The 532,621-nt window shown below is 44.1% G+C and overlaps 3 protein-coding genes across 5 annotated transcripts; 1 reads left to right on the forward strand and 2 right to left on the reverse strand.

The window, feature by feature from the left end:
- Positions 1-1,000: 1,000 nt before the first annotated feature.
- On the reverse strand, positions 1,001-31,005 carry LOC146359624 (pancreatic secretory granule membrane major glycoprotein GP2-like). The gene is made up of 9 exons (XM_084831864.1): positions 30,846-31,005; positions 21,712-21,800; positions 19,999-20,103; positions 18,552-18,712; positions 17,681-17,816; positions 16,406-16,500; positions 11,364-11,532; positions 3,790-3,907; positions 1,001-1,173 (listed from the first exon to the last, which is right to left on the reverse strand). The coding sequence occupies exons 1-9, from the start codon at positions 30,925-30,927 to the stop codon at positions 1,001-1,003; spliced, it is 1,128 nt and encodes a 375-aa protein (XP_084687990.1). The 5' UTR covers positions 30,928-31,005.
- Positions 31,006-38,557: 7,552 nt separating this feature from the next.
- Positions 38,558-109,382, reverse strand: SHPRH (SNF2 histone linker PHD RING helicase). 3 transcript variants are annotated; one of them, XM_084827749.1, is made up of 30 exons: positions 109,117-109,382; positions 105,786-106,452; positions 101,808-101,937; positions 98,947-99,165; positions 96,340-96,418; positions 95,119-95,269; positions 92,813-92,918; positions 90,149-90,405; positions 88,711-89,394; positions 87,614-87,865; positions 84,695-84,773; positions 80,885-81,048; positions 80,540-80,796; positions 75,267-75,388; positions 68,909-68,997; positions 65,781-65,873; positions 63,986-64,093; positions 55,385-55,527; positions 54,375-54,548; positions 54,019-54,081; positions 53,389-53,614; positions 51,180-51,323; positions 50,566-50,667; positions 48,981-49,052; positions 47,439-47,627; positions 45,110-45,202; positions 44,783-44,869; positions 43,175-43,353; positions 41,225-41,305; positions 38,558-39,592 (listed from the first exon to the last, which is right to left on the reverse strand). In XM_084827749.1, the coding sequence occupies exons 2-30, from the start codon at positions 106,419-106,421 to the stop codon at positions 39,496-39,498; spliced, it is 5,076 nt and encodes a 1,691-aa protein (XP_084683875.1). In that variant the 5' UTR covers positions 106,422-106,452; positions 109,117-109,382; the 3' UTR covers positions 38,558-39,495. The 3 variants fall into 3 exon arrangements, with proteins under 3 accessions (XP_084683875.1, XP_084683876.1, XP_084683877.1); XM_084827750.1 differs by having other exon boundaries at positions 108,761-109,190; XM_084827751.1 differs by lacking the exon at positions 80,540-80,796 and having other exon boundaries at positions 80,913-81,048.
- A 53,589-nt stretch (positions 109,383-162,971) lies between these two features.
- GRM1 (glutamate metabotropic receptor 1) lies at positions 162,972-473,256 on the forward strand. Its single transcript, XM_084827777.1, has 8 exons — positions 162,972-163,746; positions 256,066-256,315; positions 386,104-386,339; positions 426,495-426,741; positions 433,412-433,580; positions 437,953-438,079; positions 440,275-441,205; positions 472,365-473,256. Exons 1-8 carry the CDS (start codon positions 162,972-162,974, stop codon positions 473,254-473,256), a joined length of 3,627 nt encoding a protein of 1,208 aa, XP_084683903.1.
- Positions 473,257-532,621: the final 59,365 nt, after the last annotated feature.

The following is a 532,621-nucleotide window of genomic DNA, read 5'->3' on the forward strand; positions in this document are numbered from 1 at the left end:
CAGATACCTCTCTGAAAGTCACTATAATACTGTAGTCACTAAAATAACTCAGTGGTTCTTTCATTCACTACTGCAAACTTTCGAGCAGCATTTCAGCATTTATTTCATGTGGAAACACTTCTTACATAAATAACCCAGAAAAAATCTTCACACAGTTCACAGAATGGCACGTTTTGAACTTTAAAAAAAATTAAATGCTAAACTTGCACAATTGTACCGTCCTTCACTTTTGATTCAGTGTGCTAAAAAAATAGGGTGAAAGGAAGGATCTTGAGACACGTTTATATAATACTCAGTTTCCAAGATTGTGGGAGAAAAGTTCCGGTTTTATCTTCTGCTAGCAAATCAAGTTTTTGCTACTGAAAGCAACCAGCAGCAAACATAAGCCAACAATAGGAAAGCCCTATTTGTGATCACAAATAGTACATAAACAATGGATCATCCCTATAATGTTCAGGATTATGTTGCTATGCATGTTTTTTTTAATATGGTAAATTAGTTGTTATTATTTCCACGAAAACAAACACTGTCAGAAAATTAACTTTGATCCTGCAGAGAGAACTGGATCTTTTAACACAAGAGTGCAATTAGGACAAGTTCCTTAGGGCTATTTCAAACATCAAGGCCAGTTTCTTACCTGCATAACACTTCTGTAGGAAAAACATGCAATCGGCATGTAGATAATCAAGTGTAATGATCACACATTCATCTATGTTAGTGTTCACTTGGTCTTCATGCTGAGAAACATGCCTTCACAGCATGTATACACTCAGCAAAATGTACGTACGTGCAATGTTCAGGGAGCGTACTTTTTGTGCATGAAAAAAAACACTATTCACAACTGTAGTGGTCTTACAATCCTCAGGTGGCTTATAAATGGAAGAGAAATGTAATCTGAGGCTGTGAGATGTATAAACAAGTAATTTAATGTTGATATGCTTCAATGCCATGCAATGCAATAAGGGCCAAACATTTTATTATATTGTTGGTTAACAGTTCATCATGATGGTACTTCAGAATTGTGAAAACGGGACATTGTCAGCTGGACTTGCATAGTAGGGTATGTCCTTCTTGACTGAAACAAAAGGTTTCCAAAAACTGCAGTTATCACCAGAACAGCCATTAGAATTCCGCAAAGGATAAAAACTTCTACTGGGGGAAGTCTTCCTTTACCTGAAAGAAAGGATAACCATTTGCAAAGAAGTGAAAAATTTGCCTCCAAATCGAACTTTAAAAATTGTTATCGTTGTGAATTATATTTTTCATGCTGTTTTAAACAGAGCAACAACATGGACTTCACCCTGGACTAGATGGCAGTGAAAGGGGAATATGCTGATCATAGACATCTGATATACATGCATGCAGTGCCACTGTACAGCATCAGACCATCGATCCATCTAGCCTAGGGCTGGGCAACTTGTGGCCCTCCAGATGTTTCGGCCTACAACAAAGATTGTAGATTAAAGATTATGTAAGATTAAAGATCATGGGTACTTCAAGAGGGATGTCTCCTAGTACTACCAATCAAAGGACGTTGTGCATCTATTTTGTCCATCCTTCATGGATTTTCCTGGGTAAGAAAAAAGACAAAAGCAGCAGCGGAAAAGTACAGGAGGGTTACAAATAGAAGATGGTGTTGCCTGGAAACCCCCCACCCCCAAAAAAGCCTTATCTGGAAGCACCTTATATGTATAATTCCTTCTATTTTTTATTGAAGTCTTCATGTCCTTGCACAAATGTAGCCAAAATGGCGCCACTCACACATAAGAGGACGGTGTCAGCAGACTCAGGGTAACCCCAAGGTTTGCAGGAGTAGACACAACCCACCCACCCCGCCCATAGCCCAACAAGGACCCAGTGGCCACAGAATGCTGACTGAGGCCCCATCTACATGGCACCGCTTTCACCCCCGACCCTGTCGCAACTGCGCAGCATTGCAGCTTCGGATTAGCTTCTGCTGCGATACACTCACGATTTACTGCGCACCTCCATAAGACTCCACCGTGCCCTCTTTTTTTTGCCATTATGCTTTACTGAGCAGCTGTGTAGACCCATGAGTGTGAGGGTGCAACACTGCAGTGGCTGTTTTGTATTTTATGGGTTCTGTTGTGTCTGTCCGTCCCTTGTTAGGTAAAAAGTGGATGTTCTGTGTCCCTTCATTTCCATGCCATCTGTTTGTCAGTTCCCCGGCCTGAGACTCTTGCGATGGTTCGCATTCACAAGGTATGAGCGGTATGTGCCTACCTGTCGCTTTGAAATGGTGGCCGGAGCGAAGTTGGTCCTCCCCCAAGACCGCCCTCCCGGCCACTGAGTCCAAAACAACCATTGCAAAGATACGAAGCCGCAAAAATTTGCGAAAGTGTGATTAAATAAATGAAAATGCCTCTGTAACTGCGCAGCTGCAAAGGGACTGGGGGAGTAAAGGGGCATCACAGAGTGACGCAAGCACTACACATGCCTACAACATGCCCACTGCAAAATGTGAAGTCGGTTTGGGGAAGGGACAGATGGCTCGCAACCACAGGAAACCCGCAGCAAATGAAAAACATCACAGCAAAACGCCTCCTTGGAAATCCGCATTTTCCAGGAGAATACCACAGATGGCTGCGAAGTGGCGACTGCATCATGTGTCCTGAGGGACCTCAACTCGCAGCTGCCCTGGAGCTCATGTAGATGAGGCCTGAGGGAGAGGAAAAAAACTGAATATTGTGGGGGATGGTGTGGCTAGAAGAGGAGGATGAAGGAAGAGACACAGATGTTAAAAGGGTACGGAAAACCAACTCATGGTCTGAGTTGATTATTTCCTTGTTCACACTGTGAAGCTATTTTTAAACGTCCACAGAAATGGAAGGGAGAGCTGCCCTTAGAAACCAGTGGAGAAATCTACAGTTTTAATGTAACTGCGATTGGACACACGTGAGTCCACACACACACCCCATTCCACACACACACACAAACCCAAATGGAGGGGAAAATAACCTAGTGAGGACTGAGCATGTTCAGTGGGCACAGAATGTTGACGGACTTTTGGAGAGAAAGGAAGATGAAGGGGTTGGGTAGGAAAGGAATGGAGTGGCTAGAATACTGAATAGGAGCAGATGTCAGGGTGGACACTGAGCCCATAGAATCCCAGAGTAGTTCTGATTCTGAAGAAGAGCAGTCGCTCCTGGGAGGGGAGTGCGCTCCTCTTTCCCAGGGCCAACAGCTGACGGAGATTCCTCCCACCAACATTCATAGCTTAGATAGCAGTCCAGGGAGTGACAGAGCGCGGATAGCAGACTTGGTGGACGCGCGACGCTGACGCAGAGAGCGGCGCCAGATGGAGGGCGCGGAAAGGAGGCGTAGTGCCTGGTTGGCGCGCAAACAACGGCTGCGCCCAGAGGATCCAAAGGAAAAGGGGAGGGGCTCTCCCTAGTCCTTAAGTTCAGGGGTCTGCCAGTAATTCCCTTTCAAACGGGGACCAACTGTTCCCGCTTAGGGCATAGGTACTGTGCTGATCAGATCTAGTTGCAAATGGTATAGTTGTTAAGTTGTAAAGGAAGAATAAAGCTTTGAAAGGAATCCCTTTGTCTGTGTCTGGACTTGGCTACTGGATTAGACTGAGAGAGGCCTCCAAGGAGCCCTTGACAGCACTCCGCCCTGCAACATTTTGTTGCAGGACTTCACTTCAGATAGAGAGGCAGACAAATTAGATGTCTGTGTGCTGTAAAAGAAAGCTGCTAGCTAGCGTTCACTACAACATCATGGGCTAATTATATTTTAAAGCATACATTTGTATGCTTTACTTACTTATGTTAGACTCTTCATTATCTACCAGCTTCCGTCTTATAGGACCATAAGTCACCATGTGGTTAGAAAAAGGTGTGACTTCTCTTTTATTTCTGGTCAGGCTGTCATCTGTGCAATTCTAGGAAAAATGCAAATTAGTTAATACATGTGCGATTCCCCAAAACAGTACAGCAGTTCACAGTGCAAGTCAAAATATCTTGTGATTAGGTAAACCAGCTGTTATTCCAACTCACCAGTTGGAATGAAACATTATATATTGGCAATGTTTTCCACCTCCAGTAGAGACAGCCACATTTATTTATGTACATGTATCACTGTTCAATCATACATTGTCTTAACACACTAAGGGTGCAATCCTATGCACGTTTAGATGGGAAAAAAGTGGCTTCTAAACTACAACTCCCAGCATGCCCCTACTAGTCCTGCTGACTGGGGAATGTTGGGAGTTGTAGGACTTTTTTCCATCTAAACATACATAGGACGGGGCCCTAAGCAGGTCTCTCAGAACAGATGCATAATCCACCATTCAGTTGCAATCTGCCTGTCCACCAAGGACAGTAAGGGAAATGCGAGCAGGTGTGCCTGGAGGAAGGCGCATGTGTGGGTCCCGCTGCAGGAAATACTACTCAGCCGCATGGAAATCAGTAGGAGCAGCCCCATACTTCCTTTCATGCTGCCTTACAATGGTTAGTCACCTTGAGCACCATTCTTGGTGGAAATCAAATCAAAACAAATCCACGAATAAAACAAGCTGAGATCATAGAATACTAGGGCTGGAAGGGACCATCGAGTAATAAGACCATCGAGTCCAACCCCCACAACCACCCACAATAGCATTGAGGGATGTCATGTCCCTTAATATTGTATGCATCTCCTCTACTCTGAACAAGTGAGCAATGACTCTCATGGTGACCTAGCTAGAAAATTCCCCACAATCCATTTGTGGGGCGTGCATGACTCACCATTTTGGAAGCAGTACCACCTGCAGTGGAGGCTGGTGGCTCTGATTTTGGTGGGGCTGTAAGTCCATTCTGGGTTTTGGCCGGAACCAACCAGAACTCTAAAGGAGCTATCCAAAGTGCTGAACCCTGCCCTCAAAATAGGTTTGGCACCTTGGATAGCTCCTTTAGAGTTCTGGCTGGTTCTGACCAAAACCCAAAATGGAGAACAGCCCCACCAAAATTGGAGCCACCAGCCTCCACTGACTACTCTGCATAAAATTCTCATTCTACGTCTAGACTCTTCTGTTTAAATGGACGGGGCTTGCTCACATACAACAAATACCTTGAGATGCACTGCTGTTATTTATCACATTGCCTGGAACTGTTTTAGAAGCCACCTAGAGCTAGCCTCCGATTTTGTTACAGTCTCCTTCCAAAATGTCACATTGACTTTTGATTTCATTCTGGCCTTGCTTGGTATTTCAGTCTGGTGACATTTTCAATATAACACTTGGAAAATAAATCCATTGATGGAGTTTTCTACCCACAACTGCAATTACTGCATCTCTTTTATTTTTTTAAAAAAACCCATAAGAATACTGAAGTTTATGCTGTATTCATTCACTTAATATTCCATGATTCAAGTACAAAAAGAATCTAAAGGAACATTGTTTTGAAGTAGGATATTATACTGCATCCGTTAGAAAGCCCTGTCTCAATTGATGAGATAATTTGCTAGCAGAATGCCAGTAAAGGTCACCCACCAGACTGAAATACTATTTCAGACACTTTCATATGACATTGCATTATGTGTTTGAAAGGGTGTGATGATTCAGGAATCTGTAAAAGCAGTACGGATGCACACTCTAAGCCTTAGCCACCACAACCATTCTTCTCCGCTCAACTCCAAACCAATCCCAGCAATTCCTTGCGCTACTGCAAACTTCCAAGTCAGGAAAGGGAGGTAGCCGCAATAGTCCCTACTGCAGTTCCTCAAGCCCGGCTCTGGCAAGACAGGAACTCCTCTGCCCTCCCCTTCTCTGCTTTATCCCCCAAGGTTACCCAGAAGATGTCAGCCCCAGGAACCACCCCCATCTCCCTGGTCTTGACCTGTCACAGGATCTCAGAGGTAGCACTTATTTATTCATCAAGAGAAAGTCAGAGGTGTTGAATGAACCCTTGAAGAACAGTACCAGCCCTGTCTAGCAAACAGTGATGAGATGGCGGATGTTGGGTGGTTCATTCCCCCTATGGTGGAAAGAGAAAGGACTGGTTCAGGCATCCATGATGCACATCATTTGATGACAGTTACAGTCAGGGCCAGAAATATTGGAACAAGGATAACTGTTTGGGCAGTTGGCCTCTGTACACCACCACATTGAAGTTGAAAGGAAACACACCCAGATGGGAGCCAAGTCAGGACTTTCAGCTGTAATTCAAGGGGTTTGACAAAAGTGGGGCACTAACCATTCAGGAAGGACAGCCAGTGGCATACACACACCCCCATTGTTGGTGGCTCATAAGTAATGGAACAAACCAACATCATTTCAAACTTAAGGATCGCCTTTAATACCTGGATGAAAATCCTTTGCAGTCAATGACTGACTGAAGTCTGGAACCCATGGACATGACCAAATGCTGAGTTTCCTTCCTCAAAATGCTTTGCCAGGCCTTTACTGCAGCTGCCTTCAGCTGCTGCTTGTTCGTGGGTCTTTCTGCCTATAGTCCTGTCTTCAGTAAGTGAGAAGCATGCTCTATTGGGTTGAGATCAGGTGACTGACTTGGCCATTGAAGATCATCCCACTTCTTTGCCTTGAGAAACTCTTGGGTAGCTTTTGCTGTATGTTTTGGGTCATTATCCATCTGTAATAAGAAGCGGTGTCCTATCAGTTTGGCAGCATTCAGCTGAATCTGAGCAGAAAGTATAGCCCTATTCACTGCAGAATTCATCCTGCTGCTTTTCTCAGCAGTCAGGTCATCAATAAACACCAGTGACCCAGTTGCATTGGCAGCCATACATGCCCATGCCATAACACTGTTATGTTATGGTTCAGGCATCCATGATGCACATCATTTGTGCATCATGTTTGACAGATATTTGACATGTTTCTCCACCATGTTTGACAGATGATATGATATGCTTTGGATCATGGGCTGTTCCTTTCCTTCTCCATACTTTTCTCTTCCCATCATTCTGGTACAAGTTAATCTTGGTTTCATTAGTCCAAAGAATCTTACTTCAGCACTGGGCAAGCTTTTTTAGGTGTTTGCTGGCAAAGGCTAATCTAGCCTTTCTGTTCTTGAGCATCACCAGTGGTTTGCACCTTGTTGTGAAGCCTCTGTATTTACATTCATAAAGCCATCTCTTGACTGTAGATGTTGACAATGACATGCCTACCTCCACAAGAGCGTTCTTGACCTGGCTAGATGTTGTGAAAGGGTTCCTCTTCACCATGAGCAGAATTCTGCAGTCATCCACTTTAGTTGTCTTCCGTGGTCTTCCAGGCCTTCTGCTGTTGCTGAGCTTGCCAGTTAATTCCTTCTTTTTCAGGATGGTCCAAACTGTTGTACCGGCCACTCCCACTGTTTTGCTATCTCTCTGATGAGTTTATTTTGTTTCCTCAACCTAATGATGGCCTCCTTCACTCGCATGGACACCTCCTTGGACCTCATGTTGGGAGTTCCAGTGAACAGCTACCAAATGCAAATATAACAGAACCACCTCCAGGCCTTTTATCTGCTTGATTGGTCATGGGGTGCCCAGGAAACAGGCCACACCTAGCCATGCAGCTGCTTGTCAGCCATTCATTCCATTACTTATGAGCCACCAACAATGGGTGTGTGTGTATGCCACTGGCTGTACTTCCTGAATGGTTAGTGCCCCACTTTTGCCAAACCCCTTGAATTACAGCTGGAAGTCCTGACTTCGCTCCCATCTGGGTGTGTGTCCTTTCAACTTCAATGTGGTGGTGTACAGAGGCCAACTGCCAAAACAGTTATCCCTGTTGCAATATTTCTGGCCCTAATTGTATATACAGGGACTCCAGTTAAAACCATTGTGTTGATTATATGAGGTGAAACGATGGATCTATCTGCAGTGTTTGATCTCGGATAGCTCGTTTGCATCTTACAGTTGCCACATAATAATGCAGTGATCATGTGATTAACATGCATGGACGACCCAGTCCAGAGATGCATTGAATGAGGTGAGAGAAATCAACCACAACAATCTGTGTCTGAAGAGCTAATTAGGGAGATTTAAAAGTGGTGTGTAGGAGAAGGGCTGTCATACCCCCACTGGAGGAATCCTCCTCTGAGCAGGAGCTAGAGCTTCCAGAGACAAACCATGCCAAAGAGTCACCTGCATCAAGAGATCCGAGGTAGCCTGGCCCCTCAGGGGAGATCACTGCTAGTCCATCCCTGCAAGAGGAGGGGAGTTCCGTCTACCCCAGAGGGTAGTCGTCTCAAGAGGCTTGCAAGTCGAGCTCCTTTGAGAACAAGTGCTTGATTACAAAGGAGGACTCCTCAGGAGTAAAGGACTCTGCAGCAGCAAAGGCCATTGTCCTGAGTAGGACTTTTGCCAGAGGGCTAGTAATGCACTGCAGCTGTGCCCTGGCTATAGAAGCCTTCAGTGTCAGCCTAGCTAGTGCTGCAACAACATCGTTCTACTAGCTCCAGTGCCTTGTATCTTGTTTTTCTGACCCTGCCTTGTGATTGAGCCTTTGTACTACTGACCCTTGGACTCCTACTTGACTCTGCTTCAGGATTGTGTATTGGTTCTGACTGCTTAATTATGCTTTGACCTTTGCCTGTATCTTGACTGGAGGCCTGCAGCTAGCCTACATGGTGGGGGTGGGGGCTGCCCTAACAGTAGGAGGGCAGTTTATCTGGTTTGCAGGCCTTGTAAAGACAGAACTGTAAACTGTTTTTTAATTATTTGTAAAAACAAAAATTGAGGGCAGAAAAAATTTAGGGGGGCAGGACCCCTTAGCCCACCCTTAGCTACAGGCCTGACCACTCCTGCCTTAGCCTGGTTCCATACTGGACTGAAACCTTTGTGCTTGACCATTTGCCTGTTTCCTTGCCTTCTGGATTGCTCCATAATTTGCCCTAATACTGAGTCTCGTTCAGCTATAGCAGGACACGGGTACTGAATCTTTCTGCCTGATGTTCTTTGGCTCACAATCCATCTCCGGTCACTTCCCTCTGAGCTGGACTCACTTCTGCTATTAGACTCGCTTCTGGTGGGCACTGAGGGATAGACAGGGAGAAAGTTCAGCATTGCCTGCCCATGCACCCAGCTTACACTTTAAAACCACAGTTCTGTACCTACTTAAGTGGGAATAAGTCCCATTTAACTCCTTGGGGCTTACTTTTGAGTAGACATGTATAGGTTTGCTCTGCAAATTGCTTCTTATCACCTGCATAACACATGATTGGAGCAAGCCTATGTTTAAAGACACACGTCTGCCACTGCCATGTATAATTCCACATTGAAAAGTGTTAAAATAACGAAAAGCCAACTTTAATGTTTCCTTTTCATTCCATATTACTATAATGCACCAGAACCAAAATAGTCTAAGAAAAAACCCAAATAAGTATGCCTTTAACTTGGTTTGCACAATCAAAATAGTCCACTGTGGCTTAAATAAGTGCCACATGCCAGGTGGGATTTAAATATTCAGTACCCAACTTGTTATGTTGTGTGAACCTGGGCAGCAGGGGTTGTGCATGGGTTATGTGCCATGGATTATGCAAGGATTTTTTTAACCCTTGGATACCCCCACTGCCCAGGTTTGCATGACAAGCTGTGGCTGGGTAGTGAATATTCAAAATGGCCACCGCATACACCACAGCCCACCATGGCTTAAAGAAACCATGGTGGGCTGTTCAAGCATGTAAACCAGCCCTATGGGTTGACTGTGGTTTGTTGTTGAACAGTAGATTATTGTGTTCTGTGAACCCAGCTGCGCTAACAAACCATGGTTTGTTAACCATGAACAACCCACTGTTCTCAACCCAACAACAAACCATGGATTATCTTTGTGGGCTCTTTGTGCTTAACAAACCATATTTTGTTGGCGCAGCTGGGTTCACACAACACAACAACCCATGGCTCAATGACAACTCACACTTGAGTGTGGTTATCATGTTGTGTGAACCCAGTCATAATCTTGCCACTTTACAAAATGCTTCCCCACTGATCAACAAGTTTTAGTTGATTAATTTGTCCGTTAAAACCCTCAGTCTTTAACCCATAGAACTTTCTCATTAGTTCTTGATCTGTCTGGTTGTGCCTGATCATATACAAATATAAAATTTAGCAGGGTAACTGGAATGATGTTAAGCCAATTTGCACTCTCTAAGTGACTGTCCTACAGTTGCAGCTGTAGAAATCCTGAGCTATAAAAGACTAGCAATACATATTGAATACAAAATAAAATATAATATCTGAACTATTAGTAAAATGGCTTACATGTTAGAGCTGACATAAATATTAACCAGATACTATTTCATTTAAATTTTTAATTAAAAAAAACCTGCAAAAGCTGACGCTCGCTGCTAGAAGGAAAGGCGATCTTCAATATTTTCCTTTCATTCTCTACTACAGTAACACACCAGAACCAAAAAGCCTCAATTTTAAATTCAAAATTTAAAGTTTGAATTCAAATTTTGAATGTGAAATTCCTCCATAATAATTCAAAATTTGCATGGTTTATATGTATTGCAATTTTCTGATTTGTTTCGAGTGTGGCAGGCATAAAGATTGCAATTCTATATACACTTACCTGGGAGGAAAAGCCACTGAACACAGTGGGGCTTTCTTCTGAGTAAACATGCATAGGATTGTGCTGCTTATCTCATAACACTCTCATATTGTCATGTATTAAATATCATTGCATATAATCTGGCAAATACTATCAGATAAAAAATAACATCTGATGTTTATCTTCTCTCAAATACCAGGATAAGTTAACCATCAAATTCTAAAAGGCGCAACGCTATGCATTTTTAGATAGAAACAAGTCCTACAACTCCCAGCATTCCCCAGCTGGCTAGGGAATGCTGGGAGTTGTAGGACTTGGGGCATCTCTATACCAGCCTAAAATCCTGCATTTAAAATGGGGCTTTCTGCTTCCGTTTTAAATCCAGGATCATGATGACTCCCTTTTTCACGTGCTTCCTCCTGCCCCGTTTCCCCCCGTATCTGAGTCTTCCATTGCCTTTCATTGATCTCGCTCCTCTTCTTGCCCTTTTCCTCTTTTCACGGAGGGAACTGAAGAGGTACACAACAGGGTAATTTGATAGCTCATGATCTGCCATCTATTTAAAAACAGAACGAAGGGCATTTAGTGCAGGAGACACCCTGAATGATCACGGCGTCATGTAAAGAGCCCGCAAACTTCCGTGAAGGACCAATCTCCATCGCAGAATAAAAGCTCGGTGTGAAGGAGCCCTTGTTTCTGTCTAAATATGCATAGGAGTGCAGCCTAAATATCATTGCACACCAGCTGTCATATATATTTTCCCTATGCAAATATGGAGGTGAATTTTGGGGATCAAAGTACCTTTAGCTCTACCACCCACCACCAGTTCATATATTGTTATGTGTCCCCCTGTTGATTAACTTACTGGTTTGCAAACAGCAGCAGTACTATGACAAATCTGAACTGTGCAGTGTAGGAAAACATGGTTGTAGGCGATGCCAACAAATTTGAACATTTGGATCCTAAATGTTGCTTCTTCACTGTCTCCGTTTGTTATTACAGACAGGGTCTCATCTTTTACAATTTGTGGGCAGCTGTGCAGGCAAAAAACAAAAACAAGTGATTACATCAAAAGCTGCTATCTCTGCAAATGGATGAATAGACACAAGAGGGATGGCCCACGTAGCACTGGGGTCTCCAGTGTGATGCCCACAGACACAAATGTGCCCATGGACACCTCTCTTGGTGCACACACCAGGCTCCCTGCCCCTCCTGGTTTTTATTTTATATCTTAATTTTTTGTTTGTTCATACTGGGAGCCTGGCATGTTAAGTGCTGCCCTCCAGTGCCATCTTTATTTCAGGTCTTGTACTTTGGTTCTTTGGCGAGTTAATTTTCTTTTAGTTTCACCAGTTTGCATTCTGGGAAATCAGTGCTTTGTGACTGACCTAGCAGCCATTTTATGAATGGGCATGCTCCACTATGGCAGCTATTTTTGTGAGAGAACCCACGACATGCTCTCAAAATTCCATACGTGCTTACCAACCCAGAAAATTTGGGGACCCCTTCACTTAGCAGAATGGACCACTTAGCAGAAACCCAGTCTTTGTGTACTGTACTTGCTATTCAAAATAATACTGTCATTAAAATACTTTATCAACTCTGGGTATTTTTAGCTGCATTGTTGGTCTAGAGTGGGCCTCTTTTTCAGTTGCACTACCTCTTTGAGTAACAGCAGCAACTCGCTCTCCCTTGCAAATACCAGCTCACAGCCCCTGTCCCCACTGAACAGCTTATCTGGGTGAGAAGAGACACATCACTGATCAGGGAATGGCAGGGAGCCCACCCAACAACCCCCTGTAAACAGAAAAACTATATCTGCTAAGGAGCTTGGGGAAAATGACAGTGTTGTGGCACCTTCAAGACTAGCAAAATTATTCTGGCATAAGCTTCCGTGGACTAGAGTCCTCTGCATCTATGTTCAGCGTCTAACACCTTCCTTTGAGGGCCTCCTCTGAGGGAAGCTCGAAAGGCAGCAATGAGGAAGAGGGCCTTCTCGGTGGTGCCCCCCCAACTGTGAAACAAAGTCCCTGATGACCTCTGCCTGGCACCAACACTGTTATCATTTTGGTGCCAGGTTCCCAGGCATTTGTCAGCACATGATGAGTTTTAATCGGTCCCGGATGTGCCTGTAGTTATGACTGACTGTTCAAAGTTGTTCTTAGTTATATGCTGTTTGTGTGATTTGTCTGTATGCTTTTATGTAAATGGCTTTTAAACGTTGCATATTGTATTTCAATGTTTTAACTTCTGTAAGCTGCCCAGAGAGCTTCAGCTATGGGGCAGTATAGAAATCATCATCATCATCATCATCCACAAGAGTTTATGACACAATAAGTTTAAGTCTTTATTGTGCCACAAGACTCTCTGATGGTTTTGCTCCAAACCCCAGACTAACACGCACCTATCCCTCTGGAAAAAGGTACTTGGGGTCGCCAGTGTACCACGGATGCTGCCGCTGTTGAAGAGTGCTTCACATATTACATTGTTTACATGCACGCAGTGCAGATTCACATACACTGTGCACTCACAAAGATTATAATGTATCCACGTGACAAACATGTGTTTGCAAATACTGTATGTATGTTACACTGGAACTTGCTGTGTACAAGCAAACATTTATTTGGCACTGCATAAAGGGAGATGGAATTGCACAGGATGCGAGTTTGATGATGGAGGAGCATGTGAGCAGTTTAAATTTGCCTCTTGTCCTTTCATCATCACCAGCAGTGGGATTATTCTCCCAGCACATGCATCAGTTATTGACAGAAAGGAATATAGATGCAGGAGACCCATACCTGATGGAGTCAGAGGTTACACAGAGAAACAGGAACATAAAAAGTGAGCAAGCATGTTGCCGAGAGGGGAAATGGGGTCTTATCCCCTAAGCTTCTCATTCAAAGCCTGCTTGTCTGGTGAACATTAGATGACACTCATTCCTTCCTTGCCTGAGATAGTGAGGATTCTATTATATATAGCGGGGAGATCCTTCACCTTCTAATTTGTTTCTTTGGGAACTGCATCTGAGAAGAAATCAGCTCCAGTCCAATTGCAGAGCTCAGTTCAAATATGTCCAGTAAAAAGCTGATTATCTGGGTGCTTCTAGGTGGAGAGCCTCCTAGTGCAACCAATCAGAAGGCATTGTGCTGTGATTCTGTCTTTTTTCCCTTAACCGATTTTTCTCTGATAAGAAAAAAGATGGAAGGAGCAGTGGGAAAATGTGGGAGGCAGTGGTGGCTGGTGGTTCCGATGTCAGTGGGATGGTGAACCCACTCCAAGTTTCAGTCAGAATGAGTCAGAACTCTAAAGGAGCTATCTAAAGCACCTTGGATAGCCTCTGATTCACACCTGGAGCAGATTCATTGCCCCAGTGGCATCAGACCACCAGCCTCCACTGGCGGGAAGATTCAAAATGGAAGACGTCATCAGCTAGAGCCCCCATAAAATTCTGTGAATGTGCCAGGGTGATGGCACGATAGCAGTCTTGCCTGGAAGCAGCCTTAAAAGCAGCTAGTAAACACCAGCTTCATCTGGGCTTGAAGGAGTGGGTGGCAGCAAGCCAGTTTTTTTTTTTTTGGTCTGTGCTACATTCAGACAGAAGTAGGGCCCTTGCTAGCTTCTCGCCCATGTTTACCTCTAGACTTCATCCTTTAATGTAGATGAGGTGGAGGACCTATTTTGGTTTGTACCATTTCAGACTGCAAGTGGGGACTCACATCACTGTTGGTTCCAGGTTTTTGTGGGGCCTTGGGCAAGACACCCTCAACAGCCCCCCCCCCTTTCAGTGAATTTGCCTTCTCATTGCCATTGTCACCAGCTGCTATTGCTCCCTCATCCTCTTCCTCATCGTGCTTGTTTCCACAGGCTTGCTTGACCAGAAGAGAGCCAGTGAGCAAGTAGGCAGTGGCATCTACTGCTTCTCTTTCTCACCACTACCTCTGTCTAGGCCAGAGCAAGAGGCAGGTGAACAAGCATATGGCAATGGTGAAAAAGAGGAGCAAGTCCAGGGTGGGGAGGGCTCTTACCAGTGGGCCCCTAGTGGGATGTGGGCCCTTGGCAGGTGCCCAACCACGGGGATAGCTACACGGCACCACTATCAACATTCACTCCATCGTAACCGCGCAGCATTGCAGCTGTGAATTAGCGTCTGCTGTGGTACACATGCGATTTACTGCAGACTTCTCCAACAGGAAAAATCCGCTGTGCCCTGACACATGGCTGTTAAAGCGAAGTAAACTGCAGCAGTCGTGCTGCTCTTTTAAAAACAACAACAACACCATTCTATTTAAATGCGCAGCCGTGCAGTCACGTGAGGGTGGGGGGTGTGACACTTCGGGTTTTAGAGACTGTTTTGTATTTTAGGGGTTCTTTTGTGTCTGTCCATTCCTCTTTGGTAAGATGTGGGCAGTTTGCTCCTTTGTTACCATGCCAACTGTTTGGCATGGTAACTCTCATGATGGTTTGCATGTGTGAGGGGCATGCCCACATGAGAGGTACGTGCCTACCCATCATTCCAAAATGGATACCTCTCTGTTACCGCGCAGCTTCAAAGGAACAAGGAGGAACAGGGAGGAGTGAAAAGGCGTCATAGAGTGACGCGATCACTAAGCACGCCTACCCCACACCCACCACAAACTGCAAAGTCAGTTCAAGGAAGGGTCAGACAGCTCAGCAACCGCAGTAAACCCACAGCAAGCTAAAAAAAATGGAGCAAAACGCCTTTCCAGAAATCCGCATTTTCCCTGTGAAAACCATGGTTAGGCTGCCAAGTGGCGGCTACGTCGTATGTCCCCAAGGTCCTTGGATCACAGCAGCCCTGGAGTAAATGGCTCATGTAGATGGGGCCCATGTCTACCCTTGATGCCAGCCCAAAGTCACATGGGCTGGGAGATATGACAGCACTCTTCAAGTACTTGAAAGGTTGTCACAGGGAGGAAGGCCAGGATCTCTTCTCGATCATCCCAGAGTGCAGGACACGGAATAATGGACTCAAGTTACAGGAAGCCAGATTCCAGCTGAACATCAGGAAAAACCTCCTGACTGTTAGAGCAATACGACAATGGAACCAATTACCTGGGGAAGTGGTGGGCTCTCCCACACTGGAGGCATTCAAGACGAGGCTGGACAGCCATCTGTCAGGGATGCTCTGACTTGGATTCCTGCATTGAGCAGGCGGTTGGACTCGATGCCCTTGTAGGCCCCTTCCAACCCTCCTATTCTATGATTCTATGACTGACTACTCTTGATAAAAAGAAATTCTTTGTCCAGGGAGAAAGACTCTAGCATACTCTTTACCCTCACATATTGGTTTTCTATGTGCAGCGATTTTGAATGAAGAATATTCAGTCATATGAGCCTCCAGCTGTAGCATGAAATGTGTCAGTCCAAAATAGATTTACCATTTCATCTGCTGTTTGTAAAAAATAGGCCTCTGGCTCCTTCACTTTAGAGATGAGAAAACAGTAAGGATAAGAGTTTCAATTCTATATCCTTCACCAAAGCAACTCTTAGCTAATACTAAGGTGCCTCAGTGTGTGTTCTAGTATTTTCAACAACAATAAGGAACAGGAGCATTTGATATTTCTAGTGACACAACTGAATGCTTAAACTATTGTCAGAATTCCTTTTTAGAGTCTCACAAGGGTGAATGATAGAAGCACACTGTTGTATATTGTTATCAGCTATGCACACACTAAACCGTCAAAAACATAGCTTTGTATTCATATGACAGCCTCTCTCCCTCAGCAGCCTTATAGTATTAAAAAAAAAAGGGAACGGAAAGGTTGAGGGGATGATTGCAAAAACTAAATGACATAAGAGCTTATAATTTATATGTCACCCTGCACAGGAGGTCAGCTAATATATTTTCAGAATGTGTCATGCAGTTTATAGTGGTGAGGCACCAACCTCTCTTTAATAAATGAATACTGAACAACATAAACCGGATCCTTTGTTGGGGTTGACCAGCAGTTTTCAAGCCTAATTATTAAGTTCCCTGGAACCTGCCAGACAAGGAGAGAAAGAACATAAATAGGCATTTTAAAAGTCAATATTAATGAATAATTGTATTGTATGTGTTTTTACGTAAACCGCTTGGAAATCCTGGGATGTCAAGTGGTATAGAAACCACTTAGACAAACAAACAAAATATACAACTGACCAAAATCAGACAACTGAATCCAGGGCTAAGGAAAGGGTGCTACACATTGCCACAAATGAAACTCTCTCACAAATAACTGTAGCTTTAAAAATCCAATTTCTTTCAGTGGAAACAGATTAGCATTAATTGAATCCTTGTAAGACATTTTACACTAGCAAAATAAAAAAATGTGAAAGAAAGAAAGAAAGAGGAGGAGAAAGAGAGCTAAGGTATGAATGAGTATGCTGACATTTCTAGTACGGCAGTTCTGCAGTGGAATATACAGGCCAGCTTTATGGGGTTGTTATTCTGAACATTTTAGGGTGCAATCCTATCAAGATAGGCAGCCACCTCCGAACTCGGAGGCGACTGCCTATCCAATGCAGGGCAGGGGAAGCGTGGAGGGGATCATTCCCTCTGCTCTCCAGCCGCCCTGCATTCATGACTAGACAGCCGATTCGGCTGTCTAGCCATAGGACCTCGCAGCGTGGAAAGCGGTAGCTGGACAACACATAGGATGTGTCATACCGGCATTTCTGACTTCCCTGCCCCGACATGCCCCCAAGAATGCCCCGTTTTTGCTGCTCCGCACTCCTCTTTTGAGCGTGGTGCACAGGGCCATTCCACGCTGTCTACAAGGCGGCGCGGGAGGGAGTGGAGGTTGGTTCTCAGGGAACCAACCTATCCTATAGCTGTCTAGCTGCTGACTAATGGCCATAGGATTGCGCCCTTAGAGAGGGAAGAAAGAAAGACCTTTTCAGTGAACTTTATAAAGTTATGAACAGTTTAGAGGCATTTGTCTCATTCTGGGGCAAGACTGTTTTTAAAAATATATTTTATGATCCTCCAAATAAATGGATCAGAATGTAAATATATCATAGGCAGGTTGCAATGACTCTGAAATTGTCTGAGTTTGATTTTTTTTTTTACTCCTCTTCTCAGGAATCTTGGCTGGTGCTTGGTGGAAGGAGGCAGCCTTGTCTTTGCTACCTATTCACCACCTTGACCCCCAGATCTTTCAGGGACTCAATAACCTCAGGTACCATTTTAACTTTGACAAATATGTTGTCCTCTAGAGTCAGAAAAGGAATGGTAGTCCACATGTCTTCAAAATGCTCGTCCTTGTACAGCATCATGGACACAGAGAAGTTCCCATCTTCGGTATTTAGTGTAATGGTCCTGTTGAACAAAGACACAGAGATGCACAGTTTGCACAAAGCAGCTGAACTTACTCAAAAAGCACACTTACTCTGATAACCTTAGATATAAACTTTTTTTTTTTAATGGTCAAAAAACATTAATGGAAGTGTGTGTTAGCCAGTGATTTACTGCTGAAGTCTAAGTATGTCGAGGCATGGGTCAGCTATATAAATCACAATGCTAGCTAGCATTGCAGAGCTCTTACACTGGTGAGTCAGGCTAATAGACAAATGTTTAGGATCAAGTTGCGAGGAATGCAGTAGCTGGGGTGACCAGATCCCCTTGTTAAGCAAGGTTGCAGCTTTGTTTTCTGGCTCCTGGGACTTTAATAGCTGCGTAACAGGCAGAAATTCAAAAAGGTGACGCTTTCACCAGTATGGTGATAGGAAAAACTTCAATAGATGAATTTCCAGTGCCGGCTCCAGGTTTTGGTGGGCTCTTGGCAGTTGCCCAACTATGCTGACCCTTGACACCGGCCCTGTGAATTTCTGCCTCTCATGCGCAGAAGCTGAAGTGAGGAAAACGAGATGAGCTCTCTTAAGCAAGATAGGCCCACTCTTCTCAAGACAGCAGTCTCAGATGGTTATACTTTAGCAAGGCTAAATTTACGTAGCATAACTGAGTACAATGTTTAAGCCAGTTTTGTCCAGCTGCCTCTCAAATGTCTTTAATCGAGACACTTTGCTGAGCCTAAGACGACGACAACAACCTTACCTGACATCAACACTGATTTTATTTTCTCCATTAGGCTGCTCTACCATGTAGTTGATAGGGTATCGGCAGGCAAACGTGATATTAATAAAAGTTCTTGTGATTACATCAGAGAAGTTGTTCTGTATAGTGTTGGTGAAAATAATATGTGTACCATCTGAATCCTGGAAGTCAGTAAAAACAACAACACCCTAATAAGTCCCAACTTCTAGGCTTTATTTATTAATTAAAATATTTCTATACCACCTTTCAGTTAGGACAGTGTACAACGCAACATTTGAAACCATTTTAACATGAGAGTGAGATGTAGAGCAACAAGATACAGGAGAGTGAGACCAACAATCAGCTCCTCATTAATAGTAATTAAATGCAGACCAAACAGGGATATCTTTACCGCTCACCAAAAGGCAATCGATGAGGGAGCTGGTCTAATCCCTTTAGGGGCACCACCACAGAAAAGGCTCCATCCCGTGTTCCCACCGATGTGGCCTCACTTCATGGTGGGATATAAACCAGGGCTTCAAATGCAGATCGTAAAACACAGGCTGGCTCATATGGAAGTGGACAGTCTTTCAGATTGTTTGTGAAATAAGAACATGGCGGGAGCGGCTGCTTTGCTTCCAAGCAGCATTTTATGGCTTGGAAGTGTTAGTCCTTAATCAACTAGAGCACTCAGCAAAGTCAGGAAACCTCCTTTGAATGCATGGATGTTTTGCCAAGGTCTCAGTGATCAGAGCCTAGGGATGGGAGAACCAGGGATTCCCCCAACTCTCCTTCATACCTCAGTTCTTCTTGCTCCCCTTCTTGTTTGCAACCTTTTTCTTTCCATCCAAATGGGGAAAGGGTGCATTTCAAATGTGAAAGATGTGCATTTTTGTGCACATTTTTCAAAAGTGCACACTTTCCCCCCATTGACTAAAGTGTGAAAACGTGCATTTTTTTTAAAAAAATGTGCATTTTAAAGTGTGCACTATTCAAAATATACATTTTTGAACCTAATTTTGGAATTTATTAACTTTTTCCCAAAAAAATAAGCTCGTGTTTGTGTTTGGAATTGCTCAAATATGATATATATATATATATATATATATATATATATATATATATATCATATATATCAAATATTCAAAAATGAAATAGCTGAAATGATTTGCAAACTGAAACAAAACTCACATACATCCCTAGAACACATCTCCTTTCTGCTCTTCCAGTTCAAAGAAAAGGGGATGGAATTAAGAACCACACATGTAACCTGAGCATGGCACCTTCTTTCTAGACAGACCTGACATGGGGTTTTGGGGGGGGGGAGGCACTAGAGATCTCTGCAGGCTGACTTTGTCCTGAACCCTTGGTCTATGAGGGAAAACTGTGGTAGCTCACAGTTGAGAAAATGTACAGAGAAAATATATAACAAGTCATTAAAACCACAGCAACATCTTTTGCATATTACCATTCTTGTTCCGCAGTCTGTGAAGTTGGTCTTAATGCTAAAGATGTAGAGGTTTCCTACTTTAGTGCCATGGCATTCTGGGTCATTAAGGTGCAAATCAGAGATCTGCAAAGAAACAAAGCTCTTTTTTATTCTTTTACACTGAAATGGTTAACACCATCTTATACTGAGATTATAACTGTACTATCTAATCAACATATCCAAGGTCTTAAAACCTGACATTTCACTTGAAAGTATAGCAGTATTTTATGTTAGAGTTGCCTCCTTTGCCTATTCCTGTGCCTTTAATGGCTGTATGATAGTCAGAAATTCAACAGGCCGAGCTTTCCCAAGCAGCACTTTTGAATCTGCACTTTTTGCCCATCATATAGCTGTTAAAAGCAGAGGAGCCCTGTCCAAATAAAACAGCACAGTTATGTGCAGAAGGAGGGTTGTGGGTGACTGATTCCGACCACACTTACAAGTAGAGGATGCTACCTCCAGTATCAGAAGCAGCATGCCTATGTACACCAGTTGCCGGGGAACATGGGCAGGAGGGTGCTGTTGCACTCCTGCCCTGCTTGGGGGTTCCCTGTGGGCAGCTGGTTGGCCACTGTGTGAACAGGATGCTGGACCAGGTGGGCCTTGGTCTGATCCAGCACGGCTCTTCTTATGTTCTTAGAATAAAAAGCAGTCAAAAGCAAAACCCGTCGTTCTGTTTTTCTTTCTAGATGTGCTTTTTGCTTAAGCAACCAAGAAGTTTAAAGGCAGCAGACAGCCAGGAAAATGGATCCGGTATATTTCCATTAATTACAAAGTGGAACTGAAGGCTTCAACCCATCCCTCTTGGAAATTCACCAAGGACTCAACAATCAATTCAGGAGTGTGAGCAAAACCTTCTTTCAAAAGCCACTTCCCCTGAACATCATCTCAAATATTTCAAAAGCACGTGGAGGAAAACCACAACGAAAAAGACCTGGATGCATAATGTTTCGCTGTGTTCCAACTCCACAACACAGAGCTGGTGAGAGTTATTACCACAGTTCTCATCAGTGCCTCTTGTTCAGCATTCCCCAAGCTGGTGCCCTCCGAGTGTGTTGTAGTCCAACACACCTGAAGGACACCAGGATGGGGAACAGTTATAACTTTTCTATACTACCCCACAGCCAAAGCTTTCTGGGCAGTTTACAGAAGTTAAAACATGAAAGTACAATATACAAAGTTAAAAGCCATTTACATAAAAGCATACAGACAATATACACAAACAGCATATAAACTATATGAAGGCTGCTCTAGTTTATAGAATTGTAACAAGAAATCAGAAAGCATCCAGATTAAAACAAAAACCACAAGTGGGGCCTGCAGGAAAATGTAGCAGTGTGAAGTGCAGAGTTCCAGCCAGCCAGCCAGCCAGGCCCTTGACCAGGATACTACATTCCGCTCCACCTGCCACACAGTTCTTCATTTTGTTCCCTGTCAGTCAGCCGACATTCCTTGCCTACTGCGCATCCTCAGTCCTCATTGGGCTGTCTGCCCCCCCCTTGGGGATTCCCCCCCCTCCCAAAGATTCTTTGTAGTTCTGCCAACCCCAAGCCTGCTGATACCTCCTCCTTGTGCATGGAGGGCGACCTTTTGGCTACACCAATGAACTTCAGAAATAATGGGAATCCCCTCTGATTGAAGAGCTTTTATTTTATTTTATTTTATTTAAAATGTCGAAAGCAGCGTACTTACTAATATTGGTGGGTTCTTGGATAGGAAGAATGTACTTGGGATTTCTACTTCAATCTGGTCCTTGGTGCAGATGATGGTCTCATTGATTTCTGTGTACATATGGAAAGTACTGCTTGTTAAAGGCAGAGGAGTTTAATGAGCAATTCCTGACTTCGTTTGATATATACAGTATATAATTAAATTTCTTAGATGACTTTCTAAAACAAAAACAAAAACAATACTCAAGGTGACTTAAAGAGTATTGAAACATACAGAGTAGTATCCAGTGGAGGCACAGTGCTAGTGCTAATGACAGCGCAGTAACGTTAGTTTATGCTAACACATCACTAGTGCTAGCGCTGTGCCGCCACTGGATACCGCTCACAACATTTAAACAGCTCTAACAATTACCCATTAAAATACAACCACCCCATAACATTAAAACGTCACCGATAACAGGGCCAATGTCAAGGGTCGACATGGCTGGGCACCTGCTGAGGCCCCACACCTCAGCAGAGGCCCACTGACAAGAGCCCCCTGAAGTTGCTCCTCCTCTTCATCACTGCAAGCTGCTTATTCACCTGCCTCTCACTGTAGCCCTGACAACGACATTGGTGAGGATGAATCATAGAATCATAGAATAGTAGGGTTGGAAGGGGCCTACAAGGCCATCGAGTCCAACCCCCTGCTCAAGGCAGGAATCCAAGTCAGAGCATCCCTGGCAGATGGCTGTCCAGCCTCGTCTTGAAGGCCTCCAGTGTGGGAGCAGTAGATGCCACTGCCTCCTTCCTCCCTGGCACTCTGGCGGTCAAGCAAGCGAGTTGTATCCATGATGAGACTGAGGATAAGAAGCAATATAGCTGGTAACAATGGCAGTGAGAAAGTGGACTCCCTTGTGGAAGGAGGGGGCCCACTGAGGGCGCCTTGCCCAAGGGACCTATAAAACCTGGAGCCGGCACTGTGATAACCACAAACAATTCAACTGATGCACTGAATTGCAGTCCTGATTGACATACAAAATGTTAATGCTGATCACTTTGGGACAAAGATGGATTTCCAAAGGAAAGGAATCATTACCGTTATGGGACATTTTAGGATTTGATTGCACTTATTTTAGGAGTTGATTGCACTTATGAAAATGTTCTCCAATTCTGTGGCTTGCCTGAAGGCCTGCCGTTATTATTACCAAAGTTAAGAGTCTAAATCAGGCACACAGTGGCTACCGTTCTGAACTCACATCTGTACAGAACTAGCCCCCATTGCTAGTTACAAGAGGGTTAAAGCCCAAAGGTGCTCACTGAACACTTTCCCCAGCAACTGCAATTTGCCAACAGCATCAACGGAGAGGTTACAAAGCATTGCTTAGAAGGGAAAAAAAGGGACTTCTTTGTCAATAACTGGAAGTCTTTGGGCCTTGCCCTCATTGAGGGGAATGATCCTAAATTTTGGAATTTGATTCAGGGAGAGTTAACTTTGTTGTGTGCGCTCCCCCAATTACACCTAAAATATGGGTTCCCACTTCAGTGGCAGTTTTGGAAACAATATAAGTATACATCCAGCTGTCAATGAGAAACCTCTCTTGGGGTCTACACCTCTCCTGAGGTCCTCAACATTCCCACCCCAGCACTTCCTGGCATCCCTGATGCTTCATGGAGAACTGCACCCCAACCCCACTTGTCTGTGTAATGGTGCAGTTCTCCATGAAGTAGCAGGATGCCGGGACAGGCAATGTCGAGGACCCCAAGGAAGGTGTAGTCCACCACAAAAAGCATGGGGATCCAACTGGGGAGCAGCTAATTGTAAAGTTTTTTGCCCCACATGGGGGGCATTTAAAATTACCCCCTTTCCAGCAGAACACCCCTGTTTTCAGGGGTGGACTAGACCATTCAGGGGGTCCCCCATGTTGCCCCACATCCCCCCCCGGCAATCTGCTCCTTCACGTAAAACTAGATGCGTGTCCCCAGTTAACCCCAAAGATCACTCTCTCGAGTCTCTCCACTTTGCTTTTAACAGCTGACAGCTGTCAACAGCAAAGCGGCTTGAGGGATCTTTATGGGGACTAGAATCAGGCTATCCTTGCTTGCACCCCTGTATGTTTGGCAAGGGCAACATACAGAGGTGCAGGAGGGGCAAGCCCCCATCCCTCGGTTTCATGCTGTTGCGCACGTGCACATCAGCATGACACCGAAGAAAAAACATAAAAAGAAAAAGCCCTGTTTTTGCGCAATAAAAAGCCCTGTTTTTGCGCAAAAATGAGGCCGGGAAAATAATTTTGAAAAGGGGCTCCGACCTCACGGTTAGCATGGGGATGGGGGCTTGGCAGCAGACAAGATGGCTTCTGCTGCCATGCCCTCTGGGATGCCAGCAGGAGGACTGAGGGCAGGGGGATGACTGGGTAAACAACCCACGCAGTTGTTGATCATCTGTTAATCATCTATTTCCCAGCTATAACTAAAAATGCCTCATTCTCCGCTCAACCCAATTTTAAAATTCAATCCGAAACCTGATCATCTGTTGGTATGCTAATCACACAGGGTGGGTTGTTTGCAAATCAACCCACCCATCGTGGGCCACCATGTCGTGTGAGCAGCTCCAGAGAGAACTTGCTGCTCTTTTGCCGCTGCCCTGAGACACTGCTGTCTCAGCATGTAGGGGGCTGGGTGGGAGGAAGGCCTCATAGAGAGGCCTGTAGGGAGACCTGGCAGAAGCTCTGGACTGGGGGAATATTGAGGGAGTGGTTGGGAAGGAAGGACATGTTGCATTCCTGATGACATTATCAAGATGTGATGGGGTTTCGGATTGAATTTTAAAATTGGGTTGAGCGGAGAATGAGGCATTTTTAGTTATAGCTGGGAAATAGCTTGTTTTGCTAATTTTGTGATTCCAAAGAAGGCCTAAGCTGTAGAATTCAGTTGATTTGGGGTTGATGTCTTTCTCGAAGCTATAGCCAACTCTGCAGTTCCAGTACATGTGGGTCAGGGTGGTGTCAGGTTCTCCACATCTCCAACAATTGGTATTATCAGAGTAATTGAATTAGGCCAGTGTCACTGGAGTCCAGTGCATTCTTAATAATACTTCATGTTGTACATTGTCAAATATTGAAATCACTAGTTGAGAGTCTCCAAAAATTTGGATTACAACTCCCATCAGCGCCAGTCAGCATGATCAAGGGTAAGGAGCTACGGGAGTTGAAGTCTAAAACATCTGGAGGGTACTAGGTTGCCTATGCCTGGCCTACATCTGTTGGGCTGGCCTGATTGCAAAACCCAGCTCTCTATTCCGTGCTAAATGTATTATGTCAAACTAGCTGTGATGCTTTTCATTAAGAGGCGATACAAAGTAAATAGTTTTTGGAAGCAATTTGGAAGTATGTACAGAACACTGATTAGCTTTGGCCTTTCAGAAGTTGTATATTTATCAGGCCCGAATACTGTTAAGAGATCTTTTAGTTGATTGATTCTTGCTCTCACTTTGAGCATCGCACAGTCCAGTTCCACTGAAAGTCCTCACATAGTAATTGTTTCCTGAAATGTCACTGAGGTTATTGGCTTGAAAGTGGCATCATTTACATTCAGGGCAGAATCATCAGCCTTCAGGTGGTTAAAGAGGAAGATGAGCTAGCTTGTTGCTTTCAGTGGCTGATCAGTATGTATTGAAAGCATGTATTATGTATCCTGGGGGTGCAGCGGGGCGGGGGGGGCGGACAGCCGGACTGTGGCTTAGTTATTGTTTTGAACCTGGGCAGCTCCTGTAGAGTTGGGAGTAGCAACAGTGCATGGAGCTTCTGCCACGTTCTTCACTTCTGTGTGTGCTGAATAAAGAACGGTTGTGTTTGAGGCCTGCTGATTCTTGCAGTCATCCTATTACCGACACAACAAAGGCCTAATCTTAGTACACAGAACTGTTTTCAAAGAATGGCTAATACCGTACTGCAGCCGACTGTATTGAGGGAGATGAGAGTGGGAGGCAGGGCCATTCCACCAGCCCTGCTGAAAGGCTTAATTTTTCCTCTTCCTTCCCCATTCCTTTTTCCTTGTGTGTCATACCATTTCAGACTGTAAGCTTGTGGGCACAGGCTGTCTTGTTCTACTGATTATATGAAAGCTGCTGCGGGGGTCTTTGTCACTGAGGAGCAGCATAAAAATACTTCAAATAAACAAAAGGCCGATCTAGGCTGCTATATTTCTATCAGGTGGAATCTGAGGTTAAGCTATGAAGGTAAAGAAAAAAAAATTATTGATAAATAAATCAGTATTTAAGTATATTGATTTATACAGGGGGGGATTTATTTATTTATAATTATATATTATATATTCAATCTGCCCAATAACAGACCTTATCTGGGTGCATTACAAACACCCAGGCAATAAATAAACAGCAATAAATATATCCCCAAGAATATTATTATTGCCCTCTTGATTTTTGGAATCCTGAAAATAATTTTGAACTGTAGCCTATAATGGATGGCACACACGCAAAAAACCCTGAACTGCTCATTCTCTGAATTAGCAAAATGGTTTCTCGTAGTTTGAGAGTTCCAAAGCCTGTTATAATCCATAAGGAACAGACTCCTTAAAACCACTGCCTAGTAAATGAGGATGCTCCATGTTAATGTAGCAGGCAGTAAAATGGGTTGAAGAATAAGACAGGCGTGGGTCTCTACAGATGGGAAGGACTTCCTTGTCATGCAGGAAAATAGTGGATTGGGGAAACAGAGGCCTGTCTTTTCTGGGAAAATCCAGAGACAGTGCATGTGTACTTTGCGAATTTATATTCAAATGCTATTACTAAAATGGAAAAATAATAGGGAAGTAGTATTATAGAAAGAGAAGGTAGTGGTTTCTTGTGTTCCATGGGCTTTACAGGATTGCAGCATTAGGCATGCAATGCAGAATTTTAAAAATGGAATCAATATATTAAAACAAATAAATAATAACTATTTGAGGTTTTTTAAAAGGTAGAAGAAAATGAGCTGAATAAAAGTTTTTTAAAATTAACATTTACAATAAAATATTGTCATTTCATAATAAAAATGTAAAAAGGAGTGGATTGTTTTTAAATTTTTTACAAAAATAAGTTCACCGGACATACTGTGAATATTTTTCATGGGGTTCTAACTAGTGTTAATCTAAAATCGATCATAAAGAAGTCCTACAAAGACGATTTCCCATCTTAAAGGCCACCCTTAAAGGTGGCCTATTTTTTAAAAAATAAATAAATAAAACTAAGGGTGCCATCCTGTGCAGGTTTAGGCAGACAAAAGTCCTACATTAGGCCAATAACCAAAGATTTAGAAATGGCTTCAGAGTGGATTATTGTTCAGAGAACTTATGTCTGGCTAAGCCTGTATAGGATGGCGTCCTCAATAAGTTACATAATTTCTTCACCATCCAAAGCACTGTGTTTCTGTATTTACTGTCAGTAAATACAGTACTGCCATTTAGATGGAGAACTTATGCCCAAAGGCTGGTGGGCAGCTTCGGGGAATTTACTGGGCTTTCCCACATTTAAAAGAATGGGATCAGAATCACTCCTGTTTTCATGTTCCCGTAGTTTCCTTGAAAGAAGCCAGAGCGCTGTGTGTGCCAATCTGTCAGTAAAGGTGCCAAGAAGCAGCAGCTGATTTACAGGATGAGAGAAGAGAGCCAGCAAGAATCCTGAACAACAGCACATGCTAAGTAATCCTGGGCATGACTGCGCTGAACTGATGGAAGGCAACCAGATGCAACACAGCCTGGCAAGGAGACACCTAATAATTGTATAATGATAGCCAGAATGACAATAGGTGCCACTTCTCTCACCCCTGCAGGCAGCCCTGGGTCACGACAAGCTGCACCAACGTGAGTTCCCTGCTCTTCAACTACACGAACGTTTATGGCATAGGAGCCCTATCTTCTAATGCAAGGGTAGGCAACAACCTGGTGCTCTCCAGATATTTTGGACTGCAACACCCATCAGCCCCAACATGGCCAATGGTTAGGGGGTTGGGGAGTTGTAGTCCAACACATCTGGAGGGCACCAACTTGCCTACCTCTGCTCCAGTGCATCTGATCACCCTAGGCCAGTTGTCATCCCTTCTCCTTTGCTTAGGAAAAGAGAGGCACATCGATACCCTGGTTTTAATGCGATGCTCTTCCAGCAGCACCAGAAAAGGTTTGTCAGGGCTCCGACACGGTTTGGACCATGGGTGAAAAACCTTCCTTAACTCTGAAGGCTTCCCAGCTGTCTGAGTGGGAGTAGCTTGTAAAGATCTGATGCAGACCAGGAAGCAGATAGAACTGTCTTACTACCAATGCGCTGTGTTCAGGCTGTAGGCACCATGGAACAGAAGTTAATAGTGGCACTGATAACCACATGGTTTGCAGGTTTCTAGGCTCAATTCAAAACGCTGGCTTTGGCTGTAAAACCATTACATGATTTGGGCCCTGTCTAAACTCCTCCTGCCTTTTATCTCTTCCTATGCATTGAGATAATAGGATAAATCTTCGTTATGAGCGTCCTGCCATCTGGTGTACAGAGGGTTGCTATGAGACCTTCTTGGTATCACAGCCTCACCAGAATGTTATACTGGGGTATTGCTGGTTTCAATTCTTGCCTTAGGGATAGGATAGTACAGTTGGAGGGGGTGTTGTAGGCCAGCCTTTCCCAACTTGGCACCTTCCAGATATGTTGGACTGCAACTCCCATAATCCACAGCCAGCATGGCCAATAGCCATGGACTTCAAGATGACCATTGGACTTCAACAGTCAGTATTTTCAGACAGAGTACTTTAAGAATGTCTTATTTATTCTAAAATCTGTAGCACACCTTTCTAGAATGGTGGCAAAAGTGGTGGTGTACAGTCCAAATCAAATTCTTATAGAAAAGCCACCAACACATTTATTACAAAACTGCCAGATGCATACAGATCAGGATAATTAATCTCCAAATTTAAAATATGGGGTTCATCCAGGCAGCAGAAGATTAGCATCAGGGTTGTGATTCAAATAGAGGTCAATGCAGGAATCCTTGTGCAACTTATTTTTGAGTTAGAGGGCTTTACCGAAAGAACTCAAGGCTCCTTGGAGGGAGAGGTATGACCTTAGATATTAATAGTGATTGTAGATATTAAAAGGTGACTGTAAAGGATTTTATTTCATTCTTTTATTTTTACAATGGCCATGCTGGCTGGGAATTATGGTAATTGCAGTCCAAACCTTCTGGAGGGCACCAGGTTAGAGAAGGCTGTTGTAGGCCATTTAGGTCAATGCCCTGCTCGATGCAGGAAACCCAAAGCTAGAGCATCCTCAACAAATGACTGTCCAGCCTCTGCTTAAAGACCTCCAGCAAGAGAGAGCCTATCTCTCCACCCCCATTACCCCAGGCCCCAGTAATAGGTTCCATTGTTGAACCATTCTTATGCTGGCCTACTGGTAGAGAGTGCACAAGGTGACAATTATAATAATTCAGGGCACAATCCTATGCATGTTTAGACAGAAACAAACCCTACATGCTGGCTGGGGAATGCTGGGAATTGTAAGATTTTTTCTCTGTCTAAACATGCATGAGATTGCACCCTGAATTATAATGTCAGGTTTTGCTTGTTGTGTTTTTATTTCTATTTTTTATTGTGATTGATGACTTATTTATATTTAACTTTAGCAATTCAGCTGAAAATGCTTTAGACACCCCTCTCTCCTGATTTGGACATCTTTCTAAATTTTATACTGCTTTACTTGTGAGCAAACGTGCTTAGAATTACTCTGTTAAGCTCTCTGTTTCATAACACTATATTGTGTTTTCTAAACGTAAAACTAATATTCATAATAAAGGTGCAGTTTAAACAATTATTTCTTCATTCATTACATTTCTATACCGCACCTTAGCCAAAGCTCTCTGGGTGGTTCATATACAGATTTACTTTTCCTCAGCAACCCTCAGTATTCAGGATTTTTTTTAAAAAAAATGCACATAGTGTTGGATTCAAACTAAGTTAGGTGACCTGTTGTTTCACTGAAATCAATGGGACATGAGTCATAACTAACTTGTCCCATTAATTTCAATGTGATATAAGTTCAACTAGCTTACAGCGCAAACCAATACATGATTCTATACTCAATCCTGTACTCAGTCCAATTGAGTTCAATGGGGCTTAGTCTGAAGGTAAAGGGGTATAGGATTGTAGTCTTAGTCTGGATCCAACCCATAACTCTGATAAGGAATGGAACTGGAGAAGAAAAATTATTGGAGGAAATTTAATCTTTAATTCATAGTAGTTTCCTCTGCTTTATACTAGTTTCTCAAAAAAAGTTTGAATGTTTGTATTCCCTTAGACCTGGAAATTTGACTCAAAAGAGTGTCTCCCACATATTTTGTCTCTCAAATTGGAATGGTATTATTAAAAGCTGAGGACATCCAATAACCCACAGGCACAAGACTTAGATTGTATGTTATTATAACAAATGTATATTTATGTTTTTAAAAGCTAGCTAGACAATAGTGATACTACAGAAATAAATGCCCATTGGATTTCAGCCCAGTCGGTATTTTCAGACAAGGTACTTTGAGAATGCATTATTTGCTCTAAAATCTGTAATCCACCTTTCAAAAGTGGCAGTGTACACTCCAAATCAAATTCTTATCACAATGAAGCACCAAAGCAATAAACCATTTATTACAAAACCATCAGATACATACAAATCAGCTTAATTAATCTTCATATTTAAAAAACAGTTTAGCCAAACAGTAGAAGATTAGTGTCACAGTTGCAATTCAAATAGAGACCAATGCAAGAATCCTTGTCCACCTTAATTTTGAGTTAGAGTGCTTTTTATAAAGAACCCAAGTCTCCATATGGGAAGATCTATGACATTAGATATTAATAGTGATTCAATAGAAAAGGTGACTGTAAAGGATTTTTTAAATAATTATTTAACTGCTAAGGTATCTGTAAAATGAATTTTTGCCACAACATCTAAGAATTTGTATGTCATAGGCTATGTTCTGAAAGTTACATTTTGATAAGACATTTGCATTTCCAGAGAGAGAGAAAGAGAGAGAGAGAGAGCGCGAGAGAGAGAGAGCGCAAGCGCAAAACAAGGGCAAATTTAGCATTAGGCCAGTAACAGAAGATTTAGCAATGGCTTCAGAATCGATTCTTGTTCAGAGAACTCACCCTCCCCAGCGTCGGTCCCACTTGAAGCTATCAGCAGAGAAGCTACCAGAAGGGCAGAGAAAGGCAGTTTGCAAGATGCCATCAAAACTGGAGTTCTCTCAAAGAGCACCAGCCAGGAAACTTCCCTTGGACTGAGACCTCCAGCCCTTTCAACCTGATGCCTTGGCTGGGGGTTTGAGATCAGTGTGTGGTGTAAAGGGTGCTTCCCAGCTTTTACCCTGTGGGTTTAATAAATAATAATTCTAAACTTGTTCACGGCAATGAATGCCTCCTGTCTGAAGACACAAGGCTGTCCTGGGTCCAACAATAAGATTCCACAGAGATAGCCAGTGGAGACCATGATTACTCATGCCAGACTCACTACCTATTTTAGAGCTAAATTCCCCCCAAGAAGAAAACCCTTTCCCCCCACTCCCACATTTTTGTCTTTTACTATAGCAGCAGCTTAGCATGTCTTTTATCAGGGGGAAGGAGCACCTCCATCCCTCACTCCACCCCTTTGGATTCTCCCCCTTGGCGTTTTATGTCCTTCCATTTGGCTCTCTGCAGAGGGCAGGAATTGATTTTCAGCGCCTTTCTTTTTGACCCTGGGAATGAAGACCGAAGGAACAAAAAATTTTTTCAAGTGTCACTGACATTATCCCTACAGAAGACATCATATGAATGGCAAAAATGGCATAACTTGTTTAAATAGGCAAATATATCGTACCTTTAAAAAAGAGGCAAGAATTTTCTGAAAGGAAAAAAGTACCGTTTTCAAAATCACACTATTAACATGAAACAATATGCACTCTCAAGTTGGTATCTTCCATTCTTTTCAGGCAATGATCCCACCTATTTATATGGAAAGAATTTCATTGAGAAACACAGTAGCTAGTGCTGTACATAGAGCATGGGGGGGGGACCCTTAAAGATTTAATGGGCCCAATATAATACAGGATTGTTTGTCTAGAGATGCTAAGCTGCTTTTTTAATTGTCTGTTGCCAACAGTGGAATTGTACTGACTCTTAACAACTTTTGGGGTCTTGTGGTAATGAGCGTTAGTGGGCAAGCTTTCACCCAGAGATTTGGGAATTTAGGAAGTGTAATCAATAGAGAATGATGGTCAAAGTATTGGATCCACCAGAGTCAAAAGAACAGTGAAATTAGTTCTGTGACCCCAGCACTGGAAGACAAACAGCTTTGAATCTGAGATTTCAGAAGGACTTGGCAATCTGGCACTTGGAACAGGATGATGGTGGAGGCCAGCCAACAATTCTGCTGGGCTAGTGCAAGCCAGGTAGATAGATAGATGGAAAATTTGATTTCCATTGGACTATTCAAGGGCAAGTTGTCCAATAATAATTTCCTTTAGTATACAAGTTATGCAGGCTAATGGTGAAGTTCAAAATGTGTGTCAAAAGCATTACATGACAGCCACACATGAACTTATCTGTCTGGGGTTTCCAACACTGTGCCCATGGGTGCCAATATGCCCATGGACACCTTTTTTGGTGCCTGCCAGACTCCCTGCCCTTTCTGATTTTTATTATAATAGGATTATTTTAATTAAACAAAATAATCGTGGGGCTGCAAAGCAAAGTGCTGCCCTCCAGTGTCATCTTTATTTGGGTTCTAAAGAGTGGTTTTCTGTTTTGGAGCTCAAATCCCACCTCTACCTTGTACTTCGGTTCTTGGGCGGGTGACTTTTCCTTTCGTCTCACCAGTTTGACTTCTGCAAATTGCGTGTTCTGTGACTGGCCATGCCCATGATGGCAGCCATTTTATGAATGGACAAGGTGCCTCCATTTTGTGAGAGCATCCATGACACTCTCCCCAAATTGTGAATGTGCCCACCAGCCCAAAAATGTTGCTCGGGGGTGGGGGGAGCCCTATCTCATTCTTAAACATAGTGAAGTAATAGCAGCCACTGCCAAAATCGTATTTATTATTCAGGTCATTCTTAAGGCTTCAAAGCAGGCTTGGAAAAGGCAGCCCTGAAGTCCAAGAGCCACATTGCACATTATCATCACCATAGGGATGACATTCAAAACACCCTTCCTGGGAGTGAGTAATCTGCAATACAGCCTAAATGTCTGCAATTACACACTATGTGAATTTGGGAAGGGCCATAGCTCAGCAGTATAGTACGTGTTTGGCATGTAGAAGGTCCCAGTTCCAATCCCCAGCATCTCCAGTTAAAAGAACTGGGGAGCAGCAGGAGATGTGGTAGTCCTCTGCCAGAGACTCTGGAGAGCCACAGTGAGAGTAGAGAATACTGGGCTAGATGGACAAAGAGCCTGACCTGGTATTTATTTACAATATTTGTATACCGCTCGATATCTAAGACAGATTTCAGAGCAGTGAACACAAAAGATAAAACAGTATAAGTTTACTGGTATAAGGCAGCTTCCTATATTCCTGTTGGTGCCATTATGTTGTGAGTCTCTACACCAGGGAGCCGCATTCCACTGGTGGCTGGGGCCAAAGTCAAAGGTACAGGGCCCAAAATACCAGCATATTTTGGCTTAAAGCTCTTACTGCCAGTAAGTGTACCTTAGGAGAGGCATTTCAACCTTTTGGAATATGGGAAAGCTGCACAAAAGCTGGGAAACCACCAAATGATCAGTGGCTGGGAGAAATGGGAGGGGGCGTGGCCATCTGGGGAAATCTGATAGACAGATTTGGCCCACGGGCTTGAGGTTCTTCACCCCCGCTCTACACACTTCCAAGGCTACTGATAATGGTGGTATGGCAGCCCAACATGGGATTGTGCCAGTCCACATGATGAGAACTTGTGGCCATTCCAGCCAGGAAGCAGATATTCGTATGACAATGACAGGGAAGCTTTTTCATAGACATCCACATGGCAACGCTAACACTTTATTGAAAACAGATCACCCTTTCTACGTGAAACAGGTCTTGGCTAACATGATTGAAAACAATTCATTTAAACACTTATCCAAATAAAACAATTACACATATAAAATAAGGGCAGTATGCAATGCTGCTGCACCTCCATGCCAGTGGGATTCTCCCCCCTCCCCGCAGAGGCACAACAGGAAGCCAGCACTTCCTAGATCAACCCTGGAAATGAGCCGATATGCTTGTTTCTGGATTGGGACAGGTCATCAGAGCTTGTAGAAGGATATCCATTGATTTGTCCCATTCCAGAAATGAGCATTTCAGCTTATTTCTGATTGCTTTTGGAAGTGCTAGCTTCTCGTTGCACTGGCAGCGGGTCCTGCTGATGCACAGGCAGCACTGGATACTGCCCTAAGAACCAACAGCCAATGCACAAAGCAGACAAACAGAGCAGGGAGCCAATCAAGTCACAGTGAGCCCTAATGCTTTGGCATCTGCTCAATATTTCACTTTCCCCCCTTCTTGTTTATGTTAATGGCACAGCACTATACTACCCCTAGTAAATCATCCATTAAGCCTGCTCTTGGATTCTTCTGAGTCAACATGTACAAGATCAGGCTGTAAAGCTTGCTGCCTTGGGGAGCTGGGAGACTGCAGAAATTGGGACTAGCTGAACAATTTAAGAAACAGTGTACTATATAGGAGAGGGGGGTACATGTTAATACAGAAGATTCTGGAAGAAAATCCCCTACAACTAGCTCATCAAATTTTGGCAGAAGCATTATGCAGAGTGCAGCACCCCAAGGGCGGAGAAGGTATTTTGCTGGGAACAGGGAAAGTGCTTGAAGCATTAACTCCTCCCCTCCCTGTCTGCTATGATCGCAATTCTGCTTTGGCTCCACCAGTACAGCTATTTGCATTTTTAAAAATGTGCATCTGAAAATGCAGAGGCACATTTAATGTCATGTTTAGTTTGGCTCATGATCCTGGGCCAAACTAAATGGCCTGGACCAAACACAGACTCTTGGCCCAAGAGTCAACAAATGTTTTTAAGAATTGCTTGCACAGCTCACATGTCATGGTACTCAACGAAACAGTGGAAGAGAAATGGTCAAATTTCTCTGGCTCCAGTCTTCACTTGCAGGAGTAGCAACATGCTACTAATTCAATGGGGAAATGAAGAATTTAACGCTTTGTTTGTGTTTTAATCTAGGCAAACTTCCTCCTTTTGTCAGCAGACGCAATCCCTCAGTTAACATAGCAAAGAATGGTGACTCCAGACATTACATTCATAGTAACTAGGTTACAAAGTTGATAACAGAAGAGCTATTCCCAGGAACCATGGCTCCAAGCTGAACTCTGGAGCCAAAGTATACCTTCATTATAGAGTTGTAAAAACAATAAAAATTAAATATTTCATAACTTCTACATTTTTCAGGGTCCTAAACTCACTTAGTAAATGGAACAAATTAAATAAAATGGCTTGGACCACACATGCCCAAGAGTTAGCCTCCTCTGTGTCCTGTTGTGATCTGTAAGATAAACCATCACCAACCCCTCCTGATAATACCACCTGCTGGAAAAGATGATGCATTCTCAGACTCAAGGGTCTTCAGGCTCCTTGACTCCCCTATCCCCCAACCACTAGTTTCTCTCCCAATGGGAAGAGACACACAGAGCAAAATATACAGACACACAGACTTGTAGTCATTCAGATAAAGCTGAGACCAACAATTCTTGATTGGTACACTGTTGAGAGCAAGAAACCTACATATCCAGTGTTGGTCAAATTCCACCAGGGAAACAGCATGGTTCTTCATCCAGGACTATGACTAGACCCAAAAGTGGTGATGTGTGGAACAGCTGCTTTAAAGCCTTGAAAAAGGTGTCAGGAGATCCACTTATAGATCCCTGTGCCTTGTCTCATTTGGCCATCATTCCCACGGTAGACTTCAACGTTTGAGCCCAAGCACCTTCCAAGAAACACTGTAAATCTCCCATTCATGCAAACTGCCTCCTGCTGCTTTCCTTTGATTCCCTTCCTCTGCACCCCAGGACTTTGCTGAGGGCCTGCCCACCCCCTGGAGAGGTTTTTCAGGGGGTGCAGTGGGGAGGGCAAAGAGTCCCCTTGAACAAGCATCCCTGTGCTCAGGCTGCATTAGATACAAGCCGGGGTGTTTTAAGACGTTTTATCCAGGCTCACATTATGGTTATGGTAGGGTATCTATTGCTTAGATTGTAACTTGTCTGAATTGTGAACTTGCCTGCAAATATGGATGGTTTCCAAGGAAAGACTGAACCTGCATCAGCAATGTTTTCATCTTATAGCAGCGGACAAGACTGCAAACCTAAAGATTTCCCTCAGTTCTATGAGAAATCATGTATGAAGGAGGCAGGAGCTACACAGGGCTTGGGAAACTTGTCCTGGCTTCTTTAAACCACAAGGTTCTTTGTGCTGTAATGTCATCTGCAGTACATACTCAAATTCTGAACTTGCAAATTTATTTATTTTTGCACAAACAGACATTAGCAATTGTGTTCAGTCTTCCTCTTTGGTAGGCCATAATGTTATTTTGTAAAGAGTACTTTCTCTAATCTGAAAGGCGGTATTAAATTATATTGTGCAATGGTTGTGTTCATTCCCCAGTTCACTGCGGGTGTCACTTGTACCTTGTCTGCATACTTTTGTTTTTAAAGACACATCCTTTCTCCTGTAAACATGTTTTGTGCTTACAATGCAAGTAAAGTAATCCCAGTTGTGAAGCTGTCAGCCAACATGTTATCTTCATTGCAAGGTGTGAATTTCATTGAGGTTCCCACTTTGACAGTGGGACTTCCTGTTTAAATGAGTTACTGCAAATACAGTTAGTATGGTTAATTAGCTATGGTTTAATTTGGATGGCCATGGGCAAGTAATTATCATCCCCAACTTTAGTTCTCATTAGAGTTATCTGCTTCACAGGGGCTGTGGAACTTACATAGCACTTTGTATAGACATTGTAGGTATGATAAGCAGCAAAATTTTTCATTCAACTAGAGCGAGCAGCCGGCTGGCATTGTTCACTATACTGAAGCTCAGTTGGCTTTTAAAAGCAGGACAGAAATTCCCAGAATAGTGTTGTTTTGCTAAAAACTTTTCTCAAAAGTGCTTTAGCTATTCTACAATGTTAGTTCTAAAATGCACTTTTCATTGCAGCCAATTTATAGATTGTGACTCATCTGCCCTAATGTCATTGACCAGACACACTCTTTTTGTCAGACTGAGCAAACGAGAAAAAAAAAGCAAGCAATTTCCTTGGCTTCCTTTTTCCCGCAGCGTGGGATTTCTTTAGCCTCCGTTTATAGTACATAACCGTTCTCGTAAACAACTTTTATGTTCCAGGCAACCAAAAAAGGAAGAAAAAAGCTGGGTGTACTGACAGAGATGCTTTGCTGGCCAAGTCTTCAGACTGCCTGAAACGGTAGAAACACCCAGCAGCCTGGAGTTTAGACAGTTCAGAAACAAACATATATTCTGCTTGGAGAAAGACCCCCCTCGCCACACACACACTCAACTTTTTGGCGTAGATATTATTTGCCTTATCTGTAACCATTTTAGAAAGAACACTTAAAAACAAACACACACAAATCAAACTGGATACTTAATATCCGTAAAGACACGTAAGGAATTTAAGGGCAGTTAAACCCATCAACCCAATAAAATGAGGTATCCTTGTTTACATGCCATCCAAACACAAGCTCTAGCTTTAGCAACCAGGGACAAACTACCAAACTGCTGAGCCTCGGGGAACTTCTAATCTAGTACTAAACAAAGGGCAGTGATTATCAAGTCTCAATAAATCCCAAACATTCTTCTTTGGAAAGATTAAATTATACAGGAGTGGAGCAAGACATGACAAACTGACTTACAATCTAATTTTTGTCTTCTCAGCAATCCCGTGAGTTAGTCACGTATTCCCATATTGCAGGGATCACTATATGTGTGTGTTTTAAAGTGCAGAAAATTCAATCACAATGTATCTTACAGGGCTGGCTGAGATACAAGGATGATCAACATTCCAAAGCCTAAGAGCATGCACCTCAGTTATGTCAGCTCTGTGACTTCTTCTCCATCTTTGGGCATTCCCAATATTCTCTTGCTAACTCACTCCCTTTCTGCAGAAAGGAAAAACATAGCCAAATGGCGATCCATACCCGCCACTTCCCTCATACTCCCCAATTTCATGGAACCAAATTAAGAGCATTAAGGGTATATGTTCATGCTATGCTGCAAATGTATTTCGCTATGATATCTGGGTCTCTACCCCTGAATATGTCAGGCTTAGATAGGTGCGACTTGCAAGAAAATGAAGTTGGGTCTAACCTATGCAAAAATATTCCACTGTGGTGGTGGGTTGTGATTCCATTTACTTTATTTAAAATACTGATATCCTGCTTTTTTGCCTAGTAACAGGCCTCCAATGTATCTGATAGTAAGTGAAAATTAATAAAAATAAATGAATAACACACGGATACATTTTTTTAAAAGTAGTGATTAATGACATCTCTGGGGGAACTGAGGGATGATGATGTAAAATGTCCATTTTCCAGATCTTAGATGATATTTCAAATATGCATCCCACCTCCTATCAAAAGGTTTATCTCAAGATTATTCTATCCAGACATTTGTCTTCTCTAAGAAGTTCATATTGAATCTCAGTGAATTTAATTTAATGACTAGTGTTTGGGCATTTTTTTAAAAATCAGTTTTTAATACTAACAATTAGTATTTTGGCATTAAAATTTAATATAGTGGATGATAATTCTGTTAATAAGCAAAATGTGTCATAGTTAGACCAAAGAAAAATCAAATGAGCACAAACAAGAGGAAGGTTTGCCAGTTTAATAGGATACAAGAATCCAAATTTTAAACAATACAGTTTTAAGAATCTTTAAAAATCTGTCTAACAGATGTTTTCAGCTATAATTTCAAGACAAAAGGTCGTACAAAAGACATAATTTATCAAGAGAACATAAGACATTAACAGCAAACATTTAAATATGAACAAGCAAAAATCCAATTTCTACAATGTAATATCACAGCATAAATACCTAGAAAATGATTACAAATGCCAAAGTGGTTTCTAAAAATTAGTACGTAAGTGTCAACTGATAAAACATTACTTGGATGATAACCTGGTGGCACCACTAAAAGCCCTTTCTGAAAAAGTTTTGCTTATTCAGGAACCTTTTAAATAATTCTAGGAATAAAATGGAGGCAAAATAGTTGGTTCATGATTTTCATACCCTTCTCTGCCATGCAAAACTTCTTTCCTCAGAGTCTAGTTGAACACCTTGATTCAGCAAAGGAGATCCATGCACGTCTCTTGTTGGATTCAGAACTTTAGGCATAAATCAGATGTGTGACTAAATATGAATGCTGTCTACCCATGATCCATTGCTTTACATGGGATGCACATCCACATTCTGGTGCAACTAGTCGTACACATATTTTTATGCACAACTAAAGCTGGATTAGGATGCTCATGTTCTTTGGAAGTAAAAAGCTAGAGTTTATGTAATGTTTGTGTAAAGTGCAATTGCTCTTCTTTATTAACAGAAATAATGTGCTGAACTAATCCACAGCCACAGAATCTAGTGGAAGCTGTTTAAAATACTTACCAGTTCAGACAGCACTAAATAAGGGTGGGTGTTTGGTGACATCTACAGGAATTTCAAAATAGTTACCTCATTTTGTTTTGTGGCTTAGAAAAAAGAGTAGGTTATGGCCCCCTTCTGACCTCAGTGAGTCCAAAATGCACTGCTTTATTCCAATTCTTCAGTTTCCTCTGAGAAAAGGTCTGCCAAATCTGCTACTGTTAACACAGAAGCTTCTGAATGCTTCATGGAAGAACTAGAGTGGCTTTGGAGAAAAAATGGGAGTGGGGGAAGGGAACAGATCAGCAAAGAGACTGAGGGTAGTATCCAACGCTGGCCCTACATCTCTGCTGATTGCACTGTGCCAGCAGGACCCAGTGCCAGCACAACAGGAAGCTAGCATTTCCTAGAACAACCCCAGAAATGAGCCAAACTACCAGTTTCTGGAAGGGGACAGGTCACCACATCCCTCTTCTGCAAGCTCTGCTGACCTGTTCTGTTGCAGAAACAAGCATTAAGGAAGCTTTCTGTTGCGCTGGCACTGGGTCCCACTGGTGCATAGGCAGCATTGGATATTGCCCCAAGAAACAAAGCTCATACCTGAGCTGATTACAAAACAAGCTCTACAAAAGAGATATGTTACAATTTTCATTGTAGGCTCTTCCAAGGACAGCACTGTGTTTTATAAAGGAGTACTAATCTATCAGTTACCTTTAAAAAAAATCTTCCAAAATGAGTTTGCAATGGCACATTTATGTTTACCTTTGGAATTGTGAACTGTTTTGTAAACAGGTATTTTCTTTAGTCAATTAAAAAAACTGAAAGAGTTCACAGAATTGTAAGGGTTCAACATTTGCACAAGCTGCTAAAACCTTGCAAGATTTGATATGCAAGAATCAAGATTTTAGGCTGCGAAGGGGTGGGGAGGGTCCAATCTTGGATTCCTCCTCCTGAGGTCATAGCAGAGTCTACAGCCTTGGAAGTGGGGGGAGGGGGAAGAGATCCACCATACCCTATGGTCCCTAGGATGCTCTTTGAGGGACCATAGGATTGTTCTGCCCAAGAAAAAGCCAATTTGCCCATGTGACTGGTCAACCGGTTGTGTGAATAGCTCTTCACCATAAACAAATGCTCAGTGAGCATATAAGAAGCTGTGTAAACTGTTCGTGCACACTGCCTTGCAGGCTAGCTGGCAATCTGGGCTCAGAACAAAACAGACAAATGATTCACCATACAAAACTTCAAAGTCTATTCACTTTTTGTTACAATTTGGTTTCAAAACAAGCACAAAAATGGAGTGTACAAAATGGCTCTTGGTTTCAATAGCCTGATGACCAATTCAAAAAATATACAAATACATAAAACCAGAAGGGTGAACCACAGCGGCCTCTCCAAACTATCAGTTTATAGCAAGATAAATGTGCAGTTATTACTCATTTGCTGCATGGAATTCAAACATTTGCCTTTCAAGGCAACTCTTCTCTTGTAGGGGTGTCATTTCCCCAACTCTTCAAACTGTTTTATTATACTTGTAGAAAATGAGATACTTTCTGGATCAAGTACATTAATGCAACCAGAACATTTATCACAATTGGGAGCTGTATAGAATGCTATCCAGAAGTATCAGATAATGCCTCCGCCTCCTCCCCATCTTGCACTGAAATGCTTTTGTATTGTTTACATTTTCTGTAATTCTATTACAGAATAGAATTATATGCATGTCTTCTCAGATCTAAGTCCTACTGAATTAAATGGGACTTGCTCCTAGCTAAGTCTTTATAGGATTGCAGCCTAAATGTATTTATATTTTGTGTTGTTGCACTTGTAAATGTGAATGCCAATTACCTGAAAAGTATAGTATTGTCCAAGCAATATAGATAAGCCAGGTTTTACTTACCTCCTTTCTACAGTTTTCATCATTGTCTGCATTCTTTCTTCTATTGTTGCTTTTATTAAGAATCTATGAACAATGGTGGGTCTGAATTTTAAAAAGAGAACATTCAGCACAGGTTGTTACACTTAGTGCAATGCTATACATGTTTACTCAGAAGTAAATCCCACTGTGTAAAATCCCATTCCCTAGAAGTAAATCCTGCTCCCTAGTTGGGGAAGTTTAGGATTATGGCCTAACCCTTTTTATTATTTATCAGTTCCAACAATATTCATGTGATGGGTGTTATTAAGAATTAAGAATTAAGCAGAATCACTTAATGGCGTGTGTTTTTAATCAAACCACTTATATTTCAGAAGAGGTTACAATTATCATGTAGCTTTAGGGAAACACTGGTTGTAGAAAAGGCAAACACTGTATGATAGGAAAGAATGAAGGGTGTTTTCAAACTATTACGTTCTACAAGATTGAGTAGCTCTAGCCAATTGTTGTCACAATGCGGCTGTTCACCCAACACGACAGCCCACGGTAGGTTACTTAACCCATGGTGAGGCTGCAGTGTGTGTGGTCGCCATTTTGAATATGCAACCCCCACTTGGGGGTTGTTGTGTCATGCGAACCTGGTGAATTATGCAAGGGTTAAACAACCCTCGCATAACCCATGGTTTGGTCTGGTCACATAACCCATGGTCTGGTTTGTTTAACCCTCACATGACTCATGCTCGCCAGCTTTGCATGACAAAACAACCCCCCCAACCCATCCCCCACTGCAGGGGTTGGATATGCAAGATGGTGCCCATAGGGCCCACAGTTCGTTGTGGGTTAAATAACCCATGACAAACCGTGGTGTGTAATCTGAACCCAGTCAATGTCTCGTGAATGGGGCTTTCAGAGGTGGGAGTAGGGTAACAACAAGGTTTCTAAAAAATACTAGGTTAGCTAATAACTGTCAGGGTGGACACTGAGCCCATAGAATCCCAGAGTAGTTCTGTTTCTGAGGAAGAGCAGTCGTTCCTGGGAGAGGAGCGCACTCCTCTTTCCCAGGGCCCACAGCTAACGGAGATTCCTCCCACCAGCATTCCTAGATTAGATAGCAGTCCAGGGAGTGACCGAGCGCGGGAAGTAGACTTGGTGGATGCGCGATGCCGACGCAGAGAGCGGCGCCAAGTGGAGGGCGCAGAAAGGAGGCATAGTGCCCGGTTGGCGCGCAAACAACGGCTGCGCCCAGAGGATCCAAGGGAAAAGGGGAGGGACTCTCCCTAGTCCTTAAGTTCAGGGGTCTGCCAGTAATTCCCTTTCAAACGGGGACCAACTGTTCCAACTTAGGGCATAGGTACTCTGCTGCTTAGATCTAGTTGCTACCTGTAGAGTTGTTAAGTTGTAAAAGAAGAATAAAGCTTTGAAAGGAATCCCTTTGTCTGTGTCTGGACTTGGCTACTGGATTAGACTGAGAGAGGCCTCCAAGGAGCCCTTGACAATAACATCTCCTTCCTTCACCTCTCTATAGACAGAAGAATGCAGTAAGCACAACAACGGCCAATTAAACATATTTGTGCTAAGTAAGATTATTAAATCTAGTAGAAAACTGAGAAGATTTATCACAGGATTCCCACCCACCCCGCCTCCAACATACTTCTTAATGGAACCATTAAAAAGACACTGATAACACTGGTGTTTCCAAAATGTCAACTTCCTATGCTTCCACTGCTTTTTGAATAGGAAACTTTCAACTGCAACTTCATCAAAACCTGTATTATATTCTAAACCAACCACACATACCCCCAAAGCAGTACAAAGGTAGCTATAGCAGTATCAAATCTGAAAGCTTTCCATGCTGAAATCTTCAATTAATTCCTATTCCTACTAACCTGCCACTTAGCCTCAACTCATTGCCATTCTCTATGGTGGTTAGATCACGTTAGCCAAGCCAATGCCCATGACACTTTTTGAACTTACTTAGTTTGTCCAATACGGTGGACTCTGCCAATGGCCTGTAGCTCATGAGCTGGATTCAATATGGGCTCCACCAGGAGGACCTGAGTTGCCTCAATGATGTTTAATCCATTGGAGCCGGTATGGAGGGGCAACAGTAATATGTTGATCTTGGGGTCATATTTAAATGCAGAGAGATTTTCCTGAAAGATTAGATAGATAGATAGATAGATAGATAGATAGATAGATAGATAGATAGATAATATATTCAGTGGAGGATATTGGAAAATAATACACGAAGTCACCACCTCCAAGAGCAAGTTCAATGGCTGTGAAGTATAACAGACTAGTGACACTGAATTCTAAATCTTTCACAAACACAGAGCAAGCCTAACTGAGAGATAATAGATCAGGCGTAGCTCCAGAATGCTTAGGGCTAATGCACATGTAGTACTGATTCCCTGTTAATCATGGTTCACAAATCCCATCCCTGCAGCCCTGGAGAAATTCCCCCTGCTCACTTAACTGTGGTTAAGCAGTTTTTCAGCATCAGTAATTGCAATAAAGATAATCAATACTCCCATTTAAACAGAACTTGAAACTGGTTTGAAGTGGGTTTTAGATCCTGAGCAAAGGGGAACCCTAGACAACCTTAGGCATAGTTAATTTCCTTGCCAATGAAAAGAAGGGATATTTTTATCCCATGTGGCAGCTACAAATTGGCTCCTGAAGTGCTCAAAGCATTAATTGTATTGATTTATAATTAAATGTATATCCTGCCTTTCTCTACAAAGCAGACAGTAGGCTAATTCAAATCAATAAATTAATTACAATGCAATAAACAATACTGCCGTGCATGCACGCCACAGGAAGAGAGAGGGGGGCATACACCTCAGTCTAAGTATGATAGACGGGAGGCTGGCATTATCCTCTCCTCCTTCTGAGAGTGCTGGCTCCCAGCTGTAGCATCCTTTCCCACTAATGCCATCAAAGATTAAAGTTGCTAGATGGGTATGCAGGGTCTTCTCATCTGGTGCTTGGTCCAGGCATGATTTGTGGGGATAGCCTGCATTGCCCTGATGCAAATTATACAAGAACATAAGAACAGCCATACTGGGTAATGCCAAAGGTCCATCTAGTCCCACTGTCTGTGTGCACAGTGGCTAACCAGATGCCCATGGGAACCCCACAAGCAGGACAGGAGTGCAGTATCACCCCCTTGCTCCCCAGCAGCAACTGGCATTGAGAGGCATACTCCCTCTGCTGCTGGAGGTAGCATATAGCCATCAATAGCTACTACACAGCCTTATCCTCCATGCATCTGTCTAACTCCTTTTAAAAGCCATTCAAGTTGGTGGCCATAAGAAGTCTTGCTTTGTTAGCACATGTTCCCTGTAGGCTGCAGCTAGGTTTGTACTAGTCCTTAGACTCCAGCCTTAGCTCTCTATCATTTTAATTTCTTTTTGTTTTTACTTCTAGCACACTGCCATTTCAGAAACAAAAGTCACTTCATCAGCTCAAATACAAAATGTTTTGGCAGACTTGTCTACTGTCATCCTCATTATCTCATTTTCAAGGGAAAGCAAAGACAAAGGATTCAATAATTAACAGCGACTTGCTGCAGTCACAGACCTGAAACTTGTTAATTCCGTTGATTTGAGCGAACTCCATGCTGTTATCATATAGAGCTTTCGCAATGATATCCAGCACATCTTGCCACTACAAAATAAAAGGGGAAGATATTTCCATATTACAAACAAGAAAGTACCCATTACAACAGCTAAGCATGCTTTTTCCTAGCATCCAAAGGAGGCAGCAATCAAGCCAAAGAGACATTCAGTGTATCCTAATTTCAGTTGAAATTAAAATTATCCCAATTATCCATCCCAACACTTAATAACCTGGTCACGCAACACCTCTCAGACGATGTATATTTTAGATTAAACATTTTAGAAATACCGTTGAAAAAACTAGAGATTTGGTGCTTGGGTCTTTAAACTGGATTTTCTTTAGAGTCCTGACCACAGCTTCCACTTTAGTAGAGTGACTTCCCTTTGGAGAGGAAGAAAATGTAAATTATCATTTATTTAGTGCAGATCAGATTAAAATAATACATTAAAACTGTGTGCTATACTAATACATACAGTGAAATCTGTCAAGAAATCTCCTGTATTTTAAAGTTTATCAAAATTAAGTTTTGCAAATAGCTTACTCAAATTTAAGCTTCTCAAATGTAACAATGTAGCTCCCTTACACGCTAAATACCCTATATAAAAGTTGACATACTGCGTAAACATCATACTTATCAGTATATTTTGCTGTCTATCTATAAACTACACAAATTACAATTCATCAGCAAATTACCTTTACCTATAAAACATAAACTCACTGATTCAAATGGTTTTTTTGTTTGCTTTTTAATAGAGGGCTGAGTTGTAGGTTTTCTGCCAGCCAGAATGCCAAATCTGGGTGGAATTATGGATGTTTCTGATTCAATTTGAGTAGCTTTTATAAATCCTGACTTTCACTGTTTGGTAGCATCATCTGTTAAGATGCTACCAAACCGGGCACACACGTGTCAGGAATTCAATCATTTCCAAATTTTAGTGAATTCGTATTTAGGAAGCAACATCTACGTAGGTGAGCAAATGTATATATTATGGCTATGATCACCTAATTGACTTTCTGTTGTACCAAGTCCCACAATTGCGGTATTATAAATATTTTGTTTTAATGTTTTTATAAAAGTTTTATCTTAATGGGCAGTATCCAACTGTGTCATTCTGCTAGTGCAAATGACACTGTGGTAGCAGAAACTAGGCTCCAAATGATGCGCAAGAGGAAAATCCAACTAAAGTTACATTTGTGCAAGAACAGCTGTGAAAGTGGTTGCACAATGGAAAGCTTCAGTGGAGATCTGCTAGTGCCACTGAAGTTTGCAGAGTGACACCACTGGATTCTGCCCAATGTATTTTAATGTATTTTCTTTGTAAACTGCTTTGAGATATTTTTAAATATAGAAAGCAGTATATAAATCAATTAGATACTTAATAATGTTGTGGTGAATGATGACAATATAATAAAGAAAGGTGATAAGTGTGAAGGATTGTTGGACTCACCCCAACAACCCTGCAAGGTAGGCCAGGCCCAACTTGGCCACAGGTTCCCCCAAAGTTGACCCCAGTAGCTCCCTTCCCAGGCCAATAGGCACTGTATTTAGCACTGAAGCTATACAGGACGCACCACACCAAATGGAAGTTGGATAAAAGCTTGTTAGGGGAAAGGAACAAAGAGGAAGGAATGGGGAGAGGTGGTAGGTTGTAAAGGAAATTACAAGCAAGGTACAATGCTCAAAGCAAAACCAGAAACGCCAAACACCAAGGCACACACTCCCAAGAGCAAAACAATAAAGCTAGCTAGTCTATCCTATACATACCAAAGTACGGGCCTCTCAGGATAGCCAACGACCAGCAGCACACCCTAATACCGTCAGGGCCAAGACGCGACACCCATCCCTTCTTTAGCCCTCTTTTTATTGCCCAGCCCTAGCAACTCCGGGCAGATTTGAAACACTCAATCCAAGCCCAGTCCCAGGACACTCTACTCTACCCCACAAGGAGGCTGAATCTTCCCACCAGGCACGGTTGTTATCATTTTCCCAATTAGCTGGAGCAGAGCGTGGCCTTGAGCTGCAGGGCTGAGAAACAGCCAAAAAACAATCAACCTCCAGGTGGCTACTTTGTACGTGACTACCCAAGCAGCTCTCATGGCTCCCGCTTCTACTATCCCATTCTTGACAATAAGCATCAAGGAAGACAAATGAGATGGTATCTAGCATGAAATGAGGAAAGAGCGTAAGACTTCGAATGTTATAAAGTCTGAGATGCTTATTGTCTCTATAAGGATATTATGCAATTGTACCCATGAGCATGATCCAGCCAATTATAAGCACTTTTTACAGTCTGCTGAAGTTTTGATGTGAGAGTTAAGTATGGGCAAGTTAAGTATGGGCACTATAACAGCATACTGAGATACAGAAGTGCTTAACTCTGGCTGAATCATGGCCCTTATTTTTAAGAATTAGTGTGACATCATAGGAAGTCCACAGTGTTTCCCATGGATAAGTGATACATTTTGACAAAAATGCTCTGGAAGGTCAATTAATGTAATAAATAAATATTGATTTAATGAAATATACTTTCAAGTAAGGAAAATGTAAGTACCCTGAAGGGATAATTAGGAATGTGGATCAATATATCAAAAAGTACTCATATGTATGGCAGTTTACCTTCACAGGTATATCATCCTCTTGGTTTGCAGTCTCTGCAGTGAAGACATAGGAGATTTCTTTATGTGATGTTGTCTGCCTGCAGATGGCACACTTTATTGAACTTCTGCGAGTGCCAACACTGTACTGTTCTATAATAATAGCTATACACTCATTGCAGAAGCAATGTCCACATGTCAACACTGCCCACTACACAAAGAAAAAAAGAGCAAATAAGTACCTTATCTTTGACCTTGAAGTTATAACAAAAACAAGCACATATGAAAATATAGTAAAATTCAGTGTATAACCATTGAAATACAACTACTATGAAGAAATTCTAAAACCAGCGCTGTAAATGGAAGAAGTGTACAATTTGTTTCTTACGGATTCTAAAGGCATGATTCCATAATCACAGAAGAAGATAAACAGAAGGCTTCCTAATCCTCCTAGCAACATCAAGCTTGGAGTAATCAGGAAAATCTCATCTTTATTTTTTTCAAGTTTTCAACACTCATCACTGAAGAAAATAATCTTGAAAATATTGTAAGTAAAATATTGTAACTCCTTGTCTTCCCAAACGTACCCACTTTTCATATACATCATTGAATCACTCTGCCCATTTCTGGTGGCTTTGGCATTCTCACACATGCTTGCCTGTCAATTTCAGCCTAGGATTGTCAAACTGAACTCCCCACCCCCATCATGCAACGGAATGGAAGAAAAGTGCAAAGTCAGCTCTGGATACATGTGGTATGTACTAAATGTGTACACTGGTTTCCTGAAAAAGAGTGCTTTGCAAACATATCCTTTATAGGCTTTTAAGAAAAAAGGTTGTTTGTTGAGCATATGAAGTCATTTACTGCTCAAAGATACATACATAAGCCATTTCCAAATTAAGTGAGTGGAGTGGACACATGGTCCAGTGCTTAATGACAGTCCCATACTCAAGCTTATGTATCACATTAGAAGTATTGTGAAATGACTAAAGTAGTTACTGGAATTCCATGCCTACTTCATGGCACACTAATATTTGTCACTGACTGTGCTCACATGAAAATTTATGTATCAGAATGAGCCCCTGCATGGGATTTTGCATACGCTGCACTTAAATAAAAAAAGAAACAAACACTTCTGCACCAAGATCTGAATTATGTACATTTGTACAATATTGCTTACTTTGCATTCTACTCTTGATAATCAAGGGAGAGGACAAAGAGTTATGCATTGCACTAAAGGTCTATCTTGTTCCCCAGAAAACCTACTCGTGCCCCAGTGGCTTCTGACATTTTATCATGTAAAATGATATGTGAGTTTTTGCTTTAAAGGCTAGAAACATACTTTTAAAGTATGAATTCTGAGACTAAATTCTACAAATGCATGGGCCAACTGAAAACTTTTAGCATGCTTACAGCCATATCATCATATATGCTGTATGTTTCAAGATCTACTGATTCATAAATCCAATTCTGAGATTGTACACACGTTAATTCTGGGTAAAGAAGCCTATTTCAAGTATGCCAACAATGAACTAAGAGAAAAATCCATAGTTGAACTTTTTACCTGTTTTCCCAGTTGTCGCGCGCAAATTGGACAGGGCTCTGGATTAACTCCTCCAGTTGTTTTATCCTGAGACTATGAAAGTAGTAAAGAAAAAAAAACACAATTATTTAATACTTAAAATAACCTTATAAATGATTTGAGGCTGGAACAATTCTAAAGCTTTGTATGTTTGCCAAGTCATAATGCAATATATATATGTGTGTGTGTGTGTGTGTGTGTGTGTGTGAGTAATAACACAATACCTGGAAAAAATGAAAGCAGTGGGCTTGGATCCAAAGACCATGAATGGAAGGAGAAAATGTATTAGTGCTGTTCCATGAATTCTTATACAACCTAGCAAGTTATGTATGAGAAACACGGTGCATAAGGAAGATACTGGCCATAGTGTACCATCAACTCTAGTGGGATATAAAAAGGTCAGGGGAATGAGTTTGTGCAAACAGAAAAACACTTATCTGGATTTGGGGTTACTTTTCTCATGCAGTGCTCTTCCGCTAGGTTGGAAACAGCCGTTCTGTGACCACAACGTTTCCACTAGTGGAAGGGCATCTTTGGATCCAAGCCAATCTTTTTCAGAAATTATAAAGCAATTATAGAATAATGAAACAAATTTATAAAATCAGTCTCAGGGTTGGATGAAAGCTAACAGAAAGACGACAGAAACAGAAAAAAACAACAACAAACACACCTGTTGCCATTCACCAACTACAGATCTTCTTTGAACAACTTTTGTGGAAAATCACAAGCCACTTTTAATTTCACACTTGGGGATTCTATAAGTTCAAATTTCTATGGGGCAACCACTGACTTAATTAGAATTCAGTCATGTGCATGCCCCTCAGAATCATGGCTTTACAACACAAATAAGAGAGTTTTAGCATCTAAGAGCTTGCATAAGCCCAGTGGGATTTCGGCCTTTTTATTATTTAGGCAGCAGTCGTGTTCCACATTGCAAACGGGTTTTAAAATTCCTCTGAGCATCAAAAGCAGCTTGCCATGTGGTATTGTAGGTTACTATGCATAAAACACACACAGAGGGAGAGAAAAATAGAATGAATCCAGTTTTGCACAGAATAATTTGCACAGTTCTACAGACTGAGACTATGATCTACAAATTACAAAGCTGAAATTAAGGAGAATCATATTTTTGTTTTGTTGTTTTACTAGAGCGGCTTGCACATTTTAATCAACAAAGAATTCCAATTATGTGAAGGTAAAAAGCAGCATACTTTTTAAACTATGACAATCTGGAAGAGATGTGGCTAATAGGTGGAGTTATCTAATCATCTGCAGTTATACCTAAAGATGAATGTGAGTCTGCCATCTACCCTTTCAACCTATATTGCACAAACTTGAAGAAATGAGATGGAGGGAGATCTGCTGAACCTCAGCAAAAAAAATTATTTTAACAGCTCCTACTTCCTCTTCGAGGATAATGCAATGCAAGAGTTAATCACTCAGAGTCAAATACTTTTTCTTAGTTCTCCAAGTAAAATGAAGGAAGAGTAAAGAGAAAATCATATCTACTGTTTACTAGAAGGTTCTACAATAGTGTAAAAATGAAAATGAGACAGGTCAGACTTACCTTTTCTAAATTAGTGAGGTAAAGGAGCTGGCCTAGTTTCTTCTGAAGCTGTGATTTGGCAACAGCTTTGTCATTCAAAAGTTTCACTCGATTTTGTTCTACCTGCAAAAGCAGTTTCAATCTTCAATCTTCATTACAAGTTTTCAGGAAGAGTTTGTAGTGTAAACTATCAACTCTAGCATCATTATCAACTAACGAAGGGAAATTTATGTATTGAAATTTCTCCTGTCCCTCAACCCCAAATTGACTTTCAGCAATCAGGACGTTCAGGTGAAGAGCAGAGTATTTGTCATACATCACATGACATGTTTTGATTATTCTGCTCTTGCTGATCTTGGTTTTTGAATGTAGCTTTAAATTTGAATAATTTTAACTGGGACTTGCTTTAATGAGTTTTTATTACAAACCACCTTGGGAAACCATTAAGGCTGAAAGGCTATCTATAGATAAATAAGTAAATAAATCTGAGGTGCAAGTCATCTCTAACTGCATAGCAATAAAGAGATGCTATACAAGAACAACAAGAGCAGGACTGAGTTTTTAGTGGCAAGTGGTAGACCTCAATGTCAACGGCTAAGCAGCACTGCTCCTTTTCAGCTACAATAAACTGTCACCTCGTGTGGCTCAATTATGTGAAGAACAGGGTGGTTAGGTTTTGGCTCTTCTGGATGACGCACTCTAAGCCGTTCTGTAGCCATGGCAAGTTCATCGATGGCAGACACATGATCTCTCAGAACCATCCAATATTCATGAAGCAGCTGAAGGTAAAATTTAAAAGAAATGATCAGCAACAGAACCGTAGGTTGTGGTGGTTAACTAAAAATATTGCTTGTCAGCACTTGTAAGGTTTTCAAAGTATTTTTGACAGAAAGCCTAATGGAAAATTACAGCTTAGGCTTCTCCCTTTGTACCTACACAAGTAAAGCGCAAACACATCTGTCACCACAAAGGTGCTCAGAGGAAAGTTACAGTAAACTAGAAATGTTCTTGTAACTAGGAGTGGAGAAGCCGGCTCTTTCTAAGCACACTAAAATGAACGTATTTATGATTGTAAAAAAATGGTTCCAAAAATATAATACAAGAAGCCACTCCCCCAAAGTAACAAAAACTTGAAACATAGCAAAATTATATGAGAAAATCGCAGTCAATAACTGATCATACATATTAGCGCTCTTAGCAGATACATTACCTCAGTCCTCACAAAAAGCTAGCAAAATAGGCTAGTACTATTATCCCCCAATTGTGGCTATGAAACCAGGGCTGAAATGCATAATCTTGCCTAAGTCCACCGGCAGAGCAAACCAATTGGTGGGTGGGGAATCTAAAGGTGAAGGAACAGCCTTATCCAAAGCCCAGCTGAGCTCATACTGGTAGGGCAGAAGGGAAGGAGCAGCAATGTTTTCTTTTCTTTTCGACCCCTTTTTGGGACGGTTTGTTTTACTTTTACAACTTCCCTCCCATTGGTTGCAGTAGAAAAGAAATTATGTTCACCAGCTCCAAGGCTGGCATACATTTCCCACAATTCCAGGCAGTTCAGGCCTTCCCCTGAACTGCCCCCCTCCCCTTTTGCTTCTACTGACAGACCTCCAGCATTGGAACGGCAAGGGTTGTAGAGGTTTCTGCAGAGGTTGCAAACCATAGGATTGCAACCTTAGTTTCTAACCAAGATGAGACTGAAGTTGGGAATTTCCATTTTACAGCTCAGCCACTGAACTAGAATGGTCACTTAATAATCAAACAGCTATAGTCTGAGGAATAATGAACTACATGTAACTTAAACATGCCTTCATCATCTCCAGATTCTAGGTGACAGGATACTGGAAGAAAATGACACACATTTAATTCACACTAGCAGTGGTCTCGCTTTTGAAAGATACTGCCATGCAATACAGAATTTGAGCCCTGAGGTAGAACTGTTCTCACATCTTTAGGGCCATAGACAACTGAAAGATTACTAGGACTGAACAGATGGAAGATATAAATGTCCAGTCCTTTTTTGTCACTGGCTACTTTGTCCTCCTTATGTGTCCTCAAAGCAACTGTATGTGAAGAGACAATTTGTTCCCAACTTTTAGTACTAAAAGCATATTAATGTCATCAATGGCTGATTAGTGTTAGTGGTTTGGCTATCTGCGTGACAACACCCCCCTCCCCCAATCCTGCACTTAATAAAAGGTTTAAACATGAACAAAAGAGCTTTGAACAGTATCTCAAAATGAGCCCTTTGACCTAATGTAACTTGCTTTTAGAGGTTCTGTAACAAAGAGCCCTGTGGCACATTAAACCATTTTATTGTGGTATAAGCATTCATTGATTAGACCCCAACCTTTTACATGCATGAAGCATTAATCTCAGCTGGCAGATCGTGCGTGTGTGTGTGTATATGCACATGTGCATACACAAACACGCACTATAGAGGAATAAATTGTTAACAGTGGGGGGTGGGGGAGGCAAAGAAACATAGTAGGTCTATGACATTTCTATATGAAAGCTAATATATCACTAAGAATACATATACTGGTCAGAAAAATGAAATGAATTGTTTTGAAATGCTGCAATTATTTTTGCTCTGCATTATTGTGATGATGTACTGTTGACCTCTTTGATATATTGTTATTCTTGTTATATATTGCTGCTTTAATAGTGCTCATATCCGAATTCTCCTAAACTGCTTTAAATGTATTTTTGTGGAAAGATGGTTTACAAATAAATAGTTTGTTTTGCACCTATCATGCATGAATTGTCTATATGCCTAGTAACAACCGACTCAAAATGTTCCTTATACACTGAACATTTCTTCAAGATTTCTTCTTGGTGCTGTACCTTATATTCCTTTTTCCACGCTTCAAAAAGTTCCAAGAAGATGCTGCCCTCTTCAATTGCCTTGGGATCTATTCGGTGAGCTTTGGCAAAAGATAATATGGTTTTCAAGGACCGCTCAGTTTCACTTGCTGCCCAGAGACCTCTGCTTGTGGTCGGCAAACGGTCATCAACAAGGCCTTCCTCATCTTCTATCATTTCTTCAAAGATTGCCATCTGGCCTTTTACACTTCAATAATACAAAAGTATTAAGAGTTTTCATTATATGTGAAGACAGTATGCATGTTAGTAAAACTAAAGATTCTAGGCAAAACAAATCATTTTCTATACAGCATTTTTAAAAGAGGTGTTACATGCACATGAAAATGCATGTAGTGACTATTTTAACAAAACAACTAATACGAATCCTCCTTGAAAGAAGACAGTGACAGAGGGCACTGAGCTACATACACAATAGTGGAGGGAAAGCAGCTGTAAAAGAGAAGGAACCTTGTTTCAGTGCCAGTAAAGATACAGAAGGTAAACACACCTGTAGGGAATTTCATCAGCAAAAACTGCTTTCAGGTGTAAGAGAAAAAGTTTCCTTTTATCACAAGTGCAAAAAACAGGAAGGGGGAGAAAAGAAGCACTTACGTATGGGAGAAGAGTTTTGACTCATATTCTGTAAACAATTCATCAGCCTTACAGAAGACACAGCTGGAATACAAGATGTTACAAGGAGAACGTAAATAAACAAATTCCTGAAGTCTGGAAAAAGGTTTCTTCCAATCAATTAAAGATTAAGACACAAACACCATTTAGATGATTAAGAAGAATTTTAGTAAGAGAAATATATGTAGTTTTAAAAAATAACCTAATAGGATTAGATATACATTATTTCTTTACTCCAGTTATAGGGTGTGTGCCTTGATATTAGGAGAAATGTTAACAGGAATCCCAGTGATGGAGGCGTAAGAGATTTTGCCCCTGAAGTATCTTTTTATACCTACTTGTTTAGTGGCAATCTTACAGGCCGAAGATGGCAGATAGTGGCAGCCTCAATGACCTTCTTGGAAGGGGGGCCTTCCAGATGTTTTACAGCATCTCTCACAAGTTTCTGGAATTTCTTCACTTCTTCCATTTGAGTTGTGAGCAGGTACTGAAGGCCTCTACAGTCACGAAATCTTAACAAAAAAGAGAATAATCTAATTGAAAAGGCTTAAAACTTCATTTTGGAATCCCTGTATTGCCTTAGGGCTCTTGAAATGGATAGGGCTTGGTCTGTCTGAGCAGCATGAGGATTTAGGCCTTATTATGAAAGTTTAGAGGTGGACAAATCAGAACTAAGTAACAGCTTGCATACTATTCCCACTCATCATTTTTGACAGAATGCAGAGCCGTCTCTGTGAGTAGCTCAAAGCCAGTGAGCTAATGCATTTATACATGGCAAATGCAGTTCTCTGAAAAGTATGCACAACATACATTTATGTAACAAGCCTACATCCACAAAGGGAGACTACTTTGCTAGTGACCACTCCAATTGATACTTAAAAAAACCCAAAACCCTTTCTATTTATTATTGGAAAACTGTACTTTGAGAGTGAAATGTTGTAAAGTGAGAAATTGTTAAGCCACCACTCCAGAACTAAATCCCTGCAAAACTGATGAATGAAGCCAAGGTCTATTATCTCAAAAACAAGAAACCACCACCACCAGCAACGCCCCCCACCCCCATGCAGTTCTGATAGACAAAATATAATTTTGTTCTTGTGATGGAAGAAACTAAAATATTACAAATGGAGACAACTAAAACACTTAAATGAATGTACTGGGAAGCAGAAGACTTGTTCTTTTAAAAGGTTTTATATTTAGGCTCTCCTGTCTAAAGTACTTTTAAAAATTAATTGCAGTCCAGAAACCATCAGTGCCCAGCAGATAGCTATACATGCTGGAGCAAACTAAGTAGACATGAGAGGACCAACCCATACTAAACAACCTTATTTTGTAGTTCCTGTCTTACTTGTCTGCCATGGAGAGTTTATTTGTTTGCTGTTTGTAGTTGCTTGTTAGATCATTTTGCACCCGTTGAACAAGCTCCTCATCAATGGCATATTGTATTGCTGACTGGATTACATCCAACCACCAAGGTGAATTGGAGCGTATCTAGGTGCAGAAGAGAAAGTGTGTCCATAAATAAACGTGCTATAATTCTTGTTTTTCTGGACCATATTTTGTCATATCGGGTTAGAAGTAAACCCTTCAGAAAACAGCTGGGAAGTCAAGCCATGGCTGAGAACACACACTTCCTGGCAGGTAAACACAGGACTCGCATATTTCCCCTACGTAAATCTCAACACATTCCAGATATCTTAGGGCAGTGCGAAATGCATTTTTAGATATATTAAATATAACTAAGCAATTTTTGCTGGAGAAAGAATACTTCAGAAATCTTTTTTTTTAATTGAGTAAATGTTTTCTTCTTTATTCACAGTTTGGTTATATGAAATTCTTTTAAACAACAGAGGAAACTAATGGTTAAATTAACAATGAAAAAAATGAGGACTATTTGGAACTTTGAAGAAGCACAGTTAGGTAGGAAACTTATTTACTGATATGTGTATACTTCACCTTTTTCTTCCTGTGCCACACTTCTTATTAGGCTTAAAATGGAAAGGCTTTCTTGTTAATGTGTTGAGGTATTCTTTTCTTAAAGATAGTTAGCTTTTAAGCAAGAGCACAGCTGGAGCACAGCTTTTTATTAAAGAGAAACAGGGCATCTGCAAGGGCAATGCCATTTGTATAAGCCACTGGTTCAGCAACTTTTCAAGAGACTAATGCCTATGTGGTTTGAGTCATACAGTAGTTTTATCTATCACCATTCCCAGTGCTGCACAGTGCTCCTTCCGGCACGGAGTAGTAGACAAAGTCAGACTTGACCCAGGAGGCATAGGTTCAGATCCCTCCTTGGCCATGAAGCTAACTGAGTGACCTTGGGCCAGTCATGCTCTCTTATGTTCATGTCAACCTTGGGCTACGATGGGATGATCTCCATGCACGGTGCTCTGAGCTCCTTGCAGGAGTGGGATATAAATATGATAAAGAAACATTTATTTATTTAGACAATTCTAAATAACTGTAAAGTTTCCTTACAGTTATTTAGGGCACAATCCTATGCAGATAGTCGCCAGCCTCCGAACTCGGAGGCTGACGACTATCCAATTACAAGGCGGCCAGAGCAAGGAGGCGATCATCACCTCCGTGCTCTGGCTGCCCTGCATTTTTGTTTAGACAGGTGATTTTGCCTGTCTAGCCAGGGAGCTTCGGAGCGGGAGGGAGGCTGCATGGCACACAGGAAGTTGCATAATGCAGCTTCTGCGGTCTCCTCCCCTCTCCCGGGACCGCCCCTTTTCCCCCATCTCCACGCTCTGTTTCTGAGCACGGACACATCACCAGTGCAGAGAGAATCATCCCAGCTACGAGGGGGCAGGAGGTGGGGTGGGGAGTGCTAGTTCTGACTTTGGAGCCCAGAAACCAAAAAATCCTATGTCCCCTAGATGCTGGCTAGGGGACATATAGGATTGCTGCCTCCTTTATTTATTCATTCAATCAAAACTGCCTTTCTGGTTATAACTGTCGTCCCAAGGCAGTGTATAACATTCCACAAAGAACATAATCATAAATTATAACCATCCAATCAAAGCCGCAGTACACAAACTGCGAAGCTATTAATTAATCCTAGCAATGAGTAAAAACTGAACTGAAATAAGGGATTGGAATGCTAAAGTAGGAAGTCAAGAAATAATCGGGATAACAGGCAAGCATGGCCTTGGTGTACAAAATGAAGCAGGGCAAAGGCTAATAGAGTTTTGCCAAGAGAACTCGCTGATCATAGCAAACACACTTTTCCAACAGCACAAGAGGCGACTCTACACATGGACATCACCAGATGGTCAATACTGAAAGCAGATTGATTATGTACTTTGCAGCCAAAGATGAAGAAGCTCCATACAGTCAGTAAAAACAAGACCTGGAACTGACTGTGATTCAGATCATGAGCTGCTTCTTGCAAAATTTCGGCTTAAATTGAAGAACGTAGGGAAAACCGCTAAACCATTCAGGTATGACCTAAATCATATCCCTTATGAATGTACAGTGGAGGGGATGAATAGATTTAAGGGATTAGACCTGATAGACAGAGTGCCTGAGGAACTATGGACGGAGGTCCGTAACATTGTTCAGGAGGCAGCAACTCAATCCATCCCAAAGAAACAGAAAGGCAAGAAAGCAAAGTGGCTATCTGATGAGGCTTTACAAGTAGCTGAGGAAAGAAGGGAAGCAAAAAGCAAGGGAGAAAGGGGAAGATATACCCAACTGAATGCAGACTTCCAGAGAATAGCAAGGAGAGACAAGAAGGCCTTCTTAAATGAACAATGCAAAGAAATCGAGGAAAACAATAGAATGGGAAAGACTAGAGATCTTTTCAAGAAAACTGGAGATCTCAAGGGAATGTTTTGTGCAAAGATGGGCATGATAAAGGACAAAGAAGGCAGGGACCTAACAGAAGCAGATGAGATTAAGAAGAGGTGGCAAGAATACACAGAAGAACTATACAGGAAAGATTTGAATGTCCCTGATAGCCATGATAGTGCGGTCACTGAACTTGAGCCGGACATCCTAGAGAGTGAAGTCAAGTGGGCCTTAGGAAGCATTCCTAACAACAAAGCTAGCGGAGACGACAGTCTTCCAGCTGAGCTATTGAAAATCCTAAAAGACGATGCTGTTAAAGTGCTGCACTCAATATGCCAACAAATTTGGAACACTCACAGTGGCCACAAGACTTGAAAAGGTCAGTTTACATTCCAATTCCAAAGAAGGGCAATGCCAAAGAGTGTTCAAACTACCGTACAATTGCGCTCATTTCACATGCCAGCAAGGTGATGCTCAAAATCCTACAAGCTAGGCTTCACCAGTATGCGAACCGAGAACTACCAGAAGTACAAGCGGGGTTTCGAAGAGGCAGAGGAACTAGAGATCAAATCGCCAACATTCGCTGGATCATGGAGAAAGCAAGAGAATTCCAGAAAAACGTCTATTTCTGCTTCATTGACTCCGCTAAAGCCTTTGATTGTGTGGATCACAACAAACTGTAGCAAATTCTGAAAGAGGTGGGGGGACCAGAACACCTTACCTGTCTCCTGAGAAACCTGTACGAGGGACAAGAAGCAACAGTAAGAACCGGACATGGAACAACCGATTGGTTCAAAATTGGGAAATGAATATGAATATGAATCACAGGTCGGAATTAAGATTGCCGGGAGAATTATCAACAACCTCAGATACGCAGACGATACCACCCTAATGGCAGAAAGCAAAGAGGATCTCAAGAGCCTCTTGTTGAGGGTGAAAGAGGAGAGTGCAAAAGCTGGTTTGAAACTCAACATTAAAAAAACTAAGATCGTGGCATCTGGCCCCATGACTTCCTGATATATAGAAGGGGAAGAAATGAAGCAGTGACAGATTTTATTTTCTTGGGCTCCAAGATCACCGCAGATGGTAACTGTAGCCATGAAATTAAAAGACGCTTGCTCCTTGGGAAGAAAGCTATGGCAAGCCTAGACAGCATAGTAAGAAGCAGAGACATCACCTTGCCGACAAAGGTTCATATATTCAAAGCTATGGTTTTCCCAGCAGCAACGTATGGCTGTGAGAGCTGGACTATAAGGAAGGCTGAGTGCCGAAGAATTGATGCCTTCAAACTGTGGTGCTGGAGAAGACTCTTACGAGTCCCCTGGACTGCAAGGAGGTCAAATCAGTCCATCCTAAAGGAAATCATCCCTGACTGCTCATTGGAAGGACAGATACTGAAGCTGAAGCTCAAATATTTTGGCCACCTAATGTGAAGAGAAAACTTCCTGGAAAAGATCCTGATGCTGGGAAAGATTGAAGGCAAAAGGAGAAGGGGACGGCAGAGGATGAGATGGCTAGATAGCATCACCGATGCAATGAAGATGAACCTGAGCACGCTCCGGGAGAGAGCGGAGGACAGGAAGGCCTGGCGTGCTATGGTCCATGGTGTCACGAAGAGTTGGATACGACTTAACGACTGAACAACAACAACAAACATGTATTTAATGTTTTCTTTAAAATTGCCGAGGATGTGGCTGCATGCATTTCCTGAGGAAAAGACTTCCCACAGGTGCAGGGCCACCACTGAAAAGGCACTGTCCGTGGTAGCCATCAAACCAACACCTCTTTCTGACTGGCTAGAGAGTAGGGGCCTTAGTAGCTGATTGCAAGGCCTAGGCAGGCTATTATGAGTATAGGCCCTTCAAACAATCTGGTCCCAAACCACTTAGGGCTTTAAAAATAAAGACCAGCACTTTAAATTGGACCCAGAAACAAACAGGAAGCCAATGAAACTGGTACTGTATTAGTGTAATACTTTACAAACATTTAACCCCTACTAGTGTTCTTGCTGGCACATTCTTTACCAAGTGAAGTTTTTAAACTGTCTTTAAAGGCAACCCCACGTAGAGAACATTATAGTAATCCAGGCTGGATATAACCAGACCATGTGTCACTATGGTGAGGTCCTCTTTCTCTAGATAGTGCTGCAGCTGGCAAGCCATTTGAAGTTGATAAAAGGCACTCCTGGCTTCTGATGTCATGTGCGGCTCCACTGGAACCATCAAGTACAGAAGCACTTCAAAACTGTATACCTGACACTTCAGGGGGAGTGCAACCCCATCTAAGTCAGGGTTGCACATGTCTGTCTAGATTGGCAGATTCCCCAGCTCAGGACTTCCATCTTGTCAGGATTAAGTTTCAACTTCTTTGCCCCCATCCATCCCAAAACTGTGTCCAGATACCTGTTCGCAATTTCTAATGCTTCCCTGGGATTAGAACAGGGGTCCCCAATGTGCTACCCAATGGTGCCCCCCAAAGGGGTCCTCAATGGGGTGCCCAAGGGCACCCAATTATTTTTAGTTTTTTTCTGTGTGTGTGTTTTTTTAATATATAAATAGATTTGTATAGCATGCAAACAAATTTCTAGCAATTATACATAGGCTTCAACAAAAGCAAACTAAATATCCAAATAAGCATCCATTTGAAAGTGGCATCTATATGCCACCCATTCAAATATTGAAAGCGTTGTGGTCCTCAATTCACTGCATTACAGGAGATGAGTATTTATCCTTCCAATGGTATAGTATCAATCTTTCAACTGTCAAAAGGGCGTAGAGATTCCATTTACACTGACCATGCGTTAATTTCCATGATGCAGGTACATAATTTAAAAGAGCATGTACATCAGTGAAGATTAAAGACTGTTTCAGTATAAAATTTATAAGTGTAATAACCTTCCCTTCAAAAGAAGCAACTAGTGGACACTGTCAAAACATATGTTTAAAAGAAGCATTAGCTGTATTGTACTGCCAACAATTAGCCGAATTACATAATCCCTTATTAAAGCAATGTTCTGATGTCCCGTACACATGAAACAGAAGTTTTTGCTGAATAAGACACAGTCTAAGATCCATAGAAATGACCAGTAGACGCCAAAGCAGTGATCCACTGATTAGGCATTTTGTGGTGGTGCCCACAGCACTTTCTGAAATTCTCAAATGTGCCCACAGGTCCAAAGAGGTTGGGGACCCCTGGATTAAGTGGATGGAAACAAAAACACAGAGCTATGTGTCATCTGCATACTTATGACATGGCAGCCCAAACCATTTATATACCAGCAGTTTCATAGACAGAACCTTGAGGCACCCCAAAGGCCAAAGGCTAAAAGATGAAACAGACATCCCCCCAGCAAAATCTTTTGAACCTGTCCCTCCAGAAAGTATCAGGCCCAGTGTAATACCATGCCTCCAAGTTCCATCCCAAAGAGACAATCCTGAAAGATACAGTGGTCAATGATATCAAAGCCACTGAGAGGTACAGGGGAACCAACAAGGATGTGCTCCCCACATCCATTCCCCTGCATAAATAACTGACCAGGGCGACCAAGACAATTTCCTTCCTGAACCTAGGCCAAAAACCAGATTGGACAAATCTAATCAACGTTCTTCAGCACTTCCTGGAGTTGGCAAGATACCACTCACTCTGGGACTTTGCTCAAAAATGGTAAGATTGGAATTGGGTGGTAATTTTCCAAAACCAACAGAACTTGGTTTACTTAGCAGTGATTTTACCACTGCCTCCTTCAGTGGAATGACAATGCTCCTTAAGAAATTGTTTAACACTTCCATAGTCTATATTGACACACCTGCCCTGGTAGATTTTACCATCAAGGAGAGACATCGATCCAAAGAGCAAGTGGTAGGCCTCAACCCTCCAAACACCTTGTCAACAACCTCAGGCTGCACAAGCTGAAAAGAATCCTTAACAGGACCAGAGAGTGTTCTAGCTGCATTGATTCTGTCAAAACCATGACAACCAAGTTGGAGCGCATACCAGTGATTTTATCAACAAAATGCATTATGAATTGGTCACACTGAGTCTTTGAGGTTGTAAAGGTTGATCTACAGAGCCTGTACTAAGCAGACCCCCTAACCACTTGAAAAAGCTCAGCTTTTTCAAGAAGTCAACTTTCTTCACCATCACTGCTACCACAGAGTAAACCCTGAAATAGGCTCCAGCCTGTGTTTGGTCATATTTGAATTACTACGTGCACGCCAGTTGTCGACCTTACCTTTCCATTGTCTTCAGCTCCTCAGAATATCGATGAACTGGATTGACTTTACGGCTTAGCAAGGACATTCAGGATTGATTACATCAGTGCTCCTGCCTAATCATCTCCTGATTCCAGAAGTCAACTAGGACTTTGGCACGATGGCTGGCCATATCTGCATGAAAATCCTCCAGGGACATTGGGAAACTCTCAGGATCCATCAATCTCGGGGGGTGGATCAAATATGACCCTCCACCCCTGAAGAAATTAGAGGCAGCATACAGTCCAAACATAATCAGCTCACTGTCATGGACAGATCAAGTCATTTTTGGCTTCTCTACCCAGAGAACGCCATCTCCCATGAAGTCCAATGTGTGTCGTGCCACATGTATTGGGCCAGACATAATTTGAGACAGGTCCACAGTTGCTAGGAAATTCTGAACTATGCCAAACAAGGTGGCCTCATCATGAATGTTGAAGTCCCCCAAGACTTTAAGCCTTGGGGGTCCTCAACCTACATTCACAAGACCACCTCCACCAACTCAGGCAGCAAGACTGCTAGGCAGCAGGGTGGTCAGTACACCAATAGAATCCCAATCTTATCTCTATTCCCCAACACCAGATACAGACACTATAAACTAGTCAACTGCTGAAGGGTGTATCTGCCCAGGGTATAGAATCCCTATGAACTATAGCAGGGGCAGACAACATGGCACCCTCCAGATGTTTTGGACTACAACTCAAGCCAGCATGGTCAATGGTAGGGGGTTATGGGGCTTGAGGTCCAAAACATCTGGAGGGTGTCAGGTTGGTTACCCCGGACTATAGTAACTCCACATCCCTGGGCCTCAAGTCAAGGTTGGTACTGCACCACATGCCATGGAAGACACATCTGGTAGATATTTACTCTTGTCCTTTCATACAGCCAGGTCTCTGTTATACATACCAGGTTGACACAAATGGGTACCACCTTCAATTTTGCTGACCTGGCATTGAATAAAAGAACCTTAAGCTTGGTGAATCTGCAGAAAGGCTACCAGCATTATCAGGGCAAAGGGATGGATCAGAAGGGGAGATGGCACAAAGATGTCGAATTTGCCATCCTGTCACCCATTGTAACTGATGTGCACTGTCATTTTTTTGTTTGCTACATTTATATCTTGCCATTTCCTCCAAGGAGCCCAAGGGAGCATCCATGATCCTCCTCTCCGTTTTATCCCCACAGCAACCCTGTGAGGTAGGTTAGGTTGAGAGTCAGTGAATGGCCCAAAGTCACCCAGTTAGCTTCATGGCTTAGTGGAGACTTGAACCCAGGTCTCCTCAGTTCTCTAACTCCCCAGTGGCTAGGGTCCAACACTCTAACCACTACACCGCACTCTCTCCCTATAACTACTGGTATGGTGGCCCCTTCTCTCCCTTAGCTCCTCACAAACACCCCTGCTCCTCCTGTACTGGACTTTAAAATTTCCCATACTTAATAGCAAGGAAATGTTAGATCCTCAGTCCAGCTATAATCCAATCAGTTATCAATCTGCAAAACAATACAGTAGTTTGTCAGTCAAATTAGCAACAGTCCACAACCATACAAGCTATCTAGATATTTAACTGAACAGTCCCAATCACCCCCAGCATTCACAACTCTCAACAATCCACCACAGTACCAATTCAAAAATATTTGGCCACTTGTTTGATCCCTCAGTAACAGCCCAAAGGAATGACTCCTAGGGGACCACCTTCTGCAAAGACAAATAATCAAGTTTTCTTAATAATTATGGACAAAGAAAGGCAAATATTTTAATGAGAAACTCTAGAGGAACAATACATTGAATGCCAGTTTTCTAATAGATTCTGAAGATGATACTGCATCAGAAACAAGTCAAAAAACTGCAAAAAACTACATGTATAAAATTAGAAGGCATGTCAAGTATTTTAGTAGAATCCTACCTTTCTCTGGAGTTCGTGGATTGTCTGTACAACTGGTTGCAAAGCCTGGTGGGCTTCAGCAACTTCTGCGTTCGATTTACTCATATAATGTTGACGGAGCTGCTCACACTGTATTTAAAATGACAAATGAATTAGTCATTTGTTCTTAACGAAAAACCTTCAAAGCACTGAAATCCCAACAACATAGTTACTACAGATCTATTATTAACTGTGATAGTGGCCTGATTTGAACAATCATTCCAGACTGCATAAAGCATGGCTTATGAAGCAGTGAACAAACAGCAGGGGCAAGCACCTGGTACCCGCCCCCCCCCACCCCACCCCAGCACACACGCACACACCCACACACCATTGTGTGCCAGCTTCAGTATGAAGATCTTGATGTCTGATAAAAGTAAACTTGCCAGTTAGGTCCAAACTGGGGAAAACTGGCTTAATGTTGGTTAACAAACCAGGAAAATAAATGACAATCTCATCAAATAAATTGCCACAATACCAAGCTGGCATCATGTGTGAAAATATTTGTATTCTACAGCAAAACCTATATAAGGAATCCAGAGGCATTTATGGGCAACCTATATTAAGCAAGGCCAATAAACAGGGAATGTTTTCTTTGAAATGCATGTTTCCGTAAGGATCACCCTTATTTCTAGAACATAAATAAATTCAAACAGCTTAATTAACTATAGAAAGGATATTCATACACACACTTGGAATATCCAAGCCTCATCAACAACAGGCAAATATTTACCAAAGGCATCTGCTCTGGACAATAACGAAAGATGAGTAAGTCCATAGCACTTAGCTGGATATTTCCCTTCAGCTTATGCATTTTACCTCTGGGCAGAGATCCTCACACTCCTATGCGATGTCTAGCACACTATTAGCATATATTAAGTATTAGTGGTTTTTAACAGCAGCGGCAAAATGACCAAGTATTGCCTCATGTAACCTGACAGATTATACAGGCAACTATAATTGGTACTAAAAGCCAAAAAAAAAGGACAAGAATATGCCAAAGCTCAAAGCCCTACCTGTTCACTCTTCTCTATCAGCAGTCAACCTGTGAGAGAGCACCCTCACCTGAAGAAGCCAAGGACTGACCTCCCTGGTTTCTGCCTTGGATTCATTGCTCTTGCCTGAGAAGTGTGCTCCCATTGAGTTCCTTGTTATCCTTCTTAATTATGGTAATGTACACTGGAGCTATTGTTCTCAAGTCTCATTTTATGCTCCAGTTCTGCAATCTCTGTTTTCACAGCCAAGTTTACAGATGCCAAAATCCTGACTCAGCCAAACCTCACTTAGGTCCTGATTCTACAATGACTGGCCCTGCCTTGACCTGCCCTGTCTCCTAAATTCAGCCCTTTAAACTTCTGACTGACTCAACAAACTTCATCCTACACCTACATAATCATTAATCTTAGTAGGAAGAGTTAACAGCCAAGTAAAATTCAGTGACTGAGAGGAAAAACAGTGTTAACTTTGTCCCTGAAAGAACAGCCTGAATGAGGCTACGAAGAAGCTACACACAGCTATCTCCATTTAGGAAGCTATTTGCTTGTTCTTGCAGCTTGTTACTGATTGTTGTGACTATGAGAGAACACCATAGGCAAGGTTTGGGCAAGATGATGAGGCAGCTGATTTAGAAATAAGTATTTTCTTTACATCTGACTTTAGAATTCATGTTTTGTCAGATGCCCAGGACCTATCCTGTAACTGTAACAAATATTTTCCAAGTTAGTTATGCAGTAGATATTCTTTAACATACATTAAAGTGCATACAATGAACAATCACCTCTTCCTGAAGCCTGCCATCACGCAAAGTGGGCGATATCCCAGGATGCTTTGCTGCTAGAAGTTCCATCAGATTGTGCGTAGAATGAAGTCTCTGTTTGTCAATACATAAGGGAACACTATTATTAAGTTTAACATATTGTGACAATTATAAACAAGAAACAATTAACAGAATCTCCCTATCAAGGAAATATATGGAAACATTACAACATGAAAAAAAAGAAATTTCTAACCATATTCCAAAGTTATGGCTTTAAGATTAGAAGTCAACACTATGAGCCCCACTAAGGTCAGAAGATAAAGTGGCAAGAGCACAGTAAATGACCTTTTAAGGTTTCAATATTAACAGAAAAAAACAACCCGAAGAGGTGTCTGCCTGTGGGAAGTAACAGTTTGTTCAGTCGTTCAGTCGTGTCCGACTCTTCATGACCCCATGGACCATAGCACGCCAGGCCTTCCTGTCCTCCGCTCTCTCCCGGAGCGTGCTCAAGTCCATATTCATTGCATCGGTGATGCTATCTAGCCATCTCATCCTCTGCTGTCCCCTTCTCTTTTTGCCTTCAGTCTTTCCCAGCACCAGGGTCTTTTCCAGAGAGTTTTCTCTTCGCATTAGGTGGCCAAAATATTTGAGCTTCAGCTTCAGTATCTATCCTTCCAATGAGCAGTCAGGGTTGATTTCCTTTAGGATTGACTGATTTGACCTCCTTGCAGTCCAGGGGACTCATAAGAGTCTTCTCCAGCACCACAGTTCGAAAGCATCAATTCTTCGGCGCTCAGCCTTCCTTAGAGTCCAGCTCTCACAGCCATACGTTACTACTGGGAAAACCATAGCTTTGATTAGACAGACCTTTGTCGGCAAGGTGATGTCTCTGCTTCTTACTATGCTGTCTAGGTTAGCCATAGCTTTCCTCCCAAGGAGCAAGAGTCTTTTAATTTCATGGCTACAGTCACCGTCTGAGGTGATCTTGGAGCCCAAGAAAATAAGATCTGTCACTGCTTCCATTTCTTCCCCATCCATATGCCAGGAAGTGATGGGGCCAGATGCCATGATCTTCGTTTTTTTAATGTTGAGTTTCAAACCAGCTTTTGCACTCTCCTCTTTCACCCTCAACAAGAGGCTCTTTAGATCCTCTTCGCTTTCTGCCATTAGGGTGGTATCATCTGCGTATCTGAGGTTGTTGATAATTCTCCCGGCAATCTTAATTCCAACCTGTGATTCATCCAACCCAGCGTTTCTCATGATGTACTCTGCATATAAGTTAAATAAGCAGGGCGACAATATGCAGCCTTGCCGTACTCCTTTCCCAATTTTGAACCAATCGGTTGTTCCATGTCTGGTTCTTACTGTTCCTTCTTGACCCTTGTACAGGTTTCTCAGGAGACAGGTAAGGTGGTCTGGTACCCCCATCTCTTTCAGAATTTGCCAGAGTTTGTTGTGATCCACACAAGCAAAGGCTTTAGCGTAGTCAATGAAGCAGAAATAGACGTTTTTCTGGAATTCTCTCGCTTTCTCCATGATCCAGCGAAAGTTGGCGATTTGATCTCTAGTTCCTCTGCCTCTTCGAAACCCAGCTTGTACTTCCGGTAGTTCTCAGTTCGCATACTGCTGAAGCCTAGCTTGTAGGATTTTGAGCATAACCTTGCTGACATGTGAAATGAGCACAATTGTAAGGTAGTTTGAACACTCTTTGGCGTTGCCCTTCTTTGGAACTGGAATGTAAACTGACCTTTTCCAGTCCTGTGGCCACTGTTGAGTGTTCCAAAGTTCCACGTTCCATGGGGTTTTCTTAGCAGGAATACTGGAGTGGATGCCATTTCCTTCTCCAGTGCACCACATTTTGTCAGAACTCTCTGCCATGACCTGTCCGTCTTGGGTGGCCCTGCACGGCATAGCTTATGGCTTCACTGAGTTACGCAAGCCCCTTCGCCACAACAAGGCAGTGATCCATGAAGCGGAAGTAACAGTTACTACCAAGTTTATCTCTCCCCCCACCCCCCAAAAAATCTCTGCATGCCAGCTTGTTTGCTCTGTCCCTGCCCCTGAGCAGGGATAGCGTGGGGAGAGAAGATTCAGCTGCTACAATACTCCACTGTTTCCAAGTTAGGGCAACAGAGTAGAATGCTATGTTTGCCCTGCCCAATGCAGACTGTCAGTCACATCAAAGGAAATGGGGAGAGGGAGGAGAAGGGGTGAACTTAGAACAGGAAGTGGCAATTGCCTGCTCCATCTTGATTTGTAACACTGCAATAATTACAGATGAGTAACTGGAAAAATGGCACAAACTTCAAACAAAACCAGATTCTTATAATAATCATCTGTTTGCAATAGACTAACAAGAGTAAAGTTTCACTTTAGACTATCATTGTCATGCAAAGCTATATATATATATCAGTCATCTGGACACTGATCAGATCTACGTGTACTGAAGTTCAACGATGCTACAGCATCAGATGCTACCAGACCATTCACAGGGCCTGAATACCAATAGGCTCATATTGATATATTTGTTTTTCCCACACATGTAATTTTAAGAAAAGACCAAGCATGTTTTCTGGTACAGAATACCAGGATACAGTCCCGAGTTGTTGAAGGAATGGTTTCTGTGATCACTGATTATAATTCTAATCAAATACTATACATTAATGGGCATTAAACACAAATGCACAGAACCATTTAAGCATAATTTACATATTTATTTAAAAGTTATATCCTGCCCTTCAATATTACTACTCCCAGTGGAGCTAAAAATAATGAGGTCTGTCTATATATATCACAAGTGCAAAACATACACAAGTGGGAATGCAATCCTTGCCTAGCACCTACTTATTCATAAATGAAACTGTGCATATATATTTCCCACCCAAGACAGAGCACCTGTATCAAATAAAAGAACTGGCTATAGAAAAACTGTAGATGGCACTACATTGACTGAACATATAAGCTGGTTTTTAAAATATTAGAATATAGCCTGGTGACAGTAATGGTTTTTGAAAAATGATAACATTACTGAGTCTCCCTTGAAGCAAAAAAGATTAATACCTGACTGAACAGGAGATCAATGCCCTTTTGCGTCCCTGACACAGTCTGCGTATTCATTTAAAAAGCAGTTTCAGAGTTTATGTACATACTTGCAATGAATCTGTTTTGAGCTTCTCTTTGTGCTCCTCAGAGGAACGCAGCACCTCTCTATACAAATCTGCTGCCAGTGCATATTCATCTGAAAAATTAGCATATTTCAGACCAGATCATTGGGATATCTATCTTCCAAATGTCCAATTACTTGCAATTGTATGTTCAATCCAATGGAAGTTCCTTAGCAGGGCTGGCCCAAGGTATTTTGCTGCCTGAAGCATAGGACAAGATGGCGCCCACCCCCTCCAGTTCCACATATAGAAGCCCATCAGATCAGCTGTTGAATCTTAGTTCAAACAACAAGTTAGTTTCGAGGGGACAGGCTCAGGCGGCATGGTACACTCCACCATGACTCCCTTCTCCCCAGTATCTGTGCTTGAGGCAGTTGCCCCCCTTTGCCTAATGGTAGGACTAGCCCCATTTCTTAGTAAGCACTTTCTTTTAAAGATAATTACGCTGCATCAATTAATTGTAACTAGAAAGGAGCTGCAAAATGAATTTCCACTGTGCAAAAAAAGTAAAATTCCACTACTGTTAATTTTCATTTCAAGCTGTAGAAGGAGGGCATTCTCATGGGAAATCCTTCCCCCTTGGAAACAGAAGGCAGAGTCAATGTGAAACACTACTCAGAAAAGAGTCACATTTCTTTAGAATTGACACAACAAATCATCTGGAACTTATACCCTCTTCTCTACCCATGGTCTAGCCCACCATTGCTTACTTAGCACAGGAGGCAGTGATGGTATGATCTAAAACTGGCTGGGAAAAGAGCAATGCACCTTTCCAGGCTAGAGAGCAACTGTTGTTTCGGTTGCCCTTGTTGTTGTTGTTCAGTCGTTCAGTCGTGTCCGACTCTTCGTGAACCCATGGACCATAGCACGCCAGGCCTTCCTGTCCTCCGCTCTCTCCCGGAGCGTGCTCAAGTTCATATTCATTGCATCCGTGATGCTATCTAGCCATCTCATCCTCTGCCGTCCCCTTCTCCTTTTGCCTTCAGTCTTTCCCAGCATCAGGGTCTTTTCCAGGGAGTTTTCTCTTCGCATTAGGTGGCCAAAATATTGGCGCTTCAGCTTCATTATCTGTCCTTCCAGTGAGCAGTCAGGGTTGATTTCCTTTAGGATGGACTGATTGGACCTCCTTGCAGTCCAGGGGACTCGTAAGAGTCTTCTCCAGCACCACAGTTCGAAAGCATCAATTCTTCGGCGCTCAGCCTTCCTTATAGTCCAGCTCTCACAGCCATACATTACTACTGGGAAAACCATAGCTTTGATTAGACGGACCTTTGTCGGCAAGGTGATGTCTCTGCTTCTTACTATGCTGTCTAGGTTGGCCATAGCTTTCCTCCCAAGGAGCAAGCGTCTTTTAATTTCATGGCTACAGTCACCGTCTGCGGTGATCTTGGAGCCCAAGAAAGTAAAATCTGTCACTGCTTCCATTTCTTCCCCTTCGATATGCCAGGAAGTGATGGGGCCAGATGCCATGATCTTAGTTTTTTTCATGTTGAGTTTCAAACCAGCTTTTGCACTCTCCACTTTCACCCTCAACAAGAGGCTCTTGAGATCCTCTTCGCTTTCTGCCATTAGGGTGGTATCGTCTGCATATCGGAGGTTGTTGATAATTCTCCCAGCAATCTTAATTCCGACCTCTGATTCATCCAACCCGGCATTTCTCATGATGTACTCTGCATATAAGTTAAATAAGCAGGGTGACAATATGCAGCCTTATCGTACTCCTTTCCCAATTTTGAACCAATCGGTTGTTCCATGTCTGGTTCTTACTGTTGCTTCTTGACCCTCGTACAGGTTTCTCAGGAGACAGGTAAGGTGGTCTGGTACTCCCATCACTTTCAGAATTTGCCACAGTTTGTTGTGATCCACACAATCAAAGGCTTTAGCGTAGTCAATGAAGCAGAAATAGACGTTTTTCTGGAATTCTCTTGCTTTCTCCATGATGCAGCGAATGTTGGCGATTTGATCTCTAGTTCCTCTGCCTCTTCGAAACCCAGCTTGTACTTCCGGTAGTTCTCGGTTCGCATACTGCTGAAGCCTAGCTTGTAGGATTTTGAGCATCACCTTGCTGGCATGTGAAATGAGCGCAATTGTGCGGTAGTTTGAACACTCTTTGGCGTTGCCCTTCTTTGGAACTGGAATGTAAACTGACCTTTTCCAGTCCTGTGGCCACTGTTGAGTGTTCTAGATTTGTTGGCATATTGAATGCAGCACTTTAACAGCATCATCTTTTAGGATTTTAAATAGCTCAGCTGGAATACTGTCATCTCCGCTAGCTTTGTTGTTACTAATGCTTCCTAAGGCCCACTTGACTTCACTCTCGAGGATGTCCGGCTCAAGTTCAGTGACCGCACTATCATCAAAAGATGACAGCTTTCTTCAAAATATTGGATTACTTCACCAAGGTTTTGTCTGCCTTTAACTCTGTTAATGCAGGCCACAAATAAAGCAGTCAACCTTCTTTACCTGGTAGATTTGAGGAAGTGTGGGGACAAGGGTTCTGTCAACTGCATACAAAATTTTTTGGCCACTGTGTGAACAGAATGCTGGACTAGATGGATCCTTGGTCTGATCCAGCATGGCTCTTCTTATGTTCTTAAAGATTTTAAATTCCCATATCCTTTCTGCTGACGATTAGGTAAAGTCAACTGGATTCTTCCAAGATGTGCTTCATGGAAGCTCACACCTGGTAGCCAGACCTCATTATGTTGATCTTGTTGCCCTTCCCAAACCTCTCTCTACCTAAAAATCTGTTTGGAAGTGGGGGGGTGGGGAGGAGAGGATATGGCTGTTGTTGCCTTGGCAGAAAATAGGACTGGGGCAGGAGCTCTCTAGAAGCTATGCTATACTTCAGCAATGATTCCAGTACAGTTCAGACATAACAGAAAACCATGGTTTCCTGCTATGTGAATGAGCCTGCACAAGCCTCTGGACTGCACACTCCCCACTTTTTCCCCTTTCAGTTTTATGACGACAAAGAGATCAGAAACATCCACTTCTGATTTTAATCAAACGATAGTTTTCTGAGATGCCCAATCTCTGGGAACTGTGGTTTGTTTTAACTCTATTTAGTGAGAACAAGCCAGGATCAAACCATATTTTCAAATCCTGTCTTTCTCACTAACTAGAGTTAAAACAAACCCCAATTCCCAGAGTTTGGACTTAATTAGGAATACTGGATGCTTCTAGTCTCCTTATAGCTAGCGAAGTAGAGTGGGGTGGGGGTGGGGACCAGTGGCTCAGGTGAACCAGTGGCTGAGGCAGACTTGTTCACATAGCAGGAAACTAGAGTTTCCCCTTGCATATGAACCAGGCTTCAGTCTAAGAGGGGGGAACCTCTTTCTTTCCATGGGTCTACCTTCTTTTCTTATTCCCAGATATCCCAGATTATATCCCAGATATAAGAATGTGCTACAGCAACCAGCTAGGAAGATCACTGCAAAGAATTAGATTACTAAATTGCCAAACATCTACATTTGGAAGCTTGAAAAAGTCAGACCAACGAACTCATTCCAGCGTTAAAATCAACTGATTCTAACAGTGAAATTCTGTGTGTACCCAGTGACACAGGTCAACATTTTATAACAAATGATCTTTGGCAAAAACAAACCTACCAAAAAACAAAGGATGCAATTTAAATCTGGTTTAAATCATACATTTCAATTCAACTGTAAATTATATTGGTGATATATCAGAGTCACTTTTGCTAATAATTTCGCTTATAATATTGTACAAAAGAGCTGAAAAACAAGGAGTAACAACTAAAAATGGTGATAATTATGAACTGCCTTTCCTTATCTTCAAGCTTGCTTTAAAACAACCCCCTTTAAAATAATATGTTATAATGTAATCAACAAATATGTGCTGACAAATGAAGTGCAATCAGGCTTATCATAGAATCATAGAATAGTAGGGTTGGAAGAGGCCTATAAGACCAATATTGTAAATGTTTGATTCTATCCCATTCTTACTAAACAAAGCTATATTAACTACCCATTGTTAGAGCCAAGTATTTATTACTTAGATGTAGAGTTGCCTGCTTCAGGGCATGTTGAACGATGTAGTGCATAATCTATATTAAGAGATACAAATGTGGTTTTTTCTTCTTCAAGCTGTTCTTTTAACAGAGTAACTCTGGTTTCTCTCACTGATGATGGCCAGTGCCAACAGCATAATCCAGCCTACCAGCTGTTGCCAACTTGAGATGAGTTCTCTTATTTAAGGAAGAATTACAGGGGTGCGAAGAAGCAATTTTTCAAAGCTTTGCTTAAGGGGCTAATTGAACAGTACTGTATTGATTCAGTTACTTAACTGTTACAGGCAGCGTCACAGATTTATGAATGTACTAAGTTTTCAGAACATTGCAAATCCAAATCTAAAATAATAATAAAGGTTATTGGAAGTCATTCATGACATGCCCTCTTATTAATATATTTTATATATTTGTTTTTCAACTAAACTGTTCACAACACTTATGAAAAGAAAAGACTATATTAAATATTGTCATGTTTTTTCCCTTCATGAGTTCAAATTCAAAACCAGTAGCCGCTTATCACAAAAACTGCACACAAACTAGGTATATGTGCAGGAAATTCCCATTAATTACACCAAGAGACCGTATTTGTGTTGAATATGTCCTCCAAAGTCCACCTTTGTTTAGCTACCTCCCACTGATTATTTAAGCCTGAACTGGACAGCATATTGCCCTGGTACTAGGGTTTACAGTCCACTATTCTAATGGTACAAATATGTAACTTTTTGTAACAAAATGTTGCAGCATATTATCACCTGCTAACTGGAGTACTCCTGTTCAGGGAGTTTCACCCAGCCAGCCAATCACGCTCTTCTCCAGGATAGTATAAGCTGCAACCAGCCGAATTCATTCTCCCCTCTTGGTTTTCACTATTTCTTTCCCATGGGACTCAACATCGCATGGCTTTTGACTGCCGCTAAATAGGCTCAGTCCTCATTAGACTGGGCGGAATCCAACGGGGTGTTTATGCACCCGCTAATTCTCTTGCGCCCCGCAGATTCTGTTGCACATATGGTGGGTTCTGCTGATTCCGCTGCGCAAGCAGGACCTAATGCTTGCATGACAGAGATTTAACGCCTCCCAGAGGAAGCCCTGAAATAAGCGGATAAATTCGTTTCTCAATTGGGACAGGTCAGCGGAGCTCCCTTATATGAGCTCCACCAACCTGCCCCATACCAGAAACAAGAGTTTTTGCTCATTTCCAGTTGCCCCAGAAGTGCTAAATCTTTGTTCTGCAAATGTTAGGAAGGGAGAGGGTTTGTTATCCTCAGGTGTACTTCTGCAAACCTCAGGGCTCCCCCCACCAAGCATGCCAATACATCCCATCTTGTTTCTTAGAGAGCCCACTTTGGGTCCATTTCTTCTGGCATGAGGGCACTGAGTTCACTGTTAGAGGGTGTGATGCATTACCTTTAAGACCACCTATGTTATGGGCTAAGCTCTGAATGTGCTCCCTTATTTCCTCTGCCCCTTGAATCCTCTTCTCAGATTAACCAAGTAATTTCTTCCCTATTTTGTGCCAACTGAAAAGAAAACATGCTTTCTGGGTTTTGTCCCAACTGCAATGACAACATACTTGCAGGTGGGAGGGGTGGTTATGAAAATGACAGTTGTTAGATTGTGTTTTTGTCCTATAAAATAGTTCTCCTTGATGGTCTCTCCTTGATAGTAAAACCGTTCTGCATAGAATGGATCACTTCTTCAGGTCAACCAAAGTCTTGGGCTTATTCTCCAAGTTTTATTACTTATATGCCGTAAAAATATAGATCCAGTTCTGTCTCAGGAATACAACGAATAGTGATGCTTAAAGGCTTTGAAAGGCATAAAATGACTCATGATGTAACAGACCCATACAGATATGGCGGGGACAGCGGCGGCTCAGGTAAGGTCCTGGCACGGCTGGGCCGGGGGCGCCAAAGCTCTGAAGCACACTGAGTGCTTTGGGGAACCCCTGACCCACTCCAGGTTGCTTCCTGCCCCCTCCGCTTCGCCTTGGAAGGGGCTCAAAGTGACCAAAGTAGCCCGCTTTGACTCGGGGTTCGGGCCTTGGGCCAAAGTGGTGCACAGCCCTACTTAAAACCAAGGCACTACCATCATAAACATTTACTGATATTCACACTAGGCCTCTGTATCTAGCCTGTTACTTTTGCCTGGGGGAATCTGTGGCAAAACAACCGCCCAGTTGGATTTAGTCTAATTTGGAACGTGCGCGTGCGCGCGCTCACACACACACACACACATGCACTTACTTCATCTCAAAAGTGGCTATCACGTTCACAAGAACTACAACACATTATTTTCAGCTTGTTTTACCTTTAATAATATGAATACCAGCTAAGCCGTTCAGAGCACAAACCAGTTGTCTATGGACTTCCTCACATTCTGTCCGACATTTTTTCTGCAGTGATGTTAGAAGCTCTTCCATTGTCATTGTGCTGGAACAGAGACCCAAAAACGAATGGTAGGCACGCAGTGTGCGACACAGATCCCAAATTCACCCTCTTCAAAAATGTACTTAATATGGCAACAAACTGAAAGGCCTAGGAACTGCTGTAATTTAAAAATGATGCTGTTCTACTGTTGTTATTTACCAACTATTTCCCAGTTACTACACAGAACAAAGTATGGATACAGTCCCTACCCAGACAAGAGGCCCTGATAAGAATTGCCCTGTATATAACAGTTATGAGGTATTTGCTTTGTGTGGCCTCTGTGAGGCAATAATGTATCTGAGTAGGCCTGAGGCCTCATTTTGTTACTGTCAATGGCCTGTTTAGTAGTTGCTGAGTGACAATCTGAAGAGGGAGAGAGAGACAGTAACTTTGAATATTGTTATATGGGACCTGGATCAGGTTAATTCAAGCCTGATTGGCTGGGAATTCTAGCTAGGTGGAAAAAAGATGGTTGGGAAATGACAGTTAATGTATGACAATTGAGAGAGCCTGTGGACAGAGGGAGAAGGTCTGCTGGTTGGTGTGGGGTGTTTTAAAAAGACTAGGAGAAAGCCGAGGAGAAAGTGAATAGCTAAGGCTTGAATATTAAGCTATTCTTTCCCTTGGGGATAACCATATGTGGCTGGTGAAGATCAGGAGTAAGGAGCAGGTGGGTGTGTTATGCCAAGAGGCTGCCAGAAGATCTTGCTAGCAGGCAGTAAAAGCCCAGATAAACTGTCCAAGCAGCCAGATATACAATGGGAGGAGCTTTGATGTCAAAGGAAGACTGTACCCAGAAGCTAGGACCTGGTTGTAAGGGTATTTGGCTGGGGTGGGGGTTAAGGGAATTTGGCCTGAGGTAAAGTAAGTCCTTAGAGCAGGGGTCCTCAACCTTTTTGGACCTGTAGGCGCATTTGGGAATTTGAGAAAGTGCTGTGGGCACCACTACAAAATGCCTAATCAGTGGATCGCTGCTTTGGCGTCTACCTGACATGTTTATGGATCTTAGGCTGCATCTTATTCTGCAAACTTTTTTGTTTGTGTGTTTTGGACACCACAATGTTGCTTTAATAAGGGATTGTTTAATTCAGCTAATTGCTGGTGGTGCAATACACGTAATGCGTCTTTTAAACATATTTTGGCAATGTCCTGTAGTTGCTTCTTTTCAGGAGGAGGTTATTCCACAGATACATTTTGTACTGGAACAGTCTTTAATATTCACTGATGTATGTACTCTTTTAAATTATTTATCTGCTTCATGGAAATTAATGCACGGTTAGTGTAAATGGATTCTCTGTGCCCTTCTGACGGCTACAGGACTGATATTACAACATTCATGGCAATGAATTTAGGACCTTACAATGCTATCAATATTTGAATGGGTGGCATATAGATACCACTTTCAAATGGATACTTATTTGGATATTTGGTCTGTTTTTGTTGAAGCCTATGTTTAATTGCTAGAAAGTTGTATGCACTTCATATAAATCCATGTATGTATAGTAAAAAAAAAAAAGTAATTAATTAATTAATACAATTTCAGGTGCCCACAGGCACCACATTGGAGACCCTTTCATGGGTGCCACTGGATGGGTGCCACAGCTGCTGTGTTGGGGGGCCCTGCCTTAGAGGCTTGTAACAGCAAGTGACTCTCAAGTCCTAAAGAATTGTCACTAAGTAGTCTTTTGAAAACCCTGAAGTAAACATTTGTAATCCCTTATGTACAAAATATCCCTTTAATAAATTACTCGTTTAATCGTTCATCTTGTCTGCAGTGTTAGTGCCCTTCTCATCCCTAAGACTCTTCCACCAAGATACTAGGAGGTTTTAAAGTATTCTAACAGAATTGGTAAAATCAGAAACGGGTCAGCTTGTGGAACACCGAGTTATAGTGGCAGAGAGTTTCTTATGCCCAGAAATATAAGCATTTACTTTAAACAAGAAACCCCATATGTGGGATTGGCTAGCAAAGGAGCACATTCCTTATAGGTGGTGGTAGTGCTGGGGAGAGGAAATCCCCCATGACCTGTAATCCACATTATTTGCAGAAGGTTGGAAGGGTGATGGGGGACTACATTGATTGACTTAAAGAAGAGGAAAGTGACATGACTAACAGGGGAACTTGTTATTCTAGCATAGTGCAGAATAGGACATGGCAGAAGAAATGAATGAAGGAGAGAAAGGAATCAAAGTTCACAATTCAGCTCCTGTACGAAAAGGAATTTGAGAAAGTCAAAATGTGGATTTTTTAAAAAGGCACGCTCTGCAGAAAACTGCATATTCAGTGGAGGATCCAGACAAAGGGCCTAATATAGTCCCAAGTCTAAGCTAAGAAAGTTTGAGCCAAGGCATTATCTGAACAGGGGACAACAGATAACTTATCAGCCTTTCACAACCTGGTACCTTCCAGATGTGTGGAATTACAACTGTGATCATTCCCAGCCAGCATGGCTAATGGCCACACTGGCTGGGAATTATGGAAGATGCAGTACAACACACCTAGAGGGCACAAGGTTGGGGAAGGGTGTCATATATTCTGCTCTGAGCGCCACAGAGGGCAGGATACAAAAGCAAAATATACTCGCTTGCTAACAAGGTCAAGGTGTGATAAAGATGACAGGCTCCCTGTTTGAATTCTCATGTTTGCATTATTCAGAACTTCTGGTACTTACTTTTTTGTTCGTGGATATAAATGTAAAAGGATACCCATGAGCTCTTTCATGTTCTCATTCTACAAATCGCCCATTGCTCTCAAAAGGAAAGAGCCTAGAATGAGATTTTTTTCCCCTGCAGTGCTTTTTATAGCAGCTACTTGTTTTGTTGCTGTGCTCTTCTACTGCAGTTGCTATGTTGCTGCCACCCATGAACATTACATTGAAGTCTATAGTCCATTTAAGACTTTGTCCTACCTACACATTTCGTGAATGTACAGCAACAATTTAATCAGTAAGATGGCAAAGATTAGTGGAAATGCTCCCTTCCCAATATAGGCTGGTATTCGAATATTTCTAGAACAAGGGTATGAATTGTTCACAAAACAGATTTCACACTGATATCTATGCTATTTCTTCTCCAGGAGCAGAGTGTAGAAACCAGTAATTTGTAGAGTTGAAAAGCAATAATCAATTAATCAGTACATTTATTTCTTTGTTGCAAATCAAAATGTGATTTTTTAATTGGATTTTAATTGGAGCTGGGTGCTATGAAAGATTCTTTGGCACTGTTGGCTTCATTGTAAACAGTCTTGAGTCAAGTAATTTATTTTAGATGATTTTCCAAATAGACTATGTGGGTTATTTAGTTGAGAATAAGTTATCAAAGCGCTACAGATAACCTCAAAACATCACTTCTAACGGAAATATGGTTCATTTTACTTAAACTACAAATAGTTTAAGGAGGCGTTTCTTTCCTCATGGCAAAAAGAAGATCCTGCTGTCCTTAAGAGCAGTGAATGGACTTTCATGACTGTCCCCATCTCCCCTCCTCCAGAAGGGTATCTTTATTTAACTCTTGATATTGCCATTGTCAAATTCTGCTATTCCATCAGGAAAACTGCATTAAAAAGTGGCAGACTCATGTCTTTAATGCAGGTCTGCCCCAGTCATGTGTAAAGCAGGGCCTGGGGATGTGATTTAAACACACAAAAGCAGTACATGGATGGGAGGAAAACTGAGCACTGCCCTGCACTTGCCCAACTGTCCAGGTCATTTTTCCTCATCCAGGCTCCAATATAGGAACCAAGCCAGGCTAGGAGAAAGGGCTGTGGATACCAAAGTGGCAGATTGGGAGAAAGGTTCATTATCTTCTGCCTGTGTACGCCTTTTGTGTTTTAAATTGCACTCCCACCACCTGATTTATACATGATTGGGGCATATCTGTGGCTAAAGTTCAGGTCTGCTGCCATCACACATAGCTTTGCTTTATGTTGCATCAAAGTGTAACATAAAAGAGATTGCTTTGCAGAAAACTGGGCAGCTCCACACACTTAGCACCAATTTCAAGATACAAGGTTCTGGCTTATGGCATCTGGGAAGTCCACAGAAATAGATCTGTGGTGGACTGGTACAGCCCCAACTCAGGGAGGAGAGACTGGGACTGTGATATCGAGAGGAAGCCACAGGATTGGGGAACCTCCTCTCAGATGAAACCTTTCTGAGTCTCCGTGACTCAGACTGATAACCCTAAAAATAAGTACGAGCTAGTAGCAACGATACCTAGGAGGTAAGTATACATTCTCTTGGGCAGCAATGCAAGGACCCAGATGCTGTATGTCTGAACTTTGTATCTTGAAATTGGTGCTACTGCTAGTACTACTGGCTGTATATTTGAGCAGGGTGGTGAACTCAAACACCACAAGACACCACCAATTTCCCTTTAGTTGATCTATGATGCTTAGAAAGAATGTGTGGAGCTGCCCAACTACAATAGGCTAAATCTATTTGCATAATTTAGGCCAGACTTTCCCAATCCAATACCCTCCAGATGTGTTGGACTATGACTCCCATCATTCCCAGATGGCTGTGGGTAATGGGAGTTGTAGGCCAATACATCTGGAAGGTACCAAGTTGGGAAAGGCTAGTTGAGTCTCTTTTTATTTCTTTACTCAAATTGTTATCTCAGAATATTATTTAATCTGTTAAAGGCAAGATTAAAATGAAAATACATTATTTTTCAATAGTTTTAGGGTGGCACAGAGCCTGAGCAGATTTCCACACGTGCTTCTTTAGATGCAAGCCATACTGACTAAAAACACGGACTGGTATCTTAGTTTTGTATTTTATCAGAAATGTGAACTCCAAGAATCATTAATGTTCAATCAGGTGGAGTATTAAGACCACTGTGGGCTGTATCACCTGTTGCCCTGCATGTAGAATATAAACACATTTTATATGAATATCAGAGCTTACAGGTGCTTTTGAGCACCATCATGTAAACACAGCTTCAAGAGAAAAGCTCTCCATAAGTACTATATTTCTTCTAGAGTCAATGCTTACAATATCAGGTCCAAAATACTAAAGAATTACTTAAAGATTTCTCTTTCACAGACTGAACTGGGTGAATTTTACTCAAATTGATTTTAGAGTATATACTGAAAGACCAGATACACAATACTAATATGAGAGGTCTTCCAGTTTAAGAAGAAATGAAATTAACCTTTTCTGCAGAGGCAAGAATTCCCCACGAACAGCTTGCGGGTGGCAGCAGGCCTGTCGCAGGCGCAACAAAGGGTACAGAATAGAAGCAACTGTCCTCCTATCCAAGCTGCTAAGCTTGAGGGACCAATCAGAAATCTTCCTGAGCTTTGCCAGAGCATCCTGGCAGCACACCTCATGCTGGCGATGATAAAAGTGTCTCTCCACAGGAGAAAAATGAAGCCAGTGTATCTCTTCTGTTTGAGGAGGGATCTGAATCTAACAATAAATGAAACAATAAATGAGTAACTAAAGTTTTAAGTAAGAATGTTAGCCATGAAGAGGGTCTTAGAACTTAAGTGTTTACTTGATCAATCACGTCCTTCTTTGCTGACCTCCACATTATCTTGGCTATGAAGTTGTAGAGAGGCTGTGTGTTTTTCCTGCAGTACGGTCGATACAGAAGCTGATCCCACCAATATTTGACCCAGTAAGGATCAGCTCCGAGGAAAAGTACTAATCCATACAAATCTGTGACAGAGGAAACACAGGTTTTACTGCAAGCAGGTTTCCATATCATGGAAAAAAATATTTTAAATAAAAGCAGTGATATTCCAAAATCCAATCTACTTTAGTTCATCATTCTGACAAGCCAAATTGCTTCAAGCTTGCTTTCTTTTCGGGATGAAGGGGAGATGCAACTTGGATTTTGTATACAGAGCCAGTTCTTTGTGAAAGGTTAAAATGAATGGCACATGACCTTGTAAGTATCACACAGTCCATCAGAAATTCATTTAGCAATGACATCTTTTTCAAAATCTGGGGCACTGAACACAAATGTAAACTTAAAATACTATGGCTTGGATTCCAAGTTAAGTTAAACTTAAGGCAGTTCACAAAAGGAAAGTTTCCCGTGTCTCCCCAAAAGCCTCCCCAAAGGCTTAGGGGGCCTCCTGAACAATCTGAGATGGTGCTGAGGGAGTTGCTTTGGGAGGAGGGAATTGCCCAAACTAAGGTGAGGCTCTGTCTGATTTGGGGTGATACCCCTTCTTCAGCAGCTCCCCATGACCCATCACATTGTTCAAGAGGGTCTCCTGATCATCTGGAGATGTTTGGGGAGGGGGAGGGCACAGAAGCCTTTTCTTCTAAAAACTCCCTTAAGGCTGCAATCCTATACTCAGTTATCCTGGAGTAAGCTGCACTGAATTCAATGGGACTAAGTAGATATGTATAGGATTGCACTGTATATTAAGATATCTTAGGATCTAAGGCTATGCTTTCATGGTACCAGGAATGTAAGTAATAACTGATTATCACACACACAGTATATGGAAAAATAATGTCCATGGATATACAGTATTAGCCCTGAACTCAATTTCTTTTTCTCATGTGCATGCACTATATGACATTAGCCATGCCTTTATTCTTCATGAAGTTGCAGGAAAGAATCCAAAGATCTAGAGGACCTCGATTTCATGGCCATTCTTACTATCCTCCTTAATGAGGAGGACTGTTCAAAGACATTTATTTAATAATTTCACTTTTAGCAATAGAATTGGGATTCAGTCTGTGGCAGGGAGGATGATCTGTTTCTTCTGTATTAGTTCTGGACTGAAGAATTTGTCTTATTCAGAAATGACAGTGGAAGTATACAGAGAAAAATGACATTTATATTCTACATGTATGTATTTTTTTCTTAAGTCAACAAATGAGCAACAGGTATAACAAAAGGAAATGGTGAAAGAAGGACCTTCACATCTGCAAGAGAAGAGAGGGTGTTTTCAAGCTAGAATCTCTTAAAAAGCATACTGATCAAGGCAGGGAGCACTTTAACTGAGATGACACTTGAAAAAGACACATAAGATATGTATACTTTGAAATCCACATGCTACTTTCAGTTTTGAACAATAAGAGGAATTAGTGGAAAATGAGTTGAAGACTGAAGGCAATCACTGTCAGGATCCTAAGAGCCACAGGCTTAGTTTCATGTGCCCCATGTGTTTGACAGTAGATCATGACAGTGTGCCCATGTTAAACTTTTTTTTGAAATGACATGGCAGGGACCTTCTAAAGCAGTTTGCTATACAACATGGTGGTCTGCTGTTCAAAGAAAAAAAGTCAAAACTTTCTATGGGGTATTCTAAGCCCTTGGACACATCTAAAATAGCCCTTTAGGTCCTAGCCAATATCTAAAATGTTGCGTAACCTTCTGCATAGGAAGGCTTTGAGAGATACACATCCTTCCAGCCCTAACATAAATGGAATAAACTGAAATGTAATGCAAGACAAAGATGCTCACGGTTTATAAGACTGGATCAGGGAACGGGAGTTCAACCCATTTTAGATGGGGTAGTACACGCTTGAAGAATCAGTCTCATAGTTCAGGAGTACTCCTGGACTTGGCGCTAAGCCTTGATGCACAGGTTACAGCTATTGTCACGAGTGTGTTTGCATAGCTTCGGCTGGGGCACCAACTGTGTCCTTTCCTTGGGATTTGGCCATGGTGACACATGCCCTAGTTGGTTTTTATCTGGACTATTCCAGTGAGCTCTATGAGGCTGCCTTTGAAAAGTGTTCAGAAACTGCATCTGGCCCAGAATACTGTGGCTCTATTACTAACTGGAGTTAGGGATGTATGAAAGTCACTTACCTTTTCGCGGATTGATTCGCAGTGGGGTGGGAGGCGCTCCGTCCCTTCCCCCGGAATCCTCGACGGGGGGGGGAGGTGATCCGGTCCTCCCTCCCTGAATCCTGCCCGGCCGGCTCCGCTCCGCGGCGGCTGCGTGGAACAGCCGGCCAGGGTTGTCCGCAGCCAGAGTTCCGGCCGCGGACTGGCTGGTGCAGACGCAAATGGCGGCCGCCGTCATGGCCACCATTTGCGTACAGACAGGCTGCCGTGATAGGCTACGTCATTATTTACGTAGCCTATCACGGAAGGCAAAAAAACAAACAAAAAGCAGTGTACGCAAATGGCGGCGGCTACGGCGGCCACCATTTGCGTTCCCTATTTTTCGCTGTTTTAGCCTACGTAAATATTTATGCCCACTACTCTATTTGTGTTCCCCTTTTTTTCGCCGTAAAAGCCTACATAAATATTTACGCAGGCTAAAACGGCGAAAAATAGGGAACACAAATGGCGGCCGCCATTTACATTTACTTACATAGCCTATCACGGCAAACAGCAGACGTTAATGGCGGCTGCAGCAGCTGGTCGAAAGACCAGCCACCACCGCTGTCCGGAACATCCGCCCCAGGTAAGCTTCGTCCCAGGGGGAATCCGCGGGGGGGGGGGGGGGGGCGGCAGGCAGTTCCGCCAGGGATTTCGGGGGCCCGAATGCATTCGGCCTCACTGAAACCCGTGGAGGAATTCTCCGCCATCCCTAACTGGAGTTGCCTATAGGGAGCATGGATAAGTGCATTGGTTTCCAGTCCATTTCTGAGTGCAATTCACAGTGCTGGTTTTGACTTTTAAAGCCCTGAACAGCTTAGGACCAGGATACCTGAAGAACCATCTGGTCAAAAATGAGCCTGCCCAGGCATTAAGATCTGCAGGTGAGGGTTTCTTCTGTGTCCCAGTGTTGGAGGTGCATTTGCTGAGAGCATGAGAAGGCCTTTTTAGTGATCAGAACCAGACTGGAATTTCTTCCTTCATGAGGTTCATCTCACCCGCTCTTAGATGGGATTTCAACAGGGGATAGGGGAGGGAGACATCAGTGTGCTGATTTTAATTTGATGTTTTCTGCTGCTAGTATAAATAGTTAGTCCTGCCTTCGTTTTTAGTGTTTATTTCTTTGGTGTGTTTTATGGTGTATTGTTAATGAATTTTTGTTTGTTTAGTAGTAAGCCTCTGAATACCAGTTCCTCAGGAACATGAGTAGGAGGCTGTTACTGTGCTCAAGTCCTACTTGCAGGCTTCCCATACACATCTGGTGGGAACAGAATGCTGGACTAGTCTTTGATCTGATTCAGTAGAACTCTTCTTATGTCTTTATTGTGATGAATTTTCTTTATATTGTTAGCCACCTTGAGCAGTATTCTGCTAGATAGGTAGGAACAAACCTACTGCTTATGTAAACAGTATAAAATGAAGCTTGCACTACGATAAGCTTGACGTTATATTCCTCAAGACTACTATACATTTGTTGACACAAGAGAAAAGTTGAGCTATATCATTCACCTTCTAATCCTCGCTGCACTGGTGTACCACTGACACACCACCGATTGATTCCACTCAAACGGAGAGCCATTTCTGCAGCCTAATCAAAGAGGACAGAAAATATAATGAAAGATCAAGGCAACTAGGAACAACTTCATGGTAAGTCCAAGAACTTGGCAGTAGACAGAGCTGCAATAGTAATGTTTACACACCACCATTTTAATGCTTTCCAAATATACTTCCTACATGAAAACCATTTTGAGTTGAGCACCAAGGATGAATACCAAAGCAATCAGCGAAGAATAACATTTCGGAGTCAGCAGAAGGTAGATCAGGATCTACTTATTATTTGCAGTAGATCACACTAAAAGTTCCTGTCTCCCAATTGTTTAACAACAACATCAACACCAGCTACCGAAAAGCCTTCCCCTACTATGGACACAATCCTATGCATGTTTAGATGGAAAAAGTCCTAAAACTTCCAGCATTCCATGGCAAACATGGCTGGCTGGGGAATGCTGGGAATTGTAGAACTTTTTTTTCTGTCTAAACACACATAGGATTGAGCCTTAAATTAGGCTGTTGAAAAAGAATGCTTGGGGGAAACGTAGGAGTGAATTTTTGTGTGAAAGGAGTTAAGAGCTTGGTTCTGGTACTAACCATAATTCTTGGCATGAGCATGTGCTCAGAGGGACCCTGTTCCTTCATGCTTGCCATAGGTTTACCTACTTATATCAACTATTTTGCACCAGGCTCTGGTTCATGGATCTCAGGGTTACAGTAAAAACAAAGTAAATCCCATGAGCCTGAGGTTTGTCTACCCAAAGAGACTAGAAAGGCTCCCCACCTATTTCAGAAAGCCCAGCCAGTAGAAAATGCTCCAGTGAAACTTTTTCATTAGAACATCCCTACAGGTTGCATGGTCCATACTGCTACATGTCAGCTATGTGAACAGGGAAAGTGGGGAGATACCCTGAAGACCCTGGGCAATAGAAATTGAAGTACTGAAATAGTACTGCATTCTCCCCAAATAGAGCCCTTTCCCTATTCCGCTTCCTACCCTTCATTTTACCTGCATCTTCCCACACTCTGTCTTGTCAACAGTGCAAAGCCCCTTACACATCTACAGATCTAGCACATGAAATGTTTTCCACAGCTTCCATATTTCCTTGGTTCCTCTTTTCTTTGAAACCCCAACACTTCCACACATTGGGACTGTTCAGACAACATGCTAACTCACACTCAGTGGTTGTTGGTTGGTTGTTGAATCGTGGGATAGTGTGTTGTCTGAATGTCTGCAGGGTGGCTTGTTAACTATGCAGTATGGTTTATTTTCTTGAACAAGCCACCTTGAGGACTCATGGTTTGTTGCTGGGTTGTTCGGGGTGGTTAACAAGCTACACTGCATAAATGCATGGTTCAACAAACAAACCACTGTTCAACAACAACCCACAGTCAACCACTGAGTATGGGTTACTGGGTTGTTTGAACAGCCCCATAGACTGGGTTCACACAACACGGCAACCCACCAGTGCTGCCTCCAGCCTCCCTCACCAGTGACTGCCCCTCCGCTGATGCCCAAACGACACTTTGGTGGGACCATCACTTCTTCACCACCTTTAAAAAAAGGTTTTGGTGCTTTGGGAATATGCAAATGTGTTCATAATTTTAAAAAAAAAATTCCCCCATCGTCCTTTTGCAAGCGCGCAAGACTGCATGTTTGCCTGTCTGATATGTGTAGTCTTGGCTTGTCAATGTCCTTTTATGTTGCAGCTGTCAAAGGGAGCAGGGAAGTGGAGTAGGCAATGTGCACACAGTTGACAAGGACCAGGGAGGGGAGGATAATACTAAGGGAGAGGAGGAACCCATTTGTACTGTCAAGAAGCAAGGAAAGGGGGAAAAATTGAGAGAGCAGTAAGTGCACCAAAGAGGGACACTTACACACACAACAGTATCTCTTGGCAATGTAATCCTCTTGCTTTTAAGTGTTGAACTGACACCTGTCAGTGTCCTCCTCCCATTCAACACTTCCCCGAGTCCCCAGCAAGTCCAGAAAGGGGAGATATTGGTTCCCTGCCCCTTTGGTGTGAACCCACCCATTATTCCCTCAGGTCCCTACTTCCCAGACCAGTGGAACTGAGCCTCCCTTATTTCAACTGGCCTACTTGCCTCTGGGCTACCTCTTCTAATAATTAAATAAAATAATTATATAAAATAATTGCAATATTTTCTGGATGCTTTTTTTGCTCTGATGTCTATCTACCTGCACACATGGCATACAGCTCCTCTTGTTGTAAAACAAATTCCAGCCAAACTGACCTTTCAGCTATCTGAATTGAGTGAGGATCTATGGGGACATACACCAGATGTAACACACACAAAGTATCAGATTTTAAATAAACAAATCATAAAAGCATGTGGTACGATCTGCTGACAATTGTTTTCATGATTGTTAAATATTTGGTAGCCAATACTGATAGTACACTCTCTCTACAACCCATTGGAATGTCCCTAAACACATTTTTTTAAGTCAGTGTAGACAATTGTACAATTATTTGACTCTAGGGCAGACCCTGTGCCTCTTCAGATAGGCATTAAAACAGAAGAGCATCTTGGGTTAAACCATGAAGTGGTGTAAAAGACATGATGACCTAGTTCTTTAAACTGTCAGAATACATTATGTTAAGTGACTATTGTGAAAAGAACTGTGCTTCATAGCCAGGCAAACCTCCAGCAGCAAAAACTTTTAGTAGCAAACACCTCCAAGGAAAAAAAGATCATTACTCATTTCTGAAGGATGAACTACAAGGGCAAATTTACATCCCAGCCTGTTAAAGGGTATATATATATATATATATATATATATGTTCCTCCCATCCATTTTTTATGTTCAATATCTTTCACATTCAACAGAGGCATACTCAAGAGACATTCTCTTACCTTTGCAGTGGTGCATTCTACCATTTGTGCTTCATCCAGGCAAATTCTCCACCACTCCACAGCTACCAAAGGGCTTGGGATGGCCATATAACGCTTCTGGTTCCTGAAACGGCGTCCATCTTCACTATTGCTGTGAGGAATGTCCACATAGTTCAGCTCACTACGAAGGACATCATATGTGGTGATCACTACCTCCTGCTCTGCCAAGATGTGAGGCTGCAAGAAGCCATGTTTCTTCACTCCTTGATAAACCTGCATTGATTTGTGCACAAAGCACGTGAGAGCAAACACTGACAATTAAGAGACTTCCCAGGAATGAAAAGAAATATCCCAAGGAGAAGTTGAGCACTAAGTGACAGCTTTGCAGTTTAGCTTCCTGGAGTTTAAAAATGTAGTTTTTCTACAGCTGATGTTCTTGATGTTCATGACAGAAAGGTGTACTATATCAACAACTTTAGGAAAAAAGATTTACAAGGAAAAGTTTGAGGATATAACCTAGATATATTATTCTTAATGTAACATGTAACTAAGATAAAAAAGATACGAACAGAACTGACTCATGAAAGAAAAAGATCTTACAACTTTCCAAAAGTCCTAAAAAATAAAATCACATAACACTGTTTAACTCCCTTAAAAATATAAACATATATTAACAAAGTTATTGGTTAATGGCTGGCTAGTATAGGACATCTGCACTGGTCCACTGTGGTTGCTGAGACTTACTAGTGAATCTGAGAAATTGAGTCACATTTTAATTTTGAAATTTTATATCCATATCAGGGTAAATATCACCCTTTTCCTGTAAATTATGCTTATGAGGATAAAATGTGTGGTTTACTGATAAATGCTAAAATGTTCTGAGATTTCTCACTGGCCTTTCTCTTAAGGATTACTATCAATATAAAAATGTACCAAACTGTGGACATTTATTACTCCTTATATAAGGTGGTATCCATGAAAAAATATCCTCTCACTCTACTCTACTTAATAACTACAGGTGCTGTTCGTCATTCAGGGACCCATCACACTGTTTGAACAGCAAGTTCCATAATACACTCCTCCTGTACTAGTTTCTATGAAGCCACACCTGTTCTTACCAACACTCGAAGGGAAGATGATCTCACATGCCTGTTAATCTCATCAACCCACTGGTGGCAGATAGAACTGGGAGAGATAATCAGAGTTGCTCCTGTGGGAACCGGTTTCATTGCTACAAGGCAATGGGGACAGTAAAAGGGCTTGATCTTAAGATTTTCTTCTTTATAATTCACACACTCAGCATGTTGCCACAGATGGCAGTTCAGGCACTGCACACGTGCCTTATAGTCAACCAAGCCAAGCTCACCACAGATGCATTCAAAACGGTAATCAGAAGTGTTGAATGGAAAAATGGAACCAGGATGTTGTCTAAAAATACTAGCATGTTCTTGGGAGACTGGGGAACGACCTTCTAAGACATCCTGCTGTTCTTCAGCTTCATCCGTATTTTTAGGAACATCAGCACTAGAATGTGTTTCATCTTTGGAAATGAGCACATTGCCTTTCAAGTCAGCAGGTCTGTGCTGAGGATCTTCTTCAGTTTTCCAACTCTTATGATCCCATTTTGATTCTCTATTGTCTTGGCTTGCTGTACAGTAGTCATGCTCTTCTGCTGTGATGTCTACTGCCAGAGGTAACTTAAGAACATTTGCAGAACACGTGCCCTTATCTCCCAATTCTTTGGTTTCATTCTTATGATCCGGCAAAGTTTTCTTCTGAACCCTATCTGAAGTTCTTATTTTCTATAAAAAATAAAAGAAACTGAACTTGCTTTTGCTTTTTCTCCTTCATAAATAAACAATCCACACTAAATTGTCAACCCTAACCCCTAACTCGAGAAGATCATGAAGTAAGGGGAGCTGAAAAAGTCTCAGTGCTCATGTTGTATTCCATACATGAACATCTGGAACCCAACCTTCATAAAGTTTAGAGTGTGGGCAGGGGATGGCACTGGATTGAAATATACACCTTTAAAATACTGAGGACACCTTGAAACTCTCTTAAAAAGGGGGTTGTAAAATGAAGATGCCGAAGTACTTTCTTTCCTTCAAGTATTCCACTATAAATTGTCAGTGTTGTTCTTCTCCAATTCAGCACCAGTCTATCACTGAAAAATATTTTACTCCCAATTACAGTGATCTATTAAACAGTGTATCAGCATTACACCTAAGAAATCCATTTCCCATTATAATTGTATTTATTATGTGCAATTATTTCAACCCATTTCAGGGCTCAGATATGGTTACAAAGATTTATCTTACTGAAAACTTTGGTAGTATGGCCATGAAAGGTGGTGGAAAACACCCAATGGAAAATCCAGATAGGATTTCCAAAGCAGCTGTTCCCACATGAATTCTATCAACCCTTGTTCAATAGACCTAGCTTTTCAGTCCTCTTCAACGGCTCTTCTCCAAATCATTCCCAATACAGGTGATAGCACAGTAACTAAACCTAAACTACTCCCTACATGAAAAAACCATCCATCTCTCATCTTACCTGTTTCTTGGATCTATTACAAAACTTTTGTTCCTTGTAGTTTCTGCCCAGCTTGAAAGAACCAGCAAGACCATGGCCTTTGACTTGTTCCACTACCTTCTCTGTAATTAATTTTTCCAAAGTCCTTTTAAGAATCCGACGGTTTCTCTGTATGTCATACTTGTATATGGCATGGACGTACTTAAAAATTGCTATTATAGATGCTCCCTTCTTTACATTCATTTCTTTTATAGCTGCTAAAAGCATCACTCGCAAGCCTGTATGAAGGAATGAACAGCTTCAATTAAAAAAAAGTTGCAAAATACTTAAGATTTCACTGTGACACTTATGCACCACTGGCTTTTCTTTGTAAGTGATATTTTATTAAGTTCCATTTATAAATCAATTCTACAAAACAATTTAAACTAGTAACATAAGAGAATGGTAGTAACCTATTGCAATATCTCAGATTATTCAGAAATATGCTTAATCATAATCTTTAATTACCAGATCTGTATGCAACTAATTTAGGGCCTGATGTGAAAAGCATCTATCATATACTAGCAAACAGACCCAGCAAACAGACCCAGCTTTGCATGGGTTGGAAAGATCCCTTAGTTTGATACAACAAAGCCTTACACACACCTATCAGAGTTGGCGACATCATGCTTGCCCCATCTGAGTGAAACCATGCCCACTGGCACACCTAGGAAAGGCCTGTGCTATGGTGCACCCCAATAGCCCCCCTGAGGGAAGAGTCTGTGCATTCCATTTCCGTGGGTGGGGGCTTCCCCACAGCAGGGGCAATATGTGACGAATATATTGATAACTATGCAGTCTGAATTGTACAGAAAAAAGTCCTGCAATTTCCAGCATTCCCCAGCCAGCAGCAGAAAAGAAAAGAAGTTTTATAACCATCTTCAAATGGAATGACTCAAATCAAGAAAGAAACTGAGGGAAGAGGATGAAACATGGCAGGAGGCAGAATAGAATAATGGATGGAGTTAGTGTCTGTTGGGAAAGTCAGTTAGTGAGTAGGAGCTGAGGCAGTTGTTTGGATAGGAGAGAGAGAATTAGTTGAGTCAGAAGTGGGAGCTGACAGGGATAACAGTTAGTGAGATCAAAAGAGTTAGGCTAGGCTATTAGAACCATTAGTTATTATTTGTTATCACATGACTACTTGCTCTGGATGTAGTTTCATACAGCAAAGGCTTCAAAATTATGCAGCTGCCAGAGCTGGACACATTATGCCTACTCTGGCCCCTAGGCACAATCCCTGCCATGATGACCCCCATAGCCTCTTGAGGGAGGGGTCTGTCCACTTCATTCCGTGGGGGAGGGGGATCTGCCCAGCAGAAGAGGGGAGGGGGCAGCCGTATAACTCTTTTCCTCAGGCTACTTCCTCCTGGCTTCAAACTGTCTGAACTGCAGAACTATGTCCTGGCTAAGAAAGTCTGCCATGTACTGCCTGAATATGGTACTGCAGGCTTCAACCTCACAGACACATTTAAATTAATTATAAGTAATGCATTTTAAGAAACAAATAACCCTGAGGAATAGACCTGTAAAGTCCCCTTAGTCTGGATGGCAAGTTTCAGGTGTTCAGCTTTCACAGTCTTGGAGCTTCAGCTGTCTAGGTTTCATGGTCTTGGATGACATAAAAAGGTACATTGAAGCAGTACCTCTTTAAAAATTTGGATTGGCCACCATTTTGTTTCAAGATGACGGACAAAATTTTCAGTATGCCCAAAACTATCCCAGATAGAGGTACAACAAATCCTGAAAATTTCAGAACAATCAGATGTATGTTTTTTGAGTCCATTGTGGAAATACAGGCAAACACTTCTTTTTATAGATACAGAAGATTAAAAGCTATAGATCAATAAACAGAGGTAAAGTTTTGAGACTTAGTAGAAAATGCTTTATTAGTTTTTGTGAAAGCTAGAAATGGCTTCGATGTTAGAAGGAAGTTTTCAGGGTGAGAATAGCTTTCTCCCTACCCACCCCCTTTGATCAGATGTGAGGGCTCAATACCTTTTCAGACGATATACCCAACATAGATCCTTAATGGCTGACACATTTGAATGCATTTTCTCCCCCATATGGGAAACATACTGGTATCTGTGCATCAGAGTAAAATGTATTATGTACACTGCTAACAAGTGGCATCTACCTAACTGTGATATGAAATGCAGAAGTCCTAAACAAGCTTCGAATTACACAGGTCTGTCAGTTATTTTATATCAATTTGTGCAATTCTTTACTCCATGTGCAACTGTAAATGTATCTTTCATCAGCAAATATGTGGTGACTGAATTGGTTCTAAGAGTACAGAGGTCAGTAGGAAACAGAAGCAGAGAATATGCAAGTATAGTACAGTATTGTGGTATGGCAAATAAATATTGGCCCATTCCAAAGCACTATGCAGTAAGGTCTTTAAACATTCTGTTCTCAAGAGCAGCTTCCAACACTTCTTGCCTATAGATTCTAGTTAGGGTCACATAGTGGGTGATGTATTTAGGGTAAATTTGCCAGTGAAGACTGGGATTTAAGACACTGACATCAACAATATATTTTTTTTAAAGGAGGAGGCTTCAGACTTCCTGTACTAACTCTTTTTTGTCAGCACAGCAAAGTTTTCTTATCATTACTTCTGATAAACTATACCTGTTGAAAAATACTTACTGGGATACTGCACTTTTTCCTTCAATTTATGTTCCATTTTCTTTATGTTTTTCTTTTTGCTTCCTTCAGCAGGTTGTGGTGGAACAAAGAAGTTAACCAAAAAACCCTGAGATATAATTTTAACAATGTCAGATACATACTTAGTCATAATGCTGACCTGCTTCACAGTCTGTATAAGAACATATATTAAAACAGGAATGCAAAGAACATCCATATACTTAAACTACTTGCCCTCCAGTTTCCCCCAAACACATACAGACTTAGGTTGTAAGGATTGCTGTGACAATGCAGCATCAAACAATAAAATTTCATTGACAATGCAGGATTAAGACTGGTGATAAAAGCGATATGCTAGCAGAAGTGAAGGACCAAGGTTTAAAGATATTTCAAGGAAAAAGATTGTTTTACAAAAATATTGAGAAACACTGACATTTTCAGTGTATAATTCTAAGACTTTGTGAACATCATGATTATTGCAACAGCAATACAAGAAACTAGCAAAGACAGACGGGAGACACATCAGGTAAGGCAAACTGCACAGTTAAGAGAATCCACCAACTACCACATGAAACTAAATACTTTGGAAATAGAAAAGGCATAATTTCTTAAGAATATAAATAGAAAAGCAGCCCTACTGGATCAGACAAGGGTCCATATAGTCTAGTACTTTGTTTTCAACAGTGGCCAGAGACATCTTTCCAGCAATAGTCATTCCCTGCTGCTTGTACCCCAGCAGCAAGTAGATAGAGGCATCCTTCCTCTGAATATGGAGATTTTATTTGGCTGTTGACAGACATATGATCCATGGCTGTAGATAGGCATATGCTCCCAGAAGATGTCTACTTATCCTCCTTCAAATCTTTCTTGGCTAGTGGCCATTGTTACATCTTGCAATAGTACATTTCTAACTTAATTGCATTGTGCACAGTCCTTGTCTGTCCTGAATCTACTCAGAATGAATTTCATTGGGTAACCTCAAGTTCAAAATTTAAGAAGGAGAAAAAATACCAGTCAACTTTTCCCATTCATAATATTATAGGCCTGTATCACATCCCCCACCCCTGCTTTTATAAACATTTTTTTCTAAAATAAAGTAGTCCCAAACACTTTAGCTTTTCTTCAGAGATAAAGTGATGCATTGATCATTTCAGTGCCCTTTTCAGCTCATTTTCTAGCTGTATGGTATCTGATTTAAGGTTAAGAGAACTGCACACTGTACTACAAATGCAGCTGCACACTGTACTACAAATGCAGATTTATATAAGGGCATTATTATATTGGGCAGGTTTTTTTTCAATACATTTCCTCATAATCTTCAATATGGAATTTTTCTTTTTTCCACCACTGCTGTACACTGAGTTAACATTTTCATCAACCTACCCATCACAGCCCCAACATCTCTTTACTAGCTTTAGTCCATTTGTGTATAAATGAAGTTAGTTTTTTGTTTTGTTTTTAAATTATCTTTTCCCCATGTCCGTCACTTTACATTGAGTCTCATTTTCGATTTTGTTGCCCATTCACCTAGTTTGGCAAGGTTATTTTGGAGTGCTTTGCAGTCTCCTTGGATTTTCACCATCTTAAATAATGTTACGTCATCTTCAAATCTGGCTACTTTACTGCCTCCACCTGAAAGACTACAGAATCATTCATGAATAAATTAAATAGCATTAGTCCCAATTTATTCCCTAGGGCCACTGCAGTGTTTTCCACTGTAAAAACTATCCATTAACTTCTGCCATCTTTCCTGTTCTTTAACTAGTTACTTATCTACAAGAGGACCCATTCCGTTATCCCAAGACTACAATGTTTATATACAGGAGGCTTTGATAAGAGAATTCACCAAAAGCTTTTCAGAAGTCCAAGTATACTTTTACCAGATTGCCCTAGTTGGCTTGTTGACCAGCTCAAAGAACTGCTGAGGCAGGATTTCTCCTTGAAGAAGCTGTGCTGATTTTTTTCCACAACAAGGCTTGTTCTTATAAAGCATACAGAAAGTTACTAATAAGGCTTCCTACTATAATACTAGTTTAATAATGTTTTCTATTTCAATTTATTTTTCAGCTACTATGACATTCACAACTAAATTTTATCATTCAAATACCAACAGCAGAAAAGATAACCTGCCACGTAAAATCTTTTTGGGTTGCCAATTCCCATGAGGAAATCGATTTAGCGTGCAATAAGTATTTGCACACATCTTTTAAGTATAAGCTGAAGTTACACACAAGCAATACATGGACTGAAGCAACACTTGAGTATTGGAAAGCTTTGTTTCATCCACAAACCTATCAAAGGTTTCTCACCTCAGGTAACATCAGAGCATCCTGTTTGACATCCTTTCGAGTGTGTGACAGGATAAGAGCCAAGACTTCTACTGTTTTACCAAGGCCCATCTCATCTGCCAATATTCCTCCAGGCCACTGAGGCCCAGCAACTGGGTGCTCACGGATAATGCTAAAGACCAAAGATTCAACCTAGTTAAGGACATGTTATGTATATGTATAATTTCTGAATACAAATTTAACTGAAGGAAATGTTTCCATTACATTTTCTAAAGCAGACAAAATTTTAAATGTATACATTAAAGATTAAGAATAGATTACTATAGGCAGTATCTTGTGCTGCCCGCGTGCTAGTGAGACTAACTGCTAACATAACAGTAAGCCAGTGATTCCTGAAGCATCCGGAAAGAGCAGAAACTCTAGTTTCTAGAGCAGGTCAGCCCAGTGAAGCTCACAGAAGAGAACTTTGCTGAACTTCCCAATCCAGAAAAGACTGTTTCCACCAATTTCCAGGTTACTGTTGGAAATGCTAATTCCTATTGCGCTAGTGGTGAGTTCTGCAGGCGCAACAGAGCTAGCAGAAGTGCAGTAACAGTACAGGATACTGCCCTCAGTCTAATATTTACAATTTACATAGAACAAAATAAATTCTGAAATTGCTTTAGTCCTAGTACCTACACATCCTTTTTGAACAGAAAGCAAATGACCTAACTAATCCATTATCAATTAAGCACAGATTTTCAAAATAGAAAAGACATGTTTACACTAGTACATTTACCAACTTTTCAATCACTGTTGTGCTATATTTTCCTTTTCCAATTCAGAAGTGTTTAAAAGACAGTTATGATATGTTTCTTATTATTTAATCACAGGAAAACACCATTAAGGGTGGTATCCAACCATGTCCCACCTTATGACACTGGACTAGCGTAAACCAATGCTTGTGCAATGTAACTAGTGTTTGATGGGCTCAATGGCAAAAATTGCCCCTTTTTGCTGCTGCGCCACCAAAATTTGGCAGCAAATTGCCACTTTCCCTGTTGCACTAGTTACATTGTGCAAGCACTGGTTTACGCTAGTGCAATTCATTAGCTTTAGTGCCGGTACACTGTTGAATACTACCCAAAGAATCATTCTAAAGCATTTTCATAAAGAAAGTACTAAAATGATATTTATAGCATTTACTGAAATTACTTCAATTGTATGCCCTTTGGCTATTATACTGAAACTAATAATCCTTACCAGCCAGTAAAAGGATTATAGTAGAGTTTTAGTCCATCTAAAGTAATAAACTCTCTCCATAAGTAGTGAAGGGCATTTTCTATTGAGGGAAAGAACAAAACAATGAGATTTATACACATTCTGTCATATGATTTAAATTTAGACCCCATTGTCCCATCCCTTCAAAGTTGAAAATACAGGAACTTAAGATCTGAGGAATCCTCTTTCATCATTCTACAATACCTTCTGTCTATGTTCTGTTACAGACCTATGCCCCTCAGCTTCTGCTATATAAAATAAAGCCAGCCAGATAATCACAAGACTCTTGTAGATATTGGAGCATTTGGTTGGACTGGATACCAACAACAACTTAGTACTTTTATAGTATTTTACATATATTAATCTTTTGAATGATCCTGTAATGTAGAGCAATATTATTAAAACCCATATTACAGATGGAGGAGTTTGAGAGACAACTTGCCTAAGGCCACCTAGTGAGTTTATGGCCAAAGTTAGATATGAACCAGGGACTTCCCAGTGTATAGCTTATTTTCTTAGGTACTATGGCGTACTAGGTCTATTTACTTCCTTCCCCAAATGATCTTGCAAGGTAAACAGCAGCTACGAACTATAGAGAAACCACAGTAAGTGACTCTCAGAGGTCCTGAGTAAGTTTCTCACACTCAGTCCACAGGATCAATTATCCCAGGTGGACAGTTTAGAATACATAGAATGCTATATTCCAGATGGAATAATCAGAGATTGATTCAAGTTGTAGCCACTTTCTGCTTATTGTGTCAAGCAAATAAGCCTGACACAATTAGAAAGGAAATTGTAAGTAGTACGAATAAGTTTATTGGGGGTGGGTGGGGGTGGAAAGTGAATTTCCCTGAAGGGTATTCTATTCATAATTAGCTACTTTTGCACAAAGTAATGTACATGGCAAAGTTTATTTAAGGGTGACACCAGGTATGACAGAAACAAACCAACAAAAATCTTAACCCATATGGGTTTCCATGTCATATATAAACTGAGCAGGGATGCTTGCATGTGCAACACTGACACATCACAGATCTGTGGCACAGGAATTGCTGTTGTACCACATGGTGACTTTGCCTTGGCAGAAAGCAGTTCTACACACACAAGGTAGGGTACCATTTTTATTGATCTCTCTTTCCCACTTAACACCACCACCACCCCACACACGGAAACGCTGGTCCTATGAGTTGTGTGGGACCTTGTGGAACAGAACGGGACAGTGTTGGCTCTAGGTTTTTGAGGGCCATTGGGCCCTCCCTCAATGGCACTCCCTCAGTGAGTCTACCTGCACCGAGCAGGGGGTTGGACTCGATGGCCTTGTAGGCCCCTTCCAACCCTACTATTCTATTCTATGATTCTCACCACCACTGTCACCAGCTGCTATTCCTCCTCCTCATCGCTACCGCTTGCTTGCTTGACAGGCAGATAGCCAGTGAGCAAAGCAGGCAGGGTCATCTATTGCTCCTCCTTCTTACCACTACCATTATCTGGGCCAGAGTGAGAGGCAAGTGAAATGGAGGAGCGAGCCGAGCGAGCCTTGCCAGTGGCCCCTGCTGGGGTCTGGGCCCTCAGCAGGTGCCCAGGCATGCCTACCCTTGACGCAAGCCCTGGAATGGGATATGGACTGGAGGGCTGCATTGTGTGGAAAGGGGGTGATCCATGAAAGTCAGGTGCCCTAGTGGGTGCAAGCAAAACACTTTCCATTAAGGCAAGGCCACCACTAGATACAACCCGATGCTGGCATGATAATGTTGTACATATCAGAGCCGGCAACTCATTTATTTACACAAAAAAATGAAAAATTTTCATTTGTTACATGAAACATGTAACAAATGATTTTTACAGCAGAAAAAACAACAAAAGAGCCAATGTAAGCCATAAGCTTTATTTTACCATATGTGCGTCACGTTTAACCCAGTCCTAAGACCTTATTTGGCAATCAGTTTAGTGTGTTTTCTGTTTTTACAGTGTGGTCCTCTACTACTTAGAAATAAGTCCCAATACATTCAATAGGACTTATTCCAAGGTAAGTACATACAGGACTGCAACCTTAGTAAAGTTTCAACTTGATATATGAATGGGGGTTTTATATATATTTTATATAAGCACTTTATATATATGATCCAGAGCAAGCAAACGGGGACTTTTATGTGGAAGAGGCCAAGAGGGGTGACTTTGTAGTTTGACGCTGCTTGGTGTTTTGGGTTCTGTTTGTTTGGTTGTTCCCTCCCCTCTAGCTGCTGCTGTGGGCTCTCAAGCATGGTTCTGGTGGGAGTGGAGGCCACTGTTGGAAACAAGATGCTGGACTAAATTGACCTCTACACTTTCATTATTGCTGCAAAGCAGCAGTTGGGGACTGTTGATCTAATGTGCAAAACTGATCTTTCCATTTGTTGATATTTCTGCAATTTATGACGTTTTCTTACACACCTTAGCTAGAAAAAAAGTTAGCTGCTACTTTCTTATAACAAATGCATCATCATGAATTTCTACTAATAGCATTATGATATTATATATATATATATATATATATATATATATATATAATATATAAAAAAATATTGATTTTGCCCATTTCCAGATACTTGCCATTGGTAGGTATATTTCTGAAGTTCTCACGCTGCAGCATCCAGTTTACAGCCTCACTTTGATATGGCCTCAGCACAGGAATCAGTGCAGAATGCTGTACATTCTCCTTCAAAAACTTTATCTCTTTCTGGTGTATATGCCTCACATAGTCATAAAGCTCTTCAATATTTTGCCGCTCTATATCCCTGTCAGATTCCTCCTCATCTTCTTCCAGAATATCTTTTAAAAATTGCATTAATTCACTATCAATGACAACTGTAATATCTTTAATGTATCATAACAAAAAATGAAGCAAATGGATAAAAACATTACCTATGTACTAAAGAGTATTAATCCAGCACAACATTAATCCAAGTTTAGGTACAATAGTAACTAGCTTTCAGAGAGGGAAAAGAGAACTTCACTCTCTCACAAAACAAACACTTGGTCAAAAGTATGGCAAAAAGATAATGGTGGGAAATGGCTACAATAGATATGATACAACTGTAACACTTTAAAAAAGTATAATGCAAGTAATTATACATTTTAGTGCATCATTTAAAAGAACAACTTGTGGTACTAACATGAGTTCACCCGTCATTATTTCTGGGTATAGTACCTTCCAAGGATTATGATCTTGCAGTACCAAATACATAAACAGTCAGTATCCTTTGTTTAGCACCTCCACCACCTAATCTGGGACCTGTTTGCCCACACACTTCTAGAATTCTGTGTGAGTGTCAACACAACTGCAGATGGGGTGATCTCGAAAACATTATTTACTTGGACTTCAAAAATGCTTTTGACAATGTCCTTCACCACAAATTCAAAGGTTTAGCCGTCATGGGATTAAGAGGTCAGGTCCTCTTATGAATTAGCAACTGGTTAAAGAAAAGGATCCAGAGGATTTTTAGTTGCTTTTATGTCACGATTGTCGGCTTCTTAGAAGATTCTGGCCAGCCAATGTTGGCAAGAGGATGGTGGACTAGATGGACCCTTGGTCTGATCCACCAAGACTCTTATGTTTTTATGCCTGTCTGTTCTAAGACACTTATCTACCCTTAGCCCTAAGCATCAACACAACTGTGTCATTCCTGTGAGCCATGAAGATGTAGTAACAGTACACTGCTCCTGCTTTTCAATCTGTAATAGTTAAAGAAGCATCCAGACACAAAGGGACAGTTCCCATGGACAATTGGAGGGTTGTTTCCCCATCCAACAATCCATGCTGTCCAGGTTCAGATAACATGACAAGCCACGCTGGGGAAATGATTATTCAAATTGTGCCCTGTGCTGAGGTTTTAATTTTTGTGAACTGCCCAGACAGCTTCAGTTATTGGGCGGTATAGAATTGAAATAAATAAACTGCCATGGAGCCACAGTGAGTTATTCTGATTGTATGAACCAGGTCAAAGTTAACAGCTAATGTCTACTACCTGTCAGCATAGCAGAAGAAAAAATAATTAAATGAATTTGTACTAAGTTATGGGCTTGCTTCATGCCATTTGATATTATCTAAAGTATGCACAACTGTGGATACCAAAATTGATGTTTACAAGCCAAGTTTAAAAGAATACACAACACAACCTGTCAATTCAGAGCGCTTATGCTTTTGTAAAGCTAATACAAAATTTAAGGAGCTGATCTGGTTCACCTTTCTTGTTCTTGGCCAACAGTGAAGGTAATACCCATTGTTTTGTGCATGTTAGAACTAACATGGCAATGTAATCAGCTTATGATGAGCAAACACTTTTCCAGCAGCTGTAATGCAGAAAATCTAGTTGCATCCTTCAAAAGCCAACCTCTTCCTTCCCACAGCTACACTGTATGAGGTAAGGAAAAAGAGGTTGTGGTGGTAATGAGCAGGGATAGAGTTGAGCAGCAGGAAGAGAAGTGACCAGGGAAGAGACTTGAGTGAGGAATCAGGAATTAACTGAGAATAGAAGGGGAGGAGCAAAGGATTTTTCTTCCTCCCTCCCCTGCCATTCCATGCAGGCCTCTGCTGATAATAATGTGCAACCATTTCATGAAGGGAGCAATCCTATCGAGATAGGCAGTTGTCTCAGAGTTCCAAAGCAGGGCAGGAGAAGCACAGAGGAGAGTGTTCCCTCTGCACTCCTCCTGCCCTGCCTCTTTGGCTAGACAGCTGCTTTCGGCTGTCTAGCCACGGGAGCGCAGAGCGGGGAAGGAGGCTGCTGTACGACATATAGGATGTGTCGTACAGGCAGCTACGCTTTCCCTGCCCCAGAACACCCGCAGCCACACGCCTTTCTGGCCGCTCCACGCTCCTCTTGTGAGCGGGGAGGACGGGGCTGTTCCACGCTGTCTCTGAGGCAGCGTGGAAGTGGAGGGAGGTCGGTCCTCTGGGAACTGACCTCAGAGCGCAGGCTCTGAGGTTGGTTCCCGGAAAACACCATATCCCATAGCCGTCTAGCCGCTGTCTAGAGGCCATAGGATTGCTCCCTCCGCCACTATATGATTAATATTCAATTATTACTGTTTTCGGCCTAACAAGGGACTTTGCACAGATGTGCTTGCACCTGCATAAGTGGAACAGCAGCTCAATAGCTATTTTGTACATTACAAACCATACAAAGAAATACATTAAGGCTGCAATCCTATGCCAATTACCTGAGAGTAAGCCCCACTGAACGCAATGGGACTTACTTTTAAGTAGATGTGTATAGGACTGCACTATTAACTTTTGAAAATGCATAAAACAGAGTGCTTAAAGGGGCCTGGCAACAAAGGTCCAAGAATGAACCTGGGCATATAGATATGACCAACAAAGAGCATATGCACTGCCTTGACTCACAAGTGAGTGACAGCGCAGGACATCTTGGACACATTTCTTCAGAATTTTGGACAAACAATAAGATTACCTGGAATTATGAAGTGGTAGAATTTTTCCATCAGTTTCTGAAGGAGTTGATTGGCCTTTTTTATTCTGCCACCACCATCGCTAAGGAATTCTAACTTGCTTAAGCCAACTTCAAGAAGATATATGCCAACCTGTAAATTAAATTTTCAGGGAAATAAAATTTAGATTAATTTTAGAACATGCAACAAAAGGAGGAAAATCTAAGAATAGGAGTGTAAATTTACAGCTGACTTTTTAGGTAACAACTTCTGGAAATTTTGTGTACAGATGATAGAAGGCCCAAACTACATATCATGCAGGAAATCCATAATTAGAAAACCCAGCACATGTATCTGTACTTAAATGCAGCCATGGATCAGAGTAGTAATGGTGGAGGAGAGATGTTTTACTCTTTCCCCAGATGCTATTTTCCCTGAGATAAATCCCCCTTCCCCCAATTCCACTTTGTCCTACTGGGAAGTACCCTTATTGTCCCCTCAGCAGGGTGAAAATCTACACGGATGTAGGGGCTGTTGTTAATCAGGAAAACATAGCGGGAAGGAAAAGGTTAAACATCAGCTTTTCCAGTGTCACTGCTCCAATCAAATACAACTGCAGAGGGCCACAAACTGAACTGAAATTAAAAACCTTTGGGAGATCCAATCATGAATTCCAAATAACGTAGCTTGTTCCGAGGGCTGCATACTGACCTGAATGTTGTTCACAGTTTGTCTTCTAGAAGATGCCCTCACGGATCCTCCAATTGCTCTTTATACTCTCCCATATTCAAAAAGCAGGTTGTAGGATTTGGTGGAGGAACTTTTCACAGAGGAAATAGCACACCTGCACCTACAGCATTTTCTCTTTACAAAGCTTTTACACCAAATCTCCAGACTGCTGTTAGTTATTAGCTTATGTTTTAGAATTTGTATCCGGTCTTTCCAATTGAGAAATAAGGGGTCTAATAATCACTTTAAATGCAAATTTAAGCCATGATTAAATAATGAAGCATAAGGCTAAATAATAGTGTGAGCTATTTCTGGGTAGGGAGTATATAATGTTACAGAGCAAAAACAAAGAAACTGAATATCAGACTTCAAACCCAACAGGAGGTGGGATGCAGAGGAGGGTTACCTCAGCACATCTTAATCACAGAAGAACGAACGTATGAAAGAAGACAAGCCCTGAGGTATGCTGCACCTTAGGCATGCTGTATATTGGGCATCACAAGCACTTTGGATTGTGCCCAGAAGCTAGTAAGGAGACAGGGTAATTGAGTAACCCCTAGTACTCTGAAATATAACCGTGATACTCTATTCATACAAACCTCCAGGTGTGTACTGTCAATGTTCAATGGACAAACCCATCAGATGAGTAGACTCCATGAGTAGACTATTACCTTCTGCATCCCAGGCTACGTTTAACTACATAAACTTAATAAAAATGACCTACAACAGCAGGTATGCATTTGGCTAGCTTTTAATCTTCTATATATATAAAAGTCAAAAATTGTGTGTGGGTTTGTGTGTTTGCGGCTGGCTGCAGGGCCGTCTGTAACGCAGGGAATAGGGGGGAGCTGCCCTGGGTGTAATCGCACTGTAGGGGCCCACTGAGCCTGCCATTTGAGCCTGCAATATCCAGCGAGCAAGCAAGTTAGTGTTAAATATATTTACCCCTTTCAGTGCCAGATGTATCTGTTAGTGGTGTGTGATTAACACTAATGTGAAATGTGGTGTGGTGTGTGCTCTCCTGTCTGAGGGGCTGGGATGACACAGTGGAGTGGAGACTTAGGGCTTTATTCATAAAAGAGTGAACTGGGGGGAATTGAGAAGGCAATTGCAAAATGAAGGGCAAAATAGTGGAGTTTTACGTGCAGCTGAATCGAGTATTTTTGGGTTTGTGTGTCTGTGGCTGGCTGCAGGGCTGTCTGTAAGACAGGGCATAAGGGGGAGCTGCCCTGGGCCTAATCACACTGCAGGGGCCACTGAGCCTGCCATTTGGGCCTTAGAGTTCCTGCCGCTTTTAGTTCACATTCTCACTTGCCTGAGTGTATGACAGGAGTCACTGGGTTACATTATTACTTTGCTTATACTTTCCCTTACTAACAAGTACACCCTCTCAATCATGGTACAGGCCAGGTTTCTGATTTCAGCTACCAGTCATCCTATTGGCCATCATTCTATTGGTCTCTCTCCCATTCACTCTGACTTCCTTCACCTTGGATTGGCTGGCTGCTGTTTGTTCTCTCCCCTTTACTCATGGTTTCTTTTCTGACTATGGAGAGCATTTAGTTTCTCTCCCCTGTTTCTGCAATATCCAGCAAGGAAGCCTCTGTTGAACATTTTAATAGTGGTATGAGATTCAGCGTGGATTATATTGTAGTAGTGCTTACAGATTCAGTCTCTTGCATTTTTAGTAGTGTTTTTTATTCAATCTGCTCATTATAATTGCTGTGCTTGTTTAATCAAGTCTAGTGGATTCAACTTTTCACCTTTCTTATGGGGCCTTTCCAAGAAGCTTAAACCTATCTTGTGTTTCTAACAAATAGTGCCTATGACAAAATTACATCCTAGGCAACGCCGGGTATATCAGCTAGTGTTCTTTAAAGTCACCATAGGTCATATTTACTTAGAAGAATGCCCCCAATGAACTCAATGGGACATGTATACTGAGTAAACATGCAGAGGATTGCACTGTTAATGTGGACACAGAAAGAGTACTCTGTACCGTATTATATCAATGCAAGATGTTCATCTAATTATATATACTAATGCCGATTTCAGTCTTCTTGTGTTCACAGAGCTGGAGCCAGAACTGCACTACTCACAAGAGAGAGGTATTAGCAGACTTAGGGAAACCCCAAGGTTTTCAGAAGTAAAAAAACCCTTTAAGACACCCCCCTCCCAATAACTCAACAACACAGAATGTTGGCTGACTGCGTAAGAAAAAACAGACAACTGTCTGGGATCAGTGAATATAAGGAGTTGCTGGAACATGACAGACATAAAGGGTAGGATGATCTCTCTCATTCTGGGTAGATCACCTATGGGTTCATATTGGGAAGCTGTTTTTAAACATTCCCAGGGATAGAACAGAGCCCTCAGATATCAATGGAGGGGGAAAAAATAGCTGTGATTAGGAACAAGTGTGTCCACTCCCACCCCTTAAACATCAAAAAGGTAGAAGCAGATGTCCTACTCTCAGTTCTTTTTTCTTTCTTTTAGCATGAAATATACAAAAATAACCCTACTAATGCAAATTCCAAAGGTAGTTCATTGTCCCCACATTGCACGTTGGAAAGAACTGTTGCTGGGTGAGAGTGGCTGGTAACAGCCCCGCGGTGGCTGAATAGCACAGGTCAGGCTCTGATTAGTTTACAACAGACATGCAGTATTGTCCAGAAATATTAGATGCTTCCCACAGGTTGGGTTGAAGCTGAGAGAGTAGCTTACAACAATACTGCCATGTTATCCATTGCTTTTATCCACATACTTCAGGCTGAGCTGAGAAAGTAGACAATGACGCTGCAATACAGTTCAGTGTCATAACCCTATTTTAGGTAAGAGGGCTGTGCTGAGCGAGTAGCTTACAGCAACCCTGCAGTGTAGTTAATATTGTATGTCAGTGGTGGGACTACTTAAATTACCCCCTCAGACCTCCTCCTAGGCCAGGCGAAGCACTTAATTGCATGGAGAAGCCTCATGCGCCATTGATTTGCATATAGACCACTTTTTGAATGTTCAAAACCTAAAATAAATAAATTTTTCACATGAAGACAGAGCCAAGTTGGAGCCAAAACTCCCGTCTTCAATGCAAACTTATTTTCCCCATCCAAACCCTTCAACCACAGGGTAAGGTAACACACACTTGCTAGGAATGAACTGCACAACCCAATTTTGTTGCACAACCCAACTTGTATGTTCTTAATTCCAAGTACAAAAGTAATGGTTTATTCTTAGCACTCAGCAAGTTCTATTAATTAATTACATAAACCATATACCTTTAAACATTCAGCATCTCCAGGTCTTTGATACAGTACAATTACTCTCTTTTTTTGCAGCCACATCAAGTCTTCCAAGATTTCATTACTTAAAGATGATTCAACCAACATCTCTTCTTCATAATTGTTCGGTAATGATTCTTCTCTCTCATCCACCTTCTCAATGTTCTTTGTGTGAACAAAGATATGCAGCTGATCACTAAATTCTGCTCTCATCAAGGTAAAACCCCTTTTATGGATATTCTCAGTTACAAGTTGTTCTGGAAGAAGTTGAAGAACAAACTCTCCAAGCAAAGTTTTCCAGGAATGATCAGGACAATAAGGAAGTATCATGATATTTATCTGTATAGCTATAGAAGGCAAGAGATGGCAAGAATCTTCAGCTTCATCTATAACTGTTGAGAAGTTCAGGGATTTTAGGCCGTTTCCTTTGTGAGCCAGATCTTCATCCATGCTATCATCATTTATAACAATAAGTGCTGTAGAAGATGAGCTTGTACCTGCAACAGGCTGGTCTTCATCTACCACATCTAAATCCATCACCTCATTTTTCCGATCATGCATATTCCAGCAGAGCTGCTTCTTTTTCTCATCATTCATCCTCAGCGGAGGAGCACGCTTCCGTCGGTTACTCATCTTGATGTTTCACTAGTGGTATCTCTAATCCCTGTAATAGAGACTGATATCAGTCTATTTATATCCCTGAATGAATCATTATGTTTTAATTTACCAAGAATCTGAAAGATTATTCAAATATCTGGTTCAAATGTTAACAATAGGCCATGGTTTATTAGACTGATTACATCTAAACCAGGCCTTTGAGTAATTTTTCAGATTCTTAGTAAATAGGAATCTGATAAACCATGTTTTATTAGACTGAGAATGAGTGTTATACTATCTCTCCTCACCTCCCCCTTTCTGTCTCATGCCATGATAGAACACTTCTGGGATTTGTCAAGCCAAGTTTCCAGTTACATTCAAATCAGGAAATTGTGGTTTAATTTCCAAGACAAATGGCTTCATATCCTGGTTTATAATCAGAGATTAAACCACAGTTCCCCAGTTAGGATGCAACAAAGCCTGGAAGTGTTCTATATGGTGCAAGAGAGAAAGGAGGAGGGAGACTGAAGGTAAAACACACATTCTTGGTCTAATAAACCATGGGTTATTAGCCTAAGATTGCCATGTATAAACAGTGTCAAATAGGTATTTCTAGCAGCCTCCCTGATCTCCACACCCAAGAAAGGATGTGAAACATGGTTAGGCAGTAATATACTACGGGGCTACTGACTATATAGGAACTCATTAAGTATTTCTCTTTCCCAGCTACAATCTAAACTTCCTAGCACTTTTCCTTGGTCAGCAAAGATGCCCCACATTGTCATGGTCCTGTATTACCTTATGAAGCACTTATCCTTACTGCTAGGACTCCCTCTCAGTTTAACCCATTCTGTGATCTACTGATGTAAGCAACAAACAGGCATGGATCAACTCACAGGCGGATTCCTCTAGCAAAACACTAAGGCTCAAATGCTTCATAAGGCAATACAGAACCAGGACAACATGAGGCATCTTTGCTGGTATCAGGCACGCCATCCTCCCCATCTGGATTTGGGCCTGAAAGGCCAAGGAAAAGTGCAGGCACATGGAGTGTAAGTTGTAAGCAAGCACAATTTCTTACATTGCACATCATCATCACTGATCACAAGGCACATCAGTTAAGGTATCAGCCTAAGCTTCAAATGTCCTGGCTTTGTGTAGCTTGAGCCAACATGATAGCCTTAACTCTGGTCTTAAAACAGGAGGATTTTTTGATCACTTAATAGAATCATATTTTCCATCAACAGGGATAGGACCAGCAACAACAGGGATAGGAGCAGACTGTAAGCCTCTTTTCTCTGGTTATGTCTTTCTTCAATGGCCTATATTTGAACAGTTAATAAAATTCCTGTTAGGATATAAAGCCAAATGTGTCACTTAATTGCAAGATTTGCTCTAGCCACAAAAATTTACAGGATGCACAAAAAATAGCACAATCCTATGAATTTCTTCTCATAAGTAAGTCCCACCAAGTTTAATGGTACCTAGTCCCAGGTAAGTGTGTAAAGGATTGCAGCCAAAGTCATTTAATTCTATTTTAGTGCATAGTTTTAAATCACGAAATTTCTGCTCATCATGACAAACCGATAGCCTGTAAATATAAGTTATCTAATGAAATCCAGTAAGTAACTAAACAAAATCCTCATGTGTCTCAAACCCCAAGAAGTTTAAAGAGACAGGCTTGCATTAATCATCAAATTATCATGCCCACAATAAAGACCAGCCTGAGAAAGTTGGCAAATGATTAATTACTGGCTAACAACTTTTAAAAACCCCTCTAGCTTTCTAAGTTCATGCATCATTCACCATTTGCCTTTCACCACCTTATATTCCAAGACACTCTCCATACCCTAAAGCTAACAATTCTGGACAGATGAGGGATATTATATGGGTAGCATATTTCAATCTTTGTGAAAAGCCTAACTGTTGTTTGTAGCAATACAAGGTCTTTGTCTCAAGGAACAGATCAGTCACGCTATCAAATACATTTGCACTTTACAAATGACAGCCTTACTGACAACCACTACATCAAACTCAGAAGTGATGCCACAGATACAAATGAATATATACTTGATACGTATTTTGTTTACATTACAGTATCTAGTCAAATGAGAACTCTGGGACCAAGCTACCACTCTCAGAACATTTACAACTGTGCCCTTAATCTTCCTCAGCTGACATGAGCTGAAATGAGCAAGGAGTCTAAGGGTGCACAATCAGGACCACCTACGACAAAGTCCTTGCCACTTCATGCCTATTAAACTGTATTTAGACCAGGAATAGATGAGGTGCAAAGAGAGCAGATTTTTTTTCCCCCTCCCCACTGAACGCTCATAAACGAAGCAAGGATTTTTTTTTTCTTTTTTTGCCTTTACCTGAAAGTCGTAGTTGTTCCAGATAAAGTAAACCAAGAACACCACCGTTCTGGTTGCACGTAAACACCACACACTTGCTGTTTCTGTAGAGAATTAATGCGGAGCCCCAGGCAAGGCAGAAGAGAAGCGAGGATAAGGGCCGAAGTACAAAACCAGGAGGGAATTATGCGGATAATATAAAAACACGAAACTCGGCCAGCAGTCTGGGATGCCCAAGAAGGCCTGCGGCAGAGAGGCCCACGGAGCAGTGCGGGTGTGCGTGCGCGTTAGCAGGGCGAAAGAGGCAGGCGGGGGTAAAAACCGTATCGGCTTCCCTTCTGCTCCTGCCTCAGGATGCTCCTCAGGATGAAACGTACCTGAGGGTGGAAATCCGCGTCTGCGGGCTCCTCGCGTTGCTTTCGGGATGCCTCGGGGGCCCGCTGGGGAGAGCAGCAGCAACTGACCCTTGAACTCGAAGCAGCCTAGCAACCATCGTCGAATCAGGAAGGGAAAGGGGCGGCGGCGGCAACCACCCGCCACTCAAAGTTCACCCACCCGAAGAGCGAGGAGCCTCGGAAGGAGACCGGGACCTAGAGCGGCCCCGCCTCCGCCGGCCCGCCTGCGCGCTCCCGCGGCCTCCGGCAGCCCGGAAATGACAAGCCACGTCCGGGACGTGCGCGCGCCCGCCGCCTCCTTCTCAACCTGTTGGAGCCGGTTCTCTTTCAGAAGCGAGAAGAGTGTGGCTGTGCGCTCCTGTGTGCACGGGGGGTAGGCCCTTTCTGGAAGAGAGGCTGTTCTGTCACTTCTGAGCAGAATGGTGTGTTCCCCAGGATGAAACTGGTCACAGGCACGTCCTTGGCAAATTGGGTGCTCTTCTTTCCCTTGTTAAAATAATAAAATGCCCAACGTTGCAGCTGTGAAGCCAGTAGCTTGTTTGAGAGCTGCCAGTATTACGTTATTTTTAAAAGCACAAGTAGCCATGCTGGCCAGAAAAAGAAAAACCCCAAGCCCATATTAGGGCGCAATCCTATTGGGATAGGCGTCCGCCTCTGAACTTGGAGGCGACCGCCTATCCAATGCAGGCAGGAGAAGTACGGAGGGGATCGTCCCCTCTGCACTTCAGCTGCCCTGCATTTGTGGCTAGATGCGGGAAGTCGAAGTGGGGCAAGGGAGCGGATGCCGGACGACGCATAGGAAGCATTGGAACGGCACTTCCGCCCACCCTGGCATGCCCCAGGAATGCCCCGTTTTCATCACTCCATGCTCCTCTTCCGAGCGCGGGGCCATTCCGTGCTGCCTACAAGACAGCGTGGGCGGGGGTGGAGGTTGGTTTTCAGGGAACTGACTAAAGAGTGCGGGCTCCGAGGGCAGTTCCCGTGAACCGACCTATCCTATGGCCATCTAGTTGCTGACTAGCGACCACAGGATTGCGCCCTTCGTGTAATACTTTTATTAGGCCAACCCAAATTTGGGTCACAAAACTGCAACCTTTGGAAATATCCAGATCTCTTTATCAGGCAAGATTTTACAAAAAAGCAGGGGAGGGGGGAATAGGAGCAGAGGAGGAAAGGCTGGCAATGTTGAAATCATGATGTCTGCATCATGGTCAGAGTTTTAAGATGAATGGCAGGTGGGGGGAGGGTTTGCAGACATTCAGACAGTGTTTCCACAACAACAGGAGAAGCTAATGGAGGAGTACTGGATTCTTTTATTTTTTTTATTTATTAAATTGATTAATCGCCCATCTGGTTGGTCACCCAGCCACTTTGGGCGATGTACAACAGTTCATACAATACAACTGAACATTAAAAGCACATTTCTAAAATTACCCTAGCCCACCCCAAATGCCTGCCTGAACAACCACATTTTTAATGCGTGGCGGAAGCTCATTAAAGAGGGGGCATGGCGGAATTCCCTAGGGAGGGAGTTCCACAGAGTTCCTTTTTAAAAAGGAACCAGCTTTGCTGCCCTTTGGTCCATTCAGGGATCCATGAGCAGGTTCTCTGCACCAGTCACTTCACAGAACATACTTCCTGGTGGGGGTGGGGATTGGAATGAACATCATCTGACTGGCAGGGGCTGCTCAACAAAGATGGGAAACCAGCCCCCATTTTAACTCACAGGAACTCTATAAGGAAGGATTGAAGTAGTTGCTTCCGAAGGCAATAAACCAAACAAAGGAGAATTGGAGCCTCAAGATCGCGCTTTACCGCACTTAGGGAATTGGGCTTTAAACCGTGCCATGTCGATTGAGGGGGATTTCTATAAGTTCTGATGTGGGCATTCAGAGGGCAAGCCTCATTGACCACAATGGGAGTTACTTCTGAGGAGACACTAATGGACTTGTGCAGGGCGGGGAAACACACAGCAAACCCCCCTTGACTGGGGTCACGGTGAAGGGCACACCCCTGGGCAGGGATTGCATACCCAAGGTAAATGTGGGTGTTGGGGCACACAGCAACTATACCGAAGAGAACCCGACGTAAGGAAAAGAATCGGACTACAAGCAGTCTCAGGAAATCAATTTTTTCCTTGATAAGCTCCGGGGTTGCTGCTGGATGGCCACGATGTTATGTATCCCTAATGACCCCCACGCAGCCAGTTCAGAGTAAATCACTTGTGGAAACAGGACCTCAGATTGGGCTCTGCCAGATGATGTGGTGATTTCACCTGGATCCACCCATAGGGCTCCTGGGAACAAGAAAGAAGCAAACAGTGATTAATCTCCCATTTTTGAAAATACAGCAATCAGCCATTACTCAGAACTCTCTCCCATTCTGGGTGAACCACATAGGTTCCTTCAGGTGCAAAAATACACAAAAGGATGCCAAAAAAACAAAAGATGTACAAGCCCCCTCAAACTTAACACCAACTACTACTGGTCAAGTAGGAACCATACAGTAGTAGAAACACTTCCAACCAGCAGTTCTAGCAGTAAACTGCCATTGCGAATGAAACCTTGGACATGCTCAAGTGTGACAGAATATTAAAGGAACATTGCAGGAATATTGTGGTGGGATTGCAAATGGGCACCCTGGCAGAAATACTAAGATTACTGTGCTGCCTTTGAATCCTGAAATAACTTCACTGAAGCAAGTTTCACCACTTGTTGAAGAAGGGAAACTGTTAATTTTACAATGTGAATTCAAATATTATATTAATTATTTTTAAAACAACTTTCACAGGACAAGTAGGGCTGGTTAATATAGACACTGGTATATATATTCTCAAGGTTGCAGGGACCCAAAATAGTCTTTTGAAAGAGATATTTAGGGGGCAATCCTATGGCCGCTAGACAGCGGCTAGACGGCCATAGGATATCTGGTTTTCTGAGAACTGACCTCCCCCCACTTCTGCACCGCCTCAGAGGCAGTGCAGAACAGCCTTGTACTCTGCACTCGCAAAAGGAGAGTGGAGCAGCTGGAAAGGGGCGTTATGGGGGTGGTGGTTCTGGGGCGGGGAGGGCGGAAATGCCTGTACGACACGTCCAATGTGTCGTACAGCAGCCTCCTCCCCTGCTCTGCCCTCCCGCAGCTAGACAGCTGAAATCAGCTGTCTAGCTGAAAATGCAGGGCAGGAAAAGTGCGGAGGGAACAATCCCCTCTGTGCTTCTCCTGCCCTGCATTGGATAGGCGGTCGCCTCCAATGACAGTTCAATGGTGTACAATGACAGTTCAATGGTGTACAATGACAGGGTTGTGATTGCTGATGTTTATCTGTGTGTACGTATGAATAACTGGTACCTGAAAAAAGGGGGTGGTATAGTAACATCCTTTGATCTTGGAATTCCAACTGTGTAGACATCTTTTTTTCAGGCAGTGGCTCGTATCCCAGGGTAATTTTTTACTTTTTTCTTTGAACCATTGAAACTCCGTTTTGAACCCCATTTGGGTGGTAGAAAGGGGTGCTGCTCTTTGATAAAAAGGAAACCTAATGCTCCTTGAACCTGTGAAGCTCTTTTGTGGTTTGTTGGATACTAGCTGATGTTACTAGAAATAGATCAGGTGTCGTCTCTGACTTCTCTGTAAAGGAAATAGAACCTTCCTTAAGGGGAGGATGAGACCATGAAAGGTGTGTGAGGGGGCTGGTGAGTAGAATGTAAGTGGGCAAAGGTGCAATCCCATGCATGTTTAGACATTTGGACCACAGAGTCAGTACGATTAGATGACAATGGGTTATGTAATATTAGTCTAACTTAAAGGGTTCATCACACGGAGCTTTAATCCTGCTATTGAGATGTCTCTCTCTCTGAATTTTGCGGGCTCTTTAGATGATGCCGTCACCCTCCAGGGTGACTCCCGCTATTTTCCCCAGCCTATCTCGTGTTTTTCCCAAACACAAAAAATGTATTTTTTCCAACTCACGGAACAGGAGCGCCATGATCTCCCTGCGAAATTCTCCAATAGTGGAAAGAAACCGCTGTGTCTGCCTGCTGAGGGCATTTGTTTTCAGTTGTTGGGGGCGCGGTCAGGATGACAAAGGCATTGAGGACGGGAGCGGGGTTGCACGAAACGAGACCTGAGCAGATTTGGCAGGCATGAGGGCAAGAATCACCTGCTGATTGCGACTCCTGCCTCCACATTTCTCAATTGGAGCGAAAAGAGGGTAAAATGCCTCCATGCAATGAAGGGAGACACATCTTATCACCCACCCCGCCAAGTTCAGAAGCAACATTCTCTGTTGTTTCAGAGGACCCTATTAAGTTCAATGGGGCTTTCTCCCAAGTTAGTGTGCTGAGGGTTGCAGACTTACAGGGTGATCCTATGTCTACTCAGAAATAAGTCTCATTGAGTTCAATGGGGCTTACTCCCACATACGTGTGCCAAGAGTTGCAGACTTACAGCACAATCTTACATTTTATGTCTACTTAGAAGTAAGTCAGAGGTTTCCTGGGGGCTGCGAGAAAACAGTATAGCAGAAGTTATGCTATGAAAACAAGACTTCCCCCCTCCTTTGCACACATGCCAGAGAGGGAGGGAGGCACTCCCTCAGTTCAAACCACGTGACTGCCATGTAAAGAAGCCCTTCCTAATCCCACAAAGCAACCGAAAGCAGGAAGCTGCGGAAAGGATGTGTTTTTTGGTGGGATTTTTGCTTAACGTAGAGACACTCTAAGTTTCATTCATTTCAATGGGTCTCACAAAGTAGGACTAACATTGGATCAGCTCAGTAATTCCATTCTTTAGACCAGGGTTGCATGCAGGTTGCATCCCATGGGCAGCATGCATCCCCCCCCATACCCCAAAATGGTGTCTATAGTGGCTATGGAGTGCCCAAATGGCCAAATTTAGCTTTTTTGCAAGCTAAATCTAACCAAAGCAGCATTCTGTGGTTTGCCACCAAATTTCAGCAGCAAACTGCTGACTTTGCTTTTTTTATTTTCAGGGCTGCTCCACAAACTGTGTGATGCACCCTGTAGACTCCATGGCCCATGGAGAGAGGAAGTCCAGGGTGCAAAAACGGCCCCTGGACCTCCTAACATTACCTATGCCTGCTATAGACCCGAAGGCTTTGGTTTTAATTTAGAGCTTTGGGAAAAAGAAAGATGAGTATTTTAAAAGGAAAGTCTTCTATTTAATGAAATATTCAGATTTCATTTCTGAAGTCTCCGTCACAATTTCATTCACTGAAGACTTACTATGCGGTTATGTAGCATGTTAATATATATTCCATGCTCTTCAGCATTTGGGCTTTAGATCACTGACAGAAATATTGAGCCAGAACATAAACTGAAGGGGAGAAGCATTTTGTACCACTGAAAATGTGGCTGCATAGCCAATTTAAATTCTCTTGAGTCTGTAGCTGATCAGTATACATGCCACTGTTGTGAAGGGGGCAGTACATCACTTCGCTAGCTGCCAGTTTGGAATTCCCCAGGCACAGAGGGGCAGTCTATTATTCCACCAGCTGCCAGTTTGGAGTGCCACAAACACAGAGAAGCTTTCTTTAAAAAAAAAAAAGTGAAAGAGCACAAAAAAATAGAACGTAGAATGGTGCAGTGCGTTCTACGACATCAGCATTCTACCACCTCATTCTGCTGTATAAACATGGGGGTGTCTAAAGTATGCCTTAGCAGTGGTTTCCCTGAGCAGTGATTGATTCCCTTCCTCACCTCCATCTTGCACTGAGTTCTAGAACAAAATCCTTAACTTCATAAGCTTAGATACTGATAGTTTGTCAAAAATCTGATGCATTCCATACTCCAGCAGAGTAATATTGTTCTCCCTGCAGCTAAGAAAGGAGGATAAGATATCAATATCTACTAATCATGATGGCTGTATATTACCCCAAGTATCAGAGGCAGTGCACCTCTCAATACCAGTTGCTAGTAGGAACCATGTGTGAATTGTGGAAAGCTACTCTTGTACCCATGTTCTGCTTGTTGGCTTCCCATAAGCATCCTGTTGGCCGCTATGGGAATAGGATGCTGGTCTAGATAGGATATTGGACTGATCCAGCATGGCTCTTCTTGTTTTCTTATGTAAAGATCACAAGAATATCTCCCCATCTGCACCCCAAAAGAAGTCTAGAAAAAGTATCTCTGGAGTACAAAGCTGCAATAACTGATACATAAATCAACAAAATTTGAGTGGAAGCCTAATCTTTAAACACATCACTTTCTATGTTTGAATACCTATGGCAACTGGTGATGTTCAGTGGGAAATTGAAGCACATGCTGAAAGCTCTCCCTTAAAAATCACTCAGATTTTAAAAATATTTAACCCTTTGGCTGGGTTACTCCTTATTATTTATACTTTGCCTTTCCTCCATAGAGGTCAAAGTGGTGGACGTGTCTCTACCTCCACACACACACACACTTTAACCTCACAACAACCCTGTGGTAACCCTGGCAAAGAGGATGAGACTGACCCAAGGTCACCCACTAAGCTTCATGGCTGTGGGTGGATTTGAATCTGGTTTTGCCCGTCCTAACCTTACTCTAACCACTGCACCACACTGTCTCTGTATATGGGTTTTGCCCATAATTCATCTGAAATGTATAAATATATTGGGTAACCTGGGCAAGTTCAATTTTTTTCAGTCTCCCGTGTGGTAGTAATCCCTCTTCTCTCAGAATCTCTCTTCAGCTCTGTACATGTACCACACAGGTGCCTTAACATATTTTACATGTATAATAAAAATGAGAACAGACTGAATTTCTCTTCTGCTGTCAACACAGCACTGTACATTCTGTGTTACAGTGTCCAAAACACTTCCTCCGCAGCACCATCCTGTGATTTTCCCTCAAGAACATGACATGAAAACATCACATTTGCACGACATGAAAACATCACAAGTCTGTGCATATTCCCAGGATGTGATTGAAAGGATTCTGTTTAATTATGTTTAGTTTTAAAGCTTCCATTTGAATCTTTAGGCAATTGGAGATAGGAGATAATATTCAGTTCAAGAGTTCTTTTTAAATACCAGTGAATCAATCAGCCTATGGGTGGGCTTCAAAAACATAGAGATGAAGCAGGATGATATGAGGTAATATTTTATTGAATTGCCATTGGAAAGAAAATGGAACCTAAATGGTTATAATTAACAATGCAAGAAATAACAAAGTAGAGGTAGGAGGTATATCTTCATATTCCTTTTAGGCTGGCCATATGCTATAAGTTCCAATGTGAAAGGGCAACACAGGAAGCTGTCTGACCAGTAGAGGCCGGTGGCTCTGATTTTGGTAGGGCTGTGAATCTGTTCTGGGTTTCAGTCAGAACCAACCAGGACTATTTTGGGGATAGGGTTCAGCGCCTTGGATATCTCCTGTAGAGTTCTGGCTGGTTCTGACTAAAACCCAGAACAGATGTACAGCCCCACCACAATCAGAGCCACCAGCCTCCAATGGGTCAGACCGTTTCTCCATTTTAGCCCATATTGTGCCTGAATGGGAGCAATTTTCCAAAGGATCAGGCTGAAGTCCTTCACATTATCTGCCACCTGAGATTCTTTTAAATTGGTGGTGTAGCTAGGGATGCAGCCCAGCCCCCCCCATTGCCCCCCCAGAGAGCAGCAGATGATGGGGACAGGGGTGAACAGGCCCCACTTCAGCACCTGGGCCAGGATGAGCATGAAAGGGCGTACCAGGCCAGATGTTGCTTGCCACAGCATCCTTGCTTCTTATTTTCAAAACCTTATTAGAGTTAGAGGGCAGCCAGCTGGGCTACAGATGCTCATTTTATTATGTTTATTTTAAAAAATATGTTATCTTTTTTTACAACAGAATGGTGCTTATACCCAAGTAAATGTGTTTAGCATCAGGGTAGCAGAAGCAAACTCCATTTTATTCCTGTAAGTCATGATGGTACCATGAATTGAGTTTACAATCAACGCTGCACGTGCTCAGAGTATTTCTGTGTTATCAGGGTTGGCAAACTGTTTTGTTTTATTTCTTTGATCTAACATCAGAAACAGAACAGATTAAAGGAAAATTATGTTATCTCCAAAAAAATAACAAAAAATTAATATAAATACTAATAACTCACTCAAAATTAAAACAATTGATTAGCAGTCAAAAATGCCCATCAGTACATCACATACATAGGCTGTGCATAGTCGCAATGCTAATTTCCAGATCCAAGGCTGTACACATACACAACACCTGTTAGGGGTATTTCTGAGTGCAGGGAGTGGGATAGCAGTTCAGATTCTGAAGGAGAACCATCAGATATGGGGGAGGTGTTTTCCCAGGCTAGTCCAGATATGAGTAGGCCTGCTTCTCAGGTTACAAACGTACAGATGGCTGAGCTTGAGGGTCCCTCCTCACCTCCCCCCCTCCCCACGAGAGGCAGCGAACAGGAGGTTGACCTAAGAGATGCCAGGCGCAAAGCAAAGCAAAGAGAGAGAAGGTAGGGATGGAACTTAGATGGTCTACCCAATTGGCCTTGTGTGAGAAGCTGCGCTTAGAGGCCTCTCAAGAAGAGGGGGACCTCCCCCCCTTAAGTTAGGCTAGCAAGACCGCCTCCCTCTTCAAATGGTGGGCAACTCCCGTAAATTCCATTTGGATCCCCTGAAGGCATTCCTTGTAGATGGAGAGTTTCTCTGAGAATTTGCATCTGTATGACCCTGTGAAGTAATGGATTAAAAGCTATAGACTGAAGCCTGTCGTCTGTGTATGTTTGGGCACTGGAGTGAAGTGGGGAATCGTGACAACACCAATATGCCAAATGCGTTTTGACCAATCTGATCCTCTTCAATGGAATATTAGTATTTATATTAATTTTTTGTTATATTTTTAGTTATATAACATTTTCCTTTGACCTATTTTGTTTCTGTGGAGAATTCAGATAGTTTTCTGAATAGCCTCTATTGTTGTTGTTGTTCAGTCGTTCAGTCGTGTCTGACTCTTCGTGACCCCATGGACCATAGCACGCCAGGCCTTCCTGTCCTGCGCTCTCTCCCGGAGCGTGCTCAAGTTCATATTCATTGCATCAGTGATGCTATCTAGCCATCTCATCCTCTGCCGTCCCCTTCTCCTTTTGCCTTCAGTCTTTCCCAGCATCAGGGTCTTTTCCAGGGAGTTTTCTCTTCGCATTAGGTGGCCAAAATATTGGAGCTTCAGCTTCAGTATCTGTCCTTCCAATGAGCACTCAGGGTTGATTTCCTTTAGGATGGACTGATTTGACCTCCTTGCAGTCCAGGGGACTCGTAAGAGTCTTCTCCAGCACCACAGTTCGAAAGCATCAATTCTTCAGCGCTCAGCCTTCCTTATAGTCCAGCTCTCACAGCCATACATTACTACTGGGAAAACCATAGCTTTGATTAGACGGACCTTTGTCGGCAAGGTGATGTCTCTGCTTCTTACTATGCTGTCTAGGTTTGCCGTAGCTTTCCTCCCAAGGAGCAAGCGTCTTTTAATTTCATGGCTACAGTCACCGTCTGCGGTGATCTTGGAGCCCAAGAAAATAAAAGCTGTCACTGCTTCCATTTCTTCCCCTTCTATATGCCCGGAAGTGATAGGGCCAGATGCCATAATCTAAGTTTTTGTAATGTTGAGTTTCAAACCAGCTTTTGCACTCTCCTCTTTCACCCTCAACAAGAGGCTCTTGAGATCCTCTTCTCTTTCTGCCATTAGGGTGGTATCGTCTGCATATCAGAGGTTGTTGATAATTCCCCCAGCAATCTTAATTCCGACCTCTGATTCATCCAACCCGGCATTTCTCATGATGTACTCTGCATATAAGTTAAATAAGCAGGGTGACAATATGCAGCCCTGTCGTACTCCTTTCCCAATTTTGAACCAATCGGTTGTTCCATGTCTGGTTCTTACTGTTGCTTCTTGACCCTCGTACAGGTTTCTCAGGAGACAGGTAAGGTGGTCTGGTACTCCCATCTCTTTCAGAATTTGCCACAGTTTGTTGTGATCCACACAAGCAAAGGCTTTAGCGTAGTCAATGAAGCAGAAATAGACATTTTTCTGGAATTCTCTTGCTTTCTCCATGATCCAGCGAATGTTGGCGATTTGATCTCTAGTTCCTCTGCCTCTTCAAAACCCAGCTTGTACTTCCGGTAGTTCTCGGTTCACGTACTGCTGAAGCCTAGCTTGTAGGATTTTGAGCATCACCTTGCTGGCATGTGAAAGGAGTGCATTTGTACAGTAGTTTGAACACTCTTTGGCATTGCCCTTCTTTGGAATTGGAATGTAAACTGACCTTTTCCAGTCTTGTGGCCACTGTTGAGTGTTCTAGATTTGTTGGCATATTGAATGCAGCACTTTAACAGCATCATCTTTTAGGATTTTAAATAGCTCAGCTGGAATACTGTCATCTCCGCTAGCTTTGTTGTTACTAATGCTTCCTAAGGCCCACTTGACTTCACTCTCGAGGATGTCCGGCTCAAGTTCAGTGACCGCACTATCATGGCTATCAGGGACATTCAGATCTTTCCTGTATACACCTTCTGTGTATTCTTAATCTGATCTGCTTCTTTTAGGTCCCTGCCTTCTTTGTCCTTTATCATGCCCGTCTTTGCACAAAACGTTCCCTTGAGGTCTCCAATTTTCTTGAAGAGATCTCTAGTCTTTCCCATTCTGTTGTTTTCCTCCATTTCTTTGCATTGTTCATTTAAGAAGGCCTTCTTGTCTCTCCTTGCTATTCTCTGGAAGTCTGCATTCAGTTGGGTATATCTTCCCCTTTCTCCCTTGCTTTTCGCTTCCCTTCTTTCCTCAGCTACTTGTAAAGCCTCATCAGACAGCCACTTGGCTTTCTTGCATTTCTGTTTCTTTGGGATGGATTTCGTTGCTGCCTCCTGAACAATGTTACGGACCTCCGTCCATAGTTCCTCAGGCACTCTGTCTATCAGGTCTAATCCCTGAAATCTATTCCTCACCTCCACTGTATATTCATAAGGGATATAATTTAGGTCATACCTGAACAGTTTAGTGGTTTTCCTGACGTTCTTCAATTTAAGCCGAAATTTTGCAAGAAGCAGCTCATGATCTGAGCCACAGTCAGCTCCAGGTCTTGTTTTTACTGACTGTATGGAGCTTCTCCATCTTTGGCTGCAAAGGACATAATCAATCTGATTTTGATATTGACCATCTGGTGATGTCCATGTGTAGAGTCGCCTCTTGTGCTGTTGGAAAAGAGTGTTTGCTATGATCAGCATGTTCTCTTGGCAAAACTCTATTAGCTTTTGTCCTGCTTCATTTTGTACACCAAGGCCATGCCTGCCTGTTATCCCGGTGATTTCTTGACTTCCTACTTTAGCATTCCAATCCCCTATGATGAAGAGGACATCTTTTTTGGGTGTTAGTTCTAGAAGGTGTTGTAGGTCTTCATAGAACCGATCAACCTCAGCTTCTTCGGCCTCAGTGGTTGGGGCATAGACTTGAATTACTGTGATGTTGAATGGTTTGCCTTGGATTCGTACTGAGATCATTCTGTCATTTTTAAGATTGTACCCCAGTACTGCTTTTCCCACCCTTTTGTTGACTATGAGTGCTACTCCATTTCTTCTAAGGGATTCTTGCCCACAATAGTAGATATGATGGTCACCTGAATTAAATTCACCCATGCTTGTCCATTTTAGTTTGCTGATTCCCAAGATGTCGATGTAGCAGCCATATCGGGGGTCAGACTAAGTAGCCTCATGCAGTCTCATGCTTCATGTTCTTGCTGAGCTCTTTCTCCCTTGAATATATTGTTGTAAGCTGACGAGACACAGGAATTTCTTATCTTGTCAAAGGTCATACAATTGTATATCTTGTTCTCTGCTGTTCTCTTCTGTTCTCTCCTTATCATGGCTACCCTATAACCCAGTTCTTGTATTATAAACAATAGTGCTAAGAGAAGAAATGTTGAGGATTGCAACCCCATGCAGGAGGGAGAGGAGGAGCCGTTTCATATGTGTCACAATGTCTATAAAACCAATGTGCTAATGTAAATCGGGGCTTCTGGCTCTTTGGAAACGATTCCAGCCTTAAGCCCGCGCGTTAAATAAAGAATCTCTTTTTCCTTCACTCCGTGGTCTCTCTGACTCTGGGTTCTGCAACATAAATGGTGCCGTGACTCGGATGTGGCAGGCTCTGAGCCAGACAGGTGGCAGTTGCCTGCTCTTGATCGCCGCACCAGGAGGACGAGCTCGGCGCATGCCTCCCTTTCTTGGCGCCACCGACCTTTTTGTCGAGTGAATGGGAGAAAGCCTGCACCGGGATCGCCCAAACGGTAGTGAGCAGCAAGAGAACCTTGGGAAGCGGAGGAAGGAACTTGAGCCCTGCCTGTATCGCAGCTGCAATTGAGTTGAAACCCACATTGGAAGCCTTCAGGAGAAAGGCAAGTATATGGGAAAAAGAGGGCCCCGCCTTTAGGGAGAAAGGCCACTGGGCAGAAAAAAAGAGGGCCCCGCCTTATGAAGAAGGTCAGTGTTGGTGGTATACGTATACAAAAGAACCTACTCCTTGCGGGTAGAAGGGGGGCCTGATCACACCCCCGAGTGGGCGCCAGTACCTAGCACGCCAGTACTCAGTAGGAAGCTGAGGAAGCTGGGGAAGCCGTTTTCCGCTCTGGTAAAAAGTGGGAAAAGTGGGTGGCAGGGACATATGGATGTAGTGGAGAGATTGATGATTGTGTGAGTGGCTACTGCGGTTTCTGAAGCATACCGTTGACCGTCCGGGTGCCCAGGCCAGTAGCAAAGTGCGTGGTGTGAAAAATCCTCTTGTGTCGGCCAGTGAGACCCCTTACTCACTGACCAATTCCCATTCCCTAATTGTGTCTGTCTTCAATTTAGGAGGGAGGCTATGGGTGGTGGGGGAAGCAAACCTTGCACCCCCTTGAGATGTATGTCAAACAAAGAAGGAAAAAGGTTTTTTTAAAAGATTCAGAATAGAGAGAGAAAACAGCAAAAAGCTCAAGGTCGAGCTGAGAGAAAAAAAAACAAGATCTGAGGCTGTTAATTAGAAAAATGTTGCAGGACAGTCTGGCTTTTAACAAAGCGTGGGAGCGTGAGAGTGTAAGGCCGAAAAAGTAGCTGTTAGCCTAGCGCGCCGAGAGAGGGGGGGCAGGAAAATTGCCCACAACCTTCTGAGTTGTGCAACATCATCACCTCGCCTAATTGAGATGAAATCCCTAAGAAATGGAAACTGAAAATGAAGACCCAGAAAATGAAGGCAAAATAGAAAATAAAGGTGAAGAATCAGCCCCCAGAGCACAGGCTAGACCCCTCTTCGAGTGAAAAGTGTGCCATAAGACTGTCCCAAAGCAGAATGAAGCGGAAAGACCACGTTGAAGATCTCTGTCAAGGTAACCGTGTTTAGCTTTGAACTGTGTTAAAATTGCATAGAGCCTGTAGCTACTGACCATCAGCTATATGATTTCTGAAGAGCGTAACCATTAAGCTTTTGCCGTGGGATTCCCTGCAATGAAGAAATCTCACTGATTCGAGTGTCCAGTGTTACACTGCCTAAGTGTGTGTGCTAAAGAGACCGAGAAACCAGACAGCATGTTCCTGGCCAAGCCAAAATCACGCTACTGCCATGCTCCTGGAAGCTGCAATAAACTGTGTAAGCTGGGAGACCCAACCTGATTGAGAAGAAAAGAAGATATTGGAGCAACTGTCTTAAAAAACAATGAGATCTGTGTAGCTGGCTGGCTGACGCTGTCAGTGATGTTACAACTTTAAATTAAGACTGTTTTCCTGTTTGAGACCCCAGCGAAGAAAGCTGACCCGAGTTATTTGTTGCCCGTGCCAAAGCAAGAATTTGGTGGCCCTGTACCTCATCGTGTCCTGTTTTGAGCTTGGGATTTACAAATACAAACAAACTGAGAAGCTTGCCTTTGAAGTCCTGCAAATCACCCCACCGCCTCCCCGAAGATTAATGGCTGCCTGAAAAATGCAAGTATAAAGCGATGCCCATCACCCCCCAGCGTCCTGAGTTTCGGCACTCAGTGTTTCAGTGCTTTTGTGTACCAGGTTAGAAAAGAAAAAAAAAAGAGTAAGTTTTTAAAATGTCTGTGAGAGAACCTGACAGAAGTAAAATAAAATTTACAAAGGAGTTGCCCAGGTTAAAGTGTCACGGCTAGAGAGCTAAGCTGTGCCGCTCTGTTTAGACAGAGGCCTTGCTAAAAAGTTAAAGGCCCTTGTCTGTCAGAAGGGGTGTAGGGCCACACTTCCCCTTTTTAAACTAATGCAAAAGTGGAGAGCCTTTGCTGGAAACATCGCATCTTCATTGCCCAGGGCCTTCTCTGTTTGCCTCCATCAATGTCTAGGCTTTTTAGAGACACTCTGCACATGAACTAAAATTTTAAATTGTCAAAGACTTGCCATGGACAGTGCTATGAAGCTTTTGATAAACTTGAACTCTCATCGCTGTGGACCGTGTGTCTATGTTTGTAGTCAGCTCAGTGTACAGCAGGCTGAGTTTGATCTATAACTTTTAAATTTCCTTCTGCTAAAACTCATGCAGCATAGAGTTGCTGATGCAAAAATGGTGACCTAGAACTCTTTGCGTGTGTGGGTATGCCCGTCCCTTGATTTTAATGAGCCCTGAGCTTTCAGCCAGAAGAGCAGTATAATTGCTGGATCTGCTCCATCATGCCTTACCATGCAAAAAGTGTTTTCTATTCATTGTGTTAAATTGCAGAAAAAGTTTGTTGTGTATATTTTATGATTTCTTAAATATCATAAAATATATGTGATATTTGCAGATTAGTGTTAGTTGCAACTCCAAATGATACTAAGTGTGGTTCCCAATGGATAACGAAGAGAAAAGACAAAAGCAAGTAGAAAAGAAAAAATAGAGAAAGTAGAAGACAGATAGAGAAGAGAGAAAAAGAAAAGGCAAAAGGCAAAGAAAAAACATTTGTAAAAAAGAAGCGTGGCCATAGTTGCCCCCAGGGTAAATTAAAAGCAGCTGATTGTGCCTGGAGCTTATTACCTGGGGTAAAGTAGCCACAATAATGTAATAGTTCTTTAAGATAAAGAAAATCTAACTAGAAGGAGAAGAAGAGCCTATCCCAAATGTGTGTCAGTGGGACTAGTGTAAGGCAGAAAAGTTTAAGTAAGTTTAACTTGAAAAAGACAAATAAAGAAACAAGGCTGGTGCATAGATCAGAAAGTTTTATATAAAAAGTTTGAAACATGATCTGCAATACAGGCAGATCAGCAAAGAAAAAGAAAGCAAAAAAAAGAGAAAAAATTTGTCTTCCCATACTAATAAATAAAAAGTGTTATCAAGCACTTTGGAAAGCGAAGTTGTTTACAGGAAGCTGTGCCTGAGAACCAAGCACTTCTAGCCTATGCTGAAAATGCTTGCTAGTGTTGTGCTGCCTCATGGGTAACATGTATAGTATAAAAACCCATTTAGTGCAATAGCTCGTGGTTCAGAGAAGCTGTCTGATCCAAAAATTAAGTACGCCTGTGTGCTGTAAGTTACCCAATAAAGTCTCCTTGTAAGTAACCCCCCCTGCTGGAATCCCAAAACACAAGTGGGGCTAGAGCGCCTCACCCAGTATCAAACCCTGCTGTTAAAAGCCATGAAAGCAGGTATGAAGAAGTCAATTAATATGACCAAAGTGTCTAAAGTGCTGCAAGGTGCCACCGAGGCCCCAGAGCGTACTTGGAGCGTCTTTCAAATGCCTATCGCCAGTACACCCCCCTCGACCCAGAGGCCCAAGAAGACATAAACGAAAAAAGAAAAGAAGAAGACCCGGCAGAGGCAGAAGATTCTTAAAAAAAGAACCAGTGTGCCCAGTGTGGACAAGATAGACATTAGTGGCATGAATGCCCAAATAAAATAAATCAAATACACAAAGGAGAAAACCAAAGGGGCCAGAATGGGCGAAGAGGGAGACAGCTTGAGAAGGGCCGTGACATTGACTGTGAGGGGCCGTGACATTGACTTCATAATTGACACTGGAGCAGCATCAAGAGCAAGCAAACGTTAGCCTTAAACAAGAAGTCCAAACACTGAGCGAAGTTCTTCAAGCCCAGCGTCGCTTTGTCTTAAAAAATAAGCCATTCCCATCACAGAAGCTCATCCTTTCCAACCAAGAGTTAAAGTATGAGTTAAAGAGGGAAAAATAACCCTTTGACTCCCAGATAGAGAAGACTGAAAACTGTCATACTTTCCACCCCCGCAGCTATGAAAGCAGCTAGAGTTAAACCCTAGATACATTGGACACGAGTCAAGAGAGCGAGAGGGGGAAAGTAGACCATAAACAGAAATCCTGAAAATCCTTTAAAAATCATTCTGAAAAAGCAGTAAGAAGACTCAGGCTAGACCTTACTGTGGACACACCGGGAAACTGTCCCCCTGCGTATGGTCAGACCTGCAACTGGAGAATTGAAGAAGGGGACTAGACCCTACTGCAGCTTGCCAGGTAAATAGCTGCCCAGCGTACGGTCAGATCCCAAAGAAGATCAAACATGCGTGTTGTAGTGTTAGTAGTGTTGCATTGTGTTTCCTTAATAAGGTGCAAAAAGGGGGGTCTGCCCCTGGAAAAAGAAGTTTGTCCCAGTGATTTGCTGATAATTACTGGCTCCACCTGGCTAACATCATGAAAATAAAACATTTTTGTTTGCCAAGAGGTATACCTGCAAACAGGCTTATTAGCTCTTGCTTAATACCTGTCTGTAGACATCCTGGGAAAATTCAAAAAGATACCATGTTAAAAGTTTATGGTGTAAGTTTAACTTATTCCCAAAATGCTAATTGGGGCGTGGTTGCAAAGATCCTACCCCCTACAGAGTTCACTCTACGCACCCCCATCATTGCTGAAACAAATGCTACGTGTGCACAAATGCTTAATTGTCAAAATTTTTTCCAGAAAATATAAAGCTATCCCTGGCCCCCTTCCACTGTAATAAAATTCAAAACATATCTTTTAATGATGCCCACATACTTTTGCCTCATGGATGGTTTTAGACATGTAATTCCTGCACTTGGTCATTTATTCCTGCCAACTTGTCTGATAACCACCCATGTTGCCTCAGCCGCCAATTGAACTGGTGCCAGTTCTTCCCCTGTAGCCTGAAAAAATCCGTCAATGGCAGCCTCGAGCACTCCAACTAACTAAAAATTGTAATAGTCATGTGCAGTTATATTCTGACTCAGAAAAATTGGCCTTAGCAATGTCACTAGTTGGGGTTCCAAGTTTAGCCGTGGCTGATGGTCTGGAAATCAACCGGTTAGCTTGCAGCTTAGCCAAATGCATAAATGCCACCTCACGAGCATTGTCATTGTTAAATAAAAAGCTGCGTGATCTAAAAGGTGCAGTTCTAGAAAATAGAGCTGGTATAGATTACCTCTTCCTTCTTCATCATTTAAGTTGTGAGACACACCAAAAGCTCTGTTGTTTTAACTTAACTGATAATGGCAATGCTGTAAATAAACAAATCAACAAGCTGCACAATATAGTAGCTTACAAAACAATAAGACAAAACAATTAGCTAAATTAGTTAACCCCTTGGCTTCCAGATCTTAGCTGGCTTGAAAGCATTGTTCATCCTAATTCTACCAGTATTGTTCATAAAAGTTCTGTTATGTCTCTGCGTTCCTTGTCTTATGCGCTGTTTAACCAATCTGTTTTATGTCTCAGCTAGTAAAACTGCTGCCCTCTATGCTCTAATAGCCCAACAAGAGGCTAAGTAATATGTATGTCACAAAAAGCTTTGTATGGTTATCAAAAATGCTATAATTGTAATGAAATTATGCATTTAAGGGGGGAATGTAGCAGCCATATCGGGGGTCAGACTAAGTAGCCTCATGCAGTCTCATGCTTCATGTTCTTGCTGAGCTCTTTCTCCCTTGAATATATTGTTGTAAGCTGACGAGACACAGGAATTTCTTATCTTGTCAAAGGTCATACAATTGTATATCTTGTTCTCTGCTGTTCTCTTCTGTTCTCTCCTTATCATGGCTACCCTATAACCCAGTTCTTGTATTATAAACAATAGTGCTAAGAGAAGAAATGTTGAGGATTGCAACCCCATGCAGGAGGGAGAGGAGGAGCCGTTTCATATGTGTCACAATGTCTATAAAACCAATGTGCTAATGTAAATCGGGGCTTCTGGCTCTTTGGAAACGATTCCAGCCTTAAGCCCGCGCGTTAAATAAAGAATCTCTTTTTCCTTCACTCCGTGGTCTCTCTGACTCTGGGTTCTGCAACATCGATGTTCAATCTTGCCATCTCATATTTGACCACCTCCAGCTTACCTTGATTCATTGATCTGACATTCCAGGTTCCTAAACAATATTGTTCTTTACAGCATCGGATTTTCTTTTCACCACCAGACACATCCACAGCTGAGTGTCCTTTCGGGTTTGGCCCAGCCGCTTCACTCTTTCTGGCGCTACTTGGAAATACCCTCTGCTCTTCCCCAGTAGCATATTGGACACCTTCCGACCTGAGGGGCTCATCTTCCAGCGTCATATCTTTTAGCCTTGTGATACATTCCATGGGGTTTTCTTGGCAAGAATACTGGAGTGGGTTGCCATTTCCTTCTCCAGTCGACCACATTTTGTCAGAACCCTCTGCCATGACCTGTCCGTCTTGGGTGGCCCTGCACGGCATAGCTTATGGCTTCACTGAGTTATGCAAGCCCCTTCGCCACAACAAGGCAGTGATCCATGAAGGGGGAATAGCCTCTATAGTACTATAGAAATCTCGTGGACTTGTGCAATTCTGCTATATCACAGCAGAATTGTGCAGTGTAGTGGTTGTGTAATAGTTGTTTAATGGAACATATAGAAAGGCAGTGAAAGAAAACCCCCAGAGGGGGAAAATATGAAAAGGAGCCAGTCTTAATCCCACAAAAGATCTGGAGCAGAAGCCCCAGTAAAGGTGCAAGTTAAAAGCTTCATGCAGAAAAGCCCCGAAGCTAGGTGCTGCAGTAATGTTATTATTACTGGTGATACTGTGGGACAGATGCAGTTGAAAATGTCATTATATCTAGCACCTTTAATGTGATGGCAGCATTGGCATCTGCATATCCAATTAATAACATAATGTACATTTATTGCATCTGGTCTGAGTTGACTGAGCACAGCATATATACAGAAATTTAACCCTTATATGCATTGGCTCTCAACCATCTCAGACACTTCATTAGTATCTACTGGGAATAACAGATGGGTCATTCATTCATTCATTCTTTCATTCATTCATTCATTTCTATACCGCCCAATAGCCAGAGCTCTCTGGGTGGTTCACAAAAATTAAAACCACAAAGCATAGCATAAAACAATATAAAATATGAAAGGTTAAAACCACAATGAAACAGTACAACCAGAATAAAACCTAGCAGCAATGCAGCGATTTAAAATACAGATTTAAAACATCAGAGCTAAAAGACTAGGAAGCTAAAATGCTACTGGGAGAATAAAAGGTCTTCACCTGGTACCAGAAGGAGTACAACGCAGGTACCAGGCGAACCTTTCTAGGGAGCTCATTCCACAGCCCTGGTGCCACAGGAGAAAATGCCCTCTTAGAAAATAGTCCATTCACTATCACTTTAAATACTGAATTATTTATAATGCCAGAGAAACCATTTTATGGAAACACCTGAAAAATAATATTACTGTAATGTGTAAAATAGTAATTTCCAACCTATCTTATCAAAGGCTTTGTCTTATATCTAGTGATACTGTAACATTGGTCTCTTTGATATTGAAGCTGATAATATTAGATTATTCATTGATATATCTAAATTATGTCTATTAACAATTAAACCAGTATGATCTCAGCTGATTAGAGTTGGCACAACTCTTCTCAGTTGCATGCCCAATACTGTAGATTGCTTTTTAGTATCTACATTTACAGTTATAGGAATAACTATTACAATCTCTTAGATCTCTATTAGGTTTAAATAAAACAGATGCTTGTTCCACACACTGATAGAGGAAATTCCTTAGCATCCATAAAGATCTGGCACCAATCTAGATCCATTTCAGTCAGGGTTCAGCCGGGTTTTGGAAACAGCCTTGGTCATCCTGTATGATGACCTATGTTGGGAGAGAGACAAGGGGAGTGTGACCTTGTTGATTCTCCTTGATCTCTTGGCGGCTTTCAATACCATCGACCATGGTATCCTTCTGGGACCATTGTCTGAGCTGGGAGTGGGAGGCACTGCATTGCAGTGGTTTCCCTCCTGCTTGGATGGTTGGCTCCAGAAGGTGGTGCTTGGGGAATATTGCTCGGCCCCATGGATTCTCCAGTATGGGGTTCCACAGGGGTCAGTTCTGTTGCCCATGCTATTTAACATTTACATGAAACTGTTGAGTGTGGTCATCCAGAGTTTTGGGGTGTGCAGTCATCAGTACGCTGATGACAAGCAGCTCTATTTCTCCTTTTCATCTTTTTCAGGTAAGGCTGTGGATGTGCTAAATCAGTGCCTGGCTGTGATGATGGACTGGATGGGGGCTAATAAATTGAAACTCAATCCAGACAAGACTGAGATGCTGTTGGTGGGTGGTTCTTATGACCGGATGGAGGATGCTCAACCTGTTTTGGATGGGGTTGCACTCCCCCTGAAGGAGCTGGTTCATACTTGGGGGTTCTCTTTGAGCCCTCTTTGTCACTTAAGGCTCAGGTGGCCTCAGTGGCACAGAGTGCCTTCTACCAACTTCAGTTGGTGGCTGAGCGACACCCTATCTGGACAGGGATAACCTGGCTTCACTTGTCTATGCTCTGGTAACCTCCAATCTGTGCTTTGATTACTGCAATGTGCTCAGCGTGGGGCTGCTTTTGAAGACAGTTCAGAAGCTGCAGCTTGTGCAAAATGCAGCAGCCAGATTGATAACTGGGACTGGAAGGTCTGCACATATAAGACCGACTCTGGCCCACTTGCACTGGCTGCCTATATGCTTCCAGGCTCAATTCAGGGTGCTTGTTTTAACCTGTGAAGCCCTACAGGGCATGGGACCGCAATGCCTGATGGAACACCTCTCCCGATACAAACCTACTCGTACACTACGCTCAACATCTAAGGCCCTTGTCCTGCTGCCTACACTGAGGGAAGCTCAAAAGATGGCAACAAGGGAGAGGGCCTTTTCAGTGGTGGCCCCCAAATTTTGGAATGATCTCCCCGATGTGGCCCGCCTGGTGCCAACACTATTATCTTTTCAGCACCAGGTTAAGACCTTTCTCTTCTCCCAGGCATTTAGCACTATATGATAAGTTTTAATTGATTCTGGAATGTCTTATGGTTGTTTTGTTTGAAGTTGTTTTAGATATATGTTTGTTTTGTGTGTATTGTCTGTTCATGTGTTTTTATGTAAATGGTTTTTAATCTCTGTATATTTTATTTTTAATGTTTTAATCTTTGTAAACTGCCCAGAGAGCTTTGGCTATTGGGTGGTATAGAAATGTTAATAATAGTAATAATAATACCACAAAAGACTTTATACCATTCATTAAGATATTTATCTGGGCCTCATGCCTTTCCTAGTGACCTATTTTGGATATGGAAATTTAATTTCCCAGTATTTAATGAATAAGTATTCTTTTTCTCATTCCATTATGGGAGGTTAGGAATAGAATCCTACACATGTCTACTCAGAAGTAAATTTCACAGTGCCTACTGGGGCTTACTTTCTAGTAAGTGTGTTTAGGATTCCAGCCATAATCAGGAACAAATTACATTGAACTCAGTGGAATTTACTTCCAAGTAAACATGCATAGGAACAGGCTGTAATTTTTTCAGGGGAGAATCAAGCTTTTGTAGGAGAGGGGGAGAATCAAGCTGAGCATGAAATCTTTCTGCTGTCTCTTCTGTGAACTCTGTTTTATGCAGTTTTGGTTTAATATAGGCAATAATAGCTTCTGTAACTGGTAAGCCAATAATTTACAGTCTTTCCAGATTTCCAACATATTTCAGTTTTATGCTTAAGGCAGACCTACGTGTTTTGTGAGTTGTCTCTTATCTTTATCACTTCCTTCCATAGAATTGTTGGGCTTAAATAATAGTTGTGGGTCAGCATTTACAGTCTAGCCTTCAAATCTGATCGCTTTATCCTGTTTTATCTTCCTGGCAGAGGAATAGAAATGTGTAACCCCATGCATAGATACTTTCAGGGAATCTGACAGAGTATTTAATGGCTGTGCATCCCTTTTCTGTGTTGACAGCTATTTAAGGATTGGCTCTCAGAGAATGAGTTTGCTCTTAGTATATACGATCAAAACAGCAAAAGTCCAGTAGGGCCATTAAAACAACTGTTTACAGACTAAAAAAGTATCAGTGAACCATAAATGCCTACAGGAAGAGTACTGTCGTGACCCTGTAATTCAGCAGCAACCTGGCCACAGACACAAAGGCTGGGGGCAGTGGTGAGGAGTGAGGAGGTGCTGGGTCCAAGCCCCACCACTGAGCAAAAGGTGTCTGAGCTCAAGATGCCTGAGCCCCCTGAGCCTGGACCCCCAGAAACTGAAGTCCCCAAGACCAGTTCCATCAAGGGGGCAGCACACTCTTCTCCCAGGGCCTCACAATCATAAGCACGTAAGAACAGAAGAAGAGCCTTGCGTGGCCAGGCCAAAGGCTTATCTAGTCCAGCGTTCTGTTCCCACAGCAGCCAACCATGCCTTGTAAGGGGAGCAAGAGGTGTGACTGTTAAGGATTGCTGGCTTTCATCACCTATGACAGCTTTGGCCTCCTTGGGGCAGAAGACCACCGAGCACACTGTGGTCTTTGCTCCATTCCAGACTGAGGTGTTTACTGCATATTGAATTCGTGCTAAGAAGTCTGGAGAAACTAGGGTAGCCAGTACCCTTGGTGAGTTTCTAAGTGACTGTGAACAACCCAGAAGTGAAACCCTCAGCTTTCCCCTTCCTCAGGGGCCCATCTACATGAGCAATTTACTGCCCTGCTGATGCATCTCAGAGATGTTCGGGTCACATGATGCAGCCGCCACTTTGCAGCAACAGCGTGGTTTCCTGCCTAAAAATTTGCATTTTCGTAAAGGTGTTTTGTGCTAGGTTTTCTTCTTGCTGCAGCTTCAATGTGGTTTGTGCAGAGTGTGCCTCGATTCCCCGAAATAAATTCGGCTCATTATGGTGGGCATGCCTAGGGGTGTGTTCGGGTCTTATGTCACCACTGTGAGATACCTCTTTGCTTTTGTTTTTTCTTCCCACCTTACTCACAGCTGCACGGATGTTAATGCTTTGTTTTCCCCACATGAACATGTGCTTTGGGAAGATTGTTGTTCCTTTGAAATCTCCACTTCTGCCCTGAAAACAGCCGGCTAAACATGTCGACTCAGAAGTAATGCTCATTGACTTGCACTGCACTTACTCAACACAGAGCCAAGAGGAGTGTTCTGAATCTGTGCCTATCCGGAGGTGTGGAGCTTCGCTAAAGGGTTAATGAGTTTAAAAGGTGCTTTGTTTTTCCCCAAATGATCCTGTACTTTAGGATGACTGTTCTTCCTTTGAAATCTCCACTTCTGCCCTGAGAACAGCCTGGTTGGTAAACATGTCGACTGGGAAATAATTCTCATTGACTTCCACTGAAGTTCCACCCCTTCACAGCTACAGAAGAGCGGAGGTGTGGAGGTGTGTGGGAGAATAAAAGAAAAGGGCTGGGCTGAGGGGCTGCTGAATCCTCCTCCTCTTTCCAGGCAAGGTCCTCTGTGGAGCCTGGGGCAGTGCTGCCACTGTGGCGGGAGAGAGGGGCATCATGGATCCTCCATTGCACCTCCTGCTCTTGGCCCCATGGCCCGGATGCTCTTGCTGAGCATGCTGCTCCGGGCTGCTGCAGAGAGGAAGGTGCATGCCAGTGCGCACCCACCCCCCTTGATCTGGGTATTGACTTTTACTGCACTTAAGAGCAGGGCTGAGGAGGAGAGGGGGAGCCTATGTGCGTGTGTGTTTTTAAGGAAGCTTGTTGATGTCACGAGGCTCCACCTGTCTGCCGCGGAAAAGCGGGGATTTTTTGGCATGCCCTTCTGTAATTGGCTGTGTGTGCCATGGAAGGAGCAAAAGTGATTACCTGAAATCGCAGTTTATAACAGAATTGCGTTGGGAAGCGTCTCTGTTTAGATGGCCCCCAGGTAAACATATCTGCTAGGACTATTTTTTTTCTTTTGATATTGCTGGAAATCTATTTTTTCTTCCTGTGTCATTAAAACTCCCTGTTGCACTTAGGCTTCCAAAGAACCTCTTGCTATTTGCCTAGCACACACACACAGAGTTATTGACAATCATGAAACAAACATTTTGCAGTCCACTGTTAGGGGGTGGTATATGAATTAAATGTTCGTTTATGTAAGCAGTGGTAGTAAGAATAAAACTTATATGGTTTTGGTCTCTGTCATTGTTCTAGAGCTAATTTCCCCAGTCTTCTGGCACAGTGCATAATTCACTGTGTGCATGCCACGCCTCCACAAAAAACATCCTATTTGTGATATTCATGTACACGTGTATAAGTGTGAGTTTTCATGCATGTGTGAACAAAGGCACGGGGAGCTGTCCCAGTAACAAGATTGTGGGCAGCACAGGGGACAAGCACACTTATGCTGGCTGGTTTTTTGTTTTAGGTTTAGCTTATCTGTGTAAATACCTGACTTTTATTGGTTCTTGCATTTGTTTTATGTTGGATTTGGATCTCAGGCTGTAGCTCAGTGGCAGAGCACATGCTTTGCATGCAAACGGTCCCAGGTTTCATCCCCAGCATCTCCAGGTAGGGCTGGAAAAACTCTTGCCTGAAACCTCAGAGAGCTGCTGCCAATCAGAGTCGACAGTACTGGGCTAGATTGTCCAATGGTCTGACTCAGTTTAAGGCAGCTTCCTATTATTATTATTACTACTACTACTACTACTACTATTATTGATTTTTATATCACTTATTGCACAATTCTACACATGTTTATTCAAAAGTAAGTCCCAATGAGTTCAACAGGACATACTCCCAGGTATGTGTGTAGGATTGCAGCCTTAGAGAATACACGGAGTGGCCCAAAAGTAGGTATACAGTATAGTTTATTTGCATTTTATTACATTGCTTATTACATTTACATTTGTTTAACACTGTTTAATCTCGTAAGTGCTCGAAATGTATTCCATCAACATTGCAACATTCCTCGAACCTGTCCAGAACACTGTGACACACAATACGACACAAATTCTGGTCCGCATCCATGTCCATAAATGCTTCCGAGATGAACTCTTTTAATTCATCCACTGTCTGGGGATTCCTCTCAAAAAGCTTATTCTTTACTACGCCCCCCCAAAAGAAGTCCATTGGTGTTTAGTCGGGTGAACGTGGCGGCCATTCAATGCTGCCATGTCATCCAATCCAATGCCGTGGGAAGGTGTTGTCAAGATAGTCCCTTACTGCAAAAGCATAACGAGGAGGTGCCCCATCTTGTTGGAAGAGCAGTTCGGCGAAGTTAGCCCTGGTTCTGAGTTGTGGCACTACCATGTCGCGTAACATGTTTAGGTAATTGTTACTATCCACAGTTGTATCGAAGAAAACCAATCCTACAACACCTTCGCTGGACAATGCACCCCACACTGTGACACCTGGCTGGTTCAGTTGAGATGTGATAGTCAAATGAGGATTTTCATCTGCCCAATACACACACTTATGCCTGTTCACGTGGCCTGACAACTTGAAAGAAGCCTCATCTGACCAGATTATCTTATCAAGAAGGTCTGGTTTGTTAGAGATTTGGTTACACATCATCTCACAGAATTGCAACCAACGGTCTGGGTCATCCTCCAGAAGACCATGTAACAGTCTTGGACGGTATGGCTTCAATTTCAATTTATGCATTAAGTGTTGCAAGGACATTCTAGGTATGGATAGCTGCCCAGACACATGTCGTGTGGACTTTTTCGGACTGTTCACAAATGTCAGAGCGACTCTCATCTTATTTTCCTCTGTCATAGACGTCCTAGGACGTCCAGATTTAGGTGCATTAGCCACTGCACCTGTTGCTTCAAATTTATCTCTAAGACGAATAGACGACAAATTGTCAGATGTGTTGGTGGAGGAGTGTCAGATGCTTCTTGCCACACTGCATGCACCCGCTCGGCATTTTCAGTCTTCCAGTACTACTTTAGAATCCACTTTCTTTGTTCTTGACTCAAGTTCACTGCCATCATTCACAATATCAGTAAAAAAAAAACAACTAAACAACTAGACAACTGTGTACCTACTTAAGGGCCTCACTCCCCTCACTCTCTACACTTAACTGATTTAACTGTCACTCCCTGTCACTCACTCTTTCCAACTGTCATTTTGACTCCACCCACACATCTTCTACTTACACATTCTCTCCCCCTCCCATCAACATTCTAAACAACTGTATACCTACTTTTGGGCCACCTGGTACTTTATAAAGTGACTAATAAATATAAGAAACGAACAAATCAATATCCTATACCTCTTCAATCCATGGCCAAACCCCTGTCAATGGTGCACTTTTTACCAGTCCCAGATGTGGTACATATAATTTCCCTCCAATTGATTTTGATGAGCGAGGGGAAATTAAAAAAATAACTACCCCTGCATTGACAACCACCCCACCTATGTCACCCCAACAGCAAATAGGACATGATGGGACTCAGCACTCAATCACAGCACACCACCACCAGTATATAAGTCTCACACAGCATAACTCTAAGGATTTTTACCCGAAGAGCAGGACAAAAATGTCACAAACAAATATTAGATAATTAATATATCAATTAATAATGGAAGAATTATATTGTCTAATTATCAATAATTAAAAAAACAAATTAGCTATTACAGTTCATAATAGTACAAATTCCATACACATAATAATCAATACAGGTATCACAATTCACAAAATGCCCAGTTGCTGCTAAGCAGAAACTTCATGTAATCAATCACCAGTAACCTGATTTCAGATTTTAATCTACATTTAAACAAGTGTTTATATGCTGCCAGTTTCACAATTGTTGTAATTTTTCAGACTTGAAATAATTATGTGACTTTTCATCACTGAGCTGTTTGTTTTCCAGCAGTGTGTGTGTGTGTGTGTGTGTGTTGTAAAAATGAGTCTTGTCATTATCACATGAATAAAACTGTACAAGTACTTTTGGGTACACAATTTCATTACCAATTACCAGAATGGTTAGGGGACTTAAGATGGCCTGACATCAACCTCATTAATATGTGATTTGGAAGGAATGTGTTCAGAACATATGCCTTAAATTACAACCATTAAAAATAGTAAGTAACTCATTAACTCTATTCACACATATATCTTGTGTATTCAACTATATTTAGTTAAATGGGATGAAAGTAACATTTCAAAAATCCTAGACATCATTCCCAACCCAACCTCATTCTGAGTTTTCTATTTGCTTTTGTTGTTTTTGTTAGTTGTCTTCTCATAAAACCTGAAGCTTAACTCAATATAGCGCTGACCTTTGTTTAGCAACAAACATGATTAAAAATCCCTCCAAGAGGCTGGAGAATTCACAAAGGGAAAAAACTGCAGCGCCTTTTCCTCAGTGCATGGAAGTGACATCCAGTTTTCTCCCAATATGAGAATTTGTACTTTACCATTTCAAAAATGTTGCTATTTCGATTGTATTCCTGAGGCAATTATCATATTAATGGCCACTAGCAAAATGAACCAAGGAAGAATAAGGTTCTCTCCCACATTTTCATGAAATGGTCATTCTAAGCCACATACTTTAAATGCATATCTATTATACATTGGTTTAAACACAAGATTAATTTCTTTTTCAAACTGGTCTACAAGGTTACAAGTACAGCAGCCTGATATAATTCAAAATCCATGGTCAGGCTGTACCTTTATTTGGACCAACCAGATTTGCACAGAATTGTGAGCAAGCTGCTGTGTTTGTTGTGCTGCACATGCTGGAGTGAAGTGCCTTAGACTTTCCCAACCTATTTTTTCAAATATTTTGGAACAGAATATCTGATATAATTTGCTGCCACAACCTCAGGAAGGGACACCTAGCCAGGTACAGTCCTTTGGCTGCAACAACTGGACAACGTGTCATACAAAGATACAAACTCAGGAGCCTGTCTTGATTGTGATGACTGTGGGCTACCCACAGAATTAACAGAAGTAGTTAAAGAAAGAAATATGGCTTTGTTTTCTCAGCAGACAGGAAAGGAAGTTTAGGAAAGGCTGGATCTGCCCTTTCATTGGTGGGGGCGGGGGCAGTAGAGGCTGGTGGCCAATCTGACTAGGGGGGTGGAGGGTGGTCACTGGAGGCGGAGCCAATGGGGTTACCATGTGCCACACAAAGGACCTCCATGCCTGAGGTGGCTGACTATTAGTGCCTGGCTTTGCCTTCACCTCAGCATGACTGCCCTTCTCCTCCCCTTGCTATCAATTTATGGAGAGGAATTCTCAGTCAAACAAGACCAGAGAGGAAACACTTCTCCTTTCTGGTCTGCTGTCTGGCTATGAATAGGTAGGCGCCCTGTAGATCTAGCTATTGTGTTTCTGGACTACCCTGCCACTTGCCCTCTTCTAAGGTATGTGTTTGCTGCTTTAAGCCAAGTTGCAAATTGCTACGGACTTGTGTTAGCCACTGGTTAGTGGGGTAGGAAAGAATTTTACTTACACATTGCAGCTGGCCTCACTGATTGTGTGTGTGTGTGTATGGGGGGGTGAGGGGTAGTCCCTTCCTCATTGAAATGTCTTAGGTACCCACTGTCTTTCATTTCTCCTTTGAGATCAGGTGCCTACATCACAACTGTTGTTGTCATTTACGCCTGCCACTAGGGACATCTGGCAGGACACTTAGTAAAGAGGTGAGTGAGTGGGGCTGGGCTCCCTGTTCTCTCACACAAAGGGCTCTTAAGGGACTCAGGAGTATGGGGCATGGTGTAGACCACCTCAGGGGCTGAAACCATTGCCACACCCCTAGGTGTCTGGGCAGGAGGCACGGCACCAGCTGTTGGTGGATGTTGCTTTCCTCCTCCCAACATTTTCCCAGTAGTCAGGCTGGGCTATGCATTCTGACAATATGTGGGTTGTCAGAAATGGGATCCTTGCCTATATGCCCTGCCTTGTTACTTGTAAGCTGTCATCAATAGAGTTACAGCCTGCTTTTCTTCCAACGGGTGTCCTGTGTAGGATGGCCACTTAGGAATTGCTGAAAATGAGGGCAAAAGAGGACACAAGTCTGCATAAAATGTGCTCATGCTAATTCATAATTCTATATTTATAGATGCAAATTTTGAAATAATCGTTCTAATTTAAATAGAAATACGTGCAATGCATCTCCACCATGATGCAGAAGACTGGGACCAGGTGACTTGTGTGCCAGCCTGTTCAGTCTGCTGTCTGGGTGCTCACAGTTGATGGGCAACAATTCTTCTGGCTCTTTATCCTTAAGCTGGATGTGGACTGGACAGCCCTTCAAACAGAGGATGCCTTCATATAGAGGGTGGTCCTATGACTGCCCCTCAAATAGAAGACTGTCTTCTGTAAAAGAGAACACATGGCCACCCTAGCTCCTGTATGGTTCCTTTTTCCCCACCTGCAGGCACAAGTAAAATGATGGGTGTCCTCTAGGGAAAATGTGAGCCAGTTCAGATGCTTGTTTCCCGTTTCTACCCTATTTTTCAGCATATAGGTGATTAATTTTATATTAAACACAATATGTACGGTTACTGTGCAGTGTGCCACCCCAGATCTCATGTACAACCCCAGAAGGAAAGAGGGTTTGCTTCGTTGAATGCATTTCCACATTAAAAACTCAATTTATATGCAAGGCTAGCATGTCAGAGAGAAGGTATGTAGTCTAGTTTTTCCCCTGATATGTTAGCTTTGCACACATCAGGAAGATTTTGACATGAGCACATTCTTTTAAATATGTGACATCCTCCCTCCCACCCGCAAACATGGCCCCAGAAAAGAAGCAACTAAGGTGTGTGGGGTATCATCTACTCTATAGCTTACAGATCTGTGCTGGGTGGACTGCTATATAAACCTATATATATGAGCAGTGTCGCAACATCCACACCACACAAACTAGACCTTATTAAAAAATCTGTGGTATCCTATGCTCCCTCCAGGGGGTAGTGTTCCACACTCCATCCATCTGAACCATTCAGCTGTATCCATCCAAGCTTCCTGCTGGTGGATATTGTAAGATCACCATTACCTTAATACTTAAGGGCGCAATCCTATGGCCGCTACTCAGCAGCTAGACAGTCATAGGATATCTTGTTTTCTGGGAACTGACCTCGGAGGCAGCATGGAACCGCCCTGTCCTCCACACTCGCAAGAGGAGCAAGGAGTGGCCGAAATGGGGCATGCCAGGGGGCATTTGGGGTGGGGAGGGTGGAAATGCCAGTATCACACATCCTACGTGTCATCCAGCAGCCTCCTCCCCCACTCCGCCGTCCCAGAGCTAGATAGCTGAAAGCGGCTGTCTAGCCAAAAATGCAGGGCAGGAGGAGCGCAGAGGGATCAATCCCCTCTGCGCTTCTCCTGCCCTGCATTGGATAAGCGGTTGCCTCTGAGTTCAGAGGCAGCCGTCTATCTGCATAGGATTGCACCCTAAGTGATTGTAACAAAATCCTCTGTTAGCTACTATGACTCTGAACATGGCACAGTTCTTAAAGGGCGAGTTATTAAGTGAATAAAAGCTTCTGAACTTAAAAAAATAACTGTCCCTATCCAGGTTTGTGCTTCTGATACTAACAATTTGTAGATAGTAAACAATACACAGGGACTGAGGCTTAGTGAGAGGGTTACAGAAATATCTATTGATTATTTTGGGGGGGTCACAATTCAGTTAAGTTCTGATTGAAAAAATGGCATTCCCACTTGGTCAACAAAACTGACTAGAGCCCTGTGCAATATTCACACTTTCATAGCCCATGATTAGCTAGAACTCCAAAGGAAATCAGTTTCCATACATTACCCATGAGGTTTTCCACAGTATTAAGCTCAGAGTAAAATAGCATTGCAGGATTCAGCTACATTCCAGAAGCGGGAATAAAGTAAGCACTCCTTATGGATTTGCTCAATCACAATTCCAGTATGTTCATCTGTTTTACATTCATAAGCACTTCCCAAATGGCTTTGTAAGATTTCGGATTTTATTTTGTATGTTTTGGTTTTTAAATCAGTACTTCTAAAAAAATATAACAACGCAACTTTTAAAAAATATATTTTAAAATAATTTAAATGATTTAAATGATTGCATGAAACAGCCCTATATCCTCATGTGAAAATAGATGACCCATATTGTAGGCCTTTTCTGCCTCTGACTTTAGAAATTCCTTTAAGATATGTTTGTTCAATACATAGAAGTGAAATATTAAATGTGGCAGGATACTGAGAGATGCAAAGCGCAGCTAGTAAATATTTGATGTAGACATACTTTTCTGTGCTAAGATTATTAATTGTGCAAAAAACAAAAGAAAATGAAAAATCAGAAAGAAGCCCACACTTTTGCCAAAAGCACTCCCATTTTCCACAGGGTTTTGTGGTAAGATGCCAAGGGTCTTGAACATGGGATGCTGGTAGCTCATCCCAAGTATATTTCAGGACAGTTTGCTCGAAAAGGGACCTGCTGGTTTGTTCTCTGCTGCCACTTGGGTGCCACCCCTGCCAATGGCCAGAAGGCAGTTCTTTCTTATGTAGCTACTAAGTCAGCACAGATAAGGTAAACTGTAGGGCCCCTGGGATTCTACCTGACACTAAAAAGCCTCTGAACCTACTTTGGCTGCTCAGTCTGACAACTTGCCTGTTGGGTAAAGATCAAGCTGTCTTCAGACTATCGGTATTGGCTTCATGCCTTTCAATTCCCTGCTCATCAGCTTGCCAGCCCAACTGACTTGATTGCCAATTCCATCCATGTGTTTTATTGCACTTCCTCTAGATTGCCAGCTCTAATACTTATGAGCTTTTCTACATGAGGCTGTTAATATGCTGTATCTACTTCCGGTTTCATCACAGAACTGAGATCTGAGCACTATACGAGGAGCCTTTCTTTTCCTGCTTTTCCACTACATAACCTCTAGGTGGCACTGTGGTATAGTAGAATAGCGCAAATACAGAAGAGGAAATGGTGCTTTCTTTCACTTTCTCAATTAAATGCCACACTTTCCCTGCTCTGAAAACTTGCTGAAAGTGCTGGTTAAACAAAGAAGTAAAATTGGATGTCATCTAAAGAACCTATAAACAACCATGAGTAGAGAATGATGAGTGCAAAATAAATGCCTTGTGTAGAAAAACCCTATATGGTAAGCTTGCAGACTGTGTAGATCACTTTCTACCAAATTCTCTACCAATCTCTTCCACTGGCTGCCTGCACATTGTCTGTGCTTTTCTGTGTCAGGCACCAGCGTGCCTTCTGAATTTGCTGGGCTGGCCCAGTGTACCTTGTATCTTAAGGCAGAATCTTGCATCAGTTGGGGATGCTAGGCAAGGACTACACCACTATCACCACCCCCACTACTATGCCAGCGAACCTGACATGTGGCATCCCACTTGGATTCTATTCAAGTATGAACATTTGACTCTCACATTTACCTTTAACTCACAAGAGTGCGATAAAACAATGCATTTCAGATTTTGCATTTGCCTCCTGGTCTGACCCACCAGACTATATACAGTTCAATCAATAATAACGACTGTCCCTTAGGAATGGAATCATGTTTTTAGCTCAGTACCAAAAGGTGTCTGGCCCAAAGACGTTTTCCCTTTGGTCTCTGACCTGTCTACCCAAGAATAATTGCAACTGTTATTTTCTTTACTCTTTTCTAAAATAAAACTTATTTATGTGGGCTGAAGGCAATATTATGCAGGTGGGCCTCCAGTCACATGAAGGGAATTCCCCTTCTCTTACTCCCCACTGCAGGCCCCCCTCCAAATCTGCCCTGGAGGTCCCCCCCCTCCAAAGCAGATTTGGGAAGCATATGGGGGCTGCAGGGAAGGGGGAATTCCATCTGCCAGCAATGTCCATTCTCCTGGCAGAAGGACAGAGTTGGAAACAACCCTATACTTATAAAGTTCAAGTTCTTCCTATATTTGTTTCTGCCTGTGCTCGTGGATTGCATGGAAGCCATCACAGAATCTATCCATCTCCTATTTCCAGTATTCCCATTCCACTCCATGTAGATGCAATTTCAGGACAATTGCCATGGCCACAGAGAAAGGAATTAGGTACTAAATGGAAGCACAAGGTACTGTATGTAGAGTTCTTTTGCCAGTTTATTAAATGTTCACAGGATCTAAGAGAGGACATTCAAATTAAATATAGAGGAGTCATTACTTGGCAGCCTGTGAGCCCTCTGGTTGTGATTCAACAAACCCATTAAAGGTGCAAATCCCACTGGGAGTTGTAGGACTTTTGACCATCTAAACAAGCATAGGATAGTGCCCTAAGAGGTCCAAAGTGAGAGTGCTAGTTGTGGGAGAGAGCGAGGAGGAGGAGGAGGAGAGAGAGAGAGAGAGAGAAAGAGAGAGATGGCTTCCATTTAGGATCCAGTGAAATGAAAAGTCTGAGGAGGAGGTTAGTACTCTACATGATCCACTACCAGACACCCAAAGCCAATTAGAAGGGATCTTAGAGGGACTTCAGACAGCAAAGATCGGCTGGTAGAAACTGCGGGAGCACAAGCATTCAGTGATGACTAGCTGGAGTGAGAAGTCCAGAGGCCTGAAGCAGAAGGGACATTCCAGAAGCCAGAATTAAAAAAATTCAAATAACACAACCCCCAGAGTTAATTGCTAAAGTTTCCAGTCCCATTTACCCAGGGCTGAGCAACTTGTAGCTTTCCAGATGGTTTGGCCTACAGCTCCAATCATCCCCCACCCTTGGCTGTGGGAGGTGTAGGCCAAAACATCTGGAGGATCGCAAGGTGCCCACCCCTGCTTTAACCTGTCCAAAGCCTGCCCATCCCTCTGAAAGGTGAAATGGGCAAAGAAGCAAAGGTGCTTTAAGAATCTGAGGCTGCAGTCCTATAGCTGCTTACTTGGGGGAAAGCCCATTGAATGCAATGGAACTTACTATTGAAAAGACATCTAAAACACTGCACTGCAAGAAAGTTTGGTGCTATGTTAGTGAAGCTGCTTTGTAGATCCCCATGAGAGCCCCCAACCCAACCCAACATAACCCAACCCAACCCACAGACTATTAGAAGAGACAAGATATGTTCCAGTGACTTCAACAGGAGCAATGTACAACTTCTTCCAGAAACACCTGGATTTGGGGATGATGGATTTTATTATTGTAAATTGGCTGGGACTGCATTAGTTTGCCTATATTGTTGGCTGTGATCCCCAAAGGAATTTAAAGAACTTGGGCCCAACTTCCGTTCCGCAAAATTTCAGTTAGATTTGAATAGTTGACCCCCTGTCATTCTTTTGAAAATATCACTCCAGGGCTCTTGTATTTTGAATTTGTCTGGAAGGCAAAATTTTTGTTGTTTATTCGGTCAGTCGCTTCCGACTCTTCGTGACTTCATGGACCAGCCCACGCCAGAGCTTCCTGTCGGCCTTCGCCACCCCCAGCTCCCCCAAAGTTGAGTCCGTCACCTCCAGAAGGCAAAATAGTGACATCTTTATATTTTTAAACAAACAAATGAATAAAAGCCAAAATAACTAATTTGAAAATAGATAATCAAAATGGAAATCAGACTCACAATTCATTCCATTTGTCACATATATTACTGATGACTGTTAGAGTGCCTATTTTGTACCTGACAGGCATCATGTTGGAACAGAAGCAATGCTTCAATATTTTTAGCCAGACTTGTAGCCAGACTTGGAAACAAATGCCATACCTCCCAGCTGAACAAAAGGTGGCTGAGTGATTGTTAAATGTCACCATGTAGAAAGGAAGCTCCTGTCCAAAATAAACAGACTGTGATATTCCTTCACTTTTTCCAAGGGATATGCCACATGTCATGTCATTTTAGTCTTTTCTGATATTTTAATATAAAGACTCTAGATGGTGATTCTTTTTTCAAGTAGTAAATGAGAAGTGTGTTTGTTTGTTTGTTTGAGAACATAAGAAGAGCCCTACTGGATCAGGCCAAAGGTCCATCCAGGCCAGCTTTGCATTCACACAGTGGCCAACCAACTGTTGTCTGGGAACGCACAAGCAAAGTGCAACAGCACCCTCCCACCCATGTTCCCCAGCAACTGGTGTACACAGGCCCACTGCCTCTGGTACTGCAGGTAGCACACAGCCATCAGGACCAGTAGCAATTGATAGCCTTCTCCTCCAGGACTTTGTCTAATCTCCTTTTAAAGCCATCCAAATTGGCTGCCATTACTACATCCTGTGGTAGCGAATTCCATAGTTTAGCTATGAGCTGTGTGAGGAAGTACTTCCTTTTATCTGTCCTGAATCTCCTACCAATTGGCTTCATAGGATGACCCTGGGTTCTAGTATTTTGAGAAAGGGAGAAAAATGTCTCCCTATCCACATTCTCCACACCATGCATAATTTTGTAGACCTCTATCATGTCTCCCCTTGTTGTTGTTGTTCAGTCGTGTCCGACTCTTCATGACCCCATGGACCATAGCACGCCAGGCCTTCCTGTCCTGCACTCTCTCCCAGGGTGTGCTCAAGTCCATATTCATTGCATCGGTGATGCTATCTAGCAATCTCATCCTCTGCCGTCCCCTTCACCTTTTGCCTTCAGTCTTTCCCAGCATCAGGGTCTTTTCCAGAGAGTTTTCTCTTCGCATTAGGTGGCCAAAATATTTGAGCTTCAGCTTCAGTATCTGTCCTTCCAATGAGCACTCAGGGTTGATTTCCTTTAGGATTGACTGATTTGACCTCCTTGCTGTCCAGAGGACTCGTACGAGTCTTCTCCAGCACCACAGTTCGAAAGCACCGATTCTTCGGCGCTCAGCCTTCCTTATAGTCCAGCTCTCACAGCCATACGTTACTACTGGGAAAACCATAGCTTTGATTATACGAACCTTTGTCGGCAAGGTGATGTCTCTGCTTCTTACTATGCTGACTAGGTTTGCCACAGCTTTCCTCCCAAGGAGCAAGCGTCTTCTAATTTCATAGCTACAGTCACCATCTGTGGTGATCTTGGAGCCCAAGAAAATAAGATCTGTCACTGCTTCCATTTCTATCATATGCCAGGAAGTGATGGGGCCAGATGCCATGCTCTTCGTTTTTTTAATGTTGAGTTTCAAACCAGCTTTTGCACTCTCCTCTTTCACCCTCAACAAGAGGCTCTTGAGATCCTCTTCGCTTTCTGCCATTAGGGTGGTATCGTCTGCATATCTGAGGTTGTTGATAATTCTCCCGGCAATCTTAATTCCGACCTATGATTCATCCAACCTGGCTTTTCTCATGATGTGCTCTGCATATAAGTTAAATAAGCAGGGCGATAATATGCAGCCTTGTTGTACTCCTTTCCCAATTTTGAACCAATCGGTTGTTGATGATTTTCTGGAATTCTCTTGCTTTGTCCATGATTCAGCGAAAATTGGCGATTTGATCTCTAGTTCCTCTGCCTCTTCGAAACCCAGCTTGTACTTCCAGTAGTTCTCGGTTTGCATACTGCTGAAGCCTAGCTTGTAGGATTTTGAGCATAACCTTGCTGGCATGTGAAATGAGCACAATTGTATGGTAGTTTGAACACTCTTTGGCGTTGCTCGTCTTTGGAATTGGAATGTAAACTGACCTTTTCCAGTCTTGTGGCCACTGTTGAGTGTTCCAAATTTGTTGGCATATTGAGTGCAGCACTTTAACAGCATCATCTTTTAGGATTTTAAATAGCTCAGCTGGAAGACTGTCATCTCCGCTAGCTTTGTTGTTAATCATGCTTCCTAAGGCCCACTTGACATCTCTCTCTAGGATGTCCGGCTCAAGTTCAGTGACCGCACTATCATGGCTATCAGGGACATTCAGATCTTTCCTGTATAGTTCTTCTGTGTATTCTTTCCACCTCTTCTTAATCTCATCTGCTTCTGTTAGGTCCCTGCCTTCTTTGTCCTTTATCATGCCCGTCTTTGCACAAAACATTCCCTTGAGATCTCCGATTTTCTTGAAGAGATCTCTAGTCTTTCCCATTCTGTTGTTTTCCTCGATTTCTTTGCATTGTTCATTTAAGAAGGCCTTCTTGTCTCTCCTTGCTATTCTCTGGAACTCTGCATTCAGTTGGATATATCTTCCCCTTTCTCCCTTGCTTTTCGCTTCCCTTCTTTCCTCAGCTACTTGTAAAGCCTCCTCAGACAGCCCCTTGGCTTTCTTGCATTTCTGTTTCTTTGGGATGGATTGAGTTGCTGCTTCCTGAACAATGTTACGGACTTCTGTCCATAGTTCCTTATGCACTCTGTCTATCAGGTCTAATCCCTGAAATCTATTCCTCACTTCCACTGTATATTCATAAGGGATATGACTTAGGTCATACCTGAATGGTTTAGTGGTTTTCCCGACGTTCTTCAATTTAAGCCGAAATTTTGCAAGCAGAAGCTCATAATCTGAGCCACAGTCAGCTCCAGGTCTTGTTTTGACTGACTGTATAGAGCTTCTCCATCTTTGGCTGCAAAGGACATAATCAATCTGATTTCGATGTCTCCCCTTACCCTCCTTTTTCCCAAGCTAAACAATCCCAACTGTTGTAACCTCCTCTCATAGGGGAGATGCTCCTTGATCATTTTAGTTGCCATTTCCTGCACTTTTTCCAGATCTACAATATCTTTTTTTAGGTGTGTTGACCAGAACTGGACACAGTGTTCCAAGTGTAGACACACACCAAGTTTGTATAGGGGCAGTATGATATTGGCAGTTTTTTTTCTCAATTTCTTTTCTAATTATGTCTAACATAGAGTTTGCCTTTTTTACAGTGACTGCACCTTAGGTTGACATTTTCATTGAGCTGTCCACCACAACCCCAAAATCTCTTTCTTGGTTGGTCACTGCTAGCTCTGATCCCATCAGGTTATACTTGAAGTTGGGATTTTTTGCCCCAACATGCATCACTTTACACTTGCTTACATTGAACCACATTTGCCATTTAGATGCCCATTCTCCCAATTTGGAGAGATCCTTTTGGAGCTCCTCACAATCTTTTTTTGTTTTAACTACCCTAAATAATTTGGTGTCATCTGCAAGCTTGGCCACTTCACTGCTCATTCCTAATTCCAGATAATTTATGAACAGGTTGAAAAGCATTTGTCCCAATACAGATCCCTGTGGGACCCCATATTTACTTCCTTCCATTGGGAGAATTTACCATTTATTCCTACTCCCTGCTTTCTGTTCTTTGACCAGTTACTGATCCATAAGAGGACCTGCCCTCTGATTCCTTGACTGCTGAGTTTGCTCAGGAGTCTTTGGTGAGGGACTTTTGTCAAAAGCCTTTTGGAAGTCCAAGGAAACAATGTTTACCGGATCATCCCTGTCTACATGTTTATTGACACTCTCAAAGAACTCTAAAAGGTTACTGAGATAGGACTTAACATTTGCAGAAGTCGTGTTGATTCTTTTTAATCTGGGCTTGTTCTTCTATATTCTTACTAATTTTATCTTTAATAATGCCTTAAACAAATTTACCCAGAACAGACTTAAGCTAACTGGCCTGTAATTTCCCGGATCCCCCCTGGATCCCTTTTTTAAAAAATTGGTGTTACGTTGGCCATCTTCCAGTCTTCTGGTATAGAGGCTGAATTTAGGGACATGTTGCATATTTTGGTTAGAAGATCAGCAATTTCATATTTGAGTTCTTTGAGAACTCTAGGATGGATACCATCTGGGCCTGGTGATTTATTTTCTTTCAATTTATGAACAAGGTTGAGAACTTCATCTTTTGTCACCACTGTTTGCCTCAGTTCCTCAGACTCCCTTCCTGAAAACATCAGTTCAGGCACAGGTCCTATATCTTCTCTGCAATCTCCTTGTCATCCTTCAGTACTCCTTTAACTCCATTGTCATCCAATGGTCCAACTGCTTCCCTAGCTGGTTTTCTGCTTCTGATATATTTAAAGAATTCTTTATTGTTGGTAACCTTGATATTGTTAGCAATATGCTCTTCAAAATGCTTTTTTGCATCTCTCATTGCCTGCTTGCATCACCTTTGTGCAAGCTTGTGCTCCCTTTCATTTTCCTCACTTGCGGAAGACTTCCATTTTCTGAAGGAAGCTCTTTTTTCTCTAATAGCTCCCTTGACACTGCTCATTAACCATGCCAGCAACCTCTTGGACTTGGTGCTACCTTTCGTAACCTGTGGTATATATTTCAGCTGGGCTTTTATTATTGTGGTTTTGAGTAAACTCCAAGCATTTTGAAGGGATTTAATCCTCTTGACTCCCCCTTTTAACTTCCTTTTCATCAGTTCCCTCATTTTAAAGAAGTTTCCTCTTTTGAAGTCAAATGTTACTGTGTTGGATTTCCTGGGCAATTTTCTACTTAAATATATATTAAATCAGATAGCACTGTGGTCGCTGTTTCCAATTGGTTCAACAATATTTACATCTCATCCTAGGTCCTGGGCCATGTCTCCATGACAACGGAGGGAGAAGAGAGGAGTGGCTTACCCACATTTTTCTAGGAGCCACTTTTGGCCCGGGCAGGGCTCCATGTGGGTGTCCGTAGCACCATTCCAACTCGCATCACATAACATACTTCTGGATAGGGGGTGGGGGTTGGAGTGAATGTCATCTGACTGGCAGGGGCTGTTCAACCAATAAGAGAGGCTTCCCCCTTCCTCTTTGTCCTTTCCTCTGAAGGTCCAGATATACCTGCATTTCAGGAGGAAGCGTCATTGACCACAATGGGAGTTACTTCCAAGTAGACACACACATGCTTGTGCCAGGAAAGGGGGGGGGAGAACACAGGATGGAAAACCAGCCCCCTTTCTAACCAAACCGATGCTGCACAGGATCTCTAGAACAAAGCTATGAAGTAGTTACTTCCTAAGGCAATAAACCAAACAATGGAGAATTGAGATCGCCTTTAGAGCATTTAGGGAATGTGCTTTAAACTGTGCCGTTTCAATTGAGGGGGATCTCTGTACATTCTGATGTGGACATTCAGGGGACAAGCTTCATTGAGCACAATGGGAATTACTTCTGAGTAGATATGCATACGCTTGTGCTGGGAAAGAACACAGGGGAGAACACAGGGATAGGAAACCAGCCCCCATCGATGCTGCACAGGATCTCTGTAAGGAAGGTGTGGTTACTTCCTAAGGCAATAAACCAAACAACGGGGAATTGGAGCTTCAAGATCACGCTTTAAAGCATTAAGGGAATTTCTGCTTTAAACTGTGCCATTTCAATTGAGGGGGATCCCTGTACATTCTGATGTTGGCATTCAGGGGACAAGCCGCATTGAGCACAATGGGAGTTACTTCTGAGTAGACACTAATTGGTTTGTGCAGGGATGGGAAACTCACAGGAAACACCCCTTGATCAGGTTACAGTGAAAGGCACACCCCTGGGCAGGACTAGCATACCTGAGCTCAATGCAGGGGTTGGGACACACAGCAACTATACTGGGGAGAACCCGACTTAAGGAAAATAATTGGACTTTAAGCAGTCTCAGGAAATCCAGTTTTTCCCTGATAAGCTCTGGGGTGGCTGCTGGATGGCCACGATGTCATCTATGCTTAATGACCTCAACATGCAACCAGCTCGGAGTAAATCGCTGGTAGAGACACCCCCCAGACGACACCACTTAGGATTAAATCCAAGGCTGCATCCCCTCTGGTCAGTTCCATGACCAGCTGTTCTAGGGCACAATCATTTAGGGCATCAAGAAACTTAACCTCTGGAACATGCATTTATCCCGTCAATGTGGAGGTAATTGAAGCCACCCATTATTAGAACACTTCATCATTTGGAGGCCTGCCTGATTACATTTTCCATCTCAAGGTCACCCTGAACATTCTGGTCTGGGGGACAATAGCATGTTCCTAGCACTAAATTAGTTTTGGATCCTGGTATTGTCACCCACAGTGCTTCTGTGGAAGAGCCTACCCCTTTTAGGGGTTCTAGTCTGCTCGACACTATGCCCTCTTTGATGTACAGGGCAACACCTCCCCCAGTATGCCCTTCCCTGTCCTTCCTGTAGAGTTTATATCCAGAGATGACCATATCCCACCGGTTCTCTTCATTGTACCAGGTTTCTGTAATGCCCACTGTATCCAGATTCTCCTTTAAAACCAAGCACTCCATCTCTCCCATTTTGGCTCAGAGGCTTTTGGCATTTACATTTGCACAGAAACACCTATACGCAGTATCCCTCCCTAGATATCTCTGGCATATGCATGTTTTGCTATGGCACTTTGGCCTCTTTGATTGTCTATTATGTTCTAACATGTACTCCTGGCCTATTTCCTCCCTTCTACATTTGAGCAATCAAAGACATTTTCATCTTCATCCCCTTGAGATGATCTAACCCAAACCAGATGTTCCCCAGCTCCTGTCGGCTTTCCCCCAGGGTTCAGTTTAAAAGCTGCTCTGCCACCCTTTCTATGTTTAGCACCAGCAGTCTCGTTCCATTTTGGTTCAAGTGGAGCCCGTCCCTCCTGTACAGGCCCGGCTTGTCCCAAAATGTTCCCCAGTACCTAACAAATCTGAACCCCTCCTCTCTGCATCATCTTCTCATCCACACATTGAGACTCCTCAGTGTTGCCTGTCTAGCTGGCCCTGTGTGTGGAACAGGTAGCATTTCCAAGAAAGCCACCTTGGTGGTCCTGGATTTCAACCTCCTACCTAGCAGCCTAAATTTGTCTTCCAGGACCTCACGACTACATTTTCCTGCATCGTTGGTACCAACATGAACCACAACCATTGACTCCACCCCAGCACATCCTATCCTATGTGTCGTCTGGCAGCCTCCTTCCCCGCTCTGACTTCCTGTGGCTAGACAGCTGAAATTAGCTGTCTAGCCGCAAATGCAGGGTGGCTGAAGCACAGAGGGGACGATCCCCTCTGTGCTTCTCCTGCCCTGCATTGGATAGGCGGTTGCCTCTGAGTTCGGAGGCAGGCACCTATCCCCATAGGATTGCACCCTTATCGGTTTAATCAATTTTAATTATGCCCATAAGCTGCCGAGTGCCATTTTTTGGTAGAAAGGCGGGGTACAAATCAAATAAACAAACAAATAAATAAATGACCAGTACTTTGAATTCTGTCTGGAAAAAGACTGGTAGTCAGTGAAGCTGCTATAACAAGGTGTAAATTAATCTGTGTGCTATACATACAGCAATTCATGGCCACCCCCTCTAACCCCAGTTGAGTTATCATATGAGAGGTCTATTTTTTATTGATTTATTCCATTGGGCAGTATCCAACAGGGTGCTTATGCCTCTGCCAATTCTGTTGCACCCTGCCAATTCCCTTCTCGAAGTGGCAACCACCACATGTGGAATGAAGATTTAGTGCCTCTGGGGGCAACCAGAAATGAAAATGCTCATTTCTGGAATGGGACGGGTCAGCGGAGCTCACATAAGGGAGCTTCGCAAACTTGCCCCCATCCTGAAATGAGTGTTTCTGTTTGTTTTGGGGCTTTCTCTAGGAAGCATTAAATGTCTGTTGTGCAAGCAGTGTGTCCTGCTTGAGCAGGGGTGCAGAATTGGTGGGGGTGTAAGTGCCCCATTGGATACCGCTCTTTGATTCAGTGTGTTAGTCGCCCTACAGCAATTATTTTCAGAGCAATGTACAAAAAATAATAAAACAAGTAAATTCCAAATATGCAGATAAACAAATTCAAGAAGCCAGCACAATAATAAAACAATCAATTTTAAAGAAAGCAGATGCTAAAATCATGACAGGCATCAAACGATACAAAGATCTAGAAAATATTGCAGAGTTAAAAACAACAACAAGAAGAACAAGAACAACAACACAAAACACCTTAAACAAACCCATGGCAACAGAAATGAACAGAGTTTAAAGTTATGTGAGATTACATCTCCTGGGAGTAGGGTCGAGTTTTTAGCTCATCAGTGTCAACAATAGCAGGCCTCAGATTTTCTCTGTAGGAGTAAATGAAAGCCAGGTACTTAAATAGTGAAAAGTAAAGGGGTATACTCAGGGAGACCATTGGAATGGAAGCCAAACCTACTTCTTGCCCCATGTGACCTGTTTTTTTTTGTTTTTTTGGAAGTTTTGCTTCTCCCTCAGAAGTATTTCTGCCAAATGCATAGCCCCACCGTTTTATCTCCTTTTGGTACTTCTTGGTCATGCCTAGAATGCCATATCCAGGAACTGGCTTATATATAATATGGAACACTGTGCTAAACCCAGGCAAAGACTGAGATACTACATCTGGATGAACATAAACTAAGCATTACTTGGGGGAGACTCAATCCCCTGAAGAGCATAAAAAATCTACAATATGTCTCAAGGTGCCAGATTGTGTATTAAGTTAGATTTCACACTTGAAGATACTTTAAACCATCTCTAGATGAAAACACCCTGTTGGTTGTAAGTCGGTGTGCTTTGCTGATTTTAAAAAGGTATATGGAATTCATTATGTTAATGAAATATCATCACAGAATATATTTTTGATGATAGGTGAGGTTGTGTGAAAAAACTTTCAGCCTTCCTGTGATCTTTCTGCAGATATATGATTTAAAGTTTATATCCTTAAACATACATCTGGAGGAGACCATGGTAACTCTTATTTGTTTTGCCTCCAGGATGTGCCTACCTCTCCAAATCATGCTCGAAGTTCCAATGATCAATCTTAAACCTGCTGCCCATCTTCATGACTTTCATTTGACTTTCAGGAGTCTAGTTGCTCCACATACATAGCAACTTATTATAGTATAATTATGTCTGTCTGTCTGTCTGTCTGTCTATCTGTCTGTCTCTCCCCATCTCTCCCAACTATCTAGGTATATCTTAGAAGCACTACTTTGAATTAGGAATGCAGATTGGATGTGTCCCAGAGTATTTCTAAATAACAGTTGATCTGCCAGCCAATCTCAGCAGAATGCATCCAGCCTTTCCTGAAGATGGGGAACAACAATCTCTATATACATTCTCTTGGTTCTCTCAATGGCTTTCAGTTCCGCCAACCATGGTATCCTTCTGGACTACCTGGTGGGGCCGGGCCTTGGGGGTGCTGTTTTGCAGAGTTCTGGCCTTTTCTGTCAGGCCGTGTCCAGAAGGTGGTGCTGGGGGGTTATTCTTTGACTCCTTGCCCATTGGCCTGTGGTGTCCCACAGGGTTATGTCTTGCCCCCATGTTTAATATTTACATGAAACTGTTGGGAGAAGTCATTCAGAGCTTTGGAGTAAGGTGTCAACAGTACGCTAATGACACCTAGCTCTACTGCTCTTTATCACCAAACGCCACAGAATGAAGGTTGCTTGGGTCCCATAATGAGCTGGATGAGGGTGAACAAGCTAAGGCTAAAGCCAGACAAGATGGAGGTGTTGTTGGTCAATAGAAAGTCCGACTCAGGGACTGGGATTCAACCTGTTCTGGAAGGGATAGAGCTTCCCCTAAAGAATCATTGTTCCTATGCTGTCCCTGGATCTTCAGGTGGCGGCAGTGGCAAGGAGCGTGTTTGCACAGTTATGCTTGGTGCACCAGCTGCAACTCTTCCTGAATTGGTCTGACTTGGCAACTGTTACTCATGCCTTGCTTACGTCACGTTTAGACTGTTGTAATGCACTCTGCATGGACCACTCCTGAAGAGTGTCTGACAGCTTCAGTTGGTACAAAATGTAGCAACTGGGCTGCTAACCAGTGCACAGTATCAGGACTGTATTACATCTGTCCTGAAAGACCTGTACTGGTTGCCATTGCTAACTGCTTTTCAGACACTCTAAACTTGCAAGGTCCTAAATGGCTTAGGCCATGGCTGTCTAAAGGACTGGCTGTCTTCTTATGCCTGTTTGGTTATTAAGATCCAAAGATCTTAGCCTTGAGAAGAGAAGACTGTAGTGCACTTCAAGTACTTGAAAGGTTGTCACAGAGAGGAAGGCCAGGATCTCTTCTCGATCACCAGAGTGCAGGACACGGAATAATGGGCTGAAGTTACAGGAAGCCAGATTCTGGCTGAACAGCAGGAAAAACTTCGTGACTGTTACAGCAACACGACAATGGAACCAATTACCTAGGGAGGTGGTGGGCTCTCCCACACTGGAGGCATTCAAGATGAGGCTGGACAGCCACTTGTCAGGGATGCTCTGATTTGGATTCCTGCACTGAGCAGACGGTTGGACTTGATGGTCTTATAGGCCCCTTCCAACCCTACTATTCTATGATTCGATGAAATCTACAGGAGAGGCTCCTTTGAAGGTGCCATTACCCACAGAGGTCCATTTGTTGGGCACATGTGAAAGGGCGTTCTCCCACAAGAACTACCATTAGCCCCCACTCTCTTGGCCTTTAGAAAGGGCATGAAGATGCATCTTTTAAATTTAGCCATCTAAAATGTGTAGTTTTAATGTTTTTATTGTTTTTAACCTTTTTTATTGTTTTCAGATTTATTGTTTTACATGGATCACTGCCTTGTTGTGGCGAAGGGGCTTGCATAACTCAGTGAAGCCATAAGCTATGCCGTGCAGGGCCACCCAAGAGTTCTGACAAAATGTGGTCGACTGGAGAAGGAAATGGCAACCCACTCCAGTATTCTTGCCAAGAAAACCCCATGGAAGGTATCACAAGGCTAAAACATATGATGCCGGAAGATGAGCCCCTCAGGTCGGAAGGTGTCCAACATACTACTGGGGAAGAGCAGAGGGTATTTCCAAGTAGCGCCAGAAGAGCGAAGCGGCTGGGCCAAAGCCGAAAGGACACTCAGCTGTGGATGTGTCTGGTGGTGAAAAGAAAGTCTGATGCTGTAAAGAACAATATTGTTTAGGAACCTGGAATGTAAGGTCAATGAATCTAGGTAAGCTGGCGGTGGTCAAACATGAGATGGCAAGATAGAACATCGACATCTTGGGAATCAGTGAACTAAAATGGACAAGCATGGGCAAATTTAATTCAGGTGACCATTCTATCTACTACTGTGGGCAAGAATCCCTTAGAAGAAATGGAGTAGCATAGTCAACAAAAGGGTGGGAAAAGCAGTACTGGGGTACAATCTCAAAAACGATAGAATGATATCAGTACAAATCCAAGGCAAACCATTCAACATCACAGTAATTCAAGTCTATGCCCCAACCACTGAGGCCGAAGAAGCTGAGGTTGATCGGTTCTATGAAGACCTACAACACCTTCTAGAACTAACACCAAAAAAAGATGTCCTTTTCATCATAGGGGATTGGAATGCTGAAGTAGGAAGTCAAGAAATCACCGGGATAACAGGCAAGCATGGTCTTGGTGTACAAAATGAAGCAGGACAAAGGCTAATCGAGTTTTGCCAAGAGAACATGCTGATCATAGCAAACACTCTTTTCCAACAGCATAAGAGGCGACTCTACACATGGACATCAGCAGATGGTCAATATCGAAATCAGATTGATGATGTCCTTTGCAGCCAAAGATGGAGAAGCTCTATATGGTCAGTAAAAACAAGACCTGTAGCTGACTGTGGCTCAGATCATGAGATTCTTTTTGCAAAATTTCAGCTGAAATTGAAGAACGTAGGGAAAACCACTAAACCATTTAGGTATGACCTAAATCATATCCCTTATGAATATACAGTGGAGGTGAGGAATAGATTTCAGGGATTATACCTGATAGACAGAGTGCCTGAGGAACTATGGACGGAGGTCCGTAACATTGTTCAGGAGGCAGCAACTCAATCCATCCCAAAGAAAAAGAAATGCAAGAATGCAAAGTGGCTGTCTGATGAGGCTTTACAAGTAGCTCACGAAAGAAGGGAAGCGAAAAGCAAGGGAGAAAGGGGAAGATATACCCAACTGAATGCAGAGTTCCAGAGAATAGCAAGGAGAGACAAGAAGGCCTTTTTAAATGAACAATGCAAAGAAATCGAGGAAAACAATAGAGTGGGAAAGACTAGAGATCTTTTCAAGAAAATTGGAGATCTCAAGGGAACGTTTTGTGCAAAGACGGGCATGATAAAGGACAAAGAAGGCAGGGACCTAACAGAAGCAGATGAGATTAAGAAGAGGTGGAAAGAATACACAGAAGAACTATACAGGAAAGATCTGAATGTCCCTGATAGCCATGATAGTGCGGTCACTGAACTTGAGCCGCACATCCTAGAGAGTGAAGTCAAGTGGGCTTAGGAAGCATTCCTAACAACAAAGCTAGCGGAGATGACAGTCTTCCAGCTGAGCTATTGAAAATCCTAAAAGATGATGCTGTTAAAGTGCTGCACTCAATATGCCAACAAATTTGGAACACTCAGCAGTGGCCACAAGACTGGAAAAGGTCAGTTTACATTCCAATTCCAAAGAAGGGCAATGCCAAAGAGTGTTCAAACTACCGTACAATTGCGCTCATTTCACATGCCAGCAAGATTATGCTCAAAATCCTACAAGCTAGGCTTCAGCAGTATGTGAACCAAGAACTACTGGAAGTTAAAGCGGGGTTTCGAAGAGGCAGAGGAACTAGAGATCAAATCGCCAACATTCGCTGCATCATGGAGAAAGCAAGAGAATTCCTGAAAAACATCTATTTCTGCTTCATTGACTACGCTAAAGCCTTTGATTGTGTGGATCACAACAAACTGTGGCAAATTCTTGAAAAGATGGGAGTACCAGACCACCTTACCTGTCTCCTGAGAAACCTGTACGAGGGTCAAGAAGCAACAGTAAGAACTGGACATGGAACAACCGATTGGTTCAAAATTGGGAAAGGAGTACGACAAGGCTGTATATTGTCACCCTGTTTATTTAACTTATATGCAGAGTACATCATGAGAAACACCGGGTTGGATGAATCACAGGTCGGAATTAAGATTGCTGGGAGAATTATCGACAACCTCAGATACGCAGACGATACCACCCTAATGGCAGAAAGCGAAGAGGATCTAAAGAGCCTCTTGTTGAGGGTGAAAGAGGAGAGTGCAAAAGCTGGTTTGAAACTCAACATTACAAAAACTTAGATTATGGCATCTGGCCCCATCACTTCCTGGCATATAGAAGGGGAAGAAATGGAAGCAGTGACAGATTTTATTTTCTTGGGCTCCAAGATCACCGCAGATGGTGACTGTAGCCATGAAATTAAAAGACGCTTGCTCCTTGGGACAAAAGCTATGGCAAACCTAGACAGCATAGCAAGAAGCAGAGACATCACCTTGCCGACAAAGGTCCGTCTAATCAAAGCTATGGTTTTCCCAGTAGTAATGTATGGCTGTGGGAGCTGGACTATAAGGAAGGCTGAGTGCCGAAGAATCGATGCTTTCGAACTGTGGTGCTGGAGAAGACTCTTACGAGTCCCCTGGACAGCAAGGAGGTCAAATCAGTCAATCCTAAAGGAAATCAACCCTGAGTGCTCATTGGAAGGACAGATAATGAAGCTGAAGCTCAAATATTTTGGCCACCTAATGCGAAGAGAAAACTCCCTGGAAAAGACCCTGATGCTTGGAAAGACTGAAGGCAAAAGGAGAAGGGGATGACAGAGGATGAGATGGCTTGATAGCATCACCGATGCAATGAATATGAACTTCAGCACGCTCCGGGAGAGAGCACAGGACAGGAAGGCCTGGCGTGCTATGGTCCATGGGGTCACGAAGAGTCAGACACGACTGAACGACTGAACAACAACAACACACTCCTTTTATGTCTTTTTAGCTGATTCCATTTTTAGCTGGGAGGGGGACACTCAGAAATGAAGAAAATAGAACAGAAGTATTCTAGGTACACAGAAAACACATTTTTGTGGCAAATCTGGAAAAATTAATTAAGCTATTTTTATTGTTATTCTCAAAATGCAACTCAAGGATTCACTAGAAAGCAAAATTTGTCTAATACCAGAGTTGTGTAGTTGAGTGCCTATCCATTTAGAAGTGAAATGAAGCCACTAATAATAATAACAACAACAACAACAACAACAATATAATGATGATATTGATGATGTAGTGGTTTCTGTACATTCAGGTGATTCCATAGATATGAAGAAATATAAGCCTGTAAAGTTAAAAACAACAAGTAACCCCCCTCCCACGCCCAGCTCCGTGAGCTTCCAGGATCTGTGAGCTTCCAGGAATGATGGAATACTGATGGCATAGAGGTAAGAAAATATAATATAATTGACTGACTTGTAATCTTAAAACAACAACTATTTTTAAAAAGAGATAAGAAAATGCTAGGGTTTTCAAATGATAACACATAACCCTATCTAGATCACACATAAAAAGATAACACATAACTCTATCACATGCCTTCTTAAACCCATTATGTGGAAAGACTTAACCCATGGACCACCACTGATTTGTTGGTTCTGCAACAGATTGATTAACTGTCCCCTGTCTAACCTCATGTTCCATTCTTTTTTTTATTCTACCTGCAGGAATGTCTTGTCCCACATGAGCCCTGTTCTTTGAGAGGGACCAATCTACACAGCCAAATTAATGTGGAGGGAGAGCACATCAGGGTTGTTAGTAACAGATGATGCTGTCACCAAAAGGCACATTTTTGGAAATGTGTTTTAGTGCGTTGTTTTCCTTAAAGAGCCAGTGTGGTGTAGTGGCAAGAGTGTTGGACTAGGAGCTGGGAGATCCGGGTTCTAGTCCCCACTTGGCCATGGAAACTCACTGGGTGACTTTGGGCCAGTCACACACTCTCAGCCCAACCTACCACACAGGGATGTTGTTGTGAGGATTAAATGGAGTGGAGGAGGATAATGCAAGCTGCCTTGGGTTCCTTGCAAGAGGAAAAAAGGCAGGATATAAATGCAATAAATAAATAAATAAACACGGCTGTGCAGTGGTTCCACTGTAGTGTGCCAGGTCTGCCCACATTAAATCCTGGGCATGACCTGGCAGTGACCTGGTCAAGAAGTGGCCCACCCAGAGTGCTTTTGGACACAGGCTTCTTTTCCCACTTAGCAGTACTGTCTCATTCATTCAGAACAGCAGAGTAGCTTGCTTTCCCCATTAACAATAGTAGTCTCTGTGTGTGATTTTCCTGTGTGTGTGTGTGTGAGAGAGAGAGAGGAGGGGGAGGGGGAGGAAGGGGAGGCTTTCCCACTGAAATAAGAGTATGGGGCCCAAACCCAAGAACAGCAGCAGCCTCGCCCTCTCTGAGGGTTCCCTTTAACCTCTCCAGAAGGAAGCTGGACGCAGCCGCTGCTGCCTCTCTGCCTGTGCATATTCATAACAAAGCCAGGAGGCTTGGGTGGCTGCCAAGTGGGAAAGTGGAGGTAGCAGTAGTAGCTGGTGGCAGCTCCAAAGCTCTCCATGCAGGACCTACCGAGGTGGTGTGCTGAGGTTCCACCTAGGCAGGCACCTCCTGTCTGCCCGCCCATCCGTCTGTCCCTGGGCTTCACTATCGCCACTTCACAGTGGACGCAAGGGACGAGGTGTGGGGTAAACTGCCAGACATTATTAATCTCTCCCATTAAACTTCCCTGAGCAGGGGAGCATGGACTGGCACAGGGAACAAGCCTCTCTCATTCACTGAGCAGCATCTCTGCAGTTGAAGGTGTTCACTTCTACTAGCGGGACTCTGCCCAACCCCAAAGTAAGGTGGTTTAAAGTGCTCTTGTGTGACATGTGAAAGTGGGTTTTCAGGTAGTGTATACTATGCTTTTTTTGCTTCATGTGACGCTGATGGACCAAAGCCAATTTCATGACAATCCAGGATAAAACCAGAAATGCTTATGAACGCATTTCCATGGCCCTGGAAAGGTCTATCATTGGGTTTCTTTTCTTATATGGCTTGAGAACTTGTGAGGCTTGGGAGTAGGGTTTTCTCACTGATGGCGCTGCAACTTTAGAGCCAGCTACCCAGGAAGAAAGGTCAGGCCTCCTCAGTGATGGAATTTAGATGCAAGATGGACACTTCTTGATTCTTCCAGTCATTTAAAACTGTTGTGTAGGTATTTTAGCTGTTATCCTTACTAATATTTTATCTAGTGTTGGTTATTTTAAATCCTGTTAAGTTCTTTAACTGTCTCCTATGGGTTGTACATCACCTTGAGTGCCCTTCTGGCAGAAAGATAATTAATTTTTGAAAATAAATACAAATTTCTCTAAAGCACATGTATTATTCACATACTTGAAATGAATACTAGATCAGATATAAACATGTAGCGTATAAACCGACTGTATAAAGTTAACACAGACCACATAGGTAGAAAACCCTGGATAATAAGCCTACATAAAACCGTCTCTGAATTCATGCGGTCATATCCTTGTACAAGGTGTCTTTGCCTTTTGAGAAGTAAGGCAGCTATCAGCCCTGATTGTGTCTGGTGTTCCCAGTGGAATACTGCTCTAACTTTAACTTTCACATAATAAACTAAAACACTAGAGTCCTGTAATTCAGTCAGTGCAGCAAGCAGGTCAATTGCGTTATTCAATCTAGTATTATTTTAACCTGACATGCTTCTGAACATGCATGCTTTAGGTTCATCTGAAAACTCCCAGTCTCCTCCCATTTTGCTTTGTTCCAGCAGGTTTTTAACCCACAGGTGGGTGGGTTAGTTCAAGAGGAATGTTGTAATTTCAGTAGTCACTGAAAAATTAAATATTCAAATGCAGTCAAATGCAAATGCAAATCTTCAGCAGGAAGCAAATTTGCATGTCTGTGTCTATACCTTTGAAACCAGCCCCCCCCCTTTCTCACAAACTCTGTCTGTTCCCCATATATGCATATTTGACTGGGAAGTAAAGAATTTCTGGCACTGAGACACAGATAAAACCAAGCCCTTCCCCCGTCTGGAGATACGTACATACATATTCTTGATTACCAGACATGAGCTGGAAAAACTGAGAGAAAAGCAGGGTGGGAAGAAGGGGGAGAGAATGACTGATCTTTATGTGTGAGATAACAGAGGAGCCTTGAATGACCTGTTCTCTCGCTTAATCTCCCCCCCCCCCCTTCTCTGCTTCATGCGGTAAAACAACGTTGAAGAAAGAGGGCAGTCGCGTACAGCCCATCTCCATCCATCTGCCTGTAGTACCAGACGGTGGCAAAGAGAAATGTGAACAGGAGAACTGGCAATGAACGCTTCGATGCAAGGAAGGAGCCGACCGTCTCGCGGATCCAGATTCAGGTAGGTCTTTGAAGTTTGATCTTCCCAAAGGACCAGCAGTAACGCTTCAGGCGAAAGAGCCAAACGGCAGACATTCCCGCGGCAGCCCGTTTCAGACGTATCTGACTGAGCGGTTTGAGACACCTCGCTGTACCCTGCATGGGTGTGCGTGCGCAGGGAGAACTGGCAATCGGTCCTCTCCTCAGAGTACCATCCCTCTGCCCCTTTCATCTTCCTCCTCCCCAAACCTCAGTGTCAGCTCCCGGATTCCTGTCCGTCGGGGGTGGGGGGGGGGGGAGATAGAGAGAGACGGAGGGAGATTGAAGGGACGGGGAGCCATTTGAAATCTGCCTTGCGATAGCGAAATGCATCACCATCGGTTGATTTTAGGGGCATTCAAAGCCTGTCAGAAAGGATGGGGAGGAGAAACTGCTACAACTGGAATCCTCTGTATGTATTTGTGCGTGTTTTCGGGGATTGGCGGGAGGCTCGCGAAAGGCGTCTGTGTGCGTGCGTCTGTGTGTGTCTGTGTAAGACAAAAGCAGCGAGTGCAAGAAGTTTTTAGGGCAAAGAGCTTCGCATCACCCCGGAATCGCTGTTTCAGGGAACGGAGGAACTCGTCGGAAACCAGGGTGGCGTGGACGCTGTCCAGGGTCCTGAAAGCCATAAACATCCCAGCCCAAGCAACAGGGAAGCCGAGGCAGCCTAGCTGGGCGAAACGTTCCTTTCCCGTCAGCAATTAACTCCAACCAGCGGCCGATCGCCTTTGAAATCGCATTAAACTACTTAAACTCTAGCCGCCTGGCTTGCCACCTCTTTCCTGCCCAAAGTCTGCATGAAAAGCAAGCAGTGCCAGAGAAGCACATCAGGACTTTGCCTGCGGTTGCCTTAGTAACTAAAATGTATTTCCCACGGCTTGCATAGTTGTGTCTCTTGTCGAACTACAGCTTTCCCTTTCAAACAGCAAAGATTAATCTAACCGGGAAAGGCTGTATCTTGTTTAGGTTAAACAAAAAACAGAAAACGTCTTGACCTTTAAATGACATTTTATTTTTTTCTGAGGATTTCGCCCTCTCTCTTTTTCAAGATGTTTGAAACCAGGATAGCTTTCTGATCTTTAACAGGAGAATGAAGTTGCTGTTTCTGTAATAATAATATCTGATTAAACAACCGTTGGCTGTTCTAAAACTTGTAACACCCCCCCCCCCCCGCCACCAGTGTCAGATTGCAGGTAACAACGACTTGTCATAGTACATAAATGATGGACTAAAGGATGCACATGCAGGTGGCTGGGTATGAATGAATTTATCTAGTCACACACACAGGTCAGCTTCTGAATGTATCAGTCATTTTACAAGATGTGCATTTATGTATCCAACGGATGCATTCACCATTTCATATTATAGATCTCTATGTGCAATGTGTCCATATCAGTGGAAGTATAGCAATGTCTTGCCACTCTCTCTCCACTATCTTTCCTTGAGATTTGCATTTGAGAGTGACCTGCCATCTGGAGCCAATTGATTTGGTGCCTACTAATATTCCAGACAGGTGGAGAGAGATGCTTATAAAGAATGCGACCTTTATGGAGCTCTGCTGTGACATACTTTTAGCTGACTGATGTGTTCTGTTCTTTCTTCCTATGTCAACAGGCTACAATTCACTCCTACGATGACTTCTGTTGCCCCTCCGGACTATTTGCTTTAAGACCACAGTGTAATGGGATTTGGAGGCACTTGAGAACTGAAGAACTGGAGAGAGCCTGCTGCCTTCTTCATGTCCTTAGCAATGTGCAGGCAGGAAGAGCCCATGAAACTGGTCACCTGGATCTGGATGGCTTCTTGCAATAAAATGATAGGGGTGCTGCTGGTCTTCTTCCCTGCTATCCTCCTGGAAATGGACTTCCTTCCCAAGAATGCTGGCAGGAAGGTGTTGATCTCAGGTGCTTCCTCCCAAAGATCAGTAGCCAGAATGGATGGTGATGTCATTATAGGGGCCCTCTTTTCAGTCCATCACCAGCCCCCAGCTGAGAAAGTACCGGAGAGGAAATGCGGGGAGATCAGAGAGCAATATGGTATCCAGAGAGTTGAGGCCATGTTTCACACTCTGGATAAAATTAACTCAGACCCAGTCCTGCTGCCCAACATCACTTTAGGCAGTGAAATCCGAGACTCCTGCTGGCATTCCTCTGTGGCCTTGGAGCAGAGTATTGAATTCATAAGGGACTCTTTGATCTCCATCCGAGATGAGAAAGATGCTCTCGGCCGCTGCCTACCTGACCCTTTATATCACCACCAGATCAGGGCCAAAAAACCAATTGCTGGTGTTATTGGCCCAGGTTCCAGTTCTGTGGCCATCCAAGTTCAAAATCTGCTTCAACTCTTTGATATTCCCCAGATTGCTTATTCTGCAACCAGTATTGACCTAAGTGACAAAACTTTGTACAAATACTTCTTGAGAGTGGTCCCATCTGACATTCTGCAAGCCAGAGCTATGCTTGACATAGTCAAACGTTACAACTGGACCTATGTATCTGCTGTCCATACTGAAGGTGGGTAATCAAAAAGCAGTTCATAATATTGATTGCTTCTGTAGGGATGTTCATGTACAAAGCATTTTGCAGTCTTGATCTAACTTTAACTCTAACAGATTGGTAATGTTAATCCCCATTTTGAGCAAATGGAGGCTAAGAAATAGTGATTAGATATCCGAGTCTATGACTATGTAGGAACTAAATGTACATCTCTAACTCTGTGCCATTTGACTATACTAGAGGTATATGACACTTATGGTCTCTGTTCCTCATTTTGCTTTGACCAATCTTTCTCTTATGACCACGGGCAGGATCCTACAAATCTTCCTAAGTTATCATGAACTGAGTTAAACAGATGTATACAATAGATTCGTTTTGTCTCTTTTCCCATGAATTTTAGCTGTTAGGCCATTAATTGTATAAACTTTTAACTTTAGAAGGAACAGAAGAGGCATTATTATTATTAGTAGTAGTAGTAATGCTTCCTTGGGGACATTGATCTCCATGTCAGGGGGACAAGCCACTGATGGTTTTCTTTTTATTTTTGTTTAGCCATTAACCTTTCTCATGGATAATAAAGTGAAACTATACTTCCCAAAGATTAAGCACAACAAGATGAGAGTACCTAGTACAAACTATTACCTAACGGTTCTTTTGAATCCATGTTGTTGAGATAGAAATATTATGTATATAAATAAGTTGAAGATCTAAGTTTATACTGAAAGCAGAAACACACACACACGTCTGACAAAACTGGTACTATTACATTTTGCTTAAACCAACCTTTTCTCCTCCTCTCCCTTATAGAGCCTGAATAATTCCAAATTCAAGCAGTCTTTCATTTCTAATTAAATTGGTAGCAGATGTGGAAATCTATGGGCAAAGTTAATAATGGCATAGACAAATCATTCTCACAGGAAAAAGTGCCAGTTCAGTAATGAAGTTTATAGATTTTCGATGAGGCAAGTCCTACAGTCTTGCCTTGGAGGGAGAAAAAAACAATTCTGCCTCTAATGTCAATTGCGTTTTTGCTCCAGTGAAGACCAAGGTTGCTGTTGCTTTTTTAAAAAAAGAAAAGAACATTGACCCCAGGAAATTCATACTGTGTGGAGAGTACTGGGCTGCAAAGATGAGTGCCAAAAATATTGCTCTTACATATTTCATAGACTTAAATGATATGAGGAAAGATCTCTGTTTTTGTACAAGTATAGAGCAGGACTAAAAGTCACAATAGGTTGGTGCTTTGTGAATTACCAGACAATCTTACTTTCTAGTGACTACAGTCAAGAAGTTTAATCCACTCTGGGGGGAAGGGGTTGTTTTAAACTGGAAGCATTATTTTTTAGTGGATCACAATGAACAAGATACAAAATAATTACAGTTGTCTATAAGGGAAAATGTCTTACTGTGATGTCCGTTTGGTCAAGATGATGATCACTGTCGCTTTACTTGTAAAATTTGAGATTGGTTTTGCAACACTTTACTTGGAATGTCCTTTTATACAAAGGTTTACAACGTCCTTTCATCATAACGAGCAGGGGTTTGCATGATCTTTTGGTATCCAAATTGCAGCTGGATGGAACAAATTACAAGTACAGGCTAGCTTCATGAAATAAGGAAGCCTTCAATTAGAGTCATGGGTGATTTGGTTTAGGGTGGTGTTAGCCATTTAAAGTGTGGGATAGTCTATTTTTGAAACATGCTAGAACAGGGAATAATTATTAGTGCAGTTCATTTTGTGACAAACTAGGGATGAAAAAAAAATAACAACAATCTGCTCCAATTGTTGCATACTCCTGACCTTGAATTACAAAACTGCTTGTAGATATAGACAGATCTTTTGCCAAGTGAAATAGTTATGACTATTCTTTATTTATGACATATGTTACTCCCTCTCAAAGGTGAATTGTGTAAACAAATCATACTGACACATGTGTTTTAAAATGAATGTATGCTTTATAGTCCAAGGATATGAGGCTTCCACTAGTCATTCCCTATCCTACTAGGAAATGTCTTCAGTTAACTGTCTTTTAAAGTGAAAATAGTCCTTAGTTAACAAGAAGTACTTTACAAGCACACATACAACATCCATTATGATCCTTTTGGGATTTCTTGCTCAATTCCACTTTACAACATGCTGGCTTCTCAGGTTGCACCCTCACAACATTTCACAGGTATAATTGCTGTGTGAATTTTTGTTCATACACAACATTTTTTTACAAATATAACATGTGCAGCCTGATGCATATTTACTTGGAAGTAAATCCACTGAGTTCAGTGAGACGTCTACGAACTGTGCCTAGGACTGCAAACTGAGCTAAACCCAATTAAGTTACAATTCTTGTGTATGTAAGCATTAGATTCTTTGGGATCTCCACTCTCCAAAAGATTATGACACCCCTTTCTGTAAAGTATATAGAACAAGATCCAAATAATTACTGTCCTGGAGGAGGAGGAGGAAAAATACCTCTGGAGCTAACTAGAATGGATTTGTCTGCCTTCAGCTTGAAATCACATGGATTCTCTTGTTTATACACTATACAAGCGTCAGTAAAAGATGACAATCATCTCCATTTCCCAGAAAGGAGATATTCTTACTTCCCCACACTTTTGCTCTGCAGGCAGCCCATTGGTCAGGGGACAAGGAAGGGGCATTAATATGCCACTCATGGCACATTCAGAAACAACGTTGGGTCAAGCCAGATGTTTATATATTTTTTATTTTTTTATTATTACATTTATATCCCACCTTTTTTCCTCTCACAAGGAACCCAAGGCAGCTCACGTAGTCCTCCTCCTCCTCTTCATATTATCCTCACAACAACCCTGTGAGGTAGGTTAGGCTGGGAGTCAGTGACTGGCCCAAAGTCACCCAGTGAGCTTCATGGCCGAGTGGGGACTAGAACCCGGATTTCCCAAGTCCCAGTCCAGCACTCTAAACACTACACCACACTGTCTCTCTGTCTCAAATGATTTATTACATTTCTATACTGCCCATTAGCCAAACCTCTCTGGGCGGTTTGCAAGACAAAGCTCAAAACCATAAAATACAATAACACAGTAAAATGTAATATAAAAATAAGTTTAAAATGGAGTAAAACCAAAGTAGTAACCAGCATGAAAGCCAGCAGCCATGCAACAATCTAAAAACGCACAAACACTTTTTTTTTTATACTGAAGGGCTGAAAAGCCTGAGAAATAAAAAGATCTTCACTTGGTGCCAAAAAGACCACAATGTAGGCACCAGGTGAGCCTCTCTTGGGAGCTCATTCCACAACCAGGGTGCCACCACTGAAAAGGCCCTCTCCTTAGTAGCTACCTGCTTCACCTCATATGGCGTGGCACCTGGTCTTTACCTGGCATGGAATAGATATGATGCAGAAGATCCATAATTGGCTCTCCTACAGGTTTTTTGGTAAAGTTAAAAGCAGCTGTGTCTGTGGGGGGGGGGTCAGAACCCCTTTCCTAATCTAAACCCTTACCACAAGCTTCTATTTGCCCTGTAGGGAAAAATATACAGGTACACTACAGATGTCTGTGTTTTCCTCCTATGGGCAAATAACAGCTTTGGGTGCCAATCTAGATTGGGAAAATGGCACGAAAGAAAGGGTCACTCAACCACATCTCTGTGGCTGCAGCCCCGATCTGATTTGGGGGCACCCCTGCAGCTACTTTTAAAATAGTGGGAGCTCACAGATCTCTTACATCTCTGTAAGTGTACCCTCAGTGTATAATTCTTTGGATAATACAGAGTGCATTATTATTTCAAGCTTTATCTCTTTTGGAAAAAAAAAAAGTTCAGTCTACATGCGGGGCTGTCTTTGAAAATGGTCTAGAAACTTCAGGTGGTCCAAAATAGGGTAATGAGATTGTTAAGGGGGAGTGGTTGATATGATCATATTTCACCAGTGCTCTGTGATCTGCATTGGCTGCCACTCTGTTTCTGGGCCTTATTTGAAGTGCTGGTATTAACTTTTAAAGCCTGAAACATCTTGGGGTCAAATTAACTGAAGGATTGTCTCCTCCCATATATACTGCCTGAACCCTAAGATCATCCTCAGAGGTCCTACTCCAGGTGTCCCCGATGAATGAGGTGGGGTGGGTAGCTACTAAGGAGAGGGCCTTTTCAGTGGTGGCACCCCAGTTATGGAATGCCCTCCCCAGAGAGGCTTGCCTAGAGAAGTCTTGGTGGCAATTTAAATCTCATGTATGAAAACATTCAGTAATTAGTCATCTCTAGAAAGACAGATAATTAGCCAAGGCACATATCCTTGAACTTGCTGGTGAGACTGGCAGCTAATTTTGTTTTTTAAAAACCTCCTTTTGAAATTGTCCCACCACAAAGAGATGGCACAATATGACCACTCCATAACATCCTAATTAGAGCCTAATCATTCAAGCCTTTCCAAGTGAGGAAAAAATGGCACTTGATTTTTAGCGCTTTACTGGGCCATCCCTGGTCTAGCAAAAGAAAAAGACAGGAACACAGGAAGCTGCCTTATCCTGAGTCAGACCATTGGTTCATCTAGCCCGGTACGGACGCTAACTGGCAGCGGCTCTCCAGGGTTTCAGGCAGGAGTTTTTCCAGCCCTACCTGGAGATGCCGGGGATTGAACCTGGGACTCTGCGTGCAAAGCAGGGCCTCGACCACTGAGTCACATAGTCTGATAGTGGGCTGACTTTGAACGCACCTCCCCACTGCACATATGTTTCTGCTGACAATCTAGCGCTATTGCCCAAACCTGTGTGACATCTTCATGAATCCTCCAAAACGTTGGTGGTTGTGTTCTTTGATGCCCTGGCTCTATCCAATCTCTTTTTTTAAAAAACTGTGATAACCTGCATTAGCCTTTTCCCCACTGAGGGCCGATTTTGATGTTTTTGTGCTATAGAGAAACAACGATGCAGAAATATATGTATTAAAATGTTATGGGTGATTTTTTTAAAATATTGGGAGGTTGGGATGCAGCATTTACATGGATATTGAAGGAAAGGTCCAACATGCTTCCCTACAAACCTCATATGGAATATGAAATGTTTATTCCAATGCATGCTTCTTTTAATAGTCAGAAGGCACCTGAAGGCTCAGCAGCTCTGGGTTTGGTCAGTGCCTAAATCAACGACCACCTGAGAACTCTATGGGAAACATCCAACAGGATTTCTCGTTCCTCCCCTCCCACCTGCACCCCTCCATGCCCCACAGATCTGCCCCTGAGGGCCCCCAAACTCTCTGTAGTGTATGTGGGAGCCATGCAGGGAGGTTCAGGGGAGGGGGAATCTTTTCCACCAGCTGTGTCCATTTGGACAGCCAACGGACTCAGTTGGATACAAACCAATGTATGCCACCTTGAATTCCATGATATAAAGAAAGGAGAAGAAATAAGTCAACACATTGGTGCAGGCTCGTGGCTCTGATGTCAGGGGGGCGGTAAATCTGGGTTTCTGTCAGAATCAGTCAGAACTCTAAAGGAGCTATCCAAGGTGTGGAGACACCAGCCTCCAATGAAACACATATGTTTCTCCATATATATACATATATATGGAAAATGTTATCTTGTAATTAGCTCTTAATTATGTCCACATATAGGATAATTCCATAGAAGAGGATACTGACCCTGCTTCCTAAAAAGAGGTATTTTGGGGAGACCACTGTCCAAAGTCACATCTTTTAATAAGAGTCTTGGAAAGCCCCATGCAAACTTTGGGGTGGGGGCAAATGATACATTCATTTTCCCAAGTCTGCCAACTACAGAAATATCTTGATCCATTTACTGGTATAAGCGTACATTTGTCATTTAAAGGGCAAAAGTGACCCAATTCGTAGTCATGAGGAATCTGTCACAAATACATATTCTATCCTTTTAACATTTTCCATCAAGACAAGTTCAACTTCATTTGGTAGTCATGTAAATTGCTCATAGAAAGTACCTTCATATTCATGAGACAAATATGTGTTATTATATTCCCTCCGCCCTGCAGCCCAGTGAGGAAAAAAAAAAAAATTCACTGAAAATGTCGTCTGCACCAAAAGAGACAATTCTGGTTATGAAGTCAAGAGAAATCACTGACAACTTATCTTGCCAGGTTATCACATGGCATTGTCCTGCAGCTGCACATCAGGTAGTGTATTATTATTCCCGAAGGAAGCAACACTCAAAAACAAATCTGTGCGTCTGCCTGCAAATGCCTGTCACCAGGCATCTGAGTGCCATGGCATTTTAATTTATAATTGTTGCCATATTTTAAAGGAAACATCCCGGTGTGCTTCCTCTAAACTCTCAGGCTGGATTCAGACAGCGCCTGGATTTTGTTCTCAAAAAAATGTGAAGATGCACATGGCAGTTAGCTTTCCGTAAATTGTGTCTGGCATTGTGGCCATCCAGGCCTCCCTTTACTGTTCTGGTGAAGGGGGAATTCACAATGCATTCGAGTTGGGGGGTACCTCTCCTGCTGCTGGCTGAAACCTGACACACTGCAGGGAGCTGGTGGATATTAGATATGCACAAATTTCTCAGTTTTGGTTTTTCATTTTCCCTGTCTTAAATTTATTTTGTCTTCTTTCCACTTCCTTTTTAAAGTCCACGTGAAAACTTGCACATGTTTTGTGTGTGCTTCTGTGGATGTGGGCATTTTTGTGTGCACCTCCCCTGATGTGTACGTTCATCGCAACATTCGGAGAAGTGCGAGTACGGAAGGATAATTGCGTTTCGCTTTGGGTCTTGGCTCAGGAAGTGGAAACTTGGTTTGCATCAAAATGCAAATCAAATGAATTTCTCCCCTACCTCTAGTGGATACCCTATTAAGGGGTTAGGTGACGAGAAGGCCTGGGCTGGTCATCTGCAGCAAGCAGAAAATAGAATTGCTGGCTAGATATAGGGAAGGTTGTGAGGTTTAGAGAAAAAACACAAAAGGGGGCAAAATGGCCAGATAATGCCAGGAGGCAAATACGCCAAGGAACTTAGTTCCAGTCTTTGGCTGAAAGGGGTTTGACAGAATCTGATTCTCCTTATGCAGAGCCCATGTACAGGTGGTCTACAGAGCCCTATTACAATGGGATATTGTCAGAAATGGATCATCCTTTCCCCTTCGCAATTAACACCACAAGGAGACAAAGCTTCAGGCTAATACTACTTTATTTTGCTAGAGACTAGCTTCTTTACAAATGCAGATTCTAGGAAACTCTCAGACTGCCTCAGGCTTCTGAGCAGAGGAGACAAACTGGAGGGTGGTGAAGCTGCTGCCAGTTTGGGCGTGAACTTCACTGCCAGACTGGCTTCGCAGTGAATGCCCCTCCCTTAAGGTGGCTCCCTCCTATGCTGGCTTCCAAGAGCGGCTATCCTGGCAGAGCATCTGAGCTCTGCCCCTAACTTTTCTTGCTTTGCTTTGTGACACACCCTAGAGTCTCTCAAGTCACACCCCTCTTCCTCCTTGGAACCTTGAGTTACGGTGGAGGGTGGGGGCAGGAACCCAGCCTGGGCCACCTGTTTGTCAAAGTCTTTAGAAGGATCTCTCCCAGGGGGTCCCTCCCTGGCCTGTGATCTAGCTGCTCCAACTCTGATTCTGAATCAGAGCTGTCAAGACATCTGAAGGTGCCTGGACTCATCCCCTGACAGTTATGAAGAAAGCCAGAGGTCACAAGGACCCAGGGATTTCCTGTTTTGTGTTGGAATTACTCCTAGAATAAATTAAGAGAGCAGTACATGCTATGGTCCATGGGGTCACGAAGAGTCGGACACGACTGAACGACTGAACAACAACAACATGTAAGGGCAGCCTGCCACAACCTGAGACTCTCCAGTTGTGTTGGGCTACAACTCCCATAATTCCCAGGCAACATGGCCATTGGCTGTGTTAGGGAATGTAAGTGGCTTAGACAGCACTGTAAATCAGGCTGACTATCAGTAACATTGAAATAACTGTGGGAAGAAGTCTGATGGAGATATTGTCCCCTAATATTTTATGAAAGAGCTAAAAACATAATCCTCAGTCTGGGTGGTTATAACAATCCATCACCATTGCCTTTGGTCAGTTGACTTATATGGAGAAAGTGGAAGGGTCTGTGGCTACAAGGGCAATTGAGGGGCTGCTGTATCTGCAGCCATAGCTATAGACTAGTTTTAGAGCCCCTTCTCTGAACAGCTGTTGCTTTCGCATCTTAGGTGGACTGAGATGAGCCACTACCTTTGACGGTCATTTCAGAATTACCAGAGAGGGTTGAACACCCTGACATGCATTTTAGAGCATTCAGACAAGCCCTCTCCATGCCCTAACAATCTCTTTGTGGATAATCACCACATTATCCATTTTGTTTTTAAATGGTTATCTTAAAGTGGTTATTTATCTTTATTTTGGACTCAGCAGGTGAATGTTTCTATAGCGTTAACTGTTGATGGTAACTCATGGAGACAACTGTCAGTGAGGCTTGGACTGAAAAACATGTTAAGCAATCAGGGTCTCAAAGTGTCAAGATGGATCCTCACACATGGGGCTCCCTTCTGATTTAAGATAGTTTTAACTCCTCTGGTCAATAGGCACAAATGGCTAAAATGACACCTTCAGATATCCTCAAACATGCAACAGGAGCTCTTTCTGTGACCCATGATACTTACTCCAGCTACTTTGCGTGGTGTATGAGTACCATATTAGTTTTCAGGACTGTGCCCATTAATATTGGAAAATAAATTGTGGTTTCATATTATTCACGCTTTCTTTTTGCCCATAAAACATATATTTACATGCAGAGATTGGTGTGTAAGCACAAAAGGTTCCAGTAATCAATCATTCTTCTAACTCTGAATGTGCCAGTTTGCATGTGACAGACTGTGGAATTGTTATGGGCCACGGTTTTGCTGTACAGAATATATACACATGCAGATTTAGTGCCAAAAAGTTTAAACTATTATCTTTACTTGTTGGTGGGTTTTAGAGCACCCCTTTATTTGCACTATTCTCTGTTTTCTCCCCAGTTTTTCCATGTAACACATTTTGCTTTTCAATGCAACACATTTTGCTTTTCAATGCATCTAATCCTCAGAAACAGTTCCAATGCAATGCCTGGCATCATTTTCAATTAAACGTTGACACTGCAAAATCTTTCTTCATTGCTGTGTGAATGTTCTTCATGGTCTGGCTGTCACTCTACATAGCAGTGCTTTGGAACAAAATAATATCTATGCATAAATTAATGCATTAGTGAAAAATATGGAATGTGGCTAAATGTATGCATGATCTCATCTCCAAAGGAAATATATCCTTCTGGCACTGCCGGGTGAGCTTGACATTTCTGGATGCTGAGAAATGTGTTTTTTAATGATATTGCCCTGCTTTGTGCAGTGGGGCAGAAATGATCTTTAAATCAGGCTTGCACAACTGTGACCGACCAAGCCAAACACAGCACACCAGCCATTTACTGTGGCCTGCCAGATGCTTGACAACCCCCGGTTCTAGCCAAGCGGTAAGAACAGGACATTTATTGAGCCCTGGTGGCTGCATTCAGCTTGGTGGGTCACATGTTGTGCAGGCTGCTTCTGAAGCATCATATGACATAAAAAGGGACCATGTCTTGCATTAAAAAGTGAAGAGCATTTCTAGTGGAATTGCATTTCAGTTCTAAGCACACGCTTATATGCGAACATGTCCTATTCACCCATCTGAGCAATTGAACAACTGTATGCCCTCCGTAAGCCTAGGGATGTTGGAGGAATTCGTCCTGGGATAGAACTTACTGAGCTTTCATCAGCTCGACCCCCTAGACTTCACGTCATTTCCCATGAGCTGGCCCAACTCAATCAGCATCAAGTTGGGCCAGTTCATAGATCTAACTTTAAAAAAAAATATTGCGTAAATAGAAATGTTTGCAAATTGCACCCACAATTTCCATAATTTCCACAAATTGCAGCTGTAATTTCTATTTAAGCATTCCCCCCCCCCCCAGTTTTCCGGAAAAACCCATGGCTTGGCTCGCAAATACAAGCTGGGTCAGGGGCATTGCGGAAATCCAGCAAGCCCCCAAAGGCCCAGATTTCTGGGTGACTGACATCCCTACTTAAGCCTACTGGGCAAGGATGGGACTGGTCCCAAGTCTCTCTACATTGGGGTGATATCAGAACCCCTATGCACCAACAGTGCAAGAGCCAAATGGTGGGCAGTGTGTGGGGCACAGAACTTAGGAATTCTGTAATTCTAATTCTGACTCAAAGTGTATGTAGGCATTTGCTTGCACAAACATACACCTAAATTGGGAAGGGGACAAGTTGCACATGCAAGCCCCTCCCCCAAATTTCCCCATGTCCCTGGCTGCAATTGAGATATTTGTGAGTTGAGTGCAAAGGCCTGAAGATGGCTTTTAAGCACATCTGCGCCCCGCTGAGCGTGCTAACAAATCAGGAACCTGCCTTATCAGGGTTTCCAATCACGGGAGCTTTGGAATCACATTCAGCCAAACGTGCTTACAAAGCCCTCTTCAGACAGCAGCTGGGAGCACAGAGACATCGGAGGGTGAGGCGTATGTGCGTGTCTATGTCCCCCTCCCCACTTTAGCCCTACATGAATGCCTGCATGGAACTTCTGGCTATAGTCAATCATGGCACACCACCAGGGCTATATATGCCTTAGCGAGGAAACGGTAATCCCATATTAGCCCAGCGAAGACAGAGAAAAATACATGCAAACTTTAAAATAATTGCAACGGGGGGGGGGGGGGATCAAATTAGCATTAGAAACGACATAGTAGAAGTTGCACTGTCCAGCTCAGTGCAAAATTGTCCCCCCCCCCATCTTTTCATATCCAGTTGTTGGACCGGCCTTATTACAGGACAGCTGGAGCGACCACTCCATTCACTGCCAAAGGCCCCATGTGCTTGCGGAGGCCTCTTCCCAGGCTCTGAGAATGGCTCTGAGCAGCCATACTCCAACCAAACAGGTAGTGACCTGTTTTCATTTCCTGTCGGATCAGAGCATAGCCATTCCTGTTCCCAGAGCCTTGGAAGAGGCTTCCGCAGCCAGCATGGGCTATTTGAAGGCCTCATTAAGCCCAATCATATGTCTGTCTCCTCTCCTATGACTTCCACTGTGTTCAATGGGTCTTACTCTGATATAAGTGTGCACAGGATTGCAGCCAGTTAGCTGAAGGGTGGTGGGCAGCATGGAGGAGCAGCCAAATCCTAGAGTGGGGTGGGGAGGGAGCGTGTGTGTGTGTATGCGAGAGAGAGCGAGGGAGACAGAGACAGAGAGACAGAGTTGTGGAGGGAGTAGTTGGGGGCAGAGGGAGTATGTGTGTGTTTGGGAGACAGAGAGAGAGGGGAGTTGCAGAGGGAGTGGTTGGGGGCAGAGGGTGTGTGCGTGTGCGTGTGTGTGTGAGAGAGAGAGGAATTGCAGAGGGAGTGGTTGGGGCAGAGGGAGTGTGTGTGTGTGTGTGTTTGGGAGACAGAGAGAGAGGGGAGTTGCAGAGGGAGTGGTAGGGGGCAAAGGGGTGTGTGTGTGTGTGAGAGAGAGGGGGGGGAGTTGCAGAGGGAGTGGTAGGGGGCAAAGGGGTGTGTGTGTGTGAGAGAGAGAGAGAGAGAGAGAGAGAGAGAGGAGTTGCAGAGGGAGTGGTTGGGGGCAGAGGGAGTGTGTGTGTCAGGGCTGGAGGTGGAGGAACTGGGGGGCAGGGTTAGGGTATCCCCCAATGTTAAGACAGTTGTTCTACTTCAAATAAAGCATCATTGGCTGCTGCACATACAGCAGCTTTGTGGTTGCAATATATGGAGATGGTAGAACCAATGTGGAGAAGAAAGGACTGATAAGTGGTAGTTATATCTTTAGCGCTTATGTGAGATGCTTCTCCCCACTTTTTGTTTTTAACTGTAGCTGGCTGAAACAATTACAGGAAGTCAGTATACCTTTATCTCTAGAACATTAAAAAATTAGAATTCAGCAATCCATTTTTTTTCAAAACATGATCATGAAATGTCCGTTATTAGAAGGTCTGGCAGATTTTGGGCAGGTCTCTCACTGGACTCAATCATGGAGCAGGAACGTATGCAAAAGCTGAAGACTGCTGGTGCACCAACAATAGGCAGAGGAATGTCTGAAGTTCAACGCTTGCTTTGGATATTATCTCATCCAGCTTGTTGTTTGGAGGTCAGTTTACTGATGGAAAAGCTGACGGAAGTATCACATATAACAAATGACCAACATAAGGAAAGCAGAGGTTCCAGGTAGGAAAGAGACTGAGAATGCCCAGATAATACTTGAATATTTAACAGAATCATCACCCTTTGAAGGTGATCATCAGGTACAAAGTATCTGAAGAATGGTTGCATCAGCAGGCATCAATGCTGACATAGCTAAGGAACTCGGCCAACAGATAATTAAAAAAAAAATGATTGTAAAGGTTGCCAAAGATATTCCTCTTAAACAAAAGGACAAAATTGTACCACTATGTACAAAGCAAACATCTAGAGGGGTGATCAAACAATTGGACTCTGTTCCAGAGATTCTTCTTCACTGCCAAATCCAGAAGCATTTCTGAAGAAGATTGCTTCAGACACAAATTGTGCTCATACATGGCATCCTTCCTTGTTTGTCCCAGCACATCCTTTTCTGAAGACCAAAGAACCTGAACATCTTCATGCTGTTAGAAGAATATGTCAGACAGACAATACTATAGTATGTAGGCCAGCAAGTGGAGTGATGTTCGTGCTGGATTGTGGAGCGTTCCTACATAGAATCCGATGAACTGTGTATGCATCATTTTCAGCCATCATGGAACTCTATGTGCACAAATATCACCCAGGAGCTACAATAGGATTTGATGGATAATACAAATGGAATCAAGGTTATGGCACATACCAGCAAATCTAGAAGAGTTGGTCGAGAAATAATCTTCACTAACAAAATGAAGCTGAAGCTCAACGAACAAGAATGCTTTTTAAGCAAATCAAACAAACAACCATTCATTGGTGCTCTTACAATGCATCTGAAGGACAAGGGATTTACAGCTAGTGGGGATTATGAGTATTTGATTATTCCAACAGCTGTCAATCTAGCCCAGTCCAATTACGCTAGCTTTGTAGGAGATGACACCAAACTGTTCATCCTGCTTTTTTTTTCATGCCACGCTGCCACCACATCAAGCCAGACATATTTGCATTTCCAGAGCCAAACAAAGGAGGGGTACCATAGGCTTGGAACATTAAAAGTGTTCAGCAACAGCTTGGTTAAGAAATAACCAAACCATTACTATTTGCACGTGCCATCCTTGGTTGTGATGCAAAGTCCAGGGCTTTTAATGGATTTGGGGAAGGACCTAGTGTACACATACTGATGGTCAGTAGTGATTTCAAAAAGAAGCACCGCTGCTGCTTCTCCAAGATTTTCCTCAGGCTACCATTGCTGCAGCTGGTGGGAGAGCTCTAGGAATCCTGCACTGTGCTCCACCTGAAATAACAATGGCTGAATATCACCAAGTATTTTCTGAGAATGGGGCTAGTTCTTCATCACTTGTTTGGCCTGACCAAGTGCTTCCAATGTCTGCTGCTATGAAATACCACAGCTTGAGGGTGTGTTACTAGGTAGAGGTGTGGACTGGGAAGAACATTTCAAGCATGAATGTACTGTGAGTGAGGATGGAAGGACATGATGGAAGGACATGATGGTATGGATGGAAGGACATGATGGAAGGACATGATGGAAGGACATGATGGCCTGCAGATGTTAACAGTCAGTGGTATTCAAACAGCCTCTGGCTTTAAACACTTGACATACAATTGAGGAGCTGGTGGAAGATCTGTCATGGTTGGGAACCAATCATGTCCTTCCATCATGTCTTTCCATCCATACCATCATGTCCTTCCATCATGTCCTTCCACCCATACCATCATGTCCTTCCATCATGTCCTTCCATCCATACCAACATACCATCATGTCCTTCAATCCTCACTCACAGTACATTCATGCTTGAAATGTTCTTCCCAGTCCACACCTCTACCTGGTCTCTACCTGGACCATCATGTCCTTCCACCCATACCATCATTATTGGATGGAAGGACATGATGGTATGGGTGGAAGGACATGATGGAAGGACATGATGGTATGGATGGAAAGACATGATGGAAGGACATGATTGGTTCCCAACCATGACAGATCTTCCACCAGCTCCTCAATTGTATGTCAAGTGTTTAAAGCCAGAGGCTGTTTGAATACCACTGACTGTTAACATCTGCAGGCATTAATACTGATAGAGCAAAGGAAATGTACACGAGTAGCTTTAGACGTATTAGTTTTTTGTTTTGTTTTTCATAATGGTTGTGGTGATAATAGAGGCACAAATGACCCTATTAAATGTTTCAGTGTTTGAAACCCTAATTTACCCCCAAAGGGGCGGGTCATTTGACCCCATAGAAATGGAGATACCACAGTGTCTAGGGACTATTACCTTTCCGCCATGTCCAGTAACAACTGGAGTTGACTAAACCCCATGTCACATCAAGCCGGACGGCACAACTTTTAGTACATTGTTTCTTATGCGAGTCTGATCATTCTCTGAAAAAACTGAACTCTGTTGCAATTATTTTTAAGTTTAACCTTATCTTTACTGGGCATGCTGTCCTCGTGTCCATAGAACTGCACCATTAAGAGCTTGGTGAAAGGCATTTTTTCCCCCACAACCAGCAAAGGGAAAAGGGCATATTGCTAACACTTTTCTTCTCAGTGTGCTTATAGGTTCCTCCATCAGGACTCCAAGCACAAACAGCCCCCCACCCGCCGGGAATCCTAGCTTCAGTGCTGCAATGGGGACTGCAGTGACATAGGTAAGTCAGGGAGGGTGAGCTATGCCTAAACATGGGATTCCTGAACACCCTCCTTCCCTCAACATGAGCACCCCAAGGAGTGGAGTGTGGCTCCAATTTCGGCGGGGCTGTGAATCCATTCCAGGTTCAGTCAGAACCAGCCAGAACTCTAAAGTAGCTAGCAATACAAGGTGCTGAACCCATTTTGGGGGGAAGGGTTCAGCACCTTGGATAGCTCCTTTGGAGTTCTGGCTGGTGCAGACTGAAACCCAGAATGGATTCACAACTGTACTGAAATCGGGGCCACCAGGCTCTGCTGATCCCAAGCTGTGCAGAAAGGAAGAACACCACAGCTACAAACTGAGTCCCCACCCCAGTGGAGCTGGCTTTGGGGTCAGGGCTCACACTTGCACGTGCACATACGCACTCTTGCACATGTACACATACACACACATCCCAGCAATCCTGATACAGATGGCTGTTTCCTCCCTGCTAGTAGGAGCAGGGAAACAGCGATCTGTATGAGCAGCTCTAGGGGGGATAAGGGAGAGTACAGGTGGTGGGGAAGTTGACAGTGGTGGCGGCTGCAGTAAAGGCCTTGGTGGCCACATGTGGCTCTGGGGTCAGAAGTTGTGCACCCCCTGTTCAAGGTGGCTGCGCTTCCTGCGTGTCAGGCACACAGGGTGTGTGGTTGTCAAGCCCCTGCTGGAGGATCCTCCCCTGAGGAGGAGTTAGAGCTCCCACAGACAGATAATGCCAAGGAGGCACCCACGTTAGGAGATCCAAGGGAGCCTGGACCCTCAAGGGAGACCACCGCTAGTCCATCCCTGCAGGAGGAAGGGAATTCCACCTCTGAGGCAGAGGTTGAGCAACCACCTAGCCCCTGAAAGTATTGCCTTCTCAAGAGGCAGACCAATAGGGCTCCTCTGAGAAGGAGTGCTCAATTACAAAGGAGGACTCCTTGGGAGCAAGGCCCTCCTCCTGAGTAGGACATTTGCCAGAGGGCCTATAACACACTGCAGCTGAGCCCTGGAAGGGGCTCAGGAAGCTCTGGTTATATAAACCTTCAGTTTTAGCCTAGCCAGAGCTAGAACAACATCTTTATCAGCTCCAGTGCTGTGTATGTTGCTTTCCGGACCTGGCCTTGTGATTGACCTATGCTACTGGCCCTTGTACTCCTGTTTGGCTCTGCTTCTGGACTGTGTATGGTAACTTAATGCTTAACTGTGCTTTGACCTCTGCTTGTATCTGGACCACTCTTGCCTTTGCTTGATCCCATATGGGACTGGAACTCTTGTGCATGACTATTTGCCTCCTTTATTACCTTGCGTCTTGGATTGCCCCATATTTTGCTCTAATGCTGAGTCTAACTCAGCCATAGCAGGACAGTGGGGGTGGTGCAAGAGAAGGACTGTGTCAGGGGATTGCCCCAGGAGGCGAGGCTGTCTTCTGTGTCTCCTCATTTGACTCAGTGGTTAGGGGGTTGTTCTGTATTGAGGGAGGTTTGTGGTTTTGTCCTTTTGTACTTAATGTCATAGTTTTTAGCAGAACACCCAGAAAGACCTGGCAGAGGTCACTTCAGTATCCCCACGTGGTGCAGCTCCAACCTCTAACTGCTGTTTCCCATGGGGCTGCCAGGCAGCTCCTGTGTGCTGGCCCCTGTGAGCTTCCTGCTCTTTCTTGGGCATGTAGCTATCTCCCTTGCAAAAGGTTTGCTCTTCACACTTGCACTGGGTGCTCTAATGAGCAGATGTGGGGAGCAACTCCTCCCAAGGTAGGTTTTTTGAAGCTGCCTGGGAGACCACAGGTTCTCCATACATGCCTCCTCCTTGCTGTGCTACAGAGATTCCTGGGTCTTCTGCCTGGCCTGACTGTGTCTTCAGGGACTGATTTCAGGGCATGCTGGTGTTTGTGGCAACAGAGCCAGCGGCTTCCTCCTACCCACTGTGCCATGAAGGCCCGCATGGCTGTCAGTTTTTCCCAATTGCCTACTTTAGATTTTTGAGTGTAGGAAGGATGTGTGCAGGCCATGCATAGGACGGCCTCATTCTGATATAGGTGCCATCACAACATAGTGATTAGTCCCTTCTGTCCATGGCTTATTTGGGGCACTACTGGCTTGTGGTTTGTGAGTGCCAGGGGAGTTTCCAGGAGTGCTGAGGGAGTGGCTCTCAGTATTGCTCTTGTTTCAGCAGCTACGGTTGCACATCCGATATCGCATCTGGTTGAGCACAGGATTGTGCTACACTATCATCAGACCTGGCATAGCAGCAACTGAAGCATAGGATTTCCCTGTCCTACTGCTGCTTGACATCGTTGTTTGGCACCTGATGTTTGCTAGGCATTTTCAAGGGGATGTGGCCGCTCCCCATACAATATAAAACAGGGATGGGGAACTTCCAGCCTTATCAGGACCATGGGGTTCCCCCGCCCAGCAACTTCTTCCTCTGGCCCCAACCCCTCTGCTACAGAGGAAAAAGGACTCCTCTCTGATCAGCACCTGATGGAAACCAAGTGCTTAGCACTGAAAAAGGCTCTTTTTCTCAGGGCTTAGCAAGGGAAAGCACTTCTCTCCAACAATCAGCTGCTGATTGGAGAGAAGAGCTTTTCCCTGTGGGGCAGAGGGGCCATGGCCAGGGCTGGAAGCTTCTGAGCAAGTCAATCTGAGCAGTCGTGCAGAGGCTTGCCCTGTTTACTTGTGAGTAGACATGCAGAGGCTTGATATTTGGGATGCTGCTGAGTGATATTCAGTCCTACCCACTTTTGAGTAGCTATGCAGAGGCCTTTCCTACTTATTTGTGAGTAGACATGCTGCTCATGCTTACTTCTGAGTACACATGGTAACGATACAATGTACATAAGGGAGACAAAAGGGGAGAGGGCAGAGTTCAGATCAGAAGTTGGTCCTGAGGGAAGAGGCTTACCAGCTTTCCGCAACCTGGTGCCCTCCAGATGTTTTGGACTACAGCTCCCAGCATTCTTGGTTATTGGTTATGCTGGCTGAGACTGATGGGAGTTGAGGTCCAAAACATCTGGAGGGCACCAGGTTGGGAAAGGCTGGAGTAGATTATGAGGATGTTCAAGCACGGAAAGCTGTACAGAAATGGGAAGGAGAGGAACACGGAGTGGAGAGTGGATGAGCTTGTGCAGGAAGTGGGAATAGGAAAGCGTTTCATTCAAGTTGAAATTTACTTCCAAGTAACTTATGTTTAGTTTGACTGCCCTCCGCTTAGACATCATTACTCTGTCCTAATTTCTCCAAAATGGGTCAGCTGTGCCACTGGTGCTTGGCTCTACCCATTACACTTAAGAAGGCAGGTTGTAATATTTTTGATTAAATTGTGAAATCAGCTGGGTGATCGGCTTTTTGGGTGGAGGGGTGGTGGCAGACATTGAAAGCAAGAGCGAAAGTTTGCAAAGCAAGGAGGTTCCCCACCACTCTTGAATGAACAATTGAAGTTACACCCAGGTTCTTTGGTATGCAGATGAAACAAAGACTCCGAATAGAGCAGCATCAGACTTTGCACAATGTCAGTTACAGATGTAGCACGTAACATCCCAACAAGAAATGGAACTTGGGAGGCCTTTGTCATGCTTGGAAAGTGCATTCACAATTTTGCAGTACCATCTTCAGCATTGTTACTCAGAAATAAGTTCCTCTGAATTCAATGGGACTTGCTCTCTAGTGAATGTGGTTAAGGCTACAACTTTGCAGTGCAATCCTCTCCATGCTTACTCAGAGGTAAGTGCCTCCTGGTTCAACCTTACTCCCAGCTATTTCTGCTTTGGATTGTAGCCTAAGGAGCTGGCTGGGGCATGCTGGGAGTTGTAGGACCTTTTTCTGTCTAAATATGCTTTGGATTGCAGGCTATGTCAGTGGAATTTGTTGCTAACCAACGGCTGTAGGACTGATTAGGTGAAATGAGCTAGAGCACCGTGTGAGTTCTCAAGGCAGCTGGTGTTCACCACTTAGAAGCCAGTGTCGCAGATGGCATTAATTAAAACCACTGCTGGGAATCTCCAGAAAAAGTCATACGACTGACTGGGCATGGTGACTGAAATGCAGCAGTACTGCCTCACCTCTGCAGGTGATCTCTCCCAAGCAGGATTGGTATGCATTCTGTACACCCTCCTATGGATATTTGGTAGCTCTTAACATACACATTCAACTACAAATCTAATTCAAATTCACCTTCATCTGAATGCTCTGATACCATTTCTACAACAGGGGCAGTTTAATTTCTATACACTGGTTCTGGGTTGTTCCACAAAGCTTTATTTATTTATTTTTGTGGAGCTACTGCTGTTCCCTTTTCCTTTGCTCTAGCCTGAGGAGGTGAGAGCCAAGATGGCGGCATGACTGGTAGCTCCAGCCTGAGAAGAGAAATGGCCACTATCCAACCTTTCTATGTACAGATATTTCTATCTATAGATATCCAACCTTCCTGTGTACAGAGCTAAGGGTATGGATGGCATAAGGTGGTCAGATGCAAAAGAGAACAGAACCCTGCACCTTTAATAATGTCATGCAAGCGACACCTGCTGAAATTCCCCCTTCTGCACTTTTAATAATTGTGTAGGAGCTCTGTCTTCCTTTGCATCTGGCTACTTTAGTATGGAGACTGGGTCTTAAAAAGAATACTTTGTGTGTGTGTGTGTGTGTCACACACACACACACACACACACACACAATGCTGGTTCCAGGTTTTTGAGTTCCTTTGGGCAAGATGCTCTCAATGGACCCTGCCCCCCCCTTTGATGAGTCTACTTTCTCACCACAGTTGCCATTTCTCCTCATCCTCTTGCTCGTCATTACTACCACTTGCTTTCTTGACAGACAGACAGCCAGTAGGTGGTGGCATCTGCTGCTCCTCTTTCTCACCACCACTGTTGTCTTGGCGAGAGGCAGGTGAACAGGCAGGTCATCGTGATGAAGAGGAGGAGCAACTCCAGGGGGTTCTTCTCAGTGGGCTTTTACAGGGCTGTGGGCCTTTGGCAAGTGCCCAACCATGCCCAGCCTTCTTCCTAGCCTTACCTTGCCCCAATTTATTCCCCAGAAATACAGAACTAGTGAAACTCCTTCAGAATTATCTACCTTGTCTTTTCAACTATCCTAGGAGAAACGGATGGAATATACAGTAGCTAGTCAAATGTGTACTAATATTCAACACTAGTCAAGACTAGGGCTGTATCAAAGAACACATAGGCCCAATCCTGAATCATATTCTGGGGCTGAGCACATACAGTGCCCCCCAAATGCCACTTCCACACAAGAACTAAGAGTACAAAGCACTCATACAGAAATAGATATCGAAAACAGAAGCAGAGGTTCCCCTTATATGTGTAACGGCAGTCACATTTTGCCCATGGACAAAGGGCCAAACTAGACAGAATGTTAAGTGTGTCTTTGCATTTAACATGCAGGCTTAAAGAGTAAATATTATCAGCCCGGGGGGGGGGGGCAGCTGTAATATTCATGAATTAAAACCAGTAGTATGAAATCCAAGGTGATTGAGGCCCAGTATGTCAGGGTGGAAACTGAGCCGATAGAACCCCAGAGCAGTTCTGATTCTCAGGAGGATCAGCAATCCGTGGGAGAGGAGCCAGCTCATCCTTCACAGGCACAGCAGCTGGCAGAGATTCCTCCTGCTGGCATTCCTGAGATAGTGACCCTGGCAGTGAGAAAGTGTGGGAGGGGGGCTTGCTAGACGCTCGACGCAGATGCAGGGAGCGACGAGCGATGGAGGGCGTGGAAAGGAGGCGTAGCGCCCATTTTGCACGCAAGCAACGGCTGCCTCCCATGGACCCAAGGGGAAGTGCGAGGACCTCTCCCTAGCCCATAAGTTCAGGATCTTCAAGTGATTCTCCTTCAAATGGGGACCAACTGCCTACCCGGAGCATAGGCTACTCTGCTGTTCATTTCTTAGTCGCTGGTGATTAGCATCTGAAAGAGTCATTAAGTTGTAAAAGTATTAAAGCCTTAAAAAGAATCCTTTCATCTGTGTCTTGAGTTGGCTATTGGAGTCTACTGAAAGAGGCTGCTAGGGCACTCCTGACTAGGGATGCACGAAAGTCACTTACCTGGTCTCGCAGTTTGCTTCGCGGTGGGGGGGAGGCGCTTCGCTGCTCCCCCCGAAGTTCAGGCTGGGGGGGGAGGCTTCCCTCCTCGCCCAGCCGAAATTCAGGCCAGGGGGGGGAGGCTTCCCGCCTCGCCTGGCCGAAATTCAGGCCGGGGAGAAGCGCCCCGTCTCCCCGGCCGCGAACTTCAAAAGAAAAAAAAAAGCCCCTGTGATAGGCTACGTGATGATTAACGTAGCCTATCACGGCTGACTTTGCAAATCTAGCCGTGATAGGCTACGTAATTATTAACGTAGCCTATCACGGCTGACTTTGCAAATCTAGCCGTGATAGGCTACGTTAATCATTACGTAGCCTATCACAGGGGCGTTTTTTTTTTACTTGTAATGGCAGCGGCGGCAGCCGGTCAAAAGACCGGCTGCCGCCCCTGCCCCTGACGAAGACCCACCGAACTGCTGCCGGGAGGGACATCCGTGAAAGGTAAGTCCCATCCCGGGGGGGGGGATTTCTCCCCGAACAACCTTCGGAGGACCGAATGCGTTGGCACTCGGCCCCCCGAAGTTTCGGGGAGAAATTCTCCCCCATCCCTACCCTGACACAGTACAAGAGTACTTGGCATAATAATTAATCTCGTTTCAGTGAGGGCTTTATGGAAGAACACATTTTTCCTAAGGCTGCAGTCTTATTCCCTGGGAGTCCTACTGAAGTCCTACTGAACTCAAAGGGATTTGATTCTGAGTAGACATGCACTATAAATGTTATTTTAGCAGAAATGAAAATTCAGGTATAAATGCATACTTGCAGTTTCTTATACCAACAACTAAAGCAGAATGTAAATGTAAGAAGAAATTATGTTGATTTTTAGATGTGATTGCAATCACTAACAACTGGGGCTGGGGTGGGGGTGAGAAGTCTTGTATGTAGTTTAGATCTAAAAAAGAAACAAGTCCTGATTCTGGAAATTATTCCAGATGAGTTAATCCCTACTTTCTATTTTCTGCTGTTGCACCTGCTTAAAATGAAATCCCATATCTAAAAATTGTAGAGCTACTTAAAGTTGTAGAAGATCTCTACAAATTTGAAATGTTCATACGCTACAACTTTAATAACACCTCTATCAGCCATTTAAAGAACCTTTTGTATGGCCAAATTGGTTACAACAGATTTTTAGTGGCAGCATTGCAGGGCCAACCCAAGTCATTTTGCTGCCTGAGACGGAACAGCAAATGTCCCACTTCCCAGCCAAGTTGCATAATACTTACGTCCTGTCAGGGTATTTTGGCACTTGAGGTAGAACATCCCACTAGCACCTTTCCCCATCCCTGGCAGTAAAAATTTAATAAATAACTTATAACTAACCATTTGCTGCCCTTGCATGACATCCAAAATCAGCTGCCTGATGCAGCTGCCACATTCTGCCTAATGGCAGGGCTCTGCAGCTTTGGTCAGGATTGAATGGACCACATATTGGAGTCTCAAGGCCTGCATACTGTATTTTGCCCATCCTCACCGGACACAGTAAGCATCACATATATACTATTAAAGAAAGAAATCTTTTTCTGATGGTTCCAAAGCAAACAATCCAGGATACATGTGAAAAAGAATCACAAAACATGCCTTTGATGTTTTATTCCTTATTTTTTGGTTGGCTGTAAAATGTATTCTGAGCATGAACTACACCCCATCTAATCATACTAGACACCAACCCACTCTACAACATTTGCAACATCTTGTGGCATGTGGGACGGCTTTTAGTGAAGTGAGAAGTCCTGGGTCTCACAGTCTGTCTGTTCAGCTGTGACATGTCCCTGTTTTAATGACATATCTCAAAGAGAGAAAGAAAGGAGATTCCATTCATTTCTCTGCAAGGCATTTCAACATGCCATGGAGTACTGCAATTCTGTGCATGACAAACCTACAAATGAAACCCTTTCATCTATGTTTTCCTGGCTGTGTTTCAGAGGCATTGAACAACACAGGGGAGAATGTCTGTAGCACGATAACAGTTCACATTACTGAATAAGAGGTTCTGAATTCTTTGGCTGTCAGCTCCAGTGAAATCAATGCAATAAGTATTTTCAGATTTGACCCTAAAGGCAGGTGCACTGCAATCCTTTAATCCAGGAGAAGACTTATTAATGTCTGTAGGTCTACTCAAGTATTTCCAACTGCAGGTAAGCTTACTAGAGAACTGCCATGTAAGAAATCTTGACAGCTTTTTCCCGGGAATAAATGTACACCTGTCACTTCTAAGATATACAGCTGTATAGAAAATGAGCTTAACCTGCTTAGCTTGCTTTTAATTCAGTGAAAAAAGTCCCATTGGTTTTAGCTGACACTGAATCAGGTCCACGATGGATGTCATGAATTAACCAGTGACAGCATTCCTTTGGGGAGCATTCATTACAAGTTCATATGCTGCTGCTAAGTGCAGGTGTTAACATCTATATTGATCTTGCAGTCAGATAAAACCACATACAGGGAACTGCTAGCCTCTCCCCCTGCTGTATTTATTATATGGGAGCATCTGGGCCAAGGTGAATCATTCATCCCAAGTGTATTTCCAGAGTAATCTGGTTTTCCCAAATGCTCGCTATTCAATGTTCAGTAGATTTTATAGGTTAAGAAAATGTATCCTAAGCAGGTGCAAAGCCAGCCATTTTGTGGTGAGGAGGCCTGGGCTGAGAGTGCGCCAGGTAGGTGTGTTTCAGCTGGGGCGGCGGGGTGGGGAATCACTTTAGAACACCTAGAACTACATAAAGGTAACTAGATTTTAACTTATTATGATAGCATACATTTGAGTTGTACGATGTCTACAAATAAATGCTTAAGGTTGTATCCAACTGTGTCTGTTTGCCAGTAGAAAGGACGCCGCTGGTGGAGAAGGTTCCCCTCCTGCAGCCCTACCCATGTTCTCCAGAGGGCTGGGGCACCCTCCAGATCAGATTTGGGGGCATGGGGTGCAGGGGGGAGGAGACGAATAGGAGTCCAGTTGCACTAGTGGAAGTCCATTTATGCAATGTTGGCTCTCACCCTCGGTGCCTATCTGTTACCAGGCACCTTTGCTCCCATCGGCCAGAACACTGAAATGTGGGAGCACTTATGTAGGAGTTACATGGGGAGCTGCCTTATACACGTCAGATCATTGGTTCATCTAGCTCAGCATTGTCTCCCATGACTGGCAGCGGCTCTCTCCAGGGTTTCAGGCAGGCCTCTCTCCCAGTCCTATTGAGCCCCGGACCTGTGGAAGCGAGTGGCTCTGATGCCAGTGGGGCAATGGACCTACTCCAGATTGTTTTAGTCAGAACTCTAAACAAAGAACTCCTGTATTTATTATGTTCTTAATTACATTTTTATGCTGCCCAATAGCCGAAGCTCTCTGGGTAGTTTACAATAATTATACATCAGAGTTCTGACTGAATCCCAGAGAGGATTTACTCCTGCTGCCCTGACATTGGAGCCACCACTTCCCACTGCCCAGGATCTCCTGCATGCAAAGCAACGAGCAATAGCCCTTCCTTTACTGAGCAACTGGTGGAATACTGCCTGCACACACACTTTGCCTTATGTCTCAACAAATAAGAAGGGTAGTGACTCACTTTCAAAGGAACACTGAAACTTCCGTGAAGGGGGCTAGACCCACACAAGCCTTCCTGTGCCTACAGCACTACTCATATGAGAACAATCCAGTTGGTAGACATAAAAGAGTTTCTCATGGGGAAAGTGTACATTTAAGGAGCAGACACATAATGCTACCTGGCTCCTCTTATTTTGTTTTTCTAGTCCAGCTTTCCTTTCATAAAACATCCACGGTGTTCTCTGTATTATACTCTGACATCACATTGCCTAAACCAACCAACCCCTTTTTAGACCCATGGGCACATTTGGGGGTTCGAGAAACTGTTGTGGGCAGCACCACAAAATGCCTCATCATTGGATAGCTGCGTTGGCATGGCTGCTTTGTTGCATCTATGGAGCTTCGGCTGTGTCTTATTGTCACCATATGTGCACCCTCTGCCAAGGGGAACATGTCCCTCTGTCATCTTTCCATCCCAAATAACTATGGGGATCACATAAATGCTACAATTATAGACTTCATTCATTCCTGTTACAGCACAGGTCAGTCAAATCAGTAGCTGCAAGACCAGGATCTCCTTGTGGTTCCTGTAGTAAGTAGTTCCAGAATAAGGCACAGAGTTAATCGATAACAGCAAGTATATGCAGGGTCCTGAATACAAGGTCACAGCATGAGGTTAGTAGCTGCAGGACTGGGATGGATGGTCTCAGGGCAATGCTGGTGAGTATCTGTGGGAGCAGGCTGAAGGTCCGCAGCACAAGTAGCTGCGAGTTGGAGTGCATAACCCCAGAGCAGTAGTTGTAGACTCTGAGGAACTGCTTACCTACTGCTGCTTGAGGTTGATGAGTAGTTGCAGAGTCATGATGGCCTGTTCCTGAGCTTGCTGGGGAATTAAGCCAGTCTTTTCTCATCCACCAGTTCTTGTAGGCTGCTGACTGCACAGGCAGGTCTTTTTGGGGTTTGCTAGCAGACCCTCCTCTGCTTTAGGTGCCTGGCTTTCAAGGAACCCTAGCTGCTCTTCTCCCCTTGCTCTTCCCCCTTTACCTTCCAGTCTTTGTTACTTCTAGTTGCTCCTTTCAATCACTCTTCCTGAGCCTCTTTACTCCAGCTCCTTCTTTACTTTTTCCTTAAGGCTTTTATCCTGTGCTTCTGTCTCACCTCTTTCCTCCTCCCTCAGAGTCCTGGATCTATTTAAAGAGCCCCTGTCCTGATTCCTTTTTCTTCCATTTAGCCAGCCCTAACGGTACCTGAAAAAGAAAATCCAATGCTGTAAAGAACAATATTGTTTAGGAACCTGGAATGTCAGATCAATGAATCAAGGTAAGCTGGAGGTGGTCAAACATGAGATGGCAAGATTGAACATCGACATCTTGGGAATCAGCGAACTAAAATGGACAGGCATGGACGAATTTAATTCAGGTGACCATCATATCTACTATTGTGGGCAAGAATCCCTTAGAAGAAATGGAGTAGCACTCATAGTCAACAAAAGGGTGGGAAAAGCAGTACTGGGGTACAATCTCAAAAACGATAGATTGATCTCAGTACGAATCCAAGGCAAACCATTCAACATCATGGTAATTCAAGTCTATGCCCCAACCACTGAGGCCGAAGAAGCTGAGGTTGATCAGTTCTATGAAGACCTAGAACACCTTCTAGAACTAACACCAAAAAAAGATGTCCTTTTCATCATAGGGGATTGGAATGCTAAAGCAGGAAGTTAAGAAATCACCGGGATAACAGGCAAGCATGGCCTTGGTGTACAACATGAAGCAGGACAAAGGCTAATAGAGTTTTGCCAAGAGAACACGCTGATCATAGCAAACACTCTTTTCCAACCGCACAAGAGGTGACTCTACACATGGACATCACGAGATGGTCAATATCGAAATCAGATTGATGATGTCCTTTGCAGCCAAAGATGGAGAAGCTCTATACAGTCAGTCAAAACAAGACCTGGAGCTGACTGTGGCTCAGATCATGAACTTCTGGTTGCAAAATTTTGGCTTAAATTGAAGAACATAGGGAAAACACTAAACCATTCAGGTATGACCTAAATCATATCCCTTATGAATATACAGTGGAGCTGAGGAATAGATTTCAGGGATTAGACCTGATAGACAGAGTGCCTGAGGAACTATGGATGGAGGTCCATAACATTGTTCAGGAGGCAGCAACTCAATCCATCCCAAAGGAAAAGAAATGCAAGAAAGCAAAGTGGCTGTCTGAGGAGGCTTTACAAGCAGCTGAGGAAAGAAGGGAAGCGAAAAGCAAGGGAGAAAGGGGAAGATATATCCAACTGAATGCAGAGTTCCAGAGAATAGCAGGGAGAGACAAGAAGGCCTTCTTAAATGAACAATGCAAAGAAATGGAGGAAAACAATAGAATGGGAAAGACTAGAGATCTTTTCAAGAAAATCGGAGACCTAAAGGGAACGTTTTGTGCAAAGACGGGCAAGATGAAGGACAAAAAAGGCAGGGACCTAAAAGAAGCAGATCAGATTAAGAAGAGGTGGAAAGAATACACAGAACTATACAGGAAAGATCTGAATGTCCCTGATAGCCATGATAGCCATGATAGTGTGGTCACTGAACTTGAGCCAGACATCCTAGAGAGCGAAGTCAAGTGGGCTTAGGAAGCATCACTAACACAACAAAGCTAGCGGAGATGACAGTATTCCAGCTGAGCTATTTAAAATCCTAAAAGATGATGCTGTTAAAGTGCTGCACTCAATATGCCAACAAATTTGGAGCACTCAACAGTGGCCACAAGACTGGAAAAGGTCAGTTTACATTCCAATTCCAAAGAAGGGCAATGCCAAAGAGTGTTCAAACTACTGTACAAATGCACTCCTTTCACATGCCAGCAAGGTTATGCTCAAAATCCTACAAGCTAGGCTTCAGCAGTATGTGAACCGAGAACTACCGGAAGTACAAGCTGGGTTTTGAAGAGGCAGAGGAACTAGAGATCAAATCGCCAACATTCGCTGGATCATGGAGAAAGCAAGAGAATTCCAGAAAAATGTCTATTTCTGCTTCATTGACTACGCTAAAGCCTTTGCTTGTGTGGATCACAACAAACTGTGGCAAATTCTGAAAGAGATGGGAGTAGCAGACCACCTTACCTGTCTCCTGTGAAACCTGCACAAGGGTCAAGAAGGAACAGTAAGAACCAGATATGGAACAACCGATTGGTTCAAAATTGGGAAAGGAGTACGACAAGGCTGTATATTGTTGCCCTGCTTATTTAACTTATATGCAGAGTACATCATGAGAAACGCCAGGTTGGAGGAATCACAGGTCGGAATTAAGATTGCCGGGGAATTATCAACAACCTCAGATATGCAGACGATACCACCCTAATGGCAGAAAGCAAAGAGGATCTAAAGAGCCTCTTGTTGAGGGTGAAAGTGGAGAGTGCAAAAGCTGGTTTGAAACTCAACATTAAAAGCACGAAGATCATGGCATCTGGCCCCATCACTTCCTGGCATATACAAGGGGAAGACATGGAAGCAGTGACAGATTTTATTTTCTTGGCCTCCAACATCACCGCAGACAGTGACTGCAGCCATGAAATTAAAAGACGCTTGCTCCTTGGGAGGAAAGCTATGGCAAACCTAGACAGCATAGTCAGAAGCAGAGACATCACCTTGCCGACAAAGGTCCGTCTAATCAAAGCTATGGTTTTCCCAGTAGTAACGTATGGCTGTGAGAGCTGGACTATAAGGAAGGCTGAGTGCCAAAGAATTGATGCTTTCGAACTGTGGTGCTGGAGAAGACTCTTACGAGTCCCCTGGACTGCAAGGAGGTCAAATCAGTCCATCCTAAAGGAAATCAACCCTGAGTGCTCATTGGAAGGACAGATACTGAAGCTGAAGCTCAAATACTTTGGCCACCTAATGCGAAGAGAGAACTCACTGGAAAAGACCCTGATGCTGGGAAAGATTGAAGGCAATAGGAGAAGGGGATGAGATGGCTAGATAGCATCACCGATGCAATGAATATGAACTTGAGCACACCCATGGAGAGAGCAGAGGACAGGAAGGCCTGGCATACTATGGTCCATGTGGTCACGAAGAGTCGGACACAACTTAACGACTGAACAACAACAACAACAACTGTACCTGGCTACTGCTGCTGCTAGGCAACCAAGAATACCTAGGGGACTGTACAGTAACCACTGATGCCTCCTCACATTTATTCAGCAAAAAAATGTTTGTTTCATGTCTATTAGACACTGCAACTTCCCTTTAATAAGGGATTGTTTAATTCAGCTAATTGCTGGCAGTGCAATACAGTTAATGCTTCTTTTAAGCATATGTTTTGGCAATGTCCAGTAGTTCCTTCTTTTTGAGAGGTTATTTCACAGATAAATTTTGTACTGGAACAGTCTTTAATATTCACTGATGTACAAGCTGTTTTAAATTATTTATGTGCTTCATGGAAATTAACAAATGGTCAGTGTAAATGGATACTCCGTGTTCTTTTGATAGCTGGAAGACTGCTACTACAACAGCAGAAAGATAAACACTCACCTCCTGTAATGCAATGGATTGAGGGCCGTACAATGATTTCAATATTTGAACAGGTGGCCTATAGATGCCACCTTCAAATGGATACTTATTTGGATATTTGGTCTGCTTTTGTTGAATCCTGCATAGAATTGCTAGAAAGTGGTATGCATTTCATATATATTCATTGCTATGGATGTGTGCAAATCCATGTACGTATATTTAAAAAAATGGGGGAAGTTTTGCAGGTGTCCACGGCCACCACATTGGGGACCCCGGTCTAAACCAACCCCTTTGTAATTCAAATGGTCTGTCTTTTTGGCTCCTGCTGTGCTGCAGCAGAGTCCCATTTCCTTTTGTCTTCAAACATTCCTTCCTCTCTCCAAATATTTTGGATGCTTTTATGAGCACCTTATCTTTACCCAGACCACGCATGGACACATCACATGGGATCACCTTTGCTCAACAGAATCACACACACTATGGACCTCTCTAAAGGGAAGTCATTCACTTCTTAGAAAAAATCCTATCTTTCTAATTTTTGCATATAGGTTTGCAATCTGTTAGTAGACAGATGTGTTGACTACTTCTGTGAAAAAGAAAAAAGTTCCTAATGAAAATACACCTCGCAAATGCCCAGATGTGTTTGTCAAAATCTTTCTGCATATTTGAACACTTGGATATTTCTCACACAGTGCTAATTAACACATAGATTGAGTCCCACATACAGTGTTTTGTGACAGGAATATGTGCACGACATCTCTTTGAGCAGAAACATGTTCTTTGGAGTTGAGTCATTATAAGGGAATGCAAGCAATTCATGCACGCATCCATAAGCCCTTCTGGAGAGTATTGGAGGACACATTGTTGAGATGGTGGATCCACTTGTCCTGGAAATTAGAAGTTACTTCTTCTAGTTCAGAAAGCACCAACTCATGGATCTGCATTCAGGTCTGATAGGGTTCTTTCCCCTCCCTTGCCCCCATATTAACTGTGGACTGTTTTTCTTTTTAATATTTGAGTGAGATTTCTTACTACACTTGTCCTAATGAAGAAGCAATTATTCCATTTGCTGGGGGGGTTGCGGGGGGAAGCAGTGAGGAAATAGAAGGGTGTATCTGTGTTGTTCTGCCAGATAATGCTCTGTATTTTGAATTATTTTAAAATAAAACAAATATTTACAGTAAAAAAGGCAGAAAAAACGAGTAATAGGCACTTGCACCTGCTGGTATAATTGCAGTGCCATCTTATACATGGCTACTCAGAAGTAAGACCCATTGAGTTTGATGCAGTTTGCTTCTGGCTGCCATTCCAAACAAAAGGGAGTAAGGCTCATTGAATACAGTGGGGCTTCCTTGCAAATACATATGCATAGGGCTGTACTTACAGCACTATGCATGTTTACTTAGAAGCCAGCCCTTGTTTAATGAGGTTTACAGTTAGGGATGGTGGAGAATTCTGCCACGGATGGAATTCTCCACCATTCCGGAGTCCGTGGTGGAATGGTCCCACTCACCTCCGCCTCCCGCCGGATCATCGCGGAGCCGAATCCTCCTTGCTGGCAGCTCCATTCTCCAAGCGATATGGCTGCCATTGCCATCCATATCGCTGCAGATGAGAAATAGGAAGTGATCCAGACGCAAATGGCGTCCACCATGCCATTTGCGTCCGTTTCTTCTTGAGATAGGCTACATGTCTGTATTAATGTAGCTATTTACGTAGCCTATTGCGTGAAAAAACAGGGACATTTTTTCATCGCGTAGCCTATCACAAGAAGAAACAGGGACACAAATGGCATAGCGGATGCCATTTGCATCCAGATCATTTCCTGTTTCTCATCCACAGCGATACGGTACGGCAGTGGCGGCCGTATCGCTTGTGGAAAGGAGCAGGCCAGCGGCTCTGTGGACTCACCGTGGAGTGGAGCCGGCCAGCGAGGATTCCAGGGGGGAGGAATGGATCACCTCTCCCCCCCCGCAGAGCCCCCTGTGGAGCCCATGTAAGGGATTTGGACATCACTATTTACAGTGCAATCCCATGCATGCCTACTGAGATGTAAGTCTTTTTGGACTTAGATTTGAGTAGATATGCATATGATTGCACTGTAAACCTCATTGGACTCAATAGGACGTACTCCCAGGTAAGTGTGTACAGGGTTGCCGGATATTTTCAGGGACTAGGGATGGGCGAATCAATCTATTTCTGGCCCATGTCACTTTCACTTGTGTTCACTCCTAAGTCCATTCTATCCCCTTTCCACATTAATTTGTGAATTAAAAAGAATCTGTATGAATATTTGTATTAAAATATGTATCAAACATATATTCTCTCAAGATATGTGTTGTAAAAGAGGATTTGCTACGGGTTTTGACTTTTCAGCTGAAAACTCTGCAGGGACATTCAGGAAGTGCAAAAGGCAGCAGAAAAATCAATTTGGCTAGCAGGCACCCTTGTTCACACACATACGCAAACTCCACTGTGTACATGAAATGATGAATGTGAGAATGAAGAGAGCTTTTCCAGAGGTGTGGCATGCACACAGCAAATTATTCATGATGCTTCAACAAAGTGGACGCATGGCTACTCCATGTGGGGGGAAATTAGCTCAAGAACAACTATTCAGAGTAAACAACTATTCATAAACAAAATAAAAAAATTATTTTATTGCGTTTGTAGTGCTATTAATATTTTAACTGTTCGTATGTATTTTATTGCTGTGAGCCACCTTGGGAGGGCTTCTGCCCTGAAAGGAAGCCAAGAATAAAAAAAAAAAAATTAAAAAAAAATATTACAAGCTTTATTTTATAGCAAATATCTTAAAGAGAAAAGTGCTTAGTTAGCATGCCAATCCTAGCACATGGACCAGTGTACTACTTCTAATCATCTTAACCTAAGATGAGGTGGAGAAATTGACGTTTGCCAAATGAAGAGCAGCAAGGCTGCTATGGAAATGGCAAGGCAGGCTTTGGGAAGCTGCACACTGGGGTACTTGATGTGGCTGATGATGGTGGGCCATGCAGGGGTTGAAATGATACATTCTGAGGAATAAAAGACAGAGGAAAACAGAATCAAAGCAGTTAAAATTATCTTGTTTCAGAGTAAGGGGAACACAAAGGACCTAAATTCCTGGTTCGCTGCAGATACATGGAAACTCAGTTGGCCCAGGCTACCCTCTGGTATTCAAGCTTTTGGTTACAAATATGAAAGAATAACCACCCCAAGCCACTTAGGCCCTGTTGTCAAGAAAGAGCCGACCGGATGATATATCTAAAGTTGGTTCAGCTCTTGGTACTTATGGCAAAGATGGGAGACTGAACAGAGGCTTAGCTGTTGGTAGGGACCCCACAGCCAAGGCAGTTTGGCTGCAAAAATAGAATTTAGTTTGTGACTACTCTGAGGCAGCTACCAAATATGGAGAGAGGCAAGGGAACTGGGGAAAGGAGACAAGGAAGGGAAACAAACAAGCAATGGAAGTGTTGCTATGAAGGTGGTTAGGAAGATAGGAAGTTGCCTTATCCCACGTCAGACCATTGGTTTGCCGGTAGTGTTGACACTGACTGGCAATGGGTCTCCAGGCAGGACTCTTTCCAGTCCTACCTGCAGATGCCAGACATTGAACCTGGGGCTCTCTCCCCCTCTGGGTATACAGGGCAACATTGGTCTCTGGGCTTGCTGTTGGAGCTGTGTGACAGTGAGTCTGGGTGTCCAAGTTCAAGGGCAGTTTATAGACTTCAAGACAAAGAGTACGAGGTTGTAAGTGGCTCTGGGGCTGGGCTCAGAACAAAGTGACCAATCATTTGACTTTAGAGAATGAAAGACAGCCTCAAGAAGGTTCCTTGCTACTTGGTTGGGTTGAAGCTAGCTGACTGAGCATTACAAGAGCCATGCAGCGAAGAGACAATAAGGTAGAAGGATACAGAACAAAAAGCATCGCAAAGAGTGCCCAGGTGGTACTTTAGACAGCTGATCTACCTTGGAGTGGAGGACACTTCAGGAGTGGACCATGCTTTCTTTTTTTAAAAAATTAATCTTTTATTGTAAATTTTTACAAAACAAACTGAAAACATTGCTGTTGTTCAGTTAAGTTGTGGCCAACTCTTCGTGACCCCATGGACCATAGCACGCCAGGCCTTCCTGTCCTCCGCTTTCTCCTGGAGTGTGCTCAAGTCCATATTCATTGCATTGCTGATGCTATCTAGCCATCTCATCCTCTGCCGTCCCCTTCTCCTTTTGCCTTCAGTCTTTCCCAGCATCAGGGTCTTTTCCAGGGAGTTTTCTCTTTGCATTAGGTGGCCAAAATATTTGAGCTTCAGCTCAGTATCTGTCCTTTCAATGAGCACTCAGGGTTGATTTCCTTTAGGATGGACTGATTTGACCTCCTTGCAGTCCAGGGGACTCGTAAGAGTCTTCTCCAGCACCACAGTTGGAAGGCATCAATTCTTCGGCGCTCAGCCTTCCTTATAGTCCAGCTCTCACAGCCATACATTGCTACTGGGAAAACCATAGCTTTGATTAGACGGACCTTTGTCAGCAAGGTGATGTCTCTGCTTCTTACTATGCTGTCTAGGTTTGCCACAGCTTTCCTCCCAAGGAGCAAACGCCTTTCAATTTCATGGCTACAGTCACCATCTGCGGTGATCTTGGAGCCCAAGAAAATAAAATCTGTCACTGCTTCCATTTCTTCCCCTTCTATATGCCAGGAAGTGATGGGGCCAGATGCCATGATCTTAGTTTTTTTAATGTTGAGTTTCAAACCAGCTTTTGCACTCTCCACTTTCACCCTCAATGAGAGGCTCTTTAGATCCTCTTCGCTTTCTGCCATTAGGGTGGTATCGTCTGCATATCGGAGGTTGTTGATAATTCTCCTGGCAATCTTAATTCCGCCCCTTCATGGATCACTGCCTTGTTGTGGCGAAGAGGCTTGTGTAACTCAGTGAAGCCATAAGCTATGCCATGCAGGGCCACCCAAGATGGACAGGTAATGGCAGAGAGTTCTGACAAAATGTGGTCCACTGGAGAAGGAAATGGCAACCCACTCCCGTATTCTTGCCAAGAAAACCCCATGGAACGTATCACAGGGCCAAAAGACATGACGCCGGAAGATGAGCCCCTCAGGTCGGAAGTTGTCCAATATACTACTGGGGAAGAGCAGAGGGTATTTCCAAGCAGCACCAGAAAGAGTGAAGTGGCTGGGCCAAAGCTGAAAGGACACTCAGCTGTGGATGTGTCTGGTGGTGAAAAGAAAATCCAGTGCTGTAAAGAACAATATTGTTTAGGAACCTGGAATGTCAGATCAATGAATCAAGGTAAGCTGGAGGTGGTCAAACATGAGATGGCAAGACTGAACATCGATATCTTGGGAATCAGCCAACTAAAATGGACAGGCATGGGTGAATTTAATTCAGGTGACCATTCTATCTCCTACTGTGGGCAAGAATCCCTTAGAAGAATTGGAGTAGCACTCATAGTCAACAAAAGGGTGGGAAAAGCAGTACTGGCGTACAATCTCAAAAACGATAGAATGATCTCAGTATGAATCCAAGGCAAACCATTCAACATCACAGTAATTCAAGTCCATGCCCCAACCACTGATGCCGAAGAAGCTGAGGTTGATCGGTTCTATGAAGACCTACAACACCTTCTAGAACTAACACCAAAAAAAGATGTCCTTTTCATCACAGGGGATTGGAATGCTAAAATAGGAAGTCAAGAAATCACCAGGATAACAGGCAAGCATGGCCTTGGTGTACAACATGAAGCAGGACAAAGGCTAATAGAGTTTTGCCAAGAGAACACGCTGATCATAGCAAACACTTTTCTCCAACAGCACAAGAGGTGACTCTAGACATGGACATCACTTCAGCAGCATGTGAACCGAGAACTACCGGAAGTACAAGCTGGGTTTCGAAGAGGCAGAGGAACTAGAGATCAAATTGCCAACATTTGCTGGATCATGGAGAAAACAAGAGAATTCCAGAAGAACGTCTATTTCTGCTTCATTGACTACGCTAAAGCCTTTGATTGTGCGGATCACAACAAACTGTGGCAAATTCTTAAAGAGATGGGAGTACCAGACCACCTTACCAGACCAGACCAGCTTGTACTTCCGGTAGTTCTCGGTTCACATTCTACTGAAGCCTAGCTTGTAGGATTTTGAGCATCACCTTGCTGGCATGTGAAATGAGCGCAATTGTGCGGTAGTTTGAACACTCTTTGGCACTGCCCTTCTTTGGAATTGGAATGTAAACTGACCTTTTCCAGTCTTGTGGCCACTGTTGAGTGTTGCACATTTGTTGGCATATTGAGTGCAGCACTTTAACAGCATCATCTTTTAGGATTTTCAATAGCTCAGCTGGAATACTGTAATCTCCGCTAGCTTTGTTGTTACTAATGCTTCCTAAGGCCCACTTGACTTCACTCTCTAGGATGTCTGGCTCAAGTTCAGTGACCGCACTATCATGGCTATCAGGGACATTCAGATCTTTCCTGTATAGTTCTTCTGTGTATTCTTGCCACCTCTTCTTAATCTCATCTGCTTCTGTTAGGTCCCTGCCTTCTTTGTCCTTTATCTCGTCCATCTTTGCACAAAACATTCCCTTGATATTTCCGATTTTCTTGAAGAGATCTCTAGTCTTTCCCATTCTATTGTTTTCTTTGATTTCTTTGCATTGTTCATTTAAGAAGGCCCTCTTGTCTCTCCTTGCTATTCTCTGGAACTCTGCATCCAGTTGCATATATACATTCCCTTTCTCCCTTGCTTTTCAATTCCCTTCTTTCCTCAGCTACTTGTAAAGCCTCATCAGACAGCCACTTGGCTTTCTTGCATTTCTTTTTCTTTGGGATGGATTGAGTTGCTGCCTCCTGAACAGTGTTACGGACCTCTGTCCATAGTTCCTCAGGCACTCTGTCTATCAGGTCTAATCCCTGAAATCTATTCCTCACCTCCACTGTATATTCATAAGGGATACAATTTAGGTCATACCTGAATGGTTTAGTGGTTTTCCCTACGTTCCTCAATTTAAGCTGATATTTTGCAACAACAAGCTCATGATCTGAGCCACAGTCAGCTCCAGGTCTTGTTTTTACTGACCGTATAGAGCTTCTCCATCTTTGGCTGCAAAGGACATCATCAATCTGATTTCGGTATTGACCATCTGGTGATGTCCATGTGTAGAGTCACCTCTTGTGCTGTTGGAAAAGAGTGTTTGCTATGATCAGCGTGTTCTCTTGGCAAAACTCTATTAGCCTTTGTCCTGCTTCATTTTGTACACCAAGGCTGTGCTTGCCTGTTATCCTGGTGATTTCTTAACTTCCTACTTTAGCATTCCAATCCTCTATGATGGAAAGGACATCTTTTTTTGGTGTTAGTTCTAGAAGATGTTGTAGGTCTTCATAGAACCGATCAACCTTAGCTTCTTTGGCCTCAGTGGTTGGGGCATAGACTTGAATTACCATGATGTTGAATGGTTTGCCTTGGATTCGTACTGAGATCAATCTATCGTTTTTGAGATTGTACCCCAGTACTGCTTTTCCCACCCTTTTACTGACTATGAGTGCTGCTCCATTTCTTCTAAGGGATTCTTGCCCACAGTAGTAGATAGAATGGTCACCTGAATTAAATTTGCCCATGCCTGTCCATTTTAGTTCGCTGATTCCCAAGATGTCGATGTTCAATCTTGCCATCTCATGTTTGACTGGAGGCCTCCCACACTGGAGGCCTTCAAGACGAGGCTGGACAGCCATTTGTCAGGGATGCTCTGACTTGGATTCCTGCATTGAGCAGGGGGTTGGACTCAATGACCTTGTAGGCCCCTTCCAACCCTACTATTCTATGATTCTATGACCACCTCCAGCTTACCTTGATTCATTGACCTTACATTCCAGGTTCCTAAACAGTATTGTTCTTTACCGCATTGGATTTTCTTTTCACCACCAGACACATCCACAGCTGAGTGTCCTTTCAGCTTTGGCCCAGCCGCTTTGCTCTTTCTGGCGCTACTTGGAAATTCTCTCTGCTCTTCCCCAGTAGTATATTGGACACCTTCCGACCTGAGGGGCTCATCTTCCGGCGTCATATCTTTTAGCCTTGTGATACCTTTCATGGGGTTTTCTTGGCAAGAATACTGGAGTGGGTTGCCATTTCCTTCTCCAGTGGACCACATTTTGTCAGAACTCTCTGCCATGACCTGTCTGTCTTGGGTGGCCCTGCACAGCATAGCTTATGGCTTCACTGAGTTACGCAAGCCCCTTTGCCACAACAAGGCAGTGATCCATGAAGGGGCTGAAAACATTATAAAGCCTAAAAAAAGAACGAAATACAAATAAAAATACAGCATGTTCAAAAACCTCAGTTTCTAACAGTATATTCAGGGGTAGGGGGAAGGTTACACATAAACTTCAGTAAAAACAGACCAAATATTTGCATATAAGTCCATTTGCAAGTTATACCTATATACCATTCTTTCAAATGTTGCTAGTGTTATTAAGTCTTCCGTCCATTGCATTATAGGTGGTGAGCTTTTATCCTTCCAATTTCATAGTATCAGTCTTTTAGCAACCAAAAGGGTGAGAAAAATCCATTTAAGCTGACCATGTGTTACCTTCCAAGAAGCAGGTAAGTAGTTTAAAAGAACATTTGTTGTTGTTTATTCGGTCAGTCGCTTCCGACTCTTCATGACTTCATGGACCAGCCCACGCCAGAGCTTCTGTCGGAAAACATTGGAAAAGAACTTTTACATCAATAAATATTAAAGAGCTTTCCAATACAAAATTTATCCATACAATAACTTCCTCCCAAAAGGTGGTGGCCATTGGGCATTTCCAAAACGTATGAATAAAAGAAGCATTGACTGCATTACACCTCCAACAACTAGCTGAATTTGACAAGTCTTTACTAAAAAGATGTTGTGGCATCCAATAGACCTGAAACAAGAACTTTTGCTGAATAAGGTGTAATCAAAGATCCATTGAAGTGTCTGATACAGATGCCAAAATGGCAGTCCATTGATTAGTTCCATTCTTGCTGTAAACCACTTGTGTCACATTTATTCACTGATAATAAATGTTTATAACCATGAATCATAGGTTGATACATCTGATCAGCTTCAATAAATATTTCCAATAGTGAAGGAGATGCCAAGGCAGTAAAAGCAGCAGGACCAAATCTAGATACTAACAAATGTTTCAGTTGCAAGTATTGCCATTCCGCTGAAGCCAGCAGATCAAATTGATCTTGCAAAGTTGAGAATACCAAAAACTCATCAGTTCCACTAATTGATCTAAAGTAAAGATAATCTTATCTGTCCAGGTCTGCCATAAAAATATTTTTTTGCCAACTCTTCAATCTGGATTTCCCCATAAAGTCAATTTAGCATGGGAAAATGGATCAAAATGTAATTGATGTGACATTATATGCCAAACTTCCCTAACTTCCAAAATTGTGGGAGGAGCTCTGTCTACCTTAATATGCCGAGAACCTAATGCCATCCACTTAAAGAGAGGCTCCAGACAAGAAGATTCCAATACTGACCATGGAGGAAAATCTAAGTGGAAAAGACCAAAATTTAGTAGAGGTCAGTAAATAGGCCTGATGGTACATATCTAGATCCAGAAAACTGAACCCGCCTTCATTAATTGGAAGTTGCATCCTTTTAAAAGATATTCTTGGTGGACAAAAACCTCAAAAGAATTTATGAAACAAAGCACTGAATTTTTGGAAATATTTGCCAGGTAGGGATCCCACGTATATCATAAATAATTCAGGGCATGGTATTCATCTTAAGTGTATTCACCTTACCCCATCAGCTCAACCTTAAAGATGCCCATCTATCTATATCTCATTAATCAACTTGTTTAAATTTAATCATTTGAGATATATCTCTAGGAATAATTATTCCCAAATAAGTAATAAACTCTGGGCACTGTCGAAATTGCCAGTTGGCTAATACACTAAAGTATATCCTATTTCCAATCAGCATTATTTCTGACTTTGACCAATTAATTGAGTAGCCAGACAATTCACCAAAGATATTAATCAATTTCATCAAAGCTGGAACTGACGACTGGCATCTCGAGATAAACAAAAAAAGATCATCATAAAGACTAATTTTAAATTCTAATCCAAAATGGATAAATCCATGGATACTATTATTTTGTCTAATAGCACATGCCAGGGGTTCCAAACATAAATTGAATATCACTAAGGAAAGTGGGCAACCTTGTCTGGTGCCCCGCCCTAGTAAAAAAAAAAAGCTGAGAATAAACAGTTGGTCATTACTCTCGCTCTAGGAGCTGAGTATAAAATTTTAACCTACTTCAAAAATTCTGTAGGAAAACCAAAATTAGTCAATGTAGTAAAAATACATTTTCAATGAATTTTGTAGAAGGCCTTTTCTGCATCCAAGGAAATGATGGCCACCTGATCAGTTCTTTCAGAGTTTAAAGCAACCAGATCAACAACTAATCTAAGGTTATCAGCCCCCTGTCTATTTTTAATAAATCCCACCTCGTCTGGTCTAACCAATACAGCCATAACCTGTTGTAATCTATCGGCCAAGATTGCTGTTAATATTTTGATATCTACATTAATGATATAGGTCGATAGTTTGCGCAATAGGTATGGTCCTTGCCTGGCTTAGGAATCACAGTAATGTAAGCATCATTTAACAATGAAGAAAGGGAGCGCACTTCAAAAATATGGTTATAGAAGTGATACAACTTCGGGGCTAAAAAACTAGAAAATGTTTTATACCATTCAATTGGGAATCCATCCAGTCCGGGTGATTTCCCAGTATTGACTTTCATTATTGCATTCATAGTTTCCTCTAAACACATAGGAGCTAAAAGGAGCTGTTGTTCTGAAGAATCTAAATGGGGAAGATGAATCTGAGAAAAAAAGTGTCCATATCTTGCACTGATATCCTATTACTGGTATTATACAGATCAGAATAAAACCTTAAAAATTATGAGTTTATGTCAGTAGGAGAAGTATATACTTTACCACGCTCATCCTTAATAGCTGAAATAACATTTTGATGTTGGTGCTGTTTAAGACAATGTGCAAGGATCTTACTAGGTCGTTCACCATTTTCCCAATATTTCTGTCATAGACAAGTCAGAGAAAATTTTGCCTGTTGTGAAAGGATATTATTCAACTCACACTTAATATTCTGTAGCTCTTGGTAAAGTTGTGCTGTGAGGGAAGTGGCAAACTGAGTTATGAGATATTTCAGCTTCTTATTTAAGGGTGTCTCTTAAGTTTTTTAAAGCTTTTGTTGATAGGAAGCTTAAGAGATCATTCAACCCCTTATAAAAGCTTTACTAGCGTCCCGTTCAATGGCGCATGAACCTGCTGTACTCTCATTAGTATTGAAATACCCTGTTAGTTCAGCTAACATCTGGATTTTAAACTTCTCATTAAGAAGTGAAACATTAAAACGCCAAAGACCGGGGGTCCTAGGAGTATCAGAAAAGTGCAATTCCAAATGTACTGGGATATGATCTGACACTAGCAATGTATCAATCTTGCAATCTTTGATTTGACATACTAAAGTTGTAGAAATAAAAAAAGTCTAATCTAAAGCAATTATGGTGAACTGGTGAAATAAAAGTATACTCTCTGTAAGCAGGATGTACAATTCTTCAAGCATCAATTAAACCATATTCCATCATACAAGCCTGAAGTGCCTGTCTCACCGCAGATTGAGTCTTGGGAGAAGGTGTACTCCTATCTAACAAAGGATCTAAGACCTCATTAAAGTCCCCACCCACAATCAAATAATCATAGGTAATATCAACCAGTTTAGCAAAACAATCATGAAACCTAGCTGGAGAATCAATATTTGGCCCATATATATTGATCATAACAATCATATACCTTCCTACCAAGATCAAAAAATGCCCCTCAATATAAAAAATCACCTGTTGAACTGAGATAGAAAGTCACTTATGAATTAAAATTGTAACCCCTTTACATTGTGTTGGAGTGTCTGTGACATAGGCCTCCGCAACCCAATCCTTTTGCAACATCTGCCAATCTGCAGCCCTCAGATGGGTTTCTTGTAAGAAAACCATGTCAACATTAAGCTCTTTTAACTTGGTAAGAACTCTTTTCTGTTTGTTTACATTTCGCAGCCCCTTGGCATTCCATGAAGTCACATTAAACATTGAAAAAACAAAAGCAAATTGTTTGCCTCTCCACCCAAACATATCTTTGTAGATTTACAATGACTAAATTTATATACCATAATTGGTATAACAAGTACATCCTTAATTTACATTTAGGACTGACCATTTCAGACTTCATCAAAATAATTCTTGTTACATAGAAACGGAGAATTTTTTTTTAAATTATTCCAAAATATGAACAAAAGTTGAGAATAAAAAACCAAAATAAAAATAAAACTCAAATAATCCAATTTGTGAAGACCTGGCGTGCTATGGTCCATGGGGTCACCAAGAGTCAGACACGACTTAACAACTGAACAACAACAACCATAAAAAGTGTCAAAAAAACCCCACCTCGAACAGACCAAAACAAAAAAACCTTAACAGAAACAAAAAATAAAAACTTTTGCCTTCCATTTGGACCGATGTGTAACTGCAACGCTCAGCTGGCCCCTCCCGCATATTAAATACATACACGGAGCGAAATTACACCAACAAGAAATAGTAATAGTAATAATAATAATAATAATAATAATAATAATGCAAAAAAGAATTAAAAAGCCAATTGGATAACTAATATTGTATCTGGAGATGTATTCATATGTGTACTTACATATACAAACTCATATGTGTATACATATACATATACACGCATATAGACATGTATGTACCTACATAACCTTATTAAGCTAATTTAATATATATATAGTGGTTACATATTTAATATAGTAGTTACATATAACCTGTATTTACTCAAAATGTGTAAATCAACACACTCAAAAACAGGAATTATGTATATGTTATATGTATACAAAAGGAAAAGAAAAAAAGAAAAAAGAGAAGGGGGAAGCAGTAGTATACAATGCATTTGATCTGGCATGCCGCCCAGACTTCTTATCAACTATAACCTAAATAAAGCTTAACAGTGAAAGCTGCCAGAGGGACAATAAAAAAAAGAAAAAAAAGAAGAAAATGGCTGGATTCCAACTCAAGAAACTAAAGAAGTTGGATCCCTTGTTCTGATTTTAATGCCAGTGAGAAATGATTCTGCAGCATCAGAACTTAAGAACTTCTGCATCTGGCCTTCAATAAAAATGCAAATGTGGCAGGATATTTGATATGATATTGCAAATTAATTTGCTTTGCCAAATTTCTCATCTTGGTAAATTCTCTTCTATCAGTGATTTCTTTAGTATAACCACAAAAGAGCATAATCTTGTCGTTGGCTGGCCCCCACTGACACTCACCCCACTCTCTTGCTAAACGCATGAGCTAATCTTTTGTGGAGGCACATAGAAATTGAACGATAACAGGTCCCGCTCTGATGCCTTGTGTAGAACTGGGAACATGATGAGCATTGAGCACGCTCAATATCAAGTGGAAAATCAGAAGGCAAAGCCAATAAGTCATGCAGAAATTTATCCATGAACTCAACAAGTCGGAGATCTCTAGCCAGATCTCTAAAGCCAAGAATACAGAGATTAGCTCTTCAAGCAAAGGACTCCAGTTGAGAAATTCGAGCAGACAAAACATTATGAGAGGCATCCATAGCAGTTTTGTGAGTAGTAACCCAGTCTTTAAGTGCGTTACCTTTCGACTCCATCTTTTGAAGACAAATATTCATCGAGTCCACAGACTCTTGAAGGGTGGTGATGGAATCCTGAATTGTTTCAAGCTTCTTTGACTGCACTGGTAACTGCGAGGACATTTTTTTAAAAAAAATCAAAACAAGCAACTCCTCTCCCTCTCTCACGTCTTTAGAAACCTTTGCTGGGGGGGCAGTTGGGGGGGGGAGGAGGTGATCCCAAGCCTTTCTTCCCCCTTGGTGTTGCCATCCTCCTCTCACTTCCAAAAGCACAACAAGCAAATATAAGTTCAGAAACAGAAAACAAAAGCTTAAGCAAGTTTAATTGCAAATACTCATATATGACAGCCTCAAAGAGGTAATTTTAAAGTTGAAACTCGGGAGAGATGCAGTGAAGAGCCATCTCCAACCAGAAGTTGGAGTGGACCATGCTTTCTGCCAAGACCCTGGATTGGCCAATTTAAAGGTACCCTCATGGGTTGTCTGGCTGGGGTGTTGAATTGGAAGTCAGGAAGTCATTTGCATGTATCTGGAGTTCCATGGGAGCAATTCCTTTTAATTTAATCAGTGGTGGCTGACCTCCCTGCTACCATGTGGAACTTCTCAGCCCTGGCAGCCTTCAAGCCCCATGCCCTTGATGCCTTTTCGCTGCCTTTTCTGAAACCAAATGGATTATTTAGCCTAGGTGCCAGGCTGACGCCAATAAAATAAAATGCACAGCACAAAAGTACAGAAAGCCACCATGGCTGAGCTTCTCTGTCACAGTTCATTCTGATCCACACATTAGTTCAAGAGTTGTTGTTGTTGTTGTTGTTGTTTTAAATCTTCATTTTTGCATTCTTATTGAGAGATCTGTTTGGTTTTTTTAAAATCAGTCAATAGTTTAAACTAGCAAAATGCCTATCATTATGACATCATTATGGGAAAGAGATCCCATATAATACAGAAACTCCAGGAAGGTGTCGTAAAACATCTCTGTGCATTCTATACATCAGGGGTCCCCAAACCTCTTGGACCCATGGGCACATTTGGGAATTTGAGAAACTGCTGGAGGAAGCGCCACCACAAAATGTCTAATCAGTGGATCGCCACTTTGGTATCTACTTGTCACATCTACAGATCTTAGGCTGTGTCTTCAACAAAAACTTTTGTTTTGTGTCTATGGGACACTGCAACATCTCTTTAATGAGGGGTTGTCTAATTCATTTAATTGCTGGCAGTGCAATACAGCTAATGCTTCTTTAAACATATGTTTTGGCAATGTCCCATAGTTGCTTCTTTTTTGAAGGCATTATTACACAGATAAATTTTGTACTGGAACAGTCTTTAATATTCATTGATGTACAAGCTCTTTTAGATTATTTACTTCCTTCATGAAAGTTAACAAATGGTCAGTGTACTGTGTGTACTTTGACACCTTAAAGACTGATATTACAATATTGGAAGGATAAACATTCATCTCCTATAATGCAATGGATTGAGGAACTTTCAGCGCTTTCAGTATTTGATTGGGTGGCATATACATGCCACCTTCAAATGGATACTTACTTGGATATTTGGTCACTTTTGTTGAAGCCTATGTATAATTGCTAGAAAGTTGCATGCATTTCATACAAATCCATGTACATATATTAAAAAACCTGGAAAATATTTTATACATTTAGGGTGCCTGTAGGCCCCACATTGGGGACCCTTTCACTGGTGCCATTGGAGGTACCCTTGAGTGCCATGGCACCCTTGGATACTGTATTGGGGAGCCCTGCTGAACATAGTGGGTTATATCCAACATCATTCCAGCAGAAGTCTGCTAGTGGAACAGGCCTTTCTCTTTTCCTCCTCTCACCTGCGTTTTCTGCGCGACACCCAAAAATCTGCTCAGGAGAATTTTGTAGCCCTCACCCTCCCAAACAGATTTTGAGGGCATGCGAGGAGCTGGGAAGGGTGAATCACCCTCCCAGTTCCACTAATGGACCTATCTCCATCAGAAGAATTGCGGTGTTGTATCTGACCCATGCCCCATGAGATCCCCTTAATGCAGTCCAGGCCCCACACTGTAAAAGGGGTGTGTGGAGGGAGTAAGTTTTGTTTCTACTTCACCAGTGCACCCACGTCCAGCTTGACCTTTTTCAAGAGGTAAAAATTTGTAGCCACTTCTATGGAAAGAAAGTTAAAAGGTATATTTGGTGACAATGCTGAGATGGGGTTAAACTTATCTCTAGTGACTCCTGTTCCTTGTTGAAGCATATTTTGCTCCCACAACCTTACCAACGTTCATCTTATTCAGTTTGTTAACCCATTAAATGTAATGTGAGCCACTGAGAATTGAGCTCACTTCTACCTGCATAGTTTGACCTTCAGCTCCATTTATTGATAATTGTAGTATGACAATTTGCAATATTTGGTATTGGTATTGCCAAGGGCTAACACAACTAATAAACTGAACTGAACTGGATTGTGACAAAGAGACTGGACCCAGGAAGTTAAAAAAATAAGACAATCATCAATCAGTCAATCAATTCATTGTATAAATATTAATGTAACATGTTGACTTCTTCAAGAGTGTTGTTTACCATTCTGTTAACACTGAATAAATAGTAGCAAGAGTGAGATAAGCAGGAAAGGACTACATATTTTCCTAGATATGCTATTATGTTTGGCTAGTATTCAGTGATTAATGTGGGTGTGATGTTTTTCTGGAACTCCATAATGTTTGCCACTATTCTGAACCTGTCCATTCTCCTCCAATTTCACCACTGAGAAGGAATGAAGTTATTTTGACGACTTGGTGCATGATGATACCAATTCAATTTCCCTTGTTTGACCTTTCCTGTTATCGCTTACGTCAGAGGTCCCTCCACCCTGAATTATGAGCCAGGGTCTCCATATGTAAGCTTTTTTCATCTGATTTCTCCCCCACACAAATACTATTGTTTTGAGGGACCGATATCATTAGAAAGCAGTCTCCACACAATCAGGCATTAGAGTGGAGGCTCCAGCTTTGTCCTGCTATAGCTGGGTCAGGCTCAGCCAACTATAGGGCAAATCCGTTTAGCAAAGCCACGAGGCAGGCAAAAGGTCACAGCATAGTTTTATCAGTCCAGCAAAAGGGCAGTCCAAAAGCAGGGACTTATCAGGGGTCCGGTGATCAGAAATGCAAGACATCAGTCCAAGAAGTAGCAAGGTTTCAAGGTACTGAGAGCTGAAATAATGATGTTGTTCCAGCAGCTACCAGGTCTCAACTGAAGGCCTATATAGCCAGGTCTCCCAGCCTACACACAGGTAGAGCTGCAAGCCTTTAGTCTAAACTTCAGAGTCTCCCTACTTCAGAGTTGACCCTTGCTCTCAAGGAGACCTTTATTCTTAAGAAGCCTGGTTGTTTTGAGTCTTGAGGGGCACACTTCACCTCTGAGTGGAGGCCTGTGCCTGCACTTTTTGGTGCCGGTGCTCTCTCAGGCTAAGCAATTGCTCAGGCTCCTCCTCTGATGCCATGGGTGAGGTACATTCCTCAGGACCCCTATCCATGGGTTCCTCATGGTCCACCACTATTGAAGGGCCCAGTGAAGGTTCCCTACAGATGCTGGAGGGGCCTGGGATAGCACTAGCATCAGGGAGTTCCACATGGTTTTCAGGATCTGTCAGGCTCTTTGTATGAAGAGTAATCCTGGCCTGGGTCTACGTCCAACATGACAGGCTTATATATCCAGCTCCATCATCTGCATGGTGGAGAGGTTGGCTGCATGTCTTCTCCACCACTTAAAGGCCTCAACTGATATATGAACCAGGGCTCTGTCTCACTGAATATTTCTGGTAAACCAACAGCTCATGCTTCGCTTTCTTTGTGATGATCACAAGTGTATTCAAATGAGAGGGAAAAAACCCTGCTAGACCTAAACTTGACTGAAGACTTTATTCCACTCAAGTTTGTTTTGTTAATATTTATAGTATAAAAGGGCAATTAAATAGTACTGCTGAGAACATCAGCTGAGGAGTCTTACTAGTGAAGAAGTGAAATGTGTGCATTTGGAAGTATTTTTTATTTGTTTGTTTATTTTTTCTATTTATACAGCATTAGTGTACAACATGTTTTACAGGATTTCATAAGCAAAAATAGATAAGGTAACAGCAGGAGGTGATGGAGAGACGAAGTGGGAAGAGTGAGACAGACACCTCAGGCACAAGACTTTGGGTGTCATGAAAGGGCAGCTTTTTTAAAAAAGCTATTTAATATGTTATTGTATTTTTACTGCCAGGAAGGGAGAGAGGTGCTTATGGGAGATAAATTGGTAGGGGTGTGTGTGTGTGTGTACACACACGTACACACAGGCACGCATGCCTCAGTTGCCAAAATAACTTGGCTGGCCTTGAGTATCATGCACCTAATTGGGGTGGGGCACCATTTGCTGTTTTGCCTCAGACAGAAACATACATGTCTTAGACTGGCCCTCAACGGATGAACGTGAACAAATGAAATTGCATGTACTTCAGTTTGGAAATGAGTATATTAAGGCCTTAAGCCAAAGGCCATGTGGAGTATGGGTTTTGATGAAGGCTTTGAAGGAAGAGGAAAATGGCACTGTGTACATGTTCAGGAAGGGAGCTTCACACACAGAGGGCAGCAAGGGACAATGGCAGTGGTGCAATGGTACGTTTTGAAGTGCAGGAGCTCATCGTGACAGTCCCCATAGACAAGTCCCTGAGGAGAATCCACGAATGCAGGCAGCTGTGTTGATCCCTCCTTCCCCCCAGTCTGTCTTATATGCATCTTTTGTAAACCTAATGGGTTTTAATTACCCATTCAAGACAAAACCACCCCAAACTACCTTGCATGAAGGATAGCCCACAACAATATGTTGTTGCTGGGAAAATTCATTTCCCCCTAGTTATTGTGAGGATTGCAGCTAAGGGAACAGGGATTCATGGGGGGCGGGGTGGCCGCAGATGACACCATTATCACAGCCAATCAAAAAGTCACAGTGCTTTGAACCTGTAAGCCCAGGCTCCACTCCACCACTGGACAGAGTTGTGTTAAAAAGTGGGAAACAAAAAGTACTTGGTACTTGGCAATGTTGTTCATCTGAGTTTCAAAGCTTAAGAAGCAACATGATATTAAGTGCTGTGTTATGTTACCCTGAGCCTCGTGTGGCGCAGAGTGGTAGGCAACAGTATTGCAACCGAAACTCTCCCCATGACCTAAGTTCGATCCCAGCGGAAGCCAGGTCCCAGGTAGCCGGCTCAGGTCGACTCAGCCCTCCATCCTTCTGAGGTCGGTAAAATGAGTACTCAGATTGCTGGGGGAAAGGTAGTCACGACTGGGGAAGGCAATGGCAAACCACCTTGCTATAGTCTGCCATGAAAATGCCAGCGTAAGCAGGCATCCCTCTAGGGGTCAGTAATGACCCAGCGCTTGCACAGGAGGAACCTTTCCTTATGTTACCCTACAGTTTGCGGGCGACTGATTCCCATAGAACAAGAGAAACAGACATGTTTGTTCTAAAAGAGATGGCCTTTTTATGGAATGGAAGAGCACAGGGGGATTTTTGTGCTTGTTCAACTGACCTGTTACTTTTAACTGTGCCCTCATTTTTTTTATGAAATAAAAAAGAACATCTTGGTTTCCTGGGAGGACTGACGCTATTACGCCTATTATTGTTTCACTAAGCATGAAGTACTGAAGCGTAACAGTGCACAGCAACCAGTGTTTCCTCTAGCCAGCAGAGCTGGATGAAAGAACAGGAAGGTCATATGCTGAGCCAGTTTTCGGGACCCCAGGCGTCCTTGGCTTATATGCCACACTTCTTCTTTGCCTGCACTAACCTGGGCATACAGAAGACCCATGCTTCCGGAAACAGATGGTCTCTCTTTACCCTCCTCATCCCAAAGCTGATGTAGAGCATTCATGTGATTTTTCTTCCACAATTGTCATACCCATGTATATCTATCATCCATTTGTGACATTCTTCACTTTCATATTCATATTTAAAAGCAAAACACAATATTTAAGCACCTCAGTTATGGACAATACATCCCCCCCACACACACACACACTGAATGCCCATTCTCCAACTGTGTCATTCTGTTAGCACAAACGATGTTGCGCTAGCAGAAACTAGGTTCTGACCTATGCTTAAGAGGAGAATCCAACTGAAGTTAAATTTGCATAAGTGTGGCTGCACAAGAGGGTACTGGAGCCATTGTGCATTATGCTTGTGCAACCAGTTGCACAACCCGCTGTGCATTACTCTTGTGCAACCACTGCAAAACAACAGGACAGCCACATCCATCAAAGTTTTCTATAACTACTTTGAGTATGCATGGCAGTCTGGATCAGGCTAGGGGAAACATTGCTTCCTGCGCAACCTGTTGTGAAACCAGTTGTGCAACTCCTTGGACAACAGAAACTTTCAGCAGAGCTCCGCTAGTGCGATTTGAACTTGTGGAATAACACCGTTGGATAATACTAACATCTGTCACATCTGTTCTGTCAGAAAGATGCCTTGGGTCAGTAGTAGGCTAAACAAAATAAAACTACAAAGTAAGCCAAAGTTTGTTAGGAAGAAAAAGCTTATTTGATTATATGACTGCTTGCGCTTCTGTTTGAGTGTGTCAAAACATGGTTTCATAGAAGCATAAGGTGACGACAAGGCTCCGTTTCATCTGCTAGAGTTTGCTGAACACTTCTCAAGACTTACCCATAATATAGCAAGGGGATCCAATGTCTACATGGAGACTCTGTTAGGCTCTGCTAATCATTTCAATGGAGGGAATATACGTATATGCACATATATAACTCTGGGTATGCAGACATACCCTCTCAAAACAACAGGAAAGCCACATCCATCAGAGTTTTCTATAACTATTTGAGTATACATGGTAGTCTGGATCAGGGATGTGGGTTGAGTGAGCCACCGCCTATAAAAATTCAAGGAACACTTTCCAATAAGGAGAACCAGTTCTGGATCTTTTTCTGTAAGGTGTGTTGTGATGGATCTTCAGGAGTGCAGTGAATTTTTGTTAAATTCAAGAAAGAACCCATTTCCCAGGAGAGAATTCAAAGGACAAATTCAAAGATGATAAGAAGTTTCTTTTGCCAGGTGTAATCAGAAATTCACTGACATGATGTACCAACATATAGGCTGTGTACATAATTTGAGTTTCTCAAGAATGAAAATAAAAATATGTTTCTGTTTCTCCCCAGAAATAATTGTAGTACATAGTTATTGGTTACACTGAATCTTCCTCTTCCTCCAGGTATTTTAGCCTCATCACAGCCCTTAAGTTGTGCTGAGAGGTTAGGCTGAGAGAGAATACCTTGCCTAAAACCACCCATAGGTGAGCTATGATTTAAACCTGAGTTTCTTACTGCCAAACCCATCACTCTATAGCTGCTGCACTACCCTGTGTCTTAACTGCATCTTCCTCTATAAAATCAGTCTCACACTGAAATAGCTTTCAGTGAAGCGTAAGGAAACCAGAGGGGGAGACATGTTAGTCTTCTTGCAGCAAAAGCAACAAGGGGTTTTGTGGCACCTTAAAGGCTATCCGAATTATTATTTCTTTAAGGTGCCACAACACTCCTTGTTGTTTTTGCTGCAACAGACTGACATGGCCAGCCTTTGGAGATTTCTTATGGTATCACCATTTGAGGTTCAGAGTCCATTTCATCACATGCATGAAATGTCCTCAGCAGACATATACATCTGTTTAAAGAAACTGTAAACAGTGGGGCCAAGATCTGTGATATGTCTAGGCCCATATATATAGAAAACCAGAAAACCAGACATTTCTGCCCAAGCCATTGTGATGGTTTGCAAGGAAGCAGGCATCAAACTGGCAGATTAGCAGCTCTGGAAGCTGGTATAAATCAGATATTGAAAAGACCATGAAAGGAATCTGTAATGTCACCACAACCTTATTCTTTACAAAATGAAAGCACTACATTTCCCACTAATTCATTTTGACAGGTGATCTGCTGACACCTGTAGCACAATGTGACTAAGTGCATGTGCTTAGGGAAATGAATATTAAAAGATTTGACATTACAATGGCAATAAAGCAGGTAGCTCATTAGGAAGGGAAGTTAGCTTTTCCTAGCAATGGATCACTTCTATCCTGGAAATTCTGATAGCCAGTTCATAAGCAAAAAAAGAAAAAAGAAAGATGGACAAAAAGCAGATGTCATCTTTTATTCTTCCATGGTGACACGGAAAATGGGATGTACAGATGTCCCATGCACTCATATCTCTGTGCTCTGAAAACCCCTCTCCTGTGGGCTTTTATTGTTCCCTCTGAATATAGCCCCCACCCCTCTGAAATCAGCTGAACTCTTGGGCTATTGGCTAGCAAATTTCTTTTCACTCTTCTGCTACAGCTCTCTCTTGAATTGGCTATATGGCTCTTTATGATTCTCTGTTTCTCAGCTACCTTCTGGAGATAGGCATATCCCTTGGAGCAGAACAATCTACTTAGCTGATAGGAAGCACTTTAAAGATCTCCTGGGTTGATCACATCAGATTTCCGCTAATGTTAGGCCTGGGCCAGACATTATACCTGGGGTCTACAACATGGTGCCTGTGGGTACCAATGTGCCTGTGGACTCCTCTTTTAGCACCCACCAGGCTCCCTGCTCCTCCTGATTTTTATTTTTGGATATTTCAGTTTAAAAACTGTTTCTTAACTGGGAGGCTAGTGTGCTACAAAATGAAGTGCTAGCCTCCAATCACCGAAGTCCACACGATCCAATGGATTTTGGCTCATGTGTGTCCCTTTTCTATGTTTAACTGCAATCAGTATATGAGTTGGGTCTTTCCCCAATTATTACCATATGGCAGGTCACTCCATTACTTGCTAGGAAGGATGGTGAGATCTGCCAGGTCCCACAGTGGAGTAGAAGTTGTCTGGATCACTACTACGTCTTTCCCCGCTTTTTGGTAATGTGTGAGCCAGTCTTGATTTATCATTCTACACCTTTGAAGAGTCTTTCCTTTCTCTAGTTTCCATCTGAAGCTTCTTTTCACTGGCTTTAAATTACCACATGTTTACCAGCTTAAGCAGCAAAGGGTACGCAATAAGGTAACTTGAGCATGCATTAGTTTTTATCTTGTGAGATTTCTTTAGGGCATTGTTCAAGGCCAAGCAGTCTATACTGCAGTTCTTTGATAAAAGTGCTTTGGAAGCTTTGGTTCTTTAGGGAGAAGCCATGAAAATAATTCCCAGAATAAAATAACAATCTCAAGAGCATCCAAAGGGGAAGAATTAAAATCAGTATAATTTGTCTGCAAAGGGTGCAACATTCATCACTCAAATATGTAAAGCCTCGTTCAATATTTTGTTACTCTTGCCTCCCTAGACATTAAATTAAACCTTGTTTAAAGGTTGGGGAAAATAGTCATCTTGGCTCCTCCATGCATTTCAAACTAAATGTGCCTCTATCTATTTCAAACGACAGGCCCTGCTCTCCAGCTTTCCTATCTTCAGACAACTGTGAGACTTTTCACTCTCTCTCCAATACAGACAGATAGTTGGGTAATCCATACAAAATCTTTTAACAGTGATATGAAGACTTGTTTAACTTTTGCGCAACCCCTGCCGCTTGGGTTCCAATGGCATGACAAGCCGTGGCTGTAGCTTTTAAAAAAAAACTGCTTAAACAAGCCATGGTGGGCAGCAGTGATCGTGCAAACTGCATCATAGACAATGAGAGAATGAAGAAGATAAGAAGGAAAATGATACAATTTTCTATTCTGGCGCTGCAATTTTCTATTATGATCATGCCACAATTGTGGTGGATTGGATTAGGAGGTAGGGCTTTCTCTACCTATATATAAGCTCATCTCCCATGCTACTTCTGGGGCAGCAGGGGCTGCCAAAGCTACAGAGTTGTGCCTCTGCACTGCATTTTCCTGAGATTCCTTGGTCAGTGCATTTCCAAAGAGCCTTGTGGTACATCAAAGAGCTGGTTGCGCTGTCAGCTTTGACAATGGTGACCACCTGTTAAGGGGGAAGGGGTGCCTCCAATTCATGTACGCTCCAAAAGAGGCAATCAATACTGTCAAATTTGACTGAAATGCTCATCATTTCAGTGATGCAGAAGTCCTGTGCACATTTTCCTGGTTAGTGGATGCGCAGAACAATTTTTTCCATCAACAGAAGCGAACTGCATGGGTCTCACTCACTAGATCAGGGAATTTTATACTGTGGCAATGCTCTGTGTGTGATGAAACGTTCTAGTTGTCAAGGGCTCCTTGGAGGTCTCTCTCTGTCTAAACCAGTAGCCAAGTCCAGACACAGACAAAGGAATTCCTTTCAAAGCTTTATTCTTCTTTTACAACTTAACAACTATACCGATTGCAACTAGATCTGAGCAGCACAGTACCTATGCCCTAAGTTGGAACAGTTGGTCCCCGTTTGAAAGGGAATTACTGGCAGACCCCTGAACTTAAGGACTAGGGAGAGTCCCTCCCCTTTTCCCTTGGAGCCTCTGGGCGCAGCCGTTGTTTGCGCGCCAACCTGGCACTTCGCCTCCTTTCCGCGCCCTCCATCTGGCGCCGCTCTCTGCGTCTGCGTCACGCATCCACCAAGTCTGCTATCTGTGCTTGGTCACTCCCTGGACTGCTAACTAAACTAGGAATGCTGGTGGGAGGAATCTCCGTCAGCTGTTGGTCCTGGGAAAGAGGAGCGTGCTCCTCTCCCAGGAACGACTGCTCTTCTTCAGAATCAGAACTACTCTGGGATTCTATGGGCTCAGTGTCCACCCTGACACTAGTATGGACTACATAGGTTGAGAACTCTCTCTCTCTCTCTCTCTCTCTCTGTGGGGTAGGGGTGGGGTGGGGTGAGGTGGGTGGATGGACCTGTGCCAGACCTTGGTTTACAGAACTTTTGGGTTCTTATATGGGTCTATGTAAGTCAGATACATTGATTTGAATAGAACTTCCTTCCAAATGAATGTGCTTAGAATCACAGCCCTAATTATGTGCACATGCTGCAGAATTTAACAGGCATTATACCCTGACAGTTTATTAGCTCTTCTATAGTTAATGTTTTGCCAACAAATTTTATATACCTTGAGTGCTGGTTCAGTAGTCTTCTCTCTGACAAACATACAATGCCTGTTTAAACTAATGAGAGTTAGTTCCTCCTGTGTAATCAAGAGAAAATGCCTTTGATCGTCTTATCTTCTAAAACAACATTGAAATAAATGAAGGAGTACACTTGAAAAATGGGACTTACCCACAACCCATAGCATTTTTAGGGCAATATCCTATTCAGCATTAGCACTAACATCAGTTACATTGTGCTACTGTAAGCTACCTCTAGCGCAACACCAATAGCGTTTGCTAGTGCAACAGGTCTCCCCCAAAAACCATTGCACCAGGAAACGCTATCGGTGTTGCGCTAGAGGTAGACTGCAGTAACTCAACATAATTCACGGTAGTGCCAGTGTTGCATAGGATGCCCACTAGATCCATAACCGTAGACACACTTTTCACACACTATACTGAACAAATGGAGGAGTGGGGATAGGGTAGCCCCTTCTGCATCACCAAAAAGAGGGCACAGATTTGCATCAAATGTGCATGTGCTAATTTATATGCATAGATGCTAATTACTGTAATTTAAATAGAAATACAATATATCTCATAACGGGGAAGACTATGAGCAGGTAACCCACAGGCCTGCTCACTTTGCTGTACAGGTGCTCACTGCTGATGGGCAACTTCAAGGCCCAGCATTCCCTTTTTAGGGTTTTTAAAAATCTTTAAATCAGACTTGGGGGGTGTTTCCACCAGCGATTTACTCCAAACCAGCTGTGTGTTGAAGTAGCTAGGGATAAGAAATTAGTGAACAAGCACACAACTGTAAGAGGGTCAAGTTATACTAATATAATATTGTAACAATATGGAAACAACGCACAATAATGTAGTGAGGGTTAATAATCTATTTAGAAATGCATTGTTGTTAGAACAATGTAATTATACATATGAAAACAATGTGAATACAATTGTACATATACTGGTAGATTACAGAAGCATCTGTATCACAGGTATATACAACATATTATATTAGTTTGTCCAGAGGATCTTAAGGTCCATTCAAAAAGTCTTACAGGAATCCGGTGTAATCCTGTTTTGCATATGAGTTGCTTCTTCAGATAAATAATAACTGTAAAAATAGTCAGATTATAAGGTCTATAAACATATATATGCACACACACATGCACACACACATGCACACACACACACGTATGTGTGTGTATGTGCACATATACACACACGCATAAGTTATTATTTTTATATTCACATTAATTGTCAGTTATCATAATATGTACATGTACAGAAACATTATTTCAAGTAAACACAAACGTTATTTTTAAGAATTGTTACCATATCATTATCAAAAATTATTTGCATGAAAATGGGGCTGTACTTTATAAACAAAGAAGTAACTTCAATAATAATCTTTTCCTTAAGTTGGGTTCTCCCCAGTATAGTTGCTGTGAGTCCCAACCGCCGCATCTAGCTCGGGTATACTAGCCCTGCCCAGGGGTGTGCCTTTCACCCTGAGCCCAGTCAAGAGGTGTTTCCTCCCATTGCGCTGAATGAGGCTTGCTTGCCCTCTCAATGACCACAGAAATAACAGAAGCCCCTCAACTGACACTGTACATTTTAAAGCCAAATTCCATAAGTGCGATCTCAAGGCTCCGATACATTGCCTTAGAAAATAACTACATCACAGTTCCCTTATAGAGATCCTGTGTGTTAAAATGGGGGCTGGTTTCCATCTTTCCCACAACAAACCCATTAGTGTATCCTCAGAAATAACTCTCATTGTGCTGAATGAGGCTTGCCTTTGAATGCCCACATCAGAACTTACAGAGATCCCCTCTCAATGGAAATGGGATATATTAAAGGCCAATTCCTTAAGTGTGATTTAGCAGTTAAGCGCAGTCTTGAGGCTCTGATTCATTGCCTTAGGGAGTATGTTCTTTCACAGCTTGGTTATAGAGATCCTACAGGTTACAATGGCGGCTGGTGTCTGTCTTTGTGTTTACTGCTCTCTTTCCCACAACAAACCCATTACTGTCTCCTCAGAAGTAACTCCCATTGTGGTCAATGAGGTCCTGCAGATTAAAATGGGGGCTGGTTTCTCTCTTTGTGTTCTCCCCCACTTTCCCAGCACAAGCATGTGTGTGTCTACTCCCATTGTGCTCAATGAGGCTTGCTCCTGAAATGCAGGTGCATCTGGCCTTTCAGGGGAAAGGAGAAAGGGGGGGAGGGGGAAGCCTCCTTAATTGGTTGAGCGGCCCCTGCCAGTCAGATGACGTTCACTCCAATCCCCATCCCCACCAGGAGGTATGTTCTGTGAAGCAATTTTTACTGGTGCAGACAATTTGCTCATGGAACCCTGCTCACAGGCTGTCACAGCAAAGCCGATTCCTTTTTAAAAATCTGGTACTCCTCCATTAGCTTCTCCTTCCACTGTCATGGAAACACGGCCTTGGATTGAACAGTCCTTTAAACAGAGGATGCCTTCAAAAGGAGGACTGTCCTCTGCCGGCCCTTCAAATAGAGGCCCTGAGAAAATAGGCAAGCCTCAACCTTATGCTAGGCATAAAGTTTTATCCTGGCCAAAGATTCATAGGACAGCAAAATGTGGTTTCAGTAAAGTCTTCACTGGGGTCAAGGCAATTTACAGCTGCTGCTGTTGCTGCTTCTTCATTCTGAGCACATTGGGGGGAAAACACCTGCTTTTGAAAGGTAACCAGTGGGGGGTGGGGGAATCACATCCCACTAATGGTTCCTCTGGTAAGCACCAATGAGAGAGAGAGAGAGAGATAATCGTGGAGAATTTTTTTTTTTTAAAGCACTCTGTGAGGAAAACAAAAAACTTTAATCAGATTGACCCAACATAAGATGTTATCAAAATCCAATTAGAACCAGTTGAGGCTTGGTCTCAGTTTTCCAGTACTGCACTCTCTTTGCAAAACTCCATAGTCACCACTGGACAGGACCTAGCCTCTTAGAACAATCCTACTTCTCCTGGGTGCAACAATAATCTTCCCCTGCGGGTGCATGAATGAACCGTGTCCCCCCTGCCAACTCCAGCAGCTGTGTGTGTACTAATGCATTTGACTCTCTCCCTGTCCCCCCCCCTCCACCTACAGTTTAAGAGAACTTGCCAACCCTGGCCTAAGAATAAAGCCATTGTACTCTGACTCAAGAGTTGTGAGTCATTTGAATCTTAGCACAAGTTATACTTTGCGCCTGAGGTTAAATTTCATTTCATGCAAGCCATTTTGTTCATTTCTCATCTCTGTGCAAAGCAACATTAATAAATAAAGCAAAAAAAGAAAAGAAAAAGAGGGGGAGCAAAATATGGTTATCAAGAGACTAGTTCTGTGCCCACAATGTACTGGCCATAAAATATCCCAAGGTTGTGCATTTTTCACATTTACAGTACAAGTCCCACTATGTTCATTGGGACTTACTCCCAGTTAAGTGGGCATAGGATTACTATAAGTAGGTGTATCACCAATGCAGCATAGAAGGTTAAATAAAGAAGCATAAGGTGGTGCTTACAGAGAGATAGATGAACTCCTGTATATGACTAGGAACAGCCTTGTGTGTGTGTTTTTTTAAAGGACCTATCCAGTTTCTACATAGATCTGAATTTAAAAGACATTTCTTTTAATTTGCAGAGTGTGACTGATTCCCTCCTGTCCTACTGCAGGCTGGGAATTGCGCCAAGAAACATGAGGTATCCTGCAATTTCTGAACTATAACCGGAATGTTATGAATACAAGACAGTTTGCAGATAAACCTATAATACAGTCATTCCAACAGTTTTGGCTATATGCATGACCACCCCGCCCTCCCTCTTTTCTGTGCAGGAGAAACAAGTGTTTCTCATACTGGAAAAACAGACTAAACATAGACACCAGTCACACCACAGCATGCCCAATTAGCCAGTTTACTGTGCAATTGAGTCAGGTTTGAGGAATTCTAGAAAAGCATTATATTGCATGCAGATGTCTTGCTATCATTCTTTCTAATACTGAACTTGGTGGTCCATGCCTGTCATCTGCACAGGGAAACAAACACCCATGAGCAAGGCAGTGGTTTTCTGAATACTCAGGGGACACTCCAAGTATGCAAAAGGAAAAAAGTGTGTAAAGAAGAGAGCAAAAATACTCCAAAGATCCTATGAGGACAAAAGAAGCTCATTGCCCTCTAGAAGGCACAGTATGGTGATAGTGTATTAATTTTGGTTAACAATTCTTAATTGAAATATAATGCAAATCCAATTAAACTGATATAATGTAAAACTCAGCAAAGTATGAAACCAGAACTTCAGACTTTACTCCCCTCCCTTTACTCTGGAGAGGGACTGTAGCTCAGTGGTAGAGCATCTGCATGCAGAACGTTCCAGGTTTGGTCCCTGACACTTCCAGGATGGGCCAGAAAAAACTCCTGCCTGAAAACCCAGAGCGCTGCTGCCAGCCAGTGTCAACAATACTGGGCTAGATGGCCCAATAGTCTCACTCAGTACAAGGCCTAGTTCCTCTGTTACCAGCATACCTCACTTTCCCCACTCCAAGAGTCAGTCCAGATGGAAAGGTTATCGAGCCGGTGTGCACACAGAACGGCCATCATATGGAACCCTTCTTAAATGGCTGCTCTTCGTGTTGGTGTCTACACAATCATTTATGTTTGTAGTGTGAAATAAGGATATTTCCTCCATGCTGTATATGTCACTGCAATGTTTTGCAAAGGACTGCAGTGATATGGAGCAATTTTTCTCCTCTATAGGATGGCCACTTGCCAGATGGAGACAAACACCACAAAAAGCCATTAAAGCAGCCTACCTGGCAGCACTTTCATGGCTTTCGGGCTGTTTTGAAAAAATGCTGATCGGGCATGGACTTTGAACAATGGAACTCAATCCTCTTTGCAAAAAGTGCCAAAGTAGCCACTAAGAATACCTACCTACACATAAGAAGGCAGGAACTTTGGGCCAGTCACACACTCTCAGCCCAACCCACCTCACAGGGTTGTTGTTGTGAGGATAAAATGGAGAGGAGGAGGATAATGTAAGCCGCCTTGGGTTCCTTGCAAGAGGAAAAAAGGCGGGGTATAAATGCAATAAATAAATAAATAAATAAATAAATAAATAAACAAACCTGCCTTATACGAAGTCTGCACATCGATCCATCTAGTTCAGTAGTGTCAACACTGACTGGCAGTGGCTCTCTGTCCAGGGTGTCGGGCAGCTCTACCTGGAGATGCCAGAGATGGAACCTGGACCTTCTAAATGCAAAGTATGTGCTCTGTCACTGAGCTACGGCCCCTCCCCAATGTATAAAAAACAGGTTATAGGTTATAATCAAGATAATGCTAGTGGCAAAGTTCCAAGAGATGATGATGTTCCGCTAGCAGTTGTGCAAGCCCTAGTAGAAGACCCGCTCTAACCAGCACAAGCAACACCTAGCGTGATGAAGTCATAATGAACTATGAAATGTGTGGTGTGATGGGTTTCACAAGTGCCTACACAAGCAAAACGGAAGTGCTGGATTTGACACTTGCGCAAGGATGAAAATGGGGCTGCAAGTAGCAGTCTCTTTAATTAAGTAACATCCTGAAGATCTCCCTATAAAGCAGGGGTGCAGAACGTCAGGCAGGGAGGGCTGAATGGCATTTCAGAGAAGCTCTCAAGGGCTGCATTCCAGCAGTGGGCTGGGCCAAACTCCCAGCAGTTTCTCTTAAAGCTGTTCCTGCCAGTAACTAAGCCTTAGGAGGAGCATTCCAAAGTTTCAGGAAGCGGTGGGGGCGGGGACTTCACAAAAACCACACAACCAGAAATTGATCAGTGGTTGGAGGAAAGGGTGTGGGCCAAAGGAAGGAAGGGGACATGGCCATCTGGGAGCCATGGAAGTCTGGATTGGGACTACCAGAGAGACAGATTTGGTCCCTGGTCCTGAGGTTTTGCACCCCTGCTATAAAGGGTGAACATGACTTCTTCATTATTGTGTTAAGAGCTGATTTGCCATACCAGAAAACTTTCTCTATGCAGGATCAGACAGCTCCATGGCATGAGTCTTTTTCTGGATGAATCCCTCTCTATTTGGCACTAGGACTTTTCTGCAGATGCAGGGCACTCAAGTTTACGCAGAATTATGCTAATTAAGCAAATCCGTATAATACTGTGAGCACAGGATTTGAATGTTCTGTTGTCCCACTTGGTTCTTCTCATTGCAGCATGTTCTTGATACAGAAAAGAAAGCTTGGTCTTGCATCTTTCCAGTCTGTTGGGAGGATATAACAGATATAACTTGAAGCAGGAAAATGCTGTCCCTTTCCAGTTAGATTTTTCTTCCTGAATATTTCAACAATCTATATAACAATGACAAAAAGTCATCTCTGCATAATTACTTTTACTTTCTTTGTTTATGTCTTTTGTTAAATACAATATAATTATCCACTTGAAAAGCTGCTGGTACTTGGATGCAACATGCGTGTTGATATTCACTTCTGTTTAGTTAATTGTCTTGTGTTTGGACTGGCTACAAGAGGCAGATGATATTTGGCCTGAAAACATTCTGTGCGTCTGAAAGATTCATTATCTCTTCACTGTATGGTTTGTTTGGGGGTGGATTTTTTCTTTTTTTGCATCTTGTCACAAGGCATTATATTATGCCAGCGGCTTGACAGCAGTGCTAACTTATGCAGTGCCACATTGGAATTTGGAAATCTTTTTGTTTTGTTTTGTTTTGGACACGTGTATCTTTGGCATCGGGAATCATCTGGCAGGATTGTCAGTTGGGATAGCTTGATAGAGCGTTTGATGGAATGAATTTATATATAAACAACGTTCACATTTTCACTGAGCACAAGCACTCTCAGTCTGTCCCAAAAGAATAAAAATAAATAAAACAATTTTTACAGCAATAGTGAATGCAGAATGCAGACTGTGATGCAGAAATACCTTTGTTGCCTGATTATTTTAGGGGATGGGGAGCAGGCTTCAGCTTCCCTAGCCAATCTGAAGAGGATTTAGCCCAGCCTTCCCTGACCTCATGCCCTCCAGATGTGTCAGACTTCAAATCCCATCAGTTCCAGCCAGAAGATCAATGGTCAGGACTCTTGGGAATCATAGTTGAAAATGTCTGGAGGGCACCAGGTTGGGGAAGTGTTGGCGTTTTGAGCCTCTTCTCCACCCCATCCTCTGCTTATAAGGTCCATCAATCAGAGTGTGGTATCAATACAATAGATAAGGCGAATACATATGTATCTTAACCAGGATTAATTTGAATATTATTATTGTTATTGTTATTATTATTTACAATTCACCCAATAACCAAGGTTCTAAATTAACAGGTAAAATACTAAAATGCCTTACAATACTTATATTTTAAAGAATAAAATACAATACAAAATGACCAAGGGGCTGGAATAGGGATGGACGAACCATCTGCTCCCATCCCACGTGCCACTTGCCGGACTGCTGCCACTTACCCACCCTTGTTTGGCTCCCTGGATGAGCTGCTGGGCGGTCCACGGGCAGCTGGCGAGTGGCACATGGCCACCTAACCCCTGAGTGAGCCGCCATTTTGCATAAACATGGCAGCTCGTTGTTTTACCTAAAAGGCCTTTTACGCAAATGGCGGCAGTAAAGCGGCCATTACAGGTGACTCATCCACCTTTCTACCAAAGAATGGTACTCAAGGTGGTTAGCAATAAAATACATATTCAAACAATCTTGCTTAAAACATAAAAACACAAATCCATTGCAAACTCAGCAATGAAAAGAAATAAACAGTGTGTGTGTGTGTATATTGATGCAAGCTGCTGAGAGGGACTCTGTCACCAGCAGGGATAAGTTCATCTCACCTCCAAATTCCCCTTGAAAACATGCAGAAATAGGAGGGGGCATTTCAGCACTGGCCTGTGTTTTTTCCATGCTTCCTTTTAGAAACCCCTTACAAACTGTGGAAACTTGCCAGAGCTGTGCCTTGCAGGTTCACTCAAGCATTGCCCAGAGCCTTAAAATCAGCCCTTGGGGGCTTTTGCACTGCTGTGTCTGAGCTGAGGTGCGATTAGGGTTTATGACTTGGATGAAAATCAGAGAAATGGTTTTGATGTTTGTGCGGTTCCAGTAAAGATTCTTTCTCATTGAACATGCAGATTTTGGCACAAAGACTGAAAAATGAACATTTGGTTGAGCTCTAAGAGCTTCACTGTCAGTGGCTGATATTCCAGACAGACTTCACCCCAGGGATGGGCAATGATTGGTCCTCCACAAGTTATTAGACTACAACTTCCATTACCCCTGACCATTGGCCTGGGGTTGATAGGAACTGGAATGCAATGACATCTGGAGGGCTGCCTTAGCCCACCCCTGCCTTAGCCCCTGCGTCTTCTGGCTCAGCAACAAGCAAAAGTAGAGTCTGAAGCTACTGACGTTTTAGCACATGCAATTAATATGGGGGTTCACAAAATAATACCAAGGAAAGTGAATGCTTTGCTAAACCGATGAGCTTAGCCAGTTGCCTTTAAAATGAAATCTCTTTAAACTGAACTATTTCTCTTTAGAGAACAGTAGAAATGTATTAGCTCATAATATTGGCCTGCCCTGTACCTAAGCTGATATTTGCACAGAGTTTTTTTCATTGCTAACATAATTAACTAATAAATTTAAAATGAAGACAGAGAGAGAGAGAGAGAGAGAGAGAGAGCAGGTATTCATCTTTAACAAAATTATAATTCTACAAGCAACCAAGGGAACGTGTGGGCTGCAGTCCTATATACACTGACGTGAGTAGACACATAGGATTGTGATGTTAGTCTAACCTTAAGCGGGTGCATCTGTTCCACCACTTTGGAAATGTTTGCCCCAGGAAGGACATGTCGCCATCTCCTTAGACTGCTTGTTCTCTTCTTGAGCTGCTCTTTCGGCCCAATCTGTGAGTGGAGGCTGGTGGTGGTTCCGATGTCAGTGGGGCGGTGAATCTGCTCTGGATTTCAGTCAGAACCACTCAGAACTCTAAAGGAGCTATCCCAGGTGCAGAAGCCTGCCTGGCACCAACATTGTCATCTTTTTGGCACCAGGTTAAGACTGCTTCTTCTCTCAGGCATTTGGCAGCATATAAGGCATCTCTTTGATTGTCTCTGGCTGAGGGTTTTAAATTGTTTTAGATATATGTTGTTGTTGTGTGTGCTATTTGTTCTATGTCGTTACGTGAATGGTTTTATACTTATATAACGTATTTTAATGTTGTTTTTTTTAAATAAAAAGTAAAATAAAATTGTGAACTGCCCAGACAGCTTCAGCTATGGGGCAGGGTAGAAATATAAAAAATGAAAATGAAGTGAAATGCGCATGTACCAGCCAGTTCAGTGAGCGTGTAGTGGCAAGGTCTTCGAAGACAGAACTGTGTGTGCCATGGAGCCCTGCCCTGTGTCCCTCAAGGGTGCCTGCTGCTCTCTGGTGCTGTGGAGGACTCTGTCCCATTGCCAGTGTTGAAAGAAGGGTCAGCTGCCAGAGGGACCAGCTTAAGCTTTTGATTGAGGAATGGGGGACACCCTTATGTCCCTCAGTTCAGCCTCAGTGGACAGGCTGAAAGAATGCACTATATATCGCAACACTTTGGGTTGGATCCAGGATCTGCCTTCTTCAAGAGGAAAAACTCTGCTCATGGAAGGTCACTCTGCCAAATTGGGGGATCCCCCCCAGGTCACCCCATTCAGCAGAGTATCCTGACTCTCTGTGTAGCATTTCAGGGGGCTGGAGGGGCTGCCATAGGATGGAGGGGGTGGGAGGTTCACTTCTGCTGGCGCACTTGATCCAGCTTAAATCTGGATCCAACCCTTTACATTTGTTCATTTGTTCATTTGTTCAAAATTTGTTGAATTTTGTTTTGGTTTTAAACCCAGTATCCAAGTTATTGCCAAACCAAACCCTGATTTCTATGGATTGTGGTCTGATACCACTTTCCAATCTGCACGGACTACCCTACACATTTGGAAGGAACTCCCATAGGCTTAGCAAAATGTACTTATTTCCCAGTTATGTGGGGTTGTTAGGACGGGGGTGTTTAAATGTTAGTCATTTCTATAGCTTAGAAGAAGCCATGCAGGACTAGGTGAAAAGTCTAGCTGAAGTGAACTCAAGAGTCATCAACCGCTTTCCCTTTGTCTACTAAACCATTTACTTTATTGAAAAGAGAGAACCAGGCTGGTCTCAACAAAACCATGTTGATTGCTACTAATCATGCCTTTTTGCAGAGATGCTTGCAAATTAACTGCTTTATTATTTGCTCTAACATCTTTGAGGTAAAGTAATCAGGCTAACTTGTCTATAATTCCCAGCTGACCCATCGTTGTTATTTTAAAATAGTCACAATATACTTGCTTTGATTTGTTCTTCTAGAACCAGACCAGTCCTCCATTAATTCTCAAAGAAAACAGGCTGACCAAAGGACCATCAGCATGACAAACTAGGGGTGTTGTCTAACTTCCCCCTTAGTAGTCCCACACTCCCCTCCTCCCTCATAATTTGTGCTTGTTTTCATCTCTGCCTCCGTCTTCTCAGTTGTATTGCCCTTCTTGATACCATTTACTTGTTTGTTGTGATACTGTGATGTCACTGTAGCATTGACCTCTATTGGCCAGAGTCTCATGGGCTTGGATGCCAGCTTGTTATTATGGATGGAGTGGGCATCTAGGAAGGGGTGGAGCCCAATGGACTCCCCACCCACCCCGCTAGATCCTCCAGACCCAACTTGCTGAGCCACCTCCGCTGCCCGCCCCTGCTTGCTACATCACACTTGTTGCTGGAGGGCTCAGTGAGCGGCTGATGAGTGTTGTGGGGCCACCCACCCCATAGAAAGCTGTGATTATGTGCAAAACAGTGCCTGTTCCCTGTTCTGTATAATACCTCTTTTACAGAAATAGTGGCCAACACTGCTGCTTCTCTGATGCTTGTGTAACTTCACTGTATCGGGCCGCACAATCAGGGAATCACATCCTTCTCTGATGCATGTGTTACTTTAGAGCTTCTCTGATGCATGTGTAACTTCACTATTTCTCTGATGCTTGTATTACTTTGCAGCTTGAAAAATGCCATAAAGCGGAAACGAGGTGGGTGGGAACTCTAACTCCCTGATAGTTCAATGGGGTGAAATTGGAATGGGGTGAAATTGCACAGGTGGGATGCCCTCAGGGTGACCCTCGAAGTGCTGTACTGGATAACTGAACAGTTCTGCTTTTTCATGGAAAAGTGAGCATTTCCCCCCTATCCCCCCATTCTCTCTTATTTGGCAGTTACCTCTGTTTCTCTGATTTTTCCCTTATTTTGCTTTGCATTTTTGCACAGTTTTAAATGTGCTCACTTTCAGAGTGGCAAACAGAGATCTTCCCCTCTACTCTTTCCTTTGCCATTACAGAAAGTGCTAATGCAATTACAGCATTATATTAGCGCTTTATCGCAGTAGCAATCTGGGAACCGGGATTGCGCAATCATGGGATGCTGTCATTGACTGCAGGGAAGCCTGTCACTGTAAGCAGGGAGAAGTGGCCAGAAAAGGAGAAAGGGTGTAAGATTTAGAATTCCTTGACTGCTTGCTGTAATGGGGCAAAATTGCGGTGGTGGAGTGCTCTCATGGGGAGCTTTCAGATGCTGTTCAGGATAATTGTGGGTTCCAGCTTCTTCCTGGAAAAGTGAGCAGCTCTTCTCCTATTCCCTCATTTTCCCCTATTCCCCACCATTTTGTGCATAATCAAGGCTTGGCTCACTATGGGGATGGGTGGCCCTGTAGCGTTTGTCAGCCACTCCCTGAACCCTCCAGCAGCTTGCGCAGCAGATGCAGCTCAGTGAGCAACCGACAAGTGCAGTCAGAGGTAAATCTGTCCATCACTACTTGTTATGTCATTGAGGGCTAGTCCACCATGGGCCAGGCTGTTGAGAGCCACTGTAAGGCTTAGAATCTGAATCTGAGGCTCCTGATGAGCAACCTATGTGAAATTAATACCCCTCAGTTGTGGCAACATCCCATGGGCTTTTGAATGATACCTTGAGGGTGCAAGTTGGATGAGTGATCTCTAGAGGATTTTTTTTTTACTGGAAAGTGACTGATGGCACATGCTGCTAATAAGGTAGGATAATAGTGCTGAGATTTGCCCAGTGAACTCATTAGCCGTCCTTGGGGGAAATGTTATTGGAGCCCCATTAATTTTAATTTGTTCAGATTGCTCAAGTGTTCTCTGGAATGCTGCTTGGTTGCCCTTTATTCTTTCTCTTGCCTTTGTCAGTGTTGCTAGAGGCCTCATCCCAGAGTACTTTGTTTTTGTTTGTTCTTTGTAAAGAGTGAAATAAAGTCAGTATCGATTAGCTCATTTGCACAGGTTGCCTGCAGTTTCTTGCTCTGCAAGCCCTTTGCAGGGTGTTCCTGCATTGTGCATTCTACTTAGGCACACTGTGATTTGGCACGTCTCTCCGTTGATTTGAAAGAGCATGTTAAAGGATGTATACTTCCGTTTGCAGCGGGGCCTAAAGCAGGTGATCTTCTCATCCCTTATCCCCTGATAGTTACAGTATAGGCTACCACAGACAATTTTCCAATTCTCAGAAATAATTGCCAGTTCAGTGAGCCTTTAGCTAACTAAACTGGAGATGCCAATTGCATCGAAGGAATATTCAGTAATTCAAGGCAGCAGCGTCTTTTAAGTTAACTGCGTTCATTACTAGTGTGACTGGCAACTCTAATAGGTTCTAGAAATTAAATGTTCATACATATGTTGCGCTTTAGTGGTCAGGTTACGAATAAGGTTGAAAAACCATATTATGCTACCCAGTTTTAAAAATCCCTACAATTTATAACTGTAAAGCACTTACCCACATTTAGAAACAACAGAATTTACTAGTACCACCTACAAGACAGGGATGTTTCCAAAGGGAGTACACAGAAAGAGATCCGGTTACCTCTTCTCTATATGCAAATTCATATTCACTGCTTGATTTCTTTTTCTAAACTAATTTAGATTATAGGATCAAGAGCCGGGATGTTTCTTTTTTGATTATGTTAGTCTCCAAAGTGTCGGGTAGTATGTACACCACTCTTCCCCAACCTGGTGCCCACCAGATATTTTAGACTACACTTCCCAGAATTCCTGACAGCCATTTTGGCTGGGGCTGATGGGAGTTAATGTCCAAAACATCTGGAAGGTACCAGGTTGAGGAAGGTTGATACACACTGATGGCACTATATAGGTTGTTGTTGTTGTTATTTGTTAAAGTTACAGCTGTACAAAAATGGCAATCACTAACTGGTTAGGATTATTATGGGATTACTATGGGATTTCTGTGATCCCAGTGACACCAACCACAGAAGGTTCAGCCCTGAACATCACTAGTTATTTAATCTACCTCATATACAGGAAATATTAGTTTCCTCAGACTAACACATTGAATATAAATACACTGAGAGGGCAACACATTCATTTCATATAACAGAATGAGGTTAGTAAATGTTTTTATTCTGAGAAGCTATTGTGTTTCAGAATGTGTTTCCAAAAAGGCCTGCATACTCTGCTTCTCCTGCCACTCTGAATGTTCAAATAGGAGAATCCCAAATGGTAGCTTCACCAAGATGATCAAGAAGGGGAAATGCCCTGCTTTCCTCGACAGCCTCAATCACCCTTCTGTTTTAAAGAGCTTTCTGATTTACAAATTAGCTGAAATTTGGTCCTGACATATAGCTTTCAATCTCCAAATTAGCTAACATACTAAGAGATGTGGCTGAATTTTGGAATTCAGAGGGGGGTGGGAAACAATTATATGCCAGCTCAGCATTAACACTTTTTTTTTTATGATCTGAGGTCCCCCCCCCCCACTTAATATAATTTTAGAATTTGCTGAAGGAGAAATGATTATAGGGGAAGATTTTAATCGGCTGGTTAATCCTTTAATTGATTGACTGACTAAGAAAATGGTTAATCCTCTACCAGAGTTTCTTTCTTCTTCATTTTCTAAGAAGATGAAAGTTCTGCAACTAACAAGATACATGGAGGTTTTACAGTATTAAAATAAAAGATTATAGCTATTTTTCCATCACCTACCAAAGTTATTCAAGAATTGGCAGGAATGTATTAAAGAACATGTGAATTTTATTTTAAAAAACTATATGAGCTAATGAACCCAGTCATAGTTTCTGTTAAGTTTTTTTTTTTTTTAATGAAAATTTGCCCAGATGAAGTGTTACAAAAAAGTTTAACACAGCCCCAGAATCAAGATTCTACCCTGCTGGATTCAAACAGACCCATTTCCCTTTGAAAGTAAGATTAGAACATATTTACAACAGAGTTAGCAAATGTATGAGCTGAATTGCAAGCAAAAGGATTGATTGTAACCAAATATGATTCATTGTGGGAGAGTCGCCAAATGTGTGTTGGTTATTTTCCCGGGGTGGTTGTAGTTTGCAGGCACTTGGGGTGGGGAACAGTCTCACTTTTGTGCATGTGGCATCCGCACATGAGGATGGTAATGGGTGGCAGGTAGCAGATGCACCACCTATGGCGTGTGACTAGGTGCCCACGAGGGGCTATTAAGAGAGATAAGGTGCCTTCACTGGTGTGCTCCTCCATTTCACATGTCTAAACCTAGATCCCCACTTGCATGACCCCAATTTTACAAATTTTACAATTTTCTCCGTGTATGATGGCAGTTGATGCATAGACACGGGAGAGGGACTTTTCTGTGGCCATGCCCAGACTGTAGATCTCTCTGCCTCAGGAGGTTAATTTGACCCCCTTTCTCCTGACTTTCCATCTGCATTGCTTCAAGATTGGAAACCCTTGGAGACGAAAGCCTCCAGTGACAGTGACTCTGAGGAGCAGCTAAAACTAGTCTCTGGTCCTTCTGAACTAGGCCCACTGTCTCAGGTCTCATATTCAATCCATGCGACCCCCAGAAGGTGCCTCTGCCTCCTGACTCCAAGAGTGGTCCTTGGACTTCTCTAGTGAACAGGAAGAGCAGTCCCCAACCAGCTCCTCATTCCTCCAACCTTCACTCCCCAGGATAAGCCAGCACCTGCAAGAAAAGGCTGCTGGCCCTTTAACAGCCAGATACAACCCCTGAGTGCGGTGGAGCTTCCAGGATGACTCTCCTGGCCTGACTACACATCTCTGCCAGTTGCTCCTAGTCAGTGCTGGGGTCACGTGTTGGTATTCTAGCTGCAGGATGGTTTTTGGTTGTCTTAGAAGGAACTCAAAGTCCTGGGCTGGCACCTGTGGTGCTGGCCGTGGTACTAACACTGCTCCTGACCCAGCTACCTGTCCCAGTTGGGTCTCCTTGCCCGAGCCATTGCCCAGAGCAGATGATGGAATCCCAGATGGCACAGAACACCATCATTTATTGAGGACATTTTTGTTTTGGCTTGCTAGACTGAATTATTTTAATGCAGTTGAGTCCAACAGCTACCCTGGATGTGTATTTCTGCTGCATGTGCCTCTATTTTAATGTTGTGTTGTTTTACTTACATTGTTAATTTTATCTGCAGTTTTACTGTTGCCATCTGCCCTTGTACAGCATGATTGCAATAGAAGGGCAGGGTATTAATTAACTCATTAAATAAACTCTCCCACTGATTGCTGCCCTAATATCTATATTTGGGGGTTAATCTGTTGGAGGACATTATGTAGTCATTGCAACAATGCGGAATTGATTTGGAACTCTGTATGCTATTTCTGTTTGTTCTGCTCTGGGTGTTGTGGCTCCTTGACTGTTGGCTGCTTGTTGGAAGTACCCTCATTTTGCAATGTGCATCATTTCCAAGTTCTGATTTGAATGTTCCAGCTGGTATGGAAGGGGGAGGACACAACAATGCCACCTCCAGCCTTGATATATGTATTCTGTGTTCCGCAGCCAGGGAACACAGATCTGTCCTCTGTGTTCCCTCTGGCTGCAGCTTACAGATCCCTGCTGGAGCCCTGAGGTTGACGGCAGTTAGTTGAAACCATATCCTCTGTTGTGGCCTAGTGGGCAGAGAGGAGGTAGGTAGGGACAGCTGTTTTTGCCCAGCCTTTCTCAACCAGGAGCCCTCCAGCTGTGTTGGACAGCAATGCTGGGAGTTGCAATTCAACACATCTGGAGGGCGCCCAGTTGGGGAAGGCTGCTTTAGCCTCCCCATTTCCTTCACTGAGAGTGTTTTAGCTTACCTCTTTTACAGGCATAATATTACAAGTTTGATGGGGTTACACTTCCTCCAAAGGATCAGGTTCACATTTTGGGGGTGCTCCTGGAGTCAACACTTTCAATGGAGGCACAGGTGACAGCAGTAGGTAGGAGTGCCTTTTACCAGCATGGGCTGGTCCCTCAGTTGCAGCAGCCCTATCTGAAGAAAGCAGACCTCACCACAGTGATGCATGCCATGGACATCCTGGCTAGATTACTGTAATGTGCTCTTTGTGGGGCTGCCTTTAAAGACAGTTCAGAAACATCATACAGTAGAGATTGTGCCAGCAAGAATGCTAGTAGGGGCTAAGCATTCAGAACATAGAATAGCAATTCCATAGCAATTACGCTAGGTGTCTTTTTCTTTCCAGGCACAGCCAACAACAGGGAAGCACCCCTGGTTGCAAATTGCTGTGCCTGTGCAGTGATAAGGAGTTCTGTTTAGTGCAGAGAGCCCTTGAGGAACACTGGGCATTCTCCAAAACACTGGTGAAGTTGGCCCCAAATCAACTGGCACCTGTATGATCCTGTATCACTTTTGTTTCCAAGCCCAGTTTAAAGTGCTGCAATGCTTTTAAAGCCAGGAAGAAACATTACAAATAAACAAGATATGAAATCTATACATCTGTGGCAACTGTTTCATACATTCAGGTTGCTCACTGATGTCATCATGGTGATCACTTGTGACCGGGTAAGATTGTCTTCCAGGGGTAGAGTCTTAGCAGTAGGTCTGTAGGTGGCTGTGAAGGCCAATTCTGGATCCACACAGCCTCCCACAGTGAGGACATCGGTTTCCAGGTGGAAGGTGGTCACGGTGAGGATTTGCTTGACGTGCCTTCCGCTGAGCTCATTTCTCCCTTTCTCCCTGTGCTCGTGCTTCTTCAAAGTCCATAGTGCCTTTAATATAGGCTGACCTCCAGTTGGAACACTCATGGGTTAGAGCTTCCCAGTTCTCAATGCTTATGTTACATTTTTTTAGATTAGCTTTGAGAACATCTTTAAATCTCTTTTGCTGTCCACCAATATTCCGTTTTCCATTTGTAAGTTGGGAATAAAGTAGCTGCTTTGGAAGACGATGATCAGGCATTTGAACAACATGGCCGGTTTAGCAAAGGTGATGTTGGAGAATCATTGTGTCAACGCTGGTGGCCTTTGCTTCTTCCAATATGCTGACATTAGTCCGTCTGTCTTCCCAAGTAATTTGCAGAACTTTTCAAAGGCAGCGTTGATGAAATCTTTCGAGAAGTTGGAGGTGGCGTTTATAGGTGGTGCTATGGTCCATGGGGTCACGAAGAGTCGGACATGACTGAACAACTGAACAGCAACAGTATGCTCATAAGAACAGAGCCTAAAGACTTAATAATGTGAAAAAAAAAGTTTCTGTGCAACAATATTTTTACAGAAAAAACCCACAATGCCTTACATTAGCCTTGCAAATTGGTAAGGAAAATACACTAGGTTATAGGAAGGCCCACCTATACCTGCATGAGCATGCATGAGTTTTACTATCAGCTACTAAGGCCCTGCTCTCTGACCCGTTGATAAGAGACGTTAGGTTCATGGAAGAGGGCCTTTTCAGTGGTGACTTTGCACTTTCAGAATTCTTTTCCCCAGGAAACTCATGTTGTACCATCCTTGGAAATCATAAAGAAAAATTCTTATTTCAGTCTGCTTTTTATTAATTTCTGGGATTGATTACTTCTCCTTAGTTTGTGCATTGTGGTTTTAATTGAATGGTTTATTCTGTTATTTGTGTTTTTATGAAATTTGTTGGATTCCAAATTTCATGCTCTCCAGTCATCTCCTCAGTTCTGCTCACTTTTACCACTTACACTGGTGGGTTTTTCCCCCGGGCAGTGCCTATTCTGGTGTATCTTTGACCTCTGCCCATACCAGGAGTCTTAGGAGAGATTCTGTCCCTCCGACTTGGGGAGAGGAACACTCTGTGACTTTCTTTTTAAAACCTTTATTGTAAAAATAAATAAATAAATAAATAAATAAAATGTTTTCTTGGCTGAAGACCAGCTCAGTGGGCCTTTCCCCCTTTTTGCTTCATTTGGCTGCTTTGTGAGGGGGAAAAAAAAACATAGCCACTTTGATGAATCACAGCAGCTGAGGTACCTGTGGTGAAGTTTAACAAATTGTTTGTGAATGCTCAGATCACAGAAATGCCAGTTCATTTAATTTGTAATGAAGCCATACTTGTCGTGATCTTTGGCCAAGTTTCCATACATGATTGGAAGGGGTGTGCGTGTGTGTGTGTGTTTAAACTTCAGAGCATTTATCCACAGCAGGCTCTTCTCTTTAGCTTGCCTTGAGGCATTGTTTGGGTTCTGCAATGCTTGAGTAGTTAGGGTTCACCACAGTGTGAGTGTGTGTTTCGAATGGTTTTGATGCTATAACTTTGGTGATGGGCCATGTTGGTTTCTTTGATATCACATTTCTATAGTACTGTGCAAATGGCAGCCATCCCCAATCTGGTGCCCTCCAGATGTATTGCACTACAGTTCCCATAATTCCCAGCTAGCATGGCCTGGGGAGCACCAGGTTGGGGAAGGCCAGATTACGGGGCAGATTTAAGCCATTCATGTTTCTCATTCATTCTCTTACTGAATGAATACAAACCTGAAATGTTGTTACAGAAACGCATGCGCTTAGTGTTACCATAGCGGTGTCAGTGTTGGTTGGTGTGAATCTGGCCTTGTTTCTCACAAAGGGGCACTGAAAAATGATAAAGAATTCTGATCTAATAAAATTCTTCTTCAGTGCTACCACAGAAACCTATATATTTATTTTACCTGATTTCCCATTTGAAATCAGTCACTACCATTGAAGAATAAGATGTATAGCATACCACTGGTATCAATAACTTTATCTCATGCACCATAAGTCTCATGGACCTATGGTCCCCCCCCCTGCTGTTTTGTGCTAAACTTGGACCAGCCTGCTGTGCTAGCTGGCTCCAATTTTTAACAGTTCCATACTATCAAAGTCAGTTCTAGTCCCATCCTTTGTCTGGCTACTGCATGTCTCCAGGGAGCCACTTCATGTATTCTACCATGAAGAGTCATAGCTCAGTGGTAGAGCACATGCCTGGCATGCATATGTTCCCAGGTTCAATCCCCGGCATCTCCAGGTAGGGCTGGAAAAACCACTGCCTGAAATCCTGGCAAACTGCTGCCAGTCAGTGTGGACGATCCTGGACTAGATGGACCAATGGGCTGACTCAGTCCAAGGCAGCTTCTGATGTACCTGTCTGTGTTCCTGTTCTAGAATTCCCCATTTGAAATATTAATCTGCTGTTTCTAGGCAGGTGGTTTCCTCCTGCTGTTGTGGATGACATCATTCATGCCTTATCCTTCCCTGATTGGCATTACAATCTTTCTTTGCACAACCTCACTGAGAACCTGTAAACCATCAGTTGGTCCATGTTACCACAGGAGCAGATACCATGTGGGCTTTCCTAGGAAGTTCAGATCTCCCCCTTCCTGATGCCAGCTTGAACACCTCTCTGGCCTAGGAGCCTCAGAACACCGACTGCCTTCAAGTTGAAAGTAGCCTGATCCAAAGGATTTTGGGCTCTTATGCAAATTTGTGGGCCATATTTGTAATATCGTAACCAGCCCAGTACAGAAAGGTAATTTGCCTGTCATCTTGTATTTTTCTATTTTAATGCTGGTTTTGTCTGAATTTTATAAAATAAACTACTTTTATTCTGATAATAGTTATCTACAGGCATCAAAGCACTGCATCCATGTTTACAATAACAGCATGCCTTCAATTATTTGGTTACATCAGCCTTCCACAGCCTGGTGCCCTTCAGATGTGTTGGCCTTCAGCTCCCATCATTCATGGCAAGACTGCCATTGACCATGCTGGCTGAGGAATAAGGGAGTTATAGGCACCAGGTTGGGGAAGCCTGGATTATATGCTTTCCTAAAAGTGCTTCATGTCCAGGGTAGCAAAGGGAAGACAGAACTTGTTCAGAGGGAGGAGAGGGCAAATAGGACAGTCCCTCCTCAAAGTGTGCATTTATTGGGGGCATCCATGCTCATATTGGGCCTAAAACATGGTGGTAGCCAGTGATATCTATCTCTACCTTTTTGTGATGTTAAAAACACATTTCAGTTGAACCAGCTGCAGGTGCAAGTATAAGAGGGTAGTAAACATTCCTGCTGAGCACTGGGCTTCCCACATACCCATGCTTTTCTTTTAACAAGAAATAAATCCTATATGAGCAAAAACAACCTCCCAAATCCCAGTAGAAAGACACACATGTGGCAGAGGTGTGTGTGCAAGTGCGAGCGCATACAGACACACACACACACACATGGAATGCTCAGAGAATGGCAAACATTGGATAAGTCACTAGTTCAACTTCATATCCGAATCAAATGGAGAACTATTTAATAATCTCATAGTGCAGGACAGATTTCTCTGTTTCTTCTTCTGCGAATGTATTTCTTCATGTTAAAATGACTCTCAGCTCATGAATCGAGAGCAACTTACAATAAATCACCACAAAACAACTAGTCATAATATGACCAGCAATCCAATAGCATCCTGCAGACACATTGCTACAACAGTAGAAATCTGGGTCCTCAAAAGACTGCAGCCAATATCTTAGCACTCAGCTCCCTAGAGTTGAATGGCAGTGTTGTATACTGAACTGAGTGCTGGACATAGAGCAAGGAGGCTTGAGTTCAAATCCTAACTCTGCCATGAAGCTCACCGGATAATCTTGAGCTAGTTGCATCTAACCCATCTCTCAGGGTTGCCTTAATAAAACGAAATAAACTCCATTTGGGCTGCTCTGAATCCCTTAGGGGGATACAAATGAGATAATCAACCCCCAGCCCCCAGTTACTAAACTATGTGCAGATTAGTTGGATGCCCAAACAGGCCCAGTAAGAAAGTCCGAATGGATACCTTAAAAAAAATCATTTTTATTGTGAAATTTGAACAACAACAACAAATTATAAAAAGAAAGAAGATATATATATATATATATATATATATATATATATATATATATACATACACACACACACACACACACACACACACACAGACACTGACACGAGCCCCTGGAGTTGATCTTCCTCCTCACCACTGCAATCTGCTTTTTTTGTTTGTTACCTGCTTCTCACTCTGGCTCAGACAACGGTGGTGGTGAGAAGGAGGATCAGTAGATGGCACCGTCTGCTTGCTCCCTGCCTGCCCAGCAAGTGGGAGCAATGATAAGAAAGAGGGTGAAGAGCAAGAGCAGCTGGTGACAATGGTGGCGAGAAGGTAGATTCATGGGAAGTTGTGGCTTGTAGGCTGGGTACGCAGCCCTTGTGCCACGTGCCGGGTTTGGATGGCATGGCAACCCGCCCTGCATCGCAGGTAATTATGCAAATGGCAGTTGTGTGCACAAGTTGCGTGGGGGCGAGGGAAGGAGCCATGCTGGCTTCTGTTACTCCCGTGATCCTACAGACCCTACCATAGATGGAGGAGGCCCATATAGGGTGTCTTACCCAGGGGCCCTCGAAACCCTAGAGCTGGCGTTGTAGAGGAGCATTGCAATGTGATTCTCTCACCTGCAGACTGAAGTGGTGCAATGTAATTCTAGCAGCCCAATACTCGGGTACTCCACCTCCGTTTGCTGCATGAGTAAATCAGGCCTAAGGTGGAAGCAGAAAAGGAGGCTAAATGGACATCAGACGATGCAATACTAAGGCGTGTTTGGTTGTGGCCGCGTGGCGTGTGATGCCAAGAAAATGACAGTGTGCAGTAACGTGCTAGGCATGAAAGCAGGGCTGCAGCACCTCTTTCAGACCAAGGGCCAAATTCCATTTTGGGGAAGCTTTGGGGGCCGCATTCCAGTGGTGGGTGGGGCTGAAGGCAAAAGGGATGGGGCCAAATCGCCACATATTCCAGCACATTTTAGCTTCAAGCTCTTCCGATGTCAGGAACGAATCTGAGCATGTGGAGATGTCTAGCAGCTCAGATTCAGAAGGGGAACAGCCAGAACAGGGGGAAGCATCCTCCCTAGTGAGCTCAGATATGGCAAGGCTTTCTTCTGAAGACCTTGACACACAGATGGCCCAGCCTGAACGGCTCCCCCATTCCTCCACCATGAGAACCCAGGTTTCGGGGGAGGAGGAGGGCAAGGGGCGTGACTTGAGGGATGCTAGAGTCCATCACAGAGCGAAGCGGGGAAAGTTAGGGGCAAGGCTCCACCAGGTTAGCCACTCACGGAAGCCAACATAGGAGGGAGCAACCCGAAGGGAAGGGCATCCCTGTGAAGCTAGTCTGGCGGAGAAATTCTTGCCCAGACTGCCGATAACTTCCCCAACTTCCACATTGGCTCCTCTGTTGATATTCAGAGATGTGTGGATTAGCTGTTTCACTGCAGTCTGAGGGTTTCCTAGAATCTGCATTTGTAAAGAAGCGAGTAATTAACTAATAAGGTGATCCTGAAGCCTTGTTTCCTGGAGTGTGTTGATTGCAAAGGGAGAGGACAAAGGAATGTGACATCCTGCCAGTAACTAAGTCTTAGGAGAAGAATTTCAATCTGTTAGAATTGGGGTGGGGATACAAAAGGCCAGAAAACCACCAAGTGATCAGTGGTGGGGGGGATGGACAGGTGAGGCCAGGGGTAGGGGGAATGGCTGCCTGGGGAACCACAGAGGGCCAGACTGAGACCACAGATGAGCTGGATTTGGCTGTCAGGCCTGAGGTTCTGCACCCCTGTATTAAAGGATGACGGTCAAGTCTGGACAACCTTAGGAAATCAGAATTTGGCAAGCATCCAAAAGTTCATTTAATAGATAGCTCATGCATCCACATTCCTTGGCTGTTCAAAACCATGTGATCACCACATCACAGGCTTCATTGCTGGTCTTTGAGCATGTAGCTTAACTCTCTGTCTCTGCAAAATCTCAAAGGGGTTTGTTTGCGGGGGGGGGGAGCTTTTATTCTTAAAACAGAAAGCATTTGGAGAATGCTGCTGTTCAGACTTGAAAGTGCCAAATATGCCCCGCTATTACTTATTAGCTGCTGCCTCGAACGTCTGTCCAATGTGGTTCCTTATAAGGCACTCTTGTTACCATAGTACCAGATCACCTCACCAGTTCTCATGTATTTAGCTTTACAATTCCCATATGAGGCAGGCTATTACTAAGCTGTTCATTTTATAGCTAAGGTATTAAAGAAAGGGGGATCCTAGAACAGTATGGCTCAAAGGAGCTTGAAGGTAATCTAGTTCTAAGTCCTAGAGACAAAGTCATTATAGCCAGTAACCCAAATGAGGGACCACCATGACAGTGATCAAGAAGACCAAGGTGCCCCTTGCTATAGATGCTTAGATGGCCAAGGATGCTTAACCAAGAATAACCAAAGATGCTTATTGCTTAGGTAACCAAGTGAGTGCTTCCAGATGGAGGTCTCCTACCGCTACCTAGGGATGGGCAAACAAGCAATATTGAGATCACTAGGATTCTTCGAATATGATCTTGTGCCTGACTCCTATTAATGTTTGCGGTTGCTGCTTCCTTTTTGTGAATGGGAAACTTGTGCAAAATGAGCAGTGATCTAATGGGAGATTTGTGCAAATCTCCTGGAATTTGTGCAGATCTCCCCAAATTTGTGCTAATTTCCCCAAATTTGTGCAGATTTTCTCCGTAGACTAAAGTGGGGCTGATTCAGTCCACTGAAGATATTTGCACAAATCGAAAAGGGAACTGGGACAAGACTAATATGAGCACATGTCTGACAATTTGCAAATATTTTTGGTGGACCCATGTTCACTCTCGCATTTGGGGCTTTGAATGGGGCATGCTTGCATATTTTGTGAGCAAAAATGAAATTCTCACACATCCCTATTGCTACCTATCAAAAAGTATTTTGCAGCTATTCCATCTTTTCTTCTAACAGATTTGTGTGTGTGGGGGGGGAGAGGCGGGAAGTGGTGGGAAAACACGGGAGTGTTACAAATGGAAGATGTTGTCATCTGGGTCCATGTAAAATTCTGCAACTAATTACATGAGGACGATTACATGAGAAAAATCTGATCTGGAAGCAGCCAGTGAAATGCAAGAAATCCAGATGACACAAACCCATGAACTTCATGCAACAAAAACTGTAAATGCCACCAGATATTGAGGATCCATTTTGATGGTGCATAGTGGGAGGAATTGTTTTCTAATTCTAAATATGTTGATGGCTTCAGAAATGCTTCCAGCCACCCATGCAGTCTCTTGCATATTTTGCTTGGGGTGCTTGTTTGTAATGGCCAAAACTGGAAGAAGGCATGGCTGATCGGCTGGAACACTGAAGAAGTTGCATGCCCAACTTGTGATTGTTTGCTAGGATAATTAAACTCTGCCTAAAGGTTGCATTTTGGCCACCAGATGGTGCTCACATTGATCTGTGTGAATAATGTGAAAGGAAAATGGAGAAAGATATAGATAGATAGATAGATAGATAGATAGATAGATAGATAGATAGATAGATAGATAAAATGTATATATTGATAGACCAACCCTATCCCTGACTTAGGCTCAGAGTTATGATCGCTCCTAAATCTTCCTGTGCTGGCAGAGCCAGAAAGATATGCCAGCACTGGGACTCCACACTGCTTACAACCCGCCACCCCACCCCGCCGGTCACGGTCAGTGCAAGAGGCAAAACACAGGTGGAGCAGGGGCACAGATTCTCCAGATTCTCTTATGCTCACCTGGGGCTCATTCCCTAACGTTAGGTCTGCACAAGAGGTGGCATAGGGTTAAACATTCCCATTGGAGTCCATCGACAGCACCAGGTAAGCGCCCCTGTAGCTGCAATGGAGAATAGGATTTTGACTAACTGTGATGCCAGCCCTGGCACACACACGCAGCCCACCATGCTGGGGGTTGCAGGACTTTTTTTCTGCCTAAACATGCCTAGGATTGCGCCCTTAGTCTGAGTCACTGGTATTGTCTTCTCCTGCTCTACCCACCTCACTCCTTTCTTCCAGCACACACAGAGGCAAGGATGCTCCCCACCCCCATGCCATGTGAGCCACTTCCAAGGAACTTTCAGATTCCTTCCTTGAAAAAGGGGGAAAGGTATGATATCGATGTAATAACCAATAAAGTAAATGAACACAGACTGCCAGAAGGCCTGCAGCAGCAGCAGCAGCAGCAGCAGCAATCAGTAGAAGCCAGTCATTCCTTTGCCAGCTTTGTCTTCCTAGGGCTCCCCCTGCCTTTCCAGAGTGCATGACAGGCTGTAGTGCCACAGGTGCAGCAGTACCCAGCTTGGGGATGCAGTGAAGATGAAAGCTACACCTTTCCCTTGCTGTCTTTTGTGTAGTTGTCAGAGGCAGAGAGGCCCTACAAGGAGAGAACGGTTGGCATCTGTACCACTATGTTGCTTATAGAATTCACTACTGGAATTCATGGAATACACTCACTGTTTCAGCAGTGTCTGCTTTTGTGGGGGTTGGCAGACAGGGACCCCCTGCCTTGTTACCTAAACCAGCTGATGGGGCACACAAGTGGGAAAGAGAGGGCTGTGGGTTCTTTACAATGCTCCATCGTGGCTGCATCACTGCCCTTGCTTGTCACAGCACAAACGAGGATTATGAGGAAGACCCCTCCACTTCAGTGGCCTCGGGAACCCCCCTTTGTTACTGCAAAACCAAGCAGAGGGCTGCGTGATGGGGAGAGAGGTGGTTGGGGCCGCTGATAACAAGGTTCAGGGTGGAGACCAGCAAGCATGGGCAAGCAACCCAATTCAATGAGGGTACTGGGACTGAAGCGGGAGACCCATTCCTGCTCCATCTGACTAGCTCGTGTCTCGTCTTTGAACAAATGTGTCTGTGACTCACCTGACTAAGAGAGAAAACAGAGGCTATATGGACAGACCCCACTCAGCAACAATTGTATGAATCCCAGCTGAGTGTTTTGGGTTTCAAGAATTTATTTATGTGGGTTGTGGTCCCTGAAACCCCTCTCAAGGCAAACAACTTGAAGTGGTACCACAAACAATATATATTTATTGCTCATGTGGCATTAAAGAATAACACATCTTTGTAATAATGAAACAAGCAAAACACATTACTACATACATGCAATTAAGATGATTGGAAGCATGATAGAAATCATGGCTAGCATGTTTCTTAGTAAAATTAAATTAGCATATTCCTCTCAACCAACAAAGCAGTCCTCATTAAGATCTTATAGTTACCTATCTGGCAAGCATGGTTTGCAGAGCAAAGGTAATCATGCTTGATAGGCTTCCTGTTCTCCCAGGTTCTCTCTGGGCCATCAGATCAAACCTTTGCTTTTTATAGTGTTTATGTTGATGACCTCTTCCTAAGTTTCAGACTAGGTCATCATACCATGGTTCCTATTTCTCTTAATGGAGCCAGGTTTGACATTGACACTAGTAACACCTTAATGAAGGCATCCCTGCTAAGCTAAGCAGCTTTCTGCCTCCAATGCTTAACCAACCCACTTGTGGCAGCCATTCTTCATTTCCAAGAATATATTCCATTGATCACAGTTAGCTCGCAACACACACAGAACTAGTCACAACTGTTACTAATCACTTACAGTTAGCATATACAGATGATTAGGAATAGCACTCCTATGAAATACAATGAATAGGGATGTACAGATTGTATAAAATCGGTTCTGTCTGTGTTTTGTGAATTGTCAGGTGCCTTTCGTTCCATCATCCGCCCATCAATGGAATTGGATTTTGTTTACTTTCCAAATTTGCGCAAATTTGCAATTGCGCAAATTGGCATTTGTGCAAAGTTGCATATGCAAAGATGCTCAAATTCCACGAAAATGCACAAATTCCCCCCAAATGCACATTTTCATGCTTTAGCTTATGGGGGAAATGCATATTTTTGGCTGGGTTTTTTTATTTTGCGTATTTTTCTACAGATGAAATTTGCACAAAATTCAGAAAAGTTGGAAAAACAGTCAACAAGTCCAGGGAATCCACCTGACAGGGGATCCACCTGCCAGCTGGTCCACTGCAGAATCCATGGGTCTGATTCATAAAAATCCAAACTCATTTGGTTCCACTGCGGATTTCTCCAACATCGCTAACAATGAATTCTTATCAACAGTACACGTTACGTTCATACGCTGTGACAAGATGCGCTGAAGAGAGGCAGTCAAAATGAAAGACATCCTGGGGCATGAGTGGGTCTGTCTTCCCAGGGATTAAGCATGGGAGCTGTTGTGTACTGAGGTTGGGTTCCAATAAATTGCAGCCCCACATGGAGATCTTTTAATGTATGGTCTAGGTGGCTGTGCTCTCTGGGCCTCGCTCAAAGGCTGGAGGGAGGGGAGAGAGAGGGAAGGGAAGGTCTGTGTCACATGCCAAGGTCCCAGAGGACTACAAAGGCTCTATTTGTCTGCTGTGTCTCTCATTTTGGTTGTGTGGCTGCGGAATTGCTCTGGAGAGTGGGAGAACTAATTCCCCCCTCTCTACTCTGCAAGTCCCTTCTTTCACCTTTAAAAGAACGTTTCCTGGAAGAACACCCAGAAGAAAAGCTTTGCCTTGTAGAGGTCACTTCAATATCTCCACATGGTGCAGCTCCAAGCTTTGACTCCTGTTTCCATCCCAGCACCCTTCCCCCTGAGGAACCAAGCTGCTTCTGGTGCTGGCTCCCATGAGCTTCCTGTTGCCTGGTCTACCTTGTAAGGACATTTCCCTTGCAAAAAGCTTGCTCTTCTCAGATGGTCACCAAAATACAACAGGGTGGAGGCACTCCTACAGCAGGATTTGAACCCTTCCTCTGAGAAGCCCATGGGTTCTCTATGCCTGCTTCCTACCCCCTGGGCAATGGAGCTAGTTGGGTACTGCTAATGGAACTGGGTTCTTCCTTTCTTTTCTGTCCGTGGCACTTTGTCTGGCAAAGGTGTGGGGTTTTGCCATTATTTCTGGGCTAGTGCTGCCTTTAAACCACTATGCGTGAGGAGCCCTTGGGTTTGTGTCTATGGTTGTCAGTTTCTGCCCTCCTTACCACTGTCCTGTGGTGATCTGCTGTGGACAAGATGCTGACAGTTCCTGCAATGCTGTTTGTAAGGGTGTGTTTGTGTGTGTGTGTGTGTGAGAGAGAGAGAGAGAGAGGTGTACTGAATGGGGTAGCATCATTGTGCTGTTAGTGCAACTACCACATGTCTTATCTGTGGCTTCCACGTATGGTTATTATGGTTATTATGGGGATGTGGTAGACACCTAGTGACTGGTGAGTGTAGGCAGAGTTGCTAGGAGCACTGTTGAATTGTCTGCTGGTCTTGCTAAATTAGCACTTGTGTGTGCACTCATTCTCATGTCTCCGACTGCTGGTTGGTTGAGCATAGGATAAGAATATAAGAAGAGCTATGCTGGATGAGACAAGGGTCCATCTTATCCAGCGTTCCATTCACACAGTGGCCAAACAGCTGCCCACAGGAAACCCACAAGCAGGATAGGTGTCAGGGTGGAAACTGAGCCAATAAAACCCCAGAGCAGTTCTGATTCTGAGGAGGATCAGCAATCCGTGGGAGAGAAGCCAGCTCATCCCTCACAGGCACAGCAGCTGGCAGACATTCCTCCTGCTGGCATTCCTGAGATAGATATTGATCTTAGCAGTGAGTAAGTGCGGGAACAAGATTTGCTAGATGCTCAACGCAGATGCAGGGAGCGACGAGCGATGGAGGGCACGGAAAGGAGGCATAGCGCCCATTTGGCGCGCAAGCAACGGCCATGTCCTGTGGACCCAAGAGAAAGAGGGAGGATCTCTCCCTAGCCCATAAGTTCAGGGTCTTCACGTGACTCTCCTTCAAACGGGGATCAACTGCCTACTCGGCGCATAGGCCACTCTGCTGTTCCTTGCTTAGTCGCTGGTAAATAGCATCTGAAAGAGTAATTAAGTTGTAATAGGATTAAAGTCTTGAAAAGAATCCTTTCGTCTGTGTCTTGAGTTGGCTATTGGGGTCTACTGAAAGAGGCCACTAGGGCGCTCCTGACAATAGGAGTACAATAGCACCCTCCCACCCATGTTCCCCAACAACAGGTGTACATAGGAATACTGCCTCTGATACTGGAGGTACCATATAGCCATCAGGACTAGTACCCATTGATAGCCTTCTCCTCCAGGAGGTTGTGTAACTAGGGGTGTACGGTTTCCCCACCGTCTGTTCCGGTGGGGAATCCATGGGGGGGGGAGGCGATCCATTCCTCCTCCCCCCCGGAATCCTCCAGAGCGGTTCCGCTCTGCTCGGATTCCGGGGGGGGGGAACTGGCTTGGGGGCGCTTACCTTCTCTCCTGCCAGACAGAGATGTTCACCTCCTCCCTGTCCCTGCCGATTGCCATGTCTTTAAAAAAAGAAAAGAAAAGGCAATCGGGAGGATGTGCCCATAGACTGACACGCAAATAGAGTCATGAATCTTGTGTATAAGTCTATGTGTCCATAGGCTTATACGCAAGATTCACTGCTCTATTTTGCGTAGAAGTCTATGGGCACATGCGATCAGCAGGATGTGCCCATAGACTTCTACACAAAATAGAGCGGTGAATCTTACGTATAAGCCTATGGACACATAGACTTATACACAAGATTCATGACTGTATTTGGGTATAAGTCTATGGGCATATCCTCCCGATCGCCATTTAAAAAAAAAAAAAGACATTTTTTTAAGGCAATCGGCAGGGACAGGGAGGAGGTGAACAGCTCTGGATGGAAGAAGCAGCTGAGTGCCGTTCCGCCTCCAGTCCGAGGTAAGTGGTCCCGATCCGCTGCGGATTCCTCATCTGAATCCACAGTGGATTTCTCTGACATCCCTATGTGTAATAGGGATGTACGAAAGTCACTTACCTGTTCGCGGATTATGTTGATGGTGGGGGGAGACGTTCCGTCCCTCCCCCCAGAATCCTCGCTGGGGGGGAGGCGCTCTGCGCCTTCCCCCTGGAATCCTGGCCAGCTGGCTCCACTCTGCAGGGATTCTGTGGAGCTGCCGGCCGGCTCCACCAGCAGCTGGACATCTGGCCGCTGGCTAGCAGGGATGCAAATGGCGGTGGCCGTAGCCACCGCCGTTTGCGTCCCTGCAGTCAGCCGTGATAGGCTATGTAAATGTTTACGTAGCCTATCATGTCTGACTTTAAAAAAAACAACAACAACGCGCGTACGCAAATGGCGGCGGTCACGGCCGCCGCCATTTGCGTTCCTTATTTTGGCACGTCTTAGTTTACGTCAAGATTTATGTAGACTAAGACGGCGAAAATAAGGGGAACACAAATAGCGTAGCGGATGCTACTATATTTGCATTCCCCTTATTTTCGCCATCTTAGTTAGGGATGTCAGAGAATTTCGCCACGAATCTCGGGGAGGCCGAATGCGCTGGCATCGAAATCGTCACCCTCGAAATCGGTGACGAAACGGTCTGCCCCCCCGCCCCCCCCGGGATGGGACTTACCTTGGGCGAAACTCCCTGGCAGCGGCGGCGGCTCTGGCGGCGGTGGCTGCCGGTCTTCCGACCGGCTGCCGCCGCCGCCATTTCCAGTAAAAAAACAAAACAAAACAAAAAAACGTGATAGGCTACGTAAAGATTTACATAGCCTATCACGGCTATATTTTTAAAAAATACCGTGATAGGCTATGTAAATGTTTATGTAGCCTATCATGGCTGAGTAAAAAAAAAACAAAAAAAACCCCGCGCGTACGCAAATAGCGAATGCTATTTGCGTTCCCCTTATTTTCGCCGTAGTCTACGTAAATGTTTACGTAGACTAGATGTGCCAAAATAAGGAACGCAAATGGCAGCGCCCATGGGTGCTGCCATTTGCATACACGCGGGTTTTTTTTTACTCAGCCGTGATAGGCTACGTAAACATTTATGTAGCCTATCATGGCTGACTGCAGGGATGCAAATGGCAGCGGCTATGGCCGCCGCCATTTGCAGACCCGGCTGGCCAGGATTCGCGGCGGGAGGCTTTCTTTTTTTTTTTTAAAGTCAGACGTGATAGGCTACGTAAACATTTACATAGCCTATCACGGGTTTTTTTTTTAACCTAGTTGTGATAGGCTACGTAAATCTTTACGTAGCCTATCACGTCTTTTTTTTTTTTAAACTGGAAATGGCGGTGGTGGCAGCTGGTCGGAAGACCGGCTGCTGCAGCCGCCGCCGCACCGCCACTGGAGCCGCTGCTGCCTGGAAGATCCGCCCCAGGTAAGTCTCGTCCCGGGGAGGGGCAGGGGGGCAGGCCGTTCCGCCACCAATTTCGGGGGGCCGAATGCGCTGGCATTCGGCCTCCCCGAGATCCGTGGCGGAATTCTCTGACATCCCTAATGTGTAACTCCCTTTCAGAGCCATCCAACTTGGTGGCCATCGCTATATCTTGTGGTAGCGAATTCCATAGGATTGTGACTATTTCCTGCCAGCATTAGCTCTGGTGTAATGACGGCCACTTTAGCTGGGCCATAGGATTGCCCTGCAAGGCTGCAATGCCATGCACTGTTTCTTAGGAATGAATCCTTTGAACTCAGTGATACATATTTCCAACCCACACTCATTTAAATGCACACAGGATTGGTCTGTACTTACATATGCATGCAATGGATGCTCAGTATTATGGTTTGCTAAGCCACCAGGTCTCCCCAGGTTTAATACTGCGCTGTTCAGCATCTGCACTTGTGCAATGAAATAAAGCCTGTCAATGAATGGGCACTACATTCACACCACCAGAATTATAGCAGATCCACAAATCCTATATGGATTTTGTGCTGCTGTATCTCCTTGGCTCGTTCCAGGATCCACGCGCTACTGTACACCTCAAAATCCAGCAAAAGCCTTTATAAAGATTAGACTGAGTTGTAAACTGAACAACAAAGAGCATAGTACATAGGTTTGTCTCTCTTCAGTTCCTAATTCTTTAATGCAAGAAACCTGCTCTGCTTTTCTGAGCATTTCCCCCTTTGACTGACTTTCTACTGGAAAATGTCCTTAATATTAACAGTCTTGTGTGTTCTGCACTTCAATAGCTATCAGTTGCATAGGTAAAGAAAATGAAGCTTCCTTGTAGCAGACCACTGTTCTTGGCTGTCATACACAATTAATTGCACTGCTTGAGATTTTCAATAAAAAAGATCTCTTCAGGGAAGATAGTTTTTTGAAAGTTCTCTGTCCTGACCTAAATTTGCTTCCATTAAAGTCAAAAGAAGTCTTATATAAAATTTAAAATAAAAAGACAGTTCTGGACTTTCTGCCTGCTTTTTTCTCCCCTACCCCTTTCAGTAACACATGGACACTTGGAAATTGATACAGGATCATCAGGATTTGATGGGTTGTAAAGAAATAGGATTTCCAGTCCTGCTACGTTTAAAAAGTGTACATGAAGTGACCCAACCCAACGTGCATGTCATGAAGGAACCCTACACCTCTTGGTGGTATTCTCCTGGTACACGTGTAGGGGCTATGTGGAAAGGACTCAAGGGGGAAGTAACTTGGGAGGTTAAGACAAACCCTGCAATTGAATCCAGGGATTGTCTCCATCTCCAAGGAGACTTTCCCCTGGGGGAAGACAAACATACACAGTACCACATGTATGGTCCAGCCCTACTACCCAGTTGGCAGTAGAAAGAATCAGCTCTTCATGGAAGTGGGAATGGGATCTCAATCTGACCACAGCTCTGAGCATGCATCCCTGCTTCTCAGCTGGGCCAGGGCCTGCATGCACAAGACCTGTTTGTGCATACACCATTCCCATCCAGCTTGGGATACACATATAGAAGCCCCCTTCTGAGCACATCAGGGGTTGAATCCTACATTCAGCTGATGGAACTGCTTCCATCAGCAGAACTGGGAGGAGTCATTCCCACTCCTCCCTGCAGCCGCCTGTGTGCCCTCAAAATCTGCTTCCTAAGAACATAAGAAGAGCCCTGCTGGATCAGGCCAAGGGTCCATCTAGTCCAGCATTCTGTTCACACAGTGGCCGACCAGCTGCCCACAGGAAACCCACAAGCAGGACTTGAGTGTAACAGCACCCTCTCGCCCATGTTCCCCAGCAACTGGTGTACATAGGCATACTGCCTCTGATACTGGAGGTAGCATAGAGGCATCACAACTAGTAGCCATTGATTAGCTTTCTCCTCCAGGAATTTGTCTAACCCCCTTTTAAAGCTATCCAAATTGGTGGCCATTACTATGTCCTGTGGTAGCAAATTCCATAGTTTAACTATATGCTGTGTGAAGAAGTATCAGTCCTGAATCGGTCTCAAATCTCCCACTAATCAGCTTCATGGGGTGATTCCGGGTTCTAGTACTACGAGAGAGGGGAAAAAATGTTTGGGAAATGCTCTGGAGTATATTTTTGGTTGGCACAGAGGGCTACAGGGGGAAGACAGAGGGAGAAGGTCCTGTTGCGCTAGTGGATTTCCACTAGTGCAATGTTGGATTTCACCCAGGACGTTTTGAAATGAGGGTTGTTGTTGTTTTTTTATTGTGCAATGGCCCTGCCTCATTCATGGAATTTTATGGAGGTGGCGGGAGCAGAAGTCACCTTCCATTTGCAACCCATGTTTCCCCACTGCTACTTCTGCCTTTTTCCTTACCACAGAAAGCTCATTAAGGAGGGAAAGATAGAATAGCTGCACAATGTCTTTTCATTGGTAGCACTCGGAGCCATCAGTCTGGAAGAACCCATAATGCTCTTAATTGGATCTGGTTGATGGGCTTCTCACTCTCTTGAGGTGTGGAGTGAACAAGATAGGAAAGGAAAGGTTCCTCCTGTGCAAGCACCGCGTCATTACTGACCCCTAGAGGGATGCCTGCTTTCGCCGGCGTTTTCATGGCAGACTATAGCGGGGTGGTTTGCCATAGCCTTCCCCAGTCGTGACTACCTTTCCCCCAGCAAGCTGGGTACTCATTTTCCCGACCTCGGAAGGATGGAGGGCTGAGTCGACCTGAGCTGGCTACCCAACACCCGGCTTCCGCTGGGATCGAACTCAGGTCATGGGGAGAGTTTCGGTTGCGATACTGCCGCCTACCACTGTACGACACACGAGGCTCAAGATAAAGTCAGGTGCAAAAGCCAAATGGTGAGATCTTGAAGGAAGATCTTCAGAGGTTTCATAGTAAAGCCGGAGGGTACTTTCTCTGACAGCCCTCAACCCCACCCCCCTTCAGCCACTGTGAACAGCCTGGAGCTTCTCTGTTGTCTGTGGAAATATTCTGGAAATTCCACTGTTCTGAATTAGAGGGTTGTACAAACTTCTGAAGCTGGGTTGCAGGGGTTGTAATGTTGGTCCAACTTAGAGAAGACCGATTGGAATGAATGGAAATGTTAGTCTAACACTTAAGTTAGACTAACATTAAACAGGTGCCTTACCTCTCCAGCCACAAAGGAGAAGAAACCGGTAGAGTAGTCATAGTTCTCTACCAGTTTATAATTCACTTTTTATACTGTTTTGTATTAGCCAGTATGGCCTAGTAGTTACAGTGTTGAACTTGGACTGGGGAGACCTAGGTTCAAATCCCCAACTGTGAAGCTTACTGGGTGACCTGGGGCCAGTTATTCTCACTGAGCCAGGCCTACTTCACAGGGTTGTTGTGGGAATGAAACGAGGAAGGAGAGAAACCTTGTACTTCACCATGAGCTTGTGGAAGGAAATGCAGGGTATTTTCTGGTTTATTTTATTTATTATTAAATATATATCCCACCTTTTTTCCTCTTGCAGGGAACCTAAGGCAGCTTACATGATATTCTTCCTCTCCACTTTAGCCTCACAACAACCCTGTGAGGAAGGTTAGGCTGAAAGTCAGTGACTGGCCCAAAGTCACCCAGTGAGCTTCATGGCCGAGTGGGGACTAGAACCTGGACCTTCCAAGTCCCAGTCCAACACTCGAATCACTACACCACACTGACTCTCATTTGGTTAATAATAATTACTTATATACTGTTCTGCTGCCATGCATTTGAAAGGGGAAAGTCCTCTGAAGTTGTTACAGTGCTTCTACGAACTTTCATGGGTGAGGAGAAGTGGCCTTGTGGAAGCAGGCTCCTCCCTGAACCGATGTGCATGCACAAGAACATGTGAAGAGAGCCCCCACACATACAGCTGTAAGCACAGGGATTCTTCTCACAAGTTCTAATGAGTGTCCAAAAGCCTCCTCTTGTGAAGCCACGATCCTGCCAAATGTGTTCTTGGAGGCCCTGTAAAGCAGGGGTGGGTAGACTTCAGGCTTGAGGGATCCGCTACGCCATTTGCATGCCTCCCTTGGCCGTGATAGGCTACGTAAAGATTTACGTAGCCTATCACGGCAAAAAGGGAAGGACGCAAATGGCGTCCACTATGCTGGACGCCATTTTGCATCCTCACGGGGCAGTGGACAGAGCCGGCCGGATCCGGCGGTGCCAGCCTGCCAGGTAGGATCCGGCCGGGTCGGACTTCGCGGGGTGGCGTGGTCCATTCCGCCATCCCTACTGACTGGCAGATTCTGCAGCAGAGTGGCTTTTCCCAAGTCACATGGATTCCGTGGACTTGCAGACAGTTTGTTTTTACTTTCTGGAACGTTATGCGAATTTAGTCGTAGAAAAATATGTAAAAAGAACCCAGCTGAAAATGCACATTTCCTCCATAGGCTAAAGCATGAAAATGTATGGGGGGGGGGTGTTTTTGCACATTTTCACAAGTGTGAATTTTCACAAGTGTGAATTTGCGCAAATTCGGGAAATGGGAAAAAATCCAATTCCATCAAGGAGCGGATGAAGGAATAAAAGGCACCTGACAATCTGTGAAATGCAGACATAACAGATTTTACAACATCCGTATATCCCTAGCTGACGCTGTTTGCTGCTCCATCTTTTCTTATTTTATAAGCATTTTATAGTCAGGGGATGGCTGGTTGGGCCTGTACAGATGCTTATTTTATGACGTTTACATTTAAACTATATTATCCTTTTCTACACCCAACTGGTGCTTATTTCAAAGTCAATGTGCTTAGCATCAAGGCAGCAAAAGCGGACTCAATTTTATTCCTGTAGGCACGATGGTGATACAATTTAACTGAATTTCAAATGTGAAATTGAATATGCTCAAGGTATTTCTTTCTTTTAAAAAAATCAGGGTTGGCAGACACTTGTTATTTGCTCTAAAATATCAGGAATATAGAAGCAGTTGTAAAGCAGAGAATGGTGGGGAGGGGAGAAGGGAAATTTTAGTTGTGCGCTTCACAGCTGATATGGCCGCCTAAAGCCACCCCCAACCCCCCAGCCCCTGTCCAGCCTCTAAGATTATCCGGATGCATCCACTGTCGGGACCTGCTTTATTTGTTATTAGAACCTCAAGATCCACCTACTGGAGCCTGGTGCAAAAGACATTAAAGAATTCTGAGCCCAGGACTTGTTTCGAGTATCACAACTGAACAGAATTCACAGTCGTTTTGCACACAAAGCCTGGAAAGCCACTCCTGGTTACCCACCAAAACTACCTCCACCACCATGTTTCCTTCATTTAAGCAGTATAATTTAGGATGGGAAGTAATTTTGTTGTTGCTGTTGTTAACCAACTGGGAGTCAGCAATTGTTACCAGACTACCGTAAATCACCGAGAGACCTACCAGTAGATTCCCATCTATCGTCAGGTCACCCCTGCTATAAGAGTATAAAAAGGGGCTATACTTAAAAAAAGGGGTGGTGGTGGAGAGAGAGAGTATTATTATTAGTAGTTGTTGTAGTATTTATTAGATGTATTATTTGTTTATTTATTAGTAATACTTTTATACTGCTTAATATAGTAAAATCTCTAAGCAGTTCACATATAAATATTGAAAAATCACATTTAAAAAACACTACTAAAAACAACCTCAACTGCAGTAACAATACAAATCACATTTAAAACACACTATTAAAAACAATTTAAAAGCTACATGAATAATATAGAAACAATACAAAATGGAGCGGCATATGATCAGTTGCGATTTACAAGCCAGAGGAGGCCTGGGTGAACAAGTGTGTTTTCAGGAGGCGTTTGAAACATACCGACATTTTATGCCTCCCTAACTGCATGGGGGGAAGGTTCTCCAGTGGGTGGGTGCCACCACCAAGAAGATCCAGATTTCTCTTTAAGGAGACCCAAGGTGTTTTACAACAAAATGATAAAAAAACTTACAAAATATAAAACAGCTAAAAACGATTTTCATTAAAATACTGAAACATGATAAAACTAAAACATCAGAAAAACCTTAATGAAAACAACTGAGGCATAAACAAGCCCATCACATGCCTTCAGATGTCTGGGAGTGGACAGGCTTGACCTGGAGGTGAAAAGAATTCAGTGTTTGCCCCAGGTGGGACTCACTGGCCCTTTTAGAAAGGGAGAAAAGAAAATTGACGATATCATTGTTCTTGCATATTGTTTATAGTTGTTCCAAAAGCAAAACCTATACAGGACATGGAGGAGATTGTTCCAGTTCCATAAGACCTTGCAGAACAAGCATAATAGTCTTTACTCTGATTAATCTCATACCCACAGAAATAAAGGAGAGATATTCATGTAATAAACTGTATTTGAAGTATCCTAAAGGGCAACGGGTAGCAAAACAGAGCAGAATAGTATAGCTGAGCAACTGGTGAGCTCCAACCCAGATGGAGGGATGCATTGCAGCAATTAAGAGGAGAATGAAGATACCTTGCCGGTCTGAAGATTGGCGCTCTTTGTTCTCGGTTCACTGCTTATTCTTAGTGCCCTAACAGCTGACAGCACCATTGATTTCTATCTCCTCAGCATTAACAAGCCCCCAGAGTAAGTGCAATCCTTGCTTTCTTGGTTAACCCTTGCACGTCTTTTGTCCCTCTGCCTTCCAGATGCTTTGGGTATCTTGTTAACAAAGAAAAGCCAGCCTCGAATTAAAATATCTTTTAGGCTAGGAAGATTCATTATGTAAAATGTCACCCCACCCACAAAAACAAACAAAGGAATCACAAAGATCACTGCAGAATGCATTGTCTTTATCTTTCCCCCTCCCGCTTCCAGTAATTGTTCTTGCAAAAGTAATTAGACAATTTGAGCAAGACAGTACAACCTCCGTTATCTAGCTGACTTGCAAATCCATAGGATTTCGATAGTCAGATTTGGACACCATTTTGCAGCAGTGTTTCCTTGGATTAGCATTGCCACAAGTAGCCAGTAAAGGACAGTGAGTGATTATAGACAATTAACCATGCAATCCTATATATGTCTTCTCAGAAGTAAGCCCCATTTAGTTCAATAGCGTAGCTCTCAGGGAAGTGGGTATAGGACTGCAGTTAAGTGATCCAGCTAACTAAGATTTACGTAACAGGGAGAGCTATACACCTTCAGTTTACAATGTCAGGCAGCCTTTCAGATGCTTGCTGCCAATGTTACACTGAGATCCTAATAATAATAATAATAATAATTGTTTTACTTTTGTTTAGGAAATTATGGAGAGAGTGGCATGGAAGCATTCAAAGAGTTGGCTGCTCAAGAAGGCCTTTGCATCGCTCATTCTGACAAGATCTACAGCAATGCAGGAGAAAAGAGCTTTGAAAAGCTGTTACAAAAGCTCCGGGACAGGTTGCCAAAGGCCAGAGCTGTGGTTTGTTTCTGCGAAGGGATGACGGTCAGGGGAATACTCATGGCCATGAGACGCCTGGGAGTGCTTGGAGAACTCCTATTGATTGGGAGGTAGGCCATTTCAGTCATTTTTTGCAGTTGAATCAGGAGGAGGGAATTTGTGCCTTGGGTCAAATCACTGTGCTTGCTTATTCTAAATGCAGGTTTAGTAATGTAAAAAAACTAAATCACTGCCATAATTTCTCATTTCCTGCTACAAGCAAATGGTTGACATTATATTTAGGAAATGTATACTCTACCTGTCCATTAGAATAGCTCTCAAAAATGAAAATCAACAAATATTCCATATGTTATATAGTACAGATGAACAAAATTCCATATATATTAAATTTTGTACTAAAGTTGTGCCGTACATGTGCCTTCTGGTGAAATGGAGCACTCTGGTCTAACAAATGTTTAGCTTTCGCTAGTGTTTTGTGTTTGGGGTCAGTCTGTATTGCCTCCTGAGGTGCCTCACCATTCAGTGCTGCTGAGTACAAAGAGACTGAGGATTTCCCTGAATGCAGTCTTTTGGGCAAGTTACCCAAAGGATATCTAGAATTGGTAACCTTTGTTATACAAGGCCTGAGGGAGTAGGAGGAAACGGATCTGGGAGAGGGGTGAATCCAAGACAAAAGAAGAGCAACTTTGGGCTTGCAGAAGATCAGCGGCGGAGAGGAAGCAGGGATTGCTTGGAGTTGTGATGTTGTAGGCCTTCATCCTGAGCACAGGGTAAATAAAGCTTTATAGAAGAAAAAACACAAGTCTCCAGTGCCCTCCTTCCAGGAAACTGAAGTCTGCCTAAGCACTGAAGCCCTGCAAGTTCTCTGCTCTCAGGGCTGGGATGCAGGAGTGCAACACTAGGGAAAATATCATATTCTTCTATGAAATCTGTTGCAGTTTCCAATATTCTTCACTCCATTCTTGTTTTACATGTCTCATTGCCACATAACAGATGTGTCCAATTATTTCATTTTTTATGCCTTGTCATCTTTCATATATCACTTTTATGAAGCCTTCTCAATTCATAAAAACTTTGCTAAGACTCCACAAAGTGGCATATAGTTTGTTGTTCAGTCGTTTAGTCGTGTCCGACTCTTCGTGACCCCATGGACCATAGCACGCCAGGCCTTCCTGTCCTGAGCTGTCTCCCGGAGCATGCTCAAGTTCATATTCATTGCATCCGTGATGCTATCTAGCCATCTCATCCTCTGCCGTCCCCTTCTCCTTTTGCCTTCAGTCTTTCCTAGCATCAGGGTCTTTTCCAGAGAGTTTTCTCTTCGCATTAGGTGGCCAAAATATTTGAGCTTCAGCTTCAGTATCTGTCCTTCCAATGAGCACTCAGGGTTGATTTCCTTTAGGATTGATTGATTTGACCTCCTTGCAGTCCAGGGGACTCGTAAGAGTCTTCTCCAGCACCACAGTTCGAAAGCATCAATTCTTCAGCGCTCAGCCTTCCTTATAGTCCAGCTCTCACAGCCATACATTACTACTGGGAAAACCATAGCTTTGATTAGATGGACCTTTGTTGGCAAGGTGATGTCTCTGCTTCTGACTATGCTGTCTAGGTTTGCCATAGCTTTACTCCCAAGGAGCAAGCGTCTTTTAATTTCATGGCTACAGTCACCGTCTGCGGAGATCTTGGAGCCCAAGAAAGTAAAATCTGTCACTGCTTCCATTTCTTCCCCTTCTATATGCCAGGAAGTGATAGGGCCAGATGCCATGATCTTCGTTTTTTTAATGTTGAGTTTCAAACCAGCTTTTGCACTCTCCTCTTTCACCCTCAACAAGAGGCTCTTGAGATCCTCTTCGCTTTCTGCCATTAGGGTGGTATCGTCTGCATATTGGAGGTTGTTGATAATTCTCCCAGCAATCTTAATTCCGACCTCTGATTCATCCAACCCAGCATTTCTCATGATGTACTCTGCATATAAGTTAAATAAGCAGGGTGACAATATGCAGCCTTGTCGTACTCCTTTCCCAATTTTGAACCACTCGGTTGTTCCATGTCTGGTTCTTATTGTTGCTTCTTGACCCTCGGACAGGTTTCTCAGGAGACAGGTAAGGTGGTCTGGTACTCCCATCACTTTAAGAATTTGCCACAGTTTGTTGTGATCCACACAATCAAAGGCTTTAGCGTAGTCAATGAAGCAAAAATAGACGTTTTTCTGGAATTCTCTTGCTTTCTCCATGATGCAGCGAAAGTTGGCGATTTGATCTCTAGTTCCTCTGCCTCTTCGAAACCCAGCTTGTACTTCCAGTAGTTCTCGGTTCGCATACTGCTGAAGCCTAGCTTGTAGGATTTTGAGCATCACCTTGCTGGCATGTGAAATGAGCGCCATTGTGCAGTAGTTTGAACACTCTTTGGCATTGTCCTTCTTTGGAATTGGAATGTAAACTGATCTTTTCCAGTCTTGCGGCCATTGTTGAGGGTTCCAAATTTGTTGGCATATTGAGTGCAGCACTTTCAGCATCATCTTTTAGGATTTTAAATAGCTCAGCTGGAATACTGTCATCTCCGCTAGCTTTGTTGTTAGTAATGCTTCCTAAGGCCCACTTGACTTCACTCTCGAAGATGTCCGGCTCAAGTTCAGTGACCGCACTATCATGGCTATCAGGGACATTCAGATCTTTCCTGTATAGTTCTTCTGTGTATTCTTGCCACCTCTTCTTAATCTCATCTGCTTCTGTTAGGTCCCTGCCTTCTTAGTCCTTTATCATGCCTGTCTTTGCACAAAACGTTCCCTTGAGATCTCCAATTTTCTTGAAGAGATCTCTAGTCTTTCCCATTCTGTTGTTTTCCTTGATTTCTTTGCATTGTTCATTTAAGAAGGCCTTCTTGTCTCTCCTTGCTATTCTCTGGAACTCTGCATTCAGTTGGATATATCTTCCCCTTTCTCCCTTGCTTTTCGCTTCCCTTCTTTCTTCAGCTACTTGTAAAGCCTCATCAGACAGCCACTTGGCTTTCTTGCATTTCTGTTTCTTTGGGATGGATTTTGTTGCTGCCTCCTGAACAATGTTACGGACCTCCGTCCATAGTTCCTCAGGCACTCTGTCTATCAGGTCTAATCCCTGAAATCTATTCCTCACCTCCACTGTATATTCATAAGGGATATGATTGAGGTCAAACCTGAATGGTTTAGTGGTTTTCCCTACGTTCTTCAATTTAAGCCGAACTTTTGCAACAAGAAGCTCATGATCTGAGCCACACTCAGCTCCAGGTCTTGTTTTGACTGACTGTATAGAGCTTCTCCATCTTTGGCTGCAAAGGACATAATCAATCTGATTTCGATATTGACCATCTGGTGATGTCCATGTGTAGAGTCATCTCTTGTGCTGTTGGAAAAGAGTGTTTGCTATGATCAGCGTGTTCTCTTGGCAAAACTTGATTAGCTTTTGTCCTGCTTCATTTTGTACACCAAGGCCATGCCTGCCTGTTATCCTGGTGATTTCTTGACTTCCTACTTTAGCATTCCAATCCCCTATGATGAAGAGGACATCTTATTTTGGTGTTAGTTCTAGAAGGTGTTGTAGGTCTTCATAGAACCGATCAACCTCAGCTTCTTCAGCATCAGTGGTTGGGGCATAGAGTTGAATGACTGTGATGTTGAATGGTTTGCCTTGGATTCGTACTGAGATCATTCTATCATTTTTAAGATTGTACCCCAGTACTGCTTTTCCCACCCTTTTGTTGACTATGAGTGCTACTCCATTTCTTCTAAGGGATTCTTGCCCACAATAGTAGATATGATGGTCACCTGAATTAAATTCGCCCATGCCTGTCCATTTTAGTTCACTGATTCCCAAGATGTCGATGTTCAGTCTTGCCATCTCATGTTTGACCACCTCTAGCTTACCTTGATTCATTGATCTGACATTCCAGGTTCCTAAACAATATTGTTTTTTACAGCATCGGATTTTCTTTTCACCACCAGACACATCCACAGCTGAGTGTCCTTTCGGGTTTGGCCCAGCCGCTTCACTCTTTCTGGCGCTACTTGGAAATTCCCTCTGCTCTTCCCCAGTAGTGTATTGGACACCTTCCGACCTGAGGGGCTCATCTTCCGGCGTCATCTCTTTTAGCCTTGTGATACTTTCCATGGGGTTTTCTTGGCAAGAATACTGGAGTGGGTTGCCATTTCCTTCTCCAGTGGACCACATTTTGTCAGAACTCTCCGCCATGACCTGTCCGTCTTGGGTGGCCCTGCACGGCATAGCTTATGGCTTCACTGAGTTATGCAAGCCCCTTCGCCACAACAAGGCAGTGATCCACGAAGGGGGGCATATAGTTTGGCCTCATATTAATATGTTTGATTATGACATCAATTGATTTTTTGTTATTAGATACTCCCTAGAGAAGAGTTCCTTTCACTCAGGACCAAAATATACATGACACAGGAGAGGTTGTGATCAGCTCTCCTGAGGGTTTGAGAGGATTCCAAATTTGATCAGAGCATCAGTGTTGGGGGATGGAGGTTTAACCATTTCCCCTGACCTGTTTACCTGATCTAACCCCCCCCCCACTGTTACTCCCACTGTGCAGGTGAAGGATGCAGGTAGTTTTAGTCTGTAAGTTACCTTGGGAATTCTTGAAAGACAACTAAGAAATGGGTTAAATAAATAAAACAGTGACAGCGGTATCTTGTATTAACCTCTCCCCAGTGAGGCTAATAGTTGTTTCAGGGAGAGATTTAGAGCAGGGAAATACCTTGCAGAGGTAGGGTTAAACACCCACTCTACCAGTGTTGCTGCTCTGATCAGGTATGGAGTTATCTGTGGTTGCTTTTAAGCAAAAAAGAAAAGAAAAGAAAAGAAAAGTGGGAGATCCTATCATACTCTCCTTCATAACATCTAATTTAGCCCTCAGGGTATAGGAAAATTAATACACTTTTGAAGTCAGATTCTCAGACAACGTTATCTTTTTGTATTAAGAAAAAAGTCTGCCTCTCAGTTCTAAATAGTCCTTATTTTAAAAAGAAAATCCTGATAAATGGAGTTTTATAACAAAGGGCAGTATCTAACGCTGCACTACCACTAATATAAATGATGTTGCGCTAGCATAAACTGTATCTGGCACAATGCTAATACTGTGCTTCCTGGCGTGGTGTGTTTTCCAAGGAAAACTGAGGAGTCAGCAAGCTCTATTGCCATTGTGGTAAAGACAGATTATGCTGGCGCAAATTTATTTATGTTAACAGCATGGCAGCATTGGATTCCATCAGTTCTTTCATTAGGACAGCCCAGTGTGCACAGGTGCATCCCTCTGTACACGCTGAGCCCTCAAAAGTTCAGGTGAATGCCTGATCGGAGTTTAGGATTCTCTTCAATGCGGGTGACCAGCTTACCAAGTGGCTGCATGAACACACCATGCGATGTTATCAGTAATCGTCTGAATTTACTCCCACTCCACCTACTTCCTTATGGAAGCTTTGTTGAGGCATTGTGAATCCTGTGCAGAAAATTGTCGGAGGACCGCTCTCCATGCATCAAGAGAAGGCGAAAATGGCAAGCTGCATATTCCCTGCCAATATCTCACTACCCAAGCTTGCTGTATTTATTATTTATTCTCAGTTATTTCTAGACTGGTGTTTATCCAAATTTCACCAAGGTTTTTGAAAACATAGGGTTGGATTCCAGAATAAGGGTTTTTCTACATGAGGCATTTATTGTGCGCTCATCATTCCCTGCTCACAGTTGTTATGGGTTCTTTAGATGATGTCACGGTCCTCCAGTTTTGCTTCTGTGTCTAACCAGCACTTTTGGCAAGTTTTTTTTAGAGCAGGGAAAATGCAGCATTTAATTGTGGAAGTGAAAGAAAGCTCAATTTCCTCTTCTGTATTTGCACTATTCTCCTATACCACAGTGCCACCTGGAGCAGAAAAGCAAGAAAGGAAACAACTCCTTGTATAGTGCTCAGATCTCAGTTCTGTGATGAAACTGAAACTAGATACTGCAAATTAACAGCTAATTAACAGCTAATTAACAGCCTTGTGTAGAAAAGCTCCAAATTAATTGTACTTCATTGTCATTGAGACCAATGAGACTTCACTTAGTCATGACTATCACTTCACATTGATTTCAATGGAATCTAAGTGCAACTCACTTATTCTGAATATTATCTATATCTGACAAAATCAGCCATAAACTAATACATATAACATATGCTGAAACCAAACTATCAACAACGAAACAGCAGCAGTATAAACCAACAAGGGCATTTAGCATGGCATATCATGGCAGTGGTCAATCAATAGTTCTTGAAGGCTCTCTGAAAAAAGAAAGCTTTTTATGCATCTTTAGAAAAACAGCAGAAAGGAGATTGTATGGGCGTCTCTTGGAGGAGAGTTACAGAGCATCAGGACTGATACTGAAAAGGCCCTGCTCCTGAGGGAGGATAATTAGGCTCCCCATTGGATAGAATCAGCAGATCTCAAGTGCGGAGGGTGGGTGGCTCATACTGTCTGAATCTTTCCGTGGTGATAAATAAATGCACCAAAGCCATAACTAAACAGTAAAACATAATTAATTATTCAGTTACAATGAAACCACAGGGGTTAAAAGCACTTCGCCAGATGTGGGACCATATCTCAACATCTGGCATTAGTTTCACAGTGTATCCACTAGGTGAATGTTTAAACTGCAACATCTCAAGTGTTTGCTGCTGCTTAGCCATTCTGAACAGAAGTCACATTTTATATTAAAGGTCCAGGGACATTTTCCCCAAGTTCTTGCTCTCTAATGACCTTCTCTATGTAACTGTTGACAGTTACTAACAAGAACTGATTCCATTTAAAAATCATAAATGTATATTTCAAATGGATCAGAGGCTGTGGGTGGAATGCAGAGGACAGAGGTTCTTCTGAGCACTTTGGACAATTAGTATAAAACTTGGGACAAAGGCCAGAGGAAAAATAAGCATTCCTGGGTTTCCTTCTAATACAGTGACTATACGCTGACTGACTGACTGATTGACTGATTGCATCAGTGTGTCCCGCACCCTCCAACATTGCTCACAGCAATGCTCACTGTTATAAACCACAATGGAGGGAGAAATCCTATGGGGATAGGTGGTCACCTCCAAATTTGGAGGCAACCGCCTATCCAATGCACAGCAGGAGGAGCGTGGAGGGGATCATAGAATCATAGAATAGTAGGGTTGGAAGGGGCCTACAAGGCCATCGAGTAACCCCCTGCTCAATGCAGGATCATCTAGTACTGTTATATGGTGATTTTAATGTCTTTATATTTTATATTGTTTTACTGTGTCCTTTTTGGTTTTAATTTTCGTGAACCACCCAGAGAGCTTCAGCTATTGGGCAGTATAGAAATGAATGAATGAATGAATGAATGAATGAATAAATAAAATCTCCTCCATGCTCCAGCCACCCTGCATTCATGTCTAGATAGCCGATTTCAGCTGTCTAGCTGTGGGACATCGGAGCACGTGGTGGGGAGGCTGGACGACACATGGGAAGTGTCATACCTGCACTTCTGCACTCCCTGCCCACGGGAATGCCCCCTTTTGCCCGCTCCATGCTGCTCTTATGAGTGCGGAGTGCAGGGACGATCCACACCGCCTACAAGGGGGTGGGGAGGCAGTTCTCTGGCAACCGACCTCGGAGCACGGGCTCCGAGGTCGGTTCCCAGAAACCAACCAATCCTACGGCTGTCTAGCCACTGTCTAGTAGCCATAGGTTTGCACCCTTAAAGTGTAAGTAAAAAACAAACCAAGAACAACAAATGCACATAATAATATCAGCAAATGCACAGTATGATACAATGGCAACTGAGCAGCAAATGTAAAATGCCTTCATAAAAAAAAGTTTTCACCATCTGGCAAAAGGCATAGACTGACAGGACTCAGAAGGCATCCCTAGCGAGGCTGTTCCATGGAATTGTATCACAAGACAAAAGGCCTGCTCTGTGCCTCATGAAATTTTACCTCTTGAATGGAAGGCTCATGGATGTTCTAGCCCATTATCCTCACACTTTCCAGAATGTAACATCTACCATAATGGTGGAGAGAAAGAAGAATCCATGGGAAGAATGGAATAATGCAGGATAAGTATGTATGGTGGCGGCGGCGGGGGGGAGCAAATAAGATGGCAAACTCTGATTTTCATTCAGACATTGAGCTCAACAGAAACAAAAGGCTTCTGGAAGAGAAATGTTATATCTTTAGGTGAAAGGAGAGAGAGAGACACTTGAAAAAGCAGCAATTTTGCAGTGCTAGGCTAAATGTTGAAGGTTTGAATTCTTCCACACAGAAAAAAAGCGGCAAAAAATAACTTTCCTGACAAAGACCACACTCCCCAAACAACATACTCTGGAGTAGCTTTTTTATATATATACAACTCAAGAATGTATGGCTTGTGCAGGGCTATCTAATTTTGTTTGAAGACGATTTTTAAGAGAAACCAGTTAAAATCATCCTCTACCACCACAGACACCTTTATTCTTTGATATGAAACCAGTCTACATAGTTAACACTTAGAAAATACTCTTTAGTATTATTTTCAGACCCACTATGGAGAATGCCTCACTGACCACATGACTGCTTCTTTCAATTCCCCCCCCCCCCAATGAACTACACACATTTGGGGTTTAAATGAGCAACAACTTGTATTATGTTCTAAAGGGATCTGCAGTGGGTTAAACTTTCTACCTAACTGCCTCCCTCCATTGCAGGTAGCCTGTCAGCCTGAAGTGGTGGAGGCTTCCTCCTTCCTCCTTGGCCTTTTCTGGGTGAGCTGCCCTGGCTCAGAGTGCCACCTCAAGGCAAGCATTGGCAGAGCTGCAACGTACAGCCTGTCAGCGTTTCTGTCCCACATACAATGGCCCAATGAAAAAGATGCTGACATGATGCAGAGTAATTCACAAAGGCATTGTTTGGGTGGGGGAGGCTGCCCCCTCTACACCAATAGCCTCTGAAAAGAAATGAAACTCATCTCCCCCACCCCCAATGCCTTTCATCCCCGTCCGCCCAATGTCGCCTATAAGGTCTGAGCTAAATCCTTCAGCCCACCACTGAAAGACCTGTATACCTTTGAGCAGCCTTCCCCGATCTAGTATCCTGGCTGGGGCATGCTGAGAATTGTAGCTCAACACATATGGAGAGCATCAGGCTGAGGAAGGCTACCTTCGAACACGAAAAAAAAATCACAGCATAGCCACCAAATCTCCTGCAGACTGCAGAGTGAAAATCTAGATTGCACACACAGAGGAAGCATTTTTACAAGTTCTTTGAATGCGTGGTAATGGGGTCAGGGGTGGGGGAGGTGGCATGTGCTCTCCTTGCTCCTGACCTCCATGCATTCATTTGACAGTCCTTTGATCAGGATACCTGCCTGCCTGCTCCAAGTGAACCTGCCTGTTGGCTGACTAGGGATGTCAGAGAATTCCGCCACGGATCTTGGTGAGGCCGAATGCCAGTACATTCAGCCCCCCAAAGTCCGTGGTGGAACGGCCTGCCACCCCGCGGATCCCCCCCGGGATGAGACTCACCTGGGGCGGATCTTCCGGGTGGCGGCGGCGGCTTCGGCGGCGGCAGTGGCCAGTCTTCCTACTGGCTGCCGCCACCGCCATTTCCAGGCTTGTGTAAAAAAAAAAAGACGTGATAGGCTACATAAAGATTTACGTAGCCGATCATGGCTAGGTTTTTAAAAAAAGGAAAAAAAAGACGTGATAGGCTACATACATCTTTATGTAGCCTATCATGGTTGGGTGGGTTTAAAAAAAAACAACCGCGTACGCAAATGGCGGCGGCTATGGCTGCCGCCATTTGCGTTCCTTCTTTTTACCGTCTTAATCTACATAAATATTTACGTAGACTATGACGGCGAAAATCAAGGGGAACGCAAATAGCGTAGCGGGTGCTATTTGCGTCCCCTTTTGATTCGCTGTTTTAGCCTACGTAAAGATTTACGTAGATTAAAATGGCCAAAAAGGGGGAACGCAAATGCTGGCAGCCGTAGCCGCCACCATTTGCGTACGCGGTTGTGTGGGTTTTTTTCGTTTTTTTACCCAGAGCCCTCTGCGGCTGGAAATCTGGCTGTGGACGGCTCTGGCCTGGCCAGGCCGGGCCTGGCTGGCTGCTCCACGGAGCCGCCGCGGAGCACAGCCGGCTGTTCGAGGATTCCAGGGGGAGGAACGGAGCGCCTCCCCCCCAGCCAGGATTCCGGGGGGAGGGACGGAATGCCTCCCCCCCACCATCAACATAATCCGCAAAAGGTAAGTCACTTTCATACATCCCTATTGCTGACTGCTCCCACTCTCTGAAGTGAGTACTAGAGATAGGGTCTTCTCTGTGGTGGCTCCTCATCTTTGGAACCCCCTCTTCACATCTTTCATTGGCATCTTCTTTTTTGAATTTTAGGGTGCAGTCCTCAACACAACTATCTGTAAGAAAGTCCCATTTAACTCCATAAGGCTTTCTTCTGAGTAGACATGCATAGGATAGCGCTACTAGACACCAATTAAAAACACTCGGGCATTTAGTGCGCTGCTATTTGATACTGTTGCTGTTCCGTTTTGTTTCATGACTGCTGCATTTATTTGTTGTTATTATATTGTAGTTTTATTTATCATATTGCAGTTTTTATTTTACTTTTAGATATTATCAGCAGCTTTGAGAACTCTTGGTTAGCAGGCAGGATACAAAATGTTTAGATAAATAAATAATCAATACATAAAGTTGGAAGAGAACTTATGCACACATACAGTTGCTTTATCAGAGTTCTCGATTGCACAGTGAGAACCTTACCCGCACACAGTTGTACATGTTTAGGCTCTGTTCTTCAGATGAACATCTGGAGATTGGGACTGGGAAAGCATGTGTGATGTTCTGTCCCGCCCCTGTGCATTGAAATAAGGTCTGAAAACAGCTAGACGTCTTCCAATTGTTTTCTTTTTCCAATCAACACCAACTTTGTTACCATTAAAGATGCAGCTGAAATTTAGTATCTAGCATTCTCAGCTAGCCTGAAAACTCTTCTCTTTTATTGCTCTTATTAACTACCTTGTGCATGTTAGTTATTTCTATAAGATTTTATTGCAGATTGTTTTTATTGTTTGTAAGCTGTCTTGAGGGCCTGCTTTGGTAAAAACATGAGTTCTAACTATAGAAAGAGAGAACCTCTTTAATGAGCTTCCATCGTGTATTAAAAACGTGGTTGTTCAGGCAGGCATTTGGGGTGGGTTAGGGTATTTTAGAAAACGTTTTTATTGTTGAATTTTATTGTTTTAAACTGTTTTATTATACGCTGTACATCGCCCAGAGTGGCTGGGTGACCAGCCAGATGGGCAATTAATAAATTTAATAATAATAATATATATAGAAAGAAAGTGACAAATTAATGGGTGAGTAGACCCATCAATTGGCCCAAAATATAAAAAAATTAATCTGCCCTATTCAAAGTCTTTACACCTATGAGCACAAAAAAGGGGGGATAACTTATACTGTGACATGTTCTTCCCAGGAACATCAGTCTGGACATCTCTAGAGACTGAGTGTGGACTGAATTGCAGCTTTGACCAGATCCAGCAAGGCAGTTCTTAGATTCATGTTACCATCCAAGTTTGGGAACTGAGCGACCAGAGTGGCCATTTTACACAAGCAGTTTTGTCCTCTGCAGACCTGTAAATGCAGGTCATGATTCCTACATCTTAGGGTTATCAAGGAGACTGCTGCACTGAGTTGCTGTGCTTGACCATATGTCCTAATGTTATTTATACAGGAACTGTGTTGATCTCTGGTGGAGACCATATGTGGTATAGATGGTGTTCTTGTGGACCAAAGTTTATGTGATAATCTCTTTGGGCTCTACACATTATTTTCACCATGCAGTTGAGCTGATAACTGTGAATGATTGTATTTGAGTCAAATTGGCAACTTGAATAGCACTTAAACGGGGAAACCTCAGCTGTAATGTAAAATCATATCTGTGCATAGAAGAAAAGCTCTGTCTTTGCATTTCTTTCTGGCTAGTGTTCAGAAGGGCTCTCAGTCACATACATCCAAGGTTCCTACTAGTCTTGCTTCAGGCTAAACATGAAACCAAGGCAGTATTGATAGTATTTTGGGATGATTCCTCATGGCAAGAGACACGGGTGAGATAGTTATGCTGATATTGATCAAAAAGTGCAATGAATCTGGCAGCCTGCCCAAACAGGAGACAGTAGATCTTTTTAAATTGCCTTCACTCATGTCTTCCTATCAGATTTTAAAGAGCAAGGGTGGGTATAGGATCATAGGGTTGGAAGGAGCCTACAAGATCATTGAATCCAACCCCTGCTCAGTGCAGGAAGCCTGTTTCCCTTTCCCAGGCGGTCTCCCATCCAAGTACTAATTAGGGCTGACATTGCTTAGCTTCCGAGATCAGATGAGATCAGGAGCATCCAGCCCTTTCCTCTGTAGCTGCTACTCCTTCTTCTGGTGCCTGAGGGATTCATCCTGTTGCTGTTTCAGGATTTTATCTCTTACAGCTCTACATGGGGACCCATCATAGTGAGGTGTTGTGGACTGAGCTGTTAAAGAGAGGCTGTTGATGACAGGAAACGCTGAGTATTTTTGTTTCAGTTGGTGCAGACCCCATTTGATGCCTAAAATGTTCTAAGACAGTTGAAATATGGGTGATGAGCCATCTCAACATCTCTGGCTAAATATTTTCCTCACTCAAGATGCTTTGGTCATGAATAGCTCACGCACTCAGTATTGGAAAGGCACATGCGTGGAGGGCAACTGTCCCCATACCTCTTCCCCTCCACCTCTCCTGCATCCATTTTATGAACACAAAGCCTTCCCATGAAATGAACAGGTACACAAAACTGTAATATGGTATAGAAAGGGCAGAATTTCATCTCAATCGATTGAAATAACTGGATAGTCCTCAGCAGATGCCTTGATCCACATGGAATTTGCTGCTCCAGTGAATCAAAGAAGCCCCAAACCACTGCCTCTTTTGATGACAGTAGCTACACATAACTGTCATACTAAGTTTATCAATGTCAGTGCCCTGTGTGTTACAAGGGACTCCTCAACTTTATTGTTTGTTTTATATGTGATACACTCTGCTGCATTCGAATGCTGGTTGCCCCCCTTAACTTGCCCTAACTTTATGAAAAGCAACCTTCCTCTTTTTTACTGCATAAGTTTCCCTTCACTGAAGTAGAAGTGATTTCCGTGTTTGCCCAGATGAGAAAACATTCCCAGATGGGGCTAGATTAGAATAAAAGGTTGTGCTTGGGTCTATCTCCTGGAAGTAGGCTACTTGAATCCCCAAATTTTAAGATATATTTTGATATTTTCTGATTTCCCTCTACATTTGCATTTCGATTAAAAATTCTATATGGTGGCAGTGCCTGGGGAGCAAAACTTCAAGGAAATCCATTGTTTCAATGAAAGTTACTCCCCCTCTGAACCAACAAGCCTGGGGCCTTATAAGTCTTCCCTTAAAAGCAGATCTTATGCCGATGTCACCAGCAGTTCAGGCTAGGCCCACTCACAGGCCATGCCAGATTCTCAAGCTGGGTCAGAAATGCAACTTTGTTTTGTCCTGAAGGACAGCCCATGAAAAATGTAACTTCTTGAACAGGGCTGGGGAAACTGTGGCCCTCCAGATGTTGTTGGACTACAACTTGACCATTGGCCAAGCTGGCTGGGGCTGGTGGTAGGTACAGTCCAATAGCATCTGGAGGGCCACAGATTCCCTACTCTCTCTTCTAAAATCTGGGTAACTTCTCTACCCTACACCATACCGTAAAATGGATAGAGCAGTCTTCTCCAACCTGGTGCCATCCAGATGTGTTGGACTACAAGTCCAATCACCTACATTTCCCAGCATTGGAAATGCTGGCTGGAGATGATGGGACCTGTAGTCCAACAACATATTGTAGCAGCCATATCGGGGGTCAGACAATATGGAGGGCACCAGGTTGGAGAAGGCTGGTATAGAGCCCTGAACAACATCACAGTTTGTCTTATATATTTTCATCAGACCATTGGTCAACTGAGTCCATTACTGTCTACTACAGCCTTTCCCAACCCGGTGCTCCCCAGATATTTTGGACTACAACTCCCAGCATTCCTAGCATTGCTCATGCTAACTGGGTATGATGGGAGTTGAACTCCAAAACATCTGGAGGGCACGAGGTTGGGCAGGGCTGGTCTACTCTAACTGACAGTGGCTTCGAATCAACCAATATGCAGGTGATACGATGCACACGATACTTCAAAACAAAACAAAACAGAACACATCACCACCAGTAGCACATCCAGTCTATACATGTATAGATTTTAAAAATTTAAGGAGTGTGTGTGTGTATGTATATATAAAACAGATAGTAAAATGTGAAACATCTTATACTATATATTTTAAATTGTTTTATTGTGTGCTGTTCGGTTTTAATTTTTGTGAAACGCTCAGAAAGCTTTGGCTATTGGGCGGTATAGAAATGAAATAAATACATACATACATACATACATACATACGTTGGCATAAAATACCAACTTCAGTCACAAAGAAGAGTATGCTACAATACCACTTATAAGCTGATCCAGAACCAGTCTGTACATTATGCATTACATTTATACATTTATAAACTGGATGTACTTCTGGTGGTCATTTGTTCTGTTTTGCTTTGGAGTGACAGTGGCTTTCTAAGGTCTTTCCTAGAGCTTGTTTTAATTGAGATGCCTGCAGTGGAGGCTGGTGGCTCCAAGGTCAGTGGGGTGGTGAATCCGATCCGGGTTTCAGTCAGAACCAGTCAGAACAAGGGGCTATCCAAGATGCGCACTGCCCCATGGACATTGGAGCCATCAGCCTCCGCTGGATGCCAGGTTTTGGGACTTCCCGTGTGCAAACTGAACTGTGGAGCCTCCCTAAAGATTTAAGCACCTACGAATGAATTATTCATGTTAGAATGAATATAAATTGTAATGCTACACGTTACAGGCTGTACAAATGATGGCAGTACAAATTGTGCTCTTGATCTCTAATAATTTCAAAATACTTTTTATGCTGCATGCCTGTTTCTGACTGGATGGAAGCCGACTGGAGCACATCAAACAACGTCCTATCATGTGTTACCATATAGTGACGACGTTGTTGCAGGCAGTGGAGGCTGGTGGCACCGATGTCAGTGGGGCAGTGAATCCGCTCTGGGTTTCAGTCAGAACTCTAAAGGAGCTATCCAACGTAGCCCTAAATGGGTTCAGCACCCTAGATAGCTCCTGTAGAGTTCTGAATGGCTCTGGCTGAAACCCAGAGCGGATTCACTGCCCCACTGACACAGGAGCCGCTAGTCTCCACTGCTTGCAGGAGGAGGTTAGAAGAACTAGTCTAGGATCCTGCAAGGCTGAGAACGTCTGTGATGTAAGTGAGGCAATCACCATTGTCTAGAGGGTAAAAGAACTAAAGGGGGGAAAGCCCATTCCGGTAGTGATAGTGTTCAGAGGAAGGGTAGACAACGTGGTGCCTGTGGCCACCAATGCACCCCAAACACCTTTTGTGGTGCCAGCCACAGAGCCCCACTTTGAGGCAGGGGGAGGAAGAATTACACATTTTCTTACGGGCATCTGGGATTGCTGTGAAATCTGTTTCTGCTGGTGCAAAAAATTGTGGGTTCAAAGGAGTTGATCAGTGCATTAGGGCTCAGGCCTCACCTCTGCCTTGTACTGAGACATGGCCTTTGCCATGACTCCCATAGCAGCCATTTTGTGGTGGGCCCCAGGACAATTTCTCAAATGGCCAAATGTGACCACAGCCCCAAAAGGTTGCTTTCCCCTGGTTTAGAGCTATGGCTGGAGTATCCCACAGAAGCAAGTTGGGGGCATTTTTTTGATTTTGATAAACCCGCTGGTGATCCCTGGCTAGCATCACACATTGTAAATGACTTCTTGAAGGTCAAAATCAGTAGTGTGAGGGCTCAGTCCTATGCATGTTTAGACAGAAAAATGTCCTCTGGCTCCCAGCATGCTCCAGCTTGCATGACAGACTGGGGCATGGTGGGAGTTGGAGGACATTTTTCTGTGTAGATATGCATAGGGTTGTGCCTTAAAAGCATGAAATATTTTTGAACTGACAAACATTTGGCAGTTCAGCACTTTGAGTATCTGCAATAAAAACTAAGAGGACAGGAGTATGCAAAGAGATCTACATGTGAGCATGGAGATCCTTGGCAGCGGGTTGAATCCAGAGTTTTATCACACCAGTGGGAGCATCCCTGAATGGACCTCTGCTCAGAACACTCCCACTAGAAGAATGGGGGGGGGAGACCATTTTTGCTAACTCCCCCTCCAACTGCAGCCCACATCACTACCCCCCCCCCACTATTCCGGCAGGTCCCCCAACCCTCTGGAGCAGATTTTGGAGGAAGACAAGGACTGCAGGGGGAAAGGGGAATCACTGAAGATTGTCTGCTCTGATGTCCAGCAAGCAAAAAAGTTCCACTGAATCAAATGTCTTCTGCCAATGGCTGGAGCCCTTCCATCTGCAGGAGGATTTGCTGGATCCAACCCTCTGCCTTTTGCATTCATAAAGCTGGAAGGGGCCATCTTGAGTCCAACCCCCTGCTCAGAAACCACGGGCTGAATGTTAATTCAACCAAGAGGTGAATATTAATTGTCAGGTGCATCTTTTAAAAGTGTTTGAATTCTTTGTCCTTGATACATCTAAATTAAGAAGGCCATTCATTAGCACTTCCTAAAAGGGTGAGTAGAAAAATATATTTCCTGCTGTATTTTACTCACGACTTAATGACTGAACAACAACAAATGTTTTAGTTTTTAGCTGGTTTTGATTACTGGTTGACTTTGCTTGTAAGTTTATTTTTTCAGTATTTTGACTTGCATCTATATCAGTTTTTGGAAACCCCCTTGAGAGGTCCCCCCCCCCTTAAAGGTGGCACACAAATATCTTAGACAGATAGACAGACAAATGAAATATTGCAGCAATTTTTTTCCAGAACTTGCTCCTTTAACCAGGATAGATCCCGTTTCCATCTATGCAGTTATGATAACAATGGGACTTTAGGGCTAGTAACATCATCTCAATAGGGATGTAGTAATTTAGATCAGCTGGAGAACTGGTCTAATGATTTAGGCCCTTCGCCTCAGCAGGCCTTCAGATACAAATCTGCCAATACAGATTTGACTGGCAGGTACTAAAGAAAATCCGATGCTGTAAAGAACAATATTGTTTAGGAACCTGGAATGTCAGATCAATGAATCAAGGTAAGCTGGAGGTGGTCAAACATGAGATGGCAAGATTGAACATCGACATCTTGGGAATCAGTGAACTAAAATGGACAGGCATGGGCGAATTTAATTCAGGTGACCATCATATCTACTATTGTGGGCAAGAATCCCTTAGAAGAAATGGAGTAGCACTCATAGTCAACAAAAGGGTGGGAAAAGCAGTACTGGGGTACAATCTTAAAAATGATAGAATGATCTCAGTACGAATCCAAGGCAAACCATTCAACATCACAGTCATTCAACTCTATGCCCCAACCACTGATGCCGAATAAGCTGAGGTTGATCAGCTCTATGAAGACCTACAACACCTTCTAGAAATAACACCAAAAAAAGATGTCCTCTTCATCATAGGGGACTGGAATGCTAAAGTAGGAAGTCAAGAAATCACTGGGATAACAGGCAGGCATGGCCTTGGTGTACAAAATGAAGCAGGACAAAAGCTAATAGAGTTTTGCCAAGAGAACACACTGATCATAGCAAACACCCTTTTCCAACAGCACAAGAGACGACTCTACACATGGACATCACCAGATGGTCAATATCGAAATCAGATTGATTATGTCCTTTGCAGCCAAAGATGGAGAAGCTCTATACAGTCAGTCAAAACAAGACCTGGAGCTGAGTGTGGCTCAGATCATGAGCTTCTTGTTGCAAAAGTTCGGCTTAAATTGAAGAACGTAGGGAAAACCACTAAACCATTCAGGTATGACCTAAATCATATCCCTTATGAATATACAGTGGAGGTGAGGAATAGATTTCAGGGATTAGACCTGATAGACAGAGTGCCTGAGGAACTATGGACGGAGGTCCGTAACATTGTTCAGGAGGCAGCAACGAAATCCATCCCAAAGAAACAGAAATGCAAGAAAGCCAAGTGGCTGTCTGATGAGGCTTTACAAGTAGCTGTGGAAAGAAGGGAAGCGAAAAGCAAGGGAGAAAGGGGAAGCTATATCCAAATGAATGCAGAGTTCCAGAGAATAGCAAGGAGAGACAAGAAGGCCTTCTTAAATGAACAATGCAAAGAAATTGAGGAAAACAACAGAATGGGAAAGACTAGAGATCTCTTCAAGAAAATTGGAGATCTCAAGGGAACGTTTTGTGCAAAGACGGGCATGATAAAGGACAAAGAAGGCAGGGACCTAACAGATGCAGATGAGATTAAGAAGAGGTGGAAAGAATACACAGAAGAACTATACAGGAAAGATCTGAATGTCCCTGATAGCCATGATAGTGCGGTCACTGAACTTGAGCCGGACATCCTTGAGAGTGAAGTCAAGTGGGCCTTAGGAAGCATTACTAACAACAAAGCTAGTGGAGATGACAGTATTCCAGCTGAGCTATTTAAAATCCTAAAAGATGATGCTGTTAAAGTGCTGCATTCAATATGCCAACAAATTTGGAACACTCAACAATGGCCGCAAGACTGGATAAGGTCAGTTTACATTCCAATTCCAAAGAAGGGCAACGCCAAAGAGTGTTCAAACTACAGCACAATTGCGCTCATTTCGCATGCCAGCAAGGTGATGCTCAAAATCCTACAAGCTAGGCTTCAGCAGTATGCGAACCGAGAACTACCGGAAGTACTAGCTGGGTTTCGAAGAGGCAGAGGAACTAGAGATCAAATCGCCAACTTTCGCTGCATCATGGAGAAAGCAAGAGAATTCCAGAAAAACGTCTATTTCTGCTTCATTGACTACGCTAAAGCCTTTGATTGTGTGGATCACAACAAACTGTGGCAAATTCTTAAAGTGATGGGAGTACCAGACCACCTTACCTGTCTCCTGAGAAACCTGTACGAGGGTCACGAAGCAACAGTAAGAACCAGACATGGAACAACCGAGTGGTTCAAAATTGGGAAAGGAGTACGACAAGGCTGCATATTGTCACCCTGCTTATTTAACTTATATGCAGAGTACATCATGAGAAATGCTGGGTTGGATGAATCAGAGGTCGGAATTAAGATTGCTGGGAGAATTATCAATAACCTCCGATATGCAAACGATACCACCCTAATGGCAGAAAGCGAAGAGGATCTAAAGAGCCTCTTGTTGAGGGTGAAAGAGGAGAGTGCAAAAGCTGGTTTGAAACTCAACATTAAAAAAAACTAAGATCATGGCATCTGGCCCTATCTCTTCCTAGCATATAGAAGGGGAAGAAATGGAAGCAGTGACAGATTTTACTTTCTTGGGCTCCAAGATCACCGCAGACAGTGACTGTAGCCATGAAATTAAAAGATGCTTGCTCCTTGGGAGGAAAGCTATGGCAAACCTAGACAGCATAGTAAGAAGCAGAGACATCACCTTGCCGACAAAGGTCCGTCTAATCAAAGCTATGGTTTTCCCAGTAGTAATGTATGGCTGTGAGAGCTGGACTATAAGGAAGGCTGAGCGCCGCAGAATTGATGCTTGCGAACTGTGATGCTGGAGAAGACTCTTACGAGTCCCCTGGACTGCAAGGAGGTCAAATCAGTCCATCCTAAAGGAAATCAACCCGGAGTGCTCATTGGAAGGACAGATAATGAAGCTGAAGCTCAAATATTTTGGCCACCTAATGCGAAGAGAAAACTCTCTGGAAAAGACCCTGATGCTGGGAAAGACTGAAGGCAAAAGGAGAAGGGGACGGCAGAGGATGAGAAGGCTAGATAGCATCACGGATGCAATGAATATGAACTTGAGCACGCTCCGGGAGAGAGCGCAGGACAGGAAGGCCTGGCGTGCTATGGTCCATGGGGTCACGAAGAGTCGGACACGACTGAACGACTGAACAACAACAACTAATTAGCTGATCAATAATCTGATACACCCAGTTTTAGCTTATTCCCCCATAATAATCACATTGGGCCTGATCCAAAGCCCTGTTTGTGCAGTGGTTTCTATCCTGTTTTGTAATGGTAAAGGCTCCATGCCCAGGAATTCTCCATTCATTATTGCAGTTTCAAGCCTACTCTCCTACTCATAGAAGAGCATGAGAGTGCCGCAAACACTGGAAGTCATTGGATAGTGGCTGTTACAGGGAAGTCGGTCTCATGGATTTTAACAACGTTTATGCCTACCTAATGTAATGAGATATTATAGGGAAAAAATGCTGCTGGCACTGAATATCAGACTGTGTTGAATTATTATTATGCTTGTTGGAGAACCAAGTTAGTGACATTATTTAAAACTAGATCTTAACTCTGGAGCAAAGGGCTGTGCTACGCTCACCACTTGTCCTATTACTGAACGGCATGTCAGCTTTGGTGGGAGCGAGGGCTCCATCCTTTGCTCTGGATGCAGATGATCCTCAGTAAAGCATTAATGAAGGAAACAGTTTCCTGTTCACATCGCTCGCTCTAAACCTCTTAATCTCCTTTATGTGACACACTTATGCTGGGTGCTAATATCCCAGCGTAATGTGGGATCACTCGGCTGTATTTTGACAAAATGAAACAAAGAGATGATGGTTTCATGTGAGATTTCAGCAGAGGTTTTATCACCATCTTTTTTTCTTTTTTTTTTAAAGTCATGGAAATATTAGAGTGAGCGTGGCTGTGTGGGAAATTACCATATTAGTAGGTGGCTGACTCTGTGTGCAGCAGTTAGTATGTTAAATGAATGCTGCAAGACTGGGGAATAATGTTGCTCAAGATAATGTGTCACTATGCACGCCTGACCGTATAAAAAAGGGGACAAAATCTTTATGGCTTCAATCCATTTGCATCTCATTTTTGCAAGCCAAACACCAAGGGACGACATCCATCAATATCTTTAGCGCATCAGTAAAAAACACACACCCTTATTATTTTGTGTCCCGTTCCCCCCCCCCCCCCGCGTGCCTTCCTCCTTTCTCCTATATGGAGACTTCAGAAATAGACAAAATATGGGGTTATATTAGAGTCTGATTTAGCCTGAGGGTCGAATTTTATTTTGGGGAAGCTCTCGGGGCAGCATTCCAGTGGTGGGCAAGAGGCGTGGGGCTCCAAATGCCAGCTTAAAGCTCTTACTGCCCCTAACGAAGCCTTCGGAGAGGCATGTCAGGCTTTTATGGCGGGGGCGGGGCGACTTCACAAAACGATGGTTGGTTGGGGATACGGGGACAGAGGCAAGGCTAGGGAAGGGGCGTGGCCAACTGGGGAACCCTGTAGGGCTGGATTGGGACTCCAGGTGGGTCAGATTTGGCCCCTGGGCTGAGGATCTGCACCCTTGGGTGGTGTATTCCCGACATTTATACTGGGGAAGATGTTACCTGTGACAATGGTGTTGCCTGTGACAGTCCCATGTGATTGACTATCTCGAATACATGCTGATAACTTTAGGGCGCAATCCTATGCATGTTTAGACAGAGAATACGCCTACAACTCCCAGCATGCCCCAGCCAGCAATGCTGGCTGGGGCATGCTGAGAGTTGTAGGCCTGTTCTCTGTCTAAACATGCATAGGATTGCACCATTAGTCAACTAGTTGGCCTTCCAGCCTGTGACTCACTAAGCCAAGTAGAGCCCACTGTCATGGGTGCCACCAGGGCCTCGATAAGCTGCCTGTTTTTTGTTTTGTTTTCCTCATTCTAGGACTGCAAAAATGGACTTTGGATAATGTCAAGCACCTATCAGTCCACAACGCTGCTGAATGAATGCACTTGGCATTGGCCATGGCAACAAAAATCATACACAGAAACATTTGCACAAACATAAAATATGAGTTATACAGATGCAGCTCCCAGGGAGCATTATCAGTGGTGGCACCACATTTATGGGATGCCCTGTGCCAGGAGGCTTGCCTGGTACCCACACTTACCTTTTTGGTGCCAGGAAAGACGTTTCTTTTCTCCCAAGGATTTTAGATTGTTATTACTGCATTTGTTGTTGTACACCTGCTTTATTGTGTGAGATGCCCTGAGAAGGTTTTGTTACAGGGTGGCATATAAATATAATTAAATAAATCCCTGCTAAGATGGATTTTTAAACCAGACTTTCTCAGCAGAAAGGGAGACGTAATGCAACAGATTCCTAATCATTTATTTCTAAGCAAACCCTGATCTCACTAAATTGGGAGATGGTTTGTGCATGGATGTGAGGGTTGTAACAAATCATCTGTCTTTTCAGAAATGCAGTAACTAAACCATCATTTACTTAAAAGGTTATGGTGATGGAGTGAGTGGACGAAATGGGATCGCTATCACTGAATCCCTTCTGTGTCTTAATCTTTTTTCCAAATAAAAGATAGGGAGTCATGAAGTTCTGTCTGCCAAAGCCTGGAAGTTGGATGATCCAGTTTGTCTTGGCATTCAAGAGAGTCCCATTCATGGCTCACATTTACCCTCCCTGCATTCCTGATCAGTTTAGTATTTAAACTGGCTCAGTGATTTCAGTACTGTGACTTTTAAGACTGGAGTACAATGTCACGCAAAAAAGCTGTCATGTAAAAGTTTTGGACTGTTTTCCTATTTGTCAGACACCCCCTACCCCCAAGGATCTGACAAAAAGCATGATAAATAAACATATTCGCAAAATTAGAAATACCTTATGTTGGCAAAACATACTGCTAAAATAAGTGAAAAAAATCTGTCTGATCTTAAAGCAAAATGCATTTGTTTGTTTTTAAGCTTTTATTATTTTTTTGTTTTTGGATATTCCATGGAAGGAGAATTAATATGAAGGCAGATAATAATGTTGTCCCTGACTTCCTTGAACCCGAGGGGTGTATAGAGGACACAGGGAAGAATGCAGATTAAATATCTACTGACAGCATCTCTCTCTCTCTCTTTCTTTCTCTCTCTCTCTCTCTTTCGCTCTCTGTCTCTCTTTCGCTCTCTCTCTCTCTCTCACACACACACACACAGAGAGAGAGAGAGAGAGAGAGAGAGAGAGCGCACTGCACAAAAGCTCTGGCTAGCAATACTCAAATCTGAGAAGAAATATTCATATGGGCTTGGGTCAGATCTCCTGGGCAGGATTTGCTATTTGACACAGAAGAATGTCAAGGCACGTTATATTCTTGTATAGTTAATATGTGGATGTCCATGCGACATGATAACGCTTGGATTTCAAATAGCATTTGCATGACACCCCAAAGGATACAGTGGTGATTTCCTAAACTGTAGTCCATGCTAAGCTCCGAAGTGGCCTGTGTTGTCACCATGAAAACAGAAGGACAATTCACGCCTTTTCACAGCAAACAAATACATGTTAGCTCTGGTGCCTTCTGCACTTCGATACGATTGTACAGGAGGCCTGGGGTGTGGGATGAAGATGCTGTGGACTACAGCTCCCATCATCCTTAACCATGCTGGCCATGGCTGATGGGAGTTAGCGTCCAAGAACAGCTGGCGAGGGTGTTGCCAAGAGGCAAGCCTTTTTTTTTGGATTCAGAACACAATGAACACACTAATGGGTGAAAGCTAAAGATTGTATTAACCAGGAGCAAATTAACAATGATGAAAGCAAAACACCACAGAACAAGATTATCAGGCTTCTGTCCCTACAGTTGCTGGGAATCCCATCAAAATATGGCAACGGATGTAGCTCTGATACTGACCTGGCCTTACGCAGCACCTTTCCGGATTGGCCTGCATTGAGACCCCACCCTGGGCATGTCTCAGAGATTCATGTATTCTTTTATGGTCATATTAACCCCGCCCCCCCAGCCGAATACTCCAATGACTTTGAGAGTGTTTGGCAGTAAACCAGCATAGAGAACTCCGCGACTCTCCTAACAAGTAGCTAACCCTTGAGATCTCGCCAGAGGCTTATCAGCCTCTCAAGTTGTTCACACTCAGACTCTGGGAATGAGAAGTATTGGAAACCACTAAAAGCCACAGACCCAACCAGAAGTCTAGACACGAGAAGGGGCCACTTGTTGTACACCACTAAATCCTCAAAATAACAGTAATCTTCTGCGCTTCTACTACAGAAGGCCATGAGTTCCCCACCCCTGAGTTATTACGAAGTGGGGCACTGTTTGTGTTAATTGGCATTTTTACAGGCTGTTCTCCCCCCTTTCCCCATCACTCCAAATGTAATTTTACACAAGGAAAACAGGACTTCTTAATATTTTAAAAAATATTCCCTACCTTCTCTTTTTAGGTTGGCCTCACAATATAGAGAAGGCTACTCAGATGTGAAGTGGATGTATTGACCTTTCTCAACTAGTTTTTGTCTTTGTCCTGATTAGACCTGAAGGCCGAATGACATCCCACTCTGTACCATGTCAGTTCTACATTTTGACAACCAGTGGCTTAGAGCACCTCTTCCATTTTTACTCCACAATTCACAATCGGACCCTCTGTAGGTTGCTGAGCATGACATCCGAACCTGGAGCGCTGGGTTGTTTAGGGGCTAAACAACCTAGCGGTTAACCCAACAACAAAGCATGGGTTAACTGCTGGGTTGTTTTGCCCCTAAATAACCCAGTGGTTCGGGTTTGGACATCACGCTCCTCAACTTACGAAGGAGCTGATTGCGGGTTGTGGAGTAAAAGCGGACAAGGCAGGTGCACTGCAGGCAACGCACCCATTTTCAGCCACTCGTGCACGATAACCCATTGACTTTTAAACTGATGGGTTGTTGTAACATGCGAACCAGGTCGTTGCATGTTCCCCCTTTTCATTTATGGTGCTGGAGGGTGATAGGAAAGTAGCCTATCATAGGCATTAGTTTTTGTTCCTGAGTATCTTTTAAGGATGGTATGATCTTAAATCATTTTACAGGCTCATATGTCTGTCCTCACTAGGGATGCATGGATTTTGTAAAATCCATTCTATCTGTGTTTAGTGGATTCTCAGGTGTCTTTTGTTCCATCAGCCACTCATTGAAGGAATTGGATTTTTTTCCTATTTCCCAAATTAATTTGCACTACAAAAATGCTCAACCCCCCCCCCCCCCCCCCGGCCGGCCGAATGTGCATTTTCATGCTTTAGCTTATGGGAGAAATTCACATTTTTGGCTGGTTTTTTTTTATTTTCCATTTTTTTCTATGACTGAATTTGTGTAAAATTCCAGAAAATAAAAGAAACGGTCTGCAAGACTGCAGAATCTGTGCAACTTGGGAAAAGCTGGTCTGTTGCGGAATCTATGGGTTGGATTCATAGAAATCCAAACTCATTTGACTCCATTGCGGATTTCTCCAACATCCCTAGTCCTCACTTTGGACTGAATTCTCTGCCTCTCAGCCAGAGGTGGCAGCAAGGACCACCAGATCAGACTTTGATTTTGTCTGGCACAATTAGAGATGTGAAAGCCAGGAAAGAATCTAGAAAAAATGAGGGGGAAGGCAGGAAAAAAAAGTCCCTCTCCTTTCTCCCCAGGGAGTTTGGAAAAATTTGAAAAAAAATGCTTCCGCCCACCCGCCGCCAAAATTCCTGGGTTTTGCCCCGGTCCTCTCCCCCACCCCCAGGCCTTCACATTTCTAGGCATGCTCATATAACCTGCTGCATTAGCACAATAATTCACAGTGTGTGTGTGTTTGTTGATTGGAAAGGGAAATATTGATTGAAATCCATGGGGCACTAGTGGAGGTAATTTCTGTTTTTCCAGTGTGAATTTAATTTATATTTTTGGTCCTTTGTATTTCTTCATATTTCTTCATTCTAGGATGATCGCTGAGCTGTTGCTTCACGACTTCCTCCATTTAAACTGGAATCCTGCACTAAATATGGCAAATGAGGCACAAATTGGGGTCTAAGCCTGGAAATTGCATAGCCCGGTAGCATACCTTACTGGTCAGCTGATAACTACATCTGCATGCCTACAGGGAGTGCCGCTGACCTTCCTCACCAGAAGAGTCCATATATTTGTGGTGGGCTGTGGGAGGAAAAGAAGTCACTCAGTGCTTCGTCTACTTAGTTTTCACCACTGCCTATCTGAAGAACTTTGTGTGTGTGCTAAACAAGGTCGGCCCCGGTCAGTAGTTGGATGGGCGTTCAGAGAGTGTTCATCTCTCAAGGTCATAAGCCCATCAAAGATCCATAAGCCTTCCCCCAAATGTTCCTGTTTAGCCTCCAGTGCTGAGGGTTATTTAAAATGGAACACCTTTAGGACAAAAATAAATGTGTTGGGCTGAATGTATCAGTTGAACTCTGCTCATCAGTGCAATTACAGTGAATACAAAATGAGCTCAAAATGTGCTCGGGGGTTCAAGCTGAATTCACAAGAAACTTGCCACCTGCCATTGCTGTATCTCTGGTAAGAACAATGCTGTGAATACCAATATTTGAGACAGGTCTGCTTGTTTTCCTTTCAACTCACATAATAATGCTTGTGTTATTATAAAAGTATTTGAAACACTTTAGGGACCCAGTGTGTACACTCAGGCAACAGTCCCTTTTAATGCAAGTAGGTTACTGTAGGTAAGATGAGCTGAGTAGGGGCCGATCTACACTTATGGGTTTTTTCCACTTCCAATGAGGTTTCACCGCCCATCTTTCACACTACGCAGTACCCGCCTCGAATTGGAACCAGAATTTCCCGCTTCCGTGCTCCCGCTTTCAATACCTTGATATCCCGGTATTTCCCCTTAATGTGCTCTGATTTTCCGCCTTCGCTACCATATCCAGTCGTAGTCCCCTCCCCTGCCTGTCCATATATGGCGATGTTTGTATTTCCCTCCTGTCCAATCACAGCTCTCGACGGCCCCATGTCTTCTTCCGGCTACTGATCTCATAGGTTCCTCAGCAGCCCCCATTTCCTCAGCAACAAGCAAAGGGCTGGATGTGCACACGCTTGTCTGATCTCGGAAGCTAAGCGGGGTCAGCCCCGGTCAGTCGTGGGATGGGCGACCGCCTGGGAATCAGGCTTCCTGCACTGAGCAGGGGGTTGTTCTATCCCTTCAAATGAGACTAAGTTTTACCCCCTTCTATCCCCTGCTTCAGCTTTAAAAAAAAAATTATTGCTTTCCCTACTCTCCTGCAAGTATGTACGGCCCCAATTTGGATTAGGACCATGATACTTTGGGAGAGGAGGGTTTAAGTTTCTCACCCACCCATTTTCATCCCAAAATTGTACCCCACCCCCCTTTGGGGAGGGAGGTTTAAAAAAGAAGCTTCCACTGATTCCAGTAGAGACATTTTTCTTTTTTAAATTTATCTTTGAGCCCAATGGTAATGAACCATTGTTTTATGTGAAAACTTTGGAAGAACCTTCTGTCTGCCTTTGTTTTGTTTGTTTGCTTTTAAATGGTAAGGGAAGGATTTTTGTTTCTGAAAATCTTAATGCTCTATATAATTAGTGGCTCCGCAATGAGACTGTTTACCTCTTTTATCAAAAGGACATTTACAGATGTTAAAGACTTATTATTCATAGTGAGGAATTGCATCCAATTAATCAAATGCTCCTCAGCCCCAGAATTCAAAGGGAAGAATCTCCTTTGTTTTAGGAGTTTGCATTTCAAAGATTTCACCTCTAAAAAGTCAAGTGGAGATTTAATTTCTAGAGATTTCTGGAGAGGGATGAGGGAAGGATGACGATCACTGTATTAAATGTGTGTGCCTCCCCTTAAGATTCCCCATCTTGGCACAACTTTGCCAGGCAGCAATCCAACCTGGAGATGGTTTAAAAAAGGATAGGATGATGCAAGTTCCACGAGCAAACTGGGGGGAGAGGGTTTAGCCATTTCTGGTGCTGATTTGCATGAAGGCAAATGGCATAATAGGGTTGGGAAGCAAATGTAGGAGGGGGATAGAAATGAATACAGGTCTAGGGCAGAAGGAGAAGGTGAACATGGAATAAGATCGCATTTAGGGATACAAGCAGGGATCGAAAACAAAAAGTTGCCGTGAATCCTCAGGCCCTAACATGCATGCTCTTGTTCAGGGTTCCAGTCAGCCTGGAACAGGAGCCTTGTAGCATTGTTTGAAGCTGCTCACAGAGAATGCCCTTCCCTTTTTCTTTTCCACTCTCCTGAAGCCTTCCCTTACTGTGCTCTCTGCGGAAGAGCTGCTGCGGGAGGCAGGGCCAGTCTCCAGTTCCAGATGTCATCCGGAATAAAGCGAAAGAGCCCCTGGTCTATGTGGGAAGTGGCAGGTAGCAGAGCTGTGCCCTCTGGTGGTCGTCAAAGTCACACAACTACCTCGGAATGTAGAGGATGAAGATAAAGGGTGAAATCCAACATTGCATGACTGGAAGCCTGTTCATGCGATGGGACTCTCTTCCTTCCTCTTCAGCTCCTCATACACCCCCAAATCTGTTATAGAGGGTCCCCCAATCTTCCGGTGCAGATTTTGAGGGCTTGGGGGTTGGAAGGGGGGAATCCTCCTCCCTTCTTCACTGGTGGAAGCAGTCAGCAGGAGGACTGCATTGGACCTCCAGAGAAGCCAGACACACACAGAGACACGCACAGGGGCAACTTAAAGACCGTGTGCCCCGAGGGTGGCCGCCAAGTGGCTCAGGCCATTGTTGGCTATTATCTTTTAATTTGTTTCCCTCTGTATTTTTTTTAGGATGATTTGAAATATTGTTTTAATTCGTTTAAAGGATCGTAGCTGAGGGAGCTCTTTTGGCTGAGCATTTGTGGGACAAAAATTTAATAAGCAAATTAAAATGAATTGTCAGGTGCTTGTAGATTACATGGTGGGGAATGGCTCGTTGTCTTCAGCCCTCTGGTTAAACCTATGTCCTTCCTGGCTTTGTTGAGCTCTTATATTGGCTAAAGAAAATAATGCAAAATGTAAAAGCCATTTTAAAAATAGGCAATGAGTAATATCAGTTGCTTTATCCCATTTTATTGTTTTTAATTATTTAATGGCACTCCCAACATAAGTAAAAAGACAGACCCCCTACTATTACAAGGAGCTTACAATTTAAATTTTGACAGTGATGGGGAGGGATGGGAAGGATAACAAATAACAAGGACGGGGTGGAATAAGTGAGGGAAAAGCAACATGGGGCAAATCAATGTGAATTTATTCAGTGACACTTACTTAGGCTCCATTTTGGTTACGGTGTGTCATTTAAGGCCAAGTGTCTGTGTAAATATTTCACTGAACCTGAACAGGCATCTCTGCTGTTATTTTTGTCATCAGTGTTTATCTAGAGTACACATGCAATGTTTGATGCTATTATCAATCAGCGCATCGTCCTCTGAACAGGCAGTGTTTACTGACTGGCATCTCAGCTGTGATGAAAGCTTGGAAGATGCTAGCTAGTATTCTGATTGATTATTTCACTGACTTTCTCCCCTCTGCTCCCCACAGTAAATCACTGAAATTTCCATCATCCTCCCTAAAGAAAGGGAAAACTCATTCAGAAATGGACAAGTGTTGACAGCTTCTCATCACTGATGCCACAATCAAAATTTATCGGGAAAAGAGGGAGCAGTCGAAATGACTGGAATTCAACTTGTTTTGGTTGCCCCAGCTGGTCTTAAGAGATGCTTCTCAATATCAGTTAATTGGCTGCTGCTGTACACTGTCCATTAAAGCTGATTGTCAAAAGCACACAATGCCGCTTGCCATAAAATGAGAACACACAGAGCACCGTTACCTTTCTCCGGCTTTATGCTCCAGCACATAAAGGTCTAATTCTTCTAATTACTCCTCTGTGCTTGAACAAAGTTCCAAACCAATTTAGCAAGCTATGCTGAAGTTTTGTGTTTATTAAGCATATTTGTGTACTCAGAATGCAGGTTCATAAGCAAAGGTTTTAGAATATGAGCTTTCATTGAGTAGCTCTCTTGCCTAGAGACAACAGTTTGGGAAGAACGAGGTAGTCATAGAATCTTTGTGAAGGGTCAGAAGGATGTCTTCAGTACTTGAAGTACAGTGTGCATCATTTCATTCGTAGCTCCTTATCTACTCCCATATTGGCAATTTTTAGCATCGGTTTGTCCAAATTATCCTGTCTGATCTTGGAGATTGTACACGCTTATCTTGAAGCCACTAAACCGAACTATCTTCTTTGCAGTTACCCGATTATTTTTTAAAAAACACAAATATGCTAGTATATGTCCTCCTGCTGCAATGAATTCTGGGGGTTAATTGTGTCTTTAATGAAAGAGATTTCCTCAGGTAGATGAGTAAGTCTGGCCCAAACTATGCCACCACCCCTAAACGTAACTAACAGCCCAATCCTGTGCATATCGACTCAGAAGTAAGCACCACTGAATCCAATGGAACTTACTCCCAGGTAATTGTGTATAGAGTTGCACTGAACTCAAGGGGGCTTACTTCTGAGTAGACATGTATAGGACTGCACTAGTACACCTCACAATCTGAGAAGGTGAACCACATGATCCCTCGTGTGTCACAGGATTCCAGAGTCATGCACTAGCATCCTTTGCAACACTGCAAGAGAGCCCCCTTGGATGCCCCTCTCAGTTTACAAGCTGCTTTATTGACTTGCCTGATAACAGTAGGGACAGGTGAACCTGTCAGTTTTGCTTTCTCTCACATCTGAATCTTTTAAATATCAAGTTCTTTGCCTCCTGAATATGAAGAGCATTGAAGATGTTGGTGAATTCTTATAAAAAATGAACAGACATTGTCCCCCACCTGCACCAGCTAAATTCCACAGGTGCAGCCATTCCTAGCATGGAGAGGAACATGATTCTCCTGTCTGTCATGCAACTGTCAAGGATTGTCAGAAAAAAGAGGTGACAACCCTTATTCAGCACTAAGATGCACGGGGATTCAAACCCAGACTTTTAAAACCTAAGCACTCAAAGCCCTGGGGCTGGGTGGACAGATCTGTCAGTTTTGCCTTCTCTCTCACACACACACATTTTTAAAACCTCAAATTCTTTTTGTCCTGAACATGACAAACTTTATGAATTTGGGTAAATTCTTATCAAAACCAAATTGAAATGAAATTCTCATCCATCCCTCAATAACGGTGCTGCTCCTGAGATTTGCAACTCAGCTGTGAATAGGGGTGCACGAAACCCACTTACCTGGTCTCGCAGCTTTTCGCGGTGGGGGGAAGGCGCTTCGCTGCTCTCCCCCCCAAAGTTCAGGCTGGGGGGGGGGAGGCTTCCCGCCTCGCCCGGCCGAAATTCAGGCCGGGGAGGAGGCTTCCCGCCTCGCCCGGCCGAAATTCAGGCCGGGGAGGAGGCACCTCGCCTTGCCCGGCCGCGAAATTAGACGTAAAACAAAAAAACAAAAAAACGCCCCTGTGATAGGCTACGTGACGATTAACGTAGCCTATCACGGCTAGATCTGCAAAGTCAGCCGTGATAGGCTACGTAAATTGTCACGTAGCCTATCACGGGTGACTTAAAAAAAAAAAAAAGCGCGTACGCAAATGGCGGCCCCCATAGGGACCCGCCATTCGCGTTCCTTATTTGGTCGCTGTAGTCTACGTAAATCTTTACGTAGACTACGGCGAAAATAAGGGCAACGCAAATAGCGTTGCCCTTATTTTCGCCATAGTCTACGTAATCTTTACATAGACTACAGCGACCAAATAAGGAACGGGAATGGCAGCTCCTTATGGGGGCCGCCATTATCCGTACGCGCTTTTTTTTTTTTTAAAGTCACCCGTGATAGGCTACGTGACGATTGACGTAGCCTATGACGGCTGACTTTGCAAATCTAGCCGTGATAGGCCACGTTAATCGTCACGTAGCCTATCACGGGGGCGTGTTTTTTTTTAGTTTTATTGGAATGGCGGCGGCGGCAGCCGGTCGAAAGATCGGCTGCCGCCCCCGCCCCTGACGAAGACCTGACGAACCGCCGCTGGGACCCGCCGCCAGGAGGGACATTCGGGAAAGGTAAGTCCCGTCCTGGCGGGGTGCGGGGTGCGGGGGGGTGTGCGGAGAATTTCTCCCCAAAACTTGTTCAGGGGGCCAAACACGTTGGCGCTTGGCCCCCCGAAGTTTCGGGGAGAAATTCTCCGCCAACCCTAGCTGTGAAATACAAAAAGTCAGAGGTCAACGGTTTAACAAGTATAGGAAGATCTCCAAGTGATTTCATGTAGGTCACCATAGCATACTGTCAGGACTGGAATCAGGTGGGGGTTGATTTCCTTTAAACCACTGCTCATTTCCCAACATGACCTGGATTTGATTATGACCTTTGACCTTGTAACTGCAGCCAGCTAAATCTCTGCAACAGCTGTCTTTTCTAGGAAAGGGTCTTGGTTCCAGTGGTTTTGGACTTTCATGTTTTCAGCAGCTGCTCTGCCTAATATTGTAATGCACCTTTATTTATTCTTCAAATACTTTTTGAAATACAAGTTGAATAAGTAATTTCTTCTTCACTGGATGAATTCTCCTTTGGTGGATTTTTGGACCTCTCGGTTTATTTTTTGACCTCTTAGGCTTCCACCTAACTTGGGGGGTCTTTCGTGCAAAACCAGGCACACAGCCCTTTGTGTCTGTGTTGTTTATTACTGGCTTGTCTCCCTCCCTCCCTCCCTCCCTCCCTCCCTCAAAAAAGAACACCCATTTAATGCATACCAGATTTGCTTGTCTGAATGGTGGCCCTGGGAGAGACAACCGGAAAGAATGACTCCTAACTGGACTGAGATCCTGACACTGTGATGATATGCTTTCTCTCTGTAAACATCAGCCTTTGCTTCTCAGGGCACAAGGATGCTGTTTACTGGTTGCAGCAGGCAAGAGCTTATTTCTCCAAAGACAAATGTTTTTCTCCAAAGACAAATTGCTAGGAAATCTGTACAATTTTCATTGCCATTGGTATCCTACTTTAGTCATTTCCAGGTTCCTAAACTGCAGGGGCTGGCCATGACAGGCCCTGTAGCCATGGCCCCAAGGACAGTCCAAAATGCAGGCAACTGTGTTGATCCATCTCTCTCACTTTCTGTGGATAATATATGGCTTTTGTAAAGCTCATGGGCCTAATTACGCATTCAAGACCAAGACAGCCCAAAAGAATTTGCATTACAACAGGGATAGCTCACAACAATAGATTGCTGCTGGGAAAAGCCATTTCCCCCAGCTACTGTGAGGATTGCAGCAAAGCTGAGAAGGAACAGGGAAGCCTGAGGTGGGTGGCAGATGATGTCATTGTCCCTGTTAATCAAAAAGTCCTGGCACTTAGATCCTGTGAGCCCTGGTTCCACTATACCACTGCCACAGGTCCTAGGAGTAAACAAGCTGCTTGGGGGTTAGCCCATCCTCATCCGTGATGTCACTGGGAGTACACTAGAAGAGGATGAGGAGAGAGGAGAAGTGCCTCATCTTCCATTTTTAATCAGCGTCAACAAGGGTGGTAGTCTCTCTACTTGTCACCTTCCCCCTTCACTCCATGCCCCGTAGTTTTTATGTCTGCTCACAAGCCCTTACATGCCCTTATGTCATCTTCCTCTTCTCATGCACATTTAACAGCTGGGCAGCAGAACCAGGCATATGATTGTATGTATCAAGGCCACACAATCAATCCTGCAGGTTTGGTTAAAGCTACCTGGATCCCAAACAGGTTGTGATCCTATATCCACTTATCTGAGAGTAAGCCCCTTTAAATTGAATGGGACTTACTTCAGAGTAGAACATTTAAAGGATTGTACAGTCAGTTTCTTTTTAAATAGTTCATGGGAGGGGACATTATATGATCTTTAAGGTTCCAGCAGTGGGGTTTTAAGAAAACACCTACTGACACTCAGATTGACATGTGATCTTTTTTATAAGAACCAGTTTCTAGTCTGCTTCAAAAGTATTACATTTTTAATTTTTAAGCCAAAGGTGGAATAAGTGTATATTTGAAAATCCAATGTGTGAATGCAACAAACGCATGTTTTCAGACATGTATATCAAACCGATACAATCATACAACCATGGATTGGCTGCAGCTCCCCTATCAAATCCAACAGCACAAGAGGCGACTCTACACATGGACGTCACCAGATGGTCAATATCGAAATCAGATTGATTATGTCCTTTGCAGCCAAAGATGGAGAAGCTCCATACAGTCAGTAAAAACAAGACCTGGAGCTGACTGTGGCTCAGATCATGAGCTGCTTGTTGCAAAATTTCGGCTTAAATTGAAGAACGTTGGGAAAACCACTAAACTGTTCAGGTATGACCTAAATCATATCCCTGATGAATATACAGTGGAGGTGAGGAATAGATTTCAGGGATTAGACCTGATAGACAGAGTGCCTGAGGAACTATGGAGGGAGGTCCATAACGTTGTTCAGGAGGCAGCAACGAAATCCATCCCAAAGAAAAAGAAATGCAAGAAAGCCAAGTGGCTGTCTGATGAGGCTTTACAAGTAGCTGTGGAAAGAAGGGCAGCGAAAAGCAAGGGAGAAAGGGGAAGATATACCCAACTGAATGCAGAGTTCCAGAGAATAGCAAGGAGAGACAAGAAGGCCTTTTTAAATGAACAATGCAAAGAAATGGAGGAAAACAATAGAATGGGAAAGACTAGAGATCTCTTCAAGAAAATTGGAGATCTCAAGGGAACGTTTTGTGCAAAGACGGGCATGATAAAGGACAAAGAAGGCAGGGACCTAACAGAAGCAGATGAGATTAAGAAGAGGTGGCAAGAATACACAGCAGAACTATACAGGAAAGATCTGAATGGCCCTGATAGCCATGATAGTGCGGTCACTGAACTTGAGCCGGACATCCTCGAGAGTGAAGTCAAGTGGGCCTTAGGAAGCATTAGTAACAACAAAGCTAGCGGAGATGACAGTCTTCCAGCCGAGCTATTTAAAATCCTAAAAGATGATGCTGTTAAAGTGCTGCATTCAATATGCCAACAAATCTGGAACACTCAACAGTGGCCACAAGACTGGAAAAGATCAGTTTACATTCCAATTCCAAAGAAGGGCAACGCCAAAGAGTGTTCAAACTACCGCACCATTGCGCTCATTTCACATGCCAGCAAGGTGATGCTCAAAATCCTACAAGCTAGGCTTCAGCAGTATGCGAACCGAGAACTACCGGAAGTACAAGCTGGGTTTCGAAGAGGCAGAGGAACTAGAGATCAAATCGCCAACATTCGCTGGATCATGGAGAAAGCAAGAGAATTCCAGAAAAACGTCTATTTCTGCTTCATTGACTACGCTAAAGCCTTTGATTGTGTGGATCACAACAAACTGTGGCAAATTCTTAAAGTGATGGGAGTACCAGACCACCTTACCTGTCTCCTGAGAAACCTGTACGAGGGTCAAGAAGCAACAGCAAGAACCAGACATGGAACAACCGATTGGTTCAAAATTGGGAAAGGAGTACGACAAGGCTGCATATTGTCACCCTGCTTATTTAACTTATATGCAGAGTACATCATGAGAAATGCCGGGTTGGATGAATCAGAGGTCGGAATTAAGATTGCTGGGAGAATTATCAACAACCTCCGATATGCAGACGATACCACCCTAATGGCAGAAAGCGAAGAGGATCTAAAGAGCCTCTTGTTGAGGGTGAAAGAGGAGAGTGCAAAAGCTGGTTTGAAACTCAACATTAAAAAAACTAAGATCATGGCATCTGGCCCCATCACTTCCTGGCATATAGAAGGGGAAGAAATGGAAGCAGTGACAGATTTTACTTTCTTGGGCTCCAAGATCACCGCAGACGGTGACTGTAGCCATGAAATTAAAAGACGCTTGCTCCTTGGGAGGAAAGCTATGGCCAACCTAGACAGCATAGTAAGAAGCAGAGACATCACCTTGCCGACAAAGGTCCGTCTAATCAAAGCTATGGTTTTCCCAGTAGTAATGTATGGCTGTGAGAGCTGGACTATAAGGAAGGCTGAGCGCCGAAGAATTGATGCTTTCGAACTGTGGTGCTGGAGAAGACTCTTACGAGTCCCCTGGACTGCAAGGAGGTCAAATCAGTCCATCCTAAAGGAAATCAACCCTGACTGCTCATTGGAAGGACAGATAATGAAGCTGAAGCTCCAATATTTTGGCCACCTAATGCGAAGAGAAAACTCCCTGGAAAAGACCCTGATGCTGGGAAAAACTGAAGGCAAAAGGAGAAGGGGACGGCAGAGGATGAGATGGCTAGATAGCATCACGGATGCAATGAATATGAACTTGAGCAAGCTCCGGGAGAGAGCGCAGGACAGGAAGGCCTGGCGTGCTATGGTCCATGGGGTCACGAAGAGTTGGACATGACTGAACGACTGAACAACAACAACCCCTATCAAGTGTACATTTAATGGTAAACTTAGGTTTGCGCCTGTGTAATGTGTGAAACAGACCTGAGTGTCAAATAAGTAAAATCCATAAATACTGTTGGGAGAACTGGGTGTTTATAAGAGGGGCGTGAACCAATCACTTGCCTTTTTAGGATTTTATAATATTCACATATTGTTTTTCCTCCCTTCTCCTTCATCTCTGGCCAGGAGATTGCACAAGCTACTCTATAATTTTTGGGTATTGGGGGGGGGAGGAAACAACTTGTGATGCACTGACATAATTACTGGCTGACATAAGCCAGTAGTTTGGCTACGTCGGGGGGGGGGCAGGATGAAAGGTGTTCTTCAACACATTGTGACTGTGTGTGTAAGTTCTTACTGAGTGCTAATTGCATGCAGTTACAGGATTTGTTTTTCTTATGTGTTACCAAGCCAATGTCAAAAAGATAAAAGGCAGGCAATTCTCTAGCATTATGTATGTGCTAATTTATAAAGTGGATTAGCACTTCCTTTCCATTTTCCTCTCTTGCTTGGGAATACAAGTCAGAAAAAAACAACACACAGAGATATCCAGATACCAATTAAAACATTCTAAAAAATTAAGACAGTGTCAATGCCTAGAGCAGAGAATTTTAGACTATCGTTATTTCTTTACACTTGTGTTTGTTCTACTGTGCTGCCCCGGCCATGGGTGTTGAACTCTTAGGTTAGAGGTGCCAAGATACTGATAAATCAGATTCAAAGGTTTACTTACAAGGAGACTTTATTGGGTAATTTACAGCACACAGGCATACCCAATGGTTGGATCAGACAGCTCCTCTGAGCCATGGGGTACAATGGGTCTTATACCATACATGTTAGCCACAAGGCAGCATAGCAGCAGCAAGCGCCCCTAGTGTTCATTCCCAGCTTAAACTAACAACACTAGGTTCTCAGCACAGCCACCTGTAAACAAACTTCACTTCCCAGGCAGAGTGCTTGATAATACTCTCAAGCATTAGTATGGAATGTGCTAGGCCATGCTATCGGCCCTTTGAATCATCTTCACATGCTCAGAGGCTTACTAGGAAGGGAATTGCACCAATAATGAACTTAAGCAAGCATTATGGCTCTCTAGGCCCCTCTAACATTATAAATGACTTGGCTATGCTCCTGGGGCCAATACATCTACATAGTCACCTTATGCTAAATGTACTGGGTTGTCATAAAAGATAGATGAGTCTTGTGGAAAGCATGTTGTTACAGTATGGATTGTATAATTAACTATGAATAATGATACTCCTAAAATAAAATCTCTTATGGAATATACAGGAAATATGGTCTAGGGGAAAGGGAATAGGATGGAGCAGTGGGACAATATTCCTAGTTTGGATTCTAGTGAACAGTGTATCTTATAGATTTTTAGGCCAAAGGCTATTTCTCTTGCCATGCGCACATGTAAGAATGGAATGATTTAATATTGACCTCATTGGTAATAGTGATGTGCCTGAGAGCCACCTGAGGTTTATAGGGTTGAGGCACCGGTCAAACGACTACTCCAATATCACCAAATACTCCATGAAGCAAAGAATGCCCTTGTGTGGGTGGCACCCTGCTTTTAAAATTGCATCCTTGTGTATCAGCAAGGAAAGCAGTGAGGGCCCCTTACTTTCCAGAACAGTAGATGACACATGAAACGTATGATTGCATTTCACTTTTTAATTTTTTTTTTTAAATAGCAGTTCCAGGGGGTCCAATCAAGTTCAGGACCAGGAGCCATGATATGTGGGGAGGAGCTGGTAACCCCATATCACTGTCCTGATGAAAATTGCTTGCTCCGAAGCTGCCAATCATCCTGGTGGGAAGCTGCCGTTGGAGTCAATGGCAGCATCCACCCAGGGCAAATGGCAGCTTTGTGGGGAGGGTGAATTTTGTCAGGACTGTGGTGCAAGGGAAAGTGTTAAATACTGCCCCTCATGTGCCATTGTCCCTCTTCCTCATGTCCTCTCTTCCTGCATTTTTTTTTAAAATACATTAAACACAATCACACATTTCACATACTGTCTCATATGGCCCATAGACATACCCATACCCTTTCTCTTTATTCAGGAACATGAGCAGACAAACCCACACACATACCCAACCCTACACTAGAGTGGTAAGAGCATTATATTAGTTTTGTCTTTAGTTGCTATGTGAATTTTATTTGCTTAATTTCATTTTTCAAAATGTATAAACTATTGGGGCTATCCCTGGAGGTCCAGGATAGAAATCAAGAAGTACAGTCTTCTGAATATCATTTGCATGCATTTATATCTGCAAATATGTCATCATTGTTTCGTAACAATAGCTTATTAACACGTTTTTAGCCTGTGCTTTCCCCCATTTTTGTTACAGAACTAATAATGCTTTAAAACCTGGCTATTATTGAACATCATAGTGCCTGGTATCTTTAGGACTAGTCAAATGACCAATTATCATCGCTGTCTGTGGACCAGCTGCTGATGTGTATGTACCAAGTAGTGGAATGTGCAACCCCCCGCCAAAAAACATATTCCTGTTCATAGCCAACTATACATAAATAGTTTGCTTGCAGGAATTTCATGTCGCTTCAGTATGCTTTTCTGAACTGACTTTGGTGTTAAAGCCATCTTTATAGTGAATGGGCTTTTCATGTCTGCTGAAGACCATATTCAACTCATATTCTGTTTCCTTGATACAAAAATGTAAGTGTAAACAGGTTGTAGCATATGGACCTTACCGGATGCACAAAAATCAGCTGATGGGAGGGAACAAACCTTGAATCCAGCAAAAGTAGAGTGGAGGGCTATTCCAAGGGCTTGCAGAGGATATTCCTCTATTTGACGGAGTCTTCTGTTTGAAACGCTGTCCAGTCTAAGTCCGGTTTAAAGGGAAAGAACAATAAGAACGGAGAGCAAGGGCCTTGAGGTTGCCCATCCACGAGTTAGCACCTGGACAGCAGACTGAGAAAGCACACAGGTCATCTGGTCACAATCTTCCCCACTATATTTTATTTCTGATCTAATTATAGTAATTCTTTCTAAATTAGCATATATAAACTTTATGCAAATCATAAAGAGCACCCTCTTTTGCCCTCTTTTTTTTAGTCATGCATTTCCTTCCCCCCCCATTTGTGGGTGGGGGACGATGGGTGATGTTAACTTAAGCAAAACTCATTCAAAGAAGTACTCCAGGAATCTCACTGATTATTCCTGTGCATTTGCCTATACATAAGGAAGTGGGTTTGAACAGCTTTGCATACTGAAGTAACCTACCACCTCAGCTCATATGTCTATATCACGGGGAGAATGTTCCCTTTGGGAATGGGGTGCTTAGCTCAAAGTTTCATAACTTGGTATACCTGGACAAGCAAGAACAGGAATGATGGTGTGCATGACAGCCTGTGAAGCAGGAGACCATGGGCTGCATAATGGTTATGGATGCTGGGAGTTGTAGTCTAAAAGACCTGGCACACCAGATTGGGGAAGGCTTGATTGGCTCATGCTTTAAACAACAGGTGTAATGAATGTATTCACACAATTCAAGAACTCTAGATTTGGTCTATAGTAACAAATACCAAATGAAACAAGTTGAAGCTAAATTATAATTTTAGAGAACACTGAAAGAAAGATAAGAATAGAAACCTTTACCACCTGGGATTACTTTGCCCTAAAAAAATAATAATGTTGTGTCTTTGAACTCTCTTTTATAAACTGGGGCATATCATTAGGTAAGAGAATGGCATTTATAGGTTTTGTCAGTGTTTGCACTTCTTTCTTCTTCTTTTTGCAACACTCCTGCAGAACTTTTTGAAAGTTGAATACAGATGCTTTTCACAACATCATATATCAGGAAGAGAAGTTTGTGTGAATAATCCCTAATGAATAATTGATGAGACTAATTTAGCTTTCTTTGTGTTGTCAAAACTGTTCTGGCTAGCTTGTGATTTCCATATATATAATGTGTGTGTGTGTGTGTATCTCCGTTGAAAACTATTCAGTGTGTGCATATCCCACTAAGTCTCTAGTCACAATGGTTCTCACAACAGAGTAGGAACCGGCAATTTGAGGCAGTATCCTAGGCTGCCCACATGCCAGCAGGACCCACCGCTAGAACAATGGGAAGCCAATGGTTGTTAGGGCAACCTGAAACAAGCAGAAACACTTGTTTCCACAAGGGGCAGTTCAGCAGAGCTCGGATAAAGGAGCTCTGCTCACCTGTCCCAATCTGGAAATGAGCATTTCTGGAGGGGCTGCAGCTCAGTGGCAGAGCTCCTGCTTGGCACCCAGAAGGTCCCAGTTTCGATCCCCGGCATCTCCAAATAAGGCTGGAAAAACTCCTCCCTGAAACCCCAGGGATCCGCTGCCAGTCAGTGTCGACAATACTGGGCTAGATGGACCAAAGGTCTGACTCAGTATGAGACAGCTTCCTATAGTCTCATCTTCTTTCCTGGATTCTCACAGGAGCCAAATCTTCGTGTCAGTTATATCGTTGTCTAATCTGAAATGGTGACTGCAGTGTTGTTGAGTCTAAAGTAGTAACACTGAATATGATTTCATTGGACCTCAGTCAGAGAAAGCCCGTTTTCCATAAAAGGGTGCATCTCTGATAGGGATGGATTGACTCTCCCATGCCCAGCTTTGTCAGGTGCTCGCTGAGCTGCTCTTGCCCAGCTCTCCTCGCGGTGCTGTGCGAGCTTCGTCACGGCCCAGCAAGTGCCCGGCGAAGCTGCGGGGCTGCCCGTCCTCCCTTGCAAACCACTGTTGGGTGCAACAGTGGCAGCTCAGGCACTTCCAGGTAGGTGATGTTGTGCACTTGGCAGCCACGAATGCTTCATTCACACCTGTAATGTCATGTAGATGCCCCCTTTACAGCAGCCAACATCCAAAAGCACCTGAGTCGCCAGTGTTGCGCATAGTGGTGGCTTTCTAGTGAGGATGGGCAGCTGCTGGGTGCTCACCAAGCCGCAGGGTGGTCGCCGGTCCGGTCCGTGAGCACCCCACGGTCCAGCAAGCGGGGTCTGGGAGGGCGGGCGAAGGGGAGTCCATCAGAGCCACGGACTCTCACGACATCCCTAATCTCTGACTTCCTTTGGTCATCAGTGTTGCATACTTCAGCAACCTGATACTTGGTGTGGTTGTGCAGTATGTGGTTGCGCAGCCGAGCAGAGTGGCTTGCTCTGCCTCTGGAGAAAAGGAAGAACTTTGATTCAAATGTACATCGATCCCTTTAATTTAAGTTACCAGTATAACAAAATTATGTAATACCATGACTTCGGCATTAGTCTAATTACGTGTGTGGCTAGATTTGAATGCATTTATCTTATTTCTTAAAGGGCCAAATGAACTCCCGTAGTCCTATTACTTATGAATATTCTTCAGTTTTGCCCTGTGTTATTCAGAAGCTCTGGCCTAAAGACATACGCAAACCTCAAATGGGTTGGTTCTATGATTCTTCGACAATACTCTTTAGAAGAATGGGCAGTGTGGATAGGAAGCCCCTTGTATGAATGAATAAAGGAGTACCTAGACTACACTTCAAGTCCTCCTGCCGGGACGCAAATGGCGGTGGCCATAGCCGCCGCTCTTTGCGTCCCTGGCCTGCAGTCAGCTGTGATAGGCTACGTAAATGTTTACGTAGCCTATCACGGCTGACTTTGAAAAAAACAAAAAAAGCGCATACGCAAATGGCGGTGCCCATGGGCGCTGCCATTTGCATTCCTTATTTTGGCATGGGTAGTCTACGTAAATATTTACGTAGACTACAGCAAAAATAGCGTTGCCCTTATTTTCGCCGTAGTCTATGTAAATATTTACGTAGACTACCCGTGCCAAAATAAGGAATGCAAATGGCAGCGCCCATGGGCGCCGCTATTTGCGTACGTGCTTCCCCCCCCCCCCCCAAAGTCAGCCGTGATAGGCTATGTAAACATTTACGTAGCCTATCACGGTGTTTTTTGAAAATCTAGCCGTGATAGGCTACGTAAATCTTTACGTAGCCTATCACGTTTGTTTGTTTGTTTGTTTTACTTGGAAATGGCGGAATGGGCAGCATGGATAGGAAGCCCCTTGTATGAATGAATAAAGGAGTACCTAGACTACACTTCAAGTCCTCCTGCCGGGACGCAAATGGCGGTGGCCATAGCCGCCGCTCTTTGCGTCCCTGGCCTGCAGTCAGCTGTGATAGGCTACGTAAATGTTTATGTAGCCTATCACGGCTGACTTTGAAAAAACCAAAAAAAGCGCATACGCAAATGGCGGTGCCCATGGGCGCTGCCATTTGCATTCCTTATTTTGGCATGGGTAGTCTACGTAAATATTTACGTAGACTACAGCAAAAATAGCGTTGCCCTTATTTTCGCCGTAGTCTATGTAAATATTTACGTAGACTACCCGTGCCAAAATAAGGAACGCAAATGGCAGTGCCCATGGGCGCCGCTATTTGCGTACGTGCTTTCCCCCCCCCCAAAGTCAGCCGTGATAGGCTATGTAAACATTTACGTAGCCTATCACGGTGTTTTTTGAAAATCTAGCCGTGATAGGCTACGTAAATCTTTACGTAGCCTATCACATTTGTTTGTTTGTTTGTTTGTTTTACTTGGAAATGGCGGCGGCAGCCGGTCGGAAGACTGGCCGCCGCCGCTGCTGAACTGCTGCCGGGAGCCGCCGCCGCCAGGGACATTCGTTCAAAGTAAGTCCCATCCGGGGGGGCGGGGGGGCGGTCCGTTTCTCCACCAATTTCAGGGGGCTGAATGCGTTGGCATTCGGCCTTCTGGAGATTCGTGGAGAAATTCTCTGACTTCCCTACGTGCCGACACAGTTGCTGTTGTCTGACACTTGCACTGGCAGTGCAAAAACAAAAACCCTTATGAAAATAGAAGGAAGCTGTACTATGACCCGTGCTGTTGGTGAGAAACTGTTGGACAATTTCTCCTCCCCCTTAAGAAATGTGCTGAAATTGTTTCTCTGCCTATAAATAGGACGGAGGATTTCAAGAGGCCATTGTTGCACAGCTCTGTGAAAAGTAGGACACATGGCCACCCTACCAGGAATGCTGCTACTGATGGGCTCACTTGGGGGAGCCTGAGGGCCTTGTCAAACTTGGCACTGTCCTGCTCATTCCTGCTCACATCCTGCTACTTATGTGTGATCTGACTCTTCACCTGCTCAGGGGTTTTTTTTTTGTCCTTAGTTCAGATACAAGCAGAAGCCTATTTATTTCTTTGTTTTTTGGTTGTTTATGTTATCATTACATTTATGTTGTGCCTTTTTTCCTCTTGCAAGGAACTGAAGGTGGTTCACCTCCTCCTCTCCATTTTATCCACACAACAACCCTGTGAGGTAGGTTAGGCTGAGAGTCAACGACTGGCACAAAGTCACCCAGTGAGCCTCATGGCTGAGTGTGGATTAGAACCTGGATCTCCTGAGTCCCAGTCTCTCTAACCACTATGCCACACTGGCTCCCTATGGCAGGAGGGGCTCATCTGCAGTATTATGTGAAGGAGCAGTCAGATAAATTCCCATTTGAATATTATATTATACAATAATAATAATAATATTACTTCACATTATAATTCTATTAGTATAGTTTCCAGCAGAATACAGGTGGCTGGAGGACTGGTAACCCCTTGGACGAGTGGCCCATTCCACTGACAAGCTTTCTTTCTCATTTCTAAGCACAAGGGCCATCACTGCATTCACAGAGTCTTCACATGAGCCTGGAGGTCTGTGCCCTGCCCTGTGTGACACTGGGGCTGTTCGCACAACATGCTAACCCATGCTCAAGTGTGGGTTGAGTCTGAGTTGTTTGTTGAACCATGCAGTGTGTCTCATTTTTCTCGAATAATTGCTGGGTTGTTCAAAGTGGTTAGAAAGCCACACTGCATGATTAATAAGCCACCCCGTGGAAAATGTCCTCTGTTCAGACACCACGCTAGCCCACAGTTCAACAAACCAGTCACAGTTCAACAACAACCCACACTCAACCACTGAGTGTGGGTTGGTGTGTTGTGTGAACAGCCCCACTGTATGTCAGTCCCTATGAATCACAGCATGGAAGCAATGGCCTACTAATTAACTCTGCTTTGGCACATTTTTATTAGTATAGAGTTATTGTTGTTAATACTCCTAACTAATAATGCATTGAGGTTTAAGTTTTCTTGCCCTTATGTCTAAGAGGCTTATACTGTTAACACACCATTTCTGACTCCTTACTGTTTTAGTATCAGTGTTATTGGAAAGCCCTGGCTGATCTGTGGGAGTTGTGTTGACTAAGAGAGAAAGACGATACGCAGGCTTGCTATACAAGCACGTACCAGCAGTGTTATTAGGGCATAAAGCTGTTAGATTTTTTTTTAAAAAAAAAATTGTGAGGAAAGAATGAGGTATTATGGCTTTGGGGCACCATTTTCTTAGGTGGTTTTAATTGAGGGAGTTGACTGAAGAGGATTTATATGCACAAGGATTTATATTGTCTCCTTTCAAACACATCAAACTATAGAATTTTGAACATATAGGGCTTAAAAAAAAGCCTGTCCCCTCATTGCCATCTCTTCGTTCTAACAGAAACTGCTTTCTGTTTCCATGCCAACAGTTTGTTTGAAAGTTCAAATGTGCTACGCTTAATTGTCTTGAATGTGAAGGTCTCTCTCTTATGAATGCTGTTGGTTTTCTATTCAAATTTAATAAGCATGCCTAATGGGGAAGACATTACTTTAGAACAAAATAAAGCCACAGGAGGTGGGACGGTGGGAGGTGGGTTGCTACCAAAAATACTGAACAGGAAGAGACAGCATCAATAGGAAATAAAAGAAAGATGGTTCTTTTAGCTATGTTTGAATATGTTTTCTTACCTTTTTTATCAGACTTTCTCATTCATTTAGCTTATGAGCTTCTGCCACCTTGGAATCATCACTTTGGCCCAGTTCACACATAACAACAACCCAGGGTATGGGTTGAGTATGGGTTGTTGTTGAATTGTGGGTTGTCGTTATGTGCAAACCCTGCACTGTGGTTTAACTATGGGTTGTTAACCACAAACATCCCAGGAAGAGAACCCATGGTTTGTTGTTGGGTTGTGAACTCTGGGTTGTTCATGGTTAATAAACCATAGTTAAACCATAGTGCAGGGTTCGCACATAATGACAACCCATAATTCAGTGACAACCCATACTCTGGGTTATCCTTACATGCAAACCAGGTCAGTGAGTAAGAATGCAGAATCAACATTTCAGGGAAAAATCTCATTAAAACACTTTTAATATGTTACATTGGATAGATAGAAGTGGGACGTGGGATCCTGCGCACCATCCTCATTCCCTGTTGCTGTATGTTTGGTTCAAGATATGCACAGACCCTACACAAATAAGGATCTTTCCATGTCAGCTTAGTTTCCTCTGACATGCAAGTTTTGTTATGTGCAAAGAGTTTTTGACATTGGAAAGCATCCAGCCATGAAATTCTCCACCTGTAGTCTGAAGTGGTTCATCCCAGGAACAGTCTTACCCCCCTTGCCTGCTGTGTGTATGATTTAGGGCTGAGCAACAGGAAAAGAGATGTTGTCAAAGTTCATAACTACCTGGTTCAGAGTATGGATTTGTCCAGGTCTTAATACTTATATTATGAACTAAGTTGAATTTCTTGCAGAAGTCCCAGCGTGACATGTGAAATGAAATTCTCCACTTGTGTGGCTCACTTTCAGGCTGCTGTGTAGGTGCATGTTCAAAAGTTGTTTAATGTTAGCCTTTCACTCACAAAGAAACCCTCAAAAAGGTGGTGGGGGGAAGATCCAGGCAATTACCAGTCACCTTGGCATCAATACCTGGAAAGGTTCTAAAGCAGATAATTGAGCAATCAGTCTGTGAGCATTTAGGAAAGAAAAGCCCTGGGATCATAAAGAGCCAGCACAGTTTTTCCAAGAATAAGTCATGCCAGACTAACCTTATCTCCTTTTTTTGATAGCGTTACTAGTAGGGATGTCGGAGAATTTCTCCATGAATCTCCGGGAGGCCGAATGCCAACGCATTCGGCCCCCCGAAATTGGTGGGGAAATTCTCCGCCCCCCTGCCCCCCCCCCCAGGATGGGACTTACCTCCTGCGGATGTCCCTTGCGGCGGTGAGTCCCGGCGGCGGTTCGGTGGCGGCGGCGGCCGGTCTTCTGACCGGCTGCCACCGCTGCCATTTCCAAGTAAAAAAAAAAAAGTGATAGGCTACGTAAAGATTTACGTAGCCTATCACGGCTAGATTTTCAAAGTCAGCCGTGATAGGCTACGTAAATCTTTACGTAGCCTATCACGGCTGACTTTGAAAATCTAGCCGTGATAGGCTACGTAAATCTTTACGTAGCCTATCACTTTTTTTTTTTTTACTTTACTTTTTTCTTTCGCAGCCAGAGAGGCGGGGCGCTCCCCCCTGGCCAGAATTTCGGCAGGGAGAGACGGGGCGCCTCCCCACCCGCCAAGAATTTCGGGGGGAGAAACGGAGTGCCTCCCCCCCCCAAAAAAAAGCTGCGGGACCAGGTAAGGGACTTTCGTCCATCCCTAGTTACTAGCCTGCTAAATCAGGGGAATGCTGTGGTCATAGTATATCATGATTTCAGCAAGGCTTTCAACAAAGTCCCCGATGATATTCTGGTTGGCAAGCTGGTAAAATGTGGGCTAAATGATGCTACTGTTTGGTGGATTTGTAGCTGATTGATGGATCATACCCAAAGAGTGCTCACTGGTGGGTCCTCGTCTACCTGGAGAGAAATAACAAGTGGGGTGTTTCTCTTTCTCTTTTTGTTTCAGTCAGACCTCACCTGACTACTGCATCTAGTTCTGGGCACTTTAAGAATGGAGTTTAAGAATGATATTGACAAAGTGGAACGTGTTCAGAGGAGGGCAACGAAGATTGTGAGAGGTCCGGAGACCAAATGCTCTGAGGAAAGGTTGAAGGTGTCGAGTTGAGTATGTTTTGCCTGGAGAAGAGACCATTAGGACTAATTTAGGAGGAAATATGAGAGCCATTGTCAAATAACATAAGGGCTGTCTCACAGATGACAGAGCAAATTTGTTTTCTGTTGCTCCAGAGGGTAGGACCCAAACCAATGGATTGAAATTACAAGAAAAAGGATTTAGACTAAACATTGGGAAGGGCTTCATGTTGGTAAGAGCTGTTCAACAATGGAACAGACTGCCACCACAACAGGTAGTGTTCCCTTTTGTTAGGAGTTTTTAAGAGTCTGGATGGCCACTTATCAGGGGTTCTGCAGTAGTGGATTTCCTACATCAGCAGGGGTTTGGACCAGGTGATGTTTGAAGTCCCTTCCAACACTATGATTTTATGATTGATTGCTCTGAACTACATGACCAGAGCACCCAACCAAGTTGTCTGGTGAGTCATCTTCTCTCTATTTGAGTCAATTCTCTTGTTTTTTCTAAATATTTTTATGGGCTTACTTCCCACAGTAACAGTGTTTGTTAAAGGGGACCCACCCATTCACGATGTCCATGTTATGATGAGTCAAGAGTCCAATTCATAGCTAACTGAAGTTTTTGCGTGTTCATCATGTCACTCAAATCTGTTCTTCAGCTGATTCATTGAGACCCATTTTGCTGAGCCGTTCCAATTATTTTAAACCCTTTCAGTTATGTCATCTTAGTATGTAATTAATTTGGCATAATGATATCATTACTGATATCAATCTATATCCACATAGCACCGTTGCAGTCAAGGTTTCAACAATGCTACACATTCTAGAGAGGAAGTAGCCATGTTAATTTGTTATAGCAAACACAAAAAAAGTAATGTAGCGCCATTAACGGTTAAGAGGGATATGGAAAGCCTATGCCATAATTACTCTGTTTCTCTTTATAGTGATACCAGATTCTCTAATAGTAGTTAAGAATGCAAAAGTAAGCTATTTTTGGTTGGCACCACATGGGCAGTATCTAATTGGGGCTTTCCATGTGCAGCGAGTCCTGCTGGCCCCAGTCTGCAAGTGGCCCCTACCGCTTGTGTGGCACAATTTAGTGTTTCCAGGGGCAAGCCTGCAAATGAGCAGAAATGGAAGGGCAGAGGATGTTTCTGCTCATTTTGGGGCTGGCCTCCAGGAGGGCTATATCACATTGCACAAGTGGTAGGGGCCACTTGCGGACCAGGGCTGGCCATGCATGGACCAGAAACGTCAGGACTGGCCACATGCAGAAGGCCCCAACTGCCCCATGAATTCTCCATAAAATGTCTAAAATTATTTCAGAGATAATAATCTGTTCAATTATTACTGCAGAAATTCCAATTTGACACATACTCTTTTGTTCCTGTTTTCAAAAATGTATTCCTTAGAATGTAGGATTTGTAAAAATTCTTATCGATTCACTTTCTAGACCTTGTAAAGTATCCCAAAATATATCTCAGTAATGTGTTGGCCAATGTTGAAAAATGACAAGAATTTGGTTAACTTTGAGATAAGAAATGATACATAACTTGGTAATACAGATTTGGTATTGTGACAAAGCATATTAGTGTCGCCCAGGACCTAGTATGAAATGTAAATGTTGTTGAACAAATTGGAAACATTGATCACAGTGCTATCAGATTTTTTATACATTTAAGTGGAAAATTGCCCAGGAAGTCACAACACAGTCACAGTCTTCCTCTTCAGAAGAGGAAACTTCTCTAAAATGAGGTAACTGGTGAAAAGAAAGTTAAAAGGGGGAGTCAAGAGGATTTAATCCCTTCAAAATACTTGGAAATACATTTGGAAATTACTCAAAACCACAATAATAGAAGCGCAGCTGAAATGTATACCACAGGTTAGGAAAGGTAGCACCAAGTCCAAGAGGTTGCTGGCATGGTTAATGAGCAGTGTTAAGGGAGCTATTAGAGAAACAAGAGCTTCCTTCAGAAAATGGAAGTCTTGCCCAAGTGAGGAAAACAAAAGGAAGAACAGAGAACAAGCTTGCACAAAGGCGATGCAAGCAGACAATAAGAGATGCAAAAAAGCAGTTTGAAGAGCATATCGCTAACAACATCGAGGTCAACAATAAAGAATTATTTAAATGTATCAGAAGTAGAAAACCAGCTATGGAGGCAGTTGGACCGTTGGATGACAATGGAGTTAAAAGAGTACTGAAGGAGGACAAGGAGATTGCAGAGAAGCTGAATGAATTCTTTTCATCTGTCTTCACTGCAGAAGATATAGGACAGATACCTGTGCCTGAACTGATGTTTTCAGGAAGGGAGTCTGAGGTACTGAGGCAAATAGTGGTGACAACCTTATTGATAAACTGAAAGCAAATTAGGGGTGTATGAACCCCACTCACCCATCTGGTCTGGGGCATCCGCTGGGGGGGGGAGGCGATCCATCCCTCCCCCTGGAATCCTTCCCGGCTGGCTCCGCTCCTAGGGCGAGTCCACGGACCAGCCAGCCGGGCCGTCCACAGCCAGACTTCCGTCCGCTGCCACGCAAATGGCGTCCGACGTAGCGGATGCCATTTGCATCCCTGCCCTTGGCCGTGATAGGCTACGTAAATATTTACATAGCCTATCATGGCCAAGGGCGGGGATGCAAATGGCATCCGCTACGCTGGATGCCATTTGCGTCCGCAGCCCGGCAGCGGATGGCTGTGGATGGCAGCGGATGGACCCGGACCAGCCAGCGCCAGGTAGGGTCTGTCCCTACCAGACTTCGTGGGGTGGAGGTGGGGAGCAGTCCGTTCCAACATGGACTCCGTGGATTTCTCCACCATCCCTACAGCAAATAAATCACTGGGCCCAGATGGTATCCATCCTAGAGTTCTCAAAGAACTCAAATATGAAATTGCTGATCTTGCTGACCGAAATATGCAACATGTCCCTAAGATCAGCTTCTATATCAGAGGACTGGGAGATGGCCTATGTAACACCAATGTTCAAAAAGGGATCTAGGGGGGATTTGGGAAATTACAGGGCAGTTAGCTTAATGCCTTTTCCAGGTAAATTTCCATGTTAGGCATAATTAGAAAAGGAATTGAGAAAAAAACTGCCAATATCATAGTGCCCCTATACAAATCTGTGGTGCAACCACACTTGGAACACTGTGTCCAGTTCTGGTCAACAGACCTAAAAAAAGATATTGTAGAGCTGGAAAAAGTGCAGAAAAGGGCAACTAGGGATGTACGAATCCCTTACCTGGCTCCGCACAGGGGCATCCGCGGAGGGACGGAGGTGCTCCGTCCCTCCCCCCGAATCCTCCCTGGCTGGCTCTGCTCCGTGGCTGCTCCATGGAGCCACCGGCCAGGGCCATCCACAGCCGGAGTTCCAGCCATGGCCGGGCTGCTGCAGCCGCAAATGGCCATAATAGCAGCCGCCATTTGTGTCCTGCCAGGCTGCCGTGATAGGCTACGTAAGTATTTACGTAGCCTATCACGGCAAAGAGCAGGGATGCAAATGGTGGCCGCTATGCCGTTTGCGCCCCTGCTCTTTCCGTGATAGGCTACATAAGTATTTACGTGGCCTATCATGGTAAAGGCAGCCACGCAAATGGCGTAGTGGCTGCCATTTGCATCCTGCCAGGCTGCCTTGATAGGCTACGTAAGTATTTAAGTAGCCTATCACGGAAAGAGCAGGGGCGCAAATGGCGTAGCGGCCGCCGTTTGCATCCCTGCTCTTTGCTGCGATAGGCTACGTAAATACTTATGTAGCCTATCATGGCAGCCTGGCAGGACACAAATGGCGGCTGCTACAACGGCTGCCATTTGCAGCCACAGCAGCCGGCTGAGAAACCAGCCGCCGCCGCCGCATCCACCGCAGATAAGCTTCGTCCCTAGGGGATAATGCGGGGTGGCGGGGGGTGGGAGGCCGTTCCGCCACGGGTTTCGGGGGGCCGAATGCCAGTGCATTCGGCCTCACTGAAATCCGTGGCAGAATTCTCCACCATCCCTAAGGGCAACTAAAATGATCAAGGGGCTGGAGTATCACCCCTATGAGAGAAGGTTAAAACAGCTGGGATTGTTTAGCTTGGAAAATAGGAGGGTAAGGGAAGATACGATAGAAGTCTACAAAATTATGCATGGTGTGGAGAATGTGGATAGGGAGACATTTGTCTCCCTCTCTCAAAATACTAGAACCTGGAGTCATCCTATGAAGCTGATTGGTGGGAGATTCAGGACAGATAAAAGGAAGTACTTCTTCACACAACACATAGTTAAATGATGGAATTTGCTACTACAGGATGTAGTGATGGTAGGCATGGCGGAGAATTCTGCCATGGATCTCGGTGAGGCCGAATGCCAACGCATTCGGCCCCCCTGAAATATGTGGCGGAATGAAACCCCCCGGCCCCCCACTGGAAATGGGCCTGGAACGGAGCCTACCTTTGTCGGTCATTCCGATGCTCCTCGAATGGCGGCCGCGTCTGTAGCCGCCATTCGCGTCTTTCGAATGGCCATGATAGGCTACATAAATACTTACGTAGCCTATCATGGCTAACGCAGAGATGCCATTTGCGTCCCTGCGGAGGCTGTGATAGGCTACGTAAATATTTATGTAGCCTATCATGGCAAAAAAATAGGGATGGCGGAGAATTCCGCCAAGGATTTCAGTGAGGCCGAATGCACTGACATTCGGCCCCCTGAAACCTGTGGCGGAATGGCCTCCCACCCCTTTCTCCCCCGGGATGAAGCTTACCTGGGGCGGATGTTCCGGTGATGGCAACGGCGGCTGGTCTTTCAACCGGCTGCCGCAGCCGCCATTTGTATCTGCTTTTGGCCGTGATAGGCTACATAAGTATTTACGTAGCCTATCACGGCAAGCAAAAAACAAAACAAAACACAGCATATGCAAATGGCGGCAGCTACGGTGGCCTCCATTTGCTTTCCCTTTTTTTCGCTGTTCTAGCCTACGGACATATTTATGTAAGCTATTATGGCGAAAAAAAAGGGGAATGCAAATAGCGTAGTGGGCGCTATTTGCGTTCCTTTTTTTCGCCGTAATAGCTTACGTAAATATTTACGTAGGCTAAAATATTTTGGCAGGAAACAAAAAGGAACGCAAATGGCGCCCACTACGCTATTTGATTTACCTTTTTTTTTCCGTAATAGCCTACGTAAATATATATGTAGGATAAAACGGCGAAAAATACAGAACGCAAATGGCGGCCGCCGTAGCCTCCGCCATTTGCGTACGCTGTTTTTTTTTTTTGGCCTGCCGTGATAGTCTACATAAATACTTACATAGCCTATCACGGTGGCCTGGCTGGACGCAAATGGCGGCCATTACCAATAGCCGCCATTTGCGTCCACAGCAGCCCATCCGTGGCCGGAACTCCATGCCACGGTGGAGCCACCGCGGAGCGTAGCTGGCTGGGCAGGATTCCGGGGGGGAGGACCAGATTGCCTCCCCCCCCGTAGAGGATTCTGGGGGGAGGGACGGAGCGCCTCCCCCCCACCGCGAATCACATCCGCAAAAAGATAAGTGACTTTCGTACATCCCTACCAAAAAAGGGAACGCAAATTGCGGTGGCTGCGATGGCCGCCATTTGCATTCCCTTTTTCACCGTGCTACGTAAATATTTATGTAGCCTATCACAGCTAAAAAAGGGAATGCAAATGGCGGCCGCCGTAGCCGCTGCCATTTGCATTCCCTTTTTTTTTGGCGTGATAGGCTACGTAAATATTTACATAGCCTATCACGGCTAAAGTGGGAACGCAAATGGCGTAGGGGACGCCATTTGCGTCCCTGCTTTAGCCATCATAGGCAATGTAAATATTTACGTAGCCTATCATGGGCCGGCGTAGGGATGCAAATGGCGTCCCCTACACAGGATGCCATTTGCGTCCGCAGCAGCCTGGCAGCGGCTGGAGGCCCCACTGTGGATTCGCCCAGCCGGTGGCTCCGCGGCCTGGCCGTGGAGCAGAGCCAGCTGGGCAGGATTCCGCGGGGAGGAACAGATCGCCTCCCCCCCGTCGAGGATTCCAGGGGGAGGAACGGATCGCCTCCCCCCACCTGCGGAACCTGGCAGAGCCAGGTAAGCGGGGTTTCAAACACCCCTAAGTGATGGCCACCAATTTGGATGGCTTTAAAAGGCGGTTGGACAAATTCCTGGAGGAAAAGGCTGTCAATGGCTATTAGTCTTGATGGCTGTGTGCTACCTCTAGTACCAGAGGCAGTGAGCCTATGTCCACCAGTTGGTGGAGAACATGGGTAGGAGGGTGCTGTTGCGCTCATGCCCTGCTTGTGGGTTCCTGGTCAACAGCTGGTTGGCCACTATGTGAACAGAATGCTGGACTAGATGGACCCTTGGTCTGATCCAGCATGGCTCTTCTTATGTTCTTATGTTCTCATGTTCTCATTGTCAAGTAATATGTATAAATAAAAGATTAACACAGTCAATACAAATGTAAATAGATGTCAAGAAAGAAAATGATGGGTTGGCGAATGGATTTAAAGAGAATAAAAATAATATATTGTGTATAAAAATGTGCTTTGAATAAAGTAGCAGTGGTCCAATTATTTTTTTACATTAGAGATAATAAATTAAAGGAAGTACCATTCGCAACAATTTTGCTTATGTAAAAGGGGAATAAAATCATGGTTTCAGTATGTTCTTTACAGAATTAGAAGCAATAAAATCTGTAAATCTTTGAAATTTTTGGTTGTATGAAATCCAGGGGCATTTCCATAGCAACAGCAGTTGGGCCACTACTGAAGTCATCAGCTAGTAAGAAACAAAATGCATAGTAGTCCCGCTGGATATATACGAATAAACATAGTATTCATCTAATTACCAGTTATAAAAATGCCCCCTTCCAATCTTGCTTAATACTTTGTCGTGGGGAACAAAACCTTGAACATTACTTGTCAAAATATAAGTGACACTGAGTTGCATGAGAAGGAAAAACAGTAGTCATCTTTTAAAAAAAAAATGAAGCAGTGTACAATGAAGATAATTTCTGAAATTCATCTGTAATTGACATCAATCTGAATAGTTTTACCTGAAATTGCTGACAGTAAATTTGAATGAATGATTCCCCAGGTCATAACTGGGGTGGGTGGGGGAGGAATGCTGTAACTACAAAATAAAAATGGCAATTTAGTGTTTATAATAAAATGCTCCTTATAAAATGATGGAATAAACATTTTTGGGAGAAGAAACATTTCATAACGAGGAGATCCTATAGCCCTGGTAAGATGGGAGGCCACTAATCTAAAGCTAATGCAAGTGTCACAGTGCAGTCCTGTACGTGTATACGGGAGGGTGCTGTTGTGCTTGCGTCCTGCTTGTGGGTTCCTGGTTGACAGCTGGCTGGCCACTGTGTGCAGTGCACAGAATGCTGGACTAGATGGACCCTTGGTCTGATCCAGCAGGGCTCTTCTTATATTCTTATGTTCTTACTCAGACTTATTTCTACACAAGTGTGTATAACTGTTGAAGGTCTTTCAGCCCAAGGGCCAAATGCAGTTTTGGAGAAGTTCTCAGGGCCCACATTCCAGTAGTGGGTGGGGCCACAGGGAAAATGGGAGAGGAAAGGGGACAGGGCCAAAATACCAAAACTACCAGCATATTTTCGCTTAAAGCTCTTACTACTCCTAAACTTTAGGAGAGACAAATTCAGTGTTTTAGAATGAGGGAAAACTGCACAAAAGCCAGGAAGCCACCAAATGATCGGTGGTCAGGGCATGAGTTGGGGCCAGGGGAAGGGTCCATGGCCATTTAGGGAACCCCAAGGGATGGATTGGTACCCCAGGTGTTCTGGATTTGGCCCGTGGTCCTAAGAACATAAGAAGAGCCATGCTGGATCAGACCAAGTGTTCATCTAGTCCAGCATTCTGTTTACACAGTGGCCAACCAGCTGCCTGAGTTTCTGCCCCCCAGGCGGGTGTACAGGATTGCAGCCATAGACACAATCCTACATTCAACCAGTAGTAGAGTCAACTGCAAAACAAGAGCTGCAGAAACAAATGATAAGGCAGCAACATCCACAGCATCCCTAAAAGCTCTGCTGCCAGCTAAAAATTAGGAAGTTGCTCATCAGTGATGAGCCCACTAGAGATGTACAGATTTTGTTAAATCCGTTCTGACTGTGTTTTGTGGATTGTCTGGCTTCTTTCGTTCCATAGTCAGCTCATTGATGGAATCAGAGAGTTTTAAACCATAATTTCATTCTGCATGCACTAATTCTCATCAGCACTAATTCGTTAATGCAAGTGCCCCCTCCCCCAGTGAAAAACCAGTCCACGGGTCTGTGGAATCCAAGTGACTCCAAACAAGCTGGTCCGCTGTGGAAGCCAGAGGTCAGAGTCATCAAAATCCAAACTCATTTGAATCCGTTGTGGATTTCTCCAACATCCCTAGCCCCCATATTACCCATGGGGAACACTAGTCAGAACACATCAATATCTAAATGACCCTAAAGTCCTAATCAGAAGTCCGTCCCCCAGCACACAAACAAACAGTTAGAACCACATGACGGAGAGAGCAGGGGGTAGGTCTCTTAGCTCTGCCCCCTCCATCATATCCTTGTTGCCTATCTCTATGGCCCTCCACCCACTGGGGGCTGAATGTCTGCCAGGCGAATTGGCTCTACTTGAATAGGCTCTCCATGCAATGTAGAACCCTGGACAGTCATGCTTCTAAACCTCGCAGGGCACCTATGTGAGTGGATCAGTCTCCCCAGTACAGAAATTAACCCACCAATCCATGGAGGACAGAGGGGACAAGCAATGAAGTGGGCACGAATAATGAACACATTATTATCCCACCCGCTCCACAATTCTAATCTTGTATGTACACTTCTGAATAGGGCTTCTGTCATCACCCAGTCCACAACATACACACACCCTCCACTTACAGCTCACAACCAGGCAGCCAGAACCCCCCCTCCCCCCACACACACAGTGTCTCCCTTGGCACAAACCACCATGGAGATATGGGTAGGAGGACTGCAAGGAGAATGAACCTGTTCTGTGTGAACAGAATGCTGGACTAGATGGACCCTTGGTCTGATTCAGCATGGCTCTTCTTATGTTCTTAATGAGTCAAGTCCTGCTGTGAGACCAATGCTTCCATTTAAGCTAGGGGTGAGGAACAAGTAGCTGTCCAGATGATGCTGAGCTGCAGTTCCTGTCAGCCCTAGCCAGCAAAGCCAGTGGTGAGGGCTGATGGGAGTTGTGGTCCAACAACATTGGGAGGCCCACATGTATCCTACCCCCAATGTAAACACATCCCATAACACCACACTATTGCCATCTTTGTGAGGGAGATCAGCATTTCGCAGTTGAGCAGGCCAGAGACCATCTGTACAAAGCAGAACAACGGCAAGCTCACAGCAGACAGCGCAGTGGGAAAGGGCGATGCCAAAGGATACAGGAGGGAAGGCTCCGAGTCCCACCCTGGGGAAACGTGAAAATGGCCTCACAACACACAGCAACTTTAGAGGAGCTTGCTGGCAACAATAAGTTCTCATAGAAAAAGCAAGAGATACCAGGACAAGAACCTGGGGTGCCCCTCACAGGGAGACACCCTAACTACACAGCCACATGAGCAGAGAGGAAGAAGAGCCATGAGGGGTCCCTGTAGTTTATGAGAAGTCTCCCAAGCATTCCACCACTGAAGGGGCTCCATGTGGAGCCATCATGCCACAGAAGTGCAAAGGTTTAGTAGACAAGCAACTCCAGATGTGACTCCAGGTTATGGACTCCCAAGAGAAAGGGCTGAGAAGAGCAAAGCATGCACCTGAGACAAAGCAGTGAGACAGCCCACTCCAAATGCCTGGCATACGCGCTGACAGTCTGAATGAGGTCACTGTCCAACCTGTTCATGCCCCAATATGCTTATCAGGTCACTCTGCCACCTTCATCCCATTCAGCCACACACAGACCCCATGGTCAGTGCCTGCTGGTTATTGCCCTAGGGCACCTTGTTCTCAGTCTCTGCCATTCCCACCCTCCACATCATCCAGCCTGACATCTGGGTTTATAATTAGAATATTGTGTGTGTGTGTGTGTGTGTGTGAGAAGTTGTGCGGACGTTGTTCCTTTGATGCCGGGGATTCAAATGACAAACTTGAATCTAGAATTCCATCATGTCACCAATCACCCAAGGCCCTTAGCTGCTCTGGAATCCAGCAAGGGTGTCCATCATGCCAGGCTTCAGGCTAGAGTGCTGTGCTTTTAAATTCTTGCTAAATATGCAGCTAAGGCTGTTCTTTAGGAAACCAGTTGAGCTTAGGCCTTCCTTGCAGCAACTTCTACTGCATCTTGCGCCAGGGGTTTGCTGTAGGAGCTGTTCCTTCCTGGCCTGTCTGACCCACCCTTGGTTAACGGGAACCTGGTTACTTGCTGCTGAACTTATTCTACAGACGACCCCGCTGTTCTCTGTACTCTGTTCAGCACCTCCCAGGCTCGCAGTAGCTTTGCAGGAAAGGGTCAAGATGTGGAGATCTCAACCCCGGAAGTTGTGATCTTGTTTTTTAATATTACTTTCTTCGATCAACCACAGGACTGGACTCTTCAAGGCAGTCCTACACTCAAGAAATGTGATTTTGAATGTAGATTGTAGTTGTGTGGACAGAATGCCCTCTTTTTAGGTGTTGCATTCAGAACAAAGCTTTGGTATGTGAAAATGACAGGTCATAAACAATGGTGCTGATTCGTTCTTGTACGTATAATGTGCACATTTCATTTCTTTCACATGTCTGTTCTTTCCCTTTTGCTGCTTTCTTTATTCTGGGACCCTATGCTTCCGGAGACTCCTCTGATCTCTGCCTCTCATTTTTCTTCCCCTTTCCTAATACTTTTGTCTTAATTTAAATTGTAAGACTTCAGGCAAGGTTTGTTATCTTCAACATAATTATTATATACTGCCTAGTGAATGATTATTATTATTATTATTATCATCATCATCATCATTTCTTAAATATCTTGCAATTCTGATAAATATCTCAAGGAACCATGAATTCCCCCACCCCTGCCATGCTCTGTTTGAGATTCTCAGATTAAAATTATAAAACTACAACATTTCAAGTATGAGCAATCTGCTGTTGATTCCATTGTAAGTGTAAAGAATGGGACACATTGGCTTCCTGTCAGGTGCATTTGTTTTGAAAGGATGTGAGTGTTTACAACATCTAGTCATATTATTGGATTTTGTTGGCATCTCTATGGAGACATAATTTAGGCACAACAGTTTACAATTCCATTGAAACAAAAAGCGGGATGTGGCACTGGTGTTTCTTTATCAAGGGTCTGCTCACGAAGAAGGAGAAAAATCAGACTGCCTTTGCCCATAGATTTAAAACCTGCTGTTTACCACGGTAGTTTCCCTGGTCTCAGCAGTATGCCAATGTGACAATAATAAATGTATTCTGTTAAAGTTGATTCCGTTCATGCCTCAAGCAGCTTTTTTATTTGCCCTTTTCATATCTGTGTAAAATTCTTGTACAAAACCAAGTGTGTAACTATATTCTGATTAGCGCCTTGCCATTCGAACTCTTATTAGACTGTATAACAGGGGAAATGAGGAATAAGAAGTCCTCTGAGCGTTCACTGAGAATTCACCCCTCTCAGGCCTGCACACAGGATGAGCCATCAAGACAAAGGCAGCTGGGGCAAGCCATGTATTGTCACTTGCAAAGGCAGGAGTTGTACTGACCACTGGTGCACAGGTGGGGAAACTTTTTAGGCCCAAGGGTTACTTTGGCTCAATAGGAACTTGTCTGCAACAATATGAAATAACTGCCAGATTCAGCCTCAATGGGCTGTGCTTCCTGGGAGGAACCAGAAAGTACTTAAGGGCAACACCACTGCTTCTGGCCTGAGGGGAGAGGGACCACAGCCTGAGGGAGCTCTGCATAGCAGTCTTTGTTTAAATAAAAACTGTTTGTTTGGAAGCAGGGTCTGTTTGAATCTGTAGGGTGTAGTCCACCAACTCTGAAACATTGCCAGGGCCTGCACCAGCAGTGGGTGGGAGCCACACTCTCTTTAAAATACATGTGCACGTGCACACACACACTACTCTGATCAGGAAACACACACATACCATTCTGACTGGGAAATGCTGATCCCTTCCTGGATTGCCAGCTGGATGTATTTTCTCTGTGTGCAACTGATAAAGGGGGCAAATATTTAAAAATCCAGGAAGAGATCCCTGGATCTCACCAACTCACTTGGATTTGTCTCTCAGCCTGCACTGAAAAAAGGGTTTCCTGACAAATCCAGGTGAGCTGGTGAGATCCAGGGATCTCTTCCTGGATTGTCAGCTGCCCTTTTTTCAGTTGTGATGGAATAAGGCTTCCCTCATCAGGAAGCCTTTGGGAACCACTGTGCCCCAGACGCCTTGAGGCTGCGTCTCCTGACTGATCCAGCTTCCCTTTCCTCTCACCCTTCAGGGAGGCGAAGAAGCCTCAACCAGGAGGGGGAGGCCTGGTGGACCAGGTCAGCTCTGGTGAGTCTGCATATATGGGACAGTTGGGCTATGTTTGGCTTAATGTTGTAGTGGGGAAAAGCCCTTCTTGGAGGAGTGTATTAGGATTGCTCTATCAAAGCTAGTGAAATGGCCCCAGGTCTGAGGGCTCAGTGTTGCCCCCAAGAAGACTCTAAGCCCAAGAAGATACTGGTCACTCCACTCCAGGGAGCACCCTCAGGAACCTCTGGTACATCCCCAGACCCAAAGACTTGGCCCTCCCATCAACCTGAGCCTCCAAGAGCGGCTCATCCAAAGCCTCTCAGGTCCTGCAGCTGCATTGGAGCATAAGGCTACAGAAATGAGAATGAGCCCTTTATGGTTGCAGGCTGCACCCAGTGGGAGGAGGTGGAGCTTCTGAGGGATCTGAACTCTATGGCCTGCTTAAGCCATCAGCTGCTGCTGGAGCATTGCTGGGATGTCAGCTCCTTTCAGGAGGAACTACCTGCAGACCACTGTCTGAGGTGCCCTTAGTCTTTTCCTTGCTGTGCTCTTGCTTACCGAGCGGATCTACCAAGTAAATGGGACCCTTGCCTTGCCAATTATAGCATCTTTCTGTCAGAGCCTCCTTGATCCACCAGCTGCTTCCCCTGGGGCCCAATCCTAGCCAGGACTGTTGGTTGCTCAGTCTTAGAACAAGAAGCCTTTGCTAGGGAATTTTTCCTGGAAGAGCCAACAGCAAATCATGGCCACAGCCAAAACTATTAAAATGCTGAAATCTGTGAGCTGACTGGCATCTTTTCACTCGCTTGGCCTCGCTTTCTTTCCCATTCAGTCCACACCAAGGAAGGAAAACAGCCTTTCTCCCCACACACAATCTGGGGATGAAGCGATGGGACTCTGTGACAGCCTGGCCTCCTGACTCATCCCAAAGCAGGCCTGTGAATCCCAGCTCTAGCCCTGTTTCTTTCTTCACTGACAGCGTCAGCCCTCTTGGGCTGCCACCTTGGGAGTTTGCTTGTGTGGCTGCTGCTGCAATCGCTCAGCTCTGAGACTGGAGCTCGCAAGCTAAAGACAGATTTGCAAGCTGACAGCTGAGCGTCCGCAGCCTTCTCCAAGCTTTCTGGCTGGATGCACAACAGGAGGGGGAGTCAGTCAGTGGCTGGAATTGGCTGTGGGGAAAAGCAGCTGCAAAAGAAGTGGGGAGGATGGTGTGCCTGTACATGGGTGAAATTTCTCTTGGGCCGCCTGTCTATGGCTTGCTGATGGTGTATTCAAAAACTCAGTGCTTCCCAGGGAAGACAGTTTTCTCCCGAGTACTACCCTTTCTTTATGGTCTGTTTTCTCTCCTCCCCTCAACCCACCTGCACCACTGCTCCAAATTAGGAAAGGGGAAAGAAGAAGCAGAGAAAGCTAGCATTACCCGGACTGGGAGAGGAGAGAAAAAGCTCAGCCTGTCTTCCTCAACTTGCAGATAGAATCAGCTTCACAAATAACGGCTGTAAAAAAGATAAATTTGTTATCTCACTGAAGGGACAAAAATGAGGAAATGGTGAGATTAAGGAAGCAAAGGGGAGGAAGGTGAAGGAGGAACCTATTTCAGGAAAGCATTAACTAGGCGAGTCAGACACTGCCCAGTTTTGTCTTTGCCATGTAAAAGCATTTCTCAATTGTACCGAGGATATAGCACTGTAGTAAGTGTTTTTAGTCTGTTGATTCCGCTTCCAGATTATTGTGGAATAGCAATGTCTAAGCAACACTGAAAGGCTCTAGTGTGGAAAGGACCATAACCTTGGGACATATGTTTTGTCAATCAGGTTACATATCCTACGGACTTAGAGGAAGACTCTAAGAAAGTAGTGAAAAGCATCGACTAAAAACAGTTAAGGAACTGACCACTCAGTGCACCATGTTGCTTACTAATACCAGTTGCATGAGCATAAGGCAAAGAATAGCATAGTGAGTCCATTCACAATAATGGGGATGGATTCCACATGAGCAACCAGCCACCATGAAGAGTTCCAAGCGAGAAGTCTTCTGTTGAGAAAATGCTTATTCAGGTTGGGAGATCACTTCCCCTCCTCATTGTAAGTAAGTTTTAGAATATCTGAAGGGGGTAGTAACAGAGCCTTTTCTGTGGTGGCGCCACACCTTTGGAATTCCTTCCCTGAGGAAATGTGTATGACTTCCTCATTGCTGGCCTTTAGGAGGTTTTAAAAGACTTATTTATTCCAGTCTGCATTTGGTTAATTTTAGTGTACTGTGCTTTTAACTGAGGTTTTATCTGTGCAGCTCCTATTTCATTATTCTAACCATTTAGGTACTGAATATTGTTCATTGTTTTTATGGTTTGATTTTTTTAACTTTATTTTAAAGTAAGTTGTATTCCCCTTTATGAGGGTTTCCATTCTGAAAAGTGGGCTAGAGATCTTTTAAATAAATATTACATATTTCTGAGATTTGTTGTTGTTGTTCAGTCGTTCAGTTGTGTCTGACTCTTCGTGACCCCATGGACCATAGCATGCCAGGCCTTCCTGTCCTACGCTCTCATTTCTGAGATTAGTTATCCATTATTTACATTTTGCTTCTGGTTTGTGCTAGACAGCATCACAATAAGGCTACATAAATATCATGCTTATACATTAGAAATGCAGTTCAAGATGAAAAACCCTTCAATTACATCTGTACAAAAAAAATCCAATATTATTACATTTGGGTTTAAGGATGAAATTACTACATGCATAAACTTCTAGTGGGAAAAGAATAAACAAAATAGATCCAAAATATCTACTTCAGACAGTATCCAACTGTGTCATTCTACAAGCACAAATGATGTTGTACTAGTGGAAACTAGGTTCCAGTCTATTGACAAGAGGCGAATGCAACTAAAGTTACATTTGTGAAAGTGTGGTTGTGCAACTGCTTGCACATTACACTTGTTCAACTGGTCATAATCACCTTGAGATTTTTTGTGACTGTTCCCTCCCCTGCTTCTTTTTCTTCCTGAGATAGTCTGGTGGCCCCATTACATTCTATATATTGTGAGACAAAGCAGATGACCTGGAACATCTGGAACCTGGATGAACTGTCTTTATCCATGCAAAGTGTTTTGTTTTCCAATGCATTTCTACTTTGATGATGGTAATGCTGCCATTGAAAGTGGTTGTTGTCCTTCTGTGAAGAAGCAAACATCACTGCTACTTGCTCAAAGAATGCTGAGCCATTTGTGCTTTGAAAGGAAAAGAAACAAATCGTTTTCATGATCACGTTCTCTTATTGCTTATGAATAAACCAGAATTCCTATGATCCAGTTTTATCCTTACAATAAAGAATATGAATTGAAATCACCATTCTTCATAAACACAGACAATCGAACCAATAGGATAAAAGCTACAATTTCACACTCTTTCAACCATTTTGCGTGGACAAAAGCATGCTTAATTGATGCATGTCAAGTGATTCTAAAGCTTCGCTGATATATAATGAAGCACTGCCTATATTTTTATCAGAGAGAAAAATGTTGCTGCCAATTTTCTTTGTTCGTTTCTCTTTCACACATTTGGATGGACACTTTGGCTCATTTTGATGCTTCCCTGTAGCGGGGCGTCACTTATAACTGGTTAGAGGAAAGGACCAGTGCAAGTGGAGGTAATCTTAGGGCCAAATTAGTTGTCCTCCGAATCAGAGAAGCTATGCGGGATAGCTTTCCCTATTCTCCTGCAAGTGTTTGTGGTCCCAATTCAGATCAGGAACATGGTGCTCTGGGAGAGGAAGGTTTAAGCTTCTCCTTCAGTTTTGGTCCCAAAATTCCACTCCCCACTGGGAGTGGTGGGGCCAGTGTTAAAAAAGAAGAAAAAAGGCTTCCATTCATTTCAACTGAGACTTTTTCTTTTTTAAACCCCCACACTGGAGTGGGGGATTTTGTGGAAAACGGCTGAGGGTGGAAGCTTAAACCTTCCTGTCCTGAACCACCACGGTCCTGATCCAGATAAAGGCTGCACATGCTTGCAGGAGAGCTGGGAAAACAATCATGCATAGCTCCACTATGCATGATCAGGAGAACATTTTGTTTGGCCCTTGTCTTCTGTATACAGTAATAACATACAGTACCTCATTATGATCTTATCCTTTATTATTTTGTGCATCACTTAGACATTTCTGTTAATGTAATTGATTCATAAATATTGTTAAGCAAATAAATAAAAATTTCAACAGTGGAAAAAGTGTCACATCAGTTCACTCTGTGTGTTGGTTCTGCAGGGAGAGGTTTCAATTTTTTTAAAAACAGATTACAAAGATCAGGGTTATTTCCTGAAGCACGTCTTTTGGGACACTAAGACACATATTCCCATCACCCAACTGGATTCACTATTGACTTCTTCGAGGTTGACAATTCCAGTGATTTTATGAGATGTGTGTGTGTGTGTGTGTGTAGTTTATGTTCCCTAAGGGTAGTTGGGTTTCTTTAGTAAGACTTAGCTTTGTTTTTGATGGCTACAGTGATTCAGGCTTACTCTTTCCCCCTGAAGCCAGGTAGTGGCAACCAGAAAGACATTATATGCCATGTAAATGGGGCCATTTACACTATTATTTGGTGCAGTAATTACTAGATTCTCTTCTGTTAGTTCTACTCTTTCTTTATGTTTTTGTTTTAAGGAAGGGAGAAATAACAGCTTGTCGCTTGGAGAGCAAATAACACTCTTTAAAAGCTGTTACTAGGCAACCTTTCAGCTTGGGTGGGATACATGTGAACTCGTATCTAAGCAAAACCAAACCCCCAATTAATCTTTGAGTTTTATGGGGCTAATGGCATAATATGATAAGGAAGAGGAGGTTTTCCACTTTGTATTCAGTAGGGGTTTGCATAAAGTGAGAAAAATGGGTGAGGGCAAACTGTATGATTTTTTTTTTTCCTGGAAGAAGTCTCTTTTCAAAATTAATTCCTTCTCTCATCACAAATGTGAAGGTGAAGAAGAGGAGAAGCTAGTGAATTCCCAAAGTAGAACAGTTACAGAAGTTTCTCTGCAGTGAGACATTCCGGTTCGATCGGATTGGCTTTATCGAACAGCTGAATGAAACACCAGTGTCAGCTTTGCACAGGCTCAAGCTATAAGGCTAATAATCTGTACTTGGCAACCAGAGGTGAAGGAAGTATGGCGGTCATCATGGGGCAGACTGTTCAGGCACCTATTAAAAAATCGAGTATTATAGATCAGTGCTTGTAATTGTACACATCAATGTGAAAACCAGGTTCCCAAAGGAAGCTGGACACCCATGAAGAATTCTGACACCTTCTGATGATCTGCATCCTTTTTGCAGGAAGAACTGCGACCAGGAGTCTTCATCTTGGAGGATCTGGCAGTGGAAGAAGGGAGCAGAGAGTTCACCTCTCTAGGATTGTGACAAGGAAGCAGGGCCCCAGTTTAGTGGCTGCACAAGGGATGCATAGTGCAGGGGGTGAGTCTCTTTCAGCCCAAGTGCCAAATTCAGTTTCGACGAGGCTCTCGGGGGCAGCATTTCATTGGCAAGCAGGGCCAAGGGCAAAAGGGGTGGACACAAAATCCCCCCCCATCCCAAATCCCAGCATATTTTATCTTAAAGCTCTTACTGCCTTAGGAGAGGCATTTCCATCTTTTAAATAGGGAGGGGGGAATATAAAAGCTAGGAAACCACCAAGTGGTCGGGGGAAAGGGATAGGCTGTGGGGAGGGCGGAGCCATCTGGGAAGCCTGGAGGCCGGATTTGGCCCACAGGCAGGTTGGATTTGTGGGCCTGAGGTTCAATACCCCTGGCATAGTGTATGCGCCAGCAGGCGGGTAATTCTATCAACATGCAAGAGATGCAGAAGCACAAAATGTAGTGCTCAGCAAGTGTACGTGCCCCGAAAATTCTGTTTGCCATGAAGCAGGTGAACCATGGTCTCCTGGATCTGGCCACAGTGATCCATGCCTTACTCACTTCACATTTAGATTACTGCAATGCGCTCTATATGGGGCTGCCCTTGAAGAATCTCCAGAAGCCAGCTCATGCGAAATGTGGCAGCCAGATTTTTTGTGCATTTTACCGACTATGTCACACCAGTCTTGAATCAGCTGTGCTGGCTTCCACTTTGTTTCTGAGCTCAATTTGAGGTGCTGGTTTTTATCTATAAAGTCATAAATGTCTTGGGACCGGGATATCTGAAAAACAGGCTCTTCCCATTTGAGCCTGCCCAAAATTTGCACTTGTCATCTGAGGCCCTGCTGTGCATCCCACTTCTTGGGGAGTTGAGGTTGCTGGACATTCATTACAGGGCCTTTTGTGTAGCAGCCCCAGTTGTGGAACACCCTCCCCAGGGAGGTTAGACTAGCCTCCTTAGTTTCCTTTAGATAACTGGTGAAGATGATAATGTTCCACCAAGTTAATGCTACTCTCTGTTTTTTTTGTAATTAATCCGCAGTTTTAAAATACGTTTTAGGGTTGTTGTTTTTAAATCTTTGTATTTCTACTGTACATCACTTTCAGCATTCATTGAGTAGAGCGGGTGATCCAAAAATATTCTACATTTTAGATGATCCATATGGTAAAGTGTAAGGTCTTATGATTGGCCCAACTCCCTGCTTCATTACAAGAGTTTCAGAGGACCCACAGCCACTGCTCATCGTCTTGGCCTATATGGGTGATAAGCTCTAGCTGCAGCGGGGGCTGGTGGCTCCTATTTTGGAGGGGCTTTAAATCTGCTCTGGGATTCAGTCAGAACCAGTCAGAACTCTAAAGGAGCTATTCAAAGTGCTGGACCCATTTGGAGGATAAGGTTTAGCACTTTAGACAGCTCCTTTAGAGTTCTGACTGCTTCTGACTGAAACCCAGAGCAGATTCACAGCTCCTCTGGAATAGGAATCACCAGCCTCCACTCTCTAGCTCGCAACCAGGCAGGGAGGCCATCACATGGCAGCCTTTTAAACTGGCCTTCTGCATTTGGAGAGACCAGGCGTAGGTGTGCAGCTGGATGGAGCTTTCCCCAAGCTGGCATGGAAAGTATGAAGCCTGAAGGAGACTCCAGGAAGTCCTAAACAAGGGCCATTGAGAATCTTTGCTTAAAGAAAACATTTTCTTTACACTCCATTTGTTAACAACAGGAAGTCTAATAAAATGCATACCTAGTGTTGCTGTAAGTCAGTGCCAAAACTCAAAGCTGAGAGGCAGCTCTACAGGGAACATTTGGAAGGTGTGCTGAAAAAACCCATTAGTCCAAAATAATCCAATGGCAAGTCCTTGGCTTTACAATCCAAAGGAGCAAAAGGACTGTGTTGATTATGCAGGACCATTCAAAGGTGAAAACTACTGTTCATTGGGATCTTGAAACACCTTAAAGGATTAGGAGGGGCTCAGTAGATCTCCCAACTCAAGTGGGTTGTATATGTAAAAGGTTCTAGACAGTTCTAAACTGTAGGTTGTATCCAATGTTAATCTTCCTTAAGTCCCATTCATTTCAATGGGTCTATTGTATTCTAGGACCAACAGTGGATTCAACTGTTAAAGCCCAGCTCTAAGGGTTAGATGCAGCCTGGATGGGTGGTATTTGGAGCGATTTCATTTCTAGTTATTCACCAGGTGGTTGTGGAAAATGAGTTATATTGTATCCTATCACCTTTGTAAGATTTCAATATAAAATGTGAAGGCCATGAGACTTTCTTTTCTAAAAATCCCCCTTTCAAAGCTCTTTTCTTTCCATAGTTTGCAATTGATGATGCCCAGGAGGCAACTAATTAACATGTCATGAAATGGATTTCCAAATCCTTTCTTTTCATAGATAGATAGATAGATAGATAGAGTTGCACCATGAAATAAAGGCCCTTTTGCCTACAAAACTGTCAAGTGCCAGTCATTTGAACTATTGTTTTCTGCTAGGACAATGAATGCTAACAGTGTAAATTAAATTAAGAACATGAAATAACCATCTCCCAAGTCCTGTTGCATCAAGACAATGCGCAGAGTCAAAAGGTTACTTGTATTGTGGGATCTGCATTCTCATATTTACAGGTCGACTGTCTGTAAGTGGACAGAAACTATATAAAGTATGTTGGGTCTTTCTGGTCCATGCCATTTGCTCCAGCACCACAATTTTTATTTATTTTTATTTGTTATTACATTTATATCCTGTCTTTGTTTTTTCTCTTGCAAGGAACCCAAGGCAGCTTACCTGGTCCTCCTCCTCTCCATTTTATCCTCACAACAACCCTGTGAAGTAGGCTAGGCTAAGAGTCAGTGACTGGTAGCAAAGTCACCTGGTGGGCTTCATGGCTGAGTGGGGACAAGAACCTGGATCTCCCATGTCCCAGTCCAACATTCTAGCCACTGTGCCATACACTGGCTCACAATGACCTTGTCTGCATGATCACTGCAGCCCACCGTGGTGCCCATGGATGCCAGGCTGGCAATCCAGGCGCCCACTACAGCATCTCATTGCATGTGAACATGGTGAGGGTGGGTTTTTGAGTTGGTTTATAAGCCACCCAGAACCCATGGGCTGTTTTAGGGTTGCAGGTGGCCTGTCATCCCCCCCAACAACCCACCCTCGCTGGGTGCGCACATAATGAGAAGCTATGACGTGCCCCGCTGCACCCTTAAATTCAAAATGGTGACTGCCATCACAAAAGAAACCCTGTGGGGGACTTCATCCATGGTGGCTTTTTGTTACAAGCGAACCAGGCCAATGTGACTTAGGCTGCTTCCAGAAAGATGATCTAGTGCTACCAGACAAAAGACATTTTGCAGCTATTCCATTTTTTCCTCCTTAATGGGTTTTTTTTTAATGAAAGGAAAAAGACAGAAAAAGTGGTGGGGTTACAAACAGAAGACCTCATTGTCTGGACTCCCCAGTAAAATTCCATGAATGAGGCAAGGTGATTGGAAGCACCTGTAATCTACGCCAGGGGCACGGCTTCAAAGGACACAGAAGCAAGTTCCTTATAGTCAGCTGTCTTGTCTACCTTAAAAAGACTAATTTAACACCTGACGATTGAAATACCTTATGCAGAACCATCTTGGTTAAGTACAGTGTTTAGCCAGAATTACAGCATATTTATTCTTATTTAGATGCAAAATGCATCTCCTGTGGCATATTCAGAATAAAAACATTTTGTTTTAAAATATGTTTAGAATTCCACACAGCATACGTTTAAGTGTGTCTGGGATCGTTCACCCAAGATGTAGTGAAACTAACTGGGAGTGTGGAGGGTCCTAGGCAGCTTGCTGCTGCGGATTAACTGCCTTTTACTTATATGGAACAAATTCTTGCCTTGATTTAAATGTTTTGTTTCTAACTATGCTTTATAGTTTGGAGAGCTGGCCTGTGAAAACAGTACTGTGAGAAATGGCAAGTATTGTTTTATGGTGACTTTATAGTGAGGTTTAGCTATAGCAGTAAGTAAGCCAAAGTAACTAAGGCTGCAAGCCTCATTGAGCATAATGGAACATCGTTCTGAGTAAACATGCATAGGATTGCATTGCATGGCTGCAGTTCTTTCCACTGTATTTGGGAGTAACCCCCTTCAATACAGTGGCCCAACTGTCATGATCACAGGGTGGTTAGCAAGGCATGGTGGTTTGTTAACTACCCTGCTGATGGTGTTCACATGCTGGGGCTTGGGGGGAGCATAATTACAGGAGCGTAATTACGTTTGGCAGCATGGCTTGTCATGTTATGCAAACCCAGCCAGGGTGGCTTGTTTCCGTGTTTAACAAGTCCCCCCCCCCCGAACCCTACAACAGCCCATGGGTTCTGGGTGGCTTGATACCCATGGCAGCAAGCCACCCAGGCTGGGTTTGCGTGACACGAGAAGCCATGCTGCCAAGGGTAATTATGCTACACCCCCCCCCCCCAGGACGCACGACAGGGAAATAAGCCATGAATGCTTATTTCCCCAGTCGCAATCATGAAAACCAGGTGAGTAGGACTTATTGTTAGGGATGGTACAGGGACCCAACTGGGTCCAAGAACCCACCAAATCTCCCCCCGCCCATGCCTCTGAATCTGGCTTGGCGAACCCGCACCCCACGCGCGAGACCGGGACTCACTGCAGCCGCCCGGCATCCATGCAAGTGTCCATTTTTGCACAATAAGGGGCTCTGAATTTCATAAATCCACTGTTTGCACAGTAGATCTACACAACAGTGGCCATAAAGGTTCATTTCAGCCAGAGAAATGAACCTTTACGGCCACCATTGTGTAGATCTACTGTGCAAACAGTAGATCTATGAAAGGCAGAGCCCCATCTTGTGCATAAATGGAGGCTCACTGAAAAATGAGAGCTGCCAGGAGCCCCTCCGATGGCCCAGGGGCTCTCCCTGCACTGCTCACCAGGTTGGGTAAGTAGCAGGTGTTCAACAAGCAGTGTGTGGGGTGGGCAGGGGAGGTTTCTTCCATCCCTGCTTGTTTCCAAGTAAGCATGTACAGGACTGCACTGTTTCTTTCTGAGACTTTGTTTTGTTACCAGCGTTTAGAACCTTCATAGCAGGTTTGATGTAGAAGGCTGAAAAGAATGCAAAATTGTTGTTTAAGGGAGTTGCTGAAGAAGACCTGTTGCTTAAAATAGACCCGTCACTTGTCTGTTGTCCCTTTTGTGTGTCTTTTGCTGAGCATTTGCTGAATAAATAGGTCTTATGTGGTTCCAAAGGGTTTGATATATGCACACTATTAAATCCCTATTGCTGACAATATGTCATCCAGGCAGTAAGTCATCCTTGTTCCATTTGCAGCATTTTATAGCACATGCAAATACTGTGTTTGATTCACATTGCAGTGACCTTGGGGAGACAAATAGATGTTTGTTGATGGAATATTCAGAGTGCAAAGTTAGGAGGTACAGGTAATATAGGAAAAGAATGAGAAGTTATACAGCAGGGGTATTGAACCTTAGGCCCGTGGGCCATATCCAGCCAACCTGGGCTCCCAATCCAGCCCACCAGGGTTTCCAAGATGGCCATGCCTCCTTCCCTTGGTCCCACCCCTTTTCCCAACCATCATTTGCTGTTTCTAGGGATCTCCGTCGCTGGGAAATCCAGTTCTTTTTTGGCTCAACGGAGAGTATGACTCACTTCGCATCTGTGAGCTGAGCTGCAAACTGTTCCCTGAACTCTGGGGAATTTTTTTTGCACATTTTTAGTTTTGGAAAGTTCTCCAATTTGCACAAATTTCTGAGCAATTTGCACAAGTTGCAGCTGAATTTGCAAGAATTGTGGCCTAATTTGCACAAATTGCTCAGAAATTTCCACATATTGCAGAATCTTAAAAAATGCCCCAAATTTGCAGAAAATCCGTGAACTGTCCTAGCTTGCTGCAAAGCGAGTCGGGCGCTGCAGCGGGAACTGCAACAAAGTCCAGGTGGCCGAGTCTAGGAAAACCCATTGAACCCAAATGGATTTCTCTGACATCCCTAGTGGTTTCCCAGCTGTTGCATTTTTTTCCCCATTCTAAACAGCTGAAATGTCTCTCGCAAGTGACTTGCAGGAAGAGCTTCCAGCTAAAATGTGCTGGTATTTCTCATCTTTTTTGGCCCCACACTTTTTGCCTTTGGCCTTGCCCACCCCTGGACTGTGGGCCCCAAGAACTTCTCCAAAACGGAATTCTGCTCTCAGGCTGATAGGTTTGACAGCCCTGTTAGACGGGAGAGCGTCAGGAACAAGGGTAATATATTTGTTGTTGTTTATTCAGTCAATCGCTCCCGACTCTTCGTGACTTCATGGACCAGCTCACTCCAAAGCTTCCTGTCGGCTGTCACCACCCCCAGCTCCCCCAAGGTCAAGTCCGTCACCTCCAGAATATCATCCATCCATCTTGCCCTTGGTTGGCCTCTCTTCCTTTTGCCTTCCACTTTCCCTAGCATCAGCATCTTCTCCAGGGTATCCTGTCTTCTCATTATGTGGCCAAAGTACTTCAGTTTTGCCTTTAATATCATTCCCAGGGTGATATTTTATATACATAGTATTTTATATACATAGAATAAAATGAGCGTCAATAGTAGAAAATGTAATGTAGCTGAGAATAACAGATTAGGAAAGGCGGTTGAGGATCTTGGTCAGTCTCAAGATAATGGGAGTCACCAATGACATGCAAAGAAAGCAAAGTTAGTTTTGTATGTGTAAGCGTTCGTTCACTGTTTCTAGTACAGATGTGTCATGATGTGGGTAAACCTCATCAGCTTGGAGTTCAGATCCAATTTGGAATGGCTTGGAATGCCTCTCTGTTGCAAACCCTGAACCCTCTGATGCCACCACCTTTCCTTTCCAGGTCCCAAATGTACCTGGCCATGGTGAGGACAGCTCATAGTGGAGACTCTGTTAAGATCTCCATACCTGGCAGTGTCTGTGGCTAGCAGAAACCGTGAGCACTACATTTCCCATGATTCCTGCATAATAAGGTGCACTGCAGAAGAAGAAACCACACTAAGCACTGCCAAGTTTTGAAAAAGGAAGGGCAGCAGTCAGGTTTAGGCTCATAGCAATCATTGAGACTGAACAGATTTGTAGGCTTTGTCCTTCTTCATCGCACAGATGACCAGCCTTGTGTTCCAGGCCCTCCATGTTGAGTACCTGAGAGTTCAGTGGCCCAGTTCATTTGCTCTTGCCCAGCCTCTTTGGAAGGTGGAGAATCACATGAACTGGGCTTCCAAATGATTGGCCATTCAAATGGAGGGTGCCAGTTCACATTTAGGCTGACCACACATACCGTTTTAAATGGGACACTACCATTTTTTTTCATGTTTCACGACCATCCCGTCGTTTTAATATAAATGTCAATTTTGTTCCGTTTTTAATTTTTTGTAAAAAACTGAATGCGTTTATCATAAGGCTTTATGCTAATCAATGTGTGCAGTAAAACTACTAGTGTGACGGAAGAGGAAGTTCCATTTACTTTATCCAGTCAGGGCCAGGCTTCTTGAGCTAGCAATGATCAGATGACGCCCCCTTGCTTGTCTGCAGTGGCGGGGAATTCAAGAGGCGGTCGCTAAACCCCATTCAGCGTGTGGGAGCCAGGAGGGTGAGTCTTACTGTTATTTCTACGATCATTCCACCCATTGAGATTCTTTCTGCCCTACATTCAGTTTGATTAGGACTTTTCAGACTCATATTTCGGTTCACCAGGCTATTGATAAGGTGTTGAGAGACCGAAATTTGCTGCATAAGATTACTTCATCGGAGAAATATTCATGGTACAATCGTGGTGAAATACAGTCCCTTCTACGTAGGGATGGCAGAGAATTCCGCCATGGATTTCAGTGAGGCCGAATGCACTGGCATTCGGCCCCCCGAAATCCGTGGCGGAACGGCCTGCCACCCCCCCCCCCCGCGGATCCCCCCCGGGACGAGACTTACCTGGGGCGGATGTTCCGGACGGCGGCGGCTCCAGCGGTGGCTCCAGCGGCGGCTGCGGTGGCAGCTGGTCTTTCGACCGGCTGCTGCAGCTGCCATTTGCAGTCTTTTTTTTTTTTTAACCTAGACGTGATAGGCTACGTAAAGACTTACGTAGCCTATCATGTCTGGGTAAAAAACAAAAAAAACAAAAGGCGTATGCAAATGGTGGCAGCTACAGCGGCCGCCATTTGAGTTCCTTATTTTTCGCCGTTTTAGTCTATGTAAATATTTACGTAGACTATTACGGTGAAAAAAAGGGGAACGCAAATAGTGTAGTGGGTGCTATTTGTGTTTCTTTTTTGTTCGCCGTTTTAGCCTACGTAAATATTTACGTAGGCTAGAACGGCGAAAAATGAAGGAACGCAAATAGCGCCCACTACGCTATTTGCATTCCCCTTTTTTTCGCCATTTTATCTTACATAAATATTTACATAAGATAAATCAGCGAAAAATAGGGAACACAAATGGCGGCCGCTGTAGCTGCCGCCATTTGCGTATGCTGGGTTTTTTTTGGGGGGGTTAGCTGTGATAGGCTACAAAAATTCTTACGTAGCCTATCACGGCTGCCTGGCTGGATGCAAATGGCAGCCGCTACGGCAGCCACCATTTGTGTCCGCATCAGCCTGTCTGCGACCGGAAATCCGGCTGCGGACGGCCCTGGCCAGCTGCTCTGCGGCCTGGTGGCGGAGCGGAGCCGGCTGTCGAGGATTCCGGGGGGGGAGGACTGGATCGCCTCCCCCCCATCCCCCCCACCACAAAAGATTCCATGAAAAGGTAAGTGGGTTTCGTACACCCCTACCTCTATGTCTACCTAAAGTTTTGTATGAGTTCTGTCACTGAAGAATAATTGTTAGCTCAATATGTTCATGTAATAAAACTTTTGTTATCGTCTTGCTTTTTCATGAATACGGAATATTACATAACCTCGTCCCATTTTTGTCGTCCCAATATACTGTTTTTGTCTCAAGGAAATATGGTCAGCCTACATATGGTGGGCACATATGAACCGCCAGGTATGAATTGCCAAAAATCGGTAAAGCATCACCAAAAAAGAGGTCAAAAGAGGACTGATTTGGATAACATTTGCATATGCTGATTTATATGCTTATATGAACATATAGAAACAATCATAATATAAAGAGAAATACGGTACATCTCACCATAGTGTGGAAGATTGTGACCAGGTGCCCTCTGTGCCTGTTCATTCAGCCTACTGTCCAGGTGCTAGCTGGTGATGGGCAACAGACAGTTCTTATCATCCATTACCTTTAAACTAGAATTGAACGAGTCAGTCCTTCATATAGAGAAGGCCTTCAGAGAGAGGTCTGTCTTCCTTAAAAAAGGACAGCTGGCCTCCCTAAGTTCGCACAGCAGGGATTCTGCATGGTGGACAGAAGGGGGTTCTGCTGTCCTTCTGCTACACTACTGAAGCACTGCCATGCACTAAATGTATTAACAAGGGCTTAGTTCTGGGCAATCGTGGGGATTCTTTGGTACAGGATAATATACAATGCTATACCGTCTTTTCAAGAGGTGTTTAAATCAATGTTTAGACACCATGACTCGGGTCCATTGGCGGGAGCATTCCCTCAGCAGAGTTCTCATGAGATGGGATTCATGTTCTCATGGGAAGGGGAATCAACATTTTTGCTGATTCCCCTTCCCCCCTGCAATGCCATGCACACCTCACAATCTGCTCCAGAAGGTTGGAGGAACCTCTGGAACAGTGGGGTGTGTGTGTGTGTGTGTGTGTGTGGCACAGGGGACTGCACAGCAGAGGGGGAATGAATGAAAATTGCCTCCTGCTCTCTTTCTCCAGCAAAAGCCTCTGCTGGATCAAAGTTCTTCTTTCAGACAGAATGAGAGCTGTTCCATTCATGGACGATTAATTAGGATCCAAGCCTATGGAGGAAAAGAAGTAATTGTGGTTTTTTATTGTCTCAAACTTTGATTAAGCAGGTTTTAAAAATTAGGTCTGAACTGAAGCAGACAGTCATTCTTTATGATACATAGAATTTTAAAAGTATGACTCATAGACTTGCTATATTTTGCTCTTCTCCCTGCTTATGCTGTAAGAAGCATAAAGACTCATTCAGTGAAGGAACTGCATGTTTCAGGTCTGTGAGTAAAAGAACCAGTAAGGAGGAGAGCTGGGGTGGTGCAGTGAAGAGACTGCTGGCCTTGAACTGGGGAAATCTGGGCTCAGATCCTTGCTTAGCTATGGAGTACCTTGGGTCACCTTGAAGCAAGTCACTTGGTCTTAAACTAATGAGGATTGTGGTGAAGATCAAATGAGTGGGATCCAGGAGTAGGTTCTGAACTATGTGCAAGAGTAGAGCCCAACTAAAGTTACATTTGCGTAAGCACAGTTGCCCAAGTGGTTCTGCATTATGCTTGTGCAACCTGTTGTGCAACCAGTTGCACATTACGCTTGTGCAATGGATTGTGCAATCCATTGCACAACCATTTGTCCATTATGCTTGTGCAACCAGTAGTGCAAGTGAAATGCACAATTGCTTGCACAATGGAAAGATTCAGTGAAGCTCAGTCTAGCACTATTTGGGTTTGCAGAATGACACCATTGGATACTACCCAAGTTACAGGAAGCCAGATTCTGGCTGAACATCAAGAAAAACGTCCTGACTATTAGAGCAATATGACAATGGAACCAATTCCCTAGGGAGGTGGTGGGCTCTCCCACACTGGAGGCATTCAAGACGAGGCTGGACAGCCATCTGTCAGGGATGCTTTGACCTGGATTCCTGCAGTGAGCAGGCGGTTGGACTCAGTGGTCTTGTAGGCCCATTCCAACCCTACTATTCTATGATGATCCTACCCTATGTTCAGAATTTTACTTTTTATTTAAACAGAAATTAGGCTGCTTTTAAGGGTGGAACCATCTCAAGGCAGTGTACAAGATAAAAACTATACAATATGGATACAATAAAATAATAAGTATATATTCAATAAAAATCCATAAAAACACATACTGTCAATAAAAATCAATAAATCAGTTTATAATCTGTGACCAAAAGTGTTGGAGAATGGAGGAGAGGAAAAGGTGTCTATGTGTGTGTACATCTTTACCAACAGTACCTCCAAATGCACACACGCCAACTCCAACTTGCACACGCACACACCACAATGGTAGAGGTGTAAAACAGTAAAGGGATTCATTTCAAAGCAGGTAAAGGCATTAGGTATATTTTCAAAGTTGACAAAAATGGGGAGAAGAAAGGCATAAATATATTGTTTAAAGATTAAATCATGATATAATCAAGAGATGATTATACAAAATGAAACCTAAAATATACGAAGTATACACATTATAACTTTTATAAGGTGTATATTTTTCTATACTTTAGGTTTCATTTTGTAGCATCATCTTTATAATGTAAAGGAAAGTGTAAGGAAAAAATGTACAGACAAATAACTTAAAAAGAAGTGGGACAAACCCAGAGGCAGCCAGCAAAGCATTAAAAAAGCTCACAGAAAAAGGGGGAAAGGCAGGAAGAGAAACCAAAAGCAATCATAACAAATTTAACACCTTTTAATGAAGTCGGTAGCAATTAATATACGTTCAAAGGAGCATGACATAAAGGTGTTTGTTTGCAAAAAAGAAATCTGAGGGGAAATATTCCAGAACATATTTGAAACAGAGTGAAGGAATGTTGGATGTTGTCCGAGGCAATAGCCAGCACCAGCTCCAAATGTCTGTGGGTCCTTGGGCAAGATGCCCTCCATGGGCCCCCTCCCCCAGTGAGTCTAGTTTCTTATTGCCATCAGCTGCTGTTGCTCCTCATCCTCTTTGTCATCACTGCTTGACAGGCAGACAGCCAGTGAGCAAGTAGACAGAGGTAACTACTGCTCCTCCTTCTTGCCACCATCGTCGTTTGGGCCCTAGGGAGAGGGAGGTGAACAAGCAGGTCGCAGTGGTGAAGAGGAAGGGCAAGTCCAGCAGGCTGTTGAACAACAGTATCTCTATCTTGTCTAGATTGAGCCTTACTTTGCTCACCCATATCCAGTTTCACACTGCATTGAGGCAACAATTTAGAACTTCCACAGCATCCTTGGCACCAGCTGAAAAGGTGAGATAGTGCATAGTATCCAGCATATTGTTGAGACCCAGTCCCCAAACTCCAGATGATCTTCCCTAGCAGCCTCACATAGATAGGGATATCGCAAGTGCCCAAGAGCAGGGTGGAGTCCAATGGATGCTGCTTGTCAAGCCCAGATGCTGCTTGTCAAGCTGCAGATTGTTTGCGGATGTGCTTGCTGAGTGCTGCACAGTCTGGGAGCCCCTTTACGCCTCTAATGTTGCGCGCGACATTAAAAATACAGAAATTACAGAGCCACCACCTTGCGTAAAAATGGGGGCTTGCCTCAAGGAGTGGGTGACCGTGGGGGGCTCCAGGACTGCTCACTGAGCCCTTCAGGGCTCATGCGGCCCAGCAAGTGGGGGTGGATAACAGCGGTGACTCAGCAAGGGCCTGCTCAGCACAGGTGCGGGCGAGTCCATCCATGCCTACATGGAGATGTTAAAAAGTACAGGAGAGAAAATAGAGCCCTGAGGAGCCCCACAGAACAAAGGCCAAGCGGTCAAGTAGTAGTCTGCCTTCATCTTCTGGGAACATTAAGCCAAATGTTACCGGAATCATCACAGAACAGTGCCTCCAAATTCCCATATCAGCCATATCCCAGGAGGACACCATGGTCAACAGTACTGAATGCTTCTGAAGGGCCAGCAGAACTAACTATCCTGCTCTGTAGCAACTTCCCCCCTTGGGGTGGGGTGGGGGCCTTTATTCCCCTCACCACCCTTTTGTAATTCAAAACGTACTCTGGGTAGTGCTCCCATGTGGTCAGACCATACGGGAGGTAATCCCCGCCCTATGGCCTGGTCAGACACCCCCAAATTACATGGCAAGAACCCAGTTGTTAACTAAACAAAGTTTATTAACAGATTAACAAATTAAGAAGACAAATAGGGCAAAGGGACAAACAGAGGATATGCTACCAATGATAAACAAAACCTATAAGCTGTCCGCTTTACTTAGCCTGTACCTCGGTCACTTACGTACAGACTGAAGCTCCCAGGGAAGCACCTCTGCACCTTACCCTCCTTATGGGGTTGGCTTCTGGTCTGGAACAACATAGCCTCTGCTCTCCAACAGACCCGCCCCTCCCCAGTCTCCTGACATGGGCTGCAGACCCTCCATTTAAGGGGTAGCTGGTAAGGCCACTGTGCTGTTCTGCACATACCCACCCCCACACCTGTGCCTTGTTAGCAAGGCTGACCGATAGTAATGAAGGGAATATTTGGCCCAAGTCCCACAGGCCAGGAACATGTAAAAGGAGAGTAGAAAAGATGCTCCATCTGGGATCCCGTTCTCTCCTCTAGGTGACAGTCCGGCAAGGAGGCACAATGTGGGACAACAAGTGATGGGAACAGGAGCAGTTTTAGCACCACAGCCAGCACCACAAGTACTAGCCCATGACTCGGAGTGAGTTCAGGATGCCAGGGAGCAATCCTGCAGCTAGAGTGCTGACAAGTTACCCCAGCACTGGCTCAGAGCAGCTGGGGGAGTGTTATAGCCAGGTCAGACAGGCCTGGGAACTCCACCTCCGTAAGTGCTATATATGGACTGTTTAAAAGGGCCAGTGTCTTTTTCTGCAGTTACTGGCTTCTTCTGGGTAGTGAGGGTCTGGAGAGTGAGGAGCTGGTTGGAGAATGTTCCCTAGAGCCTGTGTACTCACTGGAGGCATCTGAGGTCCACTCCTCAGAATGGACCTCAGAGCCCAAGTTGAACCTGACTCCTCCTTGGAATCACTGCCACTAGAAACCTCAGTCTCAGAGGACTCTCAGTCCTGGGTCTTGACACATACAGGGACACACTCTCCTGGCCTATTTCCCAGCTTAGGTCATCTATCAAGATGGCCATGGCTGTTTTTGTCCCCAAACCAAGCCTGAAGCTCGATTGAAAGGGATCCAGATAATCAGCTTCATCCAAGAAAACCTGGCGTTGGGGCACCACCATCTGCTCCAGGATCTTACTGTCAGGAGCGCCTTAGTGGCCTCTCTCAGTAGATTCCGATAGCCAACTCAAGACACAGACGAAAGGATTTCTTTTCAAAGCTTTAATCCTTTTACAACTTAATGACTCTTTCAGATGCTAATCACCAGCGACTAAAGCAAGGAACAGCAGAGTGGCCTAAGCTTCAAGTAGGCAGTTGATCCCCGTTTGAAAGAGAGTCACTTGGACCCAAAACTTATGGGCTAGGGAGAGATCCTCCCTCTTTCCCTTGGGTCCATGGGAGGCGGCTGTTGCTTGCATGCCAAACGGGCGCTACTCCTCCTTTCTGCGCCCTCCATCGCTCGTCGCTCTTTGCGTCTGTGTTGAGCATCTAAGAAGCCCCCCTCCTGCACTCCCTCACTACCAGGGTCACTATCTATATCAGGAATGCTGGCAGGAGGAATCTCTGCCAGGTACTGAGCCTGTGAGGGATGAGCTGGCTCCTCTCTCACGGATTGCTGTTCCTCCTCAGAATCCGAACTGCTCTGTGAGGCTCTCTGGGCTCAGTTTCCACCCTGACACTTACTCAGAAAAGTCAGATTTGAGCCTGGCCAGACATTGTCTAGGGTGCTGGATGCCAATGATGATTTCTTCAATACTTGAAGTTACTTGAAGAACTGCCTGCACCCATATCAGCCTGCCCACACTTTAAGATGAGAAAGAGAGACCCTTCTCATTTGCCCACCTGTGAGAGCAGTCAGGTGGGTGAACACATATGAGAGGGCCTTCTCTGCAGTGGCCCCACATCTTTGGAACAAGCTGCCATCGGAGGTTCGCCATGCCTCGTCACTGCAGACTTTTAAGAAGGCCTTGGAAACATATTATTTCACCTTGGCCTTCTGTTAATATGACTGCTACTGCTGCTGTTAACATCATTGTTGGTTTTATTGTTGGTTTTAATGTTGTTTTAATGGCTGGCTTTTATTGTTTTTATGTTTTTATCACTTTTAATATTTTAACTGTTTCTATGTATTTTATTGTTGTAAGCCACATTGGGAGGGCTTCTGCCTTGAAAGGCGGCCAAGAAATATTTTAAATAAATAAAATAAATTCAATAAGTGTCTCGACATTGCCTCCTTTCCAGGGACCATTTTATTCTTGATACTGTCCACAGTAACGCTGTCTTATGTGGGTGGGGGGGGGGGATGTGTGAAAATTGCTTTTAAAATATTTGGAAATAAAAATGATCCTGCATTTCTAAACAAAGGAAAAAAGAATCCATGTGAATTAGTGTTTGAGATGCATGCAAGCACTAATATTTTAAATGGATCCTAATGCTGCCAAAGTTCAGTCTGGGAAGTGTGAGGGCCTTGAAATGTGAATGAGTGCTTAGTGTGTTCATGCATTCCTCTAGGTGTACTTAAGCTAATAGTTAACTGTAAACCTACATTGAGACTTACGATCCATCTTGTAGATTCTAAGTTGTAATGCCTGCACTTCAGTGTGCTCGGTGATACTATTGGCTCCGTTGTAATATTTACTTAAGGGCAATAAGGTCACATCTCTTACTGATAATCTATTTCGGAGATTTTCATTCCAAAGTAATTTCACAATGGTTGTTGAAGTAGAAATCTTAGTTTCATTTTATTTATTTTTAGTTTATTTTTTCAGTTATATCCCGCCTTTTTGCCTCTAGCAAGGAACCCAAGGCAGCTTATCTGATCCTCCTCCTCTCCATTTTACCTCACAACAACCCTGTGAGGTAGGTTAGGCTGAGTCAGTGACTGGCCCAAAGTCACCCAGTGAGCTTCATGGCCAAGTGGATTTCCGGATCTCCCAAGTCCCAGTCCAACACTCCAATACATCATGCTGACTCTCAACAGAGTTTATGTAAACATTTGGGTATCTAATAATGAACGAAACTGTACATTTGCAGTAGCCATCTTTGAATCCAATATGGCTCAGATAATCAGAAGTTACAGCATTCAGAGCTTGTTTGCGGAAGCTCCCCAGTTCTCCTCAGGTTGAGCTTAGACAGAGCCCCTTTCTGTCTTCTACCCACCCCATTGGTGACTGTATGCAGGGCTGGTGTCTCAGCCTCAGTCCTGAATGATAGCCAAGGGACAGAGATGGTGAAGGAGGAGGATCCAGTTGAGTCCAGAGTTGCTCTACTGCCACCTGCGGAACAGAGTCAGGTTCCTGATAGTGACCCTGAAGGTGATGATCATGAACCTGTGGACCCTGAGGCGGAAATCTCATAGACTTGTCTCCCTAAACCCAGTTCATCTGAGGAGCCAAGCACCTTCTGCACCACAGTGCCTGCCCAGTGGTGCAGGGGGCAAGCCAGACAAGAAGCCACAGAGCAGTTGAAGCACTCACCTTCAGCCCAGGGGACTGTCCCTTTAAGAAGTCGGATTCCTCAGACAGGGGAGTGAAGCCTAGGAGGAGTAATCTGGGCAGAGGGCTTTTGGTCTCAGTCAACCTAGAGCAAGTGGTGCACTTGGATCTATCCAAGGTGCTGAGACTTTGGCTGCCATTTGGCCTTGTCTCATGGGTCCTGCTGAGGACGGGACAGGTGAGCCTGGGTGTGGCTCTTACTAATCACATGGGTGTGGGGAAGGCTTGCAGAGAATATTTAAAGGTACATGGCATTAGCTCAACCCATTAGGAGGTATCCCTGAGCTTGGTCAGACAAATTCAGAAACTGCACTGCTCCCTTGGAGCAGTTAAAAAAAATATGCACCCAAAACTGGAAGCCATTTTCAGCAAAAATGAAAATAAAAACAAAACTCGACTGTGAGGTTCACATTTAAAACTTATAACATATAACAAAATGGCATAATTATTTGGCTCCCACCACACACATGTTTCTAGTGGAAGGATACAAAGACAGAACAAAAAATACAGAGGGGAGAAATTTGAGAACAAACACGCCTTTTTCATTTCATTTAATTATAAAACAAAATGCTTAGGAATAAAATTCAAAGAAGATTAAAGCTGACATTTGAAATACCTCAAAGAGGAAGCTTACTACTGTTTAACTAGTATTAATTAAGTGGTAGGGACATGTTTGTGCGTGAACCTTTATTCTTTTCTTTCACAATTCTGCACATTAGGTTCCCCCTCCCCTATGTTACTGCATGATTATGATTAACACCAATAGATAGTGTGAAAAAAACCTTGAGAAAAACATACATTTCCTTATCCAGTTATTAGTAACCTGGATCAAATTCTAAATAAATACATATTTTGTGGGGATAGGAATCCAGGGAGGAAATGACAGTGTCTCCTAAATGGACAAGTGTGCTATAAGGGGAGATATTTGCTGAGCAGTTAGGGGATACACTATGCAGGAGTACTATGTGACTTGCAGGCCTCAGCTGGAACTAAACATTACAAGAAACACAGGGCTGCTGCTGAAAATGGTAGCTTCATGTCATATTCTCACTCCTCCTCTCCAAGATGCATTACTACCAGGAGTGGGGAGCCTGTGGCCCTCAAGATGTTGCTGATCTATAACCTGTATCATGCTTGAACTGCTGGCATGAACAGCAACCATGCTGGCTGGGAGTGATGGGCATTAGACTCAAGGGTAGGCATCAAGGGTAGGCATGGTTGGGCTCCTGCCAAGAGCCCACAGTCCAGCAGGGACCCACTTACAAGATTCTCCTGGACTTGTTCCTCCTTTTCACCATTGAAACCTGCTTGTTCACTGGCCTTTTGCTCTGGCCCAGACAATGGTGGTAGTGAGAACAAGGAACAGTAGATGCCACAGCCTACGTGCTTGAAAGGCAATGAGCAATAGCTATGATGAGAAACAGGAGGAGGAGGAGCATTAGCAGCTTGTGACAGTGGTAGACAGAAGATCGACTCACTGATGGAGGGGGCCCGTTGGCGGAGCCTTGCCCAAGGGCCCTCAGAACCCTGGAGCTGGCGCTGGTCAGATCACAACAACATCTAAAGGGCCACAGACCCACCACCCCTGGCTTACACCATGCCCTGGCGTCATTGTGTGCACACGTGTGTGCGTGTGTGTGCCCACCCATCCCCACTCCACATCATCATTGGCTGTCTCTGGCAGCCACAGGAAAGTCCACAGCCTACTGATATCAAGGCAGAGGGGAAGTTGTTCCGCATGTTGTGGGATGGAGTCGGGGGGGGGGGGGGACTCACACGAGGCTGCCATATTTGGCAACATCTCCATGTTTTTTTAACATTTCATTCTGTGAACAGAATGAAATGTGAAACAATTCTCATCTGAAAGAACACGCCAGACCTGAAAAACCTTGATGCAGAAATGCCATAAGAAGTAATAATAGAAAACACTTGGGGAAGAGAATAATAATTTGCAGAGGGGCCACATCAGCTTACCTAGGGGGAAATATATTTTGTTTATAATTCTACTGGAAGTCAGTAATGATTCTTTTATACTTGTCAAGTGCTTAGTATATAAGTGAGGGGCCCACTTGACTACAAGCAGAAGCCAGCTAGCAAGATATGAATTATCTTCAGTGTATAACATGCCTAAATGTTCACAAGATGTTAGCATCATACCTCAGGAGGCATTTCACTCATGCAAGAAATTGAACATGGGCAGAAAATTATTGTAGAGCCCAGTAGGCAGTAGCCCAGTGTGCTACAACAGATGGTTTTTCTATTATAATTCTCATGACTTTTAAAATTCATCTTGCTCAAACAACATTCTTTGGGAGAAACAATATAGTGGGAAATGTGGAAGGTTTTAAATAATACATGATTTAGTAGTTGTCAAGATCTGCTTTTATATGCTACTGTTGGCCAGATAGTTTGCTAAAAGCTACTGTCAAACTTGGGACTAATCCTTTTTAAAAGCCTGTTTTTGACCCATGCTGATTCCGGAGCCCATTCCTACCAGGTCCAGGAACTGGTTCTGACTCCTTGGACTTGCTGCCACTAGAAACCTCAGTCTTAGAAGGCTCTCAGTGACATCATGTGTAATATATATTCATGTGCAGTTCACATTCATAAGCACCACTGAAAATCCACACATTCATTTCCTTGATTTCCCCCTCACCATTGCAAACAATAAAATAGTCACTGATTTTTATAACAAATCCCCTGATGCCCATGCCTGCTTAAACTGGAAATGCTGCCATCCCAAACAAGAAACATCATCTGCAGCTTGGCTCTCAGAATCAAACATACAGTCAGGGCCAGAAATATTGGAACAAGGATAACTCTTTTGGCAGTGTTGGCCTGCGTACACCACCACACTGAAGTTGAAAGGAAACACACCCAGATAGGAGCAAAGTCAAGACTTTCAGCTGTAATTCAAGGGGTGTGACAAAAGTGGGGCACTAACCATTCCGGAAGGACAGCCAGTGGCATACACACACTCCCATCGTTGGTGGTTCATAAGTAATGGAACAAACCAACATCATTTCAAACTTAAGATAGGGATGGCGGAGAATTTCTCCCCGAAACTTCGGGGGGCCGAGCGCCAACGTGTTCGGCCCCCCGAACAAGTTTCGGGGAGAAATCCTCCGCCCCCCCGCCCCCCGCCCCCCCCCCCCCGGGACGGGACTTACCTTCCCTGAATGTCCCTCCCGGCGGCGGGTCCGGCTGGCGGTTCGTCCGGTGTTCGAGCGGGGCGGGAGCGGCAGCCGGTCTTTCGACCGGCTGCCGCCCCCGCCATTGCAATGAAAGAAAAAAAAAAACACGTCCCCTGATAGGCTACGTGACGATTCACGTAGCCTATCACGGCAAGATTTGCAAAGTCAGCCGTGATAGGCTACGTGAATCGTCACGTAGCCTATCACGGGTGACTTTAAAAAAAAAAAAAAAAGTGTGTACGGATAATGGCGGCCCCCATAGGGAGCCACCATTCGCGTACGCACTTTTTTTTTTTAAAGTCACCCGTGATAACGATTCACGTAGCCTATCACGGCTGACTTTCCAGATCTAGCCGTGATAGGCTACGTGAATCATCACGTAGCCTATCACGGGGGCGTTTGTTTTTTTTTTAACTTTCGAGTTCGCGGCCGGGCGAGGCGGGAAGCCTCCTCCCCGGCCTGAATTTCGGCCGGGCGAGGCGGGAAGCCTCCCCCCCGGCCTGAATTTCGGCCGGGCAAGGCGGGAAGCCTCCCCCCCGGCCTGAACTTCGCGGGGGGAGCAGCGAAGCGCCTCCCCCCCACCGCAAACAAGCTTCGAGGACAGGTAAGTCACTTTCGTCCACCCCTAGTCTTCCAGGCCTTTTGCTGTTGCTGAGCTTGCCAGTTAATTCCTTCTTTTTCAGGATGTTCCAAACTGTTGTGTTGGCCCAATGTTTTTGCTCTCCTTCATGGATCACTGCCTTGTTGTGGTGAAGGGGCTTGCATAACTCAGTGAAGCCATAAGCTATGCCGTGCAGGGCCACCCAAGACGGACAGGTCATGGTGGAGAGTTCTGACAAAATGTGGTCCACTGGAGAAGGAAATGACAACCCTCTGCAGTATTCTTGCCAAGAAAACCTTATCAGAAGGCTAAAAGAGATGACGCCGGAAGATGAGCCCCTCAGGTCGGAAGGTGTCCAATATACTACTGGGGAAGAGCAGAGGGTATTTCCAAGTAGTGCCAGAAAGAGTGAAGCAGCTGGGCCAAAGCTGAAAGGACACTCAGCTGTGGATGTGTCTGGTGGTGAAAAGAAAGTCCGATGCTGTAAAGAACAATATTGTTTAGGAACCTGGAATGTAAGATCAATGAATCAAGGTAAGCTGGAGGTGGTCAAACATGTGAACATCGACATCTTGGGAATCAGCGAACTAAAATGGACAAGCATGGGCGAATTTAATTCAGGTGACCATCATATCTACTACTGTGGGCAAGAATCCCTTAGAAGAAATGGAGTAGCACTCATAGTCAACAAAAGGGTGGGAAAAGCAGTACTGCGGTACAATGTCAAAAACGATAGAATGATCTCAGTACGAATCCAAGGCAAACCATTCAACATGACAGTAATTCAAGTCTATGCCCCAACCACTGATACCGAAGAAGCTGAGGTTGATTGGTTCTATGAAGACCTACAACACCTTCTACAACTAACACCAAAAAAAGATGTCCTCTTCATCATAGGGGATTGGAATGCTAAAGTAGGAAGTCAAGAAATCACCAGGATAACAGGCAAGCACGGCCTTGGTGTACAAAATGAAGCAGGACAAAGGCTAATAGAGTTTTGCCAAGAGAACACGCTGATCATAGCAAACACTCTTTTCCAACAGCACAAGAGGCGATTCTACACATGAACATCACCAGATGGTCAATATTGAAATCAGATTGATTATGTCCTTTGCAGCCAAAGATGGAGAAGCTCTATACGGTCAGTAAAAACAAGACCTGGAGCTGACTGTGGCTCTGATCATGAGCTTCTGCTTGCAAAATTTCGGCTTAAATTGAGGAACATAGGGAAAACCACTAAACCATTCAGGTATGACCTAAATCATATCCCTTGTGAATATACAATGGAGGTGAGGAATAGATTTAAGGGATTAGACCTGATAGACAGAGTGCCTGAGGAACTATGGACAGAGGTCTGTAACATTGTTCAGGAGGAAGCAACTCAATCTATCCCAAAGAAAAAGAAATGCAAGAAAGCAAAGTGGCTGTCTGATGAGGCTTTACAAGTAGCTAGGGATGTCAGAGAATGTCTCCACAAATCTCGGGGAGGCCAAATGCCAGTGCATTTGGCCCCCTGAAATTGGTGGAGAAACGGTCTGCCCCCCCGCCCCCCCAGGACCGGACTTATCTTGTTCGAATGTCCCTGCCAGCGGCGGCTCCGGCAGTAGTTTGGCGGCAGTGACGGCGGCGGCCGGTCTTCCAACCGGCTGCCGACGCCGCTATTTCCAAGTAAAAAAACCAAACAAACGTGATAGGCTACATAAAGATTTACGTAGCCTATCACGGCTAGATTTTTAAAAAAACACCATGATAGGCTACGTAAACGTTTATGTAGCCTATCACGGCTGACTTTGAAAAAAAAAAAAGCGCGTACGCAAATGGCGGCGCCCATGGGTGCCGCCATTTGCGTTCCTTATTTTGGCACGTGTAGTCTACGTAAACATTTACGTAGACTATGGCAAAAATAAGGGGAACTCTATTTGCGTTGCCCTTATTTTCGCCGTAGTCTATGTAAATGTTTACATAGACTACATGTGCCAAAATAAGGAACATGGGTGCCGCCATTTGCATACGCACTTTTTTTTTTCAAAGTCCACCGTGATAGGCTACGTAACCATTTACGTAGCCTATCACGGCTGACTGCAGGGACGGAAACGGTGGCAGCTACGGCCGCCGCCATTTGCGTCGCAGCAGGAGAGGAGGTTTTGTGGCCGGAGGGACAGGGCGCCTCCCCCCCAGCCAGAATTTTGGCTGGGAGGGATGGGGCGCCTCCCCCCCAGCCAGAATTTTGGCGGGGAGGGATAGGGCGCCTCCCCCCCCAGCCAGAATTTCGGGGGGAGGGACGGAGTGCCTCCCCCCCACCGCGAAGCAAGCTTCGGGATCAGATAAGGGACTTTCGTCGATCCCTACAAGTAGCTGAGGAAAGAAGGGAAGTGAAAAGCAAGGGAGAAAGGGGAAGATATATCCAACTGAATGCAGATTTCCAGAGAATAGCAAGGAGAGACAAGAAGGCCTTCTTAAATGAACAATGCAAAGAAATCGAGGAAAACAACTAGGGATGTACGAAAGGGACTTACCTTGTCCCGCAGCTTTTTTCGCGGTGGGGGGGAGGCGCTTCGCTTCTCCCCCCGAAGTTCATGTGAGGGGGGGAGGCTTCCCGCCTCGCCCGGGAAGAAATTCAGGCCGGGCGGGAGGCGCCCCATCCCTCGCCGGTGAAAGTCAGGCCAGGTAGAAGCGCCCCATCTACCCGGCCGCGAAAAAAAAAAAAAACCACCCCCGTGATAGGCTACGTAACGATTAACGTAGCCTATCACGGCTAGATTTGCAAAGTCAGCGTTGCCCTTATTTTTTTCTTTACGTAGACTACAGGGACCAAATAAGGAATGCAAATGGCGGCTCCCTATAGGGGCCGCCATTTGTGTACACGCTTTTTTTTTTTCCAAAGTCACCCGTGATAGGCTATGTGACAATTAACGTAGCCTATCACGGCTGACTTTGCAAATCTAGCCGTGATAGGCCACGTTAATCGTTACATAGCCTATCATGGAGGTGGTTTTTTTTTTTAACTTTACTTGTAATGGCGGCGGCGGCAGCCAGTCAAAAGACCGGCTGCTGCCCCCGCCCCTGACGAAGATCCGACGAACCGCCGCCGGGACCCGCCGCCGGGAGGGACAATCGTGAAAGGTAAGTCCCATCCCGGGGGGGGGCGGGAGGGGCGGAGAATTTCACCGCCGATTTCGGGGGGCCGAATGCGTTGGCACTCGGCCACCCGAAGTTTCGGGGAGAAATTCTCCCCCATCCCTAAAAACAACTGAATGGGAAAGACTAGAGATCTCTTCAAGAAAATCGGAGATCTCAAGGGAACGTTTTGTGCAAAGATGGGCATGATAAAGGACAAAGAAGGCAGGGACCTAACAGAAGCAGATGAGATTAAGAAGAGGTGGCAAGAATACACAGAAGAACTATACAGGAAAGATCTGAATGTCCCTGATAGCCATGATAGTGCGGTCACTGAACTTGAGCCAGACATCCTAGGGAGTGAAGTCAAGTGGGCCTTAGGAAGCATTAGTAACAACAAAGCTAGCGGAGATGACAGTCTTCCAGCTGAGCTATTTAAAATCCTAAAAGATGATGCTGTTAAAGTGCTGCACTCAATATGCCAACAAATTTGGAACACTCAACAGTGGCCACAAGACTGGAAAAGGTTAGTTTACATTCCAATTCCAAAGAAGGGCAACGCCAAAGAGTGTTCAAACTACCGCACAATTGCACTCATTTCACATGCCAGCAAGGTTATGCTCAAAATCCTACAAGCTAGGCTTCAGCAGTATGCGAACCAACAACTACCGGAAGTACAAGCTGAGTTTTGAAGAGGCAGAGGAACTAGAGATCAAATCGCCAACTTTCGCTGGATCATGGAGAAAGCAAGAGAATTCCAGAAAAACGTCTATTTCTGCTTCATTGACTATGCTAAAGCCTTTGATTGTGTGGATCACAACAAACTGTGGCAAATTCTGAAAGAGATGGGGGTACCAGACCACCTTACCTGCCTCCTGAGAAACCTGTACGAGGGTCAAGAAGCAACAGTAAGAACCAGACATGGAACAACCGATTGGTTCAAAATTGGGAAAGGAGTACGACAAGGCTGCAGATTCTCGCCCTGCTTATTTAACTTATATGCAGAGTACATCATGAGAAACGCTGGGTTGGATGAATCAGAGGTCGGAATTAAGATTGCCAGGAGAATTATCAACAACCTCAGATACGCAGACGATACCACCCTAATGGCAGAAAGCAAAAAGGATCTAAAGAGCCTCTTGTTGAGGGTAAAGAGGAGAGTGCAAAAGTAGGGATGGACGAAAGTCCCTTACCTGGTCCCACAGCTTGCTTCGTGGTGGGGGGGAGGGGCTCCGTCCCTCCCCCCGAAATTCTGGGCAGGGGGGGAGGCACCCCATCCCTCCCCGCCGAAATTCTGGCCAGGGGGGAGGCGCCCCATCCCTCCGGCTGAAATTCTGGCCGGGGGGGAGGTGCCCCGTCCCTCCGGCCGTGAATCTCATCTCCTGCCCGGATGCAGATGGCGGTGGCCGTAGCCGCCGCTGTTTGCATCCCTGCAGTCAGCCGTGATAGGCTACGTAAATGTTTACGTAGCCTATCACGGCTGACTTTGGGGGGAAAAAAAGCACGTACGCAAATGGCGTAATGTCTATGTAGACTACACGTGCCCAAATAAGGAACGCAAATGGCGGTGCCCATGGGTGCCGCCATTTGCGTACGCGCTTCCCCCCCCCCAAAGTCAGCCGTGATAGGCTACGTAAACATTTACGTAGCCTATCATGGTGTTTTTTGAAAATCTAGCCATGATAGGCTATGTAAATCTTTACGTAGCCTATCACATTTGTTGTTGTTGTTGTTTTTTACTTGGAAATGGCGGTGGCGGCAGCCGGTTGGAAGACCGGCCGCCGAACTGCCGCCAAACCGCTGCCGGGAGGTGCCGCCGCCAAGGACATTCGACAAAGGTAAGTCCCATCCCGGTGGGGTGGCGGGGGGGTGGCGGACCGTTTCTCCACCAATTTCGGGGGCCCAATGCATTGGCATTCGGCCTCCTGGAAATTCGTGGAGAAATTCTCCGACATCCCTATGCAAAAGCTGGTTTGAAACTCAACATTAAAAAAACTAAGATCATGGCATCTGGCCGCATCACTTCCTGGCATATGGAAGGGGAAGAAATGGAAGCAGTGACAGATTTTATTTTCTTGGGCTCCAAGATCACCGCAGACAGTGACTGAAGCCATGAAATTAAAAGACGCTTGCTCCTTGGGAGGAAAGCTATGGCAAACCTAGACAACATAGTAAGAAGCGGAGACATCACCTTGCCGACAAAGGTCCGTCTAATCAAAGCTATGGTTTTCCCAGTAGCAACGTATGGCTGTGAGAGCTGGACTCTAAGGAAGGCTGAGCGCCGAAGAATTGATGCTTTCGAACTGTGGTGCTGGAGAAGACTCTTACGAGTCCCCTGGACTGCAAGGAGGTCAAATCAGTCCATCCTAAAGGAAATCAATCCTGAGTGCTCATTGGAAGGACAGATACTGAAGCTGAAGCTCAAATATTTTGGCCACCTAATGCGAAGAGAAAACTCTCTGGAAAAGACCCTGATGCTGGGAAAGACTGAACGCAAAAGGAGAAGGGAATGGCAGAGGATGAGATGGCTAGATAGCATCACTGATGCAATGAATATGAACTTGAGCACACTCTGGGAGAGAGCGGAGGACAGGAAGGCCTGGCGTGCTATGGTCCATGGGGTCATGAAGAGTCGGACACGACTGAACGACTGAACAACAGCAGTGTTTTTGCTATCTCTCTGATGGGTTTATTTTGCTTCCTCAGCCTAATGATGGCTTCCTTCACTTGCATGGACACCTCTTTGGACCTCATGTTGGGAGTTCCAGTGAACAGCTACCAAATGCAAATGTAACACTCAGAACCCCCTCCAGGCCTTTTATCTGCTTAATTGGTTATGGGGTACCCAGGAAACAGGCCACACCTGGCCATACAGCTGCTTGTCAGCCACTCGTTCCATTGCTTATGCGCCACCAACAATGGGAGTGTGTGTATGCACTGGCTGTACTTCCTGACTGGTTAGTGCCCCACTTTTGTCAACCCCCTTGAATTACAGCTGAAAGTCCTGACTTCGCTCCCGTCTGGGTGTGTTTCCTTTCAACTTCAATGTGGTGATGTACAGAGGCCAACTGCCAAAACAGTTATCCTTGTTCCAATATTTCTGGCCCTGACTGTATCTAAAACAACAGAGACAATTACCAAAGAACAATTGACAGAATTGACTGAGCATGTTTAGCCTTGAGAAGAGAAGACTGAGGGGAGATATAATAGCACTCTTCAAGTACTTGAAAGGTTGTCACAGAGAAGAAGGCCGGAATCTCTTCTTGATCATCCCAGAGTGCAGGACACGGAATAATGGGCTCAAGTTACAGGAAGCCAGATTCCGGCTGAACATCAGGAAAAACTTCCTGACTGTAAGAGCAATACGACAATGGAACCAATTACCTGGGGAGGTGGTGGACTCTCCCACACTGGAGGCCTTCAAGACGAGGCTGGACAGCCATTTGTCAGGGATGCTCTGACTTGGATTCCTGCATTGAGCAGGGGGTTGGACTCGATGGCCTTGTAGGCCCCTTCCAACCCTACTATTCTATGATTCTATGATATAAAGAACATCTTCTGCACAGAGGATATTTTCCACATGTCATTGATTGCAGCGTCTACTGGGCATCCATCTTATTTAGAGAAACACTTCTCCATGAAAGTGAGGTGTCAATCCATAAAGAACAACATATCACATTCATTTCCATCTGGTATCTCCTAATTACCACAGTCAGAAAAAAGATACCCATTGTTAGCCAACTCTGAATGTCTTACTAAAGCAATCAGCAAGCCTCCTGTTACAGCATCCCACCAGCCTCCAGATCTACGCAGGCGGGGGATGTCGTTGCTGTGTAACATGAGTGGGAGGGTGCTGTTGCACTCGTGTCCTGCTTGTGCACAGGCAGCTAGTTGACCACTATGCGAACAGGATGCTGGACTAGATGGACCCTTGGTCTGATCCAGCATGGCTCTTCTTATGTTCTTATTCATGCTACTAGTGAGAGCTGTACCAAAGCCACCAATCAGCAATCCTGGATCACTCCTGTTTACCTTAGGGAAACAGTTACTTTCAAGAACACTGGCAGAACTTACTGTATCAAATAAAACATCACCTGCAGGTCCTGCAATATCATTTACATCACTGAATGCAAATGTCCAGGATGCTATATTCAGGACATGGGAAAAACAACAACTGACCTACAGTCATGTTTCTGCAGTGTTGAACAAAATAATAATAATGTGTAATCTTCACACACACACACACATACACCCCCCCAAAAAAATAATCAGTTGCAAAGCACTTCAGATAATTGCAGCCTCTCGGATTTGTCAGTTACTGCAGTAGAGATGCCATCTTATCCAAGAACACTGGAAACCAAACATCTAGATAAGTACACTTAAATATATTATATCTTAACACCACATGACCTGGAGATAAATACCTGACATCACTCATCATCTATAGCAAATGCAATACTTTGGAATATTCCAACCCCGGTGTTCCATAACTGCCACCTTGGCTACAGTACCATGTGGTTCATATCAGAGCGTCTGAAAATGGCTGATTGTCTTGCAGCCTTAAATGTATTTGCATTAGCTCAATGGCACAAGTTAAAAATGCAAAATGCAAGATTGGGGATTGCATACTTGTGAAAGGAAATTACAAAAGCGAGAAGCAGGAATGTTGAATACTTTAGTACATATTCCACCACTTCTCCATAAACTAGAGCGGAGTTCCTTCTAATGAATAAATAAATAAATGCTAATGAATCAGTAATTACATGGTGCTCAGGCACCTTTGAGTGGGTGCATTGCACAGAGAGTGGCAGTCCTAACTTTATTTAGCCAAGCCTACATGTTTAGGAACATGTTGTACACAATCATTACTCCAAGCTATTTTAATGTTACTGTCGGGAATATATTCTTTGCAGCAGGTTTTGCTACATATAATTCTGTATGTTCATGACTTCAATAGCCAAAGGTTGAGCTTCTTAAAACTGGAAAAGAGTAGACTGGATATTGATACTTTATAATTATCTCTTAGTGTGTATGTTTTCTGCACCATTCCACAGCATTCCTGCTGTGAATCCACACAGATTACAAGTGACTCAGGATCTTTAATTCTGGTTGTCCCCTCCAGATGTGCTTGATTTCTTTTTTGTTTCAATGGGGAGGGGGAATACAAAATTGTGCTTTCTTGGCACCATAATTGGGCTTGCTTGGCTTTCTTGGCAACCTCCTATCAACCTTTGGAGAAACTTCTTGAGGTGATTGTGGGGTGTGCTTTATGGCATTTTGCATGCCGGATTAATAATAGACCTCAGACATATTCCTGAAAGCAAAGATTGAGTTAAACAGGCCTCACACGTATGGGAAAGCGTTTTAGGACAAAACAATTCATTACTCCATACGATTTTAATATTTCTACCAGGGATGTATGTTTGTAGCAAGTTCCCCAGTTTTAAGTAGTTCAACATTTAACAGCAGTCAGTGGGGGTTTCAGGACGTGTGGAACAGAGAGTTAAAGGAAGTGGGAAATCGTCAGTCCCTTGGTTTATTTTTTATTTTTTTAAATCCTTCTATCCTTTCCAAAAACCTGCTGTTATTCCAGTGCTCCTATTTGTAGACTGAATTGTTATATGGCTTTCTCTGGGGATATATATATATATATATATATATATAGTATGTTTATATGTATATATCCCCAGAGAAAGCCGTATAACAATTCAGTCTACAAATAGGATTTTATAGGATTTTGTAAGAGAGAGAGAGAGAGAGAGAGAGATCCAGAGGGAGAGAGAGAGAGCGCATATATATATATATATATATATATGCTTTAGACAACGGAACTGGACTATTCTCGGGATGCTCCAAAGCTAGGATTGGAATACTTCGCCATAGCTTCAGACAAAGTGCAAGTCCCCTCTCTCTCTCCCCTTCCCCCTCCCTCCGAGGCTCTAGGCAAGGCCTCCTCCGAGCTCTTCCTTCTCACTCTTGTGCAGTAGCCATTCATACTTATTTATCAGAGTCCAGCATTGTTTCCTGCTGCTAGATTATCCTCACTAGTGCTTTTCAGATGACATATCTACATTCAGTGAAAGTGTGGCAGGTGCGAGCAGAAGCAACTTGGGTTTTTAGCCATCTTGATTGGCCAAATGCAAACTTGGGAAATGCTTCTGTGTCTTGAAGGGTTGCACTTAAAGAGGTCCGGGTACCATTTTTACCCCCTACCCACCCAGCAGGCTGCATTCTTGCAGAGTGACCCACAGAATTCTGCAGGCTGGCAACAAAAAATGAATAAATAGAGAATTTGCTGCCAATTTTCAGTGGCAAATGGCTACAGAATGCTAAAATGGCCAGATTTAGCTTGTAACCAAACCACATTGGGCCACTGTACCATTCTATTTATTTATTTATTTATTGCATTTATACCCCGCCTTTCTCCCTCCACATTGGGCCACTGTACCATTCTATGGTGTTTTGCCACTACTTTTCATTGGAAAATTGCTTTTTGCTGCTGCCATGAAGTTTGGTTGCGCGGTGGCAGGGGCTGCATGTCCGCCATGCACTGCGTGTTGCCCACTTCTGGTACCATGAGTAGCATGTCGGACTTTGGCTGAAGAAGCCTGGATTCACATTGCTCATCATGAAGTTCACTGGGTGACCTTGGGCCACTCACAATTTGAACCTTACCTACCTCACAGGATTATTGTGAGTATAAAGTGGGCTACCTTGACTCAATAGGGGAAGGGTGAGATACAAATGTGAACAACATTAAAGCATCGTGTTGTGCCATTTCACATGCTGTTGAGGCTCACCTTAAACACTTTATAGGACAATTTGTGATTTACTAACATACCTTCAGTGTAAAGAACAGACCCATTTGTGTCTTTTAAATAGCACAGGAAAGGCCCTTTGCAGCTAAATGACTGAATACAGCACACAGCAGGTGGTGTTGAGAGGGATGAAGAACCTGTAGCCTTCAGGATATTGTTGAACTACTGTTCCCATTATCCCTCACCATTGGCTAGTCTGGCTGGGGCTGGTGGGGACTGGAGTCCAAAAACAACTGGAGGGCCACCAGTTCATCAGCCCTGGAGTACAGTATGGGCCTGAGGTAGGCAGAAGAGCAGGCAGAGATCCTGAGTATGAAAATGGAGACATACCAGGCATGTCCAACTTTTAATCTCTGCAGTGTTGGAAAATATTAGGATACGGTAAGTCTGGCAGAATAGGTCACGCTGGAAGCCCACTGTGCATTTCAGCAGCAGCGGTCGATCTCACCCCACCCACTTTCTTGGTTTACTATCCAGCCTAAGCAACAGTCTGCTGAAATCAGAAAGTTAGATGGAAGTTAAACATTGGCAGAAGGAGTAGGGCAAAGGGGAAAAATCATTTCCAAGATACAAAGGTGCATTCTTTCCCATCTAAAAACAGAGGAAGAATCACCAGCTTTTAAAGAAGAAGTCCTCTGGTACCCAGAAGGACAGAGCTATTAGGTGGTATGACAGTAGTCCTATGGGGAGTCACCTGGGAATAAACTCCATTGAACTTGTTATCATTTACTGTTACCATTTAAACCTCTAGCTTGAAGTAGGAACTTCATCCCCCCAAAAGGAAAGAAATATCCAGCCTCTGCTTGATTATTTTCCTCATTCTCTGTCTTCCTGTATGCCAAGGGTGCAGATTGCAGAAACTTTTTGGTCCTGAGGGCCACGTCAGGTAATTGCTCAGGCGGCAGGGGCCACATATGTGTGCACACACACACACACACACAGGACGCACACACCACTTACACACCACTCACACACAGACAGCTCTCTCTCTCTCTCTCTCACACACACACACACACCCCACTCACACACATTCCCAAATCACTCACACACCACACTACCCTGATCCACCCCACAAAAGGAAAAGAAACATTCTAGGATCCTGCCATAGAAACCTTATTCCTAGAGTGTCCCCAGAGCATCTACAGAAGCTGACATGAACTTTCAAGCCCTGCTTCCTAGGATGCTCAAGGAATGAGGCTTCTATCGCAGGAACCATAGAGCCTATTCCTAGAGTGTTTTTTCTTCTTTCCCCCCTTTTTCCAGTGGCTGCAGATGCTGGGGTCTGGAGGCCAACAGACAAGGCTTGGGGGATGCACTTTTTGTACCCCATTCTATGCTAATCTGCTGCAAACAAAAGTAAAACCCGAATGCTCTGTTATCACCTCATTGGGCCGATCTAAATTGCGCCCGCCATCGCAATGAATTCGGTGTCCCATCGGGTTAAACACTCTCGCATTAAAACGTGATTATTCACACTCACCCATTTTCCCCGTTGCAGTGCTTCATTGAATGCGCGAGCTCAGTTCACATTCGAGCGCTGTGCTGTTTTCCTGCATGTGCTTGTCTGATCTCTGATGCTAAGCAGGGTCAGCCCCGGTCAGTAGTTGGATGTAGGGATGTCAAAGAATTCCGCCACAGATCTCGGTGAGGCCGAATGGCAGTGCATTTGGCTCCCTGAAATCCGTGGCAGAACGAAGCCCCCCACCCCCACCCCGCAAAAGGCACGCGAAATGGGACACTTACCTGGTGCCGTTCACGCTGCTTTGCGAATGGCGGCCGCGTCTGTGGCTGCCATTCACTTCCCTATTTTTGCCGTGATAGGCTATGTATATACTTAGCTTCGAAGATCATGCCTGAATTAGAAAAAAAAAACATCTCAGAGAAGCCCCGATTCTGCGAGGATAATGCCTTAATTTAAAAAAAAACATCCGGAGCGGGGGATAGGAGGGGGTAAAACTTAATCTCATTTGAAGGGATAGAATAACCCCCTGCTCAGTGCAGGAAGCCTGATTCCCATGCGCACATCCAGTCCTTTGCTTGTTGCTAAGGAAATGGGGGCTGCTGAGGAAGCTATGCGATGAGTAGCCGGAAGAAGACATGGGGCCATCGAGAGCTGTGATTGGACAGGAGGGAAATACAAACACCGCCGCATATGGACAGGCAGGGGAGGGGACTACGACTGGATACGGTAGCGAAGGTGGAAAATCAGAGCACATTAAGGGGAAATACCGGGATATCAGGGTATTGAAAGCAGGAGCACGGAAGTGGGAAATTCCGGTTCCAATTCAAGGCGGCTACTGCGTACTGTGAAAGGCGGGCGGTGAAACCTCATTGGAAGCGAAAAAAGGCGGTAAGTGTAGATCCAGCCATTCACTTGCCAGAGCATGGAGGTTCTATCAGTTACCCTGACACTCAGGCTGATAATGCCATTGCTACTTCTTTGAAAATACTGGTTGGCAGACAAAACGAAAGAACCAGTAGGGGAAGAAGAGGAGGTTCTGCTCCCCTTTGTGCACACAGGAGGGAAGAACTGGGATGTTCTTGTTTACAGAAGGAGCAGAATATTCTTTTCCCTGCTACCTTGCTAGGTAATTAAGAGTAAGCCCTGGAGTCCAGTCCAAGATCCTTTGTAATGTTTACCCTTTAGCAAGGGTAGAAAATGCCATGTACCTTTGCTTCACAATCTATCCTAATATGGATTCTCTGAGATAGCTCAGGATGCCCAAGGACTTGCAATATAAGAAGTTTCCTAGCATCACAAATTTCTAACATATGCAAAATCATTCTCTGAAACACTCTTCTCTAAACCCCTGTTATACCTTCACAGACTCAGTCCTGTATTTGTTGGACTGTTGCCTGTTATTGCATTGCTTCTGTGACTTTCTGTCTTTCATCTGGATATCATAGGAACTCAAATACTTGGTCTTCCTAGTCACTTTTAAACACACACGTGCACACGCACTAACCCCCCCCCCCCGGGACACTCTTCTTCCTTTAAGGTTATTCTGCTAATTTCAAACTTTCAACTTTCAAAAATACCATAAGGAGAAGGTATTTATATCCTGCTGATATTTTCTGAAGTCTAGTTCATTATTTGACATTTACAGTCTCTGGAACAGTCCCTGTTAAGGATGTATCCCCCTGAAAGCTTTTTTTAAATAGTCCTGGATCTCTTTTCTCTTGATACCATTAGGTAATGCTGCCCTGATTTCTCTGTTCTTGCTTTTGCATTGTTTTGTAATATGATGTTTAAAGGTCATATTGCTTTACAGCTTTGCTCAGTATTTATCTGATTGCATGGCCTGCAAGCCTGAGATTCTGCTTTAATTTTTAAAAAATTTTTATACACTATCTTGATGGGTTTTTAAAAACCAAATAAGGCAGTATATAAATGTTAATAATACGTAAAATAAATAATACAGCTTTGTATTAACATGACTTCATGCTCCCCTGGGTAGTAGGAAATTTTAGGGCCTTGTACAGGATCAGAAAGGTGAGTACTGGAAACCTCTAGCATTTGGGGGATATCTGTTTATTTACAAATATACAAGTTGAGCATGGGGAAGCTGACATGCACTTAGTGCTAGTCTTTAATGCAGCATCAGTTCCCCCAGAAGCAACAGCATACTCCTGGAGCCCCATAAGAGTTCCTTCTTGTCAAGGTGCAGATATGCAGGCTTCTGTCTCTTTCACTAGCTAGATTCTAGGGATGGCGGAGAATTTCTCCCCGAAACTTCGGGGGGCCGAGCGCCAACGTGTTCGGCCCCCCGAACAAGTTTCGGGGAGAAATTCTCCGCACCCCCCCGCCCCCCGCACACACCCCCGGGACGGGACTTACCTTTGGCGAATGTCCCTCCCAGCGGCGGGTCCGGCCGGCGGTTCGGCGGGTGTTCGTCCGGGGCGGGAGCGGCAGCAGGTCTTTCGACCGGCTGCCGCTGCCGCCATTCCAATCAAAGAAAAAAAAACAAAAACGCCCCCGTGATAGGCTACGTGACGATTAACGTAGCCTATCACGGCTAGATTTGCAAAGTCAGCCGTGATAGGCTACGTCAATCGTTACGTAGCCTATCACGGGTGACTTTAAAAAAAAAAAAAAGCGCGTACGGATAATGGCGGCCCCCATAGGGAGCCGCCATTCCCGTTCCTTATTTGGTCGCTGTAGTCTACGTAAAGATTACGTAGACTACGGCGAAAATAAGGGCAACGCTATTTGCGTTGCCCTTATTTTTGCCGTAGTCTACATAAAGATTTACGTAGACTACAGCGACCAAATAAGGAACGGGAATGGCGGCTCCCTATGGGGGCCACCATTTGTGTACGCTCTTTTTTTTTTTTAAGTCACCCGTGATAGGCTACGTGACGATTTACGTAGCCTATCACGGCTGACTTTGCAGATCTAGCTTTGACAGGCTACGTTAATCGTCACGTAGCCTATCACGGGGGCGTTTTTTTTTTTTTAACTTTTAATTTCGCGGCCGGGCGAGGCGCCTCCTCCCCGGCCTGAATTTCGCGGGGGGAGCAACGAAGCGCCTCCCCCCCACCGCGAAAAGCTGCAAGACCAGGTAAGTGACTTTCGTGCACCCCTAGTGGGAGATGGAGATGAAAATAATCGTCAGTAGATGAGCTTGTGTGGAAGGGGGTTAGCAAGAAGAGAGGAAAAGGATGAACTGGAAGGAAATACTGTTAACCATTTGTCAAGGGCTACGCCTGAAACCACTTGGTGTAAGCTGGCCATCTGTATTGTCCTGCCAAATGGTGAGTAGAACTTCACTCCATTGAGAGCCAGTGTAGTGTAGTGGTTAGAGTGTTGGACTGGGACTGGGGAGATCCGGATTCTTGTCCCCACCTGACAATGAAGCTCCCTGGCTGACCTTGGGACAGTCAATGACTCTCAGCCTAACTTACTCACAGGATTGTTGTGAGGATAAAATGGAGAGGAGGAGGACCATGTAAGCTGCCTTGGGTTCCTTGCAAGAGGAAAAAACAGAGGGATATAAATGTTGTTGTTGTTGTTGTTGTTGTTGTTGTTATTTCTATGCTGATGTCAGGATTGGATCGTCCTTCCCCTTCACAATCAACACCACAAAGAGACAAAGCTTCAGGCTATTACAACTTTATGTTGCTAGAGAGAGAGACTAGCTTTTCTACAAATGCAGATTCAAGGAAGCTGTCAGACTGCCCCAGGGCTTAAACAACTAATCTGTGAACTCTAATCAGAGGAGACAAACGAGAGGGTAGTGAAATTGCTGACAGGTTGCCCATGAACCTCACAGCCAAACTTTCTTTGCAGTGATGCCCCTCCCTTAGGGTGGCTCCCTCCTGTGTTGGCTTCTAAGAATGGCTATCCTGGTGGAGTGTTTGAGCCCTGCCCCTAACTTTTCCCGCTTTGCTTTGTGACATGCCCTAGCGTCTCTGAAGTCATGCCCCTCTTCCTCCTCCTCTTTAGAAACTTGAGTTCTCAGAGTGGAGGGAGGGGGCAGGGACTCAGCCTGGGCCATCTGTTTGGCAAGACCTTCAGAGGAATCTCTCCCAGCATCTTGGGGCTCTAGGGAAGGTCCCTCCCCCGGGCTCTGATCTAGCTGTTCCAACTCTGATTCAGAATCAGAGCAGTCAGACATCTCAAGGGGCATGGACTCATCCCTACCAGCTGATCAGAAATCTGGGGAAGTAGGAGATAATAGTTAGGTGAGAGCTTAAAACAATTGCTTATTACCCTCAGTAGCTAGTTTGAATTTTTTTGGCACTCATCTTGCAATGTGAAAATGTATGGTGTTGACACACTTATGCATTCTATATGAAGGCCCTGCATATCCAGGTCCTTGGATGCCTCCTAATGCACCTTGCACTCTAATGTCTTATGATGCATTTGCTGGTCTTGTCCAGATCTTCTGCTGTGCATCATCACATCCTCAGCTGTTCTTCTAGGGCTTTGCTGTTTTTCCTTCTGGTTGTTCATTTATCCAAAGCAGAGACTAAAAAGTGGCTGTCATATCACAACTGGGAGTTATTTGGTGGCATGGAAAATTGCCCAGAAGTGGGTGATAAATTCAGTTAATTCTTCTTGATTCCTTTCTTCTTAGTAGAAAGTGTTTTTATTTATAAATCAGGCCCAAAGTATGTTTTCAAAATAGTGGGTGGTGGGATGACATCTTTAGAACTCAGTCTTTCCTCAATGCTCGTTTTATTTTGAAATTCACCATAGCGTCCTTCATATGAGTATATTTTGTATTGCCTCGAAGGCTGATTATTAGGGAACAATTGGCCTTAGCCTGACTGGTTATATCACATTGGTGCACTCCGGGAGAAGTATGATAGCTTAATTAGAATGACTTATGGTTGGGAGTACATTGGCTCCCCGTGCCTAAAGGCTTGTGCTCCACAGTCTGCTATTGGTTTGGCATGGGGCTGTGACAGCATATTATACAATCAGCAGAGTGTAGGCTACAGATTGAGGTAGCTGCATGGATATTTAGTTCCAGCCTTATGTTGGGTAACTTGTAGAACACAGACGGGACATGATCCCTGCCCTGTTGACTTGCATTCAATGGACAGAACCTGATGACTTTCAATTCAGGGAAAGGGGAAATGCTTCTGCCGTTTGCTTTCCCCACCATGCCTTTCCTGACCCCACATCATCGGCTGTGCCTGGTGGAGTTAAAGTAATGCAGCTTGTGATGAGGTCAGGACACAGATACATTTGATTACAACTGAGAAGAGGGTTTCCAGACAGTCTCCCATTCAGGCAGATTACAGGGCCAGTCCTTTAGAGGGACAAATGGCATGTTTCATCATGGTGTTACTTTGGTATAACTTTCCCCAAACATTTTAAATGAAAAGCAGCTTCTGGAGGCAGCAAACGGAAGTGGAGGGGGTGCCTAACACCTTCCCTGCCAGCAACTTTTCTTCTCCATAATCTTCCTTATGTGACTTTTCCATCCATTAGGGAATAGAGAGAGGTCCCAATAAGGACCTTGCAGTGGCAAAAAAATAGCTTGAGGAAGGCAATTTTGAGTGGAGAGCACTGGGCAGGGAAGGTGTCAAGCACCACTTTGTCGCCTGTCCCCCCCACCCACCCTGAATTGCAGCCTCTAGTTGCACAAACACTTTGGGCCACTTTAGCTCAGTGTGCATGAATGAAACCATGGTAAGGGTGGTGGTGGGGAATGGTCTAGATATCTCAGTTGAAGCAGCAATAAGAATGATTTCCCATCATGTTGGAAGGAGCTTCTTGGCTGTAAAAGTATTCTTTGTTTCATTACAATAAAATCACATTAGGCTGGTTAATTAGATGGGGTGACTCCAGGCAAAATAGGAAGACCTTCAAACTAATTTATCCACACTCTGGTGCCCACAAGTATTCTCATTTCCACATTGAACATTTAGCCTTTAGTGCAGAATTCCCAGGGGATTGCTGGACAATTCTATTCCTGTTATCATATTAAACAAATGTCTCCCATGTTGTCTCATTCCAGCTAAATAATCTTAGTTCATTGTGGACATTAATTAGGCAGCTCCGAAACAAAAAGAACCATTTCTCCTATTGCTGCTATTCAGTCTCATGTTGTTTGGAAGACAATGAGCCAAAGCCCATAACTATCTTTATTCAGGAAGCTTTGCTTGAGAAAGCCAGCAGACAAAATATTCTCAGTACCAAACAAAGATGGAACCTCTGAACACCCATGTTATCTAGTGACATGGCAGGAAAGAAATGTAGCTTCAGGCTACCCCTGGAGTTATCCTCTGTAGCCTGAACATATACATGAAGTTGTAGCATTTGTCAGCCAAATAGCAGGACAATTAAATAATTGCCTGGCATACTCAGTGCTAATTCCAAGTGAGAGGGAATAAGAAGTATGCATCTGGAGGTTTGCCATTTATATGGGACACCATAATCATATATTGGTTGAGAGGCACCAGTCGAAAGCATGTTAGACATATCTCAGCAAATACCAATTGGCCTAGTTCTCACATAATGACAACCCATAGTATGGGTTGAGTATGGGTTGAGTATGGGCTGTTGTTGAATCATGGGTTGTTGTTATGTGCAGATCCCACACTACAGTTTAACTATGGATTGTTAACCACAAATAACCCAGAGTTCACAACCCAACAACAAACTATGGGCTCTCTTGCTGGGTTATTTGTGGTTAACAACCCAAAGTTAAACCATAATACAGGATTTGCATGTAACAACAATTCAACAACAACCCACAATTCATTGACAACCCATACTCAACCCATAGTTTGACTAGGTTCGCACAACACAATAACCCAGACACAAGTTGAGTATGGGTTGAGTGTAGGTTGTTGTTGAAATGTGGGTTGTTGCTAAATGTGGGTTGTTGTGCTGTCTGAACCCAGCTGCGGTAACAAACCATGTTTTTTTAATCACAAACAACTCACAGTTCACAACCCAACAACAAACCATGGGTTCTCTTCATGGGTTGTTTGTGGTTAACAAACCATGGTTTCTTAGCACAGCTGGGTTCAGACAATACAACAAACCCATGTTTCAAAAACAACCCATGGTTCAATGGCAACCCACACAAAACGCATACTTAACCTTGAGTGTGGTTTATTATGTTTTGTGAACCCAGTCTCTGCGTTTTTGTGCAAACCTGGCCATTGTCTGGTTTTGGGAAAGCTGTTACCCCTCATCCCCCAGGTCCTCATTAGTCAAGTGGGAATAATAGCGACGAGTGTCTCAGGGTGGATGTGGATGTGAATATATAGAAGATGGTAAAACATTTTGCACAGCAACAGTACGATATCAGTGTTCCAAAATTCATGGTCTGGCAGTAACTTTATTAGGATTTTGGAATTTTTCTTATATGCCAGCATGATTTACTTTGTTATGAATTGGATCCAGGACCTGCTTTCCACAAAAGGAAGGGATTTTCCATAAGAGGAAGGGCTTTGCTTGCGGAAGGCCCTGTGCTCAGTTTGGGGAGATCCCCCTCCCCCCCAGCACCACAGGCAGCTTACCTCATTCAACAGTGTCTCCTAACTCCCTGTGTAACATTTTGAGGTGGTTGAGGGGTGGTGGTGTGGAAAGGAGGGGGAAAGGAAAACAGTTCCATCAGCACAGTTGATCCAGCTTAAATTTGGACCAAACTATTTATATATAATGACTATGTCTGAAAAGTGGAATAGGATTCAAATTCATATCTTCCTGTGCATATCTTTCTGAAGTTCAGAAAGCTCATTTTTCTCTCAGTGTCTTCTATCTAAGCTTAAGGCAGATACAACTGCTGCATGCACACCATTGTTTATGCCACAAACTCATAAATGTGGAAAATATAGGTCCCTGTAGAGATGTCTTTAAGCACCTATATACACATGCTTGAGAACACTGGCCCAATCAGGGTTGCCAGATACATGCATGTGGAGTTTTTTAAAGTTGCAGATACATAGGTAATGTTTTTCACTCTTTACAGCAGACTTCCCCAACATGGTGCCCTCCAGATGTTTTGGACTTCAACTCCCATCAGTCCCAGCCATCATGGGGAATGGTCAGGAATGCTGGGAGTAGTAGTCCAAAACATTTGGAGGGCGCCAGCTTGGAGGAAGGCTGCTGTGTGGGTTGAAGAGGGAAACACCATGTACACACATCAGTTGTCTTTGCCACACAAAGGCAGCCGCCTTTAATTTAACTCTGTGCTGTTGGACTTGATGTCTAAATCGCACTCTCTTGGGCTTACCCAGAAACAAAGACATAGTCTTTGAGATAAGATATACTTTCTGAACACATGCTAAAGCATTATCTACAACTCTTCACAGGCACAGTGAGTGCATAATGTACTGTATAAACAATTATACTTCAGCACTTACATAGTTTCTTCTCTCTAAACTTCTCAGAAATTGTTAACACCCTGTATGATGTGACCTGAAATGCAGTGTGAAGATATCACAATTCACAGATAAAAAACCCTCAGGGTCTCTTCCACTTAATCTGCTTATTGTCATAAATTGGTAACATATGCTACAGCTTGGTAGATATATGTGCAAATTTGAGCGATAAAACAATTCACAGTATATAAAACCAGCAAAATACCCAACTTTGTGATAGCAGGGGGAAGGAGGGAGGGTTTGTGGAGTTCAGGGACCCCTGAGGTGGACAGATTTAGCCCCCATTCTATGGTATCCCTGAGTAAACCAAATTTCTTTCTCCCTTAAAAATGAATGGCAGCTGTTCACTTTTATGGAAGGAAGCAAAGCACTCAACTCACAGACACCATTTGAATGGAGTGTCCAAACCTGTCCCTAGTCCCCTGACATTGGTGACCCAAATATCTGGGGATAAAGGGAGTATTTTCTCCAACCACTTCAGCTTGCCTGATTGCAGTCTGTTGTCATCTTTCTGGAAGTGAACAGATTCCACTGATTTGAATTTGGGACAGTAATAGCGGCACCAAGAGGCATACAGGTTGAAGTGGGGTCAAAGTACCTATTCCCCACCCAGACAACGTTAACCAGAACCGTTGTACATCCAAAGACGTTCAGAGAGAAGAAACTAAGCAGAAGTTGTGACGAAGGGACACTCTTCTTTCAGTTCTAGTGACATGTAACCAGGCTAATACTGGATGTTTTAGAGGATGCTATGATACTGATCCTCTTATGGATTCGTAGGTGGTTAAAGCACAGAAAGCAGAGAGTAGGAATAAATAGCAAATTATTGCAGTGGAGGGATAAAAACAGTGGGGTCCCACAGGGATCTGTATTGGCAACAGTGCTTTTTACCTTGTTCATAGATTATCTGGAATTAGCAGAGAGGTGGCCAAGTTTGCTGATGACTCCAAATTATTTAGGGTGGTTAAAAAAGATGGATTGCATGAACCCTAACTGAAAGCTTCTGGAGAAATTACCCCTGTCAGTTCTTTCATATAAGCAGCATCCACCTGAATAAAGGGTTGTGCTCATGCCTAAAAAGTTGCATGCTGGAATGCCCTGGAACAGCCTTCCCCAAGTTGGGTCCCTCCAGATGTTTTGGACTACAACTCCCAGCATTCCTGATCATTGGTTGTGCTGGCTGGGGCTGATAAGAGCTGAAATCCAGAACATTTGGAAGGTACCAGGTTGGGAGCACAACATCCTGAGCATAAAATGGCAGCAAATAGGAACAGCTGCCAAAACCCAATTTGCTGCCACTGTCACATGATGGCAAAATCAAGTCAAGTAATGAAACAAAACAGAAAAAAGGCAACAAATATAACAAAACAAATACTGTTTTAATGAATGAATTATGACTGTCATTTCAACGATCAAGTAGAACCTGCAACGAAATGCAGAAAGAAACAACACATTCCAGAAAAGAAACAACACATTCCAGAAAAATGAAACAGAATCATAGGGAATAGCACCCACCATAGGGAATAGGGATCATAGGGAAGAGCACCCACCAGAACCACTCTCTTGGCACCAGCAATGATCAAAAGTATCCCTGCCTCCAAATAAGGAATGAATGAGAACAAATGTGAGCAACTAAAAATATACCTATTCATTCCCCAGTACTTTCATTTTGGAATGAATAACAATGAAACCAAATGGGATCTTTTAGTTCAATTTTCCATTCATTCCCCTCCAAAAGCACAATCCTAGTGGGAATATGGGGCTCTATGGAAATACAGATCAGAAATTAATGGGAGAATATAGCACATTTATCTAGGTTTTTTTTCCTCTTTCTCTTAACTATTGTTAAATGGGCTCCCCTTCTCAATCTATGCAACTTGTTTGTGGACTGTCTTCTCATTAAAGATTTTGTGAGCTACCTGCTAGTCCACTGTTATGCTTTACTTCTATGCAAGTTAGTTTAATGGAAAAATTTAAACAGCCAAGCAATGCTGTCCAAAAAACACCAGCATTTTTCCCATCTCCCAATTGCCCTTGTCAGAGTTAATTGAGGCCTTCTCCCAGTGAACGCCTGCATTTTTCTCAAAGGAGCTCTAGTGAGAAGAGAGCAGTTTAAGGTTCTTCCTAAATACGATCATAGGCTTGGATTCAAAGCTCCCATGAGCAAAACTTTTCAGATGGAATGGTTGTACAGGAGAGTTGTGGGGATTCAATAATGGCCTAGATTAGGATGAACAAACTGAGATGAAATCCAGACAAAATGGAGGTATTGTTGGTCAGTAGAAAGTCTGGCTCAGGGTTTGGGATTTTCAGCCTGTTTCTGGAGGGGTTGCTCTTCCCCTCAAAGATATGGTTCATAGCTTAGGAGTGCTCCTTGATCCTGCATTGTCCCTGGATTCCCAAGTGGTGGTGGCAAGAAGTACATTTGATTTGTACAATTACATTTAGTGCATTAGCTATGACCATTCCTGAGTTGGTCTGATTTGGAATCAGTTATCAATACCTTTCATGGATCACTGCCTTGTTGTGGCGAAGGGGCTTGCGTAACTCAGTGAAGCCATAAGCTATGCCGTGCAGGGCCACCCAAGACGGACTGGTCATGGCAGAGAGTTCTGACAAAATGTGGTCCACTGGAGAAGGAAATGGCAACCCACTCCAGTATTCTTGCCAAGAAAACCCCATGGAACGTATCACAAGGCTAAAAGATATGACGCCGGAAGATGAGCCCCTCAGGTCGGAAGGTGTCCAATATGCTACTGGGGAAGAGCAGAGGGTATTTCCAAGTAGCACCAGAAAGAGTGAAGCGGCTGGGCCAAAGCCGAAAGGACACTCAGCTGTGGATGTGTCTGGTGGTGAAAAGAAAATCCGATGCTGTAAAGAACAATATTGTTTAGGAACCTGGAATGTAAGATCAATGAATCAAGGTAAGCTGGAGGTGGTCAAACATGAGATGGCAAGATTGAACATCGACATCTTGGGAATCAGCGAACTAAAATGGACAGGCATGGGCGAATTTAATTCAGGTGACCATCATATCTACTATTGTGGGCAAGAATCCCTTAGAAGAAATGGAGTAGCACTCATAGTCAACAAAAGGGTGGGAAAAGCAGTACTGGGGTACAATCTTAAAAATGATAGAATGATCTCAGTACGAATCCAAGGCAAACCATTCAACATGACAGTAATTCAAGTCTATGCCCCAACCACTGAGGCCGAAGAAGCTGAGGTTGATCGGTTCTATGAAGACCTACAACACCTTCTAGAACTAACACCAAAAAAAGATGTCCTCTTCATCATAGGGGATTGGAATGCTAAAGTAGGAAGTCAAGAAATCACCGGGATAACAGGCAGGCATGGCCTTGGTGTACAAAATGAAGCAGGACAAAAGCTAATAGAGTTTTGCCAGGAGAACATGCTGATCATAGCAAACACTCTTTTCCAACAGCACAAGAGGCGACTCTACACATGGACATCACCAGATGGTCAATATCGAAATCAGATTGATTATGTCCTTTGCAGCCAAAGATGGAGAAGCTCCATACAGTCAGTAAAAACAAGACCTGGAGCTGACTGTGGCTCAGATCATGAGCTGCTTCTTGCAAAATTTCGGCTTAAATTGAAGAACGTCAGGAAAACCACTAAACCGTTCAGGTATGACCTAAATCATATCCCTGATGAATATACAGTGGAGGTGAGGAATAGATTTCAGGGATTAGACCTGATAGACAGAGTGCCTGAGGAGCTATGGACGGAGGTCCGTAACATTGTTCAGGAGGCAGCAACGAAATCCATCCCAAAGAAAAAGAAATGCAAGAAAGCCAAGTGGCTGTCTGAGGAGGCTTTACAAGTAGCTCATGAAAGAAGGGAAGCGAAAAGCAAGGGAGAAAGGGGAAGATATACCCAACTGAATGCAGAGTTCCAGAGAATAGCAAGGAGAGACAAGAAGGCCTTCTTAAATGAACAATGCAAAGAAATCGAGGAAAACAACAGAATGGGAAAGACTAGAGATCTCTTCAAGAAAATTGGAGATCTCAAGGGAACGTTTTGTGCAAAGACGGGCATGATAAAGGACAAAGAAGGCAGGGACCTAACAGAAGCAGATGAGATTAAGAAGAGGTGGCAAGAATACACAGAAGAACTATACAGGAAAGATCTGAATGTCCCTGATAGCCATGATAGTGCGGTCACTGAACTTGAGCCAGACATCCTAGAGAGTGAAGTCAAGTGGGCCTTAGGAAGCATTGGTAACAACAAAGCTAGCGGAGATGACAGTATTCCAGCCGAGCTATTTTAAATCCTAAAAGATGATGCTGTTAAAGTGCTGCATTCAATATGCCAACAAATCTGGAACACTCAGCAGTGGCCACAAGACTGGAAAAGGTCAGTTTACATTCCAATTCCAAAGAAGGGCAACGCCAAAGAGTGTTCAAACTACCGCACAATTGCGCTCATTTCACATGCCAGCAAGGTGATGCTCAAAATCCTACAAGCTAGGCTTCAGCAGTATGCGAACCGAGAACTACCGGAAGTACAAGCTGGGTTTCGAAGAGGCAGAGGAACTAGAGATCAAATCGCCAACATTCGCTGCATCATGGAGAAAGCAAGAGAATTCCAGAAAAACGTCTATTTCTGCTTCATTGACTACGCTAAAGCCTTTGATTGTGTGGATCACAACAAACTGTGGCAAATTCTTAAAGTGATGGGAGTACCAGACCACCTTACCTGTCTCCTGAGAAACCTGTACGAGTGTCAAGAAGCAACAGTAAGAATCAGACATGGAACAACCGATTGGTTCAAAATTGGGAAAGGAGTACGACAAGGCTGCATATTGTCGCCCTGCTTATTTAACTTATATGCAGAGTACATCATGAGAAATGCCGGGTTGGATGAATCAGAGGTCGGAATTAAGATTGCTGGGAGAATTATCAACAACCTCCGATATGCAGACGATACCACCCTAATGGCAGAAAGCAAAGAGGATCTAAAGAGCCTCTTGTTGAGGGTGAAAGAGGAGAGTGCCAAAGCTGGTTTGAAACTCAACATTAAAAAAACGAAGATCATGGCATCTGGCCCCATCACTTCCTGGCATATAGAAGGGGAAGAAATGGAAGCAGTGACAGATTTTACTTTCTTGGGCTCCAAGATCACCGCAGACGGTGACTGTAGCCATGAAATTAAAAGACGCTTGCTCCTTGGGAGGAAAGCTATGGCCAACCTAGACAGCATAGTCAGAAGCAGAGACATCACCTTGCCGACAAAGGTCCGTCTAATCAAAGCTATGGTTTTCCCAGTAGTAATGTATGGCTGTGAGAGCTGGACTATAAGGAAGGCTGAGCGCCGCAGAATTGATGCTTTCGAACTGTGGTGCTGGAGAAGACTCTTACGAGTCCCCTGGACTGCAAGGAGGTCCAATTAGTCCATCCTAAAGGAAATCAACCCTGAGTGCTCATTGGAAGGACAGATAATGAAGCTGAAGCTCCAATATTTTGGCCACCTAATGCGAAGAGAAAACTCCCTGGAAAAGACCCTGATGCTGGGAAAGACTGAAGGCAAAAGGAGAAGGGGACGGCAGAGGATGAGATGGCTAGATAGCATCACTGATGCAATGAATATGAACTTGAGCATGCTCCGGGAGAGAGCGCAGGACAGGAAGGCCTGGCGTGCTATGGTCCATGGGGTCACGAAGAGTCGGACACGACTGAACGACTGAACAACAACAACAACAACAATCAATACCTTGGTCACATCATGCGTAAACTATTGCAATATGTTCTACAAAGGGCTACCCTCGAAGCTTCAATTGGTGCAAAATGCAGCAGCTACGCTGCTAATTGGTGCATGTTATCTAGATCACATTACTTACGATGATCATAATATTTACTTAGATCAATATCACTTAGATCATAATATTTAAAGATCTGCATTGGTTGGCAGTTGTTTTCTGGGCTCAATTCAAGGTGTTGGTTTTACCCTTTAGAACCCGTAAATGACCTAGGGCCTGGCTCTCCAAGGAGCTGCCTGTCTTGTTCCTGTCCGGTGATTAATACCTGCAGGAGGAGCTCTTTTGAAGGTACCATCACTTGCAGGGGCCCATTTGTCAGGCACGTGTGAAAGGATTTTATTGTTTGATTTGATTTGCACCCCACCTTTCCACCAAGAAAATGGAGCTCAAGGCAGCTAGCAATCATAAGAGGTTTTTTTTAAAATTACAGTAAAAACTCGGTTAAAGCAATAATAAAACAAATACATTAAAACACAGCTAGAAAGGACAACAATAACAGAATAAAACAGCACCCAACCCAATGGACCAGCTTACATGCCAAACATCTGCGTGTAAAAACGTCTTTGCCTGCTGGTGGAAGGACAGCAGAGAGGGAGGCAAGGCAACCTAGCCTCCCTCGGCAGGGAGTTCCACAGCCTGGGAGCAGCTTTGTCCTGTATGACTCCTGGACTGTGGAACGCTCTCTCTTCAGAGCTGCAGCTGGCCCCCCTTCCTTGACTTTTCAAAAAGGCATTAAGACCCATCGTTCCATCCAGCCTTTTAAATGGCTTTTAGTGGTGTCAATGTTATTTTAATGTTTTAGCATGGGCATATTTCTGATTCCTGTGTTTTTATGGTATTATTGTTTTATTTTGATTTGTTGTGCACTGCTTTGGTGACCTTTGTAGAAAGGCAGCATAAAAACTACATACATGCATACATGGGGAGACACTTTCCACTAATTCCTCCCCACCCCATCCCCAAACATTGCTCTAATGGTGGGACATCCTCTGGAATAGTGTGCAATGTTGTGCAGCGCTCCGGGGGAATCAGTTAAAATCACCTTCCCCCTCCAGTGGGAGCTCTTGCTGGATTGCAGCCCCTTCCATGAACAAAAGGACCCCTTCCGTTCACTGAAGGGCAACTCTGGAGTCAACCCATATTCTCCGACTTCACTTTTCATATGAACTTTATTAGAGCTAAGTCTGGTCAGATCAGTCAATAAAGGAAATCAACCTTGACTGCTCATTGGAAGGACAGATACTGAAGCTGAAGCTCAAATATTTTGGCCACCTAATGCGAAGAGAAAACTCACTGGAAACGACCCTGATGCTGGGAAAGATTGAAGGCAAAAGGAGAAGGGGACGGCAGCGGATGAGATGGCTAGATAGCATCACCGATGCAATGAATATGAACTTGAGCACACTCTGGGAGAGAGCGGAGGACAGGAAGGCCTGGCGTGCTATGGTCCATGGGGTCACGAAGAGTTGGACATGACTTAACGACTGAACAACAACTGCTCCACACTTCCCAGAAGGCCTTTGTCTGCCAGAAGAATATTTCCTGATTATTCAGAGAATATTATTTCCTTAAAAAAGAAAAGAAAAAAGAGGAACAGAATTGATTTCACTGAAATTCCCTTCTTCTAAGATCTACACTACCATTTTCAGCTACTTCAATGTCTTCTGCTCCCTTAAAAACAACAACCCACCCATTCTCTCTTGGTGCTCCCTCCCAGGACATCTACATGATGCTACCCCCTTTATTCCTCAAAATCCATCTTTTCTATGAAGTCTTTAGCTTAACCTTGTCATCCTTATCCCCAGTAGGGATGTACGAAAATCACTTACCTGTTCGCGGATTATGTTTATGGTGTGGGGGGAGGTGTTCCGTCCCTCCCCCCGGAATCCTGGATGGGGGGGGAGGCGCTCCGTTCCTCCCCCCAGAATCCTCCGTGGCCGGCTGTGCTCCGCGGCAGCTCTGCGGAGCAGCCGGCCAGGCCCAGCCAGGCCAGAGCCGTCTGCAGCCGGATTTCTGGCTGTGGAGGGCTCTGGGGGGGGGGAAATGCATACGCAAATGGCGGCGGCTACGGCCGCCGCCATTTGCGTTCCTTATTTTTGATGTCTTAATCTATGTAAATATTTACGTAGACTAAGACGGCGAAAATAAGGGGAACGCAAATAGCGTAGTGGACTAAGATGGCCCAGAATAAGGAACGCAAATGGCGGCGGCCATAGCCGCCATTTGTGTACGCCTTTTTTTTTTTTTAACCCAGTCGTTTAAGGCTACGTACGATTTTACGTAACCTAAAACGTTTGGGTAAAAAAAAAAAAGCGTACGCAAATGGCGGCTCCATTTTCTTGGTGGAAAGGTGGGGTGCAAATCAAATCAAACAATAAAGTCCTTTCACACATGCCTGACAAATGGGCCCCTGCAAGTGATGGTACCTTCAAAAGAGCTCCTCCTGCAGGTATTAATCACCAGACAGGAACAAGACAGGCAGCTCCTTGGAGAGCCAGGCCCTAGGTCATTTACGGGTTCTAAAGGGTAAAACCAACACCTTGAATTGAGCCCAGAAAACAACTGCCAACCAACCAATGCAGATCTTTAAATATTATGATCTAAGTGTTATTGATCTAAGTAAATATTATGATCATCGTAAGTAATGTGATCTAGATAACATGCACCAATTAGCAGCGTAGCTGCTGCATTTTGCACCAATTGAAGCTTCGAGGGTAGCCCTTTATAGAACATACTGCAATAGTTTACACATGATGTGACCAAGGTATTGATAACTGATGCCAAATCAGACCAACTCAGGAATGGTCATAGCTAATGCACTAAACGTAAATAATTTTGCAATTTACACACATGTGATAGGCTACGTAAGTTTTTACATAGCCTAAAACGTGTGTGTAAAACAAACAAACAAACAAAAAAAATCTGTGGCCTTTCCGCCACAGATTTCGGGGGGCCGAACCCACTGGCATTTGTCCTCCCCGAGATCTGTGGCAGAATTCTCTGCCATCCCTAATCCCCAGTTGAAACAAAGCCTAAGTCTAACAGCATCTACTGACTTCCTTCTAGGGGTGCACGAAAGTCACTTACCTGGTCTCGCAGCTTGCTTGGCGGTGGGGGGGAGGCGCTTCGCTGCTCCCCCCGAAGTTCAGGCCAGGGGGGGGAGGCTTCCCTCCTTGCCTGGCCGAAATTCAGGCCGGGGGGGAGGCTTCCCGCCTCGCCCGGCCGAAATTCAGGCCGGGGAGAAGCGCCCCGTCTCCCCAGCCGCAAACGTAAAAAAAAACAAAAAACACCCCTGTGATAGGCTACGTAACGATTAACGTAGCCTATCACGGCTAGATCTGCAAAGTCAGCCGTGATAGGCTACATTAATCGTTACGTAGCCTATCACGGGTGACTTTGGAAAAAAAAAAAAAGCGCGTACGGAAATGGCGGCCCCCATAGGGAGCCGCCATTCGCATTCCTTATTTGGTCCCTGTAGTCTACGTAAAGATTTACGTAGACTATGGCGAAAATAAGGGCAACACTATTTGCGTTGTCCTTATTTTCGCCGTAGTCTACGTAAATCCTTACGTAGACTACAGGGACCAAATAAGGAACGCGAATGGCGGCTCCCTATGGGGGCCGCCATTAGCCGTACGCGCTTTTTTTTTTTAAAGTCACCCGTGATAGGCTACGTGACGATTAACGTAGCCTATCACGGCTGACTTTGCAAATCTAGCCGTGATAGGCTACGTTAATCGTTATGTAGCCTATCACAGGGGCGTGTTTTTTTTTTTTTACTTTGCTTGTAATGGCGGCGGCGGCAGCCGGTCGAAAGACCGGCTGCCGCCCCTGCCCCTGACGAAGACCTGCCGAACCGCCGCCGGGACCCGCCGCCAGGAGGGACATTCGTGAAAGGTAAGTCCCATCCCGGGGGGGGGTGGGGGGGCGGAGAAGTTCTCCCCAAACAACCTTCGGAGGACCGAATGCATTGGCGCTCGGCCCCGCAAAGTTTCGGGGAGAAATTCTCCCCCATCCCTACTTTCTTCTCCTTTTTGCTGTCTTAGCAGCCTGTACAAATGTTTTGTTAGTAGAATGTAATTTCTCAGATTTTACTAGGTTCTCCAAGAACATCCACCACCTTAGCAGATGAATTCTGATGAATTATTCCCTCCTAGTCTTTGGAATGGTGTTGTATGGTTGAACATAACCCCAATTTGCCATCTCCAACTGTTCATAGATAGAAAAGAGACAATGGTAAAATTATGGCAATTACTACTAACCATGCACCCCTGATTTGGATCTCATGGAGGTGAAGGCTGGCATGGCTATGAGTCATGGCTACTAGTCATGATGGCTGCATAAATGTCATGACCCTGGAGTCCAGCAGTGACCTGGACATGGAGGCTGAGGACCCAGTAGTACCAACAGAGGAGGCATTTTGCCCACCCACTATGGCAGAACCAGAGACCTATGAGTGCAAGAGACCCCTGAGCATGGCTCCCTGGATAGATGTACAGGCTCAGTGCTGGAGATAGGCATGGGAGGCAAAGTATTGTAGACCCCCAAGCTGTCTCCAGCACTGAGCCAGCACACACATCCATGGATCCTGTGTACCAACAGCACTTTACATGAGCTCTTGGAGAAACGGAGGAGTGCTAGGCTTCAGGCCAAATGCCTGTCCCACTCCCTTTACGGCTTCCACTTGTTGTGTAGGACTGGAGTCTAGGAAGGGACTTCTGGGGCTGAAGCATAAAAAGCTTCAGTCTGCTCACAGACCTTGGCTGTCTTTGTTGTTTATTTGGTCAATCGCTTCCGACTGTTCGTGACTTCATGGACCAGCCCACGCCAGAGCATTCTGTTGGCCGTCGCCACCCCCAGTTCCCCCAAGGTCGAGTCCGTCACCTCCAGAAAGTGGTTGTCTTTACATGAGGCATTTATCATGGGCTCGTGATTGGTTATTCATGGAAGTTTGCTAATACATCCAGCTGTATTTGATCTTTATCCCGCTAAAAACAACAACAACCCTGAGATAATCCACTATTTAAATGTAAATCCACTTTAATGGCTGTGTGTAAATGTGTGCAATTCTGCTATAGCCACAGCCTAGGAAGAAGAAGCCATTGAGAAGAACAGGAAAATCACAATTGCTCTTCTGCCTCCCCTCCTCCAGCGTGTCTGCCTGTTGACCTGGGCTGGGAGGAGAGTTTTCTTGGCTGGGCTAGGAGAAGCTCAAAGTGAGCGTGGAGGTGGCTGATGGAAGAAGAAGAAGATGGCAACTCCCCATGTAAACAGCTGACAGCAACGAAGCTACCCCCACCCCGTGCACTGCTTTGCACAGAGAGAGAGAGAGACTTGAATCCCTCCTGATTGACACACTGATTCACCACGTGGTCTCTGCCCCGAGGCTGCAGAGAACTTGCCTGTGTAAAGACCTGATCTTTATCTCACTTAGAATGCAGAAGCAGAAGTCTCGGTAGATTGCGAAATAAACAGCCTTGTGTGATGAACCCCCTAGTCAGAGTAAGTTGCTCACGAGGAGCTGCCCTGGGTGCTGCAGCCTGCCTTCCTGCACTGAGCCTTGTGGGCTCCTGTTGTGTAGAACACAACAGCATGATACCTCCAGTGATGGGTGGGGCAAAAGGCACAAGGGGCGGGGCCAAAATGCCCCAAACACCAGCATAGATTTGCTTAGAGCTCTTACGGACAGCAACTCAGCCTTGCGAGAAGCACGTCAACTTCTCCTAGAATGGGGAAAAACTGCACCAGTGCTGCAAAACCACCCAGTGATGGGGGGGAGTGGGGCCAGGGAAAGGGGGTAACCTTCTGGGGAACCCCTCCCCGATGGCTGAATCAGGACCCCTGGAGGGCCATATTTGACCTCCAAGACTGAGGTTCAGCACCCCTGCTATATACCTACACAATATGAAATAACATTTCATATGACCTACCCGGTCACTGGGATCATCGGAGGGCTCACTCCTGGTAGTTCCATATGGACCTATGGCCCGACTAGAGTCCACCAGGAGGAGAGCCTTCAGTGTGGTGCCCCTTTCCTTTGGAATTCCCTGCCCCTGGACGGCAGGCAGACACCAACACTGTGTTGCTTCCGACGCCTTCTGAAAACAGCACTGTTCCGGGAAGCATTCCTTAACTGACAAGCCATGGTTTCTATTGGCATTCTGTTCTTTAAAAGCATAATTTTAACATGGTGTTGTAATCTTTTTGTTCTTTTACTACTTTATCTTTTATACTCAGTGCTCTGAAATCTGTTTTAGATATGGAGTGGTATACAAATATTGTAAGTAAGTAAGTAAGTAAATAAGTTTACCTTTAGCATTATTAAGAGTTTCAAACCATTATGAATCTAAGAATATGGATCCATATGGTGCATTTTAATATGGTCATAACCGGGGGCCCACAGTGTGTGTGTGTGTGTGTGTGTGTGTGTGGTGAGCACACACCCTGGTCCATTTTGGTTGATGGTACCATCAGTATTATGGTTCAGCAGAGTGTTTTTAATGATACTCTGCATTTTATAACACATACACTGTGTTATAAAATCACCAGCAAACATTCATACATTTGCTCCTGGTGTAATATGAGAAATTCACATTTTGATTTCTGATATTTACATGGATGCTAATTTGAGCAAATACAGTCATATTAGTGCAGTGAGAAAAGCTGGTAGGGATGTACGAAAGTCACTTACCTTTTCGAAGGGTGACATTCGCAGTGGGGGGAGGCGCTCCGTCCCTCCCCTGAAATTCTCCCCAGCTGGCTCCACTACGCAGCAACTCCGTGGAGCCGTCGGCATGGGCCGCCTGCAGCCGGACATCTGGCCGCTGGGCAGCGTGCACAGGGATGCAAATGGCGGCCACCGTAGCCACCGCCATTTGCATCCCTGTATTTTGCCATGATAGGCTGCGTAAATATTTACGTAGCCTATCACGGCAAAAAAAAAAAGAGAACGCAAATGGCGGCGGCTACAGCGGCCGCCATTTGCATAATTGCATTCCCTTTTTTTTGCCGTGATAGGCTACGCAAATACTTACGTAGCCTATCACGGCTATAATGAAGAAGCAAATGGCAGCTGCAGATGCGGCTGCCATTTGCAAAGCAGTGCAAACGGCAGCAGGTAAGTGCTCCGTTTTGCGCGCCTTTCTCGGGGTGGGGGGGTGGGGGGCTTTGTTCCACCACGGATTTTGGGGGGCCAAATGCACTGGCATTCAGCCTCACCGAGATCTGTGGCGGAATTCTCTGACATCCCTAAAAGCTGCATAGTTCTGAGAAAAGCAGGATTTATGAACCTTTGAAAATGAAGCTTAATATATTACAGTGATAGTGAATATGGCTCAGTTGGCCCAGATGCAGCATATAAATTGATGGTGTGTCTGAATCTGCATTCTTAGCTCCTATTAAATATAAGTAGGGTACAGCTCAGAAAAGTCACACTGAAATGAGTAATCTCAGACAATGTGGCTGAAGGTGATTCTGGTTTTAAAGAACGTACTAGTGAAGAAAATGGGAGTCTGGTGGGATACTAACAGGGTGATCCTATGCTTGTCTACTCAGAAGTAAATCCCATTGATTTCAGTGAGGCTTACTCACAGGTAAGTAGGTATAAGATTGCAGCCTAAGTCATTTTCTCTCCTATTGTTTAAAAAATTGCAATCACTGCTTTTTTGTTGTTTAGCCTAGTGAGCTCCACATGAAACACCATTCCCTTTTTTTGGATTGAATATTAATGCCATATTAATTGTTTCTTTTTTCTTTGTATAAGAAACGAATAGCCAGAAAACCACGGAAGAAAATGAAATATATTTCATTATGATAATCATTCTAAATGCAAATACTGAGGCTGTGACCCTAGCACACTTATTTGTACGTAGCTGAACAGCAAAATAAGTGGGACATCAAATAAATATGTTTTGGATTGGGGTGTTAAATTTGCTTATTGTACTGTTAAAAGTAACCTGCATCACCATGCTGCTTGATGAAATATTCTGTGTAATTCCTAAGAGTCCATCATCTTGCACCAAAAGTGTGTCTGTACATTTTTTGTAATTTATAAGCTTGCAGACTCTCAGAGATTAATGGAATTCAAGCTTTCCACTCTAGCAGGTAGATGATTTCATCACAGATTGACATTTTAGAGCATTACTCCTTATGCCCTATACTTCCTGCAATTTTGTTTCACAAACTTTTAAAATATAAGTTGTAACCTTATAGACGATGACAGATAGTCTGTTTTGTAAATACATGTTCAGCAATCATGAATACCATATGCACTGCATATATTTACATAATGCATTTTTTTAGACCCATCACACCAGAGTTTCCTTGGAGTTGTCACCATGAGGATCAGGGGCACTGCTAGCATCTTCAGCGTTTTGTAAAAGCATCTGCTTATGCTTGCATATTAGCAGTTCTCAAGGGCGCATGCCAAGGCACGTCTTGCATGTAGCAGCTATCAAAGTTAACTGTCTCTTATTCTTTTCTACTCCAAGGCATATGCAAGCGATCCCAAGTCATCCTTGTTGGGGCAGTGCTGCATAACATACATGATGTGCTTGAAGACAAATAGCTTGTAGAAAAGGTCATTTCTTTGCCCATTAATATTTTTATGGGAACATGAAGGATGGGGGTGGAGGAGGTTGAATGTTCAGTTTTGGACAAATAAATAGAACGGTCTGCTCCTAGCACGTTTTGTAACAGGTCTACACACTAAGCAGACTTAAGTACTGATTCTGTGCACTCAGATCCTTGATATGAATATCCTTGTAAGGGCAACTTTGCAGAAGTCTGTCATCATGACCACTACTTTTCTTTTGTTGTGTTCCCATGTCAGGCATTCATGCTTGAAAACTGGGCCTCCTTCTCAATTAGCTTCATTTGCCCTTAGTGACATCAGCATACACCCAATCTGATTGGCTGTGTAGCAGCACAGTATCATCATGTTTACTATGGGCTTTCTGATTGGCTGAGTTGTGTAATAAAGAAAAAAGAAGCCCTGAATGTGGGTGGGGTGGAATGGAATATGATATTAAATCAGTAGCAGACTGACCTTGAACCTGTATGAAAAGAACTGCCATTTCAGAGGGCCTCCCAAGCATTATTCTTTTCCCCCAAAGAGAAAAGCACAAACATTTGGCATAACCCAATATCCATCTCATGTATTCACCACAGTGCAATTCAGAGTTTGCATTGAACTGCTAACTAGTTCTAGTAATTTGGATAGTTAAATAAATCATTCAACTGATTAATAGAAGTAATACCATGAGACTTCTGAACCCTGCTAACACCACATGAGTAACACTACAGCTGCAATGAACAGCTTGCGAAGACTTTTCAGATGAATAGCTGAAGAAATTAGTAGGTAGTTCAGAATAATATATTCATCTGAGAGCTTGGCAATCTGTTCATAAGCAGATAGTTGAGGGAAAAGAAGTCAAGATGAATTTCTCTTATATTTGAGCCTTTCCAGTCCTTATGTCACCTGAACAACTGTTGCGTTGAACAACCATAGAATAAACAGAGCTTATATTTGCTTTTTAATTTAATGTACAAAGTGTTCCCCCCACCAAAGGTTGGATCCAGAACCATCTTTCCATCAGCAGAAGGATACCACATGTGGAACAGGACTTCCCCATCCTCCCCCCCATACAGCCCCCCTCCACACCCTTCAAATCTGTTCTGAAGGGTCCTCCAGCCCTCCAGCCCCAACTGTGCTATGTAGGTGACTTAGCCCCAGTCCCACCCCCAGATGTTTTTGTAGGAGTGTTGTTTTTAGTTTCACTAATAAGCTACCTGGGGGTGGGGTGGGGAAGTTAAATGGAAAGGTAGGGTATACATTGTATAAACAAACAAACAAATAAAATCACATCGCTAGCATTCCCTCCCTTTCTGCCCAATTTAGTGCTACCCACAATCTTACAGGCACAAATATACTATACTTAGTAATGGTAACTATTGCCAGGGTAGTGATGTTCACATCATCATCATTTTAAAAATGTATAAACCATTCTTCTACCTCTTACGATCTCTTTCTGAGATTGGTGCAGCAGTAGCCCCATTGCAACCAAAGCATCCAAGTGGCTGTCTGATGAGGCTTTACAAGTAGCTGAGGAAAGAAGAGAAGCGAAAAGCAAGGGAGAAAGGGGAAGATATACCCAACTGAATGCAGAGTTCCAGAGAATAGCAAGGAGAGACAAGAAGGCCTTCTTAAATGAACCATGCAAAGAAATCGAGGAAAACAACAGAATGGGAAAGACTAGAGATCTCTTCAAGAAAATTGGAGATCTCAAGGGAACGTTTTGTGCAAAGACGGGCATGATAAAGGACAAAGAAGGCAGGGACCTAACAGAAGCCGATGAGATTAAGAAGAGGTGGCAAGAATACACAGAAGAACTATACAGGAAAGATCTGAATGTCCCTGATAGCCATGATAGTGCGGTCACTGAACTTGAGCCGGACATCCTGGAGAGTGAAGTCAAGTGGGCCTTAGGAAGCATTAGTAACAACAAAGCTAGTGGAGATGACAGTCTTCCAGCCGAGCTATTTAAAATCCTAAAAGATGATGCTGTTAAAGTGCTGCATTCAATATGCCAACAAATCTGGAACACTCAACAGTGGCCACAAGATTGGAAAAGGTCAGTTTACATTCCAATTCCAAAGAAGGGCAACGCCAAAGAGTGTTCAAACTACCGCACAATTGCGCTCATTTCAAATGCCAGCAAGGTGATGCTCAAAATCCTACAAGCTAGGCTTCAGCAGTATGCGAACCGAGAACTACCGGAAGTACAAGCTGGGTTTAGAAGAGGCAGAGGAACTAGAGATCAAATCGCCAACATTCGCTGCATCATGGAGAAAGCAAGAGAATTCCAGAAAAACGTTTATTTCTGCTTCATTGACTACGCTAAAGCCTTTGATTGTGTGGATCACAACAAACTGTGGCAAATTCTGAAAGTGATGGGAGTACCAGACCACCTTACCTGTCTCCTGAGAAACTTGTACGAGGGTCAAGAAGCAACAGTAAGAACCAGACATGGAACAACCGATTGGTTCAAAATTGGGAAAGGAGTACGACAAGGCTGCATATTGTCACCCTGCTTATTTAACTTATATGCAGAGTACATCATGAGAAATGCCGGGTTGGATGAATCAGAGGTCGGAATTAAGATTGCTGGGAGAATTATCAACAACCTCCGATATGCAGACGATACCACCCTAATGGCAGAAAGCGAAGAGGATCTCAAGAGCCTCTTGTTGAGGGTGAAAGAGGAGAGTGCAAAAGCTGGTTTGAAACTCAACATTAAAAAAACGAAGATCATGGCATCTGGCCCCATCACTTCCTGGCATATAGAAGGGGAAGAAATGGAAGCAGTGACAGATTTTACTTTCTTGGGCTCCAAGATCACCGCAGACGGTGACTGTAGCCATGAAATTAAAAGACGCTTGCTCCTTGGGAGGAAAGCTATGGCCAACCTAGACAGCATAGTAAGAAGCAGAGACATCACCTTGCCAACAAAGGTCCGTCTAATCAAAGCTATGGTTTTCCCAGTAGTAATGTATGGCTGTGAGAGCTGGACTATAAGGAAGGCTGAGCGCCGAATAATTGATGCTTTCGAACTGTGGTACTGGAGAAGACTCTTACGAGTCCCCTGGACTGCAAGGAGGTCAAATCAGTCCATCCTAAAGGAAATCAACCCTGAGTGCTCATTGGAAGGACAGATAATGAAGCTGAAGCTCCAATATTTTGGCCACCTAATGCGAAGAGAAAACTCTCTGGAAAAGACCCTGATGCTGGGAAAGACTGAAGGCAAAAGGAGAAGGGGACGGCAGAGGATGAGATGGCTAGATAGCATCACGGATGCAATGAATATGAACTTGAGCACGCTCCGGGAGAGAGCGCAGGACAGGAAGGCCTGGCGTGCTATGGTCCATGGGGTCACGAAGAGTCGGACACGACTGAACGACTGAACAACAACAACATCCAAAGCATCTGTTTGCGCTCTTACGATGCTGGAAGAAATACCCTTAGAAACAGCAGCCAAGAAGAGATTATAAAAATGGATTTCTGTGATTCACTCAGTTAGATTTCACCTTAAATACATGATCCCAGAAGGAGTTGGCTGCTGTGTCTCAAAACAAAAGGTGCATTAAAAAAAAAAAAGCGGGGTGCATTATTTTAGCTATTAACCCAAAGGGCTTCCTTCTCCTAGCATAAAGCATGGCAATTTCAGGGTCCTACAAAGCACAGCTTGGTGAGTGAGGTATCTTCAATGACAGAGAAGCATCTCAGTTCATTCTGAGATGCCCCTCAGGGATGCATTAGATAAAGGAGTTCTATATCTGAAGATGACAGGGAAGAAATTGAGATCATATAGATAAATGTTGCCAAGAGCTACGACTCTTTGGGGACTAATTGGTTAATTACTATTTAGGAAACACAGAAGTGGACCATTACGCACAAACAAAAATGTAATGTTCAGATGCCAGAAGCCTCAAAATGAGAGGTAACATCCTTCAGCACCCCTTCCTCCATTTTTTGTTCATGAGAGATGCACAGATAGAGCACACTGGGTGGGTCTGCGTTCTGAGATGGGCACACTTCCACATCTGGTACTGATTAATAGCTTAGAAAATTGATGGAATGAAAAACGTCAGTGGGCACAGCCGTTCCAGTACGTAAATAATAGCAGAATATCTGAGCTAATTCTATGAACATGCTATGCATTGAGGAATCTAGCTTTTAAGAGGACTAAATGTTGTCTTGCAGAAGTGCTGGGTGAAATCTAACTGGTGCCTCCCACTGATGGAACAGCTTCAGTCAGCAGAAGGGGGGATGCCCACTGCCCACTGCAGCCTCAAAATCTGCTCCAGAGGGTTGGGGGATACTCTAAAACAAGTTACGGGGACACAGGGGCTGCAGGGGGAACAGGGGCGGAAGAGAGGGACAGTTCCATTTTGCAAGCCTAAGTCTGCTTGCAGAACGTTGGATGTCTCCCAATGTAGATTAGATACTGACCGGGTGTGAATACTTGGCTGGTAGGCTGAAATCCCCCTTCACGGATCACTGCCTTGTTGCGGCAAAGGGGCTTGTGCAACTCAGTGAAGCCATAAGCTATACTGTGCAGGGCCACCCAAGACAGACAGGTCATGGTGGAGAGTTCTGACAAAATGTGGTCCACTGGAGAAGGAAATGGCAACCCACTCCAGTATTCTTGCCAAGAAAACCCCATGGAACGTATCACAAGGCTAAAAGATATGACGCTGGAAGATGAGCCCCTCAGGTCGGAAGGTGGGCAATATACTACTGGGGAAGAGCAGATGGAATTTCCAAGTAGCGCCAAAAAGAGTGAAGTGGCTGGGCCAAAGCCGAAAGGACACTCAGCTGTGGATGTGTCTGGTGATGAAAAGAAAGTCCGATGCTGTAAAGAACAATATTATTTAGGAACCTGGAATGTAAGATCAATGAATCAAGGTAAGCTGGAGGTGGTCAAACATGTGAACATCTACATCTTGGGAATCAGCGAACTAAAATGGACAAGCACGGGCGAATTTAATTCAGGTGACCATCATATCTACTACTGTGGGCAAGAATCCCTTAGAAGAAATGGAGTAGCACTCATAGTCAATAAAAGGGTGGGAAAAGCAGTACTGAGGTACAATCTCAAAATGATAGAATGATCTCAGTACGAATCCAAGGCAAACCATTCAACATCACAGTAATTCAAGTCCATGCCCCAACCACTGATGCCGAAGAAGCTGAGGTTGATCGGTTCTATGAAGACCTACAACACCTTCTAGAACTCACACCAAAAAAAGATGTCCTTTTCATCATAGGGGATTGGAATGCTAAAGTAGGAAGTCAAGAAATCACCGAGATAACAGGCAAGCATGGCCTTGGTGTACAAAATGAAGCAGGACAAAGGCTAATCGAGTTTTCCAAGAGAACATGCTGACCATAGCAAACACTCTTTTCCAACAGCACAAGAGGTGACTCTACACATGGACATCACCAGATGGTCAATATCAAAATCAGATTGATTATGTCCTTTGCAGCCAAAGATGGAGAAGCTCTATACAGTCAGTCAAAACAAGACCTGGAGCTGACTGTGGCTCAGATCATGAGCTTCTTATTGCAAAATTCCAGCTTAAATTGAAGAACGTAGGGAAAACCACTAAACCATTCAGGTATGACCTAAATCATATCCCTTATGAATATACAGTGGAGGTGAGGAAGAGATTTCAGGGATTAGACCTGATAGACAGAGTGCCTGAGGAACTATGGATGGAGGTCCGTAACATTGTTCAGGAGGCAGCAACTCAATCCATCCCAAAGAAAAAGAAATGCAAGAAAGCAAAGTGGCTGTCTGAGGAGGCTTTACAAGTAGCTGAGGAAAGAAGGGAAGCAAAAAGCAAGGGAGAAAGGGGAAGCTATATCCGACTGAATGCAGATTTCCAGAGAATAGCAAGGAGAGACAAGAAGGCTTTCTTAAATGAACAATGCAAAGAAATCGAGGAAAACAATAGAGTGGGAAAGACTAGAGATCTTTTCAAGAAAATTGGAGATCTCAAGGGAACGTTTTGTGCAAAGATGGGCATAATAAAGGACAAAGAAGGCAGGGACCTAACAGAAGCCGATGAGATTAAGAAGAGGTGGAAAGAATACACAGAAGAACTATATAGGAAAGATCTGAATGTCTCTGATAGCCATGATAGTGCACTCACTGAACTTGAGCTGGACATCCTCGAGAGTGAAGTCAAGTGGGCCTTAGGAAGCATTAGTAACAACAAAGTTAGCAGAGATGACAGTCTTCCAGCTGAGCTATTTAAAATCCTAAAAGATGCTGCTGTTAAAGTGCTGCACTCAATATGCCATTTGGAACACTCAACAGTGGCCACAAGACTGGAAAAGGTCAGTTTACATTCCAGTTCCAAAGAACGGCAATGCCAAAGATTGCTCAAACTACTGCACAATTGCACTCATTTCACATGCTGGCAAGGTTATGCTCAAAATCCTACAAGCTAGGCTTCAGCAGTATGTGAACCGAGAACTACCGGAAGTACAAGCTGGGTTTTCAAAGAGGCAGAGGAACTAGAGATCAAACCGCCAACATTCGCTGGATCATGGAGAAAGCAAGAGAACGCCAGAAAAAGTCTATTTCTGCTTCATTGAGTACGTTAAAGCCTTTGATTGTGTGGATCGCAACAACCTCTGGCAAATTCTTAAAGAGATGGGAGTATCAGACCACCTTGCTTGTCTCCTGAGAAACCTGTATGAGGGTCAAGAAGCAACAGTAAGAACCAGACATGGAACAACTGATTGGTTCAAAATTGGGAAAGGAGTACAACAAGGCTGTATACTGTCGCCCTGCTTATTTAACTTATATGCAGAGTACATCATGAGAAACGCCAGGTTGGATGAATCACAGGTCGGAATTAAGATTGCTGGGAGAATTATCAACAACCTCAAATACGCAGACGATACCACCCTAATGGCAGAAAGCGAAGAGGATCTCAAGAGCCTCTTGTTGAGGGTGAAAGAGGAGAGTGCAAAAGCTGGTTTGAAACTCAACATTAAAAAAACGAAGATCATGGCATCTGGCCCCATCACTTCCTGGCATCTAGAAGGGGAAGAAATGGAAGCAGTGACAAATTTTATTTTCTTGGGCTCCAAGAACACCGCAGACGGTGACTGTAGCCATGAAATTGAAAGACGCTTGCTCCTTGGGAGGAAAGCTATGGCAAACCTAGACAGCATAGTAAGAAGCAGAGACCTCACCTTGCTGACAAAGGTCCGCATAATCAAAGCTATGGTTTTCCCAGTAGTAACATATGGCTGTGAGAGCTGGACTATAAGGAAGGCTGAGTGCCGAAGAATTGATGCTTTCGAACTGTGGTGCTGAAGAAGACTCTTACGAGTCCCCTGGACTGCAAGGAGGTCAAATCAGTCAATCCTAAAGGAAATCAACCCTGAGTGCTCTTTGGAAGGACAGATACTGAACTGAAGCTGAAATATTTTGGCCACCAAATGCGAAGAGAAAACTCTCTGGAAAAGACCCTGATGCTGGGAAAGATTGAAGGTGAAAGGAGAAGGGGACGGCAGAGGATGAGATGGCTAGATAGCATCACCGATGCAATGAATATGAACCTGATCACACTCCGGGAGAGAGCGCAGGACAGGAAGGCCTGGCATGCTATGCTCCATGGAGTCACGAAGAGTCGGACACAGCTTAACGACTGAACAAGACTGAAATCAATTTCATCCCTTCTTTGCATTTACTTGGCTTTTGTTGGCTTCTTACGGTTTTGAGGTCACATTGTGGCATTGACTGAGGAAGTCACAACAACTGGCACAATTCCCCTTCTGTGCAACTTGTAAAGGTCTATTGAAGCCCTTTAAGGCACTATAACTCTAGAGCAATCTTCACCAACCTGGTGCCTTCCAGATGTGCTGGACTACCTCCTATCATCCTCCCTAGTGCCCTGATCCTCTACTGGTGGCATTTCCTCTCCCCTGCCAATTTCCTCCCCACTCCAAATTCCCCAGCTTCCTACCTTCCTCCCCCAGTGACCCTGAGACAGGACCTTTTTCCTGCCATAGGTCTGAAAAAAATAGGCCATAGGCCTGACCAGGAAACATCCTCTTCACATATGGGTTTGAGCTAACCAATTCCTTGGTAACAGTTTTGAGTATGGGCATACCAAAAGCAAAGAACAGGAGTGACAGAATCCTCATAGCTGTCTCCATGGCTCAAGGACTAGTTAAATCTTCTTGAGGATCCACCTTTATTAGTCTGTCTTGACATTAGATTTGTTGTAAGGTTGCAAAGTACCCCTTACAATGGAACCCATGTACATTTTATGTCCTGGGTGTTGTGAACAACCCTTGGAATTGGCTTCAAGTCAGAACTAAATTCTTTATGGTAAGTCTCATTAAATATTTTTTGTTGTTCCTGTTGCACTCTTTGCTGCTGTGCTAACCAAGTGGGTTAAGCTCTTTCTGTGGCACAAAAAGCTGCTGGTATCATTCCAGATGGAAGCAGCCACTTCTTAGATGCCATCATAATCTGTTTCTCTAGTGACATGACCATGCATATTAAAAAATAAATGCAGACTGACTTACATTTGCACTTAAATTAAACTCCAAGCTATTGCTCTTTGGGGATGACAGAAAGATGAGGAGAAAGCTGCTAAAGTGTGATCTTAGGAGTATATGTGCTAACCTTTTCAGAGCCAAAAATGCCTCCCACAAATGATCCAATTTTTTTGAATATATTTGTATTTATTTTATCTTTATAAATGAAATATACAATACCAAACATACCAACAACCTGATCTATACTAGAATTTCCCAACAATACAATATTCTGATGAGGACACCATAATAACAAAAAGAGAAGGAAAAAGAAAGAAAGAAAGAAGAAAAAATACAAAGGGAGGAGGAAAGGAGGTAAAGAAAAAGGAAGAATCTTCTTTCCCCTTCCCCCCCTCTCCCTAAAGAATTAAATTTAAACTCCTCTGATGCCATTCTATTTTACAAACTATATCTATAACCTTAACAATCTTACAGTTTAATAAACAACCTTACATTTCAATATCATATCATCAATCTTATATCCAAGAAACAGGTCTACAGTTCATTCCCAGTAGCCTAGATTATTACTACTAGTACTACTACTAATAATAATAATTTAAAAAAGGAATATGGTGTTATATAATAATAAAACTTAAAATAAACCTTCAACAGTCAGTAATATATTTTATATTTTATACTAGATATATAAGGCAAGTGATCCATTTCAAAAAACAATGAAATGGCTTACACACACACGTATAGACACACACACACTTTCTGAAGGGTTTCGGATTCTTTTTCATTTTTGGCACAGCCAATTTGCCTTCACAATGTCAGACGAGGGAGGGAGAGCACATTTCTCTATAAGAAAAACTTGTGGGGTTTTCTTGTGCGCGAACAGCAGGTGAATTTTCTTTCAATTAACAATGTTCTTATATATGTTTCCCCCCATACTGTCACATTAGGATGTATTTCTCTGCCCTTGTTTGATTTGAACTACTTTATCAGCTTCAATCAGTTGTTGTTGTTATGGTCATAATTTAGCTATGAACTTTGGGGAGAGGAAGGGTTTGTCGAACTGGATGGGCAGGGCGGCTTCTGCTTATTCCACCCACCCTCCCATGGTGTGCAAAATGCTTTCTAAATTACCTAGAATCCCAAAAGCGGTTCTTAAGCTCAGACAGATAAGTACAAAATATCTGCTTCCATGAATCTAGCTGAGCACTTCTTTCAGCCCATGAATTTAAAAACTTTGAGAATTAAGATTTTCAATAAATGTAAAAACTGATTTACAAGTAGGGCCTGCAAGAACATGTTTCAGCATAGAGTGCACCTGTTCAAGGATCCTAACAACCAGCTATACCCCTTTTCCATGATACTCCATTCTATTCTGCCCCCACCTGGTTTTCAGTTGTTTATTTATTTTATTTATTTAAAATATTTCTTGGCCACCTTTCAAGGCAGAAGCCCTCCCAAGGCGGCTTACAGCGATACAATGTTTCCAGTAGGCCAACACTTGCTCAGTACTCATTGGGGTGTTTTGGGTCACACGCACACACGCACTTTAAAAAATCTTCTGTAAATTTTGGGGTTCTTGCTGATATGTGTGGATTGTGCTGTTCTGGCTATTGGCACCTGAAGAACCAAGTTTGCTGTTAGTATATGTGATCATTCCAGGATAAACAGTACCTGAAAGTTAGACTAAATGGAAGGGAAAGAAACGAATGTGAAGATATATTAGCCACTTTCTATGAAGCCGTCTCTTCCTCGAGTGATTTTGAGTTCTGTGCGACACCTAGCATGCTGCTGGGGGATGAAATAAATGTTAAGGAATACTATGAAGAGGAGATGGTGGAGGAGAAAATTATATTTTCATATTTTTCCTTATATGTCATATTGGAATGGTCTTTTGACTGACTAAAGGGCATCTGCTTCAATAAAATCAAGATGCACTTTAGCATCTGTTCTCGCCCCCTCCTAATATTTTTCCCTTTCTCTCTTCAGTGATGGATGGGCAGATAGAGACGAAGTTATTGAAGGATATGAGGCTGAAGCAAATGGAGGCATTACAATCAAGCTGCAGTCTCCAGAAGTCTTGTCATTCGATGACTATTTTTTGAAAATACGTTTGGACACCAACACGAGAAACCCCTGGTTCCCGGAATTTTGGCAGCACAGGTTCCAGTGTCGCCTTCCAGGACACCCTCTAGAGAACCCCAACTTTCAGAAGAACTGCACTGGTAAACATTTAAATATCTTTCCTTATCTGAACAAGCCTGAGCGAGGTTTTTTTCATCCTCAGTTTGTAATTTGTCTATCGTGTATTGTGATAAAAATCTTCCTGAAGCCCTGGAACCAAACGCCACGATAAAGTCATATGTGGCAGGCAGGATTCTGCTCTGTCATGGGACAACCTCCAGTTTGCTACTTGTGCCTTGCTGAACTACTGACTTTGGCATTCCAGAGGTGAACACTCCAAGATGAAGTGCCACAAAAATGGGTGTTTATACATTCTCTGGCATCGCTTAACCAATTCTTAATTAGTTTTTCCTCCCCTGCAGAAGTGAAGCAGGAGTTTGGTTTTTTTTATTTGAAAACGAATTTGCAGGTGGTAAACCCACCAAATAGAATAAAAACCTGGCAGGATTGTGAACAAAACCTCAGGCTTCTTTTCAGTGTTTCATACATGATTTTGAAAGTTCCTCTGAGCATCTCTCGTGCTGTTTGTGTGCACATTGTTAAGGCAGTAAGAAACCCGACAAGAGCCATTTAAAAATCAAATGTGCAGTGTAGCCACCATTGTTGTTGTTGTTCAGTCGTTAAGTCGTGTCCGACTCTTCGTGACCCCATGGACCATAGCACGCCAGGCCTTCCTGTCCTTTTAGCCTTGTGATACGTTCCATGGGATTTTCTTGGCAAGAATACTGGAGTGGGTTGCCATTTCCTTCTCCAGTGGACCACATTTTGTCAGAACTCTCCTCCATGACCTTTCCATCTTGGGTGGCCCTGCACGGCATAGCTTATGGCTTCACTGAGTTATGCAAGCCCCTTCGCCACAACAAGGCAGTGATCCATGAAGGGGTAGCCACCATAGACCTTGCTTATCATATGGGAAAAGAAAACAACACTATTGGTGTCAGGTGTGAAAATACCAAGACGACAGCAATATTATCAAATAACTGCTAAGTCTCCCCTTCTGCCTGTGGAAGAATTAGTTAATACCATCGGTATGATTTAGAGGCCATTCAGATGAAGTCCCAAACCTAACTGTGTATGCTGAGATTGGAAAGCTCTTGGTTTGCAGGAACTATAATGTCATGTTTCAGCCAGAATTCCGTGGAATCCTGACTTAGAATGTATGAGCTGCATGAGCGAGCTGCTGAATATGAACCAGAATGCAATGATCCTTCTGTTTTCAAAGTTCTCCAAATTTTGCAATACAGATCTCTGATTTTTTTAAAAAATGTACGAATACATGTACACTAGGGAAGATGGCATACAAAAATGCGTACCCTAGGGTAAATAGCATACTAAGAGGCATATACGTATTTAATGCAAAAGTGCAGAGTGCTGAAGGGAATCACGTGTATACTTTGGCTGTAAGTCCTCGATGAATGCTAACGGGTGTTATTGGCTTTACTGATGGTAACTGCCTTAGGCATTGAGCTTTCATCTGGGCTCTCAGGTAACCAATTCAAATGGGTGCACCTTGGGTGGCTTCATTGGGTTAGAAACCTGGCAGGAGGTAAAGCTACTGCATATTTCAGAGGTCTCAAAACCTGTTGCAGAATGAAGGCAAGCCACTCCTGTTGTACGTGCTAATAGGGATGTACGAAAGTCACTTACCTATGACGAAATTGGATTCGTGGGGGGGGAGGCGCCCCATCCCTCCCCCCCGAAATTCTGGCCGGGGGGAGGCGCCCCGTCCCTCCCCCCCGAAATTCTGGCCGGGAGGGAGGCGCCCCGTCCCTCCCGGCGCGAATCCTGTCCTGCCGGGACTGCAAATAGTGGTGGCCGTAGCCGCCGCCGTTTGCGTCCCTGCAGTCAGCCGTGATAGGCTACGTAAATGTTTACGTAGCCTATCACTTTTTTTTTTTTTACTTGGAAATGGCGGTGGCGGCAGCTAGTCGGAAGACCAGTCGCCGCCGCTGCCGGAGCCGCCGCTGCCAGGGAGATTCGCCCAAGGTAAATCCCGTCCCGGGGGGGTGGGGGGGCAGACCATTTTGCCACCAATTTCGGGGGGCCGAATGCGCTGGCATTCGGCCTCCCCGAGATTCGTGGCGAAATTCTCTGACATCCCTAATGCTAAATGAGTATATAGCCAGCGTATACTGTAACTTTGTGTACTTGTCCTGTTTTCCCAAGCCTCTGCCTGATTCATCTTCCCAGTCAATATGGAGATTTCTGGAGTCAAGGTGTTAGCTAGGGTACACTTCAAATGGCAGAGAGGCTGAGCTCTGCATTTACACAGTTATCTTATTTATGTATAAATGAATGCTTTCTTCTCATGTTTGCAATGCTTTTTAGCAAATGAAGATTGACTTGACTTAGTATTTGTATATGTTTCCATTTGTATATGCCAGCTTTTGCATCTCAGAAATTACCTATGTGAATATATATTACGTTGTTCCCCTGCACTTTTATGGCCTTTGTCTAAAACAAAAAAAAATTGATTAATAAGGGTGCACAGAAACAAAGGATATTGATTTTGTTTCTGTAGGTTAAGTTTGTAGGCAAGTCAGGTTTCATAGTGGGTCAAGTTGATGTAACCCATTCATCTAAGTCCAGTAGCAAAGAAGGAGAACTAGACCTGTACCAAAAAAGAAGGTGCAATTTTCAGAACCATTTTTAGCGTCATCAAAAAGTGCCCCTCGCACTGATGGTTTGGACATTGTCACCATATGGAATGATAATGTTCACCCACTGAGAATGAAGAAAATGCTTCTTGACCTCAGGGACATTGTTACGTAGTCAAATATGATAGCCTAAGTATCGTTGTGATGTGATCTTGTACTGTATATGATTACCGAGTGGCTGGGACTTCCCATGAGACTTTTCCAAAGGGAAAGATTGTGTAATAATGATATAAAAATGGTGCTGAAGTAACTGCATAGCTGGGAAACGATGGCCATGAACATGTTAAAAAAGGCTTTTTCATAATTAACCATTTTGGGGAAATATTTCACATACACCCCAAAAGCACTACCTTTGCCCCTCAAATTGAAACAGTTGAATATTGGGAACAGATATAATACAGATATTTTGTTTATCGTTTGATATGATAGCTATGGTACAACTATGAGCATACGATGCTGGGGACAAAAGTGGTTAGGCATGTGGTATCCAGTTAATATTCTGGGAATGCCTTATGCTGCTGCGCCCCTGGGGGGATGTGGATTTGATCAGTTCCTTGGAAGGGAGGCCACAAGGAGTCCAATACAGGACTGAGACATGACAATAATAAATAGATATTTTAAGGGGAGGGGGCTGTTACAAACTTGCCTTCATATCTACTCAAGACCCTTCAAAGGCCTCTCGCTGGCCACAACTGGAAATAAAGTGCGAAGCTAAGTGGGCCCTTCATCTGATCCAGTAATGCTGTTTGGAGAACTCCATTATATTGACATCTTTCTGCATTCTCTTTTTTTAAAGCATTCTATTTAATTGTTAAGCCTTTTCAGTTGTATTGCTTGATTGATAGGACCAGTTTGTATATTGTCATTAGCTGCCGTCATTAGCACTGCTCTGATTAGCCAGCACCACAATAAACTCTCGTTTCGGGATGCCGTGTCTGTATGTTCAGATGCTAATGATGCAGATTCACTTGTGCATTGCCCGTCTTGTCTCTCAGAGAAACAAGCCTTACACATGTTGTAAAGCTGGCTCCAGATCAACTCGCTCCTCACAATAGATATTTGAAGGGCCTATGAAGTTTCCAAAGACACCACAGATTAGGAAAAAGAATACCATGACTGAAGTTGTTATTTTATTTACAACATGCAGTGTATGTATGCAAGACCATCTTCTAAGCTTCTGCTCTGTCAATGACAGCACTTGCTTATAACAGCAAGAAATGTCCAGCTGGATCAGACCAAGGTCCATCTGTTCCTACCTTTGTTTCCAACAATGGCTCACAACAGAGAATGAAGGGGAGAGCTCTCCCCTGTTGTGCACCCTAGCATTGGCTGTTTAGAAGTACACTGACGCTGTAAAGGAGAATCCATTTAGCCTTTGACAAGTGAGGTCTGCAACAAATGTTGCAGTGTGGAGTGCTCTCTGTTCAGGATTTCAGCTTTTTGAATCCATTCCCTCCCCCTCCCCCAGATTTCTGACTCCTGCCCCCAGTGGCCAGTATTCTGTAGCCACAGAGCATACTCTTGTCTCATAGGGCTGTTTGGGGGCTTCTCCAGTGGAGGCTAGTGGCTCCAATTTTGGTGGGGCAATGGATCCATTCTGGATTTCAGTCAGAACCAGCCAGACCTCTAAAGGAGGTATCTGAGGTGCTGAACCTATTTGGGGGATATGGTTTGGCACCTCAGATAGCTCCTTTAGCATTCTGGTCAGCTGTGACTAAAACCCAGAATAAATTCACAGCCCCACCGAAATCAGAGCCGCCAGCCTTCACTGGGCTCCTCCCACCCCATCATTTTTTTCCTAAAGGTTTCTTGTACTTACACACACTGTGGGCTTCCTCCTAATACCTCCCATTTCTGTGTGGGTGGCTACATTTCCCCTGAAGATTAGAGGGAATGAAAGAACTATCCTCCATAAATGTGTTCTGATTCTTTTTAAAGGCTCTCTCCGCTAGGTTATATAGTGGGAGGGTGCGGGGAATAGATAATGCCTGTTCAGATCTTGGCGAGAGGCAGGAAATGCAGTATAAATGTGTGTGTGGTTTTTTCCTTCAGAGTAATTGCAGAAAGACTCTGTGTGTGTATTTTTTTCTCTTATGAAAAGGCCTATGGCAGCTGATTTATTGTTTATCCTAAGCACTACTTTAACCCTTGTTTTATCAGAAAGGATGGCATGAGCTACCACTTTGATGAGGGGCATGTACAATATGGCTTTTCATGTTAGAATCCTACATGCAGCAGTCAAGAGCAGGAATAGTATGTTGATTTTATTCAGCTTCGCCTGTCTAGGAATATAGCTGCATTTTTATGATGCAGCCATAGAGGACTGCATCATTTTACAGAGGACAGTTCTCTATTTGAAGGGCTGTCAGAGGACAGTCCTTTCTTTGAAAGGCTGCCCAGTCCAAATCTGTTTTGTTTTTTTTAAAGAATCCAAAAAAGGGAATGCTGGACCTTGAAACTGCCCATCAATAGTTAGCACTTCGACAGCAGACTGAGTAGCTCATAGGATGGGAGGTACGGATTTTGTTGAATTTGTTCTGTCTGTTTCGGGGATTGTCAGGCATCTTTTGTGCCATCATCTGCAGATTGACAGGATCAGATTTTTTTTTAGCAGAATTTTGTTTTGCTTGAACTAATGCACATTAGCACAAGTGCACATTAGCACTAATGTGCATGTATGTACTTGTGCAAATGCACTAATTCACATTAATACGAATTAGCACTAATGCAAATTAGCACTAGTGCAAATTAGCACAAGTAATGCAGATTAGTGCATTTGCCCCCCTTGTGCATTAGCACTAATGCTCTATGCACATTAACGCTAATTACAAGTAGCTCAAATCCCCCCTCCCCAAGTGAAAAACCAGTCTGCAAGTCCACAGAATCCACATGACTTGGAAAAAGCCAGTCTGAGGCAGAATCTGCAAGTCAGATTCATAGAAATCCGAATTCATTCGAATCCATTGCAGATTTCTCCGACTTCCCTACTCACAGGTCATATGGCCAGAGTCTTCCCCACTATGGCAAGATGTATTGTGTTTCTATTTAAATTATAGTATCTATTTCTAAACTTACATCTATATCTGTGAAATAGCATATGCAAATTTTATGCAAACCCGAGTCCACTTTTGCCTTCTTTTTAGATCATGCATTTCTTCTTTTTTAGCGATGTGTAAGTGGCCACCCTAAGCACTTGTGGTTGATATGTCTTTCCCCCGCACCACCGCTTTTAGGATTAGGTCAACATGATACCATATCCTGCAGATGCAATCCTCATTTTAAACCTCTTTGGAAATTGTGGCTGGTACAGCAGCCTGTTCACTAAGTGGGGCTCTCTTTTCGGACATACGCAGTTGTGCTTTGGGTATTTTGGCTCCTGAATGGTTCACTTTAGAGGCACATTTCAAGAGCCTGATATTGTACTTTAAACCCCTTAAATGGGTCCAGAGTAACACAGAGGAGATATTGTTTTATCAACCATGCAAGGTTTATGCACCTGTTTGGAAGTTGAGGTTGACCTGTGTTTGCACAGTGCCCCTGAAGCGCCACTGGAAAGTGTCAGTGTGCTGACCAAAGCAAAGGACAAAACACAGCATGGGACAGATTGTTTCTTAAGGTCTGCATTCACTGTGTCTCAGAACGTCTGTCTTGGGGCTGCTCATCATCTTGAGTGATGTGAGAGGTCATCTCAATGGAAGGAAAGGGAAGCCTCAGGAACAGAAAAGAATGGGCTATTGTGCACAGGAGCCAAAACTCCAGTCCTCAAGAGAGCAAGATACAGAAACGGAAGAATTGATTTAATCCATTTCTGAGACTGAGACTGGCATGATCACAGTACTTCTTGATAAAGCTAATTCTCTGTCTGGTAGATCAGAACAGGGGGTTAGTCTGGTAGCTTAATCATGGTCTGGGTTACTAACAGCCAAATCCTAGGTTTGGAGTCAGCCACCTTGCAAAAGTATCAGCAATTTGTGATTCATGACATACAACAGTATTTCATCTTTGACTGAATTGGACTGTTGACAAATAATATTTAGTATCTGACGTATTTGGGAGGGGACATTGTGCATTCAACAGCTGACAGCACCTGAGATTTCATACCTGACGTCTAGTGACTCAAAAAGCAGAAGATTAAGTGATACCAAAAAAGTATGATGCACTCAGAGTTTGACGTGGGAAATGTCAGTTCCAAAATTGGAAACGTGGCTGAATTTGAATTTCAAATGTTTGATCATATCTCCTTCACTTCTATAGTCCGAGCTGCAACTCTTTCGTTAAAGTGAGAAATGTCAGGGGAGCCAGTGTACTGAGGTAGCTGCAGCACATGATGTAATTTGTGTGTAGTTTGGCCGGTGGTGTAGTGAAACCAGGGCTCCCAGGATCGAAGTGCTGGGATTTTTTTATTAGCAGGGACAATGACATCATCATCCATCCCCACCTGCTTTGGAGGTATCCCCTGCCCCTCTGAGTGTAGCTGCAGCCTTCACAGTAGCTGGGGGAAAATGGATTCTCCCAGCAACTATATGTTGTTGTGAGTAGGATTGGGCGACCTCACCCCCGTCCATGCTGCGCACTGGACTCTCGCCAACTGCTTGACCCTGCTCGCTGCACGCAGCGAGCCGCTAGGCAGCCCACAGGCACCCGGCAAGCAGCACCCGGCATACCGCTCCTCTGCTGAGCCACCATTGTGCACAAAATGGCGGCTCAGCCTTTTCCATAAAGGCTAATTTTGCGTAAATCGTGGCTGTAGAGCGGCCCATTTATGCAACATTACAGGAGTAAGTGGTCATTTTGCACAGAACGGCTGCTTGGCAGAGCAGCAGGGCCTTCCGCGCTTGCCCGACTTGGCATGTGCTGAGTCGGGCAAGCGCGGTGGTCCATGGACTCCAGTCAGGGGGGCTGAGCTGGCGGTAATCCACTGAGCTCGAGCCCCCAACTGGACTCTGCCACCATCCCTATTGTGAACTGGCCTTAATGCAGTGCATTTGGGGGTGGCTTCTTGTGGAATGGGTAATGAATAACCAGGAGCTTTACAAAAGACATATCAAATACACACACCCACACACAGAACTGGCTGAAGTTTTGGACTCTCCCTGGGGGCTTGGCAAAGGGGACTGTCCTGATGAGCACTTGCACATCAAAATTTACTACTACGCCACCGAGCTTGACCCCACCCTTGACAAAATTCTGGGAAGTAGGACCAGGCCTCACCCCTTCCCTGTCCCACTCTCCATTTATTAATGCAGCAAGTAAAACAAGTGAGTGATTTTCCTGCAAATAAATAAGCGGGATTTCATAGCGGACCTGCTACGAAGGTGGAACTTTCATGCTACAAAGTGCTACTTTGCCTCCCTATCCACCCGCTGCTGACGTGGGTGCAGCAGATTCCCTTCAACTCACTAGCAGCAATGAAGAAAGCGCGTTTACATCAACCGCTGCAACTGTCCCCCCAACAAGCTTGACCTTGATTTTTGTGCTTACTTCAATTTGTAGGAACTAATTTGCTTCATCAACTTATGTTCAGGACTCAGCATTTCTCCAGTTCTAATATTGTCCCTTGAAAATTGAGCGGAATGAATATTAAGAAGTTTTCTCTTTTCTTCTACTGGGGGTGTGACATTCTAATTTTAACACTGTTTAGAGCTCGATATCAGTGTTCGTGGCAGCTGAAGGACTCCGAAGGGCTGGATGTTTTACTTTCCCTAATTTCCAGCCATGAAAAAGAAAACCCAGATGTGAAAAAGGCTGAGAAGAATGATGGGCTCCCTCTTGTGGGCAGAATGTGTACAGTTCCTCCTTTGTGAGTGTAGTTTGAGATCACTGATGTGGGCTGTCTGGATCTCTTTCAATATTGAGTGATGAAAGGGTGAAGCAAAGCATGCTTGAGTTGAAACGACTATATAAATCCTTTCAAATCATGAAGCTCATGCTTATTGGAATGCTTGGTTAAATCGGAGCTTTAATCCAGCTTTCCCCAACACAGCACCTTCTAGAGGTATTGGACTACAGCTCCCACCATCCCCAGCCAGCACAGCCCAATGCCCTTGCTGTCTGGGGATCATTGGGAGTTATAGTCCAGTGGATATGGAGTGCGCTGAGTTGGGAAAGGGTGTTTTAGTCAATATCAACCTTCCCCACCCTGGTACTCTCCTGATGTTTCTGATGACAACTGCCAGCATTCCTGCTCTCTGGGGCAGATGGGAGTTGAATCATAAACCATCTGGAGGGCATCAGCTTGAGGAAGGCTGGTCTATATCATAATGGACTGAAAGTATTCCTACAAGGTAAGTTTATGTCAATATTGCCAAAGTTAAAACCAACAACAGTCATCCCATGTGTTTCCAGGTTTGTTTATTTCAACCTTCCCCAGCCTGGTGCCCTCCAGATGTTTTGGACTTCAACTCCCATCAGCTCCACCCAGCATGGCCAATGATCAGGAAATCCGGGAAGTATTATCCAAAACATCTGGAGATTTTTGACCCACCCTTCATCAAAAGATATCAGGGTAGTGTACAGAATGAGACCCAAAGGTGGTCTCATATAATCATACAATACAATACAAACAAAATATAATATAATCATAAAACAATTTAAGAGGCAGTAAAATATAAAAGGAGAGGCAATTAGGTGCCATACTTTATCACGTCACCAACTGAAGCTTTTGTTGTTTATTCGTTCAACAACTTCCGACTCTTCGTGACTTCATGGACTAGCCCACGCCAGAGCTTCCTGTGGGCCGTCGCCACCCCCAGCTCCCCCAAGGTCGAATCTGTCACCTCCAGAATATCATCCATCCATCTTGCCCTTGGTCGGCCCCTCTTCCTTTTGCCTTCCACTTTCCCTAGCATCAGCGTCTTCTCCAGGGTATCCTGTCTTCTCATTATGTGGCCAAAGTACTTCAGTTTTGCCTTTAATACCATTCCCTCAAGTGAGCAGTCTGGCTTTATTTCCTGGAGTATGGACTGGTTTGATCTTCTTGCAGTCCAAGGCACTCTCAGAATTTTCCTCCAGCACCACAGTTCAAAAACATCTATCTTCCTTCGCTCAGCCTTCCTTATGGTCCAGCTCTCGCAGCCATAAGTTACTATGGGGAATACCATGGCTTTAACTATGCGGACCTTTGTTGTCAGTGTGATGTCTCTGCTCTTCACTATTTTATCAAGATTTGTCATTGCTCTCCTCCCAAGAAATAAACATCTTCTGATTTCCTGGCTGCAGTCAGCGTCTGCAGTAATCTTTTCGCCTAGAAAGACAAAGTCTGTCACTGCCTCCACGTTTTTTTCCTCTATTTTCCGGCTATCAATCCAGCTGGTTGCCATAATCTTGGTTTTTCTGAGGTTGAACTGCAACCCAGCTTTTGCACTTTCTTCTTTCACCTTCGTCATAAGGTTCCTCAGCTCCTCCTTGCTTTCAGCCATCAAAGTGGTATCATCTGTAAATCTGAGATTGTTAATGTTTCTTCCAGCAATTTTAATTCCAGCCTTGGATTCATCAAGCCCGGCATGTCGCATGATGTGTTCTGCATACAGGTTGAATAGGTAGGGTGAGAGTATGCAACCCTGCCGTACTCCTTTCCCAATCCTAACCCAGTCCGTTGTTCCATGATCTGTTCTTACCATTGCTACTTGGTCGTTATACAGATTCCTCAGGAGGCAGACAAGATGACTTGGTATCCCCATACCACCAAGAACTTGCCACAATTTGTTATGATCCACACAGTCAAAGGCTTTAGAATAGTCAATAAAACAGAAATAGATGTTTTTCTGAAACTCCCTGGCTTTCTCCATTATCCAGCAGATATTGGCAATTTGGTCTCTAGTTCCTCTGCCATTTCTAAACCCAGCTTGTACAGCTGGCAATTCTCGTTCCATGAATTGCTGGAGTCTACCTTGCAAGATCTTGAGCATTACCTTACTGGCATATGAAATAAGTGCCACTGTTCGATAATTTGAACATTCTTTAGTGTTTCCCTTTTTTGGTATGGGGATATAAGTTGATCTTTTCCAATCTGATGGCCATTCTTGTGTTATCCAAATTTGCTGGCATATGGCATGCATCACCTTGACAGCATCATCTTGCAAGATTTTAAACAGTTCAGCTGGGATACCGTCGTCTCCTGCTGCCTTGTTATTAGCAATGCTTCTTAAGGCCCATTCAACCTCACTCTTCAGGATGTCTGGCTCTAACTCACTGACCACACCGTCAAATCTATCTGTGATATTATTATCCTTCCTATATAGATCTTCCGTATATTCGTGCCACCTTTTCTTGATCTCTTCTGCTTCTGTTAGGTCCTTGCCATATTTGTTTTTGATCAAACCCATTTTTGCCTGGAATTTACCTTTGATGTTTCTAATTTTCTGGAAGTGGTCTCTTGTCCTTCCTATTCTATTATCTTCTTCCACTTCTGCGCATTGCTTGTTTAAAAATAATTCCTTATCTCTTCTGGCTAACCTCTGGAATTTTGCATTTAATTGGGCATATCTCCCCCTATCACTGTTGCCTTTTGCTTTCCTTCTTTCTTGAGCTACTTCCAGTGTCTCAGCAGACAGCCATCTTGCCTTCTTGGTTTTCTTTTTCTTTGGGACGTTTTTTGTTGCCGCCTCCTGAACAATGTTGCGAACTTCTGTCCATAGTTCTTCCGGGACCCTATCTACTAAATCTAGTCCCTTAAATCTATTCTTCACCTCCACTGCATATTCATAAGGAATATCAGTGAGCTCATATCTAACTGATCTGTGGGTCTTCCCTATTCTCTTTAGTCTGATTCTAAATTGTGCAATAAGAAGTTTGGGATCTGAACTACAGTCAGCTCCAGGTCTTGTTTTTACCACCTGTATAGATGTCCGCCACCTTTGGCTACGAAGGATGTAGTCAATCTGATTTCGGTGTCGACCGTCTGGTGAAGTCCATGTATAAAGTCGTCTTTTAGGTTGTTGGAAGAGAGTGTTTGTTATGTACAGTGAGTTGTCTTGACAAAATTCTATTAGCCTATGTCCCACTTCATTTTGTTTTCCCAGACCATGCTTACCTGTAATTCCAGGTGTCGTTTGACTACCCACCTTAGCATTCCAGTCTCCTGTAATGAAAATAACATCTCTTTTTAGCGTATTATCCAGTAAGTGCTTCAGATCCTCACAGAACTGATCTACTTCTGCTTCTTCAGCATCTGTGGTTGGGGCATATATTTGGATCACTGTGATGTTAAATGGCTTACCCTGAATTCGAATTGAGATCATTCTGTCATTTTTTGGATTGTATCCAAGCACTGCTTTAGCCACTTTATTATTAATTATGAAGGCTACTCCATTTCTTCTGTGGTCTTCTTGTCCACAGAAGTAGATCTGGTGGTCATCTGATGTGAAGTGGCCCATTCCAGTCCATTTCAGTTCACTGACACCCAAAATGTCTATATTTAATCTTGACATCTCCCCAATAACCACATCCAATTTGCCCTGGCTGATAGATCTTACATTCCAGGTTCCTATGGTGTGTTGATCTTTAGAACATCGGATTCGTTGTTCACCACCGGCACCGTCGGCCACTAGCCAACCTTTCGGCTTTGAGCTAACTGCTACTTGTTTAAAAATATCCTGCTGTAGAATAATATCTGGGGTACCTAACTGACTGCAGGGAATTGTACCTTCCTTACTGAACATTAATATTCGCTTCTGGAAGAACTATGTTCCTAGCTAGAGATATACAAGAATTTCATTTCTCCTTGCAAAACATGCGAGCCTGCCCTGTTAGCAGCCCCAAATGCAAGCAGGAGAATGTATCTGGCAGATACGTTTGCAAATTACCAAGCATGTGCTCGCATTCGAAATGTGCAACTTTCCCCAATCGATTTGCACAAATTTTCAAATTGGTACCAATTTCTAAATCAGTCCCGCTTTAGTCTATGGGGGAATTTGTACAAATGGGGGGGGGTGTTGCACCACTTTCATGTTCAATCATTGTTCAGTTTGCATGATTTTCCCATTTGCGTAAAATGAATAGCAGTCGCAAACATGAACATAAATTGGTCAGAAGATGAGTGGTGAGCCAATGTTTGGATAAACTTGGAAAGTTCAAGCATTGCTCATTCATCCATCCCTATTCCTAGCTCTCATATGTTGGTTTCTCAGAGGGACCTGACATTGTTTTCTAGTGTCCTGAGCATCCACTCTCTAGAAACCTCCCTGAACCAGAGTGCTTTTATGCTTTATAGCACAGTGGGGGGAAAGGTTTCAGGAGGGTGGGAAAGAGAAAAAAGGTGTCCTTTTCTCCCCTCACCCACCAATATAGCAATATAACCTTCTCACCATCCTGGGAATCTTGTCAGCTGAACAGTAGGGCATAAATGATTAAAACAAATAAATGAATAAAATACTTGTGGTGGGAAAAGGGATGGATTGAAGGTGTTCAGAGATATATTCATTCGTAAACTTAAAATTGCTTGACAAAAGGCCTTGGTTCAATGGTTCCTTGGTTCTATGGGATGCTGAGGGGAGTTGGTTTCATGGATGGACTATTGAAGGTAGAGTGATTGCCGGTGGGATGGGGAAGGGGGAATTGGCCTGCCTGAGGCTGTAAGACCTTATAGTATCCTGAAGAAGGTTAATTAGAGTAGGGCGGATGTGTGTGGTGCCGTTAAAAACCAACCCTCCCCATGCTACGGTGGGAGGTTTCAGGAGGGAGAAAAGGAAAAAAAGATGCCTTTCCCTTTACCACTCTTCAGAAACCTCCTTCCCCTGCTATACAGCAATAAAGTTCTCAGGTTTGTGGCTGGCAGCCAGCCCAGAACCTGAGCCTTTTAGCCCAATACAGCATACCAGTGGAAGGTTTCAGGAAGGTGAGAGCAAAAAGGTGCCCCTTTTCTTGTGCCCTCCTGAATTCCCCCCTGCAAGCCCCAAGCAGCATTATGAGGCTTCTGGTGCAGGCTGGCTAGAGCCCTGAACTGGAACACTCCTGTTAGGGCCTCAGGAGACCCTGCAGTCTTCTGTGAAAGCTCCGTACTTGTACATATATAATATCTACAAGCCAATATTGTTGGGCTTCCTAACTCTAATTTCTGTCACTCTGCCTTTCTGGCTGTAGTGACATTCCAGCCAAACTTATTTTTTAAAAAAACAACAATGTGGTTGCTTGATTTTGAAGTTACTTGAAAATGCAGTCTTCAGTTCACAGTTCATCTCTTCTACATTTTTGCTGTAAATACTGAGATCATTCACTTTTTATTCATCAGCAGAAGCTCATACCTCAAGTTCACTTAGATTGTTGCAGCTTCACAGGATATTATATGACATGACGTATGTGAAGCTAAACTTAGATATCACTTTCCACACCAATTTCGCCAGAGGGCAGCGGTGCTGTCGAAGCAGGAGTCTGAGGAAGACATCAAGGGCCCCAGTCAATAGAATGAACAGGAGGGCAGCCAAATGCAGCAGAACTAGCTTCCCACACTTTAAAATAAATGAAGGGGTACACAGCGGAGGCTGGTGGCTCCGTGTCAGTGGTGCGGTGAATCCCTCTGGGTTTCAGTCAGAACTTAAAGGAGTTATCCAAGGTGCTGAACCCACTTTGGAGATAGGGTTCAGCACTTTGGATAAATCCTTTAGTGTTGTGACACATTCTGACTGAAACCCAGAGCGGATTTACAGCCCCACTGACATAGGAGCCACCAGCCTCCACTGGTAGTACACATGGCCATCTAAAGAGAGGGGTTCAGACTATTGTTCAGAGTCTAAAATTACCTAAGGGCACCACTGCCAGATATTCAAATTCATATTCAAAGTCTCTTAAAGCAGAATCCTACATGCCTTTAGACAGAAAAAGGCCTACAATTCCCACCATTCCCCAGCCAGCTGGGGAATGCTGGGAGTTGTAGGCCTTCTTTTCTGTCTGAACATGCATAGGATTGCATCCTTAGAGCTTTTCTACATGAGGCATTTATTGTGCACTTGGCATTCCCTACTCAAGGTTGTTTATGGGTTCTTTAGACAAGGTCATGACTCTCCAGTTTTGCTTCTGTTTTTAAACAGCATTTTTGGTGACTTTTTTGGAGCAGAGAAAATGCAGTATTGTTTCTGAAAGGGAACTAAAATGCTTTTTCCACTTGTGCAATTGTGCTATTCCACTATATCACAGTGCCACCTAGAGGTTATATAGCAGAAATGCAAGAAAGGAAACATTCTTCGTGTAGTGCTTGGATCTCAATTCTGCGACAAAACCAAAAGTAAATACAGAAGATTATCTGCCTCATGTAGAAAAGCCCTTACATAATAGTAACATTTGCCAAAACCTTGTGGAAACAAGGAAAACTGACTTGTAGGTATCTTTGATACCTACCTTTGATACCTTCGTAGATACCTACACTGTAGGTATCTTTACTGACAAAAAAGCATGCATGGAGTGAAGATTATTTCTTGAAACTTAACCATACATTTTAGGGAAGGCTGAGGAAGCGTAACAATGCATGCCTGTGTTTCAAGGATCTCTATTCACCAAAGATAGTCCTAATTTAGTCCATGGTAAATCATTTTCTATTATTTACCTTTTGGACAGATTTTTTGGGTGGCCTCTCAACAGTGTCATTAGAGTAACAATGTTGTTAGCAGGGAAGGAATTGAAAATAAACCCACCGATATCATAATGCCTTTCTACAAATCATGCAAATCATTGTATACATAGTTTTCATTCTGCTTTCAAATGGTTGAGTAAATGAAAAGCAGGCAACGAAAAAACAGTTGCCGGCTTGCTTATATCTCCTTCTGCTCATTTTAGCTGGGTTGGGATCAATTAATTGCTAGCCTCACACACAGACATACAGGGAAGAATGCACATAAAAGCGTTCCATTGCTGAAGCTAAACAGGTCTAGCCCCTTAAGGTGCCTGCATTGGATATGTATGCACTGGCAACATCGTATATACAAAAAAGGAAACTTTTGGCATGCTCACTGCCACTCTCCGTAAATAAAATGTGAGGGCTGAGTTCTCTGTAAAACAAATGGTACATCTGAGGATGTCCACTGTAACCGGATCCTGGGCATGCTTGCCCTTTCGCAGTGCAACCAAACATTTATTGGCAGGGTATGTTGGTTAAAATGAAAGATGACTAATATATACCAATATTACATGAGGCATTTTTTAATATTCAGAACGAGCAAACGGACCTGGCGTTGCACAGGTTGGAAAGTAGTGAAAGGGGGGTACCCGCATCAAACGCGAAACCATGCCCCTTTTCCAAAAGTGACAGGTGCTCCGCCCCCTTTGGAGACCGGAAATCCCGCCCTAGCCAGAAGTCCCACCTTTGGAAGCCCTGCCCCAGAAGGAGCGATCAGCTGGTCAGGTCATATGACTTTCAGGGTCATCTGACAGTGGTGATGTGACCCCTCTATGAACTCGTCATGCCACCGTGGACCAATCAGATGAGGTTTTAGAGCCCTAACAGGTACAGGTGCAGAAATGGCCCACAGGGCCCATGTGGCCCTGTAAGGTCATGCCACACCCCACTGACCAGTAGGGACAGTTTTACCCCCAGAAAAACAACCTTTCCTACCAACCAATCAAAAGCAGAGCCAGTCAGATTCGACTGAGGCAGCCTTTTTTTTTTTCTTGTCCAGGCATGTTTCCTGCATAGAGAACATAGAGACGCCAGGCACCCTTGAATATTGAAGCCCAGAAAGGCTGTAAGCCAAGTAATGTCTACATACTTTTAAAAAGAACTAGAAAGGGAGAGCCTGCTATAGCTCCTGCAAATGTAAGAAGAAAAGATGCAGCTGTGGCAGAGAATGTACCTGTAGACATTTTTACAGAATTCCTGGAAATTTTGAGGAGGCTGTAAGCAGCCTGTTAAAACAATGAAGGCCATTCACAATAAGCAGTTCCATAAAACTACATACAGCCAGTGTGGTATAGTGGCAAGAGTGTTGGACTGGGAGCTGGGAGATCCGGGTTCTAGTCCCCACTCGGCCATGGAAGCTCACTGGGTAACTTTGGGCCTGTCACACACTCTCAGCCCAACCTACCTCACAGGGTTGTTGTGAGGATAAAATGGAGAGGAGGAGGATAATGTAAGCCACCTTGGGTTCCTTGCAAGAGGAAGAAAGGTGGGACATAAGTGCAATCAATCAATCAATCAATCAATCTATATAGATGTACTGCCACAAAAGTTATAATTGCAGTTTTCACAGAGCTACTAGGGGGCAAGCCTTATGCAGACAAAAAAGTAGGGATGGACGAAAGGGACTTACCTTGTCCCGTAGCTTGCTTCGCGGTGGGGGGGAGGCGCTTCGCTTCTCCCCCCAAAGTTCAGGCGAGGGGGGGAGGCGCCCCGCCTCACCCGGCCGAAATTCAGGCCGGGGGGGGAGGCACCCCATCCCTCGCTGGCGAAATTCAGGCCGGGGAGGAGCACCCTGACTCCCCAGCCGCGAAAAAAAAAAGTGGAAAAAAAAACCACACACCCGTGATAGGCTACATAACGATTTACATAGCCTATCACGGCTAGATTTCCAAAGTCAGCTGTGATAGGCTACGTTAATCGTCACGTAGCCGATCACGGGTGACTTTGGAAAAAAAAAGCGTGTACGCAAATGGCGGCGCCTCATGGGCGCTGCCATTTGCGTTCCTTATTTGGACAGGGGTAGTCTACGTAAAGATTTACGTAGACTACGGCGAAAATAAGGGCAACACAAATAGCGTTCCCTTATTTTCGCCGTAGTCTACGTAAATCTTTACATAGACTACCCCTGTCCAAATAAGAAACGCAAATGGCGGCGCCCATGGGGCGCCGCCATTTGCATATGCACTTTCCCCCCCCCCAAAGTCACCCGTGATAGGCTACGTGACAATTTACGTAGCCTATCATGGCTGACTTTGGAAATTTAGCTGTGATAGGCTACGTAAATCGTCACGTAGCCTATCACGGGTGTGTGGGGTTTTTTTTAACTTTACTTTTTTATTTTGTAATGGTGGTGGCGGCAGCCGGTCGGGAGACCGGCCGCCGCCCCCGCCCCCACCGAAACGCCGCCAAAACGCCACTGGGACCCGCCGCCGAGAGGGACATTCGCCGAAGGTAAGTCCCATCCCGGGGGGGGGGGCCAGCGGAGGATTTCCCCACCAATTTCAGGAGGCCGAATGCATCGGCACTCGGCCTCCCGAAGATTCGTGGAGAAATTCTCCGCCATCCCTGCAGGAAAGGAGGTTTCCCAGTCAAAAAACAGTTTAGATTAAGTTGTCTAGCAGCACCCCGCCCTTTTTTCTTTCTTTCTGCAGAACACTTGGTTTTAAGTTTAAAACTTACTACAAGCTTACCTGCAATCTGCCCCATCACCCTGGACATATTTAGAAAGCTGTTAAGGTTTCCCCCCCAAACTATGCTCAGTAAAGTGACTTTTGAGATGAAGAAGACACAGATCAAGCAAGGGACAACACAGAACTGTCTGGATCCAACTACTACCCCCTCACACTTCTATTAGAGTTTTGTGTTAGTCTTGCATACTGCCTGCCTGCCTGCCTGCCTGCAGAGCACTTGTTTTTATATTTAAAACCGACTGTAAGCTTATATCTACTACTGTGGGCAAGAATCCCTTAGAAGAAATGGAGTAGCACTCATAGTCAATAAAAGGGTGGGAAAAGCAGTACTGGGGTACAATCTCAAAAACAATAGAATGATCTCAGTACGAATCCAAGGCAAACCATTCAACATCACAGTAATTCAAGTCTATGCCCCAACCACTGAGGCCGAAGAAGCTGAGGTTGATCGGTTCTATGAAGACCTACAACACCTTCTAGAACTAACACCAAAAAAAGATGTCCTTTTCATCATGGGGTGTTGGAATGCCAAAGTAGGAAGTCAAGAAATCACTGGGACAACAGGCAAGCATGGCCTTGGTGTACAAAATGAAGCAGGACAAAGGCTAATAGAGTTTTGCCAAGAGAACACGCTGATCATAGCAAACACTCTTTTCCAACAGCACGAGAGGTGACTCTACACATGGACATCACCAGATGGTCAATATCAAAATTAGATTGATTATGTCCTTTGCAGCCAAAGATGGAGAAGCTCTATACAGTCAGTAAAACAAGACCTGGAGCTGACTGTGGCTCAGATATGAGCTTCTTATTGCAAAATTCCAGCTTAAATTGAAGAACGTAGGGAAAACCACTAAACCATTCAGGTATGACCTAAATCATACCCCTTCTGAAAAAATGTCACAAGAATGTCAGGAACACATTTTGGGGAAAAAATTCTGTGAAAGAAACAGAACAGCTTATTTAAAAAACAATATACTAGAGATTTGAAACTATACAATATGCCCCCCCCACACACACACACACAGAATGCTGTTTGGTCTGTTGGCTTGATGCTAAAAGCATGGTCATGGCCAGGTCTTTCTTTCAGATTTTTATTTTATTTTATTTGTAAAAGGAGAGAAAAAGAAGTATACTTAACTCCTAGGAGAAAATATGACCGCCTGTCCGGGGGGAAAAAAGGAAGTACCTGGCTTTGCACTTTTCTTTTATAACTCCAAATCCTGTTGTATGAGCTCTGGGGCTGCGATTGGATACAGCCAGGGATCCTCCACCTCCGAGGATGTTTTGCATTATCCACTCGCAGGGAAACTATGCAAGAGCTTAATTACCACCACACCTTCCTCTTCCTTGGCCATTTCCAAGCACATGGTTTTCAGGGGCCCAAAACTAGCTTTATGCATACTTTCAGTTCTATGTTCTTTGTGTTTTACAAGATAAATGAAGTGTATGTCTACCTTACAGGTTTGCTGTAAAGGATGTCTTTTGCTTCAGCTCGGAAACATTGCTAACCCTTGCAATCTTTGTTCTATACTTTTTTCACAAAATGCTTACTTTTCCCCACAGAAAATAAAATCTGCTACACTTTCAGTAATATAACTTTGATGATCTATGGGGTGGCCTCTACAGTTAAAAACTGTTAAGAACCCTATTTTGAGTAGGGATGTCGGAGAATTTCTCCACGAATCTCCAGGAGGCTGAATGCCAACTCATTCAGCCCCCTGAAATTGGTGGAGAAACGATCCGCCACCCCCCGCCACCCCCCCAGGATGGGACTTACCTCGTGCGAATGTCCCTTGCGGCGGCGGCTCCCAGCGGCAGTTCGGCAGCGTTGCGGCGGTGGTCGGTCTTCCGACCGGCTGCCGCCGCCATTTCCAAGTAAAAAACAACAACAACAACAAACGTGATAGGCTCCATAAAGATTTACATAGCCTATCACGGCTAGATTTTCAAAAAACACCATGATAGGCTATGTAAAAGTTTACGTAGCCTATCACGGCTGACTTTGGGGGGGGGAAAGCGTGTACGCAAATGGCGGCACCCATGGGCGCCACCATTTGCGTTCCTTATTTTGGCACGGGTAGTCTACATAAATATTTACGTAGACTACGGTGAAAATAAGGGCAACGCAAATAGCGTTTTTTTCCCCCCAAAGTCAGCCGTGATAGGCTACGTAAACATTTACGTAGCCTATCACGGCTGACTACAGGCCAGGGACGCAAATGGCGGTGGCTACGGCCGCCGCCATTTGCGTCCCGGCAGGAGCAGAACTTTCGCGGCTGAAGAGGCGGGGCTCTTCCCCCCAGCCAGAATTTCGGTGGGGAGGGACGGGGCGCCTCCCCCCCGGCCAGAATTTCGGGGGGAGAAACGGAGCACCTCCCCCCCACCGCGAAGCAAGCTTTGGGATCAGGTAAGTGACTTTCATCCATCCCTAATTTTGAGTACCTCCGGAAACTACAAATGTACTTTTACAAAATTCTTGTTAATGGCTACAACTGTATATTTCCCCTATGTATAAATGTACTGGGGGGGGGGGGGCTGAGGGTTGCAAGCACTTTCTACATAAATCTTTAATGGTTACTTCTGTACATAGCAACTTAAAGGCTGTTACTGCAGAATTTCTGTGTCTCAGGAATTAGGGAATCCCACACTCTCCAATAATAGGAGTTTTGTTCAATACTTTTACCAATCTGCTAACTGCTGGCTTACAAAAAAAAACAGACAAAGGATTTTTACAAAATCTTAGTGGTGTTTAAAAACATGTCTTCTTTGAGGGGCTGGTGTAACCCTCACAACATTTATTTTCTGATTTGTACAAAATGTATAATTTTGCCTTCCTTACAGAGTTGTTGTAAAAGGTTCCTTTTGCTTCAGAACTGAAATATTGTAACCTTGGATTTTCTGTTTTTTACAAAATGCTTACTTCTTTTCTCAGTGGGGAAAATGAAAGGCTGCGACACTTTCAATAATATAACCCTGGTGATCTGTGGGGTTACTTTTAGAGTTAAAAACAGAAGGTGCCCCACTTTACTGATGGGGACTTCAGGCCTACTTTACAAGGCTGCTGTTAACAGCTACAACTAGCAGTACAATTTTCCCCTACATATAAATAGATGGAATGCAAACAGTTTAATTTTTTAATTAAAATTTCACTTTTGTTTCCTATGTACATAGCAGCTTAAAAGGCTGCTATTGCAAAAACTTTTGCCTCTCAAGAATTTGGGAACCCCACGTTCTCCAAGATCAGATTAATACATTTTACCAAGCTGCTAACAGCAAATGTGAGAATGTATTTCCATTTAGAAGTCTAGACCATCGACCCCTACTCTTTTCTAAAGGGCAGCCCCTGTTTTTTGGTTCTCCATGTACGATTTTTACAAAATCTAAGTGGTGCTTAAAGAATTATTTACTCTTTAAAGACCCTTGAAGGTTTTACTTGCAACCCCTGTGATTTCTATGTTTAATGATTCTTTCAAAATTATCCTAAAAAAAAAGCTTACTTTTCCCCTTCAACTCTACCACCCTTTGGGATCTAGTTCCATTTTGGGAATTAGTGATAAAAGTGTATTTATTTATTTATTTATTTAATCACCCATCTGGCTGGTCACCCAGCCACTCTGGGCGATGTACAACAAAAGAACAATTTAAAACAATAAAATGCTACATAAAAACATAATATTTCTAAAAATATCCTAACCCACCCCAAATGCCTGCCTGAACAACCACATTTTTAATGCGTGGCGGAAGCTCATTAAAGAGGGGGCATGGCGGAGTTCCCTAGGGAGGGAGTTCCACAGAGTGGGGGCCACCACAGAGAAGGCACTCTCCCTTGTCCTCACCAGCCTAGCTGTCCTGGCTGATGGGACAGAGAGAAGGCCACCCAATGCTGATCTTGTTCAGTGGCCTGTTTGGTGTTGCTGGAGGCGCTCCTTGAGGTAGGCTGGGCCGGAACCATATAGGGGTTTGAAGGTCAGAACCAACACCTTGAATTTGGCCCGGAAAACAACTGGTAACCAGTGCAACTCCTTCAGCACTGGAGTGATGTGATCTCGCTGGCGGTTGCCTTTAATCAGGTGAGCCGCCGTGTTCTGTACCAGCCGCAGCTTCCGAACTGTCTTCAAGGGTAACCCCACGTGAGCGCATTACAGTAGTCTAAATGAGAGGAGACCAGGGCATGTACTACCGATGGGAGCAGATGGTCGGGAAGGTAGGGGCGCAGCCGCCGTACCAGATAGAGTTGGTACAGTGCTGTCTGGCTCACAGCTGACACCTGAGCCTCCATGGACAACTGGGAGTCTAAAATGACTCCCAGGCTGCAGACCTGGTCTTTCAAGGGTAGCCGTACCCCATTCAACACCAGGTCAACATCCCCCAACCTCCTCTTGTCTCCCACCAACAGTACCTTGGTCTTGTCAGGGTTCAGCTTCAGCTTATTCCTCCCCATCCAGCCACTCACCGTCTCCAGACACTTGGACAGGGATTCTACGGCCAACCTTGGTGAAGATTTAAACGAGAGGTAGAGCTGCGTGTCATCCGCATATTGATGACACTGCACCCCAAACCTCTTGATGATAGCCCCCAGTGGCTTCACATAGAAGTTAAACAGCATCGGGGAGAGGATGGACCCCTGTGGCACCCCACAAGTGAGCGGCCATAGGTCCGAAACCTCCTCTCCCAGTGCTACCCTCTGGTACCTGCCAGAGAGGAAGGACTGGAACCACCGCAATACGGTGTCTCTGATGCCCAACCCCTCCAGGCAGTCCAGGAGGATACCATGGTCAATGGTATCAAAAGCCACTGAAAGGTCGAGGAGAACAAGGAAGGAGCATTCGCCCCCATCCAGAGCCCTCCTCATATCATCTACCAAGGTGACTAAGGCCATTTTTGTCCCATGCCCAGGCCTGAAGCCCAACTTTAATGGATCTAGATAATTGGCTTCTTCCAAGTGTGCCTTCAACTGCATTGCCACCACCCGCTCAATCAACTTTCCCAACAATGGCAGATTCGAGACTGGGAGAAAGTTGTTCAGAACATGGGGATCCAAGGAGGGCTTTTTTAAGAGTGGTCTTATCACTGCCTCCTTGAGGGCTGATGGCATCACTCCCTCCTCAAGGGAGGTGTTTTCCATCCCCCTGATCTCCTCACCCAGTCTCTCTCTGCAGCCCATAATGAGCCAAGATGGGCAAGGATCAAGTAAGCAGGTGGTCGGCCTTACAGATGAAAGCACCTTGCCCACTTCATCAGAAGGAAGAAGCTGGAACTGATCCCACAAAACCGGTTTGCCACAGACCATCTCTTGCTCACTAACTGTATCCACAGCGCATGGAATAACACTCCTAATCCGATCAATTTTATCTGCAAAGTGCCTTGCCAAGGCCTCACAGGAGACCTTAGAATGTAGGGATGTCAGAGAATTCCACCACGGACTCCAATGAGGCTGGATTCTAAAGAAACCGGCCTCCCAGAATCCGTGGCGGAACGGCTCCTACTCCCGCCACCCTGCAGAATCCCTCCTGGACGGAGCTTACCTGGGGCGGATGTGGTGGCAGCAGTGGCTCCGGTTGGTCTCCCAGCTGGCCACTGCCGGCCTGCTGCGGCCACAAATGGCGGCTGTAGTAGCGGCCACCATTTGCATCCTTGCAGGCAGCTGTGATAGGCTATGTAAGTATTTACGTAGCCTATCACAGCAAAGAACAGGGGTGCAAATGGCATCCGCTATGCCATTTGCGCCCCTGCTCTTTGCTGTGACAGGCTACGTAAGTATTTACGTAGCCTATCACGGTAAAGGCAGCCACGCAAATGGAACTCGGCGGAGCCGCCGTGGAGCAGAGCCGGCCGCAGAGGATTCCAGGGGGAGGGATGGAGTGCCTCCCCCCCCCCACCGCGGATGCCCCAGCACAGAGCCAGGTAGGTGTTTCGTACATCCCTATAGAATGCTCCAGCGGTTCTGGAGCCACTGGACCGACAAGGTTCTGGACCACTTGGAACAGCCTCCTGGGACAGCACTCTGCGGATGCGATAAAGGCAGCGTTATATTCCTTTTTTGCTGCCTTTACCGCCACGTCATAGGCTGAAGATACAGCCTTAGTCCGTGTCTGATCGTCTTTGGAGTGAGATGTCCATTACCAGCGCTGTAGCCATCTCAACTCCTGTTTCAAAGGCTGCCTCAGTCGAATCTGACTGCCTCTGCTTTTGACTGGTTGGTAGGAAAGGTTGTTTTTCTGGGGGTAAAACTGTTCCTATTGGTCTGTGGGGTGTGGCGTGACCTTACAGGGCCACATGGGCCCTGCCGGGCCAATCCAGGGAGGGTTTGGAAATGGCCCTGTGGGCCATTTCTGCACCTGTACCTGTTAGGGCTCTAAAACCTCATCCAATTGGTCCATGGTGGCATGGCAAGTTCGTAGAGGGGTCACATGACCCCTCTGGGCCAATCCAGGGAGGGTTTGGAAATGGCCCTGTGGGCCATGCCCGCACCCGTACCTGTTAGGGCTCTAAAACCTCATCTGATTGTTCCACAGTGGCATGATGAGTTTGTAGAGGGGACATATGACCCCTGTCAGGTGACCCTGAAGGTCATATGACTTGACCGGCTGATTGCTCCTTCCGGCAGGACTTCCGAAGGTGGGACGTCTGGCTAGGGTGGGACTTACGGTCTCCAAAGGGGGAAGGGTACCTGTCACTTTTGAAAATGGGGCGTGGTTTAGAGTTTGATGCGGGTACCCCCCTTTCACTACTTTGGAAAAGCCCTTTGGTTGATGCAGTGAAGCTTTCGAGTAAGCACACACCGCTGTCAGAGTTGGAAATATTGTGCCCGCTCTGTCCGAGTGAGGCCATGCTTGCTGGCACCCCAAGGCATGCCCCTGCTGTGGGGCATCACTACAGCCCCCTGAAGGAGGAGTGTCCACTCATTCCCCTGAGGAGGCACTGCCCCACAGCAGGGAGGACGGGGCAGGTGTATAACTCTGTCCTTTGTCCTATGAATCTCCCCTAGCTTCAGACTCTATGGACTGCCAGGCTACATGCTGGTTAGGAATGGTCTGTCCCTAGGGGCTGAAGATGTTATGCAGAGGCACACCCCTGGGCCCCTTTCATTTGTATGCCAAGGTTTAGGTGTCTCTATTGCACAATCTTGGTGTTGTGACGCTGACAGACAAACAGACAGACACTCCTCTTTTATTGTGGCTAACATGATTTCACTTTAACAAGGCAAACTAGAATTCGGCCAGTAGCCTGAATATATGGGGATGGGGGCAGTTTATCTTGGAAAAAAGAATACTTTTGAGAATTGGAATGAAACCCCCTACTGACATCTTGGGTATGAAGTCGGCAGTCTTTTTGAATTTATTACTGCTTCAGCAGCCCTGCCAGCTCCCCGATACTTAACGTGTGTTCGGAAGAACTCAGCAAGGTGCTTGAAGGTTGCACAAAGTGTTTGAATTCTGCACTGTTGCTTTCAGAAAAGCCAAGTGACTTGTATTCTGGGCTAAACAGGAGCTTGACTCCATACATGGTAGAGAGTGTTGCTTTTGTTTAAATCTGTGGTAGGCCATGAAGAAAGCTTCCTGGTGCAAAGAAAAGAAAAGAAAAAGGCATTACAATTGCAAATAATTGCTCACTTAATACATCTGGTGGTTGGGGGAATTTTCCTTTCAAAATGTATACAATATTTTCGATGTACAGTGTTTCCTACTGTTTGTCTTGCTTTTTCTCATGGCAAGCTAAGCTGACGTCAACCTCATTTTGTAGATGGTGAACAACTGAAGCTGCCAGGCTGCCCACTGAACTGAACTGGAGTGTCAGGAGGCTACCAAGGGTGCAATGTGTGGCAGCTGGGCTGCTAACAGGTGCCCTGTATCAGGATCGTATTACACCTGTCCTGAAAGACCTGCACTGGTTGCCAATTGCTTTCCAGGCTCAATTCAGGCGTTACTTTTAAGCTTTAAAACCCTAAATGGCTTAGGACCTGGCTATCTTAGGGACCACCTGTCTCACTATGAACCTGCCCAAGTACTAGATCTGCAGGAGAAGCCCTTTTGGGGACACCCTTACCCACAGAGGCCTGTTTGTTGAGCACATATGAAAAGACAATAAGATGTATCAATAAGTACCACAATTTAGCTCTGCTTGGACAGGCTGTTGTGGCGGGAGGGCAAGTGAGATTCCATGCATTCAACATAAAGCAGTATTTCCCAACCTGGTGCCTTCCAGATGTTTCAGACTTCATTCCCATCCACCCCAGCCAGCCAGGTCACTGGTCAGGAATGCAGGGAGTTGCCATTCCAAACATCTGGAGGACCCTCGGTTGGAAAATACTGATACACTTGTATGTAAGAGTCTCTCTGTGTTCAACTTTATGTGGAGAGTGCTCTCTTTATATTGGAGGTAGTCAACTTGTGGTCTTCCAGATGTTGGATTCAAGACTGCCCCAGACCTCATAGTAATGGGTGTTTTAGCCCAAGAACAACTGGAAGGTCACCGGATTCCCCTCCCTGCTTTATATGATTGGGGATGCCATTCCAGTTGGAAAACTCCAAGCACCTCTGAGAGAAAGAGTGCTTAAAGTTTGCATGAACATGGATACAAGGTGGGTGAATGGGGAAATCCTAATAATATTTTTTATGAAATTGTTATTGTCCTAAGTTTCTTTGGAAGCAGACCAAACCTTGTAAATGCTGGATAGGGGCTCAAGGCATGTGGGCACTAGGCCTTTTGCTAGCCCTCGATGAGTCATAGTACAAGGGATGGATGGTTTCCTGTCATGCCTCATTATCTGAAGTTCTTTGAAACATGGAGTTGACTTGTAGTAAAAACAAATAAACCAAACCACTACCTGGCACAATATGGGGAAACACAAGAAACACAGGCATATATGACCGTGTTTGTTTGTGGAAAGTTTGGATAAGTTAGCTTTTTACTGTAGGAGTAAGGTAGCAGAAAGTTGTGTGTGCACAGCTGTGGGCCTAGACTCAGAAGCCATGACTGTACCAGTCAAGCCCATCTGAATAATTCTGGCTGCAGTGTATGGCTGACATGATGCCTCCATCTGTAATGAGATTTGTTTCCTGATGCTCTCATGAGAATGAGAATCTAATTCACACTTTGTTGTTGTATATATTAATGAGCAGCGCACTCATGATTTTTTTTAAGTAACGTGTTATTTCAAGAGAAAGTCACTTGCTGTAGTCTAGTGATTATTAACCCCGACCAGCATTCATGTTTCGTACTGATCATAAAAACGTGTATTGTCCAACAGCGAATACAGAAGTAAGATTAATGGCAATGGCATTTTGATGCTTTATAGATAAGCAACAGCCTGATCCTAGTACGGATGTGCTTTCACTGTGGTTCTTGTACCACTACAGCTGATAGGCCTGATCAGCAGAGTAAAACCAAACTGCTCAGCTTCTGCTAGGAGAAGAGCAAACCCTGAGCCAGCCTTGGCATCAGCAGCTGGCATCAGCAGGCACCTGCCGGGGGCCCAGAGGCTCAGAGGGGCCCCTCGCTAGCCTGCCCCTGCAGCAATGGTGGCAACAATGGTGGCAGCTCCTTCTCCCCCCTCCTTCCCATCCAGCTGGCCATCCCTGCTGACAAAAGGTAGCGGCAAGGCGGCTGGCTGGCTGAGCCTGCAGGTATCGCAGTGCGACATTTTAAAAGAAAACTTTTCAACCTGTTTTGAGTAGCAGTGATCTGAACCAATCAGGCTTTGTCTTTGGGGGAGTTACAGCCAGTGCGGGTACAGGAGATACGTCATGACCACCAGGTCGGCTGTCACACAGCACTTCTTCTTACTAGCAGGGGCTGGCCGGGCGGGCAAGATGGAGGGGCTGCCGCCATTTAAAAAAAGGAGGAGGGAGGACTGGCGGGCTTGCAGGGTGGTGCAAGGGGGCAGGTGGTGTACATGCAGGGAGGCCTTCTACAGCACTATGCCTAGGGCCTGCTAGAGTTTGGTGCCTGCCCTGCCCTGAGTACTTGCCAGGGATTTTGAAGCTCTTTCAGCCCAAGGGTCAAATTCCATTTCAGAGAAGCTCTCAGGGGCTGCGTTCCAGCGGTGCGTGAGGCCCAAGGCAAATGTGTGTGTGTGTGTGGGGCTGAAATACCAAAAATACCAGCTTATTGTAGTTTAACTGTCTTGCTGCCAATATCTAAATCTTCAGAGAGGCATCTTGACCTTTTAGAATGGGGAAAAAACTGCACAAAAGCTGGAAAACCACAAATTGGTGGTCGAGGGAAACCTCAGGCCTGGGGGAAAGGGGTGGGGCCAAGAGAAGGGGCATTGCCTTCTGGGGAACCCTGGATGGCTGGATTGAGATCCCAGGCAGGCCAGATTTTGCCCCCGGGCCTGAGGTGCTGCACCCCTGCTTTAAGGAAAGCCATCCCTAGTCGTTGGTCCAGCTTTGCTATGAACCTTGTAGCTGAAAGACACAATGGGGCTGCTGGTGACAGAGCCTAAGTGCACTACTGCCATACAGGTGATGTTCTGTATGATGTGCTCTCGCATTGCTGGGGTCTGCATGGGAGTGATGCAAGCACATAGGACATGCGCAGATGTGGTAGTGTCATTCACATGCTTCCCCCAAGCCAAATGGCACCACATCACAGGAAGCCCACTTCCCACGGGGTTGTAGCTGTATTTAAAGAGCACCCAAATCAGTGCCAATTCTGGGGCAGTTCTGGCCATCAGCACAAACCCCGGCCTCCAAGCCCCAAACCTGGCATGAGTCTCTGTGTGACTCGCTGCACTATGGGCATTTTTACACCAGCCTAAAATCCTGCATTTAAAATGGGACTTTCTGCTTCCGTTTTAAATGCAGGATCACAACTGACTCCATTTACATGTGCTTCCTTTTTCCCTCCCCCGCCCCGTATCTGAGTCTTCCATTATCTGTCATTGATCTCACGCATCTTCTCGCCGCTTTAACTCTTTTGACGGAGGAAACTGAAGCAGAACACAACGGGGTAATTTGATAGCTCATTATCTGCTATCTATTTAAAAACGGAACAAAGGGCATTTAGTGCCGGAGGGTCAAGGCAGGGTCACGGCATCATGTAAAGAGCTCACAAACTTCTGTGGAGGAGCAATCTCAGTCGCAGGATAAAAGCCCGGTATGAAGGAGCCTTATGTTTCAACCTATCCCTTGCAAATGTTATCCCTATGCAGGCACTATTGGAAGAAGATTTATTTATTTATTTATTTCATTTATATCCCACCTTTCTTCCATCATGGAACTCAAGGCAGCTACATGTGCTTCCCAGGTGGGCTCCCCTCCAAGCACTGACCAGGCCCAGACCTGCTTAGCTTCAGCAAGGTGGCTGTCTCATGTGCCTTCAGACCATGCCTGGGACATTTTCCTGCTTTTTAAAAGGAATGTGCCGTAGAATCATAGAATAGTAGGGTTGGAAGGGGCCTACAAGGCCATCGAGTCCAACCCCCTGCTCAATGCAGGAATTCAAGTCAGAGCATCCCTGACAGATGGCTGTCCAGCCTCGTCTTGAAGGCCTTCAGTGTGGGAGAGCCCACCACCTCCCCAGGTAATTGGTTCCATTGTCATATTGCTCTTACAGTCAGGAAGTTTTTCCTGATGTTCAGCCAGAATCTGGCTTCCTGTAACTTGAGCCCATTATTCTGTGTCCTGCACTCTGGGATGATCAAGAAGAGATCTTGGCCTTCCCCTCTGTGACAACCTTTCAAGTACTTGAAGAGCGCTATCATATCTCCCCTCAGTCTTCTCTTCTCAAGGCTAAACATGCCCAGTTCTTTCAGTCTCTCTTCATAGGGCATTGTTTCCAGTCCCCTGATCATCTTTGTTGCCCTCCTCTGAACCCTCTCTGAACCCGTACTCCATGTTAACATGGCCCAACGGCACAATCATATGCAGGCTTAGCCAGATGTAAGTCCCACTGTGTTCAGTCGGATTTTCTACCTAGTAAGTGTGTTTAGGAGAGCAACCGTACCTATCTAACTTAGTAGTTGGACTAAAATAAGCCTACCCCAACCTGGTGCCTTCCAGATGTTTTGGACTCCAACTTATATCAGCCTCTGCCAGCATGACCAATGGTCAGGGATGATAGGGATTGTAGTCCAACACATCTGGATGGCACCAGGTTGGGGAAGGCTGGAAATGAATTGACAGTCATAAGACAACTTATGAGCCTCTCCTAGAAAACATGCTGGGGATGGGAGGGTGCATGTGCCGCCCAGCAAGCTCATGCATAGCCTTAGGAGAGCCTTGAAGAAGTGTAATTATGTCATTGTGTGTGCCTTCCACTCTGTGAGTTCTGGGCTTTGCATGTTTGCAAACAGGTGCTTTGTTGGAAGCTGCTACAGGGAGGGAGGAAGAATGGGTTTCCTCATGTGGGAGTAGTGCTCACTTAACAGAACCTAGTTTCCCCCATCTCACCCTCTCCATCTCACCCTCTACACACACACACCTTGGAGCACTGGAATTCAATGTACTGGATGTTATAGGGAATATAAGGCCTGTTCATGCCTGTTCAACACCCCCGTCTTCCACTCAGTCAAGAACGGTGAGCTCTGACGATAGAATGGGAGTGGGGCTTTGTTATGCCCGATGCTAGGGGTGTTCAGCCTCAGGACTGCATTCCATTTGGGAGAAGCTCTCCAGTTGTTGCTCTTATTAGCTAGCCAAAATCATTAATGGTTGTTCTGCAAGAAAAAACAAACACCATCATTACCACCCAAATCAATAACACATTGCAGAGAGACTGTGATAAAAGACATGGACTACATTAATGTTTTCAGTTAATCTCTTATGCTCATAGTGAAGAAAAAGAAAAGTTCTGACATCTCCATCTGAAAAACATTTACTTGTACATCCATCTCACAGATTTTGATGCAACTCAACCGCCTCCCTTGTTGCTCCATGTCCCTCCAACTTCTGCCCATGTGGTTTTGCTTACAGAAGATGCAAGTGATGCCCATTCCCTTGGGAGGCACGATGCTTGCATTTTACGTAAAGATGCTCTGAAGCAGGGTGGGCAAATGGTGGCCTTCCAAATGATTTGGCTTACATCTCCCATCATCCCTCACCATTGGCTATGCTAGCTCAGGCTGATGAGAGTTGTAGGCCAAAACATCTGGAGGACCACCCCTGCACTAAAGTGAAACCATTATGGACAAAAGCTTTGAAAAGTTTCTGGGGCAACATGGGAGCAACTATGGAGGTGATGTCACTGGAATAAAATCCATAGACCTGAGGTACAAGAAAAAATGCTTCGGACAGAGATGTCGGAACTTTTCCTTTATTAAACTATGGACAACACAGCTGAATGAAGAGCTATAAATCAGTCAATGCCTCATAAGGTTGAGAGCAACCTTGGAGAAGGCAACAACTATCTTGTTTGTGGTGTGCATGCAAAGAGGGTCTAAATATGCAGCTGGGCTCCTTTCCTTACAGATCTACATTTTAGGGCACAATTTATTTATTTATTTATTTATTTCATTTCTATACCGCCCAATAGCCGAAGCTCTCTGGGCGGTTCACAAAAACTAAAACCAAACAACACACAATAAAACAATTTAAAATATATAGAACATTAAAACCACAATATAACAATACAACCACAATAAAACCTAGCAGCAGTACAGGAGTTTAAAATACAGATTTAAAACAGCAAAGATAAAAATTTAGAAAGCTAAAATGCCTGGGAAAATAAAAAGGTCTTCACCTGGCGCCGAAAAGAGTACAATGTAGGCGCCAGGCGAACCTCACTAGGGAGCTCATTCCAGAGCCGGGGTGCCACAACAGAAAAAGCCCTCCTCCTAGTAGCCACCCGCCTCACTTCCTTTGGCAGGGGCTCACGGAGAAGGGCCGCTGATGATGATCTTAAGGTCCGGGCAGGCACATATGGGAGGAGGCGATCCTTCAGGTAACCTGTCCCCAAGCCGTTAAGGGCTTTGAATGTTAACACCAGCACTTTGAATCGGGCCCGGAAATGGACTGGCAGCCAGTGCAGCTGGAAAAGTACTGGCGTAATATGAGCTCGCAGGCCAGTCCCTGTTAACAATCTTGCTGCCCTATTTTGGACCAGCTGAAGTTTCCGGACCGTTTTCAAAGGCAGCCCCACGTAGTAATCCAGACGAGAAGTTATCAGAGCATGGATAACTGTAGCTAGGCTATCTCTGTCCAGATAAGGGCGTAGTTGGTATACCAGCCTAAGCTGATAAAAAGTGCTCCGTGCCACTGAGTTCACCTGTGCCTCAAGTGACAGTTCTGGATCCAAGAGCACCCCCAAACTACGAACCTGATCCTTTAGGGGGAGTGCAACCCCCTCCAGAACAGGTTGAATATCACCTAGCCAGGCAGACGAACCACCCACTAACAGTACCTCCGTCTTGTCTGGATTGAGTTTCAGTTTATTAGCCCTCATCCAGTCCATTACCGTGCCCAGGCACTGGTTCAGAACAGCCACTGCCTCACCTGGTTTTGATGAGAAAGAGAGGTAGAGCTGGGTGTCATCCGCATATTGATGGCACCTCAGCCCACACCTCCGGATAACCTCCCCCAGCAGTTTCATGTAGATGTTAAACAGCATGGGGGATAGAATAGAGCCCTGTGGAACCCCATGGCACAATTGCCATGGCACAGAGCAATAATCCCCCAGCATCACCTTCTGGAATCGGCCATCCAAGTAGGAGCGGAACCACTGTAGTGCAGTGCCTCCAACTCCCAACCCAGACAACCTATCCAGAAGGATACCATGGTCGATGGTATCGAAAGCCGCTGAGAGGTCCAGGAGAATCAACAGGGTCGCACTCCCCCTGTCCCTCTCCCGGCAGAGGTCATCCCACAGGGCGACCAAGGCAGTTTCCGTTCCAAAACCAGGCCTGAAGCCCGATTGAATATCGGATAGTCTGCAAAAACAGTCTGCAAAAACAGAGGCTGCTGACTATCCAATGCAGGGTGGCTGGAGCACGGAGGGGTGGATCCTCTCCTCTGTGCTCTGGGAGTCTTGCAGTTTTGCCTAGATGGGAGATTTTGCCCATCTAAGCCCAGCTTAAGGGAGAGGGAGGGAAGGGGCCTGGAGACCAGATAGGAGGCTGAGTAAAACAGCTTCTGTGGTTTCCTCCCCTCCCCGCCCCCAGGCCCATCCCCCTTTCTCTGTCTCTGCACTCCAAGCATGGAGACATGGCTGTCATCTATGAGGGGGCGGGGATGGGGAGTGTGGTTTCTGGGAACCTCATTTCCGCGTCACCTATGAGGGGGTGGGGGTGGGGAGTGTAGTTTCTGGGAACCTCATTTCCCAGAAACTGAGCAATCCTATGGCCCTCTAGACAGTGTCTAATGGCCATGGGTTTTCTGCCTTACAGTCCCAAGCACTAATGGACATTAACAATGTTTTGTACAAAAATACAAATTCTACGCAGATATATCACCACCATCACTCTCTATCTATGTATCTATCCATTCACCCAAATGTGGTGGAGAAGCACACAGATGTCATACACAGTGGAAAGAACACTTTGTCGCTCTTGGGGATGATTATGTATTTGATGTCAATCCACAGGCGAAAGCAATGTTAGAAGACAACTTTACGTAATAGATTCGTAACAATCATAATAAAACCATCATGATTTCAGTCTCACGAAAACAGAGTGATAAAGACCCATCCTACGAAGGATGAAAGAAAGATGAATGAAGTTTGAGTTTATCTCTTCAGGCATGCTGCAACACAGGGGTTCCAGGGCCTGAGGGAGGCTTTGGGCATTGCACAGAAGCAGCAAAAGAGAACATATGAGTCACGAGCTCATCCATTTTTTGCGTTTCTAGTATGAATTGTATGTCTCCCTTTCAGTGATTTGTGTGGGCAGTTCCGTATCTCAGCATAAGGAGATACACATTCCCCCCCTCTTTGGACTTTGACTGGGAACAGGGAAAGCAGATGCAGGAGAAGCTCGAACAGATGTAGCAGACCCTGACATCTTTACAAAGCGGGGGGGAAGAACAGCAGCTTTGGGGATTTGGAGCAGAGAAGCAGTGTGGTGGAGTGTGCTTAACTTTCTTCACCTGCTGGAGTTCCAAACATGTGTTTACATTGCATGGCTTTCCAAAAGGACATGGAGCTATCAGGGAGGCAGTTGGGTTGCATCAGAATGGCATTTGGATGGCTTTAAAAGGGGGTTAGATAGATTCCCAGGGGAGAAGGCTATCAATGGCTACTAGTCCTGATGGCTATGTGCTACCTCCAGTATCAGAGGCAGTATGCCTATGTATACTAGCTGCTGGGGAACATGGGCAGGCGAGTAGTGTTGCACTTGTGTCTTGCTTGTGGGTTCCCAGTTGGCAGCTGGTTGGCCACTATGTGAACAGAATGCTGGACTAGATGGACCCTTGGTCTGATCCAGCATGGCTCTTCTTATGTTCAGCTGTGGGGCACTTCGGAACAGAGAAAGAGTGGGGGATGGAAGGATTAAGTGCACTCACATTTGCGCACACCCACACAAGACGAGGCTGCTGGACAGCCATCTGTCGGGGATGCTCTGACTTGGATTCCTGCACTGAGCAGGGGGTTGGACTCGATGGTCTTGTAGGCCCCTTCCAACCCTACTCTTCCATGATCCTATGATTCTGTGTTCCCTGTTGCAAAATCCTCCCTTCTACAGCAGCATTTATTTAGAACGTGAGTGGGCGACCTCGGGGGGTCCAGGGGCCAATTTCAACCCTCCAGGACCCACTTGGAGCCACACACACCGCTGAAATCGCTGTAATCGAATTGCCTCTGAATTTTGACAGCAGCTGTGAGTGAAAAGCTACATTTTTACTTTAAAAGTAGATGCACATAGAGCATGCACCTTGTTTTCATGAAAAATTGCACTCCCAAAGCCCTGGGGAGTATGATTTTACATTAAAATAAGGCACATGTTCCCTGCGTGCCTTGTTTTAAAGCAAAAGTGTGGGGGGCGGGGAGGTTCTTGTCGCCATGTGTCACCAAATTTCAGTGGTGATTTAGCAGTGCGGCAGCCATTGGGTGGGGGGCAGAGACTGCAAAAAAGGACTGGTGGTACATGCGGCCCATAGGGTGCATGTTGCCCATCCCTGCTTTAGCAAAACAAACATGACCTGTTACATGCATTTAGAGATATAACAAGCTATTGCCCCTGAGTTATACTCACTACTTGTTCTGCTTCATGACACTCTTCTACAGGCCTTAAAAAGCAAAGAATCTTGTTTCACCTTCAATCCATCTATTCGCCCTTAAGGTGCCACAAGTCTTTTCAATGCTTTTATTGCAACAGACCAACACAGCTCCCCTCTGAAAACTGTGCAGACCTCTGAGTAAGGGCCATTAAATAGACCAGTACTTACATGAATAAAGCGGTATTTCTGAATAACCATGGATAGGGTCAGGCTGTACATCGCTTGAAAACGGTTTCCTTCATGAACAGCTGAACCCTTTTATTGTCACATGAAATGGCCTTTACTGGCCCATTATTGTCTGCCCTGACAGGCAGCGGTGTTCTAGGGCATCATGGAGAGATCTTCCCAATCGCCTGTGTACCTGGTCCTGGTTTTTTTAGTTGGAGATGCCATGGACTGAATGTGGGGCCCTCTGCATGCAGACCCTATGCTCCTTCACTAAGCTATGGACTCTCCCCAGAAAGCCACAGTAGGTTTCACCATGATAGGCTGGGGATCATAGGGCTAAACTGTGGAGGCTGGTGGCTCCGATGGGGCTGCAAATCCATTCTGGGTTTCAGTCAGAATCAGCTGGAACTCTACCCCCGAAATAGGTTCAGCTCCTTGGATAGCTCCGTTAGAGTCCTGGCTAGTTCTGATTGAAACCCAGAATTGATACACCGACCCACCAAAATGGGAGTCACCGGCCTCCACTGGGGCAAAATGCATTCTGAACCATACTTTCGGCCTATACTTACTGTTATTTATATAAAAAAGACATGTCTGCATTATACGTCCTCAGTGAGGAACATCGCTGATCCACCTGTCGCATCCCTTTATCTGCATTTGGCAACTGGTCACGGAGGGAGGGGAGGAAAATGGAGGCAGAGGACAAAAGGGGGATAGGATGTGTGATTATTTCAGTTACACATGGTTAAGCTTAGTTATACTAGTAGCCTGAGTATCAGGACTAGCAGGTTGTGCCCAAGACTTCACAGAATAGTGGATTTTGAGGAGTGATTTGAAGGAAGTAAGGGAGGTAGCCAGCCCAAGATATTTTGCTGCCTTAGGCAAGGGGCCCCCTTCATGGATCACTGCCTTGTTGTGGCGAAGGGGCTTGCGTAACTCAGTGAAGCCATAAGCTATGCCGTGCAGGGCCATCCAAGACGGACAGGTCATGGCAGAGAGTTCTGACAAAATGTGGTCCACTGGAGAAGGAAATGGCAACCCACTCCAGTATTCTTGCCAAGAAAACCCCATGGAACATATCACAAGGCTAAAAGAGATGACGCCGGAAGATGAGCCCCTCAGGTCGGAAGGTGTCCAATATGCTACTGGGGAAGAGCAGAGGGTATTTCCAAGTAGCGCCAGAAAGAGTGAAGCGGCTGGGCCAAACCCGAAAGGACACTCAGCTGTGGATGTGTCTGGTGGTGAAAAGAAAATCCGATGCTGTAAAGAACAATATTGTTTAGGAACCTGGAATGTAAGATCAATGAATCAAGGTAAGCTGGAGGTGGTCAAACATGAGATGGCAAGATTGAACATCGACATCTTGGGAATCAGCGAACTAAAATGGACAGGCATGGGCGAATTTAATTCAGGTGACCATCATATCTACTATTGTGGGCAAGAATCCCTTAGAAGAAATGGAGTAGCACTCATAGTCAACAAAAGGGGGGGAAAAGCAGTATTGGGGTACAATCTTAAAAATGATAGAATGATCTCAGTACGAATCCAAGGCAAACCATTCAACATCACAGTAATTCAAGTCCATGCCCCAACCACTGATGCCGAAGAAGCTGAGGTTGATCGGTTCTATGAAGACCTACAACACCTTCTAGAACTAACACCCAAAAAAGATGTCCTCTTCATCATAGGGGATTGGAATGCTAAAGTAGGAAGTCAAGAAATCACCGGGATAACAGGCAAGCATGGCCTTGGTGTACAAAATGAAGCAGGACAAAAGCTAATAGAGTTTTGCCAAGAGAACATGCTGATCATAGCAAACACTCTTTTCCAACAGCACAAGAGGCGACTCTACACATGGACGTCACCAGATGGTCAATATCGAAATCAGATTGATTATGTCCTTTGCAGCCAAAGATGGAGAAGCTCCATACAGTCAGTAAAAACAAGACCTGGAGCTGACTGTGGCTCAGATCATGAGCTGCTTCTTGCAAAATTTCGGCTTAAATTGAAGAACGTCGGGAAAACCACTAAACCGTTCAGGTATGACCTAAATCATATCCCTTATGAATATACAGTGGAGGTGAGGAATAGATTTCAGGGATTAGACATGATAGACAGAGTGCCTGAGGAACTATGGACGGAGGTCCGTAACATTGTTCAGGAGGCAGCAACTCAATCCATCCCAAAGAAAAAGAAATGCAAGAAAGCCAAGTGGCTGTCTGATGAGGCTTTACAAGTAGCTCACGACAGAAGGGAAGCGAAAAGCAAGGGAGAAAGGGGAAGATATACCCAACTGAATGCAGAGTTCCAGAGAATAGCAAGGAGAGACAAGAAGGCCTTCTTAAATGAACAATGCAAAGAAATCGAGGAAAACAACAGAATGGGAAAGACTAGAGATCTCTTCAAGAAAATTGGAGATCTCAAGGGAACGTTTTGTGCAAAGACGGGCATGATAAAGGACAAAGAAGGCAGGGACCTAACAGAAGCAGATGAGATTAAGAAGAGGTGGCAAGAATACACAGAAGAACTATACAGGAAAGATCTGAATGTCCCTGATAGCCATGATAGTGCGGTCACTGAACTTGAGCCGGACATCCTCGAGAGTGAAGTCAAGTGGGCCTTAGGAAGCATTAGTAACAACAAAGCTAGCGGAGATGACAGTATTCCAGCCGAGCTATTTAAAATCCTAAAAGATGATGCTGTTAAAGTGCTGCATTCAATATGCCAACAAATCTGGAACACTCAACAGTGGCCACAAGATTGGAAAAGGTCAGTTTACATTCCAATTCCAAAGAAGGGCAACGCCAAAGAGTGTTCAAACTACCGCACAATTGCGCTCATTTCAAATGCCAGCAAGGTGATGCTCAAAATCCTACAAGCTAGGCTTCAGCAGTATGCGAACCGAGAACTACCGGAAGTACAAGCTGGGTTTAGAAGAGGCAGAGGAACTAGAGATCAAATCGCCAACATTCGCTGCATCATGGAGAAAGCAAGAGAATTCCAGAAAAACGTTTATTTCTGCTTCATTGACTACGCTAAAGCCTTTGATTGTGTGGATCACAACAAACTGTGGCAAATTCTGAAAGTGATGGGAGTACCAGACCACCTTACCTGTCTCCTGAGAAACCTGTACAAGGGTCAAGAAGCAACAGTAAGAACCAGACATGGAACAACTGATTGGTTCAAAATTGGGAAAGGAGTACGACAAGGCTGCATATTGTCACCCTGCTTATTTAACTTATATGCAGAGTACATCATGAGAAATGCCGGGTTGGATGAATCAGAGGTCGGAATTAAGATTGCTGGGAGAATTATCAACAACCTCCGATATGCAGACGATACCACCCTAATGGCAGAAAGCGAAGAGGATCTCAAGAGCCTCTTGTTGAGGGTGAAAGAGGAGAGTGCAAAAGCTGGTTTGAAACTCAACATTAAAAAAACGAAGATCATGGCATCTGGCCCCATCACTTCCTGGCAAATAGAAGGGGAAGAAATGGAAGCAGTGACAGATTTTACTTTCTTGGGCTCCAAGATCACCGCAGACGGTGACTGTAGCCATGAAATTAAAAGACGCTTGCTCCTTGGGAGGAAAGCTATGGCCAACCTAGACAGCATAGTAAGAAGCAGAGACATCACCTTGCCGACAAAGGTTCGTCTAATCAAAGCTATGGTTTTCCCAGTAGTAATGTATGGCTGTGAGAGCTGGACTATAAGGAAGGCTGAGCGCCGAAGAATTGATGCTTTCGAACTGTGGTACTGGAGAAGACTCTTACGAGTCCCCTGGACTGCAAGGAGGTCAAATCAGTCCATCCTAAAGGAAATCAACCCGGAGTGCTCATTGGAAGGACAGATAATGAAGCTGAAGCTCCAATATTTTGGCCACCTAATGCGAAGAGAAAACTCCCTGGAAAAGACCCTGATGCTGGGAAAGACTGAAGGCAAAAGGAGAAGGGGACGGCAGAGGATGAGATGGCTAGATAGCATCACGGATGCAATGAATATGAACTTGAGCACGCTCCGGGAGAGAGCGCAGGACAGGAAGGCCTGGCGTGCTATGGTCCATGGGGTCACGAAGAGTCGGACACGACTGAACGACTGAACAACAACAAGGCAAGGGGCAAGATGGAACCCCCACCCCAGTCCACACACAGAAGCTGACTGGAAAGGACAAGTTGTATGATATATACAGCTCTGTCCTCTAACAGAAGGGAACATCTGGGGAGTTAAGGAGAAACAGTCACCCCCAGCATCTGTTGCCTGAGGCGACTGCCTCACTCTGCCTAATGGTAGAGCTGGACCTGGGAAGGAGGCTCAAGGAGGCAGCTCTGGGAGTAAGTGGCAGCATGTGTTTATATTTACAGTGCTCTGGATATTGCAGTGCTTATACATTAAAAAGTCTTTATGTACCTTTATGCAAAGCCTTAAATTTACATTAAAGGTATTGCATACAGTGGCAGATCCAGGTTTTTGAGGGCCCTTGGACAAGATACAGGCCCCCTCCTTCAGTGAGTCTCCCTTCTCACCACCATTGTCACCAGCTGCCATTGCTTCTACTCCTCTTTCTCATCATTGCTACCGCTTGCTTGTTTGACAGGCAGAGAGCCAATGAGCAAGTAGGCTGTGGCATCTACTACTCCCCTTCTCACCACCATAATTGTCAAAACCAAAGTGGAAGGCAGGTGAACAAGCAAGTTGCCATGGTGAAGAGGAGGAGCAACTCCAGGGAGCTCTTGTCAGTGGGCCCCTGCTGAGGTGTGGGCCCTCGGTAGGTGCCCAACCAGGCCTACCTTATACGCCAGCGCTAACTGCATAAACACCTTTACATTATATTCAACTTTAATTTAATTTACATTAATTTACATCTTCCTATACAATGCCTTTAATTTACATTGGGAGTAATACAATTGTCTTCTGCTTATAGGCAATGAAAGTTTAGAAGAAAACTACGTCCAGGACAGCAAAATGGGATTTGTTATCAATGCCATATATGCTATGGCCCATGGCCTACAAAGCATGCATCATGCCCTTTGTCCAGGACATGTTGGACTGTGTGATGCAATGAAGCCAATTGATGGAAGCAAACTCTTAGATTTTCTCCTAAATTCTTCATTCATCGGGGTTTCGGGAGAGGAAGTTCGGATTGATGAAAATGGAGATGCCCCTGGAAGGTAAGGCGCTATTACATTTTGCTTCATTAACCGAAGCTGCAATTGTCACAGCTTATGAAATTTAGGCTAAATCGTAGCTAGAAGGTTACACTTTTAACACTGTATACTACCTGCACAGTGTGCCAATCCAGCGGAAAGAATTCCTCCAACTGCCATCTTCATGGACAAAAGAATACCCCACTCGGTTCCCCTCCCCACTTGTAATGTTCGTTGGGATTGATAAAGAAGATCTGGCATAGTAATGCAAATAGGGTTCATAAGATTGACACCCTTCTGGCCCCACGGATTCTGGTAGCCTGCCACGTGGGACTTGGGCTGTTGTTTGAGAAGGGAGGATAGTGGAGGCGGCTGACTCATCAACATGGCTGAGGTGGCCGATCATTTCTGAAGGGAGGTAGACTGGACCAGCTGTTGTTCCCAACCTTTCCAGAAAATTCCCATTTTCCAATGATACATGGAAGAGTTGTCCATTACTTCTACAGTGGTTCCAGTACGACCTTAAAGCAAAAGCAACCAAACAAAGCAAAGCACATAGCATGCAAGGAACTGAAAATATTACGCTATGCTATTAATTTCAGTCCACATCTTTTGCTATGGACAATGGGGGACAACCTTCCACTTCACAACCCTTTTCTGACCTCCTCAGAGATATCTGGCTTACCTCTCTTGGAAACAATGCTGCACTAGGTAGACCTTTGCTCTGATACACTGAGGCACTTCTAAAGTTCTTAAGGCAGACTTCCCCAACCTGGTGCCCTCCAAGTGGCTGGGGGATTATGAGAGTTGTAGTCCAACACATTTGGAAGTCAGCAGGTTGGGGAGGGCTGTCTTGAAAGTCCTTTAATTTCTGCACAATACCCAGTGCAAAACTGTTGTCCACCCAGCTATGAGTGGAGGCCTTTCCTGCCAAGTTTTTTCCCCCTCAATCCTATGCTGATTGTGTTTCACCTTACTTGGAAAGAAGTGGCACCATTTTAATGGAACTGAGAGCTGCTGCACAGGTAACCCCAACTTCAGGTCCCTTTCTTTCACTCAAGGTTGACCACATCTTTTTGTGTGTCTGAAAACAATCAGTAAATGCCAGGGGCCCTCAGCCAGTCACATCTCCCAGGTCACGAGAAAGCCCTTCAAATGTTACAGAACATATATTGTTGGTTCATAGAGGAAACAGCTTCCTTTTCTGTAATGGCTCTGCTGTTGTGTGCAGTGTTTTTGTTTGTTTTTTTAAATCTATAAACTTGTACAGTTATGAAAATTATATTTTTCAGCTGTGCATTTACACTATTGGAGCCCTCTGAATCCTCACCACCAACATCACAAAGAAGTAAATGAGGTTGTGTATAGGAACTGGTAAAATTCCTTTGGGGAATTTACTTTATTCCAGCTTCCCCCAATGTGGAGTCCTGGAGATGGGTTGGACCTCAACTCCAATCACCCCACCAGCATGGCCATCAACCCTGCTGGCTGGGGATGATGGGAGTTGTAGTCTGACACATCTGGAGGACACCAGGTTGGGGGAGGCTGCTTCATTCAGTGTGTTCCCTTGGGATACAAAAGTCTGGTTTCAAATGTCAGCCTTCTCTCTCCATTTAAGAGAGGCCATTCCCCAGATCACTCTAGCAATGTGAACTGAGGGGAATGCAGGCTGTGGTCAGCAAACTCCTTTGCATTTGAGGTCGAAGGCTTGCTTTGCTTTACTGTCAGTTTAGAGGTCATCCTCCTCATTTATGTATTCCTATCAGAAAAGGCAGCCATGGAGAGAGAATGGCATTCTTTGGTAGCTCTGCAAATAAAGCAATGCAAAGCCTCCAGGGCACTCAATAGTGTGTGTATATGATATGGAAATGAATACTGTCATGTCTTGCTAATGGAGAGACTCAGTGGGTGGTATCCAGAGGTGAGTTTGCCTTAGCAGACAGTGCTTCTGCTTGCACAAGACGAGGTAGCTGACTTTAGCAATCTCATTCCCTTACAGCAGTTCTCTGCACCTTACCCCATGCTGGTCCACAGGGACCCACAACCATCAGAAACAGGGTTTTTTGTTGCCGGGGCGGGCGGGGGGAGAACTTAAGGGATGGATAGGTGAAAATCTGCAGTGAAGGAGGGTGTGTGAGGAGTCATCCCCCATGCGGCATCTTTCCCTGGAGAAGCAGGCTCTTGCCAGACCACCAACCAGCTGTTTGGCAGGCTGGCAGGAGCCCAATGTTGTAGGGAAAGAGGGTTGCAAGGAGTCGCCCCTCACACCCTCTTTCCCTGGAGGCGGTGAGGTTAATGCCTTCACCCCAACTCAGCAAACTTCAGCAACGTTGCTGGGATCGGGGGGAGGCTTTCATGTCATCCCCATCCTAGTGCTAGTACTCTTTGGGCTGGTTTGCCTGATCCCGGCTGTGTCAGGAGTGTTTCTGAGTGCAGGGAGTTGGACAGCAGTTCAGATTCTGAAGGAGAACCATCAGACATGGGGGAGGTGTTTTCCCAGGCTAGTCCAGATAAGAGTAGGCCTGCTTCTCAGGTTACAAACGTCCGGATGGCTGAGCATGAGGATCTTTCCTTACACACACACACCCCCAAGGAGCAGTGAACAGGAGGAAGCAGGGTTTGGGGAAGAGGACCTAATAGATGCTAGACGCAGATGCAGAGCAAAGAGAGAGAAGGAAGGGGCAGAACTTAGACAGTCTACCCATTGGCCTTGCGTGAAAAGCTGTGCTTAGAGGCCTCACGACAAGGAATGAGAGCTTGAAATGGCAGGCCCAGTGCCAATTATTGTTCATTAATGAGCTTTCCGTCATATTATATGGCCCCAGTCCAACTGTATGCAAGCACAGCTGCCATGTGCTTTAACAAAATTGGCAGTTGCACATGTCAGCTGTTTAGCAGGGAAGGAAGAGCAGGGGTAGCCAAATCCAGTGCTTCAGCCACTGCTGAACAAGCTGTTCAGAATCATCAGTTTTCTGAAAGGGACACAAACCTGGCTTGGAGGAGGAACCCCCCACCCCCCACACACAAAGAACACCTTTTTATGTGAGTGCTTCCTCATCCAGCTATGAAGATATGTCAGAAGCCTGAGCTGGATCAAGGTGTATGATTAGAATATAGTTCAATTATATTGAATCAACAGGATTCAAACAGCCCAGGGGGCAAGAAGAACGCTATATCCATTGCAGGAGGGTCTTTCCAACAGCAGTCCTTTGTGCCACTTCGAATCAAGTCCTGGAGGGTCCCTCCATGGGCATGAGGGGCTGCAGTTAGAAGTGGGCCTGAAAAGGCCTTGCAGAATACTATACACATCTCTTTCCATCCCAGGCAATGTACATAAGACAGGTGAAGTGAACATATCCTTGTGAGTTAATTTCCATGGTAGTAAGGCTTGAAAACAAATATTAAGGGGTAAAGTACTGAAGGTGAGAAATAAATAGCCCCAAGTCTTTTGCTGGCAGATTGTATGAAGCTAATCTAATGTTCCTTTCCAAGAAGATAACTCGTTTCTGAAAAAGATAAATGTTGTTTACCTAACCAGGGGTTGACAAAACTGGGATAGCATGATAAATAGCTGGCCCTAGATGAGAGGCCACAAGTCTGACCAGCCATCTCTCTGCACTTCAAAAAAGCACAGGTTTTCCTGCCAGCTGTGATGTGCCTAATGTGCTCAAAAGAGATCTCTTAAATTAAGGTCAGTCAACAGGAGACCTGTACATTATGGCAGCAATCCCATACCCACCTACCTGGGAGTAAGCCCCACTGAACTCAATAGGATTGTGATGTAAGACTGCATTCAGGTGTAATAACAAACCGTGGTTGTGACAATGCCCCTCAGGTTCATGTTCTCCCTCTTCCCTTCTTCTCTACACATATGAGTGGAAGCGAGTGGAAGCTTCAATCCGTAGTTTATAAAAAACCACAGTATCCTATTCCAAAATATGAACGACAGTCAGTCAGTTAACAAACCAGGATATCAAACTAGGATCTCATTTGGTTTGATAACTAGCTACAGTTTTCACAAACCACAGTTTCCCACATTCCCAATTTTCCTGGTATAGCCCCATTGTCAACCATTTAACAAACCCTGGAGAAACCCAGAAAAACACCTCAAATATTTTGCTTACAAACATGATGCAGTCCTAAGTGTAGGTTATATTCCCCTTGAAACCACTGGATTCTAACTCTTCCACAGATATAATTTACAACTGACCTATAAAAGTATTAAACAGGAGCGATCTTATTCCAAGTTCAGGTGAGAAAAAGACTTGGTCATTGTCCTTCTGCTTTTCAGAATCAGTTTGATTTGTCTGTTCCTCATTGCTATTCAGGGCACAAACACCTGTCTGGCTTATCTTGACCTCAGCCTGTGCCTGGTTGTGACACTCAAGGAAAAAATGCTCTCACCTCAGTCTAAAACCACCGAGCAGATAGACAAAGCAACCAGAAAGAAGCCTGCCTCTTGCAATTTTCTAGGCAAAATCGGAGTTTCTAGCTGCAGCTTTCTCCTCATCCCAAATTTCAATCAAAATACTCCTCTGCTTGCCACCCACAACAATCTTTTCTTCTCTATCTCTCAACAGCCAGCTTGTCTGTCTAGACTCACTGGTGATTCCTCCTCCTTTCTTCACTCTGCTCTGTTCAGTCCTGTGTCTTTCTCTACCACTCTGAAATTATGACTGCCAGTCATCTCTTTTACACAATTCCTTTTCTATGTGAGAAAAAGCACCCTAGCAAAGTGGCTCTGAGAGGCTTTTGCAACGCAATGCTGGTATGCCTCAGAAGGCACGGTAATGGTAGGCAAGGACTGTGGGTGGAAGGTGCTACTTCAAAGCCTACAGAAGCATGTATGCTAACTTTGTTCTGGTTTTGTGCAAGCACCTCCTATTTCCCTTCAGCCGGTGAACAGCAGATTTTCCACTTGGGTTGCGAAATGTTCATGAGATGCTTGCAAAGCTGCCTTTCATTCATTATTCAATGCAACCTGGTGATTAATTTATGCCAAGGATTCTCAGAGTCCATCACAGGAAACCTTCTTAAGTCGAGACGAATATGGCTTGTGCCTCCATGGGTTACATAAAGACAGGTGGCTCATCTGGCAAATCAAGTTAAAAGGATTAGTCTGCTGTTCCCGGAGGGAAGGGCCCTAGAAGAAGAGAGCAACAAAGAACGGTCCCCAGACAGTCAGGCTTAACTGACATGTACCCATGGCAGAGCCACCTGTTTAAACTAGGGGCTGCCCCATTCACATGTAAAGTGGAGAGTCGGCGTGCGGTTGGGATTACGGAGGGAGGGACTGAACCCTTGCCTGCCGGCAGCTGCTTCCCCTTCTGCTGCCGCCCCTGACCCAAGGCACTTTTGTCCCAGCTGGTCTCTTTGACATCGGGAGTGAGCCTGACTGGCAGAAAAGTATCTGGAGGAGAGATTGCAGGGATAAGAGTGGCAAGTAGGAGGAGGTTTCAGCACCCCGACGGTTATGTCCCTTTGGCTCTTCATGACACACACTGCCCAGGCTACCTCACACTTTCAAAGCCAAGTTGTTGTTGCTGTCTTACCACCACCATCCCTGAAAAACCCCCCCACACAGGAGCGTGACTGTGCTTGAAAACAAGGTATGCGCTCCGTACACACCTTGTTTTAAAGGAGACTAGCCCCTCCTTTGCCACCACCGCACCACCGAATTTCCCATCGCACTAGCAAGTGGTACTGATGTTACACAAGCATTGGTCTATGGTAGCACAATATCAGTAGCAGTGGCACATGGGCACCGTGGGATCTTTCCCTTGATTTTGAATCCAACAGGTGTCAGATGAACATCTGGCTTTGAACATTAGAATTTTAGCTCATCGTTACCGAAATAACCCGTTCGCCCTAAGAGGTAGGGCTTTTAACTCAACGTTCTTTTGCTGTTTGTAGAAATCATCCAGACCACCTTGTGCATCAGGTTTACATACATTACCCAGAATTCCTTATGAACTTGCTCTGTGTCCTTCTATCTCCGTTTAATACGATCACCACTTTTTCCTTATTTAAATCTCCTCATGGTTAATTATTTCCCATAACGCATTTTCAGTTGCTTTCACTTGGCATTTCATCACAAGACATAGTGCTTTTGAGGCAAGTGAATTAGCGCAATTCTCACTAGACATTCCCAGCTATTCTACAGAAACTAAAGGCACAATCCTATGCATGTTTAGACAGAGAAAAGGCTTACAACTCCCAGCATGCCCCAGCCAGCAAGACCTTTTCTCTGTCTAAACATGCATAGGACTGCACCCTAAATCAACTATTCTCTCAAAATATTAGACATCCTGAGCACCATAGGATGGAATCCCCATTTCAACAAACATGCACTGAAAAAGAATTATAAATCCATCAGCATAGGCTGACAGAGTTTTATATAGCATGGGCAGGTGCCCCTGGAATTTTGGCAATCTAGGCAGTTGCCTAGTTTGCCCTTATGGCTAGACTGGCCCTGGTGACTATTGTAAGTTGATTCTGGCAAACCAAAAGAAATAGTGGCCAGAACAGACACCTTTAATTACTTGATTTTACATCAGGATCATGACCAATGAAGTCAAATGGACCGTTGAGAGAGAGGATGTCTTCCATTTTGAATCTGAGTGGGAGAGAAGGAGAAGCTACTCATAGTGGCAATGGTTAATTTGACATTTTGCACTCTGCTCTTGTTCCCTAGGTATGACATCATGAACCTGCAGCACATAGAGTCTAACCATTATGATTATGTCCATATTGGGACCTGGCATGAAGGGGTGTTATATATTGACGATAACAGGATTCAGATGAACAAAAGTGGAATTGTCCGGTCAGTGTGTAGTGATCCCTGTTTGAAAGGTCAAATTAAGGTAAGTTGCCATATCTTGCTTCTAAGTGGGTATCCTAGAAGTGGCGAGAGATAAGATTCGAAGAATACTAGACCTTTCTTAGGCATGCGTACACCCTGTGCTCAGGGTGAAATAAAAGGTTAATTCTGCATCGAAGCAGGTTTCTTTATGGTTCTATGTTCCGAATAAAATGCAAGTAGATGTGCATATGTTTGCAGAATTCCGATACCAAGTATCAAGTATTTATACATGGTTTTTTGCTGGCAAAGGGCCAAAGCTCGCTGGTAGAGCACAGCAAAAGGTCCCAGGTCCAGTCACTTCGCATCTCTGTTTAGGACTCCAAAAGACTCCTGCCTGAAACCCTGGAGAGCTGCTGCCAGTCAGTGTAGATAATACTGAACTAGATGGATGAACGGACTGACTTGGTACAAGGCAATTGGGAGATGGGTAGAATAAGGGTGGGGGGTGAATAATTAGTGCTGTGTTGATTCTTTGCATGTTTTACATGGATTTTCTGTCCCACCTGGAAGGGCTTAGTGTGGGCAGCAGTTGGTTTAAAACAGGAGTAGGCAGCCATTGGGCTGCATGGGGACTGCAGCCACTCTCTGTGTGGCCTGTGAAACTGGAAGAGCCCCCACAACTTTTCCTCACAGCCCAGCTGATCGGCTGAGCTGCAGAGAAAATACCATATTTCCAGACAGCAATTCCAGTCAAGGTTGCAGATTTAGCCTCCCCCTTCCTCAGTGACCCTGATGCAGCTGGGATCGTTGTTCTGGCACTGCTGTTAGTAGCACCAGGGTAGTGATCCAGAGAAGGGTCACTGCTTTCTCACCGCTAATGACAGCGGGGAAGCAGCAATCATGTTCAGGGGTGCTGGGGGCAGGGAGAGGATTCAACCTTCCCCAGCTATCCCATCCCCCCATGTATGTGTGTACGCATGTGTGTGCATATGCACACATGCACATGCAGCCCCTGACCTGCCATCTGACCCCACATGCAGTTCTCAGGTCTGAAAAGATTGCCTACCCCTGGTTTGAAAGAAAGAAACAAACTAGGGATGTACAAAAGTGACTTACCTTTTCACGGATTCTGTTCATGGGGGGGGGAGGCGTACCGTCCCTCCCCCCGGAATCCTCGACAGGGGGGGAGGCGATCCGGTCCTCCCCCCCGGAATCCTCCACGGCCGGCTGTGCTCCATGGCGGCTCTGCGGAGCAGCCGGCCAGGCCCAGGCCAGGGCCGTCCACAGACAGCTACGGCTGCTGCCATTTGCATTCCTTATTTTTGGCCGTCTTAGTCTACGTCAATATTTACATAGACTAAGACGAAGAAAAGAAAGGGGAACGCAAATAGCATAGTGGGCGCTATTTGCGTTCCCCTTTCTTTTCTTCATCTTAGTCTATGTAAATATTGACATAGACTAAGACAGCCAAAAATAAGGAATGCAAATGGCGGTGGCCATAGCCGCCGCCATTTGTGTACGCGTTTTTTTTAAAAAAAAAAACCCAGACATGATAGGCTACGTAAGTCTTTATATAGCCTATCACGTCTATTGGGGGGGGGGGGGAGAAAAAGACATAGACTGCAAATGGCGGCGGCAGCAGTTATCACGTAAAAATATTTACGTAGACTAAGATGGCCAAAAATAAGGAACGCAAATGGCGGTGGCCATAGCCGCCACCATTTGCATATGCATTTTGTTTGTTTGTTTTTTACCCAGACGTGATAGGCTACGTAAGTCTTTACGTAGCCTATCATGGCTGAATACAGGGACGCAAGCGGCGGCAGCTACGGTCCCCGCCATTTGTGTCCCTGCTAGCCAGCGGCCGGATGTCTGGCTGCTGGCAGAGCCGGCCGGCAGCTCCATGGAATCCCCGCGGAGCGAAGCTGGCCCGTCAGGATTCCAAGGGAAGGTGCTCCGCGCCTCCCCCCTCAGCGGAACCAGGTAAGTGGGGTTTCGTACATCCCTAGTTCGTCCTGAACTTTGAGTGTGGATGTGGCATGTGGGTGTGTGTTTTAATTGCATGAAAAACCATAAGTATTTTGCTGCACATTTCTTCTAATACATGCATTTTTGTACTCATTTTTGCCTAATATCCCCATTTTTGCAAGCAATTTTCCTAATATAATATATTTTGAATGTTATTTTCTCTAATACATGCACTTCAGTATGCTTTTTTAAAACTGGAGAACTCCACTCTAAAAAATTCAGAGAAGTGCGAATTTTGAAGGATAACAGAATTTCAGTTTGCATAGTGGTTCGAAAGCGAGAAATTAGGAAGTTTCTCCCCTGTCCCTACTTCTAACAACAGCTGGAAATGCCTTAAAATTTCACTGTGTCTCCTGCGTAGCATCCTGCCACTGTAACTGTATTTCTTTTCCTAGCTTAGGGAGCAATCCTATGTGGATAGGTGGCCGCCTCCGAATTCGGAGGTGACCGCCTATCTAATGCAGGGCAGGTGGAGTGTGGAGGGGAACTTCTCCTCTGCACTCTTGCTGCCCTGCATTCATGGCTAGATGGCCGATTTTGGCTGTCTAGACGCAGGACTTCGGAGCGGCGGAGGAGGCCAGACGGCGCATAGGAAGTGTCGTACCAGCACTTCCATGCTCCCCACCCATCCCTGCCCTCCAGGAACACCCCCTATTGCCCTGCTCCACACTGCTCTTCAGAGTGCGGAGCCTGGGGCAAATCACACCTCTTACAAGGCAGCAGGGGCAGGGGTGGGGAGGCAATGTTCTGGGAACCGACCTCGGAGCACAGGCTCTGAGGTCGATTCCCAGAACTGAACAATTCTATGGCACTCCAGCTGCTTTACAGCAGCCATAGGATCTCACCCTAACTCTGTTTGAACTACAAACAAATTGCTTTTGTCCCCTCCACTTCTGGAGAAACGAAGCCCTATCAATCTTGCACACACATTCTACATTCCATTTGTATAATCAGAACTTTGTTTCTTTCCAAATTGACTCACCTTAGTCTTTTCTCAAAGGACAGACCACATCATGTGCAGTGCAGGTGATGTGAAATTTACTGAATGATATCAATAACCAGTGTAATTCTAATATGTAGCAGCAGTTCCCTTGGGTGGAGACAGAAGCATGCACTACCTAATGTTTGTCCCCTGTGCTCCCACATCACAGGCAGTTTTAAACTGCAAGCAAATTTTCTTAGTTTGTATCTTGCTGAAAGCAATTTGCCACCCACCATGCTTATGTGCCATAAAGGGAAAAAAATCATGAAAATCAAATAACATGTATACATTTACCTTAGGGTGGGTTGGGGTGGGAGGGGAAGTAAAAAAAAAAAAAAAAAGACTGCTGTTTTAAAGGTGAGTGGTTTTGTCGAAACAGTGACGCACTTGTCAATATTGCTCACTGTATTTATTTTCTCATACAGTATCAAATGGTTTCTTTTGAGTTGTGTGAGGAAAATAATGGCGTTGCAATCAATGTCACCATCAGGTGATATGTTAATGTTATGTTATAGTTTCTTTCAATGTTGCCTTTTGGTCAAAAAGCCCCCAAAGCTGCTCATAAAGATGTATAAATAGAACATCTGAACAGTGCCCCCCCCCCAAACCCAAGTTAAGCAGCAATGTTGCAATGACTGTTCCAAACAAAAATGTTTTACCCCAAACCTCCTCAGAGTGGAGATCCCAATGTCTGCGGTGAAGGCCAGGTTGAAATCAGCTCCCCCAATTACAGCCTTACTGCCTCCTGTGGAGTGAATGGTCCATCTCCCACTTTTATAGGAGCAAGTTAGCAGGCTGCAGTTGAAGCTACCGTTGCGGTGACCCTGGTTCCAGACCTGGGTGAGGGAGGGGCCTCAACTATTTCCCCAACTGTAGGTTAGAATCATAGAATCATAGGGTTGGAAGGGGCCTGCAAGACCATCAAGTCCAACCCCCTGCTCAGTGCAGGAAGCCTGATTCCCAGGCGATCTCCCATCCAAGTACTAACCAGGGCTGACGCTCCTTAGCTTCCAGGATCAGACGAAATCAGGCACATCCAGCCCTTATCTTCTTTACTTTCTCCTGTAAAAGTAGGGCACAGTGTACTACTTCAACTAGGAGACCTGCATAACTGGTGCTTGCATAACGAGTATTCTACTGCCCTTTCAAAGCCAGAAGCACTGGATTTGTATCCATTTTAGTGTGGGGGGGTAGACAATTGTGTAAATGTACTGAGAATTTGTACTTGTAAAACTTTATTTTAGTCCAGACAAGTTGAGACGTGAATACAGGTTTTAAAATTCACTGATGGCTATCATTTCCTAGAACTGTGTTCATGGTGCTGTGTATTATATTATAATTGTGTAGGGAGACAGACTGAAACCCACATGCCATCCTAAAAGGTTTTTATGGTTTTCATTTTAAAATATGTTTTGTATTGCAGGTTATAAGGAAAGGAGAAGTGAGCTGCTGCTGGATTTGCACAGCTTGCAAGGAGAACGAATTTGTGCAGGATGAGTTCACGTGCAAAGCGTGCGATCTAGGATGGTGGCCTACTGCTGAACTGACAGGTGGGAACAACACCTTACTGTAGCAATTTCTCATTAGTCATAGCAACTAAGAGTGAGAGCGTGTATAATTACGATACAAAGGCAGAACCCCAGGACATTAACAAAATTCTGTGCATGTGTGTGTGGGTATGTATACACGCACACACAGGCAAACTTACCCCTCCTTCAGGCATTTTCCAGTATGCAGTCATAATCTCCTAGAGAGGGGGAGAGGGTCACAGAGCATCTGGCCACACCCCAGCTGTTGCATCTTCCCCTCCTTCACCCATGCAATCCACATATTGGGGGGAAGGTGTAGTGTGGCCAGTGTGGTGTAGTGGCAAGAGTGTTGGACTAGGAGCTGGGAGATCCGGGTTCTAGTCCCCACTCGGCCATGGAAGCTCACTGGGTGACTTTGGGCCAGTCACAGACTCTCAGCCCAACCCACCTCACAGGGTTGATGTTGTGAGGATAAAACGGAGAGGAGGTGGATGATGTAAGCCGCCTTGGGTTCCTTGCAAGAGGAAAAAAGGCGGGGTATAAATGCAATAAAATAAATAAATAAATAAATAAATAAGGTCTGAAAAGTGGAGCCTGCTATATGTGTGTATGCTCCCCACATGATTTAGTATGGTCTTCCCCAGCCTGATGCTTTCCAGATGTGTTGGGCTATGACTGCCATGCCTGTCTGGGGGATGCTGGGAATTATACTCCAACACATCTGGAGGTCATCAGGTTGGGGAAGGCTGACTAGATCCTAGAGTCAAACTAGCTGTTGAACAAACGGAAGCCAGGCCGCCTAATTCAGGGCCAGCCCATCTTGTGAAAAAACAACTCCTGCTGGACCCTTGCATGAACTCCTGTAGCAGGGGAAGGCCCAAAGTGCCACCCCACCCCCCACTGCCCATTCCGGCCCTGCTGCAGACATCCTTGTCAGCCAGAAATAATTAATAATTATTCATTATTAAGCAGCTGCAGGTCTCCATTGACATGTCGTTGGGGCTAAAATCTGCGACACAGCAATGACCTGTCTTCAAAGAAGCTTGATGGTGGCATCTCCAACAATCCTTTTCCTCGGCTCAGGAGCTATTCCCCACCAGTCTAGCCTCAGGGACAGGCCACAGCATCCTCTCTCACCATTGGCATCATCCTCACACCTTGGGAGTTCTTCCTCCAGAGGCCCTGACAGCGAAGTCGGCAATGGCACTGCTGAGAGCTCTGGACAGGCCCTCTGTTTATGGCCTAAGAGTAGACCAGAGGGACAAAGTTCTCCCTCTGGTCTCCTCCCTGGGCCTCTCTTCCAGAAACCAGACAGCACAGCCTCCAGGGCCAACCCACAGCACAAATGGGACAGTCAGCCGCCAGCCATGCTCCGCAAGAGGGAAGGGGTTGCTCCCTCCCCGCACAGCATGCAACCACCACAAACAGCGGTTCTCAGGAAGTGGGAACGCCAGGGTTGTTTTCAGTACTTGTGTTTGACTGTTTTTATTGTGCTTCTATTACTTTTTGTAATCCACCCTGGAAATAAATATAGTAACAAACATAACAAAATAAGGGGCAATTCTCCTTCTTAAAGATGATAATCAACTCAAGGTTACCAACTCAGGGTTATACAACTGTTCTGTGCCAAAAGCTCAGAACGGTTGCATATTTTTAAGAGTCTAAGACAGCAGGTCAGAAGTTGCACTTCATTATGAGCACATATGTCATTATGCTTGACTATAGTGGCACTGAGTCTACTGGAACATTGTGAGGGAGTAAAACTATGTGTGCAATTATATAAAACATCCAACCCATACATTTCTTGGAAACTTATTTGGCTTTTTCTTGTGCTCAGCAGGCACATGTAATGTAAGTATGCAGACATTGCTATGCATACTAATGCCTGCACTTTTGAAATAATGACTTTGAGCCAAATATGTTAGCAACTGGCATGAATGTGGTAAGAGAACAAAAATGTAGCTACTTTTAAAATAAATGATGTAGAAGTAGATAATGTATTTTGGCTCTGAGGCTCATCTAGCCATATGTACAAATGATCATGCTGGCAAAATGCTACATATTGCTGGACAGAATAAAAAACAGAAATGTATGATGTGTTTTATATTTAAAAGAAAAACAATGCCCATAATCAGTGCTGATTGTATTAGCCAGGAAAAGGAACTTTCTCTTTTGCTGTATCTTTAACTAATTCTGTTCTCTTCTACATCCTGCAGGCTGTGAACCCATCCCCGTGAAATACCTCCAGTGGAGTGACATAGAGTCCATTGTGGCTGTGGCCTTCTCTTGCCTGGGTATCCTGGTCACCATGTTTGTTACCCTTATCTTTGCCCTCTACAGGGACACCCCTGTTGTGAAATCCTCTAGCCGGGAGCTCTGCTACATTATACTTGCTGGGATTTTCCTCGGCTACATCTGCCCCTTTACCCTTATTGCTAGGCCCACTGTCACTTCGTGCTACCTCCAGCGCCTCCTTGTGGGGCTTTCCTCTGCCATGTGCTACTCCGCCCTTGTAACCAAAACAAACCGCATTGCCCGCATCCTGGCAGGGAGTAAGAAAAAAATCTGCACCCGCAAACCGCGCTTCATGAGTGCTTGGGCCCAAGTCGTGATTGCCTCCATTTTGATCAGCGTGCAGCTGACGCTGGTGATTACCCTGATCATCATGGAGCCCCCTTTCCCCATCCTCTCCTACCCCAGCATCAAGGAAGTCTTCCTGATCTGCAACACCAGCAACTTAGGTGTGGTTGCCCCAGTGGGTTACAACGGACTCCTCATCCTGAGTTGCACTTATTATGCCTTCAAAACCCGCAATGTGCCCGCCAATTTCAACGAAGCCAAGTACATTGCCTTCACCATGTACACCACATGTATCATCTGGCTGGCCTTTGTACCTATATACTTCGGGAGCAACTACAAGATCATCACTACTTGCTTTGCGGTGAGCCTGAGCGTGACAGTAGCCTTGGGGTGCATGTTCACTCCCAAGATGTACATCATCATCGCCAAGCCGGAGAGGAATGTCCGCAGTGCCTTCACCACTTCCGACGTGGTGCGTATGCATGTCGGGGATGGCAAGACACCATGTAGGTCCAACACTTTCCTCAGCATATTCCGGAGGAAGAAGCCAGGCACTGGGAACGCAAAGTAAGTAGTTTGACTCTGTGTATCTGCCAGTCTCCATGTTCTCTTTCTCATTTCCTTCCTGTCTTCAGAAATCTGCTACATTTGCGACAAGGTCTGTAACCCTGCTACAACTGATATGCCTTAGGGAACAATGGAGGAGAGTAGGCCTGAAGTCATCTAAAATAATGATCTATTCTTCCTCTCTACTTCTTCTATGCTGTGCGTCAGGTACAATATGCCAGCATGCCTTTGTACCATTGATCTCCAGTCCTACATATCCATTCTGCTTACATATTCCTTTCTGCTTCCTGGTCCATGGTCACATGCATACACTAAAAGACGAGCCCTTTTAAAGCATGGAAGCAGGGCAACACTATAAAGTATCATCAGATCTTGGTAAGCATATTTCTGCATTTGTGGAAAGAATATTTTATGCTATCTCAGTATTGCCACATGTTTAGTAGTTTACTGGCTGTTATATGGCGCGATGGGCTCCTTTCTGGTGGGCTGCATCCATCTCATAAGAGCCATTTTGTATAAATAAGCCCATTAATAATAATAACAACAACAACATTAGTAGTCCAATGTATGATAGATAAATAAACTGGAAGGATATCTAACTATTACTTCAGATGCTATATTTTGTCATCTCTTATCCTCTGTAATATGAATACCTATGATGAGTAGTTACTGTCACCCAAACCGCTTTGCAAGTCATCAGTGAAAGTTTTTGAAATACTGGCTGGGCACTGAACACCTTTCTAATGTGTTCTACTGCCAGATTCACACAGCACTTAAAGCTAAGTGCTTGGATTTATGCCAGTGTAGTCTTCAGCTGACTGAATCTTTCCCCTTGAAATAGTAAACCTCACACTGGTTTATCAATCAGGATGCAAGACTCATGAAGGAAATTAGGAGCTTCACCACACGAGGCTAAAATCCTTCATCCTTACTGGGACTTCTGCTTCTGGATTCTTTGCAAGATTAAGATCAGCTCCTTTACATGGGCGTATACGTGCTTTGAATCAGGGAATTCCTTTCTCGGCAAGTTCTATATGTTTCATTTTACAGCCACTAGAATCATAGAATAATAGGGTTGGAAGGGGCCTATAAGACCATTGAGTCCAACCCCCTGCTCAATGCCGGCATCCAAGTCAAAGTGGTTTGAGTGAGAGTAACTACTCACCATAGGTATTCATTTTATAGAGGACAAGAGATGACAAAATATGGCACTAGATGGTGCTATCATTACAGCGGAACTCTGCAATTACACACAGCCAATATATCAGATTAATATTCCTTATCAAGTACAATATGCCAACATGCCTTTGTACCATTGATCTCCAGTCCTACATATCCATTCTGCTTCCATATTCCTTTCTGCTTCCTGGTCCATGGTCACATGCATACACTAAATGGGTATTAGTGTATCTTTTAAAAAGTGGGATAAAAGTCAGAAAGCATGGGAGATGTCCTGGAGGTTGATGACATCATGTAAAGGACCCACAAACTTCTGGGTAGCCTCATATAGAAATGGTCCAAATCTCTTGTGTGTGTGAATATGGCAGAGCCTTAGGATAATTTAACCCATTCATTTTTTTTACACTGCAAGATAAGCAATCCCAGTAATTTTTCTGTTCAGAGGTACATGCAATCCTTACAATGGAAATTAACAGTTCCTTTTTTATGGTTGTCCCTTTATTTAACCAGACAGAGGGAGTTGATGGGATGGGAATTATATGCACAAATAACTGATCACAAGGATTTCTCACCTAAAAATAAAAATGTGCGCATTCAGTTTTATATAAGTATATGATTTTTGAGACTATCATGAACATCTTTATCATCAGACTAATTTCCTCATATTATATCCATACCTGATTAAAGTAATAGGATTCTAGCCAAACTTATTTCAAGATTGTACTTGTTAACAAAGGTTGTTTATCTTAGAACAGAAGGTAACGATGAATAGAATAATCTTTTTTAACTCTGGAGAAGATTTAGCTGAACTGGATGTTCTACTCCCATGTTCACTAACATTTCAGTTTTTGAAGGACCCATGTATGTTGATTATGTAAGTTTTTACTGGTACAGTAAAGTTTGTTCTGAATAAATAGTACCGTAGCAAATGCCTTGTAAACTGTTTCCTGAACGCTTTTAAATCTCTTCATTTTATGTTTAATATCACAATAGGTATGCAGAAAAAAACACTACAAGGCACAAGATTATCTGGACCACTATGATAATTAATGTTTCTTATTACTGATTATATATAAGAAAATAGTAACTAGCACAGGTAATGTAACATGTTTATAGCCTTTGGCAGCAGGAGGTTCCATTTTTTCAGTCCATTTGGTTATGATAAATATAGTTGTAAGTTTTCCTCAGTTTGCTAAGGAACTATTTTTATCCCCTTTTAAGATCCAAGAGATGATTTTAAAGTAATTACTGCAATTAATTTAATAATCATACATGTTTTTATTTATTTTATTGAAAAAAATGAAAAGAGCAAACATAAAAAATGAATATATATAATAAGCTCAACTGAGCATACTAAGATTACTTAAACGAAAATAAGATATCAATAGAAATACAAAATATTGCCAAATTAGGAGGTCTAGGAGGCGGGGTTGGGGGGTGGTATAACTTAACAGGCAACAAACATCTCTATCTATCCTCTAATGAAATACTAATAGTTTGTTTTGAAGGAAACTTCAGCATAGGCTCAGCCAAGTGTCCAGATCATCAATCTAGAAGGAATGTACGAAGAAGGAATCACAGAGCTGCATACTCCAACATCTTTTAACTTCAATTATGTATTCCATAATGATCTCTTTTCTACTACCTTTTTGTACATGTGCTCAGGATGGTTAAACAGAAGTTAAAGTTGTCTCTCCCCTGATGCTTATGAATGGAGTTAAGAGTCAAGTTCTCACTGTGAATATGGAATATGGAACTAGGCACTGATTGTTATTCAGGATGAGTGTATGACCTTCAGCATGTGCCACAAAAGAGATCCAGGCAGTAGCAGGTTGAGTCAAGCTCAATGTCCATAAAGGGAAAAGTATTTAAAGGCATTGAGAAGGGATGCTGAAGGAATACAATCTTTGCACATTCTGATGTCAACTGACCTGACCCGCATTTCTGGATCAATGTGCACATTGGAACATAATTGTCCTTTGGGTTTTGCATTTCTCTGAATTTCGCAATACAGTTCATGGCTCAAAATATCCCAGAATGCATTTATTTGCAGATGACATGTATTTGGCAATGCATAATTTGGGATAAAATATGCTTATAAACATGTATTTTGTGAGAGAATCCAATCAAAAGTATGTATTTAAATAAGTATCTAAAACACATATTTGTGCTGATTTTTTAAAAATTGCTGATTAATGCAGAAACTAAATGGAACTGCCATATGAATGAACACATGCAAAACTGACAGGGACCACAAATAGACTGATCCACCCATCCTTGCAAAGAGATGCTTGTTTGCAGCAGTGGGAGCAAGTAACCAGACAACATAGAATAAGGCCTTTTTATAGACTCATATAACTAGAGAAAACAAGATGCCATATATGCCAGATCAAAGGAAGGACCATCGAGTCACCAACCCTGAGAAAACAGAATAAAGTATTATTAATTAATCTGACATTGAAATTCTGACCTTTGAAAATTCTATGTATAATTATCAGTATGACTCAGAAAATGACACCAGAACTGTCCACTGAGTCATCCTGAAACAAGATAAAATGTTGAGCAGGACTTCATTCCACCCAGCTTTGAGATCATGTCATTTAACACTGAAGATTATTCTATTTGTTCAGATATTTCCTGCTTCCCATGGAACTTCCATCAGTAGGGAAGCAAGAAGTATCTCTAGTAGCCTACTATTGGCATAGTGACATATGGTAAAATGTGTTCCACTGGACTGGTACATTGATTTTGTTCAACCTTAACTGCTCCCCTTATGCATTTTGCTCAAGACTTTCTGAGCATCCTGGGCTTGAAGGAAAGCTCCAGCCCTTCCCTCTCCATGACCCTTCACCTGCTCATACGCCTTCAACCTCTTCCCCATGCATTCATTATCACCACAGTTTTTCCTTCACTATCCTGATAAGCAGATAGGACAGATAGGACCTGGTATGGAGAAGCAGACATGGCCATGTCCCTTGTTCTGCCCACAGCAATGGCTGTGGGCAGAACAAGGGCCCAAAAGATGGATTGGAAGGCAAGACTATTGAGCAGGACTATTCTCCCACTTTCCCACCCTCGCCCTGTGGCCGTTTTTTCAGGAAGAGCAAGATCCAGCCAAAGCAACAGCTACTACCAGATGGAGGTGCAGGCAAGGAATGTCCCTCTCAGCAACTAAGGAGCATCCTTCCTGTCTTTTAGTCCAGGAGCTAGCTTCTGCATGTGGCGTAGGTAGGGATGTACGAAACCTCCCTTACCTGGCTCCGCCGGGTTCCACTGGGGGGGGAGGCGCTCTGTCCCTCCCCCCGCAATCCTCGCTAAATCCTGGCCAGCCGGCTCCACTCCGCTCTGCGGGGATTCCGTGGAGCCACGAGCCAGCTCCGCCAGCAGCTGGACATCTGGCCGCTGGCTAGCAGGGACGCAAATGGTGGCGGCCGTAGCCGCCGCCATTTGCGTCCCTGTATTCAGCTGTGATAGGCTACATAAAGACTTACGTAGCCTATCACGTCTGGGTTAAAAAAAAAAAAGCATACGCAAATGGCGGCGGCTACGGCCACAACCATTTGCGTTCCCTATTTTTGGTTGTCTTAGTCTATGTAAATATTTATGTAGACTAAGATGGCAAAAATAAGGGGGAACGCAAATAGCATCTGCTACGCTATCTGCTTTCCCCCTTAGTTTCGCCGTCTTAGTCTATGTAAATATTTATGTAGACTAAGACAACCAAAAATAGGGAACGCAAATGGCGGCGGCTGTACCCGCCGCCATTTGCGTACGCATTTTGTTTGTTTTTTTAAACCAGATGTGATAGGCTACATAAGTCTTTACGTAGCCTATCATGAATGGGGGGGGGGAAGACTGCAAATGGTGACGGTGGTGGCGGCCGGTTGGAAGACCAGCCGCCACTGAAGCTGCCGCTGGAGCTGCCGCCACCTGGAACATCCGCCCCAGGTAAGTCTTGTCCCGGGAGGGCGGGGGGTGCAGGCCGTTCCGCTACGGAGTTCGGGGGCGGAATGCACTGGCATTCAGCCTCACCAAGATCTGTGGTGGAATTCTCTGACATCCCTGGGCGTAGGAGAATGGTGTCCCCTTGCCCTGACCAGTTTCCTGCCTCCTGTGCCTTTGATAGATTCTGACTGAGTGCATAGCAAAGAGATTGAACATCGGGAGCTGACTAATATAGAGACAGGGTTTTCAATTCAAGGATAACAGGCACAACCTCACTGTCAGAATAGCCTCTATATCAGCCTTCCCCCAACTTGCCCAGCTGGGGATGAGGGGAGTTGTAGTCTACCACATCAGGAGGACACCAGGTTGGGAAGGGTGATCTGGATCTTTTCGTTCCGTGACAGCATTTAATTTGTTGGATGAAGGTCATGAGTAATCTCAACTGACTTTTCACAGTCAGTTACAGGCCGAGATCTAAGGCTTCATAACAGAGCCTGTACTGAACCTTTCAAATAGCATTTTGAATGTTAGGGAATGGACTTACACTTGAGGAGTAATATTTGCCTTCTATACGGTACATTCCTAATTTGTAGTTTACACCCACTGCCAAGTACCTATTACAAAAGCATGTTTCTCTTCGTTGGACACACACACGCGCGCACACAACGATCCTGTGTCTGTAATGTCGCAACTTGGAACAGCACTGAACTTGTTTTATGAGAGGGTTTCTTATCTCTCTTCTGATTGTTTAGCCTCTCCTTTTGGCCTCTCCTTTTGGCTCCTCTCTGTGTGGGAATGTATGCAATGCTTAAAAAACAAAAGATCTCATTGTACTTCACTATGACCTGGACATAAGGGCCCATTAACTTGTTAATGCATCCTGTGTATTTTGTGTTTGTTCAGGGCACATGAATCTTTAACAAGGGCACATGAATAATAATAACAACAGCGCTATAACCTTGGCCTCCTAATACGCTGTTACTGCAAGCTTCACCTTTAACATGAACATGCTTGCAGAGGAGGAATATGCTGCTGCTGCAATTCCATTTTTCAGTGGAGACCCACAGTCGTGCCATTATTCTGCACAAACATAATCATGTCAGTGGGCATTGCAGAAGATAACATTGGCTTCAAAGTCCTGTTTCAGCAACCAAGCTGCTATATTTGCACTTCTTGACAAGATAATCATAGAGATGGGAGAACTCAATGACCATCTATGAGAAAGAGGCAGGATTTGCCATGACTAAGCCATATGTGACTGATGTTTATCCAGCTTGATTTTAGAAAAGAAAGCCAATAGATCTCCAGTTAGAAAACTGTCTGAATATAAAATATATAATCTCATCTTCTTGTCATTAAAACTGTTGCCTCTTATGAGGAAAAGGTACTCAGCTTTTCACAAATTCCCAAGGGAAACAGTAGTTCTGCTAGGAGGACACATGGAATCTGATTACCTAAGGATGCATTGCAAAATTATGACCATAATGCAAAGTTATGACAGTAGTGGAGCTTGTACATTTTCTATGAATTCTCCGTGTTTTACTTCTAGATGTTTTGGCCTATAGCTCCCATCATCCCTTACCACTGGCTATGCTAGCTAGGGATGATGGGATTTGTAGGCCAAAACATCTGGAAGCCCACAAGTTGCCCACCCCTATCAACATCGCAAAGTGTCTAAATGTGTGGGATTAGTTTTAAGATGCAGTTTAACACCAGTTTAGAACAGATAAAAGGAAACGCTTCTTCACACAGCAGCACTGGCACTGCCATGGGCTTCCTGTGGACATTTGATTGGCCGCTGTGTGAAAAGAATGCTGGACTACATAGACCTTTGGTCTGACCCAGCATGGCTCTTCTTATGACCTTATTGCTAGCAGAAAGCCACCACTGGATACGATACATGTTTTCCAATCAACTCATTAAGTCTTAGGGCCAGGTCTAAAAACTAACGTCAGTGCAGAACTAGAATAGAGATGCTGTTGGAGTGACCATTTCTTGTTTTATTTGCCTTCTTAAATTGCCTGTTTGATTACTGTCCCTCGCTCTCTCTTTTACCAGTTGCAATACCTTAATTGACTGAACTGTTGAGAACAGAAGAGCCACGCTGGATCAGTTGAAAGGCCCATATAGTCCAGCATTCTTTTCATACAGTGGCCAACCAGATGCCCATGGGAAACCCACAAGCAGGACAGGAGTGCAACAGCGCCCTCCTGCTCCTGTTCCCCAGCAACCAACATACTGCCTCCGATACTAGGGTAGGAGAGGGGGCTAAGGAGAGGATGTAGTTTGTGCTTTTCTGGGAATGCAGGGGGCTAAGTCACTGTGAACCTAGCTCAATGTGCCCCTTCTAGACTTAAACGCTGGTTTTTAAAACTGAAAGAAAAGCTGAACTGTAAATTTCAGCTGAAGTCTATACCTAAACTTTCATTTATGGGCTGCAGTTTAAGAACTGCACCCTGCACTGAGCCTGAACTGAAAGTGAAGCCTACACTTTTTGCATATAAGCAGAATTTTTCTCTAGCCAGGTCTGCATTGAGGCCCATGTCAATGCAGAGCTATGAATTAGCTTTGTTAGCCCCTTTCCAAAATTCAGTTTTTACTCAGTTAGGATCAGCTACGTACTACAAATTTGATATTGCATGTACTTACCCACTGAACAACCTTTTTAGGGCTAATCTTAACCCATTTACTTGAAAGTAAGTGCCACTGAACTCAGTAGGGCTTACTTCCAAGTCATGGTGTTTAAGACCACGTGATGAATCCGGTGGGTTTTGTTTTGTTTTTAAAACCCTATTAACCACCCATAAAAATGGCAAAATAAAATGAAATAGCACTGATTAAGAAGGCAAAAGTTTGGCTGGCAGGCTGGATATACAAGGCATGACAGAGGGAGAAGAAGATTCATTCATACATTATATTCAGAGCATGGAATGGGTTCTCCTCAGCAATTAATAAGGTAGTCGTGCAAACATTTCTTTCTAGCTTCATCTTTCAACGTGTGACTCTGCCTAATAAATTCACCGAAAACTCTCCAGACTCTGCACTCAATAAAGATCATCCCATAAGGAGTTCTAGTTTAGTATTCAGTGAGATTGGCAATTTATAATCTTGATACTAAGTGATTTGGCCGATGTCACATACTGTATGTTGAAAAAGCACTCACTCATTTAAATGCCCATCTCAGCAATTAAACCCAGCATTCATCCTTCCTCTTTCTGTAGTTCTATTCATTATAAGCTATTTACCAGAAACCATGCATCATTCACTATCTCATTTTGTGCACAGACTTAAGCAAGCACCTTGCAGATTTTTGATTTGAATAACATGTGATCAAATAATCACATGTGATCAATCCCTTCCTGTGGCAGGGACACATCCATGACCCACTGGGGCAGAGGGCCCTGCATGCCTGTAACTTTGGCCATATCTGACCAATACATCATCCTAGTCTTTTGAGTGCAAGTCTACCAGCCTTTAATTTCCTGGACATTTTATTTTAAAAATGGGTGTAACATGGACTGCTTTCCAGTCCTCAGAGGCCATTCCCTAGCTGATTTCCTGTTTCTGATGTATTTGAATAATTTTAATTGTTGGTTTATGCTGTAGTCCTATGATCCTTGGGACAGCATCCCAGAGGCCATAGGAAATGTCAGATCTTCTGGGTGGGTAGCCCTGGGAGGGAAAGATCCAACTTTAGAGCAAGAAGGCTCCCTTTGGAAAATTGAAGTCTTGCCCAAATGAGGACCAAAAAAGGAACACAAATTTGTACACCTAAATAAGGAATGCAAAATAAATAAATAAATTGAAACTCATATTGCTGAAAACATTAACAGAGAGATCCCACTGTTAGGTGAGGAGGTCAGAACCTGTGTACTTTTTCTGTCCTCCTCATTTGGGCAAGACTTTCATTTTCCAAAGGAAGCCGTTTTGCTTCTGATAGGGTCCTTGACTCTGTGTGTTAACCATGCCAGCATCATCTTGGATTTAGTTATATTCTTGATCTGCACCGTGGTATAGCACTGTATCAGGGCTGTAAACAGGCTTTGAAAGACCCCACTAAGGAAAGGGATTTTGAGAACATTCTGATTCTTGCACCCTTGAAAGCCTATTTTTCACTAGAGCTGTGCACAAATGGCCTCTCGAAATTCTCTACCCTATTTGTGAGCAGAGACAATTTCACAGAGTTTCTCCAGGGGGAGGAGAAATTCTCCAACAGTTTCTCACAGGTAGGGTGCACAATCAGCAGGGGTTGTAGCACAGCTTTCCTTTTTTTCCTAAGGGTTTTGGAGGGAGGGGATGCTGCCACTGCAAGTGGCAACAGCACCAACTGTGTTGGCAGCTTGGCCCCCATTTTGCATCCTCCACAATGCAAGTGTGAGGGGGGCAGTATTGTCTCTAGCTCCATGGAAGAAGAGGTAGAGCTAGTCATGTCCCAAAATCTCTCCTCCCATTTCCTAAATGTTTTCTTCCCCTATGAAAGGGGCTTGTATTTTTTCTGCCTCATTCTCAGGGTGTTTTATCATTTATTTTGATTTTCTTTTAGTGGTTTTCTTTTTGAGCTTATCTGATCACTGTGAGGTGACCAAGGGTGCTGGGTGTGTGTTTTCTTTCTGTTACATGTCCCTCCATTGGTCTGTAGCCAGCTGTCTGCACTAAAGCTCTATGGGAGGAATCACCTCATAATGTCGTCCCCTGGACTTTAATTGAAGTGTGGGAAGCCGAGAAGGCTCCAGGCTGCCAGAGAGATGATTATACAATGAAAGGCAGGATACGCACGCACGCACACTCCTTGGCCACCTCATAAGTAAGGTATGCCCAAGAATCCAGAAACCAACCTATGAAAGTTTCTCCAAAAATTTCTTTGCCTTTGCATTTTTTTTCAAAATCAGTTTCAATCAAATTGAATGAGAATAGTAAAAAAAAATGTGGAAGATATTTTTGGCACAGCACTACTTTTCACTTCAGAAATTCAGCATGGTGCTATTTTCTCCTAGGTTTATACTCTGCAAGTAATGCTCATTTTTCTAACATAATTGCTTGACAACTCTGTTGTGCTTCACACTGAGATTTAAGCTCATACAGAAAATTGTGACCCATCGTGTGAGTGGGTAGACTATTATTCTGGTACTCATGCCTGCAGTGGCTTTTTGAAGCCTTCTGGTGCTAGTTTTGAAAAGCGCTAAGCAGCCCGGGACTTGAATACACAAAAGTTTGAAAATACAGGAGGCAAAGACATATATATATATATATATATAAGCAGTTCTGTTGGCTGCTTCATAGATGTGTAACAATGATTTCCTTTGAAACATTTTTTTTCATCTAGGAATGTTGTTTATAAAGGGCTACAACAGCTGGAGTGTGGATGTGTGTGTGTTAGAGACAGATTCAGCGCCAGCATCTGTCATGGTGGGGCAAATGCTGGGGGCCCAGGACCTGCCAGCCCTGGGTTACCAGAGCTACAATGCAGCTGATGTAACTCAGGCCCCATCTACACGGTACCGCTTTCACCCCCCACCCTGTTGCAACTGCGCAGCAATGCGGCTTTGAACGAGCATCCCCAGCGATACACTCGCGATTTACTATGGGCTTCCCTAACAGACTCGCAGTGTCCTCTCTTTTTTTGCCATTATACTTAAATGCGCAGCTGTGCAGTCCCGTGAGCATGGGGGTGCAACACTTCATTGGCTGTTTTGTATTTTAGGGTTTCGGTTGTGTCTTTCCCTCCCTCGTTAGTTAAAAATTGATTGTTCTGTGCTCCTTCATTTCCATGCCATCTGTTTGTCAGTTCCCCAGCCCGAGTCTCTCGCGATTGTTCGCATTCACAAGCATGAGCGGTACTACGTATCACTCCAACATGGTGGCCAGAGCAAAGATGGTCCTCCCCCAAGACCCCCTGTCCCGGCCCTTGGGCACTGAGTCCAAAAGCAACCCTTGTGAAGAAAGGAAGCTGCAAAAATGTGTGAAAGTGTGATTAAATAAATGAAAATGCCTCTCCGTGCCTCTGTAACTGTGCAGCTGCGAAGGGATGGGGGGAGTAAAGGGGTGTCACAGAGTGATGCAAGCACTACACATGCCTACAACACAGCCACCGCAAAATTAGGGGTGTCAGAGAATTTCTTGCCGAAACTTCGGGGGGCCGAGTGCCAACGTATTCGGCCCCCCGAAGTAGTTTTGGGGAGAAATTCTCCCCCCCGCCCCCTGCCCCCCCCCCGGGATGGGACTTACCTTTCCTGAATGTCGCTCCCGGTGGCGGGTCGCAGCGGTGGTTCGGCAGGGCTTCGACAGGGGCGGGGGCGGCAGCCGGTCTTTCGACTGATTGCCGCCGCCGCCATTCTAAGAAAAGTAAAAAAAAAAAACGCCCCCGTGATAGGCTACGTGACGATTAACGTAGCCTATCATGGCTAGATCTGCAAAGTCAGCCGTGATAGGCTACGTTAATCGTCACGTAGCCTATCACGGGTGACTTTAAAAAAAAAAGCGCGTACGGCTAATGGCGGCCCCCATAGGGAGCCGCCATTCGTGTTCCTTATTTGGTCGCTGTAGTCTACATAAAGATTACGTAGACTACGGCGACCAAATAAGGAACACGAATGGCGGCTCCCTATGGGGGCCGCCATTTGCGTACACGCTTTTTTTTTTTTAAAGTCACCCGTGATAGGCTATGTAACGATTAACGTAGCCTATCACGGCTGACTTTGCAGATCTAGCCGTGATAGGCTACGTAAATCGTTACATAGCCTATCACGGGGCGTTTTTTTTTTTTAACTTTTCTGTTGAAGTTCGTGGCCAGGGAGACGGGGCGCTTCTCCCCGGCCTGAATTTCAGCCGGGGGCGAGGTGGGAAGCCTCCCCCCCGGCCTGAATTTCAGCTGGGCGAGGCGGGAAGACACCCCCCGCTCGCATGAACTTCGGGGGGAGAAGCGAAGCGCCTCCCCCCCACCACGAAAAAAGCTGCGGGACAAGGTAAGTCCCTTTCGTACATCCCTACGCACAATGCGAAGTCGGTTCGGGGAAGGGACAGACGGCCTGCAACTACAGCAAACCCGCAGCAAGCCCAAAAAACCACAGCAAAATGCCACCTCAGAAATCCTCAGTTTCCAGGAGAAAACTATGGACGGGTGCAAAGTGGTGACTGTGTCATCTATTCTGAGGGACCTCAACTCGCCGCCGCTGCAGAGTAAAAGGCTCATGTAGATGGGGCCTCAGTTGGGTGGCAGCTACTCTGAGTGGAGCTGGGCCAGCTCAGCACCTGTGTGAGCACTCTGGTGTATGCACATATTGTAACATGACCAGCATCTTTAATAAGGTGGCACTGGCTGGTACATGTGCACAAAGTAGGGCCAGAGCTCTGCCCAGCATTGCCAGGCTGCCTCCCCAATCCTTCTTAAGGACACCAGCCCTCTTAAGGATGTCAGAGAGAGAAAGAGAGAGAGATGCAAGATGACTGCACTTGTCCAGCAGTTAGTGAGAAGGTTCCTTCACTCAATTGAATATAATTGTACATAGTCATTTGTGCAAACATTTTGCTCCACTTACTGAAATAAATATGGGGGCCCACACAACCAGGTGCTCCATGTATACATCTCAGCATATAAGGTGTTGAAAAGTGGGTTGTAAATCTGCAGTATCAGCTCATCTATATTTTATTACATACATACCAATGTGTGTGTGTGTGTGTGTGTGTGTGTGTGTAAAATATATAGTCACCTCCTGATCCAGGGTGCATAACTGACATAAATAAATAGCTACACATAATAAGTGCATGTTAATAATTAACAGTTTTATTGTCAGGTGGTTGCCCCTGCCGCCTTCTGAAATCCTCAGGTAGCCAGAATCAACATGCAGACAATAGGGCTCTTTTCCAAGGCTTTATTCCCATTCAACCTAATGATGCTTACAGATGCTAATTGCTTGATCCTACGAGTGAGACTTAAGAGAGCTGCCTACTTGGGAGTTCTAATCTTAGGAATCAGTTGATCTCCATTTGGAGGGGAAGGTGGGAAACCTCTGAACTTATGGGCTAGGAGGAGAGAGTCCACCCCTTTCCCGTGGGGCATCGGGGCACTGCTGTTGCCATTGCGCCAGGCAGGCTGAGCGCCTCCTTTCAGCGCCCGCCATCTCCCGCTTGATGCTGCGCCAGCGCCTAGCGTCCAGAATCTGCTGTTGCGCCTCCCTCTCCCTGCCAGGGTCACTATCACTTTCAGGAATGTGTACCGGGAGGGGCTCTCCCCCTGGCTGCTCCTCTGAACAGCGCGTGGGTTCCTCTCCCATGGTTTCCACCTCTTCCTCAGAATCAGAACTGCTTGGGGGCTCTCTGGGCTCCGATCCAACCATGACATTTATATATCTTGCAGCTTAATCTATTAACAGGAAACAGACCGCTTTCTTGGTGTGCTAGGCACCTACATTTGTACCTTGGGTAGAGAGAGGGTGGTTTTGCTCCCAAATTGTTAGAGTAACATCATTTTTAATCTTTAGCATAAATGCGTTAAATATGTTGAAATCATTGCAATTTGTTATTCATTCTTACCAACATCTTGACTTCAGTAAATATATCTTTCCCCAAATTCTGTAGTATTCTGCAGGTATGTGTACAGTGCAGACACACCAAAAATTAAAGATTTAAGTGCTGAACATCTATCTCTGGATAGCAGCACATTTGCTGGCATTGCTGGCTCAACTTCAGTCCTGTGTGCTTCACACAGGACTGTGACAAATAATGGCCATTTTACAGCTTCTCCTTCTGTGTGATATGAATTTCAAGTAGGAAGTTCAAATAGCATAAACACATTTTATATTGTCAGGATATAGATTTAAGAAAATATTTAAACCGTGCCAGCAGAGACATTTTGCTACCTTACATATCCTAGCTTGTTCTTTCTCCTTCACCCCCACTTCTTCCTCCTTCTCCTCCTACCCCCCCCTTTTTAAAAATTACTAAAAATGTAGCCCATCAACAAAATCAAATACTGAAAATAGTCCTTTTTTCCTGAGGAAAACCACATATCATATGTATCATATGAGGAGATGGAATATAAATTTGACTGGACTGTATGTCATTTTTTGTTTAATTAAAATGTAATTCCACTGTAGACCAGGAGAAGAGACTGAGCAGAGAGAACCTGCTTTCCTTCTGAAATAGGGAATATGTGACCAGGTTGCATAACATGTGGCAAGAGCCCTGAAATGGGTCCCTCGGGCATTGCTGTGCTGTGGCCTACACATATTCATTCACTTGTCTGTAAAACTGCCAAGCTGTTCCCTGCTCAGTCTTCAGATGTAACATCCATTTCATCACACAGTCCTCAGCTCTGAGAAGCAACCCTCTCCCCACCACTGCAACCAGTAGCTGCTGCATACAATGAAATATGGGAGTGAGCTGAACTTCCCTGTCACTGATATCGTTTGCATTCTGCTTTATGGAATCATTTGCTATGATGTTCAGGACTATTTATTTATTTAAAACATTTCTTGGCCGCCTTTCAGGGCAGAAGCCCTCCTAAGGCAGCTTACAGCAATAAAATACATAAAAACAGTTAAAATATTAAAAGCGGTAAAAACATAAAAAACAACAATAAAAGCCAAAAATAAAACCAGCAACAATGATAACAGCAGTAACAGCAACAATAGCAGGAGTAGTATTAAAAACAATGCACACCGAGTCAGGTGGGCATATATTTAAAATACATTCATATTCCAGTAATGTTCTATTGACATCATTTGATCCAACAGAAGAAGTAAGGGAAACCACCACCCTGTTTATCAATGGTTTTAGAAAAGTATAAAGACAGCTTGGAGAAAAGAGGCAACTAGGTATAAAGGTCAAGTAAGATACAAAAAAAGGGAATCTTTTGTTTAGATATCCAGGCATTGATCTACTTTAAGAACATAAGAAGAGCCCTGCTTGATCAGACAAAAGGCCTGTCTAGTTCAGCGTCCTCTTTCCTACAGTACCCAACCAGATGGCCATGGGAAGCTTACAAACAGGACACAAGGGCAATATGCCTCTCCCACTGTGTTTCCCAGCAACAGGTATTCAGGGACATGCTGCCTCTGACCCTGGCTGGAGGTAGCATATAGTCATCATGACATGACTAGCTGATAGCCTTATCTTCCATGAATTTATCTAATCTTTAAAGCTGTCGAATTTGGTGGCCATCACCTTACCTTGAGTAACCAAATCTCATAGTTTAACTGTGTGAGGAAGTACTTCCTTTTGTCTGTCCTGAATTTCCTGCCACCATTCAGCTTCACTGGATGATGATTCCAGGCTCTAGTATTATGAGAGAGAAAGTAAAAATCTCACTATATATACACAGAAATGTCTACAAATGTCTACAGTTCCCTGGGGAAAGCCTTACCCAGGCACTGTATAGCAGAGCTTTTGAAATGTGCAGTTCCAAAAGAACATTTGTGCAGTTCAAAATGCAAGTCTTGCAAAAGTTGTATTATGTTAGCTAATGTAAAAAGTGACTGATAATGTGAAAGATAAAGCAAGTAGTCCAGGCTCTTCTAGAACCACAAACTCTGATCAAGTGTGTTCATTTCTCCTCCCCCTGCCAAAGATGGACTTTACTACTACTCTCCACAAAGTGTTGACCAATATTACCAAGATGAAGGATATCATTTCAAAACATGGGGACCCCTTTCCTGAGAACCTGTGTGAAGTTGTCAATGTTACAATGGCAGTGAAGCCAAAAAATATCCAGTATGATGTTCTTAAGGCAGCTGAATTTGAGCATTTCTGTGGGTTTTTTTCTTGTTCTTCTGGATTTTTAAAAAATATCCTTAACTCCAAATAAAGTTTTGTTGGAGCTCACAATGCCTCTACATAAGTGCTGTCAAATTCCCAGTTCTGAGGATTTTCTAACACTCAAGTAGAGGCTTCTAAATGTCATGAAATGCGATTGTGAGTGCACACACAAGGAAAATACACAGGTGTGTTGTGGTGGTGCATGCTATGCATTGGAAATTACAATTACATACCATTGTGCAATTCAACATTTCCCTTAAGAAAAACCCTGCTGTGTAGTAAGGAGAATGGGCTGGGCACTGTATATTCACCGTGAAAGGCTTTGAGTGTGTCAGGCTCTGACACAGTCCTTAGTCTCTACACAAAACTCTGCCAATCGCAGGTTTCAAAGAGTGTGCACAAACATGGACATTTAGCCCAGAAACAATTTGTCCCAGCCAAATTTCATAGGCCCCACAAAGATAAATTTTCTGGATACACCTGTCTTGCGTTGGCTGTAGCAGACTTAGTGATAGGGCCGACCGCAAGGCAAAGTAATAAGCCAGGCAGACAGGTTTCAGTTCAAGGGAGTTCAGGCAAAGGCAGAAGTGGTCAAAATAGCAGGCCAAGAGTCAAAGCACAGGCAATCAGTCAGATAAGCTAAGGTTTTATTAAAATCTTCAATATTTCAAGGTGAAAAGGTTAATTGTAGGTTAAACAACCCAAACGTAACCTACAATTAGATCTTAGGTTCACCGTGGGCTTAACCTATAATTAACCCATAGTGTCCGAGTTTGCACATCACAGAGCAACCTCCAATCTGGCTGATCAGAGGTTGTATATTCAAAATGGTGGTGGCATGTGACCCCAGCAAATCCTGGCTTAATTAACCCATGATTTGTTGATGTTGTGCATGATCAGGGCCAACATGTTTAGCATCAGGGAAGCAGAAGCAAACTTGATTTTATTCTTGTAGTCATGAAGGTGGCATGATTTAAGTGGATTAAAAATGCAAAAATGCACATGCTCAAAGTATTTATTTTCTTTTAGCAAGGCTTTTATTAGGCATAATTAATAATGGAATTATTATTTCCATATTATTCTTGTGGAATTCCCTGCCTTTGGATGTCAGGCAGGCACCAACGTTGTGTTCCTTCCGGTGCCTCCTGAAGACATTGTTATTTCGAGAGGCCTTTCTTGCAAGACCAGCCGCGGTGTATTAAATTCAGCCTTATCGGAACTTGCCTCCTTTAAAATGTTTTAACTGTTTTAACATGGTGTTTTATTCTTTTATCTTTGTTATTCACTGCTCCTATATCTTTTGGTGTGGAGCAGTATATAAATATTGTAAATAAATATAAATTAGGAAAAAAATTGAGAATAAAACTGCCAATATCATATTGCCATTTTACAAATCTATGGTGCAATCGCATTTGGAATAGTGTGTCCAGTTCTGGTCACCACGCCTAAAAATGGATATTGTAGACCTGGAAAAAGTACAGAAAAGGGTAACTAATATGATCAAGGGGCTGGAGTATCTCCCCTATGAGGGAAGGTTACAATAGTTAGGATTGTTTAGCTTGGAAAAAAGGAGGGTAAGTGGTAGGGATGTTGCGGATGCCTGACTGGGTCTGGGTGTCCCTTGGAGGGCCCCCACCTGCAACCCCCGGACGACGCTTGCCGAGCCCCTGCCCTCGCTCATGCCTTGCTGGACTCACCACAACCTGTCTGGCAAGCACCCACTATTTTGCCGCTTTTTTTTTTTTAGTGGAAAAAAGAGAGCTTAAAAAAATGTGCATATTTAAACATACACAGTTTGGGGCCAGGAAAGCTTAATATGTGAAATATTAGAGGCATATTAGAGGCATAATGCCTCTAATATTGCACATATTAAGCTTTCCCGGCCTCAAACTGTGCATATTTAAATATGCGCATTTTTAAGCACCCTTTTTCCGTAAAAATAAAAAGCGGCAAAATGGTGGGCGCTTGCTGGACAGGCCCAGGGTGAGCGCAGGCAACTCGCCGAGCTCATGAGGGCTCAAGCATGGGTGTGGGGGGGGCAAGCGAGGGCAGCGCTTCAACAGGTGCCTGGAGAACCCGAGCTGGGGTGTACAAAATAATGTATTGTGTGGAGAAAGTAGATAGGGAGACTTTTTTCTCCCTCTCGCATAATACTAGAACCTGGTGTCACTCCATGAAATTGATTGGTGGGAGATTCAGGACAGATAAAAGGAAGTACTTCCTAACACAGCACATAATTAAACTATGGAATTCGCTACCACAAGATGGCCACCAACTTGGATGGCTTTAAAAAGGGGTTATACAAATTCATGGAGAAATCTGTCAACGGCTACTAGGCTTGAGGGCTATGTGCTGCCTCTAGTACCTGAGGCGGTATGCCTATGTACACCAGTTGCTGGGGAACATGGGCAGGAGGGTGCTGTTGCTCCCTTGTCCTGATTGTGGTTTCCTGGTCAACAGCTGGTTGGCCATTGTGTGAACAGAATGCTGGACTAGATGGACCCTTGGTCTGATCCAGCATGGCTCTTATGTTCTTATGGCTGGCAAATAGGTGGAGGGGTTGGCTATAACATATCAGGAATATAGAAGCAATTGTAAATGGTGGCGTGGAGGGGAGAAAAATGTTAGTTGTGTGTTACACAACTGTAACAATGCAATATGGCCGCTAAGATCATTAAGTCTAGAGCCTAAAATTGCCTAGCTGCACTGTTGTATGTGGTGTGCAGAAGGGATTTCATGTCTAAATTTCTAATCATAATGGATGCTGATGAGGGTTAATGTGTTTATGGTGGTAGCAGTCTTTTGTGGCAAAAGCCTCCTCTGGGCTTTAGGTAGCCAATAAAAGAGGTGTACCTTGGATGACTCAGTTACATGAAGAACCAAATGGAGATAAATGCATATGCATATTCCAGAGACAGCCAATACATATTGTGACTTACTGCTTAGTTGCCCTATATGCCTAAGTTTTTGCTTTGCATAGTTTTCCAAAATGGAAATTCCAGGGGCAAGGTGCTTAAGATGATACTTTAAAATGGCAGCATGGATGTGCTTCTTGACAAAAGTTAGCACAAGCCCTTATGTGAGCTTAAGCAACCCTTGATATTGGCTTATAAACTTTCACACGGAACCATAAAGGCAGCCATAAACAGACTCTTGTCCCTGCAGCAACGTTTTGCCACAACATCTTATTTACTTCAGAACTCCATCACACCAGACACAACTGCATAATGAATCTCAATATTTAGGGGGTGGGGGGAAGTAAGGATGTACAATTACATGTGAGAGATGTTTGGCAATTATACAACATTTCCGTGTTTCCTGAGTTGGAGGATGCAAATGCATTACTGCAGAAAATGTAAGGGAAAGTTATCATCTTCTTGGCATAACATCTCAGGAATAAAGTACATCCCAGTTATAATTTAATGTCTTGCTTGACTGGATCTCATATTGCATTTCCTTGTATGAATACTATATACTTATCATTTACTTCATTTCATTTGAGCAATAGGAAGAAAGTTTGAACAAAGCAGTTAGTTGACAAGCAGAAATATCCACGTAACAATGAGTTATACATGGAAAACTGTTTTCACCCATATCCATTGTTCAGTTGACTTCAATGGAGAGCAAACCTATATTCACACCTTGCCATCCAATTTGGAAGTTCATCTATACATGTCAGAATGTATATTTCTTTTTTTATTGGCTCAGATAAAAACCCAGTCTTGAAGATAAGTATCTGGTACTTAGGTAAAATGAGTAGTGCAGTGATCAAATAAGAGGTGGAGAATCTTTCTTTCTTTTTTATGGTTTCTTTTTTGTAGAACTTGCAGATACACCGTACTTAGGTATGAACTAGGATGAAAAGAGCCTGTTTGCACTGTGATCTTAAAAACATGTTTATCTTACTGAATAAACCGACTGGTAGTGCAAAGATTGTAAAAATTATGCTTTCTAAATGTTTGTTCCCAGAGCTGGGTAGTTTCATCACTCCACTTAAGGGATTCCTGCACGTACTCTCTTTAAAACAAAGGCAGATGTGTCACAATTCATGAATATGGATGTTTGCTGCAATAAATAACACAGAAAGAGACTTGTGTTTAGAGCTTTCACATCTTGCTCAAGTACAAGAGATATTACTTGAGCTTATGATGTAGAGTTTCCTCAGAGCCGACTGGCTTCCAGACTTGCCCCCTCCCCCCAGACAGATGTCTCCTTCTCCCTTACCCCCAAATGTCTATTCAACTACAAGATCGTTATAGATGCAACCTAGTGTGGGGTGCTTCCACCGACAACTGAAGATGCAATTGTTTTCCCAGGCATTCCCCTGACCGCTAGTATTGTCAGCTATCCCTGATTATTTTACTAATATTGCATTGTTTTATCATTGTTTTCTTCTTTTAATGATTGGTTTTATTGTATTTTATCATGATTTTATCTTGTAAGCCACTTTGGGTGTTTTGTTTTAAATGAAAAGTGGTACAGAAATTTTCTGAAATAAATAAAATAAACCTCTAGCCAGGGACTTATATAGCACTGAGAGTTAAGCATGGTCAAGGCCCATCTAAATCAATGAGACTTGCTGTGATTAAATGATAATGCAGTATTAGGAAGACACTGCACGCTATACAAATCCTTAGGGTCAGATTACATGCCAGAGCTAGGTTTTTTCTATGTTCATATGACAGTCTTTTCCCCAGCATTCACTCTCCAACAAGGGAGGGCAGAGAATAGTTCTCCAGATGTTTTGGACTTCTACTTCCAACATTCCTGAGCACTGGCCATGCTGGCAGGAGCTTCTGGGAGTTGAAGTTCAAAACATCTTCTGCCCATCACTGCTATAGGGGCCATTTCCTGAATTCCATCTTTTCATCATATCCTAGCATCTGCACCATAGAGCCCATGTCAATGGCAAACTACCCTGAAGTAAACTTTAGATTTCACTGGAACATTAGGAGACACTTCTTGGTATAAGAGCAGTTTGACAATGGAGCCAATTACCAGAGAGAGGGGGGCTCTCCCGCACTGGAGACCTTCAGGCAGAGGTCTGACAGCCAATGCCTGGGGATGCTCCATCTCTGGACTTCCTGCATTGTGAATGGCATTGTACTAGATGACCTACAAGGCACCCTCCAACTCTATGATTCTATTATTCCAGGTTTATTGGATTTATTTATTTATTCTGTGTCCTGGATAAAATAATTTAAAAATGAGACATGGAGGATAGGCTCGTTTTGGCCATTGAGAGAAGAAACCTTATGATAGATCAGTTTGTGTGACACAGCTGGCTCATCGAGGGCTATGCGAGGGTTTTTTAATTCTCGAATAACCCATGGTAGCTGGGTTCAGATGACACTCCACAAGCCCAGGTTACATATTGGAGGTTACGCAGACCCAGCACAGACCCAGTTAAACAACCCACAGTGAGTCTGGCATGTTGTGTGAACCAGGTCATACTCTCTCCTGCTCAATTCACAAATACATTGTGTCAAATTCTTTACCTGAACATACTGTTCTCCCTGATTGGAACCAAGTCAAGTAGAAAATGAGACACAGTGATGCACACTGTTTCTCAATAGGGAGTTAAATTATTTTCCTCTATCAGACTTCCTTTAAACTTGGCATATTTAACCAGAAACATGGTAAATTTGGGAAGCCTAACAAAAGCGGTCACACTAGCTTCAAACTACCATTCCATTTATAATTTCTTGTTTTGGAGATTCTGTCATTGCTAGTAAAAAATTTAATTGCCAATGAGACTCCAAGGTGAATGGATTGAGTGCAATGAAAAATAATCTTGAAACAAGTCTGACCTGCATTTAAATTATATCATGACTTCAAGTAGTCATTTCATTAAATAATATTTTATTTTGACCAGAATACAGTCTGATTACTACGTACAATGATTATTTCATTGAGAGCAAAAAATGCAAAGTTTGAAAGAATTTCTTTCTTTCTTTTTGTTTTTAAGAGCAAAATGACATTTTTGCAGAGTTCTGTCTGGGAGAAGATCTGTGCCAGAACCTAGCAACCTTGACGCTAGATAAATAATGTTCTGCTCCACACCGTCTTCGAAATCTAGGACCAACCCTTCCACAACATACGCAACCTGCTATAATCTCATGGGTTGTTGTACACCATATCCCCTCCCCACCCTCATCTCACCTTGATGATAGCCCCTTCCAGTTCAATGAAATAAGCAAACACACCAGGGGTATATAATATAGAATCCTCACACAGACACAGAGAGGACATTTCATGGAGTCCTGCATGAGCCAATTTTCAGCTACATAGAAGAAAATATTTCCCCACCGGCCATGTGTTCATTCACTTCCTGCACGTGGAGACATAGCCAAGGAAGTGCTAGAGTTTCACTCAGGCTTCTTTACCCCCGGTGACTACTGGTGAGTAGGAAAGGGGTTCTGAAATCACCATTCCACAACATCATGTATACCCCTCACCACAGCTGATTGCACACTGCTGCAGGCCGTTCCATCCACAACCGCAGCTTACGTCTCCCGTGTGCCATCTGTTGGGCAGTTTGCGGTCATGAGGTCTGCAGCCTGATCTCGCACAGCATCTATGCCATACATTTCCAGGTGGCAGTACAGCTCCTGCCTCTCCCTCCCATCTGGCAAAAGGCCAAGAACTCGGCCTGAAGCAGCTTTCCCTGAATGGATGGATGATCGCGCCTCTTCACCTTGGTAGCACTGCAGAACAGAGGAAATGCATCATCCCAGGAAGAGGGGAAAAGGGACTACAGATTTGCATAAAATGTGCATATGCTAATTTATATGTAGAGGTGCACATTTAGAAATAATTGCCATAACTTAAATATGGATTAAATGCATCTCCTCGTGGGGCGGGAGCAGGGAGGCCTGGACGTTGCCCGTCCACGGTTAGCCCCTGGTCAGCAGAGTGAGGAGGAGCACACGGGCAGGCCGCCTAGTCACAGTCTCACCCGCGATGGTAGCTGCATGATCGCATCTCTGTTTTAATTACAGCATTTATTTCAAAACGTGCATCTATACGTATTAATTATCATGTGCCAGGTCTGTGCAAATCTGCATCTTCCTTTTTGGAGAAGCGTTTGCTTGTTTGGCAACGTGCAAGCGGCCATCCTACTGCTCAGTCATCTGTCCAAGGGCTTATTTTTAATGGGCAACTTCAACTTCACTGTTGATGGGCAACTCTCTCTTCTTAGTGTTCATTTTCTCTAAACCAGACTTGGACTGGGCACCCCATTACTCCTATAAAGTAGGGCACATGGCCATCCTACTTGGGAAGGTGCTGTTTTGCCCATGTCCTACTTGTGGGTTCCCAACCAACAGCTGGTTGGCTGCTGTGTGAACACAATGCTGGACTAGATGGACCCTTGGTCTGATCCAGCAGGGCTCTTCCGATGTTCTTATGACCCTCCCAATGCAACTGTGCATGCTATGTTGGTTTATGCTTGTAATAGTCCATGGCTACTGTATCACCTTCGGCTAGTTGCCATTAAGTATCTGATGAGTCTAATAGGTGGTCCAAGCCAGCAAAAACACAGTATTCATTACTTATTTTTGTTTTTTAAAAAATGTTCTCTTAATTTTGGGAACCTTACTTTGGCAGCTTGTGACGGTTTAACTACACAGTACATCCAAGAGAAGAAAATTGAGAGAAAATGTAATTAACATATCTCCAGATACAGCATTCCAGATGTATACAAGAGTGGAATCTGTTTAAATGTCAAGCCTAACTTTACAGGACAACTTTTGTATACATGAGAGCTAAAGAACAGCCATGCTGGAAAACAGCGATAGCTCCCCATTTGCAAAGATGTAGGGTAATAATGCGGAAGCCCAACAAACTTTGCAGCAAGTTATTCTAATGGGTGGACTCGACCTTGGGGGAGCTGGGGGTGGCGACAGCTGACAGGAAGCTCTGGCGTGGGCTGGTCCATGAAGTCATGAAGAGTCGGAAGCGACTGACCGAATAAACAACAACAATTCTAATGGGTTTATTTTAAATTCACCTCTCCTCACCTTTTCACACCAACAGTGAGTGCATACTTCCTTATGTCAGTAGGCCCTTGGTGCTGACAGTTTACCTCCGGAGTAGCAAGAATATTTGTAGTAGTAACACTACTATAGTAGTAGCAGCAGTTCGTTTATTGTGAACCCTTCACAATATAACACAAAACATCCCAAATATACATCAATTATAATGAATTACTATCAAAAGCATATATATATATATATATATATATATATACACACACACACACACACACACACACATACACGCACACACACATACATACACACACACACACACACACGGGGAGGGGAAAGGGGGGAAAAGAAAAGGAATAGGGCTTGGATACCCTGACTGTCACCCATACAGTTTGGTACATTCCTGTCCACAAGAATTTTAGTTTAGCCACTAAGGGCACAAGTTCAGCCACTAAGGGTACAATCGTATGCATGTTTAGACAGGAAAAAGGCCTACAACTCCCGGCATTCCCCAGCCCCAGAGAACCTCCATACGACATGCAAATTCCGGTGTCAATATGGCATGTAATAAAGCCACAAAGTAAGACGCCCAATTCCCCCCCCCCCCCAAGGCCTGGTTTCCCACATATGTTAATTATGCTAGGTATTTATGGCACATCTGTAGCCCTGGTGAAGAGAAGAACTGACTCTTTTCCAATGTACAAATGCTTCCCTGTCTGGTTGCCCAGGATTGGGTCTTTCTCTCTGTGGCAGACAAGCACACAAATAGCTAACTGCAAGCTATTAAAGCAAGACAGAGAGGCATTTCGGCTCATGCACAGCACCATTCTCATTTGCTAGATTCGTATTGCATTAAGATTTCTTTTCTGCTCTTGTTGGTCTGGGCCACAAGGCTACCCTTCTCTCACTTAGCACCACAACAGGGCAGGAGGTTATGCTAAGGGGGCTAGTGCATCATCTGAGCAAGTTTCTAAGGAGAGCAGGGATTTCACCCTAGCTGCCCCCATGTCAGCCTTCCCCAACCTGGGCCCCTCCAGACATCTCAGACTACAACTCCCATCATCCCCAGAAGTTGGGTGATGGGAGTTGTAGTCCAGGCCATCTGGAGGGCTCCAGGTTGGGGAAGGCTGCCCCATGCAAATGCAGCTGCATGGCCACACTGGTTTTTAAACACATAGCAGGTCAGTAGGGAAAGAAGAAAGGAAAGCTGTACAGAGAACTTCTGATGTCAGCATCTCAGACCAAGGAAGGAGTTAAAGCATGAGTAATGCAGACACGGAGAAGCAATCTGAAGAGGCACAAGCAAGGCTGGACATAGATCAGGGACAAGCACCCGACTGAGTGGTACAACTGCCATGAATGTGCATGTGGATAACCACTCACTGGGTGTCTTTTTCTTTTCAATCCTCAGGAAGAGGCAGCCAGAATTCTCGCCCACCAGCCAGTGTCCGTCGCCACATGTGCAGCTTTGAAAACCCCCAAACTGCAGTGAATGTGTAAGAGAAGCTGCATGACAAACAGTGGTGTATTTTTTTTTAACCCATTGCTTTCTCTTTCTCATGACTTTCTCATTTCTGATAATGGGACAAATGTGGTGCATGCCATTAATGATGGAACGCTTACGTGTGTGTCCCATTTTTCACACTGCCTTGACTCTTGCTTGTCCATATATTCTTCAAAGGACACTGTGGAATAATTTTTTGAAAGAGCTTTTTGTTTTTCATGGTTGTCACTTCAACATCTGCTGGCAGAATTGCAAAAAGAAAAACAAAATACCCCCCCTTTTCTTGTTCATTTTACCTTTCGCTAACACATTTTCCCAGTTCACAGTTTTGCATGAAGTTGAAATTACCCTGTCTTCTTTCAGAGACAGCTTTACATTTTCTCTAAGGGCTGCTGCACCTTTCTGTGCCAAGTTCTTCCTGCAGCCCTGGTTCATGAACTTTGGCTGCACATTGGGAAGGGTTTCACAAAACACTGGTTTGGTGGAGTGTACAAAATACAGAATTTCATGTTGACTACCATTACAGTAACTAGTTGGCCATACAGGCATTTTGGAAGAGAATTAAAGTAATGAGATGGAAGATTTTAATTATTACTTTTGAAAGTAGTAATTAAACCCTGTTGGTTTTTTCTTTCTCATCATAATAGGATTCTCATCATCAAAATAGGTTTACAGCTTAGTAGGTGCTAAAAGTCACAGATTTGGGGCTGATAAAATCTATTTAATAAGTAGAATTATGTTCACGGGGAAAACATTCATTGTAGTGGAAGCCTACGTTTTCTAATTTTATATGTGTGTTAGAAAGTGGGTCCTAAGTAGATAAGTGAAGTTCAAACCAACCTATCACTAGAAGATCTAAAAGTTGGGCTGGGAAAAGTATAGCAAATTCGACACAGAGAAACTGATAAAAGACGAAAGAAGCAAGGGGAAGGCAATGCTGCTGAAAAAAACAGAGTATAGGTATTATCAATATAATACAGAAGCGGTGAAACAACAATTCGCCAAAATGAAGATAGTTCACAGGTACAACTGTCACTTCAACATTTTAACAGTTTTGCCCTCAGATTTACTTAAAGAAAACATTCAAAGCAAATGTTGAATTTCTTACCCAGACAAAACTTTCAAAGAAGGTGGAGTGAAACAAAGGCAGGGAAAATCTGATATTATTTCTGGGGCAGGTGGGATTGTCCATGCATCCCAATCTGGAATCCATAGTAGCATGGTTGCACTATTGTGGGCAACCTCACACCAGTGGGCAACCTCACACCATTGCTGAATGTTCTGTTGGGAGTCCAAACAGTGTGACGAACCTCTCCATGCAATTGGCAAAGTTATTAAAATCTAGAATCTGTAGTTGCCACCAAATTTCACCTAAAATAAAATTCTGAGCTTATTCTTGGGAGAAACATCCCAGTGGGAAGCAACAGGAGTTTCAATAAGGCTAGCAAAATTTCTCAAGTCTGGAAAACTTAATCTGAACTTGACTGACCACTCAAAAATCAGGTTCCATGCCTGAGTTTTATAGCTGAAAGTTAAACAAGCTCTCCTGTACAGTTTTGAAATATACATATAAAATACTTATAAAATATTCTGAATGAAATGAATTAAGCAAGTATTGGAATATTTACTGGAAGCCCCTAGATTTTCAGCATATAACAAAATGTCAGTTTTAGTGACTGAAACACCATTTAAGAAAACGTCCTAGCTCCAACTATAACACAACATTTCAGCTATACAGGATGTAATCCAACAGGCACTGCTTCTGTGCAAGGTAAAACATGGTTTGCTAGGAAACAGGTCATGGTGCATTTCATCTAAGGGAACCTATATAGGACTTTTCCCTATTAAAATTCCTGCTATTCTTAAAACAAATAGGATTTCTCACCTCAAAGCCTAGGTTTGTTGTGAACATATTCAACTCTCCAACCAGCCTTATTAATTAAAAGGAAAAATTATGAGAGCGCTAGTCCTGTGTACCTTATACAGGTAGGTTTTCTGTTCATTTTTATATGTATCACTTGGTATAATCGTTCAAAACTGTTTTGTTCTGCAGTGTGTATTGTCTCCCATTGAATGGCCATGCTGGCTGGGAAACGAGGAGAGTTCTAGTCCAACACATCTAGAGAGTGCTAGGTTGGGGAAGGCTGAGATAGTCCCACACATCCTACAGAACATCTTTGGTCATTTTCTTCCATACTAAGTATTTCTTGCTCACCTAATTCATTGTCCAATCAAAAGCTGGAGCTTGCTTCATTTTCTCATACAGAGAATTTTCCACTGCCATGAATTGGAAGTCCTGCTGCTGTTGTCCAGAGTAGTGAGGGATGTCTCCTAACATGTGCTGATTCAGAACAGGACAAGAAAATCAAGGCTTCTTAAAGCTATCCTTCCTTAGGATGGGTGTTGCTTTGCCCCACTCACTGACCTCCCCATTGGGAGTATAGTGCTTTGATCCTTGCCTGAAGCTAACCATTCAGGTCATGTCCTGGTCAAGCGCTAAGCTGATCTAAGACTGGATTCTCATAATAAATGTGGATATATTTAGCAGGCATAAAGAAGGCAGAATAATTTTTTAAAGCTTTATTATTGGTGTTCAAAGGGCGGGAATCATAACATACATGAGAGCACACTGGCAAATGAACATACATGAAGCTGCCTTATCCTGACTGTATTGTCTACTCTGACTGGCATAGCATCTAGGCAGAGATTTCTCCAGCCCTGCTACCTGATACCCTTCTCAAGGGGGAACTAAACCACAAACATTCTCCACGCAAAGCATGCCTTTCACCACTGAGCTCTGACCCCGTCCCTTCTTGGCTCCTCGCTAGCTCTCCCCAAGCCCTTCCCAAACTGAAAAGCGTCTCACCTCTTAAGCCACTTTCCCAGAGCCATCACCCCCTGCCTCACCTCCATGCTAATACGAGAGCAGACAGATCACTGAGCCATCCATCTCCTTAGCACCAATAGTCTGACAGGGCTACTCACTATGCCGCACTTCTGAGGTCTCCCAGAAATGAGATACCTAGCTGTGACACTTTTCAAAGAAGCCCAAATCCAAAGCTGCCACTGAAACCAGGGGGAGGAGTAAACCCTCTTCACCTCTGGGAATTCAACTGTCAAACGTTTCAAGAAGGGTCCTGCTTGAGGTCATGTGAACACTGTGCTTTGCTTTGCTTTAATTTGATGTGGTGTCGATTCTCATTGTTTACAGTGCCTTTGTATCTGATGGCCTCAGTCTTCTGCGTGCTTCCATATTATAAGCATATTGTGTTGCTAAAATATTTGGGTTGTCCCAGGGAAACTGGGCATAGATATGATTACCTTCCATCCTCCTCCGCGCTTCTCTTCCACAAAACTTTACAATCTTTTACATACACAAAAATGTATTGTGTATTCACAGGTATCAACGATGTCTGCATTTGTATTTCAATACATTTTTCATCATAGTGATTACTGGGATTGAATTTGTGCAGTGGAATCTAATCATACTAAGCATGTGTCTAGAGTGGTAGAAGGAGAGGAGGGGAACTCCTCAAGCTCCGATGTTTCTAATGGGGGAGGTGGTATAGATGAATAAGAGCATGTCTGATTGGTAGAATTCCAATCTGCACATAGTTTGGACCACAGAAGTGTTCCATTACTATTTTTACCACTTCCAAACCAATTCCCATATGTTGTCTTGAAAGGTGATACAAATCAGATGCAGATCAAATACACACCATAGATGTTGCAGACTGCTGACTTGCACTGGATGCCCTAAACATGACCATGGTTTTAATTTGGTATTTGTGTTATTGCATGATAGCCAAGTCATTGGAAGTCTCCATCTCATCTTTGTTCTAAGCCTTTTCGGAAGATAAAGGCGGCAGTAGCCACCATCGGAAAGGATATTGCTGATGAACTTATCTCTACATGAATAGATTGTCAAGAGTTTATCTGAATTCACTCTAAGGCTGTTGGAAGTAAATCTCATTGAAATACAGTAAATGGGACTTAAGTCCAAGTGAACATGGTTAGGGGGTTAGTGAAGATCTGAAGAAAATAACCTAGTACATTGTTGCAAGGTCCTCCACTTTTCACAGTATAGGTAACATTCTGGCATTCACTTTAAAATAGCAATCATGACTGGCCTGAATCCTTTTTGATGCCTAAAAAGATAATAAAAGGATAATAAACACTGCCTGTGGTAATTATAAAGCACAGAGGAGGGAGAGTATAATGGAACATGGTAGCAGTTCTCAAAACAACCTAAAAGCTTCCATAAGGAAGAGATAAAGCAACTTTTTGTGATGGATTCATGTAGCATCAAAACAGATTTAGTATGAATATCAGGGGGGCTGCGGTGGCTTAGTGGTTAAGATGCTGAACTGCAGACTGGAAGGTCGGCAGGACAGCAGTTCGAGACCCGAGTGCTGCGTGATGGAGTGAGCTCCCGTCTTCAGTCCCAGCTCCTGCCAACCTAGCAGTTCGAAAGCAAGAAATTGCAAGTAGATAAATAGGTACTGCTTCAGCGGGAAAGGTAACAGCGTTCCGTGCACCTCGGTGTTCAGTCATGCCGGCCACATGACCACGGAAGCGTCTTCGGACAGCGCTGGCTCTTCGGCTTAGAAATGGAGATGAGCACCACACCCTAGAGTCGGACACGACTGGTTGGGGACACCTTTACCTTTGCCTTTTTATGAATATCAGGAAGCAATTCCTAACCTATAAAGTCATTTTGGCCATGGAATAAATTGTCTAAAGAAATAGTGGTATCTTTTCCCTTGGAGCTTTTTCAAAATATCGCATTAACGTCAGATATGGTTTAGGTCTAGTCTCTTAGGATATTATGAACATGAATGAATTGAACACTTCCTTCTTTACAGTTTAATTTTAAAAACAAAAAAGGATGATTAAATAAGTTGGGATTCTATATCAGAGAATTGCCTGACAGGTGTGAGAGAGCAAACACATAATAAAAGGTTGAATGACACTTGGGAGTGTGAAGTGGGTGGCACTTGGAAATATATCCTTAAACATTTTAATGATGGGAAACCAATAACAATAACTTCAGCTGTTTTTATTTTAAGACCCAATTTAATGCAATTCCAACTCCAATGATTTTGAATTGCATCTGCCAGAACTTTCATGAAAGGTGTCAACATTGATTAGAAACTCCTTGGTGCTGTGAGAGACCTTCGAAACCAAAGTAACTACGAGCATCCAAATGGTTCCTAACATTTTCAGTTCCCTGCCCACCCTGATGATCAAGTCTTTTGGCTTTAGCTATAAGTGTAAGTACACATTAAGAAGATGTGCTGCTGTAATTAAAAAACAACAACAACAATATCTCTTATTCAGTTCATCCCTGGTATTATAGAGTAAGAGGGATGTGTAGTTGTCATTGCTATCCACATTTCTCCCCTGCTACTTCATTGGGTGAAGTAGATTGGGAATAGGAAAACTCGGAGCATATGGCATCATGTCATGTGCTTTGCCATACTAACCTCACAGGGGGAGAGAAGGAAGAATTGGCAGGCTTCTGTTTTTGGTGGCAGCCACAAAGTTTCTGTAAGATGTTGCTCCACCCACAACATCTGAAGCCAACAGGGAATAATTGAACTTCATTTACAAACAGCAAAAAGTGTCAGATTTAAGATTGTTTACTCATTGCTTCTCATTGTAGTTGCTTCTGAAGGGAGCCAATATGACTGAACACATCTAAGGAATTCTCTCAGATAGTTTTGTGATTGCTACCTACATGTGCCTAACATAAATGTAAATATACCCGTCTTCATTTTATTCATAGTTCCAATGGCAAGTCTGTGTCATGGTCTGAACCAGGTGGAAGACAAGTTCCCAAGGGGCAACATATGTGGCACAGACTCTCAGTGCATGTGAAGAGCAAGGAGCCAGGATGCAATCAGACCGCAGTGATCAAGCCCCTAACCAAAAGCTACCCTGGCCAAGGCAGGAGCCTGACTTTTTCAGACATCAGCAGTAAGACTCTGTACAATGTGGTGGAGGAGGAAGAGAGCGAGCCAGTCCGCTTCGGCCAGCTGAATAGTCCTTCCATGGTTGTGCATAGACGAGTGGTGGTGACGCCTCCGCTGCAGGCAGCAGCAGAGGAAACCCGCCTGTTCTTGTCCGAACAGAGTCCCAAAGCGCTACCACCACCACCACCACCACCACAGAGATCCATTATGGAGCAGCTGCAAGGAGTGGTCAACAAATTTGCCACTGGCATTCCTGACTTCAACTCTGTGATCCCTGTGACTGGTGCAGGCAATGGCGTGAGGTCTATCTATCATCCTCCGTTGACCCAGCAGCAGATGCTGCCACTCCCAATGGGCACGTTCAGTAGAGAGCCAGTTTCACCCCCAGCTGAGGAAGAAGCGGAGGGGGAGGAAGAAGAAGAAGAAGAAGAAAGTGAAAAGTTTAAGCTCATCCAAGAGTACGTGTATGAGAGGCCAGGGAACCTAGAGGAGGATGAAGATGAGGAAGAGGAGCAGGCAACCAGCAAACTGACTCTCGAAGACTCACCAGCACTGACGCCTCCATCTCCTTTTCGAGATTCGGTGGCTTCAGGCAGTTCTGTGCCCAGTTCCCCTGTGTCAGAATCAGTGCTTTGCACACCTCCCAATGCAACCTATGCCTCTGTTGTCCTGAGGGATTATAAGCAAAGCTCATCCACCCTGTAGAACAGAGGATGCTGTGATGAAAGCAAATGGACAATGTCTCTTCTGTCAGCTTTGATCTGGTGGGGAGAGCCAGCACAAGCCATCAGAGGGCAAGAGAAGGCGAACAAATGTGGTGTTGTGTATACGAGGGGAGGGGATTTGTATCCTGCACTAAATCCATTAGAGGGCTCCAGTTCTTTACCTGTTGTGTGTGTTTTTTTAAAAAAGGAAAGTATTGTATTGTATTCAAAAAGTATAGTATTCTGACAAGACAATAGGAATCTTGACAAAAGCACAAACCCCATATACAACTTCTATAGCAAAAAGAAAAATTAAAAAGATAACAAAATATACAATGTTCACAGTTCACACACACTGTCACACACTCTCTTAGCAACACTTGAATATGACTGCATAACACAACCACAGAGAAGGCATTAGCACATCTCATGGCTGTGCATCATCATTAAATGCGGCAGACTCTAATGCAGCAACATTCGCTTTGGAAGGAAGGAAGGAAGGAAGGAAGGAAGGAAGGAAGGAAGGAAGGAAGGACTCACTGTACACTGTACACCTAGGTATATCTTTTGTTATGCTTTCAGATGGGAATATCAAATTGTCTTCTGACATTTGTGTTGGAGAAGCAAAACAGTATGTGAGCAGATAGTTCAAATGGAATGTTTAGAACATCTGATTTAGATTTTTTCCCTCTTGTGCTGATTTTAAAAGGGCCAAAATAAACACAACAAAGACACAAATGGTCTGCTGATATGGACAGAGGCAAAAGCCCTGTAGTACTGAACCTTAGATTTGCCCTTTTGTAGAAGATTGCAAGCCAGGTGACTATACTGTTAACTCAACATTCCCTGTAGCAGAACAATATTTACCAACTCAACTTTCATAATCTGATGCATTTTCCATGTGGTTACATCGTTTGTTTGTGCTACTATGGAAATAACTACATATAAAATAATTATATATTTTGAGCAACAATTACTACTGAAAAGCAAAAAGCAATTCTTAATCGTGGCTCATTAGATTCATGGTAGAGGCAAGAGAGTGAGTGTATGTGCGTGTGCGTGCGCGTGTGTGTGTGTGTGTGCCTGTACCTGTATAGAACATGTGATGTGTAACATCTAATAACTGCCACTGGATGATTGTCCTTCAAGTATATTATTGATATTTTTATGTTTCAGTTATGTTTTATATTGCATTGTTTAAAAATATACTATAGATCTTTGGAGGTTTGTACGCTGTGCTGAAAATTTTTAATAAGCTATGCCTTCCCTTATAATAGGGTGCTTGATTTTGCTGATATTTTTGCCATATTGAATTATGCTGTTGAGAATAACCTGTGCTCCAATAATTTGTTATTTCATGTATTTTAAACAAATGTAGTTAATAAAGGATGCATCTCTTTTAGTAATCTTGCACATGCCAGTATTAAAACTGTAAATGCAAACTCGGAAAAAGTATTTGAACCATTTCTACTTCCTTCATATAATTTAAAGATGTTTTTTCCCATAGCAAAGAACTTTCTTCAGTGCTTTATGCATGGCCCTTCCCCTGACTCCATCTGCCATTGCCATTTTTCTTCTCATACTCTTTTATGTCTCCCTCAATTTCAATCTTTTGTCCTTCCTCAATCTCCTTTCTAATAATGGAAATAATTTCAGTTTTTATCATGCTTTGATAGGCCTTTGTATTCCTTTTCTGCATTCCACCTCCATTGTTGTCATGTATGGGAGAGGGAGCTAAAGTGAAACTGAAATCCAAATAATTAGAGAATGTGCCATGGAAAAATACAGAGTTGCATTCAGAGAAGAGTGAGTGTACAGATGCTTCTGCAAGGGGACTTTCCTGTTTATTGCTCCCCACTGCAGTCTCCTGTGCCCCCTTAGAAACTACTCCTGAGGTGGGTGATGTAGTGGTAAACTTTGAAGGGCAGGAGCTAATCATGACAGAGTGTTTGCACATGCACGCACGCATGCACACCAAAGAGCAGCACAACATGTCATAACATAATACCCAGTTTATTAGGATCAGCATGACTGCAACCCTGTGCATAGCTAACTGGGAATAAATAAGCACCACTGAACTCAGTGATGCTTACTTCTGACATCATGGCTTCAGCTTGTAAAACACATTGAGCTTTAACACAATGAGCAAGCTGAAATGCAACCTTTAGCTTTTTATTAGAAAGAAATGCAAACAGCCTCGCAAATAGCTAATATCAGGGTTTCAAGCCCTCCTACTGAATAGTGAAGCAACAGAGACTCACTGTCCAATCCAGAAAGTTTTTGTTCAGTTAAAACACGTCTTCACACCTGTAGCATCTGTGAAGGTGAGGAGCTGCCCTCTAAGCCTAATTAACTAAACCAAACAAGGCAGTTGCCTATCTACTAAATGGACAGTTTCCTGCTGTGCCCAACAGGCGTTTACTGGACTCCTCCTTCAGGGAGGGCCCTCTGGACCCAACTTCTGATGGGCAGCCAATCTGGTGGACCGCCTCCCACCTCCCCTCAACTCTGCCTACTTAACCCTGTGGCGGACTCTGGGAACTGTCAATTCTGGTGCTCCTTCCCCCTCCGAGCGAGTTCCCATGATGGGGCAGAGGGAATGTGATCTCTGAACCTGGGCCTCCTGTTCGATTAGCTCCTGGGAAGATTCACCCCTGACTCCTGGATTGTCTTGGAGAATTTCCTCCCCCACTCTGTCTTAACTGGGCTTCTTCTAGCTCTGCCTCTGAATCTGACTCAGAATCTGAAACCAAACAAGGGAGCCCAGGTTCCATTCTGACAGCTAGCATGAAGTAGGCACTCCATCAAAGAAATGGAAAAGCGTCCAGCCTCTGCTTAGTTATATTCCTCATTCTCTGACTTCGTACATGCTAATCTGTCACCAACAATAGTAACATTGGAGGGCCTTGTTATAACCTCATTCACGGGCCAGAGCAAGGGTTGTCTGCCAATTACCATGCCGCTTTGGCAGATAACATCACTGCTCCTGCTCTGAAAATAGCCCCGAAGCTGGGCTCCCGCACATTCCTCCTCCACTACACCACCGCCTGAGGGTCAGGGGAACATCCAGAACAGTGAGGATCAGGAAGCACAGGATCTACAGTGGGAGGGGGAAATCAGCTGAAATCAGGCAGAGGTGCTTTCCTTTGACTCACTCGATTTTGGCCAGTTCCACCCTCCCAGTGCAGCCTCTGCACCCCATCCCACCTCATTCTGGAGAGTCCGCCCAGCTCTCAGAAGCAGCTTCTCACTCAGGGACTAAGGGGACTGCAATGGAGAGGAGAAAAGGAGAAATTTCCTTCATGCTACATCCTTACACTTGCACTTCTTTAGATACAGTCCATTGTGCTGAAGGTGGTAATTTAAGATTAGCCTGATTTAAATGTTTATCCATCCATCCATTTTAAAACACATATCCACATCAGCTCAGGACAAGCTTAAAATATTACAAAACCAACTAAAAGCCCTTCACTTGCACCATGTCACTAGATGCTTCTTCAAGTGATGCAGCCTTGCATGAATATATTTTGGGTTAGCTTTGGCAAATTCCCAGGGTCACACATCTAGGGAGCAAGTGCTGAAAATGACTCTCAAGATGCCCTGGACCGGTTCTTTGAACATGTCACCCAGGTGATATTACCAGAACTGAGCTAAAACCAACCACAGTTGGGGGTTTGAGTGGGGTTTTAGAAAACATTTTTGGCAGTATTGAAAACTCCCTCTCTTTTTCAGTGATCTTTGTGTGTGGGGGGGGCACTCCTTGGAAAAATGTTAGTCTACTCATTTACATCACCCTTTCTTATTTTCACTGTCAGTTTACTTCTTATGCCCTCAGTGATGTCATCATGCTACCAAATCTGATTGGTTTACATAGCACAGTGATGTAATCCCAGTCATTATGTGACTCCTGATTGGCCCGGTCACCCACATAAATAATTCAAGAAGGGGAAAGAAGCACAGGCTAGAGGGAGCAAATGGCACTGAAGCAGCGGCGGTGGCAGCCAACATGTTGCCACTGAACAGGTGAGGTAATATAATGTCCACACAGCCTAAGGGAATTTAAAAAAAAAAAAAAACCACTGGAGAACATTCAGGGCAGTCCAAGAGGATACATTTAGGGCACAATCCAATGCATGATTAGAAAGAAAAAAGTACAACTCCCAGCATACCCCAGCCATTATGGCTGGCTGAGGCATGCTGGGAGTTGTAGGACTTTTTTCAGTCTATGCATAGGATTGTGCCCTTAGGTAAATGTGTGATTGTGACAAGGAGATAGAGAAGGGGTGGTCAATCTGAGGCGCTGGGACCATATGTAGCCCTCGGCCTAATAACATGTGGACCTCGGCCTGATTTCAAAAACCTTCTACAAACAGTCAGTTCAGGCCTCTGGCAACAGTGGAAGAAGAGGAAGAGGGAGGGTGCAAGAAATAGTGAGAGGGAAAGAATGAGAGAATGAGAGAGAGAGAGAGAGAGAGAGAGAGAAGGGGTGTCCCCTGCTACTTTTGGTTCTACCCCTGCCCACCACTGGCTCCAGACCTTGTCAGATTACCCTTGAGGGAACGTGGCCCTCAACAGAAAAAAGGTCCCCCACCCCTGATGTAGAGGCAGTCCCTGAGGCATGTTGGCACCAAGCTGCTTAGGCCTTTCAAAGTCAAAACTAGGGTGGCTACTTGTGCATTACCAAAAGGGAGGAAATACATCACCCAAAAAGAAGAAACAGATTTGCATCAAATTTGCATATGCTAATTTATATGTATAGATGTTACTATAGAAAGAATTACTATAATTTAAATAGAAATAAAATAATTTAAATAGTAATAATTTAAATAAATTTTTAAATAGTTTAAATAGAAATAGAAATTAGAAATTACTATAATTTAAATAGAAATAAAATGCATCTCACTATAGTGCAGAAGACTGTGACCAGGTGACCTGTGTGCCTGCTCAGTCTGCTGCTCTCTGGGTGCGAAGTGTTGATGGGCAACGGCAAAGTCCCTGCCTTCCTCTTTATGGTTCTTGTTCCCTTTAAATAAAGGAGGCCTTCAGACAGAGGACTGTCCTCTGTGAAGAAGAATGCCAGCCACCGTAATCATTCTGACGAGAAAAGGAAACCATAAGCCAGTGTAGATACTAGAGGACTGAACTGATGTGCTTGTTGCACTCTGCCCTCAGGAGGCCAGCTGCCATGTTCTGGGGAATTAAGCTGCTCAGCTGTCACTGAGCTCAGTGAGTGCTCACCCATTCACCCATGCAAATTGTCTCTTACCAGTTTGGGCGAATTCCCACACCCCCGCCCCCCAGTGCAATCCCCCACACCTCATTTCCATGCCTCTGTACAAGTGTACGAGAGTCTGCCTTGAGGTTATAGATCCAACAGAAATACTGTTAGAAGAGTAAATTCAGTCCCAGAAGACCAAAAAGTCCCATCTCTTGATTGATATATGGTCTTGACAATTCACTGCATTTATTTTGATATATACCATCCTCAGTTTTTAACCAGCCACTGCAAATGGAGTAAATATAAACATAATATATAAAGTATAACCATAAAAAAGCGTGGGTGAGAGCTGACATCACACAAGCAGACTTCCGCTCATGCACTGGAACTTTCCCTCCCCCTTTTGCCTCTCTGCAGCCCCTTGCACCCCCCCCCCAATCTGCTTTGGAGGATCTCCCAATCCTCTGAAGCAGATGCGGTGGGGGGAATGCAAGGGAAGAAGGGACATTGCTCCCTCCCTCCTCATTCCACTGTCAGAAGTCCTTCCATTGGTAGGAGATGCTAATTGGATACAACTCAATATACTTCATTGGCCAAAAAAAAAAGGTTACCTTAGTTAAATTATGTAAGTTATGAATGCTGGGCAACAAGTTCACAATATGAGCATCTCTACACCAGCCTAAAATCCTGCATTTAAAACTGGGCTTTCTGCTTCTGTTTTAAATGCGGGATCATGAGGGACTCCCTTTACACGCGTCTCCTTCCCCCCTCCTTTTCCCTCTTATCTGGATCTTCCATATGTTTCATTAGACCCCTACTAAATGGCGCTGTGGTCTAGCTCATTGCAGGTTTTCCTCTTTTCACAAGGGAATGCAAGTGGAACTGAAGCGCGGTAATTTGATAGCTCATTATCTCTGATATTTTAAAAAATGGAATAAAGGTCATTCAGTGCGGGAGACACCCTGGAGGTTGACGACATCATCTAAAGGACCTGCAAACTTTCGTGAGCAACCAATCTAAATAGCAAAATAAAAGCTCCATGTGAAGAAGCCCTGTATTTCTCCAGGGTATCACATAAATGTTGTTGTATAATATATAATGATATAAGTTTTTAATAGATCTGGGTCCACAAATGCAGAGACGTTGCTTGATCAGAACTTCCTAGAAGGCTGCCTCTAGTTACTGTGAAAGCATCATTTGAAATTGGTTAATTGTATTACAGTTATGAATTGTAGAAAATCAGTAATGCAAAAGATGTGGAACAAGGGCGTCACATACCATTACCTATACCTATTTAAAGGTGGCAACTTGTATTCTGGCCTGGCCAGTCCCAACATAACAAGCATTCATTCCACATAAATACCCATGAGTAACATTTTTATTGATGCTCCATATAGTAGGTCTTAGTCTGTAATTGCTAAAATTGGAAACTTGATACGTAGCTACTAATGTCTATCCAAAGGGCACGATCTCACCAAATATGTGGTTGTACAAATGTTTAAGACTTCTGTAAAAGTTTTATTTGGGATCTATCATATGGTTCATTAAAATTGTCTTTATAATACCGTCTAATAAGTATTTTATGTTTCTTATGAAAGAAGATTTTAATTTTTAATCCATTAGATTATCGTAATTTAAAATACAACCTGCATATCTGGAAAAAATATCATTCCAGGACTGCAGTCCCTCGGCATACTGGACTTCTGTAATTAGGGGATGATTCACACATGCATGTACATCACTCAGTACTTCATGACCTGATGACTTATAATTCAAGCCCTCTGCACACACCGACTGAGCTATGCTGAGCCTCTTTTTGGTGGTTCTGTTCCATTCAACTGCAATTTCTGTGTGAAAACTACAACCGTGTGTGTGTGGATGAGCATGTGGGGCCTTCCTGCATGGTGACAGACCCATCAGATTGGTCCCTGCTATGTGCTAGTGGCATTCACACAAGATCCTCCACTGCACATAGGATAGAACCACAGAGACACTGTTTTGCTCCCATGTGACTTGGTGAGTGTGTGACAGAAGACTTAGCTCAGCTTTCCCCAAACTGGTGCCCTTCAGATGTTTTGGACTACAACTCCCAGCATTCCTGACAATTGCCCATGCTGGCTGGCACTGATGGGAACTGATGTCCAAAACATCAGGTTGGGGAAGGCTGAGCTAGGGACAGATAGACTCACCCCCACCGCCTGCCCCTGCTCACCATGCGAGCTGCTGCATGGTTTGTGGAAGCCTGGCAAGCTTCAGGCAGCCACCTGTTCCCTCAGCGAGCTGCCATGTGTGTGTCTGGGGGGGGGGGGGGTGCGCGCAAAATGACAGCTCACGTTTTTCCATAAATGTAATGTTGCATAAATAGAGGCTGTAAAGGGGCCATTCACACAACATTAAAGGTGAAAAGGTAAAGGTGTCCCCAACCAGTCGTGTCCAACTCTAGGGTGTGGTGCTCATCCCCATTTCTAAGCCAAAGAGCCAGCGCTTTCCGAAGACGCTTCCATGGTCATGTGGCCGGCATGACTGAACACCGAGGTGCACGGAATGCTGTTACCTTTCCCGCCGAGGCGGTGCCTATTTATCTACTTGCAATTTCTTGCTTTCGAACTGCTAGGTTGGCAGAAGCTGGGACTGAAGACGGGAGCTCACTCCGTCACGCAGCACTCGGGTCTCGAAACTGGCCGTCATTTATGTAATATATTACATTTTTACAAAATGGCGGCTTGCTGAGGGAATGGGCAGCCACCGGGCACTCATGGACTGCACAGCGACTCAGCCAGTGGGTCCGGTAAGTGCAGTGGCTCAGCGAGCATGGTCCAGGATGCCGAGTGTGGGGGAATCCGCCAAACTCCACCCACTTCTCAGACTCCTGCAACATCCCCTAGGCTGACCTAGCTCAATGTGTAAAACTGCCTCTGCCATGAACTTATTCACTTCATAGGGTTTGATAACTCCTTTTGCATACCATCTGCCAAGTCCTGCCTAAAATCTGCACGGGGATTTATCAGAGAGTTGCTTCTCTGCCACCAGACCTGTATTGGGATCACATTTGGAAGATTCTTTTGGAATCAGGGGTAGGCTGCTTCCACCTTCTTTTCTCATGAATGCCTCTGGGACACACGTGGGGCTCAGAGACATTCTTAGGAAATGAAGATGGAAGGTGGCTGCAGCCTGATGCTTTCATTTACAACATGTCCATTCTGTGGTGGTGCCCAGAACAGTTTCTCAATTTGCCATGTAAGTCCACAGGACCAAAAAGGTTGCCCACCCCTGTCCAAGATATAGCTAACACACATACCCCTTCAAGGAGGAAGTACCGCAGCTCAGTGATAGAGCACCTGCTTTGCATGCAGAAGGTCTTACTTTCAATCCCTGGTATCTCCAGGTAGGACTGGGAAAAAATGCTGCCTGATACCCTGGAGAGCTGTTGCCAGTCACTGTTGACAATACTGGCTAGATGGACCCATAGTCTGACTCAATATAAGGCAACTTACTTACTTGTCAGGGTTGGACTGGAGCCCAGAGAGCCCCAGAGCAGTTCTGATTCTGAGGAAGAGATAGAAACCATAGGAGAGAAACCCGCACGCTGTTCAGAGGAGCAGCCAGGGGGAGAGCCCCTCCCAGTACACATTCCTGAGAGTGATAGTTACCTCGGCAGGGAGAGGGAGGCGTAACAGCGGTTTCTGGATGCTAGGCACTAGGGATGCACGAAAGTCACTTACCTGGTCTCGCAGCTTGCTTGGCAGTGGGGGGGAGGCGCTTCACTGCTCCCCCCGAAGTTCAGGCCGGGGGGGGAGGCTTCCCTCCTCGCCCTGCCAAAATTCAGGCCGGGGGGGAGGCTTCCCGCCTCGCCCGGCCGAAATTCAGGCTGGGGAGAAGTGCCCCATCTCCCTGGCCGCAAAATTCAAAAAAAAAAAGCCCCTGTGATAGGCTACGTAACGATTAACGTAGCCTATCACGGCTAGATCTGCAAAGTCAGCCGTGATAGGCTACGTTAATCGTCACGTAGCCTATCACGGGTGACTTTGAAAAAAAAAAAAGCGCATACGCAAATGGCGGCCCCCATAGGGAGCCGCCATTCGTGTTCCTTATTTGGTCCCTGTAGTCTACGTAAAGATTTACGTAGACTACGGCAAAAATAAGGGCAACGCTATTTGCGTTGTCCTTATTTTCGCCGTAGTCTACCTAAATCTTTATGTAGACTACAGGGACCAAATAAGGAACGCGAGTGGCGGCTCCTTATGGGGGCCGCCATTAGCCGTATGCGCTTTTTTTTTTTTAAGTCACCCGTGATAGGCTACATGACGATTAACGTAGCCTATCACGGCTGACTTTGCAAATCTAGCCGTGATAGGCTACGTTAATTGTTACGTAGCCTATCAAAGGGGCGTTTGGTTTTTTTTTACTTTTCTTGTAGTGGTGGCGGCGGCAGCCGGTCAAAAGACCGGCTGCCGCCCCCGCCCCTGACGAAGACCTGCCGAACCGCCGCCGGGACCCGCCGCTGGGAGGGACATTCATGAAAGGTAAGTCCCATCCCGGCGGGGGGGCGGGGTGCGGAGAATTTCTCCCCGAACAACCTTCGGAGGACCGAATGCGTTGGCACTCGGCCCCCCGAAGTTTCGGGGAGAAATTCTCCCCCATCCCTACTAGGTGCTGGTGCAGTGGCAAGCGGGATTTGGTGGGCGCTGAGAGGAGGCGCTAAGCCCGCTTGGTGCGACGGCAACAGCAGCGCCCCGATGCCCCACGGGAAAGGGGTGGACTCTCTCCTCCTAGCCCATAAATACAGAGGTTTCCCACCTTCCCCTCCAAAAGGAGATCAACTGATTCCTAAGGTTAGAACTCCCAAGTAGGCAGCTCTCTTAAGTCTCACTAGTAGGATCAAGCAATTAGCATCTGTAACCGTCATTAGGTTGAATGGGAATAAAGTAGGGATGTCAGAGAATTCCGTGATGGATCTCAGTGAGGCCGAATGCCAGTGCATTCGGGGCCCCGAAATCCATCGCGGAACAAAGCCCCCGCCCCCCAAACCCATGAAAGGTGCGCAGGACAAAGTCCCCGCCGCCCCCAACCAACAAAAGGCATGCGAAATGGAGCACTTACCTGCCCCCGTCCATGCTGCTTTGCGAATGGCAGCTGTCCTGCGACCACCATTCACTTCTTCCGCTTCATAGCTGTGATAGGCTACGTAAATACTTACGTAGCCTATCACAGCTAACGCAGGGTGCCATTTGCGTCCCTGCGGAGGCTGTGATAGGCTAAGTAAATATTTACATAGCTTATCACGGCGGGGGGGGGGGAATTTGCGTACGCTGGGGCTTTTCCCCCTGCCATGATAGGCTACATAAATATTTACGTAGCCTATCACGGCTCAATACAGGGATGCAAATGGCGGCGGCTACGACAGCCGCCATTTGCATCCCTGCAGGGCTGCCTAGCAGCCGGATGTCCGGCTGCGGGCGGCTGGAGCCGGCTGGCAGCTCCGCAGCTTGGCCACAGAGCAGAGCTGGCCAGGCAGGATTCCGGGGGGGAGGACCGGATCGCCTCTCCCCCTGTCAAGGATTCCGGGGGGGAGGGACGGAGCACCTCCCCCCCACCGTGGATTCCCTGGTGCGGATCCAGGTAGGTGTTTCGTACATCCCTAGAATAAAGCCTTGGAAAAGAGCCCTATTGTCTGCATGTTGATTCTGGCTACCTAAGGATTTCAGAAGGCGGCAGGGGCGACCTCCCGACATTACTATAGGTTTATGACCTCCACTCTCTGTATGGGGAGGGGAGCTTTCCAACCTTGCATGGTACCTACTCCTCTTCAGACTCATAACATTACTTGAGCATCTGCTTGAACAACACTGATTTAGAGCATTTAAACACACACACACACACACACACACATTTTATTGGTAAACACCAAGAGCAACAGCAACTATGAATTTGGAAAAGAACCCCCCAAATAAACAGCAATTTTCTATTCTGTCTCTGCATGTAAATTTGCTCAACTGGCTCGAAGATTTTTAAAGTTCCTTGATTATATATTATTTATTTTATTTATTATTTAATTTATTAATCGCCCATCTGGCTGGTCACCCAGCCACTCTGGGCGATGTACAACATACAATAAAACAATAAAATTCTACAATAAAAACATTTTCTAAAATACCCTAACCCACCCCAAATGCCTGCCTGAACAGCCACGTTTTTAATGCACGACGGAAGCTCATTAAAGAGGGGGCATGACGGAGTTCCCTAGGGAGGGAGTTCCACAGAGTGGGGGCCACTACAGAAAAGGCCCTCTCCCTCGTTCCCACTAGTCTAGCTGTCCTGGCATGGGACAGAGAGAAGGCCATCCAAGGCTGATCTTGTTAAGCCGCCTGTCTGGTGCTGCTGGAGGCGCTCCTTAAGATAGGCTGGGCCGGAACCATATAGGGTTTTAAAGGTCAAAACCAACACCTTGAATTTGGCCTGGAAAACAACTGGTAACCAGTGCAACTCCTTCAGGACTGGAGTGATGTGATCTCGCCGGCAGCTGCCTTTAATCAGGGGAGCCGCCGCATTCTGTACCAGCGGCAGCTTCTGAACCATCTTCAAGGGTAACCCCACGTAAAGCACATTACAGTAGTCTAAACGAGAGGGGACCAGGGCATGTATACCGATGGGAGCAGATGGTCGGGAAGGAAGGGGCGCAGCCGCCGTATCAGATGGAGTTGATACAGCGCTGTCCGGCTCACAGCTGACACCTAAGCCTCCATGGACAGCTGGGAGTCCAAAATGACCCCCAGGCTGCGGACCTGGTCTTTCAAGGGTAGCCGTACCCCATTCAACACCAGGTCAACATCCCCTAGCCTCCTCTTGTCTCCTACCAAAAGTACCTCGGTCTTGTCAGGGTTCAGCTTTAGCCTATTCCTCCCCATCCAGCCACTCACCGTCTCCAGACATTTGGACAGGGATTCTACGGCCAACCTTGGTGAAGATTTGAATGAGAGGTGGAGCTGCGTGTCATCCGCATATTGATGACACTGCACCCCAAACCCCCTGATGATAGCCCCCAGCGGCTTCACATAGACGTTAAATGGCATCGGGGAGAGGATGGAACCCTGTGGCACCCCACAAGTAAGTGGCCACGGGTCCGAAACCTCCTCTCCCAGTGCTACCCTCTGGTACCTGCCAGAGAGAAAGGACCGGAACCACCGCAATACGGTGTCTCCAATGCCCAACCCCTCCGGGCAGTCCAGGAGGATACTGTGGTCAACGGTATCAAAAGCCGCTGAGAGGTTGAGGAGAACAAGGAAGGAGCATTCACCCCTATCCAGAGCCCTCCTCATATCATCTACCAAGGCGACCAAGGCCGTTTCTGTCCCATGCCCAAGCCTGAAGCCCGACTGAAATGGGTCTAGATAATCAGTTTCTTCCAAGTGTGCCTTCAACTGCACCGCCACCACCCGCTCAATCACCTTGCCCCAAAATGGCAGATTTGAGACTGGGCGAAAGTTGTTCAGAACTTGAGGATCCAAGGAGGGCTTCTTTAAGAGCGGTCTTATCACTGCCTCCTTGAGGGCTGATGGCATCACTCCCTCCTCAAGGGAGGCGTTCACCACCGCCCTGATCCCCTCACCCAGTCTCTCTCTGCAGCCCATAATGAGCCACGATGGGCAAGGATCAAGTAAGCAGGTGGTTGGCCTTACAGATGAAAGCACCTTGTCCACTTCATCAGGAGGAAGAAGCTGGAACCAATCCCACAAAACCGGTTTGCCACAAGCCGCCTCCTGCTCAGTAACTGTATCCACAGCGTGCGAGTAACACACCTAATCTGATCAATTTTATCTGCAAAGTGCCTTGCCAAGGCCTCACAGGAGGCCTTAGAATGCTCCAGTGGTTCCAGAGCCACAGGACCGACCAGGCTCCAGACCACTTGGAACAGCCTCCTGGGACAGCACTCTGCAGATGCGATGGAGGCAGCATAATATTCCTTTTTTGCTGCCTTCACCGCCACGTGATAGGCTGAAGATACAGCTCTAGCCCGTGTCTGATTATAATTCAGCATTCAGACCCTCACGTGTCCATATGAGCCAATGGACAGCATTTTTCCAGGATGGGTGATTTCTAAACCATAACACCCCACAGAGGAGCGAGATCACTGCATTCATTCTCACTGCCACTAGTGCACACCAGGGGCCGATCTACACTTAAGGGTTTTTTCGCTTCCAATGAGGTTTCACCGCCTGTCTTTCACACTACGCAGTAGCCGCCTTGAATTGGAACCAGAATTTCTCACTTCCGTGCTCCTGCTTTCAATACCCTGATATCCTAGTATTTCCCCTTAATGTACTCTGATTTTCCGCCTTCGCTACTGTATCTGGTCGTAGTCCCCTCCCCTGCCTGTCCATATATGGCGGTGTTTGTATTTCCCTCCTGTCCAATCACAGCTCTCAACGGCCCTATACCGTCTTCCAGCTACTGATCGCATAGCTTCCTCAGCAGCCCCCGTTTCCTCAGCAACAAGCAAAGGGCTGGATGTGCGTGTGCTTGGTTGATCTTGGAAGCTAAGCAGGGTTGGCCCTGGTCAGTAGTTGGATGGGTGACTGCCTGGGAATCAGGCTTCCTGCACTGAGCAGGGGGTTGTTCTATCCCTTCAAATGAAACTAAGTTTTACTCCCTTCTATCCCCCGCTTCGGCTTTTAAAAAAAAAATTAAGGCGCGATCTTCGAAGAATCGTGGCTTCTCTGTGATTTTTTTTTCTAATTCAGGCATGTTCTTTGAAGATTTGAAGATTCAAAGCTTCACATCTTCAAAGATCATGCCTGAATGAGAAAAAAAATTGTGGAGAAGCCACGATTCTTCAAAGATAACGCCTTTTTTTTTTTTTTTTAAGCTGAAGCGGGGGATAGAAGGGGGTAAAACTTGGTCTCATTTGAAGAGATAGAACAACCTCCTGCTCAGTGCAGGAAGCCTGATTCCCAGGAGGTTGCCCATCCAACTACTGACCGGGCCGACGTGAAGCTTCGAATCTTCGAAGATGCCAGCAGCCCCCCCCCCAAAACGCAAGTGCTGGGTGCCGCCGCCACTGCCCCTCTTCCTCGCGCTGGCTGTCAAGGGCTGGCATGGGGAAAAGAGCATTCGCCAACACCCCTAGGGGTGTACGAGACCCCATTATCTGGACTCCATGGGGGTCCTCAGCGGGGGGATGCGATCCGTCCCTCCCCCCCGGAATCCTTGCCGGCCGACTCCGCTTCGCAGCAAGTCCACAGCGCTGCCAAAGTGCCAGCGATACGTCTGGGACACCATTTGCGGCCGCAGTCAATCCGGCCCACCAGTGATATAGCAATGGTGGCCATATCACTGGCACTTTGGAGCCGGCTGGCAGGGAGGATCCAGCCAGTGGGGATTACTCGTGGAGGCGGAGGTAAGTCTTCCGATCCTCCACGGACTCCGGGGGGGGCGGATTCTTTTGAATCCGTGGAGGATTCTTCCCCATCCGTAGACACCCCCCAGCTGCTCGCCCTGGCCTCCAGCAGGGGTGGGGAGAGAAGAGGATAGGTGCCTCCTTCTTCCCTACACCCCCACCTGCTACAGCAGCGGTGGCAAGGGACAAGCTGGTCATTTTCCCCAAGGTCAGGAAAACATGCGGAAAATGACAAGCCTCTCCCGCATCACTGCTGCGCGGTGGGCGTGGAATTATTATTTATTTATTTATTTATTTATTACATTTATATCCCGCCTTTTTTCCGCTTTGAGGAACCCAAGGTGGCATACATAATCCTCCTCTCCATTTTAGCCTCACAACAACAACCCTGTGAGGTAGGTTGGGCTGAGAGTCTGTGACAGGCCCAAAGTCACCCAGGGAGCTTCCATGGCCGAGTGGGGACTAGAACCCAGATCTCCTGGCTCCCAGTCCAGCACTCTAGCCACTACACCATGCTGGGACAAACAGGAAGAGTTTCTGATCCTCCAATGAGAGTCGCCGTCTTTAAGAGCAGGAAAACAGCACAGCGCTTGAGTGTGAACTGAGCTCACGCATTCAATGAAGCACCGCAACGGGGAAAATGGCTGAGTGTGGATGATCACGTTTTAATGCAAGACCGTTTAACCCAACAGGACACCAAATTCGTTGCGATGGCAGGCACAATGTAGATCGGCCCTAGATCTGAAAGGGCAGCAGTGAGAGCTGGAGAATCAACTTCCTGGAATTTAAATGGAATTCATTTTTTTTTTTTTAAATCAGCTGAGAGAAAGGAAACTTTTTAATAAAGGTTGAAAGAACACAAATGTTAGACTTTGCTCAACTACTTGAGCTGAAATCTTTGGAAGTCTATCATAACAACCTCTCAAAGGGTATGTTTAAATAAATGGATCAGTGAAATGATACTTGGCAAGCAGCAGTCTGCAACTCTATGAAGGGAAAAAAGCAACCAACCTGCAGCAAGTCTCTCCTAATGAGGTATTTAACAGGCACTTAAAAAAAAAAAATGTCATGCTGGCAAGTGATCTGTTTCATTATTACAGCATCGTCTTCTGGAGAAGAGCCCAGAGACCGTGAGAACTCAGCTATTTTCACAAATGAGATGTTAGAGAGAGCTCTCTTTGGAAAGCTCACAAACTAACTAACAGCAGTCAGTCTAATAAAAAAGATGGCCTTTTCCATAGCATGTCTTGCTCATTGTCTGGATGAAATGACTAACAGAAGTACAAAAACAGTCCACACAGACCAATTTGCAGCATTAGAAGGAAGATGAATAATTCCCATATGAACATATGAAGCTGTCTTATGTCTAAGGTTCCCCTGTCTTGGGGGGTCAGTGGGCACCTTTGGAATTCTGAGAGCATGTCACAGTCAATAAAATGGCTGCCATTCTGGGGGTGGGGGGTGGGCTTGGCTATTCATAAAATGGCTCTGGCATGGCTGCTCACAAAAGGCTCATTTCTCAGAAGGCAAACTAGTGAGACAAAAAGGAAAATAAATTGCCCAAGATCCTAATTGCAAGGCAGAGGTGGAATCTGAGCTGCAGGCAGTACGAGTGGTGTCTGTGGGCACCCACAGGCACCATGTTGGGTCACCAGCACTACTCCGTCTAGTTACATATTGTCCATTCTGACTGGCAACAATTCCCCAACATCTCATGTAAATAAAGGGATTGTCATATCAAATATCTGATGTAGTCTTACAACACACGCACACACGCACACGTCTTATGTTATCTGATACAAAAAGAGGACTTAAATTATCTGGATTACTAGATTTCCATTCTTAAAGAGAGAGGAGGAGCATGGTGAAACACATAGCATAGTTGGGTCCTGGACTACAATCCTCTGGGCACTTACCTAGGAGTAACTCCCACTGAACTTAGTGGCACTTTTTTGAGGAAACATGCATAGGTTGAGCCTGCATATCAGCATGACTTCCACAATTGCAGAACACATATATCATATAAGAATGGTTTACGGTAACGTGTTGTTATAAAAACTGATTGTAACAGACTACACCTAAACTGGATCTCAGCACATACAACTGACTAGGATGGGACACTTCAAGCAATGAGTTGTATCCAATGGTGTCATTCTGCTTCCACAAAGCTTCTACCACTTGCGGAAATTCTGTTTTTATAAGTGTCAAATCCAATACTTTAATTCCCCTTGTGCACGCTGTTGCACAACTCAGGCCCAAGCCTTTGCACAAGGTGTTGTGAAAGCTGTTCCACAAATCGTTGCACAAGACATTGCACAACTCATTATGACTTCATTAGAGTGTTGCTTGCACTAGTTGTTCTAGTTCTCATCTCAGTTGTGCAACCACTGTTGCAACAATGCCAATTTTTCTCCTACTGTAACATTGGATATAACCCATTGTAAAAGCACAGCCACTTGATATTTTAACATGCTATACACAGACAGACACACACACACAATCACAGACTCAGACACAAACACACACACACCACTATTTAATTTGAACATGGTTTTATTTTATCTCTATCAAATGGTCAGTGGATTCCAATGTATAAACTGTATGTATTGGGTCAAAGTATTCTATTTCTGATACAAATTCTGTTTCTAATGATCATCTCATTATAAAGCTCCTGGGCCTAAGTACTAGTTTAAACCAGACCTTACATTCAGAAAACCAAACTCATGTGCACTTTAGTGCAATGGTTTTTCAGGATAAATTTCAATTAAAAACTAACGACTGCAACAACACAAGCAATCAAAATTTGGAATATATGAATAATACCGTTCCACTTTCACACAAACTGTCCTACTGTGAGACTGATTGATTCATAGCATCATAGAATGGTAGGGTTGGAAGGGGCCCATAAGACCATCGAGTCCAACCCCCTGTTCAATGCAGGAATCTAAGAAAAAGCATCCCTGACCGGTGGCTGTCCAGCCTTGTCTTGAATGCCTCCAGTGTGGGAGAGCCCACCACCTCCCTAGGGAATTGGTTCCATTGTCGTATTGCTCTAACAGTCAGGAAGTGTTTCCTGATGTTCAGTCAGAATCTGGCTTCCTGTGACTTCAGCCCATTATTCCGTGTCCTGCATTATGGGATGATCGAGAAGAGATCCTGGCCTTCTTCTCTGTGACAACCTTTCAAGTACTTGAAGAGCGCTATCATATCTCCCCTAAGTCTTCTCTTTTCAAGGCTAAACATGCCCAGTTCTTTCAGTCTCTCCTCATAGGGCTTTGGTTCCAGTCCACTGATCATCTTCATTGCCCTCCTCTGAACCCTGTCCAGCATGTCTGCATCTTTCTTAAAGTGTGGTGCCCAGAACTGGAAACAGTACTCCAGATGAGGCCTAACCAGTGCTGAGTAGAGGGGAACTAGTACTTCCCGGGATTTGGAAGCTATGCTTCTATTAATGTAGCCCAAAATAGCATTTGCCTTTTTTGCAGCCACATCACATTGTTGGCTCATATTCAGCTTGTGATCGACAACAATTCCAAGATCCTTCTCGCTTGTAGTGCTGTTGAGCCAAGTGTCGCCCATCTTGTAACTGTGCATTTGGTTTCTTTTTCCTAGGTGTAGAACTTGGCATTTATCCCTATTAAATGTCATTCTGTTATTTTCTGCCCAGCACTCCAGCCTATCAAGATCACTTTGAATTTTGTTTCTGTCTTCCAAGGTATTAGCTATCCTGCTCAATTTTATGTCATCTGCAAATTTGATCAGCATTCCCTGCACCTCCTCCTCCAAGTCATTAATAAAAATATTGAAGAGCACTGGGCTCAGGACTGACCCCTGCGGTACCCCGCTCATTACCTCTCCCCAGTTTCAGAAGATCCCGTCCATAAGTACTCTTTGAGTCCGATTCTGTAGCCAACAGTGGATCCATCTGATTGTTGTTTCATCTAGCCCACTTTGAGCTAGTTTGCTCATCAGGATATCATGGGGCACTTTGTCGAAAGTTTTGCTGAAGTCAAGGTATATTAGGTCCACAGCATTCCCACAGTCCACAACGGAGGTGACCTGATAAAAGAAAATGAGATCAGATTCGTCTGGCAGGATTTGTTCTTGACAAATCTATCTTGGCTTCGAGTAATCACTGCATTGTTTTCAAGGTGCTTACAGATGGATTGCTTTATAATCTGCTCCAGAATTGTCCAGGGATTGATGTCAGACTGACTGGTCTGTAGTTCCCAGGTTCCTCCTTTTTACCCTTTTAGAAGATAGGGATGACATTAGCCCTCCTCCAGTCATCTGGCACTTCACCCGTCCTCCATGATTGCTCAAAGATAATAAACAGCGGTTCTGAGAGTTCTTCTGCCAGTTCCTTTATTACTCTAGGATGCAGTTCATCTGGCCCTGGAGATTTGAACTCATTCAAAGTAATTAGGTGTTCCTTGACCATATGCCTATCGATCTCAAGTTGCAATCCTGCCCCTTCAGCCTGTACTTCGCCTTTGCCAGGGGGGTCATAGACCCTCTTTTGGGAGAAGCCTGAGCCAAAGTAGGAATTGAGCACTTCTGCCTTTTCTTTGTCATATGTTATCATTTTACCATCCTTATTTAATAGCTGAACCACCATTTCTTTCCTCTGCCTTTTACTATGCACATATCTGAAGAAAGCCTTTTGTTGCTTTTAGCATCCCTCGCTAACCTCAGCTTGTTCTCAGCTTTAGCCTTCCCGACGCCATCCCTGCAATTCTGTGCTACCTGCCTGTACTCTTCCTTTGTTGCTGGGCCTTCCTTCCACTTCCTATATGTGTACTTTTTAGTTTTCAGGTCATCTCTAAGCTTTTTGTGAAGCCACATTGGCTTCTTCTGTTGTCTTCCATCTTTTCTTCTTGTTGGAATTGTTTGTAATTGTGCCTTTAGAATTTCCTTTTTAAAAGCTCCCACTCATCTTGGACTCCTTTTCTAGTTAGAGTTGTTTGTCATGGGACCTTACTTATCATTGTTCTGAGTTTATTAAAATTGGTTTTCCTAAAATCCAGGGTACGGGTTTGGCTACACTCAGCTTTTGCATCTTTAGAACCAAGAATTCAAGTATAGCATGGTCACTTTTCCCCAGAGTTCCTGTAACCGCTACTTTATCCACTAAGTCATCTCTCTGTGTTGGTTAGGATCAAGTCAAGGATAGCCGACCTCTAGTTCCTTCCTCTACTTTCTGTAGGAGGAAGTTATCCACAACACAAGTCAGGAATTTCTTGAAGAAGCCATGTTTTACAGAATTTGTCTCCCATCAAAGATCAGGGAAATTGACGTCCCCCATTACTACTAAATCATGCTTCCTTGAAACCTTGGCAATTTGCTTTTCAAAAGTTTCATCCTCGTCTTCTCCTTGATTGGGTGGCCGGTAGTAGACTCTGACCACCATGTTCCTTTTATTCTTTGCTCCATTTGCAATCTTGTCAGGGTTTTTTTTTTTTTTACAAGACGTGATAAGCTACATAAAGACTTACGTAGCCTATCACATCTGGCTTAAAAAAAAACACAAAAACCCGCATACGCAAATGGCGGCGGCTATGGCCGCTGCCATTTGCATTCCTTATTTTTGGCCATCTTAGTCTACATAAATATTTACGTAGACTAAGACGGCGAAAATAAGGGGAACGCAAATAGCATGGTTTTTTTTTTTTTAAGCCAGACGTGATAGGCTATGTAAGTCTTTACGTAGCCTATCACAGCTGACTACAGGGACGCAAACGGCAGCGGCTACAGCCACCGCCATTTGCATCCCTGCTAGCCAGTGGCCGGATGTCACTGCTGGCGGAGCTGGCTGGTGGCTCCACGGAATCCCAGATGTCATTGCTGGCGGAGCCGGCCAGCCAGGATTCCGGGGGGAAGGACGGAGCACCTCCCCGCCCCAGCGGAACCTGGCGGAGCCAGATAAGGGGAGTTTCGTACATCCCTACTGGCAAGTCCACAGGTCTTCGCAACATACTTGGGTTTCGATCTCAGGCAGCAAGGAGTCTCCCACTACTACTCCTCTTCTCTTCTTGATGTTGTAGGCCTTGGTTTCATTGAAGTTCAGTCAAGCAGAGGCAGCCTCTTGCTCACTCTCATGCAGTTTCCCCTGTAATTCTTCCTCTGCAGGCTGTCCTCCAGTCTCATCCTCAAGTACCTGGAAATGGTTCCATAGCTCCACTGCTTCCACTGGTGCAGAGTGGCTTCCAGTTCTTCTGCTCCTAACTATCGCCCTTTTCCAAGGAGTGTGCTCTACTAAACCCGTCTTGGATCACTGCCTTGTTGTGGTGAAGGGGCTTGCGTAACTCAGTGAAGCCATAAGCTATGCCATGCAGGGCCACCCAAGATGGACAGGTCATGGCGGAGAGTTCTGACAAAATGTGGTCCACTGGAGAATGAAATGGCAACCCACTCCAGTATTCTTGCCAAGAAAACCCCATGGAACTAGGGATGTACGAAAGTCTTTTTCCTTTTCGTGGAATTGATTCATGGGGGGGGAGGTGGTCTGTCCCTCCCCCTGGAATCCTTGACGGGGTGGAGGCGATCCAGTCCTCCCCCCCGGAATCCTGCCTGGCCGGCTGCACTCCGCGGTGGCTCTGCGGAGCAGCTGTCCGGGGCCGTCCGCAGCCAGACTTCTGGCCGTGGACAGGCTGCTGCGGACGCAAATGGCGGCCGCCGTAGCGGCCGCCAATTGCGTCCAGCCAGGCTGCCATGATAGGCTATGTAAGTAATTACGTAGCCTATCACAGCTGGGCAAAAAACCAAACAAACCAAAAACAGTGTATGCAAATGGCGGTGGCTACGGCAGCCGCCATTTGTGTTCCCTATTTTTTGCCGTTTTAGCCAACGTAAATATTTATGTAGGCTATTACGGTGAAAAAAAAGGGGGATGCAAATAGTGTAGTGGGTGCTATTTGCGTTCCTTTTTTTCCCGCCGTAATACCTTATGTAAATATTTACGTAGGCTAAAATGGTGGGGGGGAAAGGAACGCAAATAGCGCCCACTACACTATTTGCGTTCCCCTTTTTTTTTGCCCTAATAGCCTACGTAAATATTTACGTGGGCTTAAACAGCGAAAAATAAGGAACGCAAATGGCGGCCGCCATAGCCGCCACTATTTGCGTACGCTGTTTTTTTTTTGCTTGGCTTGCCATGATAGGCTACGTAAATACTTATGTAGCCTATCACGGCAAAGACCAGGATGCAAATGGTGGCCACGGCAGCCGGTCAAAAGACCAGCTGCCGGACCCGCTGCCGTCCGGAACATCCGCCCCAGGTAAGCTTCGTCCAGTGGGGAATCCGTGGCGGGGGGGCGGGAGGTGGCAGGCCGTTCTGCCACAGATTTCGGGGGGCCGAATGCCAGTACATTTGGCCTCACAGAAATGCGTGGCGGAATTCTCCGCCATCCCTACATGGAACGTATCACAAGGCTAAAAGACATGATGCAGGAAGATGAGTCCCTCAGGTCGGAAGGTGTCCAATATACTACTGGGGATGAGCAGAGGGAATTTCCAAGTAGCGCCAGAAAGAGCGAAGCAGCTGGGCCAAAGCTGAAAGGACACTCAGCTGTGGATGTGTCTGGTGGTGAAAAGAAAATCCGATGCTGTAAAGAACAATATTGTTTAGGTACCTGGAATGTAAGATCAATGAATCAAGGTAAGCTGGAGGTGGTCAAACATGAGATGGCAAGATTGAACATCGACATCTTGGGAATCAGTGAACTAAAATGGACAAGCATGGGCAAATTTAATTCAGGTGACCATTATATCTACTACTGTGGGCAAGAATCCCTTAGAAGAAATGGAGTAGCACTCATAGTCAACAAAAGGGTGGGAAAAGCAGTACTGGGATACAATCTTAAAAATGATAGAATGATCTCAATACAAATCCAAGTCAAACCATTCAACATCACAGTAATTCAAGTCTATGCCCCAACCACTGAGGCCGAAGAAGCTGAGGTTGATCGGTTCTATGAAGACCTACAACACCTTCTAGAACTAACACCAAAAAAAGATGTCCTCTTCATCATAGGGGATTGGAATGCTAAAGTCGGAAGTCAAGAAATCACCAGGATAGTAGGCAAGCATGGCCTTGGTATACAAAATGAAGCAGGACAAAGGCTAATAGAGTTTTGCCAAGAGAATACGCTGATCATAGCAAACACTCTTTTCCAGCAGCACAAGAGGCGACTCTACACATGGACATCACCAGATGGTCAATATCAAAATCAGATTGATTATGTCCTTTGCAGCCAAAGATGGAGAAGCTCCATACAGTCAGTAAAAACAAGACTTGGAGCTGACTGTGGCTCAGATCATGAGCTGCTTCTTGCAAAATTTCGGCTTAAATTGAAGAACATAGGGAAAACCACTAAACCATTCAGGTATGACCTAAATCATATCCCTGATGAATATACAGTGGAGGTGAGGAATAGATTTCAGGGATTAGACCTGATAGACAGAGTGCCTGAGGAACTATGGATGGAGGTCTGGAACATTGTTCAGAATGCAGCAACCAAATCCATCCCAAAGAAAAAGAAATGCAAGAAAGCAAAGTGGCTGTCTGATGAGGCTTTACAGGTAGCTAAGGAAGGAAGGGAAGCAAAAAGCAAAGGAGAAAGGGGAAGATATATCCAACTCAGTGCAGAGTTCCAGAGAATAGCAAGGAGAGACAAGAAGGCCTTCTTAAATGAACAATGCAAAGAAATAGAGGAAGACAACAGAATGGGAAAGACTAGAGATCTCTTCAAGAAAATCGGAGATCTCAAGGGAACGTTTTGTGCACAGACGGGCATGGTAAAGGACAAAGAAGGCAGGGACCTAACAGAAGCAGATGAGATTAAGAAGAGGTGGAAAGAATACACAGAAGAACTATACAGGAAAGATCTTAATGTCCCAGATAGCCATAATAGTGTGGTCACTGAACTTGAGCTGGACATCCTAGAGAGTGAAGTCAAGTGGGCCTTAGGCAGCATTACTAACAACAAAGCTAGTGGAGATGACAGTATTCTAGCTGAGCTATTTAAGATCCTAAAAGATGATGCTGTTAAAGTGCTGCACTCAATATGCCAACAAATTTGGAACACTCACAGTGGCCACAAGACTCGAAAAGGTCAGTTTACATTCCAATTCCAAAGAAGGGCAATGCCAAAGAGTGTTCAAACTACTGCACAATTGCGCTCATTTCACATGCCAGCAAGGTCAAAATCCTACAAGCTAGGCTTCAGCAGTATGTGAACTGAGAACTACCAGAAGTACAAGCTGGGTTTCGAAAAGGCAGAAGAACTTAGGGATGGGGGAGAATTTCTCCCCGAAACTTCGGGGGGCCGAGCGCCAACGCATTCGGTCCTCCGAAGGTTGTTCGGGGAGAACTTCTCCGCCCCCCCGCCCCCCATCCCCCCCCCCGGGATGGGACTTACCTTTCACGAATGTCCCTCCTGGCAGCAGGTCCCAGCGGCGGTTTGGCAGGTCTTCGTCAGGGGCGGGGGCGGCAGCCTGTCTTTCGACCAGCTGCCACCGCCACCATTACAAGCAAAGAAAATAAAAAAACAACACGCCCCTGTGATAGGCTACGTAACAATTAACGTAGCCTATCACGGCTAGATTTGCAAAGTCAGCCGTGATAGGCTATGTTAATCGTCACGTAGCCTATCACGGGTGACTTTAAAAAAAAAAAAAAAAGCGCGTACGGCTAATGGCGGCCCCCATAGGGAGCCGCCATTCACGTTCCTTATTTGGTCCCTGTAGTCTACGTAAAGATTTACGTAGACTACGGCGAAAATAAGGACAACGCAAATAGCGTTGCCCTTATTTTTGCCGTAGTCTACGTAAATCTTTACGTAGACTACAGGGACCAAATAAGGAACGCGAATGGCGGCTCCCTATGGGGGCCGCCATTTGCGTACGCGCTTTTTTTTTTTTTTTTCCAAAGTCACCCGTGATAGGCTACGTGACGATTAACGTAGCCTATCATGGCTGACTTTGCAGATCTAGCCGTGATAGGCTACGTTAATCATTACGTAGCCTATCACAGGGGCGGGGTTTTTTTTGTTTTTTTTCTTTTGAAGTTCGCGGCCGGGGAGACGGGGCACTTCTCCCCGGCCTGAATTTCGGCCAGGCGAGGCGGGAAGCTTCCCCCCTGACCTGAATTTCGGCCGGGCGAGAAGGGAAGCCTCCCCCCCCAGCCTGAACTTCGGGGGGAGCAGTGAAGCGCCTCCCCCCCACCGCGAAGCAAGCTGCGAGACCAGGTAAGTGACTTTCGTGCACCCCTAGAAGAACTAGTGATCAAATCGCCAACATTCGCTGCATCATGGAGAAAGCAAGAGAATTCCAGAAAAACGTCTATTTCTGCTTCATTGACTATGGTAAAGCCTTTGATTGTGTGGATCACAACAAACTGTGGCAAATTCTGAAAGAGATGGGAGTACCGGACCACCTTACCTGTCTCCTGAGAAACCTGTATGAGGGTCAAGAAGCAACAGTAAGAACCGGACATGGAACAATCGATTGGTACAAAATTGGGAAAGGAGTACGACAAGGCTGTATATTGTCACCCTGCTTATTAAACTTATATGCAGAGTACATCATGAGAAACGCTGGGTTGGATGAATCACAGGTCGGAATTAAGATTGCCGGGAGAATTATCAACAAGCTCAGATACGCAGACGATACCAGCCTAATGGCAGAAAGCGAAGAGGATCTCAAGAGCCTCTTGTTGAGGGTGAAAGTGGAGAGTGCAAAACCTGTTTGAAACTCAACATTAAAAAAACGAAGATCATGGCATCTGGCCCCATCACTTCCTGGCATATACAAGGGGAAAAAAATGGAAGCAGTGACAGATTTTATTTTCTTGGGCTCCAAGATCACCGCAGACGGTGACTGTAGCCATGAAATTAAAGGATGCTTGCTCCTTGGGAGGAAAGCTATGGAAAACCTAGACAGCACAGTAAGAAGCAGAGACATCACCTTGCCGACAAATGTTCATATAATCAAAGCTACGGTTTTCCTAGTAGCAATGTATGGCTTTGCGAGCTGGACTATAAGGAAGGCTGAGCGCCAAATAGGGATGTCGGAGAATTTCTCCATGAATCTCCAGGAGGCCAAATGCCAATGCATTCGGCCCCCCGAAATCGGTGGGGAAATTCTCCGCCACCCCCCCGGGATGGGACTTACCTCTGTTGAATGTCCCTCTCGGCGGCGGGTCCCGGAGGCATTTCAGCGGCATTTCGGCAGGGGCGGAGGCAGCGGCCGGTCTTCTGACCGGCTGCTGCTGCTGCCATTTCCCAGTAAAATAAAATTTTAAAAAAACCAAACGTGATAGGCTATGTAACGATTTACGTAGCCTATCACAGCTAGATTTTCAAAGTCAGCCGTGATAGGCTACGTAAATCGTTACGTAGCCTATCACTGCTGAATTTGAAAAAAAAAAGCGCATACGCAAATGGCGGCGCCCATGGGCACCGTCATTTGCGTTCCTTATTTAGGCACGCACAGGTAGTCTACGTAAAGATTTACGTAGACTACGGCGAAAATAAGCGTTGCCCTTATTTTCGCCATAGTCTACGTAAATCTTTACGTAGACTACCCGTTCCTAAGGAACGCAAATGGCGGCGCCCATGGGCGCTGCCATTTCCATACGTGCTTTTCCCCCCAAAGTCAGCTGTGATAGGCTACATAATGATTTACGTAGCCTATCACGGCTGACTTTGAAAATCTAGCCATGATAGGCTACTTAAATCGTTACGTAGCCTATCATGTTTTTTTTTCCCCATAACTTTTTTATTTCGCGGCCGGGGAGATGGGGCACTTCCCCCCGGCCAGAATTTCGGCGGCGAGGGATGGGGCGCCCTCCCAGCCTGAATTTCGGCCAGGAGGGGCGGGGCGCCTCCCCCCTGCCAAGAATTTCGGGGGGAGAATCGAAGTGCCTCCCCCCCACTGCGAAGCAAGCTGCGGGACCAGGTAAGGGACTTTCGTCCATCCTTAGCGCCAAAGAATTGATGCTTTCGAACTGTGGTGCTGGAGAGGACTCTTACAAGTCCCGTGGACTGCAAAGAGGTCAAATCAGTCCATCCTAAAGGATATCAACCCTGACTGCTCATTGGAAGGACAGATACTGAAGCTGAAGCTCAAATATTTTGGCCACCTAATGCGAAGAGAAAAGTCACTGGAAAAGACCCTGATGCTGGGAAATATTGAAGGCGAAAGGAGAAGGGGATGGCAGAGGATGAGATGGCTAGATAACATCACTGATGCAATGAATATGGACTTGAGCACACTCCAGGAGAGAGCGGAGGACAGGACAGCCTGGCGTGCTATGGTCCATGGGGTCACGAAGAGTCGGACACGACTTAATGACTGAACAACATGCTGTTCTGCATTTTTCCTCACTTCAGCATTTTCCTCTTCTGCCTCAGCTTGCTGTTGCTCTTCAAGCTTCTGTTCTTCACTTTGCTGCTGTAGTTCCTCCGTTCTGTCCAAGAACTCTTCGTGTTCTCTTATTTCCTGGAGGGTCAACACTCGCCGCTCCAGTCCTCTGACTTTTTCTTCCAGCAGTGCGATTAACTTGCACTTTTTGCACGTGTAGGCCATGATGTCCTCAGGCAAGAAAAAAAACATTGCACACACCTTGCAGGTCACCACCACTGGAGAGTCTTGTCCTTTCATAGTCTCTTTTCCCTTTTTGTGTCTAGCTTTCTGATTGTACTAGAGTAGCCTGTGCTTAGTCCTCTATTCACTGGAGGCTAAAAACAGAGTTCCACTGGTATGGAAGCGTGTGTTACAAGAAAAATATATATTTTTAAAAAAACTTTTTAATAATAATTAAAAAAAACTGTTAGGGGCCTCCCTCTTGACCTCCCCTGCTGAACTTCCCTGGCCAACTCCTGTTTGCTCTCCCTGTTCACTCATTCTGATCGCTCGCTCTCTGGGAGCCTGCTTGCTTCTATAGTCCCTAGACCAGCTGGAGCAGCTTCCTCTGCTCTGCTCAGCTAGGAGGTGGGAAACAGGATTCAAAACATTCTAAGTTGACACCTTAAAGAAGATAAACATGGGTGGTCGCAGATATGTGTTACCAGATGTTAGCAATGTGACTTCTTTTTTCAGAAGGGCCCACATACCCCAATAGAAGAGATAAGGCACAAATCCAGGCCAAGTTTGTTTGCAAAGCACAAAAAACAGACCATATCATCCACTTGGCTCCCCTTCACACCCACCCCCCAGTCTGCCACTGCAGTCTGTTATCATGCCTCCACAAAGAATATATTACCCTCTGAAAAACATCAGACAATTAGCAGAATGGGACATTGTAAGGCCAGGGAAACTAAGACAGTTATATATGTATACACATACAAATGTCATTTTAATGTAAGGCATGAAGAACTGAAGAAAGCATATTTCAAGAATATTATTTAAAAAAACTAAGATGTGTGAAAATGCCCTGTCCATCAGTGATTATATTGTAAGATCTACTGGCAATCATTTTGAAGGGGGTCAATTGTCTCCTCAGGATCAACTCCTGACATACCAAACCAGGCCACTGGTCCATCTAACTCAGTATTGTCTACACTGACCGGAAGTGGCTTTCCGGGGTTTCAGACAGGGGTATTTTCCAGTCCTACCTAGAATTGCCAGGGATTGAACCTGGGACCCTTTGCATGCAAAACATGTGCACTACCACTGAGCTACGGCCCTTCTCCTTATTTCAGCTTACAGAGGACTAACCATCTGTGACACTCTTGTAAGTCATATGCTGCCTAAGACAGTGTGGGCTGGATCCAGTTTTATTCCACCAGCAGGAGCATCCCCAAGCGAAGTTCTGTGCAAACACTCCTGGAAAGGAGGTAGGAAGTCAGTTTCTGTCAATTCCCTCTGCAGCTCCCAGTATAGCCTCCACCACAGATCTGGAGGGTCATCCAGCCCTCCAGAGGACATTTCCAGGGAACACAAGGGACCTCAGTAAGAGGGAGGAATGGACCAAGATCACCTCCTTGTCCTCCATTCAGTCAGCAGAAAAGTTCCACAGGATCAAAAACCTCTGGTAAATATCCCCAGTAAGAAGCCAGCAAAGATATAGACCGGGTTTGCACGAGGGTGGTTAATAAACCACAGTGACTTATTTGTTTGGTTGGTTTATTTGTACCCCACTATTCCACCAAAAAATGGCACTCAAGGCAGCTCACAGAACCAATTAAAACTGATGAAGAGAGTAATCCTATGGCCACTAGACACTGTCTACAAAGCTATGGGATTTTTCAGTTTCTGGGAACTGAGCTCAGAGCCAGGGCTCCAAGCTCCATCCTCAGAAATCGTGCTCCCTGCCCTCTCCTCCTCGAAGCTAGTGCAGTTCTTTGTGCCACCTGTTCCTCCATGTTTGGGGACAGAGCATGGAGAGGGTGAAAAGGGGGCGGTCCTGGGGCCGGGAAGAGGAAGAGATCACAGAAGCCTCTTTACAAGACTTCCTATGTGCTGTGCAGCCTCCCTCCATCCTGCTCTGACGCCCCTGGCTAGACGCACAAAATTGTGTGTCTAGCTGAAAATGGAGGGTAGCCGGAGCATGGAGGAGAGGATTCCCCCTGTGCTCTGGCCACCCTGCATTGGATAGGCATCAGCCTCCGAGTTCAGAGGCTGATGGCTATCTCCATAGGACTGCGCCCTCAAGGGATACATTAAAATACAATAAAAATATAACAATTACAGAAAAAATATTAATAAAAACAGCCCCCAAGACACCGGACCCACTTACAGGCTCTGCCAGTGGAAGGACAGCAGGGAAGCAGCAAACCTAGCATCCCTTGGGAAGGAGTTCCATTGCTTGAGAGCAGCCACCAAAAATATTCTTCCTTGGTTTGCCACCAAATGCACCTGTGAAGGGGTCAGTCTTGAAATAAGGGCCTCTCTAGAAGACCTTAGGAACAGGGCAGGTTTGTAACCACCCCCATGTGTGCCAGTTGCGTGCCTGCTGATTATCCCTAATTACCCTGCTGGGCGTGGGTTGTCATGATGTCTGAACCTGGCAAGGGTGGGTGACTGCCTGGTGTGGTTAGCAAACCACCCAGAACCAACGGTGTATTGTAGGGTTGCTGGGTGGTTTCTTAACCACCCCAGCCACCCACCCTTTCTGGGTTTGGCCATCATGACAAGCCATGCCTGGTGAGGGTAATTAGGGAAATCAGCCAGCATGCAAGGAGCACATGCAGGGGTGGTTAACAAGCCACTGTGACTTATTAACCACCCTCCTGTCTTGCAAATGGGCCCATTGTATAGGTGTCCTTGGAATTACAATAATCGCGGGAGCGGGTGGTACTATAATGAGCCTTCATAAGGAAGGTTGCTACCATTTTTCTTCCAGATGAGGGTACCTGAACTTTTAACTATTTCATAACAGGCAGCAGTTCAACAGATTTATTTATCAAAGCTCACAGCACCATGAACACGGTTATCCAATGAAGGGCCAGCTCCACGTTTGGGGGTATCCTCAGTAAACAGGTGCCCCCCCTCCTATGTTGGTGGGTCCCAGGGGGCTTGCCTTGTAGTGATGGACAACAGCAACAACAATGCTGCAATGAGAACCAAGCAGTTTGGAACCATCATTTTAATTTCCCACAATGCCCCAGAGCGATACAGTACCCTGGTGGCTCCCCAACCCATTAGTCTGAGGGGGTGGGGAGGGCAGGTGTCAACATAGCAGTGAGGCCTGCTAGGGGTGCTGAGGTCCCAGGAACTGCCTGAGGATGCCACATGCTAGTGCCAGGCTTGATCTTATACCTGCATGAGTCTCAGACTCTTAAGACTTAGACTTTGGTCCACAGACACACAATGAGCTTCTCAGTTGAGCTGGGGTTGGTTTGAACCTAGGTTCTCCCTGCTCTAAGTATCACACTGACTCCACAGAAAACAGATTACACTTTCCCCATCAGCATATCTCCATACTGGGGGATGAGGGGAGAGCCACACCTGGATTTCTTTCTCTCGCACTAGAGATGTACTGTTTATGTAAAATCCATTCAGTCTGTGGTTCTCAGGTTGTCAGGCACCTTTTGTTCCATTGTCCACCCAGCAAGAGAATTGGGGGGGGGGGAGGTGTGGTTTCCAAATTTGTGCAAATTTGCACATGCAGAAATGAACAAATTCCCACAAAATGCACCAATCCCTCCAAAATGGGCATGTTCATGCTTAACCTATGGGGGAAATGCACATTTTCAGCTGGGCTTTTAAACTTTTGCATATTTTTCTATGACAAAATCTGCACAAAGTTCCTGAAGGTTAGAAAAATGATCCACAAGTCCGTGGAATCCACCCAGCAAGGGAAAAGCTGGTCCACTGTGGAATCCATGTTGGATTTATAAAACTCTGAGCTCATTTGGTTCCATGGCAGATTTCTCCAAAATCCCTAATTGCACTGTTGTTAAAGGCACCAGACTTCTGTCAGAAAAAAGGCTTTTGAAAGGACTCCAATCATGTAATGCCCAAACTGGCCTTAAATTGCCTTTGTCCTAAAAAGGCTGCCCTGTCTCCTCTTTTACAGAGGACAGTCCTCTATTTGAAGGTGTCCTCTGTTTGAAAGGCTGTCCTGAGTCCTGTTCAAGTCCATTTTAAAGATAAAGGACCATCAGAAGGGAGAGAAGCCCTGAAATTGCCTATCAACAGGGAGTACCTGAACAGCAGACTGAACAGGCCAGCCCATGGGTCACCTGGCCACAGTCGTCCCCACTGTGGTGAAATGGCATTTCTGTTTAAATTTATAATCATTATTTCTATGTACATCTATACATATAAATTACCATCTGCAAATTTTATGCAAATTTGTGCCATCTTTAGCCCTCTTTTTTAGCAATGCATGTCCCCTTTGTTGGAGATGCATAAGTGTTCACCCTATTCACCTCTCATATGTTCCTCCAGAATGCTCACAGAAAAACATATTGTTCCTGCTGAGAGTAGCATAAGAATGTGTATAGTGAAAAGCTCTGGATAAGACTGCTTTCTTCTTGTCTTTCTTGCCTTTACACAAACACACCTCAGGCTCGTTTCTCAGCTTCTTTGCTTCCTGTTTGTTGCCTTGGGCAGAAAATCTTTAACAATTCATGCATTCAAAATATCTCCAGTGACATTTGTGCTTTCCCAAGAGGTGGGCTTTTATTACTAGGGCACTAACCATCATAAAACAGATTTGCCCTTTTGAAAGCAGGAGAGTTTGGGGCTAGATTAACACTCCTGATAGTAAGATTGCATATATCTATTGTCTCCCCGCACCTCTTCTGTCACCCTCCTCCACCAGCCCAGCTCAGCAGGAAAAGCTTGGCAAGATTCACAAATCCCCAAGGGGAATTAAATTAATAATTCACAAGGTTTTTTTTGTTTTGTTTTTAAAAGAGAGGACTGAATTATATTTTATGTACACAGAATACCAGTTTGCTCCTCCCTATAATACATTAAATAAGACCTCAGTGGTTTATTTTCCCCAGTTTCTAAAAAGCTGTGCAAGAGAAACAAAATGTGAGAAGGGTGTTCAATAAGAGAAATTGAGTGTGACTCATTCATCATGTGTTAAGGATGAACTACTTTCCTCCAGCTGGCTACTCTGCCCCATACCACGTAAGATTCCACACTTCAGCAAATGCAGGGGTGGACAACACCCACTTGTAATTTGTGGATTGCAGGATACAGAGAGCTGCAAACTACAAAGCGCACAGCACAAAGCCTCGGAGGCTCTTTCATACAATCCATTGGAAGAATTCTAAGAATCCCAGCTTTCATTCTTAATAATAAAATAATAATTAATAATAATCATCGCCATCTTTCTAGCTTTCATGGTTGCAAAAATAAGTTTAACTATTTGATGGTACACAATACATAGGATGAGAACATGTTGTCCACCTCAGTCTGAGCTAATGCATCTACTCACAACATGATGCTATATTTAAAGGGTTAGTACAACACAAAAATGCAGGTATTTACATTTGACAAGTCCCCTGCACTTTATTTCTTGTGAAGGACACAATCCAGAGAGCATAAAAAAGAACAGGGGATATTGCAGAAATGGAAAGGTGATCAGGTGTTTTTCTCCAAAGGGCTCTGTGGTGGGAGTCCTCATAAGCCCTTCAGGTGCAAACTGCAAGCTTCTCTCTGTATATCTGTATCTGCCTGTTGGCAGGTATTAGATATGGTGAAGTGAAGCCTCAGCTTAGGCAACCAGTTCAGCCAGTTTTATTAACGTTCTCTCAGATTTTATTTTCTCACTGTGGTAGCTATCACAGATTTCTACACATATTTTCAGAAGAAAGGGGTCTTTCTTTTCTCCCCACAGAAGAGATTTCAGTTCACTGCCATTCACAACTCAGATACCCCAAAATTTCTCGATTCAAGCTGATTTAGGCTGTGTCTTAAGGGCCCTTGGGGGTGAAGACAGAAAGGCATTCCATAAGTGTGGATAGAAATGGTTTTCCAACATAAATTTTTATCCCTGGAAACAAATGCTTTTGCTCTAGTTCAGTGATACTCTTCGCAAAACTGTGTCTTCTCTCCCTTCTCATAGCTCAGTGATAGACCACATGTTTTGCATGCAGATGATCCCAGGATTGTGCAGATGATCCCACTGACTACATGTGTGGGGATGTGTGGCCTTCCAGATGCTGTAGGACTGCAATTCCCATCTTCACTCACCATTGGCTATGCTGCCTAGGGCTGATGGGAATTGAAGTCCAAAAGCATGTGGAGGACCACAAATTCCCCATTTCTGGAGTACAGGTATCTAAAGTCCTATGCAATCACAACTGACTTCAAAAGAAAATGTTTCTTATAGATTAGGGAATGGTAAAAAGGAAGTTGAAAGGGGAAGTAAAAATTGTCAAATCTCTCCAGAACACTTGGGGGTTACTCAAAACCACAATAATAGAAGCTCAGCTAAAATGTATACCACAGGACAGTAAAGGTACCACCAAGTCCAGAATGTCAACAGTTAATGGGCCATGTCAAGGAAGCTATTAGAGAAAAGAGGGCTTCCTTCAGAAAACAGAAGTCTTGCCCAAAAGAGGAGAACAAAAAGGAAAACAAACTCATACAAAAGAAATGCAAGTAATCAATAAGGGATACCAAAAAAATAAAAAAAATAAAATGAGGAGCACATTGCTTTAAATACATCAGAAGCAAGAAACCAACTAGGGAATAAGTTTTACTGTTGAATAGCAAGGAAGTTAAAGGAGTACCATAGGAAGATAAGGAGACTGCAGAGTAGCTGAATGAATTATTTGTACCTGTCATCACTGTAGAAAATGTAAAGATGTCCATGCCTGAAATGATATTTTCAGGAAGGGAGTCTGAGGAACTGAGGCAAATAGTGGTGACAAGAGTTCAAGACCTTATTGACAAATTGAAATCAAACAAATCACCTGGTCCAGATGGTATCCATCCAAGAGTTCTTAAAGAATGCAAATGTGAAAATGCGGATTTTCTAACAAAAGGATGGAATATGTCCCTAAAATTAGCCTCTGTACCAGAGTACTGGAAAGTGGCCAATGTAATGCCAATTTTTAAAAAGGGATCATAGATAGAATCATAGAATCATAGAATCATAGAATAGTAGGGTTGGAAGGGGCCTACAAGGCCATCGAGTCCAACCCCCTGCCCAATGCAGGAATCCAAGTCAGAGCATCCCCGACAGATGGCTGTCCAACCTCGCCTTGAAGGCCTCCAGTGTGGGGGAGCCCACCACCTCCCCAGGTAATTTGTTCCATTGTCGTATTGCTCTGACACTCAGGAAGTTTTTCCTGATGAAAAAGAAGGATCCAGGAAATTACAGCGTGATTAACTTAACATCTCTTCTGGATAAATTGGTGGAAAGCATTATTAAAGATAAAAATTATCAAGCATATAAAAGGACACATCCTGCTGAAAAAGAATCAACATGGCTTCTGCTAAGGTAAGCCCTGTCTCACTAACCTTTTGGAGCTCTTTGAGATTGTCAACAAGCATGTGGAGAAGGGTGATCTGGTGGACATTGCTGGACTTTCAAAAGGCATTTGACAAAGTTCCTTATCGATTACTTCTCTGAGCAAACTTAGCAGCCATGGGATAAGAGGACAGGTACGCTCATGGACTGATAGCAGGAAGCAAAGGGAAGGAATAAATAGGCAGTTCACACAATGGAGGGATGTAAACAGTGGCGTCTCCCAGGGATCTGTATTGTGACCAATGCTTTTTTAACTTATTCATGAATGATCTGGAGGTAGGAGTGATGAGTGAACAGTGACGTGGCTAAATTTGCTGATGACAACACATTATTTACACTAACAAAACTAGAAAGGGATAGTTAAATACTCCAAGAGGATCTCTCCAAATTGGGGAAATGTTCAAATTAAACTACATTTGTCATTTTAATACACAAGTGTAAAGTCATGCACCCCCTTCATGGATCACTGCCTTGTTGTGGCGAAGGGGCTTGCGTAACTCAGTGAAGCCATAAGCTATGCCGTGCAGGGCCACCCAAGACAGACAGGTCATGGCAGAGAGTTCTGACAAAATGTGGTCCACTGGAGAAGGAAATGGCAACCCACTCCAGTATTCTTGCCAAGAAAACCCCATGGAACGTATCACAAGGCTAAAAGAGATGACGCCGGAAGATGAGCCCCTCAGGTCGGAAGGTGTCCAATATGCTACTGGGGAAGAGCAGAGGGTATTTAGAAGAGGCAGAGGAACTAGAGATCAAATCGCCAACATTCGCTGCATCATAGAGAAAGCAAGAGAATTCCAGAAAAACGTCTATTTCTGCTTCATTGACTACGCTAAAGCCTTTGATTGTGTGGATCACAACAAACTGTGGCAAATTCTTAAAGTGATGGGAGTACCAGACCACCTTACCTGTCTCCTGAGAAACCTGTACGAGGGTCAAGAAGCAACAGTAAGAACCAGACATGGAACAACCGATTGGTTCAAAATTGGGAAAGGAGTACGACAAGGCTGCATATTGTCACCCTGCTTATTTAACTTATATGCAGAGTACATCATGAGAAATGCTGGGTTGGATGAATCAGAGGTCGGAATTAAGATTGCTGGGAGAATTATCAACAACCTCCGATATGCAGACCACCCTAATGGCAGAAAGCAAAGAGGATCTCAAGAGCCTCTTGTTGAGGGTGAAAGAGGAGAGTGCAAAAGCTGGTTTGAAACTCAACATTAAAAAAACTAAGATCATGGCATCTGGCCCTATCACTTCCTGGCATATAGAAGGGGAAGAAATGGAAGCAGTGACAGATTTTACTTTCTTGGGCTCCAAGATCACTGCAGACGGTGACTGTAGCCATGAAATTAAAAGACGCTTGCTCCTTGGGAGGAAAGCTATGGCAAACCTAGACAGCATAGTAAGAAGCAGAGACATCACCTTGCCGACAAAGGTCCGTCTAATCAAAGCTATGGTTTTCCCAGTAGTAATGTATGGCTGTGAGAGCTGGACTATAAGGAAGACTGAGCGCTGAAGAATTGATGCTTTCGAACTGTGGTGCTGGAGAAGACTCTTACGAGTCCCCTGGACTGCAAGGAGGTCAAATCAGTCCATCCTAAAGGAAATCAACCCTGACTGCTCATTGGAAGGACAGATAATGAAGCTGAAGCTCCAATATTTTGGCCACCTAATGCGAAGAGAAAACTCCCTGGAAAAGACCCTGATGCTGGGAAAGACTGAAGGCAAAAGGAGAAGGGGACGGCAGAGGATGAGATGGCTAGATAGCATCACAGATGCAATGAATATGAACTTGAGCACGCTCCGGGAGAGAACGCAGGACAGGAAGGCCTGGCGTGCTATGGTCCATGGGGTCACGAAGAGTCGGACACGACTGAACAACTGAACAACAACAACAAAAGTCATGCACAATGGAGCTAACTTCAAATATATGCTGAAGGGGTCTGAGCTCTGGCAGTGACTTACCAGGGAATGGATCTGGTGGTGCTGGAGTATAGCTCTATCAAAATGCTGAAAGTGTAGCTGCTTTAAAAAGTCTATGTTGGGGATAATTAGGAAAGGAATTTAAAACAAACCTGTGAATAGCATAATGCTTCTATACAAACCTATGGCATGACTACATTTGGAATACTGGCTACAATTCTGATCACAACACCTCAAAAAGGATACTGTAGATCTTGAAAATGGAGGGAAAGCATTCAGTCTGCAAAGGGGGAGCCTTGTAAGAACTTAAACTGACTAGTCTCAAGGCATCTCTGAAAAGCTCCTTGGAGTCATCCACATGCCCATGTGATTGCCCGTGCCTCTTTTTTGATCTGTTCATAGTACTTTTTTGCAACTGACAATGTCCTTCAGGCAAAGGCAATTGGATGAAGTGGCCATCGTCTTGTTCTTGTTGCTCCTTAGTCCCTAGGATGAGGCATCTGCTGAAATAATAGTGCATCTCATTGGATCAAATATCACTAGAATGGACACAATAGTCAACGCCTTTTGATCTCCCAGAAGGCTTGATCATGACTTGGGTCCCAGACAAACTCATTGTTTGATTTCAACAGTTCATTCAGTGGGTTGCAAGATTTAAGAGATGAGGCAGGAAGTGTCCCAGAAAATATACCATTTCTAGAAATTGATGGACAGCCATGCTTGATTTGGGGGTTGAAAAATTCTCAGTTGCCTGTACTTTCTCCAAGTCAGGGTGGATACCATCTCCATCCATCACATGCCCCAGGAAATACACACATTGGAACCAAACATGCATATTTTTCTTGTTGAGTGTGACCTTATCCTCCTGGAGCCAGTTGATGATACTTGACTGTCACAGTTGAATATTGTGCTGTTCCATAGCAACTCCTGCAGCTATAATATTGTTCATGTGGCAAAGAGCATGCTCAATACCCTGAAGCAAATGGCTCATCCTCTTTTGGAAGTGTTCAGCAGCTGAGGTGACTCCAAAGGGGAGTCTTTTAAAACAGCAGCATCCAGGAGGAGTAAAAACAGAGTTAGCTTCATGGAGCTTCCGGTCAATACTATTTGCCAAAATCTGCTCTTGGCCTCTGATTTGGAAAAAAAAATCGGGCTTTGCTTAGTTGCCCCAGTGCGTGCTCCACCGCAGTCATGGGATGCAGTTGTCTTTCAACACTGCTATTCAGCTGGGTCAGATCAACACAGATATGTACGTCTCCATTTGGTTTACCCATGATAACCATTTGAGCACACCGCTCTGTGGGGTCATCCACTAATGCAATAATATCCATTTCAATCATTCCCCCCCCACCCCAGCTGTTGATTGGCTTTTTCAAGCAATGCAATTGGCACTCAGCTGGGAACACTAAGGGAGAAAAGATTAGGTTCCAGTTTCCATTTAATCTCATATGGTGTCTTCATCTGGCCAAGACCCTGGAAGAATGTGGAGTATTCTGCTTGTGGATTAACTGCTGCCATGTTTGCTGCCCTGTATCTCAGGCATTTAATCAACTCTAGGCTGTCACATGTTCAGAATCCTAGCAGGGGTTGTTCTAAGCCTATTATCATATAAACCAGCCCCCTCCCTTCTTCCCCATTACACTGCATATTTGCTGTGAACCACTCCACTAGGTATTCTCCCAATGGCCTCTTTCAGTTCTTGTCTGACTTTTGCAATCTCTGCCTTGAGTGTAGTCTAAAGAAATCTGCAGGATAGGAGGCCATCCACTGCGGAGTCCAACCAAAATTCCATTGGATGTCCATCTTTGCTGTCCATTTCTGTATCCTCATGTCCTGACTCTGTCACAGATCCAAGAAAGCCGGTTGAGGTAATTGCAATTCACCCTACTGGAACTCCTAAAAACGCATCTTTGGAAAATGCCCATTTTTCTTGCAGTTGTAGCAAACTGAATCTTTTGCTGGGCAATGTGATTTTCTGTGTTTCTTCCCAGTACAACACCGTCTCCTGCTTTGGCTGGATCAGGCTCAGTGTCAGGTTAAACTAAGGGCCAACCCAAAAGCGTGCTAAAGGCAATGGTCAAAGTACAGTTTTCTCAGGAAAGAGGGAGAGTTCCAAAACAGAGGTATGAAGAACAGCCAAGGTCAAAACACAATATGCAGCCCAAGGAGAATAGTCAAGCAGGAGTCCAAAGTCAGCAGCATGGAGGTTCAATCATGGAGCAAGGTCAAATGTAGAAGGCACTGATAGAAGACATTGTTTCCAGCAATGGCCAAACTGATACTGCAGGTTTATATTGCCAGAGCTTCCTGAGCCCCACCCAGGCCTCAGCTGCAGTTCATTGCAGGCCTTGCTCTCAAGGAGTCCCTTCCTCCTGAGTTCTTCTTTCTATTTGAGCACTTAAAGGAGCCCTATTGGCCTGCCTCTTGAGGTGAAAACACTCTTGGGGGCTAGGTGGTCAGCCAGCTTCCTCCTCAAAGGCAAAACTCCCCTCCTCAAGCTCAAGCTTCTCTCACAGTCTGCTTACAAGAATGATGACTCTGGTACAGTCCAATATGCACCCACCACAGTCATGCAAATATTGCAGACAGCAAACTGAATTTCAAAGTCTCTTCTAGCTGGTGAAAGCATTATATTCTTACAAACAATATAATGTGATTTTGAATGCTGGAAAAACATAACCCATATGAAACCCGTACCTTCCGTTCCAGGGGGGCTTCCACGGGGGAGAGACAATCTGTTCCTCCCCCGACCCAGGATCATCTTGAGCGCCTGCATGGCCGTTGGGTTCCATGGACTGGCACGCCTGCTCCGAATCCTCTGGCGATACGGCAATGGCAGCTGCCATTGCCATTTTGCTTTGAGAAAGACAGCCACAAATGGCGTAGTGGACACCACTTGTGGCTGTAAAGCCCTTGCAGCCATTTATGGCTTTATTTATGTAAAACTCAGGGCTTTACAGTTGTCTTTCTAAAAGGAAAATGGCAATGGCAGTTGCCATTGCCATATCGGCGGAGGATCTGAAGCAGGTGTGCCGGTCCGGCAGGAATCCTCCCAGACTCTGGAGGTTGGATTCCAAAGAACCCGGCCTCATTGGAGTCCGCGGAGGATTTCTCCAACATCCCTACCCCCACATAGTAAATGAACAACTACTGTGCATTTGTTGTGCTGTAAACAGATTGTCTCAATAATAAACCTTTTTCTTCTTTCATTTTTCTTGAACATGAGAATTATACATGCAGATTACCATAGGACTTATTATGTAAAATGTGGATTTTCTGTATTTGTCTGTTATCCAGTCAGCACTTATTGTTCCTTTGTGAGGTGTTTACAAAAAGGAAGTTATTTGTTTTAGAGTGATTTGACAATATAAATGATGTTCTTTTGTTCTTTTGTTGTCATCACAATTAATCAAGTCTGACAGTCTGACATACCCTGTTTCTATCATAGTTCATTTTAAAAGTTGAGCAACTAGAGTAGATTGGATATTATCTGTCAACAGACATTCAGGATTGGCTTCCTCCAGTTACTACAGATAATTCCCAGAAAGGCTTTAAAAAAAGACCTTAAATATGCCCTATAAGGTAAAAATATGAAATAGTAAAAGAAGATGAGTAAAACTACGACCTGTGAAATCCAATTACAGGGCATGTTAGTCACTCCCAAAACAAAATGGCACTGTATGTAAGAATAATGTGGTATTGCATCAACCCTTGAAGAAATTATTTTCAAGTTTGGGCTCTTCACAACAACAACAAACAAACAAACAAATAGAATGCCTACTTCTGGGTCATCTGAAACAACTACAGCTACTAGAACAAGATGGAAATGATTTGGAACCACACCTCACCTCTGAAACATCCACATTCCAGGCCTGTTCCTGGCAGTTAAAAACAACAACCCAGAATCCCTAGTTCTGCTACACAGGACTAAGTGGGGCCACACCAACATCTTGAAGAATCCAACATCCAGGTCTGCCTCAGAAAGCAAAGAATTTATCAAAATAGACCCAGCACAACTAGTTCCAAAGTGTCTCAAAATACCAAATCTCACACAATACAGAGGACTAGGAGAGTATAAGGCAGTGCTGCACTCAGTTCTGGGAAAAAATGGAAAGAATATATTATCCAGATAATAAACCTGTAAAATAAACTATCTCAGGATGCTCGGTTCCAAAATATCCCAGCAACCAAATTGACGTGCCTAAAAGCTCTACATGAGAATAATGCAGAGCCACACCAATATCGCCAAAGAATTAACTCTTCAGGGTCCATTCCTGGCAATACATTTTATTTATCAGTTATTTAAGTTCCACAGGTTTCAAAAACATGATGCCATGAATTGTGTGGTCTAATGTTAACCATGAGAGACTACAATACATGAGTGTTTTTCTGCCATAAACATTGATAGCCAATTCCACGTGTAAATGTTATTGCTGTAGCTCTTCAAACATGCCCAACAGTTTTCAGACATTTAAGGGCCTTTCTTGGCAAATTGCCTCATGGTCAAGCCCATTCATTTCATGAGATGTGTAGTGTTTACTAAACAGCTGCTTCCTAAAGCTATTCATGTTAAATACATCTTCAGTATTTGGCATTCCAATTTCCTCTTCTTTCCCATAGGAACTCCTTCAGGAACTGTGATCTGGCCTAGCTCCCTCGCCTAGAGCAGCATGTGGGGGCACTGCGAGTCTTCGCTCCCTCAAGGCGCTTTTACCAGTGTAAGCCTTAGCCCCTGAAACCCTCTGTAGTAGCTTGCCCAATAAATAGCGTGCTCCCACAGTAACGACTTTAAATATCCAAGATCTGATAACATTTTACAGTCCACAGGCCGCTGTGGTTGGTGAACCTGGAGAGCTTACTTTGGGTTCACGATGTAGCACTAACGCACTATTTTGACGTTGCGCTTTAACGCCTTACTTTTAAAAAAAAAATAGAGGCTGCTCGGCAGAGCACACCTATACTTTGTGGGGACGACCATCAGAGTTTAGTGGTAGGCAAGCTCTGTAGGCAAACTCTGTGAAGCAAATGCTGTTAGGTAGCGCAGAACTCCTGAATGGCCAGCCGTGAAATGGCAGAAACATCAGGGAAACACAGCTCAGGAAACACTGGGAAAACACCCTTTGACTGGGGTCAGTGAGGTCACGGCCAGGTGAAAGACACACCCCTGGACAGGGCTATCATGCTGAAGTAAATATGGAGGGTTGGTACACACAAGAAGTGCAGAGCAGACAAGCTGAATTAACGAAAACAGTTGGACTAAAAGTAGTCTCAGGAAAACTGGTTTTTCCAGTGCAGATCTCCAGGGTGGCTGCAGGATGGTCACGACATCATCTGCCCCGAACAACCTCCAAATGCAACTTTCAGTAAATCCCCTGTGGGGACAACCTCTTGCACTTAACCCAGCAGTGATCACTGTCTGCCTAAGTATTAGTAATGATCTCAGTTTATAACATGATCTCTTGCCACACAAAATTGCGTAGTGTTCTAATTGTGGGAGAAGTCGGAGGAGACTGAACTATTACATGAGTGTAGTTGTGTCACTTTGTGATGCACGTTTGGGCCACATGTTCTTTGTAAAGCTTGGATTGTGTCAGAAATGAGAGTTGCTGCCTCTGGTTGCTTTTCTTTTTTGACTCAACTGACAGAATGTGCACCTTCAATGGTGCACAGCAGCAGAGGTTTAAAAATAACAACTCAGAGCTCTGCTCCACCATGTGTGCAGTCAAAATACACAGACAGGAGGAAGAAGAGCAGAGGGATGGGGGGGGGGGGCTGCCCTCGAGGTATTTCAGCAGCCTTCTCATCCTTTGCTCATACCTTTAGAATCATAGAATCATAGAATAGTAGGGTTGGAAGGGGCCTACAAGACCATCAAGTCCAACCCCCTGCTCAATGCAGGAATCCAGTCAAAGCATCCCTGACAGAGGGCTGTCCAGCCTCATCTTGAATGCCTCCAGTGTGGGAGAGCCCACCACCTCCCTAGGGAATTGGTTCCATTGTCGTATTGCTCTAACAGTTGGGAAGTTTCTCCTGATGTTCAGCTGGAATCTGGCTTCCTGTAACTTGAGCCCATTATTCCGTGTCCTGCACTCTGGGATGATCGAGAAGAGATCCTGGCCTTCCTCTCTGTGACAACCTTTCAAGTACTTGAAGAGCGCTATCATATAGATCCCCTGCACTAACCCCCAAAGCCCTCTTCCTTGCTCACACACTCCCACACAGCAGCACCTAGCAAAATGGCCCCTTGCCACTGCTGCCACCCATGTCTCTCTCCTTCTCCTTTTGCTCCCTGCTCTTTCCTTGGTGATGGCAGCGGCGAGGGTCATGGGGTGGGGTTCCTGTCCACAAATCCCATTAAAAGCAGTGTGAGGAAAGAGCATGGAACATACAGGAGGAGAAAGTCAGCGGTGGGACAGGAAAAGCTTTAAAGCCACTCCTACCAGTAAGCAGTGGCAGCTAGCCGAGAGGGGCTCGGGGGCAATGACCTGCTTATCAATTACTGCTTCTTCCCCCACCAAAAACTCCTGCCTCTCTGCAGCACAGCAGCAGCCATTGCAAATCATGTTGCTGGCTGCTGTGGCGGCAGCTGCTGCTGTACTATGCTTGGTCTAGGAAACTGCCGGGGGCGGCTGCTGCTCTGCGCTTGTCTGTCAGGAGGTTGCCCCTGCCTAGGGATGTACGAAAGTCACTTACCTTTTCAAAGGTGACATTCACGGTCGGGGGGAGGCGCTCCGTACCTCCCCATGAAATCCTACCCCGGCCAGCTCCGCTCCGCAGCAACTCCATGGAGCCACCAGCTGGGTGCATCCGCACAGCAGGTCTGTGGAAACAAATGGCGGCCAGCGTAGCAGCCACCATTTGCGTCCCTTTGCTGAGCCGTGATAGGCTATGTAAATATTTACGTAGCCTATCATGGCAAAAGCGGGGATGCAAATGGCGGCCACTACGCCATTTGCGTCCCTGCTTTTGCCATGATAGGCTACATAAATATTTACGTTGCCTATCACGGCTCAGCAAAGGGACGCAAATGCCGTAGCAGCTGCCATTTGTGTCCCCGCTTTTGCCATGATTAGGGATGTCAGAGAATTCTGCCACGGATCTCAGTGAGGCCGAATGCCAGTGCATTTGGCCCTCCGAAATCGGTGGCGGAACGAAGCCCCCCCACCCCATGAAAGGTGCGCAAAATGGAGCACTTACTTGGTGCTGTTCGTGCTGCTTGGCGAATGGCGGCCGCATCTGCGGCCGCCATTCGCTTCCCCATTTTTGCCGTAAATACTTACGTAGCCTATCACGGCTAACTGACGGCCATTTGCGCCAGTGCCTAGCGTCCAGAAACTGCTGTTGCGCCTCCCTCTCCTTGCCAGGGTCACTATCACTCTCAGGAATGTGTACCGGGGGGCTCTCCCCCGGCCGCTCCTCTGAACAGCGTGTGGGTTCCTCTCCCGCGGTTTCTATCTCTTCCTCAGAATCAAACTGCTTTGGGGCTCTCTGGGCTCCGATCCAACCCTGACATCGTCTAGGAAACTCCCAGCTGGGAGCATCCTTTTTACAAACTGGGCATGTGCACTCAGCACGCATGCACAGAACTGAAGAGAGAATTTAATGGGGGACAGAGACGGAGCCATGGAAGGCAGTGTTCCAGGTGCCCTCCAAAACAGAATTTTCAAGATTCTCTGTGTGTATGTATATGTATGTATGTATGTATATAATTACATAAGTGCAATCCTGCACATTTCTATTCAGAAGTAAGCCCCATTTAGTTCAATGGAATTCACTCCCAGGTAAGTGTGCATAAGATTACAACAATCTATGAGTAGTAAGAACATTACTATTGAAATAGAGAGGGTACATGTATTAGGAACAAATAAATGGTGGAATAAGATGAGTATTTGTTATCTTTTCAGTGAAGATTCCAACCTAAAATGCAAAACGAAAGGCCTGATTCTGCGGGGAAAGTTAGCATTTCTTTTTAATGGTCCATTTTGACATTTCCCATTGCATTCCGAATCTCACAAACTGCAGGAAATTGAACTGGAAATTCTCCAACATAGAATTGTATTTCTTTATAAAATACTTTAAAGGCTTGGAGCACTACTTCTGCCTGCTCCTGAACAAAATAGTAGTTTGAAATTATGTAGTTTGTCTATTAATGTTTGTGAGAATCCCTATCAGAGTTGTAAAAGATATCTAGCAATCCAGTCAACCATATTTGGTGTTTCTTTTCTTAAACTGATTTGGGAGTGCCTGCCTGACTGTCTGTGTGAATGGTGTGTGAGAACTTCTGATCTTAAAGTCATTTGATTGTCTGTGTACTAGAAGTTGTTGCTGGAACAGGATGATATGGATCCAAAGGGATCCTCTCCCACCCACCCCCCACCCCACTCCACCTCACATGCATTCACGATCTTAAAGTTCATGTGCTTCATTTTCCCCTTTCTGGGTTATGAGGTGCTGAGAATTCAAAAGACTGCTCCACCTCCAGCGACACCCTTTGCTCCGCCTCTGCTGACCCACCCTCTGCCTGCCCCACCAGTCCCACTGCCCCACTAGCCACTACTGCTGGTAAGAGTTATAATACCACTTAGTTGGAACACATGTCTTTGTAGCACATGGAAACCACAAGCACCAGAAAAACAGTTGTAGTTTGGAAAGTAATGGAATATTGAGGCAGAAATAGCATAAGGAGGATGGTTAGGGATGTGTGAGGCACCAGTGAGCCATGCGTTACAAAAAACCTTTATGTAGATAAGCCCCCGGTGACGTGTGTGCCCGTTCACTCTGCTGTCTTGTGCTAAATGTTGAGGGGCAACATCAAGGCCCTTGCTGCTCTCCCTTCTCGCGGTTCTTGATCATTACACTGGACAGCCCTTTACAAAGAGGATGCCTACAAAAAGCGGACTCTCCTCTGGAAAGCAGGATGCATGTCCAGGCTAGATAGCCCAATGGGCAGCACAGTTCTATACATGTACAATGGGTCTGTGGAGTCTTGGAACAGCCTTTCCAAGGCCCCCTTCCCTGCTGAGATTGGCATCTATGAGGGTTGCCCTCCAATGAGGGAGGAGAGTACGGAGCAGGAGAGACACACACAGAGAAAAGGACTACAGCTAGGGCGGGGTGGGGGACTTGGGGGCGGGCAGAAGATCCTTTTTATCAGTTTGGAACAGAGGCTAGATCTACAGTGCTGCTTTATAGCGGTATGGAAGTGCACTGATAACTGTTGGGGCACATTACACATTTAATATACCACTTTTGAAGTGTTATTTCCTGCTTTTTATTCGACATTATACAATATACTGCAATAAACGTCATTGTGTGTCCTATGAGGTATAAATGTGCAAGAGGGATATAGCATCAGCATGATGGGATCGTAATGATATGACACAAGGTGTAGATCAACTGTGGGACTAATACTGTAAAACTGGATGGTAGGAAAAGCCCTGGAATAGAAAGACCTAACACATGGCTGAAACTGCACAGGCCTGCTGTTTCACTGACAAACACAGAAGCCTGAACTGTTACATTTTTAATCTGGTTCCTTTGGAATGGCTGAAAGCCTGCCCTGTTTTACCTATCCCATTCAATCACCTGTTGTTTGTTAACTTTATGTGTCAGCTTGAGTGCTGGAAACCATCACGGTTAGTACCGAGGTTGCTAATGCTGACATGCCTTCAGCATGTTGCCTTCAGTCTTAATTATACAGCCATACTACTGATTTCTAAATTTATTACACACATTTACTCAGAAGTGTTCAATGTTCAGTGGGGCTCACTCCCTATTAAGTGTGTTTAGAATTGCAGGGCATAAATCCATGTCCTATGCAAATTCAAGTAACAAAATCTGACAGCAGCTTTAGGATGGGAATTTGGGGCAGAGAAGTGGGTGGAGCAGAAGCCATTCCCTGACAGATGATCTTTTTTTAGCTACTTCCCCATCTTGGGGGTGTGACGGAACAGCCTACGTAGCCATTTTGAGCAAAGAAGCAGCTGGTTGCGGAAGGGTTAAATACCCCCACTCTTCTACCATTCCTCCACTCCCAATCCCCTTACCTGGGAAGCTGCTTTTGTCTTCCTTTTGTTATGGGCCATACCTTGCAGTTCCCTCCTCAGTAAAAGGCACTGAACATGTCCACTGTAGGCAGGGCTGGTGCCACAGTCCAGTGGACCGCTGGCATAGTGCTGCCAATGGGCCCCTCACTGCTGCCCCCACCACACCACCTGCCAAAGCCCCCTGTCCACCTGCTGTCACCAAATCCCACCCACTGGCTGCCCAAGCAGGGGCTCACCTTCGCCTCTGCCAAAGCCAGCCCACCACCAAAGCCCACCTGTTGACTGTCAAGCTCCCTGTCCACTAGACCCCACCGCCCACCGGAGATGCCCGCCCAAGACGCCCACCCACCAGAGCCACCCTCCCTCCCACCACCCCCACCACTGTGACAAGATCTGCACCAAACCAGAAATGTGGAGTTGAAAAGAACACACCAAGTTTAAAGAACGTTTAAAGCTTTATTTCCTAGACAGCAGATAGGATGGGATGCCACCCAAACTCGCAGGGAAATGCAATAGCTACATGATTTAACTATCCATTCATACTTACACACACCTTCAAGCCAAGCTGGCCAGGCCAGGGTATAGCATAGGACGGGAGTGCTAACAAGCCCGCTTTGCTGTCCTTGGGGTCTGCTGTTATCTCCCACACTTCTGGGTCCTCAGGGTTCTTATACTTCCCAGAATGGGGGGGGGGGCTTCCTTTGAGTCTCACACTCAATCTCTTGGAAGGTGCCTGTCTTTACACTTAGCCGGAGCCAGTTCCCAGGAGCTGTTACCCTTTGCATCTTACAGCGTTCTGGCGCTTCTCTTTCAATGCTGCATGGCACATCTTGTTATGCATGGTACATTACAGCAGTGTCCTTTGCACCCTTTTCCAGAGCTCCCATCTCATCTCCTATATTACTACGTTCTCCTGTCTTGATTGAAGTCTTCAAGCAGCCTCGCTCCCAATCCTTATGGCCTTCCCTGTAGGGAGAGAAACCGCACACACACACAAAACACTCTCACTAACATCCCTAAACGTTGCAGAAGGATGTTAGACCAAGTAATTAAAGCAAGATGCAGTTTAGCATTTCAAAAGCAATAAGATACAATTGGGAATGAGAACAGTTTATTCAGAGGACTCGGCATGAGCATTAGGTTGCAAGTTAATGGCTACAAGTGAGGAATTCTGGGTAGTCATAAAGATAGTATAACTAATGGTTTACAAGTGGATGTTTGGCCATCTAATATAACTAATTTTATCTACCTCTCCCAAGAACAGGTGAAAATATTACAATCAGTGGAAAGAAATGAAGGCCTCTGAAATAAGCATACAATCTACAAGAACAGATATCTGTCCGTGACACCACCTAGTCAGCCAGACAACATGCCCTCTGGAGATTTTTTTTTACCTGGTGGAGGGTGGGGGATGAGGAGGTCAACTCCTGCTGCTGCTGCTCATTCTTCTCCTCCTAACCTGATCGTCCCACTGGCAAAGAACCATGAGACTTGGCTAGCCGAGCAAGGAGGCCCTGCAGTGCATGACTGCATTTTTTAAAACTTACATTTTAAGTAGCGGTGATCCGAACCAATCAGATGCTGCCTTTAGGGTGGACTCAGCCAGGGAGGGCACATGAGCGATATAAAGACCACTCTGTGCCCTCATTGGCTGTCCCCCCCCAAAGGAAGTGTCTTATTGGTTCAGGTCATTGCTACTCAAAATGTATGTTCGAAAAAACCTTTTCAAATGGGGCACTGCAGGGCCTTGAGGCTCAGCCCTGGCACTTCCTTTTGCTGACGTGGCTGGCGAGTGAGGAGGAGGATGGCAGCAGCTGTTGCGACACGCTCATGGGTAGGGATGGGTCCTTCCATGCCTTTGGGCCCTTGGCAGCTGCCCACTCATGCCATCCCCTGATGCCAGGCCTGGTTGTAGGCCCTTTTAGTAAAGTCCAGCAGCTATAAGTAACATTATGGGTGGAAAAACTGAGTCCCCTCTGGTGTCTTTAGTGATTTTTTAAAAATCAAATTAGCATTCCAGACCACTTAGCATTTGTGAGGTTTACTGTTCAACAGTTAGAAAGCTCCTGGAGTCTGTCTTATTACAGATAAATGAATAGATGTAGACAGAAAATAGAAGTAATCAAAACAAATCAGCTCATTGGACTCAAGACTCCAGCTGTGATTTTTGACAAGATGTTCCTTTTAAAAAGGCAAGGGACTTAATGATTAAAGAGCAGAACCTTTCACTGGTTTGGGTGAACATCTTCATACAGTGAAGCAACTTTTTATTATCTGTCATGGCCGTTTTATAACAACTGCCATGAAAGATAATAAAAATGTTGCTATATTGTTTGTTTTAAGGTGTCCACATTCGGATCACCGAAAAAGAAGAAATGCATCACCAAAAAAGAGGGCACACAGTTGCAAACTTTGCATGTGTTCATATATATGTTTAGAGGCAAATTAAGAAATAATTGTTATAGAGTACATCTCACAATATTAGGGAACACTGTGAGGGATTAGGTACAGGATGTCAGATTCCACAAGAGACTTTCTGCGCTGGCTGCGAGTGGGCGGAAGGTCAGATCTATCTCTGCCTCCTTCTTCCGAGATCAGAGCACTGTCTCTGACGTCGGAAGGGGTTTTCCAAGCAATCCTATGGTCCCCAGGACACTCTTCCAGGGACCATAAGATTGTTCTCTAAAGTAGTCCTCCTCACTGATGTCACATACACCTTTTTGTTTTATATGACTTTAACAGATACTGCTTTTCGTATGTTCATGGATTATACCAACATGAATTGTGGATTAAGAATATGTTCCTTTGATGATGGTGACGATGATGACGATGACAACGAGAGCAAGACAAGAGGTAATTTGGTTTCAATACTGCTGTACCAGTCTACATCATCTGGCAGTGTGGCACATGCCCTGGTCCAGGGATTCTCTCAAACTATATTGACAGTATGTTGGCAACCACTGATCACCTGTCTACTGTGTATACAGTCAGATTGTTCTTACAACCAGATACCATCTAAAGCCAGTTCAATACTTCACTCTGATATAGGTAATACAGAATTCTAGTTCTTAAGAAGCACTCTCTCAGACAAGATTTGTCTTTTTTGTCTTTTACTACAAAGTATTAGCATAACAGTACTAAATACAAGAGCTTATGCATGCATAAATTCAAACACATGAAACATCTAACATCATTACAAGGCTTCTAAGCAGAGTCAAGTACATTTGATAGTTCTCAGTGATAATCATTATCAAGCTTACCAGGTTGATTCTACAGGCAACATGTTAGGGAAAACTGATCCTAAAGGATAGCTTCCACTGTTGCATGTTCTGAGTCTCCACTATATACTTCTTGGATGCTATAAAATATGTCTAAACTATTTTTACTAGCTTTTATTTCTTATCCAAGAATTCCAAAGATAACCTTTCTACTCCAAATCTTCATATGTCTAAATAAGATTCTCGAATTTTAAAATTTCTTATCTAGATTAATGTGCATACCAACATACCTATCTAAACATTTTAGCTTTCTTTGACATGTTACAGATATGTTTTTGACACAAACATATTTACTAGACCTCATCCTATCTTGTGAGCTTGTTTGTCTTACATATTTACAGTCTCCAGTGAGGTCTCTTGGTCACTTATCGGATGGCCCATCTGACCTAATAACTTTACAAGACTCTACCAAGTGAATACTAAGATACTAAGATACTAAGTGGTATCTGGTTGGAGAAGGAAATGGCAACCCACTCCAGTATTCTTGCCAAGAAAACCCCATGGAACGTATCACAAGGCTAAAAGATATGACGCTGGAAGATGAGCCCATCAGGTCGGAAGGTGTCCAATATACTACTGGGGAAGAGCAGAGGGTATTTCCAAGTAGCGCCAGAAAGAGTGAAGCGGCTGGGCCAAAGCCGGAAGGACACTCAGCTGTGGATGTGTCTGGCGGTGAAAAGAAAATTGATGCTGTAAAGAACAATATTGTTTAGGAACTTGGAATGTAAGATCAATGAATCAAGGTAAGCTGGAGGTGGTCAATCATGAGATGGCAAGATTGAACATCGACATCTTGGTAGGGATGGCGGAGAATTTCTCCCCGAATCTCCAGGAGGCCGAATGCCAATGCATTCGGCCCCCTGAAATTGGTGGTGAAATTCTCCGCCGCCCTCCCCCCCCCCCGTGGGATGGGACTTACCTTGTGCGAATGTCCCTCTCGGCGGCGGGTCCCGGCAGCGTTTCGGCAGGGGCGGCGGCTGGTCTTCTGACCGGCTGCTCCCGCCGCCATTGCAAAATAAAAAAGGAAAGTAAAAAAAAAACCACACACCCGTGATAGGCTACGTAATGATTTACGTAGCCTATCACGGCTAGATTTCCAAAGTCAGCTGTGATAGGCTACATAAATCGTCACGTAGCCTATCACGGGTGACTTCGAAAAAAAAAAAAAGCTCATACGCAAATGGCGGCGCCCATGGGGTCTAGTCTACGTAAAGATTTAGTTTGGCACATCTACGGCCATTTGCGTACGTGCTTTTTTTTTTTTTTCAAAGTCACCTGTGATAGGCTACGTGATGATTTACATAGCCTATCACGGCTGACTTTGGAAATCTAGCCGTGATAGGCTACGTAAATCATTATGTAGCCTATCACGGGTGTGGTGTTTTTTTTTTTACTTTACTTTTTTTTTTCGCGGCCAGATAGACGGGGCGCTCCCCCGCGGCCTGAATTTCAGCCGGGCGAGGCGGGGAGCCTCCCCCCCCTCGCCTGAACTTCGGGGGGAGAAGCGAAGCACCTCCCCCAACCGCGAAACAAGCTGCAGGACAAGGTTACTCCCTTTCGTCCATCCCTACATCTTGGGAATCAGTTAACTAAAATGGACAAGCATGGGCGAATTTAATTCAAGTGACCATCATATCTACTACTGTGGGCAAGAATCCCTTAGAAGAAATGGAGTAGCACTCATAGTCAACAAAAGGGTGGGAAAAGCAGTACTGGGGTACAATCTTAAAAATGATAGAATGATCTCAGTACGAATCCAAGGCAAACCATTCAACATCACAATAATTCAAGTCTATGCCCCAACCACTGATGCCGAAGAAGCTGAGGTTGATCGGTTCTATGAAGACCTACAACACCTTCTAGAACTAACACCAAAAAAAGATGTCCTCTTCATCATAGGGGATTGGAATGCTAAAGTAGGAAGTCAAGAAATCACTGGGATAACAGGCAAGCATGGCCTTGGTGTACAAAATGAAGCAGGACAAAGGCTAATCAAGTTTTGCCAAGAGAACACGCTGATCATAGCAAACAGTCTTTTCCAACAGCACAGGAGACGACTCTACACATGGACATCACCAGTTGGTCAATATTGAAATCAGATTGATTATGTACTTTGCAGCCAAAGTTGGAGAAGCTCTATACAGTCAGTAAAAACAAGACCTGGAGCTGACTGTGGCTCAGATCATGAGTTTCTTGTTGCAAAATTTCGGCTTAAATTGAAGAACATAGGGAAAACCACTAAACCATTCAGGTATGACCTAAATCATATCCCTTATGAATATACATTGGAGGTGACAAATAGATTTCAGGGATTAGACCTGAGAGACAGAGTGCCTGAGGAACTATGGACGGAGGTCCATAACATTGTTCAGGAGGCAGCAACTCAATCCATCCCAAAGAAAAAGAAATGCAAGAAAGCAAAGTGGCTGTCTGAGGAGGCTTTAAAAGTAGCTGAGGAAAGAAGGGAAGCGAAAAGCAAGGGAGAAAAGGGAAGATATATCCAACTGAATGCAGAGTTCCAGAGAATAGCAAGGAGAGACAAGAAGGCCTTCTTAAATGAACAATGCAAATAAATCGAGGAAAACAACAGAATGGGAAAGACTAGAGATCTCTTCAAGAAAATCGGAGATCTCAAGGGAACGTTGAACTATGGTGCTGGAGAAGACTCTTACGAGTCCCCTGGACTGCAAGGAGGTCAAATCAGTCAATCCTAAAGGAAATCAACCCTAAGTGCTCATTGGAAGGACAGATACTGAAGCTGAAGCTCAAATATTTTGGCCACCTAATGCGAAGAGCCCCTTCATGGATCACTGCCTTGTTGTGGCGAAGGGGCTTGCGTAACTCAGTGAAGCCATAAGCTATGCCGTGCAGGGCCACCCAAGACGGACAGGTCATGGCAGAGAGTTCTGAATGATGATGCTGTTAAAGTGCTGCATTCAATATGCCAACAAATTTGGAACACTCAACAATGGCCGCAAGACTGGAAAAGGTCAGTTTACATTCCAATTCCAAAGAAGGGCAACGCCAAAGAGTGTTCAAATTACCGCACAATTGCGCTCATTTCACATGCCAGTAAGGTGATGCTCAAAATCCTACAAGCTAGGCTTCAGCAGTATGCGAACCGAGAACTACTGGAAGTACAAGCGGGGTTTCAAAGAGGCAGAGGAACTAGAGATCAAATCGCCAACATTCGCTGCATCATGGAGAAAGCAAGAGAATTCCAGAAAAACGTCTATTTCTGCTTCATTGACTACGCTAAAGCCTTTGATTGTGTGGATCACAACAAACTGTGGCAAATTCTTAAAGTGATGGGAGTACCAGACCACCTTACCTGTCTCCTGAGAAACCTGTACGAGGGTCAAGAAGCAACAGTAAGAACTAGACATGGAACAACCGAGTGGTTCAAAATTGGGAAAGGAGTACGACAAGGCTGCATATTGTCACCCTGCTTATTTAACTTATATGCAGAGTACATCATGAGAAAAGCCGGGTTGGATGAATCAGAGGTCGGAATTAAGATTTCTGGGAGAATTATCAACAACCTCCGATATGCAGACGATACCACCCTAATGGCAGAAAGCGAAGAGGATCTAAAGAGCCTCTTGTTGAGGGTGAAAGAGGAGAGTACAAAAGCTGGTTTGAAACTCAACATGAAAAAAACTAAGATCATGGCATCTGGCCCCATCACTTCCTGGCATATAGAAGGGGAAGAAATGGAAGCAGTGACAGATTTTACTTTCTTGGGCTCCAAGATCACCACAGACGGTGACTGTAGCCATGAAATTAAAAGACGCTTGCTCCTTCGGAGGAAAGCTATGGCAAACCTAGACAGCATAGTAAGAAGCAGAGACATCACCTTGCCAACAAAGGTCCGTCTAATCAAAGCTATGGTTTTCCCAGTAGTAATGTATGGCTGTGAGAGCTGGACTCTAAGGAAGGCTGAGCGCCGAAGAATTGATGCTTTCGAACTGTGGTGCTGGAGAAGACTCTTACGAGTGCCCTGGACTGCAAGGAAGTCAAATCAGTCCATCCTAAAGGAAATCAACCCTGAGTGCTCATTGGAAGGACAGATACTGAAGCTGAAGCTCCAGTATTTTGGCCACCTAATGCGAAGAGAAAACTCTCTGGAAAAGACCCTGATGCTGGGAAAGACTGAAGGCAAAAGGAGAAGGGGACGGCAGAGGATGAGATGGCTAGATAGCATCACCGATGCAATGAATATGAACTTGAGCACGCTCCGGGAGAGAGCGCAGGACAGGAAGGCCTGGCGTGCTATGGTCCATGGGGTCACGAAGAGTCGGACATGACTGAACGACTGAACAACAACAATGCGAAGAGAAAACTCTCTGGAAAATACCCTGATGCTGGGAAAGACTGAAGGCAAAAGGAGAAGGGGACGGCAGAGGATGAGATGGCGGGATAGCATCACTGATGCAATGAATATGGACTTGAGCACGCTCCGGGAGAGAGCGCAGGACAGGAAGGCCTGGCGTGCTATGGTCCATGGGGTCATGAAGAGTCGGACACAACTGAACGACTGAACAACAACAACTAAGTGAAAGTCATAATCCTAAATTTAACACTGATACCTCCTTATCTGGATTCCTGTCTAAACAGTAAAAGGATACTAATGATCTATTTCTAATAGCCTGGAACAATTGTTTGTCATCTGGCAAACCTTAGAGATAAGACATTTTAATTATTCTTGGGTGAGAAGACCATACTGGATGGTATTAGGCACTGGAATCCCTTTTTTAATTCCAGAATTCTCTTGGAGGCATTTAATTATAGAATTTCCTAATTGAGCAGCAGGGGTAAGATCATGCAAATATGAACGATTTGCTTGATCTACCACAGCAGAATGTAGAAGGTTAAACAAATTCTAAAGAAGCACAGTTATATGGTGAGAAAATAATGTCACTTTTTCTTTTTTTGGTAGATTGCTGGAAGAGAGTATTCCTAAAATATTGATGCAATCCTCACTAAATAATTCACTAAGTAGGTCCATATGATGATACTATTACTGGAATCAGCAGAATTATCACTCTCTCTTTGGTGCTGCCCAACCCCTGAGAGTAATTAAATGCAGCTTTTTAATTGGATCCTTTAATTTGTTGCCATTAGAGAATCGTTTAATTTTTATGTGATATTAAACCGGAGAAGGAGCTAGAAATATCATCCTCTTTAAATATCTTTATAGGTACTTTTTCTTTACATAATTTCCACTTGTTGACATCAAGAACAAAAGGCCAGAACTAGCGATAGACAAGCTCCCCTGTATTGGGCTTGCCTAAAATTGTACATATGTATGTATGATTGAAAAGAGACAATTGAATTGGGGCTCTATTTGGCTCAGGTCTAACTCAGATTGTTTTAAGCTTGGTCCTATTCCAAGCTCCAGGTTAGGGATGGGTTGAACGAGTGATGTTTGAGATGCCAGGATACTCCGAACATCATTTTGCCACCCATCTCTTGCCCAATTCCCATTCACAACCACTGCTCATTCTGTTTAAACAGAGAAATTGTGCAAATCAAGCAGTGATCAAATGGGAAATGTCTGTAAGTTTGCACAACTTTCCTCCATAGCAGGGCTGATTCAGTCTACAGGGGAATATGCCCAAATTCGTGCAACTCAAACTCGGAAAGTTGTACAAATCCAATGTGAGCACATGTTCGGCAATTTATGAACATTTTCAGCAGAGGCCTGTTCATGCTCATGCTCAGGGCTTTGAACAGGGCCTATTCGCATGTTTTGTGAGCAAAAATGAAATTCTCATACATCCCTACTCCAGGTTTCATCGTGCTCCTGACTGGGAATGGAACATGGTCTGAATGATTCTCCACCCCAGCCTCCTCCAGAGCCCCAGCCCCTAACCTTCCCTCCAATGACCCATTCTCTTTCCTGAATCTTGATTAGGCCTTAAAACATTGCTGGCAGAGCATCCTGGAAACTGTGGTGGTTTTTCTAGAGCTCCAGAGGCCTAATAAGTAGCCAGAGGCACTTGGAAAATACATTTCCCAGAGGTCTTGGTGCCTGCTGCTGCAGGGCCTGATTAATGCAGCAGTCCTTCTCATTAACATCCGTGATAAGTTTCAGCAGGAGGAAAGGGAAGCTTTGGCAGCAGAGAAAGAGAGGGTTGGGCTAATTATAAACTGAGAGCAATCTACAGAGAGGTTTGGGCTTGGGTATGATTAGCTGGAAATTCTGGATGAGGGGCATTCATACTGTGAAGTTACAAATTCCGAACATCAGCTAGACATGGCCTCCAGAGAATTATTCTTTAGCTAAACCAATTTATGGGGGAAATGCTAAAAACTGCATGAGCGTGGGGAATTTTACTCATTGCTATGTCCATCACAAGCAATATCCAGTAGGTAGCCCTCCCACTTGAAAAAACACATTCCACACAGCAATCACAACATTATAACAATTAACCTTTAGCTGGCATTTTCTCAGGTTCAAAATATTGTGTCTTTGAATGCTTGTAAAATGTGATATCCACACAACAAAAAATGCTCCTTTGAATGAAGGCATGTAGGCCATGTGAATGGGGGTGGGGGTCAGATCATGAAGAGAAGTCCCTTATGAGAACATCTAGTAAAGATGGAATAAGCAGACCGGGTCTGTCTGTGACTCACTGAGGTTGTTTGCACAACATGACAGCCCACGAGTTATTTAATCCACAGTGAGGCTGCAGCACATGCCGCCGGTTTGAATATGTAACCCCCTCATCAACGTTGTTGTGTTGTGTGAACCCAGCAAGTGTGGCTTATACAAGGGTTGATTACCGCTCTTATAACTTACGCTTGCCAGGTTTGCATGACATGACAACCTCCAAGCGGGGGTTGGATATACAACCTGGCTCCTGCCACAACAAGTCACAGCAATTCATCTGAACCTGGTCACTGTTTTAAGCAGACCTCTGCTCTGGATATACGCTATGGAAAACTTTTGTACTTTATCAGATGTGATTTCAGCCTAAACCAATGAGGGTTTGTTTGTTTTTTCATTTGAAGGTTCATTTGAATGCTTCTTGACAGTTTAGTCACTAGAGGTCCATGTACTGCAGTTTTCAGCTGATGCTTGATGGTTTTTTGAAAATGCTGCCATTTTGGTTAAAATGGAATAAGTGAAAAAGAAATCACAAATACAATGAATAATGTAAAAAAATGCACCACCATGGATCATACACAGCCTCCATATCTAGCATGGGATTGGTAGCAGTTCACAGTCAGGTCCTCTCCTGTGTGTTGCTTTATATACATTAATGGGTAGAGCTGAGTGGAAACTGCACTGACTGGCAAAGATTGTTTCTTTATTTAAAGCATTTTTATCCTACTCCTCAGCCCAAAAGTCTCTCAAAGCAGCTTACATACAACCAATAAAAACAAGACAGTTCCTGCCCACAAGCTGACGATCTCAAAAGGCATGATTCAAAAGGAACAAAGGATGGGGAGGGAAGAGGAGAAAACCAAGAGGTCTTTTAGCAGGGCCAGTGTAAAAGCCTGCTGCCCGTCTCATCTCCCTCTACTGCAGCCTGCTGGAAAGGCTGCTGCTGGTGAGTTAATAGCAATATGGAATAGCTGCTTCCAGGGTGAAAGAAATCTTGGTTTTCTCATTCAAACAGGGGAAGAAATGCAGCAGTCTGACCATCCTTCCCTTCAGACTACATGATTGTTACCAGGGCTGGCCTTCTCATTAGGCAGACTGAGGCAAATGATTGAGGTGGCGGAGGGGGAAGATTGGTGAATTGCGCCACTCCCCCCGCCCCTGCCAGGAGGGCCTGTGGCCACTTCCAGGGGGTGCTCTTCATTTGCCACAGTGAGAGAGTGGCCAGCAGGGCTTTCTGGAGCAGTCACCTGCCCTCCTGGCAAGCTCCCCACAGCCAGAAAGGAAGGTGGTAGCTTTTTGCCTCTGGCAAGACAGGTTGTACCAGGCCTGATTGTTACACATTTCTATGTCTGCTCTTCCTACAAAACACTCAGTAACGGTGTTCTCCCTTTCAGTAACACCAGTTTCTCTCCTAAAGGATCCTTTGTTTGGGGAAAAAGGAATTTTTAATTGGTGCACAAAATACTTCCACCCACTTCCGAGCCCAGTTAAATCAGGGCACCAGAAGTTTCTGAGGCATCTGTTCAAAAACTTTCTAAAGTCAATGAGAACTTGAAAATGTGATTATAGTGGTTATGCCATTAAAGGACAGTGCAAATAAGCATAACATTGTTCCAGAAAGCTGCTAGAAATGTGGTCTTGCCCAAAGGCCCATTGACAGAGAATGTGATATGCTTTGAGCACTTGTGATGCTGTATGGTTATAGTTTTAACTGGTCAGGGATAAACCTCCAGACACAAAGGTGTGGCTGAACTTAGAGTCAGAGAGACCATGGAGTGAAGGAAAAAGAGTTTCTTTATTTAACGCGCGGGCTTAAGGCTGGAATCATTTCCAAAGAGCCAAAAGCCCCGATTTACATCAGCACATTGTTTTTATAGATATTGTGACACATAGGAAATGGCTCCTCCTCTCCCTCCCATGTGGGGTTGCATTTTTTCAACATTTTTTCTCCTAGCACCATTGTTTATAATACAAGAAATGGGTTATAGGGTAGCCATGATAAGCAGAGAACAGACGAGAACAGCAGAGAACAAGATATACAATTCTATGACCTTAGCCTTTGTTGACAAGATAAGAAATTCCTGTGTCTTGTCAGCTTACAAACATATATTTCAGAGAGCAAGAGCTCAGCAAGAACATGAAGCATGAGGCTACTTAGTCTGACCCCCGATATGGCTGCTACATTCCCCCCTTAAATGCATAATTTCATTACAATTATAGTATTTCATTACGCAAATAGACATTTTGGTTTGCAAAGCATAGCACAGGATTGTTACAGCAACCCTTTTACTTAATATCTTGCTGAGCTATTAGAGCGTAGAGGGCGACAGTTTTACTAGCCGAGACATAAAACAGATTGGTTAAACAGCGCATAAGACAAGGAATGCAAAGGCATAACAGTATCTCTATGAACAACACTGGTAGAATTAGGATGAACAATGCCTTAAGCCAGCTAAGATCTGGAAGCCAAGGGGTTAACCAATTTAGCTAATTGTTTTCTTATTGTTATGTTAGCTACTATATTATGCATGCAGATTATTGATTTGAACATCTACAGCATTACTATGATTAGTCAAATTAAATGATGGAGGAGAAAAAGATTTTTAAAAAGCCTGTTTGCCGGTATATCTCTTGGCAAACAAAAATGTTTTACTCTCGTGATGTTAGCCAGGTGAAGCCAGTAATTATCAGCGAATCGCTGGGACAGATTTCCCTCTCTAGGGGCAGACCCCCCTTTTTCGCACCTTATTAAGGAAACACAATGCAACACTACTAACACTACAACACGCATGTTTGATCTTCTTTGGGATCTGACCGTACGCTGGGCAGCTATTCACCTGGCTAGCTGCAGTAGGGTCTAGTCCCCTTCTTCAATTCTCCAGTTGCAGGTCTGACCGTACGCAGGGTGGACAGTCTCCTGGTGTGCCCACAGTAAGGTCTAGCCTG

This window comes from Heloderma suspectum, chromosome 1 (genome assembly GCF_057233095.1).
Source record: "Heloderma suspectum isolate Gila_16-S chromosome 1, 16-S_ref, whole genome shotgun sequence".
NCBI classification, from domain to species: domain Eukaryota; kingdom Metazoa; phylum Chordata; class Lepidosauria; order Squamata; family Helodermatidae; genus Heloderma; species Heloderma suspectum.

Bases quoted from the DNA above. Each gene is read 5' to 3' on its own strand.
- LOC146359624 (XM_084831864.1), bottom strand. From the start codon at position 30,927: ATGGCATCTTGCAAACTGCCTTTCTCTGCCCTTCTGGTAGCTTCTCTG. The intron at 21,801-30,845 runs GTGAGTTCTCTG...ATATGTACACAG, and splicing joins TGGGACCGACGCTGGGGAGG to AAATCAATGAGACCATCATC. The intron at 1,174-3,789 runs GTAAGTAAAGCA...CCTTTCTTTCAG, and splicing joins TAATGAAGAGTCTAACATAA to GTAAAGGAAGACTTCCCCCA.
- SHPRH (XM_084827749.1), bottom strand. From the start codon at position 106,421: ATGAGTAACCGACGGAAGCGTGCTCCTCCGCTGAGGATGAATGATGAG. The intron at 90,406-92,812 runs GTAAGTATTTTT...TCCTTCATACAG, and splicing joins GGAAAAAGTGCAGTATCCCA to GCTTGCGAGTGATGCTTTTA. The intron at 89,395-90,148 runs GTAAGATGAGAG...TATTTTTTATAG, and splicing joins GTAATAGATCCAAGAAACAG to AAAATAAGAACTTCAGATAG.
- GRM1 (XM_084827777.1), top strand. From the start codon at position 162,972: ATGTCCTTAGCAATGTGCAGGCAGGAAGAGCCCATGAAACTGGTCACC. The intron at 163,747-256,065 runs GTGGGTAATCAA...ACTTTTGTTTAG, and splicing joins ATCTGCTGTCCATACTGAAG to GAAATTATGGAGAGAGTGGC. The intron at 438,080-440,274 runs GTGGGAACAACA...TACATCCTGCAG, and splicing joins GCCTACTGCTGAACTGACAG to GCTGTGAACCCATCCCCGTG.